The following is a 512,746-nucleotide window of genomic DNA, read 5'->3' as shown; positions in this document are numbered from 1 at the left end:
TGTTTAGCAGAATGGACCCACTCAGATTGTTATATATTCTTATATATTTCAAATAGACTATTGGATTATCATTATTGATGCATTTATGTAAGCAGCATTTTAATTTTCTCCAGGCACAGCTAATTTTAAATACTTAATTTATTTTTATGAGGTTAAATTTAATGTTAAATCTCAGCCTGAAAAGTAACTAAAGCTGTCAGCTAAATGCAGTGGAGTAAAAAATACAATAATTGCCTCTAAAGTGTAGTGGAGCAGAAGTATTAAGTTGTTTTTTTCCCCAGAATTTTTTTATTGAATTTTACACATTTATAGACAGCAGTGGAACATGATCACCAAGTTACATTTCTCATAAAAAAAAAAAAGATACATCACATTTCACATATTCCACATAACACAAGTAAATTGACAAACAAAACCAGACAAAACAAAACAAAAGAGAAAAACAACAACAACCAAACAAAAAACAAAAAAAAAAAAACAAACAAACAAACAAACTCAGCAACAACTCAGCACCTCACAACCGAGTCAAGGTGAATGCGCACCCTGATTTGCAAGAAAGTTCAATAAGGGTCTCCACACTTTTTCAAATTCCTCCGCTTTTCCTCTGGTTATATAAGTCAGTCTTTCCAGTACCACAGAGGACGCCATCTCCTTCACCCACACGTTTATTGAAGGTATATCCATTTTTTTCCAAGATATAGCTATCATTCTCCTGGCCTGCAGGAGTCCAAAGTCAATCAAAGTTGACTGTTTAGAGCTGACTACACAATTGTCCGGGTATATACCCAGTACACACAGCTTTGCCTGGTGGGGCACATTCACTCCCACAATCCTAGATATATACTCAACAACTTTCACCCAGTATTCATTTAATTTTGGACACTCCCATACACAATGGTACAGGGTGCCTTTTCCTTCCAAACATTTAATACAAGTATCTGGAACATCAGGGCACCAACGATTCAACTTCACCGGGGTAATGTAAGTTCTCATCAACCACTTGTATTGCAATAGTTTCATTCTAGTATTGATTGATTGTTTTTGAGCTTTTAAGCATGCCATTTCCCAGTCAGCTTCATGTATATCTTCTTGAAGATCTACTCTCCATGCCTCAAGCCTGTCAGTACTAGATTCCTTATCATATGACATCAAAGCTGTATAGAATAGAGAAATCTGACCTCTCCCATATAAATTTGAAATTGTAAGTTTTTCAAGATGTGATAGCGGTGGCGGTTTGGATAACATTTGCTTATGTTTTGATTGTATGAAATGTTTTAATTGTAAATGTTTGAAGAAATGTTTTTTTGGAATGTTATAAGTCCGACACATCTGATCAAAAGTGAGAAAATTACCATTCATATAAAGGTCCCCTATTTTCACAACACCTCTTTCTGCCCAGAGTTTAAAACCGCCATCTGCTCTTCCTGCCCTGAAATTTGTATTACCCCATATGGGAGAGAACTGGGATATGGGAGGAATGTCTTGAATATACTGATGTGCTTTATACCAGATATCAATAGTATTTTTGAGGAAAGGGTTCTTTGTTGTTCTTTTCAGTCTTTTTGGGTCTGCAGCATAAAGATACAGCTTTAATGGGAGATTTAGTGCTGATGCCTGTTCGATATTCATCCAGGATGGAGGAGCTTCCGTTGAAAAGTAAAACATTGCAGAGCGTAACTGTGCGGACCAATAATACAGTTTCAGGTTAGGGAGCCTTAACCCTCCCCGTTCATAAGGCAGGTATAGCAGTCTAAGTCTCAATCTGGGTTTATTATTATTCCAGATAAATTTACTAAAGATGCTATTTATTTTGTCAAAAAATCCTTTCGATAATGGTAGGGGGAGTGATTGAAATAGGTATAAAAATTTTGGTACTATAGCCATTTTAATCATATTTATACGGCCGATCATTGATATGGGCAATGTCATCCAACGGTCCAATGTTTCCTTCACTTCATCCACTAACGGATCATAATTTGTTGGGACAATAGTTTTAATTTCGGGGGTAATTTTGACACCGAGGTAGGTGAATCCTTCCTTTGAATTAATAAAAGGGGTTCTTATGATTGGTTTCAGTCTTTCTTCCTTATTCAGAAATAATATTGATGATTTTGAGTGGTTGATAGTGTATCCGGAGAATCGCCCAAATATTTCAATCTGTTGCATTAAGTTTGGGATACTGACAGATAAGTTTGTTAAAAAAATAATAACGTCGTCAGCATATAGGGAAATTCGATGCTCCTGTTCCCCTAGCTGGATGCCAGACAGACCTGTCTGTGTTCTTATTGCCATAGCCAATGGCTCTATGGCCAAGAAGTATTAAGTTACATAAAATGGAAATACTCAAGTAATGTACCTCAAACATTCCACCACTGGTCCTGACACAAATCACCTGTGGTCCTGTGATATGTTTGAAAGTTTTAACCCTGAGGAAACAGTTCGGATCACATAAAAAGTGTCTATGTCTTTTGTTTGTCCTATAGTCTTTCAGTTTAAAATTAATACATTTGTTTGAGAGTCTTTTTAAGGGTCATTTATTCTCTAAAGACTAATTTTAATAATCCTGAGCAAGAGAATTTGTCTGGAAAAATCCCTCTCGGGGGATAAATATATTTCCACCTATATTTGAATAATAAAAATGTTAAATTTGCCACTATTTTGGCTCCTGCTGTCATACAGCATATTGTAACATACAGTGTGTGCGGTGATGAGCCATCACTGAGCGCTGCGGACAACAAGCCTTCCTGTGTTTTCTAACCTTTCCCAGAAGGCTGCTGCCAAAGAGGACTATAGTGAGCATTCAGCCATCTTTGTTGTTGCCCACAGTGCCCTGGGGACAGTGGGAGAGGAAGCTGTGTCGGCTCTGGTTTCCTCTGCTGCCGTGGCCCCCCGGGCACAAGGGCCGCATTGTGATGGTCACGGTCTCCACACAGTGACAGCAGGCGGCGGTCACACAAACACCGTCCAACGTGGAAAAAACATGAAATAATGGGATTCTTCTGTTTTTGCTTGTGTTGCTTCTCCATTGTGCTCCATCATCAATGGGAGTCTTTCTTCTTTTCCTCCAATTAGTATTCACCCAAACACCTCTAGGTGAAAACAGCCAACTGTCTCTGCATCTCTTGTATCCGTCTTATCTCTCTAAAGGGGTGTAAATGCCACAGATCTGAATACAGTATCCGGGAATGTACAAATACAAAGATGGAAACAGTTATTTCTTCTGTATGAAGTTGCTCGTTATTAACACTATGTGTCAACCATCATGCTTCTACATTATCAGGATGTGGAAATATATTTCATAATTGACAATCTATCAAAAAAGCATTAATTTGCTGCTTTGAAGACACAAAACATGCATTACTGGGGAATATTAGGACAGGAAATACAACATTTGCCTGACTTAAGATGAGGTCCAGTTTAAACCACGCCCATTTCCGGCCTTCTATCGGAATACGGAGATAGAGTCAGAAAATATTGATGGTTGAACAGGTACAGGTACAAATACAGATACTGATGTCTATGTACACTGCAAGAAAACACATGCAAACAGAGAAACGGTAGCAAATAGGGGAAAAAAAGCTCTTTCCCTATCTTTTATTGCATTTAGAAAAAAAACACACCTGCAACACAAGAAACACTGCAAACACAAGCAAATACTGAAACCTGCATTTTAACCCCAGGAGACACTTAAGACCAATGAACATGTCAGTAATAATGATAATATTATAGCTGCAAGTCATGTAATCTTTTTGTTAAAACTGAAAAAATGCCCAACAACATTAAAAGCTCTTTTCCCATCAACAAATCACACATCTGGGCATGTTTATATTTCTTAAATTTACCCATCCAACCCAACCTCCATTTGCATTTCTTTAGTTGGTGTGTTGAGCTTTATCAGCCACCACAGGAGAGAGTGCTGTGTACAGTTGGTCAACTTATTGTTCCCACACTTTGGTCTAGACCTTAACAACTACGTAATGAATCGGAACCTTCTCAATCTCAGCAAACTTTTAAAATGTAGCAAGAAAAGAAGTGCAAATTTAGTCCTGTTTCAATCAACTGATTTGGAGTAGATGATTGAGGCGGTACAACGTTTTGCCAGAATTTGTTAATATTAGCTTTGCTTTATGCATGGCTGTGATCTCCCAGTATACAGAGCAGAAGAAGTAAAGGTTGTCACCCTCTACTGCTGCAGTGGTTAGCACTCTATCCTCACAGCAGCTTGCTCTTCTACACACAGTTTGCATGTTCTCCCTGTATCAGCTTGGGTCTCCTCGCGGTTTTCTGCAGCTTCCTCTCACAGTCTAAAGACGTGCATTGGGGCCGGTGATGCTTGGTGACACCTGTAGGTGTGAATATGACTCTTAATGATGCTCCACTTTCATGCTGCGTTTCCACAAAAGTGCTGTAACAAGCTGTGCTATCATTTCACTTTAGGACACTGGAATCCAGCATTGTGAAACAAAGTGGGAAGAGACTGTAGTGATGTGTAACAGAGCAGCAGCAGTACGTGTACAATAAGTGACTGCAGCAGCGAGTGCATTCACAACAATAATGGTGAAGAACTGCACGTCATGCTGTTTCTCGCTGTAGAGATTCTACAGACTCTAGCAAAGTCATTACTCAAGTGTTGGTCGCTCAAACAATGTACAATACTGTACAAACTTTTTTAGGCAGGTTTGACTAAATGCTGTAAAATAAGAATTCTTACAAAAATAGAAATGTAAATAGTATGTAATAGTTTATTATAATAGTTTATTGTTATCAATGAGCAAAATGCAAAGTAAGTGAACAGAAGAAATAAATTAATTGGTGTGACCACCCTTTGCTTTCAAACCAGCATCAATTGTTCTACGCATTTTTCACACCTGCCTAAGGCTTTTGCACAAAACTGTACGTCATGTATTTTCTGTCCGTTCACATTGATCCTGCCTCGGAACAGCCTCAATAATTAAACGCCTATGTTGCTACCTCTGAAGGCGGAGCAGAGCCGGGATCACTCACGCTCCCCCCATGGCAGTCTGAAAGGGGTTATGCCCTAGTTAGGATTAGTGGTAACTGAATTAATATATTCTGCCTGTAAAAACATGTAGAAGATGTAGAGGATGCAAACAATGTTCTTTCATATCACCAAGTTTTAGAGATGAAGACAATTAATATAATATGCTGACAGCGGGAACAAATATATTGTGTAACAAAGGCCGTTCCCTACATCACATTGCATACAGTTGAGGACATTTTTAGCAAACTCTGCAGCTTCTATACAGCTTTTCTGATACAATACATCTATGCACATAGAAATACGCTTATTGAAGCAGATAATGAAATAAAAGTCCTTATTTGGACATATCCATGGTATGTCTTATCTTTTTTTATTTATAAACCCCTTTCCATTCTTTCCCTCATGTTTTATTCTCTTAACTGTCCTACCTCTTCTCTCTCTCCATCAGAACCACACATTTTGCTGAATGAGCAGCACAAACATTGCCCTCTGCTGTATGCAGACTGCAGTACTAACACTTGTCTTTTAAGTGCTTGTAGTTTCGACAGTGTCCAGCGTCACATTTCATCCTGACTCTTAATCATTTTGAGCAGAGGTCAGAGGTCAAACATGAGGACAAGCATGGAAACATTGCAACTTGATGCTATCTGCTTTCTGGAAGGAAGGAAAAAATGTGGTAGCTGTGGTGATTTTTGAATGCTAAATGTTTATTATATTCTTTCATAATGAACTCAAGTTAGTTCAAGACATAATGTGAATGATGGGAAAGCCTTGAAAGATGATGTTTTCCTTTTAAAAGAAATGGGGATTAATCATCCTTGAGCTTGTTATAACTCATTTCCCTGCTGTTTCCCTCTCTCCTCTGCAGCTGTTGAAGGCTCTCAGTAACGTATTGCAGCCTGCAGGTGAACTCTCTCGGCCCTGCAGCGCTCTCTGACACTTCGTTTCATTTGATTGATGCTTAGTTTGACTCCTGAAGGAGCGAGCGGGACTGATGATCACTTAGGTTGATTCTAATTAGTCTATAGTCTTTAATTCTTAATTAATTCAGTCACAACAGAAACGAAAGATCTCTTGAAAGCACAACACGGCACTACTTTCAGCAGATCTATGCTGCCACTACCAGCCATTTGTGTTTAATTGAAGTGCTGAATGACCGAACGTCCCTCCCATCCTTGTACAATAGATGAGCGAGGCTGATATGGGAGCAGGTCGGGCCTGCCTGCAGCTCTGATGCTGTATCAGTTTGCATGCTGCACTGGTGCGTGACACTGTTGACGAAAGGCGTGACAAGCCGGGATCAAAACTATGTACTTTCTGTCATTTCTACCTCTCTGAAAGGTTTCCCCTCCTCCTTGTGAAGACACACTGCCCCCTGGAACATTTTTAACATTCTTACAGATGCCCCTTCTCCTGAAGCCTCGCTGTGACTGACAGTTTTCCAGTGCAGTGAAAGATTTGCCCTCTTCGGTTTTAAAATATCTAAATTCTCCTGACAGCTCGGAGAGGCTCCCCTGCCTGACCGAGGGTTACCCTCACCCCCGCTCTGCCATTCATGCAGGTAAATGCGGGCACTTTTGTTATCTTTGCAAAACTCGCACATGTTAGGGAGTCTAAATGGAGCAGGATTTCACCTTTGACCCTTCGTTATGCAGCAAACAATGCTTTGCATTCCTTCCTTCGGTGTTGTTTCATTTTTCTGCAACAATGGTGCAGATACATGTATGAGATTAGGTTGTAGGATGTCAATGAAAAATGTCAGCCAGGTTATGGTGCATGTTTTGTGTTTCTAGCAGAAAATAAGAGCAGTATTTCAGGAGTACTCATTCGTTAACTCACTATTCTCTCTCAGCAGAAGCAGTCAGGAGTCCTGTCACGCTATGAATGCTGGGTAGGTGAACATGGATCCACATGGTTTGTAAATGAAAAAAAAAAAAACTGTAAAAAAAGTCAAGTAACAGTAATCAACTGTAAGCCATTTTACAGATACTATCTTTAAAAAGAGATACATACAATATACAGTAAATATCTGTATTTAAAAATGTATACATTTTATCCGCAGAATAATTAAAACATTTATTTTGGCAAAAGTCTGGCAGCAGAAGATGCCAAACAATAGCAATATGATACATATATATTTCATATTACATAGAATTCACTGTACGTTAACATACAAGACCATTAAGCAATTTTATAATGATATAAAACAAACCAAAATGTCCCATTATTTTAATAAACAGATTTCAACTAACATTTTTATGGTTAATATTTGTAATAAAAGTTATTTCACTTTTTTCTTTTTTTTTTTTTACATCATTCACACTTAAAGTAGAAAAAAGAAGAAAACCTCTGAAAAAAACACTACAGTAAATTTCTGGAAAATCACTTTTTTTTTACAGTACAGTACATTTTTGTTTGAACAGTTATAGTGAAAACAAAATACTTTTAACAAATCAGCCCTAAACTAACATACTAGACAAAAACAGGAGAGTGAACGTTTGAACTCGTCTTTAACGTTTTGCTCGAGGCTCTTCCACCAATCACTTACCAGTTGAGTTAGTTTTGTAACACGAAGACGCCCCGCGTGATAGTCACACAGGTAGATACAGATCTGAGAGCAGAGACAGGAGGAAGATAAGTCAACATTCCCATACCTGTCTTACTGAGTTCAGTCTGAACTCCGGGTGATGTTCTCTGCATTGAAAGCCAAAAAAACACACAAATCCTCAAAACAGGACAGCAACAATGTGTGTGTGCACGAGTATGTATAGTTTCTCTCACTCTCCTTGAACACTGAGGCTGCCTTTTTGATCCTTCTGGGGTAAAATATGATAATTGCTGCACATAAACCTGCAGATTCACTGACCTCTTAGACAGGGGTCGGCAACCTTTACTAACTGAAGAGCCATTGTTGGCCAAAAAAAGAGGCAAACATTACTTTGCACCTTACAATGGAGATAAAAACACTTACAAAGTCTAAATTAACCTACCAACATTAGTTATAGGTCATAATGATCATTTGTTAATATGATTTTGTCGAGTGCAGCAAGGACCAAAGTGCAAATTTGGAATTGAAAACTAGTCTAGAGAGGAAAAACTCAAAACTTGACTTGAAGTTGCAAAATTTAGAGGTTAAGGCAACGGGCCGAGACTTTCCTAAACTATGATGCACATTTTAGTTGACTAATAACGGCCTACATAAGCTACACATTTTTACCATTGAAGAATATGAATTGCTTTGAGCCTACACTAATGATGAATGAAAATTAAAATGTAAAGAACTAACCGTTTCCACTACAGATGGCCACAGGTTACCTCACCCTGTCTTAGCAAAACATTATCTTTCCTCCCCTAAACCTTAGCAGAGGAATATTTCTTATTTTTATATGTTATCACATGTTTGTTGGGTGTTATCAGCGATAATCAGCCCGTATGAATGGGCCAGATGGGGTCTGCTCAACTTGCTAGCAGTTAGAGAAGGTTGTTATCAGCCCATTTAATGGCTGTTTGTTTTAGTTAAAAAGTAGTTTCTTCATGATTATGCTACAAAATTACTTCTCTAAGGTTTGGGCAAAAAACTTAATGGTTAAGCATTATAAATTATAGTTTAAAAAGTTAGATAAATGCACATAAATGCCTTACATTAATGTGTCACAAGCAGAGGTGAGCACTTTGTGAAATAGTTATGTTGGTTATGTAAAAACTTGATTAATTGATGTGACTTCAAATAACATTATCGACTTTTGTTTTGACAAGGTCTCTTCTTTGTTGTTTTTTTAACCTACCCACCCTAAAAGCGTTTTTTAGCGCTTTATACTAAGTTAATTGCTTCACCTCTATCCTTCCACACATGGTGTCGTTCCCAATGACAACGGCCTGTAGAGGGCGCCGCTAAACAACACTCTGATAGAACTGCCCATTGATTGGACTGATAACGACCTACTGCCCGTACTTAGATGCTGATAATTGCTCTTTAACACTCATTTAATCATCCGATAACATTCGAATTAGGTGCCCATAACAAGAAATATTTGCATTTGGATGTCATGATAAGTTTCTTATTTAAAGAAATTAGTGTTAGAGTTTGTTTTCTTGCAGAACAGATGAGAGGAGAGTAAAATCCTTTTGACTATTTTTTTTAAGACAATAATGAAAGAGTGAGCATGTACATGAACCTTCTCTGTTCAGAAATCACAGGCTGCTAAGCAGTTAGCTGTAAACACCTCCCAGAAAAGGATGCCTAACTTACTTTTACACAGAGTTTTATAATGTAAATGTGCGACTGTCTGATTGGTTAAAACTGTTGGGGCAGCACCATGGTTTAGACTCGGACTGCCCATTTCGTTGGCACGCAGGCTAGTCCTAGCCTCTTGGTGCTTCAGCTTCCGGCTAACAGCACACTTCTGTGTCTTGTCTAGTGTTCGTCAGTGCCTATCTCCACCTGGCCCCGTGGCCTTGAATTGTAGCACCAAGAATGCTTCAGTGTTTCATCTGATTGCCCTCAAACATGCGGTTATGTGCAAAGCGTTATCAGTATGTCCTTTCCGTTGATACTCCTTATTTCTGTGTGCTGTGCCTGGCATATAAAATGTGTGTTTTATGCTTTGCTAAATACATTTCTAAACAGCATTTTACTAAACGTCATAATGCAGATTATTGCTAATTTTATTAATGTCTAACATTAGTTATGACATTAAAACACCTCTTGTTATATTGAGATACGTTGATTTTGTAACAAGAAACGTTTCTTCATGTCATAACAAGTAAAAAATGTTGTAGAAATAGAATTATTTGAAAATGTAGGCGATTATGTTAAGATACAAAAATATTACAATGTGAAAAGACTCATAAATATGGAAACAAACCTAATTTTCATAGTAAAATAAGTGAAATAAAATCACCCTGTTTTCAACCTATAGATGAAGAACCTTGCAAAGATGGATGTTTTTGCATTGCACGCATGAAATGATCATGTTGCCCCCTGAAAGCCCCCACAGTACAGTATAATAGCTCTTCTGTGCATTAGAAGCTAAGTGTGAAATACCTCCTAATGTATGTTATCTCTGGGTTACATAACAGGCAGGTTGGGTCCTGCGTTTATCTTGTTTCATCTGGTGCCAGGCCTCTTGTAGCCTCCATGGTGTTACTACTGATGCCCTGCCGCCTCTGATTAGGAGATTGTGTTATCAGTGGGGCCCAGGAGCCAGCCTGCTGCACTGATGGAGTGACAAGATGCAACAACTTCCACCGCTTTAAAAAAATATTTAAAAAAAATCTCTGGCACGCACACTTGGATGAGAGTCAGGTGACTCAGTTTACAAGTCCAAAAAAAGTATTCTACTATATGTACTACTGTATATCCACCAGCAGGACAGAGACACACCAGCTGTACGTTTCACTTTGATGAACCAAAACTCAGTAGTGGAAGAAGTATTGCAGTTCTTCACTTCAGTAAACAGATAAAATATTACACTAATAGTCGACTTTAATGAGAAAAATCGATAAAAAGTAAAAGCAAGATTACTCATGCAGTAGAATGCCCCATCAGATCTTTGATATAATATAAATTATATCACCTTAGTGTATTATTTCTACTGATGAATGAAGGTTTAAGAAGCACTTCAATCTACCCGCCCAACACGATCTCCAACCTAAACAACAGAATTGACCATTTGTCAATACCACCAACTCATATGAGCGTTTTCGCTGTATTATACATAAACTAGTGCAGTGCCCGTAGGAAGTATGTATTTGTAAAGTGGGAGATTAAGTAGATTTTTCAATTATGGCCAAATGAGGTTGTGTGTGAAAGTGGGATGTACAATGAGGTGTAACACTCTTGAGTAGTGTTAATATACAAAGTGTGTATTGAGTAATACATGGATGTACATTGAGATATAAAGAGACACAGAAATAGTTATTTTAAGAAGTGAATGAAGCTAAATCTCCGCCTAGCATTCTAATCGCGAATAACAGAATTTGCACATTACATGCAGACAGTGGTGGGCCGTCAGGGCCAGCAAGGCCTTCTCTGCTGGCCTAACATAACCAGAAATCATGGTCATGATTATGATAAAGGTTAATTTAATTTTTCATTTACTTTCCCTAAATATCTAAAAGTATTCATATTCTCCTCATGTCATATTATGCTCCTTCCAGTGCTGTTGTTTTTAGGTTAGAGTTTTTATCCAATCAGAATTCAGCTATCTTATGTTGCCAGGCTGTTTGAAATCTGCCCGGGCCTTCAGAATCAACAATGCGGGCGTCTGTGCACTGTAAGTGAACGGGCAAATACAGTTGATAGATAGTTGCGATAGCCAATCAGATCACGAGTTGTGTCAGTAAGGCCCTCTAGCTGGCCTCACGTTGAACGTGACATTTACGCGTCCTGTGATTGGATATGGATACTTACTAGTTTGAGCCACGGCAGTGCTATGCAGATCAACAGAGTCACACCCGGGACTGTTAACGGTATGTAAATAATCTGGCACATTGGCGCAGCTGTGTGGTTGTACTCAAAGCAACAGGTCACAGAAAGTCGTGATATGTCACGTTTTGACATGAAAAAGCTTTTTCACAAAGAGACTTGTTTATTGTGTCGCTGTCACAAAGTGTGGCCGTCTTGTTAGTGTCTTGCTGATATTAAACTGCGATTTTGCAATTTATTGTACAATCTTGTTAAAGCTTGCATATTCTTTGTGGACTCATTTAATAAAACTTTTTGGAAAGATAATTTTAAAGACCCTTTTATTTCTAAGTTTTGACAGTAGCATATCGGATATGTTTTAATTGCTAATGCGGTATTTTTGATTTTTAAAATGCGCCGGATAATAGCCCATTTTGTACACAACTGAGGTGATGCAATGCCTAGTAGTGCTTAAGTGTGTTTCTAGCTACTCTACAGTCCTGGTGTTATCAATGCTGGCATAATGAAAGGTATTTATTGACTAAGTTGGACATCACTGAAGGCCTAAGTGTGAAATGCACCGCCCGCCACTGCATGCAGACCACTACAACGTCTGCAACTCCATAAAACACTTACTTTTCATAAGGTACGCACACCATCCAGCACAAACACATTGAACATTGATATTCGTTGGAAACTATTCAAATATTGTTGGAAAATCGAACCTTGTAGCGCACTTTAAAACTCCTAAAGATATGTAGGCTAAATAGACTTACAGATGAGATGAGTTAGGCATGGAAATCCAGAGTGAATTGTGTTACTGACCAGGTGTAGCCCTATCACACAATGGGGCGGAGCACCCCTAAAAGGCGTCCGATCGGAAACAGTGAAATGCCGCAACACGTCATACATAAATATTCAAAAATCTTAAAAATCGAGGATGCACATCTTCATGCCATGCACCATACACACACACACACATGCACACACACACACACACACACACGCCTCTTGCTTTTATAGATAGATGTACGGTTTGCGGTTGTAAAAAAGACTGCAGTTTATGCTACAAAACCACTGACCTAGGTTTCGGGCAAAAAAAATTCTGGTTAGGCATAAAAAGAAGACAGTTTTAACAGTAAATAAATGTATGTAAATGCCGGAAGTGAAGTAGTTACGAGGGTGAGCCACAGAACTTACGTTTATTTTTGTTTTCACATGGGACACAAACCCCGTTCTGCTGGGTGAATGTAAGCTGTTTGTTCAACCCATCTGCCCCAAGTAAGACATCCGCCAATTAAACTCCACATCACCGTCAGTCACTACTACGTCAGAAAGATGACGGCGGGGACAGTCTAACACGTAATTATGAGTCGTATTTTGCTGCCTATACAAAGACATTATCTTGTTTTTTTTGAGGAGAGAGCAGTCTCACCTGCCTTAATAGTTTACAAGGCAATCTGAGACCGAAATGTGCAACAACTTTAGAATATTTTGACTTGATCTTTGCTTGTTTTGTATGAACTCTCAAATGTATGTCACTTTGGATTAAAGCTTCTGCTAAATTACATTGTAGAATTGTAGAAATTTTTTTTCAGACTTCGATGGTTTCCAGAGGAAAGACTGAAGGGTGAGTCTGGAGAAGGGGTCCAGTTTGGAAGATGTAATTATTAATTCCTTATAACCATTTTGGCTGCTAAGCATACTTATAGGCTTAATTAATATTACCGAGCAGACACTGAGATGTTTATTGATCATTGTTCCAAAAGTTGAGTTGCTGAAGTCGGTGACACCACTTGGATGACATCCTACCTGGATATATACATTAACCCCAGTGTGCATTCAGAAGCTTTATACATACAAAAAGTAAAAAAAAAAAAAAAAAAAAAAGACATTTTGGTAGAAATCCCTTAAAGTAGTTTTTCCACAAACGATGAAAAGTTTTGGCTCAAACACTGCAGAGTTAAAACATTAAGAGACTAATATAAATAAGACTAATATATTTCATATGTATATTTACACACTATATTTATGTTTAAAAAGGACGTCTTGTAATACCAGTCTGTAGTAGTCAAAGTGCGGCCGTCTGATTAATGTTGCAACCATTTCAAAACCAAATAACTTGTCAATCAAATGTTGTTGTATTTTAATAAAAGACAGACATATGCATTTTCTTTTTTATAATTATTTTTTTATTGGCTTTCAAAAATTACACAGGCATCACACACATTGTTCATACAGCAACAGAAGGAAAAGGGGGAGACAAATAATAATACACACACATACATACAAAAATCTTCCACTCTACTTGTCGATCCTTTAATCCTCTTATGTCCATTTTCTGTTGTAAATATAAATGGGGGGCATTTGCCTTTTTCTCAGCAATAATATCATCAATATTTCCTGGTTTTTAAGGTTTAAATAAAATCAGGCTAAAGCTGAATTTAAACTCTTTGTTTCACACAGTTGTGATATTGAAGCTGCTTAATCCAGTGAAAAATAAACAGATAAAGTTGTTGGACATGGACAATTTAATCTGACTGAGCAGCTTGAATTTAATTCAGTTTTGTTTTGATGCTTGACAGAGATATGTGGGTGTTGTTCAGCGTCAGTTTAACTTCACTCATAGTGAGCAACACTGTGTTATCTCTAAAAATGTGTTAATGTGGTTTCACAATTTAGCAACTCCAGTCAGATGTTTAGTATACTCCTCCACCCTATCTGTTTCACCTTCACCTGTGACTTTACATACTTTTGTTTAAAGCCAAACAACAAATCAGAACTTAATCTGAATAATTTATGACAGCTTCTAAATCAAATAAACTGCACAGAGTTACTGAAAAATGTATTTTCTCTGTGAAAAATATCTGAATCTACAGGTTCTAGGTTAGTGGAACTGATGACAAACGACTAACACGAGGGACAGCGACAACAGTTTTGCAACACTCACGGTGGCATTGAAAATATTTGAGGAATTGTTAAATATTATCTATAATCTGACATGTAGACATGACCTAGATGCTTTGTCTTTTTTTTTTACTAGCACGAGACTCGCACAAGACTTCAGGCGTCAGCCACGAGTTTCTTCTGATGAGTAAACTATAGTATCTCTTGGCATCTCTTTGGCATTCAACAAAATAAAACCATAATCACACCAGTGCATCACAAGAAGAAGACAGCAATGATAATTTCTAATAAAGTTGCAGATCTGTTTAGAGGAAAAGGATTTAAAATACAGCTCATATTTATTTTGTTCTCTCTGTTGCCAGCTTCTCATTAGACCTCCATGATAGTAACAATGCAGATTTTTTATTTCTAAATTGATTGCAAAGCTTCTACTCTTCTACTTTTCATGCTTTCTAACAAGACTTTTCTGTTTTTACTTTGTCCACAGGACACATCATTCACCACACTGATACACAAAGAACAGAGAGGTCAGAGGTTGGGGAGCCTGTTGTCTTTAATCTGTTGTCCATCCGTTTCTCCTGCAGGACCGCACATGTACATAACCTGAGGAGCAGCGTTTGGTTGAACCTGCACCTGTGGACCTGATCAGAGTTTCAAGTGTCTCAGTGTGTGAACCAGAGGTTGTTGATTTAAGTGAAACCTGTAAGTCTAACTGCTGAGGAGGGACGAGAGAGAAGACAAGATGAGACTTGTGTGAAGGAGGAGAGAAGTCCTCATGAGGTGACATTTTAAGTTCCTGTGAACTATCAATCCAAAGATGTGACATAAACTAATGGGTTTCTTCCAAAAAACAAGACTAGACAGATTTATTTATTGACAGTTAACCAACAGTTTGAATTTTTTAATCTTCTGCTCCCAGCTAAATGCTGTAATCTGTGGTTTGATCTCTTTAAAGAAGATGATGTGATAGTAGTTTTAATTAAAAATAAACTAAAAACTTAAATACATTTTATTACACCAGTGGTCACTATCATAACATTTACTACTTGTTTTGAATGTCATTAGATGATGAGTGACGGTTGAGAAGGTTGTTCTCAGCCCATTTCATAGCTACTTGCTAGCAATTATATTGAGTAAAAGGCCACCGTTTCTTTAACACTACGCCACAAAACTACTTCTCTGAGGTTAGGGCAAAAAACGTCCTGGTTAGGCATTATGAAAGATAATTTTTAAAGTAAATAAATGCCATAAATTAGACTTTCATAAAGCAAATATGAGCACTTAAAATGACATGGTTACATTGGTCATGTAACTATGTTTAAAAACTATAATAAATGCTGAAAGATAATGTGTTACGAGGACAACGCTAGCACCAGTATGTGACACCGGTTATGCATAAATCGTACTGACGTAGATAACATAGGCAACTTTGGTATTGACACAAACCCTGTCTTTTGGGTTAAAGTCCTGGTTTATGCCCAAATATTTTTTGGTGATTTTTTGGTGTTTTTTTTAAAAAGCTCTGTTAACTTACATCCCTTCCGCCTTTGCGATTTTTGCAATTACTTTGGCCAGTAGAGGGCGCTGCTAAACAACACAAATTAATTTATCAGCCCATTTAATGAGATGATAACAATCTACTGGCCTACCAGCAGGTGAAGCAGGCCCTACTCGGCCATACACGAGCAGATAATCATTTGATAACATTTGAATCAGGTGCATTGACACACATCATTTTCTTTTCAATTGAGTTCTTGACAAGACAGACAGACAGACAGACAGACAGACAAATTGATAGATAGATATACTTTATTGATCCCAAACTGGGAAATTACTGTGTTACAACAGCAGCAAAAATGAAAAAAAAAACCAAGCACACCATTCAGAATATTAAAAAGTATATAAGAATATCAAAAACTAACTGTCCAAAAACAAATGTACACCAAACAAATACAGTACATACTTAAAGTAAATAATTATAAATATCAGTAATTATGATAATAATTAATAATTGCAGTTGTATGAGAGTCCAGTGTCATCTGTTAGACAGAGGTAAAGTGTTTTACAGTTAATTTTATTTTATATTATATATATTTTTAATAAAGTATTTTATATGAAAAAATATAGAATGTGCAACTTTATCCTTTATTAAAATGGAGGCAGGATGAGATGTATCCACCCACCAAAAAGTTATGACATATAATTGGACAGACTTCATCAGGTCATCAGGTGGCTGGTCGGACAGGATGCTGAGCAGACAGACAGACAGACAGACAGACAGACAGACAGACAGACAGACAGTCACTCCAGAGTTCACGGCTTCTCTTTGACGCCTGTGGTCTCAAGTTTTAATAGTTCAAATTCCCCAAAACCATAACAACATTCCCGACTGTTCTTTTACCTTTGTGTAGAAAAGGCTGTCTCCGCTGATGGAGGACGCCGATAGAGGTGTGAGTGACATCTCTTATCAAACTTTGCAGCAGGAAGAGGAGGAACATCTTTTCCCCTAACCCCACCTCCAGCCTGCACTATAGAGAGCCTGTAATATCTGTCTAATCTGTGTTCACCGCCACGCCCGCATCCTTTCTGTATTTAGACTGTGGAAGGCAAAATAAATGGTCTATGCCGTTTATTATCTCATAAAGCAAATAATGCATGAAGGATACAGCAGCCATTAAGTAATCTTTTATCACAATCAGTAGATTCCCTGAAATGACCAATACCAAAAGTTCATTAATCTTAGCAGCAGTTTGTTAACATTATGAGCCATAAAACTTTAATGTTGTCCAAAGAATATTCGGTAATGAAGGTCCTTACTAACCATTAATTAACAAGTAATAAGGCATTGTTCTCACTTTAGATCCGGTAGTTGCAAAAAGCATAGTTAACTTATAGTTAACTTATAATAGATGAGCAATAAAGTATATTTTAATATCAATAAGCAAACAAAATAACATTAATAAGGGCATAGCAAAGACATAATGGGTGGGTCATGAGTGTTTGTAATGCTATTATGAACAATTATAAGATACTCATGAGGCTTTTATTAATGTTCTTAAGCATTTGCAAACTGTTAACAAGTTTCTTATTAGTGCTTATAAATCTCTTATAGCCTGCTATAATATTGCTGCTATAATGCCATTATTAACGCTTATATAAGCTTAAACACACAATAATGTTAATAAGCATCTTGTATGGACTTACAAGGGCCTTATTACTTGTTAATTAATGGTTATTACAAGGACCTTAATATAAAGCGTTACCGAATATTTAATTATTATCAAAAAAAATTATACCTCACTTACTGTGCAGACTGCCAGACATCTTGATTTTGGAATAAGACAACGCATCCTCATCCGTTACGAAAACAAATGCACATCGTCTCGTTTGATATCTTACGAATTATGACCGGTGAAATGTTTGCAGTTTTAAATGTGGTAAACACATGTAAAGAGTTATTTTAACCCAAACCCTGGTCTTTTTCCCCCTAAACTTTGGTGCCAACCAACCAAGAGCTTCCTTTTCAGTGTTTACCACTACTTGACATAGAATGTGATTGACTTGAGTACGGAAATTAAGAGTTGGAAAATGTATTGAAACTGAACTGATCATACGAAATGAATGAATATGGAAAGTTTCTGTTGGAAAAAGTAACCAAAAAGAAGCCTAAAATTGGGATATTTATGTCTCATTTAAAACATTGCCAAAAAATATACTGTTAAAAACATTAAATTCTGCCCCTCAGCGAAACTGTGAAGCCATAATGGATTCTGCTGAGACAAATATTTACTGAAAATGTGTTTACACAGAGCCGAGGGGAGAGGACAGGAGAGGCTGGAAACATGACAATACTTCAATATGTAGTATATGCGGAGACCAATTTCCCCCCCAGCATTTATGAAGCTTGTGGGCACTTGGAAAGGCATTTAAATATAAATTACTTTTAAAAAAAAAAGATAATTTCAGAGAATTTCTACTTGCATTTAGAAAAAAATGTAATTCTAATTGTGTTATACTGCACAAAGACATGTTTGAGTTGTTCCCACTTCTAGCCCTGATTGTGCTGATTCCATAGAGCTGCAGGACTCCAGGATTTTATATAGATTTCATATTTTGCAGAAAGACAAGTGAGTAAAATGTAAAAAGAGCAAAACATGCCCTGAAACGGCTCATTGGGGTTCAGAAGGTTAATGTATTGCAATTTAGAACTGACTGATGAGGTGGGCCAAAGAACTTCAGTCCACCTTAAAAAGTACAGTAGCAAAGGGGTGGGGCTAAAAATGAGCCTGCATAATTCATAGAGGAGGCAGGTCCAGTAGGTGTGACCAGGCAAAACAACACATGTAAGACCAGCTAGTGTGTCTGTCTGTGAGCTTCTTCTTTTTCTTCTTCTTCCACCCTCACACACACACTGCACCAGCCTCCTGTCTCTGCACTGAAGACACCCCGGGGTGTGTGTGTGTGTGTGAGAGAGAGACAGAGTGTGTCTAACTTTTTTGTGCTGGATCTTTAAGTCCCTTTCATCCCCAAGAGCGAGCCTCAGTTAGCCTCTCCTCCTCCTGGTCTCCCTGGGGAAGAAAAACATGACAGACGCGGCGACCAACATGCGGCTGAAGCTGCCGATCACCTGCTTCATCCTGGAGATCATCCTCATCATCCTCTTCGGTGTCCTGGTGCAGTACGACGAAGGGACAGACGCCAAGGAATGGCATCACACAAACCACTCTCAGTATGAAAACGACTTCTACTACCGATACCCAAGTGAGTGTCCTGTGGGTGTGTAGAGGCTCAGGGTCAGAGGTTACGCTGAAGAGGCTCTTAAGCCCAAACTGTGTGTGAATTTGAATTTATAACAGCCTTTAGATGAAAAGTTTCTGCACAAGCATTGTGATCGGTTTGTGCATTACTCATACCTGCAGGAACATTTGTAACTAAATGGGAATGAGAGCTTTAATATAAGAAGCAATTGATGTGGGTCTCATAGTGCAAAGACCACACTGCATCTTCTTGCAAAATACATACATTTGAATTTATTGCATGTTTATTTGAGAAAAGACATTGACTACAATCCCCACATTGCCATTCTACATCCACCTTCTTCTTTCAGGCTGAAACAGAGGAGCATTATTAAGCCAAAAATGTTTAAAAACAACCCAGAGAGAGATTTTTTTTTAATTAAGACAGATTTTTCCTTGTATTCAGATGGTTTCTGTTGGTAATGCAGAACACTCTGCTTCTGGGCTCTGGTGCACAGCCAAATTTTAAAAATAATGTTTAAACCTTTGATAAATAATAATTCAGACATCATGCATGAGTAAGTTATGATTAAATGCATTGATTAAAGCTTGTTAAATCAATGGGTGGTAATGTTTAACACCTGAAGCTTAAATTCCTGGCACAACATTAAACACTAGTATTGTGATTCATGTGTTTCCCTTGAAGCATTGATTAATAATCACATTTTACTGTAATTTCACGCTGTTTCTGTCTTTCTAATAATGCTTAACACTGAAATGCTTTCCTCTCTTTCATGCTCCCTCAGTGATTTTTACATACCTGTAAGTATGCCATTCTTGAATGCTACCCTGACTCATTTACATATTGAGGATACTTGTTGGGGTAATATTGTATTCTGTGTGAAGGGATGAGGAGCTGCTGAGCTCTCTGGTTTCCCTAATTGGACCCGTCCCATTCTTTCTGGGGGAACATTTCACAGAGATGTCTTCCAGTCCGCTGCCGTCCCATGGAGGCAGATCCATTGATCGCTAATTTCCTGATTTATATGGATTGATGGTGTAGAATAAAAGCTTTATTCCCTCACAGGCTGGAGGGGAACACAGGGCGCTGCTTACATGCTGTAAAATGATCATTACTGCTTTCATGAAACACGTTTTCTATCTATTCACACTCACTGAACACAAAACTTCAAGCTGATTTTTTGCATTGGCTGATCTTAACTAATCAAAACAAGGTGACATCTGCCCAAAATTACCTTATAGCGGTGCAGTGTGCATATCCAATTGTTTAGACATTTTTAAAATATCAAACTTGATTACATTTCCGTCTGTCATTTGTAGCTGTAGCTGCCACTCCTGTCCTCACAGTTCCACCTTAACAAGTCAACCTTAATGACATGACTGAAGGCTGTTGGGCGCGTCTTAACAAGTCAGGCATTGTTGTTTGAAGTTTACCTGGAGAAGTTTATTCTCTCTCTCTCTCTCTCTCTCAGGTGTGGTGTCCCGGGGTGGAGCACAAAATGAGAAGAATGCTTTCTCTTTACTGACCAATGTTTAAATCTCAATCATGCGTCCTTCCTCATTCAGGCAGCTAATGTTAATGTCGTTTACCTGTCAGTAACTGAACTCTTCATCTTGAATCTAACCTCAGGCTGAACTCGCCTGCAGGGTTTTGCAGGCTGACAAGAAAACACACACCAGCACTTGTGGAATGAAGCTAATATTTGTTTCAACTTTGAGTGTATTTCAATTTGATAATTTTCAGATTCAGAAGAAAGTATCTCTCATTGAAATGGTACAAAGAATTATAAATTACTGGGGGATGTAAATGTAAAGGAATACATACAATACAATATATATATATATATATATATATATATATATATATATATATATGTATGTATATATATGTATGTGCAGAAATGCGTACATTTTTGACACACATGGTTGTGTTAAGCTGAATATAAGTCATCTAAAAATGCTATGAAATTCAGAAAGGAGCTCTAAAAAATAATCACAGATTTCAGGTTTATATTAAAGCTCCACACCTGGCCTTATTTGTTATATTCCAGTCATTTTAATTACTTTCAAAAGTGGAAGAAAATTCAATTTGTGAAGTGTGCTTGTTAAAAAATGCCATATCACTTGTTTTGGTGTTCGGCTTGAGAATTATATATGTCATTATTTTCACCCTGTGCAAATCAAGTTTTAATAAAAACTCTTTATATGCAGCAAAGGGGTTAACAAGGTTAACAGCAGAAGTCATTTGCAGGCAGCTTCTTGCTTTGTTACATATACTGCTGTAGTTCCCTTAAGCAAATGACCTCTGACATTACTATCAGAGATCATGCACAACATGAATGAACAAGAAAAATCTGGCAAAATCAGTCAGTCGGTCTCTCACTCTGATCAGAAATATCTCAACAACTGTTAGATGGGTTGTTGTGAGACTTTGTGCAGATAAAAGTTCCCCAGAGGTTGAATCCTATGGACCTTAGTGATCCCCAACTATCTCAACAATCTAGAGCCATCATCATGTCAAAATTTAAATGTTTCCAATACTTTGGTTCATGACCAAAAGCCTGTGAAACTGGTGACATTCCCCAAAAGCTTTAGCTGTAATTTGTGTTTGCTGCTAATTCGTACACGTTTGAATGCTGATGCTCCAAACTGAGATGGAGAGTGTGGTGAACAATACACCTGCTAAACATAAGTATGTTAGCATTTGTCATTGCATGTTAGCATTTAGCTAAAAGCACAGTGCAAAAGTACTAAAGAACTGTTTAAGTTATTGGTGGAAACATTTAATTAAACCAACCTAAATGAGAGGTAAATTGCTGAAAGACAACTTTGTAGAAGACAGGATGAGGCCTGCAGTCATTTGTGTTAAAGTCCAATATTTTACTTTCCCAGCAATATCAATAACATCTCACTACATCTGCTTTTACTCAAAACTAACGCAAGCTATTATTTCCCCGGGCAAAATATGAAAACATACTGGAGTTTGGTTGCTGCAGGGACTCTTGTTTGTTCACTTTTCAAGCGACAGAAGCTGACTGAGGTTAGAACAATAAGATCCATTAAACTTAATGGCTTCAGATAATCTTTAACCTGACACCTTCACCGTCACGGGAGCTGAAACAAGTTCACCTTCATGTTTCACCGCTGGATATAAACAACCTTCATCCTCCACCCTTATTGCACGCCTGGAAAAAAACTCTGCAATAAACATAGTTCACACTGTTCAGGTTATCTAGAGGGCAACTTGTAAATCCAGCATGTGTTGGTGGTCTTATTGTCAATGCAATGTCTGTCCTATATGTTCCTGTGAGATAAGGATGGTATGTTATCTAAGAATATGCCTTTCAAGTCTCCCTTTTGTGCAAAAAATCTCCTGAAGGTGAACAAAGCAGTGCTAAAGATAGTCCTATGGTAGTCTAAGAGGATCCAGAACAGAAAAAAATCTTTTTGAAGTGTTTGCGATTAAAATCTGTTTACTTTTAGTTTTAGACAGGTTGAAAATAGCTTTAACAGTAAATAGTCTGGCTATATTTGTATAGATTTCAAATTTCTTTATGACTCACATAATTGCAAGAACCTTAAGTGAAAGTGGAATTGGAAGGGTGAATTTGAAATTACTGTTATTCTGATTTAGGTCATATTTGGGGTAAGATGACCTTTACATGCATTGAAAAATATATATTTTTTTGTAATTACTGATTCCTCAGTGATATAAGCCTTTCTTGCCATGCAGGTATTGTCAGTTTTATTCGGTGACTTTCTAAGATCCTAACCCCTGAGGTTGTTTTTGTGATTTAGATGAAGTGTCTCTTTTAAAGAGACTCAACTAAGAAATCCTTTTAGAACATTATTTCAATGGACAGCTTTGGTGTCCCATGATGGTCAAAATGAGCTTAAAAACTCTCCTTTTTACTTTTACGGAATGAAACAGTTGAGAAAAAACATCAATCTCTGTCTTTTTTAATGGAACCTCTTGGCATCAAAATGGTCAAATTCAATGAAACATCAGCAGGAAATTAGTTAAGCTTCAAAAAATGCCACTGCTTGATGAGGTCCTTCTGGATATGGGTGTGCGTATCTGGGCCAAAGTGCCAACAGGGACACTGGCAACACCTCCGGGCGGCAATGCCAATGAACAGTCACCATGGCGACAGCAGCCACGGCACAGTGCAATATTGTGTGTGTAAGTTTGGGACAAATAAGGAGAGAAGCACTCACAAACCAAGACAATGAGGCTGGAAGGGGACATCAGGTTGCAGGTTGAGAGAGTTCATTATTGTTGCTTGGACCAGCGACATTCTGGCTAGAGAGTTATAAGATAACTTTTAAAGTAATGGGTTTCTAAATATGAATATCACAATTAAAGACCACTGTGCAGGCCTGAGTCACAGCTGAACCTGAAGTACCCGTTGACCAAAGCTTATGTAACTGTGCTCATTCACAGAGAGGCTGCTTTCAATGACAAAAACCCTCAAATGACTCAGTTGTTGGCAGTAATCTCCTGTTTTTGTTTATCGAGGCTTTTGAGAAGCAGATATAAGGTTGATCTAAATGACTTGAATCCTCACTGAAGTGCTCTTGGCACTCTGCTGTAACGCTTCTCACTGAAAAGCCTTCCAACAAGTTGGTGAACAATCACTTCACTTCATATTCAACAACTCTTCCGGAATAACTTCATGAGTTTAAAATCAAAGGTTTAACAGCTATGTTTAAAAATAATAATTTAAATGTAAAAACGCTTTAAACGAGCAAGTTATGTTTTTTAAAATTCAATGGAAAGTTACTTCAGAGTAAATTTGAGGTGTAATGGTTCATCAATAATCTAATAATCATCAATCTCTAGGATTCTATGGATATTATCAATTGATTTGTAAAGTAATTGGCAGAATGAGTGTCATTTGCAAAAATAAAAAAATCAATATTGTGCTCAAAGATGTTTCTAAATGGGAAAACAATGATGTTGTAGCGGAATTCGAATTTTGGAGTAGTGGGCCCAGAATTGAGCCTTGTGGAACTCCACAATTAGTCAATCATTCCAGGTTTTCCTTCATGTTTCGGTCAAAATGCTGTGCACACTTCTGCCATCTCTGGGTCCTTTTGCTGCTCCACCACATAAAACAAACAAAACAACAAAAAGGCCACATCTAATACAAAGTATTTCCATATTCTAAGCCGGTATTTTTTTTACGTTGTGCAGGTTTCCAGGATGTGCATGTGATGATCTTCATTGGTTTTGGCTTCCTCATGACCTTCCTGCAGCGCTATGGCTTCAGCAGCGTGGGCTTCAACTTTCTCATTGCAGCCTTCGCCCTGCAGTGGGCCACGCTCATGCAGGGCTTCTTCCATGGTATGCATGGAGGCAAGATCCACATCGGGGTAGAGAGGTATGTGCTGAAGATACCATACATCTGCAAAATCTGTAAAGTAGCTGTTTGTTTTTAGCTCTTGCACTTCAGAGCAGGCTTGCAAAACCACTAAAGACACTCCATGCACATTATCCTTAGTTTTGGCTTTTTTCACTCAATGACAACAGCTCAATAGGTACACTATCTTATGAGAAACACAGGAAAAGTGAATTTACAAGTTTAAAAGACACATTAAAATGCCTCTCTGTCTTTTAGTATGATCAATGCTGATTTCTGCACCGGCTCAGTGCTCATCTCATTTGGAGCAGTTTTGGGTAAAACCAGCCCTGTCCAGCTGCTGGTCATGGCGATATTTGAGGTCACACTGTTTGCTGTCAATGAGTTCATCCTGCTGTCTGCTCTGGGAGTGAGTTACAAAAAACACATACATGCATACTGCCGCAGTACTTAGCGGAAGATCTCCATGTGATGTCGCCAACAGGTCACATTTTTAAAGCAGATTGTGAACGACTTTGTTTCAGGCCAAGGACGCCGGCGGCTCCATGACCATCCATACATTTGGAGCCTACTTCGGCCTCATGGTGACCAGGATCCTGTACCGGCCCAACCTGGACAAGAGCAAACACAGAAACAGCTCTGTCTACCATTCTGACCTGTTCGCTATGATCGGTAAGCATCCACCAATACTGGAGCTTTGGTGTCTAGAGGCATAAATAAGTTTTAGTTTAAAGAGCAGAGGTGCTACATGTTCTGTACATGATTACATCACAGATGGGTGTGGTCATATTGACTTAGTGACGCGGTGCAATAATTCCTTATTGTTTAAGAGTTTATTGTGAATGTTCTGTTTGGTGATTTTGACTTTTACTACATTTCATACACAAAATATTTTCTGTTAAGCTGTTTACATTACTAATTAATATGAATATTCCACTAATATTTGAATTTACACACTGCAGTGCATACTCTGAATGACATAAAATAGTTGCGTTGACTGGGGTCCATATCCTAACATGTTGCGCATCACTGAGATGCTTGGGCCATTTTGCATCAAAACAGGAATTAAATTTTATCATTATTTTTTTAAGTTTTAAAAGAAGATCTGGGCTTTTTTAGGGCACGCATCTATCCAACAGTTTTTCAGTTTCTGTACCACACACAGATGTTTTGCAAACTGTAAAAATTTAAAATCGCCCAATTGAAATGCAAATCATAATGTGCTGTATACATTTCCAAAAAGCCTGAAAAATAATATTGGCATTTAATGTCCTCCCCAATCCCAAAGATAAAAAAGTATGTTATTAAAGAGTGTGCAGCAAATTAATAACAACAGATTTACTTTGACTCACTCCATCAGCAGCCACCACACTGTGTGAGGTGAGGGGAAAGGTGTGTCATATGTTTTTTTCTGTTTTGTTTAAATATTTAGCATATGTTTTAACTATGTTTGACTTTGGACTTGTTGGTCTGGTTTTGACACTTAAAAAACAACTTTCTACCAGCTATAATACCAAACACAAATACAAAAGGTATTTTAAAAATCCCTTGGATTGGGTCTTTCTCTTTAACTGGGATTGACCTTGATTCAGGTGAAACACAAGTGAACTTTTTGAACAGCAGTATGTGCTCCAGGGCCAGCTGGACTCAGTCGATATTAGATGTGTTCTCATCCAGTACATTTATTAAACTACGCAATGCATCTTTAACCTAGTTTACAGTAATAAACCCACTGGATTATTGTGCTCAGGTACCATCTACCTGTGGATGTTCTGGCCCAGTTTCAACTCTGCCGTCACAGCTCATGGAGACGACCAGCACCGTACAGCCATGAACACCTACTACTCACTGGCAGCCTGCACTCTGGCCACATACGGCATGTCCGCCATCACGGCGCATGACGGCAAGCTGGACATGGTGAGGACACAACATCATCATGCCACTGAATTAATTCTTAATCAAATGAAGTAATAATGGCTCACAAATTGGATCAAAACTTCAATAATCGAACTGGGTAAATGTGCTCTTCAGAAAGGGTTTTTCAGCTCTAGAAGTAGAACATAAAGGCTTCTAGTTCCCAATTAGTCCGGTTAAAATATAGACCAACTGACAGCAGGTGTGATACACTCTCCAAATAAAACAAGTGCTCGAGTAAAGAATCCAAGATTTTTTCTAGTTTTTTTAATCTTGAATTCCTGTCAGTAGGGTGGAGATAGAGTTACTCAAAAGATACACACACCCCTCCCCGCCAAAAAAATGTAGGTTTTGGCCAAGTCACATGGAGGCTCATGTGCCTCAAACAATGTATCATTGCAGTCAGCTGTCAACAACAAATCACCCTGACGTCAAGATAAGACATGCCTGTGCTGATAGTGATCGAACCTGAGAGAGACAGCCAGACATACATTATGACCTGTTGATAGTAACAACAAGCTAATCGGTCTCTAATGTCAACCTGTTTGCTGTCAGGTGGCTGCAGCATGTTACAGACTCTTTGTCATGTGAGCAGCAGGAACTCACTAATGGGCTCTTTAAGTCTGCAGGCAGAAGTGGCTAAAAATCTGAAGTCTTTGCTCATTTGTGACTGAGATCTGATTTTTTTTTTATATCAGTGTGAACAGCAAAAATCACATGAATCAGATGTTTTTTTTTCCAATTAGACCTGGGCTTCTTTCACATGTGGTCCTAATTGTGATCCAGGTCTGATGTTTTCCAATGCGACCTCAGTCTGAACAGTCACTTTAACGTCACTCTAGAGCGACAATCGCAACAATTCTGCGCTGCTGGGGTGTGAGTCACTCTGGGATTACACAATGGATTATTACGATTCCACCACTCCTCCGTACAGACGGAGCAGCCATTGCTCCACTGAAAGCCTCTTTCTCCTCATAATTTTTCTCGTTATCATCTGCTCAGAACTGTAAGTGCTGACTTCAGCAGCCTCCATGTTTTCGTCTGTATACAGCGTGCTGCATGTCACATCTTTCTTGTTGTTCTTCTGGCCATGTGGGTCAGTTCCGGATCTTGAGCAGTTAACACTGATGGCTGATATAGGTCACATTTACAAAATAATGTCAACAGCCCCAAAAAAAGTCAGATCTGAGCAAAAAATTTGAATTGAGCATTTGACACATTTCTTAAATTGTTTCTCATTAAAAAAGTCTGCATAGGTCGTTTTTACAAGCAGGTCATTACAACTCATATTTACATTTCAGACTGTCTCCCAAAATACATCATATAAACAACTCCTTATTACCAGCCATGCTTACGTTTGGAGTGAGTGGCACCATCTAGTGGCTGCAGTAGTTATGAATGACGACGTGGTGGAGTTTAAAGCACAAAAGTGTTAGTTAGGGTGGAAGGGAGGGAAGGTGGTTAATCCAGGACTTTCACTCAGGAGAACGTTGTTCGTGTAAGTAAACGATGTGATTCGAAGCACTTAAATTAAGCAAAAACAAGATGTACAGAACCATGTCATTTTCCATTAGTCCTCGTAACTCACTTCTGTCATTTACATGCATTTATTTTACTCCTTAAACCGTCCTTCGTGAAGACTAACCAAGCACTTTTTTGACGTCACCTTAGAGAAGTAGCTTTGTTGACTAAAAGCAATGAAATTCAAACCTTTTCACAACAGTAACTGTTACATTTATATATAAATATGTGTCAATCTCCTGCAACCAGTGGGGGCGCTATTTTTGGAAATGCTCCCGTGGGTCATATTAAAGAGCAGGAACAAATGACACATGTGGTTGTATAGTTCAGAGGACTTACTGGCGAAAATGTCCTTACTTCCAGCAAATGTCCTCACGCTGTTGGTTAAAAATTTACGGTCCTCACTATGTAGGAAATACAAGACACACAACACACACACAGACTCACAAGGTGAAAACATGCTGATAAAAATGTAGCAGAATGAGTCTTAGCCCTCTCCTTCTCCTCCTCTTCTGCAGGTCCACATCCAGAATGCTGCCCTGGCTGGTGGAGTCGCAGCAGGAACAGCTGGTGAAATGATGCTGACGCCGTACGGCTCCATGATTGTCGGTTTCTTGGCCGGCGTCATCTCAGTCCTGGGCTTCAAGTACCTCTCAGTAAGGATGATTCAGCATTTCTATGATTCAGTCATTGACGATGCTGACAAATTAGAGTTGAGCTGTGGAAAAAAAATTACAATAAAGGGACATTAAACTGCACATTTTCAGCAGGTGATCATTAACCCTTTGGAGTTTTGAGCTATTTTGTCTGTTTTTTCTTTAATTTTCATTCTGCCACTTAAAAAATGTTTACCATGCCATCATTTTTTTCAGCACAACCTATATGACAACATGAAATCTGATTTTGAAAATTATGTTTACATTAGAACACAATCATGCTCAATGAAGAATTTTAAATGTTGGATCCAAATATAACATATCAGGTAAAATGAGGGGAACATCTAGTTCTATAGTTTTATACTAAATGTGTTTGACCTATCATCATCCAACAAAAACAGGGATGGAGTTTGAAGCCAGAACTTTAGAGGGAAGCTGACGGTGTCGTAGAATTAATTTGAAGATGTATTAAAATATCTGACATATAGCAGTTTAAATATGCATCAAATATGTTTTGATAAACACACAGAAATCTGACCAACAGTCACAGTCTCTTTACAGGAAACTTCTGCTTGATTGAGATATGAACAGCTCGGAATTGGGAAATCCCAAGTGTGCTCTTATATCAAGTGTTTTTCATAACAGGAAATTTCAGGACGTTGAACCTTAGTTACACAGAAACAATGACACGCCAATCTTCAAAGTAAAAAGAGAGAAACTGGGTGCTTTGGCATCTGAATCAGTTTTTTGATACTTGCTAAATAAATCCCGCACAAGGCTGCTATTCGAATCGACCTGGTCGTCAGTTGTTTTTCTTTAAAGATTTTCTACAACAACGGCTACAAAAAAACCCCTGTACATTTACTTTTATTTTGAATTGTTTCTGCTGCCAAATAGCTGTGGAATGATTACATTTAATGGCAGCAGTGCACCATGCACAGTGAAAGCCTGTTTATATTAATGGATCTGAGATATTTTAGAGTGCAGATTTAGTCATATATTTCATTACAGCTGTGATCAAACAATCTCCCGCTCACTACTATAATAAATATCATTGTTCATGAAACTGTGGTTAAATGTGTTTTCACAAAATGTCATAAACTAAAGAGAAGAAGGGTATTTCAGACTGCAATGTTGCTATTTAATCCACAAGACACATAATCAGTGTTCTGCTCCTCTCAGCCCATCCTCGAGGAAAAACTGAAGATCCAAGACACCTGTGGGGTTCACAACTTGCACGGCATGCCTGGAGTCCTCGGCGCCATTGTGGGAGCTGTGACCGCTGCTGTGGCAACCACAGACGTTTATGGAGCTGGGTAAACATTTCATTTTTGCTGCTGCAGAAATAAAAAACACCTGATTTCCGCAGCATTATCCCAAAGGCAGAGTCAGAGCGTCTGGTGTAGAAAACATTTACCCAGAATGAAAAAAGTAATCCTCATTGTTCAAAGTTCCTTTGAGCAAGGCACGTATCCTCTGACCAAAAAAGATAAAAATGTTTTTTAAGTTTAAAGCCTACCAATATCACTAATAGGTCATAACATTGTATTTTATTTTATATAATGTATTCATTTTTATTGTTTTTTAATCAAGTTTATTAATTTCATTTAATGAATGAATGAATGAATTATTATTATTGTTATCATTATAATTATTGTTATTATTATTATTATTATTATTTATTTTATTATTATTTGTATTTATTTATTTATCTATATTTATTTTGTGTTCTATGTTCTCCCTGTGTCAGCATGCTCTCTCCAGGTACTCTGGCTTCCTCCAACATTCTAAAAAACATGCACTTAGGTTTAATTGGCGACTCTAAATTGCCCATAGGAGTGAATAAGAGTGTGATTGTCTGTCTCTATGTGTTGGCTCTGTGATAGTCTGGCGACCTGTCCAGGGTGTACCCCGCCTCTCGCCCAATGTCAGCTGGGATTGGCTCCAGCCCCCCGCGACCCGAGTGCGAATAAGTGTTGAAGGAATGAATGAATGAATGTGAGAATGATTCTGCATTGTTAAAGCTGACCTGTTTGTGTGTTTCAGTATGGCAGACGTGTTCCCAGATATTGCAAGCGGAGATATTCAGGCGTCCTACCAGGGGGTCCGTCAGGCCATTTCCCTCGCTGTCACCCTCGGCATCGCCCTGGGCGGAGGGCTTATTGTTGGTACGTTTCACATCCTCCTCAGTTATTCTGATGAAACACTCATAGCACACTTAAAACTGGACATATGACCTCCTTACAGAATTAAAACAACACAGTAAGCATGGCTTTGGAGGTCAAAAGAGGTTGAAACTTATATTGTTGGAATTTCACTTAAACTCTTACAATTCAAAGTCCTTTTTATCGAGAATTGTGGGTTGTGGGCAGTGGATGTTTAGGGGGAGATAGCAGGTCAAGAATAAATGCGTCATAGAAGTACATCATGTGAAAGCTGTAAAGTTTCATGAGGCTGTGATTTTCCTCGAGGTCACAGCTGCTCATTTTATACATTGAGGTAGAGACTCAAGAAATGCCCTCACTGCAGTGAACTGGCTACAACTGATGACTAACATCGTCCCACATGAAGAAAACTGGGCTCAATGAATTCACAAGAGTCTCAGTTTATGTAATTCAAAGCCTGTTTAGGGAACCTAGTATGCACAAATATTCAAATGCATGAGAAATACTATGTTTTTTTTTCCTAAAATTACATGTTATCAGCATAAAGCCATGTATGTAAAGAGGAGACTTGGGAACCCAGAAAGCCTGTTTTCATTGAGATGCCATGTTGAAAGTTGAATGTGGATGAAAATTTGAAAATCACCATGCCAAATAAAAAAAAAATAGCCTAACTTTACAGCGTTATTCTGGCAACTTCCCGACATGATATATATTTAGTGAGTTTTTGAGTCTTTCTGAATGTTCTTAATGTACACATACAGTAAATAACAGTGCGTCTTTTCTTGTACCAGGTTTTATTTTGAAGCTTCCTGTCTTCGGTGCTCCTCCTGACACCATCTGCTTCGAGGACAGCATCTACTGGGAGGTGAGTCTGAGTCTCTAGCTCCTTTCTGCACACAGGAAACAGAGACACTGTTCAGTCAGTACATAACCAATTAATTCATTTATCAATTAATTTCAAATATCAACAAAAAAGTGTTTTTGCCGGAGCACAGAGGGCCAGCTGATAATGCTGTAAAAACAACACACCTTTTTTTTTAAAAGAATAAATTTGTATCAATTTGGGTTTTAATGGAACTATTCTGGCAAAGACATTTAAAGTGTCCCTATATTTAGTGCCAAATTACATGACACTTTTCTGGAAAAGGATGATAAAATATATTTATTTATGACTATTGGCTTTTTTTATTATTAAGTGTTGTAATTACACTTTCTTGTGAATATTGGTTTAATTTTTTTATTAAATGTTATAATTACACTTATTTGCGATTATTGGCTGGATTTTTCTTTTTTTAAATGTTGTTATTTCACTTATTTGTGATTATTGGCATTAAATAAGTGTAATTACACCTATTTATTATTATATGCATTATTTAAAAAAAAGTAATGTGTTATAATTACACATATTTGTGATTATTGGCTTATTTTTTTGAATTAGTGTTTTAATTACATTTATTTATGATTATTGGCTTTATTGTTTTTAAATAAAGTGATGTATTTGCACTTGTTTGTGATTATTGGCTTTAAAAAATGAAATCACACATACTTATGATTATTGGCTTAATTTTTAATTAAGTGTTATAATCACACTTTTGTGAATATTGAAATTTAACACTTATAATAATAAAATCATGAACACACTTCCAAGCTGAAGTAAACAGCCAAAAAATGAAATACTTTCTCCAGTTGTGTAGTCCTACTGGTGCAGAGGAGTGTAGCAGTAAATCCCATGACCACATGGTGGCGCCCTCACACTTAGTTTCATGTGGTGAGAGACTGTGATGGTGCTGCAGAGCAGTGGCGCGCTCTGACCAGCAGGTGGAGCAAACACACCGCCACATGCTGTCCTCCATCAGGTGGATCACAGGGACACAGTCCGTCCTGCATGATGTCACACCTTTTCACTTTGGGCTGACGTCATTTACTTTTCCCCACAATGCAACATGCCTCATCATGCTTTTGTTTCATGTTTGTTCATGCACATGGTACTTTACAGTATTATGTGCAAAATAACAGATTAATGCCTCTTTTTTTGTTGATAATTTAACCAAAATTTTACATTTTGCTGAAAAGTAAATAAATCAATAACATAATAGCATATGGTTCTTTGACTTTCAATGTAGCTATATATGCAGAATGAACCTGATTTTAAGAGCTTAACTATAAATATAATGTACTGAGCAAATGCATAATGCATAAATTACATCAAGCAATCAGTGATTCTGTGCTGCTGTTTTAACAGTTTTCTTTTTTTTTTAACTAAAATCTGAAAGTAAAACAAAAGACAAATGCAAATGCTGTCCATGCAGTACATCAGTGAGACCTGGAGAATTGAACATTTAGAGATGTGGCACCAGCAAAAATTGCCACTGCTTCTATAGCATGCACGTTGAAAAGCAACAATTAGACCGTACTTAGTCTGCAGGAAAAAATGATATTAGAGACCAGATGAGGTCATAAAAGTTTAGAAACTCAATTAATCTTGTTCTCTGTCTTCCTGTGTGTCTCAGGTACCTGGAGATGAGGAGGGTCATGAGGACCAGCTGACCACTGTGAGGACAACGGAGACTGAGAAGCTCAACAGTTAGAGACACACACACATACACACACACACACACACACACACACACACACACACACACACACACACACACACAGACGCACACACAAACACACAAGGAGGTCTTAACATCCTAGGACTTGAGTATTACACCCTCTAGGTTGTGAAAAATCCAAATTGACCTGCATCTTATTCATATCGACGGCCTGTTTTTTACGTGTAAAAATACACTTTTTTTATTCTGCAGTGATAAAAAATTAAATCTCTCTTACAGTATAAAGGTTACTGACAGCTGTGGCCACTAGAGGTCGATCCAGAGCTGTGCCCCTCTGTGCTACAGGCCTGTGAAAACACTGCATTGGGAAATGATGTGTCTATTTGATGAAAGATGCTCTCTAATTGTCCCTTAAACCGGCCAAGAAACACTGTTACAGAATCTACTGTCAGCAGCCGTTTAAACCAAAGACAAACAGAAACTGGCTCATTCAGTCTAAAAAATTTGGCTACATTTTCATTATAAACCAATTATGTTTCTGCTATTTTCTATATTTCAAATAAAGGATTTCCATGCAAAACAGAGCAGAGGCATAATTATGTTTGTTTTTTTTGTTTTGTTGTTTAAATATATGTATTATCATCTAATTCTTACGGTTTGGGATTTTCCATGATTTTATTTTTCCATATAAAAATGTATATGATTAGTTTAAATAGAAATGTCCCTGTTGGTTCACTTATGTACCTTTTTTATATTAACTGTATGTCTAAAAGTGAGTAGATTGATTTCTAGATTGACCTACATGTAAATGGAGCAGCTGGATTTACAGTTTAAAACAATTCTTTGTGAATTTAAAGGATTTTCAAACACAATATTGGATTTGTTTTTCGCAAAATAAATTGTTCAAGTTTGTCGTGTGTCATTAAATATTTGAAATTAAAGTGTATATATTGTGTTGTGAAAATAAGTCATCATATATTGTAATATCAGCAGAAAGAAACAACATTTTCAGGAAATAATTGATGAATTATTGTTTGTTTTCCCCCCTTTAGAAGTGTGTCACTGTTCAGGCTTTTATAATGATGCAGCCGTTTTATAAAATAAAAAAAGAGGCAAGTGGCTGTGCAATCAAATCTCTGCTTGTTATGATGAAGGCCAGTCATTATTAGTTTCTTTTTTTTTTTCTTACAGACTTAACGACTGTGTAGCAATCATGGCAGAAAGGGTTAAAGCCTCCAAATCCAGATGGGGTTTGAATCTCACCGCGTAATTTACACAGTTTCACTTTCAGGGATCAAACAGGAGAAGAAAGCGGGTGTCCTTGTTAGATATGGTCTCCTCAGGGCCTGTGTATGACGGGTGATTAATGCCACCAAGGAGGAGGAGAGGAGGAATAAGCATAATTAAAAGCTAACCATTGATTTGAATGGACGTGATTGGAAAAACACTTTATCTTGAGGGCAACATAGGAGGAAAAAAATAAAGAAAGGAGGGGAAAAACATCATGTACTTTGAGTGAAAAGTCTAAATGTGGAGAATAAAGTTGAAATATAATGTTGATGAGGAAAAAGTCAAAATGTTGAGAGTAAAGTCACTTTTTGAGTTGGTAATAAACTGCGAGCTACAACCTGATTTTCCTCAATACTCTAGTATCTAGTACTAGTCTAATATATGTATAAAAATTCACATACATTTCAGAAAAGCAGATTTTCCCAAATCAATAGATGTAGTACTATCAAGAATATCTTACTCATTTTATGACAGTGATGAAAATCAGGTTGTAGCTTGCAGTAACTGTTCGGATAGAAAACAATGTTCCTCTGATGATTTACTGATACGGGAACAACCAATCTCTTCTCAACATTTCAACTTTTTTCTCGAACTGCATAAGGAAAAAAAAAATTGTCCTCATTATTTTTTCCTCTTACGTACATTCTGATTATGGCCTTGCAACTTTATGAAAAATGGAAATGCCAGAAAGATTGTTACTGAAATAACTTTGGTGTCAACTAAGTTATTTCCTCACAAAACTCCTCACAGGTTCCTGATTTAAGACTTATCTCATCCACTGTTTTTAGTCACAACTACAACAAGTAATGCACTGTGATTTGTAGATAACCTAACTCTGAACTGGTCATCGTGAGGCGGCGTCCTCTTACTGCTGTTGTGATTGTGTCCAGTGTGAAACCACAAGTCAACGTTCTACAAACGTATGTATGTAGATACGTCACCTTATAAAAGTTGGAAACTGTTGTAAAATACACACACCATGTCATGTCAGGTTTTGTCGTGAGTGTTGCTTTACTGTGTTGGCTTCGAGTGAATATGTGGAGTAAAGAAATGGACAGGACAGAGGAGGAAGATAAAAAGAAAAGAGACACGTGGAAAGCACTGAGAGAGAAACTTGAAGAGCTGGAGAAGTCAGAAATGAAGCGCGGACTGTTGAACAAACTGCTTGCTGCTGCGTGCAGAGAAATATCTGGATCTTGATTTTAAAATAATCCCCAAAAAGGAGCTAAATCTTTGCTTCTAGCACCATGCAATTAAAATTTGCAGCTGTTTTGCTAAATGTCACTGAAGAACTACATAACTTGGCGAAGGATTGAAATGTTCTTTTTTCTTTACTTTAATCAAGCAGTTTTGGTGCCTAAACCTAATCAAGTAGTTCCATCCCCCACCGTTAACAACATGTTTGAAACAGCAATCATACGACTATTTCACAACTTTAAATAGAACGGTTATTTTTCAGAAGATATCATAGGAAATCACTGCAGCACATCTTTAGCGCATCAGTCAGATTGTCAGTTATATTTGGAGAGAAACACATTTTTTCACAGATTCATTTTTTTTTTTTGATGTATCACAAATACATTTTTTTATCAAAAGCCACGCAAGTAAATGTAAGGAAACAAACATGGATCTATGACCCCTGGGGCAGTTGGGTCTATCAGTCTATCAGCCAATATTTATTATTATTATTATTATTATTATTATTATTATTATTATTATTATTAATAATAATAATAATAATAATAATAACAATAATAACTTTATTTCTATAGCAACTTTTAACAGCTGACAGAGAGCAAGGAGAATGATGCCATAAGGCCAAAAAACCCCAATAAAAGACAGCCTTGGATCAATCACAAAACACTCTCAGATCCCAAGGAAAAATGGCTGAATAAAGTAATAAGAACAGAATTAAAGAGGTAAAAGAACAACTATATAGAGAATAGAATAGAATCAAGAAGATATGAGATTGAAAACATTAAAGCAAGTCTATAAAGGTGTTTTTTAAGAAGTTACTGAGTCTGCAGCTCCTTCCAACATTGGGTCGGCTAGCAGAGAATTAATACTTCTGATAAATAGTTCGACCTTAACGAGCTTTAAAAGTGATCAGTAAAATCTTAAAGTCAATCCTAAAACAAACCGGGAGCAAGTCTGTTAAAACCCGAAAGAAGCCGAGCTGCTGAACCAGTTGGAGGTGAGAAAGGAGTTGCAGAATTCTTTTAATTATTATCATTCAATATTTTTTCAAATCTTTATCATCACCAAAGTGAAAAGGATTGAAATCACCAGCGTAGTCCACAATTACCTGGAATCGTTTTTTGGTTGATTTTTCCCCCCACTTTGTTTATTGTTTTTCCAGGAATATACATAAAATATCCAAAACTGTGTCAAGGAGCCGGTCCCTTAATACATAAGAACATTAAGTGTGTTAGACATTAAATGTTAAAAACAAATAATAATAATAGATACAACATAATAATAAAAATAAATACAAATCTGGGACGTGTTATCAAAGTGACAATTTTTCACCCACAAACAATATCTATTGTTTTAAAGACAATATAAAACAATACCAACATGCTTTTCATGCATTTCTCATCATTATTCCAGTCTGTTCTCTATTAATATCTTTTTAACTTTGATGAGAAAGCTATCAGCATAACTTAATGATGTCCTTCCTGTTTGCCTGCCTCTTAGTGGCATTAATCGCCCCTCATACTGAGGGCCCCTCGCAGGCTGCAGGGGCCTCGTCTGACCCCCCCGTCTCCCCCCACCCGTTTCGGTGATGGTACCTCGGCGTGAACAGGCGCTGCAGCCTTTTCCCAGGAACCAGGAGACAGGTGGACAGCTGTTTACTGAATAGGCGCTCGTACTGAAGAGCTTAATTGAGCTTCATAGGGCTAATTAAAATGCAGAGAAAAATAATCATGATTATGGTAATTATTCTATTGTCTAATATGTCTTCTGGAGATGTGCTTGTTTGGCATCATACCTGCAATATGTTGAAGGCCCTGGAAAAGAAAAATAGAAATCTTTTTGTGGTCTTCGAGCGTGCACACACAGCTATCATTAGAGGAAATGTTAATTGTTTTAATTTCTGTTGTTTAATAGATACTCTGCTAGAATACCTGCACCTGTAATAACATGTAATTAAGTGCTGCAGAACAAATCGTCTCTGAGTTTGACCTAAATTATCATGCAGGGTGGAGCTTTTAGAATATATAACAGAGTAGAAAACTCATTATTATAGTACTGTAACATTCATTATAGAAAACAAATAAAAGTAATAAAAAAGCTTAAGCAGTAGATTGAGGACACTGAGGTCAAATCCTCTTTATTTTTCTAGGATATGAATGTTTTTGCAGTCTATTGCTGTATATAACATTATTTTATTTATTTAATTATTTATTTTTTACGTAAATCAGGTGGGAAAGTATTTGCTGCAATACCAGTCAGTGAGTAAATCAACTTTTATTTTGGAATGTATTCTTAAATCCAGCATATCATATCTTTCTTCACATTTCAACACGATTCTTGCACTACTTGACAGAAAGAAAATACTCACAAGTTCCAAATTGAATTAATCATTAATTAAACAGTTTCTAAACTACAGTTAAAAGACCACTTTTTTTTTGCTTATGCACACTTTTTTTAACATTTAGATTAAAAGATTAAGAAGACTTTTATTAAATAAATCGGTGTGGAAATGATAGCAGAAGTATTAATTTATTCTTTTTTTTAATCAAACCAGGCAAAGAAACACTTCTTATCATAAAACAACTTGAAAATGACCCCAGTTTTTGCAAAAATCCTTCCTGTAACCCTGCCTGTTGACTGCAATTAAACATGATTTCCTCCAGTGGAATATGTAAATCCAAGGGGCCACATCACGCCCTTGACCTCACTACCTCACCTCTTTACATGCGGCCCTTGAGCAAGGCACGGCATGGGAATGGTGCTGCTCTGCGGCCCCCGGGGCCACACGGGGTGGATGTAAGCAGCTGTAGCCTCCTGTGGCTCAGCCTACAGCTTGTATGTGATTGTTGTCCGTAACATCGCTCTGGAGGTGAACATAATGGGTTAATAGGCTCCCTCAGGATCTGCTGGTCCCCTGTGGGAGCCCTCAGCCGGCTCTGGAGGCCATAATGGGCCGAGGCTAAAGCCACCGTGGGGATCTGATACACTGAGTCTGATTAGATTCACACTCGTTTGTACAAAAAAAAAAAAAAAAAAATCACTTTTTAAGACATTACAGGTAAATGAGATAAACATTAGAATCGATATCACCATGGAACTTTGCCAGTTTATTATTTAGTCTTTTAGTGTTTGATTTTCTTTGTTCAAATATGCAAATGATGCATTATCTAATTAAATATGTGCTAATTTACATACATTTCCTCAACAGAATTCTGAACATTTGATGAAGTCAGTTACCTTTATTATTTTTTTTTTTACAGTGAATTTTGGATGTCTGTTTTTGTCACCCTAAAAATGTCATAAAAACAATTTTTCAGAAGTAAAATGTTTTATAAATAAGGCTATGAATGACACGAAGAATGACATGAAGAAGCTTCTGTGGAAACTTTCAGAATAAAGCTGATATAGAGAAAACTGTAAGTGTGGTGAATGTACTGCTACTGAAGTGATAGAGTTCTGTTGCAAAAAAAAAAAAAATGCCATTAAAGATATGTACAACAGCTGAATAGGATAAAACATATTAAATTAAAGATATCGCCATGAAACTTTTGATTACTTGCATTAAGACATTCAAAAATTGTATGTTCAAATCTACAAACGAGCCCTCATCTAATACATTTATGGTAAATTTAGACAAAATCTACAGACGCAAGCAGACAGATTGCAGCATAAAATAGACACTTAAATATGTATTTTTTGAAGTTTTCTTTTTATTAGTCTTAAAAGAAGACGCAAATCTCTCTTAATGAATTTATCTGGTTGATTGTCATCTTATTACCTTTAAGTTTGACCAGAAAAAGTAACTTATAATCAACATCAAAACTTTATGAAACAGGTGACAGTCAGGAAATTATCTGTTGAAAATGTGTGGCCATCACTTACTGTCAGATATGATATCAAAATGTGTTTATTTGTAGCAGTAAATGTGGTTAAATATACATAAATGTACTGGAGTCAATTATAAAATTTTGTAGTTGAATGAAAGTAGAACGTCACACTAAATAAAGTACCGAACTTTATGTACTTTTGACTAAATACACTTTTACATCTCTGCATTCCTCTTACATAACACACAGTGATAATCTTTTGATTGCATAATTATTCCGCGTGCTTATGTTTTTGCTGAGATTCTTCACAGACAAATTGTCTGTGTAAATTGCACTCAGAGTATAAATATCAACACTTCACTGGTGCATCTGGAAGTGCACACTCATCAGAGTTAATTTTTACACTCGTTATAGTTTTGAGCAGTCACCCCAAAAGCCTCATATACTCTGCAATCAGCACTTGTCAACTCTGAATCATCATAGCTATAAAATATGGAAATATGGAATATGAATCTGTTGTTGTTTAGTTTGAGCTGCACAGGTAGCAGCTCTGCACACAAAACAGAACACAAGACTCTGAGGCACATTTTGGGGCCCTGGGTGTGATTTTCTTTTAGATTTAAACCTCTGAAGTCCAGGAGATTTTGGTTCAAATTTGTCAAGTTGCTATGCATTCATTTCTGTCTCTGCTTAGCATCTTTCAGCCTGTCCTTACATCACATGCATGGCTCCGTTTTCTGCACACAAACTTGGCTATCAGTCTCATTTTTCATTTTATTTTAATTAAAGTAGAAAGTTGCCAGGAACCCAAAATACAACAAAAGACACATGTGTCTATGGAAATGTACCATTTTTTAAAAACAATTTATACACACAAAAACAGCGGAAAAAATAATAAATAATATAACTACAAAACAGTCTATTTGCATGTCAATTAAAAATAGTAATAGTTTTCATTGTAGCAAGGAAATTCACAATTTAAAAATGGTCTAGAAAGATAAATGTCACACTGTGAAAGCTCCTATGATTGCACTTTCAACTGGCTTTCTCAGCTGGTCTACATATCATATATAAATAAAGTTATTACTGTAAATAAAACGTGTATATTCAATAAATCGATGGACTCCAGAGGGTTAAGTCAGTTTATTGCCAGTAGTTCCAGATTATATACCGAACAGAGCTGTGGTCGAAGCTCCCTCGTCACTCTTCTGCAGCGACCTGCTGAGAGGTTGTGACTGACGCCAGCTGAGCAGGACGGTGATGGAGCAGGGTGTCGGTGGGGGACGCTGACTAAATGCAGGAAGTTGTTCAGCTGGAGAGGGTTTCAGCCACTTGACTGAGGGGAAATTGCCTTCAGAGCTCCACGAGTACTTGGGGAGTGCTTCACTTGAATTTCCTCCCTGAAAAATGGCTAGCCATGTGAATGCCAAATCAACAAAAGTAGTTGCAGTGTTCATATCGGGCCCTCCAATGATGCCTCTTTCACTGCTCGCCTGTGGTCCACAAATCCTGCGTGTGAACGCAGAGCGAGCTGCCAGGCCTGGACCTCCCCTCATGTCCACTGTGAACAAATAATGATTATATTATTTCCTTTTCTTTCCTACTTGTTGAACATGCAGTATTGTGCCAAATTATAATTATGCACATAATCATGATTTAAGGAGGTTTTGAATTTATTCTGCAGTGGCCAAATCCTATTTATGAATTTAATGTTCAGGTTTAAGTTAGATTTTAAGATCATTTGCATTTGTTGATGCTATTACCCCATCATCCTTAGGAACTGTTTGAAAATTATTATGAGGACAAGGGGATGTAAAAAGGAGGAATATAATTTTTCCCCCTGCAATCTGGAAGGTAGTCTGAATTTTTTTGCGACTTGAGATAAAATCTTTGGGATTTTTTCTACCTCAGATTTATATTTTATTTTGGCATTCCCTCGTGCTGCAAAGAGCTGCAAAAATATTGTTTTAATTTCAATTTAATTCAGAATTAAATGTAAACTTTTTCACTTTTTAAGATTTAACTAGTTGAGTCTTGTCAACACTGGTGAATTGAGAGATATTCTGAAGGAAGGTATTTTCTCTTTCTTTTTAATAAAATGTGGCATTAGGTTCAGCTTCCCTCCACAGTCCAATAATTCTGATACAATCAAAAATAATTGTCCTTTTAACACCAGTAACCGATGTTTAGCAGAAATTAAAGCCGTAAAGATTCAAGATAAAACACTTCCAACACCTGATCACAAATCCAAAGAAACATTAAGTGAAATTATAAGCAGCTTTCTCAGACCTCATTTTGAGAGTCTCTATTACTTTAATTCCTTGAGGTCATTACATGGTTGATGTGCCTGTACTTCACACTTCTCTTTATCCTTCCTCAAACTGGGCCTTTAAATGTGCTTTAGGTGACTAAGCAAACCCAAAATTAAGACCCTTAGATAGGACAAAAAGGCTTTCGCAATCATGAAGATCTAAAGAAATCATATTCACATGCTGGCTGAGTGACCATTGTGACAGAGAAGGATCACATTTAGGGCAGAATGGGGCAGCCTCTAATCCCAGAGTTCCTGCGAGGTCCCCTGGCTTAGCACCCCGCGCACTAACAAGGCCTCCCACCGGACCCATTACAAGAGGAAAAACCAACAAAGGCAGTTATTACACACTCCTTATGAAAGACACCAGGGGTGAAGGGGGGCGAGCTGGACACCACCGGAACAAAAGAGCACTGACCGACCCCCCCTCGCACCCTCACCTCCACCCCGAACCCCCCCACCAACCAACCAACCAACCAGCCCGCCCGCTTCCAAACCAGCCACTTCCACCACACGCATGCCTCCGAGCTCCAGGCATTGTGGAGGTGCGTGACTCAAGAGGGACGGCGGAGGTCGGGAGAGGTCGGGGGCTTCATGGCCTGTTAATTGAGTGAGCCCATTGAGGGAGCATGTGGCTCAGCGGGGCCTCACCGGGGGCCAAGTCAGGGCTGTGATCGGAGGGGAGCGGCTAGGAAGTCACGCTAGGGAGCTCCGAGAGAGAGATGAGAGCGTGAAGGCTCATGGAGCAGTGCTAAACTCTACACATCATTTTTACACTCTTCTCACATGCCGCTCCTTTGCCTGGAGAAGTTTAAATCCCTGATGATTCTCTTTAAATCTCACAAAAGACATTTATGATCATCTTCTGCCACACGGCCTCTCAGGTCGCCTGTGTGACTCCAAACTAAGCAGAAGTTTTGTATAAAATCCCCAACTTAAATATTACCGTTTGCATTTTCATTTGCTGTTTAGTTGTAAATTAATTCTTCACTTATAGTCGATAATAACGTTTACCCACCACTGACTGTGTGGTGCATCACCTTGCCTGAACGAGTTGCTTAAACTGCAAGGATGGTCAGTATGATGCTGAAAATAAAACGTTTAAACCCTGAAAATAGCACTAAATATTTTAACATTAAGTGCATAAAACACTAAATACATGCAGTGAACTCCTGAACAAGGGTGTAAAATATCAAACACACAGTAGCTGAGTGTACTCTAGGAATATGTTTGCCTTCATAACCCACAAAAACATAACTTTAACAATTCTAGAGGCTTTATTCTATTCTTCTTCTTCTGTATTGCCTCTATTGTGAGGACATAATCGTTTGTGTTCAGCTTTCAGAAAGAACACCTTTTACTTTGATAATGATTTCCTGAAGGTTTACTGACAGCTGTAAAGTAAAATGTAAGCAAAATAACTGCTCCTAGTTACCTAGGATATGTATGATTTCTTCTCTAAATAATATTCACCGAATGAGTGCCATGTATGTGTTTCCCAGGAGAGGATGACAAGATGGGAGACATGACACACCAGAACCAGGAAGACGAGTTGCAGACGTTGGGGCTCACCGTGAGGGTGAGACATTCTCCCTCTCCACGGATTTGCTTCTAGGTTCCTATTCATGCAAATTAATAATACAACAAAAGTGACTTTAGCAAACCCTTTCATAAACAGACTCACGTTATCCTCATATAATCATGCTGTTTAATCATGTCAGCACAAAATCTACATGTCGTGCTTTGTGTTCATCTTTGCAGAAAAGCGAACTAGCTAATTTAACCTCTACAGGACAGAGTTTAAGTTTGGATCATATGTCTTTATATTAAATGAGTCCTCTCTGGACTGCATTACACTTGAACCATAAAGTGAAGAAATAACAAAGAGAGGTCAGACTTTTGTAGAGGCGGTCATTCCAAAATTAATTAAAAGGATTGAAACTGGGTGAGATTCCCCAGAATTTGAAACTATGAGGACTCAACTGTCCAATGTTGTTTGAGGGAGATCTACAGATCAGAGCTGAATCCAGATCTTGATTGTGCATATGGCATAAAATGATGATCCCCCCCCCCCCCATTCAGTCGTTACTATCTGTGTTTGAAAAGTTCCCTGAGGGAATCGAGGGGGGACCTACCCAATCCTCTTCTCTTGCTCCCCTCATGCCGCACATTACCTCATTCTCATCAGCAAAGAACACAGAAAAGAAGGCTACTGATAAAAGACCGAGGCAAAAAATACCCAGAATCCAACACAATCGAAAAGAGAAAGAGACAGCAAGAGCAAAAGATGGGGGGCATGCGTTAATTAACGAGGGACTAATCTCAAGCAAATTAATAACCGGGTCATGGATGTGAGGAAGAGAGGGATGAAAAGAGGGGAAAGGAAAGAGGGGGAAAAGAGGAAAGAGGAATGTAACATGATGTCTCTGGGTACGCCGATGGGAATTTTGTCCCTGTCTTTTCCCCATAACCCCTCCTAACCTCTCCCATTCTCTCCTCAGCGCTCCGATCACAAACCCTCTTTGTGGCTCTCCCAAAAAACCTTTATCGGATGCCAATTTGCATAAAGGCAACAAGCAACAACACTTTTTCTCTCTCCTGTGGGATAGGACAGCAGCAGCTCCTCCCCTAGCAATGGCACTGCAATTCTTCATGTTTTAGGACACACACACACACACACACAAACGTGCATGAGCATACGTGCAGGATGACATGACGATGAATGTGCTTGTTTTACGATTCCCTCAGTGCACATACTGTACGCTTGTGTACAGTGCTCGCACACACACATATGCCACAAACACACACATGCAGTCATTGCTTATGCATTCATAAATACAGCACAGAAGCACACACACACACACACACACACACACATACACACACACACACACACACACACAAAACCCTCACACGGCTCCCTTTTGAGCGTAATTAAAACAGGAGGTGCTCACAATAAGCTTTTGTCTTAGCTCATGGCGAGGAGAGGCGGGGCGAGGGGCCGCTGCATATTAATTAGGAGGCTATGGTGTGAAAGCCAATCAGGCGTGTTAAACAGATGACATACTGGGACAAATATGGCTCTACTTTCTTGTTGCTCTCCCACGGTGGCGCATGGATACAGGCGGTGCACGCTGCAACTTCCGGTCATGGCACGCTGCCAGTGGTTGGAAATTAGCAGCAGGAGCTGCTAGGATGAATTAGCGGCCTGAACAATGCAGGAGGCTGTGTGCTACGCAGCAGGAGGACAAGAGGTGGCCGACGGCATGAATGTCACAACAGTAGGTGGCGACGTTGAGTCGAGCAAGCTCAGACATGCACAACAGCTCCTTTTGTTTTTTTTCTTCCCATAATCCTCAGAATGTGCATTCAGACCTGAGGTGTAATTAAATGAGTGTAATCAGAAAAGGTATGTTTTGGATTTCAGATGAAGCCTTTTCACAGCCAACAATGACGAGAAGAAGAGATGTCACCTGGAAAGCACGGCGCCAGGAAACTGAGTGGATGAAAACAATATCACACACAATAAGCCACATCTCTATTGAGCGCCTGGCTGCCAGCGCACAGTATTTCCCTGACAACAAAAACCGTTAGCCCAGATTTAACGTCAGATGTTCATTCCAAACTGGACACATCTGTTTGGTTATCAATAACGACGGGACTGTTTGGCATGCCGGCAGCACCCCTCGCTTTCTCCCATTCACAACTCTGTTAAAGGAGAACAATTCAGGTGTTATAAATCACGGAAAGGGGAGCGAGCCAGCGAGAGGCTGACAGGCTGTACAGTGGCAGAGGGAGACCTCCAGCACCCTGCCACCGTTTTTTTTATCCTCCAGGGCCACCCAGCTTCATTGACGTGGGCGATCTCAACCTCCGTTTCTTTGTTTTTCCTGCTCAATTTCCCTTTTCTCCGGGGTTTCTTTTCTCTGGCGCTCTGTGTTTGGTTGCGAGGTTTGTACCCCATTTCCTTCACGTCCTTTTTTTTAATTGTGCCTCCTATACGCCAATTGAATTTGTCTTATTCGGTTAATCTCTCCTGCTCTTTCTCGGCCTTTCTTTTTGCTGTGGCCTATCCCCACCTATCCCTTCCTCTTTGCTTTCCCCCTCTTTGCCAACTCACCCCTCTGTCGTTTTCACCCTCCCTTTCTCATTCTCACCAACCCTCCCCCTCCCTCCCTCCCTCGGCTCTACCCATCCCTCTCTGCCATTTCCCCGGTAAGGGGGCACTTTGCTGCTCCTGTCTTTCGATCTCCGCTGTTGGCACTCAGTTCTGAGCGGCCGGCCCAGTGTGTGCGGAGGGGAAGCTGTGTGTGAGCAAACGGGTGCCCACGCCTGCCCCCGGCGCCACAAAGGAGCCTTTCTCTGCCCATCAATGGCTTCCATTAACGCCGGGCCCTCTGCCTCTGGAGGGGATGTCAGGCTTCCCGAGATGGCACACAGAGACGGCCATTAGAGGCAGGAAGCCGGGGGCAGGGGCATCATGGGAGAGCTGCCAAGCAAGAGAAGGGGGGGACAAAGAGGGCATGAGGCGGCGTTTTGTGTTCTGAACTCAGCCCTGTGCATTTACAGACGCAAACTCCCAAAAGGACACATTTATTCTCTCGCGCACACAGAATGATGCGTGCATGCACGTTTGTGTGTCTGTGTGTGTGTGTGTGTGTGTGTGTGTGGAGGCCACTGTTCAGCTGCTGCAGGCTTTCGAAATCTGATACATTTATTTTAGAATTAAACATATATATTTTTTGAAATCACAATTATATAATGATATCATAAATATTTTTAAATATACGTTTGGTTCTATTTTTTCTTTAGTTTTAATTTACACACAATACTAGTTAGTGGGACACATTCATTGTTGGATTTAGTTTTCACGTGTGATTTGTGTGAGTGTGAAAGAATCTGAAAATAATTAAGACCCCCCACATAGGGCGCCAAAATTCTTGTATTTAATAAAATCTTTTGTTTTCTTTTGGCAGGGTTTTTTGGCAGCTCTCTCTGTGGGCAACACCGCCTCTCCAGTATTTATACATATAATGACGAGGGCGTTCAGAGAGCACAGACCTCTGCCAAGGCCAGGCCCCGTGTTGCAATGAAAACAAAAATGACTGAAAAATAATTCTTGCATGTGCCCCGTGATTTGGATTCGCTCTGAAATGTAATGAGTTCTTCCTTGGCCGGTGCTACACCCTTCCACCATGTTCCATGAAAATCGTGCCAGTAGTTTTTCCACAATCCTGCTGACAAACAGACAAACAAACCAACAAACTGAAGAGAAAACACAATCTCTTTGGTGGAGGAAAATAACAAACATAAACAAATTTGGAAAAAAAAAATCATTTTCAAGACAAACAGTTATTGTGATACACACAGAGATTAGAATACCAAGCAAAAGAACAACAAGGCAAAACATTTACTGGCACACAGACAGGCGAGAGTTTTTGTGTCACGGTTCCTTTTGCAACCCTGACATTTCTTCGTCTGCCTTTCTTCCATTATTTTTTCAGGAGTTTGTCTTTATCCTGAGCCTGTGTGAGCGCTGATCCTGTTGTAGGCCTGTGGTACCAACGAACATGAGCAGAAGAAAGAAAAAAGAAGAAAAAAAACACCCCATGTTAGTATTTTTTAAGCTCAAGCCCTTAAAGTTCTGTTCTTTTTAAACAGGTGAAAACACCTTTTACTGCAGTGAGATCATTCCAGTGTGTTTCCAAATGAACTAAATGCAAAATTTTCTTTTCGAGATTATGTATTTTATTTTGAAAAATGCAGGATAAGGCAGACTGCTGCAGCAGAATCAAAGCAGAATGGCACTAGACTCAAGAAACTGCTGATTTGTGTTGGAAATGATAACTGCACTGGTTGTGGTTCTTACTTATTCAAAGAGAATCTGGCTTTTTAGAACACAATAAGACACTCATTAGATCAGTTAATGTACAGGGAGATTTGACCAGCTTGACGGAAACGAGTAGACACTGTGTGGAGGTGGAAAAAAAACCCACAGTCTCTCAGCTCTTCCTGAGGGCGGGGACGAGAGCTATCTAGTCAGAGTAGGATCACAGCGGCGTCCGAGGCGTAGATGTGAAAGGAGGCAGGTCGGCCTTCTCAAGTCCTTCTGAGAAGACGCCATGGGACGGTGAAAGGGAGGGTCCGCTCTGTAGGGGTGGGGGGCGTGCTGTGAGAGCAGGTGGGGTGGTGAAAAAGAGACGGGGAGTGTGTGCAGATCAGAGGGGTGTATACGAGCCGAGGACGGTCAGCATCCACTGATCTAATGACGGCCCGACTTCAGAGCGGCGCTGGCTCCCTTTGCACAGCGCCAATTAACTCCAAGGGTGGGGACAGTTGATGGACAAGTCTATTATTAGCATGTGAGGAGTGCCGCAGTGCCTCAAAGAAATCAAAGAAAGAAAAGTCTTGAAGGAAGTGGCAAATGCAAAGTGAATGCGCGTGATATGCTTCATTGGCCCAATTGTGGCCGTATTGCTTTCTTCTCCCACTCCCTCCCAACACCACCACCACCAGCGCCGCCGCCACGTCTTCTCATGAGCAGAGAATACAACAAACTCTGCAAATGATGTAATTTGTGGCTCTGCAGAGGTGTCCCCTCACTGCTGCCGCACTCAATTATACCACTCTGGGAAACAAAAAAGGAAAATACACCCCTTCATTCAAAGACACATATCAAAGGTACGTGAAATGCTTAAATCCTTCCAGCTGAGCAGAGCCCTGCTCACCGCCCCTCCCCGTTCATCCCACCTATCATCGTCTTGAACAAGGAGGGGTTTGCTCGTTGATTGGGCTCCATTTCAAACACATTTCTCATGTCCACCAATAAGCTTCTTCAAGGACATTCAGTGAACTGCCAAACAAAACAAACACCGTTTGCACCCAATATCGTTCTGCTGCTTGTATATTTAGCTTCTGCAGCATCACATAAAGAGAAGCTTTGTAATCTCTTGTTCTTAGCTAGAAAGTAGTTTGCTCTGGGTACATAGTTTTTTTTTTTTTCAAACAGTTGCTAAACTCAACATATAAGCCAACATAGACAAAGTCCTACAGGTAGTCAGAAATAAAGAAGAAGAATATCTTATTTCTATGGGCAAAGACATCTGCTGAGGAAGGTTGTGAAACACAATAAAAAAGTTCCAGAATAGCCGGAATAACTTTCAAAAGGAAAACAATACACTCAGTGTACATTTACAGTATAAACAACATGTGTCATGTAACGCAGAGGAAATACTGAAAGGATGGTAAAAAGCTTTTAAAAAAAACCCAACTTCCTCTTCTGAGGAATAACCATTTAATGTCTTAGAAAGCTCAAGAAAACTACTGAGTGTACCTTGTAGTGAGATTTTTTCATCAAAAAATAAATTGAGGAAGAGCTTGGGATATATAATGCTGCATTTCCGCTGCTCAACTCAACTGGCATTTCTTTCTTTCTTTTCCATGAGTTGTTGATAGTACCTTGTACTTTTTTAGAACCGAGGTTCCGAGCAAGCTGAGCCAGTCCTAGTGAGCACCGTTAAAGCCCCGCAGCTCTCTGATCGGTCAGAGACAATCATTCTTTGTGTGACATGGGACATCCTGCATAAAGGTAAAATAACAGCTGAGCTACTGTCAATAGTGGCAGCAATTTTTATTCAAATTTGAGCAAGCAAAACTACAGCATGCACTGCAAATGTTCCTCTGTTTGGTTGCAGAGGAGCTTGTGTCAGAACATCCTTTTATCAGAGAGCCTTCCCCGATTTAACTTTAGCTTTAACTTTCTTTGAATTGTCTTTTAATTTCACTGAATGTTTTAATTCTTTCTTATTAGACTGCTTTGGTATTTATACATTGAAATTACTTTTATCTGTTGATTTTCTGTTTTTTTTTTCGCCTTTGTAAAGCACTTTGTAACCTGTGTTATAAATTTTGATTAGTATTATTATGACAGGATACTGTAAGGCTACACTGAGAGGTATAAAATGAAAGAGAAAGGTACCATAAGCAGATCAAGCAGGGTTGAGCTGAACCATGCGGTGGAAATGAGGCATGAGTTAATTTATTGAAGTACTGCAGGTAATCGATGGTTGGATCCCTGGGCCAGGTTGTCCACATGTCCAGGTACTCTCTGGTATTGTACTGAAACCTAAATTACTCAATGCTGTGCCACCTGCATGTGACTGTGTGTGTGTGAAGGAGTATGTCTTTGAATGGATGAATGCTGGCTTGCTTACCCTTAAAGTATAGTATCACTGTAAAGTTTTGTGGGTATTTGTATGTTTCTTTGCACTATCTACTCCAATACACTGATCTGACACTTTTATAAAGATTTATATTGTGGTATATTTTCTGTTACTTTTAATCATAAGGTCCCAGTATGACCTGATTATGGTATAAGTTAACAGTATGTTGTATCCTTTTAAGGTTAAAAGTAGACCTAGCAGCATGTGCGTGCACAGAAAACATGCCCCATATGTGTGGGATGTTACAAGTCTGGGTTAAAGAATTGTTTAAATGCCCTGACACAGAAAGAAAAAGGAGAGAGAACTCAAGGCTTTATTGAAGACAGGACACCGTTTTTCAGCAGCCCTTAAGATTGGACAAGTGTTCTCCCCGCTGTACCTAGGCAGTATAGTTTGATGTCTGATAATAAAGAAAACTAAAAGGAACATCAACGTTCTCTTTGATTCATTTTCTCACTCAAGAGAGGTAGTAATTCCACTACAATATACAAAACATATGATCAGTTTTTACATCATGATGCACTCTTTTAGATTCAACAGCACAAACACTTCTTAGCTCCACCTTAACCCACTATTAACATGCGTCATACACACTGAATCATCCAATAACATAATATGTTACATTAACAGTGGCCTTTTTAAAAATGTTTTTTGCATTTTTGCTTTATTGACAGAGAGATTGGACGGGGGAGACAGAGGCAAAGAGAGACCTAGGCCAGATTCAAACTTAATGATACTGTTACTTTCAACAGGTTCTTCAACTTAAATGACCGAATAGGTCGTGTGTCAGTACCCGCTCAGTACCAGCCATTACGACATGCATGTACGTATCGCAGCTCGAGTTTCGCAGCTCGCTGTACATCAGCGCATTCTTAAAATAACACCACGTAATTATACATACACGTATGGTTTGCAGTTGTAAAAAAAGCAGCAGTTTCTGTGAATTTATGCTACTAGTGCAGTGCCTGTAGGAAGTGTATTCGCAAATTCCATGCCACACTACAACGTCTGCAACTCCATAAAACACTTACTTTTCATAAGTTACGCACACCATCCAGCACATACACACTGAACATTGATATTTGCTGGAAACTCCGAAAGATAGGTAGGCTAAATAGACTTACATATGAGATGAGTCAGGCATGGAAATCCAGAGTGAATTGGGTTACTGACCAGGTGTAGGCCTATCACACAATGGGGCGGAGCTCCCCTTAAATAATAAATAATATTTTGAAAAATTAATTCAAATATCTTCAAAATCGAGGATACACACCTTCGTGCCATGCACAAGCCACATACGAAATCTTAGGTCAGTCGGATTAACAGTCAGAGAGATATGCCCTAGAAACACAACCACACACACACACACGTAGATAGATGAAACCACTGACCTAGGTTTAGCTAAAAAAAAAAACGTCCAGGTAAGGCGTTATAAAAGACAGTTTAAATAGTAAATAAATGTACATAAATACCAGAGATGAAGTTCTTACAAAAGTCACATGACTACCGCAAGTTACATAAAAAAACCTGATTCACGTAACTTAACAAACAACGTAACTTAAGTTATTTGTAAGATTCAATGGACCTTGTAATGGGCCATTTCTTGTGTTGTTCTTACTTTGAATTAGGTAAAGGAGCAAAAAAAACTGCATGTGGAAATTTCAAACACTGCCTAAATTTTCTAGCAGCTACATTTGCTGAATTATGTTATAAAAAACATAATTTCTGCAATTTCCTGGAACCCACAACGTGTAATTATCCACAGGGACAGAGTCAAACAGGCAACAGGTGCATGTTCACCACATACAACACAATACAAACTGTAAGTCAGGTTGGAAACACGTTGAACATGTGCTTTCATGCTACAAGTGCATGTTGGATGTCAGATATGGACGAGCTGTTTGAAAATGTAGATACTGTCAATCACAGCAGGCTGTGAATATGTGTCCTCTCTATTGATTTGCTGTGTAAATACAGTATGTTTTTGTGCAACATTATAGGAACCCTGAGAGAGCAGATAGCATGTGATGCAGATGATCAACCGCGTTCAGAAATATGTATTGCTTTGACACGAGAGCCAATCAGACGACGTGCAGCTTCAAAAGAATGAATTAATTCTCATTTTTAATCAGGGCTTAATCTTAATGTCTGCTCGACTCTATATGGACGTCTGATATAACATATGCGGGGATTAAAATGCTGAAAATTAAATGCTAATAAGAGTATAATCAAGAAGAAGCTAATAATTAAACTCACTGTTGAATAACATGTTTCAGCGTAAAATTAGAGCGTCAAAACTGTCCAGTGTCCACATGGAGACATGAAAGGGACTTTTTAAATATTCTTTATGTGCCGTTTTAACTTAAATATACACTTGTGGCTTCATTTAAAGATCAGTTAGTAAAAGATAATTGAATTACAGCACCAAAAAACTGATAAAATGAAAAGGCGCCCACTTGAATGAATAGTATTTCTAATGGAGATAATAAATAGGGAGATGTGTTGATTTAAGTAACATGTTAGCAGCCTTCAGCTCAGATGAATAATGCATGTCTCTCCTGTGATTGACAGGGGTGACTTAAATCTAACGGCATGTGAAGAAGGTCAGGAGCCTTTAAAGGTCTATAGCTTTCACCTTCACATGACTAAGGGTCACTATACTGCAGGATAACGTCTATTCATTTGTAAATTTGTAAGGTCTGTTCATTCTTAGTTAAAGTCCACATCAGGGCCAATTACTCAGGGTCACATAAAGGAAACTAACAGGATACATTTGATGATATTCTGTGTTTTTCTTCTTTCTTTATTGTCAAATCTTATGAGGGTAGGTATTCTGCATCAAGGTCTGATATATCTTCTTCTTCTGTGCCACAGAGCTCCATTATTGTCCCCAAGTTATGAAAAACACATCAACGAGCCACTCAGTTGCAGTGTGTAACATTTTCTGCATCAATTCCACACACAGTCCTGCTGCCACCAATACTCACTGGAGGACCAAATGTGAATTAATCTGCCGCGTAAAATAGTCCCCTACAAATTCACTATTTCCTCTTTGATTTAAAAAATAAAAATAAAGTATTTTTGAAGTGTTTTGTAAATGTTTTTGTGGAGCTCAGAGCCACATACAAAGTAGAGAAGTCGGAAAATGTATGGACTACAACATAGTTTGTTGAATAGGACTAGGAATAGGAATAATGCAGCGTTATCTTTTATTAAAAAGTCACAAGATAATAGTTATTTGTGGAATTTCTGTATTTCCTTGGCACTTTTCATCATCAGTAACATTTCTACAATTTAAAAAATATTTTTTCTTATTTTCTCAAATCATTTTTTCTTTGATGTTTTGCTTTTTATTTTTTTTCTGCCTGTTTTACTAATGCCATTGAGTGCTCTTGGGTTTACCTGCCTGTTTTATATTTTGTGCTTTTATTTTGAACATTTTTAACAATTTTTTAAAAAGTGCTGTTTAACATTTTAGGAGGGGGAAAAAGCATTTTAGTTAAGACAGAGAAATCACCTATCTTTCATACATTTAATGCACATAAATTCAATGTTTTAGTTCTAACTTGTGGATCTTTGCATTATGATTTGATTAGTTTTGATTTTATTGTGGTCTCTGGTGTCTCTGGTTGGGAATCAATCAAGCAATAAGAAAAGTTTGTTCCCTGTAAGATATTATATCTTTTATCAGGGGATTAAAAATATTATTTTTTTGAGGAGGGACATTATAAATAAGAAATATTATCTGTTGGGCTTACACATGCACTTTTTTTTTACTCTTCAGCATTTGTTTTACTGGATGTTGCTATTTATTTATTCATTAATACCCTGTGTATTGGAGCTGTCTGAGGCCCAAGTGAAATCTACATTTTTAATCTAGTAGAAGAAAAAATCTTAAAATGTGTGTGTGTCCCCTCAGGCCCAATATTATTCTGCAGGAATATTATAGTAATAATGATGCACAGAGGGAAACCTGTGATGCAGGCATGTATAGGAGCAGGATAATCACATGCGCAGCTTATCTTGGAAATGTGTTCTCCTTTATGTGAAGAGGAGATTTCTCTCTTGTTCAGAAGGTATATATCTGTGTGCTGTTTCTTCCTCCCATCACTGGAGGAGGTGGAGGGCGGATTAAAGAGAGGCTAATCTCCAATCCAGGCCTCCTCCTCCTCCTCCTCCTCCTCCTCTTCTCTTTCTCGTTCCTTCAGTTGAGCCTCCCTGCAGCTGCCAGGTTGCTGTTCCACTTCTCCGCGGCGGCTTTATTCATGAGGAAGAGAGGGACGAGGGGGAAACAAGCAAAATGAAAATGGCAGCTGTTTGTTTACGCGTTCCCACGACTCCATGCCAATTAAGCATCGTCATTCCGTCAGCCGCTTGTCTTCCCTGATTAGACACCCCTCAGCAGACAGGAGGCCGGGAGCGAGGGGGAGAGAGAGAGAGAGAGAGAGAGAGAGAGAGAGGGAGAGAGAGAGAGGGAGAGAGAGAGGAGAGGCCCCGAGAAGAGAGCTCCTGTCCGGGCACCGCCACGAACAAGGCCCGCTGCAGCTTTTTACAAAGAAATATCATCATTCTATTACACGTGTAGGATCATTACAACCACTCCCATCATTTATAATATATATCCACTTTTTTATAATATATAGGGAGGTGTAGCACGCTTCTCTTCCATGCATTAGGCCACTTTTGCAGCCTAATGCAGGTGATTTAAGTCCCTATGATAATATAAAATAAAATATGCACAATTTCTATGATAATTTAAAGCTTTATATCATATCTTATTGTAACCACTTCCTGGAAGTATCCCAACCAATCATATTCTAGTATTTTTTTCATATATATATATATATATATATATATATATATATATATATGGGGGGTATGTTTAAAAGCTCTGAGAGCAAATGTGCGTATTTAACGAGCAAATGTTGGCAAAAAATTAGAAAGGTTCAGTCATTTATTTATAATCATTTATAATCATCACTTAATCAAGTTTAAATATTTGACCCTGAAACCATTATGGGACAGTTTAATACAGTCGTATACAATATATAAAAGGACTGAATTGCAGCCACAGTTTGAACATAATATTTAAGGTAAAACCACATTTTCAAAACTACAACTTTAAATCAACGAATCCTGCAGCATTTGTGAATTATGTAATGGTTTGGCAGAAACGCGTTTTCTGACAATTGCTAGTATCGAAAAAAAGAAAGAAATTGATCTGATTTTGATTTATTATTTATTTATAAGTTGAATTTCAGGTTGGGACTTCTTCACATTTGATGCCACTTTTTAAAGGATACATAGTTCGGGCAACCTTCTGAAATAATGAAGTTAACGAATTGTTGCCTTAAGAATAACGAAGTTTTATTCTAACAGGGCTGCCGAAAGAAACTCAGTCACTGAGCACAAATAAAAGTTGTTCATTTTACTGTGAGCGGCGACTTGCACACGCAACATGTGCTCAAAAGGCTCAAAGTCTCGTTTAGTTGCTCTGAGGCTGCAGGTTGTTCTGCAGGTTTGTGCTGCAGCATAACGGATGTGTGTTTCTGCTCATTATTGGATTACTTCACGGTTTAAATTGCAATTAGACTCAAATGACTCACCACATATGAATAATATGAGTCTGAATCCAGGGCACTGATTTATGATTGCACACGAGCTCCGTTAGAACTGGAAATGTTCTGATGTAGGCCTATGCTCCTATAATAATAATAATAATAATAATAATAATAATAATAATAATAATAATAATAATTGCCCCGTCATTAAATCAGAAGACACACGCAAACACAATGTTTTCTACAATGCTGTGTTTTTTAGCAGCAGCATGCACAGGGATGAGGCCTACACAGCAGGATACTATTTGGAAATATTATGGGAAAGATTTTCAGAAAAATAATGGCCATATGAAACGACAAAATGCTCCAAATCAAAAGAAAGGGGCGAAGTTTAATAGTGCTGAAGGAAATACAGTTTTTAATGGGTTAATTTTTGTGGGCTGTAAAACTATTATTATTATTTATTATTTATTATTATTATTATTATTATTATTATTATTATTATTATTAGTAGTAGTAGTAGTAGTAGTAGTATTATTTTAACACTTGCTAGCCCATGCTTGAGAAGAAAATATTTAAATGTTTTAGGTGTTAAAAATCAATAAATTAATTAATTAAACACAATAAATTGAAAATAAAATATAATTAGCCTGCTGGCTAATTATATTTTATTTTTAATTTATTGTGTCTGACTTGAACATATACTTAATTAAATTCTCATTTGTTTTTTTCACTGCATTTTAAATTAAAAAAAAAAATCTAGTGGATTAGAAAGACTTTAGGCCTTAACCTGCATCTTATCCCAAAATGTTTGTGTATTGTATTTGACTGGAGCTGAACTTATTGTTAGGTATCAACACTGTACCCTACCTACAGTAGCCTATAGAGCATGAAGTAGAAAGTCTAAGTCCTCAGTAATGAGACTCCATCCAGTCTCCACAGGTGCAGTCCCACTAACAACCACTAGGTGCTGGCTCCAGGAAAATTTTACATCGAAGTGAACAGGAAATCCTGTCAAATCCCCTGTAAAAATGTTACATAAATCATGTTTAACATAAGAAAGTGGCGTCTTAATAATCTTACTTGAAATTCTTCTAATGTGAGTTATTGCTCCTTTCATTGACAGGTCTCAGCCTGTCACAATAATGCTGATAGTTTATTTTTTTCTCTCCAACTTCCTCTCTGTTGCTGTATTTCATGGCTTTAGTAACTAAAAGTGTTGGATAGATAAATAAATAAGGGTGAATATAATGTGTTAGGTTCATGCACTCTTTAGTTTCCTGTCCACTCTAGTTAGAAGCTGCACAAGTCATCTTAATAAGATGCTGAGTTTCTGTAAAACAATAAAAGAAGTTGAAGGTGCTTAGTTGGCAACAGCAACTGGATTTTGCAGCCTGCAGATTAATCTGTATCCCAGAGGTCATATTAGGAAGGACGCAACTCATGGGAGGTCCATAGCACAATGATAAATGGTTTTTGTATTTAATTGTTGTTAGAATTATATTTGTGTGATGGTACATGATCACTTTGTGCAGAAGAAACCTATTTTCGACAAGGATCTTCAATTTGTTAAAAAAAAAAAAAAAAAAAAAAACAAGTAGCAAGAACAGCCCTTACTTACTACCTTTTCAATACAAGATGATTCACAGTTTAGTTATTTAAATAGGTGACTTTTTTAATTTTCATGTAGCAATTACATGGTATACATCTAAACCACCTGGCTTCATGGTAAAAAAAAGAAAGAAAAAACAGTAAAACATGAATAATAAACAGTAAATCATTGTATTTAAAATATATACACATTTATTTGTAGAATAACTACGTTTTTTTTTATAACTTTATATCACGGCACGTGTTTGGCAACTTTGCTGCCATTTCTTCTTACTTTTTTTATCCATTAAATTTAAACTTTTTTACTGTAAGAAAACAGAAATAGCAATATAATATTTTGTTTATTTTTTGTATTTCACCATCACAGCATTCACTGTAATTTAAGATTCAAGACTATTAAGAAATGTAATAACACTGTAAAAAAATAGAAATCTATAGTCCCATTATATTCATTTACAGATTTCAACATCTTTTTTTATGGTAAATATTTGTAATAAAAGAATAATGATAATCTATATTCTATATTTATATATTTTTTTACAGTGTACCAGATGCCACAGCCATGCATTTGATTAATACACTGAGTAAACATGTTGCAGTTTTCAACATCCACCACATTCCCATTGCTATAATGTTGCTGCAGAGTTTGCCTGTCAATCTAAGAGTCCAGAAAGATCGATGATGAATCAAACAGGATTTTCATCATCATCAAGTGTTCAGAAGACTAAAATGAATCAATAGAAACAAAATTTGAAGCACTTATCTGTTTTGTCAGTCATTATGAAGAGAGGCAGGTGTAAACATCAAAATAAATTATTATCACATTTATCTTTTATCAAATTAGAGGCAGTGACACAGGGAGGACAAACCCCTTCTGGATGAAATAGATTTTTTTTTTTTTTACCACTCCAAGGAGTAATGCAGGTGTGTTTCTCGCATTTGCACTCCAGGCCAGTAGGGGGCAACAATAGAGTCATGGTGGAGGTGATATATTTCACCTGAACACATGTTGTTGGTTTGTTTTTGTATGGATGCAGGATGGAGGGAAATCGAACAAAATTCCAAAATCAAACTTCAGGACACACAACATGGAGAACTCAGCTACAGGTCAGTGTGTGTCAAGTAGCTCTAAAGTCATCCAGTAACACTGTTTTTAAATGTATTTATTTAACCAGGAGACTCAAATATGAACAATCCTGCAGGCATAAAAATTAAAGAGCCAGACACAGTCTCTCTATGTGTCTGATGGTGATGGTGCCTGGAGATGTATCAGATCAGAGCCTCTGGAAGCAGCTGTATGATGCTGGTCGAAGGCTGAATCACACCACGATCTCACATCCATCCATTTTATATCAATGCATCATTTATGATGAGTTTAAGTAAAAAATACAAAATATAATATAATATATTTTATATTATATCTATTATATAATACAAAATATGTATTCGCTGCATCCTGAATCCCATACGAACAAGCCATTTAGAATGCTAAAACAGTATGTGATATATTTTAGTATGAAGTATGAAGCCAGTGGTATGCAGATTCAATTATATTTCCTGTGATATATGTGATATATCTGCATAACACTTCATCTCTGTCTGACAGATGACACTGGACTCTCATACAACTGCACTTACTGATTATTTATACTTAATTTTAGTATGTACATTTGTTTGTTGTACAGTTGCTTTTGGATAGTTTGTTTTCGATATTCGTATATCATTTTTTTTGATAATAACCAAAATCATCATCAAGAAAACCATGGAAAATGTCTAGATATCAGCTCTTAAATTAAACTCTTATGGGCTATTTTTGTCGTTATTGTTATATTTGTCCAAACAAATGTACCTTTAGTTGTACCAGGCATTAAAATGAACAAGAAATTGAAGAAAACAAGGGTGGTCTGAACTGTACTTATCCATGTTTGTATGGTGTGCTCTCTATCTATCTATCTATCTATCTATCTATCTATCTATCTGTCTATCTATCTATCTATCTATCTATCTATCTGGCATTAACAACATAAGTCTATTTTTTTTTACTTAGTATAAAAATTCTGAATTATTTTTAATTATTCATGTTTTTCATGTTCGATCTCGACCTGTAAAGTAACTTAAGCTGGCAGTTAAATGTAGTGGAGTAAAAAGTAAAATATTTGTCTCTAAAATTTAGCAGAGTAGAAGTATAAAGGTAGGTAAACATACTAAAGTACCTAAAGAAATGTACGTAGTGACTTGAAGCAAGTGAAGCGAGCGCACCTAGAGCCGCAGTGAGTATTCAGTAGGGTTGTCACGATACTGAAATTTTCAACTCGATACCGATACTCAGAAAAATATTCGAAGACCCCAAAATTTAACAGAAATATTTTTAACAACAAGAAAAATGCAACATGTTAAAATGAACAGAACCACAGGTTAAATATTTATAATAAAAAAACAGTTGTGCAAAAAGAAACTGCAACTATGATAACAAGCTTCAGATACTCGATACTTTTGAAAATGAGTATCATATCCGGATACAACGTTTTAGTATCGATACTTTTTTGAGTATCGATACTTTTGACAACCCTAGTATTCAGATATGTGCAGTAGGTGCTGTCAGCCAGTCGACAGGAACACCCCTGTGCTGAGGCCTCAGCTGCCTCCCTCCATCCATCTGAACGGCCTCTCCACCCAGACAGCAAGACAGGCAGCCTGTAAACATAATGCTTCATGTCTGCATGTGGAGGCCCCTCTCTCTCTGTGGCCCCTCAGAGGGAAGTGAAGGAGGAGCTGCTGATCCCGCAGCCTCCTCCTGAGAGGCAGCCAGCCACTTACAAAAGGGTGGATGTGTGTGTGTGTGTGTGTGTGTGTGTGTGTGTGTGTGTGTGTGTGAAAGAGAGTCGGGGTGCGATCCATCACCTCCTGTTGTTAGAAAGTTGACTTTTTGCCTCTTTGTTGCGGCTTTGTTTTAGTTTCACATGAAGCCATATTTCACCAAATTGAATCGGAGTTTAGAAACCTGGAACATCTCATACTGGAGGTTTGCAAAAACATAAAATGCTGATTTTTTTCTACAGACTGGGCTGTTTATATAGACAGATACCAGCTAAAATAAATAAATAAATAGCTCCTCATGGCTTCTAGCTGAAACGTGTTTCAATAGATACTGTACACATGACTATTTTTCTGTTCCTGTGTGCTTTAAATTATAAAGCTGATTCCATCAGCTGAAATGCAACTTATGTTCCCCAGCTACTGAAAATGTTTCCAGGGGCCAAATGACCACTTCCACACAGCTTGGATAGGTGGTAGACAGGTGTGTTCTTTGTCCTCCCAAGAAAGAAGACGGCATCAATTGTTGCAGCAAGACATAAAGCAATCCAGCCACTAGGCTGCTGTTTTGCTGTTTGTTTCCCCTTTTCTAATGGTGTCTTTTAAGCATGAAATTGGTTTATTCTTCGTTTCAAGTCCTCTTCAATACAGCATGATGTTAATTTAGTAAATTATGCTCCCATTTTCAGTCAAATAGATGATAAAGCGGGGTATGTTTTAGGGCTTGGCTATCTTTATAATTGACAAGTGTTTTCATCTCAGAGCTGCAGGGAACCTACGTCTCAGACTAGACTCTAGTCCTCTGTAGTTCCCCAGTGGTGGAACAAACTTCCAAACTCCATCCGATCTGCTGAGTTCCTCTCAATCTTTAAGAAGAGAATAAAGACACAACTCACTGCTGAACGCCTTCATGCATTATGTACATAGATCTCGGAAAAAAGCACTATTTGCACTGTTTGTAAGCACTACCTGATAGCACATACATCCTAATGGACTCAAACTGAACTTGTGTGTTGTCTTTTGACTTCATCTCTGCTTGTGTAGTATTAACTCTCAAATGTAAGTCTCTCTGGGTAAAAGCAGCTGTTAAATGACATTGTGGAATTGTAGAAGTTTGACTCTTTCTCTGCGTGTTTTCACTTCATGAAAGTTAATTGTAACATTTTGGTAAAAGACACTTTGACTAGCATGAGCTGGTGACTTGGCATCCTCCTCCCCAGCTACACAATCTCATTCAAATATTGTCACTTCTGGCAACTGCGAAAATGCCAAACTTGAGGCTTCAGATCTGTCTTCCCCAGACTAACTGCTGGTGTCACGCTGGCTGCGTCTGCTTCAGGTATACAGTCTATAATAATAATAATAATAATAATGCATTTTATTTATAGCCGCCTTTCAGGACTCTCAAGGTCACCTTACAATAAACAATTAAAAACAAAACAATGAATATAAAACAGCAATGGCAGTAATAATAAACAACAATGAAACAATTACAAATTAGAACAATAAAAACAACAATGACAGTAATAATAAACAACACTGAAACAGTACAGAGAAAAATTGTAATTGTCTATGAATGTTCTGCTGCTTCTTAAATGCTTCTATTTGTCTTTACATATGATATTATATATTTTGTCAATTAATTTCGGAGGATTTGTTGCTGACATTGCTGAATTACTGACAGATGTCAAAAAGTCCCATTCTATCTATATGTTTTCAGGTGCTTTTAATTTCTGCTCTTTATTGGCTGTTTGGACTCAAACTGAATCTGAAACACTACAGCTAAAGCTTCTTTTCTGTGGATTACACAGCAAGTACATTTTCTGAAGTACTGAATTTATAGTTTTCTTCAGTATTTCCATTTTCTGTAGCTTTATACTTCTACTCCACTACATTTAGCTGGCAGCTTTAGTTACTTTTTAGGTTGAGATTTAACATAAAACAACAAATGATCAGTTCAAAGTGATTAGACATTTTTATTGAATTAAACCTCATAACAGGATAATAAGTAGTTATAAATCTTAACTTGAGAAAATGAAAAGGCTTCACATATAAATGAATCAACAATAATAATAATACAATAATTCATTTAGAATATACAAAACAATCTGAGCGGGTCCATTCTGCATCACGACTACTTTTACTTTTGATACTTTAAATACATTTTCATGCTGATGCTTTTGTACTTCTGGTTCAGCAAGTTTTGGATGCAGGACTTTTACCTGTAGTGGAGAAATTTCACAGGGTGGTCTTAGTACTTTTATTAAGTAGGAGATCTTAATAATTCTTCCACCACTGGTTAAATCAGTCTTGTGTTGATTCAGAAATGTGATTCACAGAAGCAGAAATAATATCTGTTGAATATGTCCGCTAAAAACGGCTGGACTGCAGATTCACTGATGTGCAGCTGTGATTCACAGTTGTGTCCCACTCGTTTAACCCAGTGTATCACTTCCTGTCAATTTTTCATGGATTCCTCTGGGTTGTCATTCATTATAACCAGCATCATATTCATAAATGTGTCCTCTAACAGCCCTGGAATGAGGCAGAGTTGTTTGTGACGGCATTACCATGAGAAAGCACCTCCATCTCACTGCACTTATTTGACCTCTGACCTCCCCTTTGTGCCTCCCAGACAGCAAATTGCTGCCGTGGTCGTGGCGGGTCCCTCGCTGCTACGCTGCCGCTCCCGTGCTCTCGCTGCAGGGGAGAGGGAGGAGAGGAGTGGGTGTCTCTCAATCAGGTCGTGTAATGGTAAAGTCAATTCCCATACACCCCCCTCCTGCCTGAAAAACACACACAGTCACACACGCTCCCACACTCTTAACCAGACAGGCTGGAGGACTCTGTCTCAGCAGCCTTTCTTTGCCACCATGCTCCTGTCTGCACCCCCTTTTCATGTCTGAGTTTTAATGAAGAGAGGGGGACCCATGGAAGGAACATGATTAGGGGGACCCTGAGACCGTGCGGCCGTAGACTTTGCATGCTTGTATATCTGTGTGTGTGTGTGTGTGTCTGGCTTTGGAGGTTTAATCCCATAGAGTTGCAATGGGATGAGAAACATATGCAGCATATTACGGGTGCATCGCATTCACAGCAGCATCAATGGTGTCCTCTGTTTTACCATCAAAGCCTGGGAACGTCTTTGTGCGCGCCGCTGTTACCATATGGTAATCGCCGCGTCTGCTTTCAACACTAAAGCGGTTTTGATTACAACAATGTTGTTTTCAGATTTTTGCTGCCTACAGATATGTGATTGTTTTTAATGCAAAATCTAATTATCATAAAGACAAAGTGGCGAGGGTGTTTTTTATAGCAGCACAGGCTGATATTCTATCAACTGTGGGTTTGAGACTTTGTCTGCAGGACAGGCTGCAACAGCAACTGTGCTTAGCATTTATTTGTAATTTTTTTTATTAAAATGCATGACGAATATGTTACTTATCTAACTTGGGCTATATGTTTGCAAATCAGCCATTCACATCCATTTGGTGTCGACCTTGCATTGTCTAGATTCCAGCCGCTGAACATGTGTCAGACGGTCACACAGCATCAAAGAGCTGCTAACCCAGAAGGAATTTGATTAGATCAGATTTGAATGAAAAATTTTAAAGTCTCATGATGGTCTAAGTGATGTTTTAGAGGCTTTCCCACCCCGGCTACAATAAATAAACTGAATCTTTGAATTGTGTGCATGAACATAAACACATTCATGCAGAAATGATCTACTTCAGCACAAGGTAGCCGAATCAGAAAGTTTCCACAGTGAAAATCACGTGCATCTGCATTTTACACATATAGTTTATTACTTATAGTCATTATAATTCCTTTCATTCCTGATCGTCAGGATTATCTATTGTATAATGTGTCGGTGAAGCCAAAATCTCAATTTTGTTCATCGACATGTCAGAAGAAGAACTAATTATAGTATAAAATATTATAGTCATAAATGCTCAAAAATCTGATAACCAGGTCAAGTATAAGGGTGTCAGTCTGCTTCTGTTGACGTGCTTACTGGATCATCGAACAGAGACAGAGACGTCAGAAGTTCTGGATCTGTTTCCTGCCATTTTTGGATAATAAATATTCACATTGTACCTTGCAAACCACAGAGAACGTTGAACGTTGAATGCCGTTTTCTGTGGTTCATTTTCGAACTGTAAATATGTTGAATAAGAACTTTTCTCAACCACTGAAACACGTTTCTCATCATGACACATGACAGCCGCTGCTCCAAACACACTGCAAACACTTTGTCAGCATGTGAAGACTGCTGTTTTCAAGGCGTGATGTTTGCTGTTTCCGTAACCAAAACCTGGTAACCACAAGGTAATTTAAAAAATTTATATCTAGGCAAAACTTCTAACAACGGTGGACCTACGGGACTTTTAACATCACATTGCTTGTCACCAGACAACAAAAAAAGCATTGCAGATTAATTTATTTTGCCGTTGACAGCAGGCAGAATTTGAACTTCTCTCTCAGCTTCTGTCTCTTTTTCTTTTCACGTCTATTTCTTCTCATGCAAACAACCAAGTGCAACACTATGAACGTCTCTGAGGAGAGAAAGAGTGCAACTTAACCTCATTTGTTAATTTTTCACTTTTCATGATGGAAGTTTCTCATCCCATGGCTTGGTTATTATGACTTGGTGTGCTTAGTTTTTTGCATAATCGATGGGGGGAGAGGGAGGTTAAGAGGGTTTGTAGTTCAATAGATCTCCACAATACCACACATTCACTTTGTATCTGTATGTGTGAGCTGTAGAGGGGAAGAAAAGGAAGAAAATGTACAATCTAGGATGCAGTTTTATAAATAAGAATTTTGATTTTTTTTTTTTTTGCATAACCAAGAGAAAAAGCTGCCCAGTAATTCTAGGCCCATTCAGATGATTCTGCAGCCAAAGTTCATGCATTTTATGAGTTAATACTGCTGCTGCCATGCACAGATGATCACGTGTGTTTTGCAGAATTGTCTTGTGTCTAACGTGTAGAAAAAGATCCAGTTTGAGATGTGGCCATGATCTGAGAAGGCTGCTGGAGGCTGATGTTATCATGAAGGTTCAGCAGGTTCACTGGAGACCAGGTCTGCCCTGAGTGTCCCCCTAATCACCAACACTTACTCCTGATTGCTCATTGTCCTGGACGAGGCTGGAGCTGGCTGTAGGAGGCCATCAAGATGCTCTGTCCTCTGCCTCCACCTTTCCCAGGGGGACAGTCGGTCTCACATGTAGAGGTCAAGTGACGAGCTGCGACTTCCCTTCCTTCCTCTTCCTGCCTTAATGTGGAGGGTTTGATTCACAGCAGCCGACCTCCACCCCCGCACCCTCCACCCCATTAGCCCTCAGAGGTCAGAGAGCATTTGTGCCAGCCTTGACCTGTCTTGGTGTTCTCTGTGAGGTCTCATGAATGCACATAATGCACACATAATACCTCCTTCCTTTGTGTGACTTGGCCCTGATACATTCAGGAGGTAATGGTGGTTTAGAGTAAAACAGTTGCTATGACTCTGGGAGTGAAATGTCACTTAAATTCTTCCCCTGTGTGTGTCTGCTGATTTGAAAGAGAATAAAATCTGAAAACTGGTGCAGTGACCTTGCAGGTTTGACCTCATGTTCTAGTTATGTGTTTATATTCTGGATCTTTAGTGCACGCTTTTATGCAGAGAAGCTCACAATGCCTGCAGCAGCTGCACAGGTGTTAAAGCCCAGGCTGCATTCTCTATGAAGGTGCATTGACCTACACTGCTGTGAGGCTGTGCTCTCCCAAAAAACTACCCAACAGGTTGTTTGTAGGACAGATTTTTACACCCAAGCAGCATCCCTCTGTCAAGTGTCTTAAACCTTTATTCTGCAGCAGCTGGTGACTCCAGTGGCTGCAAAAAGAAGTCAGTGTGTATTGAAATCAACAGGAAAATTAGCCTACTTTTGACCAGATTTATGACCTGAGTAAAAATTCTCATAATAGGATTATGTCTTCTTCAGTACAAAATTATGTTGTTATAAAATTAAATAATTTTCCCATTTAGAGTGAACGAGATGATAAAGCAGGGTATGCTTGAGGGCAGGGCTACCACAAAAAAATCATGGTTAGGGAAAAAAAAGACAGTATTAATGGTAAATAAATGATGTAAATGCTGGAAGTGAAGTAGTTACGAGGCAGCATGATAACTGGAAGTGACCTTGTTCAGTAAAAACGTGATGCAGGAAGTTAAGTGTTACCCAAGTTACGTTGAAAAACCTGATTCATGTAACTTACATAAACAACATAACTTAAGTTAAAAATGGTTTACTTTGATTTCACTCAGGACGCAAACCCCGCTCTCCTGGGTAAAAGTCCACTGCTTATTCGACCCATCCACCACCCCAAACTACATCCAATTGTGGGAATCCTCCCTTTAAAACTTCACTTTACTGTCAATCACTACTACGTCAGCTAGATGGTGGCGGACGCATTACATCGGATGGTGAAATACGGAGGCATAGCTTGTTTTTCGCTGCCCGTACATGTGACCTATATTAACGTTTTTGACAGGAGAACAGGCTGTTTTATGGAGAGGACAGTCTTTTATTTATATAGCCCAATATCGAAAACCACTCAAGGTGGAGGAAAAATCAATACCCCATAGTATCGCAATATTTTGTATGCCAATATTATATCGATTCATGGCCAGCAAGTATTGATATTTAGCTTTCAGTAGTTTCGATGTATTTTTCGGGAGGCTAGGCTCACTTTTCTGAACATATTACCATATGAAACTAAAAGATCCAAGGAATCTATAGGCACCATGTTTGCGTTAGGATATCATGTCAGGAAGTTGTAGTAAAAACGACAACTTCATGTCATCTTTATTGACAGAAAATAGTGAAAAATTCCAAGAGTTGCATGGTGACATTTGTATCTGACCAGCGTTTTAAAAAAAACACAACAATTGTACCTCAATTTATAATGATATAAAGCAGAAAACCAGCAGATGTTTTGTATTTCTGCCTATAGACTGACTTTAAAGATTGAGTGTGTCAGTGATATGATGATAACTGGATTATAATGTGAATGTTGAATACGTTGACATGAGTTGTCTCGGCTCTGACCTTGTCACTTCCCACACAGACATTGAGCACAGCAGGGAGTGAAAATAATAACTTCCCCTGTAGGGGATCGCAGCACTCGGAGCCTACAGGTGGATGCTGGGTGGAGGAGGTGGGGGTTCTAAACCTCCATATGAACAGCAGCAGAAAGGGATACATTGCACGGTTTCATACCCTGAGCAGTCGGTGCTGAAGCCTCTTGGCATCATGTGTAGCCAACATTTGATTCAAATGAAATCACTGCAGACTGTAGAGCACTTTGTACTTTATTGCTTTGTAAAGAACAATGCATTTGACAACCTATTCACTTATATTTTCACAGAGGAAAGCTGCTCTGTGGGCTTCACAGTCACTCTTTTTCTTCAGTTTTATCTCATTGCTAAGCAACCTCATGCAACAATTCAGCCGAGAGCTTTCTGTTGAACAAATACTTTGTGGACTCTCCCAAAACTGGATAAACAGCACGACTTGGAGAACAAAACTGATAAAACTGTCTGTAATGAGCTGCATTTATGAGTTTAACTCGCATCAAAATAACTTTTCAGTCTGTTTTTCCTCAATCTATCACACTGTTGGGACACAATATTTGCTGCATCTATCTTTGTTTGTTTCTCATCTTCCACCTCCTTACTCTCTGTTTGTAAGTTGATCTAGAAACTGAAGCTTTTTGTTCAATCCTAACATGCAAATATATCAGTTTTGAGAGATTTTTGGAAACGGTCTACAGACAGAGTGGCATTAGGATGGAGCCGTTTTATGTTAAGCAGCAATATTGGAATATAAAAAAAAAGGTTTTACTACCACCTTCAAAAGGGATTTTTATAATGCCATTATTCAAATTTCAGCTTTGCTTTGTGTGGGTTTAAATCTAAAATCCACACTCTTGACTTACTCTACTCAGAGGAGATGAAAATAATGCATAACCCCTAACCAACGACGATTCCCCTTTACTGTGGCATAAAGGCTAATGCAGAGGCAATGGTTTCATAGTAGAAATACAACCGATATTGCAGCTTATGTTTTGCACTTTTTTCTATCTGAAAAAAGCATCTGCATTTTTTTTTCTTTTTTGCATCATGTTTGCAATTTTTGCTGCTGTTCAGACTTCATATGATTAGGTTATTTCTTGTATGACAAAAATAAATCTTTTAATAGTTTTAGGAAATTCATTAAGTATATGAAACCATTTTTGTACTAACAGGAAATAAGAGTGCAGACACACACTGATTTGTCTGTTTGTTTGTTTTTTTAGTAGATTTCATCATTTCATTTGTAACACTGTATATAAATTATTTTATCAGTGTGAATATAAATGCAACTTTAAAATATCCAAAATGCCAATTATCAATATTAACAGAGCAATATAGTTTTCCAGTATATTTTTTTGTCGGTTTTGTTTCCTGGGGCTGTTTCACCGCTGCAGAAAATTATTTTTTGACTATTCTCCAGCTGTGAGCAGCTTCTTCCTGCATGTCTATGTGCATTGCATTGTGGGACAATATTGTCAATCAGCACACTCAGAAATCAAGCTTTTCAAAATATGCCTTCTGGATATTTATATATTTCCTTTTGTCACTTTCTTGATGTAAAGACAAACATACTCAAAGCTCAGAATGGACCTGGGCTGCAGCATTGTTGTCTGAATGCTGGAGAGGAGCTGAAGTGCAGCTGTGGACACACAAGCATGTGTTTTTTGTGCATTAATAAATGCTGCAATTGCAATTGATTTTTACGCTTGAAAAACAAATATCTTCATTGTGTTGAAGGGTGCTGTAGTATTTAGGTGCTGTTTGATTCCTCAAGATTTAAAAGAAAATTGTTTTCACTTTAACAACTGAAACATGTCTGACATTAAAATTATCATTTAATTTTTCTGATGTGAAGTCACATCACTGTTTGAAAAGATGAAGCTAATAAATGTCATCGCAGGAGAGAAAGTGGAGGAGGAAGTAAAGGATGTGTGTGAAAGGAGCTGAAAGCAGCTCACACACACACACACACACACACACACACATCATCCTGTTACGCCGCCCTCTTTTCTTCCATATGCTCCTCTTTGCAATCTCTCACTCTCTCTCTCTCTCTCTCTCTCTCTCTCTCTCTCTCTCTCTCTCTCTCTCTCTCTCTCACACACACACACACTCACATACACACACACACACACACACGGGGTTGAGCTGTGGTGTAATCCAATCAGAGCTCCTGAATGAAAGAGGGAGGAGGCGTGCATGTGGATTAAGGTGTACAACAACTAACCTTATGGGATCAAATAAATTGACACCGACGCTCCCAGAAGCAGGGCCTCACTCCAGAGGCCCCGTGGGGCCCCTCTGTGGCCCCTGGCTGCTTCAAAAATACTTTGGTTAACTACATGTCAGCTCTAGAATAGAGATTAGGCTGTGGCAGTTTTATTTTGTGTAGAAGTGATTTCATTACATTTTTTTCTCAGTGTTCCTCAAATACTTGTAGTGATTTATCCAGAATGCAGTTCAACATCCTGCAGAAAAGGCTTGTTTGTGGCTGTTGTCTTTCTTTTTTTTTTGTTGCCCTAAACTAAGCTGTTTAAATGACTAATGCAAAGGAATATTCCACTGATATTCATGTTTGCATGCAGACGGGCATATTGCATTTAACGTTGTTTATCACGTCAAAGTGCAATGACTGGAGCTTCTTTTTTTCTTTGCATCCAAACAGGTTTTTTTCTTGTATAGTTTACCCACATTACGGACATGAACATCTTTCATTCCATCATCCACCTTCTGGAGAAAGTCAGCATTTGGATATTTGTGCATATCCAAAAACCTGCTGATATCCAAGTCTTCCATAATGTTTAAAAGTAGGTGTGTTTCTTCTAAATTCTATATTCAGAACAAGGCCAAAGTCAGCATATCTGCATATGCATTTTTCAGTAAATATCTTTCACGGCTTGAGAACTGCATCTTTCCCCGAAAGATCTGACCGACTGTATTAATAATACAGAAATATCTGATGTAGTGTAGTAAAAGCTTCAATAATGACCAAAAAAGTTGTACCCACTAATATGCTGCAGTATTACAAATAGAAATGTTCACATCTATCAACATTTTCTAGCAATAACTCAACCGATTACTTTCTGCCTGCAAAATAAAAGTATTCCCATCAACACAATTTCATATTAATACTAAATTACTTACAACAAGCAATATTTCCTCCCATATTTTCATGTAAATGTAAATAACATGCTTTAACATTGCCTTTTAAACTAAACAACATAAATTACATTTAGTTACCTTAAACTTGAATTTAAACTAAGCAATGCATAACATTTAAAGGAAATTAAACTCATTTAATGGAAATTGCTCAGTTTTGGCAAATAAACATGATATTAATGTGCAGTCTTTCCCATCTGATAACCTCCATGATGTAAATAGAGCGCTGCCATTTTAAGGTAAAACTCAACAGTCTTCACACAGAAAAGAAGCTAAAACCGTCTTAAAGAAAACGTCTGGGTCAGTGGACCACCGTGCCGTCCGTGAGGCTGCAGAGCGCCGCTGCTCTCCATCCAAACCCTCTAATTAGAGACTGATTCACACCAGGGCCAGCAGGTGAATGCAATTAACTGCAATTAGCTGGTCTGACAGAAAAACAGCAGCACTGTGGCTGCAGAGCTGCCGGTGTCTGTGGACAGAGTGATGGTGACACTGATAGCATGGTGTGTTTGTCTAATGGAGAAAGAAATACTGTGCACCAAACACAGCCATCAGACTGAACGTATGTTGTCCCCTGCAGCAGATCTCTCTTTCTGCATTGATTTTTGAGTTTGAGAAAATGGCGACTCTTTACATAAAGCGGTTTGATTCTGCAGGAGTGACTGAAGGAGCAATCTTGACATTTACAGCCGACACCTTTTAGATCACTGAAACATCAGCTGCATCTACATGGTCTCTTTTATTCCAATAATTATCAGAGTAACAGCACAATCTGAAAGAACAGGCAAGAATCACAGTTTCTGATAAAGCCGCCGCTCCGGTGGAAGGTTCAGGAGAAATAGAAGTGGCTTGATGCTATGAAACTCTGTGATCTGAGGAGGAACTTTAGCTGTATTGTACACAAAAAGGGGTAAATAGTAAGGGCAATAAAAATGTCTAAAGAAATACTGTCACATATTCTCATACCGAAATGTACTTGATACTTTAATAGTTTTTTAAGTGCAGAAAAGGCTTTTATTTTTGGTTAAAATACATAAATAAAAACTTTGCTCTTCCTCAACAACTCCACATCAACACCTACGCTTGGTGTTCCACCATTATGTATTCGATGCTGTGTCAGCTATTTTTGCAGCTTTTTTAGGTGCATGCTTGCGATCTGACACCTGGTTGCAACTGTGTTTTTATTTTTATAGTCCAGCCCTTAAACCCTTCATGCTGTGACTGGAGGCTGAACACCCAGGAACGGCCAGCACACTGCAAAAAAGAAAGGGGGGGAAAAGGTAACTGCAGAGTCTCTGCAGATACAGACAGGGTCATAAACACCTAGAGTTCAGAGACGTCATTATCTGTCTCTGTGTTCAGATAGGCGTGGGCGTGGTTTACACAAAATTAGGCAAATGTTTTCTTACTTAACATAAGGCAATGCATTTTATTTTTTTGTCTCCGAACAATCAAATGTATGTAACATTGACATATAAATAATAATAAAGTAAGTTTCAAGACACATAATGACTCAAAGATGGCCCTTTTCCCTTAAATAATTACAAGTAACTTTAGACAGAAAAATATGTTTCTGTGACATTATTTGTGTTTTCTCAAATAGCGTATTTGGATGTGGGTACATCCTTACTTCTAGTGGGTCATAAGTGATAATTGAGATGATTATTCTTGTAATTCTGCCTTTGACTCTTCAGTCACACAATTTGAATGTGAGCCCTAAGATCTATGTTCGGAGCCCTGTTCTCTCTGTCCACACCTTTAACGTCACACGTAAAGAAAACTTTATTTACTTCATCTCACTTCGGACAAACTTATGCATGCAGTCATGTTTATTGTTTAACTCTTAAAAACTTAGTATAAAAAGTTAGTATGGATGTGATGTTCTTTAAATTAACGTACACGCACGCATGCACGCATTCGCACGCACGCACGCACACACACACACACACACACACACACACACACACACACACGACATAAAGGTAGAATACATTTCATGCACATACTTTTTTTTTTAACATAATTTTTCCATAACAATATGAGCACATTACACAACAGAATCAGTCTCCATAAATTACAGGAGGCACTTAACCGACAGCAGCAATCACACTCTATTAACGCCTATAACAATTAGCACTGATTGTGTATTTCCTGTCATTCAATAATTTCTCTTCACTTTTTTTTTGTTTTCATTTATTTTTTTCTTGAATGCATTTTATAAAAAAAAGGCTTTTATTCTGAGAGAGAGAGCTCCAACGTGTCTTGGCTTGACGATGTGGTTTTGTGGTCTGTTCCACCGTCGGGCCACTAAAGTGAATGTGTAGTAATATGAGGCATAATGCTAATCCTGCACTTCTCACATCTCCATAAATTAATTTGTGTGTGTGTGTGTGTGTGTGTGTGTGTGTGTGTGTGTTGGAACTGTGTCGAGTACAACGTGAAGAGAGAAAGGGAGAGCATGGAGAGCAGCAAATGCAGATACACACGCAAAAACGTGTTCAGAAAACACACGCACACACACACACACACACACACACACACACACACACACATTGCCAGTTGCCAAGGCAACCAGGAGCTAGCATGAAAGCTGTGAGGAGAGGTGGAGCATGACACCAGTCTGACAAGCAACTGCCACCCTGTGTGCGTGTGTGTGTGTGTGAAGGTGATGCAGTAATGTGTGTTTTTGTGCATATTCCTGTGTTGACCCATAATGAGACAGGGGAGGCGGGGGACAGCGACATTAACAGCCAGAAAGAGTAAATAACAAAAGATGCCGTGTCCATTAACCGTCGGCTGCTTTCCAGTTTCACTTCGCTGTTTAAATTGAATAATTAGACGTCGCTTTATGACTGGAAAAACATTTTACCCCCCCCCCCCCCCCCCCCCACCCCCCCCCCCCCCCCCCCCCCCCCACACACACACACCCTTGTGAGTTAACATATAACCTATAGTGTATACACTGAAGTGGCAAAGCCTTTAACGCCACAGCTGTCACAAGCAAGTCAAGGCCACACGAGGCGTTAGTGCAGGTTCCAAGAGTCCGAGTAAATCGGAGAACGCTCAGATTCTATCCAGGATGTTTGATTCGTCTGGTTGGGCCTCGTCATCTTCCTGTGAAGAGGCAGAAGACTCTCTGAGGGAGTTTCAGTAGTAGACCTGTAAAAGGCCAAAATATTTTTGGCTCAAGGAGGCAGGGAGAGACGTGATGCATTTACTATTTATGTGATACACCACTGGTTGTAGCTATGTTCATTTACTCAAGTACTGTACTTAAGAACAATCTTGAGGTACTTTACTTGAGTATTTCCATTTATGTAACTTAATTCTTCTACTGCAAAGATTTGACATAAAAACGTGATCATTTTAAAGTGATAAGACATTTTTTCTTTTTTAATTAAACCTATACCTAACAGTATATTAAGTAGTTATAATGAGTCATATTTTTACAAAATTAAAATGTTGCTTACATAGATGGATCAATAATTATTATCCAATAATATATTTGGTATATATAGAACAATCTGCATGAAGAGTACTTTTATGGAAACATGGAAATACTTCAATATGTACAATATGTGGAGGCACATATTTTTTTTCCAACATTCGTGACACTTGTCACGAATGAACTTGAAATTCAACTTGTGTTTTTGCCTTTATGATTTAGTTGTTTACACTTCTAGCCAGACTATAGGAGATAGGTCTTGGTGAGTAAGAAAAAAAAAAGTCCTGAAACTCTTTGTTCAGCTGTTGTGGGCACACAGTGCAGGACACCTGCTTTCTAACTTCAGCTGCATTTCTTTTTAGTTGCTAAGTGAATCTAAATCAAAAAATGTTAAAGGCTGCTAAAACTAAATGCAAGTTAAAGTACATTTCTGTCAACTGGTTTGGAGCAAATAAGTAAGCTAAAGTGTAGTTTCATTAGTCGAGGCTGTGAACCAGAAACAAAACAAGTCGTCTTCCCATCTAACCTGTTTAGAGGAAAACAGAGAGAGGTCTGAAGGAATTTTCTCTCCAAAGACGATGACAAATACATGTATTATTCAACAGGACTGTGACAGAGGAAACAGCTGATCAGACGTGTGAGTTAAATGTCTGTTATGCCAGAACTTATTCAGCAAAGACGTTTCCATACCTGACTGAGAGCATCAACTCTTAAAAAACCTCAAGCGACTGTAAAAACGTGATGTTTGCTGCTTCCATTGATCTTTTCTGATGCAATACTTCAAAATGCAATAAATATGTGAATATGTGTAAGGAAACGCACCTAATAAGGCTACGTCTTTAGCTTGTGTTTCCTCCGTGAAACTGTTAGTCATTTAGTAAAAGCAAGCTGTGTTTTTTCACATTTTATGATGTGTTAGTTGTAAAATAGTGTATAATCCTGTGAGGCAGGTGTGTAGAAGAGTAAAATGTATTAAAAGTGATTGTTTTATTCTCACAATTAGAAGAAGAAAATGCAGTTTGTGACTATAATGCAGAAAATTATAGTCACAGACCTTGTCAGGCATCTGTCTGTTACAATTCAAAACAGAATTTTATATCTTTTTTTCCCGTTACTGTATTATTACTTTACCATTTTTCTTGTGTGAATTGGAATTTAAACTCTACCGTACCCTGTCTATGTCTCCTCATCTCATAGGTTCCTACTGAAGATGTAAATCTTTAAAAACAGCTTGTGTGTGAAAAAAGTGTGTGTGTGTGTGTGTGTGTGTGTGTGTGTGTGATATACAAACGTGTCACCAAGTGCAGCAGTCAAAGTGTTTCATAATAGTTATTGGAAAATAGAGCTGTATGGTACATAATATATATATATATATATATATATATATATATATATACATATATATATTATGTACCATACAGCTCTATTTTCCAATAACTATTATGAAACACTTTGACTGCTGCACTTGGTGACACGTTTGTATATCACACACACACACACACACACACACACACACACACACACACACACACACACACACACACTTTTTTCACACACAAGCTGTTTTTAAAGATTTACATCTTCAGTAGGAACCTATGAGATATATATATATGTATATATATATATATATATATATATATATATATATATATATATATATATATATATACATATATATATACATATATATATTATGTACCATACAGCTCTATTTTCCAATAACTATTATGAAACACACATATATATATATATATATATATATATATATATATATATATATATGTATATATATATCAGGCTTTGATACATAAAGTGTTAGCAAGATTAATTCATTGACCTCAATATTCATAATAATTCATTCATTGGTCATCAGACCAAAGAAATGTTTCTCATATTTGTGCAAATTTGACATTTTGTAGGTACAAGATTTTTAACAAGCACTAACAGGATGCGTAATAATGTCTGATTGTATTTTAAGAATTGCTGATTTTCAGCATATTTTGCAGCATAGGTGTTTAACTAAAACAAATGTTGCCACCACCACCACCACCCCTGGTTATCATTCACACATTTTAATCTTCAGTTCAGATATTTGTCTCTTCACTGAGACGTCCCACAGGTTTGGGGGTGAGGCGGCGGCAGGCTGAGGGGTCAGGGGTGGGCTTGTGGACATGCTGTGGTTTGTCTCGTCCATTTGAGGGCAACAAAAAGACACGGGGACACAGATTTCCTACTCATTGACCTCTCATTGTGCAGGGGTTGGAGAGGGGACGGGGGGGTCAGCGGGGATGTTGTGTTTTATGGGCTGAGGGTGGTGGTCTGCCCGACCTCTGACCTCTGCCTGGTCACAGAAAAGAAAACAAACATATGCTCTTTTTCAATGGACTCTAAATCACCAGGGACAACTTGTGCTGTTCCAGTTCATTAAATGGATTTGAACTTTTGCTCTGTGGTCAAGATTAGTCAGCACTGATGTAATGTCACACTCCCTCCGACACTGAAGCAGGATGCCAGGAGAAACACAGGTCTGACTCCAGGGTGAACAGGTTTTTTTGACCAGGCTCCCAAATCTGGCTTTAACCTGTCTGAACTTACAGATCACTAATATAGATATGAGGAGAATCTCAGCCCTATCAGACATAAATACTGCTTGTCTTGATTATAAAAAATGCTTCATTAGTGACAGCAAATCTTGAGCTGTTGCATCACAGACACACCGTGAAAATTGCTCTGTTTTGGTGCTTTGACGTCAGAAGAAAAATCGTATAATCTACGACAAAAGAGAAAAGTTTTGGGTCAGCTTGTTATTGTAGCAGCATTTCAGTGAGCATATTTCCACATGTGATTCAGTTCAGTCTCTGAGAAACTACATTTAATTTGTTCAGAGAAACGACACAATGAGGAAACATTTCTAAAAATAATATCTGCAACGCTTATTTTATATTGAAAAACTTTTTACACCAACATATTTTATTAGTTTTCCCCACAATATTGTTCTGTTTAGACCTTTACAGGGTTCAGGAAAGAGAAAGGACATGTTAACTTCTTAATATTAAAACCAAAACCATCACCTTTCTCTGACTTTAACCTTACTTGTTTTAGAAGCCGTAGCCAAACAATAAGTGAATCCAACTAATTTAATTGTTTTTTTTTACAGTGTGTAAGGTTGAACTTGCCATTTGGCAGCGTAAAGCAAGTTCAAACTAAACAAGAGCGAGCTCCAACTTCAGTTCACACAGATTAAAATGAACTAGTTTAACATTTTTAAACTAAATTTACAATCCCAAAAAATGAAAATACACAAGTTCAGAGTACGTTTGTTGCTCCGTGACTCTGTGAACCTGATGTTGTTGCAGATGTGGCTGATGTTCGATCCAGTTTTTTTCAGAACAGGTGTCATGTCCAAGTCTTTTTCCCTGTCAAAAAGTGTTTCCCTCCTGTAAAAAATGTTTCCTGTAGCACCCCCCTCCCTGGTTGGAGTCAGGGATAAGATTATGTTCAGGTTTAGACATGGTGACACATCACCTGCATGCTGGGTGCTGTAATCCTGCTGTAAAATGCCATTAAGAGTTAAGGCTCACATTGCTATTCAGTAGTTAGGAATTGATACATTCAGTTCTATACGTATCATTGAAAACATGTCCAAAAATAAAGTGTTTGCACTCACCAGATCCTGTTAAAAACATGCTCTGCAGTGACACTGTGAAGCCATGATTAATTCTGCTGAGACGAACTTTCACTTGACAAATATTCACTGAAAATCTGTTTACACAGAGCAGAGAGGAGAGGACAGGACAGGAGAGGCTGGAAACGTGGGAATACTTCAATATTTAGAATATGTGGAGTCCCCAGTTTCTTTTTCCAACATTCATGACAGGTGTGGGCACTTGGAAAAGTGTTTATATATCAATTCCATTTTATTCCAATTTAAAAAAATATATATATATATATCAAAGAAATTCAACTTGCATTTTTTTTATTTTTTATGATTTATGTCATCATCGCTGTTTTATTCTGTACAAAGACATTTTTTAGTTGTTTACACTTCTAGCCATGATTGTGTTGATTCCATAGAGCTGCAGGACTATAGGAGATATTTTACTTATATAATATGTTGCATCGAAATGACAAGGTCACATGACAAATATTCACTGAAAATCTGTTTACACAGAACAGGGAGAAGAGGACAGGAGAGGCTGGAAACATGACAATACTTCAATATGTAGAATATGAGGAGCAAACAAAAAAAATATTTACTATGCACAAAAATAATAAACAGCACCATGAAGCGGTGGCGTACTAAGAGTTACAGACTTTTGTCTCCTGATGTAAAAGAATCTTCTCACTGGGTCAGAGTAGATTGAACCTGTGTTCAGTGTCGGGTGTGTGGAGAGAAATGTCATCAGTGACTGCAGCTCAGTTGTGTGTGTGTTCCCGAAACTATTTCCTTTTCATTGTGAGTCACCCGCCTGACCAGCAGCCATGATTCTTCCAGTGTGTGATGACACACGACATGTTGCATGTCCTCCATCCATGCTCAATTGTTCTGGCATCCTAATGTAGCCTTTGACATGAGAGAGAGGCAGAAAGAATCCATATAATTGACTTTAAAAATCTCATTAGGTCCTTGTTCTGCATATCCAGCACAGTCTTCTTTTCAATGCTCACATTCTGGCTACATTAAAGATGACTAAATACATTTTTTTTAATGTAGATGATAAATAACTGTTAATACGAGCAATATATTGATCTGAGCCTAGTGGTGACGCGTTAATCAATAATCACGACTGAATATTTCATTTTGACACATATGCATCAAAAGAACCTCATCAGGAAGTGCCGGGAGAAATAAACACAAACTATAATCCAGCTGCAAATTGATAAAAATGAAGTGCAGAGATGTTTACAGTAACAAGCAGCGGCCTGCAGTTGCACCGGTCATTATTAACAAATGCAGCATGCCTAAATATTATTCAAATGAACTTTTAATTATTTCAAATCCTTGTTTGGTTTCCAAATGTTTTTAAAGATGACAGACATCTCAGCATACATTTTGGGGAAGTGTAAACAATTATGTTTAAGACATGGAGAATATTTCCATTTGATGAAGCGATCCCGTCATAAAGAACACAATCTTCTGACATATTTCATGTCTCAGTTTTATCACAGTTTTTTTGTCGAAATCGCTTCTAAGATGATTTTTACAAAGTGAAAGGTAAAATATTTACCCACATTAAAATGTTACTGGGCCCATGATATGTATATATATATATATATATATATATATATATATATATATATATATATATATATATATATATATAGTTGTTGTGAAGGGAAATATGTCATTTTAATCAAATGATGTGTTTTATTTAGCGATGCACTTTTCTAGAGCTTGTTTTCTATTTTACGGATGAAAGAGTCGACGTTGTCAGAGAGACAGCAGCAGCCCCTCCAGGACGTCCTGCGTCCACCAAACTGCATCAGTGTATTCAGTGTTTAATCAGGGGTCCTATGAAAACTTTCGTTGCATCACTGTTTTAATAGTAAATCATACAAACGACTCATGAGGACAATCACTGAAGGAATCCCAACCCTGAGCGGCTGACTGTAATGACAGCAATGGTAATAAAGACAACTGAACCCACAACGCTTTACAAAGTCACCAAACTTCATCTTTTCTTATAATTTTCATAATGTTTTTTTCAGGAGAAACTCTCTCTTCTGTCTCTTTTCTCAGCCTCAGAGATAATGTCCAGATGCCTCCAAACAGCAAAACCGATTTCATGCAAGTCACTGAACATATCCTGTTTGTCACCAAAAATACCACCCACCGCCACCGCCATCAAACACCTCCCCCCCTCCCCGACGGAGGCCGGCACAAGTTCAGAATCTCACGCATTTCCATGAGAGCCGCCCAGACGAGCCTCGGCCCTCCTTGTTGCGTTTACCTTTTGCCTCTCTGTGGCCCTGATGTGGCAGCACTGAGACAATGGGCGGTTTGTGTGTAGCTTCAGATTTAACGTCAGGGTGTAAATGGAGACGTGGGGGCGCGGCTGTTGTTGCAAATGGAAGTATAAGTACTCTGAGGGTGTGGCGCGGCTGTTAAAATGCAGACACTGACAGTCGCCTTGAACTTGAACCCCCCTGAGGTCCCCTTGACCTTAGCTCTTTTCCCGTGCTCCTCTCTGCCCTTGGCGGCGGTGGCGGCCTTTGTTGAGCTGTCGGCATTAACTCTTCGCGCCCCCTCTCTCACAACCTCCCCTCCTCCTTCAACACTCTCTCCTCCATCTTCCCCGGGGGCCAAGCCTCCTCTTCTTCTTCTTCTTCTTCTTCTTCTTCTTCAGCCACTTCCCCTGTGTGGCTGATTTTCGGGGTACACCCATCTGGTCTGTGGCAAACGCCCCAGTGGGGAATTTTGTTTTCCCAGAATGCTAATCTGACCCAAGGGGGTTTCATTCCCACATTCTGGGATGTGGGATTTATTCTTTTGTTTCTGAAGGGAGATGCTCTGCTGGATTCCTGTCATCCTGTGATAAGTAAAGCAAGGTGCAACCTCTGGAGTCCGTAGCAGGATTATGATGAGGATTTATGTTGGTGGTGTGACTGTGCTGGTTGAAATGGTCACAGAGTTGATGTTTTTTTGGGGGGAATTTACTGAAAAAACACAAACCGATCATAAATCTGTTGAACCCTCTCCGACATTTGAACTTTCACCCAGCTGCACCAATAAACGTGTGCTGGAACCCTGAATGCTTTTGTGCTATTTGATTCTACAAGACTGTAAAAGCACGTTTATCTGCAGCCTCCCCGTTTGCCCCTGTTTATAGGAGTTTGCCTCCCAGCTACTGTCTTTCCCAGGAGCTCTGCCCTGATTGTGTCTTGAACCATTATCTTTGTTTTTATTTTTTTTGTGTCATTTTTGAGAGATTTGTCGCCAAAATTAGGACCTGTCACTGATCAAATACTGATGCGACTTTCAAAGGAGACGCGTTACATTTTTGATTCAGTCAAAACACCTCCGTGGTGCGAACAACAGCCTGGATGCTTGCAGGGGAGAGGAGGAAGAGGAGGAGGAGAGGAGCCGAGTGATTTAATCTGCTAATTTTTCTCAGGTCTTTTGGCTGTTGACAGGCAAGTGTAATGGTCCTTCAAGTAATGGAATCAGCCACTCAAGCAACACATGCACACACACACACACACACACACACACAGACTCGCTCACAGACGCATGCACACACATTCACCCGCTGAAAGCACGCCTGTTTTGCATATGAATGACATCACCGTAAAGTTTTCTGGGGAGGTTTTGGCGGTTGGGGAGGACGGAGGGGGACGTGGTGGAGAGGAGCGCTATGAAAGGGAAAACATTAGTCAAATCACTTCCCGCTTCAGTCACCCGCCCTGGCCAAACTACTTGACATTCCACAACAGGGCTCTCTCGCCTTCAAGAAAGGCATCCTCAGTGATCCGGACGTCGAACTCATCAGGCCTGAGCTGCAAGTTTTGCTAACCTCTCCGAGTATTTCTCCTTCATTACATAAATACATAAGCTCCAAGAAATTGGTTCAGGGTGTGAGTGGATTTTAAGCTTAGTGTCGAAGCTACATGCTACCTGTACAGATGACAAAACTTGAATTTGAAGCGTCGTCACTGTCAGGTGAAAACCTTGTCAGTCTCAGTTTGGTAGTTTTCATTTTATAACTTAAGTTGAGGAGCTGAAGGTCCTCGAGCAGCGCAGAATATTCTCTTACCCTTCCTAATCTATTAGATACAAAAAAGTGCAGTGCTGTCAAGCTAGAAAACTCTGTAGTGTGACTATCCAAATACTTTTCTATGTGTTTTAGCTCAATGTGCAACTTCATAACTTCACATCAAATATTTTGGCAGTTTTCCATGACAATATCTTGTGTCCAGTGAGCACTGATTTGGTCACAAGGGTCTAGGTTTAAGACAATGCACCCTAAATCAATAACTCATATTTCTTCTCTTACCTGTGGTGTCATTTATCAATCTAGATAATCTAGATCTCAAAAGCAATGTTTCTGACTGAAATCATGTCCCGATTACTCAAGACAATCCACATACTTTGTTGTGCAGAGTTTTATGTAGGAAAATATATTCTTTCTAATAAAATTCCTCCATGAAACAGCTTGTTTCAAATGTATTTTTGGTGCTTTAAGCACCACAAGCTGAGTGCCTTCTGGTTCCATTATTTTGGAGAGAAGGCAGATATCTCTACTGCTGATCTCTCCAACGCTCTGCAACCCACACCAAAACAATGTAGACACATAAATAGCTCTACAGGGAAGAGAAAAAAAATTTCATTTTTGGGGCAAACTTTCCCTTTTTAAAACGAGGCTAAATTTGGTTGAAAATGTGGGGTTTTATACATCCATGTATCATAAAATATAAATACTGTTGATATATTATAAACATTGCCTCAACAGCATTTCAATGACAGAATGTATAAATATAATTTAACTGCTGATGAAACCAGACATACTAATAAAAGTATCAATACCATATTACAGAGTAAAAGTCCTGCATTCAGCAGTTTTCTTTAGTAAAAGTAGAATCAGCAAAAAAATATGTAAAAATACTTAGAGAATGGAACATAACATTGTTATTATATATTGTATTATTTCAGGTATTCACGTGGTAGAGCACAGTTTACCTAATTTACAACTGTTCAAACTGTAGTTTAATCTACAACAGTGCATCTATGTCATAAAAGGATTGCATGCCTTAAATGTAAAATCATCATCTGCAATATGAGTTTCAGCTTTCAGATAAAAGTGGTGGAGTAAAAAAATGCAATTTTTCTCTTTAGAGACGTAGAAGAAGAAGTACAGTTGCATAAAAGTGAAAATGCCCATACCTTAAAATTGTAGCCACGCAACTTTATTACTCTTTTTTGGTTACAGGTAACTATAACTTGTATTCTAGATGTCTAAAATAACTTTGATCGTTTGACACCAGCAAATTATTAAATCTATTTTCCATGTGAGACTTTGTTTGGCAGATATCTTCGCTCCTGGGAACAAAAGCAGAAATATTCCCTCGTAAAGCCCACAAGAGGAGCAAACTTCAGCACATGATGGTTTCACCTGGAGCCAGTAAACTAATCACAGGTGACATTTCATTCATTTTTCCAATCTGTAGGATAACACCTGAATGCACCATACTGTCACACTATTCATTTATCTCCTCTTTCAGCCTCATTAACAAATAATAATGCAAGTTTAGCAAAAATGAGTTTCCTGCCAGTATTGTGTAATCTTAGTGGAGCAGTCAAAGCGATTTGAAATGGAATCATGTGTGAGCAACAGAAAGCACAACTTTAACCCGGTCAGTGGTGCATTTTATGTGTACAAGGGGCTAAAACGCGGCACTCCATCAATGCCGTCGAGTATCTGGAGAGCCTCGATAATCTTCTCCCAAGACAATCCAGCTCAACACCTCTTTATTCATCATCGTCTATATTTATTGTAATTGGGACGTTTCACAGGACGACGTACCCTTCAAAGCGTCTGAAGCCATTTTGTCTTTACTCGCTGGGCAGCACCGCTGGGAGGCGGCTCACAAAGGTGGACAGATCTGGACGGATGCCCACTTTTTCTTGGCACTGACCACGCTTGCATCCAGAGACACACACATCCTCTGTCCTAGCGACCAACACGTTTCCCTCCAAAATCACACAGAATGGCCTACTAGGGGTGCATTCCTGCATACCAATGACGATTCTGAGGAACTTGTGAAAGGAGCAGCGCCCGAGTTCTTAGACCTTGGACGTGCACCAAAACCTGCCATTTCCCCCTTGCCACCGGCCCTTGTACGCTTGTCCATCAAACTGTTGTAGCTGGAAGTGTGGCCTTCTCATTTTTTTAAGGATCTGATCTGATCCAGGCAACATTAATGTCACCGCGGCGCCATCTTGGAATCTGATCCCCTCCGTCTCAGGATGGGATGCAGCCATTTTGTGCTTTATGTCAAACAGAAGCCACACCCTGCCTCTATAAGAGCGGCTTTAGGATGCACAAACACACAAAGCATCACGCAGGCTGCAGGTTTTTTGTTTTTTTCTCACCGACCTGACAAATCTTTAAGCGCGAACAGCTATAACTTAGACTGTGATCCAACATGGCTGCAAATGACAGCCTGGTTGTACGCCGTCACTCCAGCTTGCTCTAGTGTGCTTAACATTGACACTCAGTTCATTAAGGCCTATAGTGCTTGGCTAATGCAACTTGCCTCTTGGCAGCATGACAAAAACTGTGAATCAGATTATGAGGGCCATAACGCCGCCAAGAAACACTGCAGGGCGAGGGGAGTTGTCACAGAGGACCGGCGCTCGCTCTCTGGATGTTAACGCCAGGGACATAATGTAATTGCAGCCTGCCCTGGTTAATAAGGGCACTGTAATATTTGCATGGAGCTGCTGTTTATGTGTACTACGGCTCATTTCAACACGCAGCGCAGCTGTAAACAAGAGGAGAGCGGCTTGTAAAGCCTCTGCTGCTACGCACCGAGGATGCAGACACCCAAGGGGGTGCGTTGGAGCCGCGTTAAAAACCTCTTTCATTGAATTACACGAGACTTCATAAAAGAGCGGGAATGAATGAAAAGAGCTGCATGATCAACCTGTACTGTAAAGGGTTACATTTCATTTGTTTTACAGTGGGATTACCCCTCTTTTACATGACAATGCTAATGAATTGTGAGGGGCCCATATGTCGGTGTTGGCGCGTTTGCCATATGTGATGTCAGACAGCAAATCACGCAGGGGAAGTGTTCTGCACAGCACAGGGTGGCCTGCTGCACGCTCACATCACCACAGTCCTGGACGAGAGTGCTGCTGGCCTCTTTGTTTTACTCACATTTGGAATAACAGTAGGTTGCTGGCATTTGTGCTCATTTATACAACAACAATACGGTCAGGAAATTCATCTTTGCGCTGATTAATGCATTAAAACAGGACAGAGCTCTACTGTCTTCCTCGCTGGTAGCTTGATGCCAAACACTCCAGAATATAAACCCACATCCCTGATGGTGTTTTGAAAATTGTTTGATCTCAGGAGAATTGTGATAATCTTTTCATTTGGCTCTAACGTTATGTTGGAGCTGAATTGCAGTTGATTTCTCTGTAGACGTGACTGCTGCAAAAATAAAAAGCAAAACATGTAAAGAAAGCTGTCTGCTATTGAGTAAATTTAGATTTTAAAAAAATGCTTTTAGTAATCTTCAATCTGCACCCTGTCTCCCTTGATAGACACTTTTTAAATTTACATTTACATTTATGTGTTTTGCTGAGTTCCTTCTTTATAGATTTACAGAAAAGAACCCAGCTCAGGTATTTTTCTCTAGCAGCACATGTGGCTGCTGAATGTTCAACCTTTCCATTAATCACCAGATAAACCTGCCACTTAATCACACAGTCAAATTGACAAAGCATGCACAACAGCCATTTTTCCATTGTTTTCAATGTAAACCTTTATTTCTATTCCAACACAGTTTTCCATACAAAGGCACATGCGGTGAACACTCATTCACAGCGATTAGATTGCATAACACAAACATTGCTGCTTATATAAAACAATAAGCTATGTAAAGGCATAGCTGAATAGATATGTTTGATCTGCATTTAAGGAAAAAGAGATTTAGTGCAACCGATTTAATCATTTTAGACCACAATACATGGTTTTCATGCCCCTGGACTGATATCAGAGGAGTGACTTCTTTTTCTTTTCTCTTTTTTTTTTGCTAAAGATTAAAAACATAATTTCAAGCTTATCCAGGCAGATAAGTAATTGTCTTGAGCACTGGGATGTGCATGATTATCAAAAGAATACATTTTCTAAATTAGGCCAAGATAGTCTCCCTTGAATCAATTGCAAAAGCACTGCATAGACATAGATTGTTTAAAGTAATATTTAAAAGATTTGCATAGATTATCAATCGTAATAAAAAATTTGCCACTTCCCGAAAATTAATATAGAATGAATTAGGCTGTGATAGTACTTGCTTTATTGCATTTGGGCATGTGTGTGTGCGTGTGTGTGTTAATGTCAAGGACAGGAAATTAAGGCAGTGTTTGAAGCCAATGTATTTGTCATGTCTCACCCAACGATGTATCATTAGAGCGAAGCAGGTAACTGCTATGAACTGAACTGCTGCGGCTCACTGAGAGCTGGGGAGGTTTTTAATAGTGTGGCGTGTTCTGTATACACGCAGCCATGAGCCCTGCTCCGCTACTTCCTGCTGATCAAACACACTTCTGCCATCAGGAATATTAAACGTGAGTCCACGTTTACTCAGACTGTGGCTCATGGCTGCACAGTCACATCAAAGTCTGTTAAGGCTGCAAATATGAGATTCAATACAAATGAGACTGTATTGTGTCATTTGTCACACTCACACACACACCCTGACTGTAATTTCAGTATATTAACAACGGCAACGTAGGCTCCTCAGAAACCATTTTTCTTCATGGTGTCTGAAGGAATGTCTATAAACTGGTAGCCCAAAATAAAAATCCACAGTAAGGATAAAAGGAGCTCCAAGACGGAAAAATGACCACAAAAAAAAGATAAAACAGTTGCATAGAGTATAAAGACGACAGCTCACTCCTTCGCCATTGTGTCAGCCGACACATGGAGCTGTCCAATCGCAGTGCAGTATTATTCACTGCTGCCGTGGGTCTCACATTCACGTGTCTTTGAGTCCTAGCAACTATAACAAAACAAATCAAACAAAATTCGGGCTACAACTTGTCAAATGAGACCTACAGTAAGTCAAACCTATGTTAGTTGAAGACACATTATATTGCTTCATTTCTAATTATTATTTTTATTTTATATGTAAGAATAATAATTACACAATTCAGTGCCACACCCTCAAGAGTCACAACAGTTATGGACCGGTTAGTCCACAGCTGCAGATCTTCAGCCTGAGCCCCTTGTCCTGCAGTCACAGTCCACTGTGATGTTTGCTCGGCTAAGATGCCAAAAGGCGCCCGCAGCCAGTCTTGCTCGGGTCACACAATGCATCACACAGCCGCATCGAAGAGGTGCAAACAGTGCGGCGCTGTTCCAAAGTCACGGCAGGTATCGCATGCAGACCTCCTCCTTGTTTAGTCCTGGCTGAGAGGCTGACGGAGGAGTCCTCCTGCTATCTCTCCATTGTTTGCTCTGGTTGTTTTGGATCCCCCCCTGCACCGACACATTCACCTGCAAAGAGAAAGATGACATTAAGACACGGCTTGGACTCCTCCGAGTGAGCCAAAACACACAGTGATGCCAATCATGTGAATGTCAAAACAATTATTTGAGACAGTGGACTGTGAATGCCAATTTAGGGTGTATCAAAAGAAGGCTTGTTCTTTAAACATGAAGAATAAGTGAGGGGGCATTCCTCGTGTGGCCTAAATCTGGCCGAGGTAAGCACAGCTCCGTGTACCAGCTGAAGGGATTGGGGCTGAAGTTGAAAGGCCTTAGCAGGAGCCTGGTACGCTACGAGCTGCTAATACAAAGAGGAAGCATGTGACACACCCTAAGCTAGGCTGAGTTGGACTTCAGAAGGCAATCAAACCCCCTTTTTTTGTCACATTTTCAAGCAGCTCAGACAAGCAACTTAAAATATTACAGCAGGTCAGTGAGTGCAGAGTGAACCGATAAAGCTGCCGTCCAGCCTGGCGACAGAAATCAACAACCATCGTGGTAATTAGCATCGCCTGAGCTATTAGCAAGCATCACGTTAGACTTGGCATTTAGCATTACGCCGTTACAGAGCGGGTGCACTCGGCCAGAGGGGTGGAGGGGGGCGGAGGTGTGGCTAACAGCGGAGGGTGGTGGTATAAAAGGCAGTTTCGGGTATTGGTGTCGCTTTGAGTTATTGGCATCATGGTCTTGTTTTGTTGAGAGGACTACAGTGAATAAGCTTGTTAATGGTAAATTTACAGCCCCAGCATGTGGCCTAATAAAACCAGGGGATAGAGGGGATGATGAGAATGATTGCGATTTTGTGTGTGTGTGTTCAGGAGTGTGTGTGTGTGTGTGTGTGTGTGTGTGTGTGTGTGTGTGTGTGATGGGGATGAGGAGGGGGGGCGTAGTTAGAGAAAGGGAGAGAGAAAAGTGGAAGGCGCCGGTAATTAAGAGTCTAAAAGAGTGTGAGAGAGGCGCACACCGCTCAAAGCAAACTTTGAGCCTGGATTCCTCACTTTTTATTTATGCACCCCGACTCAAACCCCCCATCCCTCTTCACTCTCTCCCTCGCTCTTTACTTGTCTCCCCCTGCTGAATGAATAGCTATCACAGTGCTACGGTGTCCCATCTAGCAACACCCCCCACCACCCATCCTCCAGCCCTTTCTCTGCAACCCCCCCACCCCTCCAGCACTCCTCTGAATAGGGAGCCGAATTGAGCAAACAGTCAGGCTGTCAGCTCAATAGGAGGTCTGGCCATGAACTTGAAGTCCTTCCCAGGCCCCCAGCCTCACATTAGGGTGGGAGGGGTGGTGGTGGTTGGGGAGACGAGAGGGAGGAGGGGACAGTGGTGATGGGGGGTTGCAGCCAGACTTTTGGGGGGCCCCTACGTGCCAGTGTTGGGGGGACCCCTGCCACAGAGGTTCCCAAGGCTGGTGCTCTTGCTGGAGCAATGGGGGCAGGGTGCCCCAGCTGCCTGCTAGCCCTCCCCTCCCTCTGCAGCACTCAGTCTGGGCAGGAGGGGTGCTGATGATGGGGTTTGTGCAGACGGGACAGTGTCTGCTCCCCTGCCAAAGCTCCCCTAGACCCTCACACACACTCTCACGAAGACACACACACACGAATACACAGATCCAGACACAAGCTGCCGGAGGTGCCCACCCCCTCACCTCGACTGGCTCCCAGCCCTCCCAGGCTTCTCATCATCTCATTAGCCAACGCCAGCCACTCCACTGTCTACTGTTTGCATTGTTTTGGGCTCTGCATAATTTACACAGTAAATTGAGAACGGCCCCGGCCCCTTTTGCTCAATCTACCACCTGTTTATGGAGGCCTGGCCGTGATTAGTGCGCTTTGGGTTTGACACAGTTACCGCAGCACTTCTCAGGAAAGCCAAGCGACGCCTCCGCTTTTAAAGGCTGCATCGTCAGAAATATAAACGCAATAAGCTGGGCATGACCTAATTTGAGAACTGATATCATTAAATGTTAAATCTGTGTAAATATTGGAAATCAATGTTGACATTTAAAGTGAAAGGTTTTAGTGAAATTAAACCTTTTCTTAAACTTTGACCAATTGATTTTCGATTCTGACTTTTACACTTATAATTTGAGAAAGTTTTCTTGGACCTTCAATAATGAGATGCTTTCCTGTGTGTAGCAACAGTCTCCTTTTCTTCTCTCACCTTGACCCAACAGGGAGTATCAGCAGTCTCTGTGTGTTCCCCCTATGGACTGGCACCCTACTGAAAGTTAGCATTAGCATTGTCTCTTTGACCTCCACACCACAGACACAAACAAAGGGAGGTCTCTCTGTTGCGGGGACAATGGCGTGCATTGTTTACTGGCTTCCTTACCTAATCAAGCCCAGCCAATGCTAATTGGTGTTTTGGTTTAAGCGGTTTTCAAAGTTGGGAGCTCCCCGGTTAGAATAATGCTGCACTATAACGAGCTCGCTCAGGGAGAACAATACTCAACTTGTCTGAGTACCGACTGCCCTCCAACACTCGCCACTCGCACAAAGAGAGGCTTTCCAGTAGCGAGACTCTGCTTATCGGGGTCCCACTTTCTCACTTCTTCACCATCTCTTCTCTATTATTTCTCCCTCTCTCTCTTGCTTTGTGTTGGTTTTTTTGTTACACACTGCAGTGTCCCTGTATGAGAATGTGAATAGCGGCTCATGGACATCATCACTTTCCACTCGACAGATGTGCCCACCTTGACATTTCTTCTGACCTCATTTAGGGAGTTGAAGAAAAGCTGAAGAGGTTTTTGGAATGAATCTAAAAGTCAGCTCTGTTACAGAAAGACAAAATTCTTTTTTAAAAGCCACCACATTGTTTCATGTCTGTGGCTTAAATATAGTGCACACATCCTAGAGTGGAGTCATGGAGTTATGAAATGTGCATCTGTATTGTCCAGAAGGAACGGCTTGCATCGTATCTCCAAAATGGCAGCCGCCGCCATGTCGGGGCACGCATGTGAGGATGGCATGAGAATTCCCAAACGGGAAAGAAAACATGGCGCTTCAGAGGACAGATGCCCACTGAAAGCCTCCTGAGAGAGGCATTGAGAGCAGAGTGATTTAATGTGAACACACATACAAAACACGCTCCGCCCACATCACCACATCAACTCACCCTCCCCTCCACCCATCAGTGCATCTTGTGAATCCTGCAATTAACAAACATATCCGAGGTGATTAAAACGGAGGCTATTGCCCGCTGGAGAAGGGGAGCGAGGGTACGGGGAGGTGGTAGAGGAGAGTATGGAGGGTCGGGATGTCGCTGATGGAAAGATGCAGCGTGGCGGGCGCAGTGGGTTTGGTGTGTTACCTGCACTGACTGGTCTTCCCACTTCCATTTCATGCCAGCGTTGCTCTAAGATGGTGGCGCGGGCTGCGTCTCGCTGTACAGGAAAAAGGGGCAGTCTGCTGAGGATGGAGCGGAGGAGGAAGGAGGAGGCGGAGGGAAGAGGCGATGCAGAGGAGGGCGAGGAGAGAGGGAGGGCAGAATCAACAGCAACCCCTCCTCCTCCTTCTTCTCTGTTTTTCAGTCTCCTTTTGCCAGCTTTCCTTCAGTGGTGGTGGTGTGGTGGTAGCCTGCACAGAAAACGGGAAAGGGAAAATCAGAGGGCAACAGGGAAAATTTTAAGAACGTGGTTTATCTATCAAAACGCACATGTATAGTTCACGGAACCATACGATTGCGAGCCATGCGCACACATGAATGCATGTATACACACACACATGCACACACACCCACCTTTTCATGTCTGTTCTCATGGTACAGTCTGCCCCTGAGCATGCAAATGACTTTCATTATGCAAATGCATGCAAATCAGATCCAACCATCTGAGAATCAAGGGTGGGAAAGAAAAAAAAAACTCGACACAGAGATTGAATGAAAGAATGAAAGAGAAAAAGGGACAAGAGAAAAATCCTTTTGAGTGGCAGGAGGCGGTAAGTTAGGTAAACGCTCTGTGGAAAACAACGGTAGCCCAATCGGACAAACACGATTACCTTCTTTTACTGTCTTAATTTTTTTTTTTTTTTTAATTCCCTGCATCCTTGTCATTTTACACCAGGATTGTTTCATTTATTATTTCTGTCTTTTGTAGCAAAGGCTTCCCGATTGTAAACACTCTGTTACTTTAATTCAGGGATACTGATGATGCTCTACATTCCTGTCACCACGTACTTTGCGTCGGACAGCTGCAGTTAAGCATTAGTGGGAAACAATGCAGCATTTTCAGCAATGGTCGAATTGTAAACAGCTTTTCAGCACTGTTGACACTCACCAGTTAAGCTAACTTGAATCTGACGTAGCTCCGGTGAATCCTACTCTAGTGTTATTGTGCATTTCTTCTAGCCTTTACAGTCTGTGCTCTCAATTCAAGTCGTCTCTGGCTGCAGCCTCCCTCATGTGCTCTGTTTTTGTCTGTGCATCAGTGCAAAATAATAAGCAGGACTAGCTTAAAGCACTTCATTAGGTGGCTAAATGCTATTAGCACTAACACAGACCGACCACTGCGGATATCAGATGAAAGGGGTTATTTTTAATTGCTTGAAATCAGCGTCTGTCTCTTCCAAAAATCCTTTTCCTCAATTACTCACACCTGCCCATGCAAACCTGCGAGTCTAAAACCAAAGTAGCACAATGTAGCCAGCTTGCTAAGTTCAATATTCACTAGCAGGTGGAGTCTATATCTCACAGGTTTAGCTGCATAGTTCGTGAACCCTTCTATTCAAAGAAATCAACAAAGAAAGCTGACTAATCGGTGAACAGAGCACGCTGTCTGATTTTGCTAATACTCTGAGCCCGGCAGAAAGGATCTTCCATTAGCCAGCAGAGGAGGGAGCCAGCTTTTGTCTCTGGGTGTCAGAAGGGGAAGGCTACGTCTGAAATTGGAATAAGGTGGTAAAAACAGGGGTGACTTGGAGTGTGAGAGAGTTGGGGTGGGTAAGCAGGGAGGGGAAGGACTACAGGGGTGGGGTACTGCTGAATGGTGGCAAACCTCTCCTAATTGGCACTTGACATTTTTTTGCCATTGGCACTGGAGTGGGCCAGCTTTCAAGCCCTCTCCGGGTCCTTGTTGGAAAAGTGCCTTATGCAAATATGGCGAATGGGCTCTATTGTGAAGCCTCTGATATTAACAGCTCACGCAACAATGAAATTGTGTGCTTACTCTGGACTCGTAGGTGTGTGTGAGAGAGCTAGACAATGGCAGCGGGAGCAGCTTCAGTCTGAACAGACCCTTCATCGGATGCTTTGCCAAGTCATTTCACCAGAATGGGCTTTTTCTGAGGGCCGAGGCTCTCGGTAAAAGCTTTATTAACGACTGAAACAAACAAATGCATGCACTGTTTTGCTCTGGCTCTGAGAGTGTCTGTTTATACTGCTGCTGAATGGCTCGATTTATTGTGGTTGAAAATACTGAAGGTATGGATAGAAAAGGCTTCACTCATTCTCTTTGAAAGACATTTCCCCTCTTAAAACATCACTGTCTCAGTTCTAAATGTGAAAATGTATTCATGCTTCAGTGCTGTGCCGCACTCCCTCTGATATTTCTTTCTTCCTCTGTGTGCCCGCATTGTTTACCCTTAACTCGCTCCCTTGGGTGAGCACAGCTCGAGATCTAAAGATATCTGCAGAATCCCTTTGGAGAAAACTTGGCAAATCACTGGAGAAATGTTGCAAAACTGAGCTACATTTTCAAAAGCAGTAAAAATGATAAGAGGCCGGTGCTAGACAGCTAGGCCAAACACACTCTCGACTAAAACTTCTAAGTCGACAAGGTCTGAAGCATTCTTGTCGTCTAAACACACAAAGCAAGTTTCATCTTTAAATCCATGCAACTCAAAACCAACAGAGAGGCAAACAGAGCAGCGGGTCAGACAACAGCAGCCACCCCCCGTGTGGTCCGAGCACAGTCAAAGTACACCTGTTACTGCTAAGTTGCCAAACTTAATCTCCTTTGTCTGGGGAGGCCCATTGACTTTTGCGACTGCTTAAGATACATTCATTTCCCTGTGAGCGCATGGGGGTGGAGGGAATGCCGATGTTGTAGAAAATAACAGGGTCTGGCTTCTGCTCCGGCCCAACAGCGAAGCCATTTTCCAAACCCTGTTGGTGTGTTCCGTCGAGAGAAAGAGAGGCAGAGAAAAGGGGGCAAGAATCACTGGGTCTTATTCAGAAAACTGTCTGGCTGCTCGGACCCGGCAGGGGTGAAAGGGAGGCAAAGGGGCGCATTGTCCGTCAGTGACAAGTGGACTAGCTCTATTGACTGTAAAGTCTACTGGTGGGGGGGCAAGTAGGACCCGACCACAATGGCTGTTTTTCTATTTGACACTTGGAGTCTAAATCTGCTTGCCTAGTGCATGAAAGCGAAGACAAACCCACCACCCTCCTCCTCTTCGTTCCTCTCCCTGCCTTCTTTCCTTCTCTACCCTTTTTCTCCGCGCTCTCTTTCTATTTCAGACACTGCCATGGGACACAGAAAATGAGAGAGAGCTAAGGCCCTAAGGTGGTTTTTAGGAACTCTCCCATCTCCGTGCCATTTTCAGGGAGGCAGAAGCTAAGACCGGCTCTGCTCCGGGGTCCCCAGTGTGAAGTGCTAGTGATATAACTGTGCCACACACAGAGCCAGTACAAAGCATTTGCACCATGACATGCGTCTCCCAGGGCACTGCTTAGGGTATAAACACAATCTGTCCAAGACTTCAGTTCCCATTTACTCCAACACTGTAACTGACACAAAAAGGAAGCAAAAGGAGGCAACTTGTCCATGCACTGCTTAAAACATGCCCGTCTGCTACCTGTTTAATGCAAAATTCGTAAATGCACCTGCACAGACGTACAAGATATTTATCAGGCACAATCAGGAATCTATCATTTACAGTAACAGATCAAAGCTACGCCACACTCACAAGTCTACACTGCTATAAAAACACGTCGGGAGCAGCACAATAGAGAGGGAACCAGGTACTACTTTGCCACCCAAGAAGGTGACATCTCTGGCTGTCACTTCCTGTCAAGGCCCTCGTTCCTCTCTCTCACTAGCTGAGCCCAGAGCTCAAATGTCACACTCAGCACCTGCAATGCAGCAGGCAGGCAGGCAGGCAGGCACAACTGCAGGGCTTGAAGAGATTGACATTGTGAGGTGAGGTTGCCACATGAGCTTAGAGGAATTTCACTTTGGCCCCGCACAACTGTTTAGAATTTGTACCATGTCATGCTGAATACATTTAAACTCCAGGGTGATGTTTTAGCTGAGCCATGTTGCGGCAGCAAACCCGCCATGTGGAATATGTATTACAATTGGAGTTCACTGCTAGTCTGGTAGCTCCAAAGCCTCAAGACCTTGGGAGCAATCCTTAGTGGCCTCTCTCAGCAGGAGCGACCCTCTAGCTTTGATGGACAGAAAAGAAATCACACCTTCAATCAGCCATCAGAGGCCTTGAGGTTGAAGATCTGATTGACCAATTACTCCTCACCATGAGCCCAGGCAAAGAACCTTAAGGCTGAGATTGTTCTCCGTCTCTCCCTCATGGATCTCGTCACTGGGGGCACTTTCTGCTTGATTGCCCCTGGACCACTCCCCCCTCTGAGCATTGCGCGCACACACAGCAGTATTCAGCGAGATCCCATCAGGCCTTTCCACATGGTAGCACCTCATGCAATGGAGGCTTTGCCACGGCCCATTCACAACCAAGCCAACTGTCACGTCAAATCAAACAACGGCCAGGACCCCAAATCAAACATCTTTTCACCCAAAAGGGAGAAAGGAGTAGGTGGGAAGGAGGAAAAAAATCAACAACGGCTAACTTAACAAAACTGGCCTCAAACAAATTCTTGTTGGTTCGCTTAGGTGCCGGCGGGGAGTTGGGAGCCCGGATTAACTCCGAGGGAGCATTCTTAACTCACACAATCCCGTCCAAGTCGGAAAATATGTATAATTCATAGCACCGTATGCAGCTCCTATGATATAATAGGCACACATTCTTCTCATATTGCATGTTCTTTTAATGCCAAAGATGCAGCCAGCAAAGCTGAAATTCATGGAACCAAGTGAATAGATCCATCATTGACCAAACTGGCTAGCACACTGATTAGCTAACAGCAACTTGTTAAACGACTTGTCAAAGTCCACCAGCTTTGGTGAATCAGTGTGGGTCTTTTTCAGCAAGCCCGTCACTCCCGGCCATGTGATACTATGGCTAAGCCCCTGCATGCAGCCCCACACACAAGGATCATGGGGCTTATTAGATTAAAAGTGATCCTGTTGCACCAACCGTACTGCTATGGATCACTGCCACTGGCTGCAGTACGCAATACGTACGGCAATGTCCCGTTTATTTCTACATGCCTAACCGGATTCTGCATCTCGAAATGTTGATGGATTGAAACAGCATAAATAATCGGACAATTGCGGTAAAGTAAGGTTTGTCTGAAGGCTTTGTGGACCTACAAGCACTCACACACATACAGTCATGCATCCTACCTTTTACTGCATTCGGCTCCTTTTAAATGTCGTCCATTTTCTTCTGTCGTGTTGCAGTTCTGATGGCAGAGTTTGTACTTTTTGTTGAGGGAGGCGCGTTTGGGGTCTTGATGCCTTTTCAGGAGTGTAATGGGATTCTTGTTACTTTCGGTTATCTAGCTTTATGAAGAATGTACATCACTCATACAGCTAGATAACCAAAGATAACAACCAACCCCTAAGGCTACCCATCCTCTCAAGCCTCAGGCGAAGTGACATGGCCCAAGTTCTGACCTGTAAGCAAAGGAAAATTTGTTGATATAAACATAATTATATGCCTCCACATCTTTGATTTTACATGATTTGAATGATTACAGACTAACTTTGTTAAAATGAATGTTAAAAAAATAAGCAGAGTCTAGAAATCCAAGCGACAGCAGTTGACGCCAACACTGAACAAAGATGTTACTCTTCTGGCTTGAGGCCTTTTTTTTCCTCACTCAACCTACAGCAGCCCTTAAATGTCCTGACCCTTCGTCTTGTGACGTCAAAGTGGCCCCTCACCCCGCCTCAAACCGCCTCAGCCAATTGGAAACGTCCCTTTGTGCACAGAAAGCTTTGACTGGCCCACAAGTAAAGCCTCTATATCAAAAACTCCCCAAAGTCAAACAATCACTGAGAGGCACCGATAAAAAGGAAAAAAAATGTTCGCAAGTCGTCAAACCGGCCCAAACCGGTTACGGCGCCAACCTTGCCTTCTCCGGCCCAGCGCCCATCCCTATGGTGCATCCGCCTCACCCGCTGACTGGCTCCATAGGAGGGTGATAGCTTCAAACAACGCCCCCTGCCACGGCCCAAATGCATTTTTAAATTAAAAGATCCTGGCTGTTTCACTACAAAAGAAACTGGTTTGTCTTCATTTACATTATCTGATGCCAAAGCAGTCGGCCCACGCTCGAGGTTGGCGTCAAGGCGAAGATAGAGGGGTTTAAGGCGTACATACACACTGTGCATATACACTAACGGTGATGTAATACAAATACGCACACACGCTCAGACATATTAGAGCATGAAGCACATGTCATGGACGTGTCCTTTCACACCCAAATATTTCCACAAAAATAAAGCAAAAAGCAGTTTGTCACATGTACGGTATAGACAATGCTGTAGCTCACACACACACACTCTTCTCACACGCCGTGGTGACACATGGCACAAGGCCCCTTCTAATTAAAGCTGCTCTGTGTGCCCAGATCCCTGTTGTGGCAGGCTCCTCCCCCACCAACACCACCGCCAAGTAAAGCTCTACTGACTGAGAGCAGAGAGAGATGGAGAGATACTGGGGGAGAATGTGTGAGAGGGAGAGAGTGACAGAGGGGGGCGAGGCATAGAATATTCTCGCCCTCCATCACACACACCCAAACCTGAACTACACGACTTGACTGGCAACATGCAGGCTTTAGCAAAAATGGCTACATCCCTGTTAGCAAACAGCAAATCCCACTGGCATTGTTCTCCCTTTCACGTTACAGAAAACACATCCACTCTCTTCTTCTTCTGCTGTCTGAATCTGTGTAAATTTCTAAAAAAAGGTGCTCAGGAGGCTGCCACCTCGACACGTATATTCGTCAAGGTGCTTTGTTTCCATCCACAAGGACAAAGTGAGGCCCTTTAAGAGCAGAAACATGCCTCAGCTCACACAATGCTGCTGCACTGGACACACGTATGCAGCTAATGTGTGAACTTCACGTTTAGATACACAGTAACAGTTGATAGGCTTATGCACACACACACACACACACACACACACACACACACACACACACACACACACACACACTCTTATCTGCAGTCATAAATGAAAAATAAGTATGTTTTCTTCATAAATTGCACAGTCAGATAAACTATTAATTCAGATAATTCTTTTTTTGTGCAAAAAAATAATTAAAAGTTCAAATAAAAAAACCTAATTACGTAATAGTTTCACTTTTATTATTTCTGCAGTATTTTCAGGTACATTAATAACCTACAACATTTTGAAAATTCAATTATTTTTTATTTGAAAATCTCTTTTAAAATGCTTTCATTTACTACTTCCTGTTTTAAAAAAAAACATTCACTTTGATGTTTAAAGTCATAAGTAATTCATCATGATATTATTTTGCACGAGAATGGTGCAATATTAACAGTGAGATGTTTAATCGCTGCAGACTATGCTGTGAGCTTTATGACTCGTTTTCAGATCAGATATATTTTCACGATTTCCTCGCTTGATAAAGAGAAGGATAATTATATGCAGATTGCACTTATTTCCCCATTATCATTAATAGTCCCTTCATTAACACTGGCTTATTCGTGACTGTGCTTCTATTATATAATTCTAATAAATTGATACAATTTCAATATTTGTCTTCTGAGTTTATAACCCCCACAACGTTCGCTTTTCACGATGCATTTCACCCGAGGAATTATTCACGCTGTGAGTTCAGAAAATGAAGCTAAAGTGTCTCCAAAGTTTAAACCAAAAGACCCCCACAGAGTCACACTTACAGCGGCCTCTTCTCTCCTCTCACCTGAGCTCGGATCAAATCCAAAAATCACATTAAAAGCATCAGTCGTGCACCGAAATCTCTCTCTCCACCGTTTAAACAAACCCCATCAGGCTGTGCTATTGGCCAAGAGGTGCATGACGTCAACAAATCCGGCGCCTCTAATTGGAAATAATTAATGCGAAGGTGCAGAGCTGATTAGCAAGAAATTGATTCTTATTATAAAGTCTCATTGGTTATCATCTGATTTAAAAACCAGGTGGTTGAGCATTTCATTTACGCAATTGTATGTCACAGTTTGGATCCTCTGATTGAATGCTGCATTCTGAGGACACAAAGGCAATTACGCACGAGTTTTACGCAAGACATAGGTATTTTACGCACAAGTCAAAGCGATATTTAGAGGAGGACATTTAAAGGTGGTATTTTGTACAATTAGCAGAATAGAAGAAGCACACTGGGGTGAAAGTTTAGGCCTGATTGCAGACACACGATGGGGCTGAACACACACACACACACATTGCACACACACACACACACACACACACACACACACACACACACAGTGCACACACACACACACACACACACACACACACAGTCACACTGTGGTGTATGGAGCTGATTCGCTGAAAGTGACGATTTGTAGAAATAATTCAATCATTTCCCACGCGTCCTGTATGTAATAAACTAAACCTAATGAACATCGCTGATATTGTCTAGATTTTACAAAATAATGGCGTAATATTTGGCTGCGGCTGTTTTCATCATATTCGTGTTTAAATCTTTAACTTATGTTTGCTTTTTACAAACCCTTTGTTTAACAAGTGATAAATACTATTCCACTTTTAAATGTATAAATATGTATAACTTTACTATTGCTTGTGTTCTTTTGACTGTATATCATCATATAACCCGTAGTTTCTATTTCTTTAAATATCAAATATATTATTCCCCTAAAGTTCCAAAAATATCCAAAGTGACTACAGAAGCCTGTGTGTTATGTGAGTGACAGTGAGAGCTGGTAGCCCATATTACCTACAGTAAGCCACGTGTTGTGAGGCCGCTGAATGTCTCTCCAGGGATCCCTGGAAAAAAGAGACGATCATTTTATTCTTCAAATGGACTATACAGCACGGAGGAGCCAGATTGCCCCATTTTACATACTGCAGCCTTCAAACAGAACAGACAATCAGCAAACTGCGTTTTGCAACAAGGAATTGTTAAATGTTTAAATAAATAAGAAAGAGTCAGTGATGGTGGGCGTAAAAAGGTGCAGACCCCAGCCGCGTGTATTCTAACAGCACATTCATTACTGCAAAAAAAATCATGTACAACCTTTCTTTCATATTGTTGAACATAAAGGAAGATGTTGCAAAGCAGGTGTTGCAAAATTATCACTAAATTTCACTGCAATGGCACACACAACTTTGGCTCCGTGTGTGTGTGAGTGTGTGTGTGTGTGTGTGTGTGTGTGTGTGTGTGCACTGTGTGGTGCAACGAGTTAAATAAAAAAATAAATACCATAAAATTATCTAATTTACATTAAAATATATTTTTTAAAAATTCTAGTTTTAAACTAAAAACATTTCTAAACGTTGTTTTCAGATTGGCATTGACCCCTGCGTGCATACACATTAATACTCTCATGTTCATCATGTGAAATGTTGCATAATCCCCCTTTTTTGTCGCTTCACACCCCACTCAAAGCTCCACAGGCACAGGTTTTCTCCCCCGGTGTGTCCAGGAGCCCACACGTGTACTCGGCACTGGCCTCGGTGCACACGTGTGGACTGGATATTTGGCCTTGTGATCCCTTTATCCGCCAGCTAAGGGTGTGAACGCCACCACTTTGTTTTATTACGCATGCATTGCAGGCCTGTCTGCTGGTAATCCTCATATCTGAGCCACATGGCCGCATAGAGTCCTGCAAGGGCTTAATTTGGACAAAAAAAGGGAGAGGAGAGAGAAAAAAGGGTTTTCTCCTTTTGTCCCCAGACCCAGATCGTGTCATATTGGGTGGGTCTCTGGTGCCATATGTTGCCTGACTCTACCGCTCCCGCTGCCACAGCGAGCCGGGCTGGAGAAGTGACCCTGCTAAGTGCCTGGAGGTGTGTATGAGGAATGAAATCAGGGCTGGAAGCGCCTTTTGGCCTTTGTGGCGCCCTGTGAATGGCGCATATGAAGCCTGTGCACAATGCGTCATTGAGGCTGTGAAACAGGGGAGTTCTCGCTCAAAGCAGCGCCAAAACCACGTCTAATTACAAGTTGCATTTCATCATCTGAGCAGAGAGTGCAGGTTTGGCTCTGCATGCTCATCTGTGACCTTTCACTGGGCCTGGGCACGATCCCACACTCCATATAAGAAATGGGATAATTAGAGTTTTTCTGTATCTCTGAAGCCTTTGATGCAGTTTGAAAATCAAATAAAAGACAAAATATGCACATTTTATGCTGAGCAATATGTTTCCACCGCGTCCTCGCTGCCAGCAGCTGCCATTCTGAATGAAACACCACCTCCTACTTTACACTCCTCAGAGCATGAAGACAGATAAAGAGACAGAAATAAGAAAAAATATCACATTTAGAGCTGAAGACCTGCTGCTCAAACACTCAGCGCCCATATTCGCCCGCTGCTGCCACATCCAGACTATACACGCATCCTGCTCCGTTCTGTGTGCAGGTTGGCGACGTATACACGGCGCGGATGCAAACGCGTTTTCCTCCGCTTTTTAGCCGATATTCCGCACCTGGGTTCACATTCCCCCCCTTTGAAGAAAACACAGCTTATACTTCATACTCACGCCGTCGTCTGCGAGTCTCTGCGGGGTCCGCTCTCCAAAAGCGAAAACGAGCAGCTCGGGAGATGGAGACCAACTGAGCTGCCGGAGGCTGGACCGCTCAGTCTTCATGGCTGCGGCTGGCCGTGACGTCTCTCTGGCTCCATCCATTCAGCTTCCCTCGGACGGGTTTTCCCCCTGTTTTTATTATCATCCCCATTATTTCCCGCGGAGGTGGATCTCGCCTCCCCCCCTCCTGCCCGCGCCGTCCCTCGCACTCGCCATTCCTCGCGTCAGATGCAATATGAACTTAAAACATGCCAGCTCTAAAAACATATACTGCCACCAAGGCCCTCCCCTTTATGACACGATGCAGGTCTGTTTTTGTCTCCACCCTCTAAAAAATGAAAGCAGACGTGGTGGTGAATGGGCATGGACGCTCAACTTCTCTGCTCTTATGGATCACAATCATGGAAACTGCTAGTCTGAATTCATGTTACATTTCTTCTGGTTTCATTACATATTTCAGACTAAACCAGAAAAGTAATGAAATATTAGCATCCACTCTTATATAACATAAAACCTGATGGCCAGAGTAATAATTGATTCTCTAATTACGCGTAAATGTGCACCATAAGCGCGTCCACACATGCTGCATCCACTCTATTGTGCGGCTATTCGGGAGTTTCACGTATCAAGTGTGGCGTTTTGAGCCCCGTTTTGGCTCATGTGGGATTATAAAAAGTTTCGTGTAATCTTGTCTGGCTACTAGTATTCGTTTGACACAAAGCCCCCGGCGGAGACTGCGGCCTCGCGCTCATGCGCCTGGATCAAGTGCGCACATCCACTATTCTCATTGTGTGCGTCTTTGATACAGAGGAGTCCAGGAATGTGACCAGGGGGTGAAGACCGTGCAAATCAGCTTTTACTGTCACAGCCGAGCCCAGAGCCCGCAGACAAGAGCCAAGAAAGGGGGTCTGGGTCACTTGATTATCATAATAATCAGATCGCGGGGATAAAAATCTCCTTTGAATAAATTACTGCTTCAATAGGAGGCGCGACTGCCAAAGAGACAACTTTGTCAGCCCCCGGTTTGTTGTCGGGGGGTTCTCTCTGCCTACCAATGTCCCGGGCTCCCCTTTTCTTTCTCTCCAAATTTTGGACGCTTTCCTGGAGATCAAACTCTAAATACGGCTACTGTTTCTCTCCTCCCCTCCTCGCGCCCTCGCCGATGCCTGGTTACCGAGTCCGGGCAGGCAGGCAGGCAGGCAGGCCTCGAGCTCCTCTTGGGAAAGCGAAGTGGTTGGTGGTGGCTAATGGGCTAAGGAGCGGGCACAATAGGCCGGGTGCACCATCCAGCCACCCTCCTCCCCACCTCACCCCTCCTCCCCCCATCATCCCTCTCTCTTATTCCGTCGGCTGCATGGGAACCCGGGCACCGAGGTGGACCAGGGGCCGCTCAGCATTGTGGTGGCACATCCCAAGTTCATTAGCACCCATCAGGCCATTCCTGCAGGGCTTGGCGGTTAAACCCCCCTCACTACCACCTTCTCCTCCTGCTCCATCCAGTTTACTCTGCACAGGCCTGAGACTCAGAGCCAGCTCACATGTTTCTGCATGAAACAGAATTATTGCACAGAACTGACATGTTTAATATGCACATTGGTATCACTGCAATTAGAGTAATACACTTAGGATAACTGCTGCAACTTAAATAACTGCATTAATAATTCTAATCATAAATAATATGAAACAGCCTGACTTAAATGACAAACTAATAACTGAAAGTTAAATTGTAGGCAATTATGTCCCTAATTAAAACTGTAATTAGTACAGTTGTGAACATATTTGTAAGTTTCCACATCCTTTACTCAAGTGGAATCAGAAATACACCACTGTATGATATAAGATAACTTTATTAATCCAGAAGAAAATGTTTGTGTCAGGTTGCTCCAAAAATACAATAAAATACAGTAAAATAAAATAACACCACACCACATAATCAGATAAGTGAAAAAAATGAATGTAAATATAAGGTGTCCTAGTCGTAACTAAAAATAATTGCATGGGGAGAAGTAATATTGCACATGATGGTGAACATTGCACAGCACATATTGTTAAATGTGACTTTAAACATACCATTGCACATGATGCTGGGTATAGTATTGTCCAGGTAAAAATGAGCTGTTGAAATGTAAAATAAATGACTGCATTAATGCACAAGTAAAGCCTTTGTATTTAAAAGTAACTGTGCTTGGATTAGCCTCTCTTTGTGATGCATTCAGTGTAGGCAGCATTTCCAATTTGTATCTTAAACAGGTGAAGCTGATTTTTTACTAAAGTAGTATGTGATGTAATGCATCATATTTTGTAAGATGATTCTTTGTTCTGCAGAGTAAATACAGCTGTGTTGTAGATATTTAAAGGAACAAAATACTCAAGTAAATTACCTTTAAATGACTCAGTTTTTGAAACAGTATTTTTACTTCTCATGTCTCTAACTGCAACTTAGATTATTAATTAATTCATAAATCAATTAGTCAATTCAAATAAAACTTTCTTTATCTGGCAGTAATCTGAAAGTCTTTGGCTTCTGGATTTGTGCAGGCAGAACAGGCACCTGAAGGCATCACCTCAGGCTGTGGGAGAGTGTGATGGTGAATTTTCTTACATTTTAATCTACTGTATAATCGTCTGATAATAATATATTTTTTAAAAGCTTTGTTGCAGCCTTAACTGTTGTTATAATGCTGCTTTAAACTATAACTGCAGACGAACTGTGCATGTGTTGGACCAACGCTGATCAACAAGTGATGTACAGTTGTAGTTCCAGACAGAACTCTGGGCTGTGTTGTAGTTTTTGTGCTGCCAACTGGATCAGAAACACTTTGAGGGTTCAAGGTAATTGTGCAGATGGATTCATTGAGCAGGTGTGAGGCTCCACAGGAGCAACAGGAGGAGAAGCAGCACCTCTGCAGCGGATCATATCAACAGCAAACAGTGATGATGAACAGAATGACAGAATAATAAGGCCATGACCAACATGAGGCTATTTATTTCACCATCTCAAAAATTACACATCTGAAGCGAATGTATTTTAGTCATGTCAGCAGACATGACATGTGAGCAGCCCTTGTAGACATTGATATGCAGAATAAAATGGAAGGATGGTTTAACAGAAACATTTTAAACCACCTTAAAAATGCACATTAATCTCCCACCAAACATCCATTCACATCTGGCACTATTTAAACTGCAGGAACAAAACAAGAGATTCTCCTTATTATTTTTAAGATAATCACTTTTATTGTAAAGTTTCATTGTGCGACAAATAAACAAGGAGTGTGATCCAGTGAGACAAAAAAAATACACTTCACCTAAAATTATTGCTTAGTAAACACCTGATAATGTCAAGAAATTAGGGCTTTAAAAGGACAGCAGTGTTGAATTCACAGCCATCACACACATTGTCAGCATCAGAAGCTCAATTCCAGTATTTAATGAGGAGCGGTTGTATTTGGTTGCATTGGATTGGCAGGTGTTCTTCATGACCTCTTAAAGGCCTCCTGTCTTTTATTAATGACTGTAAACAAAACAGGTGTGTTCATCTTGAAGTAAAAGAGGAGTCTGAAACATTTGGTGATTTTCAGCTAAGAGAAAAATAACATTTTGAATTTTTCAGAAGTCACTGATGTGAACAAACTTTAAGAAAAGATTAAAAACTGAAATGAAATCATTGTCTTGGTTGCTTCACTAGAGGACCTGTCAATCAAACCCGAGCGTGGCAGCAGCTTCCTGTCTCGCAGTTTGAATTTGTTGTTCTGTTGATTGTTGTTTTGTTTACATTTGGATGTGAGATTGTGTGTTTTAAAGCAGCAGCAGCAGCAGGATGTGTTCACAGCCCACTCACTGACTGCACCGGCTGACCAGCATGTAAAACACTTCCATGAATGAGAAGCTGGGCCAAGAAGGAAAAAACACAACAGCTCGGGAAACAGTGAAGCACAGCCGAAAAACAGAAAGCAGCAAATGTTTCAGATCCAGAACACATTTTTTTTTCTTCTTGTTTTTGTTGGTTTGTTAAGTTGCTCTTTTTCCACTGAGGCTTCACTGAAGCTGAAGTATTCTAAAGACCTCTGAATCACAGAAACCATATCAGAAAAATCTTTAAAATGCCTCAAATTAAAGCATTTGTCAAGACTCCTTTCGTCTAAATATATATAGACGACATTATATTTTGGTTAATGATAGGAACAGGTTTTGTTTAAGGTTTCACTGTTTTTTTAACCATAGTGTAAAGCTCCTACATTAAGTTCACATGCACACAATTTATTTCATATACATTGAAATTAGTACACATCTAAAATGAGGTCTGGTTCTGTCTTGTCAGAGCTCAACCTGACACACACTGTGCTGAAAACCCAACAAAAAGACTACACATCATTCTGCTGAGGGTTTGAACCCCAAACCTTCTGCTCCCTGTGATCTTTAGATCCAGAGGACACGTTGTTCCGTCTGTTCATGACTGACATCGCTCTGTCTCTTTGAGCCTCACAGCAAATATATTAATTTACCATCGTCTCGAAATAACATATTTTTCTGAAAGAATTTGTGATGATTCCCTCGTGCATTTGAGTACTGCTGAGGAGGTTTTACTCAGGATTTGGATAATCTCGGTCACATTTCATTCCATTCTTGTTACTGAACATACAGTATTTTGTATTATATTTGGCTCATTAATCTTAAACTCTCGTTCAACATGACGGACGAGCTTTTACGTGAAACAAACAGTTCTGCAGAACAATGAGAGCAAACAAATAATGACAGGATTGTTTACAGATGACGGAAGAGAAATATTTCAGTAAATCTGCAATATCGCTCTAACAGGGAAATGTGGAACACCAAACAAAGAAATGTTGCACCCTACACCCTCCACATCTTTAAAATGTCTTTTAGCACCTTTATTTTGAAATGCATTGGCCTGTGCAGCACTTTCACATTATGAATTTCTTAAATCTGCATGAATCCAGACTTTTACTGTTATATTTTAATCGTGCTACCTGTTGTACAGCTGCACAGGTAAAGTGCTTGAGCTCAGCACTCTGCTGCTTCACTGTCTCCCAGTACAACATCCCAGTATCCCCAGTGCACCAGAGTCCCAGTGTCAGAGACGTGCTCTGCAACCCAAAGCTCTGGATCTTTTGTCCCTCAAAATCTGCCCATATTGTTGGAGCTCTGTGGGGGCCAAACAGCCTCCTTGTGCCAAACCAGACAGACTACCCCCCTACACCCCCCCTCCATAACACACACACACACACACACACACGCACACACACTGTCCTCCTAAATAGTTCATTAAGCAGGGAGCGGTGGTGTGGTGCTAAAATAAAAAGCCAGGCTCATCTGAGACAAAAGAAACATTTAGAAAACATTTTTTTTAAATTATAAAGATGAAACATTCTTCCATTTTATTTCAACCTGTTTGCCCTGACACATTAAATCCTTTATAAATATTTCTGTCAAGTTCAGAGTTTCCTTTCTCCCAAGAGAATAAGTGCTTCGAGTTTTTTTAGCCTTTAATTGTGTTTGATTATCGCCTGGTAGAAGCTCAGATCCTCACACTGCTGCCTCCTTTATGTGCTGCCATTTTGCATTTCCCTTTTGCTCGCACACATTGCATCAGAGGAGCTACAGGCTCTGACATGCAGGCGTCTCAGAGCTGCAAGCTGCTGCATCTCCAGACTCACCTCCAACTTAGATTCTCCTCCAGCAGCCTCCTGTAAAGCCGGGCTCTCTGCGGCGCTGAGCAGGGGCAGAAAAAGGCTTTTGTCGATGCTGCAGATAAACGCGGCCTGTAATAAAAAAAGAAAAAGAAAAAGTCTTTGAAAACATAAAGCTCCTGCAGGATTCCTGTCGGCTGAGCGGCCGTGGATAAAACAAATGTCCGCTTTTGTTTTAAAAAAAATGCAGATAAAGAAAATGCATCCTGTAAAGCATGCAGTAACAAAAAACATGGCGGATTGAAAAATCTCCCACGCCAGAGTCATTACGCCTGCAATTAGAAACTCATTTGCATAAATGCTAATGAGTCAGAAATTCATGTCGGCGCTGAAGGAAAACGAGGGATTTTTTTCTCCTTTTTTTTGCATGTGGACTTTGAAGGAGAAGGATTTTCACACGGGGCTGCAGGCCTGACAGGCTTTTATTTCCCCAAATGTTTCTATCACTTAGCATGCAGATATAATGATATATCACGAGGTTTAACGTTGATTTATTTATGTTTTACATTGTTACACCAACACACACTGATGGAGATTCATAATGAAGTCAAAGCGCTGCACTTTAATCCTGCTCCTCATCTTTGGTACACACTCAGTTATGTAGAATTTATTTCATGCAGAATATAATATCCTTCATCTCTTCATATGCAAAATGCACACATGCATATGCATATACATATACATATACGTGTGTTAGTGTGTGTGTGTGTGTGTGTGTGTGTGTGTGTGTGTGTGTGAGAGAGAGAGAGAGAGAGCAGGTTATCGCCGTACATTTGAGGAAACCGACTTCATTTACAGGAACCTAAATGTGCCACCAGTATAGAATAAAAAACAGAAAGTTATTTGGATTTCACGAAATATTTAAGGCGATTTGCAGCCACATCCACAGTCCACTGTGATAGATATAGATTATATTACACACTGCATATTAAAATAAAGTGCACCCACCTGTTTAGCCTCAGCTGACGTCACAGTTTGCTGCAGGATGACCTGCTTTAAATCGTGGCTCTTTTAAAATATATTTTTTTTAAAATATGCTGTTAGTTTTAGTTTAGTTTATGATGCAAATAGATTTATTAATTGGCTTTTTGGTCCAGTTCTATAATAACTCACCCTTTATAAATGGTCCGTAAGATGAAATAACTGGCTTCATTAAAGGTAAACATATAATGATTAGTTATTAGGCATTAATTGTGTTGTATAAAATTCCCTTTAGCTGCTGTTTTATCGTTTATATCTGATAACAATAATTAAATTCTTTCAGTTATATATGTAAATATGCTGTTTATTAATGTATGATGGTCAAGATTGAAAAGATTCATGTGAAAGTGTGACTGATGAATGAAAGAAGCAAATATAACAATCAGCCAGAAACATTTGTTCTTAATAACTGGTCTGGGAAGCACTAATGAATGATTTATTCACATTAATAAGCCATGAGTTACAGACTCTTTATACAGGGCGACCTACTGCAGAGTGATAGCATCATTTATTTTCATAAAGTTCTTATTGTTTGACCAGGGTCACCGCGTGATTTTAGCTTCTTGTTTTATGATTTCGATTAAACTTTCTAACCAAAGATGTTGAAATGTCACTAATGTGAGAGATGCAACTTGTTGCTGGTTTAATGATGAACTCGTTGACTTTAACCTGAAAGTGCAGGGAGCTCCTGCAGACAGGAGAGCGCCAGCTGAGCGGGCAGAGGAGCTGCAGTCCTCCTCTCCTCCTCCGCTGCTTCTGATCGTCTCTTTTGTTTCTGCTTTTCTGCCGCTGATGATGAGATGATGCTGAAATTAATTGTTTAATGATTTTTGTAGACATGCGCAGTGGAGCTGGAGGGGGGATCTAACTGTGGAGGTATGACTGGTGTGTGTGTGTGTGTGTGTGTGTGTGTATATATATATATATATATATATATATATATATTTATATAATTTATATAATGATAAAAACAGAAAAGAAAGAACCTCAAATCTTTCTTTCTTTCTTTCTTTCTTTCTTTCTTTCTTTCTTTCTTTCTTTCTTTCTTTCTTTCTTTCTAAAGTTTAAAATCTTTAATTGCACATGAATCATTATGATAAAAAAGGAGAATTAGCTTGTAAAATTCATAAATCGAATCGCATTTTAAAGAAATTACATTTTCTAAACGTCTTCTTGGTCACAGATCATTATAACAGAGAAAACTTTGCACATTTAATGCGAGGTTTTGCAGACTCGTCTAGTTTTGATATATTTTATTATTATTATTTTTTAATAATTATAATAATCAGAAATGAATATAACTGATAATGATGAAGTTTCAGCTGTAAACTCGTGCAGTCAACAGGTCGCTGAGTTCACTGAATATGGAAAATAAAATTAAAACACGTCTTTAAATCTTCATTTTCATACATTTTATACAATTATCAAAACTTTTAACTTGTTTCTTTCCATATCAACTCGTTATAATCCTGTCATTGAATCGAAATGTGCTTTTTTTTAGTTACTTCATAGTTTTAAAGTTTAGAAAACAAAAAGGAGACTATTCTGAGGGAAAGGGAAGATATCTCACCTCTTATCTCATCATCATGTTACTGAACAGTTAAAGTAAAACAAAACGTTCTCATCATTGCATGATATTTCAGGTCTACAGCTACTGAGCTTGTGATAGCCATTTATGCGAAAAACAGCGATTTAATGCACTTTATGAATGGTTGTGTGCAGAGGCTAAAGGAAGGATTAAAATATTAAAGTGGATAATTAAAGAAAAGTTTGTCCCGTTATTATAAAGCACCTGTTGATTGTTTGAAGACAGATTCATATATTTACTGATGAATGCGTTCATGCGTTTGTTTGTTTGTTTGTTTGTTTGTTAGTTTGTTTGTTTGGAGCTCACAGAGAATCAACTGAGGCCTTCAGGGTTCACACTGATCATATTTGAAGTTGTTGTTTTTTTTGGCTCCGAAACAAATTAATCCGGATTTTGGAGATAAATAATAATAATAATAATAATAATAATAATAATAATTAAATATATATATACATTTACCACTGAGCTGTTCTGATTGGCTGGTAGGTTATTGTAAATTACTGGTTATTGTTAATTACTGGTAATTATTCAATCAATGATTGAATTGATCACGATTTGTGGCGACTACTTATAGGCCTACATTTCTACAGAAATTAATTATTTTGCTTTCACAGGGTTTTTTTTTTCTGATCTCATAATTTAAAACAAAATAACATCGTGAGATATTCTGCTTTGAATCCGTCAACTTGAAACTTTAAATTATAAATGATACACTAATTAAACAAGAAAAATATAGGTTTTATTTTAACAGATTGAATTAAAATCAGCAGAATAATTCATTCTTATATGATGAACAAAAAGTTAACTTTTTTACTGAAGAAAAATGAGGAAACTTAAATTCAAAGATTAAAACACACTGCTAAACATAAAAAATAATTCCAGCTCAGTCTTAATAGATCGTGTGATATTTTTTATATTTCTTACATTTTAAAGAAATATTTCTTTATTTAAGGCACGATAAATAATGCTAAAAAAAACAAATAATTTAACGCCAGAAAACAGAAGTGTTTGAATTCAACAACACGTGGACACAAAGTCTGAGCTGAGAAAATGTAAATTTTTATAAAAGTTTCTGTTTTATATAAAAAAAAAAAAAAAATCATATTCGGTGTTTTCCTGCAGTCTAAATCATGATTACAATATAAATTATGTATTTATGTAAAAAAAAAAAAAATATTAACATAAATATTCAATGAATACAGAATGATGTATTTTTATTTTATTTTATTACCTTATTTCATTTTTTTGTAAAGCTATAAAGTAACTGTTTTCATGCAAATAATATATTATAATTTTCAATTGTACAAAATAAAAGCACGCGTTTTCTGCATATTTCAAATGTCAAAATATCCATAATCCTTCACATAAACCTGCTGTCATCTGAATTAAAACTGTATGAACGTTAACAACCAGAGGGAGAAAAAAAATGTCTGTGGCGGATTACTGGCCGAGGAGGAAAAATCACGCACCCACACACACACACACACACACACACACACACACACACACACACACACACACACACACACACACACACACACTCTCTCTCTCTCTCTCTCTCTCGCGCACAAATGCATGGCGCATTTGCATGTTGTATCCCACGGTGGAAATTACAATGGAGAGCAATTAATATGCGCATAAATTAAAAGTGAGAGGGGTTTCTGAATTCCAGGAACAGGCGGTCATCCAAAGAGGAGGAGAGAGGGAAGAAAAGAGGCTCTGTTCACACGGGACAGCAGGAGGAGGAGGAGGAGGAGAGAGAGAGGAGGAAGAGGAGAGAGAGGAGAAAAGGGGGAGAACAGAGAGATGACAATGACAAGGATGAGAAAAAGAAAAGAGGAGAGGAAAAGGTAGAAATAGTGAAGAAAAGAGGGAGCTAGGAGGAGGAGAAAAAGAGGAGCGAGGATGGGGGGTGAGAGGAGAAAAGGGAGAGGACCGAGGGAACTGCAGGGAGTTGAGAAAGAGGAGAGAGGAAGAGGATGGTGAGAAGAGGGAGCTGAAAGGGGAGAAGGAGCAGGCAGAAGAGGAGAGAGAGGAGGAAAAGATGGAGGACAGAGATGACAAAGGCGAGGAGAAAAGGAGGATGGTAGAGAAAAAAGGAAGCTAGAAGGAGAGGAGGAGGAGGAGGAGGAGAGAATAGAAAAGGAGCTGCAGGGAGTTGAGAAAGACAAGGAGGAGAAAAAGAGGAGAGATGAAGAGTATAGAGAAAAGAGGGAGCTGGGAGGGAAGAGGAGAAGAGAGGAGAGGAGAGAAAGAGGGAGTGCAGAGATGACAAGGAGGAGAAGAAAAGGATGTTAGAGGAAAGAGGGAGCTGCTAGTAGAGGAAAATCAAGAAGAGGTAGAGAAGGAAGAGGAGAGACAGAGGAGAAAATGGGGATGGCAAAGACAAGTAAGAGAAAAAGAGGAGTGAGGACGGAGGGAAAAGGACAGAGGACATATGATAAAGACAAGGAAAAAAGAGGAGTGTAAAAGGATGGTAGAGAAAAGAGGGAGCTGGAAGGAGAGGAAGAGGAGGAAAGAGGATAAAAGTGGGAGGACAGAAGGAGCTTCAGAGAGCTAAGAGTAGAAAAAGAGGAGAGAGGAAGAGGATGGCGATATAAATGTTAAAATGTGCGTTTGGTTAAATGTATTATGATTTAAAAAATGTGTTTGACATCAATTATATATATATATTTCTTTTAAAACTGCAAAAAGTCATTACAGTAAAAGTATTTTACACAAACACTGTGTCAATATAATGGGATTATTAGATGGTGATTCAAAATATTCTCACTGTCATTTTATATAGTGAAGACCACACACACACACACACACACACACACACACACACCATTAACAGTGTACAGACATTTATTAAGGCCTCATTTTTGCTCTCTTTACTTTTTCCCCCTCAATTCGGTCAAAATATATATTAAAAGGTTCTGAGATATTTTGGAAATTAAAATATTTAATATAAATTTTTAGTCAGTAAGTTGTTCTGCACAGATGAGGGAAAAGATAAAATACACATTCCCTTCTTTGCAATATAAGATGACAAAAATACTAAGTACAAGACACAAAAACTACACAACACAAATAACACTGATTAACTAACTTGGTGTATTATTTTCTTCGAACCCTTTAGTGTTTTTTTTTATTTTTTATTATTTGAACAATTTGAATCTTTTTTGGCTGTGGACAGGTTTAATCATTACTTTCACCTGTCACAAAAAAATCAACTATATTTTGAGATGACATTGTAAAATGAAATCTGATCACATTAGGATGCAACTATTGTCTATTTAAAAGCATGCATGGTTTGGAGCCAGTGTGTTGTTGCTGTTTGTTAAAGGCATTGCACCTATATTACATATAATGTGGCCCACACACAATTTTCCACATGACTTTTAACACAGCAGAAAACACTGCACTGTGCTAAGTAACTTGTATTTTATTCCATACAGAGGTGCTGAAATATCTGCAGTTCACTGAAGGATCTCATTAGTGTCTAAAAGAACCTCTTGATCATTTACACAATCTATCAAGAACCCCTTTGCTTCGTTTAGGAACTCCTCTTAATCTCACAGAAACCCTTAAAGATGCTTAAAGGTGCCTGGAAGAACTCTCAAGGATCAAAAGAGGTTCTGCATGAACAAAGCTGCTGCAGGAGTCCATACCAAGGCTGAAATCTTTCTGGAAGAACCTGGAAAAGAAAAAAGAACATCGGTTATTTATTTATTTTTTACTTTTTGAGTGTGTGCTGCCAGCAGGAGTCAGGAGGTCACAACGCTTTGACTTAATTTCTGTTGCCCTAAAATATGAGCTGAAAATGCATAGATGCAAGAACAAGAATTCTCATGTGCATATGATATTTGCATGTGAAACAAATGCAAAAAGACACAAATCAATAAATATGCACATATCACACTGTAACATGCATTAAAAAAAAGAGTTTTCCAATAAGCTGGTCCTGCAGAGAGGAAGAAGCGGGTATTTAGCGCCCCCTGCAGGATGCACACTGTTTTTAGGCAGCTCAGCCCATTTTTAGATTAAGGTCTCCCTCTAGTGGCTGTTAGCTTTTACTACAACACATTTCTTTTTTAGGTTTACTTCATGTTGGTCAGCGTCAAAAAGACTGTTAAAAAACTTTGGGGCTGTTTTTTTTCCTCCAGATTCATGAACGATATTTCAGTTTCTCTTTCAATCACTTCGTTTTCTATCTGAAAGGCTTGAATGTGGTCAGTAGAGCACAGATACAAGCAGATAGAAGAGTGAAAAAACCCTAAACAAAAAACTTGAACTGAACTTTTTTCATATCAGATGCAAATTTAGGAAGTTGCTCCACATTTGAGGGATTCACACCAGGTTTTATATATATATATATATATATATATATATATATATATATATATATATGTGTGTGTGTGTGTGTGTGTGTGTGAGAGAGAAACCTGGTGTGTATATATATATATATGTTCCATGGTGTGTGTATATATATATATACATATTCAAATGAGGCATTTACTAACTTTTTTTTGTAAATTTAATAAAGAATTAAAGATACAGATTGACAATGTATTCTTAGAAAAAGTCTTTTTTTGTCTGTGTTTTTTTGTAAATAAATTTAAAAAAATACGTGTATGTATACACACACACACACACACACATATATATACATATATATATATATATATATATATTTGTATATATATATATGTATATATACACATATTTTAATATTTTAATTAATGCCAGAAGTTCCATGGCAAAATCTCTCTCTCTCTCTCTCTCTCTCTCTCTCTCTCTCTCTCGCTCTATCTGCATTGTTTAGGGTTTTAAAGGGAGAACAATCTCTTTGAAGGACATTCATTTTTCAGTCAAAGTCAGGGCTTCACCCCAAAGTTGTATGCAAGAATAAATAAATTATATTTATAGTTTTTTAATTTCACAAGTTGAATGTGATCCGTGTGAGCTCCAACAGCAGCTGACAGGTTCAAACTGCTCTGCTGCTCTGACTCATTTCAGCAGAGACATGAGTCACTTCACAAATCAAAATGCTTTTACTCTTCCTGCTAAAAGAAGAACTGAACATGTGTCTCTCTGTCCAGTTCTGATTGACTTCCTCCTTGACTCATTCAAGACAAGATTTTCTCAGTAAGAGACAACACAAACGGTTTTGTTGATCACATTTGTTTCCTTTGTGAAACTGCAGCATAAAGGGGAGTAAACTGTGAGTTTGAATCACAGTAGTTTGGTCATTATTAAAGGTTTTTCACTGCGCAACAAGAAGGAAAACGCAAACAATCCGGGAAGAATTTGAACACACAACCTTCAGACTGTGAAGCTCTTTCACGATCAGACTTTCTCCATGTGAACATTTTTCAGTGTGTACATTTAGTTTCTCTGCGGTTTCTCCTGATCTTCTTTCTCTCTCTGTGTGTTTGTGCTGATCAGTGCCAGTCCAGATGGTCCAGTGGTGAAGGACTCCAACCGATGACTTTGAGACATGGGTTTGAACTCCGCCTGAGGTATTTCACACAGGTGTTTGTGTGTGTGTGTGTGTGTGATGAATGTGTGTGTGAAGCAGAGAAATGACACTGAACACACACTCATTACACAAAATCGATTTCAAGATTCTTTTACTTGTTCATAAATTTCTTAATGGTCTTAGTCCAGCCTATCTGATTTACTTTTATCCTATGAACACTCAAGGACCCTCTGGTCTTCTGGAATTGGCCTTTTAATAATACCAAAAGTTATAAGGAAAACCCACGGTCAGGTATCGTTTTGTCACTGTGGTCTGCATCAGAGACGCTTCATAGTTTTATGAGCAAAGTTAAGACTTATCTTTTTAATTTGGCTTTTACTTGAACCATTTTAATATATTTTTATACTCATGCATCTTAGTGTTACAACATGTTGTCTTTTATTTATTTATTTGCTGCTATTTATTTGTCTATTATATATATATATCTATATATATATATATATATATATATATATATATATATATATATATATATATATATATACATACATATTTCCATATATTATCATGCTCTACTTGTTAATTATTCATTTATTGTTTTCATCTTTTTTTAATCGACTTTTTATTGTTATTGTTTTGAATTTTTTTTAAATGTAAACGTTGCGATCACAAAATCTGTTTGTTGGGATTTCAGAATTCCAAGCATCCACCAGATGGGAACAGAGAACATGTAAGTCCAGGTGGACAGATATTTTGACTCATTTCGTTATCAAGTTTACATAATCTGCAGTGTTTTTAATCTTCAGCAGCCTCCAGGCCTTATAAATCAAACCAATGCAGAAGTGTCTTAAACCTGCATTCTTTCTAACAACCAGCGGGGGGAAACTCCATTGCACTGGTTGCAAACATTAGTCAGATTGTATAAAGTCTATCCAAAATGACCTTAAATCTCACTTGATTTATTACCTCAATAAACATTTTCCTGATTTGTTTCTAGACTCAAGTCTTCTTCAATACAGCATGATGCTCATATTGTAAGTTATGGTCCCATTTAGAGTAAAATAGACGATAAAGCTACCTTGATGCACTGTGTTTTCACTTCATAAATGTCAACTGTAGCATTTTGGTTGCTTAAAAATGTCTTGTTCTGTTTTTAGTTGGACTCAAAGACACTCTGAGGAGCTTGTTGAGAATCCTTTCAGCTGCAGAAAAAAATGCCAAGCTGGAGTCAGCAAACCAATAAAGGACGACATGGTGAGTACGTCCATTATTCTCATTCAGTCTGTAGCTGCTGGTGATAGAGGAGGCAGACAACTTCTGTTGCAGACAACAGAAAATTGCTTTACAAATACAATGTATCAATATTGTTATCAGTATCTGCAATGACAATCTTTCCATGACCTTAACCATATCATATATATATGCACAGATATTACAGTGAGTGAGAATGAAAGGTTTAGCTGTGTCATCCAGTGTGGATGCTGCAGCTCAGCCAATGTACTGCCAGTTACTGCAGGAGTTCCCAAACTTAGCCATGCCAAGGACCGTTATTTACATAATGATGGCAAATATCTAAAATAAAACATACAGCTTCTTAATATATTTTCTTTACTTTTATTAGGAATCATTATCAGTCTTTCTTCTGTTTCTTTTATCTGTTTCATTTCTTTTTATTTTCTGTCTTATATTATCTCTGTCCGTCTGTCCGTCTGTCTGTCTGCCTGTCTGCCTGTCTGCCTGTCTGTCTGTCTGTCTTTCTGTCTGTCTGTTGTCGTTGTTGTTGTAGGTTTGCTTTTAATCCACAAGAGAGAGCTAAAACACATCTGGAGCTTCAGTATCCAAACTACATTTAGAGATTTACATATATATACTTTGTATTATGTCATAGCTCAGACACATTCCCCACAGTATGAAGATGAACTCTGCCACTCAGAATTAGGCTATGTCTTCTTTCTGAAAAGCCAAACCCACATCTGTACATTATGCCACAGCTTATCAACCTGTGAGCACTGGTTTCCCTGGTTTCTGTTTGACCCCCTCTCCATCTGTCAGCGGTCTCGGATCTGAATTAGCGGTTCCTTGCTGAGAACCCCTGGCATTAGACGAGTCTGATTGCAGAAGAACCTGCACGCCGAGCAGAGGTTCCTCCTGGCTTTCCCCCCGTTAATCTGCTCTGTGACTCCGCTCTCCTGATTGCCACACTCTAAGCCCTAATTGAGGGGTTCAGGCTGAAGAGGAGTGGGGGCGTTTGTTGGCTCCGTTGCCATGGACACTGAGCGTTGCTAGGCAGCCGGCGGGATGCTGTGGAAGCGGAGAGCAGCGGAGCAGCGGGTCACTGCAGAGAGGGATGTGCACCCACACACCTCTCACACACAGACCAACACACTCTGCAGCTGACGGGGAGAGGACACAGGCATAAATAAAACGGGTCAAGACAGAACGAGACAAAGCTGACATACTACTGATTACTCACCTGCTGTGCATCTCCACAAATAATGTAATTTAATCAACAACCAATAATTAATCAGTGCTGCAACTTTAAAGCAGCTCAGGTAGAAAAATGAAGTCAGAAAGTAGAAAAAATGTCCAATCCTCACTGAAAGAGATGCTGTTGCTTATTATTATTAGATTATTTTAGCAAAATAAATATTTTTCTTTGTGCAATTTTCAGCTGTATATATTGCATCTACTTTTATATTTCTTGTTCATGCTTGTTTCTAATCATTGTTATTTTATTGATGCTTCTTTCTATTTTTGCTGCTGTAACACTGAAAATTTCCCCGCAGTGAGGAAATGTGAAATGTAAAACTGATCCGGACACCACTGGGAAAGACGAGGAGATCTGGCTAAATGTTCAATCACACTTGGTTGGCTAAAAAAAATAAATAAAAGACCTGATGACTGAACAGTAAAGCCTCCGAAATCATCGCCTGGCTGGCAAGCAGTAGTAATGAAAAAGAAAAGAGTACAGAGTAAAGAGGAACACAAACAAACAGGGGAGAGGATTAGGCCAGAGAGATAAGAGAGAGACAGGGAGAGGAGAGGAAACAGTGAGAAGTGAAACTAGCAACAGATAAAGAGAGATAAGGAGAGACAGAGAAAGGAAAGAAGATAAGAGCGACAGAGGAGAGTGTGCAGGGACACAAGGGTGGGAACTCGCACTGAGAGCAAGAAAAGTTTAGATTTTTTTAACTTTTCAATCTCATTGAGTTTATGGTTTTTTTATTTGGCAGACATTTTTAACATGCAGCTGCAAACCACAGCAACTTACAGTAAAACTAAAGGTGGGATGAAAACAGGACATTAAGCATGCATGGAGCAAAGTTTTAAAGTTGATGGAATTCCTGATAAATAATTTTCAGTGCAGTGATTGCAGTGATATTTGCTTAACACACCCAAGCACCCCTCAAGATGAATTATAATAACCCTAATGAGCTCTTAACTTTGACACTTTGAGGACAGTCCCAGCAGCATGTGCTCTTCTTTGTGTTTGCAGGTGAAGCTATGTAACCTCCACTGGTGAGCAAGGCATCGCTCTCAAACTATACCCCCTTTGCGTTCCAATGTACCACCCTTTGGGATGTTAGGGTCATGGGGCTATTATAGCAGGCTTCATTTTTCTTACAGAGAAGATATTGATATCATAAGAAACATAAGAGGTACCAAGTATACGAAAAGTTAGTTAGAAAGTTAGGCAATTTTTTTGCTAGGCAAATTGTCAATGCGATCCTCTGACTTCTGTCGTCACAATTTATGAATGTAAATGGGTTTTATGGGTTCTTCTTTATATACACACTGTAGAAAATGTAGAAATTACAGTAAAACACTGTCAAATTGCATCAGAAATAGGGCGTAAGACACTTTTAATTACTGTAAATTAAAGAATAGCACAAAACTTTTACTTTTACTCTCATGAACTTAAGGAAACACACAGTTTTGCTGTAAAAATATAACATTTTCATGTAAAGTTAATGGAGAAGTACCGTAATGTCACAGTGACATAATTACCCTAAAAATAACAGGAGTATTCAGTCTAAATTACAGTTTTTGATGATATTAACATTTAAATTTACAGAAGAAAACCCACTCACTGTATTTTTTACAGTGAAGTTCTGGCAACCACAGCTGCCGGTAATTTACCGTAAATTTAACAGATTATTTTTTACAGTGCATGCTTTATGATGATGACATGCATGCCTATTGTATTTGAATATTTCTACATACTGGGATCCCTAAACAGGCAAATAGACTTAAGAAAGCCAAACATTAATGTTGTGAAGCCTTGCACACCTTAATATGTTTCATTAGTTTATTAATTAAGTCAATGTATTAGTGACTTATGACCAGAATAACTTGACACATAGTGCTGAGCATCCTAAATTAATCTTCAGCTTCACAGCTTTCAGATGATGTCCACCGTTTCTATGAGGCATTGTTGACCTACTATCTCCCCCTAAAAATCCACTGCCCACAAACAAAAATTCTCAAAAAATGGGGGCCGAATCATAAAGGGTTAACTCAGAGATCAAAAGTATATAAAATTATATAAAAAATATAATTCCTTTCAGTTTGTTGTACTGGAGTGAAACCACCACCACAGCCTCTCAGATCCCCACTAACACTGTGGTTGTGTAGGCTTTAGTTCAGCTCTCTGTGAATCTTTGCGGATAAGAGTCTTTGCTGTAATGAAAATCTGAAAGAAAAAATGTAAGATTGTTTCTGACGTAATGATGCCGTCAGAAGTCTTTAGAGTTTAATAAAATACAACCAAAGTTAAGCCATAATGTAAAAAAAAGCATGGGTCTCTGCATTCTGTCCATTAAAAGGTCATTCTATTACAAAGACTTAAAGTGTGATGTTTGGGTCAGGACGTAGAATCACATTCACTCCAGATGAAAAGTCTAATCGAGCAGCTGGACACTCGCAGAGCCGCTCCCAAATGGTGAGGTCACAGCCCAACATGGACTCCTCGGTCACAGCTTAAGTCTCAGATTTGGGTAAATAAATGTGCTTTAAGGTCTGCGTATCTGGAGGCTTTTAGACCATTTTGGATGCATTATATTTCATCTTATTTCTCAAATTTGGATCTGCATACTGCAGTGGGATCTGTGAGTTTGTATGCACACATATTAGTTTAAACAGATGGATTTGCTAAATATTATTCAGCAAAGTCTTGGATCATTTTACAAACACTCAAACAAAGGGATTTAGAAAGTACAGGTCTGGCTATATTTGTTGTTTTTTTTGTTGTTTTTTATCAACAAATCTCGTGAAAAGACCAAAACCAACAACTGAGATTAATCTACCAACAAATATTATATCAAAACACATCACAGAGCTACACTGACATGTTCCTGCAACACACACACACTATAGTTTATTTTTGACTCAATCACACACACACACACACACACACACACACACACACACACACCATTCTGATGCTACAAACGCTCACTGGAGCACTAAATGTGGAAAACTACAGTGTCCACCTGTTAATTTGCTTGTAGTTAAGGTAATATAACTCAGTTTATAAATGGGCTCTGTTCCAGATATGTAAACTCTCAAATGTATTTAGAGATGACATATTATGCTCATTTTAAGGTCCATGCTTGTGTTTTGTTTTCTACTAGAACATTTTTACGTAAACACATTATTTTTCTTACACTCTCTGAGTTGCCGTAAAAAAATTTTTTTTACCATATATATATATATATATATATATATATATATATGTATATATATATACATATATTATATTCACTGATAATGAGATTTATACAGTTTAGAGGATTCTGGTATTGGAAGCTCTGAATTTTTTTTTTCTCCTGCATCTTTAGAAATAAAAGAAACAAATTACCAGAACGTTCTCACTTTGTAACTCCTCATAAGCTCTCATTTCCTAAAAGCAAATGCATCCATTACGTTTGTATGCTTATTTATTCAGATCTTTTCTTTAATTTACCCTATGAATATACATTGCTGCATGAATACATGTTGAGCTGGTGGAAATGATGCCTGTGGATGGGAGAAGCAGCTGGTCAGCTGGGCTGCTCAGCTTTAACTGAGACACCAAATAACACAGAGAGAACCTGCTGCTGCTGCTGCTGCTGCTGCTGACACAAACAAGCCCACAGTCTGTGCAGCGAAGATTCACAGCACGAGGAGACGACTGCGAGAGGAAATGTGTAAAAGTCTCTGGCAAAAGTGTGAAAATCTGTACTTCGAGTTCAACAAGCACCAGGTCATTTCTGTGTTCTCGCTCCTTTCATTATGAGCAGTATGAATAGAAGGATTTTATTATGAATTATTATGTTACTTGACCTTTTAAGTCATTATAAAATGCTCTATAATATATTTTAAATTAGGGCTTATAATTTTCTTTAAGTGATTGCCAATGTTCATCGTAGAAATAAACTATAAAAAACAGGCTTAGGACAAAAGTTTCAGCTTAATGACATGTAATGTAATGTAATCTGCAAAATTGTAACTTTCTGACACTCTTTGGGCGGATCATTGGTTGCAAATGTTTTCGTTAAAAAAAGTAACCAAAAAGGCTTAAAATTGTGATATTGCTGTCAAAATTTGTTCTATATGTTTGATTTAAAATGTCGACAAAAATAACCAGATCCTGTTAAAAACATTAAATTCTGCTCCTCAGCGACACTGTGAAGCCATGATTGATTCTGCTGAGATTCTGCTTTGTCATGTGACAAATATTCACTAAAAATATGTTTACACAGAGCAGAGAGGAGAGGACAGGAGAGGCTGGAAACATGACAATACTTCAATATGTAGTATGTGGAGACCCAATTTTTTCAATATTCATGACACGTGAAGGCACTAGGAAAGGTTTTGTACATATAAATTCCATTTTTTCCCCAATTTTAAACAAATTATTTTCTCAGAGAAATTCAACTTGCATATTCCTCTTTTTTTTTTGATGATTTCTGTCAATATAACTGTGTTATTCTGCACAAAGACATGTTTCCCACTTCTAGCCATTATTGTGCTGATTCCATAAAGCTGCAGGACTTATAGATTTTACATCTTGCAGTGAAATACAAGGCTGCAGTGAGGAAAAGGGTTTTGTTATGTTTATAATGCATTATAGACATGGATCATAGAAAGTGTTACCAGGCTTTTTATATGGATTATCTGAATGAAATGACTAACAATCCATCCATCCATCCATCCATTTTCTTCCGCTTATCCGGTGCCGGGTCGCAGGGGCAGCAGGCTAAGCAGGGCATTCCAGGCGTCCCTCTCCCCAGCCACAACGTCCAGCTCCTCCTGGGGGACCCCGAGGCGTTCCCAGGCCAGGAGAGAGATATAATCCCTCCACTGTGTTCTGGGTCTTCCCCGGGGCCTCCTACCAGTTGGACGTGCCCGGAACACCTCTCAAGGGAGGCATCCGGGAGGATCCTTACCAGATGCCCAAACCACCTCAGCTGACTCCTTTCGACGCGAAGGAGCAGCGGCTCTACTCCGAGCTCCCTCCGGATGTCTGAGCTCCTCACCCTATCTCTAAGGCTGAGCCCAGCCACCCTACGGAGGAAGCTCATTTCAGCTGCTTGTACCCGCGATCTTGTTCTTTCGGTCACTACCCAAAGCTCATGACCATAGGTGAGGGTTGGAATGTAGATGGACCGGTAAATCGAGAGCTTTGCCTTCCGGCTCAGCTCCTTCTTCACCACGACGGTCCGGTACAACGCCCGCATCACTGCTGACGCCGCACCAAACCGCCTGTCCATCTCACGGTCCGTTCTACCCTCACCCGTGAACAAGACCCCGAGATACTTGAACTCCTTCGCTTGAGGCAGTACCTCTCTCCCCACCCAGAGGGGGCAGTCCACCGTTTTCCGGCTTCTGACTAACAATGACAACCATAATGTTAATATTTACCTCCTTTCCACATGTTTTCATCTTTATATTTGAACAGCAATATGCACATTATGTAACTGAACAACATCAAAAGTGTTTAGTAGCTGATCTATTGGTCATCCAGGCTGTTAACTGAACATTTTGAGTTACAGCACAAACAACGAGCAGCCCTCACACCAGCAATTCATTCAAAATGCATCTCCACTTGATTGCATAACAGTGGGTAATTTTTGCAGTGTTCTCCAGCCACCGTGACCTTTTGCCCCCTCAAACACATTAGCAATCTTCCAGAGCGTTGTGAGCTGAATATTCAGGCTGAAAGACAATGGTGGGGTTATTGAGTTCCTGTTTATATGTGTGAACTCTCTGCTGAAAATGACCACCTCAGCCTGTGCTTCATCTCAGAGCTGCACAAACACTTAAATATTGTGTTTAGTGAATGCATGGTTATTATCAGAAATTCAAGACTCTCAAACGTTCTATTACAATAAAGAATATCTGATAAATTGCATGGTCATACGTATGTGGACACCCGAACAATACATCAGTCTCCACTCTTCTGTTTCAGGCTTTCCACCTGATGTTTAATCTGCTGCAGGGATTTCGGCTCGTGTTGAACGGGACCAAGGTCAGGCTTTTGTTCAGGTTAGTCAAAATCTTCCACACATAAGTGATAACAATTCTTTCTGGAGCTGGATTTGTGCATTGCAACATCATCACGTTAAAGCAGGAAAGAGACAAACACAAACTGTTGACACAAAGTTCAAAGAACTACTTAAACATCATTGTGTGCTGGAGCATATAAACTTCCTTTAAGTGGAAATAAAACAGTCCCAGACTTAGAGCATGCAAAATAAAAAATATCATGGCTATCATTGAACCAGCAACACAAAATGCTTTTTTTTGACCGGAAAGTTTGCTGAATTATGTGAGATCTACATATGGGGACATGGCTCGTGTATATACTTGATTTCTTTGTTTTTTAAAGGAGATATTTGCACATCCAACTATCTCAGATGCAGGTGCATTGAAAAGTACTAATTCTTGAGAAATTTTCAAGTGATATTCTCTTTTCTCAAGATACAATGAACTTCTAAAATGATTCAGCACTGCTTCAACAGGGGGCGCCAAACTGTAGTTATTGATTAGTCTGAATGAGAAGTCCTGCTGGCTTAAATTGTTTTGAACAACAACAACAAAAAAAGGCATATTTATCATTGTAGCTGTTCTGTGCTCTGTAATAACAGTGACTAAGTTCTTATACTCAGGCAGTAACTTGAATAGCAGCAGGAACGGCAGCTCTGGACGCAGGCTCTGCTTACGGTTTCTTTTATTTTTTTCTCCAAATTCTGGCCTGGCTTTTTGTTGTCATATTTCCCGTGGCATTTCCCTGACCCCGAAGTCTAGCTGCTGACCGCTGGACTACCCAGCTGTACGAGCAGGACGGCGTGAGAGGAAGGCAGCAGGACATCCATCTGACTGCTGCAATTCTCCTCCAGCACATAAGCTTCTTATGTAAAGCACAAAACACTGTGTAATCTGTGTGTGTGTGTGTGTGTGTGTGTGTGTGTGTGTTGCTCCCTCTCTGTGTGTCTAAGCCAGTGTCAACACTACTACTAGTTACTCCATTACTTCTACTTTGTTCTTTGTCAAAGTCATTAAGTGCAAATGCCATACTTTTTTAAAATGTATTTATTTTTTAAATTTTTTCTTCCAAATATTAACCATAAAATGGAAGTTGAAATCTGTAAATTAATATTATAATATTTTTTTTTATTTTATTTATTTATTACAGTTCCATTCATTTTCTTTATGGTCTTGAATATTACATTTCAGTCAATTGGATGCAAAAAAAATATATAAAAAGTACACATCATATTGCTGAATGTAAAATTAAGGCAGTAAAACTTTAAATTTAATGTTAAATAAAATGTTTTAAAAATCGTTAACTTCATTGCGGACAAAAAAGAAAAACATTAGTTATTCCACAGATATTTATTTCCTTTAAATACAGATATTTACAGCATATTTGTCAAATTCTTAAAGAAATTTTCTGTAAAAGGAAATGTTTTTTATTTTTGTTGTTTATTGTTATTTGATCAACTTTTGCTGCCAGACTTTTTACCTTATTTCTTTTTTACAGTGCAGGTCGCAATATGAATATGCAGAGTCACAGAGTCTTTCCTTTAATGACATAAAAGTTGTGTATTGCAGCTGCGTGTCATTGTTTGAGTCAGCTGTTCGCTCCCTGCTGCTGTGTCCATATGTTGTGTGACTTCAGAATGTGACGGGCGGTCCAGACTGTGTGGCACGGCCAGGAGACGACCACACATCACACTCAGACAGGTGTCTGTGATACTGCTGGTAATTTCAACATTTTGCATATTTCTTCTGTTTTCCAGTAGTGTGTTTTGGGTTTTATTGTATGCCAAAGTCTGTTTTATACATTGTAAAAATAAAAATAAATTAAAAAAACCCTGTAAAAAGGCAAAAGGTCTGGCAGCAGTGGCAACTTTAGCTGCCAGACTTTTCACCATTTTTTACAATTTCTTTTCAACTTTTCTACATGAAATTTAAAGTTTTACTGTAAAAAAAAAAAAAACAACAACAGAAAGTGGCCTTAATTTTGCATTCAGCAAAATGTGTATTTTTTGGTATTTGTTTTACATATAATTCAGTGTAATTTAACATTCAAAAACCATTAAGCAATTAAATAATACTGTTTAAAAATCTAATAATTTCCCATTATATTAATTCACAGACTCCAACTTCAATTTCATGGTTAATATTTGTAATAAAAGTAATTTACTTTTGCATTTAATCTAGAAAAAAAACAAGTAAAACCCTGTAAAATAATACAGTAAATTACTGGAAAACAACAATCCTTGACCAGAACTTGAATCTTTATTAGATTCAACAGTAAATCAACTGTTTTTCGAGGTAGAAGTGGTTTACTATCCCATATAATAAATTGGTTCATGCAGGATATCCCTGATGTTGCACCTGTCATCTTTCAGTTCTCTCTTTGAGATCAGATTCTGCACAGCTGAGACCTGCATATAACATACTGTATGTGTTACAGTGTTTCTGGATGTTTCCGTCATCGATCCTGCATTGCAAATGTGTGCTGAGTACAAGATTACAAGTGGGCAGTGGTGGAAAGTTATCGCGTAGATCTACTCCAGTATTGTACTTTAGTATGATTTTGAGGAATTTAACCCAAGTATTTTATTTGCAACTTTGCACTTCTAATTTTGATACTTTAAGTTGGCTATATTTTACTGAAGAAGATGTGATTGGAGTTTCCAGTTTCAAGCAACTCACTTCAATCAAGATATTTTGAGTTTTTTTTCATGAGAGAGGTTGAATGGAGCCCGACATGGCAGTCTGGTCTCAGATCAAACACAACATAAGGCGTTTGTGCATGCAGCAAAATACACCTTTACGTAGAAGTAGTGATCGGTGGCGATGCAGAGTTTAAAAGGCAGATGTCACACTTGAGACAGGAGTCGAACAAACGGCGGACTTTCACCCAGGAGAACGGGGTTCGTGTCCCATGAGAAAACAAAAGTAAACTCATGTTCTTTAGGTCAGCTATTCTCAACCTTGGGGTCCCGACCCCAATTGGGGTCGCGAGATTATTTCTGGGGGTTGCCAAATCATTTTGGAAGTGTTTTAGTCTTTTTGGTCATTTAATGTCTTTTTTTTGGTCATTGTGTGTCTCTTTCGGTCATTTTATGTCTTTTTTTTGTCATTGTTTTCTTTTTTGGTCATTTTGTGGTCATTTTTTGTCATTTTGTGGTCAATTTCAGTCCTTTTTTGCTTAATTTTATGTATTGTTTTGGTGAATTTGATTCTTTTTTGGGTAATTTTGTGTCTTTTCTGACAAATCCCAAAGTATCAAGTTATTACTTTCCAAGGAGTCTCTGTCTTGAAGCTGACTGTTACACACTCAGGAGGTCAGAATGGACCTTTAAACTTATAGCAAAGGACTTAGATTAAAAGTAACAATAAAATTAAAAAATATATATAAATGCACAGACAGAGAGATGTTTTAGTTGTTGTCTACTTCATTATTTGTCCAAAATTCGTCGTATCAACTGAGTTTGTAAGATCTGAACTGTGAGGTTCTGTTCAGTGAGCGGGGGTCGTGGACAACATGCATGTTAAATTGGGGGTCGCGAATCAAAAAGGTTGAGAACTCCTGCTTTAGGTAACTTCAGTGGCTCATGTCACCCTTGTAACTACTTCACTTCCGGCATTTACGTACATTAATTTACTATGTAAACTGTCTTTTATAACACCTAACAGGAAGTTTTTTTGCCCCAAACTTTGGTCTGTGGTTTTGTAGCCTAAATTCACAGAAACTGCAGCCATTTTACAACAGTGAACCGTGCATAATGAGATGTGTGCTATTTTTAAAACACTCCACAGCGAAATGCTCATATGTGTCGTTATGGGTGGTATTGACACACGGCCTGTTCTTTGGTTTAGGTTGGAGATCTTGTTGGGCATGGACAGGCAGTTTGGTGGTCATGAGCGTTGGGTATAGTGACCGATCTTTACAGTGGCTAGGCTCAGTCTTAGAGATTGGGTGAGGAGCTCAGGCATCCAGAGGGAGTTCGGACTAGAGTTGCTTATCCTTTATGATGAAAGGATTCAATCGAGGTGGTTCAGGCATCTGGCAAAGATGCCTCCATAGGGCCTCCTGTAAGGGGTGCTAGGGCACATAACTGATAATTCAGTGTCGGCCCAGAACACACTGGACAGATTATATATCTCATCTGGCCTGGGGACGCCTCAAGGTCCCCAAGGACAAGCTGGAAAAATGTTGTGGGGAGAGAGGGACATCTGGAATACTTTACTTAGCCTGCCATCCCTGCGACCCGGCCCTGGATTAGAGGATGAAAATGAAATGGTTGGATGGATGATCTGAGTAGTAGTAGTATTGGCATAAAATAAGTGCAAATAATGATAATAATATTGTTTTCATTGTTCAATACACATGCCAATAACAATAATAAACCAATAATTTTCTAAGCAGGTTAGCCCATATCTATTGGTCTCTACTGTCTCGTTGCTGTTCATTCTTTCTTCTAATCAAGATGTAAATTATAAAAAAAGTAAAAATTTGAACAATTAAATTACTAGCCTAATTATCACATAATTTACGCTATAAAGCAACACATGGCTCTACTCTAAACCATAAATATCCATTTTATTTCATTTTTAGCATATATGTCGCCTATAATGTTGAACTTTTTCTATGAATTGAGAATATATATAATCTCTCTCTCTCTCTCTCTCTAAGAATTGTTTTGTCTTCCAAATGCAGCTTCTTCCTTTACTCCCGCTTTATCTTCAGATTAGGTAGTAGGCCTAATTGTTTTATATGTATATTTTAAATGAGTTCCTTGTATGTTAGGTGTTAAAATGAAGTAATATTTGGTCGATTGATGTTCTTGTTAAACAAATTTGAGCCCCCCAAAATTGTCTTGAGCACGAGCCTTATTACTTTAAATATCCCAGCCAAGCCATTTGCTGACGTAACATGACGTAGTCTCACGCACATACAGTAGAAACTGGAAACAGCGGAAAATAAAACGAAACAGAATCTGTATGTCAGCTTCGTAAAGTCTTTCTCAAAACTCTAAACGTGCGAAAGTGAATTTCTATACATGTGTTGTAGTCGTGCCTCACACTACTGTATCCGTCACTGTACGTCACTCTGCCCCTCACTGTAAACACTGTGTTCCTCCGCCGTGGACACATAAAGTAGGGCGCACATCACCGCTCCTCCAGCGAAAGTAAACCTGAGACCCACTCTTGCTACTAAATGTTTAAATATGCATTTACAGCATGGCGCAGCTGCAAAGAAAGCAAATCATTATATTTCATTTATGCGTATAAAAAAGAAACAAAAAACAAACAAACAGTTTCCTCGCTGTTATCTGTTGTGCTGAGTAAATATCGGCTACAACTTAAATATTTCGCTACATGACTTTAAAAAAATATATTTATATATTATTATAGGCCTATACATATTAACAGTGCAAAACGCTTCAATATTTCGTAGTATGCTGTTATGTAAATTACAAAAAAATATTTGTAATTCTCAGTTTTTTTCAATATACACATCTATTTAAAAATATCTCTCTCACTTAATACATAGATATAAATGTAATCTTTTCATTATTAAAAAAAAGCTGTGAAAGTGGAGCCGTTGCTCTCAAAACATGACAAGCGGAGGGATATAAACTCTTAACACATGATGTCGCCATCAGCCCTTCCTACTTCACAGTTCACCTTCCACCAACTCCCCGCTGGGGATGTGATTGGTCGAGGCGGCACCGACAGCGCGCTCCCATTGGCTGCCCTCCTGTCAATCATAAAGCAATGCCACTCAGGATAGATTAGGCACCATTTGCCATAACTAAATAGTTACCTTGTACATCAAGTAGGAAGAATTTTTTTAATTGGTAGCCCACCGCGCTCGGCGGAGAGTTACCGTCCATCTTCGGCGAAACCTTCTTGTGCGTGAATGCAACAAAGTGTCACGTTTGAATCCCTCCCGTCTCACCAAACAGATGTGGATACACTGCTCGGGTAAGTCACTCTTCACCAGCTTGTGTCTGCATTTCACGTTTGCTACATTTTTCGCTTCTTCCTGTGTTTGAGCAGCTCTGACAGCTGTGCGTCCTGAGATACTTGGAGATACTCGCATATTTCGGCTCGGAGTTGCTACCTGGCACGGTGTTGTGGTTGTGATAACTCTTGAGGAGGCTCTGCACGGAGAGAAGCCTCAGTCTGCCTCCGTGGTTCGTGTCAAGGACACTTCATTGTAGTTTGCTAAGTTAACAGCAGTCCTGCAGTTAAAGCTTTCTTTCCACTGTCTGCTTTGCACGTTTCGCCCCCGCAGACCTCCTGAAAACAGCCGCTCGCAGCCGGTGTGTTTGAGCGTTGTGCGCAACAGTAATAACACTCCATTAGGAGCTGTCAGGAACGATTTACGACAAGTGTCAGGCGGCTTTTTGACGCGATTTCTCTTCATTTCTGCAAATGGATTTCATCTCTGTGAAAAGCACGTCTAGTTTATTGGCAACTTTTATCGCGCCATCAATTTCGTTTACGCTTTGAATGACAGCTTTACATTGCAGAGACACACAGAGAGCAGATCACTGTTTTACCTCCAGAAAACTGTAGTGATTGGTGAAATTGTGTCCCTTTTTTATATAAAATAACCACATTAGATGCGTTTCCTCATCTCCTTTAAGCTATTGTGTCTGACGGATAATTTTATGTCTCTTTCATGAGCCCATTTCCGACAATTGTGCTCTCATTGCTGTGCGTAATTGCTTTTCTCCCGGGAGAGAGTGCCATCAAACTTCTAATTTCCTCCTCAAACCCGGAAACCATTTTGCTCGTGGAAGCAGCCAGTAATGATGGCATCAATAAAGCCGAATAAAGCTCCTGTCAGGTTGGCTCTGAGATTTTTTATTTTGAAGTGAGAAATGTCCTCTCTGTCAGTTGCTTTGGCAGGATCTCATAGAGGCAGGTGCCTGGGATTAGAGGGCAGCAAGACAATGAGAGTATGTCTCTGGAGAGGAGTCTCTCATGTCAGGAGGCAAGAGGAACTGTTATATATTACATCATTATCTAGTGCAGCAGAGGGATGTGCTGCAACACGGACACATGAGTGTTTCAGCGTGCTGCAGGTAGAGTCCAGGTTGCCAAAAAGGTGTCACAGGATCCCGAGGGAGACGGTCCTGATAAGGGTGCTGAGCAGCGCTGTTGAGCGTCCCAGCAGTCAGAGGAGAGCAGATTAGTGGTGAGTCTTTGGCAGCAGGACACAGAGGCTCAGTGTAACCACAGATGAGTGTTGGTCCAGATAAGACAGGTAACACTGAGATGCAGGCATAAACTGGCTGAAGGGATGGACAGAAAACAGGGTAGTCTCATTTTTGTCCTGCAGAATTATTCCTGAATCTCTCAGTTCAAGCAGGATTGGATAAGAGAGCTACACATACCAACACTGTAATGTTAATTTACAAGATTTCTATGTTCTGCTTTTACCAGGCCGAATCACAAACTGAGGTTGTATCCCGGAAAGTAACAAATTAGAATTTAAACTGTCTCCAAGAGCCAGAAGAGAGAGAGAACGAGAGAGAACGAGAGAGAACGAGAGAGAACGAGAGAGAGAGAGAGAGAGAGAGAGAGAGACCAGCCAGCATCAGATCTTTCTCTCCTCTCATCCCTCGGCTTTCCTTTGGTTTAAAGCTCAATATCTTCAAACTGATGCCCGTTTGAAAGTTTGCTGCTATATTTGACGCGACTGGCACTTAAAAAGTTGCACTGGTTAAATCCCAGCGTCATGATAAATATTCACCATGGAGACTGGGTTATGTCAGCACCTTGTTTTTGTGATGTCTGAGGTGTGAGTTCAGGTACACGGAAATAAACACTTTGTTGTTTCTGACGTTGTCAAGATGTCGAAGCTCTGACCCCCTCTGTACACAAACATCATCTTATCTGTGAGATGTGACCATGCAGGCTCTTTTTTGTATAGTCGTCTCAATTATTGAAGGCCTCCATCCCCATCCCCATCTCCATCTCCATCTCTGTCCCCATCTCCATCAACTGTTGTACATCTCAGCAGGATGGAAGAATTGTTGATGGTGCACTTTAGTTGAAAATCTGATACCTCTCTCCTCACATTGCATTCATGCAACAGAGTTAAGTCCCCGGAGGGCTCTCCCCTTCACTCATGTACTCACACAGGAACACAATCCATAAATTGAACAAAATATTGTAACTGGACTTGTTCTGTGAAAAGGGGCTTAAGCTGCAGATAACTTATGGGCTCAGCTCCAGTAATGGGCTTTTGTGTCCCTGAGAACCGTGACTGCAGGCGAAGCTGTACTCCGCTCTCATCGACAGAGCAAAGCTCCCTGCCAGGACAAAACTTAAGGAGACAGTTTTTATAGTGAAAATAATCTTGGAATTAATTCCCCTGATCATCCACACACAGTCACAGAGTCAGAGTTTGTGAGGAGACAGGAGCAGGGTTTTGCTTCTCCTTTCTGAAGCTCAGCCATGTGCTCTGTCGTGTGCTCTGTTGGCTACAGTCAAAACACAGTGGGGGGAAAAAAACCCCACCACCCCCCCTCCCTCCTTGCCTCTGTTAATTTGAGGAAGTACAATCATTCTCTCCTGCTGCAGCTTCCTGCTGAATTGCAAACACAGGCAGCGAGCCGTCATGCTCTCCAGACATTACAGAGAGCGTCAGTGTCTGTCAGAGGCATGATGAAGTGACTGAGTGTGTTTAAGTGTACCGCCGTAGACTTCCTCGTGTGTACAGCATGTTAAAGTTCAGTCTGAGGTCTTTTAGCATCCACAGCATCTATAAATGCACCAGCGTTTGTTTTCATTATAGATTAACCTGCTGCTTGTTTTTCTTGCTTCATCCATGAATCATTTTTTAATGTAAAATGTCAGAAATTTGTGAAATATCCCATGGAGTAGGGGTGGGCGATATGGGCAAAAAAAAAAAATTTTAAATTAAATTTTGTGATAACGATAATCCGACAATATCCTTTAAAATATAATTTCTTTACCAAAAAAAAAGCTGTTAAAAATTCTTCTTGATTACCAGGACATCTATGGATGGACACAATGTTTCAGAACAGCTAGTTTATTTTCTTTAAACGTAAGCATTCAAGAGACTCCCAGTTAAACTTCAATGAGACATTAAATGGGTAAACATTCAGGTTTTCTCTCCTGAGTGAATTGTGCAGCATACAAGCAGGAGCAAATCAGTGGCCTTTCGTTTGTTTTCTTTTTGAGATATTATAAATACTCGATAATGTATAATTGCACATTCTCAAAACAACTTTAACAATATTATCGTAGACGATACACATCGCCCACTTCTTTCATGGAGATGTCCTCAAATGTCCTGTTTTGTTCATCCAACACTGAAAAATCCATCTCATAACTCGTATAGTATATTGAATTTAATATAATATATAACAGAGAAGAGCTGTGAATTCTCTAATTGGAGAAAGTGGAAGCAGTGCATGTTCAAAAGTTTTGCTTGATTAATCAGTCGACTAATTGATCTTTCTGCTCTGGTTCAGTCACATATCACTCACTTACTTTGAGTCCCAGCAGTCAGTTTCTTTTTTGGTTTGCTGTGGTAGTTACACAGTGTTCAGACATACACTGGCCGCACACCAGTTACATTGCCCGACCACTGCCCCGCCTTCATCTTGCTTTTATTCTTTTAATGGAAATAAAAACCCATTTAAAAAAAAAAAAAAAGTAACCTTTATTAAACCAGATAAAAGACCCGTTGAGATCGAGACCTCTTTCACAAGGGCGACCTGGCCAAGAAAGGCAGCAGCACACGTCACAATGGACAGGACAGACGGATAAATAAGAACAAACATTGACATACTTAGTGCACAGCTATAAAGTGCAGGAGTTTACCACAACAATTTAAGTTAATTTTCACGTGTCAATAAAAAGGAAAGCACGTTATCAATTAGGGCTGGGCGATACGGCAAAAAAATCTTAATGTCATACCTTTTTATAATGATATTTATCATTATATACCATGTTTCTGTTAATTCAGTAAATAACCTGGCCAAGTCTGTATGGAATAAACACATTGTAAAGCATGTTTTTCGCCTCTATAGTCCGTTTCAGCTTGTGTGTCGTCCAAATGATGTAAATATTGCTTTTATGCTGTTTGGCTGCTGTTTTTTTCCAAATCCTGATAGAATCGAGATAGAAAATATAATATTTTGGTATCATTTTGGATCACTTCTCTTCAGATCATCAAATCCTGACACTGATTTAACATGTAATCTATCTGGAATTAAAAGGATGACGCTGTCAGTCTTTTGTGCTGTTTAGTTTATTATTGTCTCTGTTACTAAACAAGTGTAAATATAATTGATGCAGATTTGAGGCTAGTTTCAGATTTGACTAACCCTGAAAGAAAAATATCTCTCATTACACATCATTGTAAATTTAATATCTTTGGGTTTTTTTTGGACTTTTAAATTGTTCGGACAAAACGAGTAATTGTATGACGTCACATTTGCAGATCAAACAATAACATGAAACCGAAAGTCAGCCTTAAATATCACCGTGGAGACAGTACAGATGGTCTGTGGAGGGCAGAATAAGATCCCAACCATGCGTTTGAATTAAACTAAAGAGCAAGTGAGCAGCGACACATTAATTCCCTGGCAGATTTTCCAGAGCTCTCCATTAGTCAAGACCCTGGAGACTGTGACAGAGGGGCCCTTTGGTGTGCACTGTAATTTTAACCGGAGTCTAATTTTCACTAATCAATGTGTTTGTTGGCCGGGCTGAGTATCGATGAGCTTTAATCACTGCCGAGGCCCGGGCTGCAGAAAATGACGTGAGCTCGCTGTGGAAGGTAGAAGTTTGTTTTATCTTGTGACAGAGAGCTGAGGAGGTTCAGTGCTGAATAGAGACGAGCTGCTGCAGCTCCTGAGCTGTGGAGGGCAAGTCTTGTGCCTCCTCATTGATTTGGGCTGTTTACCTTTTCACCTTGAGCCTTGTACAGTAGATTAGCCTCAGTGGACATGTGTTTCCTGTGTGCTCGCTGCAGCTGACCCACGCTCTCGTCCCACGACGGCAGAAAAACCCCTTCTTGTAAACCAGGTTAGACGAACATGCCCCCTCCACCGCTGTCGGACTGAAAGCCTCGCACCGCGAGCCGTGCTCCTTTTCAGACGGACGGAGCATTTTAGCAGAAAGGAGCAATTACTACCTGCTCCGGTCTTGTTGCTTTCACGGCCTCTTTTGTGTGCTGATTCCAGGGCAGATTTTGTCCATGGCTGTTCCCACGCTGAGTGAGGAGAACAGGAAGAATTCTGCCGCGCAGCAGGCCTCTGCCTTCTGCTATTATGGCTATGATTCAATCATGGCAGGGCAGCGCTTTACCCCAGCACATAGAGAGAGGGAAAGAAATGTCCTCACTCCCTCTCCGTTAATGGAACTTAAAGCCAAAGGTGTTTTTGCACAAAGAGGAGACCGTCAGCCACTTAATGTGGGAAGTGCAGCAGCAAGCCTCACCTCACAATCCACTCTCCCCCTACTGCGTTTTCAAAATGGCCTCCCTTCTGTGCTTGCAGCCAGAGAAGCACCATGCAGGGTGGAGGAACCAGACGGGGCGAGATTTTGCTTCTCTCGGTGCTGCTGATCGCACCTACTGTTTGTTTTCTTTGGCCCGAGTTGGAGTGGAAAAGTTCAGCGTGCTACAGTTTTGGATTTGATTCATATTCAGTTTCACATGCCCAAATTAACAGCGAGCAAAGCATGGCACAGCCACAAAAGTCACATGGCACAGTTTGCTGTCGCTTTTGTTCACGCTGCAGCTTCAGCGTTGAATTTAACTCATAAAAATATGTGTTTTTTGGTGAAAAATGCTTTTTCTAATGTCATTTTGCAAACCAGTCGCCAGAATAAACGTTGGTATTGTACGTTAAGGTTGAATCTCTACATTTTTACTAGATAAACCTTGAGAAGATGACTGGGAGCATGCAGCATTGGTTTTCTGACATTTTAGAGACAAACAGTCGATTAATGGAAAAAAAATCAATATAACAGATAATGAAAAGAATCATTTGTCGTGAGCATTTTGACATTCACCAAACAGGACAAAAATGTTGCTAATTATGGAAAGGAAGCTTCATGTTCAATCAGGAAGAACAAACATTGTCAACGCATTTACAATTTTAACGCACTTTTCATAAAGTGTCGTCTCGCCAGGCTGCAACTTCTGGCAGTTTAAGAAACCAGAGAGAGCCGACATGCATTTGCTTCATGTATTTCTGGATCAGCATGAACCGGCTTTGTTCTGCTGTAATTTACCAGCTTTTATTTTCACACCAGCTGGGAACACTTGAAGAATAAATCAGAATCGGAGCATCCATCCTGCCCAGTCTGTGGTTAGCTCTGGGACCAGGCTTTCCAAGACTTTTTTTGCATTTGAAGAAATGACCTAGAGCTCTGAAGTCTGTCTTTGGGGACATTTTATAAACCAAACAAATTTTTTAAATTGATTTATGAGAAAACAATCTGCAGATGAATTGATAAAGACTAGTTGCAGCCCTGTAACGATCCCCCTCTGTACATGCACGGGGTATTTGTTTCCTTGTTCAGCTTGTTTGGAGCTATTTGCCAACATGTCCTCTGTGCTCTGACCCTCGGGGCCGAAGTGAAGGATTAGGGTCCAGAGGAGCCGTGGCCGCAGGGCAACAAACCGCCTTACTTACACAGGACTAATCCCCGTCCTCCAGCAAGCTCTTAATTGAGCCATCATCAGCTGCCAATCTACGGGTTAAACATCAATTAAGGTAATGAGCACATAGAGAGCGGGGAAGTGGGGTGGGGGTGGAGGTTGGGGGTGTCTTCGGTCCGGAGGGCAGGGAGGTGAAGCGGACCCACCCCCGAGGAGGAGGACTGAAGTGTGTGTGTTTGTGTCAAGTGGTGGCTTAGTGAGCGGAGTGATTGTGGAGTGGTGCTGATGGCGGTGCAGGACGGAGGCTGATGGCGCTCTGCTGTTAGTTTAGCTGTGTTTGTGTTGGACAGGCTGCAGGCTGACTGAGCTCCTCAGCTGCTGCTGGACACTCGGCACATCTTCAGCTCACGTTAACGTCCTCAGGTGCTGTCGGCCCCGTTATACCTCCTTCTGATTACTGTTGTATTATCAGAGAAATGCATAAAGCAATGGCATCTTCATTTGAATAAACAGGGGTTCCGCAATGCTCCAAATCAACAGTTCCATTAGCTGTTTCAATATTTTTTTTTTGCCATTGTAAGACGTCCTGATACATAAAGATCAACAGATTATTCCTCGACAACTGTTATACACATTTTCTTCTTTAAAAGGCATTGTAGAACCTGATAATGTAATAACTTCCCGATAATGTAATAAAGTGCATTTCCCAATAATGTAATACACTTTTTTTTTAACCAATAATGTAATAAAGTATAACATTAATGGAGGTTATTACATTATCAGGTTAGCCTTCATTTCGCAAGTCCTGATAATGTAATAATTCCCCAATATTGCAATAATTTAACAGCAGACCACCCATTACTTGGGTACAAGTGGTGATACTGTGTAGGCAACTCTAGCTCAAGAGCTCTAGCGCCACCAACAGGTCAAAGTTGAATGTTTATTAACTTTTGACCCGTTCATCCGTTTTTCACAAACGAGGTATCCATGACACACAAATGCATTCAACAGCTTCTTGAAATCTAAAGGTGCTTGGTGTTATACTTTATTACATTATTGGTAAAAAAGTGTATTACATTATTGGGAAATGCACATTATTACATTATCGGGAAGTTATTACATTATGAGGTTTTATTACATTTTCAATGGACTCAAGTGCAGATTTTTATTACATTATCGGGGTTATTACATTATCGGGAATTTATTACATTATCAGGTTCTACAGGCATGTATCGACACTAATGTATGTAATGCATCATCAACAACAGTATACAAAGAGCAGTATACAAATGAATTAGTCCAAAAAATATGGTCAAATGTATATCAAATATTTAAATCGCTGATCCTGCTTTTGATTTTGATGATTGAAACTAAAAGCTTGAGTTTTGATTTCAGAATCAGAAATTGCTTTGTTAAAGTTGCCAGTCTGTGACAAAGTGATATTGCATTGTAATGATTTCAACTATTTGTTGTCTTCAGATTACTAGTTTTTCTTTAATTTATTTATAATTAATCAATCGTCTAGTTAAAAAAAATGGCCCTGGCGAGTTCCTAGAGCTCAACGTGATGTCTTCAAATGTCTTTCAGAAACTTTCAGATGACAAAGATATGAAGCAAATAACACAAAGTAATACATTTGTTGTATTTTCTATCATTGTGGCTGGGAAATAATAGGATTCTGAGACAGTGTGATGACACAGTGATTTCTTGCTCACCTAATAGTTGTCAAATTATAATAAAAATCATTTGATTGCTTTGATATATTAAAGAAGGAAATATTGTTTGAAAATGAGTCTCATTATTCTCATAACACTGTGCAGGTAAACTACAGGATGAACATGACTATTAAACATTATTTTATGATGTAATCATCAGTATTTTGTCCTTTTTAAATTAGTCATGAAATCTTTTTAATATACAGATCTTAACAGTCGGTGACTGGTAGTTTTTCTTCGGGAGACTTCAGCAGAGAAGTGATGTGTTTTATATCTCTGGTTTGTTTGAGATAAAACAGAAGAAGAAGACCTGCAGGTAGCAGAGAGACAAAGAAAGAGAGCACCAATTACAGAAACCTCAACTTCATCAAAAGAAAATCCCAAAATACAAAATCCGCCCACACTGTGTGAGTGACAGGTGATCTGTGGAAGTGCAGAGTAGCAGCACCGAGCGCTCCTCAACAAAGACGGAGACGAAATTAAACCGCAATCTTGTAGATCACCGCTCGGAATTTGATTTTTAAGCATATCTATCCTTGCCGAAGGCTTTTGAGGAAATGAATGATTAAGTCTTAAAAGCATTTTGTGCAAACAGATCACATTTGTCTTTAAGGAAGGATGTTTAAAAATGTCATCTGTCCCCTGAGAGAGTCACTAAGTTGTTTTGTTTAACTAAGAGTCATTGAGAGTTGCCTCTGGTATGTTGTTGTTGTGATGGCAGAGCCACTAGTATCAAACTTCCTAATTATTTGAGATGATCATTAGAGATATTCCTTTGAGGTTTGATGCTGCAACGTACTGAAATTCCTGCTTGTGTTCATGTGACTGCAGAGGATTCAGAGAAATAGTTGTATCAGTATCTGAGAGTTCAGTGAAATGTCAAACATGTCTTTGCATATCCATTTGAAACGCTTTTGCCATGTTAAATTCATCATTCAATATTTAACAAACACAGATGATTCAATCTTTAGATGCATAACTATTTTATAAGCAGAGCTCTTAAGATGACTCATAGATTTAATAGAATCCCAAAATGTGCTTCTCTTTCATGTCTGCAGTCGTTTTGTTTTTTTTATATATCAAGCTGCAGCCCCATTTCACTTTTTAGTTATAGCTCTGAATGCAAAATGTCATGTGGAGATGGATTTTGATTGAGATGTGTGTCTTACAAATTTCAAAACATGAATTTGGTGAAAAGTACTTGACATTCCAGTTATTGTAAGGCTTCGTATCAAACCAGAACACCGATCAGAAGAGAGTATCTCCTGGTTAGAATCACATGCCACCCTCTTTTACTTTTTGTTTTAGGGAGCAACAGTAATACCCTTTTTTGAACTCAGGAACTTTTTTTTAGAAACGCAGAAACACTTTTAGTAAGTCAAGAATTTTACTTTGAGTCTGGCTTTAGTTCCTGCCCACTTTAGAGACTGGCCTCCCCTCAAAAACGTCATTGTGTGGTGTTTGTACAGGCAGCTGAATACGACTCATATTTATGTATTAGACTGTCCTCCGGCGCCATCTTGCTTTCACCCAGGACAACGGGGTCCCACATGAAAACAAGTAAATTACTTTTATGCAACTTCTATGGCTCATATCACACTCATAACTACGTCACTTTTTAAACACTGTTTAAACTGTCTTTCATAACACCTAACCAGACGTTTTTTGGCCTAAACATATGTCTGTGGTTTTATAGCATAAATTCACAGAAACTGCAGCCTTTTTTTTTTTTTAAAACCGCCAACCGTACATGTATGTATAATGATGTGTTATTTTTAGGGCCTTCAAGGACTTTAACGTGTTAATTAAGATTAATTAATTACACAAAAATTAACGCGTAAAAAAAATGGACGCATTTTTATCGCACTTATTTTTGCCCCGCGGAACGTTTCTCACTGGATGAGTTTCGGACCGATTATATTGGAGCACCAACTAGCGTTCATGAGTTCAGACAACAACAAACCACAGTGAACATGAAGGAAGAAGCTGATGAGACGCTTTGGTTGGCCCCGTGGATGATGGGACATTAAGTTACAAAAAATCAACGGGTGGAAGCATCGATAAGAGCATGGTTGTGTTGCTATGCAACAAGGAATTCACATATCACCGCAGCACATCCAGCCTCAAGTATCACCTCAATGCAAAACATATAGCAGCTAGCATCTAAATATGCTATTGCTACACTTGATGGCAAAAATTGCACTGGTCTGTTGGACTTAAACAAAAATAAACAATATTTTGTTGCTTAAGCTTATGTATTCAATCATTATTCAATGGTTTACTAAAAATCAATGTGAAAAAAATTACTTCTCACTTTTCTCAGGTCAAATATTTATATGCGATTAAAATGCGATTAATTTCGATTAATTAATTACAAAGCTAAAAACAATCAAATTTTTTTAATCGAGTCCTGGCCCTAGTTATTTTTAGAACACTCCGTGGTACCGTGAGCTGTAAAAGGCTCAAATTTGTCGTTTTGGGTGGTATTGACAAACGGTCTATTCTGTTGCTTAAATCGTCTTGCACTTTATGACGTTTACAGACAGTCTTACCGTGATAGTTGGTGTTATCAGTGTTACACGGTGCTCCGACCTATATTGATTACATTGCTTGCCCACCTCCCCTACTGTAGTTTTAAATACAGACAGTGAGTTCCATTAAAAGTCCAATTATGACCAACATGGATCGGAGATTTGTGGCTGTTTTTGTTACTGTTTTGTTTTTGTTGTTGAAAATATTAAAATCCTATATGGTCGGGAGTGTGCACAGGGTTTTTATTTTGAAAATATCTTGGCTCGATCTACTCTATGCAATCAGAAAAATTCTAGACGCTTATTTATAGCAGAGCAGAGCAGAGGGGAGAGATGCTTCTGAAACGTGCTACAGCACATCGGGTGGAATCACAAGCATTGTCTGGAGTGGTGGCGATTAGCTCCAGTATCCATGTTGCAGCTGGAACGTGGCACAGCTGCACCTGGTGGAATCAATCATAAACTACAAGTGTCTGCAGCAGCAGCAGCAGCCGTGGAGTCAGATTTCACTGATCACCTGTCGGGTTCAGACTGAGAGTTGACCGATAAGATGATGATGGAAGAATTGGTGTCAAAGTATAAAGCAAAAGCAGCTATTTGTCAATATTTCAGATTTAAACGCAAGTGAAATGTCTTTTCTTTGTAAAATGTCCCAGAAAAACCAGGACGGACTTTGCAGCTCTTTATAAAACTGACTGGTCAAACAGAAAACTAGTGGAAACTAACAGAGCTGAAATATCTTCACATTAGTGCTGTTGTGATATTGGGACTGAATAAAAGTTCTGCAAAAGTCTTTTTTCATTCAACAAAAAAGTTCTGATATGTTAAGTATTGTAAACAAGCTGTACAAGAGCATTGGCTCAATAAAAACATCCCTTTTAAAGTGGCTATAATCGATTATTTGGGAGAGAAATGTGACAATATGTGTGGGGGTTGCCAGCAGATGACCCTGAAGGAGAGATAAAAGTACCTTTAACTTTTGAATTGACAGGGTGTTGTCTTGTAAACGGGGACTGGATCCTTATTTATTTGTTTTAATCAGTGAAACATGATGTGAAACATTAGGAATTGGAGCTGCTACAGAAACAACCTGATATGTTGTGGCTTTCTGGGCGAGTAGCGGCCGCACGTCTCAGCTTTCAGTATCACACCAGCCTCCAAACTTAAAGGGAAAGTTGGATCCCAAATTCCTGTCCGCTGCAGTTTGCTCTGACTGTCACCCAGGCTTAAATTATAATCAAACCTTCTGCCGTTAACCACAAACTTTCCACTCGTCTGTCCGATAAACAGCGGCAGAGTTTTCCTGCACTCAGATGATGGATTCTGGGGAAATAGGGCAGCAGGGTGGCCTGGACTTTAAAGAGAGTCTTGTTTTGTGAAAGGTCACAGGATTGTATCTGAGTGTTCAGCCAAAGTGCCCTTAAGCTACATGTTGAACTCCTACCCACACACAGAACATACACTACTCTGATTTCAGTGATGATTTATTGTGGAATAATTTCCATTTTGTTGAACAACATTAGTCACACAGCTCACCAGGTCTTTTCACACTGATCGCTGCAATCATTCCATGACGATCTGTTACATAAAATGTAACGGAAATGAGAAAAAAGAACCTGTGTGGTAAATCCCTACTCAGTTGTTGATTCTTTTTTCTTTTTTGCTAAAAATACCCTGTTCAGGGCACTAAATTTATCCAGTCCGCCTCAGAAGAAATTGCTGGAAATAACCAGCTTTGGAGCCAAAATGGAAATCTGCACTGACCTCATTTTGGCTACGAGGTAGAAACAGATGAGCAAATGAAAACACTGAATGCACGTAACATTTATTTTGATCAGGGATTATGGAATCTGTAGGACTCTTTCCCTCTCATTACATTTCATCTCCGGGTGTCTGTGCCGTTTTGTGATCTCACTCTCTTCCCTTTAGCAGTCAGCCCGGTCCGCCGCCGCAGCACTTTATCCAGATTAAGTTGTATTTTCTTTTAATATACTCTTTACCAACCAAAGAGGTTATCTGATGCAAAGCTAGCCAAATGGACATTGTATTGGGTGTGTGGTGGGATCAGAGGACAGTGGTCCTGGATCAAGGCACAACCTACGGCTTCTATGTAGGTTAAATGCAACTTAAACCCAACACAATTTGCAGGATTAACCTTAAATAACAGGAGCTTGAGCGGGGAAGGAGCTGCACTCTCACGGCTGCTGTGCTGCTCAAAAACGGGGCCTGGCTTGACCTTGACTGGGCCATGGTGTCAAAATCCACTTAAATTCAATTTGAATCCATTTAGTTCAGCTTCTGGCAACCTTCAGCAATGTGGCCTTTTATTTAAGATTCCATTACGTCCTCAATAGTCTTGGAGCTTTTAAAAAGAGTGAAAAGAAGAAGAAAAGAAGATAAATGAACAGCACTGGAAGTGAAATATTCAGGTTGCTCTTTTCGGCTATTTCTCTCATATAAATCACACTTTTTTGTTGTATTTATACTTTTGCTTCCAACACACAACCTACAATGCTTTTCATGTGTAACAGTTTGCTTCAGGACACATTTACTTGCCCTCTTCCATGTGAAAGTCAAAGGACAAGGTCACCTTAGCTTAGCTACGGAGCTGCAGCCTTCGAGGTCAGAGGGCTTTAGAGTCATGCTAAAGGCCATAAAGCAGAGTCCATGCTGACCAACATGCTCACTATAATTTCTGACTGATGTTTGACAGGAATACAGAACCTGTCCCAGTTTTGATTCGACTGCCAGTGACCTTGTTATCATTACATCATGTGTTTGAGTGAAACATTTCATAACTCCAAACTCAATATTTCATAACACAGCTGGAATCAAAAGGTTAGTGATGTTGCTGGAGTACCAGTAAGAGCAGCACAAACCAGGAGGATTACTGAGCAATCGACTGCATTATATCGGGCCAGGATTAAGGCTCCTCTGTCCGACGGCTGGAGCTGCAGTCCCCGCTGCGCACACCGAGGGTTCACTGGAGGTCTAGCTGCTATTGTTGCCAGAAAGCTCACAGAACAATGCATCGCACGGAGATGATAAAGGAAGAAGTGAGCGGAGAGAAAAAAACAGAAGAAGTTGGGACGAGGATCAAGGAGAGCTGCACACCTACAAGACCGGAGGAAGCTGCGAGAGAGAAGAGATGTAGAGGAGAGATTTTTCTTCATACATCTGTTTTAGGAAAGTGTTTCTACCTCCGATGCATCATTCAATATTCACAAAACGCAGCTCATTCTGCCTCCAGAAGCAGAAATGTTTCATAATCAAAGGTCTTTTTGCTGACTCAAAACTTGAATAGTAACTCATACTGTATGTTGCTTTTGCCAGATATGGTTTTGTTGCAGTGAGTGCCAACAAGTCCAAATGATCACTTTGCTGGCCTTCAAGCTCGTCCTAAATTGCTGCTAAAATGACTCTTTATTGGATCATAGTGTATTTATTATAGGTTGTGACCCCATAATGCTGCCAGTAATGCTGAGAGACACATGCATGAGTAATCAAAGATTAGATTTAAATTTGTTTGCAGCACATTCCTTCAGGTTTTGTCTGAATCAAGGCGTCTCCCTAAATACCAACCAACTCGCTTTTTGGCTGTCTTTCCAGTCTTGTTTCCTCTCTGCTAATGTTGGCTCATCCGAGCTGCATCGGCGCCAAACTTATGACGATCATCTCACATGAATGACGTGAAATTAACTTCGTCACCTCGGCGCTTTTTGAGCATTCACGACGGCCACGACACATTAGGATGTGACTCGGTGCCACAGATCCATGTGGTCCGGGCTTAAAATTGGAAGAAAAAAAGATGCAGACACAGTCAGCTTTTTTTGTGCCAGTCACACTGTGGAGGAAAACTCAGATCTGTGGTGAGAGATTGGGGAAATAAGAATTGGGAGACTTTCATCCACAGTGAGAACACAGCCAAAGTGCCGTGCCACCATACTGACGGGGTTACGATGGCGTGAGAGCAGGGGCTGCTGGCCAGCGCTCCAGCACAGCTGAAATAGCAAGCAGCAGAGCCAGGAGCTGAAACACTACACCCAGGCTTCTCACACTCCCCCCTCTCACTAAACCTCCCTCTCTCTCGCTTTCTCACATCTCGTCCTCACCCTGCTTCTCTTTTATCTGACGTCCTGGCATTTTCTTGCTCTTCATCATCATCATTTAACCTCCATCCACCCCCCCACCCCCCCCCCACCCCCCACCACCCCACCTCTCTAAGGTCCCGCCTCCCACCCAATTCCTCCCACACCTCTTTTCCACTTCCAGCAGAGCCCGGCGGAGAGGTTACGGCCTCATTTGAATATCTGAATGTATATCAACCTCCTCCTCGCTGGGGCGTGGCGTCGTTTTACGGTCGCACAGCTGTGGTGGTGTTATGGGACCATCTGCGCAGGGCTCGCTGAGTTAGCCACGAGCTAACGTGGGGTAAGAGCTTGCAGAGGGAGGAGGGGGTGCAGGAGGGAAGCTGCTTATTCTTATTCTTTTTCCCTTGTTGGGAATGTTTCCATGGAGAGAAGAAGAAGAAGTAGAGGAAGGAGGAGCTAGAAAAAAACCCTTTCTACTCTTCCAAAGTCGTCACACACTTCCTTATGTTTGTGTATGAGCGTGAGATGTTGCTATGGCTCCAGGCGTGCGTTTGTGTGTTCATGCATGAACTCACACTGTATCTGGTCATGTGTATGCGTATTTGATACGCATTTGGAGTGTTTCATCTTGATAAAGGATCATTTTCATTAGGAATTTACCTCCGATGCATCATTCAGTATTCACAAAACGCAGCTTATTCTGCCTCCAGAAGCAGAAGCGTTTCATAATCAAAGGTCTTTTGCTGACTCAAAACTTGAATAGTAACTCATACTGTACATCGCTTTTGCCAGATATGGTTTTTGTTGCAGTGAGTGCCAACATGTCCAACCTTTCTGCTGCACAGAAAGAGGCAGAATAAATGCTCAGAGTGGAGGATGATCACACTGCTGGCCTTCAAGCTGTGTTCTACATTGCTGCTAAAATTTGACTTCTATTGGATCGTAGCTGATGATAAGCTGTGTGAAATTTACTGGCAACAAGAAGTGGATGGATGTCGGTGGGAGGGAGGGATGTACCCGCTGCATGTTGTATTTGTTTACTTCATTGTTGAAAATTCCCGTGTGACCAAAAGACCCTGCAGGTTTTGTCTTAAAGAAAACTAAAACTGCACCAACATGGAAACATTTGAGGTATGTTACAACACTGGAGTCGCTACAAACTCATTACGTTTCACTCCAGAGCAGCTGCTGAGTGCGACACCTAGTGGTAGAAATCTGTATACCGATCTGGTTTGGTGTTTGGCTTAATGTCAAACCAGCCAAGCCTTACTAACTTTTAATTCTCACCAGTTTTCTGCAGACATATTTCTGTTAGTACAACAAAAGTGTTCAGATTAAGTCCCCAAATACAGAAATCCATCATCATTAATACACAAAACACAGCTGTGGTTCTCAGGAAACCTCAAAAAGATAAAACACATTGATTCTTTTAGTGATAGTTACTGCTAAATCTGATAAAGATCCTGAAATGTGTTTTTTTTTTGTCAAACTATTTTTGTTTGATTCTCAAGAATGAAATCGTGCTGACTTCTAAAGTGGGTGGGATTAAATATGCTCTGTCTTTATATTCTACGTTATATCTCAGCATGACCATTTAGACAGCTTTGTTGAGTAGTAGGACTTGTGTTGCTGTAGCTGCACTTTAACACGGCAGAGCAGCTCGAGCCCTTTTTTGCCTCGGAAACATTATTTTTCTTTCTTTTGGAGCTATTAAAAAAGGTCTTAGAAGTCATTAAATGTGTGCTCAGAAAGTGTGCAGATACCCCGATGGCTCTTTAAAGCCCTGCTGCAATCCATTTCTCTGCTCTGATGTACAAACCCGGCTCACGGCGTCAGCGAGGAGTGTTTTCGCGGGCAAAAGCACAGCCGTGCTTTCAGTCGATAGAGAGTGTACTTGTTTTCTGGCGGGCCGTGTCAGTGCAGGCATTAGATAACGTTTTATTTGATGGTGTTCAATGGCTGACTCGTCCTCACCTCTCGCCCAGGCCTCTCCTGCTCTCCAGCCCACACGCGCTCCCATGTAAAACCACACAGACATCCACCCACTGACTCATACACACACACACACACACACACACACACACACACACACACACGCACACGCTCGCTCTGCATCCTTCCTCTGGAGGATTCTGGCAGTTGTTTATGTTATTGAACTGGTTATCACATTGCAGCTGGAACAGCACCAGGCTGAGAGAGAAAGAGTCCTCCTGCTTTCTCAAGAAAGAGAGCACGATGGGGAAAACAAGAGCAGAGGGACGGCCAGATAAGAATATGTTCAAATGTTTTGGCCTCATCAGCATCATCAGGCTTCTCATTGTGAAACAGTAGAAAACCACACAGATTCTGATCTTTACAGAGCAGTTTTCTTTACCACAAGTCCTCCACGCCATATAACAAAATATGTTTGTTATCTGCGTGGCGCCTCTATTGGCAGGAAGACTTTTTTTTTTTTTCAAACACACACAACCATTAAAACTGTTTCTTATCTGCCACTGCTATGGTTGAAGTTTGGTTAAATTTAGGCAGCCATCTCCACTTGGTTATGATTCGTAAACTTTGTGGTCATGGTTAAAAGAAACCAACGTTGGCTGTTGGTTGGAAACAGGATTTGAATTGCGGTTGAGGGCTTTGGTACGGCTGCAGCGCTGAAACAATGTTGTAAAAATGTGGTTCTGGCTGGAAAGCAGGTCAGTGTAGATGAGATGTCAAGTTTTTATAACAAAATAAATAAGCTGCACATGAACTTATGAGTCAGCTGGTTGAGTTTGTGAAATAGAAAAGCTTTATGTTGGTTTAAATCATAGAAATAGAATGGGAGTAGACTGGACTTGCACTGTTCTTTTCGGCAGGTGACCAAGTGTTACAGTAACAACACGTCAGAGTGTCCTCCTGACGAAATAGTCTCCTACTGGCCGAGACAGAGGAGGACGGACTGTTTTGGTTTCTGGCTCATTTTCTGTAACCAGTGTGGCTTTAAAGCCTGGTGGAATCAGCTAGCGTGCTATTAGATGTTATTCATCTGTCAATAGCACTGTGGTTTCCTGCACTGTGTCCCAGAAAATTACTAATCCACTGATCGTTTAGTAATTTCTGCAAAAACCTCCAAAACATCCACGACTGCTGCACGTCAATTTATTACACCAAAGTTTATACAGAAGTAGCTCTCTACACCGGGTTATTATGGATCCCACTACAGCTCAGAACAAGCCACGCCATGCGACGATGTGATTGGTCAGCGCGTTGTCTGCATCACACAGTGTCGAGTCGCCACATTGGGTATTCGTGTCACCACTGAAATAAAGGCTTGCAAAATAGTTCCAACATTTTCTTTTTTTTATGTCAACTATTCAATTGTTTATTGTTTTTGACACCAGTTTTATTTCAGTGGTATCCTTTTTTCCCCAATCTTGTCTTTTCACTCTGTATTTCATAGAGTGCTGCCATTGCAATGTAAACATTGTCAGTCCTTGAAAAACCCAATATAATATTGATAACCGTCACCTGTTAGATTTTAGTTTTGCTAACTAACAGACTGATGAACAAACTTTAAAATTTTCCCACTAATCCAAATTTATTTGAACAAAGCACAAGTTTCTCCGCCACACGGTGGGGTGTCGAACCCACGGCCCCGGGTGTAACAGCGCCATGACTTCCAACCTGATTTAGTTGAGAAAACAACTCTCCATCCACTACAAACGTTAGCGTTAAGCCACAAGGATGATGTTTCAGGACGAGTATGAACTGCAATTGGATCCATAATATTAACGACACTACAACTATATATAAAAATGGCCGCTGCTCTGACCATCCTGCTTTGTTGATTTGAAGAGTAGTATCCGCTCTAGTACCATTCTGTTTCTATTATATATGTTTAAAATGCTCTTAACAGGAATTAACAAACCCACACCATAATTGTGTAATATAACATAATGTTTCCTTCACCAATCTCTGTGCCCAACCAAACCTTAACCACAGTGTTGTCACCAATGGTGATTTATAACTAAATTGGAAGGCACAAACTAAATGATACGCTAATATAATAAATATATTATTCTGCTATCACTCTGCTCATAGCGGTGTCAGGTCAGAATACGCCTGTAACTACATTCCATAAAGTTATTTGTGGCCGACTGGAGGGCAACTAGAAACAAAGTGTGTTGTTGTTTACTGTGGAGGACTCAAACAGTTCCCAGAGGGTTGAGTAAAAGAAAAAACAATCCTACAATCCTGAACCCGAAGTTTATTAAGGCGTTATACAGCTACGACCCCTAACTCAAACAGTGTCCTACCTCAGCTCTATGCATTTAGAAATACTCCTAAAAAAAGCTTGCTCTGCTTGTTTCGACTTCGCCTTGTCACACTACAAAATGTAAATGAATGTTGATAAATCATTTCCTTTGTCACCGCACGCAGCAGGTTAGTGGTAGCCTGTGAATGATGAGGGAAGAGAAGAAAGAACAGATTTGGTGGTTAAAAAGTCTGCACTAGAAGTTGTGGAAACTTCTTTGCTGCTGTGTTTTGCACACACAGCGAGAATACATAATCCAAAGATGTGTTTTTTTCTCTTTCTTTCTTTCACCCCATGGTTTTCTCATCCAATCCAAAGAAGTGCTGCGCTTTCAAATCCCCTCTCTTCTCTCCAGCTTTGCTCCTTTTTTACAAACCGATACTCGTCGTCCTAAATATCCCGCCTGCGCTCCGCCACAATTCACTTTGCAGGAAAACTTTGTCAGACAAAAGCATTGGGGGGAATGTTCGTGAGGGGTGGCATCTCCGAGTTCCTGAATAAGACTTCAGTCACGGAGCCTTTCAGTCTCCGTCAAAGGAAGCATCTCGCTGTGTTGCTGCAGAACACCGAGAAGCTTCACCCTCAACGATCCAGGAAACATTAAACACCCCGTCATAATAAAACGACTCGACTTAGAGTTGACCTCTGGATTATGAGATCCGCATCATATGGTCAAACTGTCACTGTGATTGTACACAGTGGTGATTGGAGTAAAAAACCTGGGTATTGTGGGTTAAAATGATTATGGATTAACATGACAGCGAGGTTTTCTCCTCGCCGTAATGCCGCCACCGGCTCCAGCGAAGCAAAGCAAAGGAGCTTAGTGCTTTTAGCCTGCAGTTCTGCTCTATGGTAGCATCTGTTGTTAGTCGGACACAGCACACACACCCCCGAGCCACTCAAACACACGCTGGAGGGTCATAAAACCCTGTTTAATGCACTGACAGGGGGAGAGTGTGTGTGTGAGTAGGTGGGTGATACAGTATGAAGGAAGGCTTTTCACAGAGGACAATTCCTCTGGAGTCACAACAGGTGTGTGTGTGTGTGTATGTGTGTGTGTGTGTGTGTGGATTGCTGAAGGGAATTATGAGCCGGGCACTAAAAGGAGGAGGAGGAGGAGGGGTGTGGAGGGCTTATGAAGGGTCCCCTCTGCCCCACCTGTAGCCTGTCAGCTGTTGTAAGCCTGTTAAAACGTCAGCTGTTTCTGAGGAGAAGTGTGTGTGTGTGTGTGTTAGTCAATGTCAGGGAGCTTGTGGAGGTTGGGGGGAGGAGGGCTGGCTCCGTGCGGCCCTCACCGCCCCATTGCACATCAAACGCCTCGTCGCCTTTGGGGATTTGTTTGTAGAAAACACAGCACCTCGTGCCTGCGTCCAGCGCCATGGCGGTCTGGTCTTGCCTCTTTCCTGCTTGTGTAGCCCGTATCACACTGCAGACAGAACCTCCAAAACCACAGAAACAATGTCAGAAGTGTAGCTTTTATTTTATAGGACTGGCTATCATTTGAAATCTACCAATGAAATATCTGAGCAAGGAAATATGTCAGTACTTGACAGTTTTCTATGAAAACTTATTGGTTGGTTACACAAAAAGCCTCTGTCTGGAAACAAGCAAAAACACAGCTGGATATGTTGGCAGTAACTTTTGCAGATTTGGCAAGAAAATAGTTCTAACATTTGGTTCGTGGCATCACTTTTGTCAGCGACTTAATTGGACTGTGATCAGTTGGAGACTTGGTGGACTCTTTGATGTGGTTTCGTGTTTTCAGCTGTTTTGTTATGACCTTTTGTGTTCGGCTGTCATTAGACAGACTGTTCATTATCTACTCATCCACAGTCCTTCTGTTTTAAATTAGTTCACACTGGGGCCACAACTTTTTTAACAATTATTCTTTCAATATTTTAGTATCTTTATTTTTTGTTGTTGGAAAAATTATTGAACTAAAAAATAGTTTCTGTTCATTTTCTATTGTTCACCCACTCAATCAAAAATCCAGATATTTTCCAAATTTTTAAAAAGGTTTTAAAAAGATGAAAATACACAATTTATTGTGGAAAAGAGACATTATCGTCAGGATTTAAACTTTTTTAATTCCAACAGTCCTTGAATGGACTAAAGGTTACTTAAGTTTCCAAAATCACTTTATTCTACAAAAACATAAAATTCTGCTCCTCAATGACACTGTGAAGCCATGATTGATTCTGCTGAGACGGTCACATGAGAAATATTCACTGAAAATCTGTTTACACAGAGCAGAGAGGAGAGGACAGGAGAGGCTGGGAATATGGAAATACTTTATTATGTACAATATATGGAGCAAACTGTTTTTTCTCCCAACATTATTGACACTTGTGGGCACTTGGAATGTTTATATATGAATTAAATTTTATTCCATTTAAAATAGAAATTCAACTTGTATTTTTTCTTTTTTCTGATTTCTGTAATTATAACTGTGTTATTCTACACAAAATACATTTTGAGTTGTTCACACTTGCATATATATTGCAAATATGAGCATATAGTTTCTAAAAATTGTATATATTGCTGTGAAATTCAAGGCCACAGTGAGTAAAATGTAAAAACGGCAACCATAAAAAAAACCTGAAACAGCTTGCTGGGGTTCAAAGGGGTTAAATTGTGGTTGAAATCTCGCCTGATAATCAGACTGAACTCACACTTCGTGTCACATCACCATTTCAGCCTGATGTTGTCTAACCGATCAGCAGCAAGTGACGGATCCATTCTCCCACTGCAGACGGCATTGTCTGCATCCGGAGGTTTGATTCCCAGTCCCAGTCAAACAGGGTCACCATATAATCCTCTCCACATTCGACAGAAAGGATTGTAACACCTCAAACGCTTTCTACCCGACCAGCCTGCACAGGCTGTTTATATTCACAGAAATAAGACTTGGTTTTGGCCCCGGGAAGATTTTTCCTACAGCACTTCAAACAAGAATGACAATTTAAAAGAGAATTTTTTCCTCCACAAAACCTCTCAATCCAAACAAGTCTTTGAAATTACCATCGATGAATCTTTAATTCCAGACGTCTGCTCTTATTTTTCTGGGCGTAAGCTAAACGTCTGCCGGCTCTGCGCTCTCTAGTCGGCCATGCTGGCGTGGGAGTCACAGGTGTTGAGTGATTTATGGCTTTAATTTACTTGATAGATTAAAATATAATATAGCAACACGCATAGAGCATTAATTAGGATAACACAGCGAGGGCCTGTTTCCCTTAAGTTGCTTGGCAGGGAGACAGAAGAAGATTACTACTGCACACATTATAATAGTCCACTGAACTTAGAAAGGCATGTGTACATTTCAAGAGAATTTTTTTTCCCTCATCATGAATTAGAGAACTTATTGATTTCACCTTAAAACAACCAGCTTGAATAGATATTTCAAAGACATATGAGAGAAGGATTCAGCCAAAAGAAGTTGTTAAAGTCCACCTCGACATTAATAATGCGTCCCTGTCTAAGTGGACACTGTCGGCCTGTGGAAGCAGCAGGCTGGGAGCTGCAGAGACAGGCGTTCGGGGGGGCTGGAGCCTTTGTGGTGGCAGCTGAGTGAGGCAGACAGTTGAAGGGAACAGGTTGCTGCGTCTGTTAGGGCTCGTCTTGCTGCTCTTGACCTTTAACCTTTAGCTGTGACAGCTCCTGGGGCTGGCAGATACCAAATTTCCCCTGATTGGGAGAGCGAGGGCCGCACTGGATGAGACGCTCAACACCGACCAGCACTGTCGTATAAAACACAAGCAGGACATGTTATATTAGAGCTTCCTCATTAGTTTAAACACGTGTTGGAAGCTTATTTAACAAACTGATATGACTGTTGAGTAGCTAAACCATATTGCTCTATTTTTTGCTTTTTCACTGACTGATTTGAAGGCAACATTGGATGTAATCGATATAGTTTGAACGCTTCTAGATTGATAATCGTGGAAAAACTTATGAGGCTAAATCTTAAAATATTGCTGCAGCAAACGAGAGAACAAGAGAACCATATTGACTACTTTTGCCAAATGAAGCAAATCCACAGCCCCTGCGTTAGATTCAGATGTTGGTTGTAGACACTCGTATACCCAGAGAATGTGATGAAGAAGAGAAACTAAAATGACGACATGCTGATAGCAACAGCAGCTTTATGCGGTTCGCTCCTTCCAACCATCAGATTTACAGTATTGGCTGCAGCAGGGGCCTGAATGCAATTTACTGACATCACCTGAAAACAGGATTGTTTAGGCGTCTTCTTGTGTTCCCTCTAAAGCAACGTGGCATCATAGCCAATGTGTTGATGAAAAGTAGAATTCAAAGGCACAAAAGCAGCTTCTTTGTCTGTAAAAAAACATTTTGACAAATTTATTTTTATACCCAAAATCACAAGTTTGACCCAAAGGGCTTTACAATCTGTGCAGCATCTGTATAGATAAGAGAAAAAAATCCCCAAATAAAGACACTTTGTCTGGAAAACAACGTCATAAAGCGTCCTGTCTTCAGGACAAAATCAACATATTCTATTATATTTACATATATACAGTATCTTTTTAAAATATTTTTATTGTACTTTGTATGTTATATTTCCTGACTGTTGCATTACTTTGCCTTTATTTTTATCCACTACTAATATGTTTATGATATGCACCAAATATCAAAGCAAGATACTAGCTTTGAGGCAAGTTGACCCACAAGGCTTAACGAAACTGCAGGAAACTCTGTTGATATTAGATCAAAATGTTGCTTTTGATAGAATAGATTTAAATGGAAGTAAATGGGTGATCTAGGGATGCACACTTTTCCTAGCCAGTACTGATTGGCTATCTAATAATTCTCTGCTTCACATGGATGATACTGAATAAGATAATGTTTTTGTTTTGGAATAAAAGTTCATAACCTGTACTTTATGCACACCAGGATAAGAAGATTTAATATGCCACATATGCCATATGACTTGACCAAATCTAACGGACATCACTATCGAAACAAAAACAAAGGACAGTTCGGACTTATCATAATTCATAATTTATTTTTTCTAGTAAAGTATGAGACTGGTCTCCTCTCAAAAACGTCAGTATATGGCGTTTGTACACGCAGCAAAATACGACTCATATTTTTGCTTTAGAATAACGATGCATAGTTTAAATGGCAGACTTTCACTCAGCAGAACAAGGTTCGTGTCCCATGTAAAAACGAAAGTAAAATATTTTTACATAACATCCGTTTTTTACGTTACTTCCGTGGCTCACATCACCTTCGTAGCTACTTCGCTGCCGGCATTTCCGTACATTTATCTACTTCTTAAACTGTCTTTTATAACGCCTTTGATTTTAACCAGGGGAACTCAGGTCTGGCTTTGATTCTTAGGTCATAGTTCCTGCCCACTTTAGAGACTGGTCTCCCCTCAAAAACATCAATATATGGCATTTGTACTGGCAGACAAAAACGACTCACAACAATGTGTCTGTCCTTCGCAGCCATCTTGCTTTCACCCAGGAGAACAGGGTTTGTTTCCCACATGGAAACAAGTAAATTATTTTTTACGTAACTTGTGTTTTTTACGTAACTTCCAGTAGTCACGTCACCCTCGTAACTGCTTCACTTCTGGCATTTACATGCATGTATTTACTGTTTCAACTGTTTTTCATAAAGCTTAACCAGGCAGTTTTTTTACTTGAACCTAGGTCACTGGTTTTGTTGCATAAATTCACAGAAACAGCAGCCTTTTTTACAACCAAAATGCTGACAAATGGTCTATTCTGTCATTTAGCTTGGAGGTCTTGTTGCAAAGTTCATTAAAAAAACTTTCCTAAGAATTCAATGCTTTGCCATAATCTGTTAAATCAGTAAATCAGTTCACATGTAAAATTATACACAGCACAAGTTTATTGGCGCTTCAAAAACCTATTTTAAAAGTGCATACCGCCACCTAGTGCACCGGAGTGTGCAGATGCTGCGCTTGTTATATATCATCAAGGGATTAATACATGATATAAACGTATTTATATACTATGCATCCCCCGTTTGATCCACTACAGACGCTTTGGGAAACTGTGATCGCTGACTGACTGGTTTTGAAATGACTGGGCGTCAAACATGCACGTAAAACATGGGTTTTATCAGTGTCACACTTCTGTTGTGAAAGTGTTGATTACTGAGCAGTCTGGTCAGGGCTAAACAGCACTTGTTGATGTGGATTCTGGCACACAGGAAATGGAGTGTGGATGTTTATTTTCTCTGTATGTGCATCTTCTCTGTATGAGCTTTATTATGCTCTTTGTCAAGAGTGTGACAAAAATGTGTAGAATTTCTCAATAATGTAGGTCACACACGAGAGAAAAGCTCACAGTGGAGCCACACCAGAGAAAGGCTTTGTCATTTTTTTAATTTACACCATCCTCAGGGGGCGGGGAGGCAGATTTGCATAATCAGGGTATTCACTGTCAAACCCTTGAAAGCATATCATGTTTATTCACAAACCTATTAGTCATTCGGTACAAAGACAAAGTACCAAATAAGCTTGTCTTCAACAAAACCTCTTGAGTTTGTCTTTGTGGTGGCACACCTCTCACACTGTGCCCAGGTATTTGCAGCTACGTGGATAGATGTTTATCATTGCGAGAGCTGTAGCTTAGACGCTTCTGTGTTCCCTTTCAACATAAATACACTTGCCTCCGGGGCAAAGTAGCTGCTTCCTCTCACTGCTCTGTTAAAGGAGAGAGAATAGATATCTTTTCTCTCAGTGTTTGTGCCTCCCCCACCTCTCCTCAGTGCCGGATCCCCACCACATGTAGCCAGCACCACACAGTCTTGGCCAACGCTTGCGTTTGTCTCAGGAAGAGCGGAGGTAGGCTCATAGATCCCCATTTTAGGCTTCGGGCCAACACCCTGTGTTCAACATGGAGGGCCCCAGGCAGCCGTGCACATGGACGACAAATGTGGATGCAGGAAAAACCATGAAACTGGTCTGCAGAGAAGGCTAATATCGAGCACTTGTGTTTGTTGTGGAAGTAATTGTGTCTTCAGTGCTCTGACATTAGGATTGTTGTCTTTAGTGCTGGTGTATATTTTTCCCATCCATGGGCAGATTTCCTGCTCCTGATAGACGAAGGGGAGTTGGGTTTTTCTGCCCTCCTCTTTCATATTTATCCATATAAGTTACTGCCTCAGGACCAAATGGGCCTTTGGAATTTTTGCCCCTTGTTTAACCCATCGGGCTCCGGGCACAGACGTGACTGCGACCATACATACATGAGTGTGTTGTGTGGAAACTCAATGACACAACTGTTTAGCAGACTCCTGGCCTCCCATTTCCCACACCCTCCGGGCCCCCTCGGAGATTTCAAGGTCAGGAAAGGGCACGGGCTGAGATTCATTCCTTGGGAAGCGGAGCCACTGTCGCAAACGGTCACAGACGGCGAATCTCTCCTTTTACAGTCCTCTCTGCGGTCATCTAGCTGTATCTCACCAAGTTCGGATCTGCGAGGATTTGATTTCCACAGCTTTGGACTTAGCGTCAGATCACAGCCGTCAGCGGCGGCCTTCATCAGAGCTGACAGGGAGGGGAGACGTGCCGTGCAGCCGGCGGAGTCTGACAGCAGAGGAGTCATTTTAGAATCGAGTGCAGAGAGTTTGGGCTGAGGGGCACGAGACATAACCGGTTTGTTGAACTCTCCGACAGCTGAGCATGCAAGTGTATATCTCTGTGTGGTGTATGTGTGTGTGTGTGTGTGTGTGTGTGTGTGTGTGTGTAGATTTCGGGGGTGGGGGGGCCTTGAAGGGTCCAGTGGAACAAAAGGTATGTAGGCAGCTGCCATCCCACCGCCAGCAGCTCCTGATCCAAATGGAGGATGTACACACACATGTGCACGGGGGACACTTTGGTGTGCAGCAAGGATCTGACACACTTAGCTAGGCAGCTAGTGACTGTCTCACTCCACACACACACACACACACACACACACAGGCTTCTTATACTTCACACTACATTTTTCACCATTTTCAAACAAACAAGAATACAGTTTTAGGTTTTAAGCTGAATTTTTAAGTCCAGGCAGCCATTGATTTCCATTCATCTCCTTTTTTGTATTAAAAAAACATAGCTGAAAACCTGCTGAATTGTGTAATCCACCAGAATATTTCTGCAACTAATCATATACATCATTCTGTCGATAATCTATTTCAGCTGTCAGTTGTTCTTTTATAATATGTGATAAAATAATTAAATTTTTTAAAGAAGTTCCTAGATCTTCTGAATGTCTGTATTTTATCATTTTAGTCCGGAGTTATTCAATTCATACTAATATAGAACAAAGCAGCGCATTTCAGAAGCTCGAAGCACAGAATGTTTGCTATTTTTGCTTGATTAATGACTTAAACGAGTGCATGATTATCAAAATTGTCTGCAAATTATTTTTTAACATTCATAATCAGCTGATGATTTCTGCTCCACACCAGGGTAAACATCAAGTTTGTATTCATTTTTATCCAAGTTATAATACTTTCTTTTCATATAAATGCAGCTTAAACGCATGATTTAATTGCCTCATCACACAAACAAAACAGACTTGTTTTTTGTGATCAAACACATTATTCAAGAAAGTTTCAAGAGTCTGACAATAGATTAGATAGATAAAGTAGAAAGATTTTCAGACATTTTATAGACTACGTCACAAATCAGTTAATTGAGTATAAGTATTGACAGATTAGTAATTGATGGAAATAAGTGTTAGCCGCAGCCCTAAAGTATAGATTATTTGTAATAAATGGGCTGAATGTCCCTTTAAAAGAACCGAACAACAAGCACCTTAATTGCCAGCAGAGACACTGATGAATTGGTGGCAGTTGCTGAAGGCATATTAGGGCAAAGGGTGACCTGGGAGGGGTTTGTGGGGGGGGTGAGTTGTACTGTGAGTGTGAGGAGGGGGGGCGACAAGAAGCAGCAACAGCAGAGGAGGGTGTATATGATGCCGGGGGCTGGGGGTGTCCAGTGAGAAGGGTAATTTGGGGCGTCCAGAGCGAGGCGTTCCACAGCAGTTGTCACTTTTACAGCAGTCGATGGCACATGTGCTGCTCTGAGTGAGTCGGACCCTGTTTCTCTCCAGGACTGTACCCCTCTGTTTGATCGCTCACTTGGACTATCTCGCTTTTTTTTTTTTTTTTTAATTAACTGGGCCTCAATCCAGAATCAAGACTTTTAGTTTTCTCTGTTTGTGTCAGAGCACTTCCATACCGCCTTTTGGCATCTTTAATCTTTGGCGGTAAGAGCGCCCAATCGAGACATAACAGCTTTAAGTGTGTCTGTGTGTGTGTGTGTGTGTGTGTGTGTTTCTTCTGATGTAATTGGTTTGAATTGACATGAACGCTGCTTGGCTTAAAACCATAATTACTTCAAGAGAAAATGTCATTCTTGATGGCTGTTTTTAAGTGTTCACATTACTTCTCCCCTGGCTAAAACTAACATTTTTCAGCTTTCACATGCTTGATTTAAGCTGAAGTGCGAGAGATGGTCGCAGAAATGTTCTTAGCCTTCTCGGCTCTGTAATCAGCCCGGGAAGCCAAGATGGTGTGCACTGCTGAGGACTTTTTACGCGGTAGATATGGAGGAGTGAGAGGTGACTTGCTTGCGTGGACTGTTCTCCATCATCAGCCGCCGAGCTGACGCCTTCCCCAGCCCTGAAATCTGCTGAGAGAGGCCTGGAAGCAGAGGGGGTCCGCTGGGAAGATTTATGGCTGATAGCGTGTGTTGTCGTGCAGCTCATAACGTCCCACCTGTTCTTTTTCTTTCTCCAATTGAAGGCTTACACGGCCGTTACTGTGTCAAGTGAGTTTCATAATCCTCGCGCCCTTGACACCTCTTTTCAAACCACCAGAAATATAATGCTTTGAAGATATTTAGCGGACGGGTTTTCTCGCTCTTTGGTCTGCTTATATCTTGGTTTTTCAAAGTCAAGTCAGTCAAACGGAAGGTAAATAGCAGGAAGTTGTTTATCCATGTTCAGGAGCCTCGGGGTATTCTTTAAGAGCTCAGGAGGAAGCTGCTTTATCTTCATTTCCTTTCATAAGAAATGATCTGTCCGCCTCTATATCCTTTATTACAACTCTCACAAGTGTCTCACAATCTACACATTTGTGAGGGATGGTTGAATGGCAGCTGTTGGCTAGATGTTTAATTTTGACACGATGACAGAAAACGAGTTTACTTGAGGAGAGTCAATCACTCAGTATGTTTATGATTCTGTGACACGCGCCCATTTCTATAAGCTTATTGGTTTGTTATTAATGGATAAATCTCGCAAAACAATTAGTGGTGGACGCTTTCAGTAAGCAGCTATGACTCTAGCTAAAACGACAGCATTCCTCCTCCCACTCACCTGCAGTCATGAAAATAAACCTTGAGATAAACGGCTATATTTAAGTGCCGGCCGGCGGCCTTGATCTCGCCTGACTGGCTCTTGTCTGAGGGCTCATTGATGAGAACGTGTTCGACTGGTGATGGCGAACTTTCCTACACATGGCGACTCCGGCGTGCACGCCCTCTGTCCTCGAGTGTCACATTGATGTCATCAGTGTTTTGTCTAGAGGGCATTTTTCCTTGTCACAGACCTTTTGTTGTCACACCGCAGTAGATTTAAGACGATGGGAAAAGCTGCGAGGGAGGGAACCTGTAAACGAAAGCTTTCTTCACAATGCAAAACACTGAACTGTGCCCTGAAATGGCTGTTACAGATTTAAAAAAGTGCGATCTGTACGGCAAAAAAGAGTCGAAGTCATCTTCATGAATAGTAACTTCATTAACTACAGTAACACTGGATACATAACAGTGTAGCTAACTCTGTTACACAGAGGTAGAGCTGTCACTTTTAGTCATTTAATCAATTAGTTTAGGTCTGCAGCTCAGGATCTTTTATTATTTTTCCTTTCATTTGGAGAATATTTAGGAGGAGATTTGTCACAGAATCAAAAAATATCAAAATGTTCCAAGAGCCGGAAAGACAGTCTTCAAATGTCAACCATCTAAAAAAAAGAAAATTTACTACAAGTAGGCCTCCTGTACTTAAGTAAGATTTTGAGGTACTTTACTTGGGTATTTCAATTTTATGTAACATTATGCTTCTACTTCGCTACATATAGCCACCAGCTTTAGATTTAACTAAAAAACATGACCAATTTAAAGTGATTATACATTTTTTAAATTAAACCAGATAACATTTTAATAAGCAGTTAAAATGAGTCTGACCTTGAGAAAATTAAATGCTTCTTACATGCATCAATAATAATGATAATCCAATAATATATTTAGAAAATATAAAACAATCTGAGTGGGTCCACAGTACAATTTGATACTGTTACTTTTGTACTTTTACATCGGTAAGTTTTGAATGCAGGACTTTTACTTGTAGTGGAGTCATTTCACAGTGTTGAATTAGTACTTTTACTGCAGTAAAGGATCTGAATTGCTTTTTTTCCACCATTGTGTAAATCAGAGAAAAGCAGCAAATCCTCATATTTGAGAAGTGACAACTCGAGGCTTCATACGTGGCTTTAATACTTTTGAAATTGTTGACTGTAGACAGGATTAGTTAATAAACCCAAGGTCCTCTCATCTGTTGGTCAAAAAGACATAGTTTTGGCTTATGGAACCTTATGAAAATCACTTATTAGACTCAATGTCATTTATTAATCAGAAATATAATCAATAGCTTAATCATTATTGCAAAACAGTCTGTGGTTGCCACTCTACGCTGAGGCAGGACGAGCAGCTGTTGCTGTCAAAACACAAGGCCAACAGCTGTACACGTACACTATGAAAAATCAACCTGACCCCCACTGGACTCTTGGACTGAGTGCTTTGGGTTTAATGGAATGGAATTAAGTGGCAATCCAAAACATATACTGAGTCTTCAGGAGTATTTTTGTGTGTTTTCTCTCTGGCCTCGGGGTCCTTCCTGCTTTATGTTTCTCTCTCCTGCTCTGACTGCTGAGAAGGTCAGCTAATTCACCATTTATACATCATTAACAATTGTTAAAGTAATTTGTCAAGCATTGATTGGTTTCAGCTTCTTAATTAAACAGGTTTGCTTCTTCAATTTGTTTTATATCGTTGTACGACAAAACAAGATTTTTTGAAAATGTGATCTTGGACTTCAAGAACTTGTGATGGACAACTTTCATTTTGTCACATTTGTAAACTAATTGGTTTTAATGTAGTAGCAATAATTATTAGTTGCAGCATTAAAATAATTGTTAAGCAATAGTTGTGCTGGGTTACGCAACTGAAGCAAGCTGCAAGGCCAGTTTTTTAAAATACATTATTGGAATGAATGGGAACCAGCTGCTGCTTGAATGAGACAAAACAAACAATGTTGTGGCATTTTATACACTAAATTATTCATCTAAAAACTAATGGGTGGTGCTTACTGGAGCTGTCTTTGAATGAATATTTTTTAGCAGACTGATTGATTTAATGGACAGGTTTGTAAAAGTGAGTTTCTCCATGAAAAACCATGCAGAAACAGAACTTTAAATCTTGTGTACACATATGTGCTTATCATTTTTTGGGGGGAAATAAACATGAAAATAGCATAAAATTGACTAATCATTTAAGAAATATTAGTTGACAGATTATTAAACGTATGGACTAAGAGGGGGCAGCCCTCATGTTTTCAGCTCATGAACTCTCCGTGGCTTATTCTCTGACAGTTGTGTTTCCAGTTTGGGTTTAAATCAGTTCCTGAACTCCTGCCAGGTGAGCTGCTTTGCTGCCAACAGTAACTAGTAAACAGAAATCCTCTCCTAACTGTAAGATCTCTGCCTCTCATTGTTCCACTGGATCGTCCAATCGCGTCACACCTTTCAGGGATGGGTGTGCCTCTTTGCGTTTACCTCTGGCAGTGATGTAACCTGACAGGTCAAACCGCATAGTCCACGTCTGTGATGCAGCCAGTGACGGGAGAGTCAACAACAAACCACACTTTAAGTATTGTGTGACCTGCCAACAAGTCCTCTCTGCTCTGCATGCTTTCTGAGCTGCTGGACAAAAGGCATCTTTGTGTGTCCGTGTGTGCGCGCTCACATGTATGTGCACGGGTGTATTATGCGTTTTATCAGGGTATTTTTGCTGTATTCACGCCAGAGGCTATACGAGCACACATCAGTGACAGTTAGGGCGCCCCGTGTTAAATGCGTGGGCGTGTGTTTTTCTCCGTGTGTGTGCAGTTGTTTGTTTTTGTGTGTGTGTCCGTGCTCTGGTAGACTGCGGTATTGACAGCGGCCCGGCAGCGTGGGTGTGATTCACGAGCCGAGAGCCACAGATCTCTTCAGTGCCCCTCCCGTCCCGTCCCATCCCCCAAACCACCACCAGCACCACCTCAGAAGTGCTGCCCTTGCACTGCATCACCCCCCCCCCCCACACCCACACCCACACCCCCCCCCCCCCCCACCTCTCCAAAGACTCACCCATGATTGGTTAAGAGGAGGAGGGGGGAGGGGGAGATCATATTCCACTGCCAGGGTTGGCAGCGTAGCCGCACAGGCACAATCACAGTCACAAGCCAGGCTTCAGATATAAGGCCAGCAGCTCCCTCCTCCAGCTCCGTCCCCTCCTCCACTATTTGTCACAATGCCCCCCTTCACTCCACCTGCTGATGCTTCCACCGCAGAATCAGCCATAGGGTTTTGTTGATGCAGTGAAGATGGTGACTGAAGCCTGAGTGTGGCGTGTCCAATGGTTGCCCGGGAACATGCAGCAACAGGCTGTAAATATCCCACAGCTGGTGCTGGCAGAACACCCTCAAGGTTGGGCCGCAAACCGAGCCTTGCCGGGTCAGATGAGGGAATTCAGCGGCCCAGTTTGACGCCAACTACCCCCCCCTACCCCGCGCTCTCCCCCAGCCCCGCAAACCTAAACCCCATTGGCAGTTCTGTCTGTGCTCCAATGAGGATCAAGTCCCCCCTCCTCTAAAACCTGATTCATGCTTACAGTGTACCTTGAAGCTGGCGCGCTGTGTATGAACTTTGACATTAATGCCTTCATGATGACAGCGAGCCTATGTTCAGATATCTGCAGCTTAAAGGGCCGGGCGCCACAGCCAATCAGACACCTTCATAAAGTTGTGGCGCTCAAAATTAGGGATGCACGATATATATTGGGCTGAATTTATATTACTGATGTACCTTCCTGGGAGAAATGAATTGAATGATCTGAACAGCTCAAGAGTTGGAACTTTTGTGTGTTTTTGTTGCGTTAACATTGTCACTTAGATTTGGTTTCATCAGAGCTATGGGATATTAAATCATCCATCTTTGCTCTCTACATTTTACCCCCGGGTCTGAATAAGCTTCAGAAGTTATTTTATAAATACAAAACACAAAATTATCAGTTGTAAATATCGGCCATGAGAAGCAGGTAGTTGTCTGAATTGTGCCTCCATACACAAAATAGATATTGCAGCAGAAAGGCTGAGAGATCCTGGTTTTTACTGGAGGTCTAGACTGAAAACAGCACTGTGGTTAAAAAATATAAAGGCTGTTTTAGTGGGGATGTGTTGTTTCAATTATTGGTGAGACATTGATGTTTATAATACTGTAAGGAATAGGGATGCAAAATACCGAAAACATTTTAAGTTGGAAAATTTTCATGGGAATTAACATCAATAAACCGTGAATTTAAAAAACTGAAGGTTGGAACTTAAATATAGTTTGGGAAAATATATATTAGCATAACCTCGACTAAAACGACTTGCACATAGCATACTGCACCCATGGACTACATAAAGCTACATTTTATCATTTGGAACGCGACTTTTTGGGATTGTGGATTTAGTTTATATTTATGGTTGGATATGATACAGTTTGTTTAAATAACCCCCAATTTCCAGTTAATTCCCATAAATTTCCATAATTCCCACCATTCAATATTTCCAACATCCCCAGCTTAACTTTACAGTGGAAAGTTTCTGGAAATTTACTGGAAATTTTCCACCCCTTTGCAACCATAGTGAGAAAGGATTCTGGAAAATGATCACAGTGGCAGCTTTTTTATCTTTTGTCGCTGCAATCACAAGGGAAAAAATTGAAAAGAAGACTTGACCCTGACTGCGTTTTTGATAAAAATCCATTGATGGTTTAATGTCATTTGTGGTTTGTGGCACGTTTAAGCAGCAAATGTTCTGCAAGAAAGATGTATAGCTGCAACTAACAATTGTTTTTTTAATAATGCATTTGCAGATTATTTTCTCAATGTAATTGTTTAGTCAACAAGTGAAAATTCTCTGACCAAAACAAAACCCCAAAAATGTATTTTTTTCAACAAACTCATTGAATAATCAATAACATTGAGAGGTTGTTGAACTTGTCAGCATCACATGGACGTTCATGTTGATCACTTGTTGTTCTGCTCCTGTAAAGTGATCCTGTGATCGTTCAGTGCGCCGCCGCGTCAAACACCTGCTGATTTGATTCCCTGTGATTCACAGTCGTACGAAGCATCTGACAGCGTCGTTCGTCATCTCATGTTTCGCCCATCACGTCGGGCCGGTTTCAGTGAACATTGAGTGATGTATGAATATTGGTGAAATATTGATCCGGCTTCAAACCGAGAGGCAGATCAGTCATTTTGATAGCCCCGCTGCAGAGGTCATGACTTCAGCAGCTTCGTGCAGGCAGGTTGAAACCTGAAGCCCTGAACACTGCTGCAGATCTCCTTCTAACTGGAACGAGCATGTTTTCATTCATTTCATCAGCAGTTAACATGATTTGTAAAGATATCATGACACATAACCTCTGATATTTGTGGAAACTTCGATCCAGCATGCCTTAGAGTACCATGTATATATTTTTAGAAATGACTGATGTGGCTGCAACATCTAACAAAACGCCTGTTTGGAATCTTATTTCAGCTCCACTATTGGCAGTATTTTTCTATGCATTCATTATTAACAACTATTAAAACTTACATCACATAGATGAAAGCTTTATAATATCTTACTAAAATGATGCAGGTAAATGCAACTTAAAGTGAACACTGTACGGATGATTTAGCTCAGATTTCAATCTGATTTTGTGTTTTTTTTAAAGTTGACCATTATACAAAGAAATCAATATTTTCTCACTTTTGGTAATTGAATTGCTTGACAAAAGTCAAATACTCACAAAAATGCCAAATGTCACACCAACATCAGTTGAACAGTGATTCATAGGGCAACTCTTTGGAGGATTTCATTGACTGGTAATTGTGTACTTTGGGTTATGTTGTAATCTGACTTTAGCAACTCTTAACACGTGAATATTTTTGCAAATAAACAATACATTAATTCATTTATTCCTTTGATCTTGACTTGATATATGATCTGACATATGATTTAGTTGACTGCTTGAAATCCCCCCTGAGGTTGTGATGGCTTTATCAGTTATTACATTTTTTCTACAGATTTTGGTCTGGACCTGTAGTTTACATTGATACGGCCTAACCACGTTTGATCTTTAGATCCATACCAGGCATTTACATTAATTTGCATCCATCACAGTCGACATAAGCACATGCATAACATGATATTTCAGACAATCTGCATGACATCTGCAGCTTTTGCACCGAGCTCCATCCGTGAAACCATACAGGACCGGATTAGTCCAGGTTGTAGTGGTCACAGTTTGGTGCCGTGGGGGTCTGGCTGCAGTGGTCAGACGTCAGTGCAGAGTGGGAAAAGTGGTGAGGGATTTCTCAGCAATCCTCTGGCATGGCGCCAGCCGCTGAGAACCATCTTCACCCCCCACAACCAGCAGCCCCCCGACCCCTGACTGTTATCTCTCTGCTCCAGGCCGCTCTGCTGCCACTTAACACACCAAGGCAGTAAAGGATGGACATGCAGGACACACACACACACACACATGCAAGCGCACAAACAGATAACACATGCTTAGGCCTGACCAATATATTGATGCTTTAACGTTGTATTAGAGACTTATCATGTGTGCAAACTGATAACCGTCTTCTGAAATCACTGAAAATCATTTTAGCACGATGACGTGATTTTTTTTTGCCATGGTGTCCCTCGGGCCAATGGTTTCATAAACTGTGAGACTATCCTCCCCATGGGGCCATAGAGGAGTTAAAGGGGACATATTTTGCTCTTTTTCTGGTTCAAACTTGTATTTTTGGTTTTTACTAGAACATGTTTCCATACATGAATGTTAAAAAACATATTTTTCTCATACTGTCTTCTCTGATTGGAAAAGTTGTCAATAGTAGCTCCGAGCCAATCTGAACGAATTGTTGAATCACATGTTTTCTGACACAGCTCATCAAAAGGAGACTTAATTCATAGTTTGCGGGTTGATTGATACTCAGGATACCCAAATGTATGTGAAAAAACACAGTTTTGGTTATTCATATTATGTCCTCTTTAATGGCTCATTTGTGCTCTTAATTAAATTCTTAACTCAAATCTGAACACTCACATCCATGAATCTGTCATAGAAACTACCCTACTTTCAGGGTAGTTTAGTGATAGTATCCATGTTTGTACCCATTCATGAACAGAAAACTAACAGATGATTCTGCATGCTTTTAATGGTGCCAATGGGTGTTGTGGAAAAGGAGTTGTCTTGTTTTTTGTCTGTCAGGACTGTGAATCCCCGGCCCTACAACAGCAAATAAATAAATAGCCCTTGAAAATATATTTTGAATTCCGGTCTATGTCAGATTTTGTTCTGCTTTAATTATCACTTCTATCTGACCCACATATTGTACTGTATCAGTCAAGCCTTTGTGCTCACACACACACAGCCACATCGTCATCTGATTACATCACATCTCTCCTTGTTAAAGCCAACAGAGACTCAAATCACATGTAGCCCAAACACGGCAGTCTCCCGCTGCATTTTGTGGCATGTGAGTGTTTTGTTTTGTGTGTCATGACTCAGTCACAGCCCTGCAGCCTCTGACACATACAGCTTGTGGCAGGAACATAGGTGGCGATGTATCAGTAATATGGAGGTCAGTATTAGCCCAGAGGACGGCGCGGCAGGTTGTCAGGAGGAAGGTCACCAGTTCACAAACCTCGACCGGCTGGGAAAATCTGTGTGACGTGCCCTTTAGCAAGTCACTTAACCCCTGTTTGCCCAAGGGAGGCTTCTTATTCTCCAACTGCAGAAGACTTTGGTTGTACTGGGGAGCTTCCAGCTGCAACTGTACACAACTATACATAACATGTTGCTAAAAAAGAACATCCCTGTGTCAACTTTCTCTCCATGAATAAATGTCAAAACCATAATATTGCCCTCGCAGCTTGTGGCTTTCCACCCACATCGTTGGAATAGAAGATTGAAGCTTTGAAATGCTTAACGGCCGTAGCAACAGATGTCAGGGATAATGATGCGATGCAACATTTTCTAACTGTTCTTTTATGGACTAATCTTTGTTGCAGGCTTCCCCGAGGCTATGACCTGATGTGGCCTCTCTAAAGCTTAGTGGACACATTCGTACAGTAACGGTGTTTCTGTTTCCTTTTCATAGCCTTCTAATGCTCAGTTAAGACTCTTACTTTGTTGCCCAGTTTCTGTTTACATACCTTTTTAAATAATATCTTTCTGAAACAACAATATGATACGGACAGCGGAGTCCCGAGGACGCAGGAGATCTCGCGAATTCATGCATAATCAAGTGATATAACCGGACTAGAGAATGTCTCATTTAATGGACAAGAACAGATCATTTGCTTTCAAACAACATTTATTCGACCATATTAGTAACTTACCATCAACTCCCATTACTCCTGCAATGGTTTTCCAAACTACTTCCTTTTTATGGTTGTCTTTATTAAAAGGATGTGACGGGTCACAGAGAATTGTGAAAAGACGAGTGAAAACGTCTACCCTGTTGACTTCAGGTCTGTCCCCGCCCATCATGACATCTTCAAGTTGTAAAAATACAATCCGCCGTGAACCGGAGGTATTTTATTTTGAAAATATACCGGATTTTTTATTTTGTGTCTGTGCACGACTTCCTGCCCCGAACGATCTGCCCTGTGCAGCCGTTACGCTTTCAGTGGAATTTAGGGGTAATTGGACAATTCAGGAAATATACCTTAAAGAAAAAAAACTGATGTACAAATACTCGGCAAGTGTACTGAAGGTTTTCACTTTCTCGAAACAAATGTGCATGAAGGCATATCGCATTAGAGAAGAAGCATCACAGATGAGTTGCCCAGTTTATCCACAGGGATAATAAAATTTTCATCAACTTGACAGCTGTAATATTCCAGCATCTGTACTTAAAGAGTGTAGAAATGTATCGGATTTAGCAGCTGCGCTTGAACAGTTTCCTCAGAAGCTCTGAATTATTTTTTCTCCAATGTGCGCTTTTATGCCCAAATTCCCAGAGTCCAACGCGTCTACAGTGCAAAAGAAGAAGAGCTTGTCATTGGCCCCTTGTGAAATAAACTGCCTAAACGTTTTTTGGCAGTCCCCAGGGTTCTAATCTGGGTCTGCTGTAGATTCCTAATTATCAGCATTAATCTTTTCATTGTCCAGAGCCGCTCTGTCGCTCTGGCCTGCTCAGCGAGGCAGCAGACACACTCCAGGCCCTCTGCTTCCCGTGTGAGAGCAGAGATTCGGCCTGACATCAGACATGGGAAGCGAGCTCCGGCAGCATGAAGGGTAAAAGGTCGAGACTTGACCACCCCGGGCAGATAAAGCAGCCTTTTCATGTGTGATCAGCCCACAGCCTAAAGACAAATCCCTCAGCGCGCTGCCTTTGAACTTCACTGCAACTGGAGCGAGTCCCCCGCTCGCTCAGTGGCTAACGAAGGCAGCAAGGGAGGCTGAACACACACCTCTTTTTTTATTTAGCTAAATGATGTTACCAACACCTCTTTACTCTGTGTACTGTGAAGACAAATGACAAGGTAAAACATATTGGGAACACCTACTCCTTTTAAGAAGTACACTAATGAGGTGATCTACATAGAATCCAGTATGCTTTACCGACTGCTCTTATTAAATCTGTGCCTGTCAAAAGGAAGGAGATGAAGAGAAGCAGAGGACTCAAATGTGGATTTTAGAAAATTCTTGTGCTGGAGGGGCTGGAACCAGATATTAGGAAGATGTTGCCAATGGTTTGTACATTCAGTTCCTGCAGCTCACTGTAGATTTTCCATGTAGAAACCAGGCTCTCCACTCTCCTCCATCAGTGCATTATTCATAAGCAAGTCATCGCCAAAGCAAAGCCAAATGCATCCACTCTAAATGAGCGTGCAGTGCAGCGCCCACAGCAGCACAAAAGGAATGTCAGTCTCATGACAGACTATTTCACATTCTTTGTTTCATAAGAATGGATGTAACTAGAGGGCGTTCTTCTTCTGCGGCTCTCCCAGGTAGAGAGAATGCAAACAATGCCGGAGAGCTGGTGTGGTGTCTGTGCTCCCGCCTTTCCAGATGCTTCAGTGCTGTAATGCTGCCACTTTGCTCCCACTGTCATGTGTGTGTGCTGCTGCGCCGTGTTTACACACAGTCTGTATGTATATATAGCGTGCTATTTTTAAATGCTGAACCACAAATAGTAGAAACGAGGCCTAAAACGGTCCTCGCCTCTGTTGCCATTCCTGTGCTGCTGCCGCCTTCTCATTCATTCATGAGTTTGCATGAATTTGCAGAAACACTCTGGGCTTTCTCTCTCTTCTCTGGCCTTTTAGAATTTGAAATTTATAATGGAGCTATCCTCTGTTTCTGATCAGGCGTCGTAGCGTATCGCAGACCACCCTTATTTCATGGTTAGTTAAATGCACGGCTGAATTAGACATGCCTTTTTACACCGTTCAACTTTCTCTGTGTCGCATGGAATTAGGTCAGTGTTCAGTTTAGGTAATAAGGCATAATATTATCATCGGCAAGCTTGTCGTTTAATGAGTGTCATTGCATAGGAATCTGCTCAGTCATACCTACTTTACGGACATGTCTGAGCCTGGAATATAATCATGAGAAAACTCCCAACTACAGTATCATGTTAAAGGCATTTTGTGCAGATAAATGTAGAGTCCTTTCCATTTACGAGGTGCCCACTGTCACATTTATGTGCCCCTATTAGCTCAGATCATGTTAAACAGACTAAAACCTGTTTCCTGTCAAGGAACGAGCAGAGAACAGGATGGCGTTTGTAAATCCGTGCAATCCACAGACTCTGTGGCTCTGCTCTGCCTTCGATTGGGGAATCACATTCGGCGTGCCAGGCAGCCCCGGCCGGGGCAGCCGGGTGCCGCAGGCGACCAGCAGATCAGTGATGTGGCGGTGATGCCTCTAATGAAGCTGACACAGCACAGCCTCCCTCCTCGCGGGCCCCTGAGGGCCTCCTGCTCTGCATGTAGCGCTGCAAACACTTCCAACCCCCCCTCACCTCTCCATGTTTCAGCCCAATGTGCTTTAGATTTGATGACGCCTCGAATGCGTTGCTGCATCATTTATTCTCTCGTTGTGTATGAGGGGTCAAGGCAAATACAGTGTTTGTAGTATCTAAAGTGGGTCACGGTATACAAACAAAGCCTCTCTCCCCCTTTCCTCTCTCTCTCTCTCTGTCTCTCTCTCTCTCTCTCTCTCTCTCTCTCTCTCTCTCTCTCTCTCTCTCTCTCTCTCTCTCTCTCTCTCTCTCTCTCTCCCTCCCTCTCTCTCTCAGTCTGATGAATGCCTCTGTGTTTTGCAGGAGCTGCCCAGCTGAGGTGAAGGGGAGGGCAGAGGATCCCAGTTCAGCCTGAGTGTGGATGACCTGCCCCCGGAAACAGGACCATGATCTGAGGAAGGCGCCGCACTCCAAACCCTGTTCTTCCTCTCCTCCTTCTCCCTGTTTTTTTATTTTTTTTATTTTATTTCTTTTTTGTAAACCTACCGGGTGACAGCCTCACTGCCTGGCCGCTCCCAACAGAATCAGCGTACGTGGAGAGGACACACCGAAAGAGACGAGACGTTCGAGGAGGAAGAAAAACATCGACAGCCATCCGTGACCTCTGACATTGCCACTCCCCCTTGCCCCTCCCACCGCCACACCGGAAACATGGGGAGGAAAAAGATTCAGATTCAGAGGATCACTGACGAACGCAACAGACAGGTTAGAGCCAATTAAACGAGCCAACAATGTCTGAATGTGTAATAACTTCCTGATTTAACGTGCATCAGTGATCAGCAGCCTGATTAGAGCATCAATAACACAGAGACAGGTGACAAATTAAAGCTGTGACAGACAGTTACCTCCTAATACTCAACTATAAATGCAGATTAACACAAAACACAGTATGGTCACAGCACATGTTTTCAGTTTCTTGGATAAAACTGCAGGTTTCATTATGAAAAGTCCATTTTTATCAAATTATTGTCGTGTTTAACTGCATCAAATTCCCTGTTTTACTAAATATCCCTGTCACACCTCCTGCTTAGATCTGAGAAAGGATCATTTCCACTCCTCCACGACTGAATTCCATTGTGGTGACAGAAAAGTGTAACTCATGCGATAACACATTCCCACAGGGATCCTTTCAGTTTTCACATGTCCCATGTAGCATGAACAACCTAGTGGCTGTTCCCTCAGCAGTGCACAACAGTACAATATAATAACATTGTGTTTTATGAGGCTCATATGACTCCGCTAAGCAATCATGGGGTTTTTCAGAGCCCCACCACCCTCCCCCCTTCCTCCCTACAGTGAAAAAGAGCAGGAAAGTATGATATTCCCCCTCAAAAACAGCCTCAGTCCCTCTGGTTACATCAGTGGCATTGTCAGAGAGGATGAAAGGGTAAATGATCCATCTAAAATGAGTCAACTGGTAAATGGGCTTCGCTCCATTGAGCAGATTGAGTAATGGATTTGACGTGCCCACCTTCAAATGCACAGAGAGACAAGAAAAACAAGACGGAGAAAGGCAGAGGGAGAGAAACAAGGTGCCTGGCTGAATAAGACCTGAGCTGTGAGAGAGAGAGCTGGCCGTAGGGTTTGGAAAATCATCCTCAGTTTTCTTCTCATCAATCTTCGCAGGTTGCATTTCCATAAAGGAGAGCAAACTGCGCCTGCAGGGGGTCAGCGGAGTATGATGGCTTGTTATTCATCAGTACACAATTGGACATAAAGGGGGGAGGAGGGGGTTGCAATGGTTTCTGGTTGGGCAGGCTCTGGTTAATGGAGCCGGAGTTCATATCAGGTGTCGAACAGTTTGTCAATAGGTGACGCACTCTGTGGTAAAACACAGTCATAGTGTCAGAATCAAAGATTACTCGTTGACCCTGATCAGACGATTAGGAAGCAGTGAATAGTTTCTCAATCTCTGCACATCCTGACGCCTGTATTCAAGGAAAACCGCACTCAGCATTTACATTTCACACTTAGTTCTGTGCTTATCGGATACTTTTACCCAGAGAAATTTACACAGAAGAAACACGAGTCAGTTCTTCTATCAGCAACATTCAGAACAAGTCTGCAGTGTTTGAAGTGGAACACAGTATTAAGCTGCTGAAGAAATAAGTCTTTCTACACGCTTGCTCAGTGTTGCTTCAGCTAATGAACAGTGTAGCCTCTGAAAGGAAATCAAATGAATTTTGGAGTACATGCAGCCCGTCACCCTCCTACGTGTTGATTCAGAGATGCTGCCATAAGCTCCACAAAATAAACAGCGTTCAGAGTGTGGGCCCCGGCTGGAAACACGACAGCATCTCAAATACCACATTTCTTCTAGAGACAAAGAAGCACGAGGAAGAGCGCTGAACAGAACTGGAAATGTTTGGATTGATTGAATGGATTTTTATGGGGTACTTTTTGTCACATTAAAGATAAGAAAGACAGTTTTCACTGCCATTATGACCCATGGAGCCGGAGGGTAGGGACAGTTTTCCTTCCAGAAATCAAGAAACCTTCAATCCATAATCAATTTAATGCTGTACGACATCCAGCACAATCCAAAAGTACATCACATAAACAGTAGTTGGCATCAGCTTTAAAAGTCCTTAAAGTCCTCTTAAAGGAGACATATTATATCCCATTCTAGGTTCATAATTTTATTTTGGGTTTCTTCTAAAACATGTCTACAGACTTAATTTTCAAAAAACATGTTATTTTTCTTGTGCTATCTTTCTGAATATACCTTCATTCAGCCTCTGTCTGCAATGCTCCGTTTTAGTTTCTGTCTCTTTAAATTCCCATCCTGAAAGAGCCCCGTCTGCTCTGATTGCATCTGCACTCTCTGCACCATCATTGCAGCTAGGGAATGACTCTAACTACACTGTAGCTGCACTTTAAACCAATAAATATAATGTTACAGTAACCCGACATTTTACATTTGCTACAAATATAAATGATCATGTTACATTTAATTAAGTGGTGTGAAACGAGAGTCGAACTTTTTATCTTTCACACCATCGTACACCGTTTTAACCGTGTACGTTAGCCTCGGGTTTACCAGAGTTGGCAAAACGAAGCTAACGCTGGTGAATTAGCCGTGCCATATCGCTGTCATGGACCAGTCACTTCAGTCTCCTCGCTGTAAAACACTGTGCTCTGCTGTTTTGGCAAAATAAATAACACCATTACCAACCATCATTATCAACACACGGACTATGCTTCTGTCCTTCACAATAAAATACAGCACAGTGAAAATATAGACACACTTTTTAAAATCGTCGCCCGAGTGAATTTACTGCTTCATCTCATCAGATTTACTTTTGCATTGTAATGAGACATGTAAGTCTGCTTATACATAAATTAAATTTCACATTTAGATTGTTATATATATATATATATATATATATTTATTATAAATCAGTTCTACCTACACTGGTGTTGGTGCTCTTATTCAAAATGCCTGTGAAATACCTGAAAGTGCGTCATTGCGGATGTGACCAGATACATAAATAAAAATATATCATTTATTAGTATATTTTTGACATCACAACCTCACAGAAGTCCTGACGGCTCGTTTAAAATCAATTTCTGAATCCAGGCTGTGTGAATTTCTCTGTACATTGAGCATTTGGTACTTAAACAGTATTCATATGGCACCTACAATTGGCTTTCTAATAAAGAAAAAAACACAGAATTTACATTTTTACAAATATGGGACAATCCTGGGTTGTCTCTGACTCCCAGGAAGCATTTCAGTATCTGTTGTATCTCAGTTTTTGGGTCAGTTTGGGATATTTGGATGTTTTGGTGATATCGATCTCAGTTGCAGTAACCTAATTTGCTGCAGCTCTGTTTTGTTTAATTGAGGCTCGTGGGTATTGTAGCACCACACCTAAAAAAAAAACATAAATTTGAATCATTACAACTCGTAACTGTAATATTGTTAATCTATCCTGTTTTAGTACAAGTATTTTTTTTACTCTTTTTTTTTTTATTGCTGATTCAACCAGGACAGTTTCATGTCCATGCAAGCCTCAACTATTGTCTGAGAAAACGGGGAAGATTTACTCCTCTGTGTTTAGGATGTTAATGAAAGAAAATGTTGAAATGTGAGTTTACATCTGGGAGAAATTCTTCCTTTCACAGTGGAACGCCACACTCTCCACACTCTCCACACGACTCTACAAATCATTAGATATGATTTAGCTGTCACATACATTAAAAATGAGACTAAAATGGTAGGTGGCGTTTTAAAAAATGTAGAAGAGAGTCAAGTTGAGAAGCAAGTTCCTTCCATGACGCGGGCCTCCTTTACCACTAATGCCTTCAAAGTGAGAGCAATAACAAAAGCTGCGTGGTGTTGCGATGATCAGGATCTCGGTTTTAACTGTTCGGACCTGACTGTGTGAGCGAGAGCAGCGAGCAAATGAAAGGGAGGTTTTAGCTACAGGAAACAGCGAGAGGAGGTTGCGGTTGTCAGTGGTGGTTTCCTCATCCATCTGCCACACAACCACAACCTCGCCAAGACACACAGTCACACACACACACACACACACACACACACACACACACACACACACACACACACACACACACAAAACCACTCGCCCCCTTTCTTTCTTTCATTCTTTCTTTCTCTCTCTCCTCGCTGAGGATGTCTTATTCTTTAGTTGCCATTGGTTACCTGGCAATTCTGTTCTTAATGTCAATTACCTCCAGCTTGTTTATGCTTTGTGGCAAACGGGGGGATCGAAACTGAGACCCAAAGTCCGCACCCCGCTGCCCACCTCTCCTCAGAAAAGAGGAAGAGAGAAAGACAGGGCTTTTATTGAGATGCTTGGAGTGATTTTTGTTTGTTTTCTGACCTTATAATTTGTCAGGAGAGCAGTTGTTGTTGTTTGCAGTGGCTTGTCTCTTCATCACCAGCCGCTCTCGTCATCCTGCACAGCCGTAATTTCCTCCCTTTCCAACATCGCCACATAATTTATCTGCTCATTCTGTGAGAGTGAGAGAGAAAGAGAGAGAGACGGAGGGGGGATATGTAGATAGGCAGAGAGATAAAGGTGGGGGAGCTGGAGGGGCGGGGGGGGTGAGGGAGGTAAGATGATGGTAGCAGTGTGTGATGAGGTGGGAAATGGGGGGCGGAGGGGAGGCAGGAGGGGAGTCTGTTGCCCATGGATACGACCCCGATATAATTTGATTTGTGGCAGCAGGAAGCAATGAGTGAGCGAGCGCGAAAGGAGGGAGGGGGAGGGCTGTGGGGGGGGAGGAGGATGTGGAAAAAAAGCGAGAGAGAGAGAGAGAGGAAGAGAAAACGAGGGCGAGAAAATAAGGAGGAGGAAAAAGAGAGAGAGAAGGAGGGATGAGAGAGGCTTAAAGATGTCGGGCGCCGAAGTAAAAAGGAGCAAGAGATATGAGAGATGGAGTGATTGTGAGACAGAGAGATGGAGAGATTGAAGGTCTCACATGGCTGCTTTGCTAGCTTTCATCCTCGATATCTCTATCTTATCTCCACCCCTCTCTCTCTCTCTTTCCTTATTCAATTCATTTCAATTACATTCAGTTCAAAGCTGCGCTGCAGGCAGAGCAGAAGCACGGTCTGTCTCAGTGCAGGTGAACCAGCGGAGCAATTACTGGCATTACATTCATCATTTTAATATCAATGCATCATTAGTACATTGTTTTGCAGACGGTATTACCACAGCAGAGTATAATTATCATAAATAGAAAAGACTTTAAAGACTGTTTGCATCTGCTGGCCTCTGAACTCTGCTGTTTGCTTCTTCATAACCCTCCCAACCCCAAACACCTTTCACTGCCGTTACATTTAACACTGTGGCCTCTTTTATCATTGCAATATACATTACATATGTATATACTATACAATGTATAAGTCCTTCTATGTAAAACAACACAAATCATGTAATCAATTCTAAGGTCATAAATAAAAAAATAGAAATGCAAGTTGAATTTCGTTGATCATTTTCAAAAATTTGAGAATGTTACTATACAAACAGATTTTCCAAGTGCCCACAAGTGTTACCAATATAAAAAAAATGGTCTCCACATATCAAATTATTTACATTTTTACAACCTCTACTTCCAACTTCTCTTGTACTCTCCTCTCTGCTCTGCGTAAACAACCTGCAGCTCAGTCTGAGATTCACTGAATTTTTGTCATGTGACTGTTGGTCTCAGCCAACACATTCATGGCCTCTTAGTGTCATTGAGGAGCACAGAATTTAATGTTTTCAACAGAAACTGACAATTGCAAATGGTTTATTTTAAAGGTGATTTAATCAGATTTCGGATCAATTTTAAAATTACATTTGTTTACATTGCCTGATAGAAGCATGCAATTCCTTCAAGGGCAGTCAGAAATATGAAAATCCAATGATAACTTCTGTTTTAACACTTTCTGGCTATAAAGAATTGTGTAATTGTATTTTTTTTTTCCCTGAGGAAAACATGCCTTTTAAACCTGTCTATGGTTTGAGGCGTTCAGAGGGTTAAAGCACCTGCAGGATATCATGGTCTGGGATCCAAAACTTAAGCGCAGAATCTTCCAAGAATGCTTCACTACAAATCCCGCCCCTCAATCAGTGATGTCACTGCAGGTGTTTTAGCCTTTTACGTCTGATGGAAAAAGTGTTGATGTCACTGGTGGGCGTGGCCTGGAGAGCAGCATGATTGGAACCCTTTCTGACTATTTTAACACCTTCAGATAATTCCAGGGTCCCATCTGTGTACACACTCTTTATTTGCATTTCTGTCATATCAAACACCAGATATTGTATCGGTACCTGAAGCTTCTCCTTCTCTCCATTTCTTAATCTTTCTCGCTCCCTCTGTGTGTGTTTGTGTTTGTGCAATCCTGTGTGTTTAATCCAAACAAAGCTAAATCTCCCTGGATTGTAAATACCAGTTGGTTATAGCAGGAAAGCGCTTCTAAAGCCAACCAGGAGACAACAAGGGACCCTGTGCTTCAGCAACACTCCCAGTTCTGTTCCGCTTGTTCACAACTGAGGGGGCTCGTACAAGTGTGTGTGTGTGTGTGTGTGAGTGTGTGTGTGTGAGAGAGAGAGAGGAAAAGAGAGAAATAACGTGTGACAGAAGGAGAGTGTGGAAAAGAGAGCGGGAGAGAGTGTGTGACATAGAAAGAGAGCATGGAAAAGAGCATAACAGAGTGTGAAAACGACGAGGAGAATGAGTGTGACGGGAGGAGAGAGAGTGTGTGTGTGTGTGTGCGTGCAAAATACAAACTGAGTACTTGAAAGAGAGCATGTTTAGACACTCTGTCTAGAAGTCTGTTTCCTAAAGCACACAGTACTTTCATACAATCAATCCTGTTACTCCCGACGGCAAACTGTCAGCCTGAATGCACGACTATAAAAACTGTGATTTAGGGTGTTGAAATGCAAAAAAGCTCAAAATATACGTCTCAGGTCCAGGATCATGTCAAGTTTAGCCTCAAAGGAATGCTTCTTTTGCCAAAATTGAGATTGAAAGTCACTGAGTTTGATGACGAAACTTCAAGAAGTCACAGCTTGTTATATTTTATTTTTTTTTATTTGTTCGATTTAGGACGGAATCTGATTTCACCTGTTTCTAGTCTTTGTTGAATATGAAGATGAAGATGAAGCGTGGACACAGTAGCTTCACTTAGCTCAGACAGACATGAGAGTGGCATCAATTTCTTAATCAACTAGGCTACGGGCCATAATGTCAAACTATTCTTGTATAGCCAGCCTCTTCTTGTAAAGCTACAGCTTGTTTTTCTCAGATTTCTTTTGAGCCAATAATTTGTTGTTTCCAGCTGCAAGAAGACACTTTAAACACTGAAATATAATCCATTTTTTATAACTTTTAAAATGATTTTTAGGTTGTTTTTTAGGTGAAATATTATTATTTTTCCTATGTCGTTATTTTACTTTTTTAAGGATCTGTGAGATGTAAATGTTGCCATCTATACAGACCCGAGTACATCCGAAACATAACCCAAGCTCATTAGTTGCATTTTGCGACCATTTAATCACATTATTTATGACTTTTTTATGGTATTGTGGTCATCTGACTACAGCAGTGGAAATATATATCACTGACAGCACATGAAGGGTGGGAGCAGTTTCATCACACAGTCAGAGGCAACAGAAAAAGTTGGCTTCTTTGTTGGTGTGAGTGAGCCAGGCATGTTTCTGTGAAGGCTTAATGTCTGCACTAAGTGACTGTTTGTTTATTTTTAATTGAGCTTATGTGGTTTCAGTTGAATTTTGAGGGAAGGAAAGACGGTTATCAGTCTGTAAATGTTTGCAGCTTGTAATAATTTAAAATGTAATGCTCACACACGGCAATCCTGAACATTTTTTGGCCCATTTTTTCTTAAAACAAGAAAAGAATAAGAAAGAACTCCTGTCTTTAGTTCTTTAAAAAAATATTCTTGTAATTTTGTGAATATGACAGGATAAGGCATAATGCTGCACTGGGAAATAACATTTCAATGTTTTTAAATTAGATTATCTTGAAGTGTTTGATATAATTCATTGCTGCTTCCAAAAGGAACATTTACCCACATCAAAACGGCTTTCTCGTCTTCTTCACCTCCTCCTCGTCTCACCCCTTCTCACGTTCTTTCTCTCCCTCCCCCAGGTGACGTTCACCAAGCGGAAGTTCGGCCTGATGAAGAAGGCGTACGAGCTGAGCGTCCTGTGTGACTGCGAGATCGCCCTCATCATCTTCAACCACTCCAACAAGCTGTTCCAGTACGCCAGCACCGACATGGACAAGGTCCTGCTCAAGTACACCGAGTACAACGAGCCGCACGAGAGCCGGACCAACGCCGACATCATCGAGGTAAAGCGTGGGAGGGGGTGCAGTGGGTAAAACAACAGGAGATCATTGATTTGACTGTGAAATAGTTACTGACTCTCTGTCAATGATGACTTTTCATCCAGACGGTGTGTTTTTTTGTGTGAAAGTTGGACAATCAGTTTGAAGATGTTGTGTTCTTAGTATTTGTTGTGCCAGTGTTTGGGGCCAAAACAAGAGTTTATTTTCCCCAGAGGCATCATTAAGATGTGACCTGAACTAATCTCATCTCGTCCTCTCCAGACTCATTCAGGCCTAATTAAGTCTAGTCCAGTCTGTTAAGGCCAGTCCAGATCATTGCAGTCCAGTCTGTTTAACTAGGTGTGAACTGTTTCACACACTGCTGCCCACATCTCAACTTTAAACCCAGCCTGGTCCTACGGCTTACTTTTTTAGTTTTTATAGATTTTTACCTAAACAGTACACTCATTTTTTTCAGCTATTCACATAGACATGATGTCCCAAAATGGCCAAACATTGCTGAGTTACCTGTCGCAAAAAGACTCCACAGTTACCAGAGTTTGCATTAAATTGTTACCTTACACAAAGAGCTTGATATTTGGGGAAATGTGCTTATTTACTTTTTTGCTGAGAGTAAGATGAGAAGGTAAAGGTCACCTTCACCAAATCAAATCAAATCAAATCAAGTTTATTTGTATAGCCCTTTACAGTAGCCAGAAGGTCCCCAAAGTGCTTCACAGGAAATCCATAAAAACAATACATAACACATGCATAACATATAAGTACAAAATAAAAGTGCTGCAGTGCTGCAAGGTAGTACGAGCCATAGACCATAGCCATACATAGAAAGGAACAAACAAAATGAGAAGACCTAAGAAACAGAGTTGGCAGAATTAAATGCCAACCTAAAAAAGTGGGTCTTCAACTTTGATTTAAAAAGGCTGAGATCAGAAGTGAAACGAATGTCAGGGGGCAGTTTGTTCCACAGCCTTGGAGCAGCGACGGCAAAAGACCGATCGGCCCACTGTTTAAGCCGTGTCCTCGGGACCTCTAAAAGAAGTTGACCCGAAGAGCGCAGGGCTCTGCCACAATTGCGAACAGTTAAAATCTCTGACAGATAAGATGGGGCCAGTCCATTAACGGCCTGAAGAACAAATAACAAAAGTTTAAAATCAATTCTAAAACGGACTGGAAGCCAGTGGAGTGATGACAGCATAGGGGTAATGTGTTCCCGTCTCGATGTGCCTGTTAAAAATCAGGCAGCGGCGTTCTGTACAAGTTGAAGACGTATCACGGTATATACCATGATATAACAAGTAATGGCTATCATACCATGGATATTTGAATCTCAATCTATAGAGTTGCAAAGGGGTGGACAATTTCCGGTAAATTTCCAGAAACTTTCCATGGGAAGTTAAGCTGGGGAATTTTGGAAATATTCAAAGTAAAAAATAAAAATAATCTACATTTTTTTTTGTAAGTAGAACTTTGTCAAGTTAAATTATTTCATTGAACAACAAGGTGTTGAGTTAATTACTCGTCTGCCCCGGCCAACTCATTCAAAAATTAAGTAAAATTAGTGACATATACAGCATTAAAAATGTATACTATGATTTTTTTAAAAAGTAAACTCTTTACCCTTTATTTCCATTAAAAATGGTTTAAAGTTTGAATTATAATAAAGCATTTGTTTAACCAAAAATGTTTTCTGTATTTTAAAGCTCATTGTAACTGCCATAAAAATGAACAATAATAACAATAACTGTGTAATACCATAAGCCATCATTCTGTTACACCGTGAAAATTTCATACTAGTCTCTTTTAATGTGGAGGGTTGATCAGGTTAGCTTAGCATGAAGACTGGAAACACAGAGCTAAATGTCAAATACTCCACCTACCAGCATCTCTTAATCTAATTAATTAACATGTTTTTTCTCATGGTTTCTATATAAATCCATAGAGAAACAAAGTGTAAAAACACGTCTTTATCAGGGCTCGGCTGACTCTTTCTAGTCTTTTTGCTAAGCTAAGCGTTTCCTGACTGTAGCTGTGATATCGATCTTCTTATCTAACTCTCTGCAAAAAAAGCGTATTTTCCAAAACGAAAGTAGTCTGTTGTTGTCCAGCCCAGCTCAGAGTTCTTGAGTCTGTCCGATCTCCGTGTTGTGTATGGCTGCAGTCTGGCTCACTGCCTGCTCGCTTACAGGGAGGGCAGAGGTAGGGACAGCTGGGCCTCCCCCCTCCTCCCCCCCCCCTCACCCCTCTGGCATCAGCCCCGTTGTTACCCAGAGACCACTCCAACAACAAAAACAACAACAGCAGCAACAAGCCAAAGGAGGATGCCTGGAACTGGAAAACCACCTTGGCACAAAATGGCCACCGGACAGAAGAAGAGCCTGTCGAACGGCTGGAAAAAATGTTTCTTCTTCATTTGCATACTGAGCAGAAGAGAGGTCAGCGATGAGGTTAGGAGCGAAGGTGTGAGGGCAATCATTTAGATCCGTTTTTATGTTTTTGTAATAAGAGTACATTTATTTCCTAAAGTCTTTCTCCCCTCTGGGAAAAGCTTTGCCGGAGCTCGTCAGGCGAACATGCAGCACATTCACATGCCTTGCTGACCCTTTTATACATAATGGCCCTCTCATGAATTGAACACGAGATGGTTTGGTATGATTCAGCGAGCCGTGCACACTGCAGTACAGCACTTACGCTTCATATGGAGCGTCGACTTAAAGCTGGATCCGGCTCGGCTTTGAATATTTTTTCTCACTTGTTTTTTTTGCTGCGGCAGATTGATCGGTCAACCACAATCACTGTCAACACCAAGTCTCCACCACGTATTTATTGTCGTGTCAAGCGCTCAGGTGACGGTCGTATTCCAACAAAAACACACACAGCAAATCAGGACTGGTTTCCAAAGGGAGACGATCAGCTTGTGAATAGATTTAGGCCAATAAAAGAGCGAGTGCTGGTCTGTTTCAACACATGAATCATTTGTATTTTTGAGTGATTGGGGAATTTCAGATTAGGAAAGAGAGGAGAAAGAGTCATTATAGTGGGAGTGAATCCCCACGACTGCCTTCATCCGCCTCATAAAGAATATTCCAACAGTATTAAATATCAATTTCAAACATCCATTCTCTGCCGCTTTTTGATTTCCAGCCTTTACAAACAAAGCGGTACCTACCTGTGTCCCAGGAGTGGTGAACTTTGACACCACATGATGAGCTGTAGTTCCCCTTCTCCAGGCTGTTTATCAAACACGTTATTGGAAGAAGCCCAGAGGCTTCAAAGATTGTTTGATTCATCTCATAAACCCCTGGGAGGCTCCTCCGACCTCTAACTGCTGCTTTAAGGCAGCGTTCTTTTCCAACTTGTCTGAAACTATCCACAAACATCTAAATCAATCGCTAGCTAGAGTGCTGGGGGTGTTTCAAAAACGGCTGATAGCCTTCTTCCACCGCAACTTTCCCAGGAACCCAGAAACCTTTTAAGGGACCTAAAACCTTGTTAAAATACAATCCTCATCGAGAGATACAGCTCAACACAGTGTGCAAGAGAACATGTTAACTCTCATTCATTTCAATAACAGAAATTAGGCTCTAAATGTAGTTCCTCCCCACAGATAAGTGCCTGTTCTGAATGTAATACTGTAACGACCCAGGAACTATCAGGACTGAGTTATTCAATCCGTTAGCGGTGTGCCGTATGGTAACATTCACGATAATACCGGCTTATTTTTATACAATGCATATAAAAAATGCATATTCCGATAATGGCAAAATTCCTACTTCTTGACATAATGACAGATCATTACATTCAAAACTAAATGTACTTAAAGTAACTAAAGTAAAAATACTCTTCATGCAGAAAGACCAAACTCAAATTCTTTATATATTGTTGGATACTACTTAATACTTAACGACTTAATATTCTTTTATGAGATTTAATATATAAAAATGTTTAGTCATTTTTTTTTTTAAATGTTAAATCTCAACTAAAGCTGTCAGCTAAATGTAGTGGAGTAAAAAACAATGTTTGTACAAATACCTCAAAATTGTACCCAAGCACAGCACTTGACTAAATATACTTTGTTACATTTGCAATATTATGTTTATTATCTTCTAATTCTTCCATTTAGCACTGAAGAGTCAAAAGTAAATGTTTTGTATTTGACAGCCTTTTGACGTTTGTACATTACACTTCAATTTAAATTTATAGTTGATTGTTATTCATACAGACTCATATATACTATAATAATATTATTATTGCAAAAATACCCTGATTTATCGCGCTATATCGCCCAGCCCTAGTATCCGTATTATATAAGGGGTGTATTGGACTAATGGGCCTAATGGACTTCTTATCCTTAGTTTAGTTCCTGGGACTGTCTGGTTGAAAAGGGGCCTGAGGTTTATAATAAGGGCTGAAATGTTAGTAAAAGTGTTGGTGAAGCAGTTTTGGATTTGAGTGGGCAGAAGGTAGTCCTGAGGAAGCAGAGTTTGGTGCCATATTTTCCCCTCCACTGTCACTTCCTCTCTCCCTCTTTTCACCCTTCTTCCTCTCTTTCCTGCTGCCTAATCTCCTGATTCACTCGGTCACAACCATTTCTCCCTTCTTTTCTTATCCTTCTCTTTCTGTCTGTCTCAGAGTGTCAGCAGTAAAGCCTTTCTGTAGGCTGTATCTCCAGCTGCAGATGGCTCTTAACTGTATTGAAGTGTGTGTGTGTGTGTGTGTGTGTGTGTGAGTGTGTGAGTGTGTGTGTGTGTGTGTGTGTGTGTGTGTGTGTTTGCGAGTGTGTGTGTGTGTGTGTGTGTGTGTGTGAGTGCGGGCCGTGGCAGGGCGTTGGACTGCTCCGGGCCACATCAGCTCAAGCTCCACTGGCCCTGTTTGTGTGTGTACATGTGTTTGTGTTTTCAAGTGTGTCACTCTGTCTCCTTCTCTCCCTTTATGTGTGTGTGTGTGTGTGTGTGTGTGTGTGTGCCGTGCGTGCGCGCGTGCATAAGTCCACCTCTCTCTCTGTTTGCACGCTTTGCAGCAGCCCATGAGAACGCCTCATACAATATTCAGTCCTGGTTAGCCTCTCGGTTGTGTGTCGACTTCTGTGTGTGTATGTGTGTTTCCTACATGGGAGCTTCCCTCCTATACTGGCCCGTATGCTTCACTCCTGTGCCCCCACCTCCCGCCCCCACCCGCCCGTCCTCTCTGTAGGCCAGGAGGCATTTAGCAACTTTCTCCAGCCTCTGTCCTCATGTGTCCCCTCCGCCAGATGTGCTGCAGCATGCGCCTCGTTGTTAAGCGGGTGTTAGCGTCGTCTGCACAGACCATTTTCCATTAATCCTTACTATTTTACATTTGCAGTGGCATTTTGAAACATCAAGACTGGAAAAATACATTTGAGAAGAAATGCATGAACAACATTGCAAGTAGCGAACAAAACAATATTAAAACTGCAGCAACACATTTTATATAATGTAATGAGCCTTTGACAGGTTTTTTTTAACCTTGATCCCCAAAAAGTTCGGACAGTTTCATAAAAACTGAATGTCTTGATTTGCTCTGTAAAATGTGCTTTTTTGGGGGGGAATACATTCAGTCTGAAATTTGGTGCATTCTGCACACAACATCCCAACTGTAACATAATCAGTAAATACAGCCATCATGCACCATAGGACTCTATTTAAAGGATGAGACAGGTGTTATTCTAAAGGATTCCTAATTTTATGAATTATGAAGAAAAATAGACAGTATTTTAGTCCCTCATTCTGAATTTGATGCGTTCTGTTTTTTATTTACGTTTTTTCAAAGCATCCCGGGAGGATATGGTGCATTTGTTGGGGACTACTTTCAGCTGCGGATTAATGAGATTATTGATCATTTGAGGCTGTTTTTTATTGAAATTGAATTGGATATGATCTGCTCTGCTCCAGCAGATGCTCTATGCTCTACATGAAAAGCCTTTGAGAGGTTCATGGGGTATAATAGCTTTGCTCTCCAGGAAGGCTTTTACTTTGAAACATGGACAGGAAGTGTTGATTTTCAGTAAAGCTTATTGTTGAAAAAGAGAGGCAAACATTTCGACCCTATCTGAATCGAGGTCATTTGATTACTGTGTTTTATTTAATTTGTCTGTTATGATCGTATTAATCCTCATATTTATTTTCTTTAATGAAATCATATTTTTTCAGCTTTCCTTGCGGGCCTCGCTCACATGGAAGCATGTCTTACATTGGGACACCGTGACTGGTCACATGTGACAGAAACACTTGAAGTTGGGACTTTCAGGGGGAATTCAGAGAACAGCTAATGTGACAGTACGGATGAATTATATGATAATTATTAAAATCGCAAGATTATCTGCAATGGCACATGTTGTGACATCACATCGCTGCTTGAGGACCGAGAGAGAGAGAGAGAGAGAGAGAGAGAGAGAAAGTAATTGGATAGTCACAAAATGTGCCCATTTGCTGCTCTGCCTCCGTGAGTCTCCAAGCAAGAGCTTTTGAGTATAAATTATGAAGTGTGCATGTAGTCACGAAGACACACACACACACACACACACACACACACACACACACATATGCACATGCACATACACTCGTGTTTTTGGTGTGTGTGTGGTCACCCTACATGTACTGTACATGCACGCAGCAATGTCCCTGTATGCTTAGAAGCACTTAAGTTCATCGCAGTGTGTGTGTGTGTGTGTGTGTGTATGTGTGTGTAAGCAAGCATGGACTTTATCACATGGTTAGACATTCCTTCACTCCAGTGCAAGGCTGAGAGGCAATGCATATGCACACACAGCCTCTCTCTGAGATGCACGTGCTGCTTGAAAGAGTGTGTGTGTGTGTGTGTGTGTGTGTGTGTGTGAGAGAGTGTGTGTGTGTGTGTGTGTGTGTGTGTGTGTGTGTGTGTGGGCAGCCTGCCTCTCCTGCCAGGATGTGTTAATCCGCTTGACTGCAGATCCCAATCAGGGCAAGGAAAGGAAGAGAGCGAGGGACAGAGGGAACACGAGCGAAGGGAAATGCTAAAAGAGCGGCGCTGAATACGCGAGGAGAGAAAGCAAGATGGGCGGAGAAGGGGGATGCCCTTTTTTTCTTCTAAGCAGCTCAAGGAAGGCAGATCTCTCCAGCGAGCCTCACCGTAGGGGCTTAGGACTCTGGGCACCGCCCTGATCCTCCTGGGTCGCGGCCAGGGGAGCCTCACGTATCGCAGGACGCCACTTGACAGGATTCGGCCCTTAAGTAACTGATTCTGTTCGCTGCCATGATCGCCTCAACACAAACTATACGACCACAAAAACAACCTCGCTATATACCCCCCCCCCCCCCCCCCCCCCCCCCCGTACACGCTCAGGTGGGAGGTGACGCCTTTGTTTACCTGGACATGCTCCTCTCAGATAATCCCACTTTACTGTCCAGACTCTGAGGACCTCCTAAGACCTGTCATATCCTGAGGTCCTAATCTGGACGAAATGAGGTCACTGGACGGCCTGTCCTCATACACACAGCTGATCACTCTTACTGGGACCTGTTCAAGTGAAGTTAAGTTTAATTAAACAGCGCTTTATCTCAGGATTTAACAAACACGAGCCTGACGAGCTCAAATTTTTAAACACTAAATATGAAATGAAGCAACCAGCCACTTCACAGCCACCACAAAGTCATGTCCTCGGTTGTGGTGAACCCTACCACCCCACCAGATTGAAACGTACGTTTTCTTTAAAACCTCACCAAAAATATACACCGTTCATTGTAGAAGGAAACTGTAAAAACTGGCCATTATCATTGGAATTTCAACTTTCCTACAGCCCTTGAAAGGATCAATGTTTTCTTCAAATATTCATGACACTTAGAAAAGCGTTGTAGATTTAAATTCTACTACTTAAATTTAAAGGCGTTTAGTATATTTACATCCGAGCTTTTCATTTCTGCTCTCAGCTGCATTAACGAGACACAAGTCAAAGTGTAAAGGTGAGTCGTCTTCTGTCGTCGTCTCTTATGAGGGACATGAAGGGTTAATTGGAAGTGATTTCACATTATTACAGCAGCATTTCTGCAGCATTTCAAGGTCAAGGACTTCACAAAGATGTCTCTTGTGGTGACGTCATCGTGCCACAATGAAATCTTGACCCTTCTTGCAAGATGATTAATAGCCCTACAATGAAAAGGGGCCGAGACTCCATTAAAAAGATATTAAGTTCTGAAAGGCCTTGATTGACAAATTAGTGACTCATTTCAAGACTCATTCAAAATGTAGAGATACTGAATGATGAAGACCTGACACTCACCATCCTAAAACACAACAAAAACAGACAAAACAAAGGTCTTCATTAATGGACGCCCACCCTTTTGTTCAGACAAAGGTCCACGGGTCACGGTCAGGACGTTATCTGTTTTGGCTGACAGGCTCTGTGCAGCCGAGGAGGGACGTCCTCTGGAACCAGGCAAGTCCTCCCAAGAGCCAGCAGGAGCAGAGGTCCATTAACTCCAGTCAGAGCTGCAATCAGATTTTTCTTCTTTTTTTTTAGAAGATGGAAATAATCTTACTGTGAGAGCAGATGGCTTTTACAGATCATGAGTTAATAGACAAATGATAGGGAAGAGGATTGGAGCCAGGTTTTTTCATTATGTAGTTTGAGAAAAAAAGTTCAAATGACCAAAAAGAAAAGTAAAAATGTTAGGTAGACTGCAAGCCTCAACCTCAAGTCATAAAATGAGCAAAAAACACAATATTTAAGAGTGTAGTCGAACTAAAATCCCCCGACACATAAATGAGATATTCTTGGTAGTAACTACCACAACTATTGTTTTGGGAAAATCAGCTTTTCTGTCATTTATGTGAATATTTTCATATATATATGACATATTTTAGCCGTATTGAGGAAAATCAGGTTGTAGCTCGCAGTCTACTTTACCAACTCAAAAAGTGACTTTATTCTCCACATTTCCATTTTTTTCTCAAAATGCATAGCAACATTTTTTCCCCCTCCTCTTATTATAGAGGCAATTTGTTTTGGTGTTCAAACAGGTGACTTTAAAAGTTCATGTTGAATATTTGTGTGTGTGTTTAGTGAGCAGGAAACGTGTCTCACAGCTCTGCAGGTTAGTGACACAAGAAACAATAACTGCTGATCTATAATACAGCATGTGAGAGAGACTGTGGACATGATGTCCCATATGACTGACTGGAGGAGGGTGTGTGTGTGTGTGTGTGTATGTGGCTTTGTGATGCACTACAATGGGACTTGACATTACATTGTGCTTTGTGTGAACTAGAGCTGTGCAGCAGAGACTCGAGCTGCTCATACTCTTTGTTTTTACTTTAAGTACGTACTTTACAGAGTAGGTACTGTTGCCTGCAGTATGCATACAGTTGGGACATACTACTTCATACAACATACTAAGCCTTGAACTTTGACTCTCTGGCTCATATATGTGCTGTGCAGAGAATTGTGGGTAAGAATAGCTATAAAAGTATGCAGCTTGCATGCAGGACATCCTGGTACTTTGGCATACTGCATTTAACATACTGGGACTTACTGAATCCTTTGCTGGCATACTAAATCACATGGTAGTATGGGTATTTCAACGCACACTCGGCCTGCTACCTCAGTTCTTTTGGGTCCATACTTACATATTCATAAAAACACATAATACACAAAGATGCATTTGTAAGAAAAAATGTGAGTATCCTGACACTGGATTCAAACTCCCAACATGACAATCTAAAGTTTCTGCCCCAACACTAAAACAATTCTTGTTTTACACCTTCCTAATGTGTTTTTACACAAAACCTGTTGTCAAGAGAAGCCAAATTTCTCAAATGTTGAATGTTGTATGAACACAAACAGGAGTCCAAGACCACCCTATATACAATGGTCCAAAAGTGTTGTTCAATGTGTGTGTGATGCCAACATTCAGTAAGTCGATTTTATTTATAAACTCAAAAAGTCTGCCTCAGAGAGATTCACAGACTGAATATTTTCGGACGCCCTCAATCATCAGACCCTTTCGTTTAGATAAATACACAAAATAAAACATTTAAATGAGCAATTAAACCTCAGGAAGAGCAAGATCCTTCTTCAAGGATGGATGGACATAAACAATTTGAATACAGAGAAAGAGAATAATGTGCATGAAGTGCAATAAAAAATATGAGTCAGTGAGGTTGTGTAAATTCCAGAGGCTGCTGAGCACGACAGAAGTTTTATTTCTTGTCTTTTGATATTTCAGTTGGTACTAAAGAGTATAGATGTTTGATAACCAGAGAAGGGAAGAGAGAGGAAGATGGTATAATGAGAAAGCTGGGAACCGGAACAGGTCAAGAGAGAGAGGAGGGCAAAAGAGGACAGAGAGAGAGAGAGAGAGTGGTGGGAAGAAGATGAGCGAGAGAAGGAAGATGAGAGGAAATGGGCGATCAGGGAGACTCGCATATGGAGACATTACAGAAAGAGGGAGAGATGTTAAGGGCGAAAAACACAGAAGGACGAGTGTGAGACTTTGCACTTTTATGTGAGAGAGAGAGAGCTGCGTTAAAGGTGGTGGGCCGAGAGATGAGAGGGCGAGAGAGACAGAACGAGAGGAAGAGAGAGGAGAGAGCAGCAGCGTTTCATGGAGAGCTGGAAACAGAGGTCGGGCGGACAGGCGGGTGGGCGAGCGAGCGAGCCAGAGGGGAAGGAAGGGAGGGAGGTGGGGGGCGGGGCTTGTCAGCAGCCGCAGCCAGTCAGAGGCCGGCATGCTGCTCTGCAGGGTATTCTTACCCTGGCAACACAATAGAGCGAGAGAGAGAGGGAGAGAGAGAGAGGGAGAGAGAGAGGCAGCGGACAGGTGAACAGATGGCTGACTGACTGAGAGACAAGCTGATCAGCGGACTACAGAGGGTGTGTGTGCGTGTGTGTGTGTGTGTGTGAGAGAGAGAAGGAGAGAGAGAGCATGCAGTGTAACACAAAATGTTGGAGAAGAGAAACAATGAGAAACAGAGAGAGAGAAAAGGGAAAGATGGCCGTGTTTGCACTCTAATGTTCATGAAATATCAGTAGTGTTTGCATGAGAGAGACTTGAGAGATTATCCAGTGAGTGTTTGTGTGTCTGCAGGGACACAGAGACGGTGTGAGAAGGAGGCGTGCTGTGTGATCCATTTCAGTTTTTAGACCTTGAGTGTGGGGACATTATCGTAAAGTGAGGACAGTGTTGGAATGAGAGGACATTTTATCCCGTCCTCACCTCCTCAAAAGGCCCATTTTGCCCCCAGCTGTTCGGTCCATATTGAACGATGTCCTACTTCATGATTTACATCAAATACAAACATTAACCCATTTAATACTTCTTGGTTATAAGATTAGTTAAAAGACTTAGTTCATTTTACTGTCTGAGAGTCAGTGATCTGAGTCGGTAAAAAGACTTGAATTTCCCAACACATGGAGCTGCTGTGACCCAATGGATGTTTCCTTCTCCCACTCTAAGGGATATCACATTGGAAATGTCCAAAAGTAAAAGTGGTATATAGTTAGGCCCATAATTGCTTTTTTTGTTTGCTCTATGTATAGTCCTCTCAGTATTCATATTGGTATAGTTATATATTTGATAATGTAGGCCAAAGTCACACTAGAATGTCATCCTAGTGGCAATGTTGGAGACTACCAGTAACAGAATTGTACATTTGTTAATAACTGGAATTGAAAATATAATAATTTTTATGTCTGCATGGGAGAAATATGTTAATGTAGTCTATAAATGGTCACAATTGTGACCGAACATAAAACACACTTTTTCACTAATATTTCCACAAAAATCTTTAAAAATAATGGTTTGATTATTTCAAAGGGGTACTAATGACACATGATTTGGATATGTTAATGTCTGGGAAAAATTCAGGATTAAATGGGTTAAGTGCCGATGCAGGAAGTAGGCAGGAAGTGAAAGTGAAGGGTTTGGTGTGGCAGACAGGTATGTAGAGTTCACGTCCTGTCAGAGGGTGTATCAGTTCTGAACCGTGACAGCCCGTCCATGGCTGTTCTCCCGCGGCTCCTGTCTTCAATGTTCCAGTCTGGTGAACGCGTCTGCACCGACGTATTCCAGGCGCAAACGTGACCTGATGCTGCGAACACTGCAGACAGTTTGGTACTTGTTACAACTTATTTTGTCTTTATTTTGTTGACAATTTGCGATCAGTTTCTTGGTTAATAATTGGACAAAGTCAACTGTCCACAATGTGTAGACTGGTCCTGTTTATTTAGTCAATTTATGCGAAGTTAATTCATAAAATGAAACTAGTGTTGTGTTCTTGTTGTTGATTTAACACATCCAGAAAAGGTGTTCTTTGTGTTTTTTATTTACCTACAAAAAACAGAGGTATGAACCAAACGGTGCATTTGTAGAATCGTTTCAGCCCCATTTACCAAACATTAACTGTAGTTATCATGCATGAATATTAAAAAAGTCTGACCTTGGAGGTAAAACAAACATTCAGTATTGATGTTCTTGTCTGGCAGTAGGATCTGGGTAGAGACTTGGTTTTAAGACTAAAGGACGATCCTGGTTGCCTTTTTTAAAATGGTGTTTGCCATTATTTGCTGGTCAAATGAGGTCATGTTTGTGGTCTGGTTTGTTTGGTTTTGTGTCAGCAGGACTATGAAAAAAAACTACTGGTCTAATTTTCATGAAACTTGGTAAATGACATTTTGCAAAGGATTAGGATTTTTTTCCCCTTTTCACTAACATTGCAAGATTTGGACTCGGTGGAAGTTAGTAATGACAGCTGTACTGGACATGGATATGGCACTAAAAACCAACACTGAAAATAAAAACCATGGTTGTCATGAACAGGAGCTGCCCTTTATGTTGTGGTTAGAGTCGGTTGGTTAAAATTGGGGTTATCAAAGGTTAATACCAGAGTTATGTCACAAGTATTCAAGTATAAATGTGTGTGTCAGTACATGTGATGGACATGGCTCCGGTGTCCTCACCGTTTTCTTTCTTTGTGTCCTGACAGCAGGGGGCAGGGGTCCACGCCTCGATCACGTCCTCCACACAGCCCTCTGTCACATGTCATCATTGTCATGTTGTGTTATTTTTTTAGATTTTTATTTTCCCGACGGTTACTTTGTTCTCCTGATTTTTAGGTCAGAACACACACATTTCTGCACAGCGACTGCCGCCACACAGTGTGTTTTCTGTGAACTGTGGACAACAAAGCATGTGGCGGCTCCTGTGCGTAGAAAATTTGCATTAAGCTGCAGATCAGAGCCCTGACTTGTTCTGGTGAGACTGAACAGCTGAATCAGGCGACTGTCTCCCTGTTGGAACAAATCTGTCTAATAACCCGTTTCTGTGGGTAGATAAAACGCCGCTTTGACACTGCGATAATAATAATGGCTTCCAGTTTTAATGAGATTCATATCAAAGAGCGCCATTGTTATTAAAACTGAAAGTCTCTTTACCCTGACATCCAAATGGCATCATTACCCTCTTGCCCTCACCTGTTTTGAGGATTTAAGGCTAATTCATCCAAAATTAAAAGAATCTGTGTCTCGGCCTCCTCGGGGTTTGTCGGGAGCTCTTGCAGGTACGAGTTCCCGCCGGCTCCACTTCCGAGGCTGAATTACATGTAGTTGAATCATCCTCACTTAGCAGTGATTGTGCACAGTGGGAGTCATGGAACATGTGCTAATGTTTTAATCAGACCACCACTAGACTGCAGTCACACTTGACACAGCATAATTAATTAAAGAAAATGTCGGGTGAGAGAAGTATTGTGACTTATGGATAATTATAAAGAGATACACTGTATAAGTGTCATATGTGTCTCTGAATAAGAATTAAATTAGTTTCTGTCAGTTTTATGTTTAACATTTTGTATGTATATCTATATTTCAATTGAATATTTTAGATTTTTTCCACTATTCAAACATTCATTAAAGTCCCTTTATTTCCGAATGGTATGAAAATAAATTTGCAGCCTCTTAAAGGGGTAGGGTTTATTGGGACTTATTAGCAGACATGGAATATAATATTGATAATTGTGTTTTCATCACCTGAAACTAAGAAAAGAAGCAGGTTTTCTTCACATCGTCCACAATGCTGCAAAAGCCCAGAATGGACAAAACTGCAAAAGAAGAAAATGCCTTTTTAAATGGTTTAATGCAACAACATGGTTTGCAAAATGATATAAAGAATGCATGGTTTGTAGTTAATGAGCTAGACTGTAAAATCACTTCTATGGCCGTTGAAAATGTTATTTTTCCAGTCCTGTAAGATTCTTGCAAATAGTAAAAAAAAGTTTTTTCTGAAATCCAGTTAATATTTTTCTTAATTCAAGTGCAGCACACTGGGTCTTATTGTTCAAGATGCTGATTTTCATCTCTGTTTTCTATCGAGGACAGGCTGAGTCCTCACTTGTTTTAAGACCATAAAGAACTTGATAAGATGGAGATTTCTACTTCCTTTTTGCTGATAGATTTCAAGGCGAGGGATTTCCTTCTTGTTGTGATGCTACTCAGGGCTAAAGCTTGTATTTGGCCCACAGACGGCTCTCCATCTCCAGCCTAAGATCCATTTTGCTGTGAGGATCTCTCTGCTTGGCTGTGTGGTCAAGGGCCCACCAGGCAAAGCTACTTAACGGCAAATCTCGTTTAGCAGAATCCTCTCAAAATAAGAGCCTCTTTCTCTCTCTCTCTCTCTCTCTCTCTCTTTCTCTCTTTCTCTTTCTCTCCTCCCCCCACTCTCCCCCCTTCCTCTTCTCGCCCTTTCCAAAGTGTGCTAACACTGACACAACCTGACTGCTGTTAGCCGCGGCGCTATCACTGCCGCGTGCTTCCAAACTCACCCACTACCCTTTTTGCTTCGCTCAACCGCCTTCCTCAGAGCAAAGCTTCACACCAATTACCAACGCTGTTGATTAGCCCGTGTGTTCAGAGGTGTGATGCTTCAGTGTGTCTTCTGACATGAAGCGCAGGTTTATACATAGTTTCTCGCCCTGTAAAAGAGTGGCAGGCGGCTACAGCGGATGACTTGTGCTTGTTTTGTAATGCCACTTCCTTTCATTTCAAAGCTCTCTCTGTTTGGAACTTAGTCGGTATTTCCTTCACCCTTTTAATCCCTGACTTCCTGAGTACCTGCTGGGTGGGGAAGTGCAGATTCAGTGGTAATAACTTGCTTTCACGTGGGCGGCAGATGTTACGAACGTTGACCTCGGAAATCGATAGAAGATTATCAGAGGTTGAGAATGTGATCTCTGCTGGGCCCTTCCTCTGCCTCTTGAAGATGCTGCTAGTAAAAAAAACAAAAACCCTTGTATGTCATCACTGGGGTCAAACTGCTCCATCTGACTTTTCATGCTTCATTTCTCTGCAGCGAACAGTGTGGGAGTCAGCAGATATGGTGCAATCAAGATGGTCATTTGTGTTTGTGTGAAGTGAAAATGGCTTCACAAAGTGTGTCTGAAAAGTGGTTAACCCAGAAAAATGTGCATGAGAAATGAAATGTAAATGTGCCTCCTTCTGCTCCTCTACCCCTCTCTGACCGCCTCAGACGTTGCGAAAGAAAGGCTTTAACGGCTGCAACAGCCCCGAGCCCGACGGAGACGACTCCATCGACCAAAGCCCGCTAAATGACGAGAAGTACCGCAAGACCGAGGACCTGGACAGCCTCTTCAAACGCTACGGCGTGAGTACCGTCACACTTTTGTCACCTTATCTAACCTTCCCTTTCTCTTCTTCTCTCTCTCTCTCTCTCTCTCTCTCTATCTACCTCTCTTCCTGTCTGTCTGCCCTCTTCTTCTTTTGTTTGGGGAACGAAGGCTCTGAACAAGAAAGAGCACCGGGACTCTGAGAGCCCAGACCCCGAGGAGCCCTTCTCCCTCACCCCCCGCACTGAGGAGAAATACAAAAAAATTGACGAGGAGTTTGATAAAATGATGCAGAACTATAGGCTGTCAGTGAGTACCGCCCCCCTGCCCCCACCCCACCCCTCCTCTGTGTAACCCCGCCCCCTCCTCATGTTGGTACCCTGCTGCTGCTCCTGGAGGTTTTTTCCGGCTGCTGATGGCGACCTGACTACTCACAGAGCACTCGCCTTCACCATTCCCCACCCCTTCACCTCCTCCACTATCACCAGCACCTCCCCCCACCCTCCCAATCACCACCCACAACCCCCTCTGACGGTGTGTGACTGAGCAGGAAATAGCAGGCAGAAAGGCTCAACTTTTAAAACTAGGAATGCATTTAAAGATTATTTCATCATCAGTTAATCTGCAGGTATTTTTTCTTGTTTGGTTGATAAAATGAGAAAATGATGAAAAATGTCAGTCATCAGAACCCGAGCAAGTCTTGTTTATTCCAACCAACAATCCAAAACAGGACAAAGCGAAGCAGCTTCACATTTTAGAAGCTGGAACTAAATAGTTTCACATTTTTTCTCCATTTAAAATGACAAATATCAAAAGCATTGCTGTTTAATCAGTCGTTCAGAAGATTAATCTTTTAAAGTTTCATAAACAATTTATGACAACTAACTTCCACTTAAAATCACCTTTCTTTGGGTTATTTTTTACATCAAAGGTTACTCCCTAGCCCTAGAAAACTGGGGACGTAACATAAATGGGGTCTCATCTGGGATTTTTAAAGTTCACGATTCACTTTTCTGGATTTTTCCGAGGCATGTTGTCTATTATGTGCACTGGAAACTACCTGACATATTATATCTGCACTGACAGATTTCATATCTTGCTTTAATAACTTTGTGTGAGTAAGAAATCCTTAAAAAAAGCAGCAGCAACACCAAATAGGGCGTGCGTCACAATGATTACCCACCTGGAGTTCCAGTCATCACAGTGCAGAGCGTCCTCAGGAGTGTTATGGCTTTAATACACTGTTTCTGATGCCTCTGCAACTTCGGTAATGTACAAGAATAAACAAACAGAGGGAGAGGAGTGCTAACTAGGTCCCTCGTTTTCACAAAAGTTGGCATAGCAACCGATATCGCAAGGGGAAATCATGCTTTATGGTATTAATCAACACGTTTGGAGCATGCCTCGGAGCAGTCGGATTGCTTGGCTGACGGTACCAAATGTGTAATACTTAGCAACACTAAAGAAACGAGCTGTGTGCAGCAGAGTCTCTTCCTGCAGATATGAACACAGAGAGAACCAGGGTGCAGCTTCTAACTGGTCATCATTCACAGCATTACCGAGGTCACTACAGTCCCGGTGTAGTCCTGCAGCTCCGGCTCGATGTGACATTATCCAGGTTCTGCTGCTCACTGGCGCGCTGCCAAGCCCCTTTTACTGCTCCACTCCTGTGCCAATTTCTCTGTGATTCATTTTTTCCTCCGTGCTCAATAATACCATTAATGTCACTTTAATGAGTAGCACTCAATTTACAGCCCCTCTTCCTGTCTGCCTGCTCCCCTGATTGGTCACTAGGGATGGGACACAGTCATGTTGAGGTGCTGCAGGAGAGTTGGACAAAATCATGTGTCAGTTTCTTTTTAACAGCCTGGGTTATCTTGATAGTTTTAAACATATAAGACCCTAATTTTTTTTAGTTATTGCAGTCATTTTTATGTAATATTTCAATATGTGGCAGAGTACAGTACTGAGATTTTAAAAATATAGTGTTTACAGCTGAGGTTGAAGAGTTAGAACATTATATTTTTTAGGTGAGATAAAGGTAAATGCAGGCAGAATGCCATAAGGATTGATCTATGATCAGTAACAGTAAATAAGGCTCATAAGGAGAAACTAACATCATTGAAACTTGTGTTTTCTTTAACAGATCACCAAAAATAGAATTTGTCTAAAAACTTGCATTATCATCGAAATTTGAACTTTCCGACTGTCCTTTAATGGATCGTAGGTTACGAAAGTTTCCGTTTGAAAAAGTGACCCAAATTAAGCTTAAAATTGTACATTATTCTACATGTGCCATTTGAAACCTGTCCAAAAACAAACTGTTTGGAATAACCAGATCCTGTTAAAAACATGAAATTCTGCACCTCAGCGACACTGTGAAGACATGACTGATTCTGCTGAGACGAATGGTGACAAATATTCACTGAAAATATGTTTACACAGAGCAGAGAGGAGAGGACAGGAGAGGCTGGAAATATGACAAAACTTCAACATGTATTACATGTGAAGACCCAATTTGTTTCCAATATCCATGACACTTGTGGGCACTTGGAAGTTTTAAAAATAATCAGAGGAACCCAACTTGCATTTTTCTTTTTTATTCAATGATAAGTCATTATAACTGTTTTATTCTGCACAAAGATATGTTTGAGTTGTTCCCACTTCTAGCCATGATTGTGCTGATTCTATAGAGCTTTTAGATTTTATATAGGTTTTTAATATTGCAGGCCACATTGAGTACAATATAAAAATAGCAAAACACCCTGAAACAGCCTATTGGGGTTCAGGAGTTTAAAATATAGCTTCCACAAACACTAATATTCTTGTCATCTGACATGCATGCGAGCAGGCCTGACAGAGAAACAAGCCACCTCTCAACTCTCCAAAGAAACACAATTCAATCTACCTCCCTTGGAGAGCCGCAGCTCTTGGCGCTCTGCGATTGGACGCCAGCCGAATGCCGCGAGCGGGAAGCGCTCCTCCTCCTCCTCCTCCTCCTCCTCCTCCCCCAGCCCCGCCACCTCACTGCCCTTTAGTCTCTCAGCCTGCCAGGCTCGCCCAGCACACCTTACACAGGGCACCAGCAAAACGGAAGCATCCATCGCCACCCACCACTCCTCCCCTCAGCATCATAATCCCCAGCATGACAGCTAGGGGCCGGGATATACAAGCTTAATCCTACTTGTACTAAAATACCTCCTGAGGTAGGGAGAGAGTGGCGAGGGGGAGCGGGCAGGACACTTGGCTAGACGAGCCCCGAGCTAACGTTTGTGTTCCTGTTACACTGGCACTGTGGAAGCAGGGGGAAAAGGAAGCTTTTTTTACCGCAGGGTCTCTGGTTGATCCTGTTCTGGCTCTGAGAGTCTGGGTCTGGAAATTGAATAAGAAATAGATTTCCTCCTTTAACAGTGAGCTCTGCCGTGCCCTTTAGCAAAGAGCTCTTCACTGTCTCCTGTAAAATACTCCGTTTGAATGTGAAACTGCTGCTGGAGCGGAACAGTTTATCACAACTCACTTAGTTTTCACATTATTTTGGCTTTTACAATGAATTCATTATAAATTACAACAGCGGAACTGAAGGATTTTGTGTCTCGTAAAATACAACCAGAAAATAATCAAGATCAGGATGTTAAATGTAAGTTGTTTAGTAAAGAATATATAATACTTCAATCTTCCAAACTTAGTTTCAAATTTTTTACATTTCTAATTGTGCAAAACTCCTGCAGCAGGTCACATTGTTAGGTTCAAAGTTTCATTCAATGATATCTCAAATACATTTCTAATTACAATAGCATTACTTTTTCTTCAATCAGTTTTTCATATTGCATATTTGTGCATGAAAAACCTCATTGTTTAATGTTAAATCATAATTTCTGCTAAATGTATCTTTTTCTGATAGGCATTATTGCCTGGCTCTAATACTCTGCCAACCTGCATAAATAAAGTCTCCTCAGTAGAATATAGAGTCACACTCTCCTGTGAGGAGAATAAAACAGCCATGTAGGAATATATTTTCATCAGTAAATGTTAACGACCTTGAGTTTGTTATTGTAATTTGTCGAGGTGATTCTCTAAGGCTTTGTATTTATGTGCTGGGCGACCCTAAGGCTCATTTTGTAATTTAACACCATGAAATATAAACTTCCTTTTTTAATAATGTGCGTTGGGAGCTGCAGATGAATCAGTTTTCATTTAAATCAGATTCAGACCTCACCAGAAGGTGAGTTTTTTTTTAATTCAAATATTAATAAAATAGAGTGGGGAAACAAGGCAGTGGATATTAATAAGAGCTAAAATCTAATTTACTGGTCAACTGTCAACCAAACATTTCTCTTATGTTTCCTGTTGTGTTTCGGTCCACAGCTGCTAAACAGATAGGATGTGACGGTCGTAAACTTAAAAAAAAAGGATTTTTTTAAAAAAACAACAACTTTCAAAGGCTTCCAGGACAAGAGGGAGGGGAAAGGGAAAGTAGGCCAGGAGTTAAATACATTCTGATTTACCCTTGCATCCAGGAAACACACCCTTGTTGCAAGAGCTCCTCTGAGGGAAAATAGGTTAGCTTTCTCTCCCCTCTTTTTGTTCTCTTCACACAGAAGAGGCCTCCAGCTTCCTCACACGAGCCACCGGAAAAGCTCCTAGACAATTATTTACCTAACAGGTCCTTGTTTTTTTCTTTTTTCTTCCTTCCTAAGGCTCTCAGCCTCTGTGTTAAATCCTCACGATGACGGGCAGTGCCCAATTAACCCTCCTGTCTGCTATTAGGAGCATCGGTGTTAAATGGAGTTGGAGTGGGTAGATGTAAATTCACTTGTAATTTGCCAGAAACACGGATTAATGCTCAGCGGAGCACAGTGCAGCACAGGGTGAGGACACATTTAAAATTCATATTTAGAGAAGAAGTGAAGAGGTTTTGTGGTTATGTCACCAATCTCCTAGCAACCAGAGGCTGGCACCATCATGGAGGTCCTGTGGGGAAGTGGAAGAGGAAACGTTACGGCCACTGCAGACTGGCAGAGAAAGGAGAGGTGTCTGTAGTTTGTACTCCAAACTAAAGTCAAACTTTAAAAAGACCCTTAAAGATGCAAACATGGCCATCAGACATGTCTTAGAAACAGAAATAATGAATTCAATAAATACATAAATAAACAGTCATGGAAAATATTATTAAACCATCGTTGTTTTCTTCAATTTCTTGTCCCTTTTAATGTCTGGTACAACTAAAGGTATATTTGTTTGGACAAATATAATGATAACAACAAAAATAGCTCATAAGAGTTTAATTTGAGAGCTGATATCTAGACATTTTCCATGGTTTTCTTGATAATGATTGTGGTTATTATCAAGAAAACCATGGAAAATGAACAAGAAATTGAAGAAAAAGGGTGGTCTAATACTTTTTTCCATGACTGTAGATTCTACCACTGAAATGATTGTTGCCACCAACCAAACACTATATAATTTTTTGAGTATTTAAAATCAATCACAAAATGTCACATTTAATGCTGAAACACTAGGCTAAAATTTACTTTAAATATTATTTAATCAACTAAATAATTATCAAAGAGAAATAATCAATGATATAGATTTGTAATATAATTTTTTTCTCCAGCAGAACCCCACCAACACAAATGATTTCTGACTAGCCACCAATCAAACTCTGTACAATTTTCTGCATATTTAAGATCAATCACGAAATTTCACATTTCATCAATTAGTTTAACTGTTTAAATTTATCTTCTATGCATAATAATCTCCCTATTTTCACGGCCTGGTGCTGTTAATGCTGTAATACTTTTACTTTCATTACATCAACTTTGTCTAAAAGTCTTATAACTGGCCCACAGAAAACCCAAAATACATTATGAAGAACCTTCACTGTGCTAGTTATAGCCCTGAAAGCTACTATTTATTATTCATCTATTCATTAATTCAGTGTTCTCTTATATATCAGCACACACAAGACATTCTGTCGTCTTCTTTACGTCTTAAGTATTCTATGCTGTAACAGTCAGAGGGATGATGGTTCCATACACCTCGACCTAAATAGTGAGACGCGTTCCACTTCCTCCGCTCGGCCCCGCAGCGATAAATCTTCCCTCCGATGTTCCGTGTTTACACACCTCCGTCTCCTCTCCACTAACCCTTCACCCTCCTCCTCCATCCCTCGATTCACCCGTCCCCTCCCCTCACCCTCTGCTTGGCCAGTGTGCAGTGGTGCAGTGCTGTTAGCTGCTATCTTTACCCTCCCCGGTCAACACTTACTGTACAGCTCCGTCTGTACGTCTCCTTTACAAACTTCCTCTTTACACTATAATGGGTGTAGACTTCTGCAAGAAAAATGTCAGAAAATAAGAAACTATATAGTCTTTTTTTTTTAATAAATTAAAAAACCTTCACTGGATGTAATTGTTTAACTGTGCATATTTAAGGGAAAATAGAGACAGAGTGAAGGCCGTACAAATACATTTAACTCATTTAAATGAATAACTGAAGTGCAAAATAAGTTTCTTTAACTCTTACAAAGCAGGTAAACTGAACTTGCAAAGATGTTAATTTTGTCCACTTGCAAGAATACTAAGTTTCCATTTGAACCCGAAAGATATATCGGTTGACTGATATTATCGGACAATATTGGCCGATCAAAGGCCAATCAGTATCAGTGTAAATGTTGTCCAATATGTGCCGTTATGAAAACTTTTTTACACAATATATAATGCAGAAAATGTGATTTAGAAATGTTGTTCGCAATTCTTTTTTTTTAATAGGTTTTTTTTTTTTCTTAAATCAGCATCATTACCGTTCAGTTTCAGTCAATTGCTATCTATTATTGGTATTTATTCTTTATTTTTTATCAGTTATATTTTATAGATTTTGCTATAAATGATTTGCCTTGTTTGTATAGTGATAACACAGTTAAATATTTTTTAATAAATACAAATTTTATGTTGAGAAATTAGGTCTCTGGGTACATTTGTGTAGTGGTGAAAAATCGCTGCACAGTCCACATAAAAAATGTCTATTTTTATTCCAGCTCAAAAAATATCAATTTTCCCCCTCTAAAATCAGTATGGGCATCTGCCTCAGAAATCCCATATCCGTCGGGCTCTAGTTTCCATTAATAAATTAATTGTTTATAGGTTAAAATTAAGATTTTTTTTCCATAAATCTATCTTTTAAGAAGTTGTTTAGATATGTTGCACCCTTAAAATAAAGTGTCACAGGATCTTCTTCAGCTTTGGAAATACGTATTTCTCACACATCCTTTCACTTTTTTCTCCTCCTTTCTGTCCTCTGTCCCTTTTCAAAAAAGAAAGAAAAAAGCTACAAAACATTGCAGAAGTGAAAAAAAGGCAGGGATCAAGGGCGGGAAGGTGCCCTCGTCCTCCTCTGCATTAAACTGGGTCCCAGGCAGTTTGAGTACAGTACAGAGCAGCACTGGCCCATATTCTATATATAGAAGTCCTTCTTTCAGATTGAGTTGGAACAGGGTGAAATGGGTTGGATGGCTGGACAACCCGAGGTCCTTGGCCTTGATTTTTTTTTCCAGGACCCTGGGCTGTCTGGTCATCTGCTTTTAGAGGTCAGCTCAGGTGACGAGGCAGCCCGCTTAACAAAATGCAAAAGGAGGAAAGTATGGGATTCCTCTTGGGAGTTTCTGGGTGTTGTGTGATGCATTAGAGTCTCTGGAACAAGGAGGGCGATGTCACACACAGGAGGAGACACTGTGACGCTCTGGTGATGAGCATGTGTCAGTGGGGGCGGTGGGATGTAGCTGCAATGTCACCAATAACCCGCTGCTGCGACCAGAGTTTTAACCCGGCATGAGATGTGAAAGGCGACACAAAGAGCTTTTTGGCCTTTCCACCAAGTCACCTGCATGCTACAACTGAGTGTGTGTGTGTGCGTGTCTGTGTGTGTGTGTTGGAGAGAGATTTCATGTGTCTGCTTGAAGAGTTAATTTCCAAAACACTCTTTCTTTTATTTAAAGTAATTTAAACCTATTTCCAATGCAAATCAACTTGTTTCAAGTTCGGTTTGTTTGTTTTGTTGCTATTCTTGTGCAGTAAACTTTCTTGATTAAAAACTTCACAACAATCTTGAAATAGGTGTAAAGAACTCAAATATTAACAAAAAGTCTTGGTAAGCTTTTTGACATGTTCACAGCAAAATTAGATTTATCAATTAATTTTGGCCTCTGAAAGTCTTATTTTCCTTAAACAAGTGGAAAACTCCTACAATTTAGTATTTATTATTTAATGGAAACGTTGGGAAAATAATCAGAAAAATTGCTGCAGTCCAATAAAGAGGAAATTACATTTCTATAAAATGTTTTTATAAAATTTGTGATAAATAAGTTAACAGACACCATAATGCAAAGGTGAGTGTTTTTTAATCATTTTAAATAAGTTATTTCAAATTGAACTTAAATGTCTGCATGTGTACAAAAAGACGGTTCTATTTGGACCTTTACATAAAAAACCTTATCAATTAATTTTGGACTCAGAATATAAGCATTGGACAGATAAGACTTTTTATACAATATTAAAAGTCTTGTCTGTTTTGGAAAGTCTCTTGTTGTGTTTGTTGTTGGTGTGAGAGTGTTTTCACCTGCAGGCTTTGCTGCTGACCACTAACTATACAGCTGTGTGTGTGTGTGTGTGTGTGTGTGTGTGTGTGTGTGTGTGTGTGTGTGTGTGTGTGTGTGTGTGTGAGAGTCTGTGTGTGAGTGTGCGTGAGTGAAGGTACAGTCTAAGCCCCGCCTCTTCCTGTCTCTCCACCAGTCCACAGTCCCACAGCCCACCTTCTCCATGCCCGTCACCGTGCCAGTATCCAATCAGAACGCGGCGGCGGCCCTCCAGTTCAGCAACAACCCCGGCGGCGCCCTGGTCACCACCACCTCCTTCGTCACCTCCACCCTCACAGACCCCCGCCTCCTGTCGCCACAGCAACCGGCTCTGCAGAGGAACAGCGTGTCGCCAGGGTTACCACAGCGACCAGCCAGCGCAGGTAAGAGCCGCAGTGAAAAACCAGCTGGACTGTTCCTGTAAATCGACCATTTGTGGCATTTTCTGTAAACAAAGTTTTTCTTCTCCCGGCTGCTGATTGATCCGGCCTGTATAGCATGCAGCCTCGTGATGTGGTAGCTCTCTGCTCTGATGCTCAGCAACTGATGAGTTTTGTGTTTCTGAAAGCAGCGATGGCAGTTTGACATAAAATGAAGAAGAAGAAGCAGAGAAAAAACAAAAACTCCTCTGACAAAAACTCAAAACTTCTACAAAAGAAAACAGAAGGAGAAAGACTTCAGAGTGCCGCCCACACTCTGTGATTGACAGGTGTTCTGTTGCAGCGCAGAAACAGCAAAATAAAGACACATGAAGAAACTGATTTAATGGATAGATTCACAGTTTTTCAAACCTGTCGTAGAACAATAATCACACGTCTGTGGCTTTAATTGTTCGATGGAAGACTTCCTTCTTTCCTTCAGAAATTTCAGGTTTTTACGGTTTTAATGCACGACAGGACAAGGACAACTGGAGATAAGGTTTCTTAATATACTTAGTATAAAAATATAGAACTAGATGTTCTCCTCATTTTACCTCTTTTATGTTATATTTGTAACCAACATTTCAAAATCTTCATTGAGCATGAGTGTGTTCTGAAAGCAAGAAAAAACATACATTTTAAAATGCAATTTTATGTTTTTTGTTTTTCTTTTGTGTTCAAAATGTTTAATATTGTGTCGTGACTCAAGTGTCAGGATAAAATTGTATCGTGTCATAAAATAGATAGTATCGTGGGGCCTCTGGTGATTCCCACTGCTAATAAATATATATATATATATATATATATATATATATATATATATATAGATAGATGGATAGATAGATAGATAGATAGATATGTGTGACTGCTGTTGCTCTCTGTCAGTTCAGTCTTCCTGCACTTTGACAAACTTTTGACAGGTTAGCTGATTGCTGAATGTCTCTCTATCTTGAGTGATTTCTACCACCTCTACAGACAAGGTGATAGTTACTTGAAGACATAAAGAGAAGTAATAGGTGATATCTTTCTACCTTCTGTATAGAATCACAGTTCATGTAGTCGGCAAGCTGCAAAATGACCAAAGAAGTAAGTGTGTGTGCGTGTATCGATGTCCAGTCTCTGTGCCGGGTTACCTGACAGTCTGATAAGTGCGCACTGCCTTATAATGACAGAAATCCATCATTTCCTTGAGCGGGGCCGGTACACTCCTGTGTGCGCCCGCTGCCTCCGTGTGGCAAACCGATCCTTCACCCTCTGACTAAAAGGATTTGTGCCCCATTTTTGCGTCTCAGACAAGGTTACTTATCAAGCTTTGTTCCGACCAGCGTAATCTCATTGTAAGTCAGAATTAGGTGATGTAACGCGCAACAAATGCATTACAGCATCTTTCATAACATGCCGTTCTCCGAGGCAAGAGGGTTTCACATAGCAGTAATGGACGCCCCCCTCCCTCCCTCCTCCTCATAACCTCAGCAGTGCAAATACTCTGCTGTACCCTGCTATGCATCCCACATTACCAGAGATGTATTAGGTTCATCATGTTTGCTTATTGGTGTTTTTCCATGCATGCATCCATCCAGCCAGATATTTTTTTCAGTCACCCCTAATGACCTCCACTTTCTGCCTTTTCTAAAGCCAGTTTGAGCCAAAAACTGAATCCGTACTACAACGGGGAAAATAAGTGTCAGTGCAGAAGAATGCACTCTGCCATTGGGAAGAAAAATGTTTGCTAGAGTGGAGATAGAAGTATGAATACGTATTGTGCTGTATGAAAATATATTTTAATGGCTGTTTAGGGACAGAGCACATTAATCTACTTCAGCATTTTAAAGCAGAAGCAATTGATTTTCTGCTGTAAACACACAACTGACTGTAAAGTTGTGTTAAACCAAAAATAATGAACTGGAGGATGCTAAAATTTTCCATAATTTCTGAGAAGCAGTTGTATTGTCCACAGTATCAGAAAATGTAGTGAAAGTAAATGTTTACTTTTCCTTTAATTCTTCTTGATGTCAGTCAGGAAACTTTTACATTATTTGTATCCTGGACATTTCTTGGACCCATCAATGTTGTTGCCTATAAACTTTTATGAATAAAATGTCATCTAGATTGAGCTCGGTTTGCTAGGAGTTACATGTTGGCCAATTACAGTATTTAATAATAATGAGCTACTGGAACCTTTAATTCTTAGCAAAATATGTATTCATTGGTATTGGCTCTCAAATGAGCCAACTTGGGCCAATTTATTTTATTAAATTTTTTGTTGTCTGCAATGTTTTTTGATTTTCTTCTTTATTTTACCTGATAATGAGATAATTATGCAAATTACACTAATTGCCTAACAATTGAAATTCATCCACTGGGCCAAACAACACAGACATCAATTAGAAACGTCGACTAGGATTCAAAAACCTTTCTATGTTGACTAGAAGCAAAGTTTCCAGTTTATCAATTAATTACCTCATAATGCTAATTGCCCAACATGCAACTCTTAGCAAACCAATCTGAATCTCATCTGGTCTGCCTATATATGACATTTTAATCAGAAAAGTTAATAGGTAACAGATTTCCAATGGACTACACACATATATATATATATTTTTCATTTTATTTCATACATTTTGTTGCATGAGAAAAAAAAGTGAAATGTTTGTATTCCCCAAAACATTGTCTGAAGCTGTCAGCTGCTGAGAATCAGCTGTCTCATTCCTGCTCAGTTTTATTGGCTTTTTAATGCAAGACTGGCTAACAGCTGACTCGTAACATCCAGTCACATATAAACAAGAACTGAACTGCCTAAAAAATGTTTCTAAAGTTTTTAATACATCCTGCATTGAACAGAGAGTTGTGTGTCTGATGTGCGTGCTCGTCGCATTTGTAGGTTGCATTGTGTTCAGATTATCTTTCAAAACTGTAACATAAGAAGCTTTTTTTCAACTTAATCTTTACCTTTACCCCAAGATGAATCCTGCAGGAGATAATAATAATAATAATAATAATACATTTTATTTGTAATGCACTTTACATTACAGGGAATCTCAAAGTGCTACAGGAGGAGATGCATTGTCTAATTGTCTAATTCTTTGTACATCACAGCTGCAACCACCAACAGACTTCATGCAGACTTTCAAAAGACTTTTACCTGATAAATTATGATAATTGTAACATTATACTGGAAATTATGTAAAAGGTGCTAAAATAAATTGATATTTAGATGGAATAAATTATATCCAACAACAAAAAACTAACCAAATAAAGCAGATAAAAGAGATTCACACCTTGCATTATAATTTAAGATAATAATATCAGAAAAAATGGTCTTATCCATTATATTTATGATCCTGAGCACTCATGCAGTCAGTTGCTTGATTGGCAGTTAATATTATTTCTTACTTTCACTGCCAAAAAAAAATCATGCATTGTTAAACAATCCTGTATTTTTTTAGGTGCCAACTTAATCTTCTTTTTTTAATGAGTGTGATGATTTTTTTTCTCCTATGATGACATAAGCACCATTGAGAACTGGTGAAGCTGCCACTTAGAAATTAACTGTTAATGTAGAATTGATCCCAATTACGGCCCTTCACTGAGTGAAGTGAGTGTGAATAGCAGAAGCACTTTTTTAATGACACACACTTGATTTAATGATATTTTTCAAAAATGGGATATGCAGCATTTTTAGATTAGAGCTGTTCAGATGAACTGTTTATTAAAATAAATGGTGTGAATGTGTGTTCATCTGTCGTAGGTGCTCTGCTAGGAGGAGATCTGGGCAATTCAAATGGAGCGTGCCCGAGTCCAGTCCGTGAGTAGAATTTTATATATTTTCTTTTTTGTTTATGTACTGTCACAAACAGACAAATACACACACAAACACTACAGTATGTCATCCACATGCCCTGTTCTGCTTTTAGCATTTTATCTGGACTTTTGTATTTGACATTTGACATTTTTCATTACTTTTGAACATGTAAAACAGAAGAATTGTAAAATGGGCAAAGTATGAAAAAAATATATATGTGGACCTGGGGGAGGGGGGTAATATTTTGAGAAAAAAATAGCAGATTTATGAGAAAAAGGTATTTTTTCAAGGAACTACTACCGCATGCCATGTACTGTCTGCAGGGAGAGACTTACTCAAATTATACTTTGCAATCAGATTTAGCAATAAGGAAATACTCGTGGTTTTAGCCCAGAATCACCATAATATCATAAGTATCCATACTTTGAAGAGACATTGCCGTGAATTGAACCGATTCAGAAGAAAACACCGTACTGATTTGGATGAGGTGAGAGTTTTTCAGCATCAGGAGCTACACAATGGACAGATGCAAGGACATCGCTGGTTACATCTATGACACTTTTTTTCTCATAAATATGCCACTTTTTTCTTGTAGATTTGCCACTTTAATCTCATAAATTTGTGACTTTTTCTCAAAATATTACCTCCCTCCCCCTCGTCCTTATTTTTATTTTTAATTTTTATACTATATACTTGGCCCTAATACGCTGTTGTAGAATTGTCACTCAAACAAGCAGACAAAAAGAAAAGTAAAAGTAGTTTATATGTCCAAAAAGGAGCAGGAAAATGTGCAGACTGAATAAATCCATCAGATATTGAGTAATGATTATCCAGCTTCCTCTTTTGTATTTATACACAGTGCTTGACAAATTTATTAGACCACCGGTTTGTGCTGCAGCTGGCCTAAATTAACAGCATAAGTTATTACTAAAATCATTTTTATGTTTCTGTACTAGTTAATACACCAGTGTGTAGAGGCTGTATTAATAGTAAAGCACAGTATTGCTTGATTAAGATGAAGATGTCAAATTATAGTTATTTACTTGCTTTCCTGAACAGAAAAATGAGTTATGCTTCATTATTTAGTGCGTCAGCTCAAATCTGGCTATAAAAAGGTAAATTCAGTTTGTTATTTGCCAAATAAATAACAATAACATTTTTAATTTCAAACAAGCTTTTGAAAGATTTCTAAAATCTTCAAGTTTTCTCGTTGTTTATGACAACTGGTCTAATAAACTTGTTAAGCACTGTATCTATATATACACAGCATTTACTCAAACCTGTATATTATATATAGTAACTGATTACAAGAATATAAATTCAACATTTACACATTATTGCTATCAGGAGATGTAAATATGTGTTTTTCACAAATATTTATCTATAAAATAGTTCTTATAACAGAAATATAACTTCATTACTTTATCATAGCTGTATTGGCTATTTTTCTTTTTTCTGTATGAACATGTGATATTTAAAGTACAATATATACATGGATACACTGTTAAGTATATCCAAGACTTTCTAAGAGTAAAATAATGAAACTTGAGTCTGACTTGCAGTCACAGCGATGCAGGGTATTTGATGTGTGGCAACAGGCGGTCACGTGTGTGCGACTCACACACACACACACAAACACAACAACACCTGTTGACGGGCAACAGCTGCGGGTCACAGTACGAGCTGTAAACAGTCCAAAGAACAGAAAGAGTTTCAGGCCGTCAGAGAGAAACAGAGAGTTTGAGAAGAGGAACCGAAAGTTACAGGAAAAACCAGAAGTAATATTTAATATCTTCAAAATGTGTTATTATTACTGGGCTGATCTGGTGTCTGCCAGCTGCTCCAAATACCTGAAAGTGAGCTCACTTGTTTTGCCAACCCATGAAATCCAGTTTAAGACTCGCTCCACTCGATGAAACGCTTGGCGTATGTTTTCTTTTTGACTTGAATTTTTATATCAGAATGACACAAACTACATTTTTTATGGTTCAATTCTTTATACAAACTAGTTCTGCAAGTTGGGAGCGTTTAATCTGCGTCACTGTCAGGCTGTTTAAACATCAAAAGGTAACAAATACATTTTGCCACTGAAGGTACGTAACCATGCAGAGATTTTTTGAGATATGTAACTCAAGAATTCAGTGAATGTTCTCCTTGTTTGTTGAAAAATTCAAGACTTCATAAGCAACCATTCAACCTCACTGCGGATGAATCTGTTTTGGTAGAAAATATGAATTTTTGTGAAATGAGTGGACTTGCCCTAAAAACTGTGGAACTTTCAGCAGTTAAACAGCTGCAAAGAAGCCTAATCATGATGAATTCATGCTTCATTTCTTTCATTCTGACGTCATGTTCCTGTTTACTGATCTCTGTTTTGATAGGAGCTTATTGAGTTCAGTTTAAACCAATCAGTAGCCTGTGTTTCATGCAGATACCATCACTTCTTTTAAGAAGCTGATTGAGATTTGATTAATGATGCTAAATCCAGCTCGTATACGGTGTTTTTCCCACACTTGACTATTTACAGCCGCCAAAGTATATCTGGTCGCCTATTTTTAGTAATCTTTATTTTGAATTTTATCCGTCCGGGAGAAAAGGCGGCATAGTCGTGCCCACAAGGCCGTGATTCATTGCATCTCCAACCAGGAGAAACAGCCGTCAGTGAGCACAAACAATGGTGAGATGTGGGTGATGATTCAGAGGTCTGGAACCAGGCAAGACTTTTACCTGTCAGTCACATGCTGTTATAACCCTCTGAACCCTTCTTGAAATATATTTTCTCTTTAAGTAATTACCCAAAATACACAGTTTATCATAGAAATGAACTGTAAAAACAAGCATTAGCTTTAGCAATAGAACTTTCTGACTGTCCTTTTACAATATTTATGCCACTTGTGGGCACTTGGAAAGGGGTTATATGTATAAATTCTGTTTTTTTCCCCCCAATTTAAAAAAGAAAAATTTTCTGCACAAGACATGTTTGAGTTGTTCCCAGTTCTAGCCATGGTTGTGATGATTCCATAGAGCTGCAGGACTTATAGAGTGTGTGTGTGTGTGTGTGTGTGTGTGTGTGTGTGTGTGTGTGTGTGTGTGTGTGTGTGTGTGTGTGTGTGTGTGTGTGTGTGTGTGTGTGTGTGTGTGTGTGTGTGTGTGTGTGTGTGTGTGTGTGTGTGTGTGTGTGTGTGTGTGTGTGTGTGTGTGTTCACATATATATATAAACAATAGTTTATACATTGTATGTTGCAGTGAATTATAAGACAACAGTGAGAAAATTGTAAAAATGCCCTGAAACAGCTTGTTGGGTTCCAGAGGGTAAGTCAGATTTTGGGGTTTTACAGTAACTATGGTACCAAACTGCAAACCCTGGGCTCCTGACAGCAGTCTGCTCCACGCTCCTCAGCTTCACCCGCTGCTCCTCCCCCCTCACTCCCCCTTTCATCCTGTCTCTCTCAGCTGTTCCCCCTCGTCTTCTCTCTGGAATAATCTACCCCCACCCTCGTCCAACTGTCCCTTGTCTTGGCACAGGACTCTCCTCAGAGGTGACTTTGACACTGGCCAGAGCTCTCCCCTTAAATCCCATTAGCCCGGACAGATACTGCCAGCCAGCCTGTTGTAATAGATACGGTGGAAGGTGTTCTTTTTTCTCCTTTCTATATTCACTTGATTAACGTATTGTCTCAGGGTAAGGTGGGCCAAAAGAAATCAATACATTTATATTAACTTCGCTGCACTGTATCAGAGGAATACGCCAAAGCCAAGTTTCAATATTGGTATTAGTGTTTCAAGGCTTTTAATGGAAGAGTATATTGTGCTTTTAAAAGTTGGCCTCGATCGATGCACCCGTGCTGCTGAGAGATTAGTTTTGTGTAGTAATTCAAAATAGGAAGTGCATTTTGATATCACAAGATCAAGTCACTGCTTTTCACTCACAGGATAAAGTATAAATAGAAAAGTAAATATGAAGTGACTCTATTTGTTTATGTTTTATATTCTGTGTTTTATAACTGTTCAAATCAAACTTTCTTTAATGTTGTTTGGAGCAGTTGTCCTCCTTATTCTGGCTCGTTATTTAGCTTTGAATGAATGAGTCACATAATAATAGCCTTGGTGTGATGATGATGTCACTATAGTCGTTACTTTCAGCTTGTCAACTTGAACTTACTTACATGTTGCTGCAGGTCCTTAGATTTATCTGAGATTCACAGTGTAACATTGTTTTGATGACAGCCAACACTTATTAAAACCAGTGTTACAAAAGGCTTTACAACACATAAAACACAACAATATTCCAAAAACTAGGCAATCGTAAAAAGAGGTTATTACCTAAAAAAATGGATGCTTTCCATCAAGAAAATAAACTCTTTTTAACCATACATAAAATGCAATGCAGTTTAGAATAGTTAAGAATAGAAATATAATGTATGAAAAAAGGAAAATTAGTAAATTTAGAGCTTAAAGCTTTTGCCCAAAACTCAATTAAGACATTTAATCTTGTATGTTAAAAAAGTAGTTTTATATTCCAAAAAAAATTAATTTTCAGTTTTCATTTTGTTGGTAAACTTGCAGATTCATCAGTCGAACCTCAATCCTTAATAATTCATGTCGTTTGGAAATATTGTATTTTATTGGGATGTCTTGTGACTTGTTCCATCCCAATACAGAATCAAATTTAAACAGGAATTTTGCAGTTTTGCAAAGTTAAAACATCCAAAGCTTTCTCCTGATGATCGGTCATCATCGACCACTGAGCCCAAAAGTGTGTTTTAGTTCAAAGTCCAGAGAGTTGTGTTATCAAAATGCATAAAGTTGGCAGTTTGTAGTTCAGGTCTAGTGGCTGGTGTTGTTGCAGATTTGCTAATTGGGAAGAAAAGTAGTAGTAGTAGTAGTAGTAGTAGTAAAAGAACACATATGGAATGATGTAGTAAACAAAAAAGTGTTAAACAAACCCGAAAATGTTTTATATTTAACCTTTAGCTTTGATACTCTCAAACACATTAAGAAGGCAGAAATTCCACAAATGAACTCTTTACAAGGCGCACCTGTTAATGAAAACCATCTAGGTGATCAGCTCATGAATCTGACTGAGAGAACAACAGAAGTGTGCAAAGCTGTCATCAAAGCAAAAGGAGTAATCTGAAATATACTGTACTTTCATAAGTTAAAGTATTATAGAAAGTATAAACAACAGCAATACCACCCATTGCCCTGCTGGCTACATTTGAAGAATTTCTGCTTTGTCTTCTCCAGACTGACTGTTGAGTTGTTTTTTTGAGCATTTTTCGAGCTTTTTTTATGTTTTTTTATGTTGGAGGTGACTCAGTTATCTGAATATTCGTTCCGGATCCTGCAGCTCGCTGTGACAAAGTCACGACTCATGAAACATTAAACCTCTTCATCCCAAAACGCAGCTCAGGTGACCTGATCCACCCGGCTGCCTCCTCCTCCTCCTCCTCCTTTATCTCTCATCTCTCCTCTTTCTTTCTCCTTTTCCTCTTTCTTCTCTCCTTACCTTTCCTACCCTCTCCTTTCTTTTTCTTCTCCTCTCCCCACTGTGTGCATCACCCTTGTCTCTTTTTCCTCTCTGACTTTATTTCTCCTCTTACTCGAAATTTTCTCGTACACCTTTTTCTTCTGCCTCCTTTCATCCTCCTCTGTCTTTCTTCCATCTTTACCATCTTCTCCTTTTCCTCTGCACCTCATCTATTCCACTTCCCTTGTTTCTCAGCCATTTCTTCTCCTTTTCTCTGCCGCACTCCCTTCATCTCTTCCTCACTCTCCTCCTCTCTCCCCCTCTCTTTTCTCCCCGTCCTCCTCCCCTCTCTTGGATCTGTCGTTCTCAGCTGTTGTCCAGGGACTCGGGGCTCCGGGAATGTCACCATTGACGTCACTCAGCATTCCACACATTCCCACGCCCGGCCCGCGTAATAGGAGACATCACACACACACACACACACACACACACACACACACACACACACTCATATAGAGAGGAGCACATGTAAAGGGTACAAAAAAGTACATATAAAAAGAGTCAGCATACATAAATAAAGTCACAGACACATCAGCGTGTCTCTGTGACTCACTCACACTCTCAGAATAGGAGTGTATTCATACAAACAGACTCACTGTAAACACACACACACACACAGAGTGTTTTTATAGAGCCATCTCACGCTTTGACAAGATAGGAAATATAGGAACCACAGCTCAATAAGCTTACAGTGTTTTAAAAAAAGTTACAATGAAAAAAAAAAAACTGACTTTATTTCTCTTCAGGAATAAAAGTTTTCATGGACTTACTTTTAGTTCAGTTCAACACTTATTCCCAAAGGTTTAAGTGTAAAATACAAATACTACAGTCATTTAAAAACTGAAGCAGATATGACAGTAAGTTAGGTATATCATCCAGATAGTTAAGTATATCATCCAGACGCGTGGAAGTACTTCTTTACCATATTTTTCTACACTTAACCAAGTCGTTTTGTTGCCTAAATATAAACAAGTAATTCCGGTCACCAAACCTAACTAAGTAGTTCTGTTACATAGAACAGTCATCAAGATAGCATGGTTGTTTGTGATTTCAGTCCATTCTCTTGAATCTGCGTACAAATAACACAACTTGAGACCTTCAAATGCATACGATGAAATACATTTTTGCGTGCCTATGATGCGGCAATCTGTCCAAATATTAACACTCTGAGTTACTGGTGCCTTCTCGTGGCCGTAGTTACTATGAATGAGTATGAAGCACAAAAGTTGCACTTAAGGGAGGAGGATGGGTCAAACAAACCCAGGACTTTTACCCAGGAGAACGGCGCTGGTGATGTGAAAACAAAAGTAAACCATTCGATTCAAACACCACTTAAGTTCCTGCATCACATTTATTACTGAGCTATGTCACTTTAAGTAGTCGCGTCGTTCTTGTAAAAACTTCATCTCCAGCATTTACATGATTTTTGTACTGTTGAAACTGTCTTTTAGAACGCCTAACTAGGAACTTTTGGCCCTAACGTTAGAGAAGTAGTAGTTTTGTAGCAGAAAACTGCAGCCTATATCCTGCAACTAGTAGGGTCGCTATTTTTAGAAACGCTCCTGTGTGTATGAAAGTGTAAAGTTGTGTTATTTGTACACAGATTGATGAGATGGAAGTGTGAAGAATCATATTTTTAAATTCAACAGCTCTGCACATAAACAGCATCCCAGTTCAGCTCGATATTCCACACACCTTGCTGTTAAATTGTTCCTCTACACATTATTTATTTTGCAGGAAAAATTTCTTAAAGAAATTGTTAACAGTGAGGTCTGTGGATTGTCCAGTCAAAACGTGACATGGTTATTCGACAGATAAATTCTTGCTTTTCAAATCTAAATTTCATAAGCCTACTCTGGAGCAGATAAAACCAAAAGCATCTGCATCTCTACATCTCACTGGGGAAACGTTCACTTTAAGACTTTTAAGGCTTTTAGATGATGCTTACTGTCACATTTTTGTCACAATGTATTTTTCCACAATTTATCGTTGCACCTCTAAAACTTTCAAACAAGAATGCATCTGGGGTCTAGTGAAAATGACTTCAGCGAATATGGAAACACACAAAAATGCATGAGAGATGTGCATGAGTGAATTCCAGCAAAACCATGACCAGTACAATACAGTGTGAACACACACTCACAGAGATGCCAGGACTCCAGGCTGTGTGTGTGTGTGGGGGGGGGTCTCAAGCCAACTCAGTGTTGGCTTGAGACATGCATAGAGTCACACACTCACAGAGAGAGAAAGTTTCTCTGTGTGTGTGTGTATGACTCTTATAACTCGGGGTCACCACAAAGCCGTCACCCTCTTTGTTTACCCAGAAACATGAACACAACACAACCAGGAACAGATTCCCATCAGCCAGTGACGCACACACACACACACACACACACACACAGGGTTGCTGGATTTCCCAGAAACACCTGATGCAGGGACGGTCCACTGTGCGTCAACAGGTGATCTCATCACACAGATGTCTGCTGGGAAATACATCCCTCTCCTTTTTCCTTCACTCCTTCTCTTCTCTTCACTTTCTTCTTCTCTCTTGTGTCATTCTCTCCCTTCCTCCTTATTCTCTTACCTCCCTCTCCTCTCCTCTGTCCTTGCTCTGCATCATTTCTTCCCTGCTTCTCCTCTCGAACTTTTACTAGTACTTCCTACTTGTCTATTTCCCTCTGTCTTTCCCTCCTTCCACATCAATTTCCTTTATTTCACATTCTCTTCTATTTGATTTATATATTTCATCAACCTCCCTTCTTCCTTACATCCTTCCCTTCTATTTCCTCACCTGTGCGCTTCCTTCATTCCCTTCTTCCTTTCTCTCTTTCCCTTTTCCTACCTTTTGTCTTGTTCCCTATACTTCCTTGCTACCTAAGTCATTCCCTCCCTCCTTTATTCTACCCGCCACCTCTTTACTTCTTTACCTTTCTCTCCTTACCAGTGTCTTTCCCTTACTCCTTTCTTCCATCTTTGCCTCTCCCCTCATCTTCTCTACTGTTCTTTTACAGATCCAAATTCCTTCCCTCCATACTACCAACCTGTCTCACTCGTCTACCTTCCCTTCTTTGTCTTCTTCTCTTTCTCTAAACCCTCTCATTCACCTTTTTCCTTACTCTCCTCTTTCTCTCCTTTCCTGTCTCTGCAGTATTACCTAAATCATCTTTCCATCCTCTCTTGTTCTCTTCTTCCTTTCTTTCTTCCTACACCTCATGTTTTACTTACATACTCTATATCCTTCTCTCCTTTCTCTTTCCCTCTCTTGTTCTCAAGCTCCTTCTTTCTTTCTTCTTCCATCGCCATTTGAGTTTGTTGTTTTTTTTACAAAGTACTCTGATTTCAATTGATAACTTAATAATTGACTGTGTTGGGGAATATACAGTTAACAGCAACACATCTCGTCTTTATTCTCTTTTCTTTCTTAATTCATATCTTCTGCCTTTTTCTCTCCTTGGCTTCACCTTCAAACTTCTCCCCCTCCTCTCCTCCATCACCCCCCTTTTCACTGTTTTCTCTCCTTGCCGCCTCCTCCCTCCCTCCCTCCCATTGAGCTGTTGAGAGGCAGTGTAGTGTTCATTTGTTGTTGTCAGATTTAGTTCTTGTGTGTGTGTGTGTGTGTGTGTGTGTGTGTCCCTGGAGTGTGTGTTGCTGAGATGAAGCAGAGTCACATGCCACTGTCGTCTGGAGGCGGCGTCATGGAGAATTGCTATCTGCTATCACACACACCCTGACTCGTGTGTGTGCGGGTGCGTGTGTGTGTGTGTGTGTGTGTGTGTGTGTGTGTGTGTGTGTCAGGGACTGGGAAAGTCCCTGCTGTCCCCCCTCTTCATACACACTTTGACTGTTTGGACGAGCTCTTGTTTTGACCTCAGCAGCACGAGCAGGCTGCTGTCTGCTGGAGTCTTGCTGTCATGACACTCAGACGACCCCCCATAACAACCCCAACTTTTTGGATTTTTAAAATAGTTTATTTAAAAAAGAATACAAAATAAAACATCCTGGAAACATTAAAACTTAGAATCCTAAAGTATAAGACAAAGAAACAGAGTAGTAGGATTGAAAACTCTAGCAGTAAAAAATGGTTATGTTGCGTAATATTACTTAAAAGCAGTTGTTGTTAAAGTATACACACACACAAACACACACACACACACACACACACACACACACACAGAGCCATTTCTCAGGTGTTGTTGTTTCCCACAGAGTAACTGTTGCAGTGAGTCTGGAATGTGAGCAATTGTTTAGTTTGACAGGAGCTTTAACCGATGTCTTGTTTTGTAATGTTGCCTGTTCTGTTGCTGGAATGCACCCGTGAGAAAAAACAGAGAAAGAGACGGAAAGAAAATACTATACAGCCAAAAAAGTTGTTATATTATTAAAGGACAAGGCTGGTTATCATTTTTTAGTAAAAACCGACTTGTATTGTCTGATATATATTCTTTCTCTGTGACCACAGAGCTTCATTTTTGTGTAAAAACTTTTAAAAACACATTAATTTGCCACCATGAACACACACCCTGTAGTTTATTTTGACTCAGTCCCACACACACCAAATGTGGATTAATCCGGCACTAAAAATAGTCCCCAACAAATGCACAATTTCCTCCTGTTTGTTTGGTAAAAAGTACAGTGAGTAGCAGTTTTAGGGAATAACTGAGCCCCTTTTTTCACCATTCACCACAAGACTAATTTACTTGTCACAAGTTACAAAAAAAAACTACTATTGGAGTGAGATATTTCCAGCTTGCTCTGATTAAAAAAGAGATTTTAAAGAAGAAAGTGTGATTTTTTTCAGCCCTGTTCTGTTTTGTATCAAGACACTGACACTAATTTCTCCGAAAGTCTTGAAACAAATAAAATAAATGATTGGTATGGAGTAGAAATATGATTTGTAAACACAGTAATTAAGGAGTAAGAAGGCCAAAAACATAACATGAGAAGGAAAAGGCTGTACTCACTCAGGTTTAATGCAGGTGATTTATCAAAAAGCCATTTAAGTTTTTTCCAGGAAAATGTTTAACAGAAGCCAGTCTTCACAGCTTATAATAACATGCAATTATGCAGACACACAATGCACTTCACAGTTGTAGTCCAAATACTTAATTAATAATAAAAAAAAAAAATTAATAATTTTAATATGTTGGAAGCATGTTGAAGTAATATCACCAGCTTTAAGAAAACAAACCTTTCTTGGCTCAATATGACAACACTGACTAAAGAACGGGGGTGTTTTCTGCGGCGTTGGACGGAAAGAGTTCAGGGACGTTTGTGTGTTTTTCAGCGAGTGCCGAGGCGACTGAAACAAAAGAGGAGAGTGGGGATAAAATAGTTCTGGAGAGAGCGTGACACTGTTTTGATGTGGAGGAGCTGTGAAAAAAAAAATCAGAGTGCCACCAAAAAAATAAAAAGTCTGAGCTGCAGAAAGGATGAGGAGCATGTGGTGCGACAGAGCCATCCAACTCTCTAATGAGAACACACACAGGCAGTCGTCAACACACACACACACACACACACACACACACACACAGAAGAGTTCACAGGTAGATCCAGACACTAAAAACATCAAAACATCCCTCCCTCTTTATTAAATCTCTCTCTCGTTGTGTTTCTGTGTCTCTCCAGCTAACGGCTACATCAGTGCCAGGGCCTCCCCGGGCCTCCTGTCCGTGTCCAACGGGAACAGCCTGGGGAAAGTAGTCCCGGCTAAGTCTCCGCCTCCGCCAAGCCCTCAGATGGTCAACAGCCGCAAGCCGGACCTGAGGGTCATCACCTCTCAGAGCGGCAAGAGCCTCATACAGCTGGTGAGGAAAACACGACTACTGCATCCACACATGGACAAATCATGGGTCCAAACTCTGGAGACCAAAATGTAGTTAAATGTACTCAAAGTTAGTCAGGTTAGGTTAGGTAGTGTCTGACTTTTTATATATATATATATATATATATATATAGTTAGAGCCATAACGATATGGGATTTCTGAAGCCGATGCCGATACTGATTTAAGAGGGGGAAAATTCTTGATATGGCAGCTGATATATTTTATATTATTTTTTGAGCTGGAATGAAAATAGACCTTTTTTTGTGGATTGTGCACTGATTTTTCACCACTCCGCAAATGCACCCAGAGAGCTACTCTCTCAAACTAATAATATTTAAAATTTTTATACATGAAACAAAACAATATATTACATTGTTAGCCAATTCTGTAAATGATAACTGAGAAAATAATGAATAAATAGGAATAAAATAAATTGCTTAATAAACATCAATACTGTTCAGTTTCAGGCTATTATAAAAAAGAAACCCAATTCTTAATCACGCAAAGGAACATTTTCTGCATTATATATTGTGTAAAAAAAGTTTATATAACGGCACATATCAGAAAGCATATACACATACTGATATGCCTTTAATAGGCAAATATCGTCCGATAATATCAGTCAGTCGATATATCAGTCAGGCTCTATAAAGTATGGCGTATAATGAACCAGCTGACAGATTAAAGCATATTTACGGATCAACGTTGTGCTCCACTCGAGACAATCGTGGTTACATGTTGTTGTGTTGTCTACAATCTTTCTTTTGTTTAGGAAATACATGTTAATTAAGGGTCGTTTTTTATAAGTAGTATGCAGTAAATAAACGGGCTACGGCTTAGTTTTGTTAGAGGTCTGTGCACCAGTCTAGACTTTACACACGGCTTTCATACATCAGTAATATAGAGAAGATGTTGAGGTTGTGGACCAGAAACAAGGAATTTAGGTCAATTGTGCAAGTTTTAATTGTTCTTTTATGTCAGCCAGTATTGGACATGTTTTACACTGTCAAATAATTGTTAAATCCAGGAGGCTGGTAATTCTTGTGAGTTTAATGTTTGCTACACTAGAATTTATTTGGCAAACGTATTTCCATATTCCATTTATCTCATCAGATCCTGTTTTCACAAAGGCAACAACCAGTTCAAGTGTATAAAACTTTTTTTAATTCCTGTACAGAAAATCTGTTTCTCTCTGCAGGGAATATTTCACCAAAACCAACAATATTTTGGCATAAAAACTTTTGTTAGTTTTCCTGCCTCTATCAGCTGCCTCTGGGTCTTAATGCAGGTCGCTGTCCTGTTGCACCCAACAGTGTAACATCATGGAATTTATTCCTGTGATCGCTTTAGCAAATCCTTTTATTGGTATCTAACGTCATGCCAAACCATTCCACAGTTATTTCTGTCACAGTACGGCTTTGTGTTGACACATCAGCGATGGCTTTAGTGACATTTCCTTTTACTTTTTGACTGCTTGACTTCAAGCTCAGCCTATGTTATTAGTTTAACTTTCCCACAAACCAGGCCCTCAACAGGTTTCTTCTGTGGAAGTTTAGGGGCGTTGTTTATGCAACTGATGAAATCTCTCAAAAGTGAATTCAACATAGAAGACTCATAAGAGGTTTACACCTCCCAGAAAAGTTGGGTTGCTGTGAAAAATGTAATAAAAACAGAATACAGTGATTTGCATATCCGTGTTAGATATCAGTACAAAGACAAGATATTTAATGCTCAAACTGGGAAACATGAATCTGAATATGATGCATTCTGTTTTTATTTAGGTTTAACACAACTTTTTTGGTATCCAGGTTGTACGACAAGAATACAAAAATGTTCTTGCAATAAATAAAAGCTAAAGTATTTTCACATTATTGCTGTTGTTGCCAGAAACTTCACATCAGTTTTCCTGATTTAGGCTTGACTTATTCTACCTATAGATCATTAAGAGAAATTATGCTTCAAAGAATAAAATCAAACCAAATGTCACCTTTCTGCAGCATCAATTAATTTAGATTTTTTTACACAAAAGGAAGCAAAGTTAGCTCTCAAGTCACATATCTATAGACACATCCTGCACAAACTTCTTGGGGACATTTCAAATGTGTTTCTATGTTGAAAGAAATGTGAATATTCCTCCTTTCTGTTGTGCAATTGAACATCTGGATCCAATCGTTCTCCTTCAGTCAGCCATCAGTCAAGGAGTTAAAGTTTGGAGTCGAATGTGCAACACTGCTTGAAAACTAGGAGCTGTGAACTGTTTACCACACTTTTTGACTTCAGATGAACGTCCTTTTTAATATATGTATATTTTACTGTAGTTAGTTGCTGCAGAAACGTAACCGTCCTGTGTTTTTTACCCCTCCTCCTCCTCCTCCACCCGCCGTGCAGACAGAGGAAGAGCTGGAGTTGGTGAGTGAGGTGAATAGACTTCCAGACTTTTAGCCTCATGGATGTGGTGTCCAACCCTGTGTGATCTCACTCAGCATGAGCGTGACACTGCCGGCATCCCATCAGGGTTTCACTCAGTGGCACCGGTGCTGTGACGGAAGTAGAAGAAAAGTGGTTAGAGCGTCAGAGCACCCGGTGAACTCGGAGCATCGCAGCAGTGGACACACAGCGGACCAATCAGCTGGCTGCTCTGGTTTCTGGAGGATTTGGACTTTAGCTTTCAGGGTTCAAGACAAACTCAGAGTCCCATCGCAGCTGTAGGCCTGATTAAAGTCACGAACACGAGGACCTGAGACTTGACTCGGACTTAACCCGCTGAGAGATTTGACTCGCTTGACACTTGACACCCAAACTTGACTTGAACTTCAAAAGGAGTTTCAAGTTACTATGTGGCAAAATCCCAGAACAATGCAGAGTAAAAACACTTGAATATTGGCCTTGAATATTCAATTCCTCTTCATTGAAACGGTGTTAGTTGTGCAGACATACACTACAAACACAGTTCATTAAAAAGAAAATGTTGCATTATTTTAAGCATCCCTTTAATGAGATGCATCTTTAATTTGACTTAAAAGACTAAAAGGAACAACTTTGTGAAATAAGCTTAAATGCTTTTGTGCAAAGAGTGAGATAAAATGACTTTATGCTAAAGTTTGGCATAAAAAAAACAAAAACTTTACCATGAAGAGCTCTTCAACTTAGCATAAAGACTGGAAACAAGGGAGGACAGCGAACACGGCTCCGTCTGAAGAAAAGACTAATTAACACATTGTGTAAAAGTGTAAAAACAACAATTTGCCTTTTTTCAGGGGACTATATGCCAAACTATTTCTTGGCTGGGCCTTCATACTTAGTGTTCAGACACGTGATTGGTATTGATCTTCTCATCTAGCTGGCAAGAAAGCAAATGAGCATATTTTTTAAAGTGTTGAACTTTTTTGAAGACTTGACTTTGACCGTCTTAATTACTCAGAAAACTGAGCTTTTAGTGCTGTAGTTTTTTCCATAAATTCCAGTGCTGTTTACTTTATAGTGTAGGCAGATAAATTGTGTTTCCTTTAATGAAATATCACTCTTGCAACCTTTTTAGAGCAACGTTTCAGCTGCAGAACGTTTCAGCTGCAACATCCAGTATCTGAATGATATATACATTGCTTTAGAAGCAAACTACACATGAAAAAGTTACATTTTGTGACATAAAACATAAAAGAATTTAAAATGTTAGAATGGCAGAGCAACAAGACCAAAAAGTGAGTTTACATTGTGCTAAATTTTCCAGTACAGTAGAGCTTAAAGTGACATTTGTGCAGCACAAACAGTGTATAGATGGATATTGAGGGAACCAGAGCGACCAGCTGACTCTCTGCTGTGTGTCAAAGCTGCTCAGCATGTGCATGTTTGGTTTCATCTGAGTGTCGATGCTCTGAGGATCAGAGTGAAGAAAGATCACAAAGTCTCCAACCTGGAACACAGACGGACATGTTGGAGGCCGACACGCTGACCCCACCACTCCCACTCCCACACACATGCATGCTGACATGTGTTCATGCATATTTCTCTGCACAAATACACTTGTGTGCGCCCTAAAAGCAAACACACACCTCACATTGTGTATTCATTCCTCGCATACCACAGTCACACACGTTCTTTTTGAGCACAAACACACTCATCCTCACTCATCTCTCCTCTGTCAGCCCCGTCGATGCATGCGTTCCTGTCAGCATGATTCTCCAGCACCGCGATGCCTCTCATAACACCTTCCACCGTGACGCTACATAACACACAAGCGCCCGGCCCTGGCGACAGCGTTGCTGTGCCAACGCCGCCTTGAGATGCGAGACACTTCTCATCTTGCACGCAGATGTTAAAGTGTCATCGAAAAGTTAAACGCCTCAGAGAGAACTGAGGTGCTCGGATTTTTCTCACAGGGAGCAGAGACGCTTCAAACTGTGGCACGATGCATTAAACATGTTCCACTGGACGGCACAGGCACAGAGAAGTGATGTAACAGTTCATTATGTCAGTCTTTAGTTATCACTGCTCTGCTGGATTTGTTTGGGAATAATATTCTTTATTTAGTCTGCCAATAAAACTTCAAATGTGGCAGGACAACCAAGGGCTCAAAGTTAATTACAGTTGCTGCACTTCAGCTTCATAAAGCTGAGGGTAGAATTAAATCACAGGATAATGTATTTGTTTGTTTTTTAGTTCAACTAGAAGTAGAACAAGCTGTGTTTATAGTGAAATATTTCAGTAGTTATAGTGTCGTTAAATTGGTCTCAGTCCCATTACAAGGTCCCTGCATCCACTCTGCTGTACAGTGAAAGCACATGCTAACTATTATCATTTTTTGCTGTTGAAAATGGATGAAGTCATGTGCCGTGAACTCCCACACTCAGCCCATATAAGGAGAAAAAGTTTGTGAAACCAGACCAGCTTTTCTCACGAAACACTGGATCCACAGATCCAAGAAACAGAGTTTGGTTATAATCTTACAAGGATGTTTTCAGCATCTTTTATTTGAGTATTTACCAGCCTAATTAATAAGCTCACTGTTAGGATGTGGCTTGGATAACCCTTTTATATTCAAGGCAACATCAGGTCTAAACATATAGATATAAATGAACCAAACTATTAACCAATTTGTGCCCACTACTGATTTATTATGTACTTTGGTGTGAGTGTTCTCTGGGTTTGTCTCAGCACAAAGCTGAAGACAAAATCAGTCAAATCGTTACTATGGTCTTTGGGCACACGGGACTGATTCTGCACTGCGTTATATTTTAGGAAAAAAATCAGTCATCCCATGTCCCCAAGCACTGAATATAATATGATAAGAAAATGTCTGTATTTCATTAACTACAAGGAGCACAATGAAGTATTTTATGAACTGGTTACAAGTTAAATATCAAAGATGCACACACAGGAAGTGCGAAAACTATTTTTTCTGAGGAATTCATTTAATTAACTCAATGCTACTATTTCCCAAGATTGATAACAGTGTGATTTTTTACTTTTAGATACTTGTTACAAGTATGTCTCTACCAGACTTTAACACTTTCACTCATCAGAACAAATGTTGTGGCATTTTTCATCATACTAAATATAGTCTTTGGGCACAATTGAGTAAAAGTAATAAACGGTGCACCAACAGCTTGGTTAAAAAACAGTGCAAATGTTTGTTTATTTATCTATATGTTCTACTTTTAACACATGAGTTGCATTGAATAAATCTGCTACATCGCCACCAATACCTCCTGTAAAACCTCCTGGATCTTTTCATCCTGAAACATTTTGACAGCAAAAGCTGCTTATCTTGTTATCTTATTGGAAAAAATGCAGCAAAAAGCATGAATTCCTGCACTGTACACAGAGGAGATACAGTTTCTTGTACTTAGAATTAATTAGATACATCCTTACATTTTTATTTTTTTATTCAAGCTATTAAAATCTTACCTTCATTTAGCTGGAGACCTCCTTAGAACCCCTTTAGGCCTCCTGAAGACCCCCACTGCAGCAGGAAACACCTCTCACACTTCTCAGTGTTCAAACTTTCTCCATCCACCTCTTTATCTTCCCAGAATGCTCAGCGGCTAGTTGGCTCCCAGGTGGCGCAGTCGCTCACCACACCAGTGGTCTCCGTCGCAACACCCAGTCTCCTAGCGCCATTCTCCGGCATGCAGACGGCCTACAATACTGGTAAGACAGCGAAGGCAGCACTGCCCCCCTGATGGGACTCTGTCTGTTTACATCAGAATCAGAATCAGAAATACTTTTAAATGAATTGCTTTGTTACAGTTTATGCTCTATAAGAATAGAAGAGAAAGTAATTCTGTAAATAAAATAAAGATAAAAACTTATTAGTACAGTATAAAATACAAATGCAAGTCTTATGTAAATAAAGATATGTACAATAGAAATAAAGTAGGACATTAAAAGACACAATTCGTAGATATGCATACATGTAACAACAGTGTGACAAATGTAATTATTCCACGTTTTCTATAGAAAATCCACAAATAAATATACAGATATTCTTATAAAGTTATGAATTATGTGGCCATGGATGCTGACAGTTGAAATAAGTCCAGTGGCCGGTCTATTGACTCCTGTGGTGCATCCTAATGGGATCAGTACTGACATTGTAGGGCGCCACAGGAATGAGTTCATCATCACGCCGGACAGCAACTCTCTCTAGTCCGCCTCACAGCCTCTAGCCGTGTTTTTCAGACCTCTTGCAAATTCTTTTAGATTGTAAATTATGTTAATAAACCATTTATGGGGCTACAGATGCACCAGCTTGTCAAACGGCGGGTTAGCTAGTCAGAGTTCGTCTGAAGCTAACAGTAGTGACGTGGTGTAGTTAGCTATAGCACAACGTTAGCTTTGTACTTCTTTCGGCCGCATTAACACTTCAAACATTGTAAAAGTGGTGTTCATCTGTAAAGATTATTCTCCTGAAAAAAAACGTGTCAGCATCAGAAATGTGTGTTTGCAAAGCTTATTTTCTGCAATGATCCAAAATCCCAGAGAATTCTGAAAAGACCTCATGAAGATGCTACTTTCGGGTTGGCCAACAAAAATACAAAAATATTTAAAAAATGTAAAAAAAGACAAAACATCAAGTGGTGTAAAAGATATAGTCTGCATTATGTCATGAAATATCTTAAGTGCCATGTATAACAATGTGAAAAGCTCACAGTGTGAAGCCACAAACCACTATGAATATTCACTTTGTTCATTGTGTGAGAGCTTCTGGAATGATTCCACTTCAAAGGTCTCCATTAATATGGATTAGCTCTGATTAATATTGATGCACCAGAAAGTTGTATGATGTAAAACAATCCCCCGTCACCCCTCCTCTCCACCTCCTTTTCTCTTCTCCCTCCATCCCTTAATCTCAGAGTACCAGCTGACGAGTGCAGATCTCACGGCGCTCCAGACGTTCACACCACCGGGGCTGGTGCCTGGCAACATGGCTGCCTGGCAACAGCAACAGCAACCAGCAGTCTCCCAGCAACAACAGCAGCAGCAGCAGCAGCAACAGTCTCAGCAGCTGCTCAGTAACTTGGTGTAAGCAGCTTTTTTTCTTCATTCAAAAACAAACTCGTAAATCAGATTGATTTCCTGACCTTTGACCTTTTTCCTGTTATACATCTGACCGGTAGAGTTTTTATCAGCTGATTCAGGGCACTAGCTGTAACATAAAACACCTCTCCCATACGGAGCTGTAGCATCACCCCAGCTGTGGTTGATTCATCTTTGTGGTGACCTAGATACTCCCCCCACCCCGCTCAGCTCCCACTCCCACTGGAGTCCCACTCTGATTTAGCTCCTGGTAGCGAGGCTAGGCTGCTAGCTGTGTTATCCGGCACACAGACACACAGGGTTTGAAACTCTAAAAGCTGGACTGGCTCAAAAACCAGAGGGCTCTTCTAGTAAATGGTGCCATGGACGTGACACCTCAATCTGGACACCCTTAAAGAGCGCTTCTGGTTATCTTTTTTTGTATTTCCTCTAAATGAACTCTATCCCTAAAAATTTTTTAAAAATACTGTAAAAAGTTGCATAATATACAGTTAATATTGGTATTTACAAAAGATAGATAGATAGATAGATAGATAGATAGATAGATAGATAGATAGATAGATAGATAGATAGATAGATAGATAGATAGATAGATAGATAGATAGATAGATAGATAGATAACTTTTTATCTCTCTAGAAGAGAATATATATAGCCTATTTTTACTTAATATGAAACTTTTGTTTGTTTGTTTTACATAGAATTAACTGTAATTTAACATTCAAGACCATTAAGCAATAGAATAATGCAGTTAAAAAAATGTTTTAAAAAAAAAGGTAAATTACATGAATGAATGTTTACTAAAATGACAGTAAACTATTTATTTAAAAATGTGCATGCTTTACAGTTAATATTGGTATTTATAAAAAAAAAAAATATCTTTATCTTTAGAATAACTCTAAGTTTAATTTATTATGACACCAAGTGTGGCAACTTTTACAATGAATTACATTTTTTATTGTAAAAAAAATGAAAGTTGCCTTAATTTTATATTCAGCAACATTATGAGTATTTCTTTGAAATAGAATTCACTGTGATCTAACATTCCGGACCATTAAACAATTGAATAATGCAGATAAAAATATCTATCTATAATTTTATTCATTTTTTCATTACTTTACATTTGCTTTAATAAAGTAAAGTAAAATAAATATATGAAATATATATGAATATATTATTCTAAATAATATATCATAGAAATAATCATAATAAAAAACTGCAAAGCCCTGATATAAACTAAAATATCTCACTGGAAACAAATCTTAAATGTCAATAAAGTAAATCATATTCCTAATAATAATCAATAATAATAATCATAATCAGTTGGTGTATTTTGTCCTACGCAGAAAACTCATCAAAACATTCAGACAGCTTCTGTTTCAGGATGAGAGCTGCTAAACGTGCAGATAGAAATATAGCTTTTCTTCACTTTAGCATGTTTATGCTTGTTGAACAGATGCAGTGATAAAATATTGGCTTTTTACTCAGTAAAGAGCACAGCTGGAGAGAGCAGAGGAGACGCTGCAGACTGATCATAAATTACAAGAAAATGCAAGAAAAAAGTAGCAATAAATGGAGCGGTAACATCGTCAGCAGCCAGCCTGATGGAAAACATCAAACAAATAGTAGTTATTTCTAATAAATTGAAAAATCTAAATGGTTAACTTTGTTTAAACTTTATGTGCGACACAAACCAGTTGTAGGATGTAGATGTTCCCTCAAGTTATCTGCCAATGTCCTCCATAAAAACTTGTTTTTAAGCTTGAAAAGAAGCGATTGAAAACACCTGCATGGCTGTGCAGCGTCATGAACATCCTCTTTAGTTCGGCTCCTTTAAAACATAACTTCGTAAATAAACCTTCAACTTCTGGTTACAATGGAAACTGGAGGCACCGCAGGTCAGTGTGCACAGCTCCTCTGAACTGAGAGCCAGTAACAGATGAAATAATGAAAACATTTCCTGGAGAAGGACGTGAGCTTTGAAGTAAAAACAACTGAAAAGGTGGGTCGTATGAGGCTGGATGTCATTTAGCAGCATCTGTCAGCTTCAATGTGCAACCACTGTTCTTTTACTTCAGCTTTTCTGTTGGTGTAATGTTTTTATTGTGTTTAATTAATTTTAATTAAACAGATACAGTTTTGGCCTTTACTTAAGATTACTCTTGTTGCTTTAAAAACTGTTTTTATGTTGGATAAATATGATAATTCTGACCCACTTCTATTATTGTTTTTGTGATAAAGCTACTTCAGAGATTAAGTCCTTGTCAATGAAATGTTTACATTATTTTATGTAGGTAGATTGTAGCTGCCGTTAGTTAAAAATCTCCAAAGCTAACCTTGCCCGAGAGCCACCACGCTCATGTTTTTAGCCGTAAGATATTGTGTGAGCAGTCTGGCTGTGCTAGGCTAACCTGTGGATGGGGGCGCGGCTTGTAACTGCCTCTTGTTTTGTCCTCCCTCCCCCCTTTTTCTCCACAGCATGTGGGGTGCAGAGAAACAGAATGCAGAGATGGTTAACTGCATCTCCAATTTTGCTGCTAACCTGAGGTGAATGACATGATAGCATCTAGTGCTCTGCAGCTCTGCCATGCCTTTTATCTGTCAAGTTATGCTCCTGCTATGAGCCATTACAGCCCAAAGAAATTACAGAATAGATGCAATTACATGAAAACATAGCACCAAACCTTCTCTTCTTCTCCATGTGTGTGTTGAGTGTGATGCCTGTTGTTGTCTGTACTTCACTGCTCTCTCAGATTGACTCGTGTGCTTGTGAAGAGTCTTCACGCCACCTAAAGCTTAGATCTGAAGCTCTTTGGAAGTGCCGTGAACAAAGAGGAAGACGCTGCAGTGTGACAGCGGCAGAGCCTCACGAGCTTCTCCAATGAAAGGAGTCTCTGGGTGCTGCTTTCAGTACCAAACGGGCCCAGTGCACAGCTGTGCGCCACCGACATGCTTACTGCATTAAAATTTAACCTCTCAGCCATTTAGCTGTCACTGTCAGCTGACAGTCAGACGCAGACTTCTATTCCTCAGACACATGTAGGCCTGGAATGCCTACAGTGGCACGACTAAATAAGAATAATTTAGATGTAGCTTCACTGTCAAAGTCACTAATTTAGATAGATGGCATTTAATGAAATGCAGCTTGGAATTTAACAGTTTGCTAATGAATTAATAGTCTGTAGAGACTGACGATGTAGGGCGTTTGTACAGACAGCAAAATACGACTCATAGTAGGGCTGCACAATTAATCGAATTTTAATCGTGATCAGGATTTTGGCCGCCACGATTAAATTAACCTGATCGTCGGCGATATTTCCATTTTAAAATGCGGCTCTGCTGCATATCTAATCAAGCACTTTCTACACCAGTAGTCCACCAACCACCAGGGGGCAGGGCCGTTTTTGTCCTTAGCGACTTTGTTGCTATATTAAGCGACTTTTCAGACCCCCATAGCGTCTATTTTTCAAAAAAGCAACTGGCGACAAATTCAACGACTTCTTCTGGTGTTATTGGAGACTCCTTCTAACTCTTCTTAACGAGACGCGGGGGCCGGTGGCTCGTTAAGAAGAGTGAGAACGAATCGAAACGGCACAGTCCTCCTGCAGCAGTCTTTCCCAGCTGCAGAGCCGGAGGGGATGTTAACCCCTTAGCGTCCAGTCTGCAAATTGCTAATAGGCTAACAGTTAGCTCTGCAGCAGTATGTGTATGTGCTGCTGCTGCAGGAGGTGTTCACTTAGTGATCTCTGTTTGTTTACAACAAGCACCGGACACTAAAAACTGTTCCTATTTGTTTAAAAGTAGTGCAATAAAAATACAGATGTTTTCCCTAACATGATGAATAATCATGATTGATATTCGTGATTACAATATTCATCAAAATAATCGCGATTATCATTTTGGCCATAATCGTGCAGCCCTAACTCATATTTACATTTTAGACTGTCCTAAGCTGCCATCTTGTTGACGTAGTAGTAATGATTGACGGTGAAGCGGAGTTTAAATGGCGGCTGACACACTCAGGGAGGGGAGGTGGACTTTCACCCAGGAGAACAGGGTTTGTGCCCCAATACTTTTTACGTAACTTGCATTTTTTACGCAACTTCTGTGGCTCACATCACCCTCGTAACTACTTCTCTTCCGGCAGTAACGTACATTTATTTACTGTTTAAACTGTCTTTTATAACGCCTGACCAGGAGGTCCATAAATTATAAATACCATAAATTCACAGAAACTGCAGCCTTTACATCCGCAAACCTTACGTGTATGTACAGTGCTTAACAAAGATATTACACCATCGGTTTTTGCCACAGCTATCCTAAATTAACAGCATTAGTAATTACCAAAATCATTTTTTTTATGTTTCTGTAATGCTTAATACACCATTATGTAGAAGCTCTTTAACCAAAATGATATTTTTAATGTACTAAAACAACTGTTAAAATAGTGAAGCACATTATTATTTATTGATCAATATGTCAAATTATAGTTATTTACTTGCATTCCTGAGCAGAAAAATTAGTTTTAGTGGTTGAATGTTCAGGTTGATTCATTTCTGACTTTGGCTCAAATTTGGGTATAAAAAGTGAATTCATTTTTTTATTTACCAAATAAATAACAACATTTTAGTTTTAAACAAGCTTTTGAAAGATATTTATATTTTCTTGTTTTTATGACAGATGGTCTAATTAATGTGTTAAGCACTGTACTGTATCTATATATGTGAAGTTATGGTTCTGACAAACGGTCCGTCCTGTCCTTGAGGCTTGAGATCTCGTTGGTCTGTAAAACTCCTGAGTCGGCTCTAATTCTGCCAATTTCTGGTAGCTTTAAATACTGAAAAAAGAACTGATCATTCGACATGTAGCTAACCAATCTTAGCTATAAAAATGTATCTTTGCTCAATTTCAGAGACAGTACAGCTGCTCAGAATCAAAAAAAGATTTAAAAAAATTAAAATGTGTTGATAAAAGACGCTCGAAATAACGCAAGCTGTCACCAGTGAGACAGTTTTTTATTTCTCTGTCTGACGAGCTGAAAATTGTCCATGAAAATATGATAATAGGATGCTTGTTATTGTATACAGCAGCTGTGACTCCAGGGGGTTAAGCACCTTCGGAAAAAGCAGCGTATAGTTAACACTCACACAGCAGAGCTCTTCATATCGCCTTGTAGATGTTAACAAATGGTCGTCCAGATTGTATGAAACCGCTCAGCAAACGGGTCCGTTACAGCACTGCGACTCTGAAGAAGCAGCCGGCGCTCACTCCTTTCCCTGAAGAGTATTAACTGAAACAGTGTTTCTCTACTGAGGACAATAAAGAGGTAATTTTCATATAAGGTACTGAGGAAAACAAATCTTTAGGTTTAAGACTCACTGTGGGCTCTGGGTTCTTGTGATCAGCACTTTTACTTTGTGCTGACATCCTGTTGACCAAAAACATAATCGAGAAAACAATTTGTAAATGAATCAGTGAAGGAAAGGTTAGTTGTTCTAATTATTGGAAGGTTTTATAATTGCAGTTTAAAATAGCCGAGGCGTTCTTACAGACATTTGGAACAATAATCCTGATTTCTCTGAATAAGCAGGATTTAAATGTGATCCGCTCTCAGGTTTGACAGGAGAATGAACACCCGGCAGGTTTACTGTGCTGTGTGTGGGATCAGAATGACAGAATTGCTGTCACTGAAAACAAGCGAGCACCACAGAAATGTGGGAAGCTTTCCCAGCACACCAAACTGTTCTCTCGGCAAAACGGAAAAATCGTGCCGTCCTAGGACAGCATGGGCAGACGTGGGCACTTCTGCAGCCCAGACTGCTCCGGCTTGTTTTTGATTTCATCGCAGCGCGGCTTCACAGCGAGCAAACAAGCTCTTCCAATCAAACAGTGAATGAAGGTTTGGCTGCGAGCCTCGCCTTCGCTGTCGTCCACACTTTAACTCGAGAGGAGGAAATGATTTCTGTCATCTTCCCCTCTCCCATCCCCCTTTTTAATCATTCCTCTTCCACTACTTTCCGCTTATTTCCTGCTCTTTTGTCAGACTCGGTTTAATTCTGCGTACACCTGTTGACTCTCGTCTCCCCCCCCCCACTCCCCAATCTAAATGTTAATGTCACGGCTGCCACCTAAACCACCTTCCTGCAGAGCCTCCCTTCAGCTTGTTTGCCTGTTGATATAGAATTGCTCTCCGGATGCCATTTGTTGTTTGTTTCCTCACTGAGTCGATGTGTTATCAGCAGACGGGGCCTCCATTTGGGACACTTTAGCAGGAAACAAACAAAGCAACTTCTAGGGACGTTGGCTGCTAGTGCATCATTGTTGTTCTGTCCATTTGATCCATCCGTGTACGTGGCTACAAGTCCATGAGTGTGGAGCAAGCAGAGTGGATAAAACGTTTTATATTTCTACTGAGTGCTCTTCTCACTTTGTTCTTGTTTTTCGCCCACAAAAACACATTTTGTCTTTCTCCAGTCTGTCTCCCTCACCCCGTCTCTCCCCTCCCTCTCTCAGCTGTGGGTTAAGAGAAGAAAAAAAAACACTTGCAGACAGTGCACACATTGCTAAATTGCTTACAGGACACAGTGTTTGTCGGCAGGGCACAATGCACACATGCTATCAGACGCTGTTCAGTAAAACCTCCCCAGAGGAGTGAGTGTTTTCCCAGACTACAGATTAGAAACCACAGTGTGAAAACCAGCAGTGCCTTCATTAGGCGTTCTGCTACCTGCAAGATAATCGTTTTAATTAGCAGCAAACATATAGCCTGTATAGTCATTAGAGTATGGGAGGGTTACAGGTTACTGTGTTCTCACTTTGCACGCAGCTTTCAAGAGTTGGTATAGAAATGTCAACCTGCTAGAGCCCAACTCATACGGGCGTTTTAGAGGAAAAAAGTTTGAAAACAATTGAGCAGGAATGAAAATAGACCATTCCTTAACATTTTGCACCAAAATGACAAAGGTACTCAGAAGACTGCTTTCCCAAACTAAGACTATTTAACTTTATTATACATTATGCATACAGTGTATTACATTGCAAGCAAGCAAATATAGAAAATTAACACTGACAAAATAAAGAACAAAATAAAAATAGAGTAAAGAACTTAATAAACATCAGTTATGTATGTTCAGTATCAGTCAGTTGCTGCCCATTTAAATAAAATATAAATACAAATAAAAAGCTATGTGCAACCATTTTTAAATCACCCTGAGCATTGTCTTCATTATATTGTTCTTTAAAAAAGATGTTTTTTTATTGGAAAACACACAGATAGCTACTGTAGATCAGTACCAAGCTGATTCCTGGAGTCCCAATATGTAGGACTAATTCAAACAAATGATAACTGCATTTACCATAAATACTGCATTCTGCAAATTACCACAAAATATGCATTACCTGTCTGAAATAAGCTTTTAGAGCGTTTACAGTATATTCCTTTAATGCCAGGCTGCCCTGAGGTTCCCATTGGCCTGAAATGCCATTTTAGGAAAAAGCCAGCGATTTCACATTTATTGCAGCTGACTGTAAGAATGCATTGCGTGTGGACGACGATCAAATTTGTGTCAGCGCAGGCTCTAACACTTCCTGCCGTACCAGCTCTGCCTCTAACAACATGTCAGTGTGACTGCAGCAGCTGCTGGAGTAACCATGACTGGCCTCCGTCCCACTGTTTCCCTGCTGTTGTAGCTTTCTTAAACTTGCTTGTCTCTTTTTTTCCACCTCCCTCCACAGCTTGGCCTCTCAGTCCAACTTGCTCTTTGGCAGGGAGGAGGGCCTCTGCTGGTACTGTACTCTCTACACTTCAGCCACACAGCTACAGCACGCTGCGTTCCCAAAATATCTGCTGCACAGAGAAACCTCAGCACAGTTTGCAACCTTTGCTACTGAAATGAAGAGATGTTCAGTGTGTAGAAAGATCAAAATAATGAGTCATGAATGGTTCCTATGGGGCCCAACCAGTTAGTGACAGGATAGAAGAGATAAAAACTTGATCAGGTATCAGTTGAAGGATGGAGCATAAATAATTATGTGAAGTCTGAAATGCGTCACAGGCTGTTACTGCTTTTAAAGAGTAGTATTTAACCCTCTGAACACCAAAGTATGTTTTCTTTAAAAGATCTGCAAAAATTGAATTTATTGTAAAGAGAAACTGTGAAAACAGACATTACTGTCAGAATTGTAACTTTTTTTTGACAGCCCTTGAACTAATCATAAGTTTAAGAAAGTTTCCTTTAGGAAAAGTAACTGAAACAAAGCTTGAAATTGTGATATTTCTGTCAAAATCACTTTATTCTTCATGTCTCATTTCAGATGTTGCCAAACAGTTAATGATGCATGTCATTATAACTTGTTATTCTGCACAAAAGACATGATTGTGCCGATTCCATAGAGCTGCAGGACTTTATATAGATTTTATTTATTGCAAGGAAGTACAAGGAAAAAATGCCCTTATTAGGGTTCAGAGGGTTTAGAAAGGTAAAATCTGGATTTTTCAACAAGGAACTAAACATCAACAAGCACCTCAATGATGTAATACAACAGTTCCATAAACAATTGGGACTTTAAAGAAGGAAGGATGGTCAAAGTCAAAGCAGAAAAAGCTGATAAATCTTGACTTTTAGTCCCGAAAACATCTGCCATGATGCAACCATGGCATCTTTAGACCATCTTTATTCTAACTTTATATCCCAGACTTTCTGTTCTACATCAGCTGTTTCCAGAGGCTGACAAGTCCTGACCAAGTGCAAACACACAGCTAATTACAGTCTTGACTGCAAACAGCTTCGACTGTCATTTGTCAAATTCAGAAACAAACTCGTAATTACGTCCAACACATTGTTGTGGAAATGACTACTTCAGTGAATCTGTGTGATTTGGATTTAATTGAAGAGTTGCTGTGCAGCTTGTTGGTCCTCTGAGAAGCAGAGCATTTTGGGAAACACGGCTGTACCTCATCACACTGCACTGTAACCAAGTGTCTGCTTCTGGCTGTGCTCGCTGTGTTGTTAGCGCTCGGGGGTAGCCTGCCGCTCTCGCCTTCATCACTGTCACCGGCCTGCTGACTCTGCCGTTTTCTCAGCATAGCAACGGCGCCCCCGTGGCACCGCCATCCATCTACCTGCGCCAGGCCTGACCCACGACGCGCAGGTTTGATGAAGTGGGCACGGCGAGAGACGGAGTGAGCCTCGCAGCCGCCGAGGGATTTGTGTGTGTGAGAGAGAGGGTATAGGAGGAGAGCAGCATTTGTATGTAAGACAGCAAGAGTGCATGAGTTAAGTGCGTGTGTGTGTGTGTGTGTGTGTGTCAGAATTGCAGCAAGACAGCGAGCACATTTGAGTGCCGCAGACCCAGATCGCCTGGAGGAGTGCTATCTTAAATTCCCCTCTCAGTCTGCCAGTAATTGAGGGAATATTAGAGATACAGTGCTGCAGATGGCTCATGATATGACATATTAGAACACACCCGAGGGGCGAAACGCAGTAATTGGGAGCTTCAAATGCAGATCGACCGTGTCAAGCTGGGGGAGAGAGAGAGAGAGAGAGAGAGAGAGAGAGAGAGAGAGAGAGAGAAGGAAAACGAGCACGATCCGAAAAATCCTGTCGACACCGTCAAAGTAGCGAGCCACAGTGCAGCGTCAACAGCCGGTGTCAGCCTCAGTGACAGGTTCGACTCAGCCTCCAGCCAGCTGAGCAGGAGCAGGAGCAGGAGGAGGAGTGTGAGGGTGGAGGGGCTGATCAAAGAGAGGTGGCAGGTAGAAACACAAGACTCTGACATAGACGTGAGACTTTGTCCCGAGCATCTTCTGGCACAAGCACAGGAATCATGTTGAGAGCAGCTTAATGAAATGATGGAGTTTATTCTCCTTCGTTCCATGATCATTAGTCTGCATCATAATATTTCCTGAGATAGCAACAGGCTTTGGTGAGTGGACTCCATTAACATATTCTTTAAAAATAGGCCCATGATGATTAGAGATGGACGCCCCCAAAGTCTAGAACCTGCAGGTGGCTGACAAACAACAGCAGTGTTTGAGAAAAAAAGCAGCTTTTTTTGTTAATTTCAGTGACACACTGATGGTCCTGAAGCAGGCACACAGTTATCCATCATCATCCAACTTTTTGCCACAACCCAAAGCCTTATCATCCAGAAATCCACTGTTTTGGTCAGGTAAATACATGAAACATGGTAGATTATTTGTGACACGAAGGGCATTAATTCTGCTGTCTGTGATCGTGGAGATGTTTCTAAGTTCCTCATAGTTGTGTAAAGTTCTGTGGAATTTTTCCTGGATGTATTCATTAAACTGGCCTTCCTTTGTCATATTTTATAGTCTCTTTGGTATCTGTAGCTCTCAGGCTGTTTGGGCGCAGTGCTGCGTTTAATCTGCCAATAGGTGGAACATGGACCAAATGACAGAATCACAAACACATGTAAGAGCAGCATCCAACGATTGGTTAATGGAACGCAGGCAGCAGACTCTTGAAGCAGTCATCTTTTATTATTATCAAATCCACGTTGCTTCACAATGTGATCCTCATCTCTGAGAGGAAAACAGAGGAATCACTAACTCATGTGTTCATTTGTATAATCAAGTTAGCCAGCTATTAGTAATTATGCAGCTCAAATGGTGGTATTTACTGGAAGAGCTGTGTTGGGGGTGCTTTTTTCTACCAAATATTGTAAATAACTGTGAAATGCAAAGGGATGTTAAAGGCAGAAGGAGCAGACAGATGTTGATATCTGTCAGCCAGCAGTTTGTCAAGCTGTGGAAGCTGAGCAGAACAGAAACATACTCTGGACCGATGCTCACATTCAGCTGCTTCTGCATCTGTCTCAGTGAGCAGGTAACATGTGTGCTCTTATAAGGAATTCTACAGAATCGTCTCACCTGGGAGGTTACCAATGCAGCCTTCCTGTGGTCACGTATGACTTGAAGCTCGTAATCGTGAACTGCAACAAGCCAAATCTGATATCGGACGATGTTTGGGCTGCATGGCTTCTGGACTGTGCTTTTATGTGGCCTCAGATGTAGTGCTATTTGTCTCGTGTGTCCTTGTTCTCCATGTGCTGCAGTTGCATCGTTTATAGCGTCACTGCAGAGTGTGTCGGGTCTTTGTCTGTGTAAAATGGCTACCTTATCCTGGTAAAAGTCTAGTTTATGTTTATCTACACGTGGTAATGTGTTCATCCTTTATTAGTTGCAATATTGGCTGAATTCTGTGTTTCATCCAGCAAACTGTTGTCTAAAGAAGGTCCAGTCTCGTGATGTTAAAGGATAAAACTGGTGTATGATTATGTTTGATACCGTTGTAGTCTCACTCTTTTTGTGTCTCTTTGTCCCCCCTCCATCTTTCTGTTCTCCTCTCTCTCTGTCCCTGCAGGCCGGTGGGTCACATACCTCAGGGCACCGCGCTGACAGTCCACACAAACCCAAACATCAACATCAAGTCTGAACCTGTCTCACCAAACCGCGACCGCAACACTCCCAGCTCCACCGGCGGCGCCGGGGGAGGCGGGGGCGGAGGAGGCCAGATTCAGCTGCAGGGACAAGGTCTGGTGTCGGTCGCCTACCCGGGCACCCTGCGCCTGGAGGTGGGAGGTCAGGGCCGCTCGCCAGTCGACAGCCTCAGCAGCAACGGCAGCTCGTACGAGGGCAGCGACCGGGACGACGGCACCCAGGGACGAAGCGGGGCCCCGGACTTCCTCCACCAGGCCGGTGCCGGGGGCCAACAGCCCACCATGGTCCTCCTGCGGCCCTCATCGGCCGAGCCCCAGGAGCAGGACGGGACCAACGTGAAGAGAATGAGACTGGACACCTGGGTGACATGAAGAGATGACGAGAGAGGGACGGATGGATGGACGGACAGATGGAGGATGGAGATGGAGATGTGTACTTGTGGCTTGTGTACATGCCCCCACCAGCCCTGATGCCCCCGATCTCCTTCTTCACACACCTGCACACACACATATATAAATAAATATATATATATAGCCGCCATCGACCCAGTAACCTACTGTCCACACAGTAACGCTGACCTCACACATACAGACACAAGCATGCTAACACCATGTCGCACGTGTGGACACTGACACACACTTTATATGGCAATGCGCACACACATTTGAACTCTAATGTACTTTCACTCACACGCACACACACACACACACACACACACACACACACACACACACACACAAAACCCCAAAGGGGTTGAGCCACCAAACCAGGGATTATTGTCAAAACAATTTATTCAGCTGTGTTTGAATAGAAGTGAATTTTTAATCATGCCACAGTGGCTAGTAAAAACCCCAAATTTGGCCACTTGAACTATTTCACCCGACATGTCGATGGCCGCTGGCAGAGCAGACAAACACCTTTGTTTCCCAGCATGCCCTGCATTTGGTCAGCAGCCGGGGTGTCCTCCCACCGTCATGTCCTTACTGTCTGTAACTGCACTGAACTGAGTCAGTTTGTACACATCGGCCCGACCACGGTTGTATTGCTATCGCTCTAGATTCTCGGGCCCTTTTGCTCTTTTTAAAGCGTGGAGTTTTGTCCTTCTGTCTTGACTGTTGATCTTTAGAGTTTGGATTCGTCTCAGTTTTGAATATGAAGACACTAAAAAGATGCCTCCCTCCCCAGCTGAGCCGGCCAACACTTCAACAGGCCGGCACTTTGGCCCCTGTGCGAGACTGACGACCCCTGGGTCTTTATTTAATTTGAACCATGCAGACTAGCTGTAAAGCCAGGAAACGTGATTTGTTGTCGAGGTAAAAGACTGCTTTTCTTTGAATCAGGGACGAGCTGCAACAGCTCAACGACACATGACGCAGATACTCCTAGTTCCGCCCACATCCTGTCAACTACAGATGCTGAGAAAAGGCGTGTGTGTGTGTGTGTTTGGTGTGTAATGTGTGTGTGTGTGTGTGTGTGTGTGTGTGTGTACGGTTTGTTACCTCAACTGGTCGTTTTTTTAACAAAGTGATTTGGGCAAATGTTCATTCTCAATTTCATCACCTGCAGTGCACACAGCTGAAATTATTTTTGTGAAGCGACTCATGTTTTGAATAGCTGATGTTCAAAGGGGAGATTGGAGAGGTACCGTGTATATAAGCAATCTGTAACCTTTGTGGCTTTTGTGTGACAGGGATAAGGTGTTTTTGAAGGTTAAAAATAGATCATATTCAAGTATATATTTAAAAGCTTCAGGCGGTAGCAAGGGCAGCTCTGCACCCGGGGCAGGACGACAGGGATTGTATATATAAACTATATATTCGGCAGGATGTCCCTAAACGAAACGGAAGAGAAAAAAAAGCAAACACGTCGATTCTCAGTGGATCAGTCTCTTTTTTTATTATTATTTATGCGTGTATATAAAGTGTAATATGTGGACGCGCCAAGAGAGGGAGCTGTAGAGGCAGAAAGGGACGACGTAGCCGCGGTGACTCAGACTGTTTAGAGTGAGCAGTGGTGAGGACTCTGTCACTGATGGAGCGCACTTTACCTTAACCCCGCCCCCAACACACACACACACACAAACACACACACTAGGGTTAGACTGATAAATGCCTTTTGTTAAAAATCTGATATTCAGCAGACACAAATCAATATTTGCACTTTTTTTATTTAAACCTCCAAATTGATTAATTTATTACTGCCCCCTTCACAAGTCCACCTTGAATTCTTATTGTGGCTCACTGGCTGAAATTAATTTAATTAATTTATTAATTGAATGTATCGCCAAAAAAAAGAAACATTTGCAAACATTTAAAGCAGAGGAAACAGTAATTATGAGACAAAACATAAAAGGAAGAGAAATTAAATTAACAAGAAGTACAAAAGAAAAATGAAATATGTTAATTTATTAAGAACTTTATTTTTTTTTAGATTAAATACAATATCACTGAAGCATTTTTATTTTTTTATTTTTTTTCAATTTTAATTAAAAATGAATAATGAACAAAATTCATTTTTATAATTATTTTGTTTTGTTATTGTGTTTATAAGCACCACTTGTAAACCTAATTAATCATTCGTGATAGATCCATTAAGTAACTAATTAACCATTGAAAAATATTTAATATTTCATCCTTTATAGGCAACATCAGCTGTTTACAGTACGAGCCACTAAAATCATTTTAGTAATGAGTTTTTTTAAATCATTTTTTCTACATTTAGTGTCCTTCGATGGTCTAAATTCCCCTCTTTTGGGTTTAATCACAACTTATTATGAAGTAATATTTTTGCATATCACAGTACCGTGAATATTTGCACGACAGAACAATAACAGCAGTATTTTTTGTTGCAAACATATCAGTCAAACTCTAGAACAAACACTCGAGCCAAGGACGTCCCCCTTTTCATTTTGGCCCTTCCCCTCCTGTTGAAAGCCATGTATCTATATTTAAAGGATCTTGTCCTTCGCCTGTCACTGGTTGGCTGTGTTTTATATTTCAGCGAGGTAAAAAAAACAAAAAAAAAACGACTATGAAGGTAAAAGAAATGTGAAGGATGTCATTTTTGTACTAAGTGGCAAAGGGTGATTTCGGGTTTAGTGGGTAGATTTGAAAAAACATAGTGGTCAAGAGTGCAAATTCATGTATTTATATTTTCCCTAAAAGCACTCTCAGCCTCCATCCATCCCCCATTTGCTCGTTAAAAGCTTTGGAGGCAGAGTTTGGGTATCGTTTGTCGCTAAGCCGGAGGTTTCAGATCCAGTCCTGATCTTTTAATGACTACCTCCCAAATCCAACGCGGACTTGTCGACTTTGGGTTTTACCACATCCAGCCACCACATCGGGCCCTCTTCACCTCCCTCTCACCCCGTCACTCACTCTCTCGGTTTGTTTTCTAATCTCAAACGCACACACACATTTCATCACACTCTACTTTTCTGTTTACTCCGTCCAGACAGCGGGTGTCAGCGCTGAAATGACAAAATTATTTTGGGGTCATTTCCATGGGTGACACAACTCCCAGCCTCATCACACACACACACACACACACAACTCCCATCATCCCTCTCCTGACTTCATCTTTCTCTCTCTCCGTCTGTCACTCACTCACACACACTCATCCACTCTGTGACAAGTCTGAGTGTCAATATTGCTTTTTCTGAGCGTGTGGCGGAGTGAACATAAATCCCTCAGAGTGTAAACACTTTGACTGTTAAGACTGTTGTGCCCTGAGCTTTCGAACAAAAAAACAAAACAAACTGGACCCCCAAGACGCGAATAAACAAAATGGCAATGGAGTTTTGTTGTTTAGGGCAACACTAGGGGGCGCTGTAATCACAACACAGAAAGACAATCGTGCTGAGAACTAGTTTTAAGAACCTGCATCCCCCCCGAAAAAAACGATACTTGCTCCTGTATAATGATGTTTAGAAGTCTCACTCACTTTCCAGTGTTAATTTGTGCTGGTGACAGTCTGTTTTTAATTGTTCTCTGAGAATTGATATTATTATTATTAATATCATCATTGCCGCAGCTCTCACTGACGGTAGCTGCCATGATGGTATAGAAATCTGCGTTTTTTGTGTAGGTTAGGCATCTTGTTTTATTTGGAATTTTGTTTTATTTTATTATATAAAAATATTCTATAAATATATTTTCTCTTTTTGGGATTTGTTTTCTTTTTTCTTCAAAAAGGGTGTTACTAATGTTGCACGATTTTTATGACATGAAACAAACAACACAAGCGTAGTGATATTAGTACACGTGTGGCTGTGGACGGAGGCGCCGAACAGGTCGGCTGCGACGAAAAAACGCTTCGATGCTGCAACTTTTGAGTCCAATGTACAAACCTCTGAGTCCACACATGCTGACGTGGAGGCGGGGGGGGGTGGGGGGGGGGGGCAGCGTGACACGTCTAACTTATTTCTGACCAGACACAATGATGTCAATGCATGGGCGGAGAGTGAATCATGTTATAGGAAATAAAATGTAATATCGACACAAATATACATCACACAGAAATACATTTAAGAAAAAAAAATGAAATTGAAGAAAAAAGTTTAAAATAAATTATAGCTAATATATTGTGTTCGGCTAGTCTGCTTTTTTGTTGTAAAGATACTTTTTTTTGTTGTTTTTGGAGAATGATATACAATTTGTGTATATTTTCATAAATAAAGTATGCACTGATATGTTATTACAAATTCTATACTGCTTTTACAAAAAAAAAGTGTTTGTTATTGTACCAAAGTATCCATTGGTCCCCTCTTACCTGCCTCCCCTTTTTGCGTATGTTTTACCGTATTTTATATATTAAATAGACAAGTTGACCTACAGAAAAGTTTGACTTTGTGTCTTTTGTTATCTGAGTGTTCTGCCCTGCTGTCTGCTGTGACCGCATGATCCTGCTGTCACCACTAGATGGCACTCTAATGTTTGCTGTTGCTGGTTTTGTTTTGCAGGACTCAGAGTTGAGAGTGGAGAAGCTCCCACTGTCAGCATGTTCTTCAACCAAACCTGCTCTTTAAGGTCTTGAAGGTGTTTTAATTTCCTTTACCTGCATTTTGAAAAGCATTGTTATATTTCTAAACATTAACAGTACATTGAACTTCTGTGGTGCTGCAGTTTAGAAACTTTCAAAAATGCCATTACAGAAAATTTTGTTCTACACTTATCCCAACGGGCTGTTTCAACGCTTTTTTTTTTTTTGCTCTTTTTACATTTTACTCACTGTGGCCTTGTTTCACTGCAATATCCTGCATAAGTCCTGCAGCTCTATAGAATCAGCACAATCATGGCTAGAATGGCTAAAAGTGCTAGTAACATGTCTTTTTGCAGAATAGCACATTTATAATGACATAAATCATAAAAAAAGTAGAATTTTTCTGATAAATAATTTTTGGATTAATTGAAATGGAATGATATCGAATTTTTTTCCAGCCTCTCCTGTCCTTTTCCCTCGGCTCTGTGTAAACAGATTTCCAGTGAATATATTCACCACGTGACCATTCATCTCAGCAGAATCAGTCATGGCTTCACATTGTCGCTGAGAAGCAGAATTTAATGTTTTTAACAAAATCTGTTTTGTGTAAACGCTTTATTTTTGGACACGTTTTAAATGATACGTAGAGAATAAAGTGATTCTGACAGAAAAATCACTATTTGAAGCTTCGTCTTGGTTACTTTGTTTCTAACTGAAATTTTCGTAAACTATGGTACATTCAAGGACTGTTGGATAGTACACATTTTAACAATAATGCCTGTTTTTACAGTTTCTTTCTATGATTAACGGTGTATTTCTGGCGCTTTAGTAAAAAAAACCAATCTGATGGGTTGGTGGGGTTCAGAGGGTTAATATCTGGAGTATATTGAAAGATAAATTGTGATTTCTTAGCAAACCAAAACATAAACCCCTTTAATAGCAAATTACCAAGGTATTCTTTTCTAATAAAGAGAATAATAAACTTGATGATTCAGAACATTTACATGTGTTCTTTAGCTGACGCTCATTCACTGAGCCACTTTAAGTAAAGATCAATAAATTGTGACACCAGATTGATCTCCCAGAGAGAAATTAGCCGTTCTTCCCCTCCTCCTCCTCCCTACTCCTTCCTCAAAGGTCAAAGGTCAGACGTAAACAGATGGAGGTCTAAAGATGGACATTTTGTTCATACTGTGAGACAAATCTGTGATTCTTGGATATAATAATGATAAAATTGGAGGTTGGAGGTTTTTTAAAGTACGTTTGAAATGGTGTATTTTAAAGACAGTTAGATATTGTTATAACATGGTGTTTAACAAGCGTGTTTCCTTTAGATAAATAACAAAAAAAAAATGGTCCTATTATCTCACAAAACAAGCAATTATTCCTTCATCTGGACACAAGGTGTCAAAACTCAAAATCAAAGAGTTATTATTGTGTATTAGTGGGAAAACAGCTTTACAGTAAGCCACGGCTAAGAGTAATTATGTAGTTATCGTTAGGAACAACAGTGTGTCAACTTTAATGATCCTTAGGAAATAAAATAATTACATGCACGCCCACCCGAGCTCTTAATGCCTGACAGTTTGTTTTGTCTATTTTTATTTTATGCTCAGAAAATGGTTAGACAGACAGCCAATCAGTGAGCAGGATAGTTACAGATTACATTCAGATTAAGACCTTAGAAACATAATAAGAGCACAAAAACAAAAAGTACAATGTATTGTTTAACAGTAAAATACATAACATATAGTATAAATACTGAAGCTGTGGTTACTGTAATTTTGATTCTGATAAGATGAGACACAGTAAAGTATCTTTACAGTTTAATTCTAAGATAAAGCTGCACTAATTCATATGTTTATATTAACAATGGATCAAATTACTTTACGTCACAGTGTTGCAGGTGACTTTCTGCTTTCAAAGAAAAGCGTCACCTGATCCACTTCCTAGAAACATACATTGTTGTTATTGTTATTGTCATCGTGTTTTATAGTGTGTAATAAGAAGTCTGGATGGGACAGACATTGGACAGGTTATTTTCCATAAATGTACAGAATAATACTGCAGGGTTTTTCTTGTGCAAATGCCATAAAAAATGTTTAAATGTAACTTTTATTACAAATATTGACCATAAAATAGACTGAAATCTGTAGATTTTTTCAGGATTATTTAAATTGCTTAATGGTCTTGAATATTAAATTACAGTAAATTCTATGTAAAAATAAATAAATAAATACAAAAGACGAACATCATATTGCTGAATGTAAAATTAAGGCAACTTTCTATTTTCTTACAGTAAAACTTTACATTCATGTAAAAAAGCAAAACGTGAAATTATTATTTTAAGGGGTTTTTCTTGTTTTTTCTACATTAAGTGCAAATGCCAAAAAATTAAAGTAAAATTGCTTTTACACACCATAATGCTGAATATATAAATTAAGGCTACTTTCTGTTTGTTTTTTTACAGAAAAACTTTACATTTAATGTAAAAAAGAATTGTGGAAAAAAGTTGCCAAACACTCACCATCAAATCAAATCAAATAATATCATATCATATCATACGTCACGCCACGTCACGTCACGTCACGTCATGTCAAGTAAAATCAAATTAAAGTACAAAAAAGTTATTCTGCAGATCTATATTTTGAATACAGATATGTACTGTTAATTATCTGTAATTTTAAAGAAATTATCTGTAAAATAACAACTAAATGGTTGTTTACTGTTGTTTGATGGTACTGTTTGATACTTTTCAACCATTGTTTTTTTACAGTGCACTTCAAATGGTTCAGAAAGTTTTAAAACAATGTCTGCATTTTTAGATCAGTTTCAGAAGAATGTTACAGACTGTGGGCTGGCACAAGCTCTGACTTTTTGCTTTGGTGTCCCCTGTTTCAGAAGCGCACCAATGTTCTGTTTTCTTCATCTGATCCTGAGGTTTGAACTGCTGAGAGAAGACAGAGAAGGAGATCAGGTTATTGGTGACAAAGACGTGACACCCACACAGTTATTAACTCGAAACAGTGACTGAGCTGACCTCGGGCCGTCAGCTGGCTCGTCAGCTGGTTTGTCCACAGCAGCCGTCGGGCTCACGTCTCAGACAGACACACACACTCTTGGCTCAACAGGCCGCTAATAATAACCACACACACTCAGTCAGACGTCCAACTGGACAGTCCAGGCATTGTCTGTCCCACAGTCACCCCTTTTTTTTTCTCCCTGTCACTGAGTGATGAGGGGGATCTTTTCTTTCTGCACTTCAGCAGTCAAAATGCCGTCACAGTGACTCAAACGATGCCTTCAAATCCTATTCACAAGAAGGGTCTTCTTGTAGTATTCACAAGTGGACATTTTAAAAAAAAGCTCCAAGTTCACAAGTTGTGACGTGTTCTTAGACTTTTTCAGAAATGGCATATTTAATTTTTATTACCTGCATTACGATCAGGTCACTGTATAATATTGGAGCATGCCTATGGAACAAAAACCTGTTTAATAAGATATAAATGTATACAATCAATCAATCAGACTTGATTTGTTTAGCACTTTTCATACAAATCAAATGTAACACCAAGTGCCTCACACAATACAACAAATATTAATAATAATAATTATTATTATTATTGTTATTATTATTATTATTATTATAATAAAAAAAATTAAAGACAGATAAATTAGACATATATAGAAATTGATAAAATGGTAAAATACAATAAATACATAGATAGATAACACTTTAGACTAAAGAAGGTCTTTAGTTTGCTTTTAAAACATACAAGCTACTACTGTTCTATCCCCTGGAAGGAGTCACTTAATGCAGGATGTAATCCATTTCACTACAAAAAATATCTTCCAAAAACTGAAAAATAAGAGTAATTTAGTAACTGATTTTCATTTATAAGCAAAGTTGCCTTAATTTTTACATTCAGAAATATGATGACATAGAATTCACTGTAATTTAACATTCAAGACCATTAAACAATTAAATAATACTGTAAACAAAAAAATATATATTGTCCCCTTATATTATATTATATAATATATAATATAATTATATTTACAGATTTCAATGTCCATTTTATGGTTAATATTTGTAATTAAAGTGATTTACTGTTTTATGGCATTTGCACATTATGTAGGAAAAAAAACAAGAAAAACTGAAAAATAATACAATACATTTCTGGAAAATAACTTTCATTTAATTTCTTTTACAGTGCATTTAAACGCCAAAAACCTTTAAAGTAGCAACTGGGTAACTGTGAACATCCCTACAGGAAGCCTCTATATGACTGAATAGGTATAGTTTTATTTTTTGTTGTTTATTTGTTGTGAATGTGGTTTGTGGTTGCTGAGCGACAGAGGAGTGGAGTGCTGGATGTGACTCATCATCTTCCTCTTTTCCTTCCTCGTGTGCTCTGTGTGTTCATGGGTGTGGCCTCTCTGCCGGCACACAGCTAACTTCATTTCCAGACACTGATTAGATTAGTGTGTGGGCATCTGCTGGCACTGCACACACACACACACACACACACACACACACACACATACACACAAATACAGGAACTAACCCGCCTGCCTGCTGCCTACGCCACATCTGCAGCTGAATCTGTCATTATTAATATAAATATGATATAAAGTCATTTCTGTTCTAATCTTAATTCAGACATGGTACTTAAACTATTCTTGTTCTATCTCACAGTTTGTGTTTTTCGGCCTTATTTAATGCCTTACTCGTGTGTCGGTTCCTTTGTTTCACTCTCTCTCTCTCTCTCTCTCTTGCTGTTGTTCTTTCTTGTCCTCCTTTGTGAGTTTGTTGTGTTTTATTGTGTAGGAGTCGGGGGGACGTGGGAGGAAGTGGAGGCTTGTGTTTGTACTTGCATTCCTGTTGTTCCTGTATTTGTGTAGTTGTCATCTCTTGTTATTTGATCTAACATCTTTTCTCTACTTGATGTCTAATGTGTCTTCTCTCCCACTGCAGAGGATCTGAAGTGGAGAGGAATAGTTTTAGCTTCTTTTAAGTCCCAGTGTTAAAACTAAGAACCCTGAAAGAGCCACTAAACCTGCAAATTAATTCCTAAAGCATCCACAAAGGGTTGAACGCACAGCTAACTGCACTGATGAGCAAATACCATCTTAATGCTCCTGTACTACACTGTAAATTAAAAAAGATGCAAAAAAATAATAATAACTTACAGTTGTTTACTGGTATATTTAAGTAAGCGTTTGGCAACTTTTGCTGTCAGATTTTTTACTGACAATTTAAAAAAAAAATATGGATACTATGCAGTAAATATCTGTATTCAAAAAATATTTATATACCTTTAAATATACACTTTATTTTAAAATGACTGCAAATATTTAAATAATTTTTATTATTTTTTTACATTAAATTTAAAGTTATACTGTTAAAAACAGAAAGATGATGTGTATTTTTTGTTTTTTTTTTACATTGAATTTACTGTAATTTAACATTCTACACTATTCAGCAATAATTGAATAATACTGTAAAAAATATATAGGTTATATAATTTTATATTAATTTACAGAATTCAACTTCCATTTTATGGTTAATATTATTAATAAAAGTAATTTAAAGTAATTTTATGTCATTTGCATTTAATGTAGAAAACAAGAAAATAACTTTTTTTTACAGTGTATTCGTGCATTGTTCAATTTTTTTAATATGCATACATTTGGCATGAAATTGGCCCCTTTTTTATGCCTATCATCATATCATATATCATTGCAAAACCGTCCAAATCACAAAAAATCAATCAAACACACTTACAGAACAATTGTTCGTGTCTTTAGACAGATGACAGACTGTGATAATAAATCCTAAATACACTTTCTCTCTGTCACATTTAATTCTGTGCCTGAAGTTTCTTGTTTCATTTTTCTTTTCTCTCTGTCGTTGTTCTGTCTACTGTTTTCTTGACTTAAAAGCGACATTTATTCCTTTCCACAGGAAGAATTGCAAAAGAAGGCCGATTGCACCCAGCTGCAAAACTTTATCTCCATTTTTTGTGAGTTCACCTGTGAGTCTTTAGTTCTAAAACTGAACTGAAATGTACTCCTGCCTTATGAATCTCCCTGAACAGCTGCTGCTGCTTCGAGGACTGTGCATTGTTGCAAAGAAACTGTTCCCACAGTTCAGTGGGAGTAGATATTAAATGCTCACCATCCAGAGACAGAAGGTCAAACTGGGTGCCAAATAACTCTGTTATCTTCAACTCAAATCACCCCGATTTCCAAGAGTGAGCGAGCATCTGCATGAGTCATATTGATAAGAGTGAGATGGCAGCAGCCCTTATCAGGATTAAAACAGACGACTGTGAGCTCAAACATCCAGGTCACAACCTTTGCTGATATTGTTCTCATGGAGGATTACAGTTTTTATTTTCTATTCACGAGTCGCTCCTGCAGTCTCACTTATCCTGGATCAGTAAACCGACCTGCAGCTGTCATTAGCAGATTGCACATTGCAGTGCAACCTCCGCTCTATTTTAATACAGGCTGGTGACCGATGACTTGATAGGCAGGATTTGACTCTGCTGTAACACTGTCAGATGCTTTAAAGCTCTGTTCACACACAGATAGATGACTCCTGTTGTTGAGGCTGGGGGGAGGAGGGGGGATGTGACGCAGGTGGAATTGTTTTACGGGGCTTGGAGCACGAGGTGCAAAAAGTTGGAAATAGTTTGGAAATCTTGGGGCGGGGGCATTGTAGATTAATCAGCAGACCAGGCAACTAATGACCCACAAGGGAAAGACAAAACAAGTCTGCATTTCACCTCCGTAATCCACTCAGCTCTGTCTCCTCTTTCTGTAATACACACAGCACCGTCACTTTCTGTTCTGAGTGACTGTGGCAGCACTCAAAGTACTTTTGACAAAAGATAACTTAAAGCAACAATGTGAAATTTTCATGTTGTTTGCCGGCCCCTGTGGACAAAAGTCGCAGCTTTTCCCTGAACATGACTGCCTCATGTTGTAAAATCTTGATCTGGTAAAGAAAGACAGAACTTATCTTTCATACTTTTTTTTATTTTTGAAACCCAGCTTGGCTACACGATGGTATTGTGGCGGCTCTTCTGTGTGGAGTTTGCATGTTGGTCTTCCTCCCACAGTCCAAAAACATGCAGCGTAGGTTCAACTGCTGGCTCTAAAATTGCCTGTAGGTGTAAATGAGAGCATGAATGGTCTGTCTCTATGTGTCAGCTCTGTCAGAGTCTGGAGACGTGTCCAGGGTGTGCCCTGCCTCTCACCCAATGTTGGCTACAGCCCGACAGTGGTGAAGGATAATGAATGAATAAATGAATTAAAACCGGTGGTTGCAGGAGAGCTTCAGTTAAGATGTAATATACTGATTTGTGGCCATAAGATCAATAAGATGAATATGACAATGGTTAAACAAATGAATCCTTGTTTTAGTCAGCAAAGTAAAGTCATATATTCATGTAAATGTAAAATATTTCACACCTGTGAAGGTGGAGGGGCCTGTTTTATTTCTAATTCCACAATTCTCTATTAAACCTCCGACAAGGTTGACACGCTCTGTGGCAGTCACTTTTACTCTTGGCTCAGTTTGAATCTTTTCCCCTTTTCTCAGTATCAGCCCTTACCACAAATATAATGTAAAAAATAAAATTCTCTAAAGAAAAACCTCTTCCTGCTTCCAGTTAATTAGCTACCATACTACCTCCCGCCAAACTTTGCCTGCTGGGAAAACCTTAACGTGGGCTTTTCCACTCTATGTGCCATAAATCGTCTCGTCTGATTGTGTGGAGAGTTTGACCCAGGCACAGACATAAAGGACAACTATAAATGGAGGAATCAGTATTAAATATAGACTGTTGAATAAGCTGTTAAAAACACCTTTCAGCTGCTTTATAGAGAAACTTACTCTTAAAGTCTTGTCTTTGCTGCTCTCCTCTAGTTTAACTTATCACCTTTCTGCATTGATGCACAAGTGTACTGCAGGGTGTGTTGGTGCTCAGTGACATTAAGAGACTCTTTAGGTAAAAGTAAAAAAAAAACTAAAACTAAAAGTATACAATGTACAATATGAAGAAGCTGATTTGAAAAGTGTATAGAGTAAAACTACAGAGGTGTCAGAACATTAAACATGTGATTCTGTAATCTAAGAAGAAGTGTCAGAGAGCATTACAGGCTATGGGTGCTGATGCAACATGTAGGGAGAGGCTGTAACATTTCAGTCTAAATGTAGAGAACAGGCTGATGAATTAACATGCAGCACATGTAGGAGCTGACGATCCAGATGGTCTCAGTTGTCATCACTTTACAAGTTGTCAGTGATAAGTGTGAATTTACATTTAAGATGTGCAGGGAAATAAAATTCATTTTTCCTAGATTCCCCTTATAAAAGTATGCTAATATGACCGTCATATGTTAATATATTTGTGAGCCATTCTTTTCACATTCTGCCTCTCTGGCTGCACTTTCATTGCCATTCTCTACCTGTCCACCAGGCGGCCTTTGACTCTCACTCACTTCCACACCCAGCCACTCCCTCCTGCCCTCCAGTAACCCCTTTCCCTCCAGTCCCAGGCTGTATCCCAATGTCAAGGAAGGATGCTCAAACGGCTGGATTTGAAGGACACTACGTCATCGACATCCGCCGAAGGACTGTCCCAATGTCGAGGATGCTCCGGAGGACAGAGTCCTTCTTCTGCCCAAATTCCAAGGATGCATGTGTGTATCCTCCGTGCGCGGAGGTGATGCTACGGAGAACACCATTCAGGAAACATTATTTGACGATAACAGATTTCAACACAACACCTGTATTTTGAAGTTTGGCCACACGAGTTAGTATTGTAGGTAAATATGGTTGTTTCTCCTGCTGTCCTAGTCATTCTCTGTAAAGTCGAGCCATTCTTCTGGGCTTTTTAGTAGTTTAGAGATTTGAAATCCTGCTTAAAATGAATATTCAGCGTGCTGTTCATTGTTTGTTTACATCCGAGTACTTCCAATATGGCTGACATCTGGGTAACTGGCTACAATGCGCTGTGTAAAACATTCTAAAAAGTGCCTGTCGGAGCTGCTCTGATTTTCTTTTTTAATAAAAGCCTCCTTCAAATAATAGCCTGCCCCTATTATTAGACAGGTCCCAAACTGATTTTTTTTATGAATAGAAGCCCCGGCTACTATTTGAGGAAATACGGTATAGAAACTGGTTAAAAAGACAAATGAGGTTGCAGCTTCTCCATCATGAATGTAAACTTGAGGCAAATATCATAAGCCATTGAGATCGTCGATGGATGGATGTGGGGATGGATGGAAAGGGAAGTTCAAAAACAGATGTCAGTTCCAGACCTTTCATGCCCTTTGTGAAGCCATCTTCATAACATAGAGCAACGTTCCCACCAGCCTCCTGGAAACACTCGCATCATGCAATTTTCGAAGTAATCAACATGAACGGTGGGGTTACTTTTGGGGGTCCTTTTTTGACACTTTTTTTAGACTATGGTCTTAAACTTTTGATCAGCGACTGAACAGCCTGTTTGAGTTTAAATGCAGTTTTCAATAAATTGCCTACTCTTTTCATACCATCTATGTGAATATTTAACATCCCTAGAGGACGATACATATTGACTTTGGTGACCCCTTCACCCTTTGTCTGGCCCCACATCCCACCCAACTTTCCCTTAACAAACACTAAAAAACAAAGATATGATGCTTGTTGTGGATAATGTTTTGGTGACCTTTCTTCTTCCTACACAAGAAATATCAGAATGTGATTGTTGTGAGCACATTTATGCTGCCAGAGGATCATCTCTTCCCACTTTGAACAACAGAAACCCTCCACAAGCAAATCCTTATGTAAAAAAGTCCTCTGTATTTCAATATTTAATGGTCAGATTGCTATGAAAGTGTTCCAGAAGACCTTTGATTAGGATGACATCATGTTGAGTGTTGCAGTTTCTCCATTGCTCGTTTAAATCTAAGCAAATGCAACACATTGTTAGTTGGGTAGGTCTATGTCGGGCTTCACTCAGCTGCACCATATGATAACTTGTGCCATTCTCTCTCAGCTTATATGTGTCTTCAAGCCTTTTCTCATTTAATGGGGATCTGAAGTGGGAGAAGCCGGTGGAGACACCTGCTCCTCCACAGCTCCTCCATCACTCACATCAATGACATCAGGAGTAAATCAATGGAGACGGGGTGACGGATTGCAGATGGCTATCAGAGCACACAAGTGCACACACACACAACCACAAAGAGCTGAATGAGGTTTACTCTCCTGATGGACTCATACAAACACACACACACACCCCACAGAGTTAACACAGTGGCCATTGGTCATGGCTGGACCAGTCGAGCATGTTCAGGGCATCTTAGGGAAACTTTTGCAGAATTTTTGACAGAAATGTTGCTCATTCTAATGAGATGGATGCCTTTATAAAACAAAAATATGGTCTCACGGCCTAGAGATGTTTCAATGCTACAGTATAAAGAAATCAGAGCCTTATTTGAAATTAGAAAATAACATGTACAGGTACATCTCAAAAAATTAGAATATCGTGAAAATGTTCAATTGTCAGTCATTTCAGAAAGTGACACTCGTACATTATATAGATTCATTACACATAGAGTGAAGTATTTCAAGCCTGTTTTTTCTTGTAATTTTGATGATTATGGCTAAGAGATAATGAAAACACAAAACTCAGTGTCTCAGAAAATTAGAGTATTACATAAGATCAATAAAGAAAAAGAAAAAGTGATAGATAGAAAGGGGGAGACAGATGGGAGGAAATGCGGCAAAGGGACCTCAGGCCGGATTCGAACCCGGGTCCGCCGCAGCAAGGACTCAGCCTTAATGGTATGTGCTCTACCAGTGTGAGCCACCGGGACGCCCCAGTATCTTCATTTCTATACACTCAATACTTGGTTGGGCTCCTTTTGCATGAATTACTGCATTAACCCATTAAGGCCTAAAGCGCCTGGAAAAAAATGCCTGGAAAACCTATGGGTGATTTTCAAATGACTCCCTAAAACCTGAAGTTTTTCTGGAAATTCAACACCTACTAAATAATAGATTTTTCAGCCTCTGTAGCAGATAAAAATGAATTTCAAAAAGTATTTGAGAGCTTATACCCGTGGCTTTCATACGAAGTTGAGTTTATTTGTCCAAACCTTCAATAAAGTTTTTTAAAAAATCAACAAACTCAGCAAATGTTACATTTGACTGAATAAAAAAATCCTATGCATAATACTAATGTGCTAACATGCCCATTAGCAAGATGCAAACATGATATGACCACTGGAAGAACAAGACATAGTTCTCATTAGTCTACTGTAATAAAAAAAAAAAAAATTATCATAATAATAATAATAATAATAAATAATAATACATTTTATATATTGCACTTTTCAGGGTACTCAACGACGCATAAAGTAATATAAGACATAAACAGTCATGATTTCTTATATCATCATCACAATCAATTAGCCTATTATTATTATTAATATTAATATATTATTAATAATATTATTATTATCTCCAGATGGCCACAAATCTGTCTGTTCTTCGGTGAAAATATGTCGTCTAAAAACATATTCCTCATCCATAAATGCCGGTCGATTGGTTCCGAGGGTTCAAAGTCCGGATCAGCAATTAAATCATCAGATCACTTCCGTCACTTACTGCTGAGCTCCTCCGCTATAGTCGTCTTCCTCCATGATTTATAAGTTCTGGAAAAGTCCGATGTTGCATTGCGACACTCCCGCATGTATTCTGATCATGATTCTGATGCATTTCATTGTCCAAGAGACCGAAAATAGGTGGAAAAAAATACAAATACTACAAAATGACATATCCGCTGTCCCGGCCTTAATGGTAGAGTGACGCAACAGCGCTCCCGGCTTTAATGGTAGAAATGTGGTAATGCTTTCCCGTCGTCAATGGGTTAATACGGCGTAGCATGGAGGTGATCAGCCTACCATGTTGCTTTTATAGCAGCCTTCAGCTCATCTAGTGTCTCTCACCTTCCTCTTGACAACAGCCCATAGACTCCTATGGGGTTCAGGTCAGCCCAGTTTGCTGGCCAGTCCAGCCCAGTAACACCATGGTCACTGAACCAGCTTTTGGTACCTTTACCAGTGTGGGCAGGTGCCAAGTCCTGCTGGAAAATGAAAGCAGCATCTCCAAAGAGCTTGTGGAAGCATGAAGAGCTCTAAAATGTCCTGCTAGATGGCTGCTATGTTGACAGTGGACTTCAGAAAACACAGTGGACCAACAGCAGCAGAGGACATGGCCCCAAACCACCACTGACTGACTGTGGACTCACATATTAAACTTCTTCACAATATTCTTATTTTCTGAGACACTGAGTTTTGGGTTTTCATTATGTCTAAGCCAGAATCACCAAAATTACAAGAAAATCAGGCTTGAAATATTTCACTCAATGTGTAATGAATCTATATAATCTATGAGTTTCACTTTCTGAAATGAGTGTCAAAAAATATTGAACTTTTTCATGATATTCTCATTTTTTGAGATGTACCTGTATGTTTTTTTTTCTCCTTTTCTGAAAGTCTGGTCTCGAGGCCTCATGTTCAGATATATGTACATGTGTTTATAAGTGGTTTTAATTGGCCTAAAACATGCTCTAACTGTGCTGCTAAGTCATCTCAACACAACAATACCTTATTAGCAGCTTTGCCAAGTTTTTGTGGTAACCAGGGAGCTTGTTAGTGAAAACTTGGCACACAGTAAACACGTGTTGTTGGCGGTCGGATTGACCCTCAGTAAAAGGGTTTCACTGCGTTAAGTTGCCAAAGAATAAATGATTCATGCAGCAATCAAAAGATACATAAACACCTCTGCGGTGATTTAATGGCAAGTACTAATTTGTGCCAAATATATTCAGATTTGAGCTCTGTGCCAGATTAACTTTTGATTACAAAAAACACTTGTATATTGCAACAAAAAAAACAGCCTTGTTAATAAGAGCAAAACTAACATTAACCTCGCTTAGTTTTTAGTCATATATTGTACAAGTGGAGATTAAAATAAAGTAGAGATTGTTCTAGTTAGATCCTAATAGTTTAAGGTAAAAAAAAAAAAAGACATTTTTTTATCACATTTTAATTAGGAGAATTGATTATGTTACATTATGTAACAGTATGTGATTAATCAAAAGTGTATAAAAACCAGACAGTAAAAGGATCTTAAATCTAAATTTGACATTTGATTTTTATTTTTAAATAAGGAAACAGGTTTAAATCAGGCAAGTGTTCCTTTTGAGACGGTAAAGAACAGGTTTAAATTAAACTCTTGGTACACACAAATTAAAAAAACCCCTGCAAATCCTCAAGTACACAAATGTCTTTTTTGTATTCAGAACTAAAATAAATATTATACAATAAAGTATTTTACTATTAATAGCAGAAAAAGCCACTGGTTCTCCTGGAGGAGTTTAAGAAATCCTAATATTGAATGAATCCTTCTGTTTTTATCTTATTTGTTACTGCACTTCTTTCAGTAAAGTTGCTGTTAGTGATTTATATAATGGACAGCTCTATTGATGGTGGGAGAATAGGAGAATGCCAGACAGCTGCCGTAATGCCATTCCAGCACTCGCAGTGAATACGACCCTCTGCGGTTTCCTTCCTCTCTGAATCTCTCATTGGGCAGCGAGGAGGCGAGCGCCCGCTAAAATCGCCATCATTGTTCAGAAAACTGACTAATGAATGACAAGTGGGGGTGGAGGGGTGGAGGGGTGGGGGAGGGCGGGAAGGAGAGGAGGTGAGGTCACACATTGTTCCCTGTTTCAGACTTTTTCCTCGGCTGTCTCATGGGGGACGGCTGTTTGCCTGCCGAGGGCCCAGTTGCTGCTTTGTTAGCTTGCCTGTTTTTTGAGGTCAGTGAAGCTGGGATGTTGCCCAGTCCAGACACACACACACAAACACACACACACACACACACACACACACACACACACACACACACACACACACAAACACACATAGACAGAGAGAGAGCTTCACAGCCAGCCTTAATGAAAACCCCAAAGGAAACAGATGGATGTTGGAGGGAGGCAGCAAACAGCCAGTTTCTTGAGGATGCAATTGTATTCTCAGCTCAAGAAAAGATTTATTGTTTTAGACGAATGTCTCATCAATCATCACTGACTATTCCCTCTTTTATATAACATACATTTCTTATAGTTTAACATGATAAATATTGACAAAACCCAAAAGGCTTTCCATTTACGCCAGCTGGATTTTTGTGATATCAAAAGATTACACGAGATTCACAGTATCACAAGATCGTAAATCCCTCTAGTCTGACCTCAAGTGATGTGTTTGTGCCTGAAGAACCACTTGTTTGATAAATCAGCGTGGTGTGCAGCTGCAGGTGAGTTTTAGGTGTTTAGGTTTTTATCCAGTCACCTGACCTGCATTTTTGAAAGTGTCTGCAGTTTCCAGTGCCTGCTTCTCTGATGTTTCTGTGCAACAAACCGTCTGGCAGCATCCGGTTAATTGCATGATTCATTCCTTGTGATTCTATAATTTCCCTGGTAACAAATTTAATTTATGGGTCTATAATTTTGAATTAAGTTCCCTGGAAAGAATGATGTAATCTGGCATCTATTGTAGGGAAAATATGTTTTTTTAATTTTCTTTAATTTAATTTAATTTTAGTTGATTATGCATTTATTGTTAACTTAATTCTCCATATATGTTGGATTGTTGGCTCACATTTCTGCATGTTCAGCTGACCTGCTGTGCAGTGATTTAAACACTCTGCTGGTGATACTAGCAACAATGGAAATTAACTCATTGAACATAGTCTACATTTTTTGTTCTTTTAGTATTGCTTTTTTAGGACACTTTGAAAGACACACAGAAGATTATTATTAAAGGATGGACCTGAAAAATTAAGTGTTTAAGCTTTAGCATTAAAGGGGGCCTTTAATGCTTTTCGTTTACAGTGTCAAATAATGTGGTAATTTACGTAAAAGTAATGCAAAAACCTTTCAGTTTGTAGCCGTTCTGAATGTTTTTTGCTCAAACTGATGTCAGTTCATGCCTCGTTTCTATATTTTGGCATCTCTGTCACTGCAGTGTTAACATTACATACACTTCTAAAGGTAGCTACATGCTAATAGTCAGTGAAATCTGTCATCTTGGTTTGGAGCGTTTCTTGTTGATTTTCCACAGTAAAAAGTTGCTTTTATACACCTTTTTAATAGTAATTTCTCCAGCTGCAGATCTGAAAACACTGAGCAATCAGATCAGACTGGGAGTTTTTTTAGGAGGGGGACTTAAATACAACAGAGTGTCTCAGATAGGAGGTGAACAGGGGTGCAGCAGATATCTGCAGTTTGAGTGTTTTGAACAATAAAGCATGTAAAAATGTTCTAGTAGCACCCCAAATACTATTCACCTGAAAACGACCATCAGTTCTAGTGTTAAGTTAATAGATTCAGGTTCTAACTGAGTTGCCAGCATCTTTGTTTACTAAAGAAAAGCCAGCAGAATGCTAACACTGATTCTCTTAAAATATGAACTCATTAAAATATCATATCAGTCATTATAATAGTGAGTTTCATTGAGCTTTCTAGAAGACACACAGGCTTTAATACTCCACATTAAACAGTCTGAATAGTAATTGAATACATTTTAAGTTTTTGTTTACCCTTACTTTGGTAATGTCAGTGTTTGAAGTGCACTGTGTAAGCAAACAACAGACCCAGAGCTTATAATGAATCTACTGTTTATTTCAGATTGTAAATGTACCGCAGAGAAAACTTTATGATGGAAATGAAAAGTCTGTTTAATTCAGACCAAACTAATACAAACAGTTTGCCTATCCAAACAGGTCTGTGTAATCTTTTATATAATCCTTTTCCAACCAACCATTCATTTTACACCTGTAAAACATGCAAAGATGAGTCAATTGTAGTGAAACGAGATCACAAGCTGTCTGTTTGATGCACGGTGAAATAGCAGCTCTACCAGGAACCCGACCCTTCTACTCTCATTGATTTCCATCAGTCAGTAAAATCAGATTAGGCAGCAATCAATAAACGCTCTGACTTTCAAATGACATTCTTTGTTCTATCTTCATGCCGTTCCCTCATGCACAAACCTTCCTCCATGACATGCACACGAAAGACTGAAAGAGTTTCAATAATTAGGATAGAAAACAGAAATGGTTAGTCAAATATGTCAGTTTAAGGAAATGAGGCGAGTGCTCAGTATCTTTAGAGACAGACTTGGCACATTGGTGGTTAGCGACACTGAGGTGCGCACCAAGGCACGACTTTGGTTTTCCTAATAAATGAGTTATACAGAAACATAGATTTCCTTTGACCAACCAACCCGTTCCCACTCCCAACTCTTCAGATACCACAGCTCCATCACTTCCCCTATGAGACGATGCACCAGGCTTCACATTAACTCCAGTGTGACGATATCAGATGCTTAGAGTGCAAATTTTCACTACTGGTGGGCTGGATGGGTGGTGAACAGGTCAAACAAACCCAGGACTTTCACCCAAGAGAACAGTGTCCATGTTCCAACAAAATCCATTTCACGTTCTGCTCCAACTATGTAAGTGAAGAAGTAGTTTTAACCCTCACACTGCTCTTTTGTCCTCACCTTAACCAGTAGTATTAGTGCCTAAAACTACCGAAGTTTATTTTGAAAGCTTCTGTGCATGTAATACCTGAAAACTGACATGCATCAACACAAGAGGGTTTTAATCCGACGCTAAGAGACAATATCTGACAAGTTGGGAGTGAAAATGTATTGGACTAACACAGATTAGAGCTAAAAAAAAAAAACCTCATTACTTATATAGCCTTTCCTCCCCGGATGACCACGATTCACCCTCAACATCAGACTCATCAGAATGTACCAACTCCCCAACAGCAACATTTCTACTCAACACTTGCTTCACCTCTGAATGCATCTGCACCTGCTCTTTCTCTGCAGCGAGGGCTTTTGATGAGTCAATATCCACCCTAGAGTTCCAGTTAACCACATTTTCTGAATCCCCCCAAACCATGTTATCAGCAAACCCTAGATTCTGATTGGTTTGCTCAGCTGCTTCATTACAGGCATCGTCCGGTTGATAGGTGGCACCAGCCTCCAGGGAGGACACCCAGAAGTCATTCTTTACACCAGATCCAAAGAAATCATGCAGACCGTTGTCTTTGCCGTTTGTGTTCAGTAGTTCTGTTGACTCCTTCACCACAAATATATCATCAGGTACACTGTCGGGGGAAATCTCGAGTGGCTCCTCTTTATGTGTCATAATGCCTTCATCGTCGTGGAGGTAACTTTCAGCTGATTCCGGCGCCTCACGTTCTTCTTTCTGATATCTGATTTCGAAGTCATCACTTTGGTTCTCGAGGACTTCCCATTCAGCTGTTTCTGGAACATCTGGAAACTCCTCACAGTCCGCAACATCCTCAGTTAGATGTTCTTGAAATTCACTGGATGGTTCCACAGGTGCAACCACTTTCACCTCGGTGGGGGCCTCCACATCCTGCAGGGCTTCCAGACCAGCTGTGACCTGCATCACAGTGTTTGGATCCTCAGATTTGTTGATTTCTTCCATATCTGGCCTGCTGAGGAAGTCAATAAAGCCAGAGTGATCTTCTGTTACATCAGCATGTGTTAACATGGACGCATTGTGTTCATCTTCTTCCTCTCTTTTCTCTGGAGCATCTGTTACCTCTTGGTCTTTAAGCTGGGCCTCCTCTTCGGCTTCTGCTTGATGCATCACTATGGATGATGTATCACTAGAATATATGTTCTCATAAGGTTGATCTACAGTTGTAGTGAAGGATGCAAGTTGTTGTTCTACACTCACTTCAGGCTCTGCACAGGAAGACATTCCAGCCTCTTCTTGCTGTGGCATTTCCTCGACAGACTTGCCCTGAGGACTCTGTCTGACCTGCTGGTGTGTAAAGTGAGTTATGTAGCTGTCTGTGGCAAGATTTTCTAACTCCTGTTCCACAAGTCTGTCTGTCTCCAACTCCTCATCGTAATCCACATCTCTGGGTACGGTAGGTTTGATGAATTCTTCAGTTTCTTCATTCGAATGTCCCTCACTGACTTCTCTGCTCATTTCTTCTGCATTCCCACGTGTTTCCTGCTCACTTCCAGTCACGCCATCACCAACATCCCTGTCCTCTGTGTGAGTATATCCCAGATTATATACTTCATCCAGTGCTTCTCCTTCAACCTCTTCACACAGATCTTCCATAGTTCCAAACCTCTTTGACTTGCCTTCGCTCCACATCCCCGTCTCTCCCACCTTCTTCTCCTGCTCTCCTTCGCTCGACTCGCTCTCGTCCATGTGCTGAGTGTTGGCGTCGGTCTCGTCGCTCTTGTATCGGATCAGAGGACGAGTGTCAGCAAGAGTGTTCTCCTGAGCGTAGCTGTCACTCTCCAGCTCGGTCCTCCATGACACGGAGACATTTTGAGAATCCTCATCTTCGTCTTCTTCGTCGACAGGAAGTGGTGTTTGCTCTTCATCTAACACAGCATGCTGTCCATCAGCTTCTACTTGTGTCTCTGTTACTGAAGAGGCCACGTTATTGTCATGTTGCTCTACACCCATAACAGACTCTTGCCTAATTACTCTCTTGTCGTGCTCTTGTTCTCTCGCTGATATATCTTCCTCTGGTTCTGCATGTTGTCCTTTTTCTTCATCCTCCTTTACACCATCATTGGTCTTCAGATCAACTTTCCTTTCTATGACACTATCCCATGTATCCATCTCTTCTCCGTCAGGGTACAACTTGTCCTCAACATCCGTCTCATTCGTTCCTCCTATAGAACACTTTATTTCTTGCCTCATCTCAACCGCATCCTCCTGTAAGATGTTTTCATCTCGGCTGAAGTCTGCCACTCTTTTGAACAAGCTCTCTTCTGGCTCACATTCAGACACTGGACTGCTCGTCCTGGAGTCAAAGTTTGGTTCTATTACTGCCTCAGTTTCAGAATCTGACATTTCCTCTACTTCTTTGCCTATAAACTCTTTCTCTACCCATGCATCAATTGGGGCATGCGGCTCTTGTATATCTTCTTTATCAGCAGGTATTTCAAGAGGCACATCCTTATCAGATCCATCTGAGAAACCACAGAGCTCCTCAGTGGTTCTGACTTGGTGTGGTGTAAGGTTGGGTGTGTCAAACTGATGCTGAGCCACTTCTTCATTGAAAGGAGGCTCGTTGCTGAGGCCAGACTTGACCTGATAACTGACAGCTGCCTCTTCAACTGCTCTTTCCACATCAACATTGCTCCAATCCTCTTCACCTTCTTTGTCCCCTGGTGCTGTTTCAGGCTCATTTGGAGGTGACAGAGGCTCAGCATAGGTGACTTTCTCATGAACCTCCTGGGGTCTGAAATTTTCCACAGCTCCATCCTGTAGTATTTTGGGATAAGGGGCGTCCCACGTTGCTGATTTTGTTGTTTCTTTATATGCAGGTTTTGTGGAAACCTTTGGAGTGTCACTGAGGGTTACTGGTTTTCTGCTCCAGACTGGAGCTGCAGTAATTGGCCCTCTTCCTGTTGTTCCATGGACAGATGAGAGGGAAGTGGTCTTGTGGTGACTGGACAGCTGGGTCTGGTAATTCTTCTTAACCCCCCAAGGACTGAAAACTGCATCTGTGCAGGACAAGAGCAGAGCTCATGAATACACAATGAAGTAAGCTATTGTAACAATAATGACTTGCATTGATTTCTCTTAAGTTTAAACCAATTCTGTATAACAATCCTGCCAAATATACTGTATCTCAGATATTTAATACCTCCAGTATTCAAACCATCAATACTATTCTTAACATGACAGAGATACTGTGGAGAACCTACCTCCCCAAAGCATTATTAAGATGTATGTTCTCAATGGAGGCTGGACACTAATGGGGAGATATTGATCGTCATTTCCCTTTACCGTTGTCTAAGTTACCGGAAGGCAAAGCCATATGGCTCAATAACCTTTGGGGACTGTTTTGGGTGGCTTGCATTACAAGGCCCAAAGTGCCGACATCAGCTCCCTTAGCCAAGCTGTCCACCCACCCAGTTAGACTAATGCGATTACAAACTGTATCAAACATGTCCCCCATTCTGAGGGGCTTTTAGTTAACCCAAGTGAATTATACACACACAAAGGAGAACAGAGGTAAAGAAGATGATTTATGATTCATACTGTATTGAGGTTTCTGCAGATGTGAAGTCACTGACATGCTGTCGATGTATTTATTACCTGGGATGTTTCTTGGCTGAATTGACACGTCTCCCCTGAGGCTCTCGCTGTCCAGCAGAGCTCTGCAAAGACACACAAGAGAAGGAGGTTACACTCTGAAATTTGCAGCGCCTACACACAACATGTGAATATTAGGATGTTGGAAATCTGGATGTAAATGTGTGAATGGGACGGGGCGGGAAGAGGAGCGAAGGCCGACTTTTGTTGCTGTTGAGCAGCAGGAACGGACTGAGGTCTGTTGTTATGGTAATGAAGGAAAAGGGCCTGCCATTGATGCACCATCTGCAGCACACAAACCTCTGCCATCAATTCCACACACACACACACACACACACACACACACACACATGCACACTGACACACATAATGACAGCAGATATTATGAGCAGCCCATGCAGCACTAATACCACTGTCTCCATTCACAGATGTGGACCACATCAGCCTCATTCCAACACATAATATAATTAGCTGCATGACGTGCAGCTTAAGATATCCTGTTTGATTAGAATATCAAATATAATTGTGAAATACATCCTGATACAACAACAAATCCACGTGCATCGAATGACATTGAAATCTGTCCTCCATAGTTTTTTCCTCCCCCCTCCGGCTCCCCTCTGCTGTTATTTGAGACTCCCATAGCTCATAAATCGGTAGCTTCTCACTGAAGGGTGAGGGTCAATATTTTGAGGAGGGGGAGAAGGAGAAAGGCGACACCACTATAGAGCTTCATAATGGATAAGTTAGTCTGTCTGAGACATCAGAGGCTGCAGTTTCAATGAGCTGACCTTTAGTCCAGACGGCTGGACGCGCTGTGGACGTCTTTTTATTTGTAAGCTTTCTCCCTGTTGGAAGAGTGCTATCGCAAGAATGGGTTAAACTAATCCTCTAAATAATAGTTTAAATAGTTGGGATAATATTTTGGCTGGAAGTCAGAAGTTGCAATTCCAAAAGTCTTATTTCCATGTTTGTATACTCATCCTGGTCTCCTGAAAATTATGTTGCAAAAACAACAAAGCTGCAATTATGTCTTGAGTGAGACTCATTTTCTGTCGGATTATATTTGTTTTTTACAAACACAAAAAAGTTTGTAAGAAAATTCTGCAGAAGTCCAAGAAAGGAGGATGTCAGGGTGCATGACTGGGTCAAACACACAGGACTTTAACCTAGTAGACCACTGTTCATGTCCTGCGTGAAAACAAAAAAAAACCTCAACACTGACTTATTTATATAGCCAATGTTGCCAAAAAAGGACCAAAAAAGGACCACAAATGTGCTTGAACCTCAGAAATATGTGTGGGAGTCAGTTCCTAAACCACAGCCTTTATCTTTATTTATAAAAAAATAGTGCAGGACAGCACTCCTGTATTTTTTGTTTATTTCCATGTGCAGCAAAAAAACTTATTAGAGTGTTATTTAACCCAAATTATGATGTTTTACTAAACATATCCAAGTGGTCTTGTTGCCTAAAGCTAACAATCTGCAAAAGTGCATTCCCTCGAAATAGTGAGAATGCAATTTGTATGGGAATTTTAGAGAGAGAGAGATGAGACAATGTCCGTATCCAGTTAGTATCCTTGGAAGCTACTTTCCGAAAGTGTTGCAAGATGTTTAGTCCGTAAAATTCAGGAGATAGACAAAAAAATCCATCTTTTCTTTAGTCCTGTCTTCAAATTGCTCATTTTGTGTGTCCAACATTCATAAACCCAAAGATTTTCAGTTTATTATCATGTTAAATACAGTAACGTTGCAAATCCTTCCATTTGGAAGGCTGAACACAGCAACATTTTGGGGCATTTTTGCTTAAAAAATGGGTAGAGACTGTGTCTTGGAGAAGTAAATAATGTGATCTTTTCCAAAATCCAAATATAAGCAACAATTTGAAGCTGAAATATTTCCATATGAGTGTGAACATAATGAGTTATTCATGATCTTCACAGAAGTTATTAAAGACAATAGATGAAGAAAAACACATGATTTAGTCTGCTCCCATGACATGACTGAGGCGGCTTTTAACAAACATCAAAAATCTGTTTTTTACATTAAATGCAACATTCATCCCACACCAGTCTGACATCAGACAGGGTTGGTTCCTCAGATCATCAACCCTGGTGAAGTTCTAATTCTTTTACATCACAGTGTGAAGCCAAAGTTTCTTCGTTTTCACTGCGACGTGACTGACACTTAATAAAAAGCCAGACACAAAGTCAACACACAGGCTGACTTCTAAAACTTCTCTCTATCAATCTGCCGTTTCATTTTAAACGGCGATGATCAAAACAACAGTCATATTATAACGCCTATTTTACACCCACTGATCACAACACCTTTGATGGAAGGAAGAACAGGATACAAAGCTGACATGTTGGTACATTCAATATCTGAATACATCAAACAAGGACCTCTGTGCATCTGTTTCCCCTGGGAGGAAAACAAGTCTAAACATAATGATGCTCTTTACTTAGAATAGATAAGACTTTATATTGACACCTACTTCACCCCAGTTGAAATAAAGTGAAGAAATAATAAGGAGAATAGTAAAGAGAACGTGAAAATGTCACAATTCTTTTTTTTTTAGTTCCACTTTTGGCCTCTTGGTTTTGTAACCATGGTGCATGTTGTGTTCTGCTGTGTGTGTTACAAAGGATAAAGTCTCTTTAAACAGCAGTATGAATGAAAAATCTATAGACCCAGGGACTAGCTTTTGGTTCCGGTTTTCGTATAAAGTCTGTAAGTATTGACCGACCACATTTGAGCGGGCTTTTGTTGAATGCAGGTAAACAGTCTGTGTGGAAAGCAATTGGTGCATTGGCCAAAATTAAATCTCAGAGTTCATCAGCTACTGTATTTTCTGCCGATACAGTTTTTTATTTACTTTTTTAAATAATGTAACTGCACTCATATGCAGATATCCATTTATAAAGATAAGTCAAACTCTCGTCTACGAAAAGTATTAGTGATGTTGCTAATCGGACTGTTAATAACGACCGACGAAGGAAAGAGGAGGCTATGTCAGACCAATTTCTCAAATCTACTGTGGTGAAGGTATGACCCGCCCTGCTCTGCCTCTGATTGGCTAGTATATTGTTGCCTCATTGGTTGGGTTAGTGAGGTCTAAGCATGAGGAGTAAGAGTATCAGGGTATGGGAATGCCTTCAGATAATCAGCCTTTGGAGAAAGGTGTTGGCTCTAATTAGCAAGATTATTGGTGGACTATGAGGTGCCTCTTAATCTTATTCTGAATATTTACTACTGAATATTTAATCCCTGCAATGCAATGTTTGCTTTTGGAGGCCAAGCATTATATTGCCTGTGCATGGAAGAAGCAATCAATCCATGTAATTTTCCAGCAGCAGTGTTAAAACGCTTTGAGTGGTTTCAAAGACCAGAAATGCATTATACAAGTGCAGTCCCTTTAAGGTTTACCATGTAATGATCTGACTGCATGCAACAACAAAAAAAACAGGCTGAATCCTCATCACTCTGATAGATGATGGGATCTAAGATTGCAAAGGCTCTGGGTGGTTTCTTCTCAGCTGTGCATAAAACTTAGAGAAAAAATGCAACACATGACTCATTATTCATTTGTATATAATTGCTTTTAGGAATGCAGTATATTTCATTTTCACTCTTAGCTTGGCTCTGTCCAATGCCGTGTCTTTATGCTTAGCTAGGCTAAATATTTACCATCTCTGTACTTTAATAAACAGACAAGATAACATATGATATAGATTAGAAAATATGGATTGTCTCTCATCTCATTCGTTTCTCCAGGATACAAATAAGAGTAGTTCTAGATGGAATCACGTCTCTATGTTCTTAGTATTGATCATTATTGACTGATCAGGCCTGGATCAATACATGTCATTCAAAATGTATTAGGTTGGTCATTGCTTTCCTCAGGGACCTTGTTTTATATAGCTTGAGTGTATGATTCCCCACCCTCCTGTCACCCAATGCATGCTGGGATATGCTCCAGCCTCAATTTAACCCTGCACAGGATAATCACATCTAAAATAAATATATATTTAATGTCATTTTGTGACTGCGTACCTGTATGTGGCTACCTCCAGGCCCAGAGCCATCTTCTGCTGCAGCAGGCCTCGGTTCTCCAGGACAATATGCTGGATCTGCTCGCCCAGGTCCTCTCTCTCCACCTCCAGGCCCTGCAAGTGCTCCTGCCAACACAGGAAGAGAATCAGGAAAAGGAAGCGGTTAAAAAAAGGTATGAGTGCATTCTCACAGAGAAGTATTTTGGGTACTACTGTTTGACTTATTCTGTGTGTTGTTGAGAGAATACTGGGTTTATTTTAGCCCTTCTAAAGGTTTTTTGTTTTTTTTACTGAAAATGAAAAACAATTATTAAAATCTATGCAACATGTTGCTGGTTGCACAGGACCACACTGGGAGACGACAGCATTGTCCTTAAAAGTGTTTAATTTGGGTCCTTCACCCCTCAGACCCCACAGTGACCCAGAACTAATCCCAACAGACCTAGCCTATAAATATGTAGTCCCCCTGTCTCTTTCAGACCTGAATGTTTTCATTCCATCAGAATATTAAATTAGCATACTGAGGGAGGAAAGCCCCCAGGGGGAAGAACTCACAAATGCTCCTTAAAGCTGTCAGTGGGACATCTGGCGTGTTACTAAATGCCCTGAGTATTCGCCAAGATATAAAAAAAAATCTATCGTGTGAGAAGGAAATGATGATGATAAAATGTGACCAGTCGCGTAGCTGACATGAAATGGTGGAAGTGGCATTTTGTCTTGCTGAAGTTGATTATCAGCTGGCCACATTCCCCTGACCGTGTCTGTGTGTTTGTGCCCTGTGAAGCCTCCGCAAAGACGTCAAACACTGTGAGATTTCATGTTTTTTTCACACAACAGAAGTTCCCCAATTTGTAACAACTATTTTTCACAGCTTCTCTAAACAAGAAAGAAAGAAAAAATAAGAGAGCAATCATTTAAATGGCAAGACTTGACAGTTTATATTGATCGACTGACACAAAATGAATCAATGGTGATTATCAATTTTTGAGCTATTTCTTAAATAAGGACTAGAATACATTTTTCACAACTCCACTTTGGGTTCCGATCAGTTGAGTTTCTTACATTTTAAACAGTTAATTCCTCAGCTGAAAAGTGACTTAATAAATAATGAAATGACATCTTCGTTGGCAGAGACAAAGTTACAGTATGGAGCCCACGCTTTATAAAGGAATGATGTGTGGTTGTTCTGCTCTCACCTGGAGCTGCTGGATCTCCTCTGTGTATCTGTCTCCCTGCTGAGCTGCCGTCTGCTCCAGATGCAGTCTGACATCCTGCGCCGAGGCGAGCTCCTTCTCCAGCGCCTGGAGCTTCAGCAGGCTCTCGCTCTTCTCCTGACCCACTTGGGCCAGGCGGCTCCTGGCCTGGTTGAGTGACTCCTCTAGCCGGTCTATCTGGCCCTGATGGGCCTCGGCGGCCTGCTGCCATGCCCTGCTGGCCCTCTGGGAGAACTCCTGCTCCAGCTGTTGGAGGTTCGGTGTCTGGTGGCACCTTTGAGCCATTGTGGTTGGCATTGAGGCTCTGGAATGGTTCAGTGTAGCCTCCACGTGGGCAACATCCTCCTGGTGGGTTTGAATGAGGTGCATCATCTCATGCTCCAACTGACTGACCTTCTCCCTCAGCCAGATCTGAGCCCTCTGTTCCTCCTCAAGCTCCTTCCTGCTTTGCTCCAGCTTCTTCTTGGCCTCGACATGGGCCTGAGCCTCCCTCTGCCTCTGCAGGTCCAGGGTTTGGAGCTCCTCGGCCACCTTGTTGACCTCCATCTCTGTGAGGATCCTGTCCCTCCATGCTGCTTCCACCTCCATCCTCGCCTGCCGCAGCTCTTCCTCCAGCCCCTTCCTTCGTGTCGAGGCTCCGTGACTGCTCCGTCTCATCGCTTGGATCTCCTTTGCAAGTATCGCATTCTCCTCCTCCAGGAGTTTGACCCGGCTCAGGTAGGTCTCCAGGCGGCGGTTCAGGTTCAGCATCTGGTGCTTCTCCTCGCCAAGGTGGCTGTGGTGGAAGGATTTATGCACACTGTGGAGCTCCATGTTAGAAAATAGAGAAATTTGGCAAACGGAGGCCTCACTCAGAGGTACACTGATTATGATTTGGCAGCCAACTGAATCTCCGTGTCCAGGCCCGAGTAAGTGTGTGCGGGGTGTTTTTGTGTGAGTGAGGCTCCTGTGGGGCTCTGGGAGTGTGACTGCCAGCAAGAGGCTTCCCTTTCATATGAGAGTTAATGAAGGGGCCGGGCACATGGACAGGCTGGGAGGAGGGATGGAGAGGGAGGAGACTGGAGACAGGAGAGGGAGGGGAGGAGGAAGGATGGGCTGAGGGAGAGATGGAGGGTGGAGCAGGAGGGCTGGAGGAGATGGGAAAGGGCAGAGAGAGGCGATGATGTCATTCCCAAGATTAACTCTTTCACCACTGGGACGTTTTCCAGCTGAAGAAAAACCTCTGAAAGAAAGACCTGAATAGATGGAGAGACAATGAGCGTGTATTACAAAAAAACAAACAGTTTGATGCACCTGTGGACCTTTGTTGCTTGTCTCTCTCCACTCATTTCCTTTCGTGATCATAAAAAGGCACAATTGCCCATAAAATATCTCTCTGTATGTTTAAAAAATAACATAAATTACAGATATAAAAAACAAATATGTCAAAACATTTCATTTCAAGCTGTAAACTGTTTAGTGCTCAACAGTGATGGAAAGTAACAGAGTATATTTACTTAAGTACAATTTCATGGTGCTTTTTATTTCTATTCTCTGCTATTCATCGCTTCTACTCCTCTACTTTTTATACTCCACTGTGTTTATTATTGTTGTTGTTGTTGTCTTGCCTGAGAGTTTCTTGGTGGGAAATATGGAGAAAAAAAGTATATTACAACAACATAACCTGCTTGAAATGAAAGTTTGGACAAATAAAAGTGAAATTAACCATCTAATTTAGAAAATTAACCAACTTCACAACAACATGTTTCTTGTTGGCTGCAGAAAAATCAAACATCTCAGGGGGATTTTATATACATGTTGAAAATGTATCAATTACAATGTAGACAAATCACACTGGAAAATAATCTATTTTCCATCTATTCTACTCAAATGTAACCAAAATGAATGCAGATTTCAATTAAATTTCTTATAATCATATGAAAGTTCTGCTTGACACAGACCTGCTTTCATAATGTGAGAAACAGGAAGTTTTATGACTTCACATGATGGTCATGAACCGTTTGCCACACAACATACATCATTTTGAAAGATTTCAACTCTTTCACACCCCTACAACTTTGTAAACTGTTTTTAGGAAAGTTGGAAAGTGTGAAACCTTCCTCTGAATTCCAAACACCTCGTCATCTGCACAGAAATGAAATGAGCTTGACCTTTCCAACTCCATCTGGTGGGCATCTGTCAAACTGCAGCAGTGTGCAATCACCCAGTGTTACAAGGTTCCCCTGCAAACTGCATCTTTATATAAAATAACAATAGAAATAAATGTGTAAGTAAAGCTACAAAAGTCAAAAATATGTTCTTTTTTGCATGCTAACAAGACTGATTTGAGGCCTTCAAAATAGTCATAACCCATAATCAGCAGCTGAAGTGGCTTTGAGGAAGGCCTGCTCCAGCTGTTCTACAACTGAGCCTGGCCTCAATAACTTATCACACAATCTGCAAACTTCCTCAAACTTAAGTAAAGTCAAGCAATGTAAATACTGTCACTTAGTTCTGTTTGTTTCTTTTTAGTTACGTACTCATTCAAAGCACTGTTCCTTCATACTGTCTATACAATAATATGAGTTTATAACCAGCTTTAAAAGTTTACAAGACACATGAGTCAAACCAGAAATGTCCATTAGATGTAGTGTACATAAGTACTCTACAAAATAGATATTATCTGATCATAGGCTGATGAATATACACTTGTATCTGCTTTAGTAAACCCAGATGGAGATTAAATATTGATATTATCCATCAGATTTACAGAGATTGTCAGCAGCGCTCACATTAAGGAATCAAGCGTTGCAGATATAAAAGGAAACAAGAAAAAAAAATTCCCAGAAACTGCTAGATGCACATTTGACTTCCTCTGTCAAAGCAGCCTGATTTATGTGAATTACATCTGTCAGCAGAGAGTGGTGTATCATTTTATTAACAAGATACAGTTGCATGTTAATCATATAAAGACAACAAATATTTGTATTCTAATGACTGAATAGCCAAACTATTAATCCAACCTGTTATTATTGAGATACTGAATCATAAAGATGTTCATTAAGGAGACAATTTGAACTATAAGTGGTGCTTTTTTTTTATTATGCCCTAATTACTTCTGGTCATTTTATCTTTATGTTATATCTGTTTTAACTGGCTGAGAAAACAGCAATATACAAGCCACAGAAATAGCAGAAAAAAGAAGACATAAGATATAGATAGATATACTGACAGATGCGTGAGGTGTGTCCACCCTCTTAATAAAATGTGGAGAAAAAAAAGTGTGGGTACATGTTGCAGCTGTAGAAACTTCTTTGTAGTTGTTCCACAGGTTGCCTCAGTGTGAGACATACTCTTGTGGTTGAGATCATTTGAATAGTGTGGGGTTGGTGTGAATTAAACTTCCTGAGGCAAACATCCAAAGTCCAAAGTTAGATATGAGCATTCATATCTAACATGCACACACTTTTTACCTTTTGCCTTTTATTAAAATATTTACATAAAACAAGGTCACACTGCATTCGGTTTGAAGGTTCCACCTCAGTCAGTCACGGATGCAAATGACATTCTCAAACAAAAGCAGAAGTTGTTGTGTAAAGGCTGCGAGAGACAGAGGAAACAGCCAGTTCTCCTCTGAGGATGCCCTGTGGCTTAAGTACAGTGGCACTTTTCACACAACACAACACAGCAGCTGCAGCAATGGCCGAGGTGGACCTGAACTACGCTTCGGTCGTTTTCAAGAACAAACATCCTGCACCTGAAGGTAAGTTAAGGTTTTTTTTAACATATTATATCAAGAAAAGAAATGTTGAAATATATTTATTTGTGATTATATGTGATCATGTGCACTGTTGGTTTATTTTACTGGTATTTCCTTCACTTATATTGGTAAAAAAAAAATAAATACAGTTTTTCTTTACTGATGAGAATATTAAATCCAAGTGAGTCAAAAAATGTTAATGTCCCATGAATAAAAAATGTTGTGCAACCAAAAACATGAAAAATCAGCTCATTATTTGCCATGTGAACATAAATAGGTTGGTTGATTTATCCAGAAAAGAATCAGCAGCACAATATTATTTTGTAAATCATTAGAAGCGGCTGCAAAGTAGATGTAAACTCATCATTCTCATTTTTTTTTCTTTGAAGTCCCAGTATTGATTTTGAAGAACTGCTTGCTTAAAATAAACCAAGAAAGTCCACAAAATTCAAATCTACATGCACAAAGTTCAAATGTTATGAATCACTGTGCACTGTACTCTCAAATTTGAATCTTTTTTTAACTAATCCACTGGAAAGGTCTATTTGAATATTATTGCAATGATTTTTAACTGCAGTTTATAAACTCATGGTGGATTGCAACTAATGGTCTTCTTTTTAATGTTTCCTATTTTCAGTAGAAAAAAAAACCCAAACTGGAGATTCCACACAAACCACAGCTTTTAAAACATAGCTATAAGTCAAGTGTTTCCCTGTAAATGGCAGAGTTTCTGCTTTCATCTGTACTTGCTCAACTGTGAGACAATTTTATCACTGTGTGTTCTAGCTGATAGTTCTGATGTGTGGGGAATAAAGATTGAATAACTTGGTATTATAGAAGATTTTTAATTGTAGGTTATAACCCATCAACAGAAGCAGCCTGGTCTCCTAAAATTAAATGTTTATTCCCCTACAACCAAACTACATTACCAATACAATTCTGAGGGAAACTTTCTCCCTCATTGTTTGCTCACAAATATGTTTCTAGTTAAAGTTCACTGAAGTCAGACAAACACAGAACTTTGACGCAGGAGAACACTGTTGAAACCAAAAGTCAATGTCAACATTTTTACCTAACAATCATACTGATTTTAACCCAAACCATGATCTTTTACTTAAGCTAACCAGCTAGTTTTGTTGCCTAAATCTAACCGTGGTTTAAAAGTGCAAACGTAATCTGGGAAAAAATACATTTCCCTCCAAATTTATAGGAAAATGCAGTTTTGTTGTAATTTTTAAGAGACGTTAATTGTTAATTATGCCCTTGTCATTTCACCATCATGAAGCAGTAGTGGAAGAAGTTCAGATCCTTTATTTCAGTAAAAGTATTAGTAGTACACTGTGTAATTATTCCACCATGAGTAAAATTACTGCATTCAAAACTTACTGAAGTAAAAGTATCAATATGTACTTAAAGTATCAAAAGTAAATGTACTTATTATGCAGAATGAGCCCAATCAGATTCTTTATACATTCAAAATATATAATTTGATTATTATTATTATTATCATTATCATTATCATTATTATTATTATTATTATTATTATTATTATTGATGCATTTATATAAGGAGCATTTTACTGTTCTTAAGGTAGGACCCATTTTAACTACTTAATAAACCGTTATGAGGTTTCATTCAAAAGAAAAAGGTTTAAATCTATGTTTTTCATGTTAAATCTTGACCTAAAAAGTAACCAAAGCTATCGGCTAAATGTAGTGGGTAGAAGTATAAAATTACATGAAATTGAAATACTCCAGTACAGCACAAGTACCTCAAAATTTTACTTACGTACATACTTACGAGTAAATGTACTTAGTCACATTCCAACACTGCCATGCAGTAATTAACCTTAGGATCATGTTCTTCAAAGTTTCAGCTAAGAAGGAGGAGGAAACTGTGTACGATGAAGTGAAGGTGCAAAACGAGACCACCGAGCAAACTGCTGACACAAATGGTAAGATGTAAAATGTTAATACATTCAGGTATCACTGCAACTGGGAACAGTTTCTGCCAGTACGACTACCACTAGTTCACCATTAACGGGTAGAGTAATATGAAGAACTACTCTCACCACAGAGACTTTACATTAATAACACAACCTTGTGGTGTTTGAGAGCGTTCTCCAGACAGGGAGGGCCCAGTTATTGCATATTATTTATTATTATTGTTAGTTGGAGTGCAACAAATGTAACAGCTGCTACAAAAACTGTGACGACCATCATTATTTCTATTATTACTGTTTCTACTGCTGCAGTATCAGTAGTTCCACCCTATTTGTTTTTGTTATAGTTTCACAATTTGTTAACACGAGTCAGCTGTTGAAACAGGTTTTGCATCATTATCATTCCCTCTCTTTGCTTATGAAGAGATCCATTCCTAATTTGCTAGCAATGTAAGTGATGGAGACATAGTCTACAGTCCCTGGTTGTGTAAAAATAAAGTCTATCTGAAGCTAATATTAGGCTTTAGCCATCTGAGATAGTCAAATCAAACAGGTGTTCCTTAAAATCCTCTCTTCTGTTTCACACAAAGAGGGATTTTTTACTGAATAGATTTAGACTTTTTAAAGATACCCTATTGATTTGCAGACTGCTAAATCTTTATGTATCTATACTGTATATATTTATATCTGTTGTTTATTCTCAGCAGGATTATTGCCTGACAAGAAAACAATCGGCAGACTTCGCCACTATCAGCGGCTGGCTTGTTGTTTGGGGATTCTTTGTGTCATTTTGCTGTTGGGCATCATTGCAGTCTGTGTCTTCTGTAAGTACACAGCACAGGAAGTCCATGCAGAAACTCACAACCCAACATGAGTCAAACCTCAAAGATATTTAGAGCTAGTCCTCATCATTACTATCAAGCATGTATTTTCTGCAGTGAGAAGCTCAGACTGTCTGATAGCAGTTTGTTTTACCTATAACAGGTCTCATTGGTTTCGTATTTTATTACACACAAAGTTTTTATTACATGCACAATAATCAATGCAGAAAAGTTTACACCAATAAGTAATTCATAAGACAGGGGTCATGCTTATGCAGTTTTTATTTTCAGTGCAGTGTGTGCACTCAAAGCTGCCTGCTCCTGAGTTTGTTGAAAAAATTAAAGACAGTGATGTGAATGTTGCAATCATAACAGTTAATCACATGTTTTATAGCTTTGTGGTTGTTTATCCACAATGCAGCAAATCCTTAATGGATATTCATTTAATTTAGGGGTTTTTTCCCAGTAAAATGTCATTTAGAATAAAGCATTTATATCATACTTGGTTGAATTTATGAATTAGTGGGAAACTTTTCCACATGAGACAGAAACCAAAATCCAGGTGTGTATGTGACATTCTATATTTTTCTTCTTGTCATAAAATCCCACCATCAGACCCAAACTTACACTAAATATATCTACTAACAAAGTAGTGGATAGTATGTGTATCCAAAGCCAGATATGCCTATTCTTGTCACAAAAAAACACATCAGTGAGCCACAGTGTTGTGTTCCATAGCAATAATGACAGCTACTGTAGCTTAAGAGTCAGTCACACACACACTGCTACTAAGGCTTTAGTGCACCAAATTGGTGTCAGAAAAATGTCCCCAGTAAATTCTGATAATCGCTCCTGTTTGGGTTTTTCACTTAAAAGGTAAAGTTTAACCAAAGTCAATTATTTTACATCTTCAGTAAAAACAAAAGAGCCTGGGTCTGTAAGAGTTAGACTCATTGTTGGTTTTAGTCTTTTGAAGGGATTTGTTGATCTCAAACAACCTGACAAAGACAGACAGAAAACAACATCCAAAACTGACAATGCATTACCCCAATGATGAAGAAAACTTTTGTTTTTCAGTTGTATTAAGTCAGGACGGTGACGGAGGCCAACTGGTCAAGGAGCTGAAACAGAATCAAACAACTCTCCTGACTGCCATTTACGATCTGAAAAAAGTCCGCGACAAACTCAGCTCAGACATTGAAATCTTGAAGAGAAATAACGACAGTCTGAACCTGCAGCTGGGCAACCTGATACTAAACTTTACTGTCTCAGAGATCAAGGTCGCAAACCTGACTGCACAAAACCAGCAGCTGAGGAACAACTTTACAGAGCAAATAACAAACATGGAGACAAACTGGATTAATCTCAACGTCAGTCGAGCTCAGTGGAGCGTTGATGCCTACTGCCCTGATGTGAATAAAGGTATGTTCAGAACCCATTAATCAAATATATAAAACGATAATATCACAATGCAGTAATGTTGTTTCTTGGTCGATCTTTGTTGTTTCAGAGACACAGTGTAGACCTTGTCAGAATGGCTGGGAACTCAACGAGGCCAGCTGCTATGCATATAATAATCCTGATCTAGCTAAGAGGAAAACCTGGGAAGAGGCTCGAGAAGACTGCAGAGGAAAAGGTTCAGATTTAGCTGTTGCACATAATCAACAGCAAAAGGTAATGAGAACACTGTGGGGATTTTATAACATGATTAAAACATTGAAAAGTATTTTCTGTCGACCTGATCACACTGTGAGTCTGTAGGTTATAATTAAATATGTGATATCTGTCTCTCTGTTGTCAGGACGCGATCAGTGGTTACAGCAAAGGATCTAATGGATACTGGATCGGTCTGAGAGTTGAAGATGGGAGATGGAAGTGGATTGATGGAAGTGAGCTGGCTGACAAGTAAGAGACAAGTTCTTAAACACTTTGAATGATAAAATCTATCAGCCTTGTTGTAACTATCATATTCCTCCCTCAGCTCCTGGATAGGAGATCCTACCGTCGGTCACTGTGCAATTTCTTTCCAGAGCAAAGGATGGGAATCAGTGAGCTGTGGTGAAAAACAACAATGGATCTGTCAAAAGAGCGCTTTTTCTGTTTAAACTCTGTTTCTGTTTAAACTTAAAACTGTCATACTACTGAATACTCTGTAAAGATCATATCAACTGGCCTGTAAATGTCAAACTATAAGGGCTTTTACTTCACAATTTTCAATTTCTGTTTTTTCAAAAATAAACATTTAAAGAACTTTTATTTTTTTTTATAGAAAAAAGGGAGAACATTGTAGAAAGCTGTTTCTGTGTCACTCAGATGTAAAATAATATTGTGTATTATATAGCCTACAATACAGGAGGGACTGTGTGTCCCAGCATTTGGGGAAAATACAGTAACTGGACTGAAGAGGCACTAAACTGTTAATTATTGATACGTTTGAATGTGCTTTTCTTTTACTTTATCAGAGATTTAGTGCTTATAATTTGTTTATCAGTATATTATTGTCGCTGGTTGACCAACAGAGGGCGCTGCATCACTTGTTTCCATTAGTATTCTGATTTTTTACAATATTTACCTGTACAGCTGATCATTAAGTGTTATCTGAAAATCATTTCATTATGTATTCTATTAAACTGAATAAAAATTCTGCCACACATTCTTGGTGTTGTCTATTTAAAATGTAACTTAGCTTTAATTCAGTCAGGAGAAACAACCTGTAACATGTTCACACTGTCACTATTTGCACCAGCAGAGCTCCAGAGAGAGACAGGAAGTCTCATTTATTAGAAAAGTATCAACTTGTGTGTTTGACGTTTTTGCTCATTTAAAACATTAAAAACGTAATTAGTATTGGTATTTTACAAAGAGGAATTTAATCTTGTTAAGTCTTTTTTGGTTGTTACATTAAAGGGTTAATCAGGTCAAAAAATAGTTTCGGTCAGAGTTCAGATTTCTGAGGTTGTTTTGCAACGTGACCTGGTCTTTCTGTGGGATATTTCCATGTTCAGGTGAATGACTTTCCCACAGTGCATGCTGGGATATGTGAGCAGGTATATGTGATGAGTAATAGATGCTTGTTCTCAGAAAGATTAAATTCTGTGAGAACAAATATTGATTTCCTCATTAATCATTATTGCTTAATAACTGTGTCCATTAGTGGTTCTCAGTTTGTCTGAATGCAGATATTATTTTCTCCATTAGGTCATAAAAAATTCAATTAATTGATCAAATTTTGACTTAATGGAACAGCAGGTTGTGTGTATTATGAAGTAGAATTTTGTGTTTGTCAGATGGGTCTTCAGTCTCAGCAGAAAAAAAAGGTAAAATGTGTAAACTCACGATAAGACTATTGGTAGATGAAATATAGGAAGCAGTGGCATGAGAAACTGCTGCAGACAGTGTGGGTAAAAAAAAAAGTCTGTCATCACTTTAAAGCAGAACTAAAAACCAACAACACTTCTCTGTGAAGTGTAGTCGGTACACTGTTTTATGTCTCTCACAGCCTTCAGACTCAGTTATTAGTTTATCTCAGTGAGAGAATCTAAAAACTTAACATCTAATGTTTTGGATAGATAGGCAGGCAGGCAGGCAGGGATTTTATTTATTCACTTTTGAAATGTCAAAGTTAACTCTCACCTTCATCTTCTACATCATGATCTTTTTTCAGTATTTTCTGCAAATAACGATTAATCCACTGCAGATGTTTGCACATTGTCTCTGAGCTGAATTTTTCAGAGGGACTTGAGACACAAAACAATGTTAATGCACAGTATGCACTGCAAGTATGATCCAGGTATAATATTAATATTTGATTTTGGAAAAATGTCTTTCCTACGCATATTCATCCAAATGCTGAATAAATATGCAGTAGTGATAAAGGTTGAAACTATGATGCTAAAAAGCTTACCACTGTATATGTGATATTTTAAAAAAAACAATAACGGTGTGTTTCTTTTTGTACATCTGTCTTTGATAAACCTCTGTGGACAGGATTCAGCTGATTTCCTGTCAGATAAAAAGTCCCTCCTTTCTGCCTCCAGCCTGTTTGAGATAAAATAGTTTGTATCTCTCTGTAATAGTAAGCTGCTCAGGACTGTGACTGTTGGCTTAAGTCACAGTTATTTGTTTTATTCATTTATGACACAGTGAAAGTTGCTCATAGCCCAACACCTTCCTGAATGTTTGACTGCTGTCATTTCTGAAAACTGGATTGTCTGTGAACATTAATATAACATTGCATCAATGATATGTATAATAATATGAACTGGCTTGCTGTTATCAGTTGTGTGTTTGTGTGCGATGCATCAAGTCGATGTTTTATATGAGCATGATAGATTGATGAAAGACCAGTGGTGGTAAAAGTATTCAGATCCCTAAGTACTAATACCACACTACAAGTAAAAGTCCTACATTCAAACCTTACTGAAGTAAAAGTACAAAAGTATCAACATGTACTAAAAATATCAAAAGTTAAAGTGCTTTTTATGCAGAATGGACCCACTCACATTGTTTTATATATTCTAAATATATTATTTGATCATAATAATGATTAAATTATATATTTAGAATATACATGCATCAATTATTGATGCATTTATATAAACAGCAATTGAAAGTTGTCATGGTAGAGCTCATTTTAACTACTTAATATACTGTTATGTGATTTAATTTGTAAAAATGTGTATTCATTTTCACTTGATCATGTTTTTCATGTTAAATCTTCACCTGAAAAGTAACTATATTGGCCTCTGTAATATAATGGAGTTACTTAAAATGGAACTACTCGATTAACGTACATGTACCTCAGAATAGTATTTAAGTACTAACAAAGCAGAAGTTCTTATTTCTAGGAAGTCTTGGTTCTCTGTCCTCTGTGATCTTTGTCTCTTTTTAGATCAACATGACCAACATGTAAATAGTTTAGTTCACTCTTTTTCTTCCAGCTGAGGAAAATTGCTAAATTAATATGAGGCCCATTGTGTCCTCAAATGAGTTGGAAATGGTAATCGAACTCTGTTTCCAGGCTTTTCAGTCGTCAAAGTGGTTGAATTTCTTTACACTGGCTTCCTGTTAAATACAGGAGATCCTTGTGATCACGTTTAGAGTGGTGCAGGGTCATTCAGAGCTCCTGCAGCACGTCTCTGAGCTCCTCTGATCAGGCTTTGTTGGTTGCTCCTCGCTCCATGGTTCTTTTGTTTACACTTTCTTTTTATTAGTGTTTGTACATTTTAAACATCTTGCCTGCATTTTTTATCTGTTGCCGGGTATCTTTAAATTGCTAATATGTATTTTGTTGTACTTACTTTGCTCTTAAAAGATGCTACATAAATAAGCATTATTATTATTATTATTATTATTAATAATAATAATAATAATAATAATAATAATAATATATAACAAATGTTTAAACAAAACCATGATATTTTCCTGAACATCACCAAATTTTACTTGAATTCATAACTACTATATATATATATATATATATATATATATATATATATATATATATATATATATATATATATATATATCTGCCTGCTCCTGGGTTTGTTAACATCAAAGACAAATTCAAGGGAAAACGAAAAGACAATGACGTTTTATTGCTTCATGGTAATTTAGTGGTAAGTTAGTTTTATGAAAACATTTTTATTTTAGCATGCAGGGTTGTATGTAATGTAAAGAATATTATGTTGTACATATGGGGACTAAATAGAACCAAATTCATGTTTAAGTCTAGTACAATGAATAAAGTCTTGCTGCACTTTGAGTTGGGTTTTTTTGTTTTTCATTTAAAACATTACAAACTTCCTTCAGGTCAGAAAGAACAGCAGCATAAATGAGGAAGTTGAAACAAGGCTGAAGATGATGAGAGATAAGCAGATCTTATAAATAACACAGTCACAACCTGAGAACAGAAGTCCACTTCACACCATCACAGCGGACCAAAGGCCCTAATACAGGACTGTAGCAGGATTCTAACATTTGTTCAGGATGAACAGAAAACCACGGGATCAAACTGGTACTTTACTATAATGTTGATGTGTGTGCAAGTAAGACGTTATCTTTATCTTTTTATTTACAGGATGTTTTTCACATTTATATTTGATGTTTATCTTTCAGGTGAAATCGAAGAAGAAGCTGATTATGTCAATGAACCAGTGTGCACTGTGGATAATGTGGAAGACCCTCCAGGTAAATCATTCACAATACATTTTCACAGTTTTTATTCTAGTTGAACACGATATTTGTTATCAATCGTGATGTTAAAATATCCCTCTATGGTACGCATAATGATGCAAGTTTTTGTCTTAAAATAGACTAAATAAACATAATCTAAAAACGTTTTATATTTACTTATTTTTGGGGAAAACTTTGGGGGTTTGTTGCCCGTAGGCAACATTGTACCATAATGGTGCACAAGTGAAAAAGAGAGTTGTTGTTTTTTTTCCAATTTCAACATCATTTATTTAATAAACATGTGTAAAAGATTCAGCAGCTTCAACAGGGTACAATACAAAATATTTTAAATTTTAAACATCATAAAAGGAACTTTTCTTAACCGGTTTCTTGTCTGAATGTTGCCTGTAGGCAAAATTGTACCATTGAACCAACGACCTATTGAAATAAATGTCTAAGTGTAAATCTTCGAAACTTAAAACAAACTATTTATCAAAACAAAGATTGCAAAACAGTCCTGTCAGTCCCCTGTGTCTTTCCTGACATCCATTTGTGGTGTCCACTGCTGCTCAGAGCTTATGGAGCTCCATGAAGCAGGTTTTTTTCGAGAGTGAAACAAAGGTATGTGACACACTTTGCGCAGTGGACTTTCATAATACCCTTGCATCCAGGTTATTTGCAGCTGCCCTTTTCTCCACCCAAATAGGCCAGTGGTCAGTGTTGTCCTGACGCACAGGCTTAATTCATTCTGAAAATGGAGGAAAATGTGTGGAAATCACAAGCAAATAACACAGGTTCAGGTTCACTATACTAGTGGAATATGGCCCTCAGAGTATAGTAATAGCCTGAATTTTACTTTACTGCAACCAATATCAAATACATCTTTGTTAAATTGTAAAGATCAAAACAAAATTATGATGAATGGTATGAATTTTGAACTTTTTATATATATACCTAAACACACGCTACCAATATATCATGCTGCCATGCTGATTCCAGAACAGTTCACTGTTGCCTCGAGGCAACATAGCAATTTTCCATAATGGTACGTTGTTGCCTCAGGGTAACAGTTGCAGTTGCAAGTTTCCATTATTTAATTAGAAAATAAATTGCATGAAACTGTTCAAAATGAAGATTTACTCACCTATTAGTAGAAATAGAAAGGGCAGGAAAGGACTTTTTGAGAGCTTTTTTTGTGGCACAAAATGGCAAAGCTTTTCCCACAGAAACGGATTGCTGCCACACTAAAAAAAAAAAGTACAGTACAGTCTCACGTACTTACATGAAAAGTTTATTGTTATAATAATATATTTATCACATGGTAGTTTCATGTTATTTCATGATAACGAAACGAAACCAGAGACAAAAATGGACGATGGCTCATTTACAGGACAATTCTACAGTTATTGAGCATAGTGGATGATATAAGTATGCATACTCTGAAAAGGATTTTGAAATGCACCGCTCCTATGGCTGTAGGCTGTGGCTCCAATGCGCAGGGACCGTCTACAAAGTGCATGTTACCATGGAAAGGTAACATGCACAATAATCCATCCCAGCTGGTAATACTACAGCTATTGTTTTGGGAAAATATGCTTTTACGTAACTTATGTGAATATTTTAGACGGAAAATATTTAATATATAGACTATTGAAGCTTGTATTAGTAATGCATCTTTATCATTTATTTATTTAATAAAATTCTTCTTTTCCATTTCAAACTAAGATTGTGGTTTCATACAGGGAACACATTAGGGAACGGTAATTTGGAGATCCAACTCATAAAAGTGTAAGTATTGGCTGTGTTTATTGTCTTGATCTTTTGCTGTTTTGTTTTGTTGTGTTAATGCAAAAGTAAGACTCGGCTCTACTCGTGGATATGTAAGGTCAGCGAGCTAATTGACCGTTCGCAAAAGCTCCGCCCCCCAGTTACTGTTGCTATGTACATCAGCTCCCAGGACAAGTCTGTGCCATGGCTGCTGACAGTCACCTGACAGACACCATATCCACTAGTAGAGCAGAGTCTTACTTTTGCATTAACACAACAAAACAGCAAAAGATCAAGACAATAAACACAGCCAATACTTACACTTTTATGAGTTGGATCTCCAAATTACCGTTCCCTTCACCACCAGAAATTCTCCACAGTCTGCTCTGAAACAAGCAGAGAGCAGTTTGTTTTAACTTCCGGGGCAGTTGCAGCTCAGCACAGCTGTCAGTCAAAACGCATTAGCCAATAGGAATGCACCCAGAGAAACCCGCCCACACATGAAATTTGTGCCAGAACCGCAAGCAAAAAGGCTGGCATCGCAAAGACAAAGACAGAATCGCAAAAGCAAAACCAGCAGCAAGCAAACAAAAAAACAGTTATTCAAAGACTTAAAGACAGATTTATTTTGCAATTACACAAATAATTTGATTGCAAGTTTTGAATTTTGTCTTTGACTTTATTTTTTTTGTTTAAATTTTGTATTTGATTTTGTATTTGTATTTTTATTTTGATTCATATTTTTTGTTTGAATTTGAAAAAGCGTTGTTTGAACATTTTGGCACAAATCTAACTCCATACGTTTGTTGTGATGTACATGACTAGTCATGTTATAACAACACAATAATATGAGGTTTAGAGACAAGGAAGTTTTGTATCACTATTGTTTCTGTTAATTAAATAAATGCAGATTTTCCCAAAGTAAGTGCTGCAGTATGACCAAGAGGAGCTCATGTTCTGTGTGAGGGAATTACAAGTGTCATTATTACATATTTTATGTCTACAAAATCCACATAGATAACATAAAAGCATGTTTTCCCAAAATAATTGTTGTAGTATAACTAAGAGGAGCTCATATATATGTGAGGGCATTTTTTGTACTGCTGCAAGCTTCAATAGTTCACATAAGTTACATAAAAGCATATTTTCCCAAAACAATAGTTGTAGTATTACCAGCTGGGATGGATTATTGTGTAGATAGATTTTTTTTTAACCCTACACCTTTCCATGGTAACAAGCACTTTTTAGACGGTCCATGCACATTGTAGCCACAGCCGACAGCCATAGGAGCGTTGCATTTCAAAATCCTTTTCAGAGTATGCATACTTATATCATCCACTCTCAATCACTGTAGAATCTCACCATGTCTCAAACCAAGCTTAAAGTAAAATATAATTGAGTCCTGTAAATGAGCCATAGCCCATTCTTGCTTCTTGTTTCGTTTTGTTTTGTTTTCATGAAATAGCGTTCTAACGTGGAAATTATTATCATGAAATAACAACCACATAATTATGTGATACTGAGCCTTTTGTGTGTGTGTGTGTGTGTGTGTGTGGGTGGGTGGGTGTGTGTGTAGGTGTGTGTGTGTGTTTCCGTAGTTACCTTTGGAAATGTCTGCAAGATAGGGTTTCAATATGGCCTCCTGGAGGCCATGTGACGAATTAAAGCATTGCTATTGGTTCCCTATGGTCTTCCCTCTTTATATTGCATCACTTCAAAAGATGCATTGTAGAAATTTGACAGGCCAAAAATGAGTATGTTGCCTAAGGGCAACACTGTACCATAGAGGGATGCAGTCAGAAATTGAAAATGTTAATGTTAAACCTGTTTTTTGTGGTGAAGGCCTGTGTAGATCATCGTTAATTCAACTGAATTATCATTTTTCTCACAGATCAGAGGTCTCTCTCCTTCTCTCAGTCTTTTCCAATGATAGCACTGTGTTGGCTGATACTGTTAGCCATCATGGGCCTTCGTATCTACTGTAAGTATGTGAATGTCAGTTTGACTAAAAGTGTTTTGTTTCCTCTTGACTTGATTTTCAAATCAGATATGGACACTGAAACAGTTTGTGCCCAGTGTAATTCTTCCTCCTCTTCAGACTGTCTTCTAAAAAACATGTATTCAGGCCTCAACAGTCTGATATAAAGAAATCAAATCATTATCATCATAATGATACAAACATTTTAGATTTCAGCTATAAAACCCAATTTCCATGTTGTAATGGGAACCTGAATGTATCTTCTAGCAAGTATAGTGTATGTCTGATGTGTCTGCAACTCTTCTGTACAGCTCTATTATTGTCCCCAAAAAATCAGTGAGCCACATTGTTATGTGTCACAGCAATAAAGACAGCTACTGTAGCTTAAGAGTCAGTCCTACATACACCATCTTACTGCTTTTAAGGCTTCTGTAAGTACACAGGACAGGAAGTCCATGTAGAAACTCACACCCCAACATGAGTCAAACCTCAAAGATATTTAGAGCTAGTCCTTATCATTAATATCAAGAATGTATTTGCTGCAGTGAGAGGCTCAGACTGTCTGATAGCAGTTTGTTTTACCTATAACAGGTCTCATTGGTTTTGTATTTTATTACACACAAAGTTTTTATTACATGCACAATAATCAGTGCAAAAGATTGCACCAATAAGTAATGCATGAGACAGGTGTCATGCTTATGCAGTTTTTATTTTTAGTGCAGTGTGTGCACTCAAAGCTGCCTGCTCCTGAGTTTGTTGGCATAAAAAAAAGAAAGAAATTAAGGGAAAAAATTAAAGACAGTGATGTGAATGTTGCAATCATAACAGTCAATCACATGTTTTGTGGTTATTTATCCACAATGAAGCAAACCCTTAATGGATATTATTTAAATTAGGGTTTTTTCCCAGTAAAATGTCATTTAGATTAAAGCATTTATATCATATAGTTGGTTGAATTTATGAATTAGTGGGAGACTTTTATACACGAGACAGAAACCAAAATCCAGGTGTGTATGTGACATTCTATATTTTTCTTCTTGTCATAAAATCCGACCAGCAGACCCAAACTTACACTATCTAATAAAAAATACAGTATGTGAGTATCCAAAGCCTGATATGCCTATTCTTGTCACAAAAAACACATCAGTGAGCCACAGTGTTGTGTTCCATAGCAATAATGACAGCTACTGTAGCTTAAGAGTCAGTCACACACACACTGCTACTAAGGCTTTAGTGCACCAAATTGGTGTCAGAAAAATGTCCCCAGTAAATTCTGATAATCGCTCCTGTTTGGGTTTTTCACTTAAAAGGTAAAGTTTAACCAAAGTCAATTATTTTACATCTTCAGTAAAAACAAAAGAGCCTGGGTCTGTAAGAGTTAGACTCATTGTTGGTTTTAGTCTTTTGAAGGGATTTGTTGATCTCAAACAACCTGACAAAGACAGACAGAAAATAACATCCAAAACTGACAATGCATTACCCCAATGATGAAGAAAACTTTTGTTTTTCAGTTGTATTAAGTCAGGACGGTGACGGAGGCCAACTGGTCAAGGAGCTGAAACAGAATCAAACAACTCTCCTGGCTGCCAATGACGATCTGAAAAAGTCCGCAACAAACTCAGCTCAGACATTGAAATCTTGAAGAGAGATAACGACAGTCTGAACCTGCAGCTGGGCAACCTGATACTAAACTTTACTGTCTTAGAGATCAAGGTCGCAAACCTGACTGCACAAAACCAGCAGCTGAGGAACAACTTTACAGAACAAATAACAAACATGGAGACAAACTGGATTAATCTCAACGTCAGTCGAGCTCAGTGGAGCGTTGATGCCTACTGTCCTGATGTGAATAAAAGTATGTTCAGAACCCATTAATCAAATAAATAAAACGATAATATCACAATGCAGTAATGTTGTTTATTGGTCGATCTTTGTTGTTTCAGAGACACAGTGTACAGCTTGTCAGGATGGCTGGAAACTCAACGAGGCCAGCTGCTATGCATATAATAATCCTGATCTAGCTAATCGGAAAACCTGGGAAGAGGCTCGAGAAGACTGCAGAGGAAAAGGTTCAGATTTAGCTGTTGCACATAATCAACAGCAAAAGGTAATGAGAACACTGTGGGGATTTTATAACATGATTGAAACATTGAAAAGTATTTTCTGTAGACCTGATCACACTGTGAGTCTGTAGGTTATAATTAAATATGTGATATCTGTCTCTCTGTTGTCAGGAGGCGATCAGTTTTTACAGCGAAGGTAGTTCAGGATCTAATGGATACTGGATCGGTCTGAGAGTTGAAGATGAGAGATGGAAGTGGGTTGATGGAAGTGAGCTGACTGACAAGTAAGAGACAAGTTCTTAAACACTTTGAATGATAAAATCTATCAGTCTTGATGTAACTATCATGTTCCTCCCTCAGCTCCTGGATAGCAGATCCTACCGTCGGTCACTGTGCAGTTTCTATCCGGTACAAAGGATGGAAATTAGTGAGCTGTGGTGAAAAACAACGATGGATCTGTCAAAAGAACGATTTTCTGTTTAAACTCTGCAGTCATACTACTGAATACTCTGTAAAGATCATATCAACTGGCCTGTAAATGTCAAACTACAAGGACTTTTACTTCCCAATTTTCAATTTCAGTTTTTTCAAAAATAAACATTTAAAGAACTTTTATTTTTTTTATAGAAAAAAGGGAGAACATTGTAGAAAGCTGTTTCTGTGTCACTCAGATGTAAAATAATATTGTGTATTATATAGCCTACAATACAGGAGGGACTGTGTGTCCCAGCATTTGGGGAAAATACAGTAACTGGACTGAAGAGGCACTAAACTGTTAATTATTGATACGTTTGAATGTGCTTTTCTTTTACTTTATCAGAGATTTAGTGCTTATAATTTGTTTATCAGTATATTATTGTCGCTGGTTGACCAACAGAGGGCGCTGCATCACTTGTTTCCATTAGTATTCAGATTTTTTACAATATTTACCTGTACAGCTGATCATTAAGTGTTATCTGAAAATCATTTCATTATGTATTCTATTAAACTGAATGAAAATTCTGCCACACATTCTTGGTGTTGTCTATTTGAAATGTCAGTAAGCTTTAATACAGTCAGGAGAAACAACCTGTAACATGTTCACACTGTCACTATCTGCACCAGCAGAGCTCCAGAGAGAGACAGGAAGTCTCATTTATTAGAAAAGTATCAACTTGTGTGTTTGACGTTTTTGCTCATTTAAAACATTAAAAACGTAATTAGTATTGGTATTTTACAAAGAGGAATTTAATCTTGTTAAGTCTTTTTTGGTTGTTACATTAAAGGGTTAATCAGGTCAAAAAATTGTTTCGGTCAGAGTTCAGATTTCTGAGGTTGTTTTGCAACGTGACCCTGGTCATTGTGTGGGATATTTCCATGTTCAGGTGAATGAGTTCAGTCAGTCCAGAATCTCTCCTTTTCTTTCCCACAGTGCATGCTGGGATATGTGAGCAGGTATATGTGATGAGTAATAGATGCTTGTTCTCAGAAAGATGAAATTCTGTGAGAACAAATATTGATTTCCTCATTAGTCATTATTTCTTAATAGCTGTGTCCATTAGTGGTTCTCAGTTTGTCTGAATGCAGATATTATTTTCTCCATTAGGTCATAAAAAATTCAATTAATTGATCAAATTTTGACTTAATGGAACAGCAGGTTGTGTGTATTATGAAGTAGAATTTTGTGTTTGTCAGATGGGTCTTCAGTCTCAGCAGAAAAAAAGGCATGAGAAACTGCTGCAGACAGCGTGGGTAAATAAAAAAAATGAAAGAAGAAGACTTTCGGAAACCAGCTGCTAACCAAAAACCAACTCTGTCACAACTTTAAAGCAGAACTAAAAACCAAAAACACTTCTCTGTGAAGTGTAGTTGGTACACTGTTTTACATTTCTCTCACAGCCTTCATCCAGAGTTATTAGTTTAGGCATGTTCAAAAAATTGCCTAAGTCATTTATTTCTCTTAAGTTACATCATTTACACACAGTGTTATTAATATGCCGATAGCCATCCTTTGTTACATCCTTTTTGAGTGAAATGATCAATAAATGTCATATGTTACACTTTTGGTGAAGTTTTTTGTGCTTCCTGCAAATCTTGAAAAAATGAGTTAGGCGATTATTTTAACAGGGTGATGATGTACATAAAACAGTCTTTGTTTAGTATCCTTCCTGTGAAGAGATGTCTCCTGTCTCTTACATTGATCAGAGAGAGAAAACACAGTTACCATGTTCATCCTTTAACGCCTTGGTCATGTAAAATACTTTTCAGACACACAAGCCTCAAAGTCCAACACCTTTCTCTGTCTGTCTCTTTAGTCACTTCTGTTATGTCTGAAAAAGACGCGAAGCTTGCTGCAGAAAACCAGCAGCTGCAGACACTGATTCAGCATCTGAATCTATCAGAAGGCAACTCAACTCTACTGGCAGTCATTCATGATCTGAAAATCCTCAACAACAAGATCAGCTCAGACAATAAACACCTTATGAGTGACCGCAACAGACAGAAAATAACATCCAAAACTGACAATGCATTACCCAAATGATGAAGAAAACATTTTTCTTTCTTTCATTTCTCTTGGCTGCCAATGACGATCTGAAAAAACTCAGCGACAAACTCAGCTCAGACATTAAAATCTTGAAGAGAGATAAAGACAGTCTGAACCTGCAGCTGGGCAACCTGACGGCACAAAACCAGCAGCTAAGGAAAAACTTTACAGAGCAAATAAGACAAACTGGATTCATCTTAACGTCAGTCAAGCTCAGTAGAGTGTTGATGCCTACTGCCCTGAAGTGGATAAAGGTATAATCAGAACCTATTAATCAAATAACTGTGTACGATGAAGTGAAGGTGCAAAACGAGACCACCGAGCAAACTGCTGACACAAATGGTAAGATGCAAAATGTTAATACATTCAGGTATCACTGCAACTGGGAACAGTTTCTGCCAGTACGACTACCACTAGTTCACCATTAACGGGTAGAGTAATATGAAGAACTACTCTCACCACAGAGACTTTACATTAATAACACAACCTTGTGGTGTTTGAGAGCGTTCTCCAGACAGGGAGGGCCTAGTTATTGCACATTATTTATTATTATTGTTAGTTGGAGTGCAACAAATGTAACAGCTGCTACAAAAACTGTGACGACCATCAATATTTCTATTATTACTGTTTCTACTGCTGCAGTATCAGTAGTTCCACCCTATTTGTTTTTGTTATAGTTTCACAATTTGTTAACACGAGTCAGCTGTTGAAACAGGTTTTGCATCATTATCATTCCCTCTCTTTGCTTATGAAGAGATCCATTCCTAATTTGCTTGCAATGTAAGTGATGGAGACATAGTCTACAGTCCCTGGTTGTGTAAAAATAAAGTCTATCTGAAGCTAATATTAGGCTTTAGCCGTCTGAGATAGTCAAATCAAACAGGCGTTCCTTAAAATCCTCTCTTCTGTTTCACACAAAGAAGGATTTTTTTTACTAAATAGATTTAGACTTTTTAAAGATACCCTATTGATTTGCAGACTGCTAAATCTTTACGTATCTATACTGTATATATTTATATCTGTTGTTTATTCTCAGCAGGATTATTGCCGGACAAGAAAACAATCGGGAGACTTCGCCACTATCAGCGGCTGGCTTGTTGTTTTGGGATTCTTTGTGTCATTTTGCTGTTGGGCATCATCGCAGTCTGTGTCTTCTGTAAGTACACAGCACAGGAAGTCCATGCAGAAACTCACACTGCAACATGTGTCAAACCTCAAAGATATTTAGAGCTAGTCCTTATCATTACTATCAAGCATGTATTTTCTGCAGTGAGAAGTTTTTATGATATGCACAATAATCAATGCAGAAAAGTTTACACCAATAAGTAATTCATAAGACAGGGATCATGCTTATGCAGTTTTTATTTTCAGTGCAGTGTGTGCACTCAAAGCTGCCTGCTCCTGAGTTTGTTGAAAAAATTAAAGACAGTGATGTGAATGTTGCATTCATAACAGTTAATCACATGTTTTATAGCTTTGTGGTTATTTATCCACAATGAAGCAAATCCTTAATAATCAAATAAATAAAACAATAATATCACAATGCAGTAATATTGTTGCTTGGTTGAACTTTGTTGTTTCAGAGAGACAGTGGAAAGCTTGTCAGCATGGCTGGGAACACAACGAGGCCAGCTGCTATGCATATAATAATCCTGATCTAGCTCATCGGAAAACCTGGGAAGAAGCTCGAGAAGACTGCAGAGGAAAAGGTTCAAATTTAGCTGTTGCACATAATCAACAGCAAAAGGTAATGAGAACACTGTGTGGATTTTATAACACGATTATAACATTGAAAAGTATTTTCTGTAGACCTGATCACACTGTGAGTCTGTAGGTTATAGTTAGTCATAGTTATAGTTATAGTCCTCGCAGCATTACACTGGCTCCCCATCCGTTACAGAATTCAGTTTAAAATCCTCTTCATTACCTATAAATCTCTCCATGGTCTAGCTCCACTTTATATTTCAGAACTCTTAACCCCCTTCTCTGCACCGAGATCCCTCAGATCTCAAAATCTGATACTGTTAAGCGTCCCACGGTCTAGGCTCAAGACAAAGGGAGATCACGCCTTTACTGTCTTAGCTCCAACACTGTGGAACAATCTCCCCCTCAGTATCAGGGCAGCTGAGTCTGTGTATCATTTTAAAAAACTTTTAAAAACCCACTTGTACAGACTGGCATTTGTGCAATGATTTCTAACGTCTTATACATATTTTAATTTTGTATCCTATTATTTTTGCTTGTTCACTGTTTTTGATGATGTTCTGTTATTTTTGTTTTAACTGTTGTATTGCCTCCGTGATAATGTACTTTGTAAAGCACCTTGTAACCCTGGTTTTGAAAGGTGCTATAGAAATATAGTAATAAATAAATAAATAAATAGTTAAATATGTAATATCTGTCTCTCTGTTGCTAGAAAGCAATCAGTTTTTACAGCTTTGGTAATTCAGGATCTAATGGATACTGGATCGGTCTGAGAGTTGAAGATGGGAGATGGAAGTTGGTTGATGGAAATGAGCTGACTGACAAGTAAGAGACAAGTTCTTAAACACTTTGAATGATAAAATCTATCAGCCTTGTTGTAACTATCATGTTCCTCCCTCAGCTCCTGGATAGCATATCCTACCGTCGGTCACTGTGTAATATCTGTCCAATGCCAAGGATGGAAATCAGTGAGCTGTGATGCAAAACAACGATGGATCTGCAAAAAGAGCACTTTATCTGTTTAAACCCTGCAGTCATATTACTGAATACTCTTTAAAGATCATATCAACTGGCCTGTAAATGTCAAACTATAAGGACTTTTTCTTCCCAATTTTCAATTTCTGTTTTTTCAAGATGCTACATAAATTATTATTATTATTATTATTATTATTATTATTATTATTATTATTATTATTATTATTATCATTATTATTATTATTATTATATAACAAACCGAACCATGATATTTTCCTGAACATCACCAATAGGCTTGTTTATTTGAATTCATAACTACTTCAACCACACGTTATACATTTACCCTTTAAAATGTTTTTGAGAATGCTGGATCAATATAAATATTATAATTTTATGTAATATTATAATTTTGATATCTATATATACATATATATACATCTGCCTTCTCCTGGGTTTGTTAACATCAAAGACAAATTCAGGGTAAAACGGAAAGACAATGATGTTTTATTGCTTCATGGTAATTTATTAACTATGAAGCAAACTAAATTAATCTAAATTATTTTTCTTGTTTTTCTTCCCCAATAAAATTTCACTAAACATAAAGCATCTATTTCATAAAGTTGCATGAATTTATTCATTTGTGGGAAACTTTTTTTAAATGCAGTTTATGAAACGTAATTTTTGTAGCAGGCAGAGTTGTATATAATGTAAAGAATATTATGATGTACATACGGGGACTAAATAGAACCACATTCATGTTTAAGTGTATAACATTGAATAAAGTCTTGCTGCACTTTGAGTTGGGTCTTTTATTTTATTTTTATTTAAAACATTAGAAACTTCCTTCAGGTCAGAAAGAACAGCAGCATAATTGAGGAAGTTGAAACAAGGCTGAAGATGATGAGAGATAAGCAGATCTTATAAATAACACAGTCACATCCTGAGAACAGAAGTCCACTTCACACCATCACAGCGGACCAGAGGCCCTCATACAGGACTGCAGCAGGATTCTAACATTTGTTCAGGATGAACAGAAAACCACGGGATCAAACTGGTACTTTACTATAATGTTGATGTGTGTGCATGTAAGACATTATTTTTATATTTTTATTTACATGATGTTTTCACATTTATATTTGATGTTTATCTTTCAGACGACATCGAAGAAGAAGCTGATTGTGTCAATGAACCAGTGTGCACTGTGGATAAAGTGGCAGCCCCTCCAGGTAAATCATTCACAATACATTTACACATTTAATATAGTTAAACATGCTATTTGTTATTAATCATGATGTTAAAATATGCGATGCAGTCAAAAATTAAAAATGTTAATGTGAAACCTGTTTTTTGTGGTAAAGGCCTGTTAAATCATCATTAATTCAACTGAAGTGTCTTTTTCCTCTCAGACCGGAGGTTTTCTCCAATGATAGCACTGTGTTGGCTGATACTGATAGCCATCATGAGACTTCGTATCTACTGTAAGTATGTGAATGTCAATTTTGACTAAAAGTGTTTTGTTTCCTCTTAGCTTGATTTTAAATCATATATAGACACTGAAACTGTTTATGCTCAGTGTAATCCTTCCTCTTGTTCAGACTGTCCTCTGCAAACATGTATTCAGGCCTCAACAGTCTGAGATGAAGAAATCAAATCTGTATCATAATAAAGATACAAACATTTTAGATTACAGCTAGAAAACCCAAAGTGAAACCATCCATTAATGTTTTTTAAGATCATGTAAAATACCTTCAACACACAAGCCTCAAAGTCCAACACCTTCTTCTGTCCGTCTCTTTAGTTACTCCTGTCCTTTCTGAAAATTAAGCAAAGCTTGCTGCAGAAAAGCAGCAGCTGCAAACACTGATGCAGCATCTGAATTTATCAGGAGACAACTCGACTCTACTGGCAGTCATTCTCAACCTGGCACAACACTATGCTGCCTTAGAGATCAAGGTCACAAACCTGACGGCACAAAACCAGCAGCTGCAGACACAGAGGAACGACTTAGCAGATGCCTACTGCCCCCAAAGTGAATAAAAGTATGTTCAGAACCCATTTATCAAATAAATAAAACGATAATATCACAATGCAGTAATGTTGTTTATTGGTTGATCTTTGTTGTTTCAGAGAGACAGTGTAGACCTTGTCAACCTGGCTGGGAACTCAACAAGCCCAGCTGTTATGCATATAATAATCCTGATCTAGCTAAGAGGAAAACCTGGGAAGAAGCTCGAGAAGACTGCAGAGGAAAAGGTTCAGATTTAGCTGTTGCACATGATCAACAGCAAAAGGTAATGAGAACACTGTGGGGATTTTATAACACGATTATAACATTGAAAAGTATTTTCTGTAGACCTGATCACACTGTGAGTCTGTAGGTTATAATTAAATATGTGATATCTGTCTCTCTGTTGTCAGGACGCGATCAGTTTTTACAGCAAAGGTAGTTCAGGTTCTAATGGATACTGGGTCGGTCTGAGAGATGAAGATGGGAGATGGAAGTGGGTTGATGGAAGTGAGCTGACTGACAAGTAAGAGACAAGTTCTTAAACACTTTGAATGATAAAATCTATCAGCCTTGATGTACACATGATGTTTCTCCCTCAGCTCCTGGATAGGAGATCCTACCGTCGGTCACTGTGCAATTTCTTTCCAGAACAACAGATGGAAATCAGTGAACTGTGATACAAAACAACGATGGATCTGCAAAAAGAGCACTTTATCTGTTTATACCCTGCAGTCTTACTACTGAATACTCTGTAAAGATCATATCAACTGGCTTATAAATGTCAAACTATAAGGACTTTAACTACTTTCTGTTTTTCAAAAATAAACATTTCAAGAAGTTTTTTTTTTTATAGAAAAAAGGAAGAATATTGTAGGAAGTTAATAGTTTTTCCAAGCTGTTTGTGTGTCAAACAGACATAATATTATGTGTACATATAATTATATTCTGTATTTTATAGCCTACAGTACAGAAGGGACTGAAAGTCCAGAGGAACTAAACTGTTGATTATTAATAACTTTGAATGTGCTTTTTTCTGCTTTATCAGACATTTAATGATGATAATTTTTATACCAGCAGATTAATTAAAGAGATAAACAAGATTGCTCAGTTTCCCGTTTTCTTATATTCTTGCTGCCATTTGTCCAACAGAGAGCGCTATCCTCCATCCTTTTAGAAGCAATTCCATTATGTATTCTATAACACTGAATAAAAATTCTGCCATACATTCTTATTATTGTCTTTTTCTTGCTAATTGTTCCTTTAAAAAGCTTTAATACAGTTAGGAGAAACATCCTGTAACATGTCCACAGTGACAATATCTGCACCAGCAGAGCTCCAGAGAGAGGAAGGTGTTAGAAAAGTATCAAATTGTGTATTTTGCAAAGGGGAATATCATCTTATTAAGTCTTTTTTGGTTTTTACATTTAAGGGTTGATCAATTGAAAAAAAAATGTCCAGATTTCTTTCTGAGGTTGATTTCTTCATTAATCATTATTGCTTTATAACAGTGTTTACTGCGTCCATTGATCACATTTTGACTTAATGAAACAGCAGGTTGTGCGTAAATTAAAAAGTAGAATTGTGTTTGTCAGATGGGTCTCCAGTCTCAGTAGAAAAAAGGGCAAAATGTGATAATTTATGATAAAGACTGTTTGGTAGATGAAATATAGGAACCGGTGGCATTGGAAACTGCTGCAGACTTTAGGAACCAGCTGCTAAACACACAACAACTCTGTCACGACTTTAAAGCAGAACTAAAAACCAAAATCACTTCTCTGGGGAAATTTATATTGGAACAGTGTGTGTGACAGTATGTAGAAGTATTATTATTCATAATGCACGATGATAACAGACTGTATTCTTCTGTATAAAAATGTATGTATTTGTAGTTTTGATTTTGTTCCGCTGTGGTGGTTTAACAGACACGAGATTTCCTCTTCACAGCATCACAGTGTTTTTACCTGCAGAGCTTGAAAACAACACAGTCACAACCTGAGAACAGAAGTCCACTTAAGACCATCACAGCGGACCGGACGCCCTCATACAGGACTGCAGCAGGATTTTAAACATTTGTTCAAGATGAACAGGAAACCACTGGATAAAACTGGTACCCTACAATATTCTGGTGTTTATGTGTGTGCATGTAAGACTTTTTATTTACAGGATGTTGCTACTTTTTCTTGTGTGTTTTGTGATGAGAGATGGAATGATAATATTTTATTTTATCTGTATTTTTTCTCAGAGAACATCAGGGTAGCAGCTGCTCCTCCTAACAGGACTGTGGGCAGGATGGCAGCCAACTCAGGTGCATTATAAGACTTTATTTATAAAAATCCATTTTTAATATAATGATTCCATATTGGGAGATAAACAGTATATACATGTGTGTTTGACGTTGGTTTTTCAGAGCAAGGTGACTATGTTAATGCACCAGTTTGCTCTGTGGACAAAGCAGCAGTTCCTCCAGGTGCAGCATGAACACATTTCACACATTTAATACAGTTGTGCATGACATTGATTTATCAATTTTTCTTTAACAAAATGTGAATATTTAATTCTCATCTCCTTTTGTTCTGTGCCTATATAAAAACACCTCTGACTGTGTTAAATCGTCGTTAATTCAACTGAAGTGTCATTTTTCTCTCAGATCAGAGGTCTCTCTGCTTCTCTCAGTCTTTTCCACTGATAGCACTGTGTTGGCTGATACTGTTAGCCATCATTGGACTTCGTATCTACTGTAGGTATCATTGGTTTTTTCTTACAAACTTGTTTTGTTTTTGCTTGTCTTTACTTAAAGGACAGCTTTTAAGTCTGTTACATGTCGTCACACTGTTAAAATAATCGCCTAAGTCATTTTTTGTCAAAATTGGTTGTTTTTTTTGCCTAAATCATCTCCTCATGATGCCGGCCACCTATGGTAAAATCACCTACATCCTCAGTTGATCAGATCATGTGATTTTACCCCTTTAAGATCATCACTTCTTTGACAATTTGCCACATTCATAGGCATCAGATAAGAACCCAGCAAAGAAGAGCTAGAGTGAGATTGTTTAGTTATCAGTTTAGTTTATCACTGTTTTATTGTTGACACTAATATTGGTAACACTTTACTCTAAGGTGTCTACATAAGAGTCACATGAGCGTGTCATAAACATGACATGGGATGTGTCATGAACATTAATGACACTTTGAAGTAACATTAATGCTGATGACACTTGTCATGTCATGTTTCTGACAGGCTTGTGTGACTCTTATGTAGACACCTTCAAAATAAAGTGTTACCATATCTTGCTTAAGTCACAAAGGCATGTTCAAAAAATTGCCTAAGTCATTTATTTCTCTTAAGTTACATAATTTACACACAGTGTTATTACTATGCCAATAGTCATCCTTTGTTACATCCTTTTTGAGTGAAATGATCAATAAATGTCATATGTTACACTTTTGGTGAAGTTTTTTGTGTTTCCTGCAAAACTTGAAAAAATGAGTTAGGCGATTATTTTAACAGAGTGACGATGTACATAAAACAGTCTTTGTTTAGTATCCTTCCTGTGAAGAGATTTCTCCTGTCTCTTACATTGATCAGAGCAAGAAAACACAGTTTCCATGTCCATCCTTTAACGCCATGGTCATGTAAAATACTTTTCAGACACACAAGCCTCAAAGTCCAACACCTTTCTCTGTCTGTCTCTTTAGTTACTTCTGTTATGTCTGAAAAAGACGCAAAGCTTGCTGCAGAAAACCAGCAGCTTCAGACATTGATTCAGCATCTGAATTCATCAGAAGGCAACTCGACTCTACTGGCAGTCATTCATGATCTGAAAAACCTCAACAACAAAATCAGCTCAGACAATAAACACCTTATGAATGACCACAACAGTCTGATCATGCAGCTGGGAAACCTGACGGCACAAAACCAGCAGCTGAGAAACAACTTTACAGAACAAATAACAAACATGGAGACAAACTGGATTCATCTCAACGTCAGTCGAGCTCAGTGGAGCGTTGATGCCTACTGCCCCATAGTGCCTACAGGAGGTATGTTCAGAACCCATTAATCAATTAAATAAAACAACATTATCACAATGCAGTAATGTTGTTTAGTGCTTGATCTTTGTTGTTTCAGAGAGACATTGTAATTCTTGTCAGGATGGTTGGTTATTCAACGAGGCCAGCTGCTATGCGATTAATAACCCTAACCCACCTGATCGGAAAACCTGGGAGGAAGCTCTAGAAGACTGCAGAGCGAAAGGTTCAGATGTGGCTGTGGTATATAATCAAAAAGAAAGGGTAATTTTTATGATGTATATATAGTGAAAATGTCTTTTCTGTACGCTGTAAAAAATCAATTTTAAAAAAAGAAGAAGAAAAAAATGCCATTTTACAGGGTTTTTTTTTTTTTTGCTTTCTAATTTACTTTAATTACAAATATTAACCCTAAAATAGAAGCTTTAGATTAATACAATGGGACATTATATATTTTTACATTATTATTAAATTGCTTAATGGTCTTGAATGTTAAACTACAGTAAATTAGGCTATATGTAAAAATAAAAAATAATACACATCATATTGATGAATATAAAATTAAGGCAACTTAATGTTTTTTTGCAGTAGAATCTAAAAACCCAACCAAATCCCGAAACTTCTTAGATTAACCTTTTGTTGCAAGTCTTTCTTGTACGTCCAGTGTACAGTTGGTGGGGCGACCTCATACTCTCTAGCACTGGAACTATAGTTGTTTGTTTCCTTTTTCAGAAAAAGTATTGCTATTAACATTTTAATGTTGAAAATATTTCCAGAAATTGTAAAAATAAAACAGTAAAAGTCTGGCAGAAAAAGTTGCAAAAAACTTACCGTCATATTAGAGTGAAAGTAAAACTTCAGATATTCTACAGATATATATTTTTAAAAATATAGAAATGTTGTGTATATTGTCCGTAGGCCTAATTTTAAAGAAATTATCTGTAAAATAACTTATGATTGTTTACTGTTATTTGACGGTAGACTTTTTACCTTTTTTTAAAAAAAAACAGTGTAGGTCTTGAACATACTGTGAGTCTGACGGCCATAGTTCCCAGTCAAAAATAACAGGCCGTAGGAAATCAATTTGTGAGACTTTATAATCAACCAGTGTGTTTGCTTTATGAACAGTTTAAACAGTGTTTACACAATATTTGGGCTAAGTTTAATGTTTAAATGTCTGATCATTGTCTCTCTGTTGTCAGAACTTGATCAGTGATTACAGCTCATACAGTTCACAAAGTGACGGCTACTGGATCGGCCTGAGAGTTGAAGATGGGAGATGGAAGTGGGTTGATGGAAATTATCTCACTGCAAGGTAAGACGAATATTCCTAAACACGATGAATGATAAAATCAGTCTTTGTTTAAGCATTTAAGCATCACATTCCTCTAACAGCTCCTGGATAGAAGCTCCTACCATCGGTCACTGTGCAATGGTTGTACAAAGCCAAGGATGGAAATCAGTGAGCTGTGGTGCAAAACAACGATGGATCTGCAAAAAGAGCGCGTTATCTGTTTAAACCCTGCAGTCTCACTACTGAATACTCTGTAAAGATCATATCAATTGGCCTGTAAATGTCAAACTATAAGGACTTTTACTTCCCAATTTTAATTTTCTATTTTTCAAAAATAAACATAGAAAGTAGTTTTATTTTGTATAGAAAAAAGGGAGAATAGTAGAAAGTTGTTGGTTTGTGTGTCACTCAGATGTCAAATTATATTGTGTATTATATTGCCTACAGTACAGGAGGGACTGTGTGTCCCAGTATTAAAGAAAATACAGTTACTGGACTGATGAGGATCTAAACTGTTAATTATTAATACATTTGAATGGGCTTTTCTTCTGCTTTATCAGAGATTTAGTGCTTAGAATCACTATATTATTGTTGCTGGTTTACCTACAAAAGGCACTGCATCACTTGTTTACATTAGTATTCTGATTTTCACAATATTTACCCGTACAGCTGATCATTCCACAGTTTTCTGTCCTTTTAGAAGTAATTTCATTATGTATTCTGTTACACTGAATAAAATTATGCCACACATTCTTATCGTTGTCTATTTGAAATGTCAGTAAGCTTTAATACAGTCCGGAGAAACAACCTGTAACATGTTCACTATCTGCACCAGCAGAGCTCCAGAGAGAGACAGGAAGTCTCATTTATCAGAAAAGTATCAAATTGTGTGTTTTGGGGTTTTTTGCTCATTTAAAACATTAAAAACTTCCTTTAGGTCAGCAATTATTTCTGACCTGAAGGAATTAGTATTAGTATTTTACAAAGAGGACTTATTAGTATTTTTGGCTTTTACATTAAAGGGTTAATCAAATCAAAAATAGTTTCAATCAGATTTCTTTCTGAGGTTGTTTTGCAGCAGGAGAATCCTGGTTTGGAATGTGACCCTGGTCTTTCTATGGGATATTTCCATGTTCCAAAAAATCTGCGACACGCTCTTGTTTTCCCTGCAAATTGTTCTTTTAACATGTCAGTGAGCTTTAATGCAGTCACGAGAAACAACCCGTATAATGGATTTTTCCCCTTCCTGGCCGTATTCCTCTTCCACAAAAAAGCACCGAAAATGGGTGAAAATACTTTTTCTTTATTTATACAGTGTATGTTGCTTTCTGAACATAAATGTGACACAAAGGGGCGTGGCTTAAATCGCCTTAGATACACCCTTGCTGTGTTCCAATACCCATACTTACCGTACTCACTGTACTTAGCTTGAGTACGCAGGGTGTTCCGATTCCGATCGCGGTGAAAAGAAGTGTACTTAAAGGACCCGGATGTTGTACTCATAACGGTCAAAACGCTGAGTGTGGAACGATGTACACTATACGCACTCAACGGCTGCCATCTTGTCTACGTAGCGGAAGAGGCGGAGCCAGGCGGAGCCGCTCAGCTCGAAAAAAATGTTTGTAATGGCGGCCGACGACGCCGGCACATTTTCCACATTTGCTGCGTTAATGGAGCCATATTGCCGGATTGTAGAAGTAAAGATTAAACAACACAAAGGATAATTTTTTCGCCGTTTAAAGCCGGAAGTTTTTCGCGGGTGACGAGCCGCGGCGGCCGTCGCGAGCGTCATTTCCGGTAAGTGCATCACGGAGTATTAGATTTGGAACAACACTCACCTGCTGAAATCTGTGTACCTTGTGAGTGCGGATAGTGTACTGCATTTAAGTGTACTCATGGAAGTATGGGTATTGGAACACACCTACTGTCTGACATGTTCTGATGCGACTGCGCGAACCGTGTCACCCGGAAACAACATGGTTGTTTTGGTATCCGCTGGTGAAGCAAACATCTGTTAAAAGCTCAAGCAAAGACAGTAAATAGCCAGTTTTGGCCACTGGAATAAGGACGTTGGTCATCTTAACAATGCTTTATCCGACTTGATGAAACGTGTCGTGCTCCAAGTAAAAGACAGACATTTAGTTAATTTAGAGAATCACGGTAGCTAACGTTAGCGGTTAGCTAGCCTGTTCGCTGGCTAACTCAGTCAACAAGTTGAGTTGAGCATGGACAGCTCGGCGTTGGAGGTCGATGCAGTGAAATTTGCCAAAACAGCGGTCACCTATGACCAAAGTGGCAAATATAACGAGGCTGTATTTTATTATAAGGTACGTGGTATCACATTTCAACTTAGCAGCTATAAATAGTTGCTACCTGTTAGCCTGTAAGCTCATCGTACCAAGCTAAAGGTAAACATTCACTTTCACTTGCCCCTTTGGAGGTGTGTTACCTATTTACAGTAAGAGTTCATGTATTTTAAAGCTTTGAGAGTCACTGACTGATCGTTAATAACTTTATATCCCTTTTCACACCTTCCATGATACCTTCACTATACCTTTATCTATTTTACTTGCTGTTTTACATCATATCTGCTTTTCTTTACTACTTCTCTTATACATTTACTACATTACAGTTTATTTATTTGCAATTACTGTCTACCACAATCAAAGTTTTTTTACATGTAGTATGTTATATTTTATTCCTCTATTTTACCCTCTGAACTACTGCACTATGTCTTATGTATTTTTTTACTTACTTTTACAATTGTTTAGAATCAATAAATGACCACAAAACAGAATTATGATACCCAGGTGTATTGGTATTTTCTTACACCACTACTATTGCATGTATTAGATTATCTTTTTGTTTTCGTTTTATCCATATTTACTGAGGATTGTTGGAGCCTGAGATCTAATATTCTTGCTGCCAACAACTACTTCTCAGTAATTGCTGTGCATGTGACAGTAGTTAACTAAATAAAATGTGTAAATAGCTATCTGTCAGCATTAGCACTTAGCTCATCTTACCTAATCATTCACTTTAATTGTGAATTTTGTTTGTCAGATGGGTCTTCAGTCTCAGCGGAAAAAAGGGCAAAATGTGTTGATATATGATAGATGAAATATAGCAATCGGTAGCATCAGAAACTGCTGCAGACACAGTGTGGGTAAAAAAAAACACTGAAGAAGAAGACTTTAGGAACCAGCTTCTAACCTAACATCAACTATGTCACGACTTCAAAGCAGAACTAAAAACTTCTTCCATTGTGTAATGATAATAATGATGCCACTTTGCCACACACAAATTTCTGTTTGTCATATTATTTTTTACTTGATTTTAGCTACACTATTTTATAGAGGTGTGTATTGGCAAGAAGCTGGCATATAATAGGTAGAGAACAGTGGGGGTTTTCGACAGGCATTTACACAGTCCCTGTAAAGTCCAACATTGTTGCACTACTTTTTGTGCAATCCGTCTGCTACTCAAGCTAATAATTAAAACCAGTGTTTTTGAGAATCAATACAGTATCACATAACATTGTATAAAGATTCTCAATTGTATGGATTCTATCATAAACCTCTCCTATTAAATGTTTTGTCTCTATCAATCTTGTGCATGTGAATAATGATTAACTTCTCACTCTTCTGGGATTTTTTGTTGCAGGAGGCAGCTCAGGCCCTGATATATGCTGGCATGGCAGGGTCAAAACTGGACGGAATCCAGGACAAAGTAAATGAGTACCTGGATCGAGTCCAAGCCCTTCACAATGCTGGTAAGCTCACCTAACCAGAAACTCAGGATTCAGTGTTTTATTTTGCTGCTCCCACTTTTGACTGATGCTTATTTTCAGAGTAACATTTTAATAGTGACTAAACTTGTCAATCATGAATTTTGTTCTTTTTTTTGGCTGCATACAATTCCAACAGCTGATCCTTTCTCAAAACTCGCCAGTTTCTGTTTTAATTTAATTTAGTTCTTTTAATGCTGCTTGTTTGCAGAAACATGGTCCCTTCAATTTTTATTGGACAGACATTATCAGTATTTTCATACTGCATATTGATTTGCATACTGCAGTCTGAATTCACAGTACTCGCTTTTGGGAACTCAAGCACACTAGACAAAACAAACAGACAATATGGACATTTTGGTAGTGTCTTGTATAAAAAAAAAGGTTTCTGTTAGACAGGAACAGCAGGCCAGCTTCTACTGCATTATACGTCATTATTAATTTCTCCCTACTGTTCACCTGAAGTTAATTCTAATCTGATCTAAATTAGTTCAGTGGTGAAGTGCTTATGATTAAGTAAAGAATAGTTCAGAACTGTGACTGAATGGGCCCTGAGGACATACTTTCTCATTTGCTGTCTGACTGATATTTTCCATGACTTTATTGCACACTGTGGGTGTGTGCGTCAGTGTGCATGCACATGGGTGTGACCACAGAGACTGTGTTGTGTTGGACAGCTAGTGCGTGACATTTAGAACTGTGTGTAGCTGGTGAATGTTCCTGCTGTTTTCTGTGCAATGAATGTCAAATGTTTCTGTAACAGAAGCTACAAAGAGAGGAGTTTACTTGAGTTTTTTAGAGTTAGAGTTGTTCATATGGTTTTATTATTTTTGAATCCAACCAATATATATTTTTTAATATGATCTAATTTCACCTTAAATGCTTGTTTTAGAGTTGTGCTGTATCTTAAGAATAACCCCAGTCTGAACTAGATTTCTCTACAGACATAAATGAATAGAAACTGTAGTGAAAGGTGTAATGTTGCTGGTATGATGTCAGTGTGATTGTTAGAATATTATTTCACGGTCTAGATTTACTGAGAACTGCATGTATCACACAGAAATAAATAGGCGAGACCTGAATCTCTGTGCTGCTCATGCAGTCTTTGCGGCCTTAGCAGCCAGAAGACATGTTGAATATGTTGTCTCTTAACAAAGTGTTTATTGTATGTACTAACTATTACTTTCCTTAACCTTCGACCCCAGTCCAGGCACAGAAGATCGACCCGCTTAAGTCCCGGCAGCAGGTGGATCTGGAGCGTGCCCACTTCCTGGTCACCCAGGCCTTCGAGGAAGACGAGAAGGGAAATGATGATGAAGCAATTGAACTGTACACTCAGGCTGTGGAGCTGTGCATTAACACGGTAAATCTCTCTCTCTTGTCATCATTATATCACTCACAATGTTCCTTTACTCCCTCACATTATCACTTCTTGTTTCAACATTTGTTTCTCCTTTTTTGTTTGTAACAGTCCAATGAGACATCGGACCAGGTGCTGCAGACTAAACTGAAGCAGCTGGCACGTCAAGCTTTAGACAGGTAAATGTGAAAATTAGCAAATAAAAGACCTGTTTTGATTTTGTATATTTCCTTCTGACTTACTTTACCAGGATGAATAAGACAAACCCCTTTCACTATGCTTTGTCAGGGCGGAGGGTCTTAAAGAATCCCAGTCCAAATCAACTCCAACTCAGGACAGGCCTGCATCTAAGCCCAGCAGTGGGGCCAGTTCTGGAGGACAGGCCCGCCAGTTCTTCCCTCTTGGGCCAGACTTCAGCCTCCATGACCGACAACACACCCATCCGGTCCGAGCGGTCCAGTCCAGTGACCCCCATGGTCAGCGCTACACGTCTGAAGAGATCGAGGTGCTCAGGTGAGCCGGCTAGTGGAATCTGTTGTCCAGTGATACAAAACTACTTAGTACTACTTTCAAAAAAGTCCCGTAAAAGTTGATAAATGTATTGGAAATCAAGTCCTATAATGTTTTTAATCTGCAGTGAAATTATAATTGAAATATGAACAGGCATAGTGGTCACCAATTTATTTTGTTTGATTTAAATTTACCTTCTCAAGGACAAGGTGATGTGAGGGCAACCACACTACACAACTAAAATGATCTGTTAGCTGCTCTGTTGCACTGACCTTGTCTTTCTTAATAGGAGTACATCAACAATCAATGGCATCGCCTATGTGCCCTTCATGAGTGTGGACCTGAGGGAGCGCTTTGCTTTTCCCGTCCCTTTCTCGTAAGTTTGCTATTCATAATTTTATTTGACTTTTTTAAGGTTAGCAGCACAGTGTCAGAGCTGTTTAGTGACAACATGCGTCACTAGGCAGACAGGAGAAGAGAAAACTGAGCGTAAAAAAAAAGAAAGAAATTGTGTAGTGATATATGACTTCATACATTTGTAAAATAGCATTATATATCTGTCATGAGAGATGGGTGTCTGAAACGCAACACAAATGCTTTAAGAGATGCTGCTGATTGCTTTGCAGTCTCAATGTGGTTTTAGGGGCTTTGTTTTATCAGTAAACTGTATCTGTATTTTCTAACAACCAGATATTGTCGATGGACAAACAGAGGCAGGTGGCCTGGTTGTGTCGGTAGATAGAAAGTAATTAGTTACTGCATTTTAACCCTTTGTTGTTTTATTCTTCTCACCAGGGACAAAACAGGGAAACTGGCACTGTCACCTAAACAGAAAGCTATCTTCTCCCGCTGGGTGCGACCAGACGAGATCTGCAATAACCCTACCATGATCATGTCTGTGTCCAGCTTCAGCATCAAACAGGTCAGACTGGAAGCCGCAGTCAGTGGATCCAGCTGTGCTTGATGTTTAACAGCTTTCAAAGTGGAAAATCTTGTTGTCTTCTAGTTAAAATCGTTTGCACTGGACCTGTGTGTTATTTGTGGATGTCTGTAATTTGATGTTATAATATTGGCAGATTTAGGTTTTATATCATCTGCAGAACGTCCACCCTACCCAGAGGTCATTGCTGTACTGTATGTTTCTGTCCTCTCAGTCTGAGTGCTGCTTTCCTATTTTTTGTACATTACCGTATGTGTAGACTTTACATGCAGCCAGTAGAGGGCACAGCAATCCCACAGATAGAGATCTTCATGGTACACATGAAACACACATGTCAAACTTGTGTGTTTTTAACAATAGCAGCTTTATCACTGCCATACAGACAGAAACAGTTTACAATAACTTGCATTTTTAATGTGATCCTCTTCTGTCTTTTTGTCCAGACGGTGGTGTCTGACTGTTCGTTTGTAGCGTCGCTTGCCATCAGTGCGGCCTACGAGAGGCGCTACAACAAGAAACTCATTACCAGGTACTGTATGTCACCTCAGTGTTTTGATTAGTTGATACTTTTTAATATTACATATATCATAGGAAACACTATATTATTATCATATATTGTCTCAAACAAAAAACAGCGTCAGAAAACAGAAATCCATCAAAATCAACTTTAATATTGTCCACGTAATTATTGGCATGATATTAGATTATTTAGACTGCCAGAGTAGAAGTATATTTGTAAAAATCCTGCATCGTGTCCATTACATTTTTGGCCCTGAGTGCCTTATATTTAAATATTAAATAAAAAGACAATATTGTCTGCCAGTGTCATTAAAAGCTGCTCTGCACATCTGCTGCATCCACCCTTTGCAGCTTCTAACCTTTTTAAATACAGAAAAACATGGGCTTAGCATGTACATCCTTTAAAAAATGAAATAAGATCCAGCCTTTTGTGTTACAGCGTCATCTACCCTCAGAACAGACGAGGGGAACCAGAGTATAACCCCTGTGGGAAGTACATGGTCAAGCTTCACATCAACGGAGTTCCCAGGAAGGTAAAAGACAAATCACCACAACCAGTTAGTTTCCCTGTGGACATGAAACACCAGGAGGCTGTACAAGACACAGAATATAACACTACTGTTGTACAAACCAGCGCACTAGGTTCTTCCTTTCCTGTTTTTGAATGGAAAGGGTAATTGAGAAAATTGATCAACAGTTAAATAGTTTTGGAAGAGGTGAAGGTCTTAACCAAAACAGCATGGACAACATGAATCTAACCGCAAAAATCAGCTTAATTCACAGAATTGTCGAGTTTGTACTTTGTATGTAGGTTGATTAATTCAAAATCCAAAGTAAAACATCAGTTTTCTCAAGTTCAAACCACTTATTGATTTATTATTGAATTTTCTATAGATTTTATTTGACCTTTTTTATTCTTTTTAGAGCAGGTTAAAAATGTGTCTCCTATCCAAACAGACTGCATGCACACAAACTCAGTTTAAAGGCAAACTAGTAATTGAGTTAAAGTCCTGATCTTTTTGCTAAATAATAACTCAAACTCATCCGTCCAACCTGCGCCTGTCTGTGCTGCAGGTGATTATAGACGACTACCTGCCAGTGGATCGTAACGGAGAGCTGCTGTGCTCCTACTCCAGCAACAGGAACGAGCTCTGGGTCTCCCTCATAGAGAAGGCCTATATGAAGGTGATGGGAGGCTACGACTTCCCCGGCTCCAACTCGGTGAGTGAGTCTAGTTATCACACCTGCTGTGGTGAAACTGTTTAGAGTCCAATAGCAGAAGAAGGTATTTTATTCAAAGAGTCATATATGTATCCCTTCATGTTGAATTAGGCAGGCTTGGCAGGTCTTGGAGTTTGTATTAAAACATATCAGATCACTTCAAGTAGGTTTTGAAAGAACACAAAATCTGCAAAAGAAAAAAAGTGTTCTAAAATATCTCTCTCTCAGCAGACGTTGAATCTTTGTAAGGAAATTAGGTTGTGAAAAAGTGTTTTTTTTTGTTATGTTTTTTTCTGTTAAAGAACATTGATCTGCATGCGCTCACTGGCTGGATCCCTGAACGAATCGCTATGCACTCAGACAATCAGTCATTCAGCAAGGACGACACTTTCCGTATGCTCTTCCAGAGGTAAGAAACATACAAACATGCACAGGAAAAAGGTTATTTTCTAGTTTAAAAAACACTCTTCATCTTTTTTTGTTCTTCCATAACCTTCCCCCACTGTCTCTAGGTTTCTTGCCCTGTTTAATCTAATGTCATCTGTCTTTTTCCCTGTTCTTTCCATCTGTTCATGTGGCTTCACCTCTGGTTTTACTCTCTTCTCACTCTCTGTTGCCAGGTTTCACAGGGGTGATGTCCTCATCACCACAGCGACGGGTGTGATGACAGAAGAGGAAGGGGAGAAATGGGGATTAGTGCCAACGCACGCCTACGCTGTCCTTGACATCAGAGAACACAAGGTTGGTATAATTGACTTTAGCATCTTATCATACAGTCAGCACTTATATTAATCCCTAAATGGACTGGAAAATATAAGCTGTATGCATTTGGATCATATTGATCCTTGGAAGAAGCTGAAATCCTCAACATTACAGATTTAGTGTTGCTCAGTTTGCTTTTATTTGCAGTTTGGATTGAAATGCAATAGTATGATGGTAAATTTAGTGTTACCCACCACTAAAATGAAAGCTGTTTAATCAGCTTGTATGACCAGTGGACACATCTCCTGCCTTTGCTGTAACTGCCATCATATGTGTGTGTGTTGTTCTTGTAGGGAATGCGTTTCCTGCAGCTGAAGAATCCGTGGAGTCATCTGCGGTGGAAAGGCCGTTACAGCGAGCGTGACGAGAAGAACTGGACACCTGAACTCCTCAAGTACCTCAACTTTGACCCAAAAACAGCACAGAAGTTTGATAATGGTATTCCCTTTCTTTCCCTTAGTCCAATACAATATAGACATAAACATTACCAACTATCTTTTTAAGCTCCTTCCCTGAAATGTTCCAATATGTATTATTATTTAGTGATTTTGCTCATCAGGAAAAATTGGTTATCACCTCAAATAGTTGAGCATCAATAAATTCACAGAAAAAAGAATACAAACTCTAGCAAAGATCTTTATATTCAAGGTCAGTTCTTAATTTGTGGCAGCATTAGTATTTTAAATGTGACGGATAGAGTCTCAGAGTTATACAGGGAATAGCAATCGCACGCTACCCTATAGTGGAGGTACAATCCCCTGCAGCAGATATAAGCCGTGTTTCCATTAAAGTGGAATCACAGTTTGAAGCGAAATTTTGAAATGGCATGTTAAAGAAAATGCGAATTAGAGACGTTTCCATCAACTGGTTTAGAGCGAATAAACAAAATTGCATAAACGTACTTTCATCAGAAGATGGCAGTGTAACGTATTGCTGTGGGCTAATCCGTCAGTAAACGGGAGAAGAAGTCATGTGAGTTAAATGTTTGCTACGTCAGAACTTATTTGTTTTCATCTCTCGTTTAGTGCATTAACTTTTTTTCGAAAAAGACAAAAATTACCTCAACCTTTTTATGCACATTTTCAAAACTTTTTTTTCAAATTTCTGTATTTCCATCAAGCTTTTCTCATGAGAATCTTCAAAATGTGCATCGATTTCGGTTGATGAAAACACGGCTACAGTATGATGAGAAAAACTCACCCTTTAGTTGCACAAAGGGATTAAGATGATTGAAAGAAATGTTTTATTTATTTAGTTGTTGTTGGGGGTTTTATTCAAACCATCTGAGCTTAAGCATAGATGCTTTTTTTACCGCATTGTTTTTCCAGAAGTGCATCCAGTCAGTGAAAGTTTTGAAATTTTGTCTGTCCAAAAGTTTGGGAACCTTTGATGCTGCAGGGTGCTCCATCAAATAGAAATCATACATATATTTCCTGTGTTGCCCTCCAGGTGTTTTCTGGATCGCATGGGAAGATCTTTGTCAGTACTATGATGTCATCTACCTGAGCTGGACCCCTGCCCTGTTCAAAGAGTCCTCCTGTATACACAGGTGTGTGTGTGTGTGTGTGTGTGTGTGTGTGTGTGTGTGTGTTTAAATGTACAATAAGAAAATATGACTATTTTGATCAGTATGTATGCTGAGTGCTGTGCTCTGTGTGCCGTGTGCAGTAGCTGGGATGGGAAGCAGGGCCCAGTGAAGGATGTCTACAGTCTGGCCAACAACCCCCAGTACAAGCTGGAGGTCCAATGTCCAACAGGGGGCGCTGCTGTGTGGGTGCTGCTCACCAGACACATCACTGACAAGGTAGAGAAACAAAGCTGGGACATACTGATGACAGCATATTATGATTCATTTGTATTTTTGTTTAATCTCAATACCAGTTATTGTATCATTGTATCTAATGACTGTTATCTGTTTGTCTGTCCAGGATGATTTTGCACAAAACAGGGAATTCATCACGCTTGTTGTTTACAAGACCGAGGGAAAGAAGGTTTACTACCCAGGTGAGTTTTGATCGATGCCTTTCAAATGTTTTTCTCTGTGGTACTGAGCTGTGAGATTTATATTGTAGTGGAGTGGCAGCAGGTGTTTAAAGGCAGCGCTGTGTCATGTCTATATTTCTGCCCTGCAGTCACACAACAAAAAGTTTACATGACTGGAAGAAATATGAGTACAAACAAGAGGTGCAACAGCTCACAAAACTCACAGCTCAGATCGTATTATGGTTTTGAGTCATAGACCGGTCCAAAAATACAACTTCAAAGAACAGCTCATCATTGCTTTTATTTTTTTTAAAGTTTTTTTAAGGGTTGTACAATGTTTATCTGCATAATAAACACTCGGGCTAATGATAGGGTAAGATCTGGATAGGAAACATAGACATCCCATTTCAAATATGTGTTGGTTTATAAACCTAAGTTATTTTCTTGTTTATTGCAAGAAAAACCCTATTATGTGATGGAAGTAATAATTAACCCTAAAATACATAAAATAAACAAACCTTTTGCACAACCACTTGCACAAAAAAAGACTAGAGTAAAAAAACACTCTCAGCTCTGCTAACCATCAACGTTTTTGACTATATCTCCCTCCGCAGCCGACCCCCCTCCTTACATTGACGGCATCCGTATCAACAGCCCTCACTACCTGACCAAGATGAGGCTGACCAGCGCAGGGACACACACCTTCACACTGGTGGTTTCCCAGTATGAGAAACAAAACACCATCAACTACACGCTGCGGGTGAGAAAACTTTTTTTTTACCCCCGGTTTCAGCCACAGCTGATAAAGCTTGTAAATTGAGCTTCATGAATATGTGTAGGAGGAAGAACCAAAAGCAACTATCTTACAAAAAAGATCTGTCTTCCAAGCAGCCATGTGTTTGTGTATTTATGTGTTAGTAAGACTTCATTAAGGCTCACGACGGGTCATCCATGCTGCAATGAGCATGTCTGCTTTTGTTTATTTGTCAAATTTACATGTTGCAGGGTTGCAATTACTATTTTCTCCTCCTCACTTCTCTTCTTCTGTGTGTGTGTGTGTGTGTGTGTGTGTGTGTGTGTGTGTGTGCATGCGTTGGTTTGCACACGTGTGACCCAAATATTTTTTTTTTAGTCATTTATAATTCATGGGCTCCTCTTGCTAACTGCACCGAGCACTGTGCAGAATTGTTTTTACAGAAATAACTTATTAAAAAAAACATGCACCCTGTGCATATGTCTGCTGTATGTTTCTTTGTTTGTGTAACAGCATCTGATCTCCTGTAACCTCTCTCTCTCTCTCTTTCTCTTTCTCTTACTCTTTCCCTTACTCTTTCTCTCTCTCTCTCTCTCTCTCTCTCTCTCTCTCCCTCTGCACTGAGCCAACGCTCTTCCCTCAGCTCAGATCTGCATCTCTCTTTGAAAATCATGTTGAGAATAACTGATTCAACTCGCTCTTGTTCGCCGAGTTTCCAGCAGAGATCAAAGCAGCAAACGTGACTTATTTTCTCATGTTCCTCTTACAGCGCTGATATGAAAGATCTATCTTCTGTGGAGATAGTCATGAATAAATTAACAGCTTTGTTAAAAAGTTAGATACCCACCCACAACATGTTACACTTTGTCTTACAAATTTGTAAGACGTAGAAGTAATATTAGGCAGTATTTTTGTTGTTTCTTCGGTTTTTAAATTTGCCTGCTTTGTCCCAGAAAGTTTGCTGTTGATATTTATTTTTCTCTATGCTCCTTGTTGGTTTTGGGGCTTATACAACTGACTCCCCAACCCATTGGATTTACATCAAACATGTATCTTCTGTTCATCTTTTTAACCCTGTCAGCCAATCACATTCCTTTTGTTAGACAGGTTCATGTTCTGTGTTAAATCTCAGGTTGTGTTTCTCTCCATAGGTATACTCTGGATGCAAATTCACCTTCTCCAAGATCCCAAATCCCTTCACTCAAATCAAAAGGGTATGTTATCCTCACACCTACGCACAAGTAAACAGACACACATTGTGTTTTATAGTGCATTTTAATCCTGAATCATTATATTTGTGTCTTCAGATCAATGGCCAGTGGAAGGGGCCCAGCGCTGGAGGTTGTGGGAACTATAAGGATTCATACAAACACAACCCCATCTATCAGATTAACCTGGAGCGGCCGGGACCGCTGCTCGTCGAGCTCCGAGGATCCAGGTCAGGCTGATAACACCAGGGACTGGTTAACTGATATGTTAGGAACAATCTGGAAATCTTATAATAGTCAGCCAGTTTGGCTTCAAAATATATGATTTTGTAGTCAATACGAACCTCAAATACAGCTTTACATCTGAGTTCGCTTCAGTTATGTGTGTGCTCATATAGATAAACATTATGAGCAGCAGTGAGTGAGCTTCTATCTCTCTGGCTTTAAACAGATGGCATTAATAATGCAGTTCTACTTTCTTACAGAAAAAGAGATAACCCATTTCATAATAATATGTTATTTGTTACATTGATGTGAATGTATATTAATACAAGCAGTAGCATTCACATTTGTTCAGTTGTCCCTTGAGTTTTTCCCATGCAAAACGAAATCTTAGCTCCTTCAATAGCCAACCTTGTGTAGCTGAGCTTGGAAACTTTACCCCTTTTAGCGTTTTCAAGTGGTATTATTGTTGGCACCACTGTTTCAAAAACAAGGGTTTGCTTTCTGTTTTCCTCAGAGCCTAGCAACACAGGACACACCGCATCTTCTCCATGTTATCATGCAGAATCGATCAGCACTACTGCTGTTTTTTATTAAGGCCACCACAAGAAAATGTGTTATCTTTGGATTATCAAATGAACAATTGCTAATCGATGTTTGTTTCTGGATGCCTGTGTTGGCATTGGCTATCGTAGATAGGATTAGAAACAGGGCTAGCTAACGCTAATGCCAGCAGCCACAAACAAACCAGGAGCTGCTTATTTTTGGCTGGTAATGAATTTCTTGCAGGTTCTTGTAGTTTTTTGTTGTTGTTTGAAATCCCCAAAAAATATAATCTTCTCCTTCATCTTCTTGGAGGACAAAATTGCATGGTAAAATTAAAGCTTTCACTGTTTCACAAAAGTAGTCAACAAAACTAATCTGGAAAAAACTGAATTGTTTCATTTCAATAAAACAAAATTTGATTTTAACTATGTCAAATTCTGTAATGTCGATATCAGAATGGCAATATTTTTACCAATACTGTAGCATTCTCTTTTTGCTATTTATCTGGATCTAAAAACCTGAGCAGTCATGTTACAAATCCATGCAAATACACTGTAAGAATAGTGTTCCTCCAGGTGCATTTTAATTCACTTCAGCTGAAATTAATCTGTGCAGACTTACTTAATGACTCAATAACTGAATGACTCACTGACTTTTCCACACTGGGGTATTAACACTTAATGATCTTTTGGGTCTGTCTCTCTGTCTGTTTCTCCCCTGTGTTCTCTCTCTCTCTCTCTCTCTCTCTCACACACACACACACACACACACCAGGATGACTCAGTGATTTCAGTGTGTTTATCTCGACACTGTGCAGTATGACTGCAGCACAGCAAAAACACAGACAGGATCAGACCATGACTGTAAAAACATCCATATAGTCTCCATGTCGTCACCCACAGCTTTCTGCAGCATATAGTGCCACTGCTCCACCATGTAGACAGTGTTCACTGTATTTCACAGAAAGCATTTTTCCCTTGGAACACAAGATTAAGAGTCTGTAAAACTGCAGACAAGGTCAATTATGACTCTTCTAAAATCTGTTGTGTGTGCGACAGCTACCTTTTAGATTATTCTGTCTTTTTCAAAGGCTGTACGACTAAAGTTTTTACCCACACCACAAATTTGTCTTGATGCTGGTAGTTAATTTCCTTTCTGTTTTTGTTTGCTTGTGTCTGCAGGCAGTACAGTGTTGGTTTTGAGATGTTGACAGTGTCGACGGTGGGGGATCCAGGCCCGGCTACCTTCCAGAAGAAGAGCAGTGGAGATTACAGGTACAATATGTTTAACAATAGCAAAGCTGGCCACACATCAGGCATCAGTATGAACAGCACACTGGTAGCTACGATGCAGAAAACTCTTTTTATGTAGAATATACAGAATATATGTAGGCTACATACAGTGCACTTATCCTTATAATAATTATAATTATAATTTTGAGTGACTTACAAGCACAGAACCTTCAGCTTAAAGCCTGAAGAAGTCACACAAGGTGAACTTTACAGACACATCATTACCTTGAAAGGATAAAAGAAAGGAATGATTGTCAGTAATTTAATTTGTAAAGAGTATTAACAGATTTAAATGCTTGGAGGGAAACACAGACATTTAGGGTCATTCTGTAATGAAGTCCAGTTATTTACAGGCCACTATGGTTCTGCAGGAGTAGAATGAAGAAACTGTATCATGACAATGATAATACAAGTATAATTGTGTGTATATATACACCAATATTTATGAGCAAACATGTTAGTTATGGTTGCATATAACTAAGTCTTTATATGTAATGTTGGAGAAATTTGTAAAAACATGGCCTTGTTATGTATATTTTTTCTCTCCATGGCTACTTCAGGGCTGCATAATTGTGCACTGCTTACATTCATGTTTATATCAGCAGGCAGTCTTCTTCTCTCCTCTCCCAACATGCACATGACCATGTCATTGGCATGTTGAATGTATATCAAGTGACTCACATGCTTGTGTGTCCTCGTGCAAAAATAAAACTCTCAAATACTGATATTGGCCTCAAACGGAGCTCCACAGAGTCTGGCAGTAAACAAACAAACAGAAAAACTCAGAGTCACATGCATTGGGAGATGACCTGCATGTGTTAGACAATATTAGACTCACGTGTGTGAGAGGTAAAACCCCACAGTAACCTATACTAAATGGGGAATTGATTTGTCAAAGTAAACAGAAAACATCATCAACACATCAGTTATGTGTGTTGTGATAATATCTTATACTGTACAGTAAGACACACATCAGCAACAGTCCCTGACCGAGTCAAGAAAAAAACTCTGACCCTTTCAACAGAAATTTCATCACAAATCAGCATGGTGAGGACGTCGCATCAGCTGAACATGTGTATCTGGAGATAATGTGTCTTTATATACATACTATCCACCCTTCTTCCCCGTATACTTTTAGATTTAGTCAAAAATATTGAAAATTTGATGCAAATTAGTTGGATAATTTAACCATTTTTCTCTGTATTGTGCTGCTGGGTTGTATCCCCCTATGATCTGATGTATATTTTTTTTCCCAGATGTGGCTTTTGCTACATGGAGGTGGACCACGTCCCAGCAGGCCTCTACAACATCATCCCCACCACCTTCCTGCCCAAACAGGAAGGACCCTTTTTCTTGGACTTTGCCAGCGTCTCACCCCTCAAGGTCTCCCAGCTCCAATGAAGACTGAGCTGGACAGAGGACGGGGCCGGGGATGGGAATGAGGTACCTGCAAAGATATCATGGGATGTCGCTAAAACTGTAAACTTTGGATGTGATGAAGACTGAAGAATGTGTCACAGCCTCTTGTGCTGAACCTTTCGCTGAGGACAGACTGTGGGCTTGAACTTCACAGTTTGCTCTGTGAAGTTAGGGTGATGGAATAAATTATTAACGAGGACACATCAAGAGGAACAGTAAAGTCAACAGTCAAACCATTTTGGGACAAAATAAAATACACAAATGGACAGAGTAAGAAAGACAGAGCTGTTGCACCATCTTTTGCTATAATAAGATAAAGTGTTTGTGGAGCATCTGCATTGTTGTTCTGATCAGACGGTTAAATCTGATGGATGACAGCAATTATAAGACCACATCCTGGACTCGACAGGATGCAGAGATGTAACAGGGTACAAATGAGCACCAGCCACCAACCAAGAGCTGCAAAATTGGTGTGAAGGTGCAGCAAATTCTGTTCAGGTTCTGCTTTGCTGCAGTGAGCACCTCATCAGTTTAGAAGCCATTCTAAATACTGAAACCCCATTTTTTCACTTTAGTGAGGAAGAACTTAACTCTCCTGCACAGAGTCCTGACCTTAACCCCATCCAACACCTTTGGGATGAATTAGATCTGATCACCCACTAATGGTTTTGTGGCAGAACAGGAGCAAACCCCTGCAGCCTGGTTTAAAACTTAGAAACCAGAAGAGTGGGGGGTTTTAAAGTAGCACTTTGATGCCAATTTTCACATGTGGAGTGTTAATATGTCCACAAACCAAGTTCTGGATCTTACTTGAGATTTGGATGAAATTTGCAGAATGTTTCAGGAACAAATAGTACAGGGAACATCATGATATTGTCTCAGTAAAAGACAGACCTGTCTGTCACAGCCAGTATGAAATGACAGCTGTGTCTAGTGAATTCATGCATGGTCCTCCTGAGCAGAAATAGTGGCATTGCTTGTCCCGGCTGTAACTTAAACTGGCTATACATCGCATTAACTGCTGTAGAAATCAAGCTGTTATAATATATAAATAAATGTAAAATAAGATTATAAATTAGAAACCATAAAGGAATGAACTATAGGTTCATGAAAAGTCTCATATAAAGGCTTGGATAAAAATGTGTAATGGAATTGAAAATCCACTCATGCTTGAGATGCTCACTGCTGCAAAAACCACTTGGAAAAGAAGAAATTGCTTGATACCGCCAGCCATAATAAAAACAAAATGTTATTTTGCAGAAAAAATGTCACCTCAGCTGAAGGCCTCAGTCGTCCCTTTCTGAAACTATTGCTTTACCTTACACCCTCATCAGACCTGTTGACTTAGAGTTAAATAAGCTGGAGTCCCCGCCAAAAGCTGATTAAAAAGTCTGTAAGGTAGAAGGAACAGTTAGTTTCCTTTAAATGACCGTGAAGGTTTTTCAAATTCTCAGGAGCAGTGCAGCAGAGCAGCACCACAGGGAATCCAGTATGGCAGCAGTTGAATGATGTCTCTTCATGTCTGTGGATGTGACGGCTGAGTGATGAAACGTCAGCCTGATTTCACTGACAGGCCTCACGTCCGCTCTCAGCTGGACGCAGGTATCACACATACCTGTATGTGTATGTGAGTGTGTGTCATGTCTGATTGGCACTGTCAACCTTCTACAGGTAGAAATGTAAATGTATTGCCAAGTACACATCCTTCGTTTACTTTCTTTGTTGATGTACTGCACTTTTTTGTAATCATTTCTCATATTTATTGTCAAGCACAATATAGGGAAATGAATATGTCACTTTGTTTCTTCAACGCAAGCAGTTTAAACCGTTTTAAGAAAGCAGCTAACCAGACCCTCACCTTGTTTCCTGGCTGTGTTTTTCACTTCTTCCCCCATCAGCAGTCTGTCACTTACAAATGTTGCTGCTATATTCTGTGCCGCTCACCACAAACTCCTTGGCATTAACCATCATCACCATGGCATCAATAGTTTTGCTGTGTTGGATTTCCTGAAAGAGATCTGGCTGGAAGTTTTCGTGTGAGCCCATCCAGCAATGCTTAGTGTTGAAATGATTGTACAGGTTTTGCTGCATCATGTGAAAAAGTAGTTTGGATTTTTTCAAGTGGGGGTTGTATGAGGTACTTATCCAGTCAGTGTACAACCTACAGTGCATGCAGTAAGCTGCTCCCAGTTTGAAGAAGCAGGCTAAAATAAGTTAACCTGCTGCTGCTGTAGTACATTAGCTTAGCCAAACTTTTTCTTCATACAACCTCACTTAAAAAAAAGCTGTGCAGGCATTTGTATGACCTTGAGGTTTTGTTTTTGCTCAAACTACTTTTCTTTCCAACTCCTTTGCTATGCCCTTTAGTTGCAAATGTTTACACTAAGAGTTAACAGTAGAGTGAGTCTGTCTGCAGTGTGCAGTAGAGGACTACACAGGGTTGTGTTAGTGTTGCGGCTACAGTGCATGCCGCCACACAAGTCTTTCTGTGTTTACAGAGCACAATCCACAAGCTGAAGTAGTGAATGTAAAGCCAAACAGTCTGACACCAATGATTCATTTCATTTCATTATTTCCTTTTCACTTAATTGATTTTTTTTATAAAAGGATTTGATGTCCCTCACAAGGTCACAGAACTGAACTTACATCTCAAAAAAACCTAAAAGCAATTAAAATAACAGTGACAAAGAAAATCATTACGTTTCTAAAACTGGAACCAGTGATGTGTTTTGCAAGTTTGAATGATATATGAGCCCAAACTGATAATTATTAATCAGCATTGTTAAGTTATTTGAGCATACAATGAATGGACACATTGTGTAGCCTGCATGTGGCTCTCCTCTGCATGCAGACTGCATCAACAGGGCACCGTGCACTGAATGTGGATAATATTAAAAAAAACATTGTCACAGTATAGAGTTTATATGATTTCATGACGGCTTTGCTTTACAATCATTCAGTTTATTTTAAATATAGCACAAAGAGAAGTTGCCTCAGTCACATTATTCCATGTTTACAGGGTGTTTTATGATGATTTGACCTGGTTCATAGTAATGCTTTCGGGGAGCATGGTGACAGTTTTTACTCATTATTACTGTTAATAATAATAATAATAATTGATTGCAGTCAGTGCTGACTGGTTGTCGACTGTAAATGAACTATAAATGCTGGTGTGCTAAAGGGTTGAAATATAGCTTTAAATTACCATTGCCAAGTATTTCTGTCAAATATCCACCTCTTGATTGATGATACATCATTATTATTATGAATGCCATATCTTTCTGTTATTCAGTTATGTCTTTTTAACAACAAACCGACTTACGTAAATATGCAACAGGACAATCTTGCAGCAGCCTGTTGTATGAATGATGATGTAATGTTTGCAGAACTTGCACTAAATGTTAGACTGATGTGTTCAAACTCTGAATACAGAAAATTATTTCTGATTCTGTCTGTGCAATTTATTTCGGAGGGGAGAGGCTTTTATTTTGATGAGACTGGCAACACCTTTATTATATTTATCAGTTTTTTCTGTCAGATCACATGCTAAATAGCGAACAAATCTTGCTTGACATTCATCTGGCAACATCACCTACACAATATGATACATTATTTTACATTAAAACATAAAATAATGAATCACATACAAGTTATCTACTTAACATTTCTGTCCACAGTGACTCTCTTGTTGACTCTAAAGCAAAATAGGAGTTTAAAGACTACTTGTGGGAGGTTAAAATTATAATAATGATCAAGAGAAACAGTATCTCCTCCTACACAACTATCTTTGCTGACTCCATTGAGCTATGTTGCCCTGTAATTGACATTAACATTAAATTTAATGGTTTTCCGTAACAAAATCAAGCACAAACTAGGACTGCAAGCAGTACTGAACGGGCCCTCGCAGTACACGTGTGTCGGGGCATGCTGCCGTCGGGGTGTGTGCGTTACAGGGGCCAGTCTATACCACCCCTATGAATTTCATTGCCTTAAGTGTTATAGTGTGGCCACGGTACCAAATATGAAATTAGACTGCCACCACAGTGCCACCTAGGGGCCGATCAATAAAACCTTAAAGGGTTATCCTCAGGAGGGCATTGACAATAATTGTACCAAGTTTTGTATAATAATGCACAAACTATCCCTTTAATCCTCATACACTGTCTGAAGGAGGACTCTTAACTGACATGTATAAGTTAGAAGAGGCAGGTAGCAATGGTGGAAAGTAACTATGTACATTTACTCAAGTACTGGACTTAAAGTACAATTTTGAGGTACTTTTATGTACATTTTATGTAACTTTATACTTCTACTCCACTACATTTTGAGGCAAATATTGTACTTTTTACTCCTCTACATTTAGCTGACAGCTTTAATTACTTTTCAGGTCAAGATTTAAAATGAAAAACATGATACATTTAAAATTATTACCCATTTTTATAAATTAAACCACTTAAAAGTTTATCAGGTAGTTAAAATGAGCGGAGTGGAGTCATTTCAAAGTGTGGTATTAGTACTTTTACTGAAGTAAAGGATCTGAATACTTCTTCCACCACTGTCCTTTTTACTTTTTTACTTTTTTTTTTTACTTTTCAGGTCGAGATTTAACATAAAAGATGCGCGGGTCGCTGCGTTGTGCGCATGAAATTGCCTAGGAGGAGTTCGAAAAAGTAGGTTTGCGACATTTCGCCAATTTGCGAAATAAAACGGTAAGCGAAAATGGGCGTGGCCTATATCACGAGATTCAGCACAACTCAGTGAATGCGTGGATATAAGGTTTTTTGAATGTCGATGAATCAATATATGAAGTATTAGCCTAAACGCGCTTTCCTTTATTATAGCGCCATAGATTTAATATAAATCTATAATATATTATATTATATTATTATAATATATATAAATCTATAATATATTATAGATTTTATATAAATCTATAAGTTAAATGCACCTAAGAAGCAGCCGTCCTTGGAACATGCTGCCATTAAAACTCTGTGGAGAGGTGATTATCTTCCTTTGTTTTCCCATTTTTAGTATATTTACTAATTAATTCTTCACTTTCCTTTTTTGAAATCCATGCTGACAACATAAGAAAGAGTGACCTCTGTGATGGTGGGATACAGCCAGAAAAAGAAAGATAGTTTGAAACGCCTCCATGATGTTTTATTTCACCACCTCGTTCACAACTGCAAGCATGAAGCTGTAAAGATAAATATACCATAGTATAGCGGATTTTTTTTAAACACAGCATAAGTAGAGCACCTGAGTACATTAAAGAAACTGAATAATAACTATTAAAAAGGGGAATGGGTTCCTTAAAAAACAAAATCAAAGCACAATAGGAAAAAAGTCTTCACTATCATGGCCATATAGTTAAAAACAAGAACAACTGGGGAAAAATATCTGAATATTTTAATAATAAAAATATCTAAAATTAATTTAATTGTGTGGATTCATATGGTTCCTGTGGTATGAAAAATAAAAACAATAAAAATAAACAAAACATAAATGAGTAGTAATTTTATATCATTTTCTTAGTATTTTTGAAAGATTAAAAACACCATAAAAGCAAAATATATTACAAAAATTCAACTGCTTTATGCACATTAAATGCAAGGCGAGAATCTGGATTGTGAAGTAGTAAGTCTGAAATTATTTAAACTGTTATGTTTAAAGAGAAAGTGTTTCTTCTCCAGCCACAGTGGCTTCTTATAACACCAAAGCACCTCCTAAAGCTGAAATGAGCACAGTGCTTTATTCTGAAATAGGTCATTACATTTACAGAATAAAATTTGTTTACCAATTAGGTGAAAAGAGCTGACACACTGACAGACGTTGTTATTCTGATGTAAGTGTTCGAGCCTCAACAACACGGACAAGAAAATGAAGGTGAAAGGTCGACTGAAGTGTGTAAAGAGGAACACGGCCATGGGAAAAAAACACTGAAAGGAAAACTGGTGCAAGTGTAACAGAGAGCTGACTGGGCTGTTGGAAGCGTGTGTGCAGCTGCTGCTAATCTGCTGTCACAAGGCACACGTGGACATCATGATGACTTGGACATGAAACACAAAGAGTTTTATTGGAAGCACAAATAGTGCTTAATACATTTTAAATGCTGTCTATGGAAGAGCATCTGTATATTTAAGCATATGGGAAGCAAGATGCAAAATTAAATGAAAATACAAGAGTTTTTTAATGCTATACTATACTACGACATTTTTTATGGCATTTTCATGACATACTTTAATGTGAAATTTTTATGACATTCTGGACTATGACTTTTTTATCACATAATATGACTTTTTGAAGGACTTTTTAATGACATACTATACTATGACATTTTAATCACAATTGCCTTTTTTGACATGCTATACTATGGCATTTATTTCAAAATCTGGACGACACACTACACTATGACTTTTTTTTAAATTAAATTTGGATGCCAAAGACAACATACTATACTATAGCATTTTTTCATTAAATTTTGACGACATACTAAATTATGATTTAATGACATTTTGACGACATACTAAATTATGACTTTTTTCATGAAATTTGGACGACATACTATACTATGACTTTTTTCAAAAATTGGACAACATACCATACTATGACTTTTTTTCCAAATTTGGACGACATACTAAATTATGACTTTTTCATGAAATTTGGATGACATACTATGCTATGACTTTTTTTTTATGAAATTTGGACGCCAAAAGTTGGACGACATACTATACTATGACTTTTGTGATTTTGAACAACATAATAAACTATGATTTTTTTTATGAAATTTGGACAACATACTATACTATGGCATTTTTTCATTAAATTTTGACGACATACTAAATTATGACTTTTTTCATGAAATTTGGACGACATACTATACGATGACTTTTTTGCATGAAAATTGGACGACATACTATACTATGACTTTTTTCAAAATTTGGACGACATACTAAATTATGACTTTTTTCATGAAATTTGGATGACATAATATACTATGACTTTTTTTCAAAATTTGGACTACATATGAAATTTGGACGACATACTATACTATGACTTTCTTTCCAAAATTTGGATGACATGCTATTCTATGACTTTATTCATGAAATTTGGACGACATACTATACTATGATTTTTTTTTTTCTTCAAAATTTGGACGACATACTATACTATGACTTTCTTTTCAAAATTTGGACGACATATTATACTATGACTTTTTAAAAAAATGTTGGACGACATATTATACTCTGACTTTTCTTTCAAAATTTGGGTGGCATACTATGACTTTTTTTTATTTTAAACGACATATTATACTATGTATACTATGACTTATTTTATGAAATTTGGACAACTATATGGCTATACTAGGGCAGGTTTTTTTTCCCCCAGATTTCGACGTCATACTATCCTATGATTTTTTTTCAATGAAATTTGGACGACATACTTACACATACCACACACTTTTTGTGTGACTTTTTTTTTAATGAAATACTATTCTATAACAATGTTCATTACATTTTTTTGACAGTTTTTTTTATCATAGTCTACTGTGACAATAAAAGTAATTTTATGAGCATGTGTGACAACTTCTAAACTGAAATAGTGACTTTCAAATGAATCAGGACGACATTTGAGTGAACATAAGTTTATTTTACTCTTAATCTGAAAAACAGGCACATTAGCTGCTGAGAGACAACACCCACTGCATGAGAGGGCAGGTCAGCAGTTCACATCAAAAAGTGACACAGATATACATAAATATACAGATATCAGATTTTGTTCACAGACATTATACACAGACTGAAGAGGGAGGGAGCAACAGGCTGCAAACCAATACTAGTTTACCACTGTTTTTTCAGTGTTACTTTAATGCTGATGAGGCAGATAGTGAACATTTTCTACAATCTCAGCCTTCTATTTATGACTTTGATAGAAACCAATGGGTTTGGGGCTGGGTGCCACTGGCATAGTAGGGAAGTCAGAAAGTTGTGAGAGATCAGCTAACAGATTAATGGTTTGGGTGTTTTAATGGTATTTGCTGACATAACTAAATTAGCATATCCATATCCATCCGGCGACTTTCTTCAATTTGATGGAATAAAACAAGTATTTTTAGTGCACAACTTTGAGAGAATTGTTTCTAATTTGAGTGCATGAATTTGGGCTTAAACTGCAGAAACATATTTTCCCTTTGTGCCTCAAAGAAACCTAATTTATTATTCATTACAAAAACAAAACACCTTCCAGCCAGTAGTCCTTGAAAAAGCCCTCAAACATTCAGACCAAAACTCTATTTTATTTAGCTTGATGTTGTAAATCATTCAGTCTTTAATAACACAATCCAACATCGGTCTTGATTCTTCATATTGCTCTTTCAATATGGTCAATGGTTTTTAGGTGCAGGAATTTTGTAGGAATATGTAGGGGCTCAGTACGGAGCCCTGAGGGATGCACAATGTTAAGGAGAGTCTTGGCATACTGTCTCGTGTCTTTGATGGCACATAAAAGCAGCACTGATAGATGAAGATTAGAAGAGAGATAGAAGAGAGTTTTCAGTCCGTGATCCACCTCCCCTTGATGATGATTGTTGTGCTGCTGTCCTATACAATGAGCAGAGTAAACTTAAACTAAATTTACACATGTTAAAGGTAACTAATTAAATCACACACCTTTGACAATAAATGTGTTTTAACCATTTTTATATTGCATAATTGTATTGGTAAGAAGTATTATTAGCAGCCTGTTTAAAAACTGAAATATCAAATATAAAAATATATATTTAATGTGTGCTTCAATTAGAAAAACAAAATGTCCAACTTTTACGTGTGTATGTATGTATATATATATATATATATATATATATATATATATATATATATATATAGACACACACACACACACACACACATAAAAGCTGGACATTTTGTTTTTTCTGACCTGTGGTGTAAATTATCTTGATGCAGGAGTGTACTCCAGTGTATGGCTGCAGGTGCAACTAAACTTTAAAGTGAGACATTATAATTTTTGCTTAGTACTATGTACTTTTAATTTGTAGAAGGAGGAATATTGTATTCAGCCTTTCAAAAGTTCCATCAAAAAGTCTCCCTTAAGCTTGCCAGCATACGCTACTGGTCTTACAAGACAAAGTAAATCTGTAGCAACCAAATGCCAGTGCATTAAGTTCAGAAAGAATGTATGTTATTTCTTGGAATTGTATGACAAATTGTTATTTTTTCTATCTACAGTTATGTTGCCTCAACCACAACTGAGGGCAGTGAAACAAGGTGGCTTCATATTACAGTTAGTCACTTTTTAAATATTGTGATAAGTAATTTATTTTTATCTGCAATGTGACTGTTTTTGTATTGAAAGGACACATTTGTCTTTAGATATCAGTAAATTTGCTGGACACAAGTAAATTTAAACATCATGGTGGCAAAACTATGCATTAAAAGCTGAAAAATTAAATTACCCACAATTATACTTTAAGCATCTTATGTGGAAAATAAACTACTTTTTATCATTGGACTGTCCATAGAGCCTTAACCTGGACATTTACAGACATAACTTGAGAAAAACATCCACATATATCAAATACAGAAGCATATAACAGACTGTTCAGACACCAGTAATTTATTGAACATCACCACGTGACTTTAAATGCTTTCCATCACCTAGGCAAGGTTTACAGTATGCCAAGTGCCATTTACCAGTAATCAATTCTCCATTTTAATAAACAGTTATACCAATTATTTAATAGATAAAGCACTTTTCCCAAAGTCATACTCAGCTTTTGATGGACAAATAAAAAATACAAACAGAGAATAATTTCTAACCATCTTCATCTTCCATCACCCTTAACTGACATTTTTAACACAACAGTGTGCTTTTATTTTTTCAGGCAGTCCAAAGGTGCAATGTCCTTCACAAAGGAAATAGGAGTAACAACGCTGCCATGATGTACAGGAAACTATATATACACCAACTATGACATTCAATGTCTCTCTTTGACTGTGGAGTTTCTAAATGGAGTGCAGTTGTGGCAGGTAGCTTATAAACAGCTCAGTTTATCAGAGTTTGTGTCAGAAGGAGTCAAAATTCCTCCAACAAATTCTCTCTTTGGTCCTCAGACTCCTTTGACCAAGACCACAGTCTGCCCGGCCTCGGCCTTCTGGGAACAGTTGTTCGTGTTTTTAGCGTTGTCGGTGCGCGGGCGGCGCAGGTTCAGAAAGCTGAAGCGTGCCTCCAGGCTGAAGCTCTTCTTGGTGCTGGAAGTAGAGCTGTTGTTGTTGTTAGAGGCCGGAGCGTTGTCCAGATCCCCCTCTGCACCTTCTGCCCGGTCACCTGCAACACAGAGGATGACAGTGAATTATTTATGTCAGAGAAGGATTGCAGTTTTTGATTTTGAATTAAATGCTATACTATGACTTTTTTCAGTTTTTGGACATCACATAATATGGTGTTTTTCTGTCATTTCTGGACATATTATGCTCTAATATGTATCACCAGACTATAATTGACCCATTTGAAGCATTTTTAGACATTTTGAAAATTTGACCATTTTTGACAAAAATCGACAGGACTTATTTTTCAAGGGGGTCATTTTTTGACATCCCATATGGTGTTTTTTTTTTCTCGCTATTACTGTACATATTATGTTCTAATATGTATCAGCAGACTATAATAGACCCATTTTTAGCATTTTTAGGCATTTTTAAATTTTACCTTCTTTGACAAAAATCAACATGCCTTTTTCTTGAGGGGGTCATTTTTGGACATCCCATAATATGGTGTTTTTCTGTCATTTCTGGCCATATTATGCTCAAATATGTATCAACAGACTATAATAGACCAATTTTTAGCATTTTTAGGCATTTTGAAATTTGACCTTCTTTGAGGGGGTCATTTTTGGACATCCCATAATATGGGGGGGGGGGCTTGTTGCTATTTTTGGACAGACTATACTACCACATGTATCAACAATGCATAATGAGGCCATTACTAGCATTTTTAGGCATTTTGAAAATTTGACCGTTTTTGACAAAAATCGACATGCTATAGTATGACTTTTTTGAGGGGGTCATTTTTAGACATCCCATAATATGGTGTTTTTCTGTCATTTCTGGACATATTATGCTCAAATATGTATCAACAGACTAAAAATGCTTCAAATAGGTAAATTATAGACTTTTGTTTTTAAAATTTGACCGTTTTGACAAAAATCAACATGCTATTATATGACTATTTTGATGGGGTCATTTTTGGACATCCTATTATATGGTGTTTTTCTGTCATTTCTGGACATATTATGCTCTAATATGTATCAACAGACTATAATTGACCCAACAGAAGCATTTTTAGACATTTTGACAATTTGACATTTTTGAACATCCCATAATATGGTGTTTTTTTCTGTATTTTTGTACAAACTATCACACGTATCAACAGACTATAATTAGGCCATTTTAAGCGTTTTTAGGCATTTAAAAATTTGACCATTTTTGACAAATCAACATACTATACTATTACTTTTTTAAATCAAAATTTGGATGATGTACTATACTATGCCTTTTAACTGATTTTGGATGACATACTATACAATGATTTTTTTATTTTGAAAGACATACTATAATATGACTTTTTTTCAAAATTTGGATGTGCTATATTATGACTTGTATGAAATTTGGACAACATACTATTCTATGACTTTCTTTCAAAATGTAGATGACATACTATAATATTGTGTATTATGGATATTTTTGCACAAACTACATCATTACCATGCTCAGTGCATTCTGCAGGTTTTTGAACAAAGTACACTTTGACCGAGTTTTGACTTTTTCAACATACTACGCTACTGTTTTCAAATTTTGGACATACAAAACCATAAGTTAACCTTTTCTAGGTGAAACCACATCTGCTAGGAAATACATTATTTCAACAACTCAAACAATGCATATATATAGATACACACAGACACACACCTCAGCTATTCACTAAGTGAAGTGTGGTGAACCATTTCCTCTCTCTGGAGGATCCACACGTGTTTTGTCTCCCTGTCACTTTGACTAATAGGCTCCTCCGGTGTGAGCAGGTGTGAGTGGAGCAGGTAGCAGGAGATCGTACTTCTACCCAGAATAGATTCTCAAATGTCATCCATCTCACTTCCCCTTTTTTTTTTTTTTTCTCCTATTTGTGCTGCACACAAATGGACCCATTTACTCTGTTCCATACAAGTATAGTAGTACACCCAACCTATTCTTTCTTTTCTTTTTTAAGAGTTTGTCTAAAATATAGCAGGATATATGCAGTTGTTTTTTCGGATTAATTGATGAATTGTTTATTTATTTAAAATCAGAATACATGTAGTTTACAGCAGCATATCTTCACATTTGAACATTTGTGTGGAATATCTGAAACTATAAGTTAATATTTTAATGTCAATTAGTTAATCAACTAATCATATTATATATATATATTTGGCACTGGCCTAATTTCCATAGCAAGTGTGTTTTACCATATTTATAGTTAAAATTAAACATTTATTTTGTCAAATCTGCTTTAAAAATATGAGAAAAAGGCTTAGCTTTTGTGTACTTACTTATATTTTAAAACAGTTTTCAAGGTGAAAAAGTTACGATGGTGCGTTTAAACTTATTTCCTGAACCATGGCCTGGAGTTATAATGCTAAACTCACACCAACACAGACACACACACATACACACACACACACACACATACACATACACACACACACACACACATACACACACACACACACACACACACACACACGAGCCATTTTCCCCATCACCCACCTCTCTCGAGGTCACATTCTGGTGATGATGCTCCGCTGCATTCGCTGCGTGGGCCGAGCACCGGCGAGATGAGGCCGAAGTCGGACAGCGACACGGTGCTGGGGAGGTCCAGACTGCAGGGCCTGGACAGAGGGGACGGGGAGGACGAGGAGGAGGGAGTGGGTGATGGAGAGGCGGATGAGGACGTGCAGGAGGAAGAGGAGCTGGCGAAGGGGCACGGCGACAGGAGCTCCTGAGGGCTGCTGGGAGACGAACCCAGGCTGCAGGTGGAGTGAGTCTCAGAATCTTCCTCCGACATGATGCTGCCGCCGCCACAAACCTCGTCATCAAAACACACAGACGCCACTGCAGGAGGAGGAGAGGGAAAGGAAAAGGAGACATGAGCAAGAATTTGGAGACAATTGTAATGAGAGAAAGGTGTGAAAAAAAAACAATAGGAGAAAAGGGAAACGTGTCGAGGAAGAGGAAAGCAAAATGTAAAAGGGAGAAGGAACGAAGACAACGTGTAAGAGGGTGCCATGAGTCATGAGAAAAGGAAGAGTGAAGGAAAGGGGAAAGAGGCAAGAGGGATAGAATGGATAGAAGAGAGGAAGGAAAGAAGGAAGACAAAAAATAAAATAAAAAAGGAAACAAGTAGGAGATAGAGGGATGAGAGTAGGAAGAAATAATGGGGAACGATGAAGAAGGAAAAGGGTGGATGGTTAAAGAGTGAAAAAGAGAGGGAAGGATAGAGGGAAGGAAATGGATCAGAAGAGAAAATGAGCAAAGGAGAAAGAGAGCAGGAAACAGAGGACGGAGGGAGAGAAGGAAGAAAAAAGTGAAGAGAGAAAGGAGGGATGAAGGAATAATGAAAAGAAAAAGAGTGAGTGTGTGCAAACAGAGATATTAATAGAGCTGAGAGGACTCTAAACTGTCACATCAGTCCCAGCGGAGGTGTTTCATTTTCCCCGACATAAATCAGAGCACACAAACGCACCGTTACTGTCTGCTGTTATATTCAGCGTCCACCGCTCACCATTGTAACACCACACTGTTTATTCCAGAGTCAAGGCCAACATGATGAGAGTGAAGTTGTTTTTTTTCTTTTGGGTTTTCTTAAGACCTGATCATTTTCCTCAGGTTAACCTCTTCTATGGCACAAAAATTCTGGTTGAATAACAACCCATCAATCGTAACACCGGTCACAAAAAAGGCACGATGCAGTAAAGAAGTTAACTTGTGACTTGTGACTTGTAACCTGTGACAGTGGGATTATTTAGGAAGAAAAAGTTTAAATGTGTTTGAGTTGTGTATTTTCAATTGTAAGCTGTGATATTTTATAGTGGAATTTAAATCCCTATTTGCACTAAGTGTTTTTAATTGCATTTTGTTTTTATGCTTTTGTCTTATAATAAAATTTTAATTCCAAGTTTTGAGCAATTTGTTGTTGCATTTATAAGGTTTACAATTGAACTGTAATTCCCGTTAAATTTGAGGATTTCTTTTCACCATGTTGCTGGATTTATTATTTAATAATAATAAATAACAAATGATTACATTTTTATGTATTTGTTATACATTTACAAGTTAGGAAGGCAATGTTAAAGACCTGATGTTGCTTCACACTAAAAAGAATGGTCCCAGTCATTTCCACACAGTGAGGCATAAAGTTTATTAATGAAGCACTGGTATCGGAATCGCTATCAGGACTGAAAAGTTGGATCGTGCATAACTCATAAAAAGTTGATGGTACGACCCTGTGGACATAAAGACTTTCATAACCAATCACAGAGCTTAATTAAGAACTATTTTATCATGAAACCAAAAGTTTATACCTTCAGTATGAATCATATTCTACCATCAGAAGCAAGAAAGTTGCAAGGAATGCTTATTTTCAATAATAAAATCTGTCAGTTATTTTCGTGATTAATCATTTTGTCCATACATTTTCAGAAAAAAAAAAAAAAAAAAAGTCCATCGCAATCACCCAAATGTCCTAAATATCTGTGAGGGTCAAAGCACAGAGTTGTACCCTGTACAGACTGTATGAGGAAAATTTCTGATTCTGAACTTTTTAAATTTTGCTTTGCTAAAAGGTCTAAACTTCTGTATTTTAGACCTTGAAAATGAAGACAGTTTTTCTTATTTTTTGTTGAGGGTTAAGACTTTAGGAGTCAGAGCCAGATTCAGGTTAAATTTAGAGAAAAGGTTAAGTTTAAGCATGTCGCCGTGTCTAATTTTAGAGCTATAGTGTGTGTCTGAGACAGACTCTCCTCTCTTCACAGCATATTTGAATTAAATTGCCTGAAACCTAATTCTACACGGTCAAACTAACTTGACGTTAAGCAGTTGGTGCCATCAGATGTCTGCCGCCCTGCAGTCCTGTTCAACATCTTCACCCTGATCAGACTTTCCAAGAATCACAAACTAGGAATTCATGGACACAGAGAAGAGCTCTGTGTTTCCTCAACCCTATAAGCTGATGCAGGAACACTCTCCAGAGAGAGTCTTCATATCAAGAGCTTCTAGGTAGAACAGAGTTCATATAGGTGCAAGTAAGACCATTCTGAAAGTTAATTTCTGCTCACAGAATAACTTTTACCTCATGCATACAATGTCTTGTCTGTGCTATTCTAAAAGTTACTTCATGACCCCATTCACCACTAAAAGAAGGTTAAATGACAACAGAATGTGATTCCAGCTCACCCTGACATTTAGAGAGAAACTGTTGAGGTGAGACGGGAAGGTTTAACATTTACTTATTGGCCTTTTATCTCATTAGAACAATCGACTGGCCACACATGCAGAGTAGCACAATACGTCTCAGTGAAGTGAGAGAAGGAAGAGAAACTGTGTCTCTGTACTCACTGGATATTCCGTCTGACTCCATCTTAAAGCTGGAGATGTCGTCCCCAGAAACACTGTCGCCCTCGGCCCCCACGCCGCGGCCCCGGGGGCCCATGGCGGAGTTCCGCCGTCGCTCGTGGATCTCGTCGGAGATCATCTCCAGGTTCCTGAGGGCCGTCTTGTACTCGCCTTTGGCCTGAGAGAGCTTGGCCTGCCGCTCGTCAACGTTCTTCTTCAGGTTCTGGAGACGGGGAAAGAGAAACAGAAAGAGAGAGAGAGAGATACTTTGAGTAAAATTTGATGCTTTTCTACTTTTACTTCAGTAAGTGTTCAGTAACTTTACTTATAGTGGAGTCATTTTAGTGTAGTATTAATACTTTTACTGCAGTAAGGGATCTGAATACATTTCCCACCACTGTAGAAATCTGACAAAAACACACTAGACTATTGGTACTATAACTATGTCTATGCACTGAATTCCCCCCCAATTCTTTTGAATTTAATTTATTAATTCTGTCATTTTACTGTCTACAATTTAATTCTTGCTTGTCAAGTAGCTCAATCTTATCTTTTTTTATTTACGTTTATACGTATGTATAAGTATATTTTGGTTTATTTTCCACTTTGGAGGGCGCTCTTGGTACCGGGTGGTGTGGAGGGATAAGGGGAGACACAGTATGAGGTAATGTTCTGTATGCTTGGACATGAAAATGTAGGTTTGGTTGGGTGTGAATGTTTATATAAATGCGAAACTCCTAAAATAAAGTTATGTGACGAGTTATTCGACTCCAAATCACCACATTCAAACACTTGAAATATTTATTTACAGATAAGTTATTTTATATAGAGATGTGCTCCTGCATTTTCTTATTTATAGATTTCTTTATTCAGTGCACAGAAATCAGATAGTTTATCTGACTCGCTGGCATTCAGGCAATAAACCTGAGAGCAGCGCAGCAGTAGAACCAGACTGTGCTTCAGAAAACTCACTTCCTGCTGTTTTTCTCTGAAGAATGATGCAGCGAAAACAAGGCAGATAACTGACTGAAAACTCCTAAACTCTTACTAAATAAGCTGCTTAGTGACATGACTACAGCTCTTTGTGACAGTGCTCATATTTGGAGGGGCATGTGGGGGAGATTTTTTAATGTTTTCCAATTAAAAATATGCAATTTCACATAATTTTTTTACCAATATGTTACCAATATATGTGGACAAAAATGTGTAAAAGCTAGAGCAGATAATAAATGGCACAAAAGCTTAAAAACAAAACTTATAAAGAAGTCCACTGGGTCAGATCTGGGAAAGTCATTAGTAAAGTTTTAATGCTCTCTGCATTGATTTGGCATTGATTTGGCTCAGGAGGTGACTTGATGCTGCACCAAAGCTTTATAATGTTAGGAGGAACTCTGGACTTTCTGTTTTAGGGAACATACTAATCAAAAGAGAAGAATTATGCTCAGATTTGTGATTCATTTTTGAAACCGGAATCAACTTTAACTGCTGAAATCCAAGCTAACTACAGAAGGTGTCAAAAGATGGATTTTGTTCTTTTAATTCTAGTCTGTATGAAAAGAGGCCTAACTTATTAGTTAATGCTAATTAGATTAGAACTGTGTTTGTGTTCACAGTAATGGTGCGCTTTGTTTCCAACAACTCTACCAGCTGCAATGTGTATTTGAGTCAGAGAAAAACAACTCCAAAGTGCACAGACTTTACTAAAGCATGCAGCATAAGGGAGGGAAAAAAAATCAGCTCTGCAGCCGTGACATGGCGAGTTAACTGAATCTGAACGTTTGGGTCAAAGTATTTAACCCCTGAATGACCTACTGAACATGCATACACAGTGGCAATGAGAGGAGCATCCTCATAACCTGCAGAGGAGATCAGAGGGAGTAAAACAGCTGAGCAGCCGTCACCTACCTCCAGCTGCAGGTAGTACTTCGCCTTCATCTCAAAGTAGGGCCTGCAGAGGAGGAGGAGGAGGTCAGGAGAGAGAGAGAGAGAGGAGACGATTAGATCAGAGGGGGAAAATACAGAGTAACCCAGAAAAAGAGCACATCATCACCATGGCAACTTGGAGGAGGAGAGGGAGATAAAGGGGTTGTGATGTTGGACGAGTGAACGATGCAGAGCGGATTAACACCCCGCTGAGGCTGAACACAGCCGAGCTGAGCCGATCATTAACCAAGAGAAGGGTTACAAGACAGAAATAAATGTTTTATTCTCTCCTTTCCTTTGTTAAAGTTAAATCTGCAACACCACAATGTGCAGATATTCCCCTATATGTAAAAATCCTGCATTTAAAATTTCATTGAAGAAAAAGTTTGTGAATATCAGCAAAATGCACTTAAAAGACCAAAACCGAAAGCAATTATGCAGCAGAGTGCCCCTGAGGGAGCTTTATTATTATTATTATTATTATTATTATTATTATTATTATTATTATTATAGATAATTGCTCTATTGTTACTGATTAAGCTGATATAAGCAATTATGCTGCTGGGTAGTTGAATTTTTAACAAACTTATTGTTGTTTTTATCAACTGATCATCATGATGTTAAAATATCAAGTAATCAATATATTTAGCTGTTAATAAAAAGTATTAAAAAGTAAAATATCACCCTCTGGAATGTATCAGAGGAGAATTATAAAGAAGCGTAAGGTGGAAAAACTCAAGCATCTCAACAAAGTAAATGTTACATTCACTGTCAAAAAACCCCACTGTCATGACTGAGAGGACTGGATGAGTCAGTGACCTGCAGGGACAGAGGTATGAATTATTTTTCACCTAAACAATTGTACTTTGCTCACTTAGCCCTAATGTTACAGAGAAATACTTTAGATTAGAAGCCAAATGTTCAGGAGCATGGAGTTTGTTTTAACAACTTTTTAATGGTGTTGAAAATGACATTCAAAACAGTTTGAAACAATTATAAAATCAAATTTGAAATACCAACCTGGGTCTGACCTAAAGAGATACTAAAAGTTTTAGTCAGGTTTGTAAGGGGGTGTGACTTCTCTTTATTTGTTTGTGGCGTTAAAACAAAATTCATCAAGTTCCAACGTTGAATACTCAAAGGGTAAAAATGTTGCACATATACACGTCTTCAGGACAAAGATGACAATTCTCAATTCTCAAGCCCTTTGTCCTGAAGATGTGCATGTGCTGTCTTTTTAACTTTGAGTATTTAACGTTTGAACATAAAGTTTCTGAAACTGTAACTGAACACAACTGAGAAAGGCAAGAAAGTAACTGAAAAAGGGAAATAAATGCATTCAGGACATGTATGTCTTTACTAGTCCCTGTTCTGGATTAACACTTTGACTTTAAATACTTTACTTTGTATTACTGTTAGTGAATCTGCACACTGACAGAGATGGAGAGCATCAGAGGCAGCAGGAGGCTGACACGGCCTTCCTCGGCTCAGAGAGATGAGCTGCAGACGAGGGGACTAAGGGAGGGTCTTATGTAACCTCACATTATTCATTTAAACTAAACTTTTACTGAAGGTGAAGCTCAGAAACGGACCCCTGAGCTGCAAACACACTCAACAGGGGAAATTAACTTTTGAAGGTCTCGACAGCCAGATTAAATATATATATATATATTTTTTTTTTTTTTTTTTTTTTAAAGGTGAAAGCCACACGGGAAGGTGTGATGTCATCTGGTCTGAACCTTCGTTAACTGAGCTCAGAATGCTTCACTCTGTCTGCAGTTATTGACAGTCTGAGTGTTTGTGGCTCACATACTGATTAAAACAAAGCACCCTGCAGAGCAAACACTGTGTAGTTTAAGCAATTAGTGTTTTCATTTATCTGGCAGCTTATTTGTATTTTATGGCCCATTTTAATAACTAGAAGCATTTTCTGAGCTTTATTTTCTCTAAACTGTCTGAGCCTGTCTGATATTCGTCCATCCCAGATATATTGTTATTTATCTGTATTGGCTAATATGGAATTCTTTTTGGCGAATAATATAATGCAGAAAACGATTTATACGATTACGATTTAGCTATTTATTTTATTTTAATTTGAAATGGTCTGCAATTGACTAATATCAAAACATACACTAATGTTTATTTAGCCTTTTTAGACTGTATTAATCTATATTTTCTCAGTTTTATTTCCTCTAATTGGTTGAAAGGTTATACATAGTTTGTATAATGTAAAATAAAGTGTAATAATGTTTAATGTTCTTTAATAAAGTTATTTGCTTAAGAAAGCAGCCTTCTGAGTAGCTTTGCAAAGTCAGATCGATGAAAAATCAGTGCACAATACACAAAGAAAATTCATTTTTTGTTAAAATATAAAATAAAATATATGCCACATAAGTAATCAGTGATTTTCCCCCTCTCTTTCTCTCAAACAAAGCACAAAGTCCAGGTTAAAATGTATTTTCTGCAGCATTTTAAAAATGTGATTATTTTTCCCTGACAAATCATGAAGAACTTAAACCTGTTTAATAAGTGTTTATGGGTGGAGCTTCTTAATGGCAACTATAAAATGTAGCCTTTTTTTTATGAATAAAAGGAAATGTATCTTTAAAATTCCTGGATATTCTATTCTATATTAATGATGAGGTTATCAGTATGAGGTATATGAGATATTTTAATTTTAAAGCTGCCACCTGGAGCGTGACAAACTGTGAGGTTTCGTAAACAGCAGTCAAATCATTTCCTTAAACTTGAATGGGAAATTACAGCAGAGCATCACCTCGTGACAATACCAGATTCAGCCAGACTTCCCCCTTTAACACCTGACATATGTAATTTTGACTGAGAGCAGGTTTCACTGCTTCAGAAAGAGGCCACTTTCTGCAGAAAAGAGAAGAGCAACCTGTCCACATCCAGGCCCAACAGCTGGATCTGTTGCTTGGAAACCCAGAAACCACATAATCTGTTAATACCAACAGTCTCACTTCATTAGTCCCTGTTTCATTCAGGTCATGTGGCAGAATTTCTGCTCTGATTGATGGTCCTGGGTCTCCGGGGTCTAACAATCAATCCCCAAGTGACTGCAAGCGAGACTAAAGGGCAGCGATAAATGACATCATGGTAATCTGGACTTCACTTCTTTGTCTGCCGCTCCACGTTTGACTCATCAGCCTCTAACAGCCAGCCGGTGCACTGACAGCACCATTAAATCAGAATAGCTTAATTTAGTCAAATAAATAAATAAATAAATAAGTTAAATAAATACTGAACTGAATAAAAACAAACTTTGGTTTATAAATGCCATTTTAGAGACCAGTCGACAAATAGATCAGTTGACTGACACAAAAATAATCGGCAACTTTTTAAATAGTTTCTTCATTAAAGCTATTTTTCATGCAGAAAAAGGCTGACAATGCTTTTAAATAAGGTGCTTTTTAAATAAGGTGATTGAGATTGATATTTTTCAATATTAAATGAAAAAATAATCCGCCTATTTTATTTGAATATCAAAATAATCATTAGTTGCAGCCCTGCGGCATTTTGATATTAGTTCTCCATATAACATTATGATGAATTATTAGATTCAACAGCAGCTTTTTAGCCGCATGAACTTTTAACTGAAAAGTTTGAGCCTTGAACTTTGGTGGAGGTACAGTATGACGATAAATTATGGTCACTAAAAGTCACTAACACTGGAGAATAAAGCAATATGAGATAAAGTTGTGATTTTACAAAAAAATAAGGGAATATTTGGTAAAATTTCAGACTTCAGAATCATAATTTCTTGACCTTTTCCTCGAGTTTCCAGCTTTTTTTGTGGCCCTAAAAACCTGCTTTAAAGCTGCTGAGGTCAAAAATGGCGTCCAGGGTTCACTTTAATCCACTTTCTCTCCGTGAAATACAACATTAATATGCAGTTAAACCTGATGTGGTTGCTGACATTCTTACTTGGACTTGTTGATGGTGCGTTTGAGTTTCTTCTCCAGCTGCTTCATGCGGCTGATAGCTGCCGTGTATTTGGCTGCTGTTTCCTTGTGAAGCAGCTCGCTTCTCGTCTTGGTGTGCTCCGCCTCCATCACCTGCAACAGCCAATCAGAACTCACCATCAGCCACAGCAGCCACCTCATTGAGAGCCAACAAAATGACGTATTTTTGTAGGGAAACACGGAAGCAGCATTCACAGTCTATTGAGAACTCTCCTCTGGGGTTTTTGGATCATTGCATAAAATAAGCTCTGTAGCAAACACACGTTTCTGATGCTGACACGTTTTGTTCAGCAGGATAATCCTCACAGATGAACACCACTTTCATGATATTTGAAGCCTTTATGCAGCCGACAGAAGTAAAAAGCTAACGTTATGCTATAGAAAACTACTCCACGGTTACATGACTTAAACGTCACTCACTACCGTAAGCTTCAGCTACTCTCTGACAAGCTAACCAGCTGTTTTATCAAGCTAGTAAATCCGTAGCTGAATAAATTGTTTATAAACATAATTTACATTCTACAAGAGTTTGCAAGAGCTCTTAAAAACATGACTAGAGGCTGTGAGGAGGACTAGAGAGAGAGTTGCTGTCCGTGTACGGCGTGATGACGTTTAAACAACAACTCTCTTCTCATTTAGCCACTTGTTAGCAACCGCCTTTTTAAGGAAACGTAAAAACATAAAAATGAATTAGTGGGGTTATTTAATAACTTTTTATATGTCGTACGATGAAACGCAAACATCTCTTCAGCTTGTGTTAACCACAGACCTTATTTCAGCTTCTAAGCACCAACACATTCAGAGTCCTCACAGAGTTTGAGAGGAGAGAGCCCAGGGAGCTAACATGCTAACTTACTTCCAGGTCTAAGAACTCATTCCTGTGGTTCCCTATGAGGTTAAATGTCTTCTTTAACGCAGCCCTTTAAGTTCTCCATAAACTTTCTTTTATATTTTGTGAAAAGTTTAAACAAGTGAGAGCAGAGCAACAAGTTAATTGTGTTAAATTAAACAATTTCAAGTAAATACCAACTCCTGTCTACTGTCAACCAGCACATAGTTTATATGAACAATCTAATTTAACAAGCACCAATAGGTCAAAACGAAATGCCATAAAATAAACAAAAAAATATGAAAAAAATATACACAACTAATATGTTCAACACAGACCAAAACCTAAAATAATGTTTCTGGTGTGGGCTCCCCCTCCCCCCTCCTCACCCGCTGGGTGGCGTGGTTCAGCATCTCCTGCCAGGCGGAGTCAAACTGCCGGTTGTCCTCCTCCAGGAGCCTCTGCTCGGCCAGGGAGATGGTCTCCTTCGCCGCCCGCAGCACCTCGGTGGCTCTCTGGAAGTCCTGGGTGGCTTTCTGGGCCTCCAGCTGAGCCTGACAAACAGACAGACAGAGGGAGATCATTATCAAAACTGCAGAGTCATTTGTTGTCAACAGATTCAGGGACAAATCCTTCCAAGATGCCTGTGGCACAGAGCATCACAGAGCAGCATTTCTCTGCAAGATTTCTCCGGATTGAACTTTAAATTTTAAAATGTTCTGGCTGTTTCTGGCCGAGTTAATCGAAAAGCAACTTCTGTTATTTGAAAATACATTGGATCCCATTTAGATGCAGTGATAAACTTGTTCTTATTACTGCCTGAGGAGAACACACAGTCTCCATCATGCCTGCGGGACTCGTTTACATCCACACTATTGCAGTATATCCACATTTAGCTAATCCTAACCTTGTCTGGATTTATGGAGCACTGGAGAAATCACTTCCAAATGTTACATCTGTTCCTTATGGAGCAGTGATTCAGCTATAATATTAAAGAAACATCATTTAGTTATGACAGCAGCTTTCCACATCAGCTCTTCTCTGCCATCACCATGAATCCACTGTGGGCTGCATGCAATAAACACAGAGTGGTTTTTAGAATACAATATGTTGTTAAAAGTGGTTCCTGTCCTTTCATTTTCTTCTATTTTTTGTCCTCTTGAGAAACTTTGTTTTGTTTTGTTAGGGTTAAAAAAAACCATCTGAAAATTCCATTTTCAGCATTTTGAAAGGCCGACTTCAACAGCTTTCTTTTCTGGGCTTTGAATTAGAAACACCCACACAGCCTAAGGAATAAGCTGTGACTTTTGTAGGTCACAATATTAAACCGAGACTTTTAGCACTAGCTGAGTCAACGTGAGCTAAGTTTGGATCTGAAAGTCACACAATAACAAACAAACTAAGTGAATGAGGTAGTGCTAACATTAGACCAGCCACTCCAGAGTTCTGCAAAGTAAAATTGCGGTTTTTATTGATGGAGTCTGTTGGCTTTCAGAAAAGCAAAGAAAAAGCTTAAGTTCCCCATCAGAAATGCTGTCTGACAGCAAGGTAAAGAGGTGAAAATATTCTGAACACAGAGTACACTTTAGTTGATATTGATTTCTTTTAGGGGGCTAAAATATGTTTAGCTGCAACCACGTCCACAGCAGCACTTATCTCTCTCTTCACAGCCACCAGACTCCTTTGATAAAAACAGTAATTATACCTCACAGAACACAGGAGTTGTTAGTCCTCTGCTGCATCGACCTGTTTGTTTGTTTGTGTTGTTGTGTGACAACCATTGTTCGATTGTTGTGGAACAACACACTAACTCTGGATATGTGTTTATATATAGCAATGGGAAATAGCATGTGTGAAAAAAGTCTTTAAAAAGGTCTTGAGGAAAAGAAGCCTGACCAAAAAATGACAATAACTACATGCAATAGGGAAAACTGCACAGGACCACAGCTGGACAACATAATAAATATAATAATATAACATTTTCATGATCTATTTCTGAGGAAATCCTTAGTTTTTTTTGCTGAATACTGTCATAAATTGTTAATTGGATGCCTTACTGTGTCAGTTAAATAGTAAAATTAGAATTTACTTTTGTTTTTAACTGTAAACAAAACAAAAAATATGCAGCTCTGGGAACATTATCAACTTAAAAAAAAAAAAAAAGTATTTTAGTTCACAGACTTACAGGCCCTGTGACCGTGGTTTGGCCTTTCTAGTGTTTACAGATTCCCTTAGTGTAGAAAAATGCAAAGATTTTCTCTGCTATGCACATTAATCTGTAGACCTGTCAGCTGTAAGTGTCATGTTTTATGTTAGGAAGCTCTGAAGAGAAACACCAGGCACCATTTCACCATTTCTGCTTTTGAAAATATGTTGATTTTCAGTTAAAGTCTTTAACCACCTACTCCTCTAGAGTTGAAGTGTCTCTGCTGTTTGCTAGGGGCAGTGAAGGATCAAACCTTCTTTGTAGTCATTTTACTGAAAACTCATTTGAAAATCATTTGACAGATAAAATCAAACCCGCAACTAACAATTATGCTTATTGCAATTATGCTTATAATTATGCCTATACTTTAGTTTAGAAATAGAAATAGCAAAAAATGCCCAAAGTTGACCTGTATGGTCTGATTGAACAGTCAGAATATGCAAAAACAAAATATGCTCAATTTACTTTCATAGAAGATCAAGTAAAAAACTGAAACAAGGTATTTTTATGGCATTTGACAATTTTTTCTTATCAAAAAAGTTACTGATTACTTTTCTGTCAGTTGACTTTTATTTATGGGACTGTAAAGATACAAAGCTAGATAAGAATCCCTTTCTGTGGCTCATTCAGAGAATTAAATGTCTGAGACACCAAATAACTAACCATGTTAATTTAATATGAAAATAAAACAGTCCTGCAATTTAATTCTAGAGGGATTTGAGGAATCAACAGAAAATAATTGAACTGACAAATATTGCAAGAGGCCTAAATCATCTGCTCATTTGTTCTGTTTAAGTGTTCTTCTACACTGTAGGCTGTACATGAAACTGTGATGTGTAAAAAAAGAGGATGACAGGGGCAGTAAAAACTATATTGTGTGTAAGTGTTATCAGTTAGTGCTGCAGTGCTCTGTGCAAAATGCTGCAGGCCAATAAAAACTACAGAGAGGCTGTAGAGGCTCGGAGCTGCTGCAGCACTCACACTGACATTCAGTCCAGCTGTTGCAGCTGCAGACTGTGAGAGACAGAGGACTAAGACACAAGCTGGGACTCATTTCAGGGGACAGACGTCATAACAGGTCAACCGGACTGATTTTAGAATACTCCTTAAGGACACACATCTGCAAACTTTGCTTCTTTATTGGTTTATTCATGATTATGCTATTTATTTGCAAATCAAATGATGATCGTTCTTTCTATAAAAACAACTCCAGACTGTAAATTAGTAGCAAACAAGAAAATTTCACAATTTTCTTATGTAACCATTGCATTCAAAACTGCTTAAATTAGATTTGCTGACTACAGACACTGTTATGATCAAGTGCAAAAATTAGAATATCATGAAAAAGTTCAATATATTTTCTGTTATTTTTCAGTTATTTCTGAAAGTGAAAATTGTATACAGTACCAGTCAAAAGTTTGGAAACCCAAAAGGTTAAAGGTTACTCTCAATAATCTAAATCATAAAACATATTCTGGTTTGTTTAACACTTTTTTTTACTACATAATTCCATTTTGTTCTATCATAGTTTTTATGTCTATAATATTAATCTACAATGTAAAAAATAATAATAATGACTGGTACTGTATATTCTAGACTCATTATATGTAAACTAGAATATTTCAAGCATTGTTTTATTATAATTTTATTAGTTATGGCCAAATAACAGTAGCTATTTATGCATGAGCTGTAAGCCTTAATCATCAAAATAAAATAAATTAAAAAACGCTGAAATATTTCACTTTATGTGTAATGAATCTAGAATAGTTGAAAGTTTGTCTCTTTGAATTAAATTACAAAAAAACTGGATTGTTTTGTATCACCTCGCCCAGTCACAATAACAGAAGTTATACTGTGATTTAGACCACGGCTGCTGCGGTTTGAAACCTGCAGTGAAGTTTAATATAAAAGCACACTTTGATTAAAAAAAGTTAAAGGTATATGGTATTGTTTAACATCAACAGGTGCATTATTCCCACCTGTCTATTTTTGATGTACAGAAGAGGAATGGGGCCAAAAAGGAGGATTTTCTTTTTTCATTATGTAGTTTGAGAAAAAAGTCGAAATGATAATACCCGAACAGTTACTGCAAGGTACAACCTGATTTTCATCCCTGTCATAAAATGAGCACAACCCACAATATTTAAGGTGTGGTAGAACTAAAATCCCCCGACACATAAATGAGGTATTCTTGGTAGTAGCTGCTACAACTATTGTTTTGGGAAAATCTGCTGTTTTGTCCTTTATGTGAATATTTTAGAAATACAGTTCTGTGCAAAAGTCTTAGGCAGGTGTGGAAAAAAATGCCTTGAAGATTTGATGCTGGTTTGAAGGCAAAGGGTGGTCACACCAAGTATTGATTTGATTTAGATTTTTCTGCTGTTTAACTCACTTTACATTTTGTTAACTGATAAAAATAAAATATTAACATTTCTATTTTTGTATTCTTATTTTACAGCATTTTTTCACGCCTGCCTAAAATCAGGAAAATCAGGTTGTAACTTGCAGTCTACTTTGCCAAACTCAAAAGGTGACTTTATTCTTGACATTTCAACTTTTTTCTTGAGAGTGCATAATGGATTTTTTTTCCTACCTGGTCCCAATACTCTTCAGTAGTGATGAGGCTGAGGGCAGGATGTGCTACTGATGCTGTAAACAATCGTACCGTATGTACTGAAGATGTCTTATTTATGAGCCTTAACAAAGAAAACGTGTGTTTGTTTGTGTGTGTGTGTGTGTGTGTGTGTGTGTGTGTGTGTGTGTGTGTGTGTGTGTGTCAGCAGCATTAAACTAATCCTGATGGTGTTTCTGTGTATGTGAGTGAGAGAGAATGTGTGTGTGGTGTATTCAGATACACGGTAAAGTACAGGATGTCAAACTTGGTAAATGTGATGAATCATCATCTCGGAGCTGCTGCAGTAAATCCCAGCTCACCTCGCTCTCTGAGGGTCTGAAAAGTTTTCTGAAGTTTTTGAAGCAAACACCTCGACTCTCGGAAACTCAGAGAGAAGTGGAGGAACAAACAAACAAACAAATACGGGCTGTAAGAAACTGCACGGAAAGACAGATTTCTCCGGCTCGGCAAAAAAAAAAACATGAATATAAAGCAGCTGAAGACATTCTACTGAATAATAAATCAGAAGTTGATTCTACTGACCCAGTTTATGTCGGCTGAGTGACTGTAAGAAACTTTGTTGTTTGTTTCAGCAATGACTGTAGAAAAACTTTCTCCAGGTTAAGTTACCGTAATAATCAGGGGCGCGAGTAAAAATATGTGTATTTTAGAGTTGTTCCTCCTACTGATTTTATATGGTTTTTATATGTTTATATTTAAGTAGGTCATTCTTTTATGGTTCTTATTGTCCCTCCTGCTGTCCCAGGCCTCAAATATGTTTCCTTGAATTTATTTATTGGCCTAATTTATTCGTTGTCGGTTGTATGTATGGATGTACAGACTGGGAAAGCTGCTAATTAATAGTGGGATAAATAATTCTGATTCTGATTGGCTGTGCTAAGACTTTGGATTTATGTGAACCACACAAAACTAAACATCTATTGCCACTCTATACTAAAGTTTGGGGAAAAAAATAGCTGTGTCAATTCAATTAGATCTTTGATTTTAAGGTCTGGATTCAATTAAAATATTGATTTAAATGTTCGTTGTTTTTCTCAGCTCTGCCATTGTGAGACTATTGAGTCAGATTGGTTTTATACTCAGACAGCGGCCCTTTACATTTTGCAATTATTTAAAAAGACGATGCTGCAAGCTGAATGGTGTCAACTGTGACGTGACTGCCATATTATAAAAGCATGAGTGAGTTCAATATTTGAAACTGAAGGTAAATTTCGAATTCTGAAAATTCTAAAAAAACAAATCAGGGTTTTCATATAAAGAGCATCAGTGTTAGGATGGATGAATGAGGCTTGGACTGATAAATCAGTCTGGTTGTCAATATTATCCTTTTCTTAGGGCTGTTAATCGCTTAAAAAAAAGATTAGTTATTTAGATAATTTGCTATTAATCTGGATGAATTTTCTGTAAATAATGTAAAGAATGGGGAGACTTGTGGGTACCCATAGAACCCATTATCATTCAGATATCTTGAGGTGAGAGGGACTCCTTTAAACATGAGCATGCCTGTTTATCCTCGCCAATATTTGGTCGGCCTCGTTATTTAGACCTCTAACGACTCTTCTAGCTCATGATACCATCTTCACTGGATCATTACATCTACAGCCCACCACTGCACAGAAAGAACTTTTATTTTTGAGTTGATTGCGTTTTTTTTAACATGTGCGAAGGAGTCACATTAATTGATGTTAATTTTGACGGCACTACTTTAATTAGAAAGTTTCAGTGTGTTGTTGGCCTTTCAAAACGATGAAGACCATCAACACATTTACAGGGTACCCAATCAATTCCTCACAGTGAGTCTGGAATCTCTTTAACTGAACAGAATCCAATGCCACAGTGTTTAATTAGCATGCATATGTATTAGTTATGTTTTGTATAAATTATTCTGATGCAACATGAATTTTGAATACTGTGAATTTTCTAATAAACGTGTCAGTGAGGAGCAGTTTCAGAATCAGTCTTCCATCAGCTCTCTGGGTCTGCAGACGCTGTGACATCACCACATGCTCTCTGTAATGTCATTATCGATGGTCATCAACATGCCAACGCAGCAGGACACAAACAGCGCCTGCCTTGTTGGCGTCATGTGTTCGGCTTTGTATTCCTGCTGACTGAGTGCTGCAGAGCACCATGTGTTTCAGCAGTAACGTCTCTTATCGTCTATGTTACTGTCCTCTCTGTTGGGCCCGGTCACGTCATCATAACTGCAGTGTTTGCAATGGAAAGCTATGTATTCCCTTTTTTCTAACACCAGTACAGTGCCCGTAGGAAGTATGTATCCGTATAGTGGGAGATTAAGTAGATAAAACACTTAATTTTCATAAGGTACGAACACCATCCAGCACATTGATATTTGCTGGAAACTATTTGAATATTCTTGGAAAATTGAACCTTGTAGCGCACTTTAAAACTCCGAAAGATAGGTAGGCTAAATAGACTTACAGATGAGATGAGTCAGGGTGTAAATCCAGAGTGAATTGTGTTACTGACCAGGTGTAGGCCTATCACACAATGGGGCGGAGCTCCCCTAAAAGGCGTCCGATCAGAAACAGTGAAATGCCGCAACACGTCCTACGTAAATAATGATATTTTGAAAAATTAATTCAAAAATCTTCAAAATCCAGGATGCACACCTTCGTGCCATGCACAAGCCACATACGAAATCTGAGGTCAGTCTGACTAACGGTCAGAGAGATATGAACTAGACACACATCCACACACACACACAATAAAAGTCAAGTCATCTCCTGCCTGATTACAACTTTCACAGATGTTGGACTGCTTAAACTTCTCTCTGTGTTATAACGGAGTATCATGAAGTTGTTGTGGTTCGCACATTACCACCTGAGTGCTTGGCGACAAGGGGTCACACATTAACACAGTTCACCAGGAGGAATCCCTGACCAGTCAGTCTGGTCTCCAAACTATGTTTAGTCAACAAAACACATGTAAGTTCTCATGATACCAGAAACGAGGCAACACCACATTCATTTATCCAGAAACACGCTAGTGATCCAAGCTGTTTACAGCAAAAAAAAAAAAAAAACAAGCAACAAAAAGAGAGAATATCCATTTTTGCTGATGTTCTGTTGCAAGAGTTATGACTCCTCCCCCTAATACTCCCTGCATGCCGTATCTATGCCGTGCTCTCATTGGCTTCAGGTCATTGCTGGTCAAACTGATTTTCACAGAGTGATTCAGGTAGTCACCCTGCTATCATCAGTACATCTTTCAGATCGTTTCTTTGAAAATCGTCATTATGCAATTAAGTGTCAATTTGCATCTGACCTGGGGCTTTTGTTGCAGAACTTTAAAAACTGTTGGCAAATAGAAAATCTGGGCTAAAATGGTGTTGTGTAAGGATGAAGGTTGAACTAAATCAGTCCCCGAGTCAGAATTTTAACCCAGATTCAAATATCTCAACAAATATGGGATAGATTGTCATGAAATCTCTTCCAGTCTTCCCGTTTCATGTAGTCAAAACTTGCGGTTGTTAAACGCTTTAGTAATTTAAGATTAAGGAATGCTTCAGCTGCAACTGCATGCTAATATGGTTACGCTAACAACAAAGAAAAGGAGCAATGGAGGGAGTTCAATGTGGCTCTAAGTCCCACAGGGGCCAAAGAGGAATAAGTCGAACAGGTAAGCAGTCTACTTATAGCTGTGCACATTTTTAACACATATCTAGAAATATTGTGTCATGCTTTGATGCTAAATAGTTGCATGCTAACCATATCCCCAATAAACATCTGATTTTAAGGTTTAGGACAGCGATCAGGTTGCACTGTGTCTGCAGGAACTTTGCCATTGCGAATATTGGCTGCAACCAGTCATACTAAATACCTGCGTCACACAACACCTACTCCAACATCATCACCATGCAGCTATGTAGCTTTAAAAATATAGGAAATAATAAACAACATGATACCATTAATATTGCAAGTTTCTATAAATAACTCCAAGTAGGCAAGAGGAATGATCTCTACTGACATTTTCTTCTGCGTGGTTTCTGTGGTTGCCATGGTTAGAGCGCAGTTCAACCAAAGAGACATTAACTAGAGTGGAAAAGATGAAATGATGCTGTGGTTGCAACTATTTGTCTTCTGACTCATTAAAGTTGAGGATCTGAGAAAGTCGTCTTTGCGTGTGATGATTACAGCCTCACAGGAGCACTTGTGCTGCACAGTTTGTCTTGTTTTCTTCCTCCTCCTCCTCTTCTTCTTCTCTTGTCACGTTGCCCACGAGAAACCCATTCTACACGTGCTCACTCCCTCCCTTTGCCTGCATCCAGCCCCCCCCACCTCCCTCATCCTGTCAGAGCAAACATCAAGCACTCTGCTTGGTCTGCCTTGAAAGAAAATCATGGTGAAAGCCTTCTCATTGAACACTTTCCAGTTTAAAATTCAAATCACCGCCAGGCGTCATAAAAACAAAAACATTTAGCTTTAACTGGTGACCAATAATCTTATTTCTTCAAAAAGTTTGTCCCTGTTTTTCATGATTGAGGAGTTTTATAAGTTGAACCAAAATCCACAAAGTAAAAGCTCATTTGAAGTGAAGCGTGACTCATTTTCACACTAAATACAGCATGAAAATAAAGCTTCAGACTACGTTTCTCCTTGTCCCAGATTTTCATTGCAGTGTCAACACGTCTACACTGCGGCAAGTAAAACATCAGTGAGGTCATCATTCAGCCGCCGTTAAAAGCTGATAATCTAAAAATGGAGGAGAGTGAAGAAGAGGAGGAAAAGAGAGAGAGACGACAAGTGGATGGAAATAAAAGATGCAGGGAGAGAAAATGTGTGCAAGTGTAATACAAACAGGTTCAAACTACATTTTATAACAGTTTTGGTCAGTTTTTTGGATTAACTTGGTTTGCTGAAACTTCTTATTAGCGTCAGATAATATTTAGAAAACAATTTTACACTGTAGATTTAGTTCCCCATCTTCATCTCCCCACAAAAAGTAAGAAAACACCAAAAATTTTGAAATGTCGCATTAAAGAAAATGCCAATTAGCGATCAGTTTCTATCAACTGAGTTTAGAGAAAATAAACAAAGGTGCATGAACATTCTTTGGTCAGGAGATGGCAGTGTAATATATTGCTATAGGCTAATCTGTCAGTAAACAGGAGAAGAAGAAGAGAGTTTGCTAATCCGACAACTTTGGTCACCAACGAGAGAAAATGTCTTCAGGAATTAGATTCAATCAGACAACTTCTAATTGTTTTTTCATGTCAGAGGAAACAGCTGATCAGTCATGTGAGTTAAATGTTCTCTACGTCAGAATTTATTCAGAAAAAGTGTTTCCATCTCTCGTTTAGCACATTAACTATTTTTCAAAGAAGATAAAAAACCATGTCAAGCCAGCGTAAAAACTTTTATGCGCATTTTTCACGTTTTTTTTTCGAATTCTGGTGTTTCCATCAAGCTTTTCCCATGCAAATCTCTAAAATGTGCAGAGAAATTTGTTGATGGAAACACTCATACATATACGAAAGCTTATATGTATCCTTTAAAATAATCATAATAAGAACGAGTAGTGACTAGATCAGAAAAAAAGTCCTTCACGACACAATTCTGTGATTTTATCACTCGAAACGGACTCAAACAAACGTGCCAATGTCTCCAAATTGTTGCTACAAAGTTTGAAGCGCACTTTTCTCGTACTGTAGCTTTAATATGTCTTAACTTGGAGAAGTCCACATGATGAGACACAGCCTCCAAAAACAGAAGTATACAGTTGTGTTGAGGTCAGGTGAGCAGGGTGATTTCCTTTAATCTGATCGTAGCTTCACACTTCACTGTATGCATCGCTGCTACTTCCCTTTGGTCTGACTTTAGTCGACAAAAGGTGTCAGCACCACTTCTGCTTTTAACAGAGTGTGAGCGCTGCATCACCGAGCGTGACTCAGTGACCCATTTCAGGTCTTTTGCTTTCTTTTGTCTGTTTTTCTTCCGTTCATCAAACAGTTTTGCTGGCCATTTCTCCATCTCAACTATCCATCAGTTTCCCTCTCCCTCACGCTCTCTCTCTCCAACTTCCTCCATTTCTCCATTTCTGTCTTAACCCACCTGTCTCCTTCCATCCATCTCCATCTCTCCCTCCATCACACTCTCTGTCCTCTGTGCTGTTTCTCTCTCCCTCCTCTCTTCATCTGTCACTTTCTGTATCCCACTTAATCTGTTTTGCTTGCCTCAGTTCTGCCTCTCTGTCTGCCTCTTTTACATCTCTTCCCCTCAGTTTCTTGCCTAATTCTCCAATCTCCGGTTCCCTCTGCACCTCTCTCTCTCTCTCTCTCTCCATCTCAGCATCAGCTCTCTCACGCCTTCTTTCCTTCCTCTCATTTGCTCAGCTATTTCATATTTTAATCACTGTGCATGCCGCCCATGAAATTTTCAGAGAGAGAAGATCCTCCAGAGGAAACACGATGTGTAAGTAATGCAGAACTTCAGACACGGAGCTGCGATTCTCTCTCTCTCTCTCTCTCTCTTTCTTTCTCTCTCTCTTTCTCTCTGGCAGAAAAAGGCAATCTGGCTCTACAGGCGCTTCAATTATTCAGGAGAGCCTTAAACAGAGAAAACATGCTTTGTCAACTTATTAACTGAAAAACAAGAAAAGAAAAAGAGGGATGAAGGCAGGAGGAGAGGAACAACGATGGAATAAATAATAATTTAGATTTAAGCAATCCTGACATCAATTCCTAACAAAACAACTTGTTTCATAATATTTAAATAGAAAAAAAGGGTAAAAATATATTCAAATAAAATAAAAAAATATTTATATATATATATATATATATATATATATACATATATATATATATAATTTCAGCCTTAGATTACTAAAGTATCATCCTGGACATTTTTTCCAGCAGCCAAATTAAATCTTATGCATAATTATTAATAAAAATGTTAAATAACACAAATCAAAATCTATTCAACATTGTTATATTAAGCATTGCTTCCTATGCAACTGCTGAATATTCATTAGGATGCGCTTGTTGCTAAATTTTTGTTTGTTTATATACTAATTTGCTTATCTATGGCAAAGTATTTGTGGGTTGTTGTTTTTTTCAGAGCAACAGGTGTTATCTTTTCTAAAAGCCTGCTCAAGAAAGACTCAACACTAATGCTTCAATACTAAAATGTTCCCATCTCTAAGGCAATTATACATTTCATTACAAGTAACTCAGATTGCTTTACGTAGAAAATGCATGGTGCAGAAGAACAGTACGTATGAAAGGATACAATAATAGCTTTAATGGCAGTCAAAAATATATATTATCTACATCCATAATGGCCTTCAAAAGCTTTTATCAGCCGAACTACAGCAGACAGATGAAGTACAGGAAGACAGATGGGAGGACAGGCAGAGAGGACAGTCAGAAGTGTCATCATCAGTCAGAGCTGTCGAAGAAAGACACTCTGGGGAAATGAGCCTTTAGATCATAAAAAGACTATGCATTGACCTTCACATCGTCCCATGGTGATAACAAGACACACCCAGACTTTAAAGTGTGTAAATGAAATGCACTGCCATGTTCTTGTTTCATTCACTTGGGGGAATGTCTTCAATACCTGTTTTTACTCAGCTGTCCTCCCCTAAAAAACACCCCCATATATCGTTTCTACAAGCAGCTTAACACGACCAACACTTAGACTGTCCTCCCCCAAAACACGTAGTTTAACCCATTTAGGCCTAAAACGCCTGGAAAAAATGTATAATGACGTGTCGATCACCTGCAACCGGTAGCGGTGCTATTTTTGGAATCGCTCCTGTGGGTCGTGTTTGAGGGTAGGAACAAACGACATGTGGGCCTTTGGTTTGGAGGACTTGTTTGTTTTAACATTTATGATGATGAGCAGCAACTGGAGTACTCAGCGATATCATGATGATGAGGAAACAAGTTTTCTCCAGACATTCAGACAGATCCTGAATCTGTTTATCTACCACAATTAGCACAAGAGAGGAAGGAGACAGTATCTGTATTCAAAGTGACCTGATTTGGCATATTTTCCAGGAAAATTTGATTCAATTTTATCTCAGCTCGTAGATCAAGTCTGGCAATTACTTCCCTCTAAAGTGGATGCACGATCTGGGACAATAACTTCCATCACGGCTGGCGGATGAAGCACTGCGAACACAGCATCCTTTCTGTCCCAGCATGCCCCACTAACCCCCAGCCTTCAGCAAAACCCACATTTGAAGTCGCTGCTTATTCCAGGAGAGAGGTGAACTAACTGCGGCTGGCCTAGATATGCGAGCGAGCTTCAGGGTTGAACGAACCACACGACTTCGACAGCAGGGAGGCAGCCTCGGCCTCTGATGTCCGCTTCACGCATTAATAGGGAAATTAACCCAGATTCATCCAGGCTCACAAGTAGGACTGCTGAGTTCAAAGGAAAAGTTGTAGCGAGGTTTACAGGGCTGGTACTGGTGTTCTACTAGAAATCTGAATACTTTAATGACGACAAAGAAATCTTTGACACTAGAAAGTATAAATTACATTTGCTGCTCTTACAAAGGGGCAAAATCGAACTGCTCCAAGAGAAAAGGAGAGACGAGAGAGGAAACTACCTTTTGAGTGTAGGTGTGAACAGGTTATGTTAGAAATTACTAGTTTGTATGACAATTTGTCTGTCCGATAAGAAGGAAAAATAGTTTTTAGCTGTTACAAACGGAGTGAAAAGCCAGCCAGAGAGTTTGAAATGCAATAATTGTCTAAGGGGATAACTGCATACATTTTCAGACAGTGTCTCTCGAAAGACAATCACTGTGCACTTTTGTATTCACATCAGAAATGAAAGAAGCACTTAAATTTAAAAGAAAGAGAGGTTCTAGAGAAGTTCAAACCCTGGTTCCTTTTTTTTTACCCCCACACAGTTGACCAATAAAAACTCTAGGAACATTTTTGTGGTAAAATTATATGCATTAAGGCTGGCAATTGGACAATTCGGCTATTGGTAATTGGTTGAGGCAGCACCAGTTGTTTTCATTTTTGGGGGGTGATTTTTGTGGCTTTTTTCAACCAACTGTGTGGTCTGCTTGCGCAGAATGAGTGAGATGAGAGATGGCTGTGGGTATCTGAGACTACTCAGTAACAGGCTTTCATTTAAGCAAGTTGAAATAGTAATAAGTAATACGATAGTAATAAGATCTTTTATAAAACACACTGACATAAGACATTTAGAAATATTTAAGCTAAAAAAAAATAGTCTATTTCAGAAAGTTACAGAAATTTTCGGACATGCCACATTAAATTTGACTTTACCACGTAAATGGTGATGTAAACTTCAAATCGAAGCCAAGAAAAAATAAATAAAATAAAATAAATGCTCTTTGCATGCATGCAAGACCAAAGCACACATTATTACACACCACTGGATGTTCTATTGTGTCATAGTCAAAAGTACAAAAGGAAACCCACACCCAACGGTGACGAGCCTGCCAGAGATATTATGCAACAACTGAAGAGTCAGTGTGCACAATACACAACACACACACACACACACACACACACACACAGTGTCCCAGGTGGTCAAAGCCGTACCAGATGGCTTTGACCTTGCAGCAGCATCCCCTAAACCTCCAAATCCCTCCATCTTTCACTCCATCCATCCATTTCACTGCATCCATCAGCAGCATTCCTCGTGGCTAATGTCTGGAGATCTTGTTGTAAAAGGGAAAAGTCTTATTCTAAAAGAGTTGGGAGACAAAGAGAAACAAACTTGCAAAGATTTTCAATCATGTTTAATTAAAAACAGTAAAAAGACAAGATATTTAATGTTGAAACTGATTTAGGAATTTGATTGATTGATTCCAAGCAGCCTGCCATGATGTTATAATTGAGGACACTGTATGTCTGCCTGGTATTGGTTTTGTTGGCCCACCCAAACTCGCCCCACCTCCACATCAGCTTAGCACCCTGCCCCCGACCTCACCCTCCACCCACCTGCCGTCCCATCTGTCTGATGGGAGGGGATGGCGGACTGCACAGTTTTTGGCATTCACTACTGACACAGAGCCAAAACAATCACATCCATGAAGTGAAGCATGTCTTTGTTGCTCTCTATCTCCATCCTTCCTTTGCCTCCTCACAGCTTTCTATTCCAGCTGCATGAAATCTTCCCCTTCAAATCTAGCGTATCATGGTCTGAACAGCGTGGATTTGTTCATCGCTGCCCTCTTTCTCTCCCCTCTCATCCTGACTAATCCCCCTGGCATCTGTTCAAACTCAGGCCAACGTCACGGTCACCGAGGACATCCTCACTTCGAACATCTGAGGGCGGCGAGCGGGAGGAGGTCAACTTTAATGTCAACCCAAAAGAGAACACGTTTTTCACCATGTGATAAGAACCCTGGGTTTAAAAAAATCACATCAACAAGCTTTGGAGAGAGGTTTGAACTGACGGGTGATCTTTCAGCCCAGTCCTTATAAAGATTTGATTTTCATGCTTCATTTGATAGTGACAGGGAGAATGGAGGGGGGAAACATGCAGCAAAGGGACCTCGGGCAAATCTCAAATCCGGGTCCTCTATCGGTGAGGCACCAGAACGCCCCCCATTTCCCTTTTAATTTCACAGTGTACCATCCTCTCCTCTCTAGTAATATTCAATAAGGTTGGACGTTAATCGTGCTGCAAAGTAGCTCGTTTTCATGGTAGAATGCAGCCAAAACCTGGATATTTTTGGTCGTTTCTAAGATTTGTATAGGCATGTTTCCACTGAGTAATTTTTTGAGAACTTTTTGGAAAGTTTGGAAGTTCCCCTCGGCCTCTGTTCCCATACTTGTACTCTGTAGTTGCTAACCAATGGAGTTCAATGTAAATAGTTCTGCAAAACTTGTGTGATTATTCAGCGACAATTTTGACCGTGACGTCAGTGACGCGACGCTGACAACAGACCGACGCGGCAAGTCCATACAATCGAGACATCAACATGGAAGGAGAGGGGGTGGTTTCTGTGTTACTGTTCGTCGTGTTTGTATGCCTGGTCTTGGAGAACGTGCACCAGATAAGGAGCCATTGATGAGGAGACTGAAATAATAGTAACTGTGGTTGTGTCGAGCTCTACCCACATCATATCCTGCCTCAACTGTATCCAATCAGCGTCGGTCAGTCAGTAGCAGTTCAGAAAGTACCTACCCGAGGAAGGTACTTTCTGAGCCGCTAACCGGTGAAGTTGGGCGGATCTTGGGCGGATCCTCTCTCCCAAGCCAGACTCATAACAGCTCACTAGAGGGAAAAGTACCTAATGGAAATGCACCTTATGTGATGTTTTTGTTTAATAAAAAAGGAAAAACAAATCTGTATAAATAATGTTTTTAAAGCAAGTGTTTTTAATACCCCCTCCTCTCAAAATGTGTTTTTCTATGTTGACATCCCCTAAAATGTCTGACAGTGACTTGTATCTGTGCAAGTTTGTCACTAGAAAGTTGTTTTCACAATAGTTTAATGAAGGGAGAGATGTCTGTGCACTTTCTAAAATATGAGATTCAAACATACGACGGGCAAGATAGATTAGATACAACATGACGTTGCAAAGCAGATCTAAAATCAATGAGAGTAGAACACAGTACAAGGTCACAATGTTTACTGGGTCAAGCTATCTTGGTCTAATACCTACAAAAGACTTTCTCCATCTGACTAATATTTCTGTATCTTTGTGCAATTTTGCCTCTTGGAACCAGACTCGTCTTGCATCGCTGCACCAGCTTTATCACAAGAAATCTCTTAAAAATAATCCTCCCATCTGCAAATTTACTCCACGCTCGCTTCATCCCCCATCCAAATCATGTGCTGTCTGATCTCGAACTCAATCTGTCTTACTGTCTTTCAAGCTCCCCTCTCTCTCCTCTCTGTCAGCAGTCATCAGCCAACCTGCAGACTCACAGTGTGGGGCTGCAGGCTCAGCGGGCTGCTGGCTTAAAATCAGCAGCCACGGTGATGTGGAGGGACTGAGTCATCCACTTCCACTTCAATGGTCCTTTAAAAGACAAAATCAGTAATATTGTGAGTATTCACTGCTGCTCTGCCCAACTGTCTGACCCTTATACTAACAGAATAACCAGCAAGGGCAAGTGATTCATCTCCAAAATACAAAACACACTATTCAGAGAAAGGGACTGCCTGCAAATAAGAGAATACCACCAAGGACAGCCTTGAAATGTTTGTTGGTTTTGAAACTTGCAGGTGCTGAAATATAAATGGAAGAGTTTCCTCATATACTGTATGAGCTAAAACTCACGTATCCTGACCGCCTTATTTCCATCTCCAGCCTTGAGTCTCGGGAGCGTAGGTGGAATGAAAAGCGAGCCTGATGCATATTTCATTACGTTAAAAAAACAGGTTTAACTTCGGATACGGCAGCCTCGCTCCGTCCCACCGGAGTCAGCACTTAAAAACGTGCGTCCTTCAAGCGATGTGCACTCAAGCGCTCAACTCCACAAACTTTTCAGCCTCGTCACCCTGACCCACTTCAACTCAACTCGCGTTCAGGTCATCAGTAAGTGCATTTCTTATTTTTTCTGACATGAAAAGGGGGAATTGGGAGCTTAAAACTATTCAATTTTAATGGTCAGAGACCCTGTTTCCTAACAGGAAGGTCACAAGTTTGATTCATGCAACTTCTAGTGTGACAACCCAAAGTGTCCTTGAAAAAAAAATCTATCTGCTGTCCTTATCTGCTCACAAATTCTCTCAAGGCCTTTTGCCAAGAGAATTTCAGACCAAAATCAATTTCTGCAGAGCCACCAATAACTGGAATTTACTCACAGAGGCAAAGGAAATTGACTTGGGACTTTCATGCAGTGGCTTTTCAAAAAAGGAAGGGATGCATATGGGACCATTAATTTAACAGCAGATAATGGTAACTGTTTGAGCCAATACTGAAGGTGGCGCTATGCACATTTAAAGTTTAAGATCCAACAATAAATACAAAGAAGAAGATGAAAAAGTAGTAGAGCCAGTAAATAGAGAGTAAAATATGTCCTCACCAGTGTGGATGTTTAGTTTCAGAGGAAGAAAACACAATTTCAATTTGCGATGCATGTTCTGCAAGTATTACAACAGCCTTTATTTTTATATTGAGAGATGCACTTTTTGTTTCAATTACTTGTGTTCAATACTTCAATGACATGACTGATTTGACATAATTTCAGAGCATTTCATTTATCTGCAGACTAGGCAGCTGCAGGCTACACTGTAAAAAAAATTCCTGTGAAATTTACCATGTTTGTGCACAGTAAACTTAAGTACTGTATATTATTTCACAGTAGAATACTTCGGCCACAAATTACAGTCATCAAAGGGCTACTGTGAAAATCAGTTATAAAGTCACTAATGTAGAAAATCACAGTTTACAATTATGTACTGTGAAAATCACAAACTGTGCATTTGCATTTACATTCACATTTACTGTGAATGTAACAGTGAAGTTTTACAGTGCAGGAGCCGTATGGGAGCTAAACAGGGAAACCCTTATTGTACTAAACAATGACTTGCTCATGAATCATTAGCTGCCAGCGAGATGCCTGATATGCAAATGTAGATTATCACACCCTCTCAGAGTTATGGCTCTGTGTTTTATCTTCCTGCAGCCAAGGTCAAACAGCCAGCACCGCCACCCTCCCTGGGCGCTGCCTGCCGCTTATCTGCAACCGCAAATAATGTGTTTCTTATCAAACCGAGTGGGAGAGAGATGGAGGGAGCACAGGGAGGGAGAGAAGGATTTTCTGAACGGGCAAACACAACAGTGAGTCAGGCAAAAAATATTATGACGATGGCAAAGGGCAAAACTCGACTGAGAAATGAAGAAGACGAGAGCAAGAAAGATGGAAGGTGAGGAGGGAAAAAAGAAAAGAAGGAGGAATAAATGTACAAAATCAAGAGGAGGTGATCCAAGGAAGAAGTAAAGACAGGTAGGAAAGCAAGAGGAATAAGAGGGAGAAAAGGAAACAGAAGGTGGAGAAGGAAAAAGAAAGAAAAAGCATCACAGAAAGTGAAGGAAAGGAACAAATAAAAGTGCAGAGGAAAGGAGGAAATAAGTGAAAAGAAAATAACACAAAGAAAGAGAGAGGTTTGCCAAGATTCCCTCCTTAACAGTCAATAACAAAGATAAAATGAAAACACCAAGTACATAATCAAACCACTGCTAAAGTCAAAACACTGCCCATGACAAAGAGACTGTGTCTTTAACTTGAGATATTTTTAGCTGGAAAGTCATTAAAGCAAAAGACATGAAGGCGATCTGTGTGAGTTCTGCCTCATCATGTCAGGGGCCATTTACAAGATTCTCAAAAGCTGATAACAGCTTTATTACAAACATTAGACACCCACACCCTCCGACGAGCAACTGTTTTTACTTTTTCTATTTCTTAACAGCCTGTTCCACCATCTGTTCATGTGTATCACAGTTAATAGCACAAGTATCAGTGTCTTCAGAGCCGCAGGGAGTTAAAGGACCACACTGTCTTGATACAGATCTGATGGTCCTGGAGGGGCAGCGGCTCATTTAGACACAGATTAGATATGAATGACAAGGAAAACAAGACAAGATGGACAGATACTAAACCCCTGCAGGGTATTCGAGGCCAATTTGTTCATGCTGAGCAAGAAGTAGAGCCCACTTTCCATCTGCTCTAATGGAGCCTGTTCTGTCCTCTGAGTCGCATCTGAAAATTGCAGTATTCGATAGCAAATTGGCAGCAGTCCACCTCTGGGGGCCTTGTCTGCCACGATGAGACTTGATTTAGTTCTGGGTGGCTTTGAGGACATCTCAACACAGAGAAACTCAAATTTACCATTAATTTTATGGCAACGAAACAGCTTTCTAGCAGCTCCGGGAAGCTTTATTTGGGATCGTTGGTGCTTTGAGCTGAATGCTCATGCATTAATGATGCTAATATGTGGCAGGTGTAATGTTGACAAAATAACAATCTTAGCTCACAGTGTTGGGTTACTGTCATTAGCGAATTAGCACTCAACAAAATACAGCTGAGGCTAATGGGAATGCCTTTAGTTTTTAAGGTATTTAAACCAAAGTATTGGAAATTGTCAAAATGTCTAATCTAATGATGGAATAAAAGCAAAATTCATGGGATTAGTGATTTCAATTTGGTCTGAAGGGAACATAGATGTCCAAAGTACCTCATTCTGTGTCAAACAATTCGATAGTTCTTGAAATATTTCAGTATGGACATTTTGTCGACCTCATGGTGGAATAAATGTCCAGACTATCCTGCCTCCAGACTGAGATCATCTAGGTGATTATATTTCAACCATAATCACAGAAATGTCTGTACCAAATGTTGTGGCAAACTATCCAATTGTTCTTGAGATAATTCAGTCTGGACAGTTATCCACCATGAGCTCGACCAAAATATCAACCGAATGGAGACACTGGAGAACCAGTCAGGGGATCAGCAAAGTCAGCAGGGTTCATCCTCTGGGGACCACCAACGTCTGCACCAAATTCACTTAATAGTTGTTGACATAACTGACTCTGGACCAAAGTGACCAACAAACTGACCAACACTGCCATCCCTGCTAGCGAGGCAAAAAAAAAAAAAAAATGCCTTCGATCACCCACTCTTGTTTGAGGGCATTTGAAACCTTTATTACATTTTGCCCAGCACACTTATTATGCTTCACTGTCACCATAATAATGTGATACTAAACTTCAAAATGTATTTACACTTACCTGTCTTCCATAGCAAGACAAGATAGGATCAGCTTTATAACGCCATCACAGTTTGCTCGAGGACAAGAACGTGACTCTGCTCTTCCAGTTTCTAAAACCACCAAACCGCTCGCTTCCTTTTCACAAAATGAATATGAAGCCAACAATATTAACTGGTCCCTGCATTTCTGCTGTAATGAGTGCTCAGTTTATATGGCTAACCAGTAAAAAAATAAATAAGAAGGTGGTTTATGAAGCAAAAATGTTGGTTCTAGCTTTTTTGAAAAGCAAAAATGTTCTGCTTTACTCTCTGATTCCGTTTAATATCATTGGAAATTGGCTGTCATTGGGGATTGACCTTCCACTATACTCCAACATTATAGAGATTAGAAAAATAATCAAAAGATTAGTTATAGTTATCACTCTATAAGGAACTATGAACAAAGAAAGATCCTGTAGCAATAGCAAAGCCTTGGCTTTAAAAAAGCTTAAAACGGGTGCAGAGAATTACTGCAGAGATCTGATAAACTCCACTGCAGTCTGTAGCCATCAGAGACAGGGAGAGACAAAGAAAAGACAGTAAGTATGAGGGAAGGACAGGGAGAGACGAGTGATATAAAAGATTTGAGAGCACAACAAGGCTGGCTTACCAAAACTGACGTTTATCCCTCTCTGTTGATATGAAGCATAACAAAAGCTAAATCTGCCCCGAGGGGCGTTCACAGAGCAAGCACTGATAGATGGATGGAAAATATTTATGTAGGCCAGTGGATCCAGCTATGAAGACGATGGAGAAGCTGGCTCAAACATCAGAACTGCTGAGAAAAACTGGATGTGGGAGATAAATGAGCAACGTGTCCTTGAGCAAGACGGACTAAAACTACATATGCAGGTGGAACTGCAAAAAGGGTCTAATAGTACATTATTTCTAGTTACACTAAGAACAGATAATGGCTTCGATGTGTGGCCCAGAGAGAACTGGTACGGAGAAAACAGTCGGTGCATGTTGCTCTAATGTGAGGACGAGATGAGATTTTCCATTTTCAAGCAGACACAACAGATCCATCCGTTATCTGGCTGCTCACGCCGTTACATGGCAACAGCAGCTCAGTTCAGACCTAAAACATCGCTGAGTTAAAGCAGCACAATGGACTGTGCGGGTGGTTTTCATGGAAATTATCAATCTTTTGTCTTTGCCGTGATGATTGCAAGATAAACAGACAAAATATGGCATATATTACAAAATCAACCAGAGATTTGTCGTGTTGGATTAACCCTCTAGAGTCCATTAAAGCACCAGCACATGACTTCTTCTTGACATGAAGGCATAAAAATGAAGCAACGTGGAGTCTTGCCATCAGCTTCCCTCTAAAGTTCTGGCTTGAAACTCCATGCCAGATTTTTTTTTGGGTTATATTCGGCCAAGTAAAACCGGAGATAATGTCAAATATATTTAGTATAAAAATATAGAACTAGAGATTATCCTCATTTTACATGTTATATGTAATATTTGCAACCTGTGTTCATATTTGGACATTTAAAATTATGTGCATTGAAATATAATTTTCAAGATTAGATTTTATGTTTTCCTTTGTTTCTTTTGGATTCAACATTTTTATCGAGTAAGTCAAAGTTAATTAATTATCAGGACATATAGGTGAGGTAAAGCTGAAAAAACTGATACCAACATGGCATGGTAAAGATTTTTTAACAGACATAATAGCCCAAGATTTCAGAGGGTTAAATTGCAAGATTCGAAACAGTTTGTACCACGTATGCACTCAAACCTCTAAACCAAGTTTATGTGGGTGACTCCACATAGGGGTGTGCCATATCGTATCGTTCACGATAATACCGGTATATTTTTTTTATGGGTAAAAAAAATGCATATCACGATATTGGCAACATGACCTACTTCTTGACAAAGTGGCATAAGGATTTCCTATTAATTACCTAGACCTTGGCGGCCCGCCAGAGTCTCTTGTGCTGCTCTAACGTCACATTTCAAGCTACTGAAAGTATATCTACACTATTCATAACATAAAGTTATTTTGCGTTGTGTCTCTGCTCAGCAGTGTCTGTCACCCGTCAGTCAGTCTAAACCCCGACCCACCTCTCAGTCCTCCTCCAAGACATGCGCACGCATTCACACACACACACTGAATATACCTAGCTGCCCTCCCACTGCGCTTCAAAACAAGCACCTACCTGTCTGTAATGTATCAGTCCCGTCCCCTCTCTCTCTCTCTGTGCGTCTGTGTGTGCGTGAGCCGATCTAAATACTATCAACCTGTCCTGTCAGAGGTCCAAATGGTCCAAACACACTGTTGCATTGTGCCGTTCGTTAGCCGCGAGCTAACATTAGCTAACAATTAAAGTTGTTTTAATCACAAAAAGCTACTATTAGTTCCTGTCGCTTCACAAATGCAGCTTTCAAAATAAGAGCACAGAATCCACCACAGAAATTACAAGAAGACTGTCAAAATAAGATGCCTTAAATAAAACATAGAAGAACCTTTATTCTCCTTTACAATAATTAATTAAAATAGGCAATGATGTGTTTGTGAGGTGTTTGCTCACATTTAGCTCTCAAAGTGGACGAGATTGATCACATTGTACTATAAAATGTACAAAATTTTCTCCCAGGGGGCCCCCAGACCCCCTAGAAGGTTATTTTTTATTATTATTCACTAATACTCAGGTAAGTAATTTTTTTGTATTTGGCAACTGTTGAGATTTGCAATTTACACTACATTTAGATTTATGATTGAATTTTATTTTGTTGTACAATTTTTATTTATTTATATGGACTACAAAATAATTTTCTATATATTTTTCAGTATTTTTGATATCGTCAAGAATATCGTTATCGCGATAATACTCTGAAATATCGTGATATTCTTTTAGGGCCATATCGCCCACCCCTAACTCCACAGTCCAGATGTTTCCTCTTTCACTGGAGAGACACTGGAAAGAAACCTTATCCTAACCTGTCCTTTTTATCCTTAATCTTATTCTCACCATTTGACCTTTCACAGCTTTCACAAGTGAAGTTTTAAATGATTAATGATAAAATGTAATTACCTCCTTGTTGTAGAGACTAAAGCCGGACACCCTGAGGACAAGAAGAGCGTCACATATAATCTAATAACCCTTCAACCATTGCTGCAGCTGAACTCTTCTTCCTTTTAATGCAAAACTAAAGCATTTACACGCTGCACACAATCAGCAAAAACCCACCGATGTGTTCTCATGTTAAGGTTGTTCCATACTTGATTACTGCTTCACTTCACCAACATCTATTCTGACTAGGGCTGTCAAACAAATTAACTAATTCATTGCACAATTTGGTTGTAACTAATTTCTTCTTCCTGTCTTAAGAACTTAGCTTGCGATAATGGATATTTGTCTTTAAAGAGGAGATAAATGAATCATACTAATAAAACTGATCAAAAATAATGACAGTTAGGGAAAGTAGAAAGTCTGATCTTGTCCGGTTCAAGTTAGACACCAAATGCTTTTCAGCTGTAAAAATCAACGATTAACCACTAAACTAAAGAGGACAAGAATGTTCTTTACAACACAAGGGCTTCTTTCCTTTGGTTGTTCATTAAAGTTAGAGGAAAAGAGAGCAAAAGTGGGTCATCTGCACGAGGAGACGAGCCAAAATCTTCTGCTAAACTCTAAGTGATTATTTTCGTCAGACTGATGTCGGGCTAAATAAGTCTGTGTGGTAATGCAGGGGAGGGTGGTGCAGTCTAACTGTGTCTGTGCAGAACTGAAAGTTTCCCTTACGGAGCAGAAAATGTTTTGCCATGAACCCTGGCTCAACCTGGTCTCATGCATATCCAATTCTCCTCCCTCACATGCTTGGTGTCATCTTCCTACTCAAGAATTACAGCCCGTCACCTTAGAGAAAACGATTTTCCATTTTCTATTTTTGGCCTCAACACACCACTGTACTCTCCCACAATACACGACACGAGAATAACACAAGGGTTTCTGCTGTAACAGGCTCCGTGTAGCACATTTCACTGTGAAAGCTGTTCCAGATACATGCTGAAGAAGTGGAAGTAAATGTCGAGAGGAGACAGAAATAAATCAGGCCAGCAGGTGAGCTGACAGGTAGAAGGAACTACAACGATCACATGCTGTGCATCCTCATCTCAGTTCCCTGAGGACCAACACAACCACAGGGGACAATTCTTTATTATTATACATTATACCTTTACCAACAAACACTGAAGTTACCATTTCTGTCTTTGTCTGCAGCTTTTTCTTAAGTGTAAAGCAGCATTTGTTGCATTAAAGGTTTGACATAAATGAAACAGGGATGACTTAAGACATCTGAGAAGTAGGGCCAGGCGATATAAAAGATATATCGATATATTTTTTATTTGATATGGAATTAGACCATATCGCATATATCGATATAGTTCAATGTTTTTCTGTCTTTTTATATAAATGCTGCCCTTATTAGGGTTTGTCATATTTAGTAATGTGCATTATTCTTTTGTCATACAAATAATAATTATTTCAGAAAAAAGATTTGCCTATTTGATTTCATAGGTTTTTTTTATTTAGAATATGTTTTTATTTAAATGTGCACTTTATTGAGCTTTGATTTTAAAAAAGGTACTCCTGTTTTTATACAGTATTTATGTTCACTTAAATAAACGGTTTCAGTAAAACCACTTGTGACATGTCATGTTTGACTTTGACTGAACATTTGCTCTCACTTTGGGATAAAAATATCAGGATATATATCGTATACTGATATTCAGCATAAATATATGGGATATGACTTTTGGTCCATATCGCCCAGCCCTACTCAGAAGACATAAGAGTAAAGGCCAAAATAACAAGTAAAACAACCACATATTTTGGCGTATTATCATGTGATGCTTGAATAATAACAGTAGCATCACGGAACTTTTACATTTGATAAAAAAACAAAGCTGAAAAAAGGGGAAGTCAGACTGCAGCATCACTTTACAGGAACTCTTTCACCATTTCTTATATTTCAGCACCTCACAGCAAATTCAACTTCATATTTATAGCTATTATTTACTTCCTGGGGAAAAGCACGACAGCCTTCACACAGGAGCCACATCAGGAGGTGGAGAGGGAAGAAAACTACATAATAACGCCTTTTAGTCTCAGTTGATCTCAGCGCTTCCTGACTGAGCTCTGTGTGGGCTCTTATCGAGATGTGCAGGTGGCTGCTTCCCCCTTTATTTACACCCTACGCACACACTCACACACACTGAGGGCTGAGCCTGAAAAGGGAACCAAGATTGTGGCCTGAAATGATTGTGCAGTTCCCCTCTCTTTACCAATTTTTAAGCTGCAACCAGTTCCTGCATTTTACTGATCACGTTCAAGTTGCATGAAAATTCTCCTTTCTCCTCAACAAGCAACAGGTAAAAGCTGCACGGATTATCAAAGATAATCCTTTAAACCTTAAACCTTTTGTCATTAATCAATCTTTACCTTTGATCTACTTAAAATACCAAAACAATTTTAAAAAATCAATCCAAGAATAGCCAATGTTATTAATAGGCCTGTGTATGAGAGGACTTTCTGAAAATTACTAGCAACGAAGCTTGCAATGCAAAATAATCAAATGTCAAGTTATTTTCCTGAAAGATCTGCAACAGACTTAACAAGCAGCTTAACCCTAAATAGGGCACTCATTGAAATAATTGTAAATTCCAAATTTCAACCCTAGAGAATATTGGAGGATATTACATAATGCCAGAATGTGTAAAAAAACATACGAAAATAATATTTTGAGAAAAAAGTTTACAAGATTAAAGTGGCAAATCTACGAGAAAAAAATGCACAGATTTATGAGATTTAAAGTGGCGAATCTGGGAGAAAAAAGTTGCTTGTTTCCCACTTTTTTCTCGTAAATCTGCAACTTTTTTCGCACAGATTTGCCACTTTAAATCTCTTAAATCTGCAACTATTTTCCTTGTAGATTTGCCACTTTAATCTAGTAAATTTGTAACTTTGTTCTTGAAATATAACCTGAAGTTACCAAATATAGTTCTTTGCCCGATAAAGGTTAAACTGGAAAGAAGCCGTTATATAATAATAATAATAATAATGGTACAAAGTGAATGTGAAGCCATGGAGACTAGCTCCAAAAAAGCATTAGTTAATCTGGTTTAAAGATCAATTCAAGGAAATCATTATAAATAAATAACTGGAAGTGCTTTTCATTCTGCAGCCAACTGGGAGACAGATGAACAGACAGAAATAGTCTGCCCTAAGCTTCATTTATTGGCAACATTTTTCTTTTACAAAGGCTACTGATTTCTGTGGCAAGAACTTAATATATGATTAAAGCTAAAATAAGCATGTTTGGATCCAGTCAGATCCACTCTGGTATTAGATAAGTAGACACAAAGACCCAACATCTGCAGCAGTAAAACACGACCTGAGCCGACCTGATTAGAGTATAATTTGGACCTTGTCTGACTTACTGAATGCGACCAGCCCTCCCTCCCTCCCTCCCTGCACTGCAGACTGACCTGTCTGGCCAGCCTCCGGGCCTCCCAGTAAGGCTTGGACTCCTCCACAGCCTTGCCGATCTTCTTCACCAGTTCATCCAGCTTCACCGTGGCCTCGACCAGAACAGAGCGGAACTTCTGTCTTGCGTCCTGACAGAGAAAGAGAGAAAACTTCAGTAATTGAGTTCAACACCAACATGGGAGCATTCGGCAAAAATAAGGGTACCAACAGATTTGTTTAAAATGCTAGAGGACTCCAATGAACGTTGATAATCTCTAATCATGCAGATCAGCTGGTCAGGAGATGGCTGTTTTCAGCCTAAAACAAAACACTGAATAATGTAATTCCCCTAAACTCTGCATCAAACACACCTAATAAAAGCTTAACCTGAAACAGGCGACTGACAAAAAAACGCTTAGTGAAAAAAACGTATCAGTGTTTGTGAGCAGACAGCACCCTCCTGTTCACCGTCTGCTACATCAATAGGGGCGGCTGTGTGAGGTTGGTGGTTTGATCCCTGATCGTGGCAGCCTACATATCTAAGTATCCTTGAGCAATATAATGAACCCCTAATTGCTCCTAATGCTGATGGTGTGTGGATGAATTCCCAATGGTGGCAGGTGGCACCTGCACTGAAAAAAGTGTAACATGCAGTTGTTCATTCAAACTAATAAGTGTCCATTTAAAAGAGGAAAAAATATTGATTTGATTGGAAAAACTCATTCTTTTTGCATTTAGAGACATCAAGTTTGATTTATACTGAACTAAATATACGTCCTAAGGACCCAAAACAAAGTTTTTGATTTCTCTCAAGTTTTTATTTTCTTCTTCATGACCTGCAGGTAATATTTTTAGTTTGAGTCGAAAGCACTGTGCACTACACAGTCAGACCGTTTATGTAATATGTTGCATATAGTTCATATGTTAAAGATTTATAAATACATCTAATGTAATCTGTTGGCCAAGTGTCTTTTTTATAGAGTTTATAAAGGTGGGAAACAAAAATTTGTTAAGTCAAATAAAATTTGAAAAACATAGTTTGGGTACATGTAAATAAATTACCGTAACTGATGTCAATGCAAACATTAATTCAGTTAAAAGTGAATATATTAGGTTGTTTCAATTTAAATTTATTAGTTTGGTTCAATAAATAAAATGTTAAGAAACTGATTTGGATCAAGGCAAAGAATTAAGGTTGAGTCAAGTGCAGTATTATTGTTTACATCAACATAAAATAATTAGCCTCGGCCACCAGTATGAATGTGTGTGTGTGTGTGTGTGTGTGTGTGTGTGTGTGTGTGTGTGTGTGTGTGTGTGTGTGTAAAACACTTTGGATAAAAGCAATATATAAGTGCACTCCATTTACCATTTAACAGAGCTTAAATCTGTCTACAACTCGTCAATGAAATTGCTTCTGTCCAGCCTCTACACAGGTTTGTTGTTTTACACTTGCTACATCTCTTGACAGGGTGTTGCAGATCATCAGCCTTGACTTCATCTTTACTGATTGCTTGGAAAGTTGATTGTCAGTGACATGAAACTTGCTCTGCTGTGAGTAACAACTAGGGTTCCAAAAGAAACTTAATTTTGGGAATTTATGGGAACAAACTGGATTCAACAGAGAATTTAAAAAATTGAAGGCTGGCCCTTAACAGGGAACTCAATTATAGTTGGGAAAATATATTTTTTAGCATAATCTTGACTAAAACATGCTAATAAACTTGAATATCTGATATTCCTTAATCACATACACATAGCACACTGCTTACTGCAGGGCTCATCACATGTTCAATTTACCTCAACATTCATGTTTTTCTTGTTCAATGAAAGAATTGATTGTTCAATAAAATAAATTTAAACTTGAAAAAAATTCTCATTACAAATAAATCTGTTGAAATGTCATGGGTTTTTTATTTTATTTTGAATATTTCCAAAATTCCCCAACTAAACTTCCCATGGAAAGTTTCTGGAAATTTACCAGAATTTACTGGAAATGTTCCACCCCTTAGCAACCCTAGCTGTGAGTCACAACTTCTGAGAACTCAAGAATCTTAAACCTCCAACTTTCCGAGATAAAACTGCAAAAAAGTAGGTCTAACTAATAAGTAACACACTTTTGCTACCAACCATTAAACTTTATCTTATCTGGAGAAAGTATTCACACCATGTGGGAGATGAAGCCAACACAGTTTCTCTGAGAACAAGAGTGTCCCAATAAACACTGAAAAACAGACTAGGACCAATCTGGTGACAGCGGCCTGAGAAAAAAAAATGTCTGATATAATTTTGTTAACTGGTACAAATCAAACTGTTTGTTCCGTCTTAGAGAGCTTTGTTTGTCCATTGGTACTCGTCAAGGGGAGTTTAATAGACTGATATGCATTCAGCTCAGAAATCGGTTGTCTAATTGTCATAAAGGGTACACAACTTTCGAAGTACAAAAACAAAAACAAGCAAGAAGAAAAACAGGTCAGAAACTGCACGGATCCCTACAGGGAAAGTCTCTCTTCAATTTCCAACCGTCTTTCGCAGGGTCAGTTATACAAGTGACATCAGGGGCGGGGAAGATGTGGCAGCACTGGGCTCAATCTCAAGGCCCTTGTGTGAAAAAACAAGCTCAACCATGCTGTCCCCAAACATACCCTCCAGTTAGATAAAAAAAATGCTTTTGTAGGATTTCCTTTTTTAGGAGATAAGCACACACGCACTTGTCCTCAAACAATCTCTCTTTATCTGGAGCAGGGCAAGGAATACTTATGTGAATACTTCCTTACAAATGTAACAATGACCCATGCAAGAAGCAGGAAATGTGTCAATCAGTGTGTTTGAAAGGTTGTATGTGATGAGGTTAAGAATTACCCAAATAACTACACCAACAGTGGTTTTCTGCTTAAAATGAAAACGGTGAGAGTATAATCTCTATCACCCAGAGGGAACAACCCCATAAGAAAAGGTCTGATGGGTTTATGGAGGCTATAAAAGGTTCACATTCAGACATGTACACTGTCGTAGGATATCTAGAGGCTTCTTCTGGACTCCAGACTGAAGGGGAGTTCCAGACATTTTAACCTCATGGGTCACAGGTTTCAAGAGGAGATAGTAGTTGAAAAGTCATAACAGGACAAGGTCATTCCTAACCATGGGTCTTATCAAAAAAACAACAACTTTCTCACGGTTAGTCCCAGACCCACAAACCAGAAAGACACATTTAAAAGCTAATGGTGTTTCTCTAGCTGGGTACAAGTCCTCTGAACCCATGCCCAGTTCTTAAATATGTTCAAATAGGTGTGGTGGTGCAGAAACACCATCTTCCCACAGAGCTACGAGCTGATATGCACTAGCAACAAGAAAGAGAAGCAGAAATTTGGCCGCAAAACTGACAAACAAAACCATGGGTCTGTTTTGAACGTCCAACATTGCAATTGGTGACACAACATGTCTTAAAATTGATTGTTGCACACCAATTTGCAGATAAAGTTGCAAAATCGTCAGTGCTATCTAGAGTTTGCAGTTTGCAGATGGGATTAATGCGTCTGAAAAAAAAATGTGGCGTTTGTTTTGACTCTTGAAACATGTCGACATGAGCCAGATGGATGTCTGATGTTGCAAATTCAATAAAAGAGACTCCAGACTGGTTTTCATACACAAGGATGTTACAGCTGCTGAATACCATCTCAGGGTTTATTATGTTTCTGATTGGGCATTAATTTCTGAGGCTGAATTCTTCTTAACTTAACTAGGCTATGACAAATTCATCTTAATTCATAAAGATCCAGGCTATCGTTGCTAGGATATTATACCACACAAGTGCAGTTAAGTACCATGTGTTCAAGTGTTACCCGTTTTTTAAAGCCATAACAGTCCACAAAGTCACACTGAAGTTAAACTTCCCCTTAAGGTGGCACATTTTACACGAACACTTCTAGCACAAATCACCAGTAGCAGAAATAAAGGTTCAGATCCTAATCAAGAGCAAGTAGAAGTAAAGGGGTCGAAGGTCAGCTGCAGCAGAAGTCCCCGCACTGTACTACAGATCATGCATAATGGAGAAGTACTGCATATAAAAATAAAAGTCAGGTTATGGAGGCGCATATTTAAATAAGGCAGCAACACGGTCTGGAGGAGGCAGAGCAACGAGACTGTTTCTCTGCTGCAGTATTATATATTCACCCGGAGCACAAGATGTCTGTTTATTGTTCCATGTTCATTAGAATTCTACGGACATTAGACGTGCCTGAGAGACAGCTGTTACCTTTTGGTGAACTTTAGAGCTGGGAGCAGAGAAAGCCTCTGAGGCCGGCGGTGTGGGATCTCATTATAAAGAGACTGAAGAGAAAGTGCAGCTGCTTTTGTGTTTAAAGAAAGGGCAAAAATGATGGAAGTGGTCACCAATGGTCTGGAGACATAATGCCATCAAGTAAATAAGATTTACTGAAGCTTATGATTAGTGCAAGAGAATTCGTCTGTAACATTTCAAATGAATAGCCACTAGGTGTTTAGTTCCAAGGATTATAGTTATGAACCAACTGTGGGTATCAGACTTATTGTATGATATCTGGACATGACTAGGATCATTTTGGCTGACACTGGTTGTGTTTCCATGCAGGTTTGTATGCTTAATAATGCCATCAACACTTTAGCCAACATGATGTGCCCAATGAACAGAAATAAAACAATTTCTGTTCTTTTATTCTTTGAGCACTGTTTTTTTAACATTCATGTGTGAATATATATATATATATATATTTTATTTATTGATTTGATTAGGACAATGTACATTAATCAATATATCAGCAAAAGCATCAATATAAATATGGCGGGGTTAGCACAGTTGCTAATTTTCACCTGTTGTCCTAAGGCATGTACAAAAAACATACAATATACCATGACAAAAACACATACACAAAAAATAAATCCCGATTCACATCGAGGTTAAAAGTTCATACATAGAATAGAAAAGACAAAGAGGTTACCCATGAGAGCAGGTCTGGGTTGTTTTCAACCACTGTTTTAGGGTATTTTTAAAGGTGGTGTACCTGTCACAGTTTCTAATATGAGGTGGCAGCGTGTTCCACCACTGTGTTCCTCTGATGGACACCACCATTTGGCCAAATTTAGTTCTGGGCCGTTGTATGTGACAGTTTCCCCTAGTCAGTGCTCTGGTGTTTACTCTAGGGGAGTTTTTCTTTATGAAATCCTATAATGGTGTAGGGGATAGTCCATGCAAAACCTTAAAAAATATTCTCAAGAATGAAGGGTTCATTGCTCTTTGAAAGGGTGTACTCGCATTATAATCCTATTATATCATTATATCATTGACACAAATTGGTCTTAAAATTACAGTAATGTAGTTTCTCCCAATAATTTCTGGGACACAATTTCTTCTAAGACAAATAGTTATGGTAACAGGCTGAGAACCAATACTCCATCTCCAGTATAATTATGCAACCAAGTGGTCATGTTGATGCATTGATGTAACATAACAAAGATGTTCTTGTCTGCACCAGTGCTTAATGAACATTGCATCACTGTGCTGATCATCTTAGAGACTTGCAAGTAGAGCAATTAATCACCTTTGTAATGCATTGTGTCAGGTTATTCTCCCAGTAAATAAAGCATCAATAATAATCTGATCTGACTTTAGCAACCATTACTAGCCACAGCAGCCTGTTCAGCTCTGGACTGATCATCATATTGAAGAAGAGGTGCATCATATAGAATATAATATAGATCTATGTTGTGCATGGGGTTTGGGGTCTCTTCTTAAAACCCACCTCTTCTTGTTGGCTTTTAACACCACGTAGAGTGTTGATCTTATGTTGATTTTATGTTGATTTTATGATTTTATGATTTTATGAGTTTTTGTTTTTATTGTATTCATGCATATTTTATTTTGTGCGGGCAGTACATTTTACATTTTATTTTATTTATTTTTATCCCATTTTTAATTTATTTTATCTTATTGCATCTTACTGATCTATTGTTTACTACATCTCTTTGTATTGTGTTATGTATTTATTGTTTGTGCAGCACTTTGGAAACCTTGTGTTTGCTAAAATTGTGCTATATAAATAAAGGGGATTGGATTGGATTGGATTGAGGGAGATTGTGCATTTAAAAAAATCCAACTTTTGTGTAGTCTGAGTGGTCGTCTTGTCGTTAGAGCAAATTATTTTTTGCGGTATGACATAGCACTGAATTAGCATGACATCATGTGTGTAGCCATTAAATATATTATATTATTTCAGATCCTTGTCGTTTCATTTTTCATGCTCCATGTTTCTCATTTTTTATTTGAGTACATTAAAAAGCTAGAAGAAAGTGGCATTTTTTACCAACTCATCCAGTTAACCGGAATCAGCCAGCTTAGCTATTATTACTGTGATATGCACAGACAAACAAACAAACGTTTGCACTGTCAGGCGTTTGGTAATCCACTTTGGATTTGGACGGGTTCAGTGTCTGAATTCAATTACAAAAGATCAAAAAACAATGTTTCACAGTTAATTTGCTGAACTTTAAAGACGCGCTAAAAAGGGGAACTTGTGACACTTGATGCCAAAGTACCAAAATAAGACTTTCTTATTTAACCTACTGGAGAGCTCTGCCAAAACCTGCTTACTGACAAATTGTGTTAGTGTTTCATCAAGCCAACAACAGGCTGTGACAGAGAGGCTCGAAAACAAGAAAACACAAAAGAAAAACATCTAATTCTGGCTTCTATTGAACTTATTTAAACATTTTTGTCCTTTAGTTCCTCTGACTGGCTTACAAAGAAATGCATTTTCTCCGGCCACATGTTTTACCGTGTGTCGGGAGAATTCAAGGACAAAAAAAAAACAGCAGAGCCTCTTGAAAAAACTTTTCAGTGTATTATAAATCAAATGTGTTGGAGAAAGGCTATACAGACAGCTAAAACCAAGTATAGTGTACAGTTTGCTTTGGATATTTTATCCTCATTTTGGTGGTATCGGCCCTTCAGACTCCTAAACTTATGAGAATATTTACTTAGATAATTAATCAAGTGAGACGTAGGCTCATTTTCCTATTGACTTACATACAAAAACTTGAATGCACTTATTGTAAGTCGCTTTGGACAAAAGTGTCAGCTAAATGACATGTAATGTAATGTAATGTAACAAATAGACTTCTTTTTGCAACCAGTGGAGTCGCCCCCTGATGGCCATTAGGAAGAATGCCACTTGTAACAAACTAAACTAACTCACAGACAAAAGAGGAAACCGTACAGTATCCAGCACTCTGGATTTCAAGTGAAACAGTAAATGTGGTGGTTAAAGTGCTGACTTTCACTTTAAGGGAAGGAAGGAATCATGACCTTTTATACCCTTCGTGACAGCCTATAAAAATAGGGCCACAGTTTCCACACAGTTTATCTAATGTGGATGTGAACGCCCTCGATTTAAGCTGAAAGTCAGCAGTTTAATCTCATGTCATTGTACTTCCAGACTGATCTATAAATAGCACATTGAGCGTAACACGGGTTATAAAAGCTACACACAGCTATGAGAAATATTTCTTATATAAATGGAGCATCTCTTTGTCCCCTCCTCTGCCCTCACTGTCTCTTCGAGTAGACTGCATTGCAGAGTCTCCGTCCTCCCACTCAGGCCTCGGACGCTCTCACTGTGACGCACTTCACCTTGTCAACATGTCAGAACCCTGAGGCGCGGTGTCTAGAACATTGTGTCATTATCTGCTATATTTATTATCATTTGCATCTCTGTTATGAAAGTGCATTAGTGTCCTCATAACACCAAAGTCCCCTTGACACCGGACTCATTATTACTCCAGTCACTCTGCCTCTTCCTTCCTAATCAAATGCCTCTTTAGGTGATCTCACACTAGCTGCTGCTGCTGCTGCTGCTGCTGCAGGTTTCAGTTAGGGAGCTAAACTACAGGGAGCCCTGTCAGTGGAAAACTGGAACGATTGGGTGAATAGGGAAGAGATTAATCCTGGCAGGGAATCAGCAAAGGATTTGAGAAGTGGGTCTGTTTCTGTGGGCAGCTGATGAGCAGAGTAAACAGAGAAACTGGACTTTAACAGGAATATCTGTTATCACAAGCGTCTGTCCTCCTTCACAGCAAGACACAAAAATCATTTTCACTATGCATTAATCTGCAAATTATTATCCTGATTAATAAAGTAATTATTTAGAAAATTTTGAAAAATGCCCATCATGAGCTTCCAGAGCACAACATGAAGTCTCCAAATAGCATTTTTTTTTTTCAAAAATAGTCTAAAAAGCAACCGTTTCCTCTTAACTATCGTAGAGAAATAATAAATATTGACATTTTAGAAGATGGAACAGTATGATTTATTGCATCTTTGCTTAAATAATCGTGAAATAATTTTCTCTATTATTCAATTTGTCTGGCGAACAGTCACAAAATTCCCCATTTTTTCAATGACGATGTTTTCAATTGTCTTGTTTTATCAAACCAACAGTCTTAAATCCAGAAGAATAAATTGACTCATAAATAATGCCCAAAAAAAACAAAACAAAAAGTTCACAATTAAGAAGCTGGAATTTTTGGCCTTCCTGTTTTAAAAAACGTTCCATATGAAAATTGTCAAAATTGTAAACTAAATATTTCCGCTATAAAGAACAGAAAGTCAGGTGTTTTCCTTTCTTTCCTTCCTTTTTTTATTTGCTTTTTATTTGCATTTGATTTCTCTTTTTTTTTGCTGCAATTTAATTTTTAAGTGCTGAATTAATACTTTTGTTCATTTCAGCATTTCTTGGCGTTGTTGTTGTCAGAAATTTTTCTCTTACTTATCGGTCCAGATCTTTAAAGCTCACATGCTCCATCTCAAGAAATCCAATAACTCGTCCAGTGTCTGAGTCCTGGTTTGACTGACCGGACAGTTTCAGAGCTTGTCCCCTCTCTGACAGCAGACATCTTTGTTGGACATGAAAACAACCTGACTTGTTTTTGTAGCTTGTGGAGCCATAAAAAAAGGCCAGTAACATCAATCAGTCAAGGTTCAACCATCGACACAGTGTTGAACACATCAAGCACATGGCCGAGTATCTAGAGGGACAACAGAAAAGACAAAAACTGAGAAGACTCTCTGCTCCAAACTAGGGATGTCACGATTATTCGTTACGATTAGTTATGGCTGGGTGATATATCGATATAAAAGATATATCAATGTATTTTTAAATGTGATATGGAATTAGACCATATCGGATATACTGACATAGTTTACTTTTATCTATTTCTTAATATATATTACTAGGGTTTGTCATATTTATTTATTTAATAAAGTTTGTTATTCTTTTCCCATAGAAATATATTTTTTTACAGAAAAAGATTGGCCTATTTTACTTAATAGCCTATTTTTATTTAAGATATTTTTTTTATTTAAATGTGCACTTTATGGAGCTTTGATTTTTTTTTTAAAAAAGGTACTCCTGTTGTAATACAGTATTTATGTTCACTTAAATAAACAGTTTCAATAAAACTACTTGTGACATGTCATATTTGACTTTGACTGAACATTTGCTCTCACTTTGCGATAAAATATCGGGATATATATCGGATAGCGATATTCAGCCTAAATATATCAGGATATGACTTTTGGTCCATATCGCCCAGCCCTACGATTAGTTAATCGTAACGTTTCCTAAATACAGCCAATTTCCAGAAAAGATTATGCTGGAACCATGTCGGAGGTGACAGGGGGTAATGCATGGAAGGGGAAGAGCTATTCCTTCCGAAAAAACATGTAAAATCATCCGCGTGGGAATGTTTTGGCTACCCAAAAAATGAACAAAGTGTCATTGTTGAAGCCGGTCTGCCCAGGTGTTTAACATGCCACAAAAAGTTGCTGTTAAAACAGACAATACATCAAACATGTTTCAACACCTGCAGGATAACCACATGGTGTTGCACGACAAGGATAAATAGTAACTGGGTTAAATCATGTCAATGTTTACCTAACATAACAATGAATTTGTAGAAAATACATACCAAGTCATTTGACGTTAATTGTGTGCGACACTGATTGGGCATACAGTGTAACGAGACGAGTTAAGCCGCATCACATAACATTACGTAAAGCCGAACATGTCTCATAGTAGTGAGTGAGTCGTAAAACAGTTTCAGTGTCACTGTGCAATGGCCTGTATAAGAAAAAGTGATATAATCTTCTAAAGGTCCTCAGTCAGTGAACATTTATCATTACCTTTTGTTTCTGTATTGAGCAAACAGCAGTAAAAGCACTATGGGATGTCCCTTTCATTTATTACTCATTCATTCGTGGCAATGTAATTTAATAATACAATTAAAGGACCAAAATAATAGATATATATTTTTATCTGGCCACATAAGATTAGATAAACAAATTATTAAAATGGTTAATATAGCTAAAAATAGCTTAAACATTTAGTATATATGACATTCCCCCTGGGATTATTATAATTTTTCTTGTACTTTTTTGGTTACTTTACATTGTTGCTATATTATTTTGTTATGAGAGCATCAAAACAGGTAAATAAATAAAATAATAAGATGTATAAGGAGTGTTCATGTGATTTAACTTATTCATAGAAGTGTGAAATTAATTAATGCAAAAATAATCTTGATAATCGTAATATCTAGATTATTTCTCTGACAATAATCGTACCAAGAAAATCTATGATCGTGACATCCCTACTCCAAACCAACCAGTGGTCGTGATCCAAACCACTGACTCTGAATGTCAGTTTCTAGTTTCACTTCATATTTATGGTACATATTTACAAAATGACTTGAATGAACCATGGTTCAGTTCACTTTTATTTGCTGGTGTTATGTAAATAAGGAAAAATTGGGGGTCATTTTTCTGGGTTTTACAAAATCAACTCCAAGAACATTCAAGGTAGATTAACTTAATGTAATAACTTTACATAAATTAACTTAGTAATGAAGACAACACTACATGTTGCTGACAATGACTTTGTCCCTTTGTAAAGTCAAATTTAGCATGATTTGTCATATTGTACCTGACTAAGGCAATACATTCACATTATTTCTTCTCTGTTGAATAGTTTTTTGGGTTACCAAGAAAAGTGTGTTGTGTAAAAAAAGTTTTCATACAGGTGCATATCAGACAGCATAGACAATGATAACAAATGTCTGTGATCTGCAGTCACTCAACTGATGCGATATTTTCAAGACTAAACAATTATTAAAATCTGCAGAATAATCAATAATGAAAGTTCCAGCATCATTTCAAATCTAGGTAGGGCCGAGTAGTATGACAATATACATCGTGAAAATTACAAAAAAGTCCACTGTATATGTATTTTCTGCATCATAACTATAAAGATCTGGAAAAACCAGCATTACAGCAATATTTACGTAATTTGGACAAATTTTATGTTCTGGTAGCGAAGTTGGAGCCACCAAAAGTTTGTTTTTCTAACATGTAGTTTACAAAATTAGACTTTACCACAGGGTTATTTCACATAAACGTATTGTTTACTGAATTCCAGAAAACATTGTATATATATATATATATATATATATATATATATATATATATATATATATATATATATATATTGCAATCAAGATATAAAATTAGCTATATCAGGATAGAATATTTTGGCCATGTCGCCCAGCCTTACTTTCAGGTTTTCCACAATAATTCAACCATTTCTTCCTTCTCTGCCGACAAAATATGATAACAGATATAAACTGAGTTCCCTAACAATGTTTCTTCACAATTGATTGCATATAAAAGTGTTATTGGTGGACCTGCTGTAGTACCGAGTCAATCACTTTCTCACTAAATAAATACATCCATCACTGACAACAACCTGCTCAAACACAAAGTAATGAGCTGTTCACTCCAGCCTCTCATTAACACGGTGAATGCTGTGGAGCCTGACCAGACTTTGGACTCTCACCTCTGTAAAGCTTCATACTGCTGACCCACATAAAAGCAAACCATCACACTTAACTGGGTTTTAATGGGATTCAAAGATCACTTATGCAAGTTGAGCAGCGTTGATGGCCCGAGTTACTGACTCTGAACCCTGGCTGCTTCATTACCACAGCTGTCAGTAAAATCACATTAAATGCCGATATGAGTTTATTGCAACACATTATGTCAGTGTCTCCATAGAGGACAACTTCTTGTACATCTAAACCTGCTGACACAGGACAAAATGTGAACTTCACAAACATTTTGGCCTGCAGACGGAGCAAAGGTCCAGCTATAATTCAGAGAAAACTGCTGTATCTGCACACACGGTTTAAAAACAACACTTCTGTGACAGGCTGTCAGAGCTGAGGTGAAGAGGAGATGTGGAGTGACAGCGGTGACGTGGGCTCCGTTACACGCTCCGTCTGACAAGCGGGTAAAATCAGACACGCTGCTCCAACACTCAGATAACCTGCAGACACGTCCGATGCACATGGCTCTGTGTGTGTGTGTGTGTGTGTGTGTGTGTGTGTGTGTGTGTGTGTGTGTGTGTGTATGTGTGAGACTGACCTCCAGCTCCGTCTCACATCTGTTGATGTCGTCGGTGGACTGGTTGAGTTTCTCCAGCTCCCCCTGCAAGACAGGGAACACAGAGGTGAAGCAACAGAAAGTAAAAGAGGAGAAATTGGAGTATTATAATATTTGAAAATAATAAGAGAACCAGCAACATCTGGAATGATTTAAAAGGAACATAAAAAAATACTAGAATTCATATTAAACCAAGGTAACTGTCTGATGTTTACATTACTCCATTTTCTTTAAGAATAAATTACTAAAAATAAATATACAATAAGCAAAAGGATGATGATCTCTCCTGATATAGATTCTGATACTTTAAATAGGAGCATCTGTAGCTGTCTGGCCCTCACCAGATGTGCTTAATAAACTCAGTATCAACATCAAAACCAATCCAGTGAACCGAAGCATCCCTGAATATTTTCAGTAATTTCTCCAGTAAAAATAAAATTGTTCTCTTTTTATAAAATGACTTTAGACTAAATGGTTTTATGGTGTTTTTACTCTTGCTTAAACATAATTAGCATACTTTTTTTTTTAACTGAATAATAAATCCATCAGTGGTTCCCGCCCTGCAGGGTAAATAATTTATCTGCTGAACCAAACTATGTTTATATCCTCTGACTTTTAGCTGCTTTTTCCCCGACTAAATCCTTTTGCCTCTAAAATGATTAAAATAAAGGGAAAGAAAATATCTTTGGCCTAACTGGTGACGAGGGGCACAAGAGCATATATCTTTGTTTTAAGGGATCATGAGCCAGAAGGGTGGGAATAATCCTCATAATAATAATAATAATAATACATTAAATATAGATATTGCTTTTTTAGATACCCAAAGACGCTTTAGTCCATTGAAAGGGAAACAATACATTCGTGATAATGGAAATTATTTTTATTATTTCTATATGTATATATACATACACATACAGTGGACGACTGTGATATAAATTAATAAGCACCATCTCACAGGCTAAACTGTTTCTCAGTATTTATAAAGCAGAATCATTCAACAACTTTAATAATCTATTAATAATTTAAGTATTTTCAAGAATAAAACACCAAGAAATCACAGGTTCAAGCTTCTCAATTCTGTTTCAGGTAATTGTTAAACAATATGTTCCTGGTCAAAGACGTTACCTTTGGTTTGGAGAATAAATAACTTAATATCTTAAATTTAAGAAAATTAAAATATAAAAATAATAATAATAATAAATAACCTGCTGATGAATCAATAATGTTATAATGGTTAGATTGCAGACCTAATGGATATCTTTTTTTTTTTTTTTTTTTAGATAAAACAGAAAATTAACCTGCAACTATTATGGCAATGATTAATCAGTAATTTTTTTAGACAAAAATTCTTTAAGTGATAATAACCTCTTTTTTCTCTCTGTACTCACTTCCATATGTCTTCTTCACAATATAAATGCTCGAGATTAATTCATTTTTATCATTTTATCAATTTTTCCTTTGAACATCGTTGAAATTCTGTAACATTATTTTGAAAAAGTTCAGCACAAACATATGTTTCTTAACTAATCTTTTAATATTGTTGGCTATTAATAAATGACAAATATTACTTATATTACTTTCTTTTTGTCTATTTGAGCACAAATGTCCCTCTTTTTCTATGAACTCCATCAGTATAGAGTGGACTGGCTCTCTGACATATATGTATCAGAACCAGATTAACCAGAAATTAACCAGAAACTGTCACAACTGCAAGATATTCTAGAAAAACATGCAACATTTCATGCATTTCAAACAAGAGAAAATGCAGAAGCTGCACCATGCTAGGACTTTGTTCTCTGTGCTGTTAGCTCACTGACAGACACACAGGCGCGCTGGCTGGACTACAATGAATCCGGATCAATGAAAACCACTATGAGCACTGTGGATGTAAAGATCAGTCACCTGGATTCTGGGGTCCACTTCTTCGTCTTCATATTCGGCCTCGTCGTCCGTCCTGAGCTCCTTCTCTAAATGATCCATGTTGGAGGTGAAGGACAGATGTGACAAACCGAACAAAGAGACGTTACTACGGGTCTCACAGGGAGCACAGAGCCGTCTGTCTCATCACACGTCGGGTTCACAAGCCGTGCTGTGTGTGCTTCTAGTTAATTTATTTTAAAAGAAGCGTTTTTCGAAGAGGAACATCTCGGCTTGTGTCCACTGGGAAGCCGAGCAGCAGCAACGTATGTCTCCGCTCAGCTCTCCCTCCACACTGAACACTGAGCTCAGCGCTGAAAGCTCCGGAGCTCCGCTTCAGACCGGGAACGCCCCCTTCAGAGGTATGAGGGGTAAATAGTGCCCTATAGTGGCCAGGCCGATTAGGAATATCGTCACACTGTTAAAATAATCGCCTAAATCATTTTTTCAAGTTTTGCAGGAAACACAAAAAACTTCACCAAAACTGTAACATATGACATTTATTGATCATTTCACTCAAAAATGGTAACAAAGGATGACTATTGGCATAGTAATAGCCTAACACTATGTGTAAATTACGTAATTTAAGAGAAATAAATGTCAGAAACATGACATGACAAGTATCATGAGCATTAATGTTACTTCATTCATGACACATCCCATGTCATGTTTATGACACGCTCATGTCACTCTTATGTAGACATCTTCAAAATAAATTGTTACCATATCTTGCGTAAGTCACAAAGGCATGTTCAAAAATTTGCCTTAGTCACATTTTATTTGGACATAGGCCATTATCTTAAAGGGGTAAAATCAAATGATCTGATCAACTGAGGATGTAGGCGATTTTACCATTGGTGGCCGGTGTCATGAGGAGATGATTTAGGCAAAAAAAAAAAAAATTGACAAAAAAATGACTTAGGCGATTGTGACGTTATTACATAAGAGCGTTTTGTTTTTGTTGTTGCTCTTTTTACATTTTATTCACTGTGGTCTTGTATTTCACTGCAACATATAAAATATATATGAAATATATAAGTCATGTAGCTCAATAATGACTAGAAATGGGAACAACGCAAACATGTCTATTGTGCAGAATAATACAGTTACAGTTTTTCTCAGTCGCTTTGGTGCATTTCTCACATCACTATTTACATTTGCACAACAGTTAATACATTTCTCAAAACAATTAGTACAAACAGCAAAACCTGGTTGATAACCTGCAAAAGCGTGTTACTTGCTCAAAATGGAGAGCTCATTCCTCAAAAGCAAATATTCATGTCAGTGAAAGTGTCAGTGTCATCAAGATGAAAAGTCCTGACACTATGTTGATGAACAAGATAGTCAAATGTCTCTGTCATGTTTTCATTATGACAGTTTACTCTGGAAATGTTTTCCAATGCATAAAAGTGAGATCTTGGTGACGCTACCTGAAAATGCTCAAGACAGCACTTTATAATATTTGCACAGCCATTTGAAAACTACAGTAAAGTTTCACATGACTGTATTTAGTGAGGTAACTGAGTACAACACACTGAATATTTATGTTTCACATTTTTTTATTGCATATGCTCTTTTCAATTCTGATTTGTTTACAGTAATGTGCAAAAGAAAAAAGGCACCCTTATTTACAAAAAACATAAACTCCCTTTGGGTAGAGCTGTGCACAGTACATGTCCTGCTATGTCCACTTGATGACTGTCTAAAAGCATTTGTAATTTGTTGTAAGGAAGGAGAAACTGCTACTATGATGAGCACTAATGACTAAATGTTGAGGAGGTTGAACTAACTGTTGTGCAAATGTTAATAGTGATGTGAGAAATGCACCAAAGTGACTGAGAAAAACTGTAAAATGACATACATTATGAAAAAAAGGCAAGTTGAATTTCTCTGATAAATTTATTTTTAAAATTGGAATAATATTGAATATATATATAAACACTATTACAAGTGACCACAAGTGTTGTGAATGTTGTAAAAAGAATAATTTGATTCACATATTCTACATATTTTAGTATTGTCATGTTTCAAGCCTCTCCTCTCTGCTCTGTGTAAACAGATTTTCATGGAATATTTGTCACGTGACTGTTCATCTCAGCAGAATCAATCATGGCCTCACAGTGTCGCTGAGGAGCAGAATTTAATGTTTTTACCAGGATCTAGTATTTTTTTCTGTACTGTTTGATTTTGAAAATGTTTTAAATGAGACATGTAGAATTAAGTTATTCTAACAGAAATATCGCAATTTTAAGCTCAGTTTTTGTCACTTTTTCTATCGGAAACTTTGGTAACCTGTGATCTGCCGGAAAGTTCAAATTCTGACGATAATGCCTGTTTTTACAGTTTCTTTCTACCATAATTAGCAATCTTCTAAAGAAAGCATACATTTTCATACGGGTTCAGAATAAATTAAATATCTATTTCTATAACTTTTCCACAGCTGATTTTAAAAAATAATTTAACCATATTTTAACCATATGCCAACACGTTGACATTTTAAGCCATGCCAGCATTAGCATCAAATAGGCTACTGTGAGCTAAGTACAAATTTGAGGTACTTGCACTTTACTAATTCTAGATTAATTCATATTGGTATTATTAATGCAACATTTAACATCTACTCCAGATTATGTGGGACAATGTGGGACAATGTGGGACAATGTGGGACACGTTACTGATGGTGAGAGAATGGAAGTCATCTTTGGGTTTTAGTAGGGATGCATCCATGGATAGCTTACTTTGTTGAAAGAAAAACTCTTTGAGAATTACCTTCCACCGGCTGCACCCAGTTAAGAAGTTTTAAAATGTGGGGCATCATCTCAATATGTGGGACGAAGGACAGGGGATAAATATGCTGTGCAGTGCCACATAAAGTAGGACACCTGGTCACCTTAGTGGAGGGTTGTGATCCATTTATGGTTCTACAATGTGACTCACCCTGTGTCCAGTCCGCTAACGTCACGTCTGAGTCACAGTTGCATGACAAAAGTTTTCAAATGACACTAGAAACTTTCTGTGCAACGTGTAGCCGTAAATATACAGTTGAGGTTACAGTCTAGCATCAAAGCCTCAAATTGCCTGGAACATGTCAGTTAATTTTACTCTTTCGAGGGTTTTATCAACAAGTGCAGACCTAAATGCATCTGAGGTACTTGCAACAAATCAGAGTAAAAGCGTGCAACCAAGTGCTGAGACATGCAAGTTGCGGCAGTGCTTGGTCTGTTTTCAAGCAGGAGAAACATGGTCAAAAACTTTCTCAAACTACAGCTAAACAATCATTAAAATGTGCTTATGAAAACATTTGAGGCAAGAAATAGTCATCAAAGTACTAGAATCTTAATTCATAAGACCAGCAGTGCGTAGTTTGACAGTTTCTTGAGTTGCACTGGACGTCAGTTAATATCAAATCTGCCTGAGATGGAAATGTGTCTGAATGGGAGAGTCACCCATCCATAAAATTATCTCTTGTGATTTTTTTAAACTTACATATGGTTGTGCGACCCTTTGTTGCATAAATGAACCTTGAACCCCTGAACCTTGAATCAGGAAATACTGCCAGAACTTTTCCAAGAAGCACATTATTAAGTTAGAAAGCAGACTGAGAAACAACATAATATAATTAGGGACAATGATTTAATTAGGCTTTTATATGTAAGTAAGACACAAAGGATCTCATACTTCACACAGTGCTGTGCTTTAATGGAGCAAAGAGTTTCATTATTGCCATGTCTAACTCTTCAAACACAGATTCATTTCTGACAACTTTAGATTCATATCTGGACTTTTCTTTCTTGATTCTGTTAATGTCGTAGGTCAAGGAGCTGTAAATGTTATTGACAGAGTTTCCAAGAATAATTAAGAGTTTAACAAAGGTGAATCTGTTGGCCTCAAGATGCTCATAGATGTAACTTGAAACCCAGTGAACCCTGGTGTTCCTCCTACACATCCAGTCCTGTTCTTATGCGACTGGTCTGCCGTCAAAAACACCAATATATGGCGTTTGTACCGGCAGCAAAATCCAACTCATATCTACGTTTTAGACTGTTGTCCGCCACCATCAGTTTAAATGGGAGGTTAAGAAGGGGATGGGTCAAACAAACGGCAGACTTTCACCAGGAGAGACCAGTGCTAGGCCCCCTTCTCTTCTCAATTTACACCACTTCACTTAGCGCAATCATCTGCGATCCATGCTTTTCATACCACTGTTACGCAGATGATACCCAGCTGTTCCTGTCATTCCCACCAAATGACCTCACAGTCTCAGCTCGTATCCTCGCTTGCCTTGCTGATTTCTCCGCATGGATGACAGAACATTTTACCTTCAGCTCAAGTTCCCAGCGTGTCCCACCTTATATCAGCCTATCAATATCCAGCTTGGATTTATGCAACTTGTGCCCTCAAACTCTGCACGGAACTTTGATGTCATGATTGATGACCAACTGACCTTTAAGGTTCATGTGGCCACAATTGCCCAATCGTGTCGATTCGCCCTGTACAAAATCAGAAAAATCAGACCCTACCTGGCTGAGCAATCGACACAACTCCTGGTTCAGTCCCTTGTGTTATCCCGTTTAGACTACTGCAACTCTCTACTGGCAGGTCTCCCTGCTGCCCCACCAAGATTCTGTAGATGATCCAGAACGTGGCATGCGCGTCTGGTCTTCGACCAGCCCAGGAGAGCACATGTCACTCCGCTCCTCATCTCTCTGCACTGGCTCCCAGTCACAGCCCACATCAAATTCAAAACCTTGTCTCTTGCCTACAAAATAGTAACTGGCACAGTTTTTCCTGGACACCTTCACACTTAATCTACACCGATGACAACTATAGGGGAAAAAAAGAAGTTTGCACTGACCACTCGCACTGCCTAAAAGCACTTTGCACACCATAACACCACAAGAGTAAGTGCCATGGTGCACCCATGGCACTTACTCTTGTGTTGTTTCTTGACTATATCTCTGCTTGTGTCGTACTAACTCTGAAATGTGCATTGCTTTGGATAAAAGCGTCTGCTAAATGACATTGTAGACTTGTAGAACGGGGTTCATGTCCCATGTGAAAACAAAAGTAAACAACTTTTTATGTAATTTACGTTTATAATGTAACTTCTGTGTCTCACGTCACCCTCGTAACTACTTCACTTCCAGTATTCACGTACATGTATTTACTGTTTAAACTTCAATCTTCAATCCTAACCAGGAAGTTTTTTTTCCCTAAACCTAGGTCAGTGGTTTTGTAGCCTAAATTCACAGAAACTGCAGCCTTTTTTACAACTATAATTATCATTATTGGTGGTATTGACAAACTGTCTGTTCCATCGTTCAGGTTGAAGTTCTTGTTGGTTTTTATATAAAAACTATAACATATTCAACAGTTTAGCCTGCAAAATCACTGACATCTAAGCCAAAATTGTAGTTTTGCTTTTGTTTGTTTCACAGTAAAAGACAGTTCTGATCATAACTAGTGATGTCTGTGGATCTGACTTGCATGATGCATTGCTGCGAAAAAATCACTGTCAAACTAAAACTAAAAGCATGACACAACACTGATGTTGACAGACAGACCCTCAGCTACAGCAAGAGAAATCTGCAGCCTGCACGGCAGTCAACAACCAACAAGAACACACCAAAAATGATGTTCAAAGTGAGAATAGCGGAGCCCTGAGGACAGCCTTTCATCTGCTGTAAAATGGAACACAAAACATTCACATCACATCAGAATATTTGAGATATGCAGAAGGACGCAGGGTTTTTTCTGTATGTTTGCTATCTGCACATTCTGGCATCACCCATCACATCTTTTGTTTTCATTCCTGCTGCTCACTGAAAGCACACAGATTGAAAAGACAGAGGGCCTGAGGTGACATTACACAGGTTGCATAACCAACACAATGGCTGATTACCTCAAGGAAAGAGGCTGATGGAGCGGCGCAGACAGAAAACATTTAGCTGCTGAGGCTCCAAGGAAGGAACAGACAATCAGCCGAGGAGGGGGGAAAAAAGGGGGGATTTTCTCCTGCTTTTCCCCAAACAACACAGAATAAAGATGGAGAAGCCTATGAGGAATGACATAAACATATTCATCTTCATCAGTAAAACTGCCTCAATTTATTCTACCTAATGCTTTCTATAACCCACACTGCTCCATCCATACTGACAGGCATAAAACAACCACACATAACACACTGTTCAATAAATTCGTCAAAACGAAAGAAAGAAACCAACAAAAGCACATACAAATTCAAAACATGGGAATATAAACAAACAAAATATTTACACATATTTGCTCTGATCCTGATAACACGCAGTTTAGATCAAATCACCAACAACTATAATATTGAAATTAAGCTTTTCTGAGGGAGAGCTTGAAGTTTCAACCTGTTTGTACTTTTAATATTTGCAGTGTTGAAATAAAACACTTTGAATTGGATTTTTGTTTTCAGAGCACACCTCGCAGAATCTCTTTTCAGAGATGCAAACCGGCTCTTGCAGCATTGCATGCTGGGTTTTCAGGCACTTGAAAAACTGAAAAAAAAAATCAGGTCAGAACCCTTAAAGCCAGTGGAAATAAAAGGGGGCGACCAGTCACATGTGCTCCAGTGAGCTTGACATTACTGTTATTGTGCTCTTCAAATATTTACATAAATTGTGTTTTTATGCTTTGGCAACACTCACACTTCAACGTGTCCCAGAGATCCTCCATACAGCTGCAGGTATGCTGACATATGACACATTTTGTGAGACCTACACAAAAGAAAGGTAAAAAAGCTTTGCACTAACCACCAACAGTATACACCTGGAAGTTATTTTACAGATTATTTCTTAAAAGATATGAATGATATACAGTAAATATCTAAAGAAAAATATATACACTGTTGCTCATACAGTTGTATTACAATATCTTTCCATGAAATGATTGTGACAATGTGATTTTTTCTTGACAGGTAAAGTGCATATCTTTTCAAAACGTAACAGTATGCATGTCCCTGCAGGGAGACCCAGTCCACCTGCTGAAAGGAGCAGCAACGCCCTGCAGAGCCTGAAGGACGTCCAGAGTCATGTCAGCATGTTCTGCTGGTGATTTGTCTGAATAACAGGAAATGTTACACAGAGGAAGACTGCAGTGTCCTCTCCCTGCTCCTGCACCTCGGTCACAACCCCGTCCCCCCTGACCACTGAGTGAGAGTATTAGTTTACTGTCAGCTTGATATATCGCTGCTTCTTGACAGGACGATATGTCTTCAGAAAGTTAACTGACATTGATGTATGGAGAATATATTTGGGGTTTTCTCCTGGGAACATAATGAAGATTTGAACGAGGCATTATTTTGCAATATATGAATAAGGAACAATTTATAAAATACAAAAGTGAGCTGCACATTAAGTGATGTGTTGCACACCATTGGTTTGTTTTGAATGAAGCTCAAGATCGCACAAATAACTACCCTTTAAAAAAGTTATTTTCTAGAAATGTACTGTTTTATTTTACAGGGTTTTTCTTGTTTTCTCCCTACATTACATGCAAATACCTTAAAAAAAAGATATCACTTTTATTACAAATGTTAATTGTACAATTTAAGGGCCTTGAGTGAATTCTGAAAAATAATAATAATAATAATAATAATAATAATAATAATAATTTTAAAAAATAAACATGAATGTAAAATTAAGGTTTTCTTACAAGAAAACTTGTAAAAAAAAATTTAAAAAACTTTTGTTATTCTACAGATATTTACTGAATATTATCTGTTTTTTTTTAAATAAATGATCTTTCACAGCAGGTAACTAAACATTTACTCAAGTACTGTACTTAAGTTAATCTTTGAGGTACTTCTTCACTATTCATTTTATGATACTTCTACTCCACTACATTTCTGTAACAGCTTTACTTACTAGTTACTTTGCAGATCCAGATTATTCCTTCATACAGCAATCAACTAATAAATAATGGTTTTTCATTATAGAGTAAGTAAATTACATCAGCCAAACCATGAAAACCGAAACTCTTCAATGTCAATATTGATATTAGCCTAAAAATATTTGCATAAGTCAGGCTATAATTAATACTATAGATAAGTATTTATCCATTATTAAGTCATATATTAATTCCCGGTATGTTCTTACGACAAAGTGATTGACATTGAAAAAAAAAAATACTGGAGATTAGGAATGCTGTGATATACCGGTTTTGACCATAACCATGATATTAACAAAATTAAATAATTATATCATGTTAATAATACCCATACATTAAGTTTAACTGCTCTATTTGTACAGTTATGTAACAAACTCCCTACACATGTATTTTAAATCATATGAATTTGCCAAAAAAACACACACAAAATGCACATTAAACAAAGCTAAAGATGAATTTAACTGACTAACAAATGTCAGATAGATTTTGTGATAATATCATTATTGTGAGTTCCTTTTGGCCATGACAATCATGTTGTAAAATCTGAAATCTCGACAGCTCTGCTTGAGATATACAGCGTCTCCACAAAATAAGATATGACTTTTATATCACAGCATAACATGCACAGATGAAATATCCCAAATATTTGAAATATTCCAGCCCTCATGTGGACGTGCAAGGACGGGACGCTGTCAGCAGATTCCTGATATCCACAGAAAACATGGAGGCTTTGTCCTGATAAAGGACGTTCAAGCTTTCATATCTGTGCAGCACGTCTCCTCATTTGCTTGGCCTCCTCACACTGATGTCAGCTTTGTAATGTTAGTCATCTAAGAAAGCAAACTTACTCTCACTCTTGCCTTCCTTATGAGTAACTCTGGCCAAGAGCTTCAGCTAAATGGCAAAAGTGTGAATGAAACTCAGTGTGGACAGCTAACAATGTGTTGAGTGTTGCACGCAGCAGTCAGACAGTACTTGTGTTCACAGCAGAAGAGAAGCAGATTGTATCTGTTTAAATCTATTTAAGCTCTCTCCCCTGAGGCACTCATTGTAAGTGGCTCTGGATGAGAGTGTCAGCTAAATGCCTGGATAGTTAAGAGGAAAGATGCCAAATGTAATAGTAGAGGAGAAAAGATGCAGAAGCATCTGGTGTTACACAGAGAGCTGACTTCATCTTCCTCAGAGATTTCTTTTCATTCTCAATTAATTCCTTATTATAGTCAGGCAGGGAGGGAATAATCCAGTTAAAATGACTAACAATCAGCGGTGGAGGAAGTATCAGATCCTTTACTTCATTAAAAAACTTGCCTTAAAAATCTTACTTCAGTAATAGTACAAAATATCACCATAAAAATGTATCAAATGTACAAGTACTCGTTATGCAGCATGGCTCCACTAAGATTGTTTTATGTATTCTATTTTAATATACCTTGTTGTTATGATTGATGCATTTACATGAGCTGCATTTTCATGTTGTCAAGGTAGAGCTTGTTTTAACTACCTAATATTCTGTTTAATTTATTAAAAAAATGCACAATGATTTCAAAATGATCAAGTTACAATAAAAAGTAGCAGGTAACTGAAGTTGTGAGGTAAATGTAGTGGAGTAGAAGTATAAAGTTACATAAAATGGAAATACTCAAGTAAAGTACACATACCTCAAAATTGTACTTGAGTAAATGTACTTAGTTTCATTCCACCACTGCTAACAATAAATATTTGGTATAAATACTGCATTATATTCAGTTAAACAAACATTTGTTTTAAATTTGCATTCAAGAATTATTTTGTGACCTGAAAATTCACAAAGTAAATTAAGGTTGATAGCCACCATGTCCCTTTAGTCTTCCACTGTCAAACACAGTAACCCAGAGTCAGTTACTCAGGCTCATGTCATTGTCCAGAAGCGATGCTTTATGGTGTTATTTTATTACCAGTTCAGTGCCCGTAGGAAGTATGTATTCTTAAAGTGGGAGATTAAGTAGATATTTCAATTATGGCCAAATGAGGTTGTGTGTGAAAGTTGGATGTACAATGCAGTGTAATACTCTTGCGTAATGTTAATATACAAAGTGTATATTGGGTGTACACACTTACTTTTCATAAGGTACACACACCATCCAGCACACACACATTGAACATTGATATTCGCTGGAAACTATTTGAATATTATTGGGAAACTGAACCTTGTAGCACACTGTAAAACTCTGAAAGATAGGTAGGCTAAATAGATTTAGAGATGAGATGAGTCAGGGTGTAAATCCAGAGTGAATTATGTTACTGACCAGGTGTAGGCCTATCACACAATGTGGCGGAGCTCCCCTAAAAGGCGTCCAGTCGGAAACGGTGAAATGCTGCAACAGGTCCTACGTAAATAATGATATTTTGAAAAATGAATTCAAACACACACACACACACACACACACACACTTCTTGCTTTTATAGATAGATTTTCCATATTGTGTTATTGGTTTGTTGTTCGTGGTGTTTCACGTATTAACATTGACAGCCCCAAATACATCAGGTTGAACTGCCCTACCATACAAATCATCATTATCATCATCATGGTGAAAACTTGACGTTCATATAAACAGAGCCCTAATAAATAAAGGTTAGCCTATTACACTCTTACTAGATTCAATGCTAAATAGCTCGGTAAGCTTTCTACATTTTAATGCCTCTGCCTGTAACGATTTGGCCCTCTTCTCTTTTGATTTTTCCCAGCCACCTTCCTACGCTTCCTACTCGACATTTTCTCACACAATTCTTTGTATTTTTGTTTTTAGTTTTCTGTCTTTTTTCCATGTAATAAATGATCGTATTGGCGCCCCTGTTGTTTTAACATTAATATCGGTAATCACGTTTTTTTTTCTGATGAACCACAAAGGCCACAGACAATTCTGCCGTTCCGAACTTTAACAGAAGTTCCTATTGGTCAGTCCGCCCCTGCCGAGAACTATTGTGTGATTGGTCAGAAATTTGGACTTCTGCACTTGAGTTTCTTGTGAAGTATGAATTGTCCTGGCCAGAAAGAACTCTTTTCTTGTTCTTGCCACCTTGAGAACAAGAACAAATTTCTCTGTTCTTGTGGAGTATGTAAAGTGCTTCAGAAAGATTACAGAGAAACGTACTAACACATGGTTGAATTTGGAGGATTTGCCAATGAGAAGAACAGAATATCAGCAGCCTTATCCTTTAAGATGAGATAAGCACAGTAACATTGAGGTGGGATGCGGTGTGTACGACAGACTGTACATTAATGAGGGTGTGCACTGCTCAGGATGTTACACAACAGCGTGGAGGAGGCAGACATCACTGAGGGAGACCTTGATGTGAGGCTGGGCACCTGACCTCTCTGTCCCGTCTCTGTGACTTCCTCTCTGCTTCCTGACGGCAGGATGAGGAACTGGGACGTACTGTTCTTTTCAAGGACGACTCGCATATAGCCGCTCAGGATGCAGCAAAGCCCAAATACATTTACATCATACAACTTAATAATTTTCAGCTTCAGGAGCAACCTGTGCAATAGACTGAGCTCTGCTGGGTCAGAGGTCACAGCAGCCTGGCAACATGGCTGCATAAAGAGACAGGATGGATGATTTAAGCAGATATAAAAGGGTACTTAACCCTCTGCAGTCCATCTATTTATTGAAAATACACATGTTTTATTTACAGTAATAACTTTATTTATATATGATATGAAGACAAGCTGTGGAAGCCAGTAAAAGTTCAAATACAGGAGCTTTCACAGTGTGACATTTTTGTTTCTAGACCATTTTTAAAATGTGAATTTTCTTTATACAATGAAAACTATTACTATTTTTAATTTACATGCAAATAGACTGTTTTGTACTTTTGTCATTTATTATTTTTTCTGCTGATTTTGTGTGTATAAATGGTAAAAAACAAAACAAAATGGTACATTTCCATAGACACCTGTGTCTTTTGTTTGTATTTTGGGTCCCTGGCAGCTTTATACTTTGTTAATTAAAAGAAAATGAAAAATTTGACTGATAGCCAAGTTTGTGTGGAGAAAAAGGAGCCATGCATGTGATGTAAGGACAGACTGAAAGATGCTAAACAGAGACAGAAAGGAAGTTGACAAATTTGAACCAAAATCTCCTGGACTTCAGAGGTTTAATGAAAAAGAAGTTTCAATATAATTATTACTTCAGAATACTGCGATATTCACTGCCAAAACCACACTATCATGTAGTAGAAATAATTTAATTTGTGATGTTTGAAGCATAAAAGGGATGAAACTACTGAATGCATGTGGGCTATTAGTTTAATGATACCACAAGATTAATCCAAACACTGTTGAGAAAATATCAGTAACACTAGAAAATGAACCAGTTTGGCAAATAAAAGTGTTCAAATAATAGTGTATTTTTTTTAGATAAGTGTGCTTGTTTTTGTTATTGTTATCAATCGTCTTCACATGACGAACATGATGGCGTTTACATTCACTTTATCACATGATACGCTGATTGGCAGTGGTGGATTGTAAAGTACTTAAGTACAATTTTGAGGCACTTTACTTGTGTATTTCCATTTCATGTTACTTTATACTTCTACTTCATTAGAATTTAGAGGCAAATATTGTACTTTTTACTCCACTACATTTAGCTGACAGCTTTAGTTACTTTTCAAGTCAAGATTTAACATGAAATACATGAATACACATGTTTCTATATATGCCCCAATAATAATAATAAAATAATATTTTTAGAATATAAAACAATGTGAGTGGGGACATTATGCATAACAAGTATTTTTTACTTTTGCTACTTTAAGTACATTGTGAGGCGATACTTTTGTTTTTTTTTACAAAAGTAAGTTTTAAATGCAGGACTTGTAGTGGTGTTATTCTGTAGTGTGGTATTAGTACTTTTGCTTAAGTAAAGGATCTGAATACTTCTTCCGCCACTGCTGATTGGACTGACAGGAACACTGGACAGAGAACATTTTGTATAGAAGATGGATTCAGGTGTTAATCTGCTGTTTGTCTTCTGAGAGGAATAAAAAAAAAAGCAGTAAAGGTGAAATTTAAGACAAAATTCCACAAACAGCAGAAATATATTTCAAGCTCTTCAATTCCATGTTGCCATGTAAGTGAATTCTTCAGGAAAATAAGTACTATCAAAATAAAAGGAAAATAGATTTCTAAATAAAATGCTTGGTTTTTACTTTCAGCACTGCAAAGCATTTATAAAGAAGTTGATTCCTTTCTTGATTATTGTGAAAATGTATTTCATTAGCCAGTGGTTTAAAAACTATTCAGGTCCTTTATTTTATTAAGAGTACTAACACCACACGGTGAAAATTACTCCACTACAAGTAAAATTCCTTAAAGTAAAAGTGTACTTAGAGTATCAAAAGTAAAAGTACTTGTTATGCAGAATGAACACACTCAGATTGTTATATATATTCTGAATATATTATTGGATTATTAATATTAGTGATGCATTTATGTAAGCAGCATTTTAATTTTTCTCAAGATTTTAACTACTCAATATACTGTTATGAGGTTTAATTTAAAAATAAAAGTGTAATCACTTTAAATTGATCATGTTTTATGTTAAATCTCGACCTGAAAAGTAACAAAAGCTGTCAGCTAAATGTAGTGGAGTAAAAAGTACAATATTTGCCCCCAAAATATACTTTAGTACTTCTTGAGTACATGTCCTTAGTTACATTCCACCATTGTCATTAACACAAAGAGTTCAAAGACAAACATGTCTCAACATATTTAAATACTACCCTCTAGTGGTCAGCAGTAGTAAGTACATTGGTTTTATTTCATGTTTAATAACTTAGACATGCTTGGATTTCATGAACAGAAATATTCAAAAATTATTTGTCTTACAGAACAAATTGTATTTGAATGCTCTAATTCAGTGGTACCACAGGCAGGCTGGGGTTGCCTTTAATGACTGTAACTGGAATTATGGAAATTAATGGGAATTAACTGGAAATTGGGGGTATTTTAAAAGAACTGTATCATATCCAAACATAAATACAAACATTTTGTTTTGCCATAAGAAGACATTCATTCAAAACACATATTAAATTCAAATAAATTAAAAAAACATTTCAGATTTCAATCAAATATTTCATTGAACAACAAAGTCATGAATGTTAAGTTAAAATATTGATATTCCCATTAATTCCCATAAATGTATGTTAATTCCCATGAAAAGTTTCCAACTTTGAAAATTCCCAGAATTTTGCACCCCTAGTTAGCCTGTGAATCTGTGATTTATTCCCCTGGATCTGCCTCAAAAATCCCATATCAGTTGGGACAATGTTTTTCTACTCCTAACATGTATTATTTTCTCCTCACTTTAACCCTTTGATGCACAACATATTGACACCCCTTCTAATGCACAACATGGGTCAAAAACGACCCTCACTCATTTTTATTATTATATTATTTAATGCTTTCTGTGTGTTTATGTGCTCTATCTTTTGATATCAACTTATTTTATGATTGACTATTCCAAGTATTCTTTAAATATCTTGTTTTTGATAATAACAGATATCATTATTTCCATTTTGCTTCTCATACTTTATGAAAAAAAAAGTTTTTGTATTATTACATAGCTAACTACCAAGGTTATTATAATTAACGAAAACTAGAATTGAAAAAACATTTTCGTTAACTGAAATAAAAATAAAAATGAAACTAACTGAAACTGTTTTATGTGGTTATAAAACTAACTAAAACTGTACTGAAAATGTTTTTAGTTTTTGTCTTGATCAACTTTTTTCATACGTAAACCTTTTTGGTTGGTATGAAATCTATTTCATCTATCAGGTTTTATGTCCTAATAAACTTTGGGTTTAAGATGGATAAGACAAACGAAATAAAGGCAACATTTATTGAGACTTTTTTGAATCTCGCACCCAACAAATACCCCATTACAAAAAGACTAAAACTAACACTAAAACTAATAAAAACTCAACTAAAACCCCCTAATTTTCCCCCAAAAATAAAATGAATTTAAACTAGTAAACTCACACTAAAAATTAATTAAAACTAACTGAATTTGAAAACTAAAACTAAAACTAATGAAAAATCCAAAACTATTATAAATTTGCTAACTACTTGGCAAAGTAGCTTGCCAAGCTAAATACTTAGCTAATTGTGCATTAGAAGGGTAGTGACACAAAAAGGGATTTTATCTAAAAATTAATAAAGGAAAACATAAAATTAGGATGTATGATGATCAAAAACAAGCTAATTGAGGAAAACCTGGAATACTGAATGTTGAAAATAGTTTATTGCAAAGATATAGAACATAAAAACTCACTTCAGACCCATGTTGTGCATCAAAGGGTTAAACAAGTAGTTTTGTTGCCAAAGTCTAATCAAACTGTAACCGTTTCACAATGTTAACATGTTAAAAATAAAACAACCGTGATGTCGAACTATAGCGCAATAGGAACAAACAACCTATAAGATGGTATGGTTAGGGTAAACAGATCATAATGAATACAAGGAAACCTCTAATTTAAATGCAGAAAGGTTACTTTATTTGAGCTAAGTAAAACAATAGTGGCAATCAGAAACACAGAAACAGAATTATTCAAGCAATCTCAATTCTTTAATGACTTTCCTATTTTCTCCTGAATGAGATTCTACTCACAACTTTCTTTGGATTCTGAAGACTAAAGATAAGAAAGTAAGAAAGTCCAAGTCCCGGTTAGAGTTAAGGGTGTCCAACCCAGGAATCCAAGTAACTCTTTACTCTTCTAAAATATAAACACAATATAAACGCAAATATTGTCCACACTTCTCGTAAGTTCTACTGCTTTAGGCCACGCCCCCGCCAACACCCTCAGACTTGATCTAATCTCTCAACAATCTATTAATCATCAAGCTTGCTTTTTTTAATTCAGATTTTTCACATTTTCCCAGCCATTTGTGTCCACTCAGCCTCCTCCATATTCCACCAGCTCTTTCATTTCCCTACAGACTCATTACTCATCACATCAATGACCGGCTCTTGTCCTCCTTCTTCTTTTACTTCTTCTTCTTCTGGGCCAGTTTTCCCCTCCTGCCTTGTTCTGGCCTACTTCTTTTAGGTCTCCTTGTTTGTTTTTTTTGATGCCATATATATACATATACACTTGGACTTCCGAATATTTAGAGATATTTCGTTGTTTATGGTAAAAAGCACAAAGTAAACATGAAATGATGCACAGACGCGGTGAGAGGTAAAATCAACATTTGCATGTGTCCATCTCCTTCTCACACATCCAATAGTATCGTTCTTGGCAGTCGCTCAAGAACCAGGTCTTGGTCCTGTACCATGATGACGCACCTTTGTCAACATATGCACACCCGTATTGCAAATTTCTCCAAAGAACTTGACTCTGCTCATTCCAGTTACTGCAAAACAACAAAACACTGTTTTGGTGGATGTTTTTTTTAGAACAGTGCAAGACAGTTGTGGGTTGATTGTTTGTCTGTATACATGTTAGCTCTGTGATAAACTGGCGACCTGGGTGTCCCCTGCCTTAAACTTTATACCAGTGGTACTGAATTTACAGCCAAGGGGCCAAATCTGGCCTTGCAACAGAAAGCCATTTTCTAATTCATGTCTGATTCCCAGTCAGACTACTACTACTACATTGTCAGTGGAAATAAGGTGCAGAGTGCTTTAAATGACTAAAAGTGTCATAAAAACCGACTGCATGATGGAAAAGGTTCCAGCATTAAAAAATAAACTGCAGTTTCAGCTATTAAATGCAGTAAAACTTCTGATTTATGTTATATATTTTTATATTATTAATCATTGTGCCAAGTTAATTTAGTTCATAAGTTAACTTAACAATTTACTTAATTTGAAGATAAAGAATCTCAAAGAAAGACGAGTTATGGTCCTTGATACATATTCATCTTTATTTTAATAACTGGCCCCTGGCTTCCTGTAATTTTGCAATAATGGCCCCTGGGCAAAGCAAGTTGAGTGTCCCTGCTCGATGCAATAACCCAGGACACATTTATTTGGTGATTTGCAGGTCGGAAGCAGTCTGGATGAAATCTCAGGTAAATTTGGTCCAAGTTTCTGGATGTTTTGAATGTTGGACATACTACACAACATAATGTGGTGAAGTAAGTTTGCTGAAACAGTGCATATCTATTATTTAGGATAATCATAATATGCAAAAATATTAACTTACAAATAAACCACTGGGCTCGCATCATCTGATACCCAGATCCAGTTTGGAGTTATGGAGTTTCTGAAACCACGCAGGCCCATCCACATTTTGGCAGCACCTCCAAACTTAAGGACACTTCTCTGTTGAGAAGGAAGTGTTTAAATACTTCAGCCATTGTTGTTAGTGAGGTCAAACATGCATGTGCAGTGTAACATAATAAAATAAATAATAAATAAAGGGGGGGGGGGTCCACAAATACCTCTTCTGCCCCATCATTTATGGTCACCAGATGAGATCCTTGCGACTCACAGTCTTGTTGGGCACGACTCCAGATGTTTGTCACAGAGGAAAGCTTGTAACAGGAGGAGCTGTATGTTTGCCATCCTGGGGGACAACCGGAGACGCTTTGTTCTGCTCAGGAAAAGACACAGGACAGCAAAGATCAGGACAAGATAGGGCACTAAAGAACAGAAATAGATGGGACGGGACAAGAGAGGAAAAGACTGGACAGTCCACAAGCCACAAAAGTACAATACAGGACATAAAACAAAGCAAAACCTAGGGCCTTACATCTCACTGCATCACATCATCAGCTCCTTGATAAACTCCAGTTGTTCGAAAGTGTATATTAAAAAACTGGATCAAAACCCTTCCACCTAGTGTCACCCTTTGGTACAGGGAGATCTTTGATATCCTCTCTCATGAAACAAGCTGCTGTAAAGGGCAAGGACGAATTGTTCTTAATAGTTTGGACACCCTTTCTTGATTATATACCTGCAGATCTGAAAAATCTGCTGTTGATGGGTAGACGGTATTCTGACTGGCGATCATGAGTGCCTGTTGCCGACTGGAGACAAACTAGAACTGTATTTTTTCTTTCTTTCTTTCTTTTTATAAATGATTATGTCACTATTATTGCCTTTGTCATTATGATTATTTTCACCCTTTTTTTTTTTTTTTTTGCCTAACTTTGTATAGCATGTGCTGTCTGTCGGGATGGGGGGTGGGGGGTTCTGTTTCTGTGTTTTGTATTGTTAATGTGTTTAAAAACAATAAAGTGTGTTAAAAAAAAAAAAAAAAAAGCAAAACAAGACAAAGAAAGTAAAAATGTCTAGTCTTGGTTAGATGTTTAGAGTGTCCAACCCATAAATCCAAGTTAACTCTTAACTCCTCTAAAATTGAGGGTTCTCTTACCGTTTTATCCCCATATTAACATCCGACAGTTTACACAAATATCCTCCACATTTCTTGTAAGTCCTATTGCTTTCGGTCGCGCCCCTGCCAACACCCTCAGACATGATCTAATGTTTCGCCAATTTATTAATCATCAGGACAAAAAACAGATAGAGAACTAGACAGTTTGAGCAGGGACAGTTCAAGATGTGGTAGAAGCAAAACAGAAAAAGACTGAAACGAGACCTGATGATGGCACTAGATGAGAAGTCAGAATTACCAAATGTATTAGAATTTATCCCGAGAGGCTTATAAAGAAAATATCAGTACCAAACAAAGAGGAACACTGAACACATCAGATCAACAAAGTCATTAGACGACTTTGGGAAAAGTCAGTGGACCACCAAAGTTAGAGGGATCTACAGTATCTAAATGTCTAAGAAAATATCTTGGCAATCCAGTATATATCAAGATATTTTAGACCAAAGTGATGGACTAATTGAATGACATCACCAGCCCTGAGAAAACATGAATTGTTAAATATTTTTGAAAAAGAAACCCACTCACGTCTTTCAAGAAGCGATATCTGCCTTTGTTGTTCGACGATCTTCTCGTTTAGGATTGTCTTGTCTCTGGAGAGGCGGCTATTATTGGCCTGTAGCTCTTGAGTTTTCATCGTGAGTTGTTCTTTATCTTGAAGCAGTTTGGTTTTGTCTCGCCCCAGTTGCTTTTTCTCTCTATCCAGTTGTTTTTTCTCCCGAAGCAGTTGATTGTTTGCTTGGACCTGTTCGTCTTTCTCCCGAAGTAGTTGATTGTTTGCTTGGACCTGTTGGTCTTTCTCATGAACCAGTTGATCCTTTTCTTCAATGAGTCGGTCCTGCTCGTGGGCCAGTTGATTTCTCTCTAAAATCAGGACTTCAATGTCATCAGCTGTCATGGTGGAATTGTGTGGCCTCTTGGAAATCCCTATAGGAAGGAAAACAGACAAGATGTTTGTGTTTTCTGATGTTTCACACAGAAATAGTTCAATGTTTTGGGAAATACAAATTAACTTTATTTCCAGAAGTTAGTTGAGAAGATGGGTATCGCTCTAATGTCTGTCGTTAGAATTTAAGGAACTGATTAGCATAGTACAGAGCCAGCTGGCACTGGGCGAGAGGCAGGGTACACCCTGGACAGGTCACAAGACTATAAAAGAGCTGACACATAGAGACAGCGACCATTCACGCCCTCATTCACACCTACGTGCATGTTTTTGGACAGTGGCGGACTCAGACTGTTAGAAGTGCAGGGGCGAAAAAAATAAAAAGGGCACATTCTGCACAACATGGGGCCCCACCAGCACGCAAAAAGCTATGATGCATCATGTATGATGAAATATTAGCATTTAGTTAAAAGGAGATCCAGATCAAAGTTGTTAATGATATGGTACTGACAATTAAAAGTATCAAACCGAACCATCTAGGGGGGTCCAGGGGTGCAAGACACAAAATGACTAGAAAAAGACACAAAATGACCAAAAAAGACACAAAATGACTAAAAAAAGACAAAATGACTAGAAAAAGACACAAAATGACCAAAAAAGACACAAAATGACTAAAAAAGACAAAATGACCAAAAAAAGACACAAAATGACCAAAAAAAGGACACAAAATGACCAAAAATGACACAAAATGACAAAAAAAAAAGAGACACAAAATGACAAAAAAAGACACAAAAAAGACATGTTGGATTCAAAAATAAATAATAAGTATAAAGGGGCACCCTAGAGGGCAATCAATACGTTTTTTCATGTGTAAAGGACAGTAATGCAGTGTGGTGTGGAAGGTGGGGTTGGTACTCACCAGTGTGTAGCCGGAGTGAAACATTGAGAGCGGACTGTAAGATGCACAGCAGGCCAAAGCTGACTCCAACCAACCTGTAGACCTTTGACCCCCCTACAGGTAGAGAAAAACACACATGAATATACTCTAAATATTAGGAAAAATTGCAGTAATATTCTGCAGATTTTCATACTAATTCCCTATCTGCAATTAATCACTGCACAATAAAAACTTCCCCTATGAACAAAGAGATGTTCTTAAGAACAAACTCCAAATTCGCAGAAGAGAGGACATCCTCAAAAACTAAGAGGAAGTTTCTATATTAAAATAAACAAGCTATGGCTTATTCACCACATACACATTTACTTACTCACACATGTGCACCCACCCCCACAACCACACATGCACACATGCATGCACACACTTCAACCGAATGCTGTTGAAAAAAGATTGATTGATTGTCTTTATTTCGAACATGCAAGCAATAAAAAAACAAGTTTAAATATTAATAGATGAATGAATAAAAAACAAAACAAAAAAGCAAAAAAAAATTGAAAAGAACAGACACTTTCTGCAAGCTCGAAAGGGGGTAGGAAGAAGTAAAAAAACGTATCTAGTCGTACCCCTTAAGATAGATTTTTTATTTTTTTTTATAAATGGCTACTGATGTGGCATGTTTGACTGTGTCAGGCAGGGTGTTCCACTTTCGTGGGGCATAGACACTAAAAGCTGCTTCTCCTTTTTTGGATCTGGTGTGAGGGATGAGTAAGTTGCCACTGCCTGTTGACCGATGTGTTCTTGCTGGGGTGTAAGTGATGAGCATATCTGTGATGGACTGAGGTGCAAGGCCGTGTAGTGCTTTATAAACCAGGAGCAGTATTTTAAAATCGATTCTTGTTCTAACGGGTAACCAGTGCAAAGATTTAGACAGAATCCTCTGATTTAAATGCAGAGTTTCTATAAATATTATTGTTACACATATTGTTGTCATTTAAACTAAATATGTCAGGCTGGAAATGGAAAAAAATAGAATGAGTTATAATTTCCAAACTATCAGGTCACTCACACCTCTCCACAGCATTTTTGTACGAAAGAAGTTTCATAAATCAGGGTTTGTACAGGTTTTTAAGAACTCAAGCACTATTCATGTACTTAAAGAGTTTCCAGATTTTAGAAACCTTTATTATTACATCTGAATTGTTACAATAAATGCAAAAAAATAAAGTTTCCAGAATTAATTTACACCCCTAGTGATTATTTAATGCTTATTATTTAATGCTTATTTAGCTGTACGAACACGAGAAAGATGGCTTTTAAATCATTTTAATTTACATGATTGCATATAACAGCAAGTACAGTTAAAAATGTATCATTCAAACAACAAAAAAGTTGTAAAAATTTTTTTTAAGAAAGTTATGAGATTTCTACATATTTACATTAGAAAAGTTCAGTGCTTGTTGCAACTCTTTCAGTTCTTTTACATTTTCATTTAGAGTATGGGTAAAAGATAGGCTGTTTAATTTGAAATATTAAAAAAATATTGGTATACATGAGTCACCGTGTAGATGAAACCCTATATTATGATGAAAATCAAGTACTTTTTCATGGATATTCAAATTCAAGCATATTCCTGGCCTAAAAAACATAAAAGTTAAATTAAGCATTTTCCAAACTTTGTAAAAAGGTATATTTTGAAATAAACACTTTGTACAATGTAAGCTGCATTTAGATAAACACAAAATGCTTTTACAAAAATGATAGAATGCCAGTATAAATTGCAATAGTAAAGGGGCAGAGGTCAAACTAAAGATAGAAACACAAAGTATGGAGGAGGTTTACACTCACAAGTAAAAATAAAATAAAACCCCTTAACCTTAAAATATTCTTACCCGAAGGACGATTGTCTCTTTGCACCTGTGTTGTCCTCTCTTCAGCTGGTGCGTTTACATAGTTTTCCATCTCCATTCTGCTTACAGTGAACCAACAGTAGACCAAATAGTCTCTATATTTATAGCCTTTGTGTTGTTCATGTATGCAGATCGGGGAGGGGGCATTGTGGTTGTGTCACCAACCACGGATTACAAGTGTTGCAAAATATAGATTACAGACAGAATCCAAAAGACAATACTGACTTAACCAATAAAATCAATAGTATACAATAAGTTATACATATTAACTCCTCCTCCAAAGTGACATATTTCCAGTGCAGAAAAAAACTTTTACAAGGAAATGAAATCAATTTTTTCGACCTACTTTACTTTTCTTACTTCTCTCTCTCTCTCTCTCTCTCCCTCTCTTTTTTTTTTTTTTTTTTACAAGAAGTCGTGCGGTTAAGGAGTAAATTTAAAGAGAAGAAGGAAGAAGATCAGCAGCACTCACAGTTGATGCAATAATTCCAACGTCTAATGACACTGATCAAGTGAGCTGTAAACACCAACGTTGATTCACAGATGCCAAGAATACCTTACACTAATATAAGGCTGACATTAGGGGCTTTTAGTCATATATTTCCTCAGGACGACTTGAAATAACTTTGGTGAGCCACTCACTTACCGAGAGGTCAACATTTCAAGTTGTCAAATACTTAAAACCTTTAATACCTTAAAAACTAATGAGAATCCAATCAGGCTCAGCTGTGTTTTTCTGCAAATGTAAGTATGCTAACACATCAAAAAGAATCCAAAGATTGTTAAATCAGAACTGGTTGGATTGAGCTCTTTCAGTTTTGTTTTGATTTTGTCAGATATAAAGAGCAAACGAAATTAGGTATTTTTGTAGGACAACCTGGAAGTTAGCTTCATCACGAGGTCTATTCAGAATTCTCGTTCTGGGTTTTGGATCATTGCAGAAAATCATTGCAGAAAATAAGCTCTGTGGCAAACCCACGTTTCTGATGCTGACACGTGTGGTTCAGCAGGATAATCTTCACATATGAACACCACTTTTATGATGTTTGAAGCATTAATGCAGCCAACAGAAGTGAAAAGCTAACGTTATGCTATAGCAACCTACACCATGTCACTACCGTTAGCTTCAGATGGGAGCGTGTCCATGTTCCCCTCTTTGTATGAGACTGGGGAACATAGGAACCTTTTTCCCTGCTTTTCCCAAAAAGGGTCCTATGTTCCCCGGTCTGTTACTTTTTCCACCATTACTGCCAAATTCCATGGCAAATAGGCCTATGTAGGCCTACAGGCTGTTTGACCTGCATATGCAAATAGAACTAGACGAGGAAAGATTAGGTTAGGGGTGGCAAACCTGCAGGTCTCGAGCTAACCGTGCATGTTTTTGGACAGTGGCGGACTCAGACTGTTAGAAGGGCAGGGGCGAAAAAAATAAAAAGGGCACATTCTGCACAACATGGGGCCCCACCAGCACGCAAAAAGCTATGATGCATCATGTATGATGAAATATTAGCATTTAGTTAAAAGGAGATCCAGATCAAAGTTGTTAATGATATGGTACTGACAATTAAAAGTATCAAACCGAACCATCTAGGGGGGTCCGGGGGTGCAAGACACAAAATGACTAGAAAAAGACACAAAATGACCAAAAAAGACACAAAATGACTAAAAAAAGACAAAATGACTAGAAAAAGACACAAAATGACCAAAAAAGACACAAAATGACTAAAAAAGACAAAATGACCAAAAAAAGACACAAAATGACCAAAAAAATGACACAAAATGACCAAAAATGACACAAAATGACAAAAAAAAGACACAAAATGACAAAAAAAGACACAAAAAAGACATTTTGGATTCAAAAATAAATAATAAGTATAAAGGGGCACCCTAGAGGGCAATCAATACGTTTTTTCATGTGTAAAGGACAGTAATGCAGTGTGGTGTGGAAGGTGGGGTTGGTACTCACCAGTGTGTAGCCGGAGTGAAACATTGAGAGCGGACTGTAAGATGCACAGCAGGCCAAAGCTGACTCCAACCAACCTGTAGACCTTTGACCCCCTTATAGGTAGAGAAAAACACACATGAATATACTCTAAATATTAGGAAAAATTGCAGTAATATTCTGCAGATTTTCATACTAATTCCCTATCTGCAATTAATCACTGCACAATAAAAACTTCCCCTATGAACAAAGAGATGTTCTTAAGAACAAACTCCAAATTCGCAGAAGAGAGGACATCCTCAAAAACTAAGAGGAAGTTTCTATATTAAAATAAACAACAAAAAAAAACACTAATGTGTAACAACAAATAAGCTCTGTGGCAAACCCACGTTTCTGATGCTGACACGTGTTGTTCAGCAGGATAATCTTCACATATGAACACCACTTTTATGATGTTTGAAGCATTAATGCAGCCAACAGAAGTGAAAAGCTAACGTTATGCTATAGCAACCTACACCATGTCACTACCGTTAGCTTCAGATGGGAGCGTGTCCATGTTCCCCTCTTTGTATGAGACTGGGGAACATAGGAACCTTTTTCCCTGCTTTTCCCAAAAAGGGTCCTATGTTCCCCGGTCTGTTACTTTTTCCACCATTTCTGCCAAATTCCATGGCAAATAGGCCTATGTAGGCCTACAGGCTGTTTGACCTGCATATGCAAATAGAACTAGACGAGGAAAGATTAGGTTAGGGGTGGCAAACCTGCAGGTCTCGAGCTAACCCCAACCCTAACCCCGCAACAGTGGGGAACATAGGACCTTTTTTCAGAAAAAGGGTCCTATGCTCCCTGGTATGTCTTGCTACAGGGGAAGATAGGACCCTTTTTGGGAAAAACAGGGAACATAGGACCTTTTTTCTAAAAAAGGGTCCCCTTCAGACAATCTCAGTCAAGCCGTTTGACAAGCTTGTGAATCTGTAGCCTAATAAATCGTTTATTAACATAATTTACATGACGTTTAATGTCCCCAAAAACCACTGTCGTCTCATTCAGCCACTTGTTAGCAACCACCTTTTTAAGGACACATAAAAACTCAAATATTCACAAATGGGGTTATTTACGAACATATTTTATGTCGTACAACAAAACGTGAAGATCTCTTCAGCTTATTTCAGGCATCTAACCACCAACACAATCAGAGTCCTCACTGAGTTTGAGATTCCCCAGGGCACTAACATGCTAACTTACTTTTAGGTTTAAGAACTCATTCCTTTGGCACCCTATATGTCAATTTGCTACAGGGTTGTCCTGTCAAACAACATTATTTTATGTCTTTTTGTCATCCCATGTGTGGACAATATCAATTAAATAAGGCTTTGTAAATTTGTGTACTGAAATGATAACTTCAAGAACACAAATTACTTATTTTTGCACACAAATGATTATATTTTTGCAATTTACCAGGCTTAAAAAATAGGAAACCCATTCATTAAAAAAAATCTAAACCAAAGTGAGCTCTGAAATAATAAAAAAAAAAAAACCTTTTAAGATATCTTGCTCTTTCTAGAACTGACTTAGAGCTCACAATAAACATATTGAGCTGCAGGTTCTCCACAGAGGGGAGCTGTTTTCATGAACACTGCATGTACCCACGCAGGGTGACATCATTGCTGAAAATAAAATCCTTTTTAACAAAGAAGAGGCTCACTCAAAGGATACAACAGCTAAAAACTGCATCATTGAAATTCTTCAGTCAATTACTTACTTTAAACAGTCTTATGATTGCCCAAAGTTCAAATACTGCCCAAATACTGTACTGAATTCATTTGTTGGTACTATCTTTAAAAACAGCATCCACACACACATTCACACATTCCATGCCACACTGTCATGCTATTTCACTTCCCTTATGATTTCATATCCTGCATTCAAAGTATTTAACGAGTTCCATCCATCCATCCATTCTCGTCCGCTTATCCGGGGCCGGGTCGCGGGGGCAGCAGGCTAAGCAGGGCATTCCAGGCGCCCCTCTCCCCAGCCACAACATCCAGCTCCTCCTGGGGGACCCCGAGGTGTTCCCAGGCCAAGCGAGAGATATAATCCCTCCACCGTGTTCTGGGTCTTCCCCGGGGCCTCCTACCAGTTGGACGTGCCCGGAACACCTCTAACGGGAGGCGTCCGGGAGGCATCCTTACCAGATGCCCAAACCACCTCAACTATATTTAACGAGTTTACCCTTATTATTGTAGCGTTATAATTTTATACTTCTGCTTTGGGTTGTATAGTTCAATCTCACTTCAGCACACTGTTTTTTTAATTGATCCCTGCTAAAGTTTGCCATTTATTAGTTTTATATATCATGTTGTATATGTAATTCTTTCCTCGTGTTTTAATGTTGTGCTCCAGCCCTTTTCTGGCTCATTGAAATGTAATGTTTATGAAAGCATGAATGTTATTATTCCTTTAAACAGAGAATCAAATACATCTGCAGACATGACTGACTTTGAAACTAATGTTTTTTTCAAAGATGATTGAAACTTTCTAGCAGCATTTCTTTCGGACTGGCCTCTCCTCAAAAACGACAATATAGGGTGTTTTTTTACAGGTGGCAAAATATGACTCATATTTACGTTGTTGACTGTTGTCTGATGCCATCTTGCTGACGTAGCAGTAGTGATTGATTGTGATGTTGAGTTTAAACTGCGTACTTTCACCCAGGAGAACGGGATTTATGTTCCGCGTGAAAACAAAAGTAAATGGCTTTTTACATAACTTGTGTTTTTTTTTTTAAACGTAACTTCCAAAGCTCACATCACCGTCGAACTACCTCACTGCTGGCATTGACATGCATTAATGTAATGTTTAAACTGTCTTTTATAGCGCCTACACGTGAACCTAAGTCAGTGGTTTTGTAGAATTAATTCATAGAAACTGCAGCCTTTTTTACAACCATGAACTGTACGTGTATGTACAGTGAAGCTGTAGCAGAAGCCGTGATACACTCATATGTGTCGTTATGGGTGGTACTGACAAACGGTCTATTCTTTGGTTGGAGATCTTGTTGGATTCTTTATAAGCCAAAATAAAGACTGAGCCTCTGACTTAGAGGCATATTATAATGAAGAACATATTCAAATCAAAATGTAATAAAATATATACATTATGTCCCTGAGTGAATCCAGTGGGTGGGTGGAAATAAACCTCGGCGAAAATAATCAAGGTTAACAAAAGTCTACTTTTTATTTTATTTTATTTTACTGCAAGTAAAAGGTTTATACAGGGATACAAGGCACCAACTTAAAAGTAAAAATAAGAAAGTGGTTTAAACAACACTCAATGAGCTGTTAACTTTAAGAGACCTTTCATCAGACACACGGACTGGAAGCTGCCAACTGGCCCGGTGTCATCTGCTGGTCCGTTTTGGTCTTCTAGTCAGAAAGTGGAGGAGGGACGGTTGCTGGGAAGAGACAAGGGTGAAAAACAGAAATAAACAGTATAAATGTGGCTGCAGCTTCATCCTGTCACTGCAAAACAACACATCACATCATCAGTATCCTCATCTACATCAAACTTGACAATCTTACTGTTCAGCTGACATTATTATCCACTAAGGGTGCATTTAACGGGTAAAGAAACATTTTCCCTCAGGAGCTGGTGGAGACCAAACCAGAGCTTAAAAGAGAGTGAATATAACACTTACAATACTGTCAGGTGGAGGCTGGTTACATTTGGACCAGTACATCTTCAATACTCAGAACTTTGGAATAATTTTTCTGCACATAAACAGAAAAGGACAATCACAAACAAGGCACAACGACAAAGAAGAGAAGATGAAGTGGGACAGGAAACAATGTGACAGAAAGCAAGAAGACAGAATTCTTTGAAGAAAATAACATACAGATTACATGCACATTTATTTTGCATTTCAAAATAAGAATGCCTAATTTAACAATCAAACTCACCAATGTCAGAAAGTCTCATTTCCAGCATTTCTTTTTGAGTTTCAAGGAGCTTTATCTGGCTTTGGTATAGGTAGAGCTGGAAATTTAACATCTCATTATCACTGGTCAGGTTGTTATTATGGGCCAGCAACTTTTGGTTTTCCTCTGCCAGCTGGTCTTTCTCCAGTGCCAGGGCTCTGATGTTGGTGATGTTGATGTGGTTGGAACCAACTAGGAAGGAAGAGAAAGATGTTCCTCTTTTTGCTCAGAGCTAACACGTACAGTAAAACTTTGCCTTGTGCAAGCAAGGGAAAAAATCCAGTTAGTTGAAACAGCAGTACTGTGTTGTTCCTTGATATTTAGGAAATATTTATTCACTCTAACTTGTCAAAAACAGCAGCTTGGCCAGTAGCCCTACACATCAGACTATGACATTCAATGTACCCCTCCTCAGTAGAGGGCCTCCTCTACTGGCCATAGTAATACTGATGAGAGACGTCAGGTGATGTAGTATAAAGAGCGACAACGTCTGCATAGGGAATCGGTCGGGATGGATGGGTAAAAAAAAACACAATTTTCACACCGGAGACCACTGCTCATATCCTGTGAGACCAAAAGTCAACAATGACTTATTTTAACTTCCATATGTTGCTTGACTTGGTATAATACTTAAAGTATAGTTAATAATAATACTAAGACTTAGATCACATACTAACAAACTCCATGCCAGTTTTTGTTTGATGATGAAAGGCCAAGTAAAACTGCAGCTGGGGTCAAATATATTTAGTATAAAAAATCAGAACTAGATGTTCTCCTCATTTTACCTCTATTATGTTATATTTGTAACCAACATTGAAAATTCTTCATTGAGCATGATTGTGATCATTTTTTATGTTAATTTTTTTGTGTTCAAAATGTTGAACCAGTATTAAGTGAAAAAATAATATAATACACAGGCAAAATAAAAAGGATTCAAAAATGGCAAAAATAGCCCAAAACTCCAAAGGGTTTACCCAATCAACCATCTCATTCTGAACTTAACCAAGTAGTTTAGTTTGAACTCAATGTCAACCACGTGTTGAAGTCTATCAGACTACACGTCCATATATGTCGAGTCTGGGGTAAGAACTCGTTTCTACACTTTCACAAAAGTTCCTTATAAGGGTAAAGAAAACTTTTAGGAAGTCATTGCTGTGTTTGTTGTGACTCTTACACAATTCAAGTGAAAAAAAACAGAGCCTGCAAATATACTTAAAGCTTTTTAAATAGGTATGCATTACCTGTGCAGCTTTGCTTCTACAGTTTTTTACAACCGGTGTACTTTGCTTTCACTTAGTGATTGGAAGGTGCAGGCTGATACTCACTTCCTTGGAGCCGAAGAGAAATGTTCAACACTGTTTGTATGATGCACAGCAGGCCGAAGCTGACTGCCACCACCATGAAGACTTTTGACCCCCCTACAGGACAATACACACACGTTGGGTGTGCAACTAAATAAATTTCACATGCACAATGTAAACATCACATTGAAACAAGTGAAACAATAATCAGTCAAGGAAAAAAATATTAGACCACCCTTGTTTTCTTCAGTTTATTGTTCATTTTAATGCCTGGTACAACTAAAGGTACATTTGTTTGGATTTAAGAGCTGATATCTAGCCATTTTCCATGGTTTTCTTGATAATTATTTCGCTTATTTTAAAGAAAGCCATAGAACATGGCTAGATATCAGCTCTTAGGTTAAACTCTTATAAGCTATTTTTGTTGTTATCATCATATTTGTCCAAACAAATGTACCTTTAGTTGTACAAGGTATTAAAATGAACAAGAAACTGAATAAAAAGGGTGGTCTAATATTTTTTTCCATGGCTATATTTGTAGAAAAAAAAAAAACAATTACAACAAAGACTGTCAGGAGGCTATGTAAATAGTTTTGGTAACCTCAAATGAAATCATAACAGAAACATGCAACAGAAGGAAATAAAATCTCATAAGTTCAATTTTCTTACCTGAGGGGCAAGTTCCTCTCTTCTTCAAGCTGCTCGTCTCCTCATCAACTGGTGCATTAACATAGTCGCCCATGTCCATTCTTTTCCTAGCGACCCTGATCTGTCAGAGACTGTGATTTTCAGTGCTCTCCTACAAAATGTTCTGTATTTCTAGTCCCCAGCTGTCTGCGTAAATACATTGCCCGTCTGTGTCAAATGACGTTGAGGTGATTTTTAACATTGTGTCAGGACCCAGATAACAACACATTAAATGTTGTGTGGGAAAAACCTGCAATATACTCTGTGGACAGTCATAACAATGAACACAGACAACTTTTTAATGCAGGAAACTCTGATATAACATCTGTGATTTAAACTGAAACATTGAGGTTTTACCTCAAAAGGGTTGAATAACTTTGATGTATCTGGCTTATTTGTAATAAAGACAATTTAAAAAGCAGAACTGTGTAGTACACATTATCAGGTTCGACTTGAATTTTGTCAGTGATTGTTTACTGACAACAAAAATGCGGCTGATGTTGTAAAGTGTTTCAGTATGAGATGACAGGTTTTATTTGGAATCGTTGTTCTGCTGCAATGAAGTATAAAATACATTGAAGCTTTTTGTGTTGACAGAGGTTTCTCATTCTCGGGCTCAACCACATTGCCCAAACTTCTCTATTTTCTGGCTGTAATCGACCAAAGATGGGGGCAATCTACCAAAGGTGGTGTCACAGATGTAAAGTGATGTCAGGAAATTGCAGAGCAGTTGTGGGTTTGCAAATGTAATCTGTCTTTAAAATGAACCCTTGACAATATTTAGGACAATTATTAGAAACTAAAAGTGTGTAGCAAAGCCTCGTACAAAAACCCAAACAACTACATTTAAAGTCAAGATCCAATAAGCCTACATTTGGGAGGAAAGGTATAAAATGATGCACTTCACATCTAAAATGTATGATATATTAGATACAAGTTTGCACTGAGAAAACTTGTCTTGGGTTTGACCGTTTCACTCTGTGATAGACTTTTTCTCACTTCTAGCTTTTGAAACTTGAACTGTAAGGGGAAAATCTAGGTCCAACATTTTTACTGAATACAGACAGTTAATGCAGTTGAACAAAAGCATTTAATACAAGCGACATGAGACCACAAACCACTTAAAATAACATTTTTATGACAGAAGACAACTGCTTGAATAATTTTATACTGATCAGTAAAATAGATCGCTGCTTTTAAGGCAACGTAAATATGTAATTTTGCAATGCAAAACCTTAACAATGGAAGATCAAAGTGCAAGATCAAGTGAAGTTTAGTGGTCAGGGGAAATGGAAACTATGCTGCATAAGTGAGCACAGAGATACGCATCCTCCACCCACACAGCAAACTAACACACACACACTCATCGTGCAGACCATGCATCTCAGTGAATTCAGTGTCGTGATGCCTTGCCTCTGCCATTTGTAACTCGTGCAGCGGACCTCCTGTTCACCTTCATCTTGGAGAATGACTTGGCTTACTGGACCTGCAGTGCTGTTACTAGGGACTTTGCATGTGTTATTTGCCCAGGACAAAGGTAAGTGAACAGCTTCTTAGAGATAAAATAAAACTGCTAAAATCAAACGTCTGTTACTAAACACCCGCTGAAGCTTTTATTCTAGTGAGACTCGTTTTTGGAACAATATTACATTTCTCAGCATATTTAGTAGTAAAAGTTTGTATTTTAAACAAGAATCCACAATATAGTAAAGACATTGACAAGGGTAGAAATAATCATATAACCTGTACAAATCTTCAACTTTACCTCTAGATACTCAACCAGCCTGAGGAAGGATCATTTTATTGCTTCCCAAATCAGCACAAAACAGTTTTCAGCTGTGCTAACATAATGCTCAGCTGTTTTAATGATCAATGAGCCTTTCAACACTGTAAACGTGGATTAACACAATGTGCCACTGGAACACAGGAAAATGTATAATATATATTTCATAAGAAAATCAGCCGTTTTCAGCTTTAATAGTCATTTAGCACATTAACAATGTCTACACTCTGTTTGGTATTTACATTTTTGAAAATTAAAAATTCTTTCAAAAATAAGGACATTTCTAAGTGACCCCAAACTTTTGAGTGGAAGTGTAATATTCCTTTCACTTTCTCTCATCTAAAACTATTTTGTTGTCTTGTTTTATTCATAACAATTGAATGCAAACTAATGTTTTGTGTGTTTGGCTGCATGATTCATAAATATCTGACTGCAATTATTTTTGACTGATATCACAATTGCCATATCAATTGTGATATTGAAGGAAAAAGTATTCTCATTTTTATTGGAAAATATACTCAGATAATCACAGTGTGATTTTTTTCCGCGAATATCTTTACCAAAGGTTTTTTTTATAGTGTGTAGTATATATTTTTATATTTGGTAGGTGGGACATCTAAGTATTTTGACACATGAATGAGAAAAATGTTATCTTGAAAAAAATCTATTTTCCATTTTAACATTCACATTTACCTTATTCATACCTTTACTGTGCTTTTATCTTTAAGAAAAGAACAGAACAACACAAGGAGAGAGCATCAAGCAAAAATGAAAGCATGCAGCAATCAGAAGTGTCTATTGTGCTGCTGTAAATAATTGCTGGTTTCTTCACAAAAAGTGTACAAGTTTCCAGTTTGTTTGGAATTAAAAAAAAGAATAAGAACTGGGTACAACTCACAGTCCAGCCCACCATGTTAGAGTGACAGGTGACCCCTAGAACAGCGTTTAATGTCCATGAACACAGTGCAGGAAATCAGGAAAACCATTTTTAAAAATTTGAAAAATATACTCTCAACTGATTCCTCCTTAATTAGCTCCAGTCTACTTTAGCTCAGACAGAGGGTCATGGTTTCAGAGATGCTGTAGAACGACTTAGTTCACCAAGGAAGTTAATATAGGCCTACAGACAAAGTTAGGAGTTGAATCAATGATATCACCAAACTATCTGCAATAAAGTGAGTAACTGTACTACCCAGATGCCAGACAATTCCTTTTAGCTATTTAAGACACTACCTAATACCTATTTTGGCTCTTCTGTTGTGTTTCCTTTGTGCTCTAGTTAGCTTAGAGGTTCGCTACGCAAAGGAAACCATCAATCCTTCCAGAGGCTCATCGGTCAAACTGTCCTGCAATGTGCATTATGACTATAAGCAGTGCGGCCTCCTGCATGCTGTATGGTGTCATATCACGAATCAAATTGACGAGCTGACCGACCACAGAAAGTACTTCAGCACGGTAAACGAGACCACCAAGGATGACATCATGAGACACCGACAGATCGTGACGGAGATTCTGGACCTGACTCCCGAGGACGATGGTCGGTACCAATGCAAGGCTGAATGTCGCGCTGACACGGCGATGGGACATTTCATCACCATTACTGTCAAAGGTATTTCTGTGACCCTGAACTTGCTTTAAGTAGACTGTGTGTTGGCGTTATAATTTAAATTGCCCTGGGCTTGTGAATACAGTTTTGAAGGCTCTACAAAACCTGAAACGGTGTGTAAAATACTTTAGTCAAACCAGTGTCACCAATGACAAATATCTCATCTGCTCATCTTCCGTATCTTTCCTGCAGAATTTATGATATCTTTCATCATTGGATACTGTGGGAGGTAAAGAGGGGATTGTATACTGTAGCTGCACACTAAAGCTTTGTTCTGCTCTGTTATGTCCTCTTGCAGGTTGATCATCTGACTGAATGATGTTCACAAATGATTAAAATAAAAAATAAAAGTTCAGTGGACCAGGCGATATTCTTCATCTCAAGACAAACCACATCTTTCTTCTTTTCTAAGTAAATTGAATATGAACATACAGTTTGAGAATGCTTTATTTGTCTTGTTTTTTTCTTTTAATATTTCATCATCTATCGTAACAATTTAAAATACGACAAATGACAAAAGTAAAAGACTGTATGTGTATATCTATATATATATATATGTATATCTATATATATATATATATAGATATACGGGTCATTTCAGAATTGCGGGTACATTTCGCGTCTCCCAGGAAAACCTTTGATTATTTCCCCCTAAAAAAGTATTTACTGGATCTGTTTTAAATAATATTGCTAATTATATTGAATGTTCCCCAATAATAATGATTGGTGTGTATTTTAGGCACAATTTATATGTAAAATATTCATTAAATGATTCCTACCCACCAATTATTGGCTGTCTTCAGCTTGTGATTCACATGTTCATATTGAATTAACATAAAATAATTCATTAAAATTAGCAGTTTTTTTGTGCTAATTCTATAAATACTTATACTTACAGTTGCACAGAGTATTTATTTTCTGTAATACATGGGATTTCAACATTAAAAATATATATTTTTTATCTGTCCCTATGATCCGGTCAACTCTGTTATCGCTGTTATAAAACCATATAAAAAACCCTACAGCATTCAAATAAAAACATGAGACCTGCACCCAGTGATGTCACTTCCTCTTGCAGAGAAGATTTGGAGGGAATTAATGAATGTTAAACTTTCTCTCTCATTAACTTGTACAAAATGTTGAGAATACACCAACAGTAGATTAATTAAATGTCAAATCTGTTACTAGGATATTCTAGTGAATCTGTCAGTCATTTTTTTAAAAACAATTATATGATGAAAATTCATAAAATTATGGTTTTATTCATGACATGCGGTATCTGGTTTTAAGCTAGCATGTGGAGTTAAAGCACAAAATGGTGGAAAATGTCAACTCTGTTATTGTCAACTCTGTTACATGTTTCAAAATTTCAATGATAACAGAGTTACTGTTTTTGGCCTTTTACACATAGTTTGTCAACTCTGTTATTCATGTCAACTCCATTTACATAGGCGTCAACTCTGTTTCTCACAGTTTTATTTAAAAAAATGTGAATTAAATATGTTTTATTGTTGACAAACTAACCAGAAGCTGTGTCATAATTAACATTCTCACTATACATGAAATTTCAAAGCGTTTCATTAATTTTTGGAGCAATATTTAGAGAAAATCCAAACTGTCTTGGCAACTTTCCAATTAAATGTGTCAATGATTTTACTCCTGAAAAAAGAATCTTTATCTTAGAAAATTTAAAGTTGAATTAGCTGATGTAAAGACAAAAGTTCTCTTAGGAAAGACATGGTTTTAAACTGTATTACATTTGAGTACTATACATATTTACCCCAATTTGTCTGCAACAGAGTTGACTGATTTTACTGTCATTACGATGATTTTCAGATTAAATATTTTAAATCTTACATGTTTAAGTTTGGCAAATGCTGGAAGTGTTAAATTTAAAGTATTCTCTATGGGAATTAAAAAGGTTTTATGGAAAAAAATGAAATAAAATTCTTAATTTTTCTAAACTTCAAATGTACCCGCAATTCTGAAATGGGCCATACACATACAGTCATGGAAAAAATATTAGAGCATGGAAAATGGCTAGATATCAGCTCTTAAATCAAACTCTTTTGAGCTTTTGTTGTTTTCATTATATTTGTCCAAACAAATGTACCTGTAGTTGTACCAGGCATTAAAATGAACAAGAAACTGAAGAAAACAACTGTGGTCTAATAATTTTTCCATGACTGTATATAAAAGACAGAAACGTAAATTTTATATTTTTACATGTTTTATTATATATTAAGGTATTTCTGTATGAATTATTTATTATATCTACATGTTAATTTATTTATTCCTACATTTATTTTTTTACATTTTCGATGATTCATTTTTGTATCCATCTATTTATTTTTGTATTTATTCATTTATTTCTACCGACACATGTAGAAATAACTAAATAAATATATATAGGAAAAATGATATAAACAAATGTTGAAAAAAATACATACATGTGGATGTGTAAAAATAAATGTGGAACTAAATAAATTAAAATGTAGATATATTGCCAACATCAGGACAAAAACAGAATTACAAACATAATTCGGTTTTGTGCCCAAAGTAAAAATAATAACATATTTGGAAATACAGTTTTCATGGCACTAGACTAAGTTTTGGGGAACAAAACCCTGCACACTCAAGTGAAAGCTGAAAAGCCAAGAAACCCAGCCTCGGTCAGCGTGGCGAGAACTTCTGCAAAAAGAACAAAATAAAAAAACCTTCAGGGACTTGCTGACCTGTTTAGAGGCGTGAAAAGCCGCTGCAACCGTCAACAGCTAAAATGAGAACCAAGACTGCAGCTTACACACTCTGAGCAGCCTGCCCTCGTTCAGTTTCCTGCTCACTACTGTTTGAGGGTCAAAAACCCACAACTGTAAAACAAAAGCCACATCTTTTGTAAGTAAGAGCAGAAGAACTGGCCTAAACTATCTGATTTATTTCAGCCACAAAGTTTAATTTTTAAAATACCGTTTAACAATGCTCACAATCCTCTTTATTAGTGTCAGTTGTTAATCAAGTCTGATCATCCTTTAATTCGCCTGTTTTTATTCTTAAAAAGACAAGCATTTAATGCAACTGTTGAAGCCAAACCACAGGACAGGAAACTGCATCAGTTAGTGTGTCGTTTCGAAACCATGTTTGCACATTTACATGTGTTATTGTTTGGAACAAGATAGTTTCTGAGCGGTGTAAGCATACATTTGAGTGCAGCTGATAAACATTTTGTCCATTTGACTTAAAAAGAGGCCTCAGTTTTGCATTTAAGGAGATTTGATTCCTTGTTTCTAACTATATATGGTTAAAATCTGAAGACTTTTTTCATTCTTAAATCCACCGTATGTCTCCAACAATACATTTTATCTAACATTAGTTAGTGAATAACCATAATGAGTCACAGAAAGACACGAGGACATTCAGGTCACAATCTGGATGGCCCTCTGCACTGCCTTGTGATCTGAACTCAGCTTGTGCAAAACCTGAAGCCAACAGTGCACTCCTCTGGATGACTTGTGTACTGTCAAACCAAAGATGAGACATTTAGGGATTATTTCACTGTCACACTGAACATGTTGTTCTCTCAGGACATTAGTTAAATATTATCAACTGATTGTTTGCTACAAACCAACAACTGGAGTTAAACTGCTGCGTATTCAGTAACTGTAGTCTGGTGCATCCTAGTGGCCTAATTATAAAGACATATAACCACATTGCCTCCCTTTGATTCCAGCCCCATGTTTTCTGTCTGTCTCAATTGTAAACAATTATATCAAGTCAAAAATGCCAAAATAGTTATCACAAAAAGTGCTTTTTATTTTAAATTTTAAGGAAGAAGACATACAGCATTAGATCACATCTGGCAAACATCTCGTGATTTTAAGACTCTGAAACCACCTTAAACATTGAAAAGTTTATTTTTTAAAAAGTCATGATGCATGATTATTATCTGCTGTTGTGGTTTGCAGCAGAAAATATTTTAAATAGGACCATAATCAGGATGTAACACTGTGAGTGTGAAATGATACAATGCATGTAAACAAACATGTTTTTAAATGTAGAAAGGCAAAGATGATACAATATATTAAAAAAGAATTAGCACAAAATTAAAAATACTCACCTTATCAGGGGGAGTGAGGAGTAAAGAAATTATACTGGAGACAATAAAAACACCTGTTTGTTCACGGGAGAGAAAGTTTAAAGGCTGACAGAGAACTTCTCCTGGTGACACGAGAGGTTGATGAAGACTTTATAAGGAACACTGAAATTCACTTTTTACTCAGCTATGGTCCCTGAAAAACAAACATTCTGAGCTTCATGTTCTGCATATTTCCACCTGTAAGTGTCCCAGTGCAAGCACAGTCTTCATCTGTTGGTGAAGGAACAAAATACATCAGGTGATTAATGGGATGAGGCATTATTCTCCCTCATTTTGGGAACCATTTTAGGGTTAAGGGTACTAGGTCCTGTGAGGAAAATAAGAAGAGTTTTTCCCTTCAGTGTCAACCAGACAACTTAGTTTGTCCACACAATATATGAGTTAAAAGGCACAGGCCAGGTGGCATCAGGAGCTCTGTGATTGCCTGGGCTTGGTGAATTTGCTCTGCAGGAACACTCTGGGGACACAAAGCCCCTCCTTTTTGTTCACAGTCTCTCTCAGGACGTAATCATTCGCAACACATTGGAGGCCCGTGTCTGCAAACAGCTCAGCCAGGAACTCTGAAAGCAAACACAGAGAAAAAAAAAGAGACTGAGACGTCAGAAGGAAGAACATAGAGAAGAAACAACCAAGAAGGATTTAATGGCTACTCAGAATGTGTCCTTACTAGTTTGCCACTATAAAGTAGTTAAATAATGCATATCCATCTTTCCATCTATCTATCCATCTATCTATCTATCTATCTATCCATCTATCATCTATCTATCCATTTATCTATCTATCATCTATCTATCCATCTATCTATCTATCTATCTATCTATCTATCTATCCATCTATCATCTATCTATCCATCTATCCATCTATCCATCCATCCATCCATCTATCTATCATCCATCCATCCATCCATCTTAACAGTCTGTATGAAACATACAAACATGAAAATGACTTTCCTAAAGTCTTTCACTGACCTTTAGAGAAGAAGTAGGACCTGGTTCCGTCTTGGCGGACGTAGAAGTTCTCACCCAGTTTGCTGCCAGCTTTGAATCGGAGCATGGCGTGGTCGTACAGGCCATAGTCCCTGAAAAGTACGATGCCCCCAGGCTTCACCACCTTAAAGCCACATGTGGTTACATTAGACCATTATAACCAGCTTGTATTCATTATGAATGACATTACATGAATATATTAAGTGCTGAGATGATGAGAATGTATCATTTATATTTACTATTTATTGAGATGAGATGATGAGAATGTATCATGTTATTTACTATTTATTATGCTTTTTTATGAGTCCAGTACGTAAGTGCATTGAATTCCATTGTATTTCTGTGCAATGACAAATAAATCTCATCTAATTTATTACCAAAAACAAGATGGAAGGTTACCACCAGATGCATGCTTGAAAGTTTCTGCCTCAAACTCAACTCAACCAGCCACATTTAAAATTTTTTTTAAATTTGAGCAATTAGTTTGTACACACGCTGTATTATGTTTATATTAGGCGCATCTATAATGCAGTATAGCTAATCATGATGTTTCATGATTCATCATGATTAGCTAAACTGCATTATAGATGCGTCTATATGAACCTCACTTTACTTAAAGCATACATTGATCATTTATTTATACTTATGGCATCCTATGAGTCCTTATAACAATTGATTGTTGAGGTGTGTGTATAGAGGGGTATGAGTAGTTGTAATGTATTATAAGCCTCATCAGTCAGCCTGTAGTTCATAACCAGTCAAGAGCACTCATAAGACACTTGGATTTATAAGTCATTATAAGCTATATTTATAACTGTTGATATAGTGCATCATGAAGCTTTATATGTGTTTATGAGTGCAGTCATAATGCATTATGATTGATTATAATGAGCATTATAATTCACTATGAATGCGCTCATAATGCACTATAGATGTAGTCTTCATAGAAAGTGTTACCAAACTTGCTTTCTTATTCTCCAGTCTGACTCACCCTGCTGATGTTCTGCAAAGCCGGCTTCATCTTCTCAGGGTGGATGGCCGACAGGACAAAGATGAGAGTAACGACATCCACGCTGCACTCGGGCACATTTTCCACCAGATCATCTTTAGTTAAATCACACTGGAAGGCACAGCAGCGCTCGGGGCAGTACAGAGGGTTTTGCTGTCAAAAGAAGGCAGATAAAGTTTATAAAGTTGTTTTATTTGTATTATTGTGTTATGAATCAATTCAAAAAGATGTACAAAAAATGTGTTTTTAAGACAAGGAAGGGTTGGTAGAAGGACATCATCTGTTTGACTCTGGGTGGATATTTGAGTTGTACACAACAGCATTGGGGTAATGTTTGTGAGTTGTTTCAATTATATTATTATTATATTCATATAAATAATATAAATAATTGTTTTCATTGTGGAGAAGGAGTAGGACAAAATAAATATAAAGATGTGTTTAGGCCTTTCTCCTGTTTGGACGGATAATTAACTTTATATTGTGCTTATTTATGTTGTTTATGAGAATCAGTATTTTGAGAGTTTGGTATATTTTCATGGGTCATTATATTTTATCTTATTTTTGTTTTGTTTTCGAAGACTCTTCATTTTTATATTATTCTTGTTTGGTGTGTGCTTTTTCCCCCCACTTATTTGTAACATTTGTAACAAAAAGGCAATTATATCTTCCAGCAGAACTGGTCATCAGCCACCAGCTAACACAGCTCACAGGTGTTAATGTGTCGTTGTGAGTGAATATAAGCAGTGTGTCACTAGAAAAGAGACTAGCGCCCAGTTGACCTATAAAAACAAAAATAGAAAAAAAAAGATGATTTGCATGTATATAAGATATATATGTGATGTTTGGATATCTTACTTTGACAAACTCCACAGCTCGCGGTGAGAAGTCACAGGCGTAAACAAAGATGTTGAGGTCGTCCTCCAGCAGAGGGAAGATGCAGTTTCCTACTCCACAGCCGGCCTCCAGCAGCACCAGCCTTTGGCTCTCAAACTGCAAACCAGGCAAAAACACAACTAACAAACAGCCATAGATATCAGTCTCTTTATTATTAATCTCTTTATTCATGTATAACCCTGCACAGTGCGAAATGAAGAAGGAAATATCTACACTTAAGTCTGTGCTTGCATACAGTTATTCCCACTGCATTCTTTCATGAAATTCACAGTAGTAGGTGAAGGTTAAAAAAATTGTAAAACTGCATTGGTAATTGATGGGTTATTTATTTGCCGAAATCATCTGGAGAACTTTATGGTTTTAAAATGTCTTATTTTATCTTCAACCAAGTTTGCATTTTTGCAGATAAACCAATCTAGTAAGTGCCTTTTTGATAATGAAGTCTGGCAAAATCTTCACCAGAAACAATTAGTGTTTATAGTGTTTCTTTAATGTTTTATTGACCTCTTCCTTACCTCTCTACAGGCCTTGAGTTCTTCAAACTCTCTGGTGGTCCAGTGTCTGTCCTTGAAGAAATTCGTGGTATTTCTTTTGTAAAACAAATCCCAGTTTTTCTGAGCTTCTTTCTCCAACTTCATCAGTTTGAAGTCGGACACCAGAGTCCGTTCACCGCCGAGTCTTTCCAGCTCCTCCTGGGTTAAAACTCTGGCGGCGGAGGTTTTGGTCTGTCCGGGGACACTTGGAGACATTTCATCTTTTGACGTCTTTTGACGTCCCACGTCTTTTTCATGAGGTGTTGTTATTATATCACCAAGGAAACTTTCATTTTGTGCCATGTTGCTTTTATAAAGTCTCGGAATTTGCTTCCTCACAGTTTCTGTACGTACCGTCACTATTTATGTGAAAACAATCATTTCAACGAGGTTTACAATATCTGTTATTTAGACGATAAATAACTATAACATTAAGTTAAAGTTTTAAAAATCCTGTCCCAAGTTAGTTAGCCACATTGGACATCCATCTTGTCCGTTACTTAAATTCGTCCGTGTAGCACAAACTCTTTCCTTTTCTTTCTGTGGATTCCGCTTGTTACTAACTGAAGAAAAATACAACACATATCATCACTCAATAATAATTTAATGTGTAGTTAATCTAGCCGTTTTAACTATATATTATTGAAAATAAAGAAAAGTTGATAAATTATCTTTTTTTCGGTAATATTTGATAGCCGGACCAAAACCGGAAGAGGAGTGACTGAGTGACGAAAGCGATGTTTTGCTAACGGGTAGCAACAGTCGGCTAACTTTGTCTTGCAGTTGGCTTCTTATTCTCCCTGAAGTTACCAAATATAGCTCGGTTCTTCGGAATATCTCACATAGATGTAAATTTTCAACATTTCAGAAACAAACCGAGACATGAACGGGAGTACGAATCCGCTGCTGGACAAGGAGGAGCATGTTCTGAAGCTCGGAGAAAGCTTTGAGAAGAGGCCAAAATCTTCCTTTCACACCATCAGATGTGAGTGTGAAAACCCGCGTAATGTGTTGAGAAAGAAACTTTACCCTCAAAGAGTGTTAAATGAACTGTGGTGTGGGATTAGTTCGCTCACATGGACGGGGAGGCTGCCTCTTACATAACCAGCCAGTTATGTTGACACGCAAATTAAGTCATTTGCATAGAAAAATATCGTCACACCCACCCCTTTAACGTTACACAATGAATTATGTATGTATGTATCTCAGTTTTAGACAACTCTAAAGTTATGGATAAGTGATGTACTTATCGTCACCCTGTTAAAAATAATCGCCTAACTCATTTTTTCAAGTTTTGCAGGAAACACAAAGAACTTCACCAAAAGTGTAACATATGACACTTATTGATCATTTCACTCAAAAAGGATGTAACAAAGGATGGCTCATGACATAGTAATAACACTGTGTGTAAATTATGTAACTTAAGAGAAATAAATGACTTAGGCAATTTTTTGAACAACAACACAAGAATCACACAAGTCTGTCAGAAACATGACATGACAAGTATCATGAGCATTAATGTTACTTCAGAGTGTCATTAATGGTCATGACACATCCCATGTCATGTTTTTGACACGCTCATGTCACTCTTTTGTAGACACCTTAGAGTAAAGTGTTACCAATATTAGTGTCAACAATAAAGCACTGATAAACTAAACTGATAACTAAACAATCTCCCTCGAGCTCTTCTTTGCTGGGTTCTTATCTGATGCCTATGAATGTGGCAAATTGTCAAAGAAGTGATGACACTCCACAGGTTTACCTGAAACCAATGTGTTTCATTGACTGGAGGTCCTGGGACTTCCTCTCCTTGATGGGCAAAGCACGTTGAAACATTCTGGTCCATTTCATTGGCTCATTTGGCACCTGTACCTGTGCTTTTTCTGTCATAACAAGAATGTGCATTGTGATTATATGCATGTCTCCATCACTGTCCTCCCTTTTCAGATGACTTCAAACCTGCATCTATCGACACAAGCTGTGAGGGAGAGCTACAAGTTGGGAAAGGAGATGAAGTTACCATCACGTTACCTCACATTCCGGTAAGACTGTCTGTTGTTTAGGTCTTTCTGTAAAGAAAACTGAGTAGGCTATTTCACCAACCATTTAATGTGTAACACTGCTCTCCCGACCACGTGAACTCCTTCAATCATGTCCACACACCCTCCTACTCACTTTGTTCTTTTGATAAAAGGCGTCTGGCTCCTCCACCACTACATGACCCGCATCACAAGCTAGACTTTCTCCTCCGTAGTTCCCCGGTGGTGGAACAACTTACCAAACTCCATCTAATCTGCTGAGTACCTCTCAATCTTTAGGAAGAGGCTAAAGACCCAGCTCTTTCATGAACACCCTCACACATAGTCCATATGGATGATGGGGAATAAATGCAAAATAGGAGGGAAAAAAACCCTTCTATGCACTATTTGCACTGTCCTTATACAGTGACTGGCAGCACTTGCATCTTATTGGATTCAAACTTAAAACCTCATGTGTTCTCTTCTGACTAGATCTTTGGTTGTGTTGTATAAACTCTCAGATATACGTCGCCCAGGATAAAAGCGTCTGCTTCATGAAATTGTTACATTGTAAAGATTATTACAAGCTGCTGATATGTTGTCAGAAAATCCCCAACTTTTGTAAAAAAAAATTTGTAAACAATTATCTGAGTTTAACTTTTTCATTAATTGAAATATTAATACTGTTTGGTAACCAACTCCACATTCACCTTTAATTAATCACTCTGATGAAGTAACATTCAAATTGTGCACTCAGGTCTCGTAAAGCAAACAAAGACGGAACATATTAAGATACATATTGTTCTTTCAGGGCTCCACGCCACCGATGACAGTATTTAAAGGAAACAAGCGGCCGTATCAGAAGGACTGTGTGCTAATCATAAACCATGACACCGGGGAGTTTGTACTGGAGAAGCTGAGCAGCAGCATCCAAGTCAAGAAAACCAGGTGAGCCGACAAAGCTCTGAGTAATTCACATCCTTTTTTTTGTCCCACCCTCATTCCTCAGTGGGAACAATTTTATTGATCTCAAACAAATTAAACACAAACAGTGTATGTCGTTTTTCCACTAACTCATTGTCTGTGTATTTTGTTGGATTTCTTTGCCTCTATCTCTTAGACTTTGATTATTACAACACTAAAGTAAACAGAGATTTGCAAACAAAAGCTCTTAATGTATTTTCAGGGACAAACAATTTAAATTCAACTCTCATAATCTCACACACATTGGCTTTGTGTGTATGTTTCAGGGCGGAGGGCAGCAGTAAGATCCAGGCACGGATAGAGCAGCAGTCGGTTCGGTCCAGCCAGCCCAGCTCTCAGTTCCGGGCCCCCACAAAGCCTGGGACCGGGGTCAAGACTTCCCCGTCTCCTTCAAAGGATAATCCCTCCCCAGAGCCTCAGCTCGATGACATCAAGAGAGGTGAGGAGGTCGAGCCATAAACATAGCCTAACATAATCACAACACATGGAACATATAAGTTCACTTTAACCCTGCTGTTTAGTATTCATAAGCACGATATAAACATTAACATTTTATAACATTTATTAGCAGATATAATGACACTTTAAAGTGTTTATTAATGTTCTATATTAGTCAATAAGTATTATTCTTCCCCTGAAGACATTTTATGTTGTTGCAAGTATTCATTATTTGCCAAATAGGGGAGATTAAATTAAAGTGTTTCCTTATTTTATATTTCACTTGTGTTTTGCAAATAATAGAGATATGACAAAACATGAACTGTAAGCCAAATAGTTATTTCAAACGCCCGTATCGGTGCATCCCTAACAAACATTTAGACAAACAGATGAGGAAGGAAGGGATGGAAATTTAAAAAAGTGTCTTAATGTGAACCCTGCTGACTCAACGCTGCCCCCTGCTGTTGGCAGAGCTGCGAGCAGAGGTGGAAGTGATCGAACAGATGAGCAGCAGCGGCAGCAGCAGCTCCTCGGACTCAGCCAGCGCCTCGGGGAGCGGAGATGACAGCAGCAGTGACGGCGAGCATGACGCCCCCAGACCGCTCAGCCAGGCCTCCCCCAACCGACACCCCATGGCCAATGGGGGGGTGGACCGGCAGCAGGGCAACAACCAGCTCATGAACACACTCCGTGAGTATCTCAGAGTCAGTCTTTCTTTTCCGTGTGTCTGATAATCCTGCTTTCAGGGAAGAGAGACAAGTAAACACTAGGGGTGTGACGATACTCTCAGCTCACGAGACGAGACATGATATTGGGTTCACGAGGATGAGACGAGATTTTAAGAAAACAACAATGACACAAAATATGACTGGACCAACAGACTTTTATTTAATCCAGTTGCACATGCGTTTTGAAATGTTTTATTATAACTCTTTACATGCATGATGTAGGCATGGGCTTTTAATAAACTTCTTCTTCCACTAATTGAAACTAAATTTATAAAAGTTAAAATAAAAAAAATAAAATCCCCCAGAGGGATTAATGAGAGTCCGGAGGTGACATATGGTAATTGCTTAGCAACAGTTTCGACCGTGATCCGTGATCACATACACGACGGATTAAACACGGGAGACGCAACTGTGGCCGCCGTCGCTAACTGCACAACATCAGCAGCTGATCAAAACAAAGCAGCATGGCTAATTATCATGAACATAGCAGTCTTGAATTAACCAGCATCGCTAACTGTGCGCAGAGTGTCTGGTGCTTGTTGTAAACAAACAGAGATCGCTAAGTGAACACCCCCTGCAGCAGCAGCACATACACACTGTACTGCTACAGAGCTAACTGTTAGCAGGACTGTGCCACTTCTATTCCTTCTTACTCTTCTTAAGGAGCCACCGGCCCCTGCGACGTCATTCTGGCTGATTGCTGCTTCCCCTCCTTCTCCTCCTCTTCTTCTTTTCATTTTACTGCCCCACAGGTCACAAATAGAAGTTTGATAACTCACAAATCTCGCGAGACAGATTTTTAACACGACGAGAAATATCGTCGACTTTAATATCGCGAGATCTCGTCACACCCTGAGTAAACACACATCATCAGTGTTCAGGCTATTAAAGAACATCAAGATGCCGCCTCACTGTCACTTCTCTGAGTCATAATAATTTGTCTAATTATGGCAGGAAACACAATGTTCTAACCCGTCTGTCTTCACAGGAAACGACCTTCAGCTCAGCGAGTCGGGCAGCGACAGTGATGACGACTGAACTCTCTACTGGTCGGTCTCTCTCTCTTTCTCTCTCCACACTCCTCCTCCTCCTTTCTGCCTGGTTCACTTGTTCCTTTGCTGTGATAGCTGCCCCCAGCTGTATATCTTGGTTTGACTGTATTTTTGATTTTAGTATATCCTTAAAGCTGGCCAGCCTGGAACTTTAAGAGTGTATTTTTTATTAGATGTATATTTTGTTTTGTATAGCAAGACTTTAGAAAAAGAAACTTTTACTTGAGAGGTTTGGAAGATTATATATTAGATTGCACATACATATTTTCTGTACTTAGAGCAGCTAGTTTTATCAACTTGTATCATTTGTTTTTGTTGGGTTTTGTTTTTGTGGTAAGACAAGGAAGGGATTGTCCTCATCCTCTCACCCTGTCTGGTCGTTTATCAGAGAAGGTTGTGGGAAGCCTCTCCACATCGTTGTCATGTTTTTATCGTTTAGCTATGAATACAAAAATTGCAGATTTGCACAGATAACCTGTGCAGCCTGCAATGGAAGTCCATTTCTGCCAGTAACAGATAAAAATAAGAGCAGAACATAACTTAGTACCTGTAAGTCATTCTAATGAGAAACCTTCTTGAAATAGTGACTTGGTATCTCTAAATAATTGGAAACATAACCAAAATAAAGTTTCTCAGAAGATACAAACTCATTATTTTTAAAAAGCTTTTTATTGTAATCGCTTCCAGTATCTTGTTTTTTAATTACATTGGCAGAAATGGACTTCCATAGCCCGTGCATCAGCAACAAATCAAAGAAAAAACACATAGTCATGTGCTTATCTAGTGTGTTTGGATCAGAGTGGAGCAGGAAACACTCAAACACTCTCAACCTTTAGGGTGATAGTTTTAAACTTTTTGGTGACTATTGTAGTTATGAATCACCTTTATTCACTAGAAATGAATGAGATCATGAGATTTGTTCACAAGAAGAAAATACAGAATTTCTACTGTCTTGTTCTTAAAACAACATTCTCAATACATATATGTAAAGATTATAGGAGCACGAATTCAGCTTAGATATTTCATGGTGCTTTGATTGACATTCAGCTTAATTTAATTCAGATTTCTGACACTCGGGCCATATCGCTCAATATCTACAATTTGGAGGCATTTTTTACCACTAGGGGGCAGAAAAGGCCCATAATCAAACTGACCTGATATGTGTGTTAGTGATGCTGTTATGGCTTACAGGTTAGCAAATGTTTGAATGTAAGGTTCCTCCGACAAAATATCTGGTGAAAGTTGTTGATGGGAGCTGAAGAAACTCATATATACAGACTGTTTGTAGCTGGAGACTGGATTTCAAACTGTAACAGTGGCTGTTATTGGCAGTGTTACCAAATTAAATCATAGGAAGCAACTTGAGTTAACACTACCCACCCTGCATAACACAGAGTAAAAAGTAGTTTGTAGTTTACTTCTACTAAAGCATTTTCTCAGCTGTGTGTAGGTATTTCAGTCATTACTTCCTTCCTGTTCTTTTGCAGTGTCACAGTAAATCCCACTGATTTACAGTTTAACCAGTTACAGTATCATAGTGTTTTTTCAGAGAATTGCTGATTATATTAAAGCCTCAGTCATGATTCAGTTACAGTTCAAAGCTTGGTTTTAGATTTGAGGCATCAGTAATTGTGATTACTACTGAAATTTCACATATCTACTAATAAAAACTGACAATTATGCAAGATTAATTTTGGAAAAGGGAAAAAAGTCCTCCAATGAGCTTTACTCTCCTGTTTTGTTGTGGGATCTTTTTTATTTATTTTTTTTACAAAATGACCACTATTTGTTTTGTCATTTTTCAATCAAACGGAGAATATCTTATTTTTGGGCCCACATTTCCATATAGTACTTATATTTTCGGATCATTCCATGCCTTACAGCATCTCAGTTTAGGGAAAAAAGGTGAATGTGTCATTTTCTGAACATGCCAAAGAGTTGAACTGCCCCTCATCATGTGCAGAGAGCAGGGATGTTCACAGTGTGTCGCGTCGCTGTGTAAATGTCTTCATTTTGCTTTTTATCCGAGGCTGTTTGTGTTGTTGTGCATACGAGTAGTGAAGTCAGTGATTGTTTCCTTGATCTGCAGGAGCTACTGGTGATGGTGAATATCATTTGGTGCTGATTGTACAGTTTATCATTTTTAATGCAACACAACAACCCACAGTCACAAACAGAAGAGTTTCACTGCAAAATGCCAAAAAATCATCTCAGTTCAAAGTTCAACAATATGTTTTAGTAATGGAGAATTCATGTTTTTCTACCCTGATAAATTTCAGATTCACAGGATGATTCTTTTTCGGGAATAGGTAAAAAAAAAAGTCTCCTCCTTATTAATTAGACAACATATCTGTTGTTAGAATCACTATAAACTAAGAAATATGTAGTTTATTCTGTAGCATGAAGCAGCTTTTTGTCTTTTTGCCACAGTTGTTTTTACTTATTTTACCTCCTCTAATTAGATCTCTTCTTAACAATTTGTTCTGTACAGATTGTCTAAAAAATGGTAGGTAATAGTACTCTACAGTATCTAAAAATTAAGAAAGCCAGCAAATAATTATATATGAGGAGCAGCAGCCGGTGAACAAAACAAAATTGGCAATTTTAATTCAATAATAACTTAAACAATTGGTTATCAAAATTATGCTTGATTGGCATATGCCCCACTCTCCTTTCAGTACTATTATTATTATTACTATTACATTGTGATGAATGGATTTCCCAGCAAAGCTTCACCTGAGCATCAACCACACTGAGAGAAAACTCCTGTTTGTTTGTTTGTTTTTAGAAGCCCACAGTTTAAAACATACAGTGCAAAATATCTTTTACTGGCAGCTTAAATTAAAAAATATCTAATAACCTGCATCATTCATTGAACATCTTCACCCATGAGAATATACTTATATTAAAGTATTTAAGGAGTTCTCTCTAAATATTTACTATTGCCTGATTTAAAAAACTAATAATAAATGAATTTAGAGGGGATTAAATTCACAGATTACATACGACAACCGATATAATGAATTTTTGACCGGAAAAATGAAAATAGACTTTTTCTATGTTGTTTGAGCACCAATTTTCCACCGATATGACTCAGAAGGTTGCTTTCTCTAACAAAAAACTTTCTTAAAGACGAACTATGAGATGATGACACCAAGATTTCACATTGGTGCATATAGGACAATATTTATGCTGAAACTGAGATATCTTCATCGGTCTTTCTCTAATATTTACTGATAAATATTAAACATTTTTAAAACCCACAGTGTTTGGCGGCATTTTGGAATGAAACTCCTCAATCACACACGTCAAATTCAGTTTGGGGAATATTGTCAAATTGCTAAAATAATCTGTATTTTAGTATAAAATGTAACTGTTAGTGGTGTTTTTATATCATTGCTGCATCATGTTTATCAGCCCACAGAACAGAACAGACATGATATGAGTTATAAGATGCCTGTAAACGGTTACTGAACCTACTACTCAGTACTTGAAACCATAACAGTTTTAATAATCCTGCTTCTTTACCACGAAGCACCAGTTTACTGTGTGTCCTCAGCTTGATGGTTGGATGCAACAGGTGGGCACAAAACTGTCCTCTCTGCTGTTTCCTCTGAAATCTGTAACAGACGTCAAACAGACGACAAATGGACTTTGTTGTATTTGTTTTAGTTCTCATGTTTTTATTTTAGTGCTGTGTTAATGTGAAATATGTTTGTACAGATTTGAAGTGTATTAAAAGTGTGTATTTAAAATGGATGTTTTCTCTATTTAATGACAGAATTGGTTATTTTTCTTCTTGAGAGCTGATCACTTTTGTCTTAAGGGAGATTTCGGTAACACTTTACAATAACCATCTAAGTGATGTTTATAGATGGTTTATAAGCCAATTATTAACCATTTACAAAGTGCTATACATATTTAATCTTTAAATGTTTTCAACCAATTTCTTAAAGGTATATAAATAATTTCAAAATCATTAACATACTTAATATGGTGTTAAAAATGTTAAAATTAGTGCAACTAAAACTATAAATGAACAATTAATTACAATTCAATTGTTTGTTAATGGTAAAGTAAATATTAGCTTACATTAATATACCATCTATTAGCCATTTATAAATTATGTAGTTAGTTAAACATTAATAAATTATGTATTTACCATTCTAAATGGCCTATATACGGTTTATAAATGATGATTAAACATTAATAAACTACCTGTTTACCATTTATAAATGATGGTTATTGTAAAGTGTTACCGAGATTTCTCGTTAAATGGATAGTGTGGCTGTATGAGGTACTAATCTGTAGTGTAGTGTATGACACAGTCCATGGTGGTCAGCAAGTCCCTAGTTCTGAGCAATAAACAGCTGTGGACTGGAGCAGCAGCTAAAGCTATTTTGGCCACCTTAAAAAAATCAATATCAGTTCAAGCGTACACTATATTAAGAATATTTTCCTCGCTTCGTCTTGCCGTCAGACTGCCTTTCAGACAGGGAACTGAAGCTGTCCATCTATCAGTGCTCCTTAAAAGCAACCAGACTCCATTGACAAAAACAGTAATTTTACCTGCCATTGCTGGTCTACCACTGCTTCAATTAATTTGTGGTTTTGTGCCACTTTGGTGTTTTAAAGGGTCAGTTTGGATTCATCAAATGTAGCACAATAACACAAAGAAACTAATGAATTGAGGCAGGTAGATTGTAAAGGCCACGAGACTGTTTTTGTCTGGGTACAGCTGAACGGCTTCACCTCCCCATCAGAAAGGACAGTCTAATGGCGGGGTAAAGTGGGGAAAATATTCTAAATATAGCATACAGACACCCAACATTCAAACTTGGCTCCTCTTCCTCAGCTCACCGAAATGAAAGCAGAGTCTCGTTTTGGAAAAAGCTTTGTTCGCAGGTGTTTTGCCTCCCTATATTATATATTATTATATATATTTCGTTGACACAGTGTTTTTGGAGCTTCATGCCCAAATGTTGATGCCCAGAAACATCCTAAATACAGCAAAGTGAGAGAAAAATTAAAATAAAAGGAGAAAATACAGGCAGGGGCCAGGGTCTCTGCAGATACAGACTCTAGTGGGTCACAAGTGATGATTGTGCGGGATGACGTTGTTATGAGTCAATACCATAGATAAACATTGTTGTTGTTTTTTAAAGGAAAAGCCTGCATTTTTTAGCCCTTTTAGATGGGAAAATATGTTTAGTGCTGCTCTAGTCCACAACTGTTTGTGATACACTGACTATGGATGAGTACAGCATACAACCCCACTGCAAAAAAGAGCTATCGCTTTAACTGGTCTTTGTCCAACTTTAGGTGACTTCCAGTTTGTGAATTAGCAGAGGCCCCACAATACGATTTTATCCCGATACTTATTGCGATTTTAAGCATTTTTAAATATGTTATGTATGCAATACAATATATTGCAATTTAACTGCATTTTGTGTCCACAAATTAAAATTCACTCAGGAATTGTTTTGTCAAATCAGAGAAAATTCTCAGTCTATTAATCTCACTTCAGTCTTTTTATTTCTCCACAATGAGAGTCAAACCCACAGACTGACCAACAAAGTATTCAGTCAAACTGAACTGAACTGATATCAAACATGTATGGACGATAACAACTGCAGCATTTTATCAAACTTTCTTCAACTTTAAGCTTCACTGCTCTGAATTTTTTTGAATGAAACATCATAAAACTTCCCGACATGATATCCTGGCCAAAATCAGAACGCTAAGTATTGATACTTGGCGGCCATAAATCGATATAATATTGCCACGCAAAATATCGCGATACTATGCTGTGTTGATTTTCCACCTCTATTTAAAAAGAAGCTATATTTCCTTGAAACCCTTCGGCAGAGGTTGCATGTCCGTAGGTAGTTAGCAGTTCACTTGAAGATACATTTTCACAAGAAAGAAGCAAAGATTAGAAAAAAGTCTGAACACTAAACATGATTGAGTTTCTTTCTTTCTGAGAAATCTTCAAATTGAGTATTTGCTCTAAGATACAACAGCTCCTTCAGTTTCCTGTTCCAGATGTCTCCAGACTTTCTTCCCCTTCAATTATTAAAGATTTTAACACTGAGAAAAGTGAAGACAGCAGTCAGAAATGAACTTCGGTAAAAGATTATATTGCTGGTCTTAAATAATTATCGTCAAGTGAAACATATGCTTAGATAAACACCTTCAGTTTGATACGAACCACAACAATCTGTACACGGAGCATATTACAATACAGTACTTTTTCCCTGCGATGGTGCAACAACTGAGTCACATTTGGGCATTTCTCTTCAAACAGTAACACAAAAGTACACAACAAATACATAAATAGCTTTTGTTTCCCTTTAAATCATTTATAACGCAATTATAGTCATGATTCTGGCTCTTGCTACGACATGTCATTTGACCGATATATAAATTAACATCAACAACAAATAATAATAATAATAATAATAATAATTAGAACAATAATAATATAAAAGCTGTCTGTCTTTTATATAAATCTGGCTAGCTTACAGTCTGAACTGATGGAGATCACGATCGCAGTATGATATGATATGTTTCTCTGCTTTGATTCTCCCTCTTCCAAATGCAGATGCTCAGTTTCCCACTTTAGAGAGTTTGTGAGAGAAATGTGGGCGCCATGTTGGCTCAAACAGGAGTCCTCTGGCCCAGATAGTTTCCTGAGGGTCCATGGCAGCGCCGACAAGCGTTCCTCAGATGGCGGAGACTGTAAAAATCTCCAAACAGGGCCCCTGAGTTTCCTCTTGGGAGGTCAGTTCTTCAAGACTGAAAGTAGCGCCTCTGGAGCCGGGGACAGTACGTGTTATGACAAGAGGCGTGAGGAGTCCATCTTGTATCTCTAATGTCTGAGTCAGATAGATCTGGATCCTGAGTACCTTGTCGCACCTGATCCATCGACTTGAGACCCTTTTGCGTCCTCCCAAACCTTTTCTCGGCTGTTTGGCTCCTTTACTGTGACACTACAAACCGCTGTCCCTGACTTGGCCCCCCCTCCCACCGGGGTCACAAGGGTCACCGTCCAGGACAGGCCGTGGGTTTGATGCAGCGTCCCTGGAACAGCACCAGGTTGGCGGGGCAGTGGCAGCCGGCCACGCAGGGCTTGTGGCACGGCCCGATCTCGTTCCAGTTGTCGCAGGTTTTAGTGCAGCCTGGGCCACAGGTGTCGTACACGGCACCGTGTTTACACTGAGTGGCTGAGAGGAAGGAAGGTAAAAAGAGGGTTAAAAATTCAGCCATAATGATGTCAATGTGAATCTGATTAGTAATGAATCATGATGGAGCTATTTGAGTGTTCAATTGCCAAAAGTTTATGATGAATTAGTTTCTGCAGGTCATTCTGTGGTTCATAACAAGTTTAGAAATACAAACATATAAGGACATGTGCATTAATCAGCATTTCTGTAAATGTTCCAGTGGTGATGTTTAAAAACCAGTGAGCTTATGGTTGAAATTTACAACCAGAAAACAACAGATATAAAGACAGCGACAGCAACCAAAAAAGCATTCTGAAGATGATGCACGAGCTATGCACAGCAACAGGAAGCAGCCAAACATTAGTACAGTAACACATCAGCAATAATCTGTAATGTTGCCATGCAAGCAACAGATCACAACCCAGCAGCACTGATTGTAGCCACACATTGTTGCAACAGGAAGCATCAAGTACAGTAATACATCAGCCAGTTGGTGCAGTACATGTAGCCATGCAAACAAGCAACAAGAAGCAACAAAAAGCAGCCAAACAGCACTGATTGTATCAACATGTGCAAACATGCAGAGCAACAGGAAGCGTACAACATTAGCAGGGTAAAAAGTCAGCAATGTCTTAATCACTTTCCATGCAAGCAAGCAACATGAAGCAACTAAAAAAAACAACTGATAACTGATTAAATGAATGTGTTAAAAATGGCTATATATATATATATATATATATATATATATATATATATATATATATATATATATAGCCATTTTTAACTCATTCATTTTATTATAATTATAATTATAACATATAACATGCACAGCAGTGTTAAGCAACAGGACATTGAGGAAAATACAACATTCATGATGGAGATCTTGATAAAAGTGCTCAAAGATGCAGATACAAGTTAGTAAAATAGTGATATGACACCAACAAATAAGCCAAAAGACACTATTCTAGAAGATCAGACCACATTTTAATTAATACTAGTAGCGTTAGAGTAGATCCTATCTAGATTTGTGCATAAATATACAGCTTTTTGTTTGTTTGTGTAATTTGATGGGATGTTTTGTTCATTCAACATTTTTTCCCTACGAATTTTAAGACTGTATCCAGTTAAATGAACTGTTATAGCAGTGGCAGTCCAGTTCATGTTCATGTCTACTACACAATGAAAAAACAGTCAATAATCTGTTCTACAGTCTACTGAATGAAACCAAAAAGTCTGACTTTTCCGTGGTCTGTAAAGTAACTTTAAGTTGTATCTTATCCCTGTGTGTCAGCAGGTCTTTGACTCCTCCTGATTGTAATTAAGTGATGAACACTGTCACTCACCCATACAGGCAGTGTCGGCCCTCCAGAGGACGGGCACTCCCTCCCTCTCACAGGCTCGGCTGTAGGCGATGAAGGACTCACAGTAGCAGTTTTTATGGACCGGACACTCACACATGTCCGTCACACACGACCTACAGAGAGCAAGGACATAAATAAATATACTACTTTTAGCATTTTATTGGACATGGATGGGTTTTTATATTATCTTTTAAGTCTCCATTCGCCCAGAACAGGGGACTTGAAGTTAAAAATGAACACTTTTCAGATTTAATTTGCATCATTCAGTCCCAGAGTGAGGCTCAGTGCTCTGACCTGTAGAAAGGGGCAAAGTCAACCACACGGTGGCACTTCTGAAACTCCCACGACTTTATCTTCTGGCACTCCCGGTGGGCGCGGAACTTCACCTTGACGCTGCCGGGGCACAGGAAGGAGGTTGGCCGGCGAGGCGGGTGCTGCTGGGAGCAAACCTCATTTCCCTCTACTCGCCACGACTCGGCAAACTCGTCCACGTCGAACTTGAACTGGCCGTCGCCGCCCATGGTGTCGTCACGCTTGTGGCCATTGTAGTTGCCACAGAGGCCACAAAGACGTCCACGCAGGTGAGGAGCAGCCACAACCTCCACGAAACTGTCCCCGTCCCACGTGATCTCCAGACCTGCAGGAGGGGACAGAGCCTCATATTTAATTCCTTTAAACAATTCTTCTGAACCCAATAAACTAAACAGAGGCAAGGCCATTTTGTGTTTTTTAAGTAATGTAAGTTATTATGACAGCAGCATGAAAATGCAGAAATACTGAACACTTGTTAACGTCTTGTTTAAGGTTTTTTTTTTTATGTTTTGCATTGCAAAATAATCTTAACTCAAGGTTCATATACTCTCTTTTTTCATAGTTTTGCTCAACATAGTCCACATAAGTAAACGTTCAGTCGTCATGAAATTGATTGAAAAAACTAGAAACTTATTTTGTCAAACAGGAAAAACTTAACAGTTCGGTTTTTAATTAAAATAAGTGAATACACTAATAAAATTCTCAAATTCTCAATTCTCTTAAACTCAAAAGATATATATATATTAATTGAATTTGCACTTGCAGAAAATCTCTATAATAATAAAAATTAATAAGAGGTAAATGCACTTTCCATGTCAATATATTGAATGAGTAGTACCATCGACATTTTGAATCTGTTACAATTTGCATGACTGTTGTTTGGTATTTTTAGTCTATATCTAAATCTACAAAATAAACCTGTTGTAAAGGAACATTACACTGGAAACATGCGCTCATGTTGAAGGAGGTGTTTCTCTGTGAGGCTTTATACTAAAGAGAGTGTTGTGTGCTGACCTGCGATGGTGGTGAGTTTGAGCAGGTACCCGTCCAGGTCGATGTGGACCCCGGGGCCGTGGTAGGGCAGAGCGATGCGGGTGCCGTTCCTCCGGACCGTCAGGTGCTGGTGGAGGCTGAGGGTCAAACCTCCCAGTCTCACCTCAACAGACTGAGTCCAGGAGAAGGAACGAGTCCGCCGGGCGTCGTTCTTCACCAACACCTAGTTAACGAATACAAAAGTTCACATCATCTCCCTAAAATTCTTTCATTTATTGATGTAAATGGAAGTAAATTTTGGGGTTCTTGAGGTATTTTTCAAGTAAAAACTAATAAATATTTCAGAGAGACTGATTCTGGGTTTGTTTTGTCGTTGGCTTTGGTCGTTTTTTAAATCTACACTCAGCTGCCTCCTGGTTATTTTGGTGGTGAGTGTGTGAGTTAAGTTAAAACATGCACAAATAACAACTTGAAGTCACTGAAAGGTGGATTTTCCCTGCTCCCTCCAGTGTTTGTGCTAAGCTAAACACATCCGAGTGTAATCCCTCTCCAAAAGCACATGAAATTCACTTGTTTCCTTCTTCAGTAAAAAAAAAATGGATCAGTCAGTGGATCCCTTTAGGATGTAAAATTTCCAAACTTAAACTCCCATCCTACCATGAAGCTGGAGTCTGGGCTGTTGATGTTGATGTTATTTCCTGGTCCTCCAGCAGGGACGCCACCACAATCACGAGTCAGTACGTACTGACAGGTCCCCTGAAAGTTAAATGTCCTGCCATCGAAGGTGTTGTAGTGAGGGTCTCCAAACACCGTACATACACCCGGCTCTGCAGAGGGACAGAGAGAAAGAAAGATTGAGAAAGAACAGTTAAAAGAAATAAGTTACGGAAAAATATCTGAACTTGAACCAGCAATGGGAGACATAAAAATGAATATCCGTCTCTCCCGGGATAACAAGAGAAAACCCCAAATGCAGGGTTTAAAAGGGATTCATGTTAATGCTTGACAGCCAGCAGTGTTTTATAAACTGAACTGAACTCCATGTTATGAAGAAGTGAGGTTTATGGACTCTTTGTAGTCTTGAAATGGTGCATTTAAAGCCATTTCTGTTGACTTTATGCAGCAGGTTGCAGCCAGAGACCAAAGGAAAGTGACCCGAGGGCAAACCACAGTCTGGACTCAAGTTCATGGGAAATGCTCAGCTGAAGCTGCAGAGGCAGAGATTTGTTTTTATTCCCCTTAAGAAGGATGATTCAAAGATTTTACTTTGTTTTGATTATCGTACTAAATATCACTCAATGCAAATAATCAATACCTCATTCCACTTCAAACAGACTTGCATAAATACATTTTAAACATATTAAGACTGTTTAAGGCCTCAAATTCAAGTGATTCTTTGTTTATTTAGGCAGTGTGAATACTCTGGGAAAGAGGAAGCCAGAGGTTTGAAAAGGACTTACTCACTTTCAGTGCAAACTGGACAGCAGCCGGTCCTGTTCAGGATCTTATTCTGCAAGAGACGAGGCAGATGCACAGCGTTAGATACTCTCACAGGGATTAGACACAGCAAGACAAGATGGCAGAAAATCTTTGACAGAATGCAGAACAATAGGGAGAAGCATCGCAGGCAGAGAGAAAAGATCTGAGAAAGCGAATATGTATGATAAATCTGAACTTTTGCACAGTTGAAAAAAATGTGTGAAAAGAAGATGCATATCACATCTTTACATCTAACAATTAATATTTCATTGACTCTTACTGTTGCTTTACACACGTTTGAATCTAAGATTCTTTCTAAAAGAAGAACATAAAAAGAAAGAACTACAGGAGAACACAGGTAAAAAGAGAGTTACAGAAACATAGAAGAAACAGTTTAAGTTACACAAGTATAAAACAACTAAGAATATAAAAAATATTGAGATGCACATGGATTCATCACTGCAAGCCAGGGGGAAAAAAATCAAAGTCTCTCGCAAATAAAAAGCTTGACTGTTCTCTAACTTACAGGGATTAACACGGCACTTCATTTTTTTCATCTTCAGGTTTGATTTACTGATTAAAATAGCACATTTTCCAGGATTTTCCAGCAGCAAATTAAATAACAATCCAAAATGACATATGAGAGCTAAAAAAACTAGTTCACTTCCACCAAAGATCAACCAGATTGCTGGAAACATCCTGCAAACAAACAGTTAAACTGACACACATTTTCCACATCTTTTCATTGGCAGAAGAAACAAAGGTAAAAGTTTTATTTTCATGCTGTCATTCAAACAGATGGAACAGAAATATAATGAAAGATAGAAACAGGGGAAAGGTTTTCATTTTGACAAGTTCACAGTCAAACCAGGACGACCACAAAGACACCGATACTCCAACTTCAACCGCTGAACTCTGTCCGTGTAACAGGAAACTGTGTGTGTGTGTGTGTGTGTGTGAGTACAGTATGTTTCAACTTCCATCAGAAGTGCAGATCAGAGGACTCTTTCACACACTTAGTTTTTGTTGCCTCAGGGAAGCCCTTCATTCACGCAAACACACACTCTTTTTTCCCCGTCTCTCTCTCTCTCACACACACACACACACACACACACATACACAGCACTCGTCTGTCATCACATACAGACTTCTCTGTACACTCAATACAAACTCCAGAGTCCTAACCTCTATACAAAGGGCAATCTCTCTCTTTGAAGAGGGGCTGCCTTTTGACAAACTGACGACACACACAAGCACACACACTCTCTCTCTCTCTCTCTCTCTCTCTCTCAAACACACACACACACACACACACAGTGACAGAGATTGGTTTTCAGGGGCCTAAATATAGGGAACCTCTTCTTTGCTGTCACTCAAACGTCACACAGACAAAAGGCTGTTCGGAGACACACTGTCTCCAAAAGGACGCACACACTCTGCCGACCTGCCGCTGACCGCAGGATGATGGCATGGGAGAGTATGAGTGTGTGAGTGTGTGTGTGTGTGTGTGTGTGTGTGTGTGTGTTTAGAGGGTTGAGGTGGGCTGTGATGACCTCTGTGAGAGACGAGTTGCACTCATGATAACTTGGGACAGGTGTGTGAGTTTGTGTTAGCTAATGTTACCGCCACACATCAATCAGAACATTAATTTCTGACTATTAAATGTGCTGACTCCACAAGGAACCTTGAAGTACGTGATGCACATGTGCAATAGTCACAGTTGCAGGACTTGTGATGTCAAGTAAATCAAATGAACTCAAACACACCATGCTGCTGTTTTGATACAAAAGTAAACTTGCACCGTGCTCATCTTTCATGACTAATCCAGTGTTTCCCATCACCTACTGTCTGAGCTCCGACAGCCTGCCACATAAAAGTTTTGCACAACTCAACGTGTGGCGTCCTGATAGTCTGCCAGGAATATTGAACTGGGAGGTCAGGGACATCCACTGGAGGGAGGATTTCTTCTTAAAGTACACCATATTTATGCATTCCATTTCAAAATGTACAAAACTTCCTTTCCTAGTGGTGTAGACTACTTTTTCATATTGCAATTTATATTGCAATGTCAGTTTTTTCCAATATCATACAACCCAAGCTCAGTGCTGCCAATTGGCGCCACTGGAGGAAAAAGTCTAAGAGAGGTAAGGGAGGGGAGGTACGGGTGGTGGATGGATGTGCTGTGCGTCCAATATTCATACTGGACAATTAATCATTTAACAGTCCTTCCCTTACATTAACCAAGTGTTTAAAAGCAGTTTTTAATACACAGATACACAATGATTATATGCAATCTAAGGTTGTGCAGAATCGTCCAGTATCAAAAACTGTGTGAAAGTTTTATTTAACTGTTGTAGGCCTCTGAGAACAGGAGGGCTGCCTGAATCCATATAGTGGTATAATTATCATTTATTTAGTGTGAAAATCAAAACCAAGTTCTGTTTCAATAATTTGATTTTCAATGTTTAAAGATGCTGAACAGTTAAAGAGATGTAATCCTGTGCTAAAAATCAGACAAATAGTGAAAGTTACAAATTAAGACTGATCAAGAAGTATGAACACATGCAAACAAGAACTTGCAGGAAAATAAAACGAAAATCATTCAGTCCTAAAATCTCCAGCATGCCCTCCTGTTCAACTTTGTCATCACGACACAAACTCAACATTACACCTTGCGACATAAAAAGGCACGTATGTCCTCAACAAGCTTTTATTAATCCTTATTTCAAGTGCAGCCCCCCAAAAAATAAATAACCAGGCTTTTAAAGTACTAAATCAACAGCATGTAGTGAGTGAAACTTTGTCTCAGACCACCTACATCAGCCTGCAGTCGCCTGTCCTGACCATAAACAACAGGTGAGGGCTTGTTGTAACCGCTGGAAGCGTGTGAACTTGGACTAACGCTGACACTGGCTTTGACTGCGTGACCGCCAGCGGCCGGCGGTATGTGAGGAATCCACTCTATCACCCACCGGTCGACAGACGACCCCGGGGCGACCTCTGCGACAGGTGAACGCAGCACAAACTTTCCTCCTGCCAGAAGTTCCCAGAGCGCTTGACAGCTCACGCCACGCTTCAGCTGCTCGCGAGATCACTAAAAGGGCCCCTTTCTATTGTAGAGGACAACCCTCACTGTTATAGCAAAGTGTTGGAAAGCAACAGGTTCAGTACTGACTGTGTGTCTTTTAGTAAGACACTGATCCCCTGCAGGAAAGTGGATCTAACTTCTGTCATAAATCTGCCATAAACATAAACCTTCATATCTCCTAAAAACAACATCAAACTGACCTAAATTGGCCAAAAAGCGAGGGAAAATGAAACTATTAAACGCTCAGGGCTGCTCCGCCAGTAAATCAGGGGAGTGTCAGCGTTTTAAAGCGTCACGCCTGTGAAGTGAAAATGATGGATTTAGTCACAGGCTGTAAAGTGTGAGTGTCAGACAGATGAGACACAGAAGAAAACAGATAAAGTGGAGTGACAGAGACAGAGCTGGTGGCTGTCGAACAACAAATGCTGCAGACAGGACGTAAGCTGGTGATTGGCCGGTGGGCCTGTCACTCACCGAGGGGCAGCTGGTGATTGGTACACACTGTTTGGGCCGACACTCGATGCTTCCTTTAACGCAGGCGCAGAGGGTGCAGTTAACTGACGACCACATGTCTCCTTCCTGCAGGAGACAAGAAACCAAACATGAGAATGCATTCAGACACACAAACATCGTTCATCCATCCACTGTTTATACATCAACTGTCTGTCCAGCCATTATCCAACCTCCATCCATCCATCCATCAATCCATCCACCATTCATCATGCTTCCTCTGTCCATTCTTCCCTCCCCCCATCATTAATCCCTCCATCCCTTCACCCTGCTGTCTCACCCTGTAGATCTTGTTCCGGACTCTGCAGTACTTCACCTCCTCCACCTTCACGTAGGACAGACACTCCTCGCAGCAGTGGTCGCCGTGGCAGCTCCCTGGCCGAGAGCAGCGTTTCTTGCACACGACCGTGGAGTCCTGGAAAAAAGAGAAACAAACAATAAGATGTGGGATTCATCATTTACTGGAGTTTCTGATAATGTTGTAATAATGTTTCTGATGATGATGGTGGTGATGGAGGACATCCAGACTGGTACCTTGCAGGTGCAGGTGGTGCAGTTATCATGTTTGAAGCATGTGCCGTTCTCATAAACATCACTATGGAACAGACAACTTCCTAAAGACAGATCGAACACCTTCCTCTGACCTGACGGAGGAGCAGGAGAAAGGTAAAGATTTAGTGACATTTTCAGGTAATTTTCTGTCACAAGTGTTCGCTCACAGTTGTGGTTCACCCTCGACAACAGCAGTGCATTCAGCCACTGCATGGAAAATTAGAAGGAGTGCAAGTCAGTATAAAGTCAATGTAAGGAGGCGAACTGAGGATAGATGCAACTTTGTTCAGTAGAGAAGGAACGATGAACAATGCACCAAGTGTTTGCAGATTTTCATTTTAAATATGGCTGCACACTGGAAAAAAAAGAAATATGATTATTTTGGCTGATGCAGCAGTTGCGCTATGATTCATAATACTACAGGGAATTATCATTCTTTCATAGTTATTCTCAGTGCCGTTTAAAAATGCATTGAAATGATCATAGTGTGATTTTTTTTCACAAGGATCTGTACCAAACAAATATCTTTTCATGACTACAATGTGATTTGTAGGGTGGGCATCTCTGCAGCACCATAATACTTTACTTATAATGATATTTTGATACTCTTGCCTTTAACAAACATATTGTAATTTGGTTATTGCTTTCATCAATATTGCAAATTTAATAAAATTTCAATAAATTATGCAGCTCTAATTCCAACCAGTCATCAAAACAGCTGAAAGAACTGCTGTATAAACACCAGTGAGGTTGTAAAACATAGTGTGAAGGGTGTCATATGGATATGGTTGATGACAATATGTGTGGAAATTAATAAAGTGCTAGTGACCACAAAGCCAGGGGAGTCCCCACCAGTGACGGAGAAAACAGAAAACATGGAACAAAAGACGATAAAATGCTAAACAACAAAAATCCTCTTCTACATTTTCAACAACTGCAGAGCTTTAACATCAACCTCCACATAGGTGACAGGTCAGAAATGTGATTACTGGTCTTTACCGAGACATCTGGGACAGCATTGTCCAGGTGGGGTGTGGCTGAGGTGGGCGGGGCAGGAAAGGACAGGACACACCTCCCTCATGCAGAGAGTCCGCCCTCCCTGGAACAACAACAAAACACAATTTATTTTTCATGTGATGGTCCTGGAAATTACTTTTCCCGGGAGAATTATTTGTCCATCCAGTAATAAAATAAATAGATTTAGATGCACATTATACATTGATAACATAGGTATCATTTGAGGTGCATTTCTTCACTTGGCTCTAGCTTCAGATTTAGTGGGAAGATATCACATGAGGTATCAATATTCTAATTTAACTTAGCATGAATGCAAATAGGTGTACTTCCTAAACTAAACCACGCTCTACTTTATATAAATAAAATAAATACATTTACATGCACATTACACATCAATAAAGGTATCATTTGAGATTTACTTCTTCACTATGTATCCAAGTTTAACTGTTTGATTGTCTTGTTAATATTTGGATCACTAAAATAAGACCCAAAAGAAAAGATACTTTTATTTATTCCATGTGAGTGAATTAAACTTCAAACTGCAATTCTTTTTTTATATCAACACTGATGCAGCCTTTCATTGCATGACCTTTCAGCTTTATGTGAAACATTTTTAAAAAATACCTAAATATTATATTTTAAGTTTAATTCTTGGATAAAAAGAAAAAAAATTGTGTGTATATTAACATAGTGAAAAATACAAATATAGTTCAGTCAGTTAAGCTGGTTCACAGTACATGGACTAAATATTTACTATACTGAAGCCCTATTCCCTTTTTATATGAATAAAAGTGCAGTAAGAAATATCAACAAAACAAATTTCTACACATAAGTCAGTCTATGCACAATATTTCAGTGTCAGCATGGCCGAAGTGTTACACCTCTGTATGTGTTAACAAGCCTACAGGTCGCCCCAACAAGGTGCAAGCACATTAATGCTCTAATGTGTTTATGGACGTACCTGTAGGGTTTGTTTGTGTAATGGGGGAGGAGAGAGGAGTGAGGAGGGAAAAATTAAGAAGAGGATGTTGTTCCAACCAAAAGTTTGTGACTCCCAGGAGACTCCAAAACTAACTTATTAGGAGGACAGAGGTCCCGCTCACAACTTTCATACACAGGCTTGTGTGTGTGTTTGTGTGTGTGTGTATGTATGTGTGGACTCACAGTGCAGGTGCACTTGATGCAGGGTTTGCCCTCAGGAGTGAACTCCTCCTTCTCTTTGTACAGGCGACCCTCAAAGATACAACCTGCAGGAGGAGAAGTTACACAACATTTTAAACACTTCACTCCTTTTTGTTTTGTTTAGATCACCTTCACTCACACTCACATGTATCTCCTCACTGCAGTCCAGGCTCTGATCCAGAACAGTTTTAAATCACATTCAAAGTTTGAGTAATTTTCTTCCAGAAATATTCTGTTTTATTCATTGCAAAATTGCCAACATAAAAACAACATCAAACAAATCTGTTTCAAAAAAAGTCTTTTACATAATTTACATATTTTACATGTAATGAATGCAAAATGTTTCTGTCATTCATTTTGTTTCATTTTTCAAAATAATTTGTAGCTCTGTTATATTGAATGTATCTATCATTACAAATGCTAAAATAACAAAGTAATGAATCACGAGTCAAACCGGCACATTTTGAGATGAAATATGGTCAATTTTAAATCAGCCAGGTGTTTTTTTACTTCTATGAATACAATTTTAAAATATAAGCAAAAAAACAAAGTTTTGTTTTTTTTAAACCAACAGAAAGGACAGATATCTGAGGGAATGACTTAAGGTGGTAAATTAAATATAAAATACTTAAATCTTTTCAGGCTACCCAGTCGTTTAAAACACTAACAGTTTTCTTTTATTTTCACAGAAATTCTTAATTCTTGCCTTAAAGATATTGAAATAAAAGTAAAAAAAAAAACCCCAACAATTTTATACTTTATTATGTTAATCAGAATATTAAAGGAAAAGTTGACTGTGACTCTCAGTACTCACTTGGGCAGGTGGGGCAGCACTTCTTTGGGTGGATTTTGGGGTTCTTGCAGTGGACGACACACTGAACATCCGCCTCAGTGATGACTCCTTCCTGTCACAACCAGCAGGAAAATCATTTCTTCATTTTGTGCATTTTAAAGGCTTTTATTTTGAAAGTTATCTTCTGTCGTTCCACCTTTTCTGTCATACTATTCTTGTCTTCAGTCAAATTTTCCTTACCTCTTTTTATGTTCCATATCCCCTCCTTTTCTTCCTCTCATCTTTCCTTACTTCCCTGCCTATTTCCTTCCTTCCTTCCTTCCTTCTTTCCTTCCTTCCTACCTACCTTCATCCTCCCTCCTCCTGTTACTCTACCTTCCTCTAACAACAGCATGTTTGTGTTGCTTCAGATCTGACGTCAGAGGTTTCCACATGACGTCTGAGCTGAAACAACACTGTCTGCTCGCTTCATCTCTCATCTGCTGGCTGGATACACACACACACACACACACACACACACACACACACACACACACACTTACACACCTGACAGCGTCTGGTTATACAGGGTTTGGTGGAGCTGGTCCAGGATACTGAGCTGTTATAAGATCGCCCATCCAGCATGCAACCTGAGAGAGAGGAGGAGAGAGACAGTCATTAACAGACTGTTTTCTTCATTTTCATACAGTGTAACAAACAGAAGTTGACCTCTGTTTCTGTCAAGTCCAAATAAAGTGTAAATTATTTTTTTCCTGTCCTGCAGAAAATATGCGAAAGTGTCCAGGCATTATCTTATTAAGTATGTGCATGAATGTCCATTGAAGAAATTTGATGGGTTTACATTTATGTTTTTATTTTGTTGACATCTTAGAGAGTCAGATGTTTTTGGATATCTGTTATTATCAATCCATAAATCAGAAAATACTGATATACAACAGGCATAAAAAAAAAAACAATTTAGGCTATGAACAGGCTATGAGCTATATATGAACCCATTAGTAAAATCTATATGGAAAGGAATGAAATAGGAAAGTTTGGTGTTGCTAATGAAGTGAAGATTTGAGTCATAGAATTTTTTTTTAGACAAAACAGCCTTTAAAGATATGTATTATATAACTCCTTTTAAAAAATAAGATATCACTTTTTCCTTATTTTTGTTGAATTTGGCAGAAATCTACACATGCAAATAGACAACGTGTGGTAAAATACACATATATGTATATTTTGGATGTTATCTTTTTCCCTTGAATGAAAGAAAACAAGTTATTGGAGTGAAATAACCCAAAATCTTAAAATTGATCAGTGCCTGGTGTCTCGCATTGTCTTCAGTTTGGACTTAGGTCAGACCTGAGTCCACACAGCTCCTGAGGACAGTAAAGGAGCTGCACAGTAACTCCACACCCACTGACCCGTCCACTCAGCACTAAATGAAAAGCCTATTCATTTCATCCCATTTACAGTAAGTGGTCTCAGATCAATGTTTAACTTTCCATACAATGAAACCTGATCACAACCATCGATCTGCTTTCCAAACCCTCTGATACTGAATCAGTGCAGAGCAGGACAGACAGTATCTCACAGAGAGAGAGATCAGATTAGATGGCAGAGAGCCCGCTGAGACTCATTCCTGTTCATTCACTCACTAACACAGACTGATATGACAACACATCTGCTTTCCTCTGCTTCGCTCTTCATCACAGAGGGACGCTTCTCAACCATTTTTGGTTTTGTGTTATGTATTCTGAATACATGCCAAGTATAACCCAATACTCTGACATAATATAAAGTGGTTAATTAAGGCGGTTTATAAGTAAATTGTTCCCAATAAAGTGAAGCAGTCGCTTTAACTGTGTGTATGATTTCATTAAAGTGAGAAAACAGTGATATGACATGTAGGAGTCGGGGGCACAGAGGGGTCCTAAATGATGTCACAGCGGTCTCGAGTCAACCACACAATAGAAAACTAACAGGGCTTGTCATGGCAACGAGGGGCTTTCCATGTCCGAGCCGAGTCCGTTCCACCTCTCTTAACGAAGTGCTGCGTCGTAAAACGCCGGACCACAAACAAAAGGGCCGCGCCTCTGCTGTGTGTGTGTGTGTGTGTGTGTGTGTTGTGTGTTGTGTGTGTATTTCTATAGAACCACATGGCTCCATGAGCACAGAAAGTGCAGGAACATCCTGCGCAGTGAGAACATTACAGTGTTTCAGGAGTTTATTCAGGGTTTGAATCTACTGAGTGGTGACATGGATACGGCTGCTGAATGCTTCAAACCTTCTCAAACTGCATTAAAGTCAATGGGAAAACATACAACACAGAATCCTAGACAATAATCATAAAATAAAACATTTTCTCCTTAACAAGTAACCGCTTACTCTTTTGTGTTTCTGGTGGCAGTAAAAGTATTGTTTCATTGCTTTTAAAATCTGTGTTCAAACTGCATTATGATGATGCAACATAAATTGATGCAGACTTGATTGTTATAGGGATTAATTACATTATGCCTCATATCCTTTTTACTGACTCTACTTGACTTGCCCCCAGGTGCTTTTCTTAACTTTGTTTAGCTGTTTAGCTGACCATCAGAGCAATGTTGCACGAAACTGTCTCAACATCATCGTCATCATGGCACAAGGTGTGTTGTTTTATTCAGCTCTTGCAGTTTATCTGTACTTTGTCAATTGTACGCTGTAGTGTACCACGTAGTTTTGTGGACCTCAGTTTTCCTCAGAGTGAATTAGAAAAAAATGCACTTGCTATTGTCTGTAGTTTGTGCAGCATGTCTCGTGTCGCGCTAGTGACAGTTCTCTCTGCAGCGTTTGAACTCCACCTGCTAGAATCAGATCAGCTTACTAGAAGCCTTGACTGATGTGGTACCAAAATAAATTACCAGAGTGATTTATTAACTGAATGATTGATTTGTGGATTATCAAATTCAAAACAAACAATAACTTTTTGCCAATGCAAAAAAACAAAAAAGGTAGTCTCTAGGCGAGTCAAGCTGGTATCATGCAATGTAAGCAATGGGCTTTTAAGAGACTACTAATAGATTACAAATAATTTGAAAGCAATGGTTTCCAGGAACAGAAGGAAAAATGATGATGGATACTTAAAACTGTAATGCATCCATTTGCAACAAGAACAATACATTTTGGTGTACATACATGACTTTTAGTTCAGGAGCTGATGCTTGCAACATGCATAATGTCCTTTAAGGCTTCAAATTAAATGCTGTTTGGGTGACAAACATCTCAGTCTTTCAAAATCTGTTAAAATGTCACACTGAATCCTTTTAGGTGACTCAGTTTAGTTTAACACTGGTCATTTTAATGAGAGCAATGGTAATATTAAGGTTATAGTGGTGTCTTAGGGGTTCTCAGAGGCATAGACAAATATGTATATAATGTCCAAGAGTGAATAAAGGAGAGGATCTCAGAGATGAAGGTATATTGAGGAGTTTCTGGCTCATAAAAGTAGCTGTGTTTCTGTGGCCTGTAAACCCACGAGTGAACCCCTCCACCAGCCGCACTGTCTCCTCACACTGCAGCGTGTGTGTGTGTGTGTGTGTGTGTGTGTGTGTGTGTGTGTGTGTGTGAAAGAGAGAGAGAGAGAGAGTTTGAGGGGACGAGAGGCAGAGAGCGGGGAAGAATGCCTATATGTGAGGTAAATAATACAGCTTTACTCCCAAAGGTCATATTTAGGCCTGACTGTTTAGGTACTTTACATAAAGTGGTTCCTGAAGGGTGTGTGTGTGTGTGTGTGTATGTGTGTGTGTGTGTGTGCAGGCTCTGGTTAGCATCTCTATGTTTTTGTACTGGTGTGTTATTACAGTCCCCTATTAGTGGCGAGCAGCTGCAGGTACTGCGGCCCTATAATAAACCATCCCAGGGTCATTATTATTATCACTGCTGCTATATTACCAATATCATGGTGGAAGAAACAAAGGAGCACAGACGTCACACTGTCAAGTGTTCATTTCCTCCCTGGAGGTCAATTTGGAGAAGCAGAGAGCAGTTACCAGTCGTAAAAATCTCTTAACTATAAATATTAAGATTTTTATGTCATTTTCCACAATCTTGTCCTGGCTCTGTCTGTCCGTCTGTCCACCTGTCTGTCTTACCTTTGCACCTCTCGCAGCAGGCTCCGGTCTGTTTCACCACCAGCGCACAGTCCTCAGAGACCAAAGGGCATTTCTCCTGTTTACAGTCGGCCTTCCCCTCCTACAGCATGGAGAGAGGAGAGGAGAGGAGAGGAGAGGAGAGGAGAGGAGAGGAGAGGAGAGGAGAGGAGAGGAGAGGAGAGGAGAGATTTAATTAGTAAGTGTACAATACTGTACACTGTATGCCATTGTTAAAAACATACTTTTTTGTTCTATTTTCATTCCATTATAATTCCTATATATAATAAGATCCATTTACTTTTCATTGGTGGAAATCAAAAAGGAGGTTAAGTATGAAAGTTTAAGAAAATAGTGGAATGGCTCTCGGTAAGCACAGACGAAGTTCGCTGTGTTCATGAGCTCTAAGTCGTAATGTGGAAGCAACAGATAAGATGTGTTGAATTTTATTGTTTAGGGTATTTACATCACTTTCTTGTCTTTTTCAGGTATTAAAGTGACAATGAAGAGATCAGATGAGCCATGAAATATGTTACAAAGCTTTTGAGACTTTCCAAGTTGTTGTTCCAACTTGAGGGGAAGTTCATGTGACTTTTCCCAGTCAGGTTTTTATTTTTCCATTATTCTGTCACCACATGAACACACCATAAGTGCCCTTTTTCGCATCGTTACTGAAAGAGTAAAAAACAATAATAATGTGTAATAATGAGTTTTTCCTTCGCATCTAAACAGTAGTTTGTCCTTAATCCGATAAAAACCAAGTCAAGGAAATGACCTCCTAGGCGATGGTAATAATCCAGTCTAACACATATTATGAAGAAAATATACAGAACACCTTGTACACTATTAGTATTTTTTTTAGTTTTGCCACCATGACTTTGGGTGTTTCTGGTTGTTGTTGTACTTTGATGACAGTAGAAGCAGATAAAGACATGAGGAAATCACATCTTTACTTCTTTAAAACCCCTGAAAACCCTATAATACGTGAAATATCCACCATTGAATAAGTAGCATTGGGGGAGATCTATTGGGGGAGAAGTATTACTTATGCGTTTAACAGTCAAAAACTCAGCTATTGGCTTCATATCTGAGTGGTTGTGGTTTGATCTGATGTGACTGACATTTGCACATCAAGAACACATAATGGTATGTTTCAAACCAAAGTATTGAACAAATTATTTGATGGTTGTGCAACATGAAAGTCACCAAACATATTACAACTCATCCTGAGGGGAACAAGACTATCCGTATAAAATTCCACGGCCATCCATCTAATATTTGTTGACGCTATCACCCCTACAGCAGCACCACTAACATGGCCAAAAATCACCAAAATTGCACTTGTAATGTGTTCATGGCAACAGGTTTGACCTCTGTGCTCTGCTGTCAGATGTCATGACAGGTTAGAAGTTTGCAGCTTGAGACTGAAGTAAAAAAGTGACTCAGTCTTCACAGTTTAGCTGTGAATTTTCACACCAACTCAACAATCCTCCCGACACCTCCAGAAACAGTGCACACTACATCCGTCATCCCCGCTCACTGCACCGTGGGACTGCGCTTGTTTAATCCGCTCCGCTTTCACACCCAGCTTTTATTGCTGATTTTATCCACATGCTGTGTGTGTGTTTTATTTTACACACTGTGAGGGTTTATAAAGTGGAGGCTGGCGGGTCCCGTGGCCCTGTGGCACTGCGGCAGGCGGCTCTAACGAGGAGGGATCAAAGCGGGGGCGAAAATAAATCGGGGAGGTTTAATATAGCAGCAGCGCTCCAACTAAACCCCAACCACACCGAGGGCAGATGATGTCATGACAGAGGAGGGAGGAGAGGGACGGAGATGGAAAGAGGGGAATAGAGAAAGTTGAACAAGCAGGAGGGAAAATAAATTAAATAAAGGACAGAGGAAAATAAAAAATCTCCTTTTACACATTCAGAATCACCCAGAAATCTACCGGACACAAGCTGGAGTCAGTACTCATTGTGTGATTTGTCCACTACATTTTGGATCTCTTCTGTAGGTTAAAGCACAGTTAGAAGCTGCAAAATGTTAATAAAGAGGGAAATCAAGCAGTTGTTGAACGATGTCGTATTCATTTCATCTTTGAGCACGGCTGCTACAGAAGCTCAGGTGAATAACCGACAAAATCATCCTTTAAAAAGAAAAGTTTAACTCTTAAGATGAAGGCTTAAAGGGGACATGCCATTTGGGTATCTAAAGCGACCACCAACCCACAAATTGTTTTATATTTCTATACATATTTTCATTATTGCTGACCATTATTAAATACACTTTAAGGTTTCAGGGTGTATTTTCCTGCTGCTCAGGGATGCCATTGACTCCCATTCTTCTGACCTCCCACTCTTTACAGTATATATTAAATCAGTCGACTCTTCCTGGAAGTTGTACAACACAGAGAACATCAAGTCTGCATTATCATGGCACAGTAATGAAGTTTACATGCAAATTGATTTGTGACGTCTCTACTGCAGTTCCTCATAATGTAAAAAAAATCAATGCATACACGATGTCTATGATGCTTAGTGTTGGATAACACAACTCAAGCCAGCAGGGTGAACAGCCTACTCAGGGTTTGTACAGCTTTTAAAAACAAAACAAAATTCAAGCACTTTCAATGTACCTAAATCAAAAATGTCCAGACCCTCAAAGCCTTCATCATAACATCTAAACTGCCAACGGTCACCCGTATAACAGTCAGAGTGGAACTAAAGAAATTCATTTCAGCGCCTGTTTTATCTCGCTCCAGTCAAGTCCACGCCTGGTGTTGCGACAGGAGACAACAAACAAATATGACAACATGATTTTTTTATGTCTGCAGCAGGGATTGCAGAGATCAGACACAAGATATAGCATTTTCAAGGACTATGTTCAAACCTATGGAAAATTAAGCTTTTTTTCAGACCTTCAAGACTTTTTGCATCTTCTGACTTGCAGAAATCAGTTTAAACTAACTGTGCTGTCTGTCATGGAAGAAAAACAACTCAACAGCATCATTGTTTACAAACTCAGCTGTGATGTAAAGTAACTGTGATTTGAATTAAATGGAGGCAAAAAACCCACTGGAATGTTCCCTTAAAGAGCCGTGGGCACAATTTGGTTGCCAAGGTCATGTCCTCATCTCTCTCTCTCTCTCTGCTGTTATCCATTAGCACAGAGTGGTGTTAGTACATGTGACCCCCTCCACTCTCACCCTGCTTGTCTCAGGGTCAAAGGTCACAACGGGTCACCACGCCTTATAAACACTCAACATACCACCGCGGCACCAAGGCTGCTCGACTGGACGGCTGTCTGTCGCCAAGGGTGACGACCCTCCCCTCCAAAACACACACACACACACACACGCACACACGCACACACGCACACACGCACACACACACACACACACACACACACACACACACACACACACACACACACACACACAGTGGAAGCGTTGGTATACTCGTAAGTGTGTGTCAGAGAAAGGGAAAGTGTGTATACTTGCTACTGTTTAGAGATACAAGGATTTAAACTCAAATATGTGTGTGTGTGTTCAATAAGAGACCTCAGAAATCCAAATGTATGTGTTTGTATTGACTTAGTTTACCAAAATAAAAGCAGTAGTTTCCCAAAATGTAGGCCCAAGTCACAAATTTGATGACTTTAGACTCAACAAAATCAAAAAAGGCTGGCAGCACCGGTGTCTCATGACTTCACTTTGATTTGAGCCTTTTGACATAAGAACACTTAGCCCTTTCTCCAAGCCCAAAGGATAAAAAGCCACACATTAATTAACTCCCTGGATCAACTAATGATTAAGTTATGTATTCCCAGTAAGATTACATTTAATTCCCCAGATCCACTTGGTTTTAAAAATAAATAAAAAATAAAAAACATTCATGATTTTTGCAAATTTAAAGCAACTATAAAAAACTTTCTACTGGTTATGAAACACCTGCTTTATGACCTACATTAGTAAACAAGACCATCAGCGAGATGATTGCATTTCTATATAGTTTGTCTAAAAGCCTGCCACGGTGCCATCGAGTTGGATTCCCATAAAATCAGGCAAAATCGTGCAGATTCTCCAGAACCTCATTCAGCTCAGACTACAATGGGCCTCTGGCAGTAATCAGCGTGCCTTTGATAGACCTAAAGCTGGCTTTGCTGCCACCTTTGACTTGCAGTTGCAGCTGGAGGTGGAGAGCTCCACTGCTGGCAGCACTGGTCTCCCCCTGCTGCTCCGCTTGCTTCCTGGGAGCCAACACCATCACCACTCTGCAGGAGACCCACGTTGTTTTTCTGGGCCCACCGGAGGAATGGTAGGCACGGAACAACCAGAACCAGGACTGAACGGGGCAGACTGTCAGACACTGCTGCAGTTAAATGTGTTTTCTAACAGCACTTTTATCCATTGAAACTGCCAAAAATCAACACTTAATGGAAATTGCTTGCTGCTCTAATTTAGTGGCATTACTTTTGGTTAGGAATGCAAAATTACTTGTTTAAGGACTTGTATTTGAGTCTTGGGTGCAAGACGTATTTTGTGACTTGCATAACAATGCCTTGGTTTGACCTCTGGCAGATTTTTCTAATAATCTGTTGGAAAAACTTCAGAGGTTTAAGTTGAAATTGACAAAGTACGTGCAGAAGGACATGTGAAGCGAGCTGCTGAGTCTGAACATCACAGAGACACGAGGTATCAGTGCAGGATCAAAATAGTCTCCAAATCTGATTTTATCCACAACCTTTTTTTTTATTTTATTGAATCAGTTCAATTCAATCATTAAATGTAATTAGTGAAGGTTAAAGTCGACTACAATAATTCCATTATTGACAAAGTTCATGTTCCGTTCGGTGTTTATGTCTCGATCATATGCTTGTCTACATTAAGTTAAGGAAAATAGCATTCTTTCTTGTGAGAATATCTTAGAAATATCACATGTAAATCAGTAACGTGCAGATAGTAAAAGACATCATGTTATTACACTTTACTGTAAGTTCAAATAACCAGGGAAAAATCTTTCCTGTGTTCTTAATCTTTCAGCTCCTAAATAGAAGAAAAAAAACATTATGTGTTGTGATTAAATACTAATATGGCTCGTTTTTATTATAATAATAATAATAATAATAATAATAATAATAATAATAATAATAATTATCATTATCATTATTATTATTATTATGAGCTTCAAGGTTTTCTCTATCTTACCTCCCCAACTTTTTCATTTGTGGTTTTGTTTTATTGTGCAAATAAATAAAATAAAAATAAAACAAGATAAAACATAAAATCAAGATTTTTTTTTAATTGTTTTTTTTTCTGTTTGCATGTTATTGACTAAAGATGGATGTTAGTGATGTCCTGTCATCTTGTCATAAATACCAGAATAAAAACCAATATAAAGTTCATTCAGAGTATACAAAATAATAACCACTTGTTAGAAATTGTAAAGAGATCCTGAACAAGATCAAACTGATCATTAAAATACTGAAAAATTTAATCTCAGTCCTTTAACATTTTATCAATATTAAATGTTTTCAAAGTCGATTAAAAAAACCTCTTCTGTGTGACAGTTTGGCTGCTCAGCCACTAGGAGGCGACAGTGTTCATTATTTCTCCTCATCCTTTTCTTCCTCACTCATTCTCCTCCTCATCACTCAGCTGCTGCCCTTTTCTTTCTCCCATCATCCATCACTCTCTCTTCCCCTGTCTGCAATCATTTCTCCTGTTTTCTTTCCCAATTTTAATCTAAATTTAACAAGCTAAATACTGCCAACATCCCCCCGTAGTCTTTCTTATTCTCTCACACTTTGTTTTTTCATCGTTCTCTCCAAATAAATCGCCCTCTCCTCTGTTTTTGAAATGTTTCTTCAAAATTAAAAAAGCCTCTGTCTACCCCCCCCCCAACCCGCCTCTTCCCTTTCATACTTTCTCTCTGTGTTGGTGAAGGATGGAGAGATCAGTGAGGAGAGGAGTTCTCAACTTAAAGGCCCACTTAAGCCCTTGGACATCAACCCTCCTGATGCCCCTGAACCTCCCTCCCCTCTGCCACCGTGACCTTTGACCTTTCACCCTCCCTCCTAAACAAGCAGGTCACGACCCCCCGCCAGAGAGCAGGAGCCACGGTAGCTTAGGGACGAGACGGGCCGACAGACACGCTGATGGGAACCGATGTCCCAAAACTTGCACTTTCATAAAATGTTTCATTAACCCTCTGGAGTACATCTATTTATTGAAAATACATGTTTTATTTAAAGTAATGACTTAATTTAATTTATATGATGTAGACCAGCTGAGAAAGCCAGTTGAAAGTGCAATCATAGGAGCTTTCACAGTGTGCTGTTTATGTTTCTAGACCATTTTTAAAATGTGAATTTTCTTTCTACAATGAAAACTATTACTATTTTTAATTTACATTCAAATAGACTGTTTTGTAGTTTTTGTAGTTTTGCATAGACACCTGTGTCTTTTGTTTGTATTTTCGGTTCCTGGCAGTTTTATACTTCGTTAATTAAAATAAATTGAAAAATCTGACTGATTTTGTGAGCCAAGTTTGTGTGGAGAAAAAGGAGCCATGCATGTGATGTAAGGACAGACTGAAAGATGCTAAGCAGAGACAGAAATTAATGCATAGGAAGTTGACAAATTTGAACAAAATTCTCCTGGACTTCAGAGGTTTAAAGACTCTTCTGGATCCGAGGCCACAATAATGTTTAAATTGGTTATTACAACAGTTATTACAACAGCTGGACTGAGAGCCAGGAGCCAGGAGCTCTTTACTCGACCTTTATTCACCTCGACTGACCCTGTCCTGTGTTTTATCTCCTGCTCTGACCACTCACACACTCTTCTCATCTCTTGTTTCATCTTCATGTCTTCCTGCCACTCAGTTTGCACAAGACAAGTGAGACAAAAGAAAAGAGAGGCAGAGACAGAGGCTGGAAGAGGGCAAATATGGAGAAGAAAAATCTATGAAAAGCAAAATTATGTAAAAAAATGTTTGGATGTTTTAAGACAAATGAGATACATCAGTAAAGTTTTAGTGACTGATATTCACCATCTTAAATAGAAAATAGAATAGAGTTGGTGTTGCGTCAGTGTTATCAGGTGTTATCAGTCAAACCTTGCCCCTCCTGTATTGATCAGCTACTGTTTAAGTTGAGAAACTGACAGGAAACGACCTTTGACCTTTCTCTCAGATCAATCACAGCTACTGAGTGTGAAACTCCGCTCTGTGTTGTTCTTCTGAAATGTTTGTTTAATCGATTGACAGGCTGCTGTGACCTTTGACCTCCTCACTGCTGCTTGTAATGTTGGAAATGTTCTGATATTAATAAAGTTTAATACGTCTTTCTTGCACCGATTCTGTTCATAACAACAACAACTGCTGAATCACAAATTTGTGCATTGCACTTGTGTTTATTTGATCTATTTCAAAATGAATCATCTGTCTTCAGGAGTTAAGTTTCAGGCCAAGGTTGGCACATTTCTAACACAGCAAAGTTTACAAAAAAAACTGCATATAGGTGTAATATTTGTCTCTTTGTGAAGTGTCTTCTGACTGGCTCACTCACACTTTACACTCATGTGTTGAAGAAGATCATGAACGTTTGCTTGATATAATTGAGTATATTGTTGCTTTACATCCCACTGGAGCTGAGAAGGTTTTTTGATTGATACGAAAATCTTTCGAGGTCCTAAACTGACACAATGCTGGGGTTGATGAAGTTTATTTATCAGCATTGCATAACGTTTCTTAGCGTGTCTCCTTCCTGAAGTGTTTAGATTTTCACAGTAGTTAACCAGCACATGTGCACCTCAGTTACCCTTGTTACGATTCATTTCCATCATCATAGCTAGCTAGTTTCTCCAAAATGGACAACAAACAGCGAACAAAAACTAAGCCAAACTTCTTGTTCTCCTTGAAAAGTATAAAAAGAGCGTGCACATGTAAATTCAATCCAGACAAAACAAATACACACAAGCAGAAGATGTGACAAGAAGTAACTGAAAAAAAATCAATGTGAGGAATTTTGCTGTGAAACAAACCGTAGAAGTAATGAAGAAATATGAAAATATTTCTGTGACAACTAGAAAGGAAACAGCTGGACAGAGTTATGTTAGCTTGTAGCCATTTGAGTTTAAAATAGACAGAAAAAACATTTGGAATTGTATATTTCTGCAAACCACAGATATGTTGATATTCTCAGCATCCTTTAGCTTTATCGCCAAGCTGGTTGAGGCAGGGTGGCTGGCTGGTTTAAACAGACAGGAGACAGACAGGAGACGGTGTTTGGTCCCAATCATGTCCCGTGTGAAAGCTAAATTCAAGTGTTGTTTTTCCACTCAAAGCTTTATTAGCACTACAGGAGGGAATTACAACAAGTTGCAGGGGTTTGGAATTTGTGCTTTGCAGAAACACCAGTTCCAACATTTTTGCTGGAGATTGGGACGTCAGAGTGTGATGTAATTAGTCAGTGTAATTAGTGATGCAATGTCCCAATTGTTACCAACATTAAATATTCTTATAGGTGGTTTTTTAATATGACGCCAATTATCACCCCAAACAAAGTCAAGAAATGTAACTACAGCTGATGTCCACACTCTGAAAAACTCCAGCTCTTATTCCCACATGATGCTGAGAGAAAAACACAGCAGACGTTTGAAGGTTTTGGTGCACGTGAGAGAAGATCTGAACTACAAAAAGTGACGGAATGAGGAAAAAAAAAAAGGAGCCAATCTGAGGGCGAGTGAGGAGAGGAAGAGCCGATGAGAGAGTGGAAAAAGACACGGAGATGAACAGACAGATAGACGAGGATGATGAAGAGCGTGACGGAGATGGACTGACTCCCTCCAAGATAACGGATCGTCATGGCGACCGGCCTGTCACTCAGTCTGTCAGCCACATCCACTCCTGGCCCCATTACAGCGCTCGGCCTCACCCCGGCCCGCACAATGGCTCTTCTGTATGTGTCCGTGTGTGTGTGTGTGTCTGAGAGTCGACCCGCAGAGCCATTAGCAGGTACTCTGGACCAACTGGAGAGCCAAACCCCCTCCACCCCTCCATGTATGAGTGACACTGGAGCCCTGATGGCTCCCCAACCCCCTGAAGACAGCCCGGCGACACAGAGGGTCGGTCTTTTGAAAAAAGGAAGTGAAAGAGTGGTCAAAAAATACTCTGATTTTGCTAAAAGTTTGGTTTAACCTGATTTTAACCTGGATGTCAAGTTATTAAGCATCAAAATGTTTCCTCTTAGCATAGAAACTGCTCATTATGCTGCAAACCAGCAGTGGTGGAAGAAGTATTCAGATCCTTTACTTCAGTTAAAGTACCAATACCACACTGCAGAATTAAGTCCTCAATTCAGAACTTACTGAAGTAAAAGTACAATAGTATCAGCATCAAAATGTACTTAAAGTATCAAAAGTAAAAGTACTCGTTATGCAGAATGAATCTACTCAGGTTAGTTTATATAACCTAAATGTATTAATAGATTATTTGTATTGATGCATTTATGTATGCAGCATTTTAATTTTCTCAAAGGAGGGCTCACTATAACTACTTAATATACTGTTATCAGGTTGAATTTATAAAATGCATAATTACTTTAAATTGATCATGTTTTTCATGTTAAATTTGAACAAAAAAAAAAAGCTATCACCTAAATGTAGTGGAGTAAAAAGTACAATATTTGCCTCTAAAATGTAGTTTGAATTGTAATATGAATTTTTGCATTATCAATTTTCAGCTTATTGAAGTATGAAATCACTGTTTTAAAGCAACAATGAAATAATTTTCAGTGTTGTGTGAAACAAACAGGTTTTAAATCTTTTTAAGAGGATTTAAATCAGAGTGTTAACCTATGTGTTTGGATTTGTGTCCCGTAAAGACACAAATCCAAATTTTATAATTTTTTATGTACCATATTTGACTTTGAAAGAATATTGAAAATTTACCAGGCAGATATGGAGACTAGTGAAAAGTGAAAGCTGACATCTGAATGATATGTTCTTAAGCTTAAAGGCAAAAACAAATAAAAAAAAACATGCAACTGGGTTTCAAAACGCTTTTAGGAGATAAACAAAGGACAAATTCAATAAAGATCGAGCCCTGAATGTATGCCCTGAATATATGTAAGTTATGAGTGTGTGTGTGTGTGTGTGTGTGTGTGTGTGTTTGTGTGTGTGTGTGTGTGTGTAGGGGGGGTTAAAGTAGAGATGAAAGGCAGGCCATTGCCTGCTGATGACTGATAGCATTCAGCAGGGCTTTAGCTGATGTCTGCCTGATAACACAGAGGACGGCTCAGTCAGACTGCAGGCCGAGCCTCAGAGCAGCCAATCAGAGGGCAACGGAGCATTTTAAAAAGTCAATAAGTTGCTGGAGTTGGATATAAAAAAGTGCATTTGCCATGAATAAGTATATGTATAAACAAGGTGATAAGAGTGAAAATAAAAGCCAAAAAGGAGGCAAATGATGTCCTTTTGCTGTGATATTCCTCCACAAGTTCCGTTATTTTCTTATATCAGAACACCTCAGAGTGCATTATAGTTCTTATATCATGATGACTAAACACTGCCATCAGGCAGTTTAAAGGCCTAAAGTGCAAAAAGAAAGGCTAGTCACTGTCACATTGTTCAACGGCGCCTGAAACTAACTTGCTAACATCAGAATTGGGGCTATTTCACTTGTCTTGTGCATCATATTTTTGGGATCTGCACAACAAAACTTTAGTTTAACTAAAGTTAAACAATGTGGATTTGAACAACAAAACTTTAGTTTAACTAAAGTTAAACAATGTGGATTTGAAAGTCTAATACATCATTTTTCACCAACTGAGAACAAGTAGGAAACTAATAATTGAAGATATAAGTATGTCTGAGGTGTCCTGACGCACAATTTTAACTTCGTCAGCTAATCAGAAACAAGCATTTTCAGCAGAGATGGTGCAGATAATAAATATTGTTAGTATTGAACAATATGTAAAGTATATACTGAGGATGCAGATCGACAACGTGCAGCTCTCAAGTTCACACCCGCCTGCTTCCTGAAGGGTAAAACTCATGTTCATGTGACGCCTTTTAAAAACCAAACCCTGTTTCAGTCGCTGCCGAGGCAGTGACACAGAAAAGCCTTGTTGGTCCATTCTCATCCCCTAAAACAAAGAGCTCTGCAGCGGTAATATGGGGGTGGAGGGGTGTTGCCGGGGTCAGGGGTCAAAGAGCACATGTTCCAGGAAAGAGTCGTCCCCTAACGTTTTGTTGGCTAGTTTTAACTGTCGGGCCGAGCCAAGACAGCGTGACGACAGGCATGTCTGTTAAAACAAACAATCCCCACTTCATGTTTCACTGCAAGTTTGTTGTAAATCCTCAGAAAACAGTTAAAAGTCGCATTATAAAGTGCTTTCCTGCACACCCAAGTCTCTTAGCTAACATGTGGCACAAAACACTTTCTAAATCGAAAGTTGCATCATAACATCCAATTCAAAAATGTACAGCCTATTAGAAAGCTGCAATGTCAAGTTCAATACTTAAAAAACTGCTCAGAAAGTTTACCGTGAAATCAAACACTCCACACTAACATCCCGCCAAAAGCCTGCATTTCAAAGTCCTGTCAAATCTTTCACAACCTTCTGATAAGAAACACTGCACAAAGCTCAATAATCAGCTTTACAAATATCACTATCAGTGCTTAAAGAGGTCATTTTATCCTATCAGCCCGAGTGGAAAAGCTGAAGCAGCAAATTACACGTCAAGGTGCCGAGAACAAACAGGACGGGCGGTGAATCGCTCAACTGGGAAATAAGAAACGAGTTGCTCTTACCAGACACACGCAGGTGATGCAGGGGTTGTCGGTGATGTTGGGGATGTGGAGGACTTCTCCTTCATTCTCACAGCTGGCCTCGGTACCTGTGAAGGGCAGCAGGAGGGTGAGAGGCAGGCAAAGGTGAAAAAAGGCTCTGAACTTTTGACTAACCCTCCTGACTTATACAACCACCTGAACCTGATGACGTCACCCAGCCTCGTGTTAAATAAACTATGAACTGAAGGCAGGTGAGTCAGGATCATAGAATCCACCTGTGCTAAAGCTGCACAAATACATATTTTAAAATTAACAAGCATCATTTACCACATAGTTATCACTCGACTCAGCAGGTGCCCGTAGCTCTTTTACCATCTTTGAGCTTGGTGTTTTGGTTTTATGTTTCAGTTCAGTCTCACTGCACTTTTGAACTTCATGAACTTGCTGACAAATATAGTGAAGCATTTAGCTGCTTAAGTGCCAGATATTCTAACTAAAGAGATGGTGGGGATCAAAAGAACGCTAAAAGGAGAGAAAATGTACGACATTCATTCTCCAGGTGGACGCAAAAATGACTCCAAACGAATGCTGATGTTTCTCTTTCTGCTGGATGTGCACACAGGCACATTCCCATTCGAGCTATGATTGTTGTAGCGGCTAACTTCAGTATAAACTGACTTGCTGCATAAAAGCAGAGATAAAACAGACTAAAATAGTAAAATCTAAAAAAGTAATGCTTCAGACACACACTCTGTTTAAAGCTTATCACCAGATGAATAACTTTATGCAGCTCATTCTCTGTAACCATTGTAACGTTAAAGCATAGTGGAATTAACAAGCCAACTAGCGGCTAGATAGCTGGCTATCTTGCTAATTCCAACACGCTATCATGCTACACTGATTCCATAAAATGAGCCAAACAGCGAGCTTGTAGCCAGTGGTAGCATTGAGGCTAACGGTCCCGCTGCTCTAACCTGGTTTTCTGTCTCCTGAGCTGCTGAAACACTTTACAGCCCCACTGACATGTGTTCTCACCATAACAGCTATCAACAAGCACCATTTTCTTTTGAAATGGTCAAATAACCAGTTCAATGTCTAGTCTGTTCTCATGAGGCAACTTTTTCACAACACATTTACCAAAACAACTTGTTAGAGTAATAATATGTCACTAGCCGAGTTTCCATTAAAGTCAAATCGAAAGTTGAAGCAAAATTTTGAAATGTTGTATTAAAAAAATGTGACCTAGGGACTTTTCCATCAAGTGGTTTGGAGCAAATAAATAAAGCTGCATGAACATACTTTGGTCAGAAGGTGGCAGTGTATTGTGTTGCTGTAGGCTCTTCTGTCAGTAAACAGGAGAAGAGATTGAGCAGGAGAGAAAAAATAATTAAACAAAAAGAGGTTGCAAATCGGACAACTTTGGCCAGTCATGAGAGAAAAATATGTCTTCAAGTATTAGATTCAACTGGGCAACTTATAGTTGTTCTTTCATGTCATTTATGTGAGCTAAATGTTCGCTATGTCAGAACTTATTCAGAAAAAAGCATTTCCATCTCCTCAAGTTTCCAGCAAAAAACACATTAAGTGAGTGTAAAAGCCTTTTTTGTGCATTTTTTATTTATTTTTTTCTTCAAATTTTGGTGTTTTCATCAAGCTTTTCTCCTGCAAATCTTCAAAATGCGAATTGAAATTTGTTCAGCTACTGTTGTGTTTACAGCTCGTTCTGCTGCACCAAAGTGGCTAAATGCCAGTCCTGGAGAATAGCAGCAGTTTTGCATCATGTGCACTCACCAGATCAGTACCTCCTGTCTACTACACCTTCTGTTTGTAGGACATACACATTGTGTGGGTTTTTTTCTGTCCAGGTAAAAAAAAAGTCTTTAAAATGTGAGTCAGTCAGTTTGTTACGAGAGCAAATGTAATCTGAACCACCGACAGGAAACGACCCCAAACACAAGGGTTTATGGGTAGAAGCAGACAGATGTCAACATCTCACAGCCAGTAGTTCCTCCTGTTCGAGAGTCTGGACCGACGCTCAGCTGTTCGCTCAAGTGCCAGGTTTGTTTTGACTCTAAAATGATAACTTCCTTCCCTGGTCGGAACGTATTGTCACGGGCTGAACCAGGGTCAGTGGTGGTAAAGGTAAATCCTGTTTGAGTGTTGATCTACTTCCTGTTTCCTCCAGCTGATCCTATCTCTGCAGAGAAGAACATCTCTCAGAGTTGGATCATGAAAAACTGTATTACTTTTGGCTGGTTTTGACATGATGAAATTTCATAATACACTCGACCATACAACCACTGTGGGTGAAGAAACTCAAACACTGCTCCTTCATGTTGTATTTCTGTCCAGATCGGTTTGTTTTTCTATCATGAATGAACACTGATTTTCTTGAATTTCTGCTTCAGTTTATCTGCAGTTTTTTCCCCATAAGTATTATTACAAAAAAAAAACAATCAAAGCATTAAAAACCTGAGAATTATATTGATTCACATACTTTAAACATTAAATAAAGACTAATAGTTTTCTTATCAGTGTACTGTGACCTTTGACTTTTGACCTGCTGACTGTTTTGTTTGAATGTTGATGACTTAGGAAGTGACTCTCTGCTCCTGCCCTGAACAAATATAATGCTCATGGCTGTGTCATAGTCTACCTCTGTGATATTTGTTATGGTTTCAAAGGTGGTTTCAATTTTTTGCAAACCAAAAAAATGGACAAAAGTGCAAGAAATTGAAAAATAGTGTGTAATTATCAAGTGGGAACTCTAAAGTGTCTCCTGCTCTTTACCAGAGATAAAATTATATGTCATATTAAAAGAGGAACAAACTGTTAAATGCCTATTTCCACATACTTATAATACTACAATACAACTCTTTACTTCATCAACTGGCAAGGTTGCTGACATTTTGCCTGGCGTCTGTTCAGCTTTAGCTTCTGTTCTCTAGCACAACATATTGACATGATTATTATTTTAAACAAGCCAGATGGGAAGATTAAAAAGTAAGCCAGAGACAACATTTTACATTTTTTTCATTCATTTACATTTTTTTTATTAGATAGCTACAGCTGATTGAATATGCTGAACACACGTATCATTTCAGCTGCCAAAATAGATGGTTGCTGGCTAGAAGTGGGAAGCCTGTTTTTTGGATTTCTATTGAAAATTGAGCACCTGATGTTTAAAAAATGACTATGCTTTTTATGGTAAATCTGCCAAGCACATACAGCTTTTTCGGAGTAAAATGTAAGCACTTGTCAAGCGCTTACAAGGTAATAAAACAAGAAATCCTATCCTTAAAATGAACCTTTTTCCAAACTTTTAGGAGTTTGTATGAACCCTGTGCAAACATGCTGTGTGAGAACGGAAAGCTTAATTTACAGTAACTTCAGCTGATTGAAGCAGAGAGGTGTCAGACACTAAGTTAAAGACCTGAACAAAGTTGTTATCGGGGCTGTAGTGGACTAAATCTCTGCAACAATAGATCCTTATTGCAGCGAGTCACGCCGTCTGTCCCTTTGAGTTCAGCAGAAAACCAGCCTGTGGATTCTGGCAGAGCAGACGAACCCTGCCGACTCCACCACCACTGTAAAATTTACAGCCTTCGAGTGTAATTAAACTGGCAGGGCTGTAAGTGGTGGGGGGTGAGGGGAGGGAAGGGAGGGGTGAGGGGGTCTCTGAGGCCTCGTCCTCCGTTTAACAAAATACCTTCCTCTTCTGTTCGTCAGCTGCGGTGTTTACCTCGTATCAATCTACCCAGATACCTGAACCTAAAGAGATAATAAATTCAAGCCTCGGCAGTAAATGTTTTACTGGGAATAACGTGAAATTATTGCAAGAAAAAGCAGTGGTGGGGACAAAGCAGTGCAGAGAGTCATTAAAAAGGCCAGAGCTGAAGGACAGCAGGGGACTCAAACCTGCAGGCTCTCCTGAGTTAAAGGTCACTTTCACTCTGACTCTGGAGGTTGATCAGCCTCTGATAGTCGGGTCCATTTTATACAGTTGGAAAATAGCTGCATGAAGGTCTGAGTTTCAGCCAGCAAACTAAACATCAAATATAAAAAGTCTCTAATTAGATTTAAATATGCATGTATGACACATTTTCTGTTTCCAGTGGCAGCAAAATGATTCAGATCCTATATTTAAGTAAAAGCAGCACTATGAAAAATATGAAGATTAGGTCTATAAAGTAAAAGCTCTGCTTTAAAAATGTAAATTATTGTTAGGAAATGTACTGCATCATAATGCTGAAAAATCCCCCCAGACTGTTATACTAGTAGACATAGAATGATTAGATTATTATTATTAATGATGCAATGATGTGTAAAAGTATTTTATAGCTCTAGTTGTTTGATTTTATTAAAATTAACAGTGCTTCATATTGTGCATGCTCATATGTTTTATGAGTAAGATTTGACCCTATCTAAATAAAAATGTTAAATAAAAATGAATATAATGGAGTAAGTACAACATTTTCCTCTAGAAGTATAAGGTAAAAAAATTACTCAAATGTGTACTTCAGTATAGTACTTAAGCAAATGTTCACCACTGTCTGTTTCAGAATAACCAGGGCTGTTTGAAAAGCAAGAAATGCTTAATCTGAATAGATTCATGAGGGATTATCTGCATTTATAATCACTTAAGTTTACCTCGAAATATTTGGTTACAAAATGCATGTTTTTTTTGTGAAACTGACAGCTACTACAGGCTTAAAAAAATTACTTTAAAGAACTTTTATGCTGTTTTCCTCCAGTCAGAGTAGGCTATGTCACTACCATTTCTGACTGATGATGACTTTATAAAAGTATCATACACAACTCTTAGTAAAAATGTAGTAAAAGTGAAACCCAGGGACGAGAAGCAACAAGTGTCCAGGACCAGATTTAAACTGGTAATGCTGTGGTTATGCACAGCGCAGATACAATCCTGAAGCCAACAGGATGACCTCTGTACCCGCTGCTCCACCTGCTGCAGTGACACATTCAAACGTCCAACCATAAGACCTGAACCCGCCCAGAACCCTCTGGTCTGCGGTTCAGCACACAATAGACAGGATGATACAGTGCTGCATATTTGGGATGCCAGGTGGAGGAATCTGATCTGCCTGGATCATGATGGTTCAGCCTCCTCAGCTGATACAGAGCGAGGTTGCTGGTTCTCAGAGGTACTCGCACTGTTTCATGTCAAACAGACACACATGTTTGACTGCAGAGAGCCATCTGGTACAGGTTTTGTCCCCCATCTGATTCCCATCTTTCTGTTTGCTTCAGGAACAGAGATAAGAGCCAGGAGAGGCTGATCATCAGAAATTATTCTTATCAGGAAAACGGATGTGCATACAGGTATTTCTGTCTTCTCCTGTCATGTGGAAGTCTCTTTTCATGTTAAAAGCCGAACAGACAGAGAAACCTCTGCTCCGAATCAGCTTCATCAAACATTTTCTCCTTTTTGCTAATTCAATTATCAAGATATCCAACCACTATCGTCATGGAAACCTTCCAAATGACCCCTAGAGGAACCGAAACAGAATAAATAAGCATAATCAAATGCATTTAATCTAATCCTCTTCCCTAACAGTGCCAGAGGAGGCAGGGCAGGCAGTAAAAGCAGGTCAGCCGCTGATAAGACGCGTGCAGGCCGGGCGGCTGGCCGCGGAGCCGGCCCTGCGCGCACCACCACATCCACCTTTCATTCACTGCCTTTCTGTTACTCTCATTTCCAAACGGTGCTGCAGGGCAAACAAACGATATCCTATGATGCAATGCGGCTGTCAAAGGGGGAGCAGCCGAGAGAGAGAGCGCGCCCAGGCCGGGAGAGGAGAGGAGCTGCTCAATCAGAGCCGGTTAAGGAAAGTGATTTACACTTTACAGCCTGCTTTTAACTGAAAAAGTGGTTTAATTATAACCTCTGGTGACGCAAACAACAATTTGAGTGAGATCACTTATAATTTTGCGCAGACCTTTTATCCTTAAGATCTAAATCCTTGTATAATTTTCTTAAATTTGATATAAATTACTTTGATATCGACTTATGTCGTGATGATTTATGACAGGCAGAAAATTACTTCTGCAAATAACAAGCTCTGCTGCAAATAACAAGCGCGCCAGGGTGGATTTCGGTGGTATCTCTCCCCAGTGCAACCCTGGTTTCCAGTGGAAGAAGCGGAGCAATTACTGACAGGGAGGCACCGAGAGGATAAAACTTAGTTTTCGTTATCCAGCTCATCTGAAACCTCCACAATCGAGATTAAGACGCTTTAAAAAACCAAACCAAAACGCAATTTACTGACATTTTTCTTTGCAAAATATATTCCACAATCTTTATGGTGTCACAAACACATAAAAAGAATGACAATTATAGACGGAAGTTGTGAAAGAAAATAGTATTTTCTGACAAAATCAAGTGTTTTTTTCCGTTTTCTGTTGATGTTTTGCTTCCTGGTGCTCATGCACCAAGCTGGAGGTTTTATTGCCTGGTTCATGGACCCTTTAGTTGACCACCACATTACTGGTAACCAGGAATATAAAAGCTGAGGTGACTTTGATTGTGGTGCGCTCCCCCGACAGAGGAGAAACAGACTGAAGGAGCGCGGAGACGCGGCAGACTAAATAACCGGGGGTTTGGGTAGATTTTACGCACGGTGGGTGTTGTGATGTGTTATTATGAAGCCATATGATCCCTTTAATCTTACCTGTAATTAGCGGAGAGGAGGACCGGGGCGTTTGAAGCAGCAACAAAAAGCAGAAGAAAAACCTACAGGTGGACCAGGAGGGAGGGTTCAAGCGGCGGAGCAACATCCTCGGAACGAGTCTCAGAGTTTGGTGAAAACGAGGGAATAAGTGAACAAAATCAATCCAAAGGAAAACAAGAGGAGAAACACATCCACGTTTCTTCTTGTTTTTATTCCACAGAGGAGTTAAAGCCTCCTCAGTTTGTCTGTTTGCGCTGAAATGCAAAGCGACAATCAGCCAGACGCGCGGAGATTACAGCGACATTAAAATGACAAAGACGCGCCGACAGGCAGGAGACAGCGGGGCTGCTCATGTCGTGCGCCGAGACCAGGAGTCCGTGGGTGAAAACATTTAAAGATAAAAGCAAATCCTGCACATGTGGGGATCCTGTGAGGAGGCTTGAAAATAGATTTCGCTGCACTCCGGCAGTCAGAGGAGTTCTAACAGAGTGATAAACAGTCACAGCTGATTTATAACAACTGGAGAGGTTTAAAACGGATCTGACTCCCTGACGATAAGTCAGTAAAGAGCGTTGTTTGCAGGAGTAGACTCGTCTCAATCGGCGCTCTGAATCCAAAAGTCCGTTTGGCACATGGATGCTTGATGCCGACTGTCCGGGACTGAGGAGTGGACTGCTCTCTCTCTCTCTCTCTCTCTCTCTCTCTCTCTCTGTCTCTCTCTCTCTGAGCGGTGTAAAAGAGTCGACCGGCCTCTCCTCCTTCTTCTCTGGTATTAAAGCGGACCTCTGGTGTCAGAGCGCACCACAGAGCCAGCAAGTCCTGCCTCCTCTGTGAAACCCGGGACCTCCTCCTGCCTCCAGACCTTTACAAAACCTCCTCCTAACCCTCCAAGACCCTCTCTGGTCCTCTGCTGCCCCAGATCTCCTGCAGACTTCTATCAGTCCACTAACCCTCTTTTGTTATTCTAAGTTTTTAATAATCTCAGTAGCTCTGCTCCTATCTGCCTCTGTCTGCCTGCTACTTTATGTGTGTGTGTGTGTGTGTGTGTGTGTGTGTGTGTGTGTGTGTGTGTGTGTGTGTGTATGTGTTGTAAATGTAAATGTTTCAGAAGACGAAAAGAAGAGAAGGAAGAAACAGGAGACAGAAGAGACAGGAGGACTGAAGTCAAGTGCAACATTTATGTGTCCTGCAGAAGCAGAGACAGACAGGAGATTTTCTACTTAAAATGACCTAAAATTTACATGAATTAGACCTTATTAAGTATTTCCATATTTTATCTAACTAAAAATACTTCCCAGGAAGAAAGGTACATTTTTCCACATACACTCTTTCTTTCTTCTTTTATTTTAGATCAAATGTTTCCTTCTTTCTTTGTCTGATTCTGAGTTTTTCTCACTAAATTTAGAAATGAGTGTTGCCAAAGGAACACAAACACTGTTGAAGAATAACTTGGAAAACTTTTGGTTCAGGGCTGATCTTTATCCTCCAGTATACAAAGATATTTTAGAAAGTGTTCCTTTAACTGTGTGACAATGTCCCTGAGCTCCAGAAACAGTCACACAGTTTGGGAAGAACTGGACTTGCATGCACAAGAGAACAAAACCCTTCAGTAGGTTTAACTGATGGAAAGTCTGAAACCAGAGGAATAGAGTCAGTTTTGGCAGCTGATAAAAGCCAATGGGTTTGCAAAACCATGTTCAACAAGTGTCCACACACTTTTGGCCATATTTTGTCCATGTGCATGCTTTATTTTAGATCCAAATGCAACGCCAGCACAGTTTTGTTGAACTGAATATTCATGAACTATGATTAGTCATCTCATTATTACCTCCCTGACCTCTAAGCAGAATAAATCAGTCCTCGTGGTGGTTAAAGTGCAGCCAATGACCCATTTGGGGCTCTTGAAAGGGTCAAAGGTTCCCAAACTGTGGGGTCTGGGAGAGCCTCAAGGGGACGCGGATCAGAGCCTGACAGGACCCAAAGAGTCAATCAACTGAAGTAACAACTCTGCAGATTCCTCCAACTGAGATTTTAAATAATCCAGAACAAAAATCTCCCATATGAGGGTTCTTTTGATCAAGATCATCATTAAATAAATGTTGTAGTGTCGTGCAAACACAGAAAAACGTCTCCATCCAACTCAACACGCTCCTCCGCCATATAAACTCCTCTACATTTTAGCATTATGTTCCCATAAATCTGCAGTCTGGAGTCAACATTAAAGCCTTATGTGACAGATGAGGAGGCTTGCATGACAGTGTGTGTGTGTGTGTGTGTGTGTGAGTGTGTGTCTAGCCTCTTTAAAGTGAAGCTCGTCAGAAGCTCAGACGGGGAGGAAAAGCGAGTCTTCAAAGAAATAATTAGGACCCACCCAACAGCTTTTAACTGAGTGTCAGCCGCCGCTCGATCTGTGCTGCTGCATGCTGGAAACACACACCAGCCAGGCACGGCCCAGGTGTGTGTGTGTGTGTGTGTGTGTGTGTGTGTGTGTGTATGTGTGTGTCAGAAAGACAGTGAGGAAGAGAATCAAAAGGGAAATGTGTCAGAGTGTGTTTGTTGGTGTCATAGGGAGAAAGTTTGAGTGTTGAAAATGTGTTTTTTTTTAAAGCAAGTTTGTCAAAAAGAGAAAAGGAGTTGTTTGTGTTTCAAAGAGAGGAAGAGCATCAAAGTGTGTGGTTCAAAGAGTGTGTGTGTGTTCATGCAAGACAGAAGAAAAAGTGTGTTGAAGAGACCATTCAAATTTAAAGTGTGTCTATCAGAGGTAAAGAGTGTGTCAGAGTGTGTGTGAGGATAACTTCTGGTAATATTAACCACTAGATGGCAACAGAGAGAGGAAGGGGGGTGACCTGGTCTGACCGAAGGCACACACACACACACACACACACACACACACACACACACACACACACACACTTCAGAGGAGCTGACAGGAGCGAGCAGGGAGTCTGTGTCCTTGTTCAGAACACCGCAGGAGCCAGTGTGTGTGTGTGTGTGTGTGTCTTTATGTGTGTGTGTGTGTGTGCTGCAGGTATAGTAGTCATTCACTGAATTAGTTTTCATGTAGCAAATGAAAAGAGTGAAAGAGAAGCAAAAGCAAAGGAAGAAGTCTATTTCTTTTCTTCCACAGTCCTTCTGGTTTGAAAACCGTGGGTCTGAGGACCTCAGAGCTTCACTGAAATGGTCCACGACAGTTTAATCCAACAGTATTTCACTCCCGTAGAAATGATCCTTGTTGGACAATGTTTTTGGAATGAATAATGTACTCATAGAGTCCATTTCCTCAACACATAAACCACAACAAAAGAGCAAATGTCAAAGAGCCAGGAGGAGAATAAATGGTTTTAGAGGGAGATGTTGTAGGAAGTGGATTTAAGAGGAAGGCGGAAAAGATGAAACTAGTGAAGAGATTTCCTTGTTGTGATGGATTCAGCTGCTGCACCACTGACCTGTGGTGATCAATGTCCTCAGATGTCTTCAGATCGTCTGAGTGTCCTCCTGCCTTCAGACCGGCTGCAGACGAGAGGCAGGACCCCCGGTGGCCCTGAGGTTAAAGCCCCTTGCAGCCGGCAGGTCTGGCTCTGAGAGGCTGAGAGGGGGAGAGGAGGGAGAGGTTAGACCCAGCTGTCTGAGTCAGGCCACACCAGTACTAATAGACTGTTTCCACCGCAAAAACCTTTCCAGGAACCAAGGAGTCTTACCTGTGTTTCAACTGGAGGAACCAGGGTATTTCCAAGCACCCCCAAAAGTCCCCGTCCCCTTTCTGATGGTGCAGGAACTATTGGGGCAGAGCTTACAGATCACCAAAGCCCCTTACACACATGCACTGCAACTTATTGAGAAACTACCCAGACATGCTGTGGGTGAGAACACAAATGTCTGAATCAATTGGACATTAAACACACTTTACCCTGCGAGCCTCAGAGCACTGAGTCTGTGTAATGTCTGATAGAGTTCATGTGTGAATAGAGCAGGTCATTGTCCAGAGAATTCACAGTGAGCAATGATGCGGGTGTGCGGATGATGTTTCTATTATGTGACTGACAGAGGTGACAGGTGCCCCCATGCTTTGAAGATCCCCCGGACGACCTCATGGTAGATAACACATGATAAAGTGTTCTCAGGAGTGAACATCCAGCAGAGGAAACATGATGAAGTACCCTCTATGATGGCCTTAAAGTTAAGCAGATAATATTAATAATAACTCAAATTAGAATGTTTGAACACAGATACATTTTACATGAGACACAGGGGACGGAATAAATAGAAAGCAAGGACTGAAAAATCAATCAAAAGAAAGTAAGCACTGAGGACTTTTTTTGAAAATGTCCAAAGATGCAGCATTGCGGATTTCGGCCAGGAGAGAGTTCCAGAGGGTGGGACGCTGCGACGCTGAAGGCGTGGGCTGCAAAGGTTTGCAGTTCAGTGTTAGGGTTAAAGAGAAAAAGACCTCCATCAGAGGACCACAGCTTCCAGGGCGGGGTATAAGAGTAGAGGAGATCAGTGAGGTACGGTGGAACTTTGTAGGTGAGAAAGAGGAGTTTGGAGTCAGTATGTGGCTTGATTGGGAGCCAGTAAAGGTGGATGAAGGTGGGGATGATGTGTTGCCGTGGCCTAGACAGAGTTTGAACCCTGGCGGCAGAGTTCAGGACATACTCAAACCTGCTCAGGGATTAGCTTGGAACCCCTGACAGGACTCAGTTACAGTAGTCCAGGAGCGAGGTGATAGAGTCATCTATGTTGGAATCTGGAGATGTTTTTAAGATGGAAGAAAGCAGATATGGTGATGGATTTAATATCTGCCCTGCATGCTAGAAAACTCTTTACATGCTGGTGCCCCACAGCATGAAGCAGGTCCACTTTGGATTTTGAATTTGCCTCTCAGTCAGCCTGAGTCGGCCACTGGAAAGAGTTTGATTCTGGGAAATGTGTATAACTGTATGAAACACTGAACAAAACATCTGAAACTTGGTTTCTATGGTCCAAATCCGATTATATCACATTATTACATTGCAGCACACAATATAGTACATGTGTGCAAAATAGTATATAAAAAATGGTTTTGTTCACTCAAAATCAGAATTGTGTAAAACAATTACACAGCATTATGATGCTCTAGAACCCGCAGCTCAGAGGGTGGAACTGCACAGTAAAAACACTAATTGTGTCATGTAATTGTTTGTATTTTACATCCTTGTAAGGACACAAACGGCTATTATACATATTAGAGGTTTATGGGGCTTTTTATGAACAATTTATGTAGTTTTTCACAACAAAATGAAACACATTGAGGGTGGGATGCTGCGTGTATTTCAGGATGTAAAGACGTGAAGTGTTTTCCATGTCTCTTTTGGAGGGAGGAGACGTGTTTTGTTAGAGAACAACAGAAATAGTGTGGGAGGTCTGGGATCTATCACGCTCCATACTCTCCTGGTTTTACAAGCTTCTCACAGGGAAGTGGGGCTGCGATTTAATCTCCTGGCGTGTACCGCTGTTGTCGGACAAATATCTGCAGAAAGTCTGATTTTCAGAAAGTAGGAAAGGAATGCTTTTCTTACAGGTTTCAAGGGCCCAGAGGTCATGAAACTCACTCAGCACATAATTGACTTTATAAACTTCAGCTCTAGTACGAAAGAGAAAAACAGTCAAATTGCAGTCGTGAGGGGGTTTTCCCTCTGTGATTACAGCAGAGTTCAGTTCTCAGCTCTTTACCTGCTGCTCTGGACCAGAACCTGAACACACACACACTCACCAGACATCCTCCTCCTGCAGGCAGAAACACCGCAGACATGTTTTTAAAGGTCAAAGACAAAAGATGCTTGGGATGGAAAATTAAACTCAACCTATCTGTTTCAACATGGATTCGACATCAGAGAGATATCAGAAGTGTCCATGTTCACACTGCAGGCAAAAGATTTTTTTTACTCTTGTATGACTCAGATCTGATTTGTTTAGTTCTGTACACAGCGTGCTGTGTGTGATGTCTTTGTTTGTTGTCTTTGTTGTGCAAGTGGGTCAGTTCAGGAGCATGAGCAGTTCACACTAGAGTCTGATATAGCAGACTGTTCTCCCAGTACAAACAACCCAGCTCGTTTCTACAAGCAGCTCAGTACGACCCGTATTAACCTTAATAACATTTACTGTTTAAACATCTTTTATAAACACCTGACCAGGGGCTTCTTTGCCCTAAACCTAGGTCAGTGGGGTTTTTTTAGCATTAATTTAATGAAACTGCAGTCTTACATACCCTTTTGTATAATGGTGTGTGTACTACTTTTAGAACGCTATACTCTCTACCAACGAAATGATGATATGTGTGGTTTTGGGTGGTATTGACAGACAACCTATTCTGTCGTTAGGTTGTTGCATATAGGCCACATTTTGGTTATTAAACTTTTTATTTGAAGAAAAACGAAACAGCACATACATGTTTCTCTACATTTTGTAAACATATCAAGTCTTTTCATCAAAACATAAGAACAGAAAGAAAATGGTTTAAAAAATGAAAAGAAATTAACGAGAAGAAGAAGAAAAAAATCTAAATCATATCCTTGCAAAAGCATTTACACTCTATCACAATACTCCTATTAAGACATACTTATACCTAAATTGATAGGCAACTTGAAAATCAGAAAAAAATAAAATAAAGATAGTAATGATAATTCAAAAATCACAATAACAGCCGTAATAATAGTGAGTTTATCTGCCCCATGTACACCTTCCTTCAACCATGTTTCCTTCTGCTAACAGTACCTTATCATGGGGTGATGACATCGGTGACAAGAGCAACATCAACTCAAATGATAGAACTAGTAAATTAAATAAAGATAGTTTGCTGCATACATGGATAGCACTAACTAATATATATAGGCCACATTTTAAAACATTATGTGAGCAGCTAAATAAAAAAATCAGATCCGAGCAAAAAAACATAACCTAAAGAACATAACCTTCAGTGCAGTGAAATTATTTTTTACAATTTTACAGGCGTGCAAAATGTTCTTGCTGGACCGTTTGTGTTGAAGACTGAACTGATTTGGTCCAGGGATGTAGCATCAGGTCAAGTCGGTGTCCTGTTCCTGCTCCAGTGAAGGATAGTGTCAAAATAATTTATGTGTCAGATGGTTTGGTATGAAAGTATGAATATGAATATAAAATATTATATTTTGTGTCTTTCCACACAGAAGAGAGAAAATGTTGCAACTTCATTTAAGCAGACAGAAACATAATGCAGCTGAGTTACCAAGGGAACAAAATATAATTTCTGGTAATTTTCCCCTGGGATCAAAACATGGGATCAGTATTGTTCACACAAAAAAGAAATCCGAGCCACTTAAGTTCCCCGTGGCAGAGGTGAAACGTTGCTGACGCTTCAAATCTGCAGCGAGAGTAAAACGATGCGGCAATTATCTAATCCAGTTTGTTTACGCCTTAAACCCCGGGAGACAGAAATAAGCTCCGAACTAAAACCCACACTGAGCCGGCTGCTCCTCAGCGTCTAAATCCAAACTCCACTTTTATTACATGCTGTCCAAACTGCTGCGGCCCGGTTACACTTTGATTGTTCAAGTATTGTTGTTTGATGTTTTTACCAGTTGGGTGTGTGCAGCCATGTTTGGTGGTTCCTCACATCAGAGCTGGTTTACTGGGCCGAGGCGAGAATGAGGGGCAGAAGTTACTGAGGAGGAAAAAACAAAATCTGGGAAATCGTTTAAAGTCGCAAATACGAAACGCAAACCGAGAGAGCAAAAAGAGGAAGACGGTGGAGCTCTGGAAGACAGACTGATGAGAGGAAGAAAAGTATAGGAGAAAAACAGAAAAAAAGGCTGGTGGAAAAGTAGTTTTATGAGGAGGATGGAAGAGAAATGACCCTGGATGTGGCTGCGTCGCGTCAATGTGGCGGCTCAAATGTCCACTGGCAGACGGACTTTAAGAGCAGAGCATCTTCAACATTTCCTGTTCTGTTCAGAGTTCTCTTGCTTCCATTATTTTTGTTTTACAAGCATGTAGACCGACAGAAATACAACCAGACAGACTAGATAGATTACATAGATAGATGAGAGAATTTTCCAGTCTGTTGGAACAACTGAGGGACATCAATCATAAAAACACAACCAAAGCAACAAAATAAAGACAAAAGAAGACGAGTAGAGATGGCAGAGGGCATGAGGGCTGGCTATCTGCGTGCAGATGGGAGTAGAGTGAAGCATGAGTTCAGCGAGTGTCTGGAGCCTTGTGCAATTTCTTTGCGTGTGATGGCCGCGTCAATAAGGGCTGGGAGGTTGGGAGTAGGGAGACCCATTCTTTTATAGGCATTGTGTGAGCTTTGAGGAGTTTGTTTCTGTGAAGCAGCATGTGGAACAGAGGAGGAGGTTTAATGATGCTCCTTGTTGCACAATCACATACAGGAAACAATCAGACATCTCCAAAAAGACCATGTTTAAGTGTTTAAATTCAGCCACAAGGATGAGAAAATTCAGGTTATACTTAAATTGTAGACCAAAGCTTCTCTCTGTGATTGAGTATCTTGCCTCTGGCGGTGGAAACCAGACGCTTCCACTCTTTTTCTGGAGGAGAATAGAAAGTGTCACCTGTGTGATCTGGGAGGGGTTGAAAAGGAAATGCATTTATTGTTTTATTGTTCTTTATATCGCTGTCTTTTTATTCTTAGTCCTTGAAAAGACACCATTCATCTTGGTCTTTTGCTATCTTTGAGCCTCACATGGAAGTTTCTTTCTCTCAGCTCGCCTTTGACTCTTCTGCACCTGATGTTCTTTGGCTGTCCAGGCTTTGGTTTTCCAGGTTGTATCCACCTTAATGCTACCCTTGGTCTCCTGTCCTGGTCCGTTGTGAGTGTGTGGCCTAGCTGTCTGAGCAGCTGACATTTTTCTTGTATGGATCATAGCCAGTTTTGCGGTAAAAGCTCCTCATTTGACATAAATGTTTTTGGGACAGAAGATGCAGCAGATTTTGTTTTAAATGCCTACCAACTGGGTGCTATATTTTCAGTGTGTTAGCGACACAATATGTTCTTCAGATGTGCCCAAGAAGAGTTTTACAGCTGTAGTTTTGACTTGGTGCGACTCTGCTACACATGCATTGAGGTGTTTCGTTCTTTTGCTCTCCTTATGTCTTTGCTCTTATATTGTTGTGTTTAGTGTATTATAAAGCCCATGGTGGGCACCTTTTGGGGCATCACACTCACAAAAAAGAAATGACTTACGATTACTGTCTGTTCTTTTTTTCTGGTTCTTGTCCTCTGATTTTTATCCAGGCTTCTCTGTGCATTCTGGGACCTTTTTCTCTCTCTCTCTCTCTCTCTCTCTCCTCATTCTCAATGATTTGAAGCTGAATTAATGGTCTGAGAATAGAGTGGGTCTCATGTTAATTTTTGATATTGTGTCCATTTAATGTTACTATATGATAGTACTATGACTTGTTTTAAATACACAGTATGTTGTCTTACACTTTCTTAGCTGTTTTACCTAAAATCTGTGTTTCAGCAAAGAGAAAACCACAGAAGGTTGTGAAACACACAATGTTTCTTTGACGAATCAGAGATGTTTATTATTCTAAACTAATATTCAAAATAAAATTCCAACATGGCCAAAAGTTTGTGGCGTTTGGATGCAGTGTATTTTTTTTTCACAAAAGGAAATATGGCCAAAGAAATTAAAGCTGGAACCAACCTGTTTTTTCTCTGGTGGACAAATGGGGTAAAGTTCTAGAAAAAAGTCCCACAGTTCCAGGAAGGAAACGCTCTCGTGGGTGGGGAAGGGTGGAGTATTAAAATATGAACGAAAACAACAAAGAGAGGCTGATAATTTAGTGAGTGTTGATAGATGGAGGAATGGGGAGATCAAAAGAGAGAGATTGGGAAAGAGTTGCTTGAAAAAAATGGAGATTTGAACTGATTTGGATAGTTAAAACATGAAAAAAAAAAGAGTGAGTGATGGAGACAGAAAACAGAAAGAGTACAAAGAGATGGAAGTAGCCGAAGGAAGATGACGAAAAAAGGTGATTTCAGCAGAAAGATGCAGGACAAGTGGAAAATAAAGAGATGAAGGGAAAGATAACTAGAGGAGGATAAATGGACGATGAGGAGGGGGATAAAAGCAGATATGAGCAGAAAGAGTCAAATGAAAATATTTGAGTGATTCAGAAAGAGAAAGCAGAGAAACTGAGAGAAAAGAGTGATTTTGCGGGTTGTAACTTTATCTTTAGCGCTCCTACATGTACACACACTGAGAGCTGCTGCCAGGTTAAACAGCAGCAGTTACCCAATCTGCAGCTGAGCTCGCCTCCACTGCCCCGAAGTGAAAGACACAAAACAAAAACAATCACATCAAACGCCGTCAGACTGAGTCCTGCTCATCAACTTGACAAGTGCTACGCTCAGAACACACAGACATGTGAGAATCCTGTTCGAGAGGCCATGGGAAGACTGAAATGATGAAATATGCCACAACTCTACATTTTTTTATGCAATGTCCAACCAACATGGTATCTTCACACTCCTCGTCCCAGTCGCCAGAATAAATGTTGGCATTGTACGTTGCTGCAAACCACAAATATGTTGAGAAGAAAACGTTTCAGACCCATTGTCACTGTGACACGTGAAAACCGCTGCTTTAAATAGTCTGCAACACGTGGTAAACATGTGAGGATTGTTGTTTAAAACACTTTGGTTTAGGTTAGGCACCAAAACCACTTGGTTATGGTTGGGGAAAAACAACAGGGTAAGACTTAAAAACATTAATTCCAGACATAACTTCCATCAACGAGATGCCAATCCCATTCTCCTGGTTTAAAGTCTTGGGTTGGATGGTCCATGCCGCCTCCCCTCCCGCCGGCTTATTTTGGTCCTACGTGGCTTTTACATCATATTGCCTCATCACCAAAAAAGAAAACCCAAAACATTGCACAGTAATGCACCTTGGGTTTGCAGAAAGGATCAATACCAACATTTTTCTGGACCGCACTTCCTGCTTCCACTGCATGGAATTCGTCTGGCATCATAACATGAAACATTGGTTACTAAAAAGCTTTTGATCCAATGAGTGTTTGAGAGGAAACTTATGATCAGCCAACCAGCTAACACAGTTGTCAACCTGTGCACTGGAACCAAAGAGGAGTAATAACAACAATGTTATCTGATATGACTATATCAGACACATATATGGAGTTAGGCTGGAAGATATTGTTACAGCTGGAGTGGATTTGTGTTTGTCTTTCTTTGTCTCCTTTAAGAGAGACCTGCACGTCCAGTCCAGTCCAGTGGACCGCTCAACAACACAAAGTGTTGATTGCGAATTCTAATTCTCCAGTTGAGTTAGTGTTTGTTATTTAGTGTTTATTTAGTTAAAGGGGTTCATTTGGTATACTTTGTTTGTCACTTCCTGTTTTGGAAAGTAGTTTTGAGTTCAATTCAGTTTGTTAATTATTGCATTGTATTATTAAATCTTAATTTTGCTTATTCTCTGTTAACCTGGCTTTTCCTATTTACAGTGGGTTTACTTTACATCAATGGTTACTCAATAACCCTAGAATAACTGGGGACGTTAAATATATTGTCTAAAGAGAATAAAATGTCACTCATTATATGAATATATATCTAAATTGTTTCTATTGTGTTGTGTCAAAAAAAAATCAGCATTTAAACTGCATTATGCCGATATTTGCATCATTTGGACAGTGCTTTATGTTCTGATTCTTGCATTTGTCGACCTGTGTTGACTTTCCCAACAGCCAACATCAGGTGGATCAGACTAGTAGATATGTGGAGACAGAAAAGGTAATTTAATGCTATTCCAACACGTGTATACTTGCACAGATAATGCATGTAACCTCCAAGTGTGTCTGTAAACTGTGATGGATGCCTATAACAGACATTTGTTTATAACCTGTCTGATCGCAACATTAAGAATTAAACTTTCTGTTTCAGTGTCACATGTATTAAAAAAAAAAAATCAAAACACCTGAGTGATAACTGGCTAAACATACATGCATAACAATTGAGGTGTTACGCTACACTCATAGTTTCCTGTGTTCTATGCCTGCCAGCTTACATTGTGAACTAAAGTATTTATTTAACTGAATTTTACCCAATAAAGACAACTTCCTGACTGCAAAACAAAGCAACATGAGCAGTATTTGGAACCAATGTCAATACATCACTTCACAGGTTCAGAATTCACCACCATAGCATGAAATTAGTCATAATTATGATCTACTTACATCTTCAGTGTCACTGCAGGACGGCCCAGCACCGAACTCTGAGGAAAAACATACTGTTTAAAGTTCATTTATATCAAGTAAGTTGTAAGGTTATTTGTCCTGCAGCTGTCTGAATAATAATCAAATAATTCAGGTGAAAACAGCAACCAGACAATTCACATCCAGACAAGCAGAAAAAAAACAGTTAAGTAGTTACAATACACAGCATGGCAATAAAGCACAAATGGAAGGCTTTGATTACTTACAGTAATGACTTTTATTACTAAATATTTCATAAATAAGGTTTATTTCACACTCCTTGGTTGTGGATCTTCGTCGGGCTGTAGAACATGTCCTGTTGGAATGTATCGTGGCTATAAAAGCAGACTCACAACTGGAGTCTGATACATGTGAACAGCTAATGCAACAGTGCAAAACGTACTCTATATTACAAACATTCATGGTAGTCTGAACCAGTAACATGTGGGACTTTGTGTCCAATGGGAGCCTCTGTAACATCACATTTCTATCTAACTTCCTTGGCAAGTTTATCTGGTTTTATCTACACTAAAAGTCCAAATATATTTTAAAAACACTAAAAAACACATGAGACATGAGAAGAACTGCAGTGAGCTGATGTAAGTTTCCCAGAGGACAGAAGGCCTGAAGCTGAACATACAGACACGGTGCTAGAGCTGCTGGGATTGTCATTTGTTAAGCTGGCACAGCATCTATGGCTGAAGTCGATAAGCTCCAAGTCTGGCAGAAATACACCTTAAAGCTCCTAAACTATGTGAGTGTATGAGTGTTTGTGTGTGTCCAAAGCCTTTTATTATGACAGAAGTAATTTAACAGGATCCAGTCTGTAAAATCGAGGCTGTACATGAGAATTTGTGTTCATTTTTCAAGACAGATTCCAATCCCCAACGGTTTTATTCTAAAGCTCCTGATTCACTTTCAAGTTTACTGATCAACTTTTCCTAACATACTGCACGTACACTATGCAGTAGATCTCATCTAAGAAGTCCGTAATACACATTTTAACCTGCAATGAAAATCTGTAAACTTGTCAACAACACAATTTCTTTATCGACACATAAAAACTATGAAAACAATCAAACTACTTAGTATCTTTAAAAAAAAAAAAAACACATTTCTTGGGTGTTTTGCCTGAAGTACACAGCATTTTTTCAACTTTTTCAACTGGTATCGAGCCATGCAGACAGTTTGGGTTTGACCGGTTTAAATTCAGTTTTTCAGCGCTGTTAACCGCACAAATCCGAATTTATTTCTTTGTTCTGCAAATTGTAATTGCAATTCTGAAAAATGTCAGCGAAGGATGTCTCCAAACAAAGACTATATACTATATTTTTGATGTTCGCCAATATTATATCTTTCTTGACACATTACTGTGAGGAAAGCCCTTAAAGTTTTACAGGTTAAACACATTCAGCTTTACAAAGACTTTATTGAGATGAAACAGTCTACAATCATTTTAAATTAGATCAGTTAACACCTGAATAAAGAATAATTAAGACACAAAGTCTGAACAGACATTTGATGTACAAATGAAACTACAACAATCTGCATGGCTGGTTACCACTTAAAGTGAAAAAAATGTTTTTCTTTTCTTTTTGTTGTAATAAAAGTGAACTGATCTTTTATTTGGTATCATGTGCAGTTTATTCAAAGATCTAAAGATATTTTTATTTTCTGCTGACAGACTCTGTTCTTCCTATTCTGATTAACCAATCACTAGTTATGGTCATGTTATGGTACCATATAAAACAGGATCATATCGAGCTGGTCAAATATGTTACTGATGTTACAGACAACACAAGCACTCTGTACTTTGTATTATAAAAGAACAGGTCATCCCAAAACGAAGAATACATATTTTTCTTTTACCTGTAGTGCTTTTTATCAATCTAGATGGTTTTGGTGTGAGTTGCTAGGTTTTGGAGATGTCTCCCTTCTCTCCATTATAACGGAACTTAACTTCTGGTGCCACAAAATACAACAGCAATGTCTCTTTCCAGAGATCATTGCCTGGTTACTCAAGATAGCCCACAGACCTTGGTGCTTCATGTAGAAAGGATTTTCTTTCTTCTGAACTATCAACCATCAACAGTATCACTGTGCAGCAGGAAGCTAAGTAGCCATTTGATACTCGCTAACTAGCTAGCTAACAATAGAGCTCAGCTGAGGTGGATGCCATTATTGTTTACATCTCACCTGGCATGAGCAGGAGCCTTTCATCCATTAGTAGATGCATGCTTCCTTCTGCACACCAAAACTATCTTGATTGAAAATGAGCACAAAAGGTAATTTTCAATGACTTGTGCCTTTAATATTCAGCCTCTCCTTCATGATGTTCTTGAAGATGAGCAGGAAAAGCAGCGGGTGTTAAACTGGCCCTTGAGGCTCCCCTGCTGATTGCCAGCCTGCTTTATTCCAGAAAACGCCCTGTTAGTTTCCACCGTACAAAAACAGCCTCAGGTTGGACCCCGCAGCACCAAGTATGTGTTCATCAGCAGCCGCGTGTCCTTGAGTGTCCCAGATTTAAAAACAAAACTGACTGGAAGAGGTCAGAGGGGGTGGTGGTGGTGGCGGCTGTAGGATGTGGCCTTGATTTACCCGGAAGCAGCGGGGCTGCTGGACGCGGCAGCCGGTTTATTCTTAGCGGCGAGGCGGGGGAGGCTCTGGCGAGGCCCGGTGCCACGCGAGGGGGCGAGAGGGCGGGTCTGACGTCACATCCAGAAGCGTGCGTGGGCTGGTGGGTGGTTTGGGGCCTGACTGGGATTAGGGAGGCTCAGGGCTGTGGGTTCAACTGCTGCTGAGGCTAGACGAAGAAGAAGAAGAAGAAGACGAGGAGGAGGAAGGAGGAGGAAGGAGGAGGAAGGAGAGAGTCAGCAAAACGTCTGAGGAGAGGAGGAGGACTAGCCTTCATCCTCGCTCTCCTCGGGCTCAGACCTCACCACAGCTGCCCAGCGCACACACACCAGAACTACTGGATGTGGTGTGGTTCAGCAGCAGCAGCCCAGAGACACAGTGTGTGTGTGTGTGTGTGTGTGTGTGTGGATCAGCTATTACTAGACGATGTAAATATGCGTCTGGGAGGAAATTGCTTTGCTACTGACATATGTGGCCTTGACAGAGTATATTTACATGTAAATATATATTAAGACTGCATATGTGAATGTGTGTGGAGTGGCTCTGTATATGTTTACATGGACACTGTATATACATATACGTGTATTTATACGGCGTGTATATGTGTGTGATGTTGTGTTTATGTCTGATGCATATCATGTGAACTTATTGCACGGCTCGGTCAGCCCTCTCCAGCCTCTGGCTCCTTCTTCTTCTCTTTCACTTTTACTGATGACTTCTTGGACACTTTCTTGTCCCCTGACTCCTTGCTGGCCTCCTTCCCTTCCTTGTCTTTGTCCTTCTCCTTCTTCTCCTTTGATGACTCCTTCTTCTCCTTTGAGGAGGAGGAGGAGGATTCCTTCTTGGCCTCCTTCTTCGTCTCCTCCTTAGGCTCTTTGCTTGAATCCTTCTTCGACTCCTTTTTCTCCTTGGATGACTCTTTTTTCTCCTTTTTCGCTTCCTTTACGGGCTCCTCTGCACCTCCCACTTCTTCTTTCACGCTGGCCTCTGACGGCTCCTTGGACTCCTTTTTCTCTTTATCTGAATTAGAAAAGACAATTAAAGACATCATGAATACACACAAATCTCCATCCTACTAAATGTCTTTTAGTTTCAATCAATCATATGCTGTTCTCCACAATAATTATTAGAGTTGAAATGGAGTAAAAGTCCTAATTTAGTTTATTTCATTCACATATTTTCATATTATGAAAACATAACATATTTCATAACATATTATATTGTTGAGTTATTTCATAACTCAACATCATAAAAAAGCGACCTGATAGCTTCTGCACTGGAATATCAAACCAGATCAAATCACTGTTTTATGGTCAGATAGACCATTGACACACTGGACATAAATACAGATTAATATAACCCCTATGCTCTGTGATTGGCACAGAGAAACCTGCAGATGGACATCAAAGTCTTTAAAAAGCTTTTTTTCTTTGTCTACCCTGAAGCACTAGGCGGGGTTTTTCCACTTTGATAAATGTGAGAAAAAATTACGGCTTTGTTTGAACGACAAAATCATATATTTTCAGATTTAGCCGGCTTTGTGACAAACACGTCTCATGTCGAGATTTGAGTTGTTGTGCAAATCAATTTTCTAGAACTGACTCATAGATAATGTCTAACTGTGGATCAGAAAGCAGACAGAAGATGTAGTTCTATTATTTTAAGTACTTAAGAGTCAAAGTACATCAGCATTATGTCAGCTACATTTAAAAAAATCTCCTTCTGCTACACTAAACCAGAAATATATCTTTACCAAAGCCATCTGGAGAGATACTAAATCTAAAAATGCTGGTTTGGTGTTTCAGTGTGTTCGAGGAGCTTTTGCAAGACTTGATGATGACTTGATGAAGACGATGACTTTTTTCCCCGCTATCACTCATCTCAAATGTCAGTATATAACAAAGCACGGCTGCTCTCATTAACCAGTATTTATGCTGATTTTGTTAAATGGCTGAACTGTAAAATAGCGATTTGATCCTCACTGCAGCAAGAATATTAACTTTATTCGTATAACACAAAACAAGAAAAAGCAGAATTTCAGAATGCATTATAAACAGGAAGGCTGAATGAAAGCAAGACAGATTTAGGGTAAAATTTTAAGGAGGAGATGAAAAAGAGAGACTGAATCAGTATTTCACATGTTCTGTTGTCTGTCTGGCTTTGTGTGGCTGATTCTCCTAAAAACAAGTGAATCTGCAGTGACAGGGGCTGTGATCAAAGTGTTAATGTGTCGTTCTAACAGTAGGACCTCAGATGGGTCGTCCGTCCATCAGGAGAGAGAATGAGGATTAAGTGACGTTTGAACAGTCAGCTGTGTTTTGTTCGTGAACACACACTGATGCAAACACACTGGGGCCCTCAGGAGTCTTTAGCATCAAGACAAATTGAGTGACAACAGCACCTGTTGCATGACAAAGGACCCCCACTTAACCAGAGTACACCCCCACCCACCCCTGTCACACACACACACACTCTGCAGCCCCGCCTCCTGCAGATTGGACTGGCTCTCTGATAAGATGATAACGGGACCGTTGTCTGCCAACAATGAGACGCACTTCTTATCTCCATGAGAACGGAGAGGGTTTAGAGACTGGAGACTACAGCCTGGTATCTCCCTGTGTTTGTGTGTGTGTGTGTGTGTGTGTGTGGAGACTGTAGCTCCAGTAAAGTGTCTGCATGTTTATGTGTGTGAATGTATCTGTCTTTGCATGTACGTGGAGACTGCAGACTGCTCTGTAGGAGTGTGTGTGTTCACAGACTCCAGAGAGGAGCTCTAATCAGACGGCTCATCGTCTAGGACTCTAAGAGACTCAGGTCGAGTGTGTGTGTGCGTGTGTGTGTGTGGTAGGCAGACGGGTGCCATAAATGACAGTATGTAACTCTAAGCAAATGGCTGGTGATTTTGTTTTTTGAAAGTTTGAATTGTCAAACTCAAACATGGAATTTATTTTGCATCCACTATAAATATGGCTGGGGCTGAAGACAAATACCTTTCACAAAGAAATAAAAAAATGTCTGAATGCATATCTAAAGTGTGCAGTTTGGCACAGTGTTCAAAGTGCTGGCATTTCAGAGTAATTCCATGTCTTTTTGTTTCTAATTATGAATCTGCTCACACTGGATAGAAAGTAAAAACCAACTTGGAGGATAATTAAACATCAACTGATATATAATTAGATAAAAAAAAATTTTATTATACAGAGGGAAACTGTTGTGCAGCAATTGCAGTAGAAAGTGGGAAAGAGTGCAAAAAATATAAGCATCCCTACCATTCCCTTTTTATTTATGTTAACAAAAGTAAAAAATAATCTGTGTATCCAAACTGATTCAGATATGCAAAATGTAATGTGGTCTTCCTCACTCTTTGCTGCACCTTGCCACCAAGTTTCAGGAAAATCTGGACAATATTTTTTCCAAATCCTGCAGACAAACAAAGCAACAAATAAACTGAAGCAAACCCTTCTTGGCTGAGGTCTAAAAGAAGATGAAAAAGGTGCTAAAAAACAATGTACTCAATGCCAACATTAAGAGTACAAGTTAAATATGAGGTGTGCAGCTATTTTACGGTTTCACAGTTTAACAGACAGTTTTATAGATGCTAAGTGAGGAGGCCCATTAAATTAATTGTGTTTTTCCGCCTACAGGCACTCGTCTGCCCACCCATCCTCTATCCACCCGACCGGGTAACCACACAACCTCAAAACTGTACCAGTAACTACAGACAGGAGTCAATACAAGAATAAGATACATACAAACACAAACACACTCTGTTTCCAGGATACACAAGCAACAAGTGTGCACTTTCATGCCACAAATGTATCCGCTCACAAAGAACAAGTGAAAACGAATCAAGTTCACAAATAGGCGACCGCAAATTGTGTAAAATGCTGTTGTGTAAAAAGTGCAAATTTACACACTGACATGCAAACGCTCTCTCAGTGGCCTCAGAGCTTTTACAGTCAGACATGAAAGAATCGCTGGCTGAGGGTGTGTTTGTATCTGAGCAGTAAAAATAAAAAAGAGTGCCACAAAGAAAGTGTGTGTCTGTGTGTAAAACTGAAGATATGGATGTGTCTGTGACCATGTGATGCAGTGTAGCAGTGTGTGGGTTAATCCTGCAGCGACAGTCTGACTGGATGCTGCTAACTGTCTGGACGCACTCACACACACACACACACACACACACACACACACACACACACACACTGCAGCACTCTTCAGCAGCTGAGCCAATAGATACCGGGAGTGTTTGCTTGTTTTTACATGTATACGTGTGTATTTGTTTGTGCTTAATTCATGTGTGTATTCATTTGCACAATAATAGGAGACAAAAAGTCAATTAAACTGGTCCTGGTCTTCAGTGTTCAATACCCTATCTACTGTTTTACATGTATTGCTGCAACCCTCCCCATCAGAAGTCTTGCAATGCACAGCCTGATATGGAGATAGAATTGCCTTCACAAAACTCTGAGCACAAAGAAGGCTATGACTATCTAAGAAATCTCCAAAACCAATCTAATTTGTTTGAATAAGTTTCCTAAACTTGGAAAAAAATCTCATTAAGAGATTATGTTCTTCAAGTTATGGAGAAAAAATGCTTAGTATTTCAGTAACTTGTCAAACATGCTTCCAGTCTCACATTTCTAGTCTGTTTACTACTTGTATAATCAGTCCTTCCTTACCTCCAAAAACACCTTTGGATTTTATAAACTGCAAGTCCTTGTTACTTTTCAGCCATTATAGGGACCTGGCAAATTTCGACCTGACCGACCCGAAAGTTAGGATTAGTTAGAGGCTATATTAAATTGTTAGGAAAATGCAAATAATCCTAATTTACTACTGGAACGCTGCAGTGTGAGCACAGTAAGGTGAGAAAGAGAAGTCAAGTCAACACAATGTTTATTAGATAGTCCCAAATCTTTAAGAGTTTTTACGCTTTGTGCAACACAGGACATGCTCTGTCCTCAGACTGCTGTTTCAAATATTTTTCAGAGACAAAAAACATTGTAATTGCTGTTTTTGGCATGCATTGTAGCTTCGTGGTGCTGAATGGACAGCTCCTAAAGTTGACTTTACATGCATCTTTTCATTTTCTGCGATATTCCTTGTCATTGCTATTGGAGTGGTTTTCATTGTCACAGTATTAGTAATTATTCATTTTAAATGTTAATTATAGAAAGGCCTCTTTGTCTCTCTTTTGATCACTTGTGCTCATTGATTTACATCCTGCTGTGTCGTGGTTGAATGGCTTTCACGGTGATTAGTGCATCTCTTTAATGTGTGCTCTGTCAGTGTTTATGTAGGTTCAGTTTCTTGGTTGCTATTATTGTCACACAGTGGTACTTCTTATTAAGATGTTGATGAAGGAAGTCATGGTGAATATGAGGTCTGGTGGGAACGATACAGGACGTTCGCATGTGAGATCTGTTTATCATAATGCTCCTATAAAAACAGAACGACCAGTTTTGTGAAAACTTTCCCTGCACTTGTATGTCAAGATCATACTTCAGCTCTCAGGGAAGCTACCGTCCCTTCTTAGGTTTTCTTTTTTTACTCTCAGCAGGAAATAAAGAGTGTGTGAGAGCCGGTTCCTCGGGGGAGCAGGAGCAAGGGGCTGATAAACATTGACGTTGTAAGACAAGATGGCAGCTTCCCTCCTGTATGGAAATCCAGCGGGGTCAGGTCACGTCTTGTCAGTCTGCTACTTCAACAAACTAACAAAGTGGACGTCTGTAGACTAAACAGAGAGAAGGCCGGTGCTCCGCGTTGCTCTGAGCGACCGGGAACCAAGTGACGTTAAACCCTTTTCACATGGGACCGGAGCTACCTGGAAACGTCTGGTGGTTTTCATCAGGATTACCGCAGTCTGCAGACATTTTAATCCCATGTGAATCTGCCACGGCTGTGTCTGGATGGGATCAGTTTGACAGGAAAACACGGGTAATGTAGCTCCTTACATTGCACATCATTGACTTTCGGTGAACGATCCTTAAGGGAATAAATCTATTATAATATTGTTCCCCCAAATTACAGAGGAGGTGTTTCATTTTCAGGAACATGCTTTTCAGCCCAGAAAAAAAGGCAAATCACCCCACTGATGCAGAGGCTGCCTGCCTAATGACATGATTGCCCTGGTGTGGTTTGTTAGTTGGTTCTGTGAAACTGAGGTATTTGGTTGTTCGTCTCCTCCAGTTTAAGTTTCCATGTTTCCATATTCTTTTTAGAACATTTCAATTTGAGCAGAGATGGTTTATTAGTCCATTGTGGACTCTTCACCTCAACTCTATGATTATTTTCTTGTCATGGAATCAGTTTTCGTGTATATATATTACTCAGGTTTGGGTTTGTGGTTGCCAGTTCAAATCCCCTGGTAAACTGCGGATGGGAAAAGTGAATGAGTTATGCTCAGTGAACCTCCAGCTGCTGCAGGGAAGCTCCTCAGCTCCTCAGGCAGAAAGCTGTGGTCGTACTGGACAGCTCCCAGTGTGAATGTGAGGCTGGAAAAAAAGCATAAAGCTTGACAACATATTTCATCCGTTTCTGCCAAAATATCCAATCTTGCAATATAATATCCACTTGTAGTGACTGACGCATTATTCAACGTCTTTATGGTTATATTTAGGAACTCACAGCACTTGGTTGAAGGGGAATTTCTGTATTTTTCAACCTTGGACTCTATTTTCCCATGTTTTTGTGTCTATGTGACTAATGCGAACCACAATTTTTCAAACTGGTCTAGTGTTGAGAGAGAGCACCGCAGCCGGCAGCCATGAAACGTGCAAAAATGTTATCCCATGATGCAATTCTGTCAATATACCTTCAATAAAACGTATTATTTCTGGCACTGACAGGCTCAGATTGAAGTTTCTGATCATCGTCAGAGTTTGAGAGACAAGTGCCCGACAGAGTGTGTTGTGTTGGAGTACAGAAAGGTTAGCTTAGAATTACCTTAAATATTTTCAATAAAAACAAAGCTTCATGTTTGCGTTTTTCCCAAATGTGCCGAGTGTCAAAATGTAGAGCAGTACCTGGCACAGCTTTCATAGATGACCTTTGTTGGCTACAGGCAGGCTAGTTGTGCTACACATTGATCCTAATATTCTGGTCCAAACACAGCGCATGCAGACCCTTGAGTGTGCAGTGAGCATTTTTTGCCAGGATGACTACTGAAGAGGAGAATAAACCGAATAACAAAGCACTGTTTCCTGAAGAAAAATGCTGTTCTAAGACACCTGCTGCAGAACAGATGTAGGAACTGTTCGCTAAAGTTACCGTGTTGTCATCAGTACATTCAAAGTAATACAAGATAACAAGCTTTGTTAGTGGACAGGTATTGACGGTGCACTGTAAAACCCAACTTGTTGCTTCAACTTAAATATTCGAGTGTCCATGCTACGAAAGAATTTCATGTCAAGACAACAAAGACAATGGGTTTAACTCAAATTAATCTTGCAATTTGACTTAATATTTTAAGTTAAAATTACTTTTTTGCACATATCTTTGTTGTATTGAAAAGGAAAAATTAGTTATGACAAACAAGCAACAATGGATTTTACAGTGCGTAAAGTCACCCTGTGTAATTTACATTGTAGCTTGTTTTATGGTTGCCAGCTGCATCTCTTCCTCTCAGTACTGGACCAGATTCAGAAATTGTTGTGCCTATTACTCACTTAGACACAAAAACATGGGAAAATAAGGTTGAGGTTAAAAAATACTGAAAGGTTAGTCACAAGAGAGGAAAATATTGTGGTCTGGTGTAACATAGAACGAGTCTGCAGTGGCTTGAATCAAGAAATACAATGGGATTGTCAACATGAAACATGATCTTTCATCACGTTAATTAAAGTACTTTTGCTGCCTAAACCCAATAACGAATGGCACTCAGGACGTCTGACGTCAAAGCTTTTGTACACACATGATGCACCCCGGCCACCTCCCTGTGATCCTGCTGCAGCAGAGGTCAGTCAAATGTTATAAATGGAGTTTGAGAAGCAAATTTTTACTCTCAATGCTTTACCCACCCACTTGTTTGTGGCCAGCACAGAGTTTAATTAAAGTAGACTTGAGTTAGTGTAAAAAGTACATTTTCTTTTGGTTGTATTTCCTTTTTCACAGTGTTCCTTTTTGTTTGTTGTTTTTGTTTTAAAAGTACATTTATTGGGTATTGGTTAAGTAGTGGGAAGTATATAGCATACAGTGCAAAAGCTGTGTGCTTATTACTGGTTTACCTGTATATAATACCCCCCTTTCTTTATTATCTTAGGACTGAAATCGCCCCGCAACACTTTTTCCCACTGCTTTCAACATATCAAAGCTCTTCATCTTTCACTGGAGTTTAGAGGGCAACACTTGTTTGTTCCTCGCGGGTCAAAAACAAAAACCACAGCAACAAAAGGCAGCGTGTGGATTAGATAAGCAGAGCGACGCTATCTGCACTGTGTTCAAAGCCCACACGTTCCGCCTGGATTCGCATGTTAGCAGTGGATCACGGCGCTGCATTCATCTGCAGGCAGCCGAAGTCAAAATAGAGGCGGCCGCACAGATCGCCCGCATCCCGACCAATCAGCATGAAGGAGAATCCACTCTGCAGTGTGTGTGTGTGTTTTAGAGAAAGAGAATCTGCCAAGGACTGACTGATTGGATCTGTGGTGTAGTGTGTGTGTTTAAGTATGAGTACACTCTATGAGTGTGTATGCCAACTGAGATCGTGTGTGTGTGTTCATGCGGTCCAGACGAGGCGGTCGGACAGGACACAACAGTATTATGCGAAGTCTAAAAACAAAGCTGTGTGGTCGACGGCGTGGGAAATGACAGTGTGTGTGACAGGAAGAGGAACACACACGTGCAGAAACACAGTGGCGGCAAATTCAGTTTATGTCAATGGAATCAATGCAGTCACAAGATTCGCTCACAAGTATAGCCGCAATTTTTTGCATCAGACTCATCTTTGATGATCTTTGAACCACAAATTTGATATTGGCCAGTAGCAAACTGTCTGACTGCTGGAGAATTAGAGAGTGACAAATGGAGGAAGGTATTGTAGCTTATAAGTGAATGTCAGCATCCAATTTAAGTCCTCCTCTGTGCAGAATGCCACAAATAAATCTTTTGAATGAGATGTGTGATCTTATCGTCCTGTTAGGGACCAAGAAAAGCCAGCAAATTCGTTTTGTGGCACTTTTTGCTGTGAGCAGGCCTCTCCTCTCCTGGACAGACAACTATCTCTGTCTAAACCACTTGTTCACAACATTCAATGTCTTCTGGACGGCATTCTGGGAAAATCTATTAAACAACAAACCAAAGAAAGCAGAGACGGTGGAGGAATAAGTGGGCTCAACATCATAAACCACAAAAAAACCACAATAAATCATCAAAACACTTTTTCTAAATTAATAATATCTAATTATGAAAAAAGCTTTGATGGAGTGTGTGTGTGCATGAGAGAGAGAGAGAGTGAGTGAGCCAGTTTGACAGTGGCTGGACAGGCAGTATTTAATACTATTCTTGGTTTGGAATGTGCTGTTGAAGCACAACAGGCCTGTCCATTTCTCTGTGTGTGTGTGTGTGTGTGTGTCTGTGTGCAGACCACTGACAGCTCAGCTAAGATTGAGCCTTGTGCTACACCACCCATGGAGCACTACACACACACACGCATACAAAAAACGTCTTTTCAGGGAAAACAGATATTTATGTGCAAATGGGCAGTCAGGCACGTACACACACTAACACACACACTGGTTATTATTGCAGTCTGCGTCTCACAGTGATGATGGGGAATATCCTCTCCAGCAGTGGAAACGTTTCACATACAGAGAGCAGCGAGGGTTTGGATTTAGAGAGCACTTTACAGAATCTGAGTAACTCTTTTCACTGAACTTAATTGGGTTTAGTGTTCAAGTTAGAAAAAGCTAAATTGAAATATTCAGTTAATCCTCTGTAACTTCATTTTGTTTGCTGAGAGGGCAGACACGCTTCAGTTGAGAGTGCTAGTCTGATTAATCTTCACTACCTCTAGTAACAATGTGGCGTTTGTCTTCCACAATCATATAACTTGTTGGATGATCGAACAGCAACTAAAATCTCCTTTCAACACATATTTCAGATGTCACAAATAAGGGGGTACATTTGAATGCAGGCAGTATCTTAAATGATCTCTTCTTATACACAACTAAGTTACTTATTTGAAAAATTATAATTCCAGTACCATAACCTCCACAAATAGAGTTCCTTATTAGATAGCGCTTTCTTCCTGTTTGGTCATTCAGAGCATCAATAAACATGAGGGATGTAAAGATCGTCAGTGCGGTTCATGCCTCATTTTCAGGTTTTTTTGGTGGTGAGTGAAAAATAAAAAATGTGAAGAAAACATTTTCTAGGTTTTATTAAATCAACCACACAAACACTTGAATAAAGATAAAGATTAAATAAAGAGGGACAGTTTACACGTTGCTGACAATTGACTCTATTCCAAACTTTGAACTTGAAGACAAATGATCCTAAAAATCAAAGAAAAATAACATGATAACATGTCACATTGCCCCTGACCAAGCCAGTATAGACAGACAGACATTATCAATCCAGGTGGAAAATTTCACTTAAATTCACCGTAAGTCTGTCTAGTTTAGTGATGATGTAGTAGGCAGCAACAATGAAGATGTAAACAATAAGAATGACAGAGCTTTTACACTCCAAATGCAGTACTGCTCCTCCTAATCTCTCTCTGCCCAAAGTGTCTGAAAGCTGCCGATGGTTGCTTCTACATCTGGAATATGTCTGTGCAGCCAATGCAATAATCAGGCCATGACAGATATGCGAGATGAGATCGGTGAACATTGTTTCACTTTTTTTTCTCTCTCAGTTCAGAACCGTTACACCCCTAATAAACACTTTTTCCTTTGGAAGTGGCCGCTCTTCATGTCTTACAAATGAGTTTGTTGTGACTGTTCCCTCGCCTTTACTCACGCCACTGTCAGCGGAGATAAAGACTGTCATATGAGATGTTTTAGCTGTGGAGGTTTTATTAATCTGCAGCTGGATTCAAAACAAACTCCTGGGTCTGAACCCAAAAGTAGGAAAAGAGGACAATGAGAGGGGAAGGTATATAGGGAAAACAGAAAAAAACTAGATGCATGCACATACTGTAAGAAAAACAGACAGAGAAGGATGGTAATTGACACATTTAAAATAAGACAATAAAATAGAGAAAAGCAATGAGAGACAAAGATATAAAGAGAGAGAGGTTAACTGAGACCACTGCTTGCTCTCTCTCTCTCTCTCTCTCTCTCTCTCTCTCTCTCTCTCTCTCTCTCTCTCTCTCTCTCTCTGGGTGTGGTATAGTGGGTGGGTTCATTCCCGCGGTTGGCCAAGATATTTTCTCTCTGCTCAGCTACGCCCTGCTACTAACCAACACACACACAGACACACACACACACACACACACACACAGACACACACACACACACACACACACACACACACAATGTACAGAAAAATATACAGTGGCTGGTCCGAAGAACCAACGTTTTTTGGCCTGATACAAAAGGACATGAAGGGTTCCAGGTCTGGTGGTGACATAAAATTTCTCTTGTGTCACATGCACGCAGTCATACAAACACACACACACACACACACACACACACACAAACAAACATACACAAATACACACACACAAGCCTCCGTCAAGTTCCTCAGTGCTCTCTGCACTTTGCCTAAATACAGCCAGCCACATCAGAGAGGACGTTTACAACACGGGGTGAGTTACACACACACATGCATGCGCACAGACGCACACACACAGCAGCCTGACAAAGATTATTTTGCCTGGTTTTACAGAAATCCCTCTGCATCACACACCCTCCAAATATGCCCAGTATGCTTTTGTTAAAAATATAACCTGTGTGTGTTAAGACGGCTGCGTTTTCAGTCTGGTTGAGCCACAAATGATCTGCCAGCATCACTCTCTCTCTCTCTCTCTCTCTCTCTCTCTCTTTCTCTCTCTCACAGACACACACACGTGTTCACACTGCAAACACAGGGAGGATGAAACATGAGCTTTCTCAACGGCCAGAAAAAATATGATGTGGTCAGAGAAATTGTCCGTTCTGTAACCAGGAGCTCACAGGTTTGAGTCTTTAAATAGCTGATGTGTGTGTGTCAGTTTTTCTGCTGTGGTGCCTTGGATAAAGTCCTCAGATTAAGTTTAACAATAAACATGCAGCATGAGATTCAGGAGTCTTATTCATAGGTCATCAAATACAAACGCTTTGGGTTATTTGGTCGTCAATGTTGGTATTAGACGACCTGCAAATCTCACGTGATCTCTTGATATTGTGAGAATCCAGCTGCCCTACAAAGTAAGGATGGACCAACAGGAAATCTTTTTCAAAGATGGCTGTATTTGAGAGTTTATTGATTTTATAACCAGATGTAAGAGTTCATTAGCAACAAACACAAACCACAGGAGGTCGCCTATGGTGCGAGGTAATATAAAAACTTCTGGAGATCATCTTAAACCTTCTATCACAGTTGGAGAAAAGTTATAATACGATTATTTTGCTACAACAGTTTGGAGCCAAATAACTTGATGAGAATGTTTTGTTTTGGGCAAATCTAGTGAAATACTGACACACTAATTTGCTTCATCGTATTAATGCAAAAATCCCTTGGAACCATAGAAAACCTAGGAAATTAAATATTGCGAAATATCTGTCCTGCTCCAAACATAACCAGGGAAATGAAAGTGATAGATACCTCAGTTGAGGTGTGAAACAATCCCTGCTGGTTGACAGATTTAAACACTGTGTTGGCTGCTGGCATTTCACACCTCCTGTCTGACAGAGTGCCCCGAAGCCATGAGGTAAAGTGTTTCTTTACACCAGTCCATCCAAAATCACTTTATGAGTTATTTTTAACCGTCAGACTAGTATTTGATGTTGAGCTGCTGTATTTGAGGTTGAATTTACGGCTGGTCCTGCTGTTGCCCTCCGTGTGCAGCTCCCTCCTGGATGACAGCACCGGTGAAACATGTGAGATGTAAATGAAAAGAGCAGAACCAGCAGGGCTGTGACCTTGGCTGTCCATGAAGCCAATTATAAAAATATTTGCCGATATTTTAAGACCTTTTCATATTTCAGGGAGCTGGGTGTTTTCCTTGTCGCTCACGCGGAGCCGAGTAAGGAAGGGGCAACACCCAGGCTGGCAAGCCACAGACAGAGCACCCTGCTGGGGGAAGCCCTGCACACACACACACACACACGCACGCACACACACACACACACACACACACACACACACACACACACACACACACACACACACACACACACACACACACACACACACACACACACACACACACACACACACACACACACACACACACACACACACAGACCTCCAAACCAAGCAGCAAGACCCCCGAGGAGCTGAGGGACACCACACTGTATATACACATATACATTACAACATGTACACAAAACCACCTAAGTACCGACAAATTAAACGCTACCGAGACTCTCTCACACACCCACACACACATATATATATCTATGCACATGCTCAGGTGTTTAACACACGCACACACACACAAATCGAGTATAAGGTAAACTGTGAGGCTGCGGAGAGGTTTCAGTCAGAGCGGTTCCCAACAATACCCCACCAGGACTGAATGCACTGTTGTACTTTGTTATTACTACTATTATCATCATTATTATCATTATCAGTATTATCACTTACAGCACTGTCGTCTTGTCATATCATGTCTTGTCTTTCTGTCCTTTCTGTCAACCACATCCATGCATGACTGGCTGTACACAATTCCAATTGTGTTTACACTGTATAGCAATAAATTGAACCTTAAACAAATGCAACTTCATTCAAGTTCATTCTGGATCTTAGGAAAACCAGCTGACAAAAATATGTCATCACTCTTCTGGAGCTTTCCATCACATCGCATGATCTTCATCCACAGACGGAGATGTTGCTGTTGAGTCCAAGGCCATGAGTTTCAATCTTAGCTTTGAAGCCAATATGGACAAAAAGTTCTCAAATTGTTCATAAAAAATATATATCAAAAATTTCTGATAATCATGTCATATGATCAAAAGCTCCTAAAAAGCTGCCAAGTGGAACTAGCAATGAGACTAATTTAGCAATAAAATGGAAGATTTGTTTTTAAATTTTTGGAAAATACATACCAAATTGATATCTTGCTTTTACGAGTAGATATTTTTATTCATCTCCGTTTATAGATAACCCAAGATAGTACATCTTATTTGTAGCTCTAAAAAAGATTTATTTTAAAAGGCAACCTCTTGTCAAACAATAAGAAAACAAGACATATGATATGATGCAAACTCACGGTACCTGACAGCTACATATAATATTGTATAATCATATAAACATTACGTACATTTCACTCTGTACCAAAAAAGTTACATGCCCCGCCCTCATGCTGCTGTGTTCACTTAAAAAACCAAAACAATGGATGACCTTTTTTGCATAGTATAAGACAGGAAAAACACAAAAAAGCGTTTGAAATGACTCTCCTCTTGAGCACCAAAACTTTTTGCATACATAGCAACATTTTCCTTTTCCCCTTTCTCCATCTATTGTTACATTCTCTATTATTCTTTCTTTCCTTTGTCCTTTTATCTCACTTTCACCTTTTATTCTTCCCATTCAAAGTTATTTCTCTTCCCCATTTTCTTCCTCTCTCTCTCTCATAGCTTTTGCTCTTAGTTGACACCTGTTCAGCTTCCTTCAGGCCCCGTAACAGCCCTGGCTCTATGTGTGTGTGTGTGTGTGTGTGTGTGTGTGTTAGCTGTACTGTGGTCAGCCATCATTCCTCCTCCTCCGCCTCCTCTTCACCACCTCTGCCAAAGATACATTTCACCTCACCACATCTCCGACGGAAAAGAAAAAAAAAAAAAACTTGCAGTAGGAGAGGAAACCATGCAGGAATATTTCTGACCCCCCTCAGTAAAAACAAAAGAGACTTTATACTTAGGAGGGGGCGTCCATACATCCTCCATTCTCCTCCATCATCGTCTGTGCATTTGAAAAGGAAAAAAAAATAATTTTCCTTTGGTTGAATTCCTTGTGTGGTATTTCTGCCTGATCCACATTCTGCAGCCACACAGGAAAACTATCAAACCACCATGACCACAGTTTTCATAATCGATTAATTGTTTAAGAAATTTCTCAAGCAAATGTGATGATATAGTTGTTGATTGAATATCATTTGTGGGTTTTGGATCAAGAAGCAACATCAAGATGTCATTTGTGGCTCTGGGATGTTGTGACGGGATTTATCTTTCACTCTGGTCTATTACACAATAAACTACGAAGAAAAATAACTAGATTAATTGATTATCATTGGATTCCTAATCTTATTGCTGTTAGCAGTGGCACTGAGAATTGTAATCATACCGTCTGGCTTTTGGTGGCCTATTATCTGCTTTATGCATAATTTATCAATGAAAAAAAACTAGTAGTAATAGTTATGCAATAGAAATGTTCTTGAAATTTATATAATTGTATTCTTGACTGTACCGCTGTGCACTGACTAAAAGACTCTGAGGTATGATAGCTTGTGGATTTTTTATTGGAAGTCTATTGATTAAACTCTGCCTCAATTTTACTTTGATTCATACAAAAAGACTATGAAATCAAGGGCAAATCTAAAATAAAGTCTCTTTTTTTTTGCAGGTGTTGACTTGAAAAAAAGTCTTTATAACTTAAATGGAAGGCAACCTATGACAGAAATCTGTGTTTCACCATTCTATTGCATTTCAATTTAATTTTTCCCCCCAATGTTTTTGTTACTAAATAGCCTAATAAAACATAATAAATGTTCCTGTGAATGGCAGACTGGCCATGCTTCGATGTGTTAAGTGTCCACTGATCCCTCACACTGTGGGTTTGTGTGCATTTGTGTGTGGTATTATACGGCTGCCAGGGATATGTCTCACAGATTTATCTATCACTGGTAAACTGCACAACACACACACACACACACACACACACACACACACACACACACACACACACACACAAGGACAAACACACCACATTCACTGCAAACACACTTTATTCCACTGAATTAACTGGAGGAAAAGCTGCGCCTGGAAACACATGGAGCTCTTTCACAAACACACCAAATTAATTCCACAAACAACCTTCAAGTGATGCTAAATGTTATTTAAAAAATACTCAGTTATGACCTTGCACAACGAACACACACACACACGCACACGCACACATACACACACACACACACACACACGCTACCCACACACACAGGTAGTAAACATCCTCTGCTGTATAATCACACAGTAACTTAGCTCTGTCTTTACTTTCACGCTTCATTTTCAGTTCCCTCCTCTGTCTCCTCTCTCTCCTCCTCCTCTGCTCTCTCTCCCTCGTTCTCTGCTGCTATCCAGCTCTCTCGCCCACACTAATAAACTCTGAGCTGTACGTAAATTGTTGCTGCTGTCCTGTAATCACAGGTCCAAACAGCCGACAACATGGCCACCACTGCAGGCTCGAGGCAGACTACAAACACAAGCAAGGACAAGAAAAAGTAGATTAAAGATTACGATAGCAAACATGGTCAGTTAGTTCAAACTGGTTTTGATTTGTTGTCACTCTGTTTTCACTCAACTTTAGAGAGATGGTCAAAGATCGTTCTGACTACATCCTGGGACCTGTGCGTTATAATATGAGGTGGGGATAGAGGAGGTAAGAACAGATGGATTTTATATGTTTATGAACTAGATAAATGAGATAGAGGGCATGGCTGTGACAGGATTTAAAATGGCAACACACTGACACTCTGGTCAGGCAAACAGACACCAATACAGAATTGAATGTTTATTTTATGCGCATATTTGAATGCATATTGTTGAGGTTTGAAGTTTTGCCACACTGTAAAAGAGAAGATGTGGAAACCCGTAAACATCGGAGAGGCTGTACCTGCATCTGCCTCTTATAGATTATATGAAGATGGACAAGAGAACTCAATGCACTGAATGCAACACAAAGCATAAAGAAAAATGCACAGAAACATAAGCAAACAGAAAAACACTGCAAGTCCAGCACAACAGTAGATATAAGTTACAACACGATATATGTTCCAGCAAACGGTCAGACTGACAGTATAGACAATGTTAAAAGTAAAATAAACACTGTTGGCTCATTATCATTGTACTGGAATCACAAAAATAAAGAAGTAGAATAGCACTGGGAGAGTGCAGACCTCCACCAAGGCCAATGGTGCATTCACATGCTCCTTATATGGTCCCAAGTCCACTATTCTTCTCACTTGTGTGCTCAAGTAATGTGGAAACAGCATTTTGTTTCTCAGAGCATTAAAAAAAAAACACCCTAAAAGCGGTTTCCAGTATTTGCATGAAAACAAAGAGCAAAGGAAACAGATCAGATGAGCCATGAAATATAATCGGAAATCAGATCTTTCCGATTATTCCAATAACACAATAATGCAGCACAGATGCCCCATATTGCACTGTTAGAGACAGTGCAATTTCATTTGTGTCTGCCCTGTGATTCAGATCCACTCCAAAATGTAATTTGACTACACACTTCAACCAAGTTTCATTCAAATCAGGCCTGCTGACAGACAAGCAAGCAAGCTACATACCTTCTTAAATAAATACAAATAAGAAAAACACAAAATGACATCTTAGCTTAAAAGCATCAATGAAGTGCAGAAACGCATTTGAGTAACTGTTGCTCCATTAATTATGCAATATTGTCATGCATTTCTGGATAAACTCGGCAAAAGTTTTGTGATGAAAACATGTACTGATTCACAAAATTCACTAAAATCTTGCACATCATTTTAATAAAACATAACCAATTTTAATCACAAGTCACTGTCTTTTTGTAAAGAAAAGTCAACAACACCTGAGAGTTTATGCTTTTCAGCATTTCTCATCCATTCTTTGCATAAAAGAGCAACTAAGAGAGTCAGAGAGGGAGAAAGAGAGAGGGAGAGAGGAAGAGGGAGAGAGAGAGGTCAAACAGGGAGTCGACTATCTCCACATCTTTGGCAAATCCATCAAATTTCCTGTTACCACAGGTGTGACTGTGGGTGGAATCAGAGTGTTTGTGTGTGTTTAAGTGATCCAGCAAAATTTACTGCTCATCAGCAAATACACACACGCGTGCACACACACACACACACGCACACGCGTGCGTGCACGCACACGCACACACACACACACACACACACACACACACACACACACACACACACACAGTGGATGGATCACTACAGTATGTGCTCACTTTTGGTTTACATACACAGTGAAAGCCAGCCAACCACACCCACATACCACATACACTTTAACTTTGACACTGCCTGCTTTATGAACTTCAGCCGCATGCTTCCTCCATCAGAACTAATTCAGTTTTTTGTGAATTTCCAGTTCAACTTCATGCTCAAATGTCAGTCTCGATGGTTGTGTTATTTTCTCTCCTTACAAAATCATAAATATATATTATGTTGCATCCTTGTGACTTCTTGTGTAAACGGCACTTTTTCTGACTTGCAGGACACATGGATTTACAAATTTAACCTGAATTAATGGATATAAGAAGTAGGTTGAATAAATATTCTGTCCTTAAATCAGCTCCATTATCAAAAACTCTTGTTGTCATCTAATTTACAGTTTTAGTTTAACTGCAGACTGACAACAGCAAAATAATGTATTCATTTTTTGTTTTGTTTTTAGTCTCTAAATCTATTAAACATCTAAAAACAAGACTTTAATGCTGTTCTGTACTGCTTATAAGTATTTAAAGGGAACCTCCACACGCATACACACGCACACGCACACGCACACACACACACACACACACACACACACACACACACACACACAAAACACAGACAAGTGATTAATCTGACCACTCCTGTTCTTGGCAGTGTGCTTCCGCCAGTAAATCTAGCCTCTGGTGGCAGTCTGCATTCCACACACACACGCACACACACACACACACACACACACACACACTCACACACACTGTACAAACTAAACAGAGCAACCTTAACAAAAACAGCTCCCACAGTCATATCCTCGCATGCATACACCTGCAGAGAAATACACGAGTAGTAAAGTATGCATCTGTGAATCCAAGTGCAAACACACACCTGGAAAATTCACACTTATGATGATGTTATGTAGTGAAATTGTTCCATTATCAATTTACATATACAAAGGTCATGCTCGTCAAAATGTACTGTTACAGAAAACATTTCAACCGTGCGAGAACTGTAAAAATGCTTCTTTATTGCATGATAGATGGAGGTAATAGGTCATTTTAAGAAATAAAAAAGCCTGCTTTGCCTCAAATTGTGTTGTTAATGGTTAAGCTAAAATGGCTAACATCCAACAAACGGGATAGGTTTAAACTAGCTGTAAAAAAATAGGGACAACTATTTTTTTTCTTTACTATCGCTTGATCCAGTCCAAAAATAGCCCAAAACTCTTTATAAATGTTCCTATTTTGTAGGTAGTTTAAATAGAGTAGATCCTGTTTCCAGTTTCTTTTTAAAATACAAACTTTTAAAATTCTCATGTAAGCCAATTATTTGTTGGAGGCCATCAGAAGCGTATGCCAACCTTATGCTTATCTTATGTTTTTATGCTTAAGTTTATGTGCAAACCTAACATTGGACATTAGACTGAATATTTTGTGCATGAAATTCAGTACTGTTCGATCAAGTTGCATGAAAAAGTGCGACACAATGTCAGATTTCCATTTGCAAGCTTGAGAGAACATACATAGAAGACTAACTGACATTACATGTAGCCCTAAAAAAACTTTTACAGTTCATCATGTTTGTTGTAAACATACTGTGATCTTCCATCTTGCTGCCTACAATAACTACAGCACGTACCCAGGGTGTGTACGGTGACTGTGTGTAGTGGTCAGTGCAGGCTAATTGTAGAGGGAAGTGTCAGCCTGTCCTCTTTGTGGCTGAAGATACTCATCATCATCATCATCATCATCATTGCCAGAGAGTGGTGCATCCTATCATTTCAAAACCCTTCACACACATACACACACAGCCAGAAACACACACAAACCCACACGCTGCCATGTACTGCCGATAACAAAAGCTCACACAGACAAACGCTGTGTGTAATCATGAGCTCATTGTTTGACTAATCTATTTTACCTTGGCTAATCTAATCAAGTGAGGAACTAACCAAAATACACAGTCTCAAACAGGCTCCTAAATTTACAGCCTGCGATAAGGTTAGGAGCTAAACAGGAAACAGGAAGTGTGTGGAATTGTGGGAAGAAAATCTCAACAAACACAGACTGTCAGCTTCATGTGGGCTGTGGCTGCTTTCACACTGATTCATGTTGGTTAAGATTTACCAGTGCTCAGGAACATACTTTTAGTTTGTATTGTTTGCGTTCATGCATCAGATTTAATTATAGCCTTCTCACATACATATTGGGTGCATGGTGGGGATGTGACGACACTCTCAGCTCACGAGACACGATATTGTGTATATATATAGAGATGAGACGAGATTTTAAGAAAACTACAATGACACAATATATGACCGGACCAACAGACTTTTATTTAACCGAGTTGCACATGCATTTTGAAATTTTTATTATAACTCTTTACATGCATGATGTAAGCATGAGCTTTTAATAAACTTCTTCCACAAATTGAAACTAAAACTAAAATTGATAAAAGTTAAAATAAGATACATAAAAAATAAAACCCCCCAGAGGGATTAATGAGACTCCGGAGGTGACTTATGGCTTTCGATCGTCACGTAATCGCTTAGCGACAGTTTCGAGACGGATTAAACACGGGAGACGCAACTGTGGCCGCCAACTGCACAACATCAGCAGCTGATCAAAACAAAGCAGCATGGCTAGTTATCATAAACATAGCGATCTTGAATTAACCGGCATCGCTAACTGTGCACAGAGTGTCTGGTGCTTGTTGTAAACAAACAGAGATCACTAAGTGAACACCCCCTGCAGCAGCAGCACATACACACTGTACTGCTACAGAGCTAACTGTTAGCCTGTTAGCAGGACTGTACCGCTTCGATTCCTTCTTACTCTTCTTAACGAGCCGCCGGCCCCTGCGACATCATTCTGGCTGCTTGCTGTTTACCCTCCTTCTCCTCCTCTTCTTCTTTTCATTTTACTGCCCCACAAGTCACAAATAGAAGTTTGGATAACTCACAAATCTCACGAGACTGATTTTTAGCGCGACAAGAAATATCCTTTGTTAAGTCTCTGACACGACAATGTTTTAAGGACTTTTAGGCTTCAGTCTGCTCTTCAACAGTAAAACACATAAATGGTCATGTGACTGACTTAATAAAATAATAAAATATTTTTTTTCTGGAGAAAATAAACCCTTAATTGTCATATCTGTATGTGTAGGACAATTGTTTCACTGCACTGTCCTAAACCTACCAAAGGAATGTGAATAAAAAGAGCTATAAAGCCCATCACTTTTCACTCAAGTCAGCACCTCACAGCTGGGACAAACTTGGATGCAGATACAGAACCACAATGCCAAAAAGCCCCACAAGCTTGAGCACCATTGTTGTATTCAGATTCCGCAACACATATTGCAACATATTCACATCAACTGGTTTGTATGATTTCTTACTGGAACTTATGCAGTAGATTTATAGGTTAATAATATGCATATTCATTCATTATCCTTCTCCGCTTATCCGCACTCTGGTCGTGAGGGGCTGGAGCTGATCCCAGCTGACATTGGGAGAGAGGCGGGGTATCTAACTATCGCAGGGCTGACACATAGAGACAGACAATCACGCTCTCATTCACTCCTACGGACAATTTAGAGTCACCAATTAAAACTAAGTTCATGTTTTTGGACTGTGAGAGGAAGCCGGAGTACCCGGTGAGAACCGGCGACCCTCTTGCTGTGAGGCAAGAGTGCTAACCACTAGACCACCGTGTAGCCCTCAATACGTTCATATGATATCCTCAAAAAATAAGAAGTCATTTAAACACATGGCAGTTGCTGTTATAAACATGCTGGCTGGGATACACTGGCTGGGATATACTACCTAAGGTAAGGGAACAAAAGCCTGGGTTTGTGTCCTCCTGCCCACCCTTATTGTGTCTGCTATCTGCATGCTGCTTAAACAGACAAATTTGGTGGGAAAGCTACGAAATTCAATGTTTTACTTTCCGTAGAAATAACTATGAGTGGATCATGAGAAACGGTCTGCATATTCACACATAAATATACTGTAAAATTAGGAGGAATTGTACTTTGTCATGTGCTGGGATTGGTGGAAAAATTCAGAGGATAATAGTCCAGATTTATATTAATTATGTAATTACAAAACACTAAAGACTGATAAGGAGAAGAGTAATCTGTCTAAGTGAATTACATGCATGTATCAAAGGTAAAGCTACTGCACCTCAGTACAAATGGTACAATTAAGTCAATTAGGGCTGACAAATATCCAATGCACAATTACTAAAATTATTATGACGCAAATTTTGACTGTTTGTAGGCAAAGGGACTTGGCAGAACATCTAGAGGTTCTTGACATCAGAGCCGTAAAGGAACCTCAGAGGGTTCATTCTTGAGGAACCCTGCAGGAACATTTTTACTGGTGTGAGGAGGGAGAGTGGGAGGAAGGAGGTGTTAAAGGCAGCGTTGACACAACAGATAACATAGTCTCATAATACAACTTATCACACACACTCCTCTCAACTCCACACCGCACCGCAGTGTGTGTGTGTGTGTGTGTGAACTTGTGTGCTGACAGCAGAAAAGTCTGTAGTCCACACATGTGACGAGATCCTGAGTTACTGTTGTGTGTGAATGTGTGAGAGAGAATACTGCTGTCTTTGTGTGTGTGCATGTGCCTGTGTGTGTGTGTGTGTGTGTGTGTGTGTGTAGCATAAGAATTATGGGGCATGTGAGTGAATGTTTGTCTGTGTGAGAACTCAAAGAAAACATGCAGTGTCTCAACAGTGGGACTAATTAAGTGTGTGTGTGTGTGTGTGTGTGTGTGTGTTGTGGGCTGTGAAGATGAATGAAAGTTGTGACACTTTTTCTAAAGCAAACAGCTCTCTGTTTGTTCTCTCTCTATCAATCCCCCAGCCTGCCACCACCTCAGTGTCTGAGTGTGTATTAATGTTTGTGCAAACTACAGCAAATACAGTGTGAGGGAAATTATCTGTTTATGAGGTGAGAAATAAGTCATTTTTATGCATGTAATTATGTGTAAATATCTGCTTCTTGTGATCACAGAATCATTATTTTGGAGTTTCAACAGAAGTAGTAGTTTCTTCTCCTTTTACGACCTGGTATTACATTTTATTTCATGAGGGCAATCATAGCTGGGCACACCAACTCAATACCTGAGTTTATGCACCAAAGCAATATTTTTCTAGACACAGGACTTTGCTGAATATAAACACATTTCTTTCCAAAAAAAAAAAACCACTTGCTACATTTGGCCCTACCACGAACATCTGTTTAAGAATTTCCCAGAACAAACTGAACTTAACCAGGCATATTTATGTCAGAGAATATTAAAAAATCTGATCATGTATTATGTACATAGGAAAATATATGAATTATATCATATATAATATCCAAAAAGAGCTTTATGCCTGATCATATTGTACGTATTTTAATGGAAACAGGTACATATCAGTCTGTAAAACAATATAATGAAATTAGTGTCTTCTCATTCAGCTGCAGTAGATAATAACAACAAGAAATCCCAAGTGTGTGTGTGTGTGTGTGTGTGTGTGTGTGTAGCCTTTCTCATCAGTAACTCTCTGTCTTGAAATCAACAAAAGCACACTGGGACTCTTTGACTGTGTGATTGCACAAACTGTAATATGTCTGCACGTGTGTGTGCGTGTGTGTGTGTGTGTGTGTGTGTGTGTGTGTAGAGGGGGTAAAGACAGGTGCTGTTTTCGTCTTTTTTGTTAATCACACCTCACTCACTTCCTTTCTGAGTAGTGCTAATGCATTCACTCAGAAAACAAGGAAGATCAAATGGTAAACAAGTTGTCTTTACATACAAAACTTTCTGTCTATCGTTTAACATAAATCTGACTACTCCTGCTATTAACAGCTGTTTAGTTAATTATCCATACACATTACTAGTTAATCAAAGAAATATATGGGAAATTATTCTCTTAAAGCTCTATTAATTAAACAGAACTGTTGTTTTGATGTCATTTAAAGAGAGTTTTGCTTTCACTTTGCTCATTAAATCACATGATTTATTTTCTTTATTTTCAGGCATGTTAACAAAAGTCTAAAATAGCAATGACTTAAAACATAATCAACTGATTTATATATTTCATTAAAGCAATTTTCCTCCCAAAAATCTCCTAAAATCAGCAATTCAACAATATTACATATTTTATAGGTAATGTTGTGTAGTACAGACTATAGGTGTGGAAATAAATGAGGAATCTGACTTGGTGGTCTTCTCAATTAGATCATATTAAACATATCACACCATTATAAACACATTAAACACAAGGCTGTGAGAGCTGTGCCTGATTTTTATACAATACACACATGGCCTCTCTGAAATCCTGACTGCACTGATAGGGCTCCACTGAAGTGAGTAATAGAAAAAATAAACAGAAATGTATACACTGATCCTTCTATCTTGCCTCTGAAAACCTCACATCTTGAACGGCTGAACTATGAAGAGTATGAAACCACCGTCCCTGCTGCATGTGTGTATGTTTCTCAGTTGGAATACATGAATCTGGATGAAATATCATACATGTATGCATTAGCATATGCATGCACGCACAGACACATGGCTGTGGTGTAAAGAGAGACATGTATTTATACTGCCATCAGACTCACAGATGGAGCAGGATAAGTTGTGAGGACTGAGGCGGCTTTGAAGCTGATCCCCCTCCTCACATGCTCGACCCACTGCCCTGTGCTTAGTGTGTTCAGTGGTTTAGATCATCACTTTCAATAAATATGACTTCAGCTATCAACTGCCATGGAGAATATGATATCATCCATAAATACCCTGATTTCTGCAACTGATTTTAACCTTGTCTTTATGTCCTCTCACACAACCAAATGCTATTAGATTTCCTGCTTTAGGAAGACACAGATAACCATAGTGTAACACAAACATGGTACCCTGCTCTAAAAATGCTTCCGGTAACAGAAAGTCAAAGGGGAAATTGGCAGAACGTGTATATAAGTTGCTAATCATGCACCAAGAAGAAAGCAAAACTCTGAACTGATTTACCAATTAGGTTATTTACATATTTGTCTATCAATAAAAATGATAATAATGACATCTATATATCTCGTATAACAACTGCTTGTATAGTCTGATTTATTATGGAATACAAGAGAATGTATTGCCACTTTCAGTCTACATCTTTATGAGTCCTTATAGTACATTATCTGACTGTGTGAAATAAACAGCAACTACAGCAGCTAAGAGCTAATAGCTTATTACATGCTGCATACCTGTAAAGTCTCATGTTAGTTAACATCTACTAGTGAGTTCAAGAGTCTTTACAGGCTTCTCGAGGCCCAAAATGACTATCTCATCGACTGTCACACCATCAAAGACATTAAAATGTGTCCTTGTTGGACGTGGCAGCAGTAGAATAACTGCCATTGTCTGTTATGTCTCACAAGTTTTTTTTAAAGGGGCTGGAGGGGTCATAGCTAATATTGGTTTTACATGTTTCCTCTTCCTCCCATTTTTCAATAGAGTTAACAATTTCAGTGCGATGCTGTTTGTGAATTTTAGATTTAGCTACTTAATCTATGACAATTATTTACCTGCATAATGCTGTTTGTGCAGGTTAACTGTCTCCTCTCAGGCCAAGTCTACACATGTACGGGTATATTTCCGCCTTTTTCATAAAACATAGAAGAAAAAAAACACCACTGAAGCACTGTAAGAACAGGCCAAACAGGCAAGAGCAAGACCTTAAACCTAAAGCCATGTTGGCCAATCACACAAAGATAAAAAAGATACTGACTCCCCCAAAATAGCGATTACCATAAGGATCTCACTGTTGTCCCACCAGAGGTCTGACAGGGATTCGTCCAAAAAACAACAACAATGGCGTCATGGGAGTGTTGAATGTGTAACGGTAATTTTCATAGTGCATTCTGAGTGAAAGAGTAACTTCCCTTTTAAGAAGTCCTGCTATCAAGGTTAGAACCAGCACTGTTTCAGCACGAAAGGTTGCCTCATTTGTGAAGCCTCGCAAAAAAGATAAAGCACACAATGATGAACTTTTTTTTCCAATTTTCCCTGTCTACACAGCAACACTAAAAATGGAATTTCTAACGGAGCTCCTTCACTGTGGAAGAAGTTTAAAAGGATCAATTTTCAGTGACGTAAAGGCCAAAACGCATCTAAAGTTATTTTACTTGTATACATGTGAACCAGGACTCAGATTCCACCTACTTCTACTGCTACCACAAACACAACAAACCACATTCTACTGTTATATATCTCTGTTTTCAGGCTATTCTGTAGATATCTGGACATTATAACATACTGCAGAAGGTCCTAATCTGCCGTTCCACGATGGAGTCAGAGTTGTGAAGAAAACATTTACTCTGAAACTGTAATGTCTGTACAGAGGAGTGACATGTTCACCCTGAAGGATCGACTCTGATTCAACTTAAAACTGTTTTGGTTAAAATACATTATCGACTGTCCAAACATGAGAAAAACAGCCACAGGGGTTTACGCTACATGCTTATACATAACCGTCATATCAACACAGCACAGAGGCTTGATCAGGGCACTGATTAGGGCAAAATATGCTGCACTTGATCTTTCTGATTAATTAAAAACTGTTTTTTAAGTGTATCACACAAGCTTTCTGCTGCTGGGGTCGTTTTACCAAACACTCCCACTGCCCTTCTCTCTCTCAGTCCGTCTGTCCCTCACCACTGACTCTAAATGGTCCATTCATGGGTGTGATGGATGGCCACCAGTGTGTGTGTGTGTGTGTGTGAGAGATATGGTAAAATATATGAATACACAAACATAGTGTGCAGAGTGTGTGAAACATGATGAAATATATGAACACACACTCTCAGGGCCCAGTGTGTATGAGAGGGCAGGAAGCCTTCAGCACCCCTGTTTAATGACACCATTTATCTCTGACCCTGTGTGTGTGTGAGTGTGTGTATGAATAGCTACTTAAATAGGCCTTTGTTCTGAAGATAATAGGAAAGGTGCCGTTTAAGAGAGGGATGAATCTATGAAAGAGCCAATAAAGGGCTCTGAGAAGAAAAGAAGAAAAAGGGGGATAAAGAAAAATGCTCATGCAGACCCCAAATAACTTCAAGTCCAGGTGCTCAGCAGACGATGAGACGGCTGGCTGGTTTGTCCCAGACGGGTTTTCAGAATTCGCACGTCAGCAGAGTCAAAATGAGCCTCGTCCCCCTTCTGCTCTGAGAGGGTGGGCGTGCTGCCCTTCACTGCCCTCCTGACCTCGTCTGGAACGTCCAAATGTCCCCATGTCCTCAAATGTGGTTCATACTGTTGCTGGTTAAATGTGCTAACTTCTTCAGACAAAGACAAGAGGAAGACTGTGTAGTGGAAAATATTTTTTTGGATTCCTGGATTGGATTCCTATAAAATGTATGTATATATATATATATATATATATATATATATATATATATATATATATATCGCTGTTCACTGCATTCTTTGGTCTTGTACTTCTCCCTAAAGCTCTGTCTTTTCATTTCTCACATGCTTCCATCTGTTTTTGTGTGACCAAAGTGCAACTCTGAGGAATGACTAATAAAGTTAGGCTCTGCTCAACTTGACTCACTTATGGTACCAGGTCCTTTTCTCAATTCCGTTTTCCACTGCGAATAGTACCCCCTCAGACAGATTCTCAGCTGATCGCCATGTGAAACCTGCTAAATCATTTAATCGGCAACCAAACAAAGGTATGTCTGCACTACGTCTGTTATATGGCATAGTGTACCTAGTGTATGCTGTACTTTTGCAAGTTGCAATTGTAAAACATTTTGGGTTAATAAAAAAACAGTTGTGGCCACTATTGACGGTGGCTTGGCTATTGGTGCCCTGTGTCACACTAGTAACAATTGTTTCTGACTAATAAGTGGTCTGCAGTGTTTTAACTCCACCTTTCAGTATTGACTTAGCTCACCTGGAACTCTGAAAGTACCATCCATGTTTTTTGCTAATGGAAAACCAAAAAAAATAGGGAGTCGAGTTCAGTAAAGCCGCGATGCCATGTAGTGGAAATGTGGCATATGACAGTCTGCTTTTTGTCATTTTGAGAATGGCTTTTGGGAACTATAAACACCTTCATATTCAAATGCATGGCATGTCATATAAACTAGTTCTTTCTGGGCATACTTGCAGCAAGAATTCAGAAGAAAAACTGTGATATAAAATCCATGTAATGTGTGTAATGTGTGTATGCCAAAACACACAGCAGTTTGGTGAAAATAAGCTCCTAAAAGTAGTTGGTGATGTGCTACCTTGACTTTAATTTATAATGGTCATTGGCAATTCTGACAATAGTTTTGATTGGCTGGCTGACAGGACAGCAAAGATGCAGGTGTTTGTTTGCATCTCTACATTACAAAGCAAGCATTTGAAGTGTATAAAGACATTAATCATTCAGCAGTCACCAATCACGGTAACTTGTTAAGTATTACTCTTTGTGCAAAACAGTAATTGGCTTTAAGTTAAAAGTAAAAGTCATGCAGGTCACACATCAGTAGGTATTGAAGTGAGTGACGGAGACAGACAGGCAGACATACAGAACCACAGACAGGTAGAAAGACAGAGAGGTCTCCAGGTAGAGGAGGTGGTCATGGGAGAGAGGCTGTGCTTATAGAAGAGAGGAAATCATCCCAGCAGTCTTTATGGAGCTCTCTCCTTCACACACACAAACCTTACACACACTCCATCACACTGAGGGGAGAAGGTTATGTTCCCTGTGGTCACATCCCCAGTCAGAGGAAGAGAGGAAGTTCCTCTAAAACACCAAACCTGTGTGTGTAAATGGTTTCAGGCTCCTAATATTTGTTTAACCCCACGAGAAATTCAAAGTAAATACAGTCTGGGTAAAGTTTGGCTGATTAATGTAAAAACATAATTTACTCTGCAGAATGTGTGCAGTACATTGGTCCACTGTATGAGTGAAGTAGATGAATGTGCATGTGCAATAAACAGAGATACATATGTGTTCAGTTTGGAGCCAGATTGTTTAATTAAATTAGATTAACTTCAATTTTATAGTACAGTACAGTCTGTACAGCATACAAGCCTCACATCAGAGGAGGGATTCCCCCCTGCCATAACGGACAGATGTGCAATAGATGTTTGTACAGAACAGATCAACATAGTAAAATCAGAATTCCTAGAATGTGAGAGGGGGGAGACAGAGATGATTTATGTGGAGTTAAATGGTGAAACTATTTCTTGGTGTGCTGCAGTCATTTGAGACTTGCATGCAACCATAAATGTTGAGTAAATGTACTGGGCAGATAGATTAACTGTTGTTTATAAAAAATAAGTCCAGCAAGTAACTCCCCATAAAACCAGCTGCAGTTCTTACATTTTTGCTTATGAAGTAATTAAAAAAGTTTAAAAAATGTTTTTAAGGTGTTAGGTTTGGGCTGATGGATAATGATTTAAAAGCCTCACCGCCATCCTCACTTACACCTGGGTTTTGGTTTAAAGTTGCATTTATTAAGTGCTTTAAATGTAACTATACTGATTTATTTAACAGACTGATGCACCTGAAGGTGCACACAATAGCTGTCACATCAACACATGTAGTTGATGTGTGTAAGAGTATAAGATAATTACTTCAGATGAATTGAAATATTTAAGAACACACTTATTTTTACAGTCTATGTAATGCACTCATTTCTGGTGAAATAATTCATGGTGGATATTAAGCCCCTGTAGTGGGTTTTGTGCTTATACGACTTGATGAGTTTGGATGACTTGCACTGACGATATCAATGTCCATCTTAATGGACATCATCAATTGCCAATTTGGTAGACATTGCCCAACCCTAGTGCTGGTAGACACATTTTTAAACTTTGGCCAGCTGGCTCTAGCTCAAAACTTAACAAGAAAGTGGTATCAACCTTTTCATGACTCTTGGTAAGAAAGTAAATAAATGTATTCGCAAAATATCAAACTAAATTCATTTGCATGTGCAATTTGACACTTAATTTTTTCTTACTGTACTGAGGCAATTTAATATGTAACATTTTTTTTTTAAAATTGATTAGACATATTAGACACATATTCAATTAACAGGTATGTGATATTTATAATACACATGTAACCAACCTGCTCACCCGCTGTATCGTCTGTGTGACGGAGGGAAATTCATGCTTCTTTTACGATTTAGTAGTTTGGTTTTCTACATGAGTCGCTTTTGAAGGAGGGGTGTTGATCATCCAAACTATATCACTGCAGACATGCACACAGAGCGGACAGACAGAGAGAGAAGAGTGAGACCGAAGGAGAGACAGAGAGAGAGACGGGAGAGGAAGTGTGTACATTCCAGGCTAATCCTGATAGGACGTACCCCATTGGTTGCCAGCCAGGACACAACTACATACCATGTAGTAGAAACACACACACACACACACACACACACACACACACACACACACACTTGCATGGTTTGGCAGTGCTGATTATTTATGAGCTGGTGGTTTAGCATTGTTTGTTAAGGGCTTGTGTGAAAGGATGTTGGTACTTACAAAAGTGTGTGTTTGTGCGTGTGTGTGCATGCACATCGTACATGTGTGTTGGTTCAATATCACAATAAAAGAGAAAATTATTTAAAGAATGAATGAACACACTATAAAGTGTGTGTGTGTGAGTGAGTGTGTGTGTTGTGGTGCTGAGTGTATATTTGCTCTGGCACAATGGGAACAAAGACAGCAGTGTGTCCTGGAGAGAGAGAGGGGGAGAGAGACATAGAGAGAATATCACTTATTTATCTAACATAGAACTTTTTGTATCCACAGTGCCATAAATCTGCTAAACTATAACAGACCCTCACACACCCACACCCACACCAGCACACACACGCACACACGCACACACACACACACACACACACACACACCCTCTGTAAGGCGTTAGGTATTGTGTTTAACATGGTTGTTTTCTGTGTTTTTCCTGTTAGGAACAATGAAGTGTTAAAGGTCAGACTTTAACTGAGTCATCCCATCAAATAACATTCTTTTTACA

General features: G+C 39.0%; 14 protein-coding genes and 3 long non-coding RNA genes across 20 annotated transcripts; 11 read left to right on the top strand and 6 right to left on the bottom strand.

Annotated features, from left to right (window-relative positions):
- The first annotated feature begins 18,781 nt into the window (after positions 1 to 18,781).
- On the top strand, positions 18,782 to 34,157 carry rhbg (Rh family B glycoprotein). The gene is made up of 10 exons (XM_059339430.1): positions 18,782 to 19,076; positions 24,270 to 24,456; positions 24,694 to 24,844; positions 24,960 to 25,107; positions 26,186 to 26,352; positions 28,389 to 28,526; positions 29,709 to 29,842; positions 30,573 to 30,694; positions 31,483 to 31,556; positions 33,202 to 34,157. The coding sequence occupies exons 1-10, from the start codon at positions 18,899 to 18,901 to the stop codon at positions 33,277 to 33,279; spliced, it is 1,377 nt and encodes a 458-aa protein (XP_059195413.1). The 5' UTR covers positions 18,782 to 18,898; the 3' UTR covers positions 33,280 to 34,157.
- Positions 34,158 to 86,352: 52,195 nt separating this feature from the next.
- On the bottom strand, positions 86,353 to 100,973 carry LOC131976458 (uncharacterized). Its single transcript, XR_009394797.1, has 4 exons — positions 100,834 to 100,973; positions 95,502 to 95,774; positions 90,335 to 90,600; positions 86,353 to 87,028 (listed from the first exon to the last, which is right to left on the bottom strand). It is a non-coding gene; the product is annotated as an uncharacterized LOC131976458 (long non-coding RNA).
- A 13,643-nt stretch (positions 100,974 to 114,616) lies between these two features.
- On the top strand, positions 114,617 to 123,102 carry LOC131977022 (uncharacterized). Its single transcript, XR_009394842.1, has 4 exons — positions 114,617 to 114,665; positions 115,320 to 115,355; positions 115,783 to 115,879; positions 123,078 to 123,102. It is a non-coding gene; the product is annotated as an uncharacterized LOC131977022 (long non-coding RNA).
- Positions 123,103 to 128,937: 5,835 nt separating this feature from the next.
- Positions 128,938 to 241,552, top strand: mef2d (myocyte enhancer factor 2d). Of its 3 annotated transcripts, XM_059340233.1 has the most exons (13): positions 128,938 to 129,115; positions 170,102 to 170,503; positions 178,427 to 178,630; positions 194,140 to 194,274; positions 203,023 to 203,248; positions 207,033 to 207,089; positions 218,242 to 218,420; positions 220,827 to 220,847; positions 224,468 to 224,585; positions 225,791 to 225,959; positions 228,451 to 228,519; positions 233,707 to 233,757; positions 237,357 to 241,552. In XM_059340233.1, the coding sequence occupies exons 2-13, from the start codon at positions 170,450 to 170,452 to the stop codon at positions 237,802 to 237,804; spliced, it is 1,731 nt and encodes a 576-aa protein (XP_059196216.1). In that variant the 5' UTR covers positions 128,938 to 129,115; positions 170,102 to 170,449; the 3' UTR covers positions 237,805 to 241,552. The 3 variants fall into 3 exon arrangements, with proteins under 3 accessions (XP_059196216.1, XP_059196217.1, XP_059196218.1); XM_059340234.1 differs by lacking the exons at positions 228,451 to 228,519; positions 233,707 to 233,757 and having other exon boundaries at positions 220,827 to 220,856; XM_059340235.1 differs by lacking the exons at positions 220,827 to 220,847; positions 228,451 to 228,519; positions 233,707 to 233,757.
- Positions 241,553 to 258,144: 16,592 nt separating this feature from the next.
- Positions 258,145 to 268,860, bottom strand: nes (nestin). Its single transcript, XM_059339392.1, has 4 exons — positions 267,916 to 268,860; positions 266,721 to 266,845; positions 262,668 to 262,729; positions 258,145 to 262,069 (listed from the first exon to the last, which is right to left on the bottom strand). Exons 1-4 carry the CDS (start codon positions 268,744 to 268,746, stop codon positions 259,239 to 259,241), a joined length of 3,849 nt encoding a protein of 1,282 aa, XP_059195375.1. The 5' UTR covers positions 268,747 to 268,860; the 3' UTR covers positions 258,145 to 259,238.
- A 2,751-nt stretch (positions 268,861 to 271,611) lies between these two features.
- On the top strand, positions 271,612 to 277,065 carry LOC131976694 (C-type lectin domain family 4 member G-like). The gene is made up of 7 exons (XM_059339839.1): positions 271,612 to 271,675; positions 273,549 to 273,626; positions 274,319 to 274,438; positions 275,513 to 275,857; positions 275,946 to 276,109; positions 276,237 to 276,340; positions 276,417 to 277,065. Exons 1-7 carry the CDS (start codon positions 271,612 to 271,614, stop codon positions 276,538 to 276,540), a joined length of 999 nt encoding a protein of 332 aa, XP_059195822.1. The 3' UTR covers positions 276,541 to 277,065.
- A 3,358-nt stretch (positions 277,066 to 280,423) lies between these two features.
- LOC131976733 (asialoglycoprotein receptor 2-like) lies at positions 280,424 to 287,409 on the top strand. The gene is made up of 6 exons (XM_059339888.1): positions 280,424 to 280,451; positions 280,553 to 280,624; positions 285,961 to 286,209; positions 286,298 to 286,461; positions 286,589 to 286,701; positions 286,778 to 287,409. Exons 1-6 carry the CDS (start codon positions 280,424 to 280,426, stop codon positions 286,953 to 286,955), a joined length of 804 nt encoding a protein of 267 aa, XP_059195871.1. The 3' UTR covers positions 286,956 to 287,409.
- A 1,313-nt stretch (positions 287,410 to 288,722) lies between these two features.
- Positions 288,723 to 291,735, top strand: LOC131976732 (killer cell lectin-like receptor subfamily B member 1B allele B). The gene is made up of 6 exons (XM_059339887.1): positions 288,723 to 288,801; positions 289,206 to 289,283; positions 289,978 to 290,198; positions 290,527 to 290,688; positions 291,358 to 291,470; positions 291,547 to 291,735. Exons 1-6 carry the CDS (start codon positions 288,723 to 288,725, stop codon positions 291,668 to 291,670), a joined length of 777 nt encoding a protein of 258 aa, XP_059195870.1. The 3' UTR covers positions 291,671 to 291,735.
- A 1,825-nt stretch (positions 291,736 to 293,560) lies between these two features.
- Positions 293,561 to 294,372, top strand: LOC131976731 (CD209 antigen-like protein E). The gene is made up of 4 exons (XM_059339886.1): positions 293,561 to 293,659; positions 293,748 to 293,911; positions 294,039 to 294,151; positions 294,228 to 294,372. The coding sequence occupies exons 1-4, from the start codon at positions 293,632 to 293,634 to the stop codon at positions 294,370 to 294,372; spliced, it is 450 nt and encodes a 149-aa protein (XP_059195869.1). The 5' UTR covers positions 293,561 to 293,631.
- A 2,963-nt stretch (positions 294,373 to 297,335) lies between these two features.
- LOC131976730 (CD209 antigen-like) lies at positions 297,336 to 299,265 on the top strand. The gene is made up of 4 exons (XM_059339885.1): positions 297,336 to 297,666; positions 297,755 to 297,918; positions 298,857 to 298,969; positions 299,050 to 299,265. Exons 1-4 carry the CDS (start codon positions 297,336 to 297,338, stop codon positions 299,171 to 299,173), a joined length of 732 nt encoding a protein of 243 aa, XP_059195868.1. The 3' UTR covers positions 299,174 to 299,265.
- Positions 299,266 to 300,920: 1,655 nt separating this feature from the next.
- Positions 300,921 to 318,917, top strand: capn7 (calpain 7). Its single transcript, XM_059339587.1, has 21 exons — positions 300,921 to 301,275; positions 302,612 to 302,720; positions 303,941 to 304,098; positions 304,207 to 304,274; positions 304,384 to 304,608; positions 304,895 to 304,981; positions 305,401 to 305,527; positions 305,989 to 306,074; positions 306,504 to 306,597; positions 307,139 to 307,285; positions 307,588 to 307,694; positions 307,906 to 308,026; positions 308,341 to 308,485; positions 309,497 to 309,596; positions 309,716 to 309,851; positions 309,976 to 310,051; positions 310,645 to 310,790; positions 311,936 to 311,998; positions 312,092 to 312,222; positions 313,942 to 314,034; positions 315,309 to 318,917. Exons 1-21 carry the CDS (start codon positions 301,174 to 301,176, stop codon positions 315,451 to 315,453), a joined length of 2,466 nt encoding a protein of 821 aa, XP_059195570.1. The 5' UTR covers positions 300,921 to 301,173; the 3' UTR covers positions 315,454 to 318,917.
- A 5,564-nt stretch (positions 318,918 to 324,481) lies between these two features.
- sh3bp5b (SH3-domain binding protein 5b (BTK-associated)) lies at positions 324,482 to 379,640 on the bottom strand. The gene is made up of 9 exons (XM_059339711.1): positions 379,335 to 379,640; positions 377,415 to 377,477; positions 364,930 to 365,058; positions 338,258 to 338,422; positions 337,002 to 337,132; positions 333,039 to 333,081; positions 331,137 to 331,356; positions 328,290 to 328,634; positions 324,482 to 325,815 (listed from the first exon to the last, which is right to left on the bottom strand). Exons 1-9 carry the CDS (start codon positions 379,410 to 379,412, stop codon positions 325,598 to 325,600), a joined length of 1,392 nt encoding a protein of 463 aa, XP_059195694.1. The 5' UTR covers positions 379,413 to 379,640; the 3' UTR covers positions 324,482 to 325,597.
- A 15,762-nt stretch (positions 379,641 to 395,402) lies between these two features.
- Positions 395,403 to 396,772, bottom strand: LOC131975888 (uncharacterized). The gene is made up of 3 exons (XR_009394765.1): positions 396,694 to 396,772; positions 396,456 to 396,574; positions 395,403 to 395,661 (listed from the first exon to the last, which is right to left on the bottom strand). It is a non-coding gene; the product is annotated as an uncharacterized LOC131975888 (long non-coding RNA).
- Positions 396,773 to 410,608: 13,836 nt separating this feature from the next.
- On the top strand, positions 410,609 to 413,080 carry zgc:174945 (uncharacterized protein LOC793867 homolog). 2 transcript variants are annotated; one of them, XM_059339837.1, is made up of 3 exons: positions 410,609 to 410,781; positions 412,307 to 412,636; positions 412,932 to 413,080. In XM_059339837.1, the coding sequence occupies exons 1-3, from the start codon at positions 410,712 to 410,714 to the stop codon at positions 412,934 to 412,936; spliced, it is 405 nt and encodes a 134-aa protein (XP_059195820.1). In that variant the 5' UTR covers positions 410,609 to 410,711; the 3' UTR covers positions 412,937 to 413,080. The 2 variants fall into 2 exon arrangements, 1 of the variants encoding a protein (XP_059195820.1); XR_009394819.1 differs by lacking the exon at positions 410,609 to 410,781 and adding an exon at positions 412,038 to 412,202.
- A 3,774-nt stretch (positions 413,081 to 416,854) lies between these two features.
- mettl6 (methyltransferase 6, methylcytidine) lies at positions 416,855 to 420,836 on the bottom strand. Its single transcript, XM_059339472.1, has 5 exons — positions 420,191 to 420,836; positions 419,637 to 419,771; positions 418,764 to 418,934; positions 417,755 to 417,896; positions 416,855 to 417,346 (listed from the first exon to the last, which is right to left on the bottom strand). The coding sequence occupies exons 1-5, from the start codon at positions 420,509 to 420,511 to the stop codon at positions 417,192 to 417,194; spliced, it is 924 nt and encodes a 307-aa protein (XP_059195455.1). The 5' UTR covers positions 420,512 to 420,836; the 3' UTR covers positions 416,855 to 417,191.
- eaf1 (ELL associated factor 1) lies at positions 420,785 to 429,183 on the top strand. Its single transcript, XM_059339473.1, has 6 exons — positions 420,785 to 421,193; positions 422,156 to 422,250; positions 423,038 to 423,174; positions 423,477 to 423,649; positions 424,120 to 424,338; positions 425,365 to 429,183. The coding sequence occupies exons 1-6, from the start codon at positions 421,091 to 421,093 to the stop codon at positions 425,412 to 425,414; spliced, it is 777 nt and encodes a 258-aa protein (XP_059195456.1). The 5' UTR covers positions 420,785 to 421,090; the 3' UTR covers positions 425,415 to 429,183.
- Positions 429,184 to 431,057: 1,874 nt separating this feature from the next.
- bmper (BMP binding endothelial regulator) lies at positions 431,058 to 467,186 on the bottom strand. Its single transcript, XM_059339548.1, has 16 exons — positions 466,547 to 467,186; positions 459,876 to 459,961; positions 448,060 to 448,159; positions 444,488 to 444,570; positions 443,963 to 444,053; positions 443,131 to 443,213; positions 441,949 to 442,048; positions 440,932 to 441,041; positions 440,678 to 440,812; positions 440,362 to 440,466; positions 436,785 to 436,830; positions 435,978 to 436,147; positions 435,342 to 435,543; positions 434,310 to 434,652; positions 433,998 to 434,128; positions 431,058 to 432,654 (listed from the first exon to the last, which is right to left on the bottom strand). The coding sequence occupies exons 1-16, from the start codon at positions 466,650 to 466,652 to the stop codon at positions 432,473 to 432,475; spliced, it is 2,073 nt and encodes a 690-aa protein (XP_059195531.1). The 5' UTR covers positions 466,653 to 467,186; the 3' UTR covers positions 431,058 to 432,472.
- Positions 467,187 to 512,746: the final 45,560 nt, after the last annotated feature.

The sequence above is a fragment of the Centropristis striata genome, chromosome 8, assembly GCF_030273125.1.
Source record: "Centropristis striata isolate RG_2023a ecotype Rhode Island chromosome 8, C.striata_1.0, whole genome shotgun sequence".
NCBI classification, from domain to species: domain Eukaryota; kingdom Metazoa; phylum Chordata; class Actinopteri; order Perciformes; family Serranidae; genus Centropristis; species Centropristis striata.
Note: the sequence above shows the minus strand (reverse complement) of the source record. Positions and strands in the feature narration are given on the sequence as shown.

Excerpts from the sequence above, each read along its gene's own strand:
- rhbg (XM_059339430.1), top strand. The coding sequence starts at position 18,899 with ATGACAGACGCGGCGACCAACATGCGGCTGAAGCTGCCGATCACCTGC. Across the intron at positions 19,077-24,269 it reads CTTCTACTACCGATACCCAA|GTTTCCAGGATGTGCATGTG; the intron begins GTGAGTGTCCTG and ends TACGTTGTGCAG. Across the intron at positions 26,353-28,388 it reads ATGACGGCAAGCTGGACATG|GTCCACATCCAGAATGCTGC; the intron begins GTGAGGACACAA and ends CCTCTTCTGCAG.
- mef2d (XM_059340233.1), top strand. The coding sequence starts at position 170,450 with ATGGGGAGGAAAAAGATTCAGATTCAGAGGATCACTGACGAACGCAAC. Across the intron at positions 203,249-207,032 it reads ACAGCGACCAGCCAGCGCAG|GTGCTCTGCTAGGAGGAGAT; the intron begins GTAAGAGCCGCA and ends CATCTGTCGTAG. Across the intron at positions 218,421-220,826 it reads GCAAGAGCCTCATACAGCTG|ACAGAGGAAGAGCTGGAGTT; the intron begins GTGAGGAAAACA and ends CCCGCCGTGCAG.
- nes (XM_059339392.1), bottom strand. The coding sequence starts at position 268,746 with ATGGAGCTCCACAGTGTGCATAAATCCTTCCACCACAGCCACCTTGGC. Across the intron at positions 266,846-267,915 it reads AGGAGATCCAGCAGCTCCAG|GAGCACTTGCAGGGCCTGGA; the intron begins GTGAGAGCAGAA and ends CTGTGTTGGCAG. Across the intron at positions 262,070-262,667 it reads TCAGCCAAGAAACATCCCAG|ATGCAGTTTTCAGTCCTTGG; the intron begins GTAATAAATACA and ends TGTCCTGCACAG.
- LOC131976694 (XM_059339839.1), top strand. The coding sequence starts at position 271,612 with ATGGCCGAGGTGGACCTGAACTACGCTTCGGTCGTTTTCAAGAACAAA. Across the intron at positions 274,439-275,512 it reads CATTGCAGTCTGTGTCTTCT|TTGTATTAAGTCAGGACGGT; the intron begins GTAAGTACACAG and ends TTTGTTTTTCAG. Across the intron at positions 275,858-275,945 it reads CTGCCCTGATGTGAATAAAG|AGACACAGTGTAGACCTTGT; the intron begins GTATGTTCAGAA and ends TTGTTGTTTCAG.
- LOC131976733 (XM_059339888.1), top strand. The coding sequence starts at position 280,424 with ATGAACAGAAAACCACGGGATCAAACTG. Across the intron at positions 280,452-280,552 it reads AAAACCACGGGATCAAACTG|GTGAAATCGAAGAAGAAGCT; the intron begins GTACTTTACTAT and ends TTTATCTTTCAG. Across the intron at positions 280,625-285,960 it reads TAATGTGGAAGACCCTCCAG|TCCGCAACAAACTCAGCTCA; the intron begins GTAAATCATTCA and ends GATCTGAAAAAG.
- LOC131976732 (XM_059339887.1), top strand. The coding sequence starts at position 288,723 with ATGTCTGAAAAAGACGCGAAGCTTGCTGCAGAAAACCAGCAGCTGCAG. Across the intron at positions 289,284-289,977 it reads GCAAACTGCTGACACAAATG|CAGGATTATTGCCGGACAAG; the intron begins GTAAGATGCAAA and ends GTTTATTCTCAG. Across the intron at positions 290,689-291,357 it reads CACATAATCAACAGCAAAAG|AAAGCAATCAGTTTTTACAG; the intron begins GTAATGAGAACA and ends CTCTGTTGCTAG.
- LOC131976731 (XM_059339886.1), top strand. The coding sequence starts at position 293,632 with ATGCCTACTGCCCCCAAAGTGAATAAAA. Across the intron at positions 293,660-293,747 it reads TGCCCCCAAAGTGAATAAAA|AGAGACAGTGTAGACCTTGT; the intron begins GTATGTTCAGAA and ends TTGTTGTTTCAG. Across the intron at positions 294,152-294,227 it reads GGAAGTGAGCTGACTGACAA|CTCCTGGATAGGAGATCCTA; the intron begins GTAAGAGACAAG and ends TTTCTCCCTCAG.
- LOC131976730 (XM_059339885.1), top strand. The coding sequence starts at position 297,336 with ATGTCTGAAAAAGACGCAAAGCTTGCTGCAGAAAACCAGCAGCTTCAG. Across the intron at positions 297,667-297,754 it reads CCCCATAGTGCCTACAGGAG|AGAGACATTGTAATTCTTGT; the intron begins GTATGTTCAGAA and ends TTGTTGTTTCAG. Across the intron at positions 297,919-298,856 it reads TATATAATCAAAAAGAAAGG|AACTTGATCAGTGATTACAG; the intron begins GTAATTTTTATG and ends CTCTGTTGTCAG.
- capn7 (XM_059339587.1), top strand. The coding sequence starts at position 301,174 with ATGGACAGCTCGGCGTTGGAGGTCGATGCAGTGAAATTTGCCAAAACA. Across the intron at positions 308,027-308,340 it reads TTGACATCAGAGAACACAAG|GGAATGCGTTTCCTGCAGCT; the intron begins GTTGGTATAATT and ends TTGTTCTTGTAG. Across the intron at positions 310,052-310,644 it reads AAAGAAGGTTTACTACCCAG|CCGACCCCCCTCCTTACATT; the intron begins GTGAGTTTTGAT and ends CTCCCTCCGCAG.
- sh3bp5b (XM_059339711.1), bottom strand. The coding sequence starts at position 379,412 with ATGGATCATTTAGAGAAGGAGCTCAGGACGGACGACGAGGCCGAATAT. Across the intron at positions 338,423-364,929 it reads CCCGGAGGCTGGCCAGACAG|GCTCAGCTGGAGGCCCAGAA; the intron begins GTCAGTCTGCAG and ends TCTGTTTGTCAG. Across the intron at positions 325,816-328,289 it reads AGAATGTGACCTCGAGAGAG|GTGACCGGGCAGAAGGTGCA; the intron begins GTGGGTGATGGG and ends TCTGTGTTGCAG.
- zgc:174945 (XM_059339837.1), top strand. The coding sequence starts at position 410,712 with ATGACTTGGCTTACTGGACCTGCAGTGCTGTTACTAGGGACTTTGCAT. Across the intron at positions 410,782-412,306 it reads GTTATTTGCCCAGGACAAAG|TTAGCTTAGAGGTTCGCTAC; the intron begins GTAAGTGAACAG and ends TTTGTGCTCTAG.
- mettl6 (XM_059339472.1), bottom strand. The coding sequence starts at position 420,511 with ATGGCACAAAATGAAAGTTTCCTTGGTGATATAATAACAACACCTCAT. Across the intron at positions 418,935-419,636 it reads GAGCTGTGGAGTTTGTCAAA|CAAAACCCTCTGTACTGCCC; the intron begins GTAAGATATCCA and ends TTCTTTTGACAG. Across the intron at positions 417,347-417,754 it reads GTCCTACTTCTTCTCTAAAG|AGTTCCTGGCTGAGCTGTTT; the intron begins GTCAGTGAAAGA and ends GTTTGCTTTCAG.
- eaf1 (XM_059339473.1), top strand. The coding sequence starts at position 421,091 with ATGAACGGGAGTACGAATCCGCTGCTGGACAAGGAGGAGCATGTTCTG. Across the intron at positions 423,175-423,476 it reads ATCCAAGTCAAGAAAACCAG|GGCGGAGGGCAGCAGTAAGA; the intron begins GTGAGCCGACAA and ends TGTATGTTTCAG. Across the intron at positions 424,339-425,364 it reads CCAGCTCATGAACACACTCC|GAAACGACCTTCAGCTCAGC; the intron begins GTGAGTATCTCA and ends CTGTCTTCACAG.
- bmper (XM_059339548.1), bottom strand. The coding sequence starts at position 466,652 with ATGTTGCTCCGCCGCTTGAACCCTCCCTCCTGGTCCACCTGTAGGTTT. Across the intron at positions 459,962-466,546 it reads CTCCTCTCCGCTAATTACAG|GTACCGAGGCCAGCTGTGAG; the intron begins GTAAGATTAAAG and ends TGCCCTTCACAG. Across the intron at positions 432,655-433,997 it reads GGCCGACACTGCCTGTATGG|CCACTCAGTGTAAACACGGT; the intron begins GTGAGTGACAGT and ends CCTTCCTCTCAG.